The sequence below is a fragment of the Cyanistes caeruleus genome, chromosome 1, assembly GCF_971803275.1.
Source record: "Cyanistes caeruleus chromosome 1, bCyaCae1.hap1.1, whole genome shotgun sequence".
NCBI classification, from domain to species: Eukaryota; Metazoa; Chordata; class Aves; order Passeriformes; family Paridae; genus Cyanistes; species Cyanistes caeruleus.
Window position 1 is genome coordinate 129,918,848 of NC_141701.1, and position 468,430 is coordinate 130,387,277.

Sequence of the window (468,430 nt, forward strand, 5' to 3'; positions counted from 1 at the left end):
CAGGGGCGCAGTCAAGCTTATTTTAGGAGTAGGTTGAGTCACAATCCCCCTTGGAAAACCTCATCCAAAAGAAAGTGACGTTGTGCTGAGGTAGCCCTGTGTTTCCATTAACAGGGCCTCAGAAATTTGGGAAGAGCAGCTCTCAGACACCTCTCTAGGGCTCTAAGTGCTTGCTTGCTCAGCACTGTGGCATTGGAGGCCCATTGCTGTTACTGTTGACAAGTCCTCTTCCTCCAAAGGTGCGGAATTCAGAGGACATTTTAGCAATGCTTGGCCAGCTCAGGTCCATCTGGCTGCTCCAAGTAAGCTCCAGACCCAGCCCTCAGGTGCTTTGGTCTCTCTAACAAGCATGGGATGCCCTGTTATGTCAGTGTCTGCACAGTCTGTTTGCAAATCCTGAGGCAGTTTCTGGACAAAGCACAGCAGGTTATGAAGCCCATGAAGGACTGTGAGTAATCAGAATCCCTCTTAAGCACTGTGGCATTCATTCTCTAAGTAACTTGAGAAATATTCTTTGTTCAGCCAGGCATTCAGGGCAAGATCCAACTCCCTTACTTTCAGTTATCTGCAATTTATGTGTCTAGTCTAAATAAATTACCCAGTCTCTCTGGATGGAGCCTATATGAAGATATGAATCTTCAGAGAGTTATTCATCCCACCTGCTGTAAACATTTATACTGAAATAGGATGATATATACTGTGGAAGAGTCTTTCTCCATTGCTTATCAAGGAATTATGATGAAAATTTACATTAGTCACCTACCTGGTAGATAACTAAATTTAATGAATCACATTCATGTGTTTTAAGGCAAGTTATCCTTATTTCTTGTACTGAGGTGTCCCGGGTAGTTATATGTTTACCATCAGACTTCTTCACATTGCATATCCATTGGTAAATAATGATTTTTCTCCTTTTTGGGTATAATTTTTCTCAGTGTTTCAGTGCCCAGAGAAGACGGGTGGGGTGCTGAATGTAACTGGTTTCTGTTTGAATGGAGATGATCAGATGATCTTTGGTGCTGCAGACAAAGCATTCTGTGTAGCCAGCATTAATACATCTTCTGAACACAGCCCAAAAAAGAGAAAATGGAAACATAAGCATTTTTTTAAACATTTGCTTTAAAAGAGATTAATAACTTGAGGATGGAACAGAAAATGGCTGGCATTTCTGGGATGAAGTGCTCTGCAATAGCAAAAGTTTCATTTTTAAACAAAAAAAAGAACTCAACAGAGGTGCAGTTCAGGAGAGGATATTTGAAATAGCCTCGGAAATTATATCAAGAACACCAATATACATTTTGTAAGCATTCACTTTTGTGTTTTACCCTCAGTGCAAGAAGACCAAAGCATTTGTGATGTTTTCTTGGATAATATTGCTTGAAGTAAGGAAATTTTCAAGTGTACAGGAATGTTTTCTTAATCAAGGATAAAACAGTGCCAATACCATCTTACTGTATGCCATAGGCCTTCCTATGGAATGTAAATTGTCAGTAAACATTAAAAAAACAAAACACCCCCTCTCCAACCTCCACAAACCCAACCCCCAACTAAGTCTAAGGAAAAATAATAAGGAATTACCATAATTTTTAAGCAGTTTTTGAAAGAGGAAATTTCCATTAACTATTTATTCACTATAAAATACCCCACATACCACTTTTAAAACAGTTTTGTATTGGTATTCCATTTTATTTTATCTAATTTCCCACTTTTAAATCTCAGTTTTTGGAATTTTAGTATTCATATTTGACCAAACGATAATGACAGCTGCCCTGAATTATTGTCTGAGTTCTGCTTTTGGATCATGACCTTTTAGAGATATTAAATTTTTCTTAAATGTAGAAGCTGAAAGCCTAACATTATGCAGATGCAGATTTCAGATAAGCCTGAAGGCTAGGACACACACATTGTGTACTTCAGTCTAACATGTCAAAAGAGAGACCTTTTGAAAAGGGATCAGAATTTGGATTTTGGAAAGTAGATGCAGGCAATTGTCTTAGACTTATGCCTTTTCTTTGGGATGACTGTTATTAAAATTGCAGTTAATGAACCCATTTAGAATTCTGGTCAATGCTTACAAGTGACAATGAACAGGATTAATATTCAGAAAGAAAACAGAGACCAGTGTCAGATCCTTCTAATTATTATAATTGCAGTAAGATTGAAAATGTAAGCTCAAACTATATACCCTCATCTCAAAGTGTTTGCTGTACAGGTCACATTGAACAGAACCAAGACCTCAAAGGGAGGAAAATATTTTCAAGCCTCCCACAGGACCAGCCTGGTGTTTTGACAAAATGTTGAAGCACTGTTACCTCCAAGATAATCTGCTATCTGGAATAGATCTTTTAAAGGCTGGGTTTATGTACTTTCTTTCTGGTAGTCAAAGTAGCCAGCCATAAATAACACTGAAGAGAGACCAGAACAGTAGCTTAGAGCACCATGGGAAAGGTTCACTGACAGCCCTGGCTTCACTACAAGTCTCTTTTGCCTATCACAGCTGTTACTCAAGTAATTAAGTGTTATGGGATAAGTTCTCAGATAACATAATATAACCCTGTCTTAAATTAATGAAGACAGACCAGTGCAGGCCATCCGAAGTCTTCATCTCATACCTATTTTCTTTCTTAAATACTAATTTAATTAATGCTTTTGAATTAAAAATAAATAAATAAAGCAAATATGCTTCATCTATTAGACAGCAGGGAAGTGAATTGCTGTGTGAGTAACTCCATGGTGAAGCACAGGTGTTGTTAAGAGCCTCCTTCCTCTCCTGCCTGTGTTCCTGCTGTCATTCTGTAAGAGAACAAGCCTCTTCTGTGGCCCTGTGTTATGCATACCCACCAATGCAGCTCCCAGTAATTTTGGGTGTTCAAAATGACATCATGTGCCTAAGCTTAAGCACTAAGTGATTACTTAAAAAGCAACACTTTTAAGATGGTGTTGGGGAGATAATTATAGGCAGCAAAGGCCCATTTTCTGAGCCACACATATGTATCAAAATCTCTGACCTTGCTGTGCATCTTTATACGAGACTTTATTTTTGTGTTTATTTGTGTCTGATATTTAAGCCTACTTGATTTAGAACAAAGACCTTCCTTCTATTCTTGGTGCTGGCTTTAGTCACAGGAGCTGGGATCTTAAAAATTTAGTCACCATAGGCAGAAGAAAGACAAAGAAGTTATGGAGGAGTCTACAACTAAAACTAAAACTAAAGCTATATATATATATATATATAATCTCTAAGAACTGAAATATTGCCTCACTTTCGAATTAAAACAATATATCCCTTTATATTCCTACTATGCAGAGGGAGAGCAACAAGTGAAACTAACTGGGAGTCTAAGGCCAGGAGTGCTGTAACAGAAATCTCACCCAATACACACAACATAGGAATACTGCCATCAAGGCTGATTCTCTTTGAACCTTTTTTAGAAAGACATTCTGCCTTGTTTGAAAGCCTTCAAATGAAGGGCAGTCCACAGCAAGCAGTTTCAATAGTTAGTTGCACACACTGTTAAAAAAACTAGTGCTTTATTTCTAGTTTCATTCCTTTCTTTTTTCTTTAAAGGACAAGATTGGAAAAGAGAATGATTCATCAGTAGATCTCATCAGGCTTGGTCTACATTGTTCACTTGTATTCCCTCCAGTAACTGCTCTTGTTTGCTGACCAGTTCAGAAATGAACTGCAGCCTTAGGCGAGTCCCCCACACAGGGACCATACTCTTACCTTTGCACTTTAAGCTGTATTAAATGATTGATAATGTCTTTGCACAGGATGAAGGCACAATGAGAACCACCTCACTGGGAAGAAAGCAATTTCAAACAGAGCTGGCAGCATATTCTGTCCTATTCAGTTCCTCCAACATGCCCATCATGTGTATAAAAGCAACTTTCAGAGTCAAACCAGCCCCAGCACATAAATTTCACTTTCCATCTCTTCAGCCATGGGGTGTGCACACAGCAAATGCCTCCAGGGACCTGGGGACAAAGAAGTCCTCATTCACTAGAAGTGTGAAAGAGAATTTGACAGCAGGCTAAAGTTTCTTCAAGAGTAAATTCCTGTGTCTTGGTGTGGCTGCTGAAGACAACCTGTTTCCCACATGCACAAGGGTGTTCCCAATGAACAGCAGGGCTCTGTGGAGGCAGTGCAGGTACCCTGTCATCATACTGGCCAGGGAGCACAGATTGAAGCAGAAGATGCTTCCTTTGGACATTTTACTTCCAGGCATGATTGCTAGATCAGCAGATGTGAAAGCCCTCCAAGTGTAGCAGTTACACAGAGCTCCAAGGGGAAAAGGAGGCCTGGCTTTGTTTTGGAACTGGTAGTCAACCCCTCCCAGGTAGGCTCAAGTGCTGAAAAATAATCCTATGGCTGACTCTGTAAGGAAATCACTCTTCCTTAGGTTCCTACAAGCCTCAGAAAGGCTCCTAGGATGTCAACAGAGAAGACTTGCCAAGGGAAGGCACCAGAACCTCCAGTTCTAAACTAAAAGGAAAAATGAGATGTTGACTGAAATACTCTGCTTGTGATTTTGCATAAAATTCACTCTCTAAGATCTCCCAGGTTCTTGTCCTGCTGCTTAAATGATTATGTTTGATTTTCACCCTTCCAGTAATTTGTTTATTGACAGTTACAGGAAAACTTCCTCCCCTCTCCTTTGAGTGAGTGAGAGCAATACAGCTGTCGTAGTTGTAAAGCCTTTCCATTGCAGAAAGGTGGCATTTTATATATGCTCTGGATGTAAGTAACTGCAAATCATGTGGAACAAGACTAAATCAAGTTTGCAGTAATGCCTTAGCCTATAAAGAGGCAGTTAACAAAATATTTATTCTGTAATTAAGTCAAATTGAGTGTTTCCCATGGGCTTTTTTTAATCATTATAGCAATCTGTTTTATAGTGTGGCTCTACAAAGGGTTGCACTGTCACAAGTGAGGGAACAGCATCACAGCGAGCAGAAGTAGCCAGAGGCTGCAAAGGGAAGGCAAGAAATTCTTATGTTGGCTTTGTCACATGTATTTTGGAACTTTTAGAATCTTTAGAACTTCTGGGAAAATATGCAGAAAACCCATCCCTGGTATCTATAAAATCAAGACTGAAGGTCTGTTTAATGAGCTATGTTCCAGTTCAGCCATGAGTTTTTGAATGGGTATTACTGGAGGAGGTTGTGAATCTGTGTCGGGAGATCAGGCTGCCTTTGTGGTTCCCGTCCCTCAAACCTATGAGCTCTCATTAGGGTTTCTCAAGCCTGGATTCAGCCAGCCAGTACATTTCAGTAAGAACAGGAGGAAGGACAATGCTTTTGATACTCATACAAATTCCATTGTTTATCTGACTGTCAGTATTACATCTCTGTATTCAGTGGGGGTCAGGAGCCTACTGCAGAATAGCTGTGCAACATCAGTTGTTTGACCAAAGGCCTGCTCAGTCAAGCGTTTCACTGCTCATCTGTCATTGAGGCTGCCAGAAATAACAATTAGCTTGACTTAATTGTGTATTTTAACAGCTGCTTAATATTGCCCACATCTTTCCTTCACTCATAATGTAAGATACCTTTCTGCTGAATGTGGTTTTAATTAAGGCCCTGTTCACAACTTTTCACAAGCTGTTGAAAAATTCATGTCTTGTAAGAAAAGTGATGATGCAGTAAATGCTACTGGGGCAGAGACTAACTTTTTATTAGATGAACATTGAGCCCTTATGAATTTATGTCTCCAGATTAACTGACTCGGGTGCCAAAGGAAAGACTGAATAGATTTAACTACTGCAGTAAAATAAAAGGTGTTAAATATGCAGGCACAGATACCAGCAAGGTTGCATGTAGTGAGGGAGTGTGTCCTTAACATGCTGGTAAAACATAATCTGTTGCAGAGCACTGTACCTGTTGACTGGATTTCCATGTGCTTGAGAAGTAAGCTGATGAGGAGCACTGTGACTGAGCAGTGCTGTGACATTGCTTCCACTTAAAGCCTGTAGGATTTGTTGCACAAGAAAAATATACAAACTCACCTTCTTGAAAATATAATGCAGCATAAGAAAGTCTCTCACTTACCTGTGTGTGTGACAAATGGATAATTCTTCACAAGACAGTAGTAACTGAGTTACTAACCCTCACCTTCACAAGGAGAATTTGAATTCCAAACTGTCTTTACAAACCAATACTGTTATGCTGACGTTTCTCTCCATATGCCCCAAATAATTTCTTGGTAACTTCAAAAAAGTTGAGGAAGTTGTTATATATGTGGAATTACATTGTGAGCATGAATTGCTTTCATCTGGAGCAGATGTCATGTGTCCTTAGCTTGACTTCTACCCAGACATGGAATGCATGACATTTATATAACATTACAAATGGGCTGGGATTTGGGACTGAGCAAACTTTTGGGTTACAGACATTCAGAAGTACAATCATCACCCTTTCCTCTTTTTTATTGTCCAGAAGCAAGCATTTTATAAAACTCTCTTCTCATATTCTGCCAATAAACATTTTCGTTATCCTAGCAACCATTTTTAGATGTGCTGTAAATATACTTGGCAAGCTAATGGATGCCCTTAGCCACTTTAAACAGCCACTTTCCACTTAGTTTAGGTACTTCACACATGTAAAGAACAGAGAAACAGTGTGGAACAGCATTTGCAGGTCTCACAGTATTAATGCCTTTGGAATCTAAGAAGGTGGGAGCTCCTTGCCTGAGGAATTTTTTCAGGACTCTGGCACAGTCTTTTTTTTTTCTTTTTTTCTTCATGTAGATGAATTCCCAATTAAAATTAAATTACTTTGTAGGAAATTAATGATCTTTGAGAATTTACCCTGTTGTGAATTTGGTTGAAATATGTAACATCTTGAAAAATTGTTTTGACCAGGCGTGGGTCTGCAGAAACCCAAATGTTTGCACAAATAGCAACTGTCCCGTGGCTGTGCTTCTTTAGGAACCTGGACTATACATCAACAACTGATATGGAGCAACTGATACAGAAAACTTCCAGAGAACAGAAGCCACAGGTGGCATCTTCTGCTCATCCCGTTGGTGATAAAGACCTACCCATGGGAGGGTATTGCTGAACCAAGTGGCTCTGAAGGAGTCTCCAGCAGCTCCCAGTTCCTGAGGTTTAAGACCCTAATGACTTACAAATTGAACTTACTAACATAGCATTAAATATTGCCCAAAGAAGCAGGCTGCTCTGTGAGCAGTGGATAAACCAGTGAAGCTGCCTTCCCAAGGGTCAGTGTCACACACTAAGATTCTGTGGCATTTCAGAAAGGGGAGGACACTAACAGATTCTTTTCCCTCACTAGGGGCAATAGCATCTTCCTCATCCAGTGACTAGGTGTTGTCATTCAGCTCACAGAAACTTTATAGATCTACATCCAAGCCCAGATGACAAACAGTCAAAATGTATGCTGATGGAAACAGCAAAGCCATATGAATCTCATTTTCACAGGAAGACAGACTAAAAATTAACCCACATCATGCCCTTTCATGCAAAACATGCAAATATGTCAATTAAACCAAACAAACTGTAATGGTTTGCTCTCACAGGAGAGCAGTTTGCTTCCTATAAGAAGTGAAGGCTCTATGCATGCCCCAGTTTCTGCACCAGTTTCCCCAAGTAGTCCCAGAGCAATCTTTTCTTATAATGGTCCTTATTGATTTAAAGACAATAAAGATCACAGGTTCACAGTACAAGAGATTGTTCCTGTCCTGAATCTTCAGAGAATTCACTGCAATTTTTATAGGACATTTTTTTACACAGGTGAAGGTGAGCCACTTACAGTGTTAATAATCCTTTCTGAGTTTAATGATGAAAATAAATGACTGGCAAGCTGGTGCAAAGGACTGGGACATCTGAAAGTCTTCCTTTGCTACTTCCAAAGCAGCAGCTTGAGTCTCTTTGGGAATTTAGCTACACTAGGGAGTTGTCTTTGCTGTGTTTTAATGTCTCTTTGTAGCTGTGAATGTTGGATCACTGGGGTAACACTGCTTCTGCTTACTGAGAAATGAGTCTAAAATGCAAAAGGTGTATCCAGATCTGGATCTAGAATTCAAGGGTTGGAGAGCCTGGGGAACATTTGGATCTGCTCAGTGCTGTGAATAGACGAACAACTAGAAGGAGCCACACTCTTCTTTGGCCGTGATTTCACGGGGGTGGAAGGGTTTACATTTTTACAAAGAAACATCTGAAGCTTTCATCCAACCAGGCTTCCCATGGTTCCCATGCTGCTATCATCACAGGCAACCTGACACATTTTCCTGTCCCTCTGTGCCTCAGCTCCTGCATGCTCAGGACAGACCAGACGGGACAACAGGATAAAGGAGCCAGGATGCAGCTGTACTTTTTTTGGGAAAAGCCCTACAGGAGTTTGCACAACATTACAAGTCCAAGCAGGTAACAGGAAAACTAGTATTTTTTCTCAGACACCATGATAGTCATAATTACAGTCATATAAATCAATATGATGAAAGAAAAATCACATATTTCCAGATGTCCATGGTAAAACTACTGTAAATTTGAGCCAGAGTTAAGTGTGTGGAAATGTCCTATAATTTGGGCCACAGCTGCAAGAAAAGCTGCAAGAAAAGTCTCTGAGCTGTGACTTTGTTTTCATCACAGCATTTTGTTATGTCTCTTGTTATTGCTTTATCAAAAGCAAGCTGGCCTAGAAACATTCCCTTTTACAGCAGGGCTATTATTCAGTTGAAAAAAGAATTTTTAAAAAATTACACTAAATGATTTGAATGATTACCTTTAATTACCATTCACTCACTAAGCTATGTGAGATAGAAAGATTCCTATATTAAAGTGAATGCTTTTGAAAAATACATCAAGTGCATTGCTGTGATTTGTTCTGCCAGTAGATTCCAACATTAATTCTTCCCCAGCGTTGCAAAAGAAAACTGAGGTCCTGCCAGAATTTCAATAGCAGCCATTGAACAGGGCTAAATAATGAATCTTTTGTGAAAAAACCATCAGTACCTCATGTGTTGTATTTTGTTTCAGAGGAATAATTTTTACTTTACTAATCCTTTGAAACATACCTTTTCTTTTCTTACCAGATGGCTTGATATTATACTTTTTCATTAATAAGCACTCTTAGTGCTGAGCAATGATTCATGAATAAATAAAGGAGTCATGGATCTTATTTTTTTATTGCTTACCCAATTTTATGGCCAAGACACAGCTTAGCCAACAATTTCAGTGCTATGGCTTTAATAGTATGGGACCTTTCACCCTAATGGCTGGTGTGCAAATGTCATGTGCAGCCTTTACAGCTTTTAACTATAGGGACATAACCTCTAGAAAGACAGAGGAGATGGGTTTTCTCCAGTCATGCTGATAAATACTTAGACATGTCTGTTGGTTCCTCACTCACACAGCTTGCAAGTGCCTTCACACAGCTCAGAAGTTCCTAAACCACTGCCCAGGCTCCTTTTCTGGCCCTGTGTGCTGTCTGGGCTCTGTGTTGAGCTTTTACAACCAGAATGGAAATTTGTTTTATAGAACATGACCCACAATCCACTTCCCACTGTTGTGGCAACATTTCGAGCTGGGAGAAAGCCATCCCAACCCAAGCCACAAGCCTTCCAGCTCTGCAGTACCTGCAGGCCATTGTAACTAAACTAATTTGCCTACCAATGATTTTTTCTTTGTTTTGCTTTAATATAGTACTCCAGTGATAAATTGGTTTCAGCTTAATTTTTTTTGCTCAATCTAAACTGCCATCATGGGTTGGCAAACTGTGAACACCAGAAAGAAAATGTTGCCAAAGAAGATCTCCTATTAGGATATCATCAGGGAGCTGACCAATCTGCAAGATCCAGCAACTGACCACAAAGATCCCACCTGGCTTTTTTTTTTTTTTTCCAGCTGCCCATGTCCCAGGATGAGTGGGGTTCCCAGTCCTGATATCCCTGTTATCCCTGGACCCTGCAGCCTGAGGACCACCCTCAGGGGGTGTGTGGGCTCTTTGTTGTTTTGGGGATGGTCTGGTGTCCTGTCAGAATGTGCTGGCAGCCCCTGAGGGGCATTTCAGCTGCCTGCAAGCATGAATGCTTAGAGGGGAGTGTTCAAATGGGGCTTTTAGTACCTGCAGCCAAGCACTGTGTGTCAGTGTGTCAGCATCTGAGAGTTCCTGTTAAGCAGTTTCTGTCAAAGGCAGTCCTCAGCACCTTCCTTTTTTAAAGACAAATGCACTTTTCTTTTAAGCAAAAATCATCTGAAGTTGTTTAAAGTTTGGGTATTATTTTGCCTGTCTTTTGCTAAGAAAATGTATATAGCACATCATTTATACAGAGCATTTTCACAGCCAGAGGTTTAAGGGCACAGCACACACAACTGTGTTTAATTCTGCTCACTTATATTATTAAGCATCCATGCCAGAGCAGGAGCATTAACATTTTTTGGATTCAGGCTACAGAAAGCTAAATGGTACGGCCAAAATTTTCAGGCTTCAATGTCCTACTATCACCATCTAAAGTAATCATTATGGAAAAGCTTTTTCAGAAAAAACAAAAGACAATCAAGACCCTGAAAAAGAACTGGGCTCTATAAGTGAGACCTCAAAGCTCCATGGATGTATTGTTTTGTTTCAGACAGCTTTTGCTTCTATGTAAATGATTTTATAAATTTGTGACTTTTTAAATTTTAAAGCAGCACTCCATCAGAGTATGTTGAGGGGCTCAGAGGAAGAGTGTTTATTTAACGATGAGGGGACCAATCCCACCCCTTTTGCAGATGTTTTCCAGACTTCTCCTGGAGGGAACTGATCAATTTTCTTTGGTGTCTAGGTATGGATTGACAGCCTCAATTCAGAGCCACTCCATTTAGAATGCCACCCAAATATCTGGCATATAGCAAATCTGGATTTTTAGTTGGGCCTATTACAAGAGATGGATTTTTGGCCACAATGTCCACAAAATTTCCATCAAAAACAGTTTTTACCCCAGAGTCCTAGCTTATACATCATACTACATCCAGATATTTGCAGTTTGCATTAATATTTTATTAATTAATCTTAATTAATTAATCTTACTATTTTGTAAGCTGTTCTAGGAATTCCAGCTGTTTTAGGAACCTAATCCTGTTCCATGTACAGAAATAAGTAGATTCTGAATATATTCAATGAAAGAAATCTGCTTATAAGAACAGCAGTGAACAATCAGGCCTAGTGTCCAATAAAAAAATCTATTAATCAGTAATTGCCTAATGGCTGACATGAGTAAAACAGGATATTATAAACTCACATTTGCTATAGACAGCAGTGGCTCTGTTAGAACATTCTTTTCTGCCTTTTTCCTAGTGTAATTATTCATAATGACTATTGAATTTGGGTATTGTTATTTGCCTAAATGATTCATGAATCCAGTTTGGGATTGTTTAGATGCCCTGGGATAATAATAATCATGATAATTTAATAAAATTCAGCTAGTAATTTGTTGATTAATTTTTATTTCTGCTCCCAATGTCATAATTTGTGAATCCATCTTTTTCTTTGAATTATTGAATCACTTTTTGAATTAAGAAAGAAGAAAAAGTAGAAAGAAGAAAATTGCCTCAAAAAAAATAAAATAACACCACCTCTTTTTTCCACATATGCCCTATAAATATCTTATTGTAGTAGGAAGCATTTAAAATCAAGCAGACCATACCATAATTAGAGCACAGTTCATGGAAAGGAGCTGTTCAGCCTTATGTTTCCGGAACTATACTGAAGTCATGCAGTAATAGCCAAACCAGTGTATTATTTTATCAGATAAAAGTCACCAAAGTAAACTGAAAAGCTTACTCTGAAATATACAACGTGGCTTTTTTTTTTATATATGCATTTTTACATATTTTACAGGCAGTAGGAGATTAGATTTAAATAGTTCCTCTAAAACAAATCAACTGTAAAGCTTGAGCACAGACATGTGTAAGAGGCATGAAACTATTCTGCATTTTATTGCACTAGTTACAATGAACATTATATTTACAGCTTTCTTTTGAATGTATGTTAAAATGATGCTGAACAGAAGCAGGTAAAACAGAAACCTTAGTATTTAGCTCTCCTGGTTTCCAGGACAATTTAAAAAAAAAAAAAAAAAAGAAAAAAAAGAAGAAAAAGAATTACGAGTCAGTTGTAACCAAAGCCTTGAAGCGGATATAGAATCCAAGTTAACGATATCCTGTAATCTGATCCTGAGCAGACATGGACAGCTGTTCTCAAGGCCCTAATGAACCATGCACTTTTACAGATCACTGATTAGCAGAACTTGATCCTGGTGGGCACAGACAAGTCCTAACACTATTTGAAATAGCTCTGGTGGTATTAAATAACAAGGATCTGTTATCATGTGATTACCTGTCTGTAAAATTCCTATTTATCTTCATTATGCTGCTGCTTTTCTCAGAGATGAAGGTGGTAAAGGCTTGTCATCCTTGATACTACACCTGCTGCTTCAACTCTTTGCACTTTGATAGAAGAACAGCCTCCTTGGGGTCAGTTTGCAGAGAGAAGCTCTGCAGCAGAGATCTTCCCTGGGCACAGCCGTGGCCCTGCTGCCTCCTGTGATGCTCAGTGGGGCAACAGTGACTCCAGCCAAAAAAACACAGAAGCATTTCTTGTTTCAAATAGTCACTGTTGAGTGGGGGTGAGGAAATATGGTTCCATAAAAAAAAGCCAGTACAGGCAAAGATGTGCAGCTGTAAGCAATTGGATGTACCTAAGAAGACCAGAGGTAGTGGCAGTGCCAATTATTTTATGCACAATCCAACAGACTTCATTTATGCATCTAGCTTCTGCATTTCCTTGATGATATTTCAAGTGTTTATCTTGTTCATAAATTAGATGTGCACTCTGAACATCTAATTTATGTTTAACAAATAAGGGAGCTGCAAAATGCATGCATCCTTTTGCAGTGCAGTTTGCCTTATGCATTGCTTCAAGACACTAATAATCCAAAATTAATTCAAGACAGTAATAATCTAAATGTAACAGCACTGACCCTTTGCACAACTATGAGTCTAAAGCACACATCTGCCTGTGTGAGGAGCTGATGGCTTTATTAGGGCCTCACTTGATGAGGACAGCCTGTAGAATACTGCTAAATGTAAAGTGATTTTTCAAGACAACAGGGGCTCCAGTCACTCCAGATATTAAGGGATGAAGGAAATATTCAGGAATGAGGGATGGAAAACTCCGCACTGAAAAGATTTTTATCTCATGTTATGGAGAGTGACTAAACTAATCACTGTAAAACGTTACTCATTAGAAATTTTCTTTCCAAAAAACAAATGTGACTTTAAATTAGTGACCTTTTTGAGTATTTTCCCTCTCCTGCGTTTTCCTAACATGAATTATTCTACAATATTTGTTGTCTCTAAATCTCCTGCACACATGCACAACCTTTCCTGTCCCAGAGCAGGTAAAAGTTGTGTGTCTAAGCAACACTGAAACCCTAAAATCGAGCTGACTTGCAGCATCACCAACTGGTCTCTGAATCACCACTTCCCTCATCTTTGCCAGACCTCCCATTTGATAAGGAAAATGAGCTCTACTGACATCCTTGCAATAATGGTTAGTTTAAAGCAGAAAAATTCAAAATCAAGTAATGATGCTAGAAGTCAAATCTGTAAAACACTTTACAAACATGTTCTTTTGTCCTTTGTTTTTCACTGTGAGAGGTTCACGGTTTTAAATATAAAAACACCTTACATACAGAGGCAGAGAATTCTTTTTCTGAATTTATTTGTCCTCATTTTAATTTTCTTGAAAATTTTATCATAAGATTTCAGGGTTTCTTTTTATAAACTGCTTGCGGAACAAATTGGTTTTTTCTGATAAGATGGGCAGAGGGAACAAAATAAGTTTTGTGGGAGACATCATTCTTCTGTGGCTAACAAGTCCATTTTTGGAAGAAATTTCGTAAGACTTTTTACCACACTTTGGATTTGTACTTCATCATAAAGAATCAGCAGTTATGCTACTGACTAGGAGCCCCATTTTAGGTTCTCTTACCACATCTCTCACGGTGTACCAAGTTACATACATGATCCAGCCACTTCTAGGAAAGGAGTGTAATCTTATTCTGGGTTCCAGCTGGGTGGAGGATGCCAGATGGCTTTATATGTCCAATAATTCATGCTCTTAAATTAAAGGTTTGATTTCCTTTGATTTTTTTTTATTCTACTGTTGATTTCATAAAGAATTCCAAAATATTATCTTACTGATTTCTAACATAATCCTACCATGCAAATTAAAGGAACCTCTTAAGAGTCAAGAGGTATAGCTTGGGGTTCCTCCTGCTTGCAGCTACCAGCTTGCATTTAATGTTCTCCCTAGGATATTTCTTTCTTTCTTTCTACTTCTAAGGTATTAACAAAGTAGCATTTCAAGAACATTTTTCTTCAGTCCTTAAATAAAAATCAACTTTTCTTTGAAGACAACAAGTTTGTGAATGCTAACGTTTGTCTGGAGTCCCCTTCCAGTTAGTGAGTGCAGCCAAGTGAAATGTTCACTTTCCTATTTATGATGAGATCCATTGGCCTTCATCTTATACCTCTGAAGTTAGATGGGTATTCTCTGACACTCATTTGGATCTCTTAATTATCAGTGAGGAGAGACACACTTTCAGAGGGTGATTTATTCCATCCTAAAACAGCTGTTTAAGACAGGAAAGATGAATTAGGCTGTGGAGGTCCTATCTCTCCTCGATGACTAGAACAGTCTGAAGTCATTTATTCCTAGGATCTGTACAACAGGACCACAAAGTATGCTCTGTCATTAATTCCAGAATAAAGGAGTCATTGAAAATGATGTGGCTGGGGTGAACAGAAAGTATAGCCAGGCTTTTCAAATCATATATAAGGAAAATTTAAGCTGTAGTCAATGAGGTACTTCAGAAAACGGCAACTGGAATCTAATTCCAGGGGCAGACAATGGTGGGGAGAGCTCTGTGCTGAGCTGACAGAAGTTGAGCCTTTGGTTGTTATAAGCGTGGTTTCCTCTTTCTGATGGCTTTAATTTTACACCTTATATCCTGAAGAGAGGCAGTTAATTTTTGTACTTCCCTCAGCCACAGCTCATTTAGGAAAACCTCCACGGAACTGCAGAACTAGAAAATGCAGAGAATACTCTGACAAATTGAAACCCTTGTCTGTGTGATTATGCACAGCATAATCATCACTTTTTAACCACTATTTTGGGAGAACCATCCAGAACAGTGTGAAGTAAGGGGTGACCAAAAGGGCAGATGCCCCGTCTGTGCTCTCTTCACATAACCAATGAGTTCCTCATTTGCACAGACTCTGAAAAAGAAAGAAACTGAAAATAGAAGCCAGGAAGAGGACTTTTGATCAACCCTGAGCCTCAGTGTGACTGAACATCACAGATAAAAGACCTTTTCCCAGGCACAGGGAGTAGAAACCCTACTAGCTGAGCCAGGGAAAACAGAACCTCCTTCAGCAGAGACCTCTCATCTGGGGGTGGCCACCAAGGCAGGGGATACCCAAGGGATGCTGGAAGTCAGTTCCCAGGCATGGATGGAACACCCTGTGAGTAGGGGGAGGGTGAAAGGGCAAACTTAATATTTGTATGGTGAAGAATTATTTTTTGAGTACACTTAGCTAATTCACTCTCATTCTTATTAAACCAACTGGCTTTGATTGAATGACATTTTTTTAAGATAGTAGAGATCATCCAGAGTGGTTGGTACCATGTTGGGAAAATATCTTTTGTGCTACACAGAAATTACATTACTCATTCTCTTGAGGGTGTATCTTTCAACATGGGTGTAATCCGATTATCTGATCCAAACATTGCCAGTGAAGTTGCATGAGATGAAAGAGACAATTTTCTAAAGGGTATAAAAATATTTAATTTCTGATTCTTGAGGCAGAAGAGAATTTTTAAAAATCTTTGGTGCTGGCTGTAGCAAAGTAGAAGATGCTGATGTATACCAACTATATGATTTCAAACACAGGAATAACAAAAGATCTGTGAAGTATCTCTAAAGATGAAAGATAAGTTATACATTCAGTATGTCTAATCAAAAACAGTCTGTCTCACCAGGTATTAATCAGTTTAGAGACACCAACAGCAATATCCAGTTCTCACTATGGCACTCATACAGAATCTGAGAAGCAGCATGCAACAGACTCTGCTTTACTCGGTTACCAAAGGCAGGGAAGGCCCAGGCTGCCAATATCCCACTTGGAGAAGGATATATTCTGTCTCAAATACCTTCTACAGTTGCTGCAGGGGCATAAGAGAGCTTGTCCTATTCTGCTCCATTTTAGCCTCACTGTCTCTGTAGCAAACAGCCAATGTAACAGAGAAGGCTGAGCTGAATCTCGCCTTTTTCAGGGTAAAATCATGAAACCATGTAAGTCACCCTCTTGTAGTTTTGTATGTACTTGACAAGTGAAAGTGAGGAGTGGAATTCATCTGACCTAAATCTGGAGTTTACAGCATTTGCCCAAGATAATCTCAATTTACAAGCAGTGCAGAGAAGCAGGCATTTTATAAGAAATGTTTTAAAAACTGAAATTATGCATATATTGGTTCCATTGTTATTAACGGCACCAATATTAATGGTTATATTTAATCAGTGGCCTTTCCTTTCCCATTTGCAGTACCAGAAAATGTGTGGAACAAGGATAAAACTTCTGTGTCTTAGAGTCTTCTTTATCATCAGTGCAAAGGAGATAGAAAGCTGCCTCAGTAGGATGACTGGTGATAAAATTAAACTATAAAACTCTCTGAACCTTGATTTTAAAACAGGGCAGCTTCTTGCTAGGTTTCTTTCTGTTCTACAGATTTTTTTTTTGTAACACAGACTATAAAGCATAAATGTAATGTAGCATAAGCTTTCTGGAGATTGCTTTGTTTTGCCCTGAGAGCCAGGGAGGTTCTGCTCCCTAGAAATTGCTTTAGATTTGTTTTAAATTGTTTTAAATAAGTTCTGCATCCAGAATATCTGCCGTCACTGACCTCTGGTGTAAAATGATGTAGAAGTATTCCAAATAAATAATCAAGTTCTTCTTCTGTAGTTGTCAAGCAGCAGGCAGCCAGACTGTGCCATACTCTGTGTGTTCTTCTTTCGAGGGAAGCCTTGGAAGAGGGTCCTTGACTGAGGTCTAACAAGAAGAAACAGTACAAAGAACAAAGTCTCCAATACTCATGAAAAAACTGGCCTTTTATCAAACCTGCAGAGAAATTAAAGTAATGGATGGAACTCTGAAATAGCAGGATGCTGGTTTTGGTATTTAGATGCTACCATTGAAACTCATTGAATTATTACCAGAGAAATCTTTGTAATAACTGCTTTGATTTCACTGCTTTTCCTGTGAAGATATGAAAAACAAGGAGCAAAAATGAGTCAAGATGCTGAAAATTGTCATAAATAATGTCTTTTTTAAACCTTTATCCCTGTGTTTTAACCTATGCCCATTTGTCAGTATCAAAATACCACTTGAGCTCAACAGGAACTGGAATAGCCCAGAAAGAAATCTTTAGATCTGAATGAAAACACAAACCACTGCATATTTTCAACTTTAGACCTATTGCAAGGCCATTGCAGAGTATCTGATAATGGCATTTATGTTTATATAGTCCATTGTTTTTCCTGTGCTGTAAACTTTCCACTCGACAGCCCTGTTTCCTGTTTCCCATTATGGAAGTCTCCAAAGGGGGTTTCCTTCTGTTTTTCTTATGGTCAAAAGGAATTTCATAAGTACAAGTCAAGTTTCTTTTCAGGGCTACACGTGCAGAATGGAATCTGAAAGCTCCCAATGTAATCATCTCCAGCATGTACATAGTTAGTGTTACACATAATCCACATCTGGGTCACAAAATCTCTGAAAAGCTTCCAGGAATATTTAGACAGCCATAATGCAACACGTTGCTGTGTAAGGGAGAAATAGAGCTAACCTCAATGTCAAGGTTATAGCTTTTGAGAAACACAGCAGCTCCCCTTCAGAACTTTGTAGCTTACCTTCTGGATCCTGACTGCCATCAGTTTGAATACCACTAATATTTTCTTTTCCACTCAAGTCCATAGACACATCTGAAAGCAGTTTACATCCCAACTTGCCTTATGCTGTTGATATTTAAGTCTAAACTGCGTATAAAACTTGGTGCATGTGTAACCCATATATTTTAATATCAGAGACTGTCTTGGCACCTTTTTCTGCTACAATCAGCTCAGAACCCCAGGAGATAAAATATGGTTGAAGCTGAACTAGCAGGCAGTCTGCATTACAGTATTCATTTCAGAGTTAAAACACATTCTTAGATTAGATCTGGGCTTGGCACTATGCTGCAGTACTGCCTTGTGTGTAATATAGTATCTATAAACTACTTTTTAACCACTGCTTATGGCAGAGAACCCATAGTGATATAAATGCTATATGAAGCCCTTCAAAATTTTCTCTTCATAATATTTTACTTAAATAGTGCATTTAGGATGGTGCCTCAAGGAACAGAACATCAGGCATTACCTGTAGCCCTAAATGGTACTAGATATTATTGTAATTTCATAATAAAATTTGGAGGCAACTGAGGGTAAAAAGGTGGTTCATTTTTGGTGCATCTTCTCTTCATGGCACCATGTTTACAAATAGTTTGTACCAAATAATTCCTCCATTTTGTTGTTTCCAATCCCCCAAAAAAGGGGTCTAACCAGAAATTATTTTCCAGATCTATATTAATATGCTTTGTCTCGTCACTGAAACAGAACCTTCTAGCTGCAAATTTGCCTTTTGAATTGCTTTTACAAAAGAGGTCTCTCTAGTTTTGTTCCTCTGTCTGTATACACCCATTGGTGAATAAGAACATGCCCCTGCCTGCCCCATACAGACACTCTTCTGCAGAAAAGGTGAGAATTTTTCAGCAAGAGTGGTTTTAGGCTCAAACCCTGCTCAAGAAAGTGGGTGTCCTGTCTAAAGAGCAGATGTGATGGTGCTTATCCACTGTCCATCTGTGTACACCGCTATACTAGGAAGAAAGATACGGCCCTTGGAGGGGTCTCTCTCCCTCTACGTGCTATAAAAGAGCCTAAATAAGAATTTGGAATGAGACATCTACCTCATAAATTGTTGGAGCTGGGGGAGTTGATTTCCCCCACACAGTTTCTTATATACAGTCTTCTCTTCCTTTCCCTCTCCTGTGGTACACCAAATGGTGCAAATACTCAATGGAGAAAGAGGAAGAGAATATTTTGGCAGTTCCTTGCTCTCCCTACTCTGAGAAGATACACCATGATATCAGAGGTAACTCTCTGCTTCTCAGTGACTTGGACAGGGTAGGGGCAATCTCACTTCATAATATTTACTTTTTATTTTATTTATTTTATTTTATTTTATTTTATTTTACTTATTTATTTTGCTCTTTGCTAAGCTTTGCGTATTGCTAATGCCCCCGACACTGACTACTCATCCAGCAGATATACTTTCAGAATATTTTCTTTTCTAAATCTATTCTTTTTTTCCCCCTTTTCTTTGTGTAAAGGATATGTACTGGCTTTGTGGAATCCCTGTAGCAAGTTGTGAATGATGTATGAACTGAAAAATCTCTGCCTGGTACACAGTAGGAATACAGAAAGTGCTGTGCAGTCACTGCTGTGCTATGCTTTTTTTCCCATACATACAGACACATAGTAGCCATTTCATATTCATTTTCACAAGCCCTTTATGTCCAGACACTATGGGATGGGATGGCTTGTGTTCCATTGGCCTGCACTGGATTATGTATCAGAGAAATTTTTTGGGCATAACTGTTCCCTGAGCTGTGCTTGGAAGAAACTGGTGTCTTCTGCTTTTGCTAATATGCCAGCTTGAGTTTCCTCCTCAGCTCACATTTCAGACAGCAAGTATACCTGGGAAGCATTGCTAAGATGTCTGTGTTTTGCAAATATGTGCTCAGACAGGGATTTGAGTCCTAGACACTGAGCTACAAACTTGAGGACGTGCTCTTTTTTTTAATTGGCACGGAAGTTTATTTCCTTCTTCAGTTTATTTCCTTTGGGCATCTAGTTCATCTTAGCTAGTGGAAAGAGTACAGAATACCCAGTAGAAATGCAAGTGCAAATCAGAGAGAAGATTTTTCCCTTCAATTTTAATGGCTACAAGATTCATCCTCCTCCTCAGATGTCTATTGCTAACTTAGATTTTTGATTTCCCATGTTGCCATACCTGAATGGGGCTGCTGTGTACTAGATATTCCTGCAAGATATGTGCCACCAAAGAAGATCTAATTTGATTTTCCCCCAGTTATACAAGGGTGTCTTCCTAATGTGGAACAGCTGACTGTTTTTCCTTCTGTGGTCACACAGCACATTATTAGTTGCTTAAACCTTCTTGTTAGATTCCACCTGAATGAAAAGATTTCATTTTTATGAGCATTGACCAGTGAGACTACAAGTTAATTCTATCCTTCCCCTAAGAGTAGGTTTCTTATTAATAAGAAAGATACTGAATACCTTAATTTTATTAGAAGTAGAAAGCTTAGGGAGGAAGTAGAAGCTACTGACTAAAGCACCAGAATCCTTGTTTACATTAAATAAATCCCATTCCTGATCTGAGCCTCAGTTTCCTAACTTAAGGATAAACCAGATAGTTTTTAAGTTCTGGAGACTGACAGGTGAACAGCATCAGACAAAAATTACTGATATGTATAAAGTATGAGTAAAAGACAAGCAAACAGATGAGACTGCAGAGGGAGGGAAGCAGCAGCTGGGTAGGAGGATACACCCAGATCACCTGAGAACAGGGTATCAGAAATCCTTATGCACGATGAGGCAGATAGGTGCACAGCCACTCCAGCTGGAAGTCCTGAAGAAGATGGGTAAATCATGCACAGAGAATTATTGTCTCAGGAAAAGAAGTCAGGAAGAAAAAGGACAGGATTAGCTATAGCTGAGCTCTCTGCTTTTCCCTAGGCTTCCCCAGGCTGTGGGGTGAGAAGTAAGGTACCCCCCTGGGTGAGGGGGCTGTGCTTCTCCAGCTGACACTGTTGCAAGATGTCAGGAGCCCGTTCTTACTGCAACAATTGATATTAAAAGAAATGGTTATCAGCAGCTATTGTTTTGTTATGTCTTTATCTCTAGTTTTCCCCAATAAACCAGACTTTTACCATATGCCCCAAGCAGTAGACTATTTATGAGGGATTTTTCGCAATTGCAAATAAAGAGTATCCTTGGCAACATTTCTTTCCCATTCTGAGCAATCAGTTGCTGAACCCTAACCCAGATGTGTTTGATATTCCCAGCATTCATGCTTGGACAAACGATGTTGATTCCTGAGCCTGTGAGCACATTGAAACTGTTTCCTCATTCACTGCAACCTTGGCAGAAGTAAATTGGACCAAGGTGATACTCCTGGCCATGCTTTCAGTATAATTTCTTTCTTTTCACCACGGAACCCTGATGCGGTCATGCCCTAACCTTTCTTTGAGTCAGTTCTCCTGCTGAGGGAGTTAAACAGTGAAGAAAAGACTTCTGCACTCGCTTGAATTCAGCAGAGAGTGGCTAATGAGCCCTCCTGATCCCCTGTGCACCGGGGTGCGCAGCCACGGCAGCCACAGCTCTGCCTCTGCCACGGGGCCCAAGGCAGCCCATGGCAGCCCCTCCATCCCAGCCTGGGTGGTGGGATGGGCAGCCAGGGCTGCCCTGTGCCCAGCACAGCCCCTCTGCACCCTGCAGCAGGCTCTGCTCCTTGGGGATGGGCACCCAGCTGGTCCCCAGGCAGGCACACTTCTGCCTTGGCTTCCAGATGGCTTTGCTGGGCACCTCAAGCCACCCAGGCAGTATCTGCTGTGCTGTGGGTTTGTCTTATGCATCATTTTTGTGATGTTGGGCACCTCAAGCCACCCAGGCAATGTCTGCTGTGCTGTGGGTGTGTCTTATGCATCATTTTTGTGATGTTGGGCACCTCAAGCCACCCAGGCAATATCTGCTGTGCTGTGGGTGTGTCTTGTGCATCATTTTTGTGATGATATGATGGTGTAATGTGCATCTTTCACTGCTGGGGTTTTTTTGCATTGTCTTATGCTCACAGAACAGTATATTTGGACTCCCTACCAACCAGATGAATGCTCTTTGGTGCAAGAGTAGCCTATAGTTTGGTTTTGGATGTTTGCAGGAAACCACTGTAAAAATGTTCCTTGGTAATTAGAATGTTCTGTAAACTTTAGATTTTTGTTTTCAAAATGTGTTAAAATCAACTATGGCAGTATAATCTGCATTTTCTTAGTGCCCCATAGGTTTTCTCAACATTCTACTTTTAAGCATTTAAACTAATACATCTGAGTATCTATCACCCAATTTTTATTCATAGATTGAAAATAAAAAACAAGCTTTCCTGTTTTTTTAGTATGTGATCAGTTTTTCAGCTTGAATGAGTGTCTTGAATAAATCCAAATGCAATAAAAACCTTCTCTGCACCTGTGGAGAAGCTACAGCTGGTAAAAGCAAACATTTTTTCAGGTGTTCAGTCATCGAAACCTTACTCCTGAGTAAGGGACTTTCTTAAAGTTTCAAGAATAAATATGTTTAACTCAAGTATTATTTTTAATTTAATATGAAATGATCTGAAGTTATTACTGTAATCTTAGGCCTTTGTATAGGTTAACCTAATTTCAGAGTTGATTTTAAATTATGTAAATATTTTTACATGAGTAAATAAAAATATTTTTAAATGAGTCAGTATTAGGAACACCCAAATACAGACCCTTTACAGTCATTATTATTTCTGAGTACTAATATTTGAACCCTTTGTCTGTAGAAGAAATTTATTAGAAATTTCCAACCACTAAATCATATTGAGAGTAACTGTAATGTTAACTTCTATTTTTAATTTAAGAAGATCAAAAACTGTGATTACCAGATAAACATAAAGTGATCAGAAGCCAGAAATGTGCCCAGTAGGCAAATTTTTGCAAGGTTTGGCATTCTTTATTCACACTGTTTGAGCCTTCTGCTCCAAAACAAGGGTCTGGCCTGTTCACTGCTCCTGGCTGGGCAGGTGCTCTTTCCCAGGTAGGATGGTCTTTTTGTCATGGCTGGAGCACAGTGATCCCAAGAGGGATTTAAAATTATCTGTACTGAAATGGCTCTCTGAGGTTGGTATAGGGGTAGATACCAGGCAGTTTAATGTGTCTGCTTTGAAAGATGTGCAGCGCACTATCAATGGCCCTGTCGTGAGCGATCCTCACCACCTCCCCTCTGCTGTCTGAACCCAGCTGCTAACAGGCGTTTCAGGGCCGCGTCTCCTGCTTGCAGGAACACAAAACATCGCTGTCTCTGCAGAGAGGAAGCACTCAGAGTGAATCATGACATGGTGCTTCCACAAATAGAGACTGGGCACGGGAGAGCTCGGCCCAGGGATGCTCTAAGGCCATGCCCAGGGATGCTCTGAGGCCATGCCCAGGGGTGCTCTGAGGCCATGTGCAAGGATGTTCTGAGGCCATGCCCAGGGATGATCTGAGGCCATGCCCAGGGATGCTCTGAGGCCATGCCCAGGGGTGCTCTGAGGCCATGCCCAGGGATGCTCTGAGGCCATGCCCAGGGATGTTCTGAGGCCATGCCCAGGGGTGCTCTGAGGCCATGCCCAGGGATGCTCTGAGGCCATGCCCAGGGATGCTCTGAGGCCATGCCCAGGGATGTTCTGAGGCCATGCCCAGGGGTGCTCTGAGGCCATGCCCAGGGATGTTCTGAGGCCATGCCCAGGAGTGCTCTGAGGCCATGCCCAGGGATGTTCTGAGGCCATGCCCAGGGGTGCTCTGAGGCCATGCCCAGGGGTGCTCTGAGGCCATGCCCAGGGATGCTCTGAGGCCATGCCCAGGGGTGCTCTGAGGCCATGCCCAGGGATGATCTGAGGCCATGCCCAGGGATGCTCTGAGGCCATGGCCAGGGGTGCTCTGAGGCCATGCCCAGGGATGATCTGAGGCCATGGCCAGGGGTGCTCTGAGGCCATGCCCAGGAATGCTCTGCAGCGTTCCAGCTCCAGCTGCAGCCGGGGGTTTTGGTGTGCACTGAGCTGATAGAGGGGTCCTGAGGGAGAACTGTGCCAGCCAGGCAGACCCTCCACACCCAGAGTGCTGTCCCAGCAGGACAGGGTGCCCCGCAGCAGCCAGCACGCACCCCTCGCTCGTGTGTGCAGTGCTGCCTTATGCTAGCCCACTGTGATTACTTACAGATATTTACTTTAGCACATGGCATATAGAACATTAAAAGGGGTTTGAAAATCTCTCAGTTTTTCAACTTCTGAAGGATTATTAACTTCAAAGTCTGAAGAAATGTCGGCCTTCTATGCTTGGAAATGCCAGCAGCTTTTGCATATCCCCACCACAGTACCAAGAAACCCCCAGCAGAGAGAAACGATTACTGCCTCCATGGCATAAGGATGGCTTTTGATCTCCTAACATATTGGAAATTACTTAAAGGTAAGCCATCTGCTAGCTGAGGAACAAAAATAGATTACATCACACCCTGCTAGAAAGATTGTGTTAAATCCTGTGTATCAAGGCTTTTAATAATTCCAAATTAAGTCAGTTAATAGGATTAGGTACACATTTTCCTTAGGTTTCTTTCACCAACTATTCACAAAAAAACTTTTTTTTTGGTCGAGATCTGTAAAATTCAGGCATGTTCCACTGTGAATAAAAGAGTTCATTCCAGAACAAAACATTTCTTTAGATCATAATTGCTCTCCAAAAACACATAGAGTCAGAGAGCAGATCAGTGTTCTTGGGAGGAACCCAAGCCCTTTGGTTTTTTGTTAATATCATAATCAAAAATGTTGATTGTTGAAATGTTGAATCCAAAGCAAATGTTGGATTGCTTAGTTAGGGTATTGCAACTATTTACCTAGGATGTAACTTAACCTTTAAAGATTGTTCAGGAAACAGTTAAGTCTTTTTAACTTTGTGGGGGTTTTTGTTTAAGTGTTTGTTTGGTTTTGTGGTGGCTTTTTTTTTTCAAGTAGTTGGCCACCTAAGAAAGGTAACTTAGACCTGTTTTGTTTACACTTAGAAGAAACTTTGGCTAGTATTCCTTGTAGCTAGAAGATCATAAACCTTATTATTTTGGCTTTGACACTGGGAAAAGATGCTCAGATGACAATTCTCCCATGTTTCTTTCAGTGCTACATTCCTCTGGTCCTTGGCAATCTATGAATCATGGACTACAGTAGCTGAAATTTATATCCAAATATTTGGGTTTAGTAGGGCTTACTGTACTCTTCCTTAATCTATGCAATTATTTTTTAAGTTTATTTACAGTTTTGTGTTTTGCAAAATACTTTGTTAATGAGATTCATGATTAAGGTTTGTGTTGTAACTACTTCCTTTTGTTAAAAACTTTTGAGCTTATAATTTTATGAGGGGACCATGTACTAACTACTTTTCTCACCAGAATTAAACCATTTGAAATCATGTTTAGATGCATGAAAATTTGGTCATGTACTATTTAGAACTTGCTTTTGATACTTGTTGCCATTATCTCTTGTGAATTAATCAGAGGTTAAGTTTTACTATATCCTTATCAAAAACACATGAAATTTATTTTTATTTGTATTTTCCATTCTTTCATGTGGTCTAGGATTTATTATTGAAGACCTTTAGTATGACAGAAATCTTTCTCATTACCATTAAGAGATTCTGCTTAGTCAACAAATATTCATGGCCTTACATGGATCAGTATTTAACAACTGTGGTAAGTGGTATCTTCCTCTGAGGGTAATTTTTTTTCATATCAAAGCAAAATATCCCCCCATAAAATAAGGCTACAGGAATCTGGAAAACATAAGTTAAAACCAAATCCTGAATATATGGTTTCTGATAAATGCAACAAGAGAAAATATAAAGGAATTGTGGTCCCATGCCATAAAAATTTCTGGGCAGAAGACTGGGGAGTTCTGTTATCTCAGACATAGTTACAGTCACTGGGATTACTCTTGTGCTCAAAATTAAGTACATATTTCTTTTCTATATTTGAACTTCAGGAGAAATTACTTGTGTTAGATCAATTTGGAAAACCATGTCTCCATATAGCTGGTTCTGGTTTTCTACCAGTTAGCACAGAAGTAGTATTTTCCATTTCTAATGTCAAATACACCATCATGTAGGTGTAGGACAAAAGCAAAGGACAGTATTGGCAAGTATGGAATTACAGGAAAACAATACAAAGAACCCTCCTTCAACTTCTGTGTTCTGGGATTTAAGTATTTCTGGAAGTTTGGTTCAGTAGAACTGGGGAGGTTGATGGCACAGGGAAAGTGAAGCACCTTATAGCTCATTAAAATGGAAAGTGAAACACAACAGAGCATTACAGACATTTGAAGATGAGATATCCAGGAGAATATCTTATATTGACTGGGAAAACATACGCAACAAGCAGAACACATGATTCTGATTTTGCTGATATTGGACTTGAATGCAGAAGACGCCACACATGCATTTATTGCATAGCTGAAGGTACTGTCTGTATGCAAAGTAAGTAATCTAGAGAAAGATGAGGAGCAAACTTTACTGCAACTGATCCAATCCGTTAATCTTTGCCTTCAGACATCCTTCAGACTCATAGAAGAGATGTTTCTTTCCCATGTCCTTTCAGTCCTTGCCTTTTCCAGTGCGAAATTGCCAACAGTATTTCTGAAAAGCTGAAAAGGAGAACTGACTCTGGAGCTACTGTACAAACAGTAATTCTCACAACTTCCATCCACCAGCTGCTTACCCCAAGGAGAGGTTTAGAGTCCTCAAAGCCCTAGTTTACAAACCGTCCACTTCAGATCACATAACACTAAATAATTTAAAAATATAAGTATGACCTTACTTATTGGGATCAAATATCAATGTAGCTCTGTTTTCTGCATCTAGCAGTAGATGTAAACATCAGTCTCTGAAATAAGAAGGGCATGTCAAGTCTGTATGGTACTTTGCATTAAGCTTCATATTCAGCTTTTAACTATTTTCAGCTCCATTTGCCTGCACTGCACATCCACTAGGTCTGACACTGAAAGAGACTGAGAGGAAACATTATCTTGCTCTTGATGCCAGATCTAACCTTTTTCAGGCCTCATCACCAAGAAATGTTTAGATATTCTGAAACCATTTTGGGACAAAGGGATCACAATTTGTAGTTTTAGGACATTGGTAAATCATGGCTTTATAGAGTGGTATAGTGTTGTTCCTTTCAAAAAGATTCTTAAAGTTGGAATTGCTCTTTTGACCACTAATTAATATTTATATGAGACTTTCGTAGTTGCCCTTCATACCTAGGTCTTGTTCCTGGGTGGAGAGATCATCTCAGAGCCCACCATTTTCTAGATGAAGTTAGAATTTTCTCATGCCCATCACTTTACATTTATTAACAGTGAATTTCCTTTACCATTTTATTTCCCAGTTGCTTGATGAGTCCTTTACTTTTGGGTCTTGTCCTTTGATATTCTAGGTAACTAAACGTAATTAGCAAGCTTGACCTCAGTGTTCATTGCTTTTTGAAGAACATTTTAAATATATCAAACAGTCCCTGCAGAATTCTTCTGGTGAGTTCATTTCAGCGTGAAACTAAACATTTACTCCTAACCTCTGTTTTCTGTCTTTCATTCAGATATTCATCTAAACAAAAATTCCCCTTTAAACATCCCCCAGATGTTTAGTTTTCTTAAAAGCTAAATCTTTACTGAGGGATTTTGTAAAAAGCTTTTTGGAAATCCAAGTTGACTGTACCTACCAGGTCACCCTTATCTACATGGTTTTTTATTTTTAAAGAACTCTACGTTTATAAAGCAATACTTTCACGGACAAAGACATGGAGTAGTTCCAGATGTGCATTATTTCTATTCTTATTAAGCATGCTACTGATGTACTCTGTGTAGATGTCAATTTTGCAGGCCTGCAGTTCCTCAGATCTTCCCTGGAATAATTTCTAAAAGCTGACACCCCATTTGTCACTTTTCAGTCCTACTGCTAAGGCAATTTCAGGAAAGAAATTACACACCCTTGCTAATAATCCCACGATTGCATCCTTGCATTGTCCTAGAACAACAAACTGAATAACATCTGCTCTTGGCAATTATTTTTAGTGTTCAGTTGACCATTTGTTCCTTATCCTTTCGTGCAGAAATTTCAATTTCAAGGAGATGGTCTACTCACCCCACTAAAAAACCCTAGGCCATCCCCCCAAAAATAAATAAATAAATAAATAAATATTTTTTAAAACAAAACTAAACAAAAATACATATATATAAAACCCAAAACTAAAAAAAAACCCACACACACACAAAAAAAATCACTCCAAGAGCATAGTAGAAGTCCTTAATTTCTTCCACAGTGAACACTGATGCAAATAATTAAACTTTTCTGAACTAATTTTTTCCACCTGTATCAGGATCAACTAGTAGTCCAATAGAGTTTCAGAAAGTCCTACTCTTTAAAATATATTTTCAATTGTTGCACTGACCCTACTGCATTTTTATATTAAAAATTCCAGAATTTACTATTGCATTTTTTTTACTCTGGATATGACTTCAGTTTTTTGAAGAAGGGTGGCCTCATGCCATACAAAGGAGTGATTATCTAGCTATGTTAATTGAAACACTATATGGAATTAGGCACAATCAGATAATTCTTACAAAAAGTGGTTTTTTGTAAGCACAGAGAACAGCTGAAAGAATAATTCAGGTCTATATCCATGCCCTAATCGAAAGTCAGATAGGGTATTTTTGGACAATATCCCTTTCATCTTTTCTGGTTGAAGATGTTCCTTTTCTCACAGCTTTTTTAAAGGGTTACCTAGGTGACAGAATATTTATTTTGGAAGGGGGGTGTCTCGTGTTCAGTCTCATCACCTGCATCTTCCTCTGTTACACATTACATGTCAACTCAGTAATACACATATATGGCTTTTAGTACCACAGCACTCAGCTGCCCCCTTCAACAAGGAATGCTGCCAAGCTGCAGAGCCATGCTGACTAACCTTATAGCTCAAAGAATCAACACAAAGAAGAACTTTGGCAAAAAGGAATGTGTTTTTGCTTTTTCCTTGGTCCACGAGACATGGTAACCTGATCTTTAGGGAGCTCATTGGAAGGTATGGATCCAAACGCAACACGACCATGGTGAGGACTCAGCCACAACTCAGTGGGTTTTCAGCTTGAAACTGAATTGAGCAGAGTCAGAAGGCAGAAAGAGATACTGAAATAATATTTTGTCCAGCCACCAATTTTCAGAGACATAGAGGATAAGTCTGAGTCTTCTGACAGAAGAAGTACAAATGCAGTCTTCAGAAGGTTGTTCAGGGTCCAAGGCTCTGCTGCAGCATCTGGGTAGCCTTGGTGTGCTGCCTCCTAGGTTCTGGCAATCTTCTCTGAGGTACTGAGGTGAGAACTGGACCTATCATTCAAAAGTCTAAATTCTGTTATTTGTGTGTCTTTGAATTTAAGTAAAAGGGCTGATTCAACAAAGAGATTTGTATCACTGACTACCACTTAGTCATCTGAATCCAACGTTTATATTTTACTGAGACTATCAAAACTCCCACTGAATTGCTATCTATCATTTTAACTCATCTCTTTTCTTGGGTTTTGCATCACCTAGCCTTAAACATTTGCAATGTAGATGTTTGCATCTGAATTAGTCATCCTCAGTTCTGCTTAAGCTCAGCAGAGAGAAGAGAGAGTTTCTGAGGAATGATTCATCTGACCCACTTTGGAAGTCTACAGTACTTCCCATGGACTACACAGCCAGCCCACACTGACAGCCATCAGATGTATCTGCCAGCCCAGTAGGTGACTGCATTTAGACAGATGAATTGAAACCCTGATGCCAAAGGAGCTGCACACTCTGTACAGCCCTAAACCACCCGTGCATAGCAAATGTGAGCTATTTTAAACCTCAAAGGACAATTGCACTGCACGCTGATACAAGCTAAGGGTGAGTCCCTGAACAGCTGTGGTGGCTGACAGGCAGGGAATAAACAAGTTGCTCTGTGTGGTGTGTATGCAGGGTGGCCAAAATCTCCCTGTGCTAGAGCTGCACTGAGCCCTCCTCACCTCCATGCCTGACCAAGCTGCTGGCATCAGATATGACCTCCTTTGCCCAAAATGTGCCAGCACACCAATCTCCATTTACATATTTACACAGTGATCTTCTTGGACAGCCTCAACAGAAATGAATACCTGAAGTTTCAGGGTGCCTAAAATTTAAGCAGTAAGATTTTCATGCCTCACTAGCCCTAGGTATACCAAGTTTCAGTATAAAATATTCCTGTGGCTTTAATCTCTAAGTGTGGGAACTTAGTGTTGAATTAATCCTAATTAGACCTCATAGCTCATAGTGTGTCTATTATTTCTTTCTCATGGGAGAAAAAGATGGTGGATATGCTTTTAACAGTATGTTCTGGAATATGCTGACTTCAGTGTGAACTGTGGCAAGGCAAAAAGGACTGGGTGTCCCAAAACCTGGTTAGAAGTTGGACTTATAACCCAAAGCTATGCAAAGGAGATTTTGCTGCAGCTAAAGAAATAACTGGAGTGGTCCAAGTGATCTGCCAAATGAAAAAGAGCAGCACGATGAAGCCTATACCTAGAGTGGTTGGGTAGATAGGATGCAGTAGCCTACTTACATCTCCTCATTAAAGAGTGATAAAGAAATAACATTTCTTTGACCACCAGAAAACACTGGAAATTTAAATTACTTTTAACTGAAACAAGCTCAAAGTCATTTGTTGAACCATCATTTAGAAGATTTTTCTTTTTGTGCTTGAGTCAATGACTTCAATTTACAACTAAGTTATTAGCAAATCAATAAATTATAGAAGTGAAAACTTGTGATGACAAGTTAACTGGAGAAAAAGTGAACACTGACATTCATCCTGGTCTTAAAGTACTTGAAAAATGTTTCTATTCTGTGTCTATCTACTACATATGGAGTGAAGTGGACGTCTCAAATGATTTTTTTCCTTGTTATAGTTGACAAGCTTGAACAAGGTGATGGCAGGCCACTAGTGCCACATTCACTTCTGAAGGGAAAGATTGCCAGTAGTGGTTTATGAGAGAAAAGGTTGCTATGTTTTATGTTATTTGTCCTAGCTCTTCACTGAGGGAGGAATTAATGGGTTTTTAAACATAAATGTTATTAATTGTATGTATCCACAGCTCTCTCTAGTGATAAAAAGCTCATGAAAACTGTAGCTCAGAACATTTAGTGACTGTCTGTTATTCTTTAAGTAATGCAAATTACTTGATCTTATTGTTTTATTCCACTTACTTCACAAATCTTGGTAGCCATGGCCAAAACATGCTCTATGGACTCTTTACACACTCAGTACTCCCAGTGATGTCAGCAGAGATAGTGACAAAACAATCACAATAAGATTTGGTCTCTAACCAGTGAATACTGCTGGGTTTATAGCTCTTTACCACAGTTAAATTTTTCTTCTGCCACAATCTCTTCTTGTATGTGGTTCCACATCTCACAACAGGGTCTATGGCCCATCCTACGAGGCCCTGGTGCTTGGAAGTGGCACTGATCTTTGGAAGAACGAAAGGTTTCAATAAAGTGTACTCTCACCTGACCTGGAAACTACAGTGGCATTAGTTATGCTTTTGTAGTTGACAGCATTTATGTTAGTCACAGATTTTGCTTTGTTTCTTCATATCCTGGCAGAAATTTATTAAATGCTGCCTCTGAAGCATTTAACCAAAACTTAAAATACTTGGCAGCACTGCTGACTTTTCAAAGACTTCTCTGTATGATTCAGTGGCAATATATATTCCTATCACAGCAATTGATGTCAGCACCTCCAAGTGCCCCTCCAGAAGAGTTGGCCAAACTGCCAGGCACTGACTGAATCAGGAAGGTGGATCACTGCATCCCAAGTCATGGATATTGCACAGCTTTTGCATGGATGTGTCAGTGCTACCCCTATTCACATTCATTTGCTTCAGGCTGCTTTTACTTTTTGCCCCAAGACAAAACCACATGCAAACTGCTGAAGCTCCCATGGCTTTTGACCTTGCCAAGCTTTGTTAGAGCATCTTATCTTCACACAATACCCACAAGCATGCGTAGGACACTAGAATCAGTGTACCAGAAACTCAGTGCAGTTTTGAGTCACAGCACCATAGGCTAAGAAGATGTGACATATATTTCCATATCAAAACAAGAAAAACCTTTCTTTCCCCTCTTCACTGATGCATAACATCCCAAAAGGCAAGAATGGCCTTCAGCTAACACAGATCAATTTTCTTTCAGCTTCAATCACCATTTAATTACTGTTGACTTCTTTAACCTTTTTCTCTTCCTTTATGGATTAGATTCCTTTATACTCTGTTGCCATTTGCTTTCTCTGTGACATAATCAAACTTAAAATGGTATGATAAAATTTCACATTTTTCTTCTTCCTTCCTACCATTTATGTTCAATTTACTTCAAAAAGCAAATCATTTCTTGAGGAGAAAAGTATTTTTAATGAATTTACTTTTAACTTTATCTCTCTCCAGTATCTAGATGTCATTTGCTTTAAGCAAGTAATTGTTCAGATGACTGGATGGCATGTTGGATAAAAGCACTAGCTTTTCAGCTCTTAACATTTCAGGAGAAAAACACCCACATGGCAGTATATTTTGAATGCAATGGATTTTGTTGACTCAGCCTCATCTTCAGCAAATATTTCACATTTCACTAACTCAGAGTCCACATAAAAATAGTTCACTTAGCACTTTTTATCAGAAGGAAGCCATTTCTCAGTAGATCAGAAGAGGAATGATTTTTCTACTGGTGGCTGTAAAACAAGCAGAGATCCTCCCAGCCAAATGAGGGCATTCATTCCTTGGCACCTATTTGTTCTGCTGGATCAGAGGCCTGTATGTCTGTGTCACTGGGCATGAACTGGTGTAATTCAGGGTAGGTTATGGCCCCATGCATCTCTTAAATTGATGGCTTTGAAACACCTTTAACTCCACATGCAATGAGCACAGTCTGTTTTCTGGAAAGCAAATTTTTTAGGACTCAGAGTAACCCCATCTTGGTGTTGATGTAAACACCTAATATCCCCTTTACAGGGCAATAGTAGCACGAAGGAGTTAGGCACTGAGCTGTGGAGCAGAATGACTTATTTGTTTGACTAATTATAGGGGTCAAGGGAAAGAGTGGGTCTGCAATTATTACCATACACAGTGTGACTGCCAGTGAATCTGTTACTACAGATTTTATTTTGAGATCTTGTTTTTGAAAACATTTCTCCTTAAACTCCTAATTAACTTGGAGCAATTGAGTTACAAGACCTACAGACCAGAATATCTCAGAGAAGTGAGGATGCTCTGAGGTATGTGGCACTACTGGCTGTAACTTTGATCCTTATACATCATTTAGACACCACAATTAACAAATTTACAAAAATAGCTGTATTTCATGGAATCTTAGCACTGATGTCCATTCAAGCTATTTTTTTTTTTTGGTTTTGATATATCTCAGAATGCTATAAGTAATTAAGTATTTTTCTTATACATCCAACCATTAAGAATAAGTTCAGTTCTTGAGGGCAAAAGAGGACATAGAAAAGTACCAATTCTTACTAACATGACACTACATAATACTTGTCTCTTCTTTTTTAAAAATAATACTCCAATAATTAATTAATTATATTTTTAAGTTAATTATATCTTTTTTCTCAAGAAGCTGTAATTAATTCACAGGGAAAAATACAGTTTAATTTTTGATTCAGTTACAGTGAAGTAAATTGATTAAATACTTTAAAAAATAATTGTACTAAAGGGACAGCCTGGAGAATAAAAATAAAACACATAAAATACAGATGAAAATATGTGAAGTATAATCCTTTTGGGCCACATAGTCTCTTCTTGCACCCACCATAAGCTTGTTTTGTGTTGCAGTGTGCTCCTCCACTCTGTATACTGCTCTACTGTGTGCTGAGATATGCACATATGTATTTAGAGCAGATGATGTAGCTTTCAGATTATTTAGATTAAGGATGAGCTTACTCTGCAGCACTGTGACCTACCTCATTTAATAACTGCAATAACCTGTAATTGTCATCTGGGTGGTTTTAATGATCTGGAAAACACTATGCATGACCCATTACATGTTATATTAAGCTGATCATTTTTAAATACACACGGCTATGGACATTAGACATTAAGACAAAATGCACAAATCTGAGTTTAAAAACATCAATAAACAGACCTGCCTGCAGTACTTCCAGACATGATAGAATAGCTTTTGAAAAAGCCATCAATTTTAACTAAAACTGTTGGAATTTGCTGAATTGGCTTATAAAATATAGACCTTTCTGCAGTGAGTCATTTATTTATATAACTTGGTCATATTATCCACAGCTATAAAAAATTGAGTAAATGAGATCCTCTGCCATTCCATTTCACTTCTTCCTGCCATACATATTTCAGCAGAACTTGAAGGAACATCTTTTGTTTACATATTTAGAAATAATTGTAAAGAGCAGTTTCTTTGAGTGACACTAGAAAGTCACTCAAACTATCAGTCCTAAAGGACTTTATCCTCAAAGGTTTTGGTTTTAATGTATGTATTTAATGTACAATGTAATGCAATACACTACTCTTATGTGTCTGCCCAGAATCAATAATCAGTCACCCTAAATTAACAGATTATCTTGAGATTCCAACTCAAATGTTTTTACTATGTTTGAAAATAATTTTATTCTTAAAAATATATATGAAACTTTTTAAAATGAAGATTTTAAAAGCAATTACAAAATCAAAGCTCAAAATTTTGGGAAAAAGTCAGGAATGACCTAAAGCAAATGACTGGATCTTCCTGTGTTTATACAGCTCATAAAATGAGCAAAACTTCAGAAAAACATGACTAATGTGAAAGATTAGTAAAAAGTTTAGTAGTGCCAATTAAGTCTTTGCATGATGTGTTTAATTGTCTGCTATAGACCAGGCAGTTATTACAGTGCAATCAGACAGCAAATGTAGTTTATATCACAGCTATTAATATTTACCATGTAAATGATTTGAAAGGATTTTATCTGAAGCATGTAATACTTATTTCTGTTTTTTAACATTCACTTTATGCAAGCAGCATCTGAGAATCCCATGTGAATTTGAAATCTAACCTTTTATAGTGAGGGAAAATACATATGTATACTCTGATAGCTGAAAATTTTGGGGGGAAATATTATCAATGGGACAAATTGTGAGGCTTCTCAGTGTGTATTTTATCATTGTCTTTATAGAAGTATTGCTATCCACAAAGACCCCTGTAGGAAGCAGAGTTCCCATTGGAAGGAGGATGCCACTGAAATTCCTTGGGAAGAGTGAACTTAATACTCATTTGTGAGACTCATGAGCCAAGGGCCGTGCTTGTTTGTCATTGCCATAAATACACAAGCCATACATCTCCCCCTCGTTATGCTTTGCACCAGGGAAGGAGAGAAGAAGCAGAGAACTTCTTCCATGTCAGACACCTGGAGAACAGGGCCTGGTGCCACCTGCCATGGCACAAACAGCGTTCCTGCTCCCAGGCAGTGCCCAGCACCGCTGTGCTTTACACAGGGTCAGACCCAGCACTGCTGAGGAGGAAATCTGGAGTTGCCCTATGGTTCTATACCAGGTTAAATTCACAGTGGAAATTTGCAGTGCCAAACAGTGTGTGCACTCTGCTTTGCTGAACTTTCAAAAGAGCAGTTGAAAGCCATAATGTTGAAGCCTGACTTTTGCCACTGCCTTCTCTGGTCATATACCTTCCTGTGTATTACCTTTATTTTGTATATTACCTTTATTTTGTATATTAGCCCATTAAAACATGTTAGTGTGCTCAATTCGGTCCCGATAGCTGAAGGAAAACTCAAATTCAGGATATGAAAAAACAGAAGATGAAAAAGGGGATGCTAGCTTATGACTTCATCAAATCAACCTCAGAAGTTGTCATCTATTGTTAATTTTTACTTAGAACATGAAGTTTAGTTCTCTGTTTTTCATCGCCTCAATTTAAAACTCAATTGTTTTGTAATTGGACAGTTTCATTTTTCTAATCACTAATGAAATTAATTAAATTGAATGTGAAATTGTATTATTTATGTTAGTTTGAAAGTAATTCACAACTGAAGGAATTAAAAAATGCCAATTGTTTGACAAAAATCAAAATCAAAGTTAAAAAAATGTGTAAAATTTAATTTTAGTATTTTATTATCAAGAGAACAGAGATCGCTTAGAAAATATCATATTCTTTATAAATACCATAAATTTCTAAATTATTTTTGGCTCTTATTTAAGGTACAAGAAAATATTCTTATCCTGCTGAAACCACTGCATACTAAATATGAACAAGTGAAAACTAGTGAACATTTTCCCAAAATACAAACTCAGTAACTTGCAGATAGTATTGATTCTTATGACCCAAGCAATTACCTGCCTAGAAGTACAGTTCTTCTGCCTCCCTGCCTCCAAACTATTTTTTTCTCCTGTTGGACCATTTAGGCTCCTAGATAATATTTTTGCATTATGGGTGTATTATTTACAACCTAGTCCTAGCCCAAAAAATTCACTGAAAAAATTAGAAGTTCATTATCATGGTCTTCAGCATCACCTGTAACAAACAATCTCATCCTGCAAATTCCTTCAGCCCATTCTAATGCTGCCTTTCTTTCTAAATACTCCTTAGGCTTTTCAAAAAGCAATCAAATGTGCAGTCAAAAGATCTTTGTTTTCTGTGTTGTGATTTGTAATGCTGACATCCATCCACCTCTTTGATGTTCCTGTTTTAGTGCAGGAGAATGGAATCTAAGCTATCATACTTCCACAATCACATCCTCTTGTGTCCCTTGCTGGGACATTGGTGGACAGATGCCTTTGCAAACCTGTGTTCCATATCTTGAATTCACCTTCATATGTCATTGATAAAATGTGATGCACTCCAGTTTGGGATAGCATGTTTTAGCTGTTGACTAGGTTACAAGAGGTATAGAAGAAGCAGTATATAAAAGTGTTTGCAGTGAGTAGGGGAGCTTCAGGTAACAACACCTGACAAATCTCTCTTAATGCTACATACTAATTGAGTTGAAAACCAGCACATTCTTCATGAAAAAAGAAATAGCAGATCTCCACTCAAAAAGAGGGATTGAGGGGGTGGGAGAACAGGGTGAACAGGAGGGAGAACATACAAAAAGACACCTGTTCTCATTAATTCAATGACTACTGTCAGCACAGTCCTACTACAAAGAAGGATAAAACCCATAATGAATGCTCTTCAAACTACATTCACAAGGGAAAAAAGGGAAGAAATAATGCCATTCTAGTTAGATGTAGCACAAGGTCTGGGAAGTTGGTGCACTCACAAATGAGAACTGATGTGCTGCACTGAGCATGAACACAAAGATGTGATCGGAAATGCTCATGTCGCCGAGTTCATGCTTTGCATGGAATCTATTTTCAGTAGTCCCTAAAGATCAAATTCTCCTGAGGACAGGATAATGATACACTGGGCTTTTCTTGTAGCAGAAAATTAAACAGTTTTTTTCCTTTGTCTATTCACCAAGCACAAAATGCAGGGATCTTCTCTCCTTGTGCAGGAAGCATCTATAGCTCTGCATGGTAGAGCAGTTCCAGCTAATGGGCTGCATATTGGACAGAAATCTGCAGCCATTTTATTAATGGATTACTCCTAGGAGAGCTTACCAGCTGTCATGGGTTTTTTTCCAACTTTGAAGCATATGACTCACAAAAGGAGGATATTAATATTTTTGAGGCATGACATGAAGTTAGAGAAGAAAGCAAAATGCTAGAATAATAAGTCTCCTAACAGTATACAGAATAGGTATTACATATACCCTTTTGTACATGCAAAAAAAGATGGCTTATCCACAGACTATAATTGTCAATAAAAAACCCCATCAAGTCTGTACAAATGAAGACAGAAACTATTGTCCTGTTAATACAAATTTAATTTAGGAGACTGCTGGAGTTGCTGCTTGAGCTGAGTAGGAAGGAACAAATTCCAAATCCAAGGAGCTCAGTACTTAAGGATCCACATGAGATTTCAGACGGGTCAGCCAAATATATTATATTGAAACATTTGTGGTCTCTACTTGGCACTCCTGACACCTTCCCATCCTCTGCCAGAATGGAGTCCCTGCATGTCACACAAAAAACACAGTCACAGTCCAAGCCTTTTAATATGACAAAGATATATTTCTTCACTCAAATAGAAAGATGGCAGTTTATTTTGTTTGTATGTTATTTAAGGCTAGATGGGAAAAGGATAATATTTTCAGCTGGACTTCAAAAGCACGCTTGCCAAATAAGGCAGAACTGTTTTTTGACAGATTAGAATGGATGAGTGTTTATATGTAATCTGTCATTTATTTGTACAAATCCATATTTAGCATGCAAATAGATACTTGTTGCTGGACTCTATTTCTATAGTTGGTCAAACCCAAACCCTAATGTGAATTTTGCCAACAATAATGCCCCCAAATCTGCATTCCATTTCTAAAGTTCAAACCTATTTCTAAATAAGAATGGCAGTTTTCCAAGAATGTGACTCCCAGTAAAGATTGTGGCTGTCCTGGGATACAGTGTAATACCCACAAGGCATTTATTTCTTTTTCTTTCTCTATGAGCATGCATATTCTTCTCACAGGCTTATTTCTGATAATTTAAAATATTTATTCTATTTCTAAGAAGATTTAATCAGTACTCCTAACTGAACATTAGAAGGATTAAGCATGATTCAGTAGGAATCCAAGTTCAATCAACCCTGGAGAATTTGATAGAATCATAGATTCATAGAATCATAAGATGGTTTGGGTTGGAAGAGATATTCAAGCTCATCTAGTTCCAGTGCTCCTGACATGGGCAGGGACACCTTATACTAGGCCAGGTTGCTCAGAGCTCCATCCAGCCTGGCCTTGAACACTTCCAGGAATGGGGCATCCACAACTTTCCTGAGCAAACTGTTCCAGTGCCTCACCAATCTCATGGTAAAGGACTTTTTCCTAACAGTGAACCTATTCTTTCAATTTGAACCCATCCCCCCCTTGTCCTGTCACTACATGTCCTTGTAAATAATCTTTCTTGCCTCATCTTTCCTGCAAGTTTCCTTCAGGTACTGGATGGCTGCAATTAGGTCACCCCTAATCCATCTCTCATCCAAGCTGAACAATCCTAATTGCCTCAGCATTTCCTATATGAGAGGTGCTTCCATCACTCTGGTCAATTCTGTGGCTGTGCACTCGCTCCGTGTCCTTCGTGTCCTTCCTGAGCTGGGCACCCCAGAGCTGGGTGCTGTGTTCCAGGTGGGATCTCTCTCACCAGAGCAGAGCAGAGGGGCAGAATCCCCTCCCCTGCCCTGCTGCCCACGCTGCTTTTGGTGCAGCCCAGGACACCTTTGGCTTTCTGGGCAGTGAGTGCCCATGACCAGGTCATGTCCAGCCTCTCATCCACCAGCACCCCCAGGTCCTTCTGGGCAGGGCTGCTCTTTATCAGTTCATCCTCCAGCCTTTATCCATTTCTGTATATGGATTCTGTATCTAATATGTTCTTTTTTAAATTTCAATTAGAGAAAAGACAAGAGAAACCTGTGGTTTCCACTCTGAAAAATCTATCTGTTAACAGTTATTCTGGTGTTCATACTGTATTTTCTTTGTTAGCATTGCCTATTGCTTTTAAATGTTATTAAAATGTGTGGCCTGTGCCAGATGTTATGTTGAGGCATTGGATACAAGCAAGTTTCAGGGACTTGAATAGCACATAGGTCTGTGAGATTTGATCCCTTGAAGTTTCCAAGTACCCAGCTAGTCACTGTGGAATGAGATTACCTCACCAGACTTTGGAGGCCAAACAGCTTACGTCTAAAGTCAGTGAAGAAGGCATGAAAAAGAGCCATTACCTCCTTGTCCAATAAACACACAAGTGGTTGGGATGAACAATCTCCTGTGGGTGCACATTATGCTAGGTTAATTATAGTGCTGGGCTTTTTTACGTGACAATAATTATTAGACATATGAAATCAGATGAGGTTCAGCTTATCCTTAGACAAAACTCAAAACAGAGTTGGACAGTTCAGGGTTAGGGCTTTGCATCTGAAGAGTTCCTAAGTGCATCACACGAGAAGTAGCTGTGCTTTTGTACTGCCATTTTCAAAAGACCATGTTTGGCACAGGAAAGCTATATTCTTCACCTGACTTCTTCCTCAATCATTTTCTTTGACAAAATAAGTAATATTTATCTGTAAATAAAGCCATTGAAGTGCAAAAAATTATCTGGAGGTTCTGATCCCACACCTTGACATAATCATTAGCTTTGGTATGTCTGCAGCTGAGCGGTAGGTAGGCATGGGATGGAGTGGGAGCATGGCAGGTTAGTGAGAGACACCTTAGGATCCCCATTTTTCCTCATTCAGGGATAAAACATGCAATTGAGCTGTAGGCACACCAATGCTGATGAATTTAATATCCTGCCTGTCTATCTCTGGGCAGCAGCCAGTGTCAGCAGAAAGAGCTTGGGGAATTCTGACTGCGGGAAGGAAAGGTGGCAGGGGAGCAAGAACAAATGAAAAAGGATGTTAGTTCTGGGTTACAGAAATATACAAAATGATCAGGGTATAACAACGATTAAATCACTTTTTGCTGTAGCTGTTGATGGCTGTGATCTGTTGTTACCAGCAGGGACTGTGCCTTCCCAAGACAGATGGGACTGGGAGACTTGCACAGGGAGGGTGCAGATTTGGTTTCCTCAAGCTGCTTTTACTGCAGATTCCAAATGCCAGTGAATGCCACCAGCCCTACGTAACAAAGTGCAGCTAAGAGGTAATTTTTACCTGTTATCTTAAAGGGCTTAATTCTGCACTGCTATATAAAACCAAACTCCAGCTATCAGGAAGTACAGCTGTCTTTATCTGAATCAGCAGCACTCATAAGCAACTTACTGCCTCATTACCAAACCCAAAGCCAGAAATGTATTTGCACAGGGACAGAATGATCATGCCCAATGTCAGGTGAAGGACATTTACTTTCATTATTTTTCCCTTGTCTCTTGTATTATTCACATATTTCCTCTTCTTTAATGTCTCTTCTCTTGATTATTAATGTATGAAGAATGCTGGCTGCACAGTTCAGAACATGACAACACCTGAGAAACCCCAAAGAAGCCAAGCATTGCTATGTGTTATTTATAGGATTTCAGGCTCCTCTGCATTTCCCTCAGTTTCTGGGATTTTATAATTAGAGAAAGAAAGACTACCAACTCAGATTCAGATGGTGAAAGAAGCTCCAGAGCTCTGTATTGACCTATTTATGCCAGAACTCCTCTTTAATTGCTAAAACCTCCCTGTTGTAGGGGGTCAGAGGCTTCATGTATTAATGCACAAAGTCATGGGACTGAGTTGAATAATTTATTAATTGCTTTTGTGCACCACACCTAGGGCTTTTTTGGAGAAAGGGTAAAATATTTAGTGGATTAAAACAATGTGTTGGAGTTATTTATATTTGGTACAAGTCTTATGAGCTGCTCTGGGATGGGGTTGTTTAGCCAGGAGAAAAGAGGCTCAGAGAGGACCTTATGGCTGTCTAAGGTTTCCTAAAAGGAGATTATAATGAGGTGGGGATCAGCCCCTTCTCCCAGGTAACAAATGACAGGACAAAAAGAAATGTCTTTAAGTTGTGCTAGGGAAGGTTTAGATTGGATATTAGGAAAAATTCCTTCACCAAAAGGGTTGCCATGTGTTGGAACAGGATGCCCAGGGAAGTGGTTGATTCACCAACCCTGGGGGTATTTAAAATCATAGACTCATGGAATGGTTTGGGCTGGAAGGGACCTTCAAGATAATCTAGTTCCAATGCCCCTTCCAGCAGATCAGGCTGCCCAGGGTCCCATCCAACTTGGCCTTGAAAATTTTCAGGGATGGGGCACCCATAAGTCCCCATAGCAACCTCATGCCCAGTGCCTCAGCATCCTCACAGCAGACAATTTCTTTTGGAAAGTGTTTTGAAATGTTTGTGTGAATAATGCTATGTGGACAGCATTTAACCTCAGTTTAGAGTCAGGCAAAACACGAGGTGTCAGGATCTTCCAGCTGAACACATGCACACTGCTCTCCATCCATGGCCTGAAGCAGTGACCCTTACAGAGCCAGCACTCTGCTTGGAAGAGCTTTTCCAAAGGCATTTCCCCATTGTCTGCACCCAACTGGCCTCTAAAAACCATTATGGCAATGACTCATTCATTTACTACCTGCTGGAAAAGACCAGAGCAACTGACAGAGTGCAATTACTGCTCAGGGTCTGGCTGCTTTCCTGCTCTTAGTGACCAAAAAAGGTATTTCCTTATAGAATACCTGTAATCCTAAATTTCTATTTTGTGTTCAGTAAGAACACAAGAACTCAACTTTTTACTAGCTCATAGAGCTCCAAAGTTTTTTTGTTTTTTATTTTTTTGTAGTTATTATCTTTTTATTTTAGATCTCACCATTAAAATAGACAGAAGAATGTAAAATGTATATACAGGGCTATGATTGCTGTCCAGTTTGTTTAAATTAGAGAAACTCTATATTTTGAAATTGTACATATAACTTAGAATGTTTAGATTATGAAACTAAAGATAACTGTAAAAGGATATGAAGCTGTAAAAGGATATTAAAAGACAAAGAGTGATTAAAAAAATACTTCTTATTAGTCTTCCATTTTCTTTAAAATCACAACTTTCTACCTGTTGTGTAAAATAGTGCCAGGCTTTATGCTTAGAAAGCCTCTGGAATATTTCTGTTCTTGATTTTTCTTGTAATGTTTTAAGGTTACTTTTTGTCAAAGAGTTTACTTATTAAACACATTACTCCTATGCAGTGCCACATAATGTTTACTTATTTTTCTATTTGCCTGATTTTTATATTAAGTAATTACAAACTAATTGCATACTACTTACAGAAACTTGCTGTGTGATTGCTTGTTACAGTCCTGTAGTATTGTTACTTTCTTAATTTGGATGATTCTCTTACAAAAAAACAAGTAAAAGGTCCTCAATGATAAAGTTCAGCGTGAGGACTGAAGGTGTCTCTGAAGTGCATCAAAAGTGACAGCAAATGTCAAAATTAACTTGGAAAGTTGACACTTCACCAGATAAAGAAACAGTCCACCAACTGGTATGTGTTAGGAACTAGGTAATGAAGTAGGGTATAGGAGGCCCTCAGTACAGTCTTTTGGAAGTGGTTTCACTCTGCCTTCTTAGCTCAACATAATGATTTTCCTCCTTTTGCTACACATGCTGCCAGGCCACACTACCCATCATCCCATGATATCCAATTGATACCTACTGCAGTTGATCAACTGGACACCAAGCAAAGAGAAGGGGAAAGAAGTGCCTAAATGCCACAGTCCAAAAGCAGCACTGGAATGCAATCAGTAACTCTAAAAGATGTGACCCAGCTTTCCTGGCACAGGCAGATAAGCTCAGTAACTCCAGATTTTTCAACTTTTTTTCTGCTACAAGAACCTGAATTCCTTGTTCATTTTAACAGCCCTTTCTGCCAATACATATTTGAATTTTTCTTAGGATGACTGCAGTTGCTGGCAATTTTCTGTGTAAGGTCCTGCCGTGGTTTCAGCTAAGGTAGAATTTCTTCTCAGCAGCTGTTACAGTGCAGTGTACTGGATTCAGAATGAGAATGGTATAGACATTACACTGATGCTTTTAGGGTTTCTTTCAAAGTCCTGTTTATCCTAAGTGAAGAACTTCCTTGTCTCATGTTCTGGAAAGGAAGCATGCAAAAGAAATTGGGAGGAAGCATAGCTGGGACAGGTGACCCAGATTGACTAGAGAGATAGTCCATGTAATAGCAAGTCATGCCCAGTATAGAAACTGGGAGGAGCTGCCCAGAAGGGTGGCTGATCTGGATTCAGGAAGGGGGTTCTGATGCTGCTCAGCAGGTGGTGAACAATTATATTATGCATCACTTAGCTTTCCCCTTTCTACTACTATTATTATTATTATTATTATTATTATTATTATTATTATTTACCATTGTTATTGTATTTCACTTTATTTTCATTTTTATTGCACTATTCTTATCTCACTCAAGTTGCATTTTGAGTGTCTTCCCCATTCCATCAGGGTTTGTGTTGGTATTGTCACAATGAGTTATGTGAAGAAGGAAAGGCTGTAACAGACAAGCAACATTGTTCTAACTGTCATTTTACAATGCTTGTTGGACCCCAAAGGTAATTTTCATCCCACTCAATCTCACAGACAACCAGACCCTTCTTCCTAAGTGAAGACAGCACAATAAACTTCTGCAGGACCATGCTTGGGGGGGCTCACCTGGTCCATGTAGCCTCCTCTCAGCCCTGGGTCTCTCTCCGACATCACCACTATGAACAGGAGGCAAAGGCTGCCGTGACCCAGCCCTGCAGCACCACCAGGCTCCTAACTTGTGTTCCCATGAATGAAGCTTGTGAAAGGAAAAAGAGATAATCCATGATGTGCCATCTAAAATAAACAGATACTTCAGATCAATCCCTGCTCTAAGATTTCTCTCTCTCTCTGCCACAATCTGGAAGATTAATGTGGTGAGTATGCATGCCTGCTAACTGCCTGTGTATGTCAGTCCAAGAATTAATAAATGCTTTGCAGTTGTTCAGACACAATGAGAAAATTACAATCAATTGGCATTTTTAATAAAGAAATTAATGGCATACTTCAGTGAGATGACACTGATAAGTGACTGCTTCAGGCACTGAACTGCTCATCTCTATTTATAACTATATAGCTGAGGACAGAAAAAAAGGAAGGGGGCGGGAGAGAAAATAAATCCCCAATGAATCGCTATTAATTGCTTCCCAGTGTACTGACTCACCATATTCTTCAGCAGAAGACAGCTTTTGACAATTTTATTATTTCAGTATTTATCTCATCTCACTGTGTAAATTCACACTGTGCCCCTTGTAACTTTTCTCTAAAAAGTCTTTTTTCTGTTTCTCTGTTTCTGCTGCATCTCTTCTGTATTTTTCTTTTCATTCTTGGATTTCTCAGCCTCCTTTGGACTAAATTCTTTTGGGATCCTCCCTCGTGGGGAGCCCTGCTTATCTCAGTTCTTATGAATTGAAGAAAACTCCCGAGCTCGTTAGAATCTTGTTTCTCGTGTTTATTAACAGGTGATCACAAAACTTAACAGATCTCTTCAGGCTGGTTACAAGGTTAATCTTTGCAATTTGGCACATTTCTTTCTTCTGATGGTACAAGCAAGGCCTTGTGGCACACTTCGTGTCTGATGCACAAAATGGCCCCGAACTACGCAGTTCTTTTATCTTTAGACCTATTTTTACCCAATTAACAGTAGACACGTATATTATTTTTCTTAATGACCCAATGACCCATCACCTCTGTGACGCACTGCGGCATTTTCTACCCAATCACTTACTATTACCCAAAAACCTCTAGGAGAAGAACATGAAGAAGAAAGAAGAAGGGACAAGAGACAACACCCTAAATCCTCCATCTTGTCTCCTGTTCTCTAACTTTTTCACCCAGTGATTTAAAAAAACTTTCTAATCTACACACTTGCACTTTTAGCTTTTTTCATCTACCTTTAACATTTGTTTTCATGTTTCACCATGAAAACATGCTCATGAATTTCATATTATATGAAATTCAATGTTTTTCTAGATCTTGTAACTAAGTATCAGAAACAAGGGCACACACTCTGTATTCCAGACTCCAACACCCCTGAGCAGAGCACCCTGTCATGTCTTGGTGGCCAGCAGAGAGAAGGGGCCAGCACTGGGACCTGGTGACCTGGGTGGTGTCTGGCACCTGCTTTGAGGTGAGGTATATCGCTCCCTAAACTAGCAAGGCAGCCCAGGGTGACTAGCAGAGATTTAGCTCTGACCTATTTTAGATGTTTGTAACTAAGCAAGTGAGTCACACTTGGTACTTTTGTTGCCTTAATTTCCCATTGAAAAAGTGACTATTCCACATGATCAAAGACAAGTTGTCTGTGAGACCTTCCAAAGGGAGAGGTGTGCCATAATGACTGACAAGATATAAGGAGTCATGAGTGCGAGAGAGCTAAAACTGTCTTTGTATAGACAGGTGTTGCAGTGAATATCAGACAGCTCAGGTTGACAAATTCAGTTCAGCTCACTCAAGAATCTGTAAACACTGATATTGGCCCAAACTTCATCTGACTCCTTTCACTCCTGTCAGTGAAATCTTGGAAACGCGTCAATGTGTTATTGGAAGACTCTTGGGAGGCTTTACAGTAACTAATTCAATCCTTAAACAGGAAGTATAGAAGGAACGGGGTAAAAAAATGTTTTTAAACCCATTAAAGCATTGGCAAGCATTGGCACAGCTCTGATGATGTTGAAGAGAAATGAACTGAGTGTGTCTTCGGAGGGAGCAAGTGGGCTTGGCTTGCCTGGCACACTGGCACGTGCAGGAGAGGCAGGAGGGACCGCATGGATGCAGGGAAAGAGGCTGTGTTGCTGTCCCACCTGCAAATGCTGGGGTGTTCTTACACTGTGACAAAGGATAAACAAGCTGATACAAGAGCACTAGAATTTTCTCCTGTGCTTTTCTTTCCCCTTGGCCTGTTTGGCCTCAAAGTCAGAAATCCTTCTGACATGCCATGATCCATGAGATGGCCGCTCAAGCTGGTGCAGACCATACTGAGTCGTGAGAGGTCAGCACTGCCCCGCAAGGCCAGCACCAGAGCCATGAGCAGAAACGTGTCATGGAAAGCTGCAGCCACTGCAGCCACCAGGGAGAGCAGGGGAAGGACACCAACAAGCTGCTTATGAAGGATTTCTTGTGGGTCACTTTGCTTGGGGCATCATCACTTTGGGAATCACAGAGTAACTGCCAGATGGAGCCTAAGGATTGTGCTGCTGAACACAAGCCAATGAGGCTGCAGAATAAAAGCCTCTTTCTGACAATCAGCACAAAAATCCACTAGTAATAGGAAAGATTTTATAATACTGACAATGAAACACTGCATTTGCACCAAATCTCCAGCAGTAGGTATGACACTGACACATGCATTTAGCATGTTCTGGGGAATGGGGAGGATTGAAAGGACAGAAAGGTGGCTGGAGTATTTCTTGAATCCACTTCTCCCCCCGTATATCTACAATTTCAACAAAACCCATCTTCTTTTCTACATTCATATAAATATTTTCTGCACAAGAATGTAAACAAAAGTAAAAAATTGGAATCTGGACACAGGTCAGCTCTTTGAGGAATGCCTGCTTTCTGAAGACATGCACGTGCACACAGGCTGAAGTTACAGCCTATAGCTGTAAGATCACATCAGACATGAGGAGTATAACTTCCCATGCCAGAGCAAAGAGCAAGCCAGTTATGTCTTCTAATGATAGAAATATAGTGCAAAGCATCCCATGCCTTAAACTGCATCTTCTAGCTGTATCTACATAATGCTTTCAACAAGATTAGTTGTGTTTTTCCATTATTGTAGAGAATTGTGTGTTGATAGAGCCCCATTCCTCTTGCCCTGTTGGCAGTTCCCTATGCAAAAGCTTTCTCACGTGTCACTGATGAGATGCTGCCCAGAGAGAGTTCACTGCTGAGCATCTATTTTGTGCCTAACAAAATGCTGAAGTGTGAAATGTCTGTCACAGAACAACAGTATGATGAAACAGCATGAAAAAAATATCTTCCCATCCCTCCTGGACATCTGTAGAGCAACATATCTTCTAATCTCTTCTGAAACCTGTAAGCTCAGGTAAGGCACTGATTGCACACAGAGGCAAATTAATAAGGATTGCACTCATTTTCCACCAGGCTGTATAACTGCTTTTATTGTTATTGTAATTTTGAAAAATTAAGCCTATGAGAAAGGGGAGAATGATGGGATTAGTCTTCCTTCAGGACCCCTCCTGACAAATATGCGTGGCTGAACCTATGTTCAGCTCCTCCTACAATGCCACATCACCTTGCTCAGCAGTTACTGTAGCAACAGCTTTGCCTACACTCTTATCCTTCATCAGGCACCTTGAACCCTCCTGTGTTCTCACACAGAGGACCCAAACTCCTACTTACAAAAATTATTTAATAAAATCTACACTGTCCTTTAGAAGACGACAAAGGTACTTCTGTCTGCTGTACCTAGAGCTCAGTTCCCTACAAAGTGAAGGAGAAACAAAATCAGCTGGTTTTCAGAGGATTTACAATGACCTGACACAAGGTGCATTTATTCAAAGGGCACATCTAAGGGGAATCAGCCTTGATCCAAAGAACTCATGAAGCTTCACCTCTTGGCAGTGGCTGAGGGTCCAGCTCGCACTGTATCTCTGTACAGACAGAATAGTCACTTCTCACAAGAAACACCACAAAAACTTACAAAAACCATATTCATTGATAGGTGGGAAAAGCACTTTTGACAGAATTATTGGTACCATTTCAATCTCCTCTAAGCTCTACAAGAACATGGGATGTGTTCTTTGCAGTTGGCCTGTAGAAATCTGACATCATTGTAAACAGAAAATACTTGGGAGAGAAGGAAAATCTTTTAATATTAACTCAGTTTAAGAATCAGAAGCTTCTCACTGAATATTATTTGTAGCAATGGTTCTGGTCAAAGCTAGGACCTATTTTTCTCTTTTTGAAGAGGGTTGTTTTTATTAGCACAGGTGTATGCAGTAATAGATAACTGCTTTAAAGCATTTAATGTAAAATCAACCCTCATAAACTGGCAGGAACATACCTTGAAATTTGTAGTCTACAGATAAGATAGGGTGCAAGAATATAATAGTGTATGGTTTTGATTATAAAGTAGGAATTTCCCTCAATAACATATATAAAAACTTAAGTGACCTATAGGTATTTAAACTTGTTTTATTCTGAGTATACTTTTCTTAGTATTACAAACCTCTCCCACTGTTTAATTCTAGGAAAAAAAAATATTTATTGTAAAGGGTATTTTCTGAATGATGTTTGTTTGAAAGCCTGCTTGGCAGCACAAAAACCACCACGAGTATCAGCTGGAACAAAGGCAGAGGACCTGTGGCTCAGCATTTGGCACATCTGATGACAGCCTGGCAGACAGAAAGGTCTTGTCCTCATGGCTCAGAATTTTCACTCCATGTCAAGCTCTTCATAATAAAATCCTTGGAATCCACCTGCTAAAGCCTTGGGTCTAAGAAGCATGCTTATAAAAGCCTCTGACTTTGAGGTCTCCTTTCTGGGACTAAATCATATTATTTCATCCTCTGAAGGAAAGCTGATATTAGTGGGACTTGGTGGGTACATTAAAGGACAGAGTTGACCTAGTGGCTTAAGGAAAAAAAATAAAAGCGATAGGACTCTAAGGTTCAAGTCCATGTTACTGCTTGACAAACTGAAAGGAGTGAAATCGTTGCCTTACAAAGAAAAATAAAACTTAGAACATTTTTGGCTGCAAGACCTATAAATCCACATCCACTTGTTCATTCTTCATTTTGAGGACTTTGTAATAGTCTGGTAGTCAATCAATCCCTCAGTACCTGGTGGCTTGGACAGGCAGGGAGAGATGAGCCCTTACTCTAAATTTTTGTTAGAGATGGCAGAAGAACCTATTTCCAGCTTCTTAGAACTTTTATTTTTTACCATCTTTAAGAATTGAAGAAAATCAGGCTGAATGCGTGGCTCTGGATGATTTTCTAGGAGAAACTTTCAGCAAAAGTAATTCTTCTGGCTCTGAGAATGGGACTAAGGGAGGAAAAAGCATTGTTTTGTCCATGTGGGCCCAGGAGGGACTAGCTCTGATGGGGACTGAGAGGCTCAGCAATGCAAACTGCTCCAACTGCCAGCTCTATAACTTTAAAGCCCCAGCATGTGTGAGCACGCTGGGTAAAGAAGTCCTCCCCATGACTCCAGCTGCTGGCTGTATCACTTCTGACTAATGAGAGGCAGAAGCAGAAGAGGAAGAAGGCAAGTGGCAGGAGAAGGCAGCAGAGGTGCCGCAGATAAATGGGGAGGAAGGATGAAAGGGGAGCTCTAGTCTGTAAGACACTTCTACCAGCACAGGACCCAAGACCTGATCCTCTACAGTCTGCTACCAGCAAATACCTGGGAAAGCACTGATGGAAACAGCACGGCAGTCCTCTCAGGAGATGGCTCAAACAGCATGTTATTGCTAATGGTTGCTTCAAGTCACCCACTATGAGAAGCCTGGAGTATTAACCCTCCTGAGATGACCTGGACAACAACTTGGACATGTTCAGCTTTACATTTTTTTAAAAGGGAGCAAATTAAGTGACACTACTCTTAAAAGAACACCAAGATTGCAAAGCCAAGTGCTGAAGAGATGGGAAGTGCCTGAGTCCCTTTGTTCTCCTGCTACTCATGTGAGAGGATGGAGCTGCACAAGAAGTAAGTATGTGCTCATTTTTCTGCAGGCACCCTGACTCTTTCAGAGCAGAGGATGGCCATTGCTCAGAGCATGAAAGCTGGTGCATGGATGAGGGACTGTGAAGGATTTCTTCATCCAGACATGGAAAATGTGTCCTGGGTCACACAAGGCATTACAGAACAGTTTCAGTCTATGGTTCTTCATGAATCACAAATGTTTTCCTCTGCAAATAAAATCACAAAGAGCTGGGTTTTTTTTTTTCTGTTGTAATGTTATTGATCATATAAAACAATCCCCAAGTTCTTAGGGGTGAGGTGGAGTTTTCATGAGATCAAAGGAGAGAAGAGGCAAAAACCTCCCAAATTTTCAGGAATGCAGTTACGTGGGATGTGGAACAGTAGCAGCAAGAACAGCTGTAGGCCCTATGGGAAGACAACAAGCATAAGAATCATACTGTTAAAGACTCATGAGCACTATTTGCAAAGAGTCCAGATTAAAGTCAAACCAAGCCAGCTCTGGCATTGTTCTCTAGTGCTAAATGTTTGACCTTACAGGCATGTAACTTAGAGATCTGCAAAGTAAGGTATGTGGAAAAAACAGATACAAATCCAGCATCCTGTACCCTCCATTCAATTGGATTTTTGAATTCATGTCAGATTACAATGACTGTGAAATGTTGATGATCTCTGTCCAGTGTTGGTAGAGGAAGAGAAATCAGCCTCAGCTAAAATTATGTTTTATAGCTAAGAGGAAAAAAGCAGTAAGGCACTGAAGACTGCTTTTACCTAGCACTTGAAAGAGAACTCTTTCTGCTGAAAATCAAAAAGCTTTGGTAAGGGAAGGGAAAAAAAAGCATAGCTATTGGCTCTACTGTTTGGTAAAATAAAGCACGTTTTCCAATATTTTTCTTCCAGCATTGTGATGAAGATAATTTAATAGGAGTTCAAGAATCAAAATGAAAACACTAGACAAAATAGAGGAATTACAATATCTTTTTAATAAATATCTCCAAAGTTTAGACCTACACAAAAGCTGGAGCTGGAGCTTACCAAGTCAGTAAACCATTTTGCTAAATTTGGGGAGTCCGGACATTTTGCAGCTTCCTTATTGCACAGCTATCAAAGGCAAGAACTTAAACTTTTCCTAAAGGCATGAATGTAACACCCAAAGTAATGAGGAGTCTTCTTCAACAACCTATTCCTGTCTTTCACACCTAGATCTAGAAAAACAGCACATAGAATGATGGGGAGGAGAGGAATAAAAAAATCCCCATAAACAAAAAATACAAATAAAAAAAACCCCCAAAATCCCCAAAAGCCCTGACCACTTACAAACCACATGCTGTATTATTTTTATTCTCAATATTCCATTCAAATAAGAGAACATTTGAAGGAAGGCAGCCCTGGCTATTGCAGGTATTCTCCTTGCTACTGTTATTTTTACAACTGAAGAAGATATCATCTTAACATTAAAGTTTTCTGGGCTTAGAAAAATTTCATCAGCTCTTTAGAGCTTGACAAAGGAGACAAAATCAGAAAGCTATCAATAACTCTTTTCTAACATTTTCACTAGGAAACAGTAGTAAGGTATGCATTACATTTTTAACTGGAATTTTTTGGAAGAAAACAAAACCAGAAAGAACAAAAACACACACCCACTAAACCACTTAATATGCTTTGCCAGCAAACATATTAATTTGTATGTCTTGGATTTTATCTGCAGCTGATATTCTCTTTAATCAAAAATACTGAACAGAATCAAAGAAAAAATGCTGATTTATATTTTATTGCTCATGTTTTATCTTTCCCACTTGCATAAAAGACCTATTTTCTGCACAGTTAAGAGATCTTAATTTAAATATGTTAACACAAACATTTGTATGCCTATTTTACATACAACTACCTTGTATAAGTAAATAACAGTGCATACATATATATGTAGATGTGTAAGTACACAGATATACAAACTTCAATTATTTTTAAAAATACATCAAAGAAATTCACTATTGTTATCCACCAGCTGTGACCAGAACTGTCTTTTTAAAATGCTACATTTAATGAGACATTATGTTAGCATTTCTCATTCTCTGTATTACCCTGAAAAAAAAAATCTATGTTAAAATCAGTAAGGGAATTATGTAAATAAAGTACCAACCCTGATGAAACAGCAATTATATATCTCAGCAGCTGTGTACATCCATTTATGATAGATGATTAACTAGCAAATTGCTTGCATATTTGTTTTATGGAGCATTTGGCAATTTAACTATTAGCTATGAAGGTTTAGCCAAAAGTCATTAAAATGCTTAGGCTGGTATAGATCACAGGTGGTACTGTATAAGGAAACCTAAAAAATGCCAAAATGTAAGAGATACCTTAAAGCAAAGGACTATATCCCCAGAGGGCTGTCCATGGGATGTGAGTAGGGACCAGGCTGGACATCTAATCCACCCACTGGGTGGTTCATGGGGACTCAAAAGAACGGGGTTCTGGCTTCTCCTGTTTGAGGGTGATTTCAGCCCTAAGACTGGTGCCACTGAAGTTGCCTTGTCCTTTAGTCCTTTTGATAATCTATGACAAGGGACACCTTTGCTACAGGCCAAATTTGAGAATATCTCTAGAACTTCACAAGTAGATCTGGGCTGTTTGAGACCTGGATTCCAGTTCCACTTTCATGGATATTTAATGTAAATAGCAGTCACGAGTGCTACACTGCCTACAGGAAACATTAGAACCGAGAATTCCTCCTTTTTTACCTACTGAATATGCAAATTTTAGAAGGAAGGACCACCCCTACCAAAAGGATTCAAAATCTCTTGTAATGTGAGTTAAAATCTGCTCAGAAAGAAAGGTCATCTTGTTTTCCTGCAGTTTGTGTAAGTGTACTGACACCTGAGCTGTGGGAAAGGGCAGACAGCCTCTTCCAGGTGTGACTAGGGTGGCTGAAGACATCTTACCACTGTCATCACCCGAAGATTACTTCATTGAGCAAGTGGAATATAATTGTGGCTTGTTTGTTTCTGTGTTTAATGGCAAATTAATAGAGAAAATCAGACTTAGTACTAAAATAAATTAAGGCTTTTGTGTATTTCATTCACCAGATGCTGTAGCAAGCAGCACCCACCAGTGATAGCTGCCTAAAAAAGTACATGGGTTGCTCTGAAAGCAGGTATGTTCAGGTTCTGACTGAAGCAACCATGGGTACGCATTTTGGAGTTTAAGTGCTCTCTGGAAGATTTTTTTCCTTCTTTTGCTCAGAGGGACAATGAATTTTTCAGTTCTGCTATTACTGTACTTCATGAGAACAGGTACAGTATGAGAAGGGACAGTTTGGCCCTTTCTGTTGTGACAGGCAGCTCACAGCTGCATAACTCTAGGGAGGAGTTGCTCTGCCTAAAATAATTTGCCTCAGCGCATCCTGGCTTTGTCACTGAGTATTTGTCCCTCTATTTTGCTGTGAGAGAGGAGCTGGTGCTTCTCCATCCACCATGCCAGCCTCTCTCTACACTCATCCCTGACTCCTTCCCACCAGGCCACTTTCACAATCACTTTCTCCAAGCCCTGCAGATGCAGCCCTTGTTTCCATACACACAGAGAACATGCATGGCATGGCATGTATGAGAAGATGTGCATGTGCCCAGAGTTGCCCTGTATCCATTGCCAAACCTAGCACAAACCCTGGTCTGCTGGTGCTGATACCCAGAGCTACAGCTCTAGCTGCTAGCTACAGTCACAAGGCTCACTGCTGTTTAGTGGAGAACAAAAAGCATCAGCATAAGCTCACGTGTAGCTGCAGCTGCAGATCTGTGGATGTATATGTGTTTAAATTACAGCTGCACCCTGCCTGCTTCTCCCTGCCATCTCAGCATGCCTTCTCCTTTGCCCTGCTCTTGCAGACCCCCACTAACCTCCTCCCATCAGAAAGGAGCCATCTGAGCTCAGACTGCAAGTAATACATTTATAAACATTGTTTTGGAGGTTTGATGCAAAACAGAAATCAGCTCATGATCCCAAAATCCTACTGATGCACCAAGTTGTCATCAGTATATGAACCCATATCAGTTTAATTTTGCTGTGAAAGAAAGTCAAAGAGTATAAACAGCAAGTTGCACCTGGCCAAAAATGCACTGTTTCTATTTCATTAGAATTCCAACCACATAACACATTTTCCTGTGTTCTTGTAACTTGCTTCAGCTGAAGCCTCACTAGCGTCAGAGCTAACCTGGAAGATTCATGAGGAATTAGAGAAATGCATTGTTTGCTCTATTTGTGAAACATACTTTCCAGGAACAGTGTTTCCTTTTGTTCCCTCCTCTCAGTTTTCCCCCCAGCCTGTTGCTATGCCGGTGCTGTGTGTATTCACTTGGCTTACACCAGGAGCTGCCTATGGCAAGGAGCCATTATTTGTGCTCCTCTGTAATGTAGTCCTGTCACTATGGACAGAGCAGCCCACGCAAATGATCTTCATTACAGAAAGCTAACAGGGTAGATCTGTCCTTCATCAAGATGAGCATTGCCTCCCCAGTGAGGTTGGGGGCTCTGCTTTCAAGACCAGCTATAATTTATCCTGGAAAACCTGATGATACGTGGTTATTGTTGAGGAAAAACTGAGAAAACCTGAGTACAACACACAGCCAGTGATGGGGTTTTAAATTTTTTTCCATAAGTGAAAAGAATCATTTCCCCCTTTAACCTGCTGTGGGGCTCTCAGTGAGAGTCATCAGGTGAGATGTCTGTCCTGCAGCAGTGCTGGAGGACTGGAATGCACTGTGGGATACCTTGTTATGAAAGATTCATAAAAAATACCAGATTAATCAAGTTCAGCTTTTACCTCTTTCTCATTTTTCCTGATTCAATGCCCAAGATGATGTTGACTCCAACAGGAAAAACAGAGGAAGAAAATCTGCTTGAAGAGTTGCCTTCCTAAATTAAGTAGGATAAAGAGGTGACCTGAATTTATTTGCTTGTCTTTATTTAAAGAACTCATGAAATCTTAAAAAGCAGCTTTTGACTGTAAACAGTGACTTTGCCTATTTAATATAGCTTTAAAGACTTACACTGCCTCTCTCTACCTCCAGATGATGGGGTGACTTCTCAGGGAATATATGCAGGAAGATTGCCTTCCTCAAGGTTTGAGCCTGCAGTGGCTTAAATAACCACTTTCTAGCCAGTCTGGCTGAAAAAATAAGCAAAACATAAAAGCATGAAAGACTTTCTGATGCATGGAGGTAGTGTGAGGTGTCTCAGGGCTCCTCTGCTGGCTCCCCAGCAGGCACTGCTGGCCTCACTGCTGTCTCCATCTCTAATCCATGCCCATGGTGCAGCTTTGACAGATGCTGCCAATCACTAGCACAAAGATACTGTGAAGTGATTGTCTAAATTCAGGAGAGAGCCTTAAAATCTTGCTGTTTCAAAATGGCATATTTTGTTTCTTTTTATTTGCCTTTGGGTTTGAGTTTTCAGAGTCATGCCAATGATTGCAATCATGAAGCCTACATATTTTTTCCTAAAATGGGACTTCAGGCTGCCATTAACAGCTCCTTTACGCAGATGAGGCTTTAAGAAAAAAACCAAATGTTTTAAGACTGGTAATAAAATCTTAAGAATTATCAACACTTTATGTCACTGTCTCCTTTGCTGTTCTCATCTCTTCCTGCCTCAAGAAACCAATTCCTACATGTCAGATAAGAGAGCCAGGATACATGATACCCATCCAAAACTGGAGCACATAAACACAGTTTGCAGCTCAAGCCAATTTCTTCTTACCATCTTTAATAACGGCTCAGATTTTGAACATTTGGAGAGCAGAAAACTAAGAATCAATTGTAATATTTTTCTCTGATTAAAAAATGTTTCAAATGGGCTTTTATTTTGAAAGAGTCTCCTTTCATGTACAGTGAGGCTTTAGAAATTAGTACACGGCAGACTGAACTGTAGTCCTACTGAGTGAAATGTAAGATACTGAATAAATCATTTTGATTTGACTAGGAAAACTGGTTGAGGTCTTTAACTGCTGCTGTAGTAGAAATAGCTATGCTTTTTATGTGAAGAAGACTTTTAAGCATTTCTGTTTGTATGTATACATGTGCATGAATTGTTACTGTTTGCAAGTTTATTCATAAAATAAGCAAAATAAAGTAACCCTTTACTTATTGCTATGATGGGAATGTTGCAATTGAAAATGAGAGTTCCACCACAGTGGTTGTCACAGGAAGAGAAAAATGTGCCCCTGCTCCATGACAAAAACAAACATAGATATAAGTTAGATGAGAGAGAAATGAGTCAGGGTAATGAGCTCACATTAAAAAAACAAATTTTAACAGTAAAACAGGAGTCTCAGCCTGCCATAAGAGTGTTTTTCAGGATGATGTAATATTTATTAAGTGGCTTGAAATTACATTATTATCCAGTACTTCCTATACTCCAAAATATAGACATGTATGATGTTACATAATTTTCCCAATGAGAAGGAACATCCAAAAGTCATTATGATACCTCAGAATACTGTGACTTCCAGCAGTGGATCCGAGTGCTACAGTTTCCAAGATTTCAAACATTTGAAAGAACATTTGCAGACCTTTTTTGAAATAGCTGTCCTTGAGTATAGAAGATAGTCCCCTCTCACAATTAGCTGAATATTGCATGTACATCACCATAAAACTTTGAAAGGATTGGGATCAACTTATTGTTTGACAAAGCTAAAGCAAGAATGGTAATCAATCCCTTGGCAATGGAAATTTTAAATTTAAAATAAGCTTTACAAAGCCTTTGAACCTTCAAACACTTTATCCTTAAGAAATTAATGGGTCCCTGAAGAAGTCTTATTTCCCTTTCTGTTTCTATTATATATACTTCAATTACATTAATCAACAATGCAACAAAATAACTGATAAAGATCAACCTCCTGGAAAAAAAAAATCTTCCCAATGCCTCTTTGCCCCTTCTCCCCTTTTTTGCCCTTTATGGATGCTAAACTGCTCAGGGCTCTACAGAAAAATTGTACTTTCTGGTTTTTACGCTCTATTTTTTCCAGCTTTGGTTTGCTGTCACAGTAACACCTCCCTCCACCCCTGACCTATTCCTCTCTCCAGCAATTTGTGTTGACTGCGGCAACACCTGCAGATGAAAGCAGCCCTATGTGAGAGGTTTCCTTCTGCTCAACCTGGAACAGCACTGAAGAGTCCTTCAAATGTTTCTCTCTTTTAAAGGCAATTGGAACTTTATGGAACATTTTCCTCTTAGGAGCAACTACAGTTGTGGTCCCCAAGCTGCCATGCCAGCCTCTGCCTTTGGGCAAAAATGAATATATTTTTCAAGTTTCACTACATCAAAAACTCCCAGAAGTGACCTTCCTTGTTACAGGTATAGATTGTGGATGCCTTTATTGTGCCTACTCTTAAATCCCATCATAGTTATAGTTTCAGTCTGGCTCAGCTTCTCCCAAACATGAAAAGCCAATCTGTGTGAACTGTTGACACTGTTTTCCCCTCTCGGTTCCTTTGCTCTCCTTAAAAACCAAGAGCCTAACAATAGATGTCTCCTAGCTTCAGCCTTCGGCCTGGTACCTCCCTGCAGGGCTTTGTAAGGTGCTCATATCCACCATCAAGCATCATTTTGCTATTCCTGTGATACTTAGCTGATCTTTCTGCTACCATTACCTGGAAGAATCACTTCATAGAAGCTGCATGCCTGCTAGTATTTGTATTATAAACAGCCTACTTAGGGGGTTTATGTAACTCAGAGGTAAGAATTTGCTTTTGGCTGAAAGCTATTAACTCTCAGCCAAAAAGCAGAATTTTGTTTAATTTGACGTAAATAAAACTGATCTGCTGTGACAGTTCTATTTATACCAAGGGACAGGCTTTTGTATTTAGATAAGTTTATCCAGATACCATGTGAGGATTGTGGTGCTGACAAAAAGGCTCTGGTGATGTTGAGTCAAAATTCTCACAGCCTCTAGCACAGAAAAATGAGGGGTAACTAATGCACAGAGAGGCAGGCAGACACCATATCCCTCCCCTGTGCTCCTGCACAGGATGCAAGAGGTCCCAACAGTGTCATGATGTGCCCAAGGCATTAAGAAAAATTTGGTCTTTTCCTTGGCTGTCATATAGAATATGTCTTGTTGATTTGGAATTGCAGACAAGTAGCTGACTATAGGAGGACTGATCACTTAGAGCAAGGCTCTGCACAGGCACTGAGCTTTAAACCTTCAGTCCTGAATTTCTGGCTACCACTGTCTTGAAGTCAGGGTGGAGAGCAGAGAAAGACATTTGTCTCTTGTACATTTGTGTAGTCTTGACCATGTTGAAATAGGCCAATTTATCTGAATTTCATGCTTTCATATGCAGATTTCTTATGCTGCTACCTTTCTTTCTGCCTTCCTCTGCATTAATCTCGCATAATTTGCTTTGTAAGTATGTTCAAATGTCAATGTGTCTTTACTGAATTTGCCTTATATAAGCACTTATATGTATATATGCACCAGGCACATACATTTGTTTTTTAAACTGTGAAGAAGAGAACTATTGATAAAGGCCATTAAGTTAGTTCATTAGCATCTCAAAAAAGTAACATCAACATACTGAAATGAAATATCTAGGGTTTTTTTTCCAAGGAAACTGCAGAAACAGTTTTGTGGTTGGAAATAATTCTGGATATGGGTGTGGTTTATACAATGTGAATATTAAATTACTGCACTAAAGGCAGTGGCCCTTATTTTAAGAGCTATTACGTAGTATAAACGTCTGCATGCCCAAAGCTGGCTGCTGCCATCTTGAAAATCTGAAGATAAGTGTAAGACAAAACCCTAAAATTCACACCACTTATGAACTGTAGCCATCCTGAGATGACTGCTGATCAAAAGTTCCTTTAAATTTATGTACCATTATAAAAATTAAAGCAAAATTCTTGGCCACATTTTTCTGCCATAGTACAAAATTTATGACATTTTAGTGAGGAGCCCTGTTTCATTTATAAATGGAAATCAGTGGTTATCTGCTAAGGGTAATGCATTTCTGTTTTCTCTACCCATTTTTGTCTGTAGAGAATAAATTCTGAAGTAAACATGTAAGGGAGAACTGCACAAGCAGCACAAACCCTAATGGCTGGAAGGTCAAGTGCTAGGAAGACCTGGACTTCCCCGGTGACATTAAGTTACTCCCTGATGTTTTCCAGAAATCTACAGAAAGGGGTGGACAAAGCAGGAAAAGAAGCATTTGGTGAGCAGAATTTGCAGCCCTTGTGGCACAGAAATGTTCTGAAACAACATCACCACAGACTGTAAAAACGTCGAGAAACAAGGTCTGTTTATAACTCTGGGCATAACAGCAAGCAGAAACCTGAAGGAGGCGGCATCAAAAGGTGTCACTGGTAATGAATCTGCCCAGTGTAGGAAACACAAGGAAGGGAGCACAGCACCCCTATTAAGGGAGGGTTCTTGATCCAGAGTGGTTAGACTGGGTGGGGGAAGCTTTGGAGCAGTAGATCTGCCGAAACATTCAATAGAAATTAGATGTTTTTAATAGCAAGAGCATGAGTGAGAAAGAGGGGCCAAAGACCACTTGGGAAGAGCGACAAGAAGGGAGAGCACTTCACCCTGTTCCTGTGCCTTGCAACAGAGAGAAGATAACACAGGGTAGAGAAGAGGTCTTTGAGCCTCTGGCCCTGTCTGGGCCTAAAAGAGAAATAGTATTAATGTGTCCAGGAAGTGAAATATGGAAAATTCAAAAGCCCATAAAGCATTCATTCATCCTGGGCATTACAGGGTGATTTGCTAGTGCTCGCCACAGACTTGAGACTAGACTTTGACCACTGAAGCTCCTTGGGACTTTGATGCAATAATTTACAGGACAGATTTACAGGGCAGCCACAAGAGCAATTTAACATCTTTGCTTTTCCTTCTACTGCCTGACTGGCGTTGCACACAGCTCCCCCGCTTTGCGAGTTGAACTGAGGCTCAATCCATCACTGATTTATGTGTATATAAATCAAGAATAAGATCAGAGACAGACCCTTTGTATAAAAGAAAAGTCTGTTTTTAGAGCTTGAGCAACAACAGCAATTATTAATGGGCTCAACCCAAACCCTGACGTACAGAGCACAATAATATTGTGAAATACAGATTGTGGATCTAAATTTTGTGGGTGATATAATCAAACTTATCAGAGAAATAATAGTCTTTTTAAAAAAAAGGACAATTGTGGTTCAAGCTACTTTGACACTTCCTCTACCCCAGTACAAAGCATTGGGATTGGTCAAAAAAATTGAATTTGACCATCTGCTTTCATCTCTGTAAATTTTTATTTTCTTTTTTTTTTTTTTAAACAACAAGATATTTTCTTAACTATTTTCTTGCTCCCCCACCTTATAATCTAATTTTTCTGATATTGACATGCTAGTGTGTGTTTTCATTTTCTCCTATTTTTTTCCCCTAAGCTGCCCACCACTCAGATCATTTTCTACATGGATTCAGGTACATGACAAAGAGAAAAACTAAGAACTGTAGCTGCTTTGCAAAACTTGGTTTTTTTTAAAAAATAATATTAAACCTGTACATCAGCCAGCTCTGAATTATACAGAATTGGAAATAAGAAATTATCTGGGCAAAAAGCGTGAAGAGGAAAAAAAAATCAGGATTGTCTAGAGAAGGTAAGCTGTATGATATACAATACATACTCCAGTGTAGCTTACCCTGCCCTTCCCTTGGTGTTTCTTACCTCATTTTCCTTCAAATTAATGAAAACAAAGTTTGAGCATGTGGACCAAGCAGCACTAAGTCACCAGGTCTTGGACTCAGCTGCTTGACCCTCTTCCATTTCATTCACTAGTACAGATATACTCAGAATATTAGAAACAGAAGGCAATGATATGGAGGGAAAATAGCCATCTCTTTTATCAGTGTTATTACTATAGGAGAGTTCTAGGTCATATAATCTGACACTGTCATTGATAGTGCATCATTTATCTCTTCTTTGTTTTCCTGTTTTGGTTTTTTTTAACATAGATGAAAGTTAAAAATTAAGTAATTAGACACTGCTCAGCAGATATTTAGCCATGTTTGTGCTCATGCTGCAAAGTGATTCAAGCTGGCAAGGGCACATGGATTGCTCATCTGCCACCCTTCAAGTTCACCAGCATTTGCTCAGGGGATCTCAGGGTATCTGGACAACTTTCCACTCTCTATCCTGTTCCAAATTTCACCCTAGAGAGAGTCTGTAGGTCAGTTGTCAACATGTGCAATACATCTGGTATAGCAAAATGGCTGAAAAAACCTGGGGCTTATGACTCCCAGACTCTCAGCTGGTACTGGGACAGCTGTGAGGAGGGACACAGGGAGCACGACACTTGCTCTGAGCTGAAGGTTCACACTCTGAATATTGCTGAATTGCAAATAATCTAATTAACTAAACCAAATACAATATAGCCACTACTGAGTGACCAAATAACCATGAAGGTGACTAAAGGAACTCCACAACTTTACTTGATGATTGGCATATGGATTCTGAGGGGAAGAAAAGCACAGCTTACATGGTCTCCTTTCTGACCAGAAAATCCACACTACTGCGAAAAAATTTCTACCACTAGTCTAAAATGTTCCAGGACTCTTCTGGAAGGGCACATGTTATATAACTTTGCACAGCAGAAGTAGAGCTAAGTCAGCTTTAAATAGTAACCATTTCAAACACTGCCTTCACGGACCATTTTCACAGTGTTATTTTCACAGCTATAATGTCTGCATTCATAATTACAGGAGCAAGTTCAAGACTTCTGGAAAATGAGGGTGAAAAGATAGAATAAAAGATTGCATGTGGGGAAATGAGATTGGGGGAGTTACTCAAGCACTGAAGTAATAATATATTCTTATATTAAGCTGAATAATTTTCTAGTTCCTATCTTAATATGTAGAATAGGGAATTCTGTGTCCCTAATGTACTGATTTGGTCAGAAAAATCACCCACGCTGTCTTATACAAAACACTGAAGCAGACAGAACTAATTTCCATTAGCACTCAATTTTTTTCCCCAAAGCATCTACTTACTATTAATGTAACAGCTCTACATTGTCCTCTTATTGTCCTGGATATGAACAAATCATTAGCCTTATTTTATTAATGAGTCCTAGTGAACAATATTCCCCAACTGGCTATGCTCTCACATCTTGCAGCATTACAGATAGGTGCATTCCAAACTTTTATTTTTGTACCAGGAAAATCTGGAAGTTGCAGTGAGGTGATTATGTAGCGTTCCTTGACAAATGAGACCTCTTCCAGGCAAAGCTGGAAGGAAAAAGTCAAGTTTGGTTTCTGATTCATTTTTTCTTAAGCACCAGAAATTCTGCTGATTTCACAGCTTAGACTTTGCATTTACAGTAGATAGTACCCTTTATCTTAAGTATTGTAATGAAAAGCCTTAAGCATCCTCGAGCAGTGATGGGTGTTCCTGGTCCCTGTTAGAGATGAGCAGTATTGGGAGCTGTTGTAACTTGACACATGGGGATCAGCAGCAGGAGAAAGAGCTCTGTGACAGTGCTGGGAACACCTGTAGTTTCCCATGGAAGAAGGAAGAGTGGCAGGGTCATTGCCATTTTTTTTAAAAAAAAAGAATAAACTCTTTTCTTGCTCCCCCACCTTATAATCTGATTTTTCTGATACTGACATGCTGGTGTGCATTTTCATTTTCTCCCATTTTTTTCCCTAAACTACCTATCACTCAGAACATTTTCAACATGGATTCAGGTATGTGACAAAGAGAAAAACTAAGAACTGTAACTGCTTTGCAAAACTTGTAGGTTTTTTTGAGTTTTTTAAAGCATTTTTGGGGCATGTTGTCACTATCTTGTTTCCCATGTCAGGCATTCAAGCTTCTTTAGGGATGCACAGGGGCAGGCAGATGTGCATAACCTCCTTCTGTCTGCAGAGCTGGGCAATGGTGAACTTGCTCTGGACCAGAAACTGCAGAAATATACATTTGTATAATGAGGGCTCAGTGCTGGACTTCTTTAACTTTATGAATCTGGAGCCAGGGCAGGGACCCAGTGGCTTTCTGCTGCTCAGTCATCAGTATGGCAACACGTGCACCAAGAGGGCACTGCGATGAGCAAAACTGCAGGCCTGCTACAGTCCTTTTGCAGCCAGACATGTGCTTTATGGTATTTTTCTTCATTTTTGTCATCTGTTTATTTAAGGGATCTCTTATGCTGCTGGCTGTGAGGGGAGACAGAAGAAAACAATTAGAAGAGATTAGGATGTGTGAGAAAACAATTACAAGAAGCTGCTGTAAGGGGGGGTGAGGGAAGGAGGGATATGGAAAAGATGAGAACTGTGGTGGATAGAAGGTTGAAACTGATGCAAAAAATACATTAGTGGGAAAGCTGCTGCACAGACCACAAAACCCAAGTAGGTAATATAAAACTAGTATTTGAGTTAGACTTTAAGATGAAATAGAAAGCCAGGAGTCTTGTATTAACAGCTGTGCTGCTGCGCTTGTCTCTGAAGGTTCTCTACTTGAACCCAGTAACAGGCATATCCTGAGATATTTAATTCTGGCTTTTGGCCTCCAAATTGATTTACCACAATATTTTCCCCACCTGACTGGGGATAAAGAGATTATCTTAACAAACAAGACTTACCATCGCAGTTGCATGGATGAATTTATCTCCTGCTATTACTCCCATCCCTTTGCATATTTTTGTGTCACTTTTTGACCTGAGAACAAAGAGCTTTCAGTATATATATATATGTATATATATTTCTGCCTTTTCACTGTGTTTTGGAAAATTATCATTGCTGCTATTTACTTGAGCTATGGTTATACACACTCACGGGGGGATTACGTACCTTATTCCCATAACAAGCAAATGATCCCTCTTGCCTCACTCACTCCACAAATCCAGATACTCTCGAGAATGGTGCTATATAAATACCTAGATAGATAAATCAGAAAGATATTTATTTTCTTCATATTATGATAGGAAGGAATCTTGGGAGTGTGCATTCCTCAGTAGTCTCTCTTTGTTTTTATAATAAGGTACCTTTCCTACCAGTCCAGCAAGAAAAGATGAGAGATATCTGGTGCCAATGAACTCTTGTACTTGCTTAGAATGCTACAGTGCTATTGTTTTTAATATTTAAAGCTGCAGTGTTGCCATGTAACTGGGAAATAGCTTTCTGTGTTTAAATATTTCATGGCTTATTGGAGTCCAAGTAGAAGAAGAATTTCTTTAGTATGTTAGAAGCCTATCCTGACTTGTAAAGTTTTTGTTAACCCTTGAATATGTAAAAATTCCTATGTACTGCAGAAATTTAATAAGTACAATTTGATGCATTCAGGAATTATGAAGACCTGGAAAACAACATCTCTGACTTTTCACTTTTGTATTAACCTATGTTAATCTTCTCAATATGCTTTTCTATGTTGGAGAAAACCTTTCATTTAATATTGGAGCTCTAGTTTAATATTTCATAATTTGGCTTCTAAAAACATGTGTTTCCTTATAAACCATTTTCTCACTGCAGACTTCCAAAACTAGTCAGTATCAAAAACAAAAGCTTCAATTTAATTGGCTTTTTCATTTCAGTTCCTTTCTTTGGTGCTTGAACATACATTTTGTTCACTTTATAGAACAGGATTGTGTATGTAATTCCCTAGGAAAAATTAACTTTGAAACAGCCAAGATGCAAATTCTGATTTCAACTGATAATAGCTGAAATATGTTATATCCTGGAACTGTGTGTTTGTACACTGATGGTTCTGATGGTGAGCTCAGAATTAGACAGGTTAGAAAAAACCATTCCTGGTATCAGTGATGGAACAAACTGATTTGAGTCTGTTCCTGAATTATGGCAATTTTCTGCATGTTCTCCTGGCCTCTCAATGGTTTTTATTCCAAATAAAGTAAATAGTATCCTCATCTGGGAGATGAAAATAGACATCTGCTTTGCACAGAGATCCTGAATGGTAGGCTTATTGTGAAGCTGAGGAGGAGAGTGGTATAGAGTAACACCTTGGGAACATTTGGGAATGGTGACAGCACAGCAGGGTGCATATAAATATTTAGGTGTAATAATCACAAGCCCTTCAAATGCTTGGAAAAGAATCAAACTGTCCTCATGAGATTCTCCAAGTTACAGAAATATTTGCTTAGAATGTTAACATTAATGAGTATTTTGGGGTAAACAATAATTAACATGTTTAGAGATGGAAAAAAAATTGTATGGAGGATAATCATCCTGCTCACAAACACATTTGTTTGTTCTTTACATTAAAAGTTAATGATGTGTGCTGGCAAGCAGAATGAAGCACAGATGATGGTTTGAAAGCACCCATGCCAGATGTTCGCTCAATATTTGGCCTAGTTTTATTTCCACACTCCATTATTCCCATATCACTCCCAAATGTTGTCTGCAAGGCTGGCCTTAGGGCTACTGTTGCAGGATGTATTCTTCCCTGGTGCTCATCTCCTGCTCCAGCAGCAGCAGGAGCAGAGAGGCACCCACTCTCCATTGGTTGCCCATTTCAGGCTGGAGCTTTGGCTATCTCCCACAGCCCACAGTTTTAGGTCACCTCAAAATTCACGAGTGAAAAAGAGATTCTTCATTTGCTCACCCAACCCAACTCATTAGAGTATACCAGAGAGGACCTGGATGCTACAAGAGTTTTGAATGGAATGCTAACACATCCCTGCAGCCCTGAACCAAGTGCATTTGCTGTCTCAATGATGTGGAGATGCTGACAGGCATCTCACAGTGCAAATAATGCAAGACAATACAACAAAGAGAAACCCATGGTCCAAAAACCAGAGAGGCAAAACCTATCCACCTTCATAGCTACTCCTGCCAATTTCTAGGCATATCATTTATTTCCTTAAACATTATGGGGATACCTGCTTTCAATTCACAACCACAGATTTAGTACACTGACCTAGAATGTGAGAAATCATGTTCAATTTCCTTTTCTGCTCTAGGGGATGTGAATCAAGATCTCCACAAAGATGAGTTAGTCTGGAATAAATATATGGAAAATTGCTCTAGCTTCTTGACCATGCATGGACAAATTAAAAATTATTTTGCTTAGAAAGGAAGTGACTCTCACAATGAATTTATATTCCCATGCTTACAGTAGAGAAGATAATCTGGAGTCAGCTGTGTTCCAACAATACTTGTGACAGAGTTAAAATGCATTTAAATGTGCATTGGAAGATGGAGAAGTGAAGTTCTTGTTTTTTGTCCCAGATGAGGGACAAAGTCTTCAAAGACCGATAGATTTCTAAGTCAGGCTTTGCTGTCTTTAACCACTGGGCATCACTGTGCTAATACAGCAACAATCCAGAGAGATTACAAGGAGAAGTTGTGTCTGAGCAGCCCAGTCAGTAAATGCAGGACCTGGTGCACTAACTGGCTTAGGAGGAAAAGTGGTGTTTAGCCCAAAGAGAAATCCTTGCAGCCCCTGTCAGATGGATGTGTTGGGTGTGGGAACTGGGCCAGTGGGCAGCTGTCGTGGCTCAGGTCCCCTGCACTGCCAGCCAGACCAGGGGAGGACAGAGCCTGGGGAGGTTACACACCCCAGTGCCTGCCACCACCAGGATTGCACTGTGGGACTTGATTGCAACAGGTGAAGTTGTCAGATTAAAAATGGGAGGTGAGAGGGTGTGGAAGGTGCAAAAATGAGGGGGAGCTGCTCTGGCAGAAGCTGTGAGAAGCTAGCGTGAGGGATTGTGAACCTGAGACAGTTCTGAGATTCTCAATACCCCAGAAAGATCAATTCCTTTACTCTGCCTGCCTTCCTGCCTCTTTGGGAGCTGCATGTGAAGCCAGTGGTACCACCAAGGCTGTGCACTGAGAGAGCCCCCGGGGCGATATTGCTGCCGAGTGGAGCAGCAGCTCCTCGTTTCCACCAGGATACAAAGTGCCCAATGCAAAAGGCTCTGCCTCAAATTTCAGATGATCCCAGAAAAGTATGACCCAAAAATATATCTGAGAGTAATATCTGGTCTGTTGTGCTTTGATCCTTCAGTGAATATTGAATTTTGACTATTAAAAATACATGAAAATATTCAACAGCAATCAAACATCACCTTCACCACAAAAAATAAACCTTCCCCAGTTTTGTTGCTTTCTTGAAGTCATAAGTATATCAGACTATGTGCTGAATTCCCCCTTTTAAAAGAGCTGAAATTTTGCATTTTGCTAATAATCCCCTTCACTGTAGGAACTACAGAAATTAATATACTTCCAGAGTTTATCTGGAAGTCCCAAATCCAAAAGCATTAGTCATACTACAGAAATGGCAAGCAAGGGAATAATGGCCTGCAGTTAAAACTGACAAGGACTAGCAAGTTACATACGAGGCAAAACTTTGTGAAGCAACAGTGACGGTGTAAAAAGTGACAGTGCACATAGCAGACGTTTTTCTGATTAATATTCAAAATTCCTGATAGAATTATTTTGGTGGTGGTACATGTCTGCATGTGCCAACATTATTTTTGATGAGTCCAGTTGCCACATGTTGAGTTCTCTCCGAGGAAACCCTGAAACAAGACACTTATGCAGGATGCAGAGAGACCTGGGAAATTCAGATTCCTACATCTCCTCCTCTTGTTTAAGTTCTTTTGAAGGACCCAGCTGTGTTCTTGCCCATCCAAAAAAAATATCTAGTAGGACCACCATGGCTGCTCCATGGGAGTAGTTAGCTGGAAATTTGAAGAGCTCAGAAGGAAAGGATGAATAGAAGATACAGGACAAAAATTTGTAATTGCCTTTAATTATTCTTAGATAATTCATTGGAGGAATAACATTTCCTGATTTGACAGTATGGATTAATTTTAGCAGTCTCTGAGTAGCAGAAAATGATTACATTAGAAACAAGAAAAAATAGCCTGTGGCACTTTTCCAAGGGAGATTTCAAAATCTGAACAATTTCACAGGAAAATTGAAGTCCATTTCTGATACCTTGATGACCTAAATGCAAACTAAATTAAACAAATTTGTGCATAGTTTTAAATATTACTTCCCAAAATGAAACAAATGTTGGAACTGGGATTGTACTGGGGACAGAAGTTTCATTTTTCAAATATACGTGCTAGAAATATAAACTAAAGCGAAATTAGATATCAGCTTTTATTGAGACTCCCCCAAAGTAACACAATCCAAATAGACTCAGTGGTAGAGCTGCTCCAGGATGATTTGATTAAATGTTTTTGATCTGAAAATGATAGCTCCAACTAAGTTGAAAAGTTTTATGTATAGAAGTCATCTAAGAAGAATTTGCAGTAAAATGAAGTCTAAGGTGCATCAGAAAACTGCCAGGCTTCATACTAAACTGTCTCATGGTTTGCCCAAAGGACAAACTTTAATCTGGGGCTTGGCTGCTTCATCAGGAGGAATCCCTCATTCAAAATACTCCTGGGTGTTCGGGGTCCTACTCCTACCACAGTCCCAGCATATCGCTGCTCAGGAGACACAAAGTCCCAAAAGCTGCATCTCCCAATCAAGCCCAACTTGACTCTGCTTTGTGTCAACGAGGGCATCTATGGCAAGTACAAAAAGTGTGTCTGCTTCTCCTCTGAACACTCATGAGGTGAGGAGGTCTTTGATTCCTAAACCACCTGCTTCGTTTCTCACTCTGGCTTACCCCAGAGAGGACCATTTGGTGTTTGGGATTTACAGTGGAAGTCCTGGGTTTAAAATGGCTTTACCTCATGGTCTCAGGGAAGAAATTAAATCCCAGAGAAGGATGCCACACCCAGAGGAATTGTTACCTATTTCACAGTCTTCTATTCCAGGCATTTCCATCTTTCTACGTCAGAAGCTGAGATTTTTCTTCTTTGAACTGAGAACAATAAGTATCAGCTATTGCTAGCAGTCTAACAGAGAACCATATATCACTCCCTACATATCTATTCATGTCTGTGTTAATTATCTTTTAGATTTATTAAAGCCTCATGGTGTTAGAAACATAGAATCCAAGTTCCTTACAAGGACTACCAAACACTGTACAAGTTAAATCCCCAAAGTGGCTCATCTGTATTTCATGAAGTCAACATTAAATTTTTCTTTGCCATTATAATAGCAAACATTGCTGGATGTAATGAACAGCAAGTTCAGGGGCTCTGGATCTGGACTGGATGCAGATGTGCTTGTGGTGGGGAAGCTGTGTTACCTGCAGCTGTACTTTAAACAGATTTATCATGCAGCTGGCTTGAACCTGATTTTGCATTAGATTTCCTTTCTCATAATTATCAAGTGAACTAAAATGACTGTTTACTTGTGCAAAAAAATATCCATTAAAGCTGAAATAAACCAAGCAGTATTTGTGGTATTAGTCATAGTAATATAGCAGGTATTTTTGTTCTCTGCTAACAACAAAATTTCTCTATTCCCCATCACCCTGTGCTGACCTCTATGGATCCATTTATAATTGACCATTGCTGCTGTTCGCTACCCATGGGAATTAAGTATTGCTATTGATAACTTTACTTTGACTTAATCTACGCCTGGACAAAATAGGATTTCCTGATAAATACACATAGATGCAAAAAATACACTGGCAAAAAAAAGATTGTGACAGACAGTTAGAGCAAAAGCTCATGGATCACGTTAGATTTACTTACAATTAAATCTGAAATTTGCATGTGGGTGGTAGTTTCTTTGCAGGTCAAAGACTGAAGTGAATCTCTTACCAAACACCTGCTAGGAATATCTAGCCTAAAATTCACAATTTTCCATCTGGAGGGAATAAAAAAGGGTGGGAAGCAGGCAGCAGGCCTAGATAGCCCACACAGACAGATTTCAGAGAAACCAAATGGAATCAGTTGGAATATCTGGAGCTGGGACTCTGTAGAGGTCCAAGCCTGCTGTTGGTGATCTTTGGGAGCAGAGTAGGGAGGAGCTGAGGTCTTTCAGCAGATGTATTGGCACTTTCCTCATAGCACTGCAGAATCATATTGAGGAAAAAATACTTCTCTCTGGCTCTCTGTTAGAGTAGCTGAAAATTTCTGCTTGTGAAAAATGTCCTTGGTGCACAAACTGCCCACTTGTTCTGCCTTTCTGACCTTCCACATGGTTTGCCCAGTACAGTCTGACAGACTGCACAAAAGTCCCATAAAATCAGATGTGTGGTGCCAGACAATGGCTTGCCCTCATTTTTATGAAAACTACCTCACCATGGCTGCTGCTGTGGCGATGCAAAGCAGAAAGTAATCTATTAATGAATACCTGTATTCATCCCCTATACTTGTCTTTGATGGCTAGGTACCAATAATTTAGCAAGTGCCATGTTCTGACATTCACTCCAGAAGTTCAGACTGTCTCAATGGTATGGCAGCACCAGTAATATAAAGTACACTGACTTTCTCTCTAGAGCAACATTATTTATGCATGACATGGAATAATGCCTAACAGGAGCAATGAAAGGAAGAAAAGTGCAATGAGCTAGTGTGTATATGATATGACCTTGTTAACATTTCACCACAGCATAATCTTTTTGTACTTTCAAGCATGATAAGTTAATGCATGCCACTGTGAGACACATTGGAACTGACAGATAGACATGCATTTTAAAAACCCGGCTCAGCAACTGTCACTTTACCACTACGCAAAACGCATAAGGGACTGAAGAATGATGAGGAGAAACCTTACAGTAACAATAAAAATCCTCACTTGTATTCTTCAGAATACATGCAAATACCCTGTGGCTTCCATCTGCAGAATTTGACGAGAATAATCTAAATGAGAAATGTATATTGTGACAAACAACCGAGAGTTTAATTGGAATTGTGAATATTGGCATGAAAGGCTGGCAGTTGCTTGTGAATCTGAGGACTTGGTACCTACATAGAAAGCATCCAGACAGGGCTGCAGAAGCTGGTCATGGAAAAGGTTATATAGCTCAAGCTGTGTGCATGTGTAATGCAGGATCTCTCTTAGGAGTGAACCTGAAAAGAATGAATGGCATGTGAATAGGACACATACTTTTAAACCCTATCACTGTATAAGCTTGTTTAGATTGGGGATTTTGAAACTGGCAAAGCATTTTCTTCCCAAACACCACTTATATGACAAAGGAACTTGACTAAGTGGGAAATTGTGAGCTGTCAAGTAGATGTTGCATGACATAACACAAATGTCTGGTATTAGTTGCTTGATCCATAATATACCACTGTTAGTTCAGGATAAAAAAATTTAAAACACAGATAAATCTTTTGCATCAAATATTTTACTGACAGGCAGCATACATTTGCCTGCTGCATACATTTGGGGTAATTCTGATGCCTAAAAGTCTTCAGCAAAACCACTTGACTTTTTTGTAGCAGAATGAAGATCTAGATATTTATGTATTTTGGGGGGGGGGGGGGGGGGGAGGAGAAAAATACAGTTCCATGGACAGTAGTGCTCTTCCCCAGCAGCAGCACCTTTTTCTTTCTGTCCCACCATAATGCACTAACTGAAAAGTAATAAAGGATTTTTTGTAAAATCCAAATGACACCCTCAATTGTGGTCATACCTCAATTGTGTAGACTACATTTGCCAGTGAAGACTTCTTGTGTGAAGACTACTTTGTTTTGATGTGAGGTTTAAATAGTTTGAAAATCTGTTCATTGTCTTGCTTCTGCTCAACAGCAACTCCATTGCCACAAGACCCAGCCATTCTGTCAATGCATTATATGATAAGTTCTCCATGTGGTGTTTCTTCCAGTCCTTTACTTGAGTTTCTTATCCTGTAACATAAAAAATACTGTTCTTCCTCTTTGAACCATTAGAATGTTCTTAGTTGATCACATATATTTTGTCTTAACTGAGGTTCTGGTGGTGTTTTTTCCCAAATTTTATAGTATTTGGGTAGTGGTGAAAGAAATTGGTTGTAACATGGTATTTAAAGATAACTGTAGGGCTCCTGAAAGATGAACAGCTAACTTTCTAAATAAACTACTGTGGGCCCTGAGGGAGACCTGGACTTCTTGTATGTGCTAGGGATACAAAATTCTCATGAAAAAAACCCACCAAACAAATTTTCTTCATTCTTTTTTTGAAAATAGAAAATCTGAGGAGAGATTGAAATATACATAGTAACTTTTTTTTCCTTTAATGATGAGGAATACACCAATAGGCAGAAAACACAGAAAATATGTTTTCAAAAAATGAAATTAGGTAGAGAACAGTGCTTTAAAGGGAGGCTTTCTACCCATAAAAGAAAAAGTAATTTTCCCTGACAGTTCCTCTATGAAATAGACCGGGGAAAAATAAACTGGAGAGCACTGCCATATTCTCTTGTAAACTAAAGGAAATGTTAACCATACAGATCTGAAACAGTTGGTATCTCGAGCTCTAATACAAAACCTTACATTTCTAAATGAAAAACTTGAAAATGTGCATGATATCCCCATACATGCATTCACAGTAATGTAATACATGCAGTGAAGTATTATATGCCAGCAATAAATTTGGCCCAAAAAATATTGGAATTATAGTTGCCATAACATTGGAAAGCTTAGTTAGAGAATAAATGCACTGGAAATACCTAATCATTTCACTGGGAGTACTGCTCATTGTTGAATGTGGTTTAAACCACTGAAATGAAACTGTAAATGCAGCAATAAACTAAATCAGTAATAACATCTTTTTAGACATTATTCCGTCCTTTTCTCTATTTTTATTCTAAAAGAAACAATTTCCTGTAATTTTTCTTATTTTTCTCTCAAGGGTCTTGTTTTTCTGTCCTAAGCCTTCCAAAAGGATCGAAGGAAGGACTAAGGAGGATGTCTTTCAAAAACTCTTCAGACTCCTTTCCATGACCATAAATCATGGAGGAAAATTTGTTAAGAAATCTGATGACACACACTGTTTTCACAGCAAGAGTCATACCTTTCAGCCAGGCTTGGATTGAAAGAAAATAAGGGGAAAAGGAATAAAAGAGGGAGAAGGCATAGCACTGGCTCCAGATCATCTAAGAACTGCACTTGTTATGGTTGTCCCTCTATCAGGAGACCAGGAATGAGGCAAATGTAAACTTCAGATATGGATCTGGATCTTTTCTCTCTCTTTGGTATTTGTGTCAAAGTTTGCTTGTAGTTGCATTACAGAGAGATGAATCTGCTGCAAAATAGAGATCCCAAATGGAAAATTCCTGGACTCCATGGTGATGTCCTCTTGCGTTTGGCTTCCAGCTGCAAACCTGAATCCACATTTGACCTTTAAAAGAATTTGGGATAGTCTTTTCTTTAATCTTTTTTCTGACTTTGGAGGGTGTGTCACTCCCCATAACAATCACAGTTGCAAGCAGAGCACTTCATCTGATTGGTTTTTATACAGCAAGATGCATCTTTCATGAAACCATGAGGGACATACTTGGTAATAACAAGGGGAAAGCTGGCTTCTTTTTCAAGTATTCCTCAAATAATCCCCAATTGTAATAAAACATAAAGATCTTTTTCTATCTCATTAGCTGTATTAATCCCAAGACCATTAACAAAGTTAAAAAAAAGCCTTTAAAAAATAATTTTCACAAAAACGATGGCTTCCAAAAATGGCAGAGATACATTGAAGACCTTAGTAAAAAGAAACAAGTATTTGGCCTCCATAAATCTTTTGAAGTTTCTCATCATCATCATTATTATTATTAGCTCAGTGAAGTCAGTATACCAAAGCAGCAATAAATGTAAATAATTGTTTCTACACCCCAGCAAGGGTTTTGTTTTAAGACTGTATATCACCAGTGATGGATAAAACTCTAGAGGTTTGGACATGAGGTTGTTCATACAAGCAACTTGTATTTCATATCTCTATCTGTTTTTTCCTGAGATTGGAACCAGACTAAAGAGGAAACATCTCCCTGGGGAGACTGAGAGATATCTATGCTTTCAGAATAGAGCAGCTTGGTTAAAAAATGACACTGATATCTGAATAATATCTGGGATTCGTTTCTGCAAAATTAAAAGCAGCATTCATTTTCCATATTTTCATTTTAGAGCAATTCTGTGCCAAACCTGCCTTAATCACTTAAACTGAGCAATGTTTTGATGGCATATGAGAACCATCATGAAATGTAAGTTCTTTCCACTCTATTCATCCCCTCCCAATTCTCCAAGTCCTTCTCTGCATCCAGTTGCCTTGAAAACAATCCCTGTCTTCAGCAGTATCTTTCAGCTCCAGCACTACCCCTCTTGCCATCCTGGCTGTCTATTGTCATTTCATTTCTCTCCATGACTTCCCTGCCATATGATGCTGAGCTCTACCCAAAACTCAGGGGAGTCAGACAATTTTAGACAGAGGCCAGAGTGGTTAATTTCAAATTCAGATCCAAATCTGCAGTTTCCTGTGTCTTTGGCCTTTTTTGATACAGCTTTCCAGCTTTGGCACTCCCATGCTTATTTCATACTCACATTCCCCAGTGTGTGGGAGTGCTGTTGTTTGGGTCAGAGAACTGGAATTCCGGAGTCAGGAACTCATATTCTCCTAAATTACTCCCATCATGGCCTTTACGACTAACTGTTAACTTGTTTATTTCAATGACACTGACATAGGGTGTTTCTCTTTTTCTCATGCCAACTTGACACATAGTTGACATAATTTTTGGAAGCTCTGTTTATCTAATTTAGAAAGCAATATCACTTTGAAGCTATGAAAATTGGCACAGTTTCTCAGTTTGGCCTTTGTGAAACTGAAGCATATTAATTCAAGAGCAACTTTCAAAAATTAGATGCTAATGCACCCAAATTATCCATCATCTAACTAAACAAAAGACACACATACTAACCTCACAGAATGGAGTTTGCTTGCTTTTTCTTGCAGACCCAGCTGCCTTCCCAACCTTCTTATCTTCCTGGCATCCAGATGCTCTATTCTTCCCACCACCAGGAGGGTTGTCAAAGGTCACAGCCTGCGGATCACTGAACTAGATTAGCTTTGCAAATTACTATGGCCCTAAACCCTCTCATCCAAGATAACAGCAAAATGGTCCTAACTTAGTTAATGATTTTTAACCAGATTATTACTATCTCCAAAAGTGCAGTCACCACTTCATTTGGAGCACTGACCACGTTTTTCAAATTTTGCAAAGCACTGCATGCTATTTTACAGTAGCTCAGGACCAAGCCTGAATTAGACACAGCATGTTCTTCACTTGTTTTACTTAAGCAAAGACCTTCATCAGAATTATTTTCCTTGCTTACAGCATGAGCTATTTATTCAAACATCACTGTAGAGAAATACTAGCATTCTCTCAGACAGTGCTGTAATTTGGCTCTCAAAATGTACTGGAAAGGCAGAGATAAAATTTATATTCAACACAATCTCTGTGCTATACATTAAGCCAAGATACTGAGTTTTCCTTTCAGAAGCTCCCAGAGGTGTTATTGCCAAATCTCACCATTAAACCAGGACACTGCTTTTTGGGTTTTAATTTTGATTCTCTTATGGCTTTGCATTTTTTTTTCCCAGATCTAATTTACTTTTTATCCTACACATGATTTCTTAAGAGATTGAAGTGTTCATATGCTGTACAATTTTAGGTTTCCACACCCATTCCTATTTTTTTTTTCAGTTTTAGGAGGCACATTATAACATGTAAAATCAGTTTTTCACAGAGCCAATAGTAACAGAGGCACATATTTCAGCAGATTAATAATTCTCTTTACTGTAGATCTCATGAATTCTTCTCCTCCCATTTCCTTCTGCCCTCATGATTTTCAAGTCCACCCAGTGATTTCAGTGATCAAGTCACACTTATACAATTACATGCTTCAAAGATATTTTTAAGGACAAAATTAAACAAACAAACAAAAAAACCCCCATGAATTGGCAACATGAACAATTTCCTCTTAAATAACTACCATAACCATTAAAAAAACCCACAAAACTTTCTAATTTAAAGTGGAAAACATATTTTCTAACTTGGTGGTATCCACCATCACTATTATCACCACCACAAAAAACAAGAGTAGGAACCAGAAGTGGTGCATGATCGGTCAGCTCCACAAAAGAGTGTTCTTTTAGGAACACAGTTGGTTTGGGTTTCCTGTCCCTAACTTTAGCATTCTGAATGTTATGTGTTTGCTCTAAATTAGTCACATAGGATTTATCAGCAGGCAACCTCTCATTTTGAACAGATGAGTATAGATCACTCTCTGGAACAGGCTCTGTCTCTCCAAAAATCTCAGAGGGACTTACATGACTGACTTAGGATCGATGTCCCCATGTTTCCATAACGATAGAGCTATATATTGATGATATAAGGATATAATGATAGAACTATATTACTACCATTGTTAATATTATTATTACCATGAACATAATGCATATCTATTTGTGCATGAGTTTTGCTGTACACATACACAAACATGCATATACAAATCCATGTTAAAAATATCTTTTTATATATTATAAGCAAATTTCACAATCTCAATATATCAAAGTTGGGGTAATGAAATATAAACACAGTCTGCTTTCCTGCAACTCAGCTTTATTTAAATTGCTGTGTCTCTTAAATTGAAAACAAAGATGCATTTGTTTGTTTCTTGACATTCAACCCAATCTGGCCCAGTCAAAATGATTTACTACCAAAGGTCACCATGCCCATGCAACAATACAAACATGCCCAGGTAGCAATTTAACTATAGCAGAACAAAGATAAAGCAGTGCTGTGGCCAGGGAGAAGCAGCACACATCCTGCAAGCCAACCCAGGCAGCAGGAATCAAAAATGTTCAAGCCAGTGATGGTATCTGAGACTTTACATACAATTACTGAAGTAGTTCACAGTTTTTATCAGCATTTTGCTTTGTAAACCAAAAGACCTTGAGTCAAAACAATGAAGCATTTCTCCACCTAGTCTTTTCCAGGAATCTAAGCAGAGAAACCCATAAACTATTAACAAAATATACAAATCTTTCTAAACCTCCCCTGAATTCCCTTAAAGATACTGATTTGAAAAAATTATGGAGAAAATGTTCCATCAAATGTATTAGTAATTTATTGTACTGAGAAAAAATACCCTTATTGTGAGGCATTATATAGCAGCTATGGAGTATACATTGTGATCTGATATATACATATAATATAATATGGTGTGATAATATGGTGGATATTGACTTATCCACATGAAATATGGATTGTGCAAAAAATTCAGAGCTGGAGCTCAAGCAGAGCTGATAGGACAGTGTGGCATGTATTTTTTTTTCCTGGCACCTGAACACAGATGTCAGCTCTTTTTACAGGCTACCAGCCTCAGGAATTCCTCCTTCATGCTGTTTTTATTTTGGTGTGTTTTCAAAGGGTATATTTCTTCTTTGGTACCATAAGGACAAGAAAATGACAGTCTGAGGCTTCTGTTATTACAATTTCTAAAGAATAAACAAAATAACATATCTAGATGAGAGGGCCATTCCATTTTATTTTTCAAATACTTGGAAATGCAGATAATGACCTTGCTTGGCTTTTGTTATTGCAAGAGCCATTTCATCACAGTGAGCAGTGTAATTCCACAGAGGTTGAATCTCCTCTTATGAATGAAACATATTGATGTGCAGAGCTGTATTTTTATCACATCACCATACCCTTGTTTTATTTTCATTTTTATGGATTTCTAGTAGTGCTTGGTGCTAGTAAATGAGTGTGCTGTTGTCCCTACACCTTTCTTGTCCTGCTTTTTCAGCATTCCTGCAGGCTGTCCCATAAGAGGAGCAGTGAGCAAGGTGGACAACACAAACCTTCCCATGGTAATGCTCATTAGTGCTCAGCTGGACCAAAATGGTTAATGTGGATGATGTGCAACTCCTTCCTTTTAGCAGATTTTTGTTTGAATTACAGCCCTTTGCCTATTTTCAGATAAAAAAATACAGCACAAAAAATGGCTGTATTTTTTGCTCATTGGTATTTCAACACTCTATAGGATATGGATCACCAAAGATTAATGTTATAAACAAAAAACTCAGAACAATCATAGTAGCTATCTAGAAAAATAAACAGCAATGTTCCTCTTACAGAACTGGCATCCACATTAGCTAATAAAACACTGTCAGAAACTCCTATGTCCCAAGGACAGGATCCTTTCTGAATCATTATTGCCATGTACTACTTATAATTTCTTTAAAAGGTGGGGAGTTGGAATAGAAAAGAAATCCTGGCAGAAGCACAAGGATATCTTAGATGGAGTCCACCCACTGAGATGTTTGTGGAAGCAGCTGTAGGCAGAAAAATGATTCAAGTGGGATCTGAAAATGATTCTCAGAAGGAGTGAAACAACATAAACACTCAGTTCATTTCCACCTTTGCACTGTATTTAAAAGAAAAGAATAAATGCTGCACTATGACCAGACAAGCAAGTATGTTGGGAAACCCTCAGTATTCCTCATCAATCTATTTTGGAGGGCATTTTTGGTATTAGGAACACTGATAAATTGATTAAAGAAGGCACTTTCTTTACTCATCAAAGTCATTTACCCGCCACTGTAGATAACCATATCATTACACTTCATGAATACAGGTATCAAAAAAAGTAGCTTCAAACTGTGGTTTCAGGCCCCAGCAACTTCCTAGAAGTCCAGCTGAGACTCTGGCTCCTTTCATTGCCAGGCCTTTTTGTGTCCAACGTGAATGTATTCACACGGTTTATATCCTTGTGTCGTAGTGCCCTTCAGAAGAAACGTCCTTTTGCTCCTGGAGACATGCTTAGAGAAATAAATGGTGCCTTCTGCAAGACTTTCCTTTGCAACATAAAACTAGAAAAGTCCTTTTTAATTCTGTCATGTGATGGGGTTTCTGTTCTCTGAGTATTGTCCTAGTCTTTGCTTTCACCTATTCCCATCTGAATTCACCTTTTGGAGGCAGTTCTAATTGAGACTGCTCTAACTGAGCCCCATGTAATCAATAGCTCTTTAAACCACAAAACATACCATAAATCTCTGTTAATACTTAAAAAAATAAACCCAAAAAATGGCCTAGGAGAAGCACAAGAACATGTGATATTCCAATTTTTTTTAAATTCAGATTCATGGGTCACCAAACATTAAAACCTTATTCGATGACAAAGTAACTTGCTCATCTTTCAGCCAAAGGACATGACTGATCTCAGCATGCAGCTAAGCATATCAGTTTCTTAATGGAATTATAGAGAAGAAAATTTGATAGGGATGGGACTTGTGGGAATGATTATTCCAGGCTGAGAAACTGTATATTAACTTTAATAATACTGTGATAAATCCATAATAAAAGAACAAATTATTATTTGTATTTTTTGCACTCTCAAGTCCCTTAAGCCTTTAGACAAAGAAAGAAATCTGTGTCCTTGCCCATCCTGTTCTCCACAGACACAGGAGGAGTCCAGGATCCCTGCCAGTCCTGTCCTACTCTTCCTTTCTGGTTTTATAAAACACTTTATGTACATAAATTTTTGCCTAACCTTTTGTATTGTGCTCTGTGTTTGGGGTTTTTTTTTAATGTAAAAAATACCTACCCTGGAGCTGGAAGAGAAAGCTGTGAGACAGTTCAATATTTATCCCCATTCAAATGTGGCTGTCTGTTCTGGAGGATGCCAGGTGCTTCAAACACTGCCAAACATATGGCAGGGCTGCGGCGCAGCCGCCTTCGACGGGGAGCTGAGCTAATGGCCCCACATGCATTTCATTTAAAAATATGGACAACTATTCAATCAAAATGAATTTTGTCATCTTGGTCAGAACCGCATTCAGTCTGTGTTGAGAGACTTGAAAGGACGCTCCGCTGCCCATATTTTATAACAATGACTCATTCAGCTGCTGTAATCCCAGTCAGATACAGTACAATGCTATTCCTTGCCTGTTTCTTTTCTTTCAGCTGTAACTTTTCCTCTGCTATGCACAAAACTCACTGGTTGTCAAGAAGGTCTTGTTAGCACCTGCTTTAGGGGCTAGCTACTTATATCCAAGGCTTTGCACTTTCATACTCTTTTTCCCCCTCTAACTGTGACCCTTTTTCTCTAAGTATGAAAATATAACTCATCTTTACCTTGCAGCTACAGGACAGGAAAGCAGCTACAGTTACAGATCTATATGATACAACCTTTTTCCTGATTTGTCTGATGAAAAATGTATAAGCAAGTGGAAAACATTATTATCCCAAAGCAATTCATATACAAAAGCATAACAACCCTACCAGCCTCAGCAGAGGCAGCAGATAACCCACCCGTAATATTTTTTGTTTAAAAGGGATTTACCTTCTATCATGGTTTCCTATACTGGTTCCAATGCTCATTAAAAGAATTGGCTCAAAAAAAGCTTTATGAAATCCTGCACCAAGCAAACAGTGAACTGGCTCCCTTAAAAAAACAGAACAAAAATAATAACTGGTAGAAATAAGCACATAAATTAACCTGGGGGGCTGTTAGAAAGATATACTCCATTATAGGAATGAGACTAACTTAGATTTTAGAGACATGAAACAATTTTAGAGGTAATGATCAAATTAAATGAAAACATTTTTTTGTAAAATAAAAAAAATATGTTTAAATAATCAAACATCCAGTGCCAGGCTGCATTCATATCAGGATATGAAATTTCCCGTAATTTAGCAAGGGGAGAAAAAAAAAAAAAAAAAAAAGGAAGAAATAATAATTTTGTGTTGCCCACAAAGAAATAAATCTATATATAAAACATATGTTACCTCCCTCTCCTCCGGCCCATGCTGGGTGGGTGAGGTCCAGACTTTACATGCTGGGATCCATCTGGGGTCACCCAGCTGAGCACTGGGGACCCACCTCTCCCCACCCAGCAGAAGCCACCACTTTGCTGGTGACACTTCCCTAACCCTTGGCCCCAGTGGGTCTGAACCTGCAGTGACAGCCACCCCTGCCACAGCCTGCCCAAATCTGCTGGGCAAAGCTATGGGGAGGCTCTGGCTTGGGGTCACAAGGGAACCCAGAAGCTGAGTCAGGGTTTGTTTAAATGGTTCTCCATTTGAATCTTGTTGGGGTGGAGGGGGCTGAAGGAGGAGCTAAGGGTAGATTATTCCAGATAAATATTCAGCAGGCTGAAGTAAGTGGCTAGACCACAGGTATTTAGAGGCTGTAAACATGGTGTATGCACTGCCTGACTAAAATAGCTTCTCAACAGCTGTAAGTTATTATAGAGACACTGGGCTCTTACATCCCTTATTAACAGCAACTGAAAAAACTGCTCAAATTTGGTTTTGTCTTATGCACAGCATTATGAAAAAATAATGAAAATATATTCCTCTATGGATTGTTACAGCATTTCTAAAGACATGACATCATAAAAACCCAAGCTAATTAAACTGGGCTAGAGCTTATTATTTTTTTTTTAACTCTATGAACTATTTTAGGAAGGCCCAAAACCAGGGCCTTTATATCTACCTGCATATGCATACTTCTTACTTGCAATCAAAGTGAAACATTTGAATTATCATTATTATGCTTATGACCAGTGAATGTGACTATTTCTCAGCTTGTATGTGTTTTCAGGGAAGATATCCTCCTGATTAAGGACCTCAGGTCACTTGTGGAAAGGTCCGCCAACATCTTGTTCTCATTCAAAGACGGAGAGACGAGGTCCTGAGCATCACAGCTGACTGTGTTCATTGTGTGTGCGAGTGGGAACAGCTGGACATTGTCTAACAATCGTCCTTATGGGCACAGGCCACGTCTGAGCAGCTAAGCAGCCTCTAAGGTCCTCCAGAGTGAGTATGTCTACCTTTATAGAAGCAGATCACTAAATAAAACAGGTGACAGTCTTCTTCTATGCAATTAAACCAGCCAGGTGTGTGCTTCCACTTGGGAACATAGCATGTTTTGAAAAAAAACTGATGAAGGAAAGAAAACTCTGCTAAAGGCGTGACAGTGGTACAGTGTCTGTCCTGTATAATGAGAGAAAGAAAGAATTTCTTCAGCTTAAGAGTACAACAAATAAAGTGCAAAGCAGATTCATAGGTTATGGGAACATATTTTCCAGCTGATGAGCAAAGACAAGTTGAACTCCTGACTAGCCAAGAGATGCAAAAACCCTCATCAATTGTAAAATGGAGTCTTACAGCTTTTTGAATGGGACTGAGTGGTACGCTGAGAAGTTTAAACTTGTGATGAGTCCTTTTGTCCTTTGTCTTCAAAAGAAGGAGGTATTTGTTCATTTGCACCCCAGCTATGTAATCTCATGCCTCACATTTTCCTTGGCCTTTAAAAAGACCTTTTATTTCCTTTCTTCCCACCGACTTCACTGCTGTGATTTTTTTGGCTCCCATCTGAAGTATCAGAGATAGATCTCAACCAGAGGCAGGACAGGATACATTGGTGATTGTAAGGAAATACAAATATCTCAAGTGCCTTTGAGGTATACCCAGAAGGTTATACCTGTCACTTAACAGATCTGAGGCAGCAAAGGAATTTTCCCCAAAATCAGATGGTGAGGGTGATTGAATTATCTGCCTTTATCTGCAGGGTAATGTGGTAGAATTGTTAGGATCATCTGACAAATAACTAGCATCATAACTGCTAATGAAAACTGAAATCAGCAGTGAAAAATCTTGATCCCCTCAGCTGTCTCTATGATGTATAACAGTGCATTCAGACCTTTTGCTCTAGATCTGCAAGTTGTCACAGGCAGCTGGCAAGATTTTTGTGGCTCCTTTGTGGCTGAGCATCTATTAAATGGTCAAATGCAGTAACAAGTAGCTGGGCTTAGTGATCTAAACAGTCCTTTTCAGTTCACATTCACATAGTAATTTTACTTTTTGCGTATACTAAGCCTGCTATGCAAAATAGAGAAAGAAAGATAAGTGATGTCCCACTGTAAGGGCATTGTGAAGTGGCAGATTTTCAGCATCAGTTTCCAGATGAATGGCCTGGTGGTTTTCACTGGAATCTGAGGTCATGAGTGTTTGTGTAACACTGCTAGGACAGGTCTGCTGAATTACCAATAACAATCTGTTCTCTTGCTCTGATGCTGTAAAATTCCTATGTATTTGTTTCACAAAAGCTTCTAGTTCAATATGTCTTAAATATCTCATTAAAAGAATTATTCTGCTATTATAATTTCACCCAATGTGTTATGAATATGGCATTTGACAGCCTATGGCTGAAAATTCCAGCTGTCTTTTTGGATTAAGAGCATAAAGTTTTACAGCCATATGTGGCAAGCCACTAGGGTCAGCAAAAAAGGAGCCTGAATTTTCTATGCAGATCAGGAAAGCTGCTGATGAATTGTTATTCTTCCCCTTAGAGGGAATCCCAAGAGACCAAATGATCTGAATTATCTTCCCATCACTAGTGGATCTGTCTCTCAGGGGAAAGATCAAAAATAAGACAGGGCAAGGAGTACAGGCAAAGAGTTGAGCATGCTTTGAAGTCTTCAGCCACAAAAATGCAGGTGTGAGGGGCTATCCTGATTCCCTCTCCAGAGAATTCCTCATGTAAATCATCTCACCACAGGAAGACATTTTGTTAAGTGGTCTGGATGAAAAAGCTAAAGGATGGTGCTTGGCAAGAGGTGATGGCTTCTTTGGAAATCAGTGAGGGGAAGGCAGAGAGACGAGGAACAAGGCAACCACTGCCCACTGCCCAGAGGCTGCTGCCCTCCCTGCAAACATCTTCTACCATCCAGGTCATGACACAGCAGGGTACTCAAAGCTTATCTGTGATAAGCCAGGAGAAAAACAAGAGTGAGAAAGCCAGGGAAGGAGTGTTTTGCCCAGGTGGTAGAGAGCAGATTCACAACACCAACATTTGCTAGTGATAGCTCTGGGCTTCAAAGTCCCCTAGATACGGTACAGGACTTCATTTCACTGTGTGAACTCCAAACAAAGAGACTGCTGGTATCTCAAACGTTTCCTGAGTAGTAATTTAATCTGAGCCATTTCCTCCAAGCAATTTCAACTTTGTTATCAATAAATCAGACTAGTAAAATAAGAATAATACAGAAGGTACAGAGCTAATTTCATTTATTTATTTTGAAATGGTGCCAGAGGACCTGTTTAGGACTTTTTGCATCTTACACTAAGGTGTGGATGAGAGATGTATCACAAAACTAGGACCTGGATCAATTTCTGTTGGTTTTGCTCTCTATTCATGCTATTATACCAGCTGTCCAGGGAACACTGTTTAAATAGTTAAAGTTTTAATAGTTTAAACACTGTTTAAATAGTTAAAGTACTTGACTTCTGAGTTAGAAAAATGATAGTTTGTGATGAGGACTGAAAAAATATCAGATCAGGAAATGTAACTCTTCCTCTAAACATTCAAACAGCTTTCTTTTTTTGAAAAGCTGCCAGTGAAGCCATACTAAGTGGTTTTAAAATTATTTTGAGAAACACAACTGCAATGTATTAAAATGGATGTTAGACATGAAAGATCATTCAACTCCAAAAAGGACAACTTTTGTTCAGTTGTGATGAATATATGTTAGCTAAAATGCACCAAAAGGCACGGAAGTCCTGCTTTTCTTCAACTGTTTTCTGGCAAAGACCAGGTGAAACATGAAACCCAGGCAAGAAATGGATGGGGGCAGTAAAGTAGCAGTAGAAAAGGTAGTGGATGGCATACATGAAGCATATGCTCTCCTATTGCTTCTTTACTGAAGAGAAGGAAAGGGTATTTAAGGCACTTTACCCTACCCTGACTTCTGGGCTGAGTCTAAGGTAGTATGTTTCAAATATTTTCTAGGGGTGTGTGTATGTGGATGTCAGTCCTGAGCATGTGACTTCTGGTACCATTTTCTCCTCAAACAGCTCTTCCCAGCTGGGGAAGCAAGTATTAAGCTGGAATGTGCCAGCCCTGGGTTGCTGAGGATGCCAAGGACCAGGCAACGTCCAAGCCCTAACCTTGTCCGAGAGGCTCCCTGAAGCCTTCTCATCTCACACTGAAAAATCCTCACTCACAGCACCTGCAACTGGGGATTTATTTACAGAATAGCTTTCATTATATTTTGATAAAAATTCAGTGTTGGCAGGAACCACTTTTCTCACTACCAAGACTTCCTGCTCTATTTCATAAGGTATGTCAGTGGCACACAGTTAATTACGGCAGGCGTTCTAAGGCTAGGGACAAAGTGAGGAACGCAGAAGTAGCCATGGGAATTCAGGGGGCATTATTAATTGAACTCTCCCAATTGTAACCACAGAAGGGACAAGGGGAGGTCCAGCCCCCAGATCCAAAGCCAGGCTGCTGATATTAACCCCATTGTGGCAGATGTTTGTTTGAGCAGTCCTTAGGAGGCTTGGTTACAGAGATCCCATGGTTTGATTCCGCAGCTTTGTTCCTGAGTTTACCTGTCTGATGGAGAGAAACAATCACTTCAGTGTCTGGCACTGAATGTACTCTAGAGTTTAACATCTATCTTCCTTTTGAAAAACTGAGAATCATAAACAACAATCTCCTCCCTAATAAGGTGTGTTTAAAAGAAGATGAGATTCACATCCTTTTAATGCTCCTTGCTTTTTTGTCCTTCTGCCACTCTCTAATATAGCAGAAGGTTTGATATGAATAGCAAACCAAAAACAAACACCAAGCAGAGCCTGACTGGATGCTTTCTTTGACCAATGGTTTTAAACATCCACTTTCCCAGGAAGTGCAATTTTACCAAGCACCTTGTAAATCAAAGGAATATGGACCCCTCAGCAGTGAAGTGGTTGATTTGTCAGGGAGATAACAGTGGGAATGTAATTTCTGTCAGTAAGGCTGATTCAACCTTTTCTAGTCATGAAGATTTTGATGGATTATGTGAGATCAAGTAAAGCAAATGTGCACACCATTACATTAATGCAGTAAGATGTTCTTTGGCAGCTTATCCCTAAGTACATTCACAGAACTACTAGGGTGCTAGCAGTGTTGTCCCAGTCTACAAAACTCATGATGATAGTAAAATGGAGATGTCAGAAACTGTTGAAGAAGTGTTGCTTGAGTGGAGCATGCCGCTGTCCAGGGACATGGCTGCTTTATATTTACTCTAATACTTCTACTGAGAGGAAATGAGACAGTCAACATTTTGCTGAAGACACTGTGTTTGCTGCCTAAGGAGAATGTATCTCCCTTCCAGGAAGATATGCTTAGTTACATTCACTGATCTTGAATCAGATGCAGAGGTGTAAGGAAAGTATAGATCTGACCAAAGGAGAGCTTGTTACTCTCCAAACAAAACAAAATCTAACAAGAGAAGCTTCTGCCTTCTGCAGCCAGAAAGGAGCCTGCTGAAATTATAACAAGGCATTGCTGTGACTTGTTGCATCAATAACCATTTCCCATGATATCTGAGCTGCTTGCTGCATATATTTTATATATATTATTATTATATTATCATTTATTTATTAATTATTATATTGTATTTTCTATATTTCTATCTATTTTCTCTAGTCTTATATTTAGTTCATGAGAAGTCTGGGAGTGAAACCACCTTCTCTGTTTGAACAGGAGATACCAAGGTCTGAGTGGGCTAATTACTACTTTAATGTAAAATGAAAGACAATAACAATCATCATATAATGACTGAATATTGGGAATTGCAGGGCATACTCTTCCCTCTGGTAGCAACTAATGTTATAACAAAACTGGGTAATCATCATCTGCTGCTGAAGGGAGCAGAAAAGGCTATGCCCTGTATTTATACTGGTTGGGGTGCTCTCCAGTTTATCTGTGAAGACAGGCCTGCAGACTCTTGAAATATAATCTGGGAGATAACTGGATCAGTTCTTCCCAGCAGATGTAAAGCAATGAAGGCTCTGATAAGAGACAAAGGGAGAAGGATTTGTTCACTGAAGAACATAAATTCCAAATTAAACACAAGAAAATACAAAGCTCAAAGATGGGCTTGAGGAAGGAAGGGGGTAGAAAAGCAAAGGAAAATAAAGGGATACTGTAGAAGAAGCATAGCTGTGCGTTGCAGTGCATGTTGCTGGGCATGGGAATGAGAGATGTCGTCATTCTGCTTTCTGTGCATTGAATCTTTAAATGTAGATGAATGCCTCCTTGCTGTGGAGGCAGCTCCAAGGCAGCTGCTGTCTTGTGTTTCAGTGCAGATGCAGAATAGTACTAGAGCAAGATGGTTTCCTCCTCTTTGCTGACCAACTTCTTTATAAATGATCTGATTTTCACTTTCTGTTTTGCTTTTTTGTTTGTTTGTTTGTTTTGGTTTTGTTTGTTTGGGGGTTTTTTTTAAGTTCCCTTTCTACAGGAAATGAAAGCAATCTGGTCTGGAAGATAAAAGCAATATATTCTGTAAACAGGAAAAGTCAGTCTTGTGGGAATTGCTGTTAATATGGCAGTGCTGGGCACTGCTTCCAGCCAGTTAAACCACCCATGCTGTCAGATGGTACTGGGGCTGTGTCCCCCACCAGGAACACAGGACCACAAGGCATGTGGTGTCAATGACATGGACACCCACCTTGCAGTGCACCACGCACCTCCAGCTTTCTCCTGTCCCTATTTGGATTATTTCCATCACTACCCAGACTCAAAATTCTCAGAATTAAAACATGCCATTAGTAGTCAGTTCAGCACATCATGCCCTGAAGTGCAGTCAGGATGACTCATAGTGCAATTTTCTTGTCCAGCTCTTGTATTGAGAACCATAAATCAGTGGGGTCACTGTCTTAGCTTTTGTCTTGTTGTCCCCATAATATTTCTACTTGCACTTCATATGCCTTAAAGGACTCTAGACATCCATGCCCCTGGTCTTTCTGAAAGTCTCTGGACTTTGAATACTTACATGCAAATGGGGTCACCATACCACAGATCATTAACTAGCATTGAATCCTTTAAATATCACTTGCAGTAGAAGATCCTAAGGGTCATTCTCATTCCTCTGTGAATTTATCCCACAGCTAAAATTCATGCTTTGTTTTTTTTTAAATGTGCAACAGTAGCCAAAGTGCACACTTTCATCTGTTAACCTTATATTGATGGAGACAGGACAAACAGTGCTAAATTCCAACCTGAGTTCAACCTGTTCTCTTCAGTGTAGATGAATGTACAGAGCTGGGCACTCACTTTGACTCAAGCATGAGAAATAGGAAAGATGTGTAAAAAAACACCTGTGATTATGTATGAATTGCACATATGAAAAATTATGGTAATGCAAGTCTATCCATCAAGAAAATGACAGCCTACAGAAAGTGTAACTTTCAGCTTCCTTCTTTCCCATCAGTGATATGAATTGTTTTGTAAACATTGGCTGACCACTCACTACATTGACTGCCTACAGAGCTTCTCTTCAGATTCATGCTCCCATTAAATGGCTTAAAAAAATTGTGGAGGCAAGGAATGTACTTGACTACTGAATTACTTTGGCATGAAGGATCTCTCTGTAACAAGAAATGTATTTTATGTAAGACAGAGAGCTTTCCAGGAAGCAGAGTGAATGCCATGGACATCATTTGAACAGCTCTGTGTGTTTGACAGGCTCTGTAATCCACTTTCATTAGAAAAAAGAAAAAAATTAAAAAATAAAATATAGAGTCTCTAACTTTCCAGAAATGTCCAGGAAGAGAAAGGAAAACTGGAAATAACACCTGAGTCTTGTTACCTTGTGTCCCCTCGGAAAAATTCCATTTAAAGCATTCAGCCTCAGTGGTATGTAGCATATAAAGCTAGAATTTAAAAGAGTATCTGTTAGTGAATGGCACACAAAATAAAAGAAAATGTGTGGCCTTTCAGCCTCTAGGTCACCAGGTCAAGTCCAGCTCACACAAGCAGTGATGGAGGTCATTGTCCTCTGAGGGCTTCATGGTCAATATGACATTGGCTTCTGAGCCATGAGCTACAACATTAGAACTCTTATTCCTCTCCAGGAGGTGAAGACATGACATTGCTTCTGCAATCCTCTGCTCATTTAAATTCTAATCACATTAATATTTGAGGATAATAATTATCCTGGCAAATGCATGTACATCTTGAATGCTGCATAACCTTCCATATTACGTGTGTTACTGCTAAACAAGGGCACAGTAAAAATGTGTATCACTTTACAATTTCTTCTCACTGGTGTAAACAGTCATGCAGGATACAAACTAGTGGAAAACCAGACCATGCCTGTAATAAAAATTCTCCATCAATTGAAAGAATTCTGGTACATTTACCTTTAAATAAAAAACTTCCCTGCCCTCTTTCAGCATTGTCCAGAAAATTCTTCTCCAAAATAGCTAGAAGTGTATGGGCATATAATGCTCCCTTTTGAGAGGAACAATCTTAAAATACTTACTAATTTTTGCTTGGTATTGTCTCTTACCTAAGGAGTAGGAGACTCCAATACCATGGAGTATTTTAGCTAGGATTATGAGTGTATGTGAGGAGGGAAATTATTTTTTTTCACAAGTGAGTAACCAAGTGAATAATAGCTATACTGTTCTTTCTAAAACTTAAACCGTCCTCAACTACCTGCAATCAGGAGTCCTGTTGTAATACGGGGATGAATCAGTACATCTTCTCTCTGACAATGACCTTTTCTGTAGTGTTTGGTGCTGCAAAAGTTTAGCATCACTCACTTGATGGACACTTTGCCTCACAACAGTTTTCTTGGCACTGATTTCCATCCTCCTACCCCCATATTTTGAAATGTGTTTAGCAATTTATTCTTGAATCCATCTGTGTCAGTGCATAAATATGGATTTTAGTTGTGAGCAAAAAGCATTATGGTCACAGTCAGCTTTAAATTTTCCCACCACAACAACATTTTATCTACAGGAGTCTAGGTGTGAGGGGGAAATAGAGGCAGATAATTTTTATTTAAAAAAAGCTTCATTTTGCAAATGATGGAATTCACACAGTTTAAAATGAAGGCTTGAAAGCAGGGATAAACAGGATTGAAGACTGAACCCAAATCCTCTTGCAGAATCCATCAGGTACTCCAGCACACCCATCAGTTTTGCCACCAGTGAGTTTAGATATTTATGGGACCCTAAAGTACACTGCAGCAATGGTGATCAGAAACAGCAGAGTCAGAAGTCTGGTCCCATGAGGAGGTCTGAAGATATGCTGCCTACATTCTGCAGTAGACAAAGCATCAAAGTGCCTTGCAAGAAATCCTGCATCCTTTCAGCCATCCTGGAGGTGATATTATTAAGCTCCAGTGGGACAAATCCAATAGGAATCTGCTCAGCGACATGAGTAAGGGCTCCACAATTCTGCCCTATATTTTTGTTTCTGGAAGCCATTTTTTAAAATCTGTTTGTAGATGAGGAAATTAAATGCTAAATTTCACATCCTCCCCCACTCAGATTGCAAGGCTCATCTAATGCACATTTATGTAGAGTCTGATTCCCCTGCTAAGTGTTTCTATTCTCCACCCAATTTGGCAGACAGTGAACGGTGCACAAAATGAATTTAATTGATTTGTACAGGTATTAAAACAGATTATCATCTACACAGTTTTGGAAAGCAGACACTGTGTGTTAGCAGACACTATGTGTTAGCCAAACAGATGATGCAAACTATAGTGATTTACAAAGGGTTTCAGTGAGCTGGATATTAGCAGACAGTAGATCACATTAGACAGTGAAAGAAATTCACATTCATCCATCTAATGACAAAGAAAATCCAAACCTAATCATGAGATGCTTTATATATCCAGGAATGATTGATTTAAAGCATCACTGTGAATATTAGAAATCAAAGCTTTATACAAAAGCTCTTGATTTACCTATTCCTGCAAACCATTGAAATGCATGAAATGCACCTATTTCCAGTGCAGGCCAGAACTTTCCATCCAGGTACTGACTGCAAATAAACACCTTACCCAGAACACAGAATTGAGCATGTACACATACAGCACCAGCTAGATATCTCTGCCGAAAATCCATGGCTGCCCACCCTCTGGAGGAAATAGTGACATATGGCTGACAAATATGCAATGCAAATATCACCATGTTGCTGCTTCCAGCATGCAGTTAACAAAGGAGAACTCTAGGAGGGCACATTAGCAGTCACTCCCTCTCTTGGAAAGGTTGTTTCCAAAATATTTGAGAATACTGTTACCTGCTTTGGTGCCCCCCCAGCTGCCTCTGCTCATGGTGTGGTGTGACAGGGGGATGTCAGGATGCCTGTCACCTTGTGCCCCCTCTCCAACTGTGCCACAGCAATGGGCAGTGGTGGACAGCCAGGGATGGGCACAAAGCCATGACATGAATGCAGCAATCTCAGTGCACTATGTGCAGTGACCACTGTTACTTTACAATAAATGAACTGGTGGAATGAAAATGAAAAACCTTGCCTGAAGAAAAAGGAAGCAAGCTGTGGAGCTGTTATGTGAAGAGACACCCTTTTGTGCATGTAAGGAGAGGTTGTTTTTCCAAGGGCACAGGACGATTTCACACAATCAGGGCTATAGAACTTGCAAAAGAAATTGTATAGCAGGTTCTTTAATCAAACATCTATGACAGCTGAATTAAAATACTAGTTAATGGAGCTAGGTCTGAGATTTGAAATTTGTTTCTCTTTGTTCTACAACCCAGGAGACCACTCTTTTTTTAACGCCTCCTCAATGTATGAAATCACTGTAGTGTCCTTTACATTGCTTCAGGAAAGGCTGGATATATGCTTTTCTTGGGTAATAAACTTGTAGTTGGACTGAATTTTTCCCCTTCTACATTAAAGGCACAGTCAGACTGTTTTCTTTATCCAGCAATGACCAGTGCATAGCTCTGACCAAAACCCTGTTGTGTCAGCTGATTTTGAAAGAATAAGGTAAACATCACAGAAATATTCTCCTCTGAGTCTGATGTTATTGCACAGTTACAGACATTGTAGCTTCTAGGCTTTGATTCAGAAAAATTCAGAAGTGTCTGACTTCAAGGGGGATTTTCATACACTTAATATTAGTTGCTTACATATTTTGTTGCACAGAAGTCCAAGTACAAAGTGTTAGCAATAATTATCGTTCTCTGAAAACATGCAAAAAGCATTCAGAAAAGGTTGAGTTTAGTATTCAAGTTTGAATAATCTAAAAGGTTATGCTATCATATAATAAAATCAGAAAGCAAAAAAAAGCAAACACTTCCTAGCAACACTCTGAAATATATTATTCAATTCTAGAAAGGTATGACAATTTATTTCATAGTTATAGAATGGATTGTATAGCTACATAGAATTTTCCATCACTGAAAACCTCAAAGGACTTTATAAACCAGGACCGAATTTAATCTCCTGGTTATAGGATACATACAGCTGCTGTTTTCAAAACTCTGATCCAATTTCTTACAGGCATCTCTTTGGAACAAAAGTAAAGCCACTGCTTTTGCAAAGTATTGTCTGAAGTATCATGTGCAGGTCCAGTGAGGTCCTCTCCCATCCTCCGCCCTAATCTTCCTCCCTGTGTATTACTTTCTACATGTTTCCTTCTTAGCTAGTGGAATAAAACCTCATCAAATTTCAAAGGGCAAAATACTGAATGTATGAATAAAAGGAATAAAATTAAGATTGATTGCAGTAGACTCAGACTTCATCCAGAGATGTTAGTGGTATTACTTTTAAAAATCAGTGAAGTAATAATGACTTAAAAAAATCTTGTCAAATACAATCATGTAGTGAAATTAAATATTTACACTCAAATTGGAAAATAGCATATTCATATTTAGTACCTCAGTTCTGAAAACAATATCATATAACTTTCAGTGGCTCTAGTTTTAAAGGTGACCTATTCCTGTACTACCATAAATTTTCAAGGCAACAGTTATTTCCTCAGTAGCCCTGCCTCTGTGGGCAGAGAGGTTTGTACTTTTATAATGGCTGAAGTGCAAGTATAGCTTTGTCAGGACAATGTAATTACATCAAACACAGACCAGCCTAATGATGATAAAACTACATCACTGAAACAGACATTCCTTTCCTCCTGGGAAATCTAAAACCCACTTAGGTGTTGCTGCATGTAAATACATCTTAGAGGCTTTTCTGTCTCATTGTTCACCCACCTATTTGCCATTACTGAAGAAGGATGTAAGGAGAGAAAATTTAAAGTATTTTTTGGACACTGGGCAACACAGACTGGTCTGATCTTGTTTTTCTGAAGTTACTTGGCACTGTGGATCTCTAAATAAATATAAAGTCATTCACAATCAAACAGGCAAGAGAGAAATGACAAGTGTTTTGACAGTGCTCAAAATACTTTGAGGTATTTTTAGCATATTTCTGAGTCGTATTAGCTTAACCTGTAATAGAATATAAATGAGCCCATATGGCAGAGATGTAATTATGTTCCATGTGAGAAATCCCTGTGGTAGATTTGGGGAAAAAAACCTCACTACATGTGCCTTCTGGAGGGCACGATTTACACATGATTACCTACTCATTTGCATTGAGAAGAATATGAAGTAACACAATGCTAACAACACGGTAATGAAAAGGGCAAGCAAAGACTCCAGATCCCTGGGGGTGCTGATCCCTCTGACTGACATCCAGTTAGGAGCAGGGAATTTGTCCCTTTAGGGAGTACATTTTATGAAGCGATCTTTGATTATGTGGGCACAGTAATCACGAGTCTTAATTATTATTACTGTGAGAGAATGGGCTACAAATCTCCTGGGAATGTCTCTGTCACAGATACTTTGCCAGCGAATGCTAAAAATTAGTGTTTTCCCAAGGATCATTTTCATTCCAACCTGATATTTAGCTGAAATTTCTTTGACTACTAGTCATGAAACATTAAATATAGATTAGAGGCAGAGAGATGTTGAAAGTTAAAATTCACTGGAGGTGCACACCCGTGCACTTGAGAGACAGCCCCAAATGTTGTCCAGATGTTGTAGCAACAAGGCTGAGGGTTCCCAAGCTGCAGCACAGCCACAACAGAGGAGAAAGTGGATGTTTAGCATTCCACTGGCCTTCTGTTTAGTTTACTTGTAGTGTATTAATTTAGCAGAAAGTCCTAACAGCCTGTTAGCAGTAGATGTTACCAAGTGTACACTATCCTGAAAGAATGAAGAAATTCTTTTATAGCAATAAAGGGAGCAATTCAAAGCATGTAATTGATTTTCCACATTTTCAAACTGTGATAAGACTAAGCTTTAGCAGCAGAAACATATGTTTGCAGTTTTGTCAATGTTTTTCAATGAATAAAAAAGAATAGGAACCTATAACTTATTGGTTAGATCGTTAACATGCGTTGGGCATTTTGGTGGCTATTGAAGCATTTGCCAAGAGCATGTCATCTTCTAAACAGACTCAGAGGTAGTAGGATTGCTTTTTGCCACAGGACATTTTTGTGATCATTCTTTTCCATTAGGAACACCATAGAAGAGCATCAAGGTGTTTTTAACTAGCTATTGTTGCGTTTGTGCACTGCCCTTCCTTACATCCTTTTTAATTTGGAGGGGCAGAGAGGCTCATTTTGGCTCACCCCTGCAGCATTCCCAACTTCCTGCTGCACACTGTGGTGTCTGACAGCTGGGCTGCGGCCCCCAGATCTCGCACCAGTAGGTAGGGTGCTCTCTGGGCCTCCCCAGAAACATCCCTGATGACACTCACCAGAGGAACTCGGAGCAGAACCATCCAAGAAAGGTTTTGGGGTTCACCTGACACCAGAAGGACAGCACAGAGTGCAAGAACTTAAAAGAGGTCACCTACTAAGGCTTGGAAAACAGGTCACCTATCTGTCCCCAGAAACTTTTCAATTTCAGATTTCTTCCCATCTTACATTATGAGAAACTTCAGATGCTTAGCACTTTCTTTGTGGAAAAAGAGAAGACACATTGTCAGAATAACTTATTTATCAGGATATACAAGGGAGATACAGAAAATTTGAGTCCTATTCCTACTCTGTTTCCTTAGAGCAGACATATGGACCCAAAACTAAAGTCCACTTTGCAGGCTAACCCTGAACTGCAGACAGATTCTCAGTGTGTTTCAATAAATAATTGTGGAGAGCGATAAAGGCTGAGATGGTGACACTCATTGGGACCAACTGGAGAACAGCAAAGTTTCCAGCAACTGAGGTAGTTGTGGTGGAGAAATGAACAGAGATTCATGTCCCCACATGTCATTTGCTTCAATTCTTCTGTTGGAAGGCTTGCCAAAGTGAGAAGGAAACAGCTTGGAGGGATGCCTGCCCACAGCCAGGAGGGAAGAGGGTGTTTGCAGCATGAGGGTAAGGAAACCATCTTCTGGCATGATGAGGAGTTGGCAAGGCTGACTGAGAATCAAACAGGGCAACAGTAGGGCAGGGGGGAAAAATCCCTCAAAGACTAGAAGCAAGCTTATTCATGTTTGCTCCCTCAGGACAGCACAGAGCATCCCCCACAGAGGATGATTTCATAGCTTTGAAACTAGGCAAGCAAGCTTCGGAGAATAGGAAATGGGAATACAAGACCCTTTAAACTGAAGTCTAAAGGTTTGGATTTGGGAAACAATGGGAATAAATAATGAGTTTGTCACCATCTCATTACCATTCAGGTAGCAGCAGATGATAATCTTGTTTGGCTTTTTCATGGGCAGAATGTGGGCAGTGGAGATCAGCATCTGAACTGAGGCAGATGCTGTGGTTATGGGCTGGAGATGGAGGGATAGGAGAGACAAAGAGTCTCTCTGGGCCTCCACAGGAGGGATGGTTCCTCTGCACCACTGCTGTACACTACTGTGGGTGATGTCTTTGGAGTGACATGCCCTTCTACCACAAAGAGGGGTTTCAGAACACTTTAGGTGTGTAGAATGGCTGAGCAACATGGGTGCTGCTCCCTCTGTCAAAGGAACCAGCATCTTTGTAGAGCCACAAGGCTTTTCTTCTACAAACCAATAAAACCATAAGGGCAAAATAAAGGTGAATTCATTCACTTATTTAATATGACAGCATGGAAGAAACAAAACCAGACAAAATCCCCAATGGCTGCTCTATCCTATCCCTCCTCCATATGTGTCTCCTCCTTTTCAAAAGCTGTGCACGGGCAAAACGAAGAAGGAACATGGTTACCTTCCCAGGGCTTAGAGGAGCTGTGTGCAGTGACCTCCAGAGGCATCCCTGTTTACATGGATACATTCCCAGTGGCTGCACACACCAGCTCTGCTCCAGATCTCTGCAAATACTTGTGCAAGGTGCAAAGAAATGGACCATGCTCCCGTTACAGAGATTATGGGAATGGAGGGTACTCAGCTACAAATTTAACCAAAACCTTCTCAGCTATTTCTGGTTTCTCCTCTCAATTTGCACTTAAGAACTCCAAACAAACAGAGTAACATGGTTCAACAGACAGCAGCTTTATTTTGACTGCTTCCTAGACTACTTTTTTTGTTTTGTTTTGTTTTGTTGTTGTTTGGAATATAACTTTTTAAAAATAGAAAGAAAAAAGGGAAAAGATACAGGAACCATATGTGCTTCATTGCAAATGCTGCTCACATAATTCTCTTTGAAGTGTGCAGCAAAACTCCTTTGTAGGTTAATGAGAACAGGATCAGGCCCTCCACAGTGAACTTGTGCTGAGAGCTGATACGATCTTGAATCATTCAGAGCCAAACATGTTATTTGTGCAACATGGGCAGGCTGAGTCAATCTTTGAATATTTTTAATGGGTGTCATCGTGGAGTGTTAATTCCACAAGTTAAGTTGTTTTGCAGTTTGCCTGTGCCTGCTCTCCAGGCTGCCTTCACAAATGGTACACATCCACTTGCTGGCTGCAACACAAAAACTATTTCCAGAACTGCTGTAAGGAAACAACATTTCTGAGAAAATATAAAATGTAACTTTTACAAAGAATTGTAAAACCAAATGATAGTAGAAATACCTGCTAGACATTCAGATTGTCAGCACACACGGAAGTCAAAGTAGCCCCATTTCAAACAGAGATTGTTACCTTTATTTTTCTTTTAAGGACCCTAAAATCAAAGCAAGTATATGATAACTGATCATTTTTGAGAAACTAATCTATTTTTTTTTACAAAACAGAGGACTGAGGTACCGAAGTACTCAGATGCTTAGATAATGTCTGCCCCTGGATCTACCATTAGATAATGTCTGCCCCTGGATGGTACCTGTATAACCTTTGTAAATAGGGTCAGAAAAACACTGAAAACATTTTGAATTCTGATGAAACTGAGCTCTGTGAACAACTCTTGGATGAGAAATCTTTATTTTTGACTTTCCCTTTTTCTGTTTTCAGGATCTCCATGCACTTCCTAATGTATCTTGAAGCCAAGATGAAATTACAGCCCTCAGGAGACCAACGGGAGGCTCACAATTGCCTGTTGCCTTCAGCAGAGCCGGGATGTCACCCTTACTGCAAAGACATCTTAAGAAACACTGGACCCAGCTGCCCACTTCTATGGAAATAGTCAGCTGGAAACATAGCAAAGCCTACCACACAATTTCCTTTCCATTTTCCCCTGTAGGGAGATTTTTAATCTTGGAGTGGAAAACAGGATCCAGGGAAACCTGTGGAAGCCTTGTGGTTGCCATCAAAAGAGCTGACTCTGGCTGAGCTCCTCGCCTTGCCCTGCCCCCATCCCACCATTGCCTCAGCCCCAGGTTTGCAGCCCAGTCTGCTTGTCCTTCTTCCATGAGGCAACACAGAGGGTTTGTCTTGTTGGGATTCTGAAACACCCAGACAAGGAGTTTCCCTGTCCACCTTCGGTGACGCTGGGGCATGTGCTAGAGGACCTGGCCATGGTTTCTGCATGCCATTCCCTTCCCACATCTGAGTTATGGTGGTCTTCAGCTACCCTTGGCAAGACAGGCACAAATGCTGCACTGCCACAAGTTCCCAGTTCAGCATCTCAAACCTAGCCTGTGCAGACCATCACCTCCTAGTGCCTTCCCCCTTTGCAGTCCCTCCTCCTCCTGCCTCTCTGGCCTTTCCTTGCCTGCACACCACAGCCAGCTGCCTACCCAGGCCCTGATTTCCATCTCTCTCCCCATATCCTCACACCTGGGGAGAACAGCCCCAACACAACACAACACAACACCAAGGACTCCAGGCCCAGCAGTGCTCAGCACAGCACTCCCCATTTGCTGTCACATGTGGGCTGAGAGCTGGTATGATTCACCACTCCAGAACTGCAAATCTTTGTGTCAGGAAGTGGAGGTGGTGCTCAGACACCAAGTTAAATCATCCCATTTTCTTATAACTGAGCACCACTTCTATTAATTTTGTTAACAGTCGAGTGCCCAATCCTACAAAATGCTAAACCTTTAAGCAAGCTGCAAAATTTTCTTTCACTTCCCTCAGAATTAGACTAGCTATTTTCTTAATTAAGAAGTAAATAAATAAACTACTTGCAGTCTTTTAAAAGACAGCTTCATGCTAAGAGGAGAATAATTATCCTCCCCATTCACAGAAAATAAAAGCAAAGCTTTCACCAGTATAGAAAAAGTACATACTAAGTTAACAAGAGTCATTGCAAAATCTGACTTTGTGATGAGCTGGTTTTCCTACAATTTTTCATGTATAGAAATATTTTGAGAAACCCACCTTGAGGTTTTGTGTTGGCTTTTTTATTATTATTTCCTCTTTAGATGCAGTTGTAGATGAGTAGGCTATAAATGAAACATTCATTTTCCTGAAGGCAATCATAAAGGTGTGTTGCAGCCTTTCCTTCTCTATTTCACATGTAGTGAATTTACCACAATGGGCAGTAATATTTTAATTTAAACAAGTGGAAAATTCTTACCTGCCCACTCTGTACTCTCAGTATAAACTCAAGATCAGTTCCTCTGGGATAGTATTTGTTCTTGTATTTAAAAGTGAAATGTCATGAATAAACTGTCAAACACCTTGAGAGTAAGTCACATCTCTGTTGGAACAGCAATGATTTTGTGAGGCATACTGCAGTGTCAGTTCTCAACAATAAATGGAGATCTGACCAAGTTATATTCTGACAGTGGCTGAAGCAAGGAAACTTCCAGAGGAGTCACCTGAGAATAACAGGCAAGAGAGCAGTAGAACATGGGGAGGGGGATGTTGTAATGGCACATACTGCCCGTAACTTCCTCCATCAATTGCAGGGGTTAAGAGCAGCCAGGATAGTCTCTGCCCTAGGTAGGTGTGGGGAAAACCAAAAGAACCAGCACATGGCTTGGGCAGCCAGGAAAATGAGCCAATTCAGCACAGCCTCAGCAGTGCTGCTGCCAGTAGGATATCGATGGAGTTTGCAGGAGAAGTCCAACACTACCTCTGAGTGAGAGTGACAGACCAGCGCCCAGTGGAGCTACAGGCATTGGTGGGCAAGGTGCCAGGTGGGGGCTGGCACATTCCTGTGCTGCTCAAATGGACTGCACACTCCTGTGGCTGGCTGCCACAGTGCTCTGAGCCTAGTAGTGGAGCTCAAAGTAACAAAGCAACAGTACTTAGCCCGAACAAGACAACATGACCAGTCACAGAGCATCGAGCCATACTTTAGTCTCAGGTAAACACAGCCAGTGAGACTAGCACTGAGTCATAGAACATAAAACCATAAAGTTATATGGGATCTGAATTATACAAGCAAGTACACAAGAAAACAGCATCAAGACATCCTGCCTGGGGGATAAAGGACATTTTAATTTTTCTTCTCAGTGGTCTTTGTTGTTAAACTACCCCATAAATATTTCTAAATTTGTGTTGCAGCGAGTAATTCATATTAGCCAAGATATACTAGAACTAGACAAAAATACCCTTCTCTCTCACCCAAAGGGATCCTGGTGATACCACAGGTGCTGCACTTTTGACATAGAATAGCATTCTATATTAGTCTAGGATAATGCCTTATTAAATGCTGCAGACCACTAATAATGCAACCATGCAAATGACAGCTAATTGCAAATAAGTCTATGACTTCAGCACTGCTGAAGAAGTTATTCCTAAGACAACCCATCAAAAATACTTTACACAGTGGCTGACAGAAGCCTCCCAATGCAGCATGTTTACATCAGTTTAATGGTTAGTGTGAAGTTTTCACCTCAGTGAAGCTCAGTGAAGCTCAGTGATGCCCAATACTCCTCACACACTGCAATAAAGCCTTAGGATACAGGAGAAGGCAAGGCTTGTGGGGGCATCACCTCACAAGAAGTTGGTAGCTGAATGTGGGCCTGGGTCTTCATTGAGTGTTGTCTGAGTAGAAAACTAGAGTTTATTTACTCAGCTTCAAGATAAGCAACTTAATGCTGCTGATTCGAATGCAAACAAGGGCAAGACCTCATGTCTGGAAGACTCTCTGAAGTGGTTACATTGGAAGTTTAGAATAAACACAAGTTGGGATCTGAAACACAGTTGTCATGACCTACAAATTCAGCATGTTTTGAAGTATTTAAATTTTTTGAAGCATTGTCTACAACTGACAATGGTATTGCTTTTATCTGGAAGATGTTACACTTGCAATTATATATTGTTTATTAAGGTCTATTTTGCTAATTCACTGAAATTCCCTCCCATATGACAGAAATTACATTTGCTTCTCCATTTAGTGACCTCAAATGACAAAAGGTGCTGAATGAATTTAAGTTTGCATGTAAATGCAGTTATACTTTACCTTTTTTTCTTACAGGGCTTATCTAGTCTGCTTTAACACCATCACAGGGTGGTGTTTAACACCATTCACAAATGAATATGGGGCTCATGATTGCAATGTGTCCAGGAACCTAATCCTGGCATGCTTAGTTTGTCCTTAAGAAGCTATTTCACATCTTAAAATGTTTGAAGGCTTCTAAAAACTAAACTGTGGAAACCAAGGCCTCAGCTGTAAGACAAGTCTTGTTCCTAAACCTGCCAACCCATTTTTAAATTATGGTTGAACAAAATTGATCAGGAGCTTCAGAACAAAGCATCTATCTTTCATGCTGTAAACACAGAAACAGCAAAGGGGTCAGTCCAAAGCAAGAAAAATGAATTTCTCTTTCGCCAAATGAGCATAAATCATTGTCTAAGCCTTACAGTTCAACTGAGCAACAGAGACACGAGATTTACAAATACAAAAAAATCTTACAGCTATGGGCACAAGAGCAACCCTCTCTTCGAATGGGTCTAAGCAGATTACTAACTTGCATTTTTGAATCAACATTGAATTCAGAATCCAATCCATTGACTCCAAGTTTACACAACATGCAGAGCAATGATGCTCTGGGTCCAACAATGCAAACAGCAGCCAATAAAATCTAAAATTAAAAGGGGGGGTGAGGCTGATATTCAGATTTTGCACATTATTGCCAGTCATGTAGTGCTGTCATTGGAAACATCTATCAAATAAAATGCAATTTCAGTGCCTGAGCACTAGAGGGTAAATTCGTGATAAAAACAGAGCCGTGCCTCAGTTTCCTTATTTTTATAGGCAAGCATTTAAACACTTGACCTAGCACCTCTTCGTCTGTCTTGAGTTTTGCTAGCTGAAGCTCCTTCTGAGGCCACGCAGCACTAGGGTGGAAGATTGTCACACAAATGTAAACTTCATGCAAGAGTACTCTCAAAAATTTCCAAGTCTTAGATGCCAAACTCAGGATTACTTTCTCTGGTCAGTTACAGGGTGCACATTTCTTAAGAAGGACTACAATGTCAGTCTGGAAGTTGTCTCTTGTGACTGGGATTGGCAAAAGACTGATAAGATACTAGCCCATAGCCTATTTTGAAAAATACTTATCATGTAATTACACAGCAGTCTCTTCTTATAACTTGTTATTATCCTTTGAATGATATTTTTTTTATAAAGTGCAAAGGGATGGCAGCAGAAGGGTGGGCATCATCCAGAAGGCAAACTGAGCCTCACCAGATTTCAGTCTTGTCTTGCCTCTCAATGAAAAAAAAACCAAAAACAAACACAACACACACACAAATATGTGCATATACCAGAAATTTTGGGCATTACTATATGAACAAACCAGAAATCCTACTCCTTCCCAATAGGATTTGTTATGGAAACAGCATGTAATTTCATTCCAATACCACAAATTTGCCACTGCATTAAAGAGCATTACTGTTACTGAAGGATGAACAGTAAATCAACATCCCCAGCTCTTCAGGCTATAGCCCTCTTCAGGGAAATGGTGATTTTGAGTATCCCTTCATTTCAGGGTATATATATAAAGTATATAAGTATAAATTTCCCTCATTTTCCCATGAGGGAAAGCAAAGCTGCTGAGTATGGATGGAATGCCTTAACAAGAACTTCAGCCCAAAAAACTTTGTTATACCAGTTCTGTTCTTATATTAACCATGTCAGGGACAAGAGAAGTGGGAAAAACTGCTTTTTTGTGTATTGATACTGATACTTTCTCTATTAACCATGGTGCAATTACCCAGACTATGTTGTAAAAATCCCCATCTAAAACCCCCTGGAGCAATGGACAGATTTCTTTCTAACAGGAAACCATTACTGATGCCCCATGCAAAAGATATCTTTGTGTCTTATTAATAAAACATCTGAAATACCATTATGTGTTGAGAAATAAAATATAAAAAGGTGGATGAGCCACACAGATAGCACCACAGCAGTCAGTGATGACTGTGACCCTTGCAAATTACTGCCCTGTGAAGGGTCACAAAAGTTAGCAAACAAAAAAGCAGGGGGTGCTCTTTCAACAGATTTACAAACATATTGCACTCTCTAATATATTTATTAAATAACCAAGATTGAACATGGAGCTTTGGTTCTGAAAAAAAAAAAAAAATCCAGAGAACTAAAGGGGATTCATATCTGCTGCAAATCATGAACTGTAAATACTGACATTTTGCTTGAAGAAAAAATCCCATTCTTCATTTCAGAGAACTTTTAAAAATTTGCCTTCCCAACTTCACCATAAATAGAACATCTTTGTTACAAACAAATGTGTTCTTCTACCCATAAATAAATCACATACATTGTTGCAAGAAAACGTATCAGCCAAAACGGCTGAAATGTAATTACACACTGACCAAAAAGAATTCCATCCTAACTGAAAGTGAATGCCTGGTACTTCATGTCATTAGCAGAGTGCTGACCAGCACAATTTTAAATGCTAAAATAGGCCCCCAAAAAGGAGGAAAAAACCCCCAAAACCTTGAGAAAAATGTGCAAATATCTGAGAAAACAGGAACTATATCTGTGTAGAATAAATTTTAAAATAATGAGAAAATCCTGCCCCCTTGTCTCACCTTAGAGAAATTCTGTTAAGCTTCCCTTACTTCTCTATGGCTGTTTATGCATCACGATTTGAAAGAGTAAACAAGCCAAAAATCATTTTTATCTGCCTCCAGATACAAATCTCCTCATCTACAGAATGAAATACTTTACTAGCTTATAAAACTAAAAAATCAAAAATCAAGTTTGATAATTAACCAGTCTTTCCTAATAAACTCACATTTACCAAACGGCACTTCGAACAATGAATTACAGAAAAAAAAAATTTAAAAATATATTGTATTGAAAGGTTAAAGAAAGTGTGTGCTTTCCATAAAGCTGAAATGCTGCCATGAACATTTAATTCTGGATTAACCAAACAGTCCAAATTAATGAAACTAAAACTATTTTACTCATTAAAACATTCTGACAATATTGCAACATAATTTGAGTGTCATTTTAAGCACCATGAATTATTTTTATTTTTAATAAAAAGGAAAATGAGAAGAAAAAAAGCTTTTCTGCAACGAAAAAAAAACCAAAAACCAAAAAACATACAAAAAAACCCCAAAAAACCAAACCAAACAAAAAAAACCACACAAACAAAAAACACCCACCAAACCCAACAAAAAAAGAACTGGTGAGCTTCTTTCTTCTCCTGCCATATAGCAGATCTCTTCTTGGATTTCACACTACTGACCATACCCTGTCAGAGATCTTGAACAGTTTACATTACTTCTTTTGAAGGATTAATCTAGACTGGCCCAGAGATAAAAACCAAAATGCACAATGAATTCCTACACTGAATTCCAGCTTGTTACTGTGAACTCAAGAAAAGAAAAAAGGAATCCCCCACATCTTGTAGTATATACACTGCTTTCACACAGTATGAATTAGAGGAATACGTAAAGGGACAAGATACTTTTGTACAAAACCTCAATTTATTTCAGAGAAATTAAAAATATGGTATTTAATATATATAAATTTCTATTCCTCTATAAATATAGATGATCTTGTGATAATGAACAGAAATAAATGCATACCAAATTAAAATAATTTTGCATTTCAGGGTATGGTAGCCATAGATAATGTTTATGAACCTAAATACAGGCATTTGTAATATAAAAAAAAAGTTCAAAACAATACAATCGGGAGAGTAGCATTCTGCTGTTTTTCATACAGAGGTCTACATATTCAAATGCATCTGTTGAAAGTTACAATTTCGTCTTTAACTTTCTTAATGTATTAGAAGCACAATCCCACACACCCAGGAGCACACAAGGTAGTAGAAACACTGCACACATGGTATCTTATCCTTGCAGTATGCAATGTTATTTCTGTACCGAAAAAAGAGGGGAAAAAAGACAGCAGAGGCTCTTTCAGGTCTCACATCTCACCAGAGTGCTTAAGCATTCTGCTCTTCTGTTTTCCTTTCCATTGTTTTTACTACGGGCAGAAATCATCACACCTTCATTGTGTGCAATGATTTAAATCTCAATGAATTAGAATTCAGAGGAATGGCAACGGCTCCTATGTTTCCCATACGAAGAGCCGGTGTATGAATATAACTAGGGGGCAGGGAGGAAACAAACAAAAGCCCCAAACGGAATGCTGCGTTTGATTCCTCAGAAGCTCTTTCCACCGAGCCCGTATTTCCTGATCCTGCTGACCCCAGCCGGCAGCAGCCCGGCGGGGAGGGACCGGGGCAGGCGGCGGCAGAGCACCCGCGGGGCGCCCCCGGACTGCAAAGTGGGCTTAGAGAAAAACCCAGCAGGAGGGAATTTCCGTGTATCTCTGTCGCCATCCACCTCCTCAGCCACCGGAGGTGCTACAGGTGCAGGCGCTGTGAACCCCAACTCGTACACCGAACCGGGCCAACTCCTCCTGAGCCACGCGTGGCACGGCCGGACCCTGCAAGCCCGCACGGCGAGGGGCTCTCCCTCCTCGGAGCGGCCGGCCCCGAGCAGGGCTGCTGTTTGTACCCCCAGAAAGGCCCGGCGGGGGTCAGCGGGGCCGGGGCTCGGTGCAGCGCCGTCCCTGCGCCATGCCCGGGCGGGACCGGCCGGGGCTCCGAGCTCCCCGCACGGCGGCGGGGCGGGAGGCGCCGCTCCTCCCCATCCCCATCCCCATCCCCATCCCCATCCCCATCCCCATCCCCATCCCCATCCCCATCCCCATCCCCATCCCCATCCCCACCTCCACCGAACCGCGGGCCGGCCGAGGCCGAGACCAGCACCGGGACCCAGCCCGGGCCAGGAGTCGTCCCCGGCCGCAGCCCCGCTCTGGGCCCTCCTGCTCATGCAGCTGAAATTCCAAGCAAAGCCATTGCTAAACCTGTGTGGGGGAGAAGAAGGGGGTTTGTTTTCGATTCTCTTACCGGCAGCTTTTCCCATCCTGCCCTACGAAATAAAAATCCAAAGCCATTTCTTTTTTTAAATAAAAAAAAGGGGGGGAGGGAAGGGGTGGGAAGCAAGGAAGTAAAATCTGCAAACGGGTTAGAAGTGTCCTAAATAATTAAAAAAAGTGAGTTTTTTTGTAATTTAAATACAAATATACTTACAAAATCTTACAGAGGCTATTTACATCCCTCTCCCCCAACCTGACAGTGCGTTCAGCTCCTACAGGAGACAGCCCGAGCGGCATGGGGAGGGCAGAGCCCGGAGATCCCAGGCACCGGGGTTCCCCTGGCTCGTCCTCCGCTCCCCGCCGCCTGCGGAAGCCTCTCGCAGTCACAAAAGTTTGCCCAAGCTGGATAAGGAGCTGCTTCCCAAGGCAGAGCCTCAGTCGTCCCGCATCTCCCTAGCCTGGCAAGCAGGGGTCTCAGACCGTGGTCTCGCCCTGTTTGCTGTTGGTGAGCCTGGTGTAAAACTTCCTCCAGGAGTTCAGGGTTTTCCCAGACCAGATCCAGAAGCCCGAGGTGATGCCCACGATTAAGGTCATGAGATACTTGATCATGAAGACAGTGAAGTCGGGGCTCATGGGCGGGTGGTGGCCGCTGTGGTTGTTGGGGCAGGGAATGGCATAGCTCTTACAGCTCTGTGTGACCCAGCTCCTCTCCCACTGTTCCCTAAAAGCTTGCTCGTAAAAATAGCAGGCAATGACGATGGTGGCCGGCACCGTGTAGAGGACGCTGAAGATGCCTATCCTCACCATGAGCTTCTCCAGCTTTTCTGTCTTGGTGCCGTCATGCTTCATGATGGTCCGGATCCTGAAGAGGGACACAAAGCCAGCCAGCAGGAAAGAGGTGCCGATGAACAGGTAGACGAACAAGGGGGCCAGCACAAAGCCCCTCAGGGCATCCACGTTGTTGATGCCCACAAAGCAAACGCCGCTGAGGACGTCCCCATCCACTTGTCCCAGGGCAAGGATGGTGATGGTCTTGATGGCCGGCACGGCCCAGGCGGCCAGATGAAAGTACTGGGAGTTGGCCTCAATGGCCTCATGGCCCCACTTCATGCCAGCAGCAAGGAACCAGGTAAGGGAGAGGATGACCCACCAGATGGAGCTGGCCATGCCAAAGAAGTAGAGCATCATGAAGAGGATGGTGCAGCCCTCTCGCTTGGTGCCCTGCGCCACGGTGCGGGAACCGTCCTCGGCAAAGCGCTCGTTGCAGACCACCCTCTCCTCCAGGAGGAAGCCGGCGATGTAGGCCACGGCCACCGCCGTGTAGCAGCCCGAGAGGAAGATGATGGGCCGCTCGGGGTAGCTGAAGCGCTTCATGTCCACCAAGTATGTGAGGACGGTGAAGAGGGTGGAAGCACAGCAGAGCACGGACCAGATGCCGATCCAGGTGCGGGAGAAGCGGAGCTCCTCGGGCCCGAAGTACATGAGCCCGTAGAGGCGGCCGGGCTCGCAGGGCGCCCCGCAGTCCTTCTCCCCCAGGAAGCGGTAGTTCAGGTAGGAGGGCACCTTCAGCGCCCGCGGGCAGGTGAAGCGCCCTCGGGGCTCGCCGGGCCCCGGGCCCCCGGGCCCGCCGCCGCCGCCCCCGCGGTGCGGGTTGCTGGTCCAGCTCTCGGGCCGCAGGGCGGGCGTGGGGGTGCCGCGCTCGGAGGCGTTCTGCCCCACGCAGAGCTCGCCAGCCCCGTGCACCGGGAACTTTTCGCAGCGCAGCGTGTCGGGCCACTGGAAGCCGAACTTGTTCATGAGGGCCTCGCAGCCCTGGCGGGCCCGCTCGCAGAGGGAGCGGCAGGGCGGCAGGGCCTGCTCCAGCACCGTGCACACCGGCGCGTACATGGAGCAGAGGAAGAACTTGAGCTCGGCCGAGCACTGCACCTTCACCAGCGGGTAGAACTGGTGCACCTCCAGCCCCGCGTCCTCCTGGTTGGTGTGGCCCAGCAGGTTGGGCATGATGGTCTGGTTGTAGGCGATGTCAGTGCAGAGAGGGATGGAGATGGGCTGGCAGTAGCCGTGGTCAGGGATGGAGATGCCCCGCTCGCCGTTGTACTGAGACGCCGGCAGCTGCCCCCCGGCCGGCAGCGCCGCCGCCCACAGCAGCACCAGCAGCAGCGGCAGCCGCGGGCACCGGCCGCTGCCAACTTCCCCGCCGCCGCTCGCCGCCGGCCCGCGCCGCCCGGCCATGCTCAGTCGGTGCCGCCTGCCCTGCCGGGCTCCCGCCGCCCTGCCGCCGCCGCCGCCGCCGCCGCTGCTCCTCCCGGCCCGAACTTGCGACTCATGAAGGGAGCGGCGGGCAGGGACGGGGCAGCCCCGGTCGCCACTCACGGGGCCGCGGAGCGCAGCGCGCAGCTCTGCCCGCACCGGCGGCAGCGTCCGCCGCGCCTCCAACAACTACCGCCGCCTCCGCCGCCGCCGCCGCCGCCGCCTGACCATTTGTGCCGGCCCCTCGAGCCCGCGCCCCTCGCCTCGCCGCGCCGCGCTCCCTCCGACCGGTTTCCAGGCGCCCCGCAGTCTGCTTCACCGGAGGGAGGAGCCTTGAAACCGACGCCGAACTTTCCTGCGTAAGGGACCGTCTCCCAACGCCTCACCCGGGGGCGGGCGCAGGCGGGAGCGGGGCTGCCCCGCGCCGCGCACAAAGGCGGCGGGGGCGGCGCTGGGGAAGGGGCCCCGCGGCGGGAGGGGCGGTCTGGGGACGGGGATGAGCCGTGGCGATCGGCGGCGCGCCGGCCCCGGCTGTCCCGGGGGTGTTTTTGGATTCCCCGGTGATGACGACTGCTGGAGATGTTGAGCGGCGCGCCCGGACCGGGCCGGGGCTCGGCACCCTCGGTGCCCCGCGCCGTGCAGGCAGTCGGGCTGATCCCGGGCGGGGGAAGCGATGTTTGGCACAGAGCAAAGGGCACGATTGGAGGAGGGATCTGTGGCCCTGCCAGGACCTTGCTGCGGGGAGCGGTGCGCGGTCGGGCTGTCGCTCTCTGCAGGTCTGAAATGTGGGAGACACACCGCGGTCACTCGGGAGCCGCAGCAGCGTGAAGGCACAGACCGCGATGTGGCACATGGCATTCACGGTGGTGTTGAGGTGGCTATTACTCGCCTCACTCCAGAGACACTTCAGGTAACTCGCTACCGAGCTACTGCCGGTGTGTTACCTGCGCCTTCCTCCTGTCGTGGCCGCAGCTGCAGCCCTACATAGGAAAATAATCCCGACAGGGCTTTCCCATTTCCCTTCCTCTCTCTGCTTAGTGGGCAGCTGTTCCAGAGTGACTCAAGTCGAATGCTGTGTGACTTGCAATACCTCCCGTCAGGTTTTTGAAATTCTTGCTATATTCTGGGGAGGAGGTGAATGGGCATACAGTGACCGCCAGCAGTGGCCATTTCTGCATGCCTGAAGCCCCATTGCACAAACAGAATGGAGGTCCTGTTGGCTCTCCCGAAATGCATAGTCCAGATGAAGGCTGAATAGGGGATTTACTGTACTCATTGGAATTGAATAAGAATAATAAAGTGTGCTCCTGGAGAGAAGAACCCTGCCCTGTTCTCCAGGCATTCAGTAATTAAGGCTCTTTGTCGTCTGTGAAAATGTTCTCATATTTGTCCGAAGGTTACTGAACCAGGCATGGAACTTCTCCTGCCAGCTGTCTTCCTTCTCTGCAGCATGCTCCCACCCTTTCCGCCTTACGTGTTAACTGAGCTCCAAAAATCCATTAGTAGTAAGATAGCTCCAGCATTTATTTCCAGCTGTCAGAGGTGGCAAGGGTTAATAAAAGACATCCGTATTTCTTGGATAGCTACAGATAAAATTTGGACCATGCTATTTAGGCCACTCTCTTTCTCCCAGCAGTACTGTCCCACATTCAAACTAATTAATAGCAAAATCTATGCTGTGTAACGACTGCAGGAGTGGGATCATGTTTAGAAATTGCACATCCTTAAAAATGACGATTGCCGATGTCCTCGTTTACTGAGGCTGATTCAGTTCTGTCAAGAACTCTCTTCTCAGAGGACCATAGTTCAAAAATTACATGCACAAATACCTTTTTCCATCTTCTGCTGAACAGTTTGATTCCTTAAATATTGTATTTATAGTTTGAAGCTACAGATTTTTCTCTTCAGATCTACATCGGTAATTAAAATTACTGACTTCTTTCTAGTAAAAACGTATTTATATTGAGCCCTAAATAGCAGTATTGTTTCTATGTTCATCCTAAAAACACAGAACACTTGCTTTAGACTGGAATAGGTATTATCCATGCTCTTTCTCATAGACAATGAGTGTGAATTTCTGACTAGTCTTGGGAAGCCTCCTTGGCTTTCTGACTGTCCTCTTTAGACCTGGGGACACATCACACAATCCAGGAGAGGTAATTAAGATGCCTGAGTGCATCATCAGTTGGTTGAAATTCTACCTACTGGGGTCTGAATTTGAAATATTAAGGAAACACTTCTCAAACTGAAAAACACCTTCTCTAATATCCGGGAAGATAGTTCTAGGAAAAAGACCAGTGTATACAGATAAGGTCTGTATATATACTAATAGATTTTTTTAGACCAACTAGTACAGAAGGAAAACCGTTTTTGGATTTACAAGCTTTTGTTTTGTTTTGTTTTGTTGTTTGTTGTTTTTTTTGTTCTGAAGCAATAACTATCTAAATGCAGTAATTAGCTGAAAGCTAAATGCAGCTTGAGAAAAACTATTCAAGTGCACACGTATCAGTAAGACCAGCTCAGAAAGAAAGAGTGGAAATGAGATAGAGGTAGTTTTGTGGGAGAAGAACAAGGGTTGAGAGCTGTTAAGTTCAGAAAAGTTTCTTGTTCATTTTAACTATTTAATGATTTTTCACATTACAGAAGAAAATCCTGTGTGGAAAGAATCTTCCCAGAAGCACTTGTCCTACATTTCAAACACCCCAAACCACAAAACTCATCATTAGAGCATAATCCTTTGTGGCCCAAAACACCAGATCAGTTTAAACCGTGCCTGAGCAAGAAATGCAAGATGTGTTTTGATGCCCATCCACTATTACAGCAATGAGCACCCCCTGCCATCAAATCATCAGCATACCCAGGTCTTATATTTGATGTTCCAGGGCTGTACTTCATCCAGAGCACAGCTGCATTCCTTGTAGTTCTACTGCTGAAAACGACCACTCAGCATGAGTGTGAGCTCCTGGAGGCCATCTTCATAGACCAAATAAACCACTGTGCTGTTTGTGAGGGAGTCTTTCTCAGAAAACAGACATTCTTCCTCTCCTTTCAGACCTGATCCTTAAGGGAAACTACAAGCTTGTCCCACAGAAGTGCACATGGGAACTAGGTTTCCTAACTCTACCCAAAACCGTGGGCTTAGTAGAGATGCTGGTCTGATAATTTACTTCTCCTACGACATACAACACTGTCCCACTTACCCCTCTCCAAATCAACAGACTGTAAGGTAATCGTCTGTCCTTTTTGGTTAGCTAATAAATGCTATTTTTCACATCCATAACATCATCAATATCCTCTTTATTCTAAAGCTACCATCTCCTTCTTTTCAGATCTGGCTTAATTAATAAATACCTTAGGAAATGGTAAGCAATTGCTCTTAATTGAAAGGTGATTCTAACACATAGAAAAGTGTGGCCAAAAGTCTGTCTTACTTTTCCATGCATATGTCTTGGTCTAACAAAATATACAACTTCATGCAAGCCCGGTACTGGTACTGCACATCATATCCACAGGAAATTATTCCTGTGTGTCTCCCTTGTTCTTTTAATGGTTCCTTAGATGTCCATCCTAGGTGAGGGCTGGAGAGAGGAGACTGGACTGGCTGCCACCTTTGCTTGGGTCAATATGACAGTAATCATGTTCTTATGAAGACACACTGTATTTCTTAAAGCACAGGCACTCTTCCCCTTGCCACGGAAAGACAATCTTCCATTCTAAAAGAAACAAAAATTTGGGCATTAAATAATAATAAAAAGGAATTTCTGTTTTTACTTCAAAACAATATGCAGATGTTACTAAGTTTAGTAGCCATTAGGGGAACTTAGGACTCTGGTGGGTAGGCAGAGTATGAGATTTGTCCTCTTACATTCTGTATGCACCAATACTATCCTTTAGGTGCTGGTTTGTGCTTGCTTTACTTGTTATGGGAGATGGGGGGTTGTCTGAGAAAAAAAAAAAAATAGTTACGTGGATCTTTAATTTTGGAAAGAAACAAAGCAAAAAGTCATCACAGGATTTTCTTGTTTTCCTCTGTGTGACTGGCAGAAATAGGATAGAGTGAATGCTTCCATTCCACAGCACTTAGGGAAAACTTGTTTCCCCATAGGAAATTATTCAGCTTTATGTCACAGATCCTATGTTACATACAGAGAATCCAAATATAAGCACAAATGTGTATGTAGGAAGACTAGTGAGCACCCAGAAGAATAAAATGTAAACTGAGATGATGACATAGATTGCTTGTCCATCAAATTAAAGCAAAAGTTATGCTTAAATAATTAGGTTTTTATTTTATTCAAGGTTTCATTATTTAGATGTCAAATAAAGGGTTAAAAGTAACATCATTGTAATTCAGTGGGATAAGTTAAAAGTTGATTTTTGTCTCATGTAGAGCGTGAATCTTGGCTGATAAGAATAGTTAATATTTTTTGTGTGCAGAGCAATTAGTTCTGTATGGAAAGAAAGGATTTTTGAGATTTGGGTAGAGAGAGGGATTAAAATGTAATTGTGATGGGCAACAATGTGTATAATAAATTAATGAAGTTTCTTGGGAGTTTCCAAATGAGACAGTACAGATTCACATCTCAGGTGTGTCTCATTTCAGCTCTGAGTACTGGCAGTACACATCAAATCCTCACAATGCACAGTCAGGGACACTTGCTGAAAAATCAGTACAAAGATTGTAAAAGCAGTGAAATGAAGGAGAATCAGTGCAAAGATTCTAAATGCAGTGAAATAAAGGAGAGATGATTACAGTGTCACACATCCCAAATTATAAGATGAAATAATGTATGCCCTTACATTACCATATTAAAACTACCATATATTTTAGATGATAAAATCCTTAATCCAGATAATAGTAAAAGTAAGGTGTTTGACCCTGGAAGTTGACATTGAGGTCTACAAACCAAAATTCTGGAGAGAAAGTACCTGAACAAGTCTCCAAGCAGCTTTTACAGTTGCATGGTAAGATACTTTTCAGTTTGCAAGATGCCAATGACATAGCCATCTGCCTCAGGGCCATGGGCATAGTGTCTCACAGACCTAGTCTTGCCAGAAAAACAAAATTCTTAAAATTTAAAAGCCTGCCTTCAACATCTCTTGGTACATCTAGAAGACTCTTGGAAGTATGCCTGTGCTGACAGAAATAACAAGCACATGCAGTGATCGGCAAAGAAAATCAGCAGGAGCTGAACACAAACCTTAGGGATGGTGCAGTCAGCAGCAAGAATACTTTCTGCAGCAAAGAGCCTCAAGGCTGTACAGCCAAGTGCTCAGAAAGTCACCTCAGTGCAGAGGCAGTTGTTATTAACAAGCATTTGACAAGATACCAAGTAATTCTCTCACCATAGGATGGCCCAGGTCAGCTTATCCTCATTTTCATTCCACTTGCCTTTCTATATGCCTTTTATTAATTGGCTATATTAGTTTGCAACTGTCAGTTCGGGTTAAAAATTGTACTTTTATTTCTATTTGGAGGTTGTGGGAAAAAGAGAAATAGAATTTATTCCTGTTGACTGATACCTATTGTAATGTGAATGTTCTACCAGGTGGCATGGGCTAGGAATAAAGAGCAATTTTTGGCCAGCATTGGTGTAAGTCAGGCCCTCATTGCAAGGATTTTGTACGTTTTAAAGAGGAGAGGCGGTATGTACAGTCAAAGCAGACTACAAAGAGTCTCTTCCTCCCAATACCAACAACATTTTTTCTTTCATGCTGTTTATTCAAGATAGATGGAGTATGTGGAGAGTTGATTTGGTTTTCTTTTCTGTTCAGAAGAAATGTAGATGATCCCTTGCAAATTAAAGCCGTATGTTGCCTGCCTTCCTTGACATGTTCTGCGCTGGGGTGAGCGGCGCAGGGGTTGCAGCCCGGCTGCTGCTGCCAGAAGTTTTCCGGAGAACAAGAAAAAGTCACAACTCTTAAAAGGGCAATTGCAGATCACAGCTCATTTTGTTCAGAGAATGCGAACATTTTTACTCTCATTTTATTTCCCTTTCTTGAGCAAGTTCTTCTACAGTTACGTACAGTGCCTGAAAACACAGACTCTCTCTTGTTCTTCAAACACAGAGAGGCTGATTTAAGGGCCTAAGACGCAATCCTTACTCCCAGGAGTAGACCTGCTGATTTCATAGATACAAGGGAAAGGAGTAGAGCTTCATAAGTCTGTGATGCAAGGAGAAATTATATGATGAGCTCTTACTTCTGGCCTCACTCTGCTCTTGCAGTGTTTCAAGTACATTCTTTTTAAAGAAATGACTCCACATTTCCAGTGATGTAAATGAGATTCAGATCATATTTGCTGCATTACTATTTCAAGATACACAAATTGAAAAGGTGTGTGTGTATAAGGTGGGGAGGTAGAGTTGAGGAAAGCTGTTTTTCTATGTCTTTTAGGTGTGTGTGTATTTTCCATGAATGCTGTTTAGAGAGCGAGCAGGATGAGGAGTAATTCTCAGCCTGCATCTGCCTTTTTTCAGTGGAATGAAGCTTGGTACATGTTAAAGGACAATCTCGAGTTTCTCTTTAGAATAATTTTTTGAGCTTTTGTTTTTCTTTGTAAAGATAGCTTTAAATATTTAACCAGTGAAAACAGAGGCAGAATGCCCAGCAAGACTGAAAGGAATGTACCACAAGGATCTGCTTGTAAGCACTTCTCCCCTAAATACATTCTTTATCATACAAGAGAGGTCAGCTGTATTTTGAAAGAAATAGTTTTTGGAAATTTTAGGCTGTTTGTGTGAAAGGAATTATCTTATGGATGGACAGGAGTAATGTTCTAGACCCTCCTCCAATTCTGCAGCTGACTTTTCTAGTTAGCATTTCCCCTACTCTTTGACCCTGGCTGCACAGCAACTGCTCAACACTGCAGCACTCTGATATCCCACGTGGGCCCCTTTTAAACCATCCTTAGCCTGATCCCACAGTCTTCAAGGAGGAGAAAAAGGAGCACTTCATAAAAATCTCGAAGTTCACAGTAGGGAATGCTACCTTCAGGATGATGGAATTTAATTTCCTATTTCCTATAGGTTGTCAATCTGTATTGCTTAAATATGCAACCACAATGTTTTGACCAACCGCAAGTATATTCAAGTCTCTCCTCCCCTAGTATCTCTATCAGAACATTAACCTATCACATGACAGTAGGTGTATTTGGACTCCTTGCTTCTGGATCTTGTGACATCTCTGTTTTTACAAGTGACTAATAAGCACTCTTGCATTATTTTTATCGGATTTGGACTTATCTATGGAAGTCCACACATTTGCCATCTCCAGGGATGATTACTGTAATTCTGTATACTTTCATATGGTATTGTTGGCATTAAGAAAAGTATCTGAGTGTTCCCAGCACTAAAGTCCAGGAGGATAAGCCATATCACCTCAGTGTCCCAGGTCTTCTGTTCCCCTCAGCTGTCTACATGCTGAATACAGAGCCTATAAAAATTTGCTTCCCTATCTCAGTGTCATACTAGCGTGATCCCAGTCAGGTCAGGGATGGCTGGTCTCAGCAGCCACAGCCCACTACAGCATCATCCCACTGCAGTAACACTTCAGCCTCGAGCTTGCTCAGAGGGAATGAGCCCATATCCAGGAGATACAGCTACTGTAACATCCAGCTGACTGAATCTGTAACATCCAGAAGATCCTAGCATGCTTATGTACTTATGTATTTTCAGATGAAAACATCCAATTTTCCCACTTCAGCTCTCAGTGGTAGTCACACCATTGCAAACAAGGTTCAGTCGTGCTGTCCTTACATATTCTGCCTGGAAGGTGAGAGAGACTTCATGATTATTCTTCATTTTTTTCAGAGTTCTTTAATTCATGAAGATGGATCTCCATAAAATATGAACATTGAATAGAAAGCATTAAGAAAGGATAGGGAAAAGACGTATGTCTTGATTTGAAAAGACAGGTGTCTGCTAAGGAAGGCAGGAGCTTCTTTTGAAATGGAGAATGTAAACCCTGTCCCTCTGAATTATTATAATTTTGAAATTAAGGGCCTCTTCGGCAAAGATATGGGAGTAGGAATAACAGTTATTTACTAGTATGTATAAATTTAAAAAAACCTTACAACTTAATAGGAAAATTCAAATAAAATGTAGTGATATAAAAAAATGCTGTCAGAGTCAGAATACAACTTGACGCCCTGTTGGTCAGGGTGTTGGTAGCAGTCTGATTAAATGGTGGCTGCAGTCCTCCTGGAGTGACAGATGTGGTTCTGTTGAAGCAGTGATCCTGTAGAAGGGTGTAGTTTTCCTCTGAAGGTCCAGTGGGGATGTAGAACAGTCTGGTCTTCCTCTGGGAATCCAGTGGAGAAAGGCTGCCTGTGGTGTTCCAAGCCTCAGATTATATCCAGGTAGGAATGCTTGGCTCCTCCCCCTGGGTGGAGCATCTCACCATGGGATGATGTCATTTTATCAGTCATGCAGTGAGCCTCAATGGCCCTTTAACAGAAGAGATCCCCCTGGAGGGAGGATGGGTCATGGAAGAGATAAAGAACACTGCTCCACCTGGTTTTAACAGATGGTAATAGAATACATACTTTTGGTTACATCTTGCATTGCAACTTAAGACATCAGGGTATCTAGCTTCTGGCTTTTATGTGTTGATACCAGTTAATGTTGAAATCATTCTTAAAACTCAGGAAATACTTCGCTGATAGTGATTATTTTGGACATTGTCAGTTCCTCTACCATATATTATAGACAGATATAGTCTAGCTATTAGGATAACTATTAGTATTTCTGCAAGGCCATTGCGGTTTCTATTTCTATTTCTATTTCTATTTCTATTTCTATTTCTATTTCTATTTCTATTTCTATTTCTATTTCTATTTCTATTTCTATTTCTATTTCTATTTCTATTTCTATTTCTATTTCTATTTCTATTTCTATTTCTATTTCTATTATTTCTATTTCTATTTCTATTTCTATTTCTATTTCTATTTCTATTTCTATTTCTATTTCTATTTCTATTTATTTCTATACTTTTCTACAGCTGTAAAAATTGAAAAAAAAACCAACTTCTTCTTTGAATACACCATGACTATTTAAAAATGCAGACTGATTTAAATATTTACTTAAAAGTCTTCACTGTGCCTACACTTACATTCTTCCAACTACATATGTGATGGCAATTCAGAGTTGAAAGTCTGGATCCTCCTTTTAGCAGAGAAGGGCTAGGAGCAGCTCATCCTAAATTTTGTTCACACTGTTGCCATAGCAAGCATAAGCATCCACCAAACTGGTTTGGGTGGCACTTTGCCTTCCTTCTCACAAGTAATATATTTGTGACTTCATAGCGGTAGCTGGCCTGCCATAGGAATTAGGCTGCCATGAAACCACAGCCTTGAACTCACATCTCTGGGATATGTCAGTTAGCATTGCTTGAACATTTAAAAAAATATAACAGAACAACATTCCCACATATTGTGTTCAATAGCAGCAGGCTTAAAGATGCTTCAAATCATAGCAAGCCTAATTGCGAGCCAGTGTAGCACTCTGAGTACCAAGGACAGGCACTAATTGGTTTTTGCCATGTCTGCTATGCCATTTCTATTACTTTTTTTTTTTTTTATTAATTCACAATGCATAGCACTAGGGATATGGGACTTAAAGGCTTGTCTTATTTGGGGAAAAAGAATGCCAATATTAAACTAATCCCTTGCGTAGACACTCTTATTTCAGTTTAAAAGTGCCTTTCATGGCATTAGCAAGTTGATTCCTTGCTGACATAAGCTTAATCAATATGAGGCACTCAGCCTGATATAAATTTATCTCCATGATGGGTTTGCACCAGTTTATCTATGTGCCTTTGAAAAACCATTTAGTTAAATCAGTTGTTTCTTCAAATTGGCAAGTTCTCACTCATTGAAGATTTGCAGTACAACAGTGCGGCCAGCTGAAAAATGAATCACTTCAGTAAAAAGTAAAGAGCTATTTGCCTTTGTACAGCGCTACCCATTAAAGCTCTGAAAGCTGCAAATATCAATAAACTTAGAACAGCTTTGCATCTGTGTTCTTAATCCCCATTTTCTAAATGCAGGAACTTAAATGTAGAGAAATGAAATGTGTTTCCAAGGTCAAAGAAAGAGTATGTGGTAAAGTGGTGTCAGAATGAGACCAATGATTTTGAATATCCCTGGTCCCAGCATCTTTCAGCACCTTATATATAAGAAGTACCTGTACTTTCTGGTAATCAGCCCTTTAGAATCAGATTGCCAGTGTTGGATGATGTATCCAAGAATAACTAGTCTGCAATCTCCCATTTGAATTTTATAAATAAAAGTCTGACTTCTTCTTGAATGAAGATCTGCCCTTGTAATTTTATCCTCACCTTACTAAATACTTATTTCTAGTGGTATCCTCCTTTAGCTATAGACATTCTAATCTCAAATTTTGAGGCAAAAAGGATATTCTACTACTTATTATGGCTGCATCAAGTACATATTTTCAAAGGATAAACATTTCAAATCTTAGGATGCAAACAGAGCTTTTTAGGCTAGGAAGAGGACCACAATGACAGTATTGATGTGGTACTATCACCCATTTCTGGAAAAGTGGTTGTGGTCCAAACAATCACTCTGTTTGCTCTGTGCTAAAACAAGGGTATTAGTTTGAAGCCCTGTAAGTGATGGGTCTGGTCACAAACAAAACCACACATAAGCTCTGTTAGAAAAAAATATGACAATGTCAGGTCAGATGAAATTATTTGATCTCCTCAGATCAGGCTCAGGTTCAAATGGAGCAAGTAACTCTATGGTATGACTGATGGAAAGGTAACTGCATGTAAAACTGACCACAGCTGGTGTTTTCACCATGGAGTGCTTGCTTACTCTGTTGTTGAGCGATGCTACTAAAAGTTACTGAAACTTGAAACACAGTGAAAATGCTTTTTAAAGTCTGAAAAAATAATTTCCATCCTTTGTTGTATATCTCAGATTTATACCCTGAATTCTATAATCTGGAATTCAGTTATACCAATGATTTGCCAAAAGTGTGGATACTTACAACATGTTAAGCTACAAAGACCATAGTTTTGCAGTACAAATACTGTCTACAATTACTGCAATTAAAAATAGAAGCTTGAGGCAGAAGCACTTTAAAAATATTTGCAGACCTATCAAAAGTCCTTTTGCACTCCTGTTCCCAGGGTACCTGGGCACCTCAGCACCTCAAAATCTCTAATGTGCTTGTTCTAAAAGATAAAAGTACTGCTTTGTCTTTGTTTTGGAGAAGGAAATCTAAGGCAGAGATTAAAATGACCTGTTCAAAGTCAGGTAAGCAATCTGTGATAGGAAAGGGAATTTAACCTAAAACTGGCACGCACATTTATGGATGCTAACTATGAGCAAAAGCAGGGAGCACAGTGCTTGTAGAAAAGCGGGCCACATAACTTTCTCAGTCTCACCTGAGAAAGTGGCCTGGAAATTCATAAGGAGGAATTAAAACAATCCTTGGAGATAGAAGACAGCCTTGCAGGTGTTGTTTGTCAGTTTCTTGTTTTCTTGTAAGAGAAGGTCGAGGGGTGGTGTACCCCACTGACCAGTGAGGGTAATGTGTTAGTTTACTAACCAATAAGAGTTTTACTTTTCTGTACTTTCACGTATTGGTCTATAAAAGAAGATCTGAAGTAATAAACTTTGCTCTCCTGTTCAACGCACAAGAGAGTCTGTATCGTTCTTCTTGCCATTCCCAATAGAGCGACACACATTCTTTTTTCCTGAGGCCTATTTTTCCTGGAAAGCTTTGGGGGGATGTGAATCACAGTTGTTTAAATCCCCCTGAGGGAGATGGTCCCACACCTTACCCACTCCTGTTGTTTCTCCCACAGAGGCACCTGCAGGGCAGGGAGAGAAGCAGAGCAATGTGCTGGCCCAGCTGGAAGCTAACCAGTAAAGCTCACTGTAGTTCCAGTTGCAGCAATTCCCTTTTCCAGCCCTTGGCATGGCTGCAGAGGTGCTAGTGCCAGCAGAGGGAAAAGGGAAGGAAGGTGTGAGCTGAAACACAGGAGAGGAGGAAATGGTTCCTGTCAGCAACAGCCCAGCTTTAATGGGCATGAAGCAGTCACGAAACTGCAGCTCAGACTGCACCTTTCCAAAGAAAATTTAATCATTAGTTATTCTGACTTGAAATAAAAAATTCTAGTCATTGCTGGACTAGCTGCTGAGATGGTAAATATCGGGAGAAATCCTTCTAGTTTTGTTCCTTCCAGTACTGCAAAGGGAAACTGAGGGACCTGGGAGTAGGAAAGACCTTGAGTCACCTTGATGCTGACTCTTTCCTTGAATAGAGGGGCAGCAGGACTTGAGGCCATCATTTAACACCTCCAACTGCTATGAATGGCAGGATGGTTGACAGCAGATTTGTTTAACATCACAGTATTAGTCCATGACCAAGCTATCATGTTAAACTTTCTCACAGCAGCATGCAAGCTTCTTGATATCCACCTTGATATCTACCTTTCTCTTACCTGAAAAGCAATCAAGATGAGAGATTAATGTTCTGACTAAGAATGTTTATATTTATGTATTTACTTAACTTGCTTTGTTGCCAGTTTCCTCTCCCTGTCTCCCTTTTATGCTCTAACTTATGTCTCTCTCAGCATGCCATTGTCAATAGTAATTTAAATTACACATCAGACCTTGTGAGCAGCTCAAGTATTATCAGTTAATATGAAGGGAAATTCCAAGGACAGTGGTGCACAGCACTCTACCAGTGAGGGTTGCAGAGCACCATTTTTGAAGGGGCTGTACCTCTCTGCTGCTGTGAGGAGACAGCTGCCTGCCACTGAAAATCTCTGGACTGAGCATATGGACTTAATTTAATTAAAGAACCTGAGCTACATCTACTGTGAGTGGATCTCCCAGTGCCACTACTCACACTGTAGAGCAGCTCTTCATGGGAGAAGAAGCAGCCCTTGGTAAAGATGAAATGGTGCAAGAGGAAACACAAACTCTGCCCTTTTTATGGTGTGATTAAGAGGCAGAGAGTCCTAACTGCTTCTCAACAAGCCTAATCAATGAAGTTGAGAACATGCCACTGTCAATGGGAATTTGTCATATTGTACAGCAAATCCTCAATGAATACATATATTAAAAGAGGCCTCAATAAAAGAAATTTGACCAGAGGCAGATGGTTAACAATGATGATCACTCAGTGATCATCATTTTCATCATTTTCAGTGATGAAAACTCAGGTAGTACTCTCAGTAGGCTGAGAATTTGAATCCTCAGGATTCAAATGTAACTACATTGCAAAATATTTCAAGTAACTATTGGACAAGAACTTATAGATAAGGAATTGTTCAATTAAAAACAAGGTTGAAAAACCCCAGCATTTTAACTTTGCTGATTAGTGTTGAATGCTTATTTATCTCAAGCCAGTCAGAGAAGATTTGGCTGGGATTTGAAGTGGAAGTTTCACAGATACACAGCCTTTAGCATGTGTCCAAATATTTTAACTCCTCTTCCTTTGTCCTGTATATAGACAATGGCCCTTTGGCTGTTTCTAACTGCACATGAAAATGATATTTCCTTCAGCATATACTTTGCTTTTAAAAGGATTATCTCCCACTTTTTTCCCATTATTCTAGACCTCAACAGTGCAAGAGACTCAGATGATCTTTTAGAAACAAGAAGACAAACCATGGGGAGGGTTATTTACTGCAGTGCTTGTGATAACTGTTTTTTGACTGAAGTAATGTACGTGACACCTAAAATCAGCAAGAGTATCTTGCAGAAGTACCTACCAGCCTAATCCACAAATTCCCTCTGCATGTATATAGTCATTATTTCACTACTTTAGTTTTTTTCTTTAAAAATCCTTTTTCTCTCTTTTCTTAAAGCAGTAAAGAACCAAGGAACTCACAATCTCATACTTATGCTAACAACTTTTAGCCCAAAGAACATAATCTGTTTTTATAGTTTATCAAGATAAATTCCAGACATAATTTGTTTTCCCAGACCCAACTCTTGGCCTGTATTTCTCACAAGTGGATAGTCACACAATAAAAAGAAATAAAAATGTCACCCTACCAAACTAATATCTGACATTGCTCATAGCTGGCATTGTTCAGTGACCCCTTTTGCATCCACAGGAGACAGCCATGGCTTTCTCACTGCTGCTCCCTGACCAATTCTATGCAGCCCATGTAGCATCTGCCTCTGAGCTCATTTATGCATAGCTTTCTTATGTTGCTGTAGACTAATGATAAAGAAATTGGGTGTGTGGACATTCCAGTTTTGTAACCAGAATCGATCCTATCTTATAACAAGAGTCATTATAATACATACATTTAGTGTCCACGATTACAGCTTATTTCCATGCCATGCTGGAGGAGAAGAGAGATCTGAAGTTGAGGTCAGAGCCTTTAAAGAATGAAGAAAGGTCTCCTGCAGGTGCTTGGTTTATAATTGCCCAGGACAGAACTGCTTTTACAAAGATTATTGTCATAGTAAAGTTCCCAAGAAAAACAGGGGGTTTTGTTTCTGTTTTTTTGGTTGATTGGTTATATTTTTTTGTCCTGGCATCTGTTTACTGTCAGTGGACGCCCACAGCTATAGCCAGGAGTATGCCTTCACTTCTGGCCTCTGATGTGAACAGCTTTTGCTCTGGCCCTGGGGAGCTGCTGGGCAGACAAAGCAGTAGGGAGCAGGCAGCACCCCAGGTGATAAAATGTCCAGTTTCCATTCTGATGTATGGGAAATTTTAAAAGCTTTGATGTCTGAAGGCATATGCACTCCAGCAGAGAAAACTTCACATCTCATCTCTCCCTAGCCAAGAGTAGCTCTTTTCTATTATATCACAAGCAGCCTGACAACACAACACATAAAAATTGCAGCTATTGCCATATCAGATCATGAACCACCTTTTCTGAATGTTGTTATTAAGGCAATTCTTAAGCAAGATAAAAATTGGTAGTTTAATAATTCTCTTTAGAGGTATGCTAAGTATACCCAAAATAAGGCTCAATGCAATTAATTTAACTAAACAATTTATAAGAAAATATATTAATGTGAAAGGTATAATGGAGGAATTACCACATTAATTCTCTAATTGCCTAGATTCTAAAACATAAGGGTTTATATCAGGGACCCAGCAGACACCAGAATCCATAATTTCCACTATCATATGTTTTTGCAGTATAAAGTAGAATTAAGTAACCACATTCTTTGCTATTTAATTAAAGGAATGCACAGTCTTCTAGATAATAGTCTTGACAGTGAACCAGAAATCACAGCCCTGTTCACACACCCAGCTAAAAAGTGCAACCATTTCCTCCAGGGAATATACTGGGGAACTTGATCCTCTTGGTACTGAGCAGAGTCTATTCTATTACAGAGCCACCCCACATTCATGCAGTAGTGGAGGCAGAATATGTCCTCTCATTTATGCTTCACCTCACAGTTCTGCTGTGCTCATGCACGGGGAGCAGTTGGAGTTTGAACTGCCTGGTCAGAACATGCCCAGTTCTGAGCAGGGACAGTGGTACCGTGAAACTGAGTGTGCCAGAGATTTGCCACATTTTGGCTCAGAAAGCCTGGTTGTTTCACTGGATTTGGGCAGTGAGGGAGAACAAGTAAAAGAAGTCAAGGAGAATTAATAAAAATATGGTGATATCTGAAAAGCTCTTGCAGAGAGCATCTGCCTGAAGTTGTATGCCTGGGATTGCAGACAGTTGTTCATTTTTTTGTGTGTATGACTACAACACAAGTACAGAGTTGCAGCCTGTAGAATGCACAAGTTTTTAGAGTTTCATACTCCTGTTTCCTTCACAGTTTCTAAAATTCAAGCAAATAATGAGCAGATATCACAGATCAGCAGCAGCACAGTAAGCTGTAACCTGTTTATGCTCTGGTAGCTGATCTGGGCATGCAGTTTTCTCCATCCAATTTCAATTAAGTTTTGGAACCCTGGGGAGAAGAGACAGCAGACTGTGCTGTGAGCATTTTAACTCTGTACATCCAGTGCCATGCTGGCTTGCTTTTTGGGACACCAGCAGAAGAAGAGAAGCACCAGCTATGGAGGTCACCATGGCAGGAAAGACAACATATGCAGCAAGCTCCTATCCAAACAGTTGCTGCTAAACCATGGAGATCCACAGAGCAGACTTGATGACGTATGTTGGCTTTCAAGCTTCATACAACTACCTGCTGCAACCAAGAATTTTAAATCTGCCTTCATAACATTGCATGTTTATGCATATGGGATGTTTTTTGGAAGCTGTGTACTCTCCCATGAAGATAGACACTTGGGCTTTAGGGACCACTTTGAAGAAATCAGACTTTAAAAAGTAGCATAAATGTGACTATATTAGCTGTGCATACAGCTGTGATAAGCCTTGGTCCAATAATCCTGATCGTGCTTTGGGTTTTTTTTAAAGTACAAAATATATTTGCATCACTGACTTGAAAGGTCCTGGTCCTGGTCCTGTTCTTTATTGGTTCTACTTATTTGCAAACAAAGAAAAGTAAGGAGAACAGCAAAGTGGTCAGAAGTGGGATAGCTGCAGGAACAGAAAGGGTCATGGTCAAGCTGTTGAGAGCTGTCAGTGCAAGTACCAGCAAAGAGGCCAAAACAGATACGTAAAGGAACACAAGGAAGTTGCAGGTAAGCAGCCAAAGGAATACCTCAACCAGCCTCAGGGAAAGGAATCTCATTCAGCTAACTAGAGAGAGCATAGTCACTGGTGGAAAAAAATAATCCTGAACATATTTACCAACAGTTTAAGGCCAGTTTCACAGGAGGCAGATGGCCAGAAACAGTGTGACTTCATGGCAGATGCAAAGTTTACTGATCAAATTATCACTCTTGGCAACAGATGGGAGGGGAGTAATAAAAATGGGTTAAAACTTTTGGAGAAAACAACTGGCTTGTGTGGATACAATATAGAAAGTGTGGATATATGGAGTTTCAGGTAACTGTAATTATAAAAGGCACGTGTTAAGACTCCTGTAGTGCACTTAGAAATGTCAAGCAATTGAGTAAGTCCAAGTTTGATTTAGGACTAGAGGACTTGGAATCACACTCATTTTCAATCATGAACGTTGCTGTGAGATGCCTTGGAGGGCACAATTTTGAAAGATTTTTAGCAAAGCTTTTCAGTAAATATAAATGATATGTGATTACTGACAAATAGGCCTGATTTAATGAAAGCATTTTTTGCCATGTTGGAAAACTGGTCTTGTAGACTAGTTCCAAGAAGATGAGATGGCTGCATCTTGGAGAAGAAAGAGTACATACTGTGCTGACGTGTAACGTAAGGGAAGTTACAGAGAAGTCTACTCCTATATGTAGTTATATCCACATCAACATCAGTTAGTTTGGCATCAGTGGTTCAGTAACAATAAATTAAAACTGTCATGTACCTTAGTCAAAAATGCTGCACAGTAGGTGATGAGATTATGGATCAATAAGGATAATACATCTACAATTCATATGGGGTTTTTTTCAAATTTATTATTACTTCATGGACTAAGAACAGTTACAGTAAATGAGATAAAATTGTGAAAAAGACTGGAGACAGCTCTATCAAATATTGCAGTTAGAAATGGAAAACATTTTAAAATATAAAAGACTGGGTCAGGAAATCATGCCAAGTCAAGTGGATTGACTTTAATTAAAAAGATTATAATGATGATGATGATACACCAGGACATAGGAATGCATAAGGAAAAAAAAAAAAAAAAAGCATTCAAGGCCTAAAAGCTAATATCAGGTTCATGACTAGATATTGAATTAAATTAATCTTTGTTTAATAGTGGAATAACATAGTGTTCTCCAGATCAGGAAGGACACTTTAGAAAACCAGAGAAGAAGAGGACCATTTATCCATTTTGGATTGCAATTAAAATGCCTACGTTTTCTACAGCCCTAAAATTTATCTGTCTGGCTACAGAAATAGCCATGAACCATCATCACTATAAAAAACTTGTAAAAATGCTCCACAAATTCAGAAGTTTTTTTAAACAAACGAGTAAATGCAGATTCACTTACCTATACATTTAGCACACGTGCACATACGCACATCTGCACAGAAAGAAGAGAGAACAGATAAATCAAATACACAGAAACTGCAGAAATATGATGTGCTTGCCAAGACTCAGAAACAAATCTTCACAGAAGTCTGTTTGTAAGCCAATTCATATTTGAATAATTGAAATGACATCTAATGGAAATTAAATATATAGAAGAAAATAAATGTGTGTATTCATCTTTATAACAAAAATATTAATAATACAAAGGTACAATATTGAGATTGTCTAGGAAAACATCTTGTCCTAGAAAATGTAAGAGCTTTGTGTTCAAAGGATTTAGAAAATAAACTCCCTTTCTGTGGAGCCCTGCCCGTTGGGATTTGGCATAAGAAAGAAAAGAGAATTTCTAAGAAATATCAGGTTTTCTTTGCTGGCATATTTTTTACTTTGTTCTGAATGGAAACAACTTGAGCTCAAAAGGTAAATTTCATTGACTGTAGATTTTACTAAGTGTGAGTTTAGCAGAGAAAGCAAAAGAAATCGAAGGATGTACTAAATATGACTGCATTTTACAGCCTCTTTCTTCTTCTTTTGATAAGCACTTAACAGAAGTCTATTCAGTGAAAGCTGCCAATTCTTATTTTTACCATATGTACAGATCGAGGATGTCAGAGGAAATGTGTATGGCAAATTAGGGTGAACTCTGTGGCCTGAATGTTAAATGAGAGGGCAAATTATGCAGGATTTGTCTACCATTTCAGTGTTCTCATTTGTGATGTCTTTGGGCAGGGCACCTTTATAAGACTATCCTGAAGATATTATCATAATGGAATGTTTTGCATAATGGAAAACATAGTCACCTCAGATCTTCTTTTGCATGACAAACCCTTGATTAGAAAAATAATAGGATGGAAATGGAATTTGTGTTTATACAGGCAGGCATCAGAGCCAAGGAGAATGGAAGCTGACCTCAATACGCTGGAGAACTGACATAGGCAGATGCAAAACCTCTCTCTTTACAGTAAATTTAGCCTAGAAATAGACTGAGAAACAAGCAGGAGTCATATAAAAGTCTTCTTAAAGTGAAAAGTTCCTTATTCATGAGAAAAGTATCTATGATATGCAAAGGACATAAATTTTTAAATGATTCATAGCTCTTGTTATACTGTAAGGTCCACATTACACTCCTGTGAAAACAAAAATGTTTTGATATTTGAAAAAATGATAAATGTTTTAAGTTTTCTATTACACATCTGATTTAGCTTTGACAATTTACAGTCTTTAGGCCCATTGATGTACAGTTAGAAAATGTAATGAATATCCTGCCGTAAATCAGCATAGCCAACCATGTGCATAATTAGGCACTGGATTATTATTTTCAGAATTGAATACAGCCATGCTCCTGTACTCATCTGAATTAATGCATACATCTGCATATGTGTTTATAGGATTGCTGCTGATGTGCACATACCATTAGACACATAAGCATGCTGGTTTTATTTAGTTAGTCAGTATAAATTACAAAGTTTATTTTGCAAACTTAGAAAAAAGTCTGAAACATAGAAAAAAAGAAACATAGAAAAAAGTCTGAAAAGTGTACAATAATTTGGAAGACTCTGTGCCTTCAGAGAAATTGTATAATCAAAAGGTAGATTTTAATAACTCTTTCCTTCTTACTATCTAAGAACGTAATGTACTCTTACATGACTGGATTTAACATATGTTCAACTTAGAAGACAACATTATTTCATTACTGTCAGTGATCCTGGGAGCACAAAACAATATTGTTCTCTGCCAAGATCATACTGCACAGAGGTTGAAGTGGATTTTGGGTGATAAGAATTCCAAGACAGCTGGTTTACAGAAGACCCCAGTTAAAGTGCTTTAAATGCCTAGTCTGAAATATAGTACCTGTGAAGACAGTCTTGTGATAGTGGGAGTTCTATCTGCTGGGAGAGTGTAAGTGCTAATTACAAGTGCTCATGATTATTTCTATGGCTGCCCTGAATTAAAGAACATTGCCCAGTCCTGATATTTGATATAGCCTGAGAAGAGAATCAGTATATTGCTCTGAGGCACCTCATCTCCGTGTGATAAGGATAAAATCTTAACCTGTCTTTGGTTTTCTGATAGCCATTTCCTCTCTGTCTTCCTCACAGTGATTTGTTGAGATGATCTTAATCTGATCCAAAGGCTCTGAACACCCGGAACTGCCATTAAAAGCAGCAAGGATGGGTGTACCCAGCATCTCTCAGGATCAAGCTTATCATTTTTCAGCTGTAAATATCTGTAGGACTGGAGTTATATGTGTCAGCTCTAAGATAATGTCATGATTTCATTGTGGTCAAATATCTTGAAAAAGGGAAGCATGGCTGATCTCTGTACAGTGTCTGTTCCTGTTTACTATCTTAACAGTAGACTCACAGCTGATTGCAGTTTGGTCCTTATCAGTTCTTCCTTCTAGCAACATACTAAATAATTTCAGCTTGCTCAGGAGCAGATCAATCTTAAGACACAGCTTTACAGAGAACTGACAGATAATACTAACCTTTACTTCTCAGCAAAAGTAATTCTTGATGTAAAAAATGATGCACATGTAGCCACAACATTCAATATACATATATGAACAATGGCTAATGAAATACAGGAATTCAGCTTTTCCACGCCTGAAGAAGCAAATTTAATACCTGGGTTTAGTACTGCAGATTTCTTCACCTGGATTAGAGTGAGCTATAAATGGGCTGGTTGATTAGAAGACTAAAAAGATAACCTGATTTAATGAGCATACATAACATGCCTACCAGAATCCTTCACCTGAATAACGCAATAGTTACTTTCATCGAGGAATACTTTGCAATATATTAGAGAATGAATCTCCCCACTTTTTCCACAGCAAGAGGATGCCTGCCAGACAACCCCCTGCTAGCAGTCTGAACCCAGAAGTACATGTTCCCAAATGTTGCTTAATTGACCTTCTCTAAAGTGCTAGCAGTAAGTCCTGCACTGAAGCTGCATACTTCAGGTCTGTATTTGTTACCCTGCTCTGCTTTCCATTAATCGATTACTGATTCAAAGCTGCACTTAATCCATTATAACAATAGTTACATTTGTAAAAAAAACATTCTGAAGTAACAATCTGAGTTGTAGCAGAATCTGTTCAGCCCATGCTCTGAGACAGCTAAAGCATGCCCCTGGGATTATTCCCATAAGACAAGCCAAAGCCAGACTCCATAATGACACCACTTGCAAATGCAGCAGTCGTTTTTTCTACTCTCCCCACTTCCAGTAAGCTCATCCTGAATGCCTTTTAGACAGCCTTAATTTTGGTGTCTCCTCTATCTAACCCAGTGAGAAACACACAAACAAATCCCGTAAGGAAGGGCAGGAAGTTGTGAGAACTGTTACATGGTTATTGTTACTAGGGAAACCACTTCCTTAGTATTCATGTGTTCAGCAGATCTGTCTGGCTGTGTCTTGGAGTCCCAGGCAATATCATGAAATAAATGGCAACCAGGAAAATAAACCCAAACCAGCACAAAATACACTATAAGTGTCTGTGACAATCAAAATGAAAATCTTGTTTTGGTAAATGATGTCTAAGCAGAAACATCTCCCATAACATGCTTTTATAACAAGGGGGTGTGTGTTTGGAAGAGTATGCTTTATTCTATTCCTCTTTTCCTGAACATTTATAAAATATCTGTAAAAGCAATCAGTAGTGATAGTCTAGAGTTAAAATGCTAAGCTCAAGCAGCTACATTTTTTGGCTGCTGACCTTAGCTCAAATTTAATGAGCAGTATCTATATCCAAGCAAAGGATGATTAAAGCTAGTACTTTTCTTTGGAAACCAGACTGTAGTGTTGGGATTCATCTCTAAGAACAGATCATCCATGCTCCTACTTTATGGGACAAATTTTTTGTTTGTTGGATTTTTAAAGATGCAGCTTGTTTCTGAGTTCAGTCACAAAAGCATGTGATTTACACAACCATCAGTAGAAACATCTCGAGACTCTTAATATTCCCTGTATCACTTTTAGCATAGTTTAAATAAGCAGCAACTTTCCCAGATTCAGTCAGATACTGGGACTGAAAAGGCTCTCAGGAAATCAGCTGTGCTGCACAGGTTGTCATGTATTTTTTTATACAGTTTATATACAGACGCTCACCTCCAGCTCCTTAATTTCCACAGTGATTGGAATTCAACACATTCCATCCTCAGTAGGAATTCCACAGCTGATTAATTGATTTTGCCTCCCATCCATCTTCCTGAAAATCTCAGCTGAGTGATAAATCCTGAAGAGAATACACACACCTTCCCTAGAGCACTTCCAGCCTCAGGCTGTCAGTTCCAGTGCTGGCTGCATTGCAAAACCAGCTCAGTGTTCCTGCTGTCCCCGATGGACTCCAGGCACATAGCCAGTTTGCTCATTCACCAGAGGTTTAGTTACTGTTCCTGAGGATCTCCATAACCCCAAGCCCAGCCAGAAACAACCATCTCACAAGGTTTGTTCTTGCTTTAGAGTGGAAAGATACTTGCAGTGGGGAGATACAGCGTGCAGCATGACTATTGCAAAGTTCACTTGCTGATAGAGAAGGACGTCTCTAAATAGACATTTCAGAAGACAACATACATGCACAAATGTGACCAGAGTTACAGGTAAGACTGCAGGAAGGATAGTGATACCTGGTTTTCTGAAGAAATGGAGGTGAGGAAAGCAGTAGAGAATGAAGTGAAAGTACTTTATTGTGGAGTAACCTTCTGATAATAAAGTACAAATGATTAACAACTATTTGGGCCTTGCTGAAGCAGGTTCTCAAACAGAGTTATGCAAAACAACCTATAAACTGATATAAAAGCTAACACAGTAGATGGATAAAAAAGGAGATATTTTTGACTCTACAGAAATCACTATTATTAAAGATGCAAAAGTGTTTAAAGGCTTGCTTCATTTTTTTTTTTTGAAATTTTATTTTATTTATACATCTTGGGGTTAACTACAGCAAAAATACTACTATACAACGGATAGAGAAAAACAGAGTACCAGGACTGTAGGATTTAGAAATACTCCTGCCATGAAGACCTGCAACACAAGACAATGGGAATATCAAGGTACAGAATTAAAGTTCAAATACACATGTGGCAGCTCATTTTCCTCTCAGCATGTTTGTGTCTTTGCATGATCTCCAGCCTGATCCCTAGTCTACACTATGATAGGGGCTTGTGCTATCCACAGGGTGACCATATAAAACAGTTAATTAGAGACCACTAAGAAGAGACTTTAGGAACTAGAAATATCCAGCACAAACCATCAGAAAGATTCTGCTCATTAAGTGTATCCACTGATGACACTAAATAAAGAGGCACATGTGAGCTACAGCTGGGAAATACAGGGAACTAGAGTTCACGCAGAAAGAAGCTGTCGGAGAATAACAAAAAACTCTCAATGATGTCCCCAATTAAAGATGATCTAATATGAAACTCAGTTCCAGGTTTCTTTCAAGAGCACAGCACTACAGAAAGCAGCTTCTATAGTTCAGATATCTGAATGTAAAGGACAAGGAGACAGTGTCCAAGCCAAGCAGTGTGTTCAGCAGGGCTAGGTATGGAATTTGGCACTGAGGGACAGGCATGCTCTGTTGGTTTGCTATGGCTCCTGGCCATTTTACCTAGGCTGCTGTCTCATGGGGCAGTAAGAAGGCATTCACTGCCCCCTCACAGGCTCCCTCCTCCAGCTCAGGATGCACTTTGGTTGGACACTTCTGAGAGCTGGAAGACTACTTAGAGGAGATATTTTTATGGGCTTTCTTTATTCACATGTCCTCAGATACTGAGAAGGCTGGAGAGCTATTGTGCTGAGAATTAAGGCCATTTTGATGAGGCAGGAGACAGCCATGGTACACAGTAAACCCTGGGAAGTGTTGAGTGCTCCACACACCCACGTGGGCTTGGTCTCTTGAGACCCCCATGCAGTGGGCAGCTGAGTTCTTGGGGGCATTCATAGGAGCATAGCTGCCCTACTTGTGGGTCTCCATATGGCAAAGCTACCCCACACAAGGAAGCCGCCACTTCACTTCCAGAGAAACCTACAGTGACAGAGGAACAGCTAAAAACAGACTGTGACACAAGGAGAGCCCACATGTGGGGTGGTTCAGAAAAAGTGGCAGCATCAGGAGTCAGGCAGAAAACCTGCTCATTTGTTGGATGAGGAGTGCAGGCAGCAGAGCTGGAAACACCTCCTGTGGTTCTCTGAAGCTGTAGCTGTTGAGAGGGCAAGGGCCAAATCACCCATCTCTCTTGTGCTTTGAGATGTGCAAGTAGGAAAAGCAGACTGACACCCCCCTCCCAGCTGAGTTCACACTTTCAGTGAGAGCTTTAATAAGAAGCCAGGTTTGCAGGAGAGAAGAGGATGGGGATCCACAGAGCAGCCCAGATTTACATGTAAAAATCCTCCAGCAGGATGTGACATCTCAGTGTGAGTGTAGAGCACCGGGGTGCAAGCAAGCAGTACAGTTCCATTGTTCATTGCTTAAAATATCCCCAAGATGTGTACTCATAAGGCCTACATTTTGAAGATGAAGATCTGCCTCTGGCCCAGCCCTACTTTCAGTATTTTGAGGAGCAGTGCAGCTAAGCACAGCAGCTAATACATCCAATAATGGATATTGATAGTTGCAGGCTGCTGTTCAATCACAGCCTGTGACAGGCCAGGAAGGAAATCAATGCTGATGACAGCATTTTCAGCCAGGAACTGTCCAGAAGTCAAACCTGTCAAAAAGTCATTTACACACTCCAAGTGAAAGCAAAGTAGCCACAGCTTTTAGTAACACTGCTCAGAGATCAATTGCTACATTTTCCACAGATTATACAGAATATGAAATGTTTGCCAGAGATACATATATATAGACAACGGCTGTTTGATGAGGGTTTTGGAAAGGGAAGACTGAAGTCACATTGCTTTAGAGCCTCAGGTGTTTATCATGGAAACCAGTTTGCTGGAAAAGTCAGTGCTACTGCATGGCTAGTATGTCCACACATCCCTGTGGAGCAGCCTGTGGCTGTGCAAGGGAGCACATATCTTAAATGCTCCCAAAGCAGAATACAAGGAGGGTGAACTAACAGCAGAGCTCAAGCTGGAGCTGAGCACAGACTGTGCAAGGAATCACTTAGTCACAGAAAAATGCAAACACTTGTAACATCAAGTCAAATTTAGTCAGCAGTTTCACCTGAAATAAAATGTAGAAAGGATTATTTTGGTGGTTTTACCATAGTTTTTTGCTTTGGCTTTTCATGCAAGACTACAAACTGTCTTGAAAACAATTTCTGAAACAATGGAAAATGGGAAAAGAATACCATATGCCACACCAACTACATCTTGTGAGACTGGAGGTAAATATCCACTCCTTTTCCTACCTTATTTAAAGCTGGGTCTTACAATCACAAGCCTCCTACCTCCTTCACAATGATACTGATTCTAGGTGGGACAAGTTCAATTTTTTTGCTTTGAAGATACATGGAAGCAGAGAATGGAAAATTCAGATGAGTACCCTAGACACCAGCCCAGACCATAATCATCACCTATTTTCTTAGTGAATGTTTATGAGTTACATAGGTTGGACACATCAGCATTTAAGAGAGGCTCCCTTTGTATCTCTGCAGCCACTGTTAATTTTCTTCACCACAAATACCAGTGCCTTCAAGTAGCCGAGAGCTCTACATCTCTCAGAACACAGGCAGCTGGGCTGGGTTGGTGGTGGAGCAGGGACACAGGCAGTGCACACCACCACAACTTCTGCTGTTTTACCTGTCCCATCCCATGACATACAGGTTGCTCAGCAGCTTTGAATCCAGCAGAGCTACTTTCTCAGGCAACATCAATTGCAGAAGTTTCACTTCATCTGCCTGTGTGGCATGGTTTGGTCAGCCTGGCAGTTAGGACATTTTTTCTGAGAGGAAAACCTGGGGCTTACGGAGCAGTTGGAGTCTTACCTAAAAAGTCAAAGTTTTCTCCCCTGAGAGATATACTCTCCTCAGTTTTGTGAATATTTCTTCAGCCATCCTGAATGACTTTATTTTTACATTGCTTTCATGCCCTTTAGAGATGTCCCAGATCAATATGGAATTTCAACCTGTAAAAAGACCTTCCTTATCTGTCAAACAATCTGAAAAACTTTGGTTTCATGTATATCCAAAAATATTTTTCCCCTTTTCTTTAAAACATTGCCAGCACAGTTTTTCTCCAAATAGGGCCAATCATTCATGCAGGTCCAGTTAAAATAAGAAGTATTGCTAGTTCTTTGCTGAGAACATTATTCTGGTTTCTAGTTCCAAAAGCTGTTGCCCAGACTAAAACTGTTGCCCAGTTGTATTGGGTCTGGCTGAGATGGAGCCCATTTTCCCCACAGCAGCCCTCATAGTGCTGTGCTTTGCATCAGTAGCTAGTGAGGTGCTGATGAACACTCATGTTTTGGCATCTGCAGAGCAGCACTGGCACAGCATCTGCACTGTCTCTCCAACAATCTGCCTCCTAGAGTGGGCTCAGAGTGGGCAAGAAGTAGGAAGGGACACAGTCAGGACAGCTGACCCCTACTGACCAAAGGGATATTCCATACCATATGGCATCTGCTCAGCAATAAAAGCCAAGAGAAAGGGTGGATATTTGTCATTATGATGTTTGTCTTCCAGAGGAGCTGCCTGGAAGACAGCAGGCCCTGAAGCCCTGCTTCCTGGGAAGTGTCTGAACACTGATGAGAAGTAGAGAATAAATCATTTTTTCCTCTGCTTCTGTGCATGGTCTTTGTTTTTGCTTTATTAAGCTGCCTTTATCTTGACCCATGAGTTTTTTCCATCTAATTTCCCCCCTCCCAGTGCTGCTGAGGAGAGGAGTGTGGTGGGCAACTGGCATCATGGGGCACCCTCTTTGCAATAAACACTGTACCTTCACTACAAAGGACAGATTCTGATTAAGCTCCCATTTCAGTAGGATCAGAATAGGTCCAAACCACTTAATTTTCTCTTTCTCAGACTCCAGGAGATGGAGGTAGGCAGCACGTTAGGCCCTTACACAAAAAAAGCATGCTAGGCCTCTTTACACTCAAAGGGAGAATTCAGCAAACTGAGATTAGTGTGCCAGGTCAGGCCACAGCAGGAAGCACCCTCCAGACCTTCCTGGTTTTTTTCCTTACACCAGAAACAATCTTTTTCATTTGTCACCAAACTGAATAGCATTTAGTGTACTGATGCTCTAAACTTTCCTGCAAAGTTTTGAAGTGATGCAACACAGAATTTGCAATATCCTACATCCCAGAGGTCTGGATCTGAGTTTAGGTGTGGGTGCCCTTGTAGCAAGATTCTCAAGGACAAACATCATATTGAGGCTGCTGCTGCAAATGTTTCTAAGTGGGAGCAGAATGTAACTCTGGAGCATCTGAAAAAAACCACTCCTTTTCAATATAAAAATACAAGAAAATATATGTGCACAGTTGTCTCATTCCCCAGAGTGTTATGCACATAATCAAAGGAGAAACACTATGGACTTCGTGGCAGGGAGGAATAGAGTGCTCTTCCTTTATGAATGAATAACATACAGCTGAGCAAGTACCATTTCCATGGGTAAAAACTGCTTTTAAGGAGAAGATAAATAGATGGCATCTTCTCTGCAGCAAAACAAAGGTACAGAGATCATCTTACTCTCACAGCCAGTGTTCAACATTATACTTAAGAGCAGTATTAGACTAAAAAGCACCTAATTTAACTTGAGCTGATTTAAAATGCATCTTGGTGCATCTCAGCTATTGTCTAATCCTTTTGTTTGAGATGTTCTACATTAGTCAGCCACTTTTGATTCATGTGCTAACAATCCCCCTTAAGGTAGGTAATTCACAGACAATGTTCACAATGTGTAAAGTGGCACTCCAGTTCCCACAGACAAAAGTCAGTAAACTTTAAATCCCAGAGCCCCTAAACTTATTTTGCATAAATTGCCCTCACAGGAGGAGAGCGGAGATCTGTTTATATGCATCTCCTGTATCAACTTAGAATTCAAATCAATTTTTCAGAACAGTGGGAATGCTGATTAGAGATAAATTACAGCAGAAAGCAAAGGCTGCAACCAATTTTGAGTACAAACAAAATAAAATGTGAATGACTTCACTTTAACCTCTATGCCCTACTTCAGTGCCATTAAAAGTTTCTTAGCACAACAATTAACAGAATGGAGATACATTTTTGTTAAATAATGACCTCTTACAGATGGCATTTTTTTTCCTGTGGTACTGAAGTTGCACACGATAACACTTACTCCTGTTGAGAACAGCTTTTGAGCCTAGTAGCTGTTGATTTTGCCAAGACAACAAATGGGACCTTTATGCTAATGCAAGTTAAGATTTCAATCGTTCTGCTATGATGCAATTTGTGTCCTCAGAAGATCTTGAGATAGTGTGCTGTTTCAAATGGTGTAATACCAAGAGTAAAGAAGAGTTTGGATTCCTTTTTTTGAACTGCAGTACTTAGACAATAGCATTCCTTTTTCCCAGAAATGCATATATTTGTATTCATAGCAGACAAAAAACCTGTCATCACCTCAAGGTAAAAAAAGAACTGTGAAACAATGGTACCAGTAAAATTTGTAAATGTGTTACAACAGGACAAAATGTAAATTTCTCCACTGGCAAACCTGGTTGCAAACCAGCAACTTATATAATTAACAAATTATAAGACTATCAAGGTTGACTTCCTACTTGCATAAGCCATCAATATTCCCAAAGTGGAATCTAGACACAGCTCCAATCTGTGTTTAAACTGCTGTGTCTATCTTAGCAAGCCACCCTGGACAAAGTCCTAATGCTACTGAAAGCAATGCAAAAAGACAAGAAAAAGAGATTATTTAAGGTTTTCCAGGATTCCAACAGATTTCAAACCATATTAAAACCAGATCTCCCCTGCCTAAATGGTAGGATGAGCTATCAAGTCATTATTTTCTTAGTGGTAGTCTGAATTGACCAAGTGCCTCCTCTGACCAGTGAAGCTTGTTATCCCCTCTTGGTAGGTTTCATTGCTAATGATGATCAGTAATTCATTCCAGCATGGGAAAATGTTTTCTAGAAACCATTCATTCCAAACTAAAAGCAAAACCATGAACATTGAAATATGACATCTAAACTGAAATACTGAGATATCTGGAGATGGCAGTTTGGAGAGTTTTATGACATAAGCCTGTGCAGTCTGAAACTAAAGCAGTCAATGATTTCTGGCATCTGCAGTGTCCCATAGCTGCACACACTGGAGAATTGCATTGGCTACTGGCTCTGTGGCAAAACCCCAAAAATCCCTGAGGCCTCCAGCCCCATATTCATTCAAATGGAATTCTGTCACTGGACTGAGAAACCTGAGCTCCTAACACTCCACAGGTGAAGGAAGTTAATCGAAAGATAAGTCTTTCTCTCCTGATAAATCAGTGGGTTTCAAAGCTGCTGAATAACCTCGCTTTGTTGGGAAAAACTTCCAACCAGCTCTAATCAAACAGTCCCAGATTAAGTTAAGAAAAGCAATTTAATTAAAAGAAGGTGCAGGGAGAGCTCTGGGGGATTTGTGTAAGAGCTGAGGGACACCTCAAAAATAAAGAAGCGTGTGTGCTGCTACAACCGCAATTTCTATGTTGGGACAGTGTAGTACTGAGTTATGAAAGAGAAATAATCAGTGTGGATTTCCCCATTTTTCCCTTGCATTGCATCCTGCAGATAGGAACAGTGCAGGCTGATCATTGGTTAATCAGTTGTTTAGGTGATTACTAACAGAGAACAAAAGAGATCATATGTGTGGAAAATAAACCAGGCAGAGATTCAAGAGAGATTAAACAACAAATTTATTTCTGTCTTTGTAGTAAATGTCCACGTTAAAGAATGAAAACAAAGAAGAAAAAAAATCCACCTAAGGCCATTTCTCTAACTCAGGCTCCAGAGATATCTTTAAAAGAACTTGGAAAGAACTTCAAGAACTTGGTAGTATTTTTTTTATCTTTCTGTACTGAAGAAATTAATAAAAGATCAGCATCTGGGACAAGTATGAGTTTGATACAGTGTTTTACTGATGACAATTTCAATTCCAATTCCATCTTCAGGTATTCACACACCAGTCCAAAGCCCAGTTACTGCAGCAGCTCCTGCATGGATCTATCTGAAGGCAGGTTAGGGATTTAAGGCAATACAGTACACAAGATTGAAGGTGCTGCACATGAATTGATGGATGTAGCAAAGCGTTTTCATATGTGCTAAGATGGTGAACAGGCAGCCCAGAAAAGTTGTAGCTGCTCCATCCCTGAAAGTGTCCGAGGCCAGGGTGGATGGAGCTTTGACCCACCTGGTCTAGTGGAAGAAGTCCCTGCCCACGGCTAGGGGATGATCTCTAATGCCCTTTCCAACCGAGGCATTCTATGATTCCGTGAAACCCTGCAGATGACCGCGTTCGGATGTCTACGGGCCGGAGGCGAGGTCGGGGCTGGTGTGTCCCGTGGCCGCGGGAAGGCGGGATGCCGGCGGGCAGGAGCAGCGCTGAGGGCCGGCCTACGGCAGCTCAGGATGCCGTGAGGGGAGCGAGGGGCCTGCCTCGTCCCAGCACCCCGCACCCACTCTGCCCGACAGCCTGGAACCGTGGCAGAGAGCGGTGAGGAGACCCCGCAATCACAGAGACATTTCCTACAACCTTCGGAATGTCTCAGTCAGAAGCCTGACCCTCCCTGACCCCGCCTCTCATGGCAGCACGGCTGCTCCGCCGCGCCAAGCCCAGCGGCGGCCGCAGCCTGCCCAGCTCAGCACTGAATGCCCAGCTCGGCATTGAATGACACTCCGGGGCTGTTTTTCGCTCACGTTGATGCCAGAGTTCCCGGTTTCCCAGCGGGTGCAGACACAGCCCGGCCCTTCCCGGTCTGCGCTGGCGGTCCCTCGGCCCACGAGCGGAACCGGGCAGGGGCAGGACGGAGCTTCACCCCTGTGGGACTGGCCACGAACCGTGCTCCTGGCTGCGGCCCTGCCCTCCCACCGGGCCTGCCCGTGCCGTCGTGGCCGCGGCGCCTGTGGGGAGCGAAAACTTGTCTCCACACACCGGGCACCTCAGCGGTGTCAGCACAGCCAGCACACCTGAATGTGCTCCTTGTTCCTTCCTGGCACTCCCTCCTACCAGACAGATTCCTGCAGTCAAAACATTTCGGGTGCAAAGCAGCTCAGCAGCCTGAGCTGCAGGTGCGGGAATCACCGGGCCCAGTGTTTGGAAGGGTGCTGCGGTTTCTCACCATGAAGTTCCTGCAGAGCTAACAGGGCCCCGTGGGGGAAAGGGGCTGGGAGATCCCACTGAGTGAGCCATTGATGGTTTGGTGTTTTTTAGACACAGCACTAAAAAGGAGCAGGAGACAAAGTTGCTTTAGCTTCAGTCTGTCACCAGGCCTTCAGTAAGAGTTGATGTCATTCCCAGGCCCAGGCTCCTTTGTTTCCCTGGTTAAACCGGTGACTCCTTCAGCCCACCTGGCACTGCTGCCTAACTGGGGTTTGGCAAGCATCCTCTCCCAAAAACGGTATTATTGTCTACTTCGGCAGCACTGTCATAGGGAACCCTGCTGACTAACACTGCGGAAACACACTGGGGTGTTCAAAGCTCTGTGTTATTACAGGTGGTGAATGTACAGTACACTTCCTCATCTTTAGGGGATTGTAAGGGCTCATCTGAAACCCTCTGAGATTCTCCCCTTTCCTTTGATCAGTTAGTTGTCCTAAATCTAAACTGCAAGTGCTTGGGGAAATGATATCTAAATGTCCCCTTCTCATGTGTGGGTCACAAAAGTAGTCCTAACAACTGCCAGGTTCAAGACCTTGCCCCCAGTTGGCCACATATCTGTCTCATGTCTTTTCTCCTGCTTCCTCCACCTCCAGTCCTACTGCACTGACAGATGTATCCAAGAAGAACCAAAGAGCTTGGAAGAGTGGCTGAAACTATGGAGCAGCAAATCCTCATTCTGCTTACTCGCTGCTGTCTCTGGACTGGCAGAAGAGCAGGGTACCTCCACTAAAGGAGCTGCTCCCAAAATTACAGGTTCCTGCTATTCCAGATTAGTCACTCCGTGTGCATGAGTGCAAACTGAACAGCCAGCAGTGAAAACACACACATTTCCCAGATGCAAACAGGCATTTCTGTTTGAGAACCTAGTGGATGTGGGAGACCAGAACTGATTCCATGATTCACATCCCCACCAAGGAGGCAATTGTGTTCCAAAATGCCCTGTGTACTGTAGAGTACAACCTTCCATGCAGAAACTCACTTCTCCTTTGCTGTCTATAGTGTGTGTCATGGAAAAAAAATGAGATTATAGAAGAACATCTGAGATGGTCTCTGGAAGTTGTGTCTCCTGGTGCAACCAAGTAGCAGTTCATGTTTACAGTATTTCCCAGTGAATGGTGGTACCTGCAGTTTCTCCTGCTCCACACTGACACAATGCTGGGCATTTGGTCAACAAACAACTCTTCAGAGTCCTGTTACAGCAAAATACTTTGGCATGTACTTTGTCTGCACTGTGAAACATTACTTGTTTTGAACACAGAAGTTATACTTTGTCATTGTGAGAAACTGTTCTAAAAAAACCTGAATACGTACCTTGGGTGTTGGGGCGTGGGTTTTCCTTCCTTTTTCTTCTACAAAAATATGGATCTTTGCATCTGTATGATATATTCCCAAGATGTGTGTACAACTCATTTCTTTGATGTGTGGGTATCTCTAAGTTCCTCAGGTGAAAGCTGGGGACAAATGTATAATTAGCTGGATTGTAAGATTAACACCTACGCTTGTGACACCTACACTGTAGTCCTAGTTCCAGTTGAAAGGTGTGGTTGAAATGTTTCTATGATATATAAATCTCCTTAGGCTTCAAGACTTTACTGTTATATACATCACTGCAGTATCCGGTATAGCACTTAGAGCTGTTACGTCTTTTATGTGAATCACCATATGGGTCCTTAAAAAATTAATTTTAAAATGTTTGATTTTAATTTAGCAGTTCTTTCAAGGTAGTACAGCCCCAGCAATCACTACTTGGTCCTTTGGGAAACAAGAGAAAAGGAAAAAAATAAAAAGGAACATTTCTGGAATCACTTTCTTTCACCCAACTCGGTATCAGCTGGCAGAAGCAATAACGAAGGGGCTGCAGGACTGCTCTCAGCTATTATTGTGCCTGGCTTGCTCTCAGCATGACTCACTGCAGACAATATATAACACCACTCACAAGGGAAATGAACAGTAAATACTTGGCCCTGGATTTTTTTTAAAAAAATCTCTTCAGTTTTTTGGGTTTTGTGGGCTTCTTTTTGTGTTTTTTTTTTTTTTCCCTCTCTGATTTGTATCCCTTTATCCTTGCCCATGTGCTATATAAGCCTCTCAAATCTAATGTCCATAACACCACCTCCCACTGGTAGCAGCAAGCCCTTCCACTGCTGTAGGGTTTACTTTGCAGAGGTTTACAAGGAGAGGCATTATTGAGAAAATGTATTTGTCAACCCAGTGGCACAGGTTTGCTCCAACTTCCCTCTGGTTTTTCTTTTCTTGGGGGAGGGGTGTCTGCTATTTTAGCTGAATGCATCTCTTGCTTTGCTGTAGCAGCCAGGCTAGCTTAGGAAGAAAACCTTGGGGCTAAACAGGCTAGGAGTGCAGCCAAAGGGGTCAGGAGACAGCTTTAAGGATTATACTACATAATTAAAAGCTGACTCTGAACATGCTTCCTGGTATCCTGTGCTCAAACATACAAACCTTTTTAGGTAATAATTCTTGGTCCTCATTTGTATCAGAGGGATTTGTAGGTTAAAGTTGCCATACAGGTAGTGAGTCAGGAATACAAATTATTCATCTAGACTATAAAAAGGCAACACCTTCCTAAACCTGCCCTAGCCAGTGAGAACTGAGGGTAAAATATAAATAGATGAACATGTGTGTGTTTTCTTAGTTTGTTTTTGTGCAATGCCCTCTGGGTGCAGTTGATGTCATTCTGCAGCAGCTTTCTAGACGGAAAGTGAGGATTCTTCTCCTGAAGTGCTCTGTGATCAGAACAGGGCCAGAATATTATTCCGCTGGATAAAACCTGAGACACTGAAGACCCACATTCAAGCTTATATTGTGCTAGCTCCAAGGAAGGCCCTTTTATCTTCAAATATTTCTAATCAGCTGGAGCTGATATTATAATCTAGGTCCTCTATTATTCATATTCTAGGCTAAGGCTGCTGCCCCATCAACCCACACAGTATAAGCACTTGCACTCCAGCTATCCCCCATCCCAGATCAAAATGACTCCTATAGACTCCTGTGTTTGCTAAAACACATATTCTGACATTTCAGGCAGAAATTCTAACAAAGTCTATGCAAACTGCATTGATTTAGCATTCATTGTCTAAAAATAGGTCCTAGCCAGATGCTGGTACCAAAAAAGCTATAAGCAATGGAGAGAAGGAGAAAATACTGAACACACATATTGATAATATATAGTGTGAGCAAGCACTTGCTTATCTAATGCTATGATGCACAAATAGACAAAGAGTCAAGGCAGCATATGCTCACTGATTGAAATACATAAGCAAGTATGAACAAGGATAAATCACACTTCCACATCAAAGTTGTGAAAAATGTGTACTTTATGTTTTGCCCCATTTTCTACTGGAATTACCAGTTTTCTATTTCAAGAGAAGTTGCAATAACCCAGACTTCATCCTCTATAAGATGATATATTTAAATCAGACCTGTTGGGGTTTTTTGAGGTTTTTTTTCAGAATACTGGCTTTTCTAGTACTTTGGTTAAATTCCAGTGTGCTGTAAAGATGTCCCTTGTCACATATATAACAAAATGGAAAGAGACACCAAATCACTAACTTACAATTACAGACAGAAATGTGAAGGATCTTGCCCTGTGTAGCACTGCCTTGTACTTTTGATGAAGCTCATATTTAACTGACTCAGTGCTAATCTTTTCAACATATTACTGTCTAGTGTCTGCCTGCTCCCAAGGACTTTCCATTCCTTAAAAATCTCTTGTTTACAAGCATTTCCTTGTTTGGTTTTTGGAGAACAAAGAGGAAAATAAAGGCTTTATTCCTTGGGTTCGGTCTAGATCACATATAAAAAGGAGAAGAGAGATTCTGCTACACTTTATTCAATATGATGTTACAAGAAAACAACAGTTACAGCTGACGTACCATTACATCTTTCATAATACAGACAAATTACAAGGTGTAACAAATAATGTGACATTTATTTTACTGTACTGCTTACTATGCTGTTCTTCTGAAGTATATATATATTTAATTACATTAACATTGTTTTCATGTACCAGCCCTCCCCTTTTTATTTGTTAAAAAAAGAACACCTCTTAGTGCACCATACAAAAATCCGCATGGAAGCTGGCAAGCAGAAATTTTGTATGCAGCACCATTGAAATGCATTTTGGGGGATGGGAATTATTAGTGCATCCTTTACTTTTAGATTTTTTTGCTTATGTGAAAAATGCAAGGTAGTAACGTACAGTCACTCCACCTAAATGCTGGTAGGGGACAGTATTGTTATGCTCAGTAATGCAACCAAATTTTGTTTATATGGGGTATCTGCATTTTGCTCCTTAGTCTGTACAGCCTAAACCTTTTATATAACAAAGATTACAAACCCAGTAATATTCAGAGATGAGTATTTTGTATATGAGCATATCAGAGCATTGACTACACATTTGGTTGTGTGCACTGACACAGGGGTGTGCATAACCCACCAGCCCACAGGGTATTTATTTATTTATCTTACCTTCTCTTCCCAGGAGTCTGAAGTGCAGAACCCCTACGCTCCAAAGAGAAAGCAAAATCCCCTGTGCCTCTGCCTACTGCAGATTGAATTTTCACTGTTGTACTGATGACTTGTCCTAAGCCATGGTTCTGATTAAGAATGAGAATTAAAAGGACCCCACACAGTAATGTAATTTCAGAACTATTGGAGTGTCCTGTCTGGGGTGGTGCCTGCTGGGTGTGGATTAGAGTTGATCTGAACCCAGCAGGAGATGAGCAATCTCCTGCTGGTTGACTTGTAAATTTAGGTTCTGTGAACTTGAACTTGTAAGAACTCTCTGTATCATGCAAACCATATCACCATCTTCCCCATTCACTTAATATTAGATCCCATAGAGAGTTAGAACATGCCCTCCCACTTTTATCTGCCTGCTACCTGCTGCCCTGTTGCTGCTCTCCCATCTCGAAGCAAAGCCACATCCTCTCAAGTATCATCAGGACAGATCTACTGGATCTCAGCCAGGTGTTAGGAAAATGCAAGTTAAGCTGCTGCTGGCTACTGACTCTGAGCAAATCCTACAGTTTCTCCAGGACTGTGCCCCAAAGACTACTGGTCACCGAAGCCAACTTTTGACTTCAACAATGTCACAGTGTTGACAATGTGAAACATCACATTCCAGGTACCCACATGTATGGAAGGTTGGGCTACTACTTGTCTCTTTGAAGATTCTTTGGGGAAGTGATTTCAGGAGGATGAGAGAAAAAATAATTTTTCTGATCTTTGCTGAAGCTGTCTCAAGAGCATTGATAGGGTTTAAACAGTGTATTCTGCAACACTGATAGGAGCTGTGGTAAAAACAGCTGGAGAGGTGGGCAGCTGTCTATGGATCCATATTGATGGATGTTGGGCTAACCATGCAGGTAAGGCTCTGCTAGAAGGGAGAAGAGGGAAATTAGGCTGTTGTGTTACTGTTGGTTCCCTGGCCAAAGGAGCTTCTACTATCTCAAAAAAACCTTGATATTTACCAGCAGATTTGATGTTAGAGCAGATTAATTTGCAGTGCTCATGTGAAAAGCACCATCCTGCTGAGCCTAGGTTGCCTTGGTGCTGGGAGAATATCCCCAGGACCCCCAGAGCCTCCATGGGAGAGCAGCAAAACCAAATCACCTCAGGAAGTTGGGGTGCCTGGAAAGTAGGTGCAGAAGTAAGAGACCCTGGTCACTCCTTAATGATCAGCAGATGAGATAACTTCATTACTGCTGAAGTTGCTATTTAGAAACCTAGCTATTTATGAACTTTCATTCAGGCAATTAATTGAGTTTTAATATTTTTGGATCAACTTTATTTCAGTGGTTGCTTAAAAGTGGGAACGAGGCAGAGAGAATAGTCTCACGCACACGTGTGTTCACACACATACACACACATACATACCTTAAGCAAACACTGTATGTGAGTCACTATGGATAGTAATTGGAAGTGCTAGGCTTGTGGGAACAGTTGGGGAATTACTCTCTATATTAAATCTTCAGATGGTTAGTTGAGCGGTGTAATTGCTTCAAATTTAAGCTGTCAAGTAGAAGCATCTATGAAACTACCCTTATATTCCTAATCAAAATCTTTGTTACATTTTCAAAAGTTCTTCAGATTTTGCAGCAAGTTTTTTTTTTTCTAAAAATAGCTAATTTTAATCATCAAACTGCACACAATTTAAGTAGCAAAGATAATGTATAAAAGACTTTTCTCTTACAAAAAAAAAGAAAAGAAACATGAAACCCAAACAAACCACGTCTAAGGCAGTTTCAGTGTGTGATAAATTCAAAAGTTCAGTGGTCACTTTTCCCCCTGTGAACACAGGGGAAGAACTCTAGTAAGTTCTAAATAGGATTGTGACTGAAAGTGGCTTTCAGATGGCTTTTAGCAGATCCTGAAACAGAGATGTCATTGGGGAAAATTGTCTTTTAATGGCTGTGCAAATATTAAGAATATTTCCATGGTTCAGTTCTTTGAAAGTGTAGACTCCTGTCCTAGTTCATTAAGAGACCTTTTGTAGCTACTTGTGCATTCAAGGATTTGCCTTATTAGGTGTCTTTTTCTTATTAAACACTGCTGGAGTTTAATAAGATGGCAGTAGCACAAATCCTTTCCCCCTCCTTTTAAACACTGAAAGCTAACCAAAGCGTTACCACATTTCCTTAAAATGTAATTCAATGCATCCAGCAAGCAAAGGATGTCAAAATTATGTGTAGAATAATATTGCCTAGCAAGTGCTTCTGTCCGAGCAGGACTACAACTCAACAGTGATTTTTGCACCATACCCTGCCCTCTCTGAATGCAAAGATGTAAACAGGGCAGTTTTTTCACACCCCTGAACACAATGCTCTCCCCATCCAAAATGTAGCAGGGGCTTCCTTTTCTAAAATCATGCACACAACTTAGTTTCTTGCAAAGTTTGCATTTGAATGATTCATTCAGAAAAACTATCTAAAGACTAAGGGTCATGTAGTGCCTTCCAATCAACTCAGAATACCTATGGAAAATAACTCAAAAGGTGCTTTGGTGTGGAACAGCAAACAGTCTGGGATGAGGAGAGTTCTCCACCTTGCTTTGTACGTGGCAAAGTAACACAGCTAGATTTAATGGCTCATTCAAAGGAAGTTTTTCTGTACCTCAGTATCTGCCTTCAATTAAACAGAACAGTTTCATCATCTCTGTTTTCAAGAAAATATTCCAAAAAGTAACTAGTATGAGGAAAAACATAGAGATGTTAGCGAAGACCCATTAAAAAAAGGTATATTCTTGAAGGGAATAAAACCATAAGGAATTCACTGTGTATCTGTCAGCTGCATACATCTCATCATTTTTGCTTTGTCCTTCTCACAGGCCTATTTTGAAAACTGGCATGCTACATAGCCTAAGCAGAGTAACCAAATTTAGAGTACTGAAGTAAACATGCAATTATTGCCATGTTTTTAAATGGATATGAATGGTCTGAGGGGATAATGAAAAAAGAAATAACCCAATAACACTTGAGGAAGAGTGGCAAGGTGCTGTAATTGTCAGCCGATCAGACAAGTTGGGCTTGCCCTGGGAAGAAATAGTCTTCCCAGTGGTTGCAAACTCTGCACAACCCTCAAAGAAAACACACAGTCCCTTATGCCACTGCTGGCTCTTTTTGCACAGTTGTTACTGAAGAAGTGTGAACACCAAATGTGTTGTCTGAAAATATTTAAGACATTGCTGGTGAAAGCATAAAAATCCTTACAAAGATGCAGCGCTGCAGTGGAAAATCAAACAAAATCAAACACAAAAGACTGAAAGAGTACATGCCATGTATCAGTAAGCAAAAGCTTAATCTTCACATAGTTCTCTGAAATCACAAGGTATCCAAATGCGTGCAAGGTTTTAAATAAATTGCAGGGAAAAACAGGGTCTTGCCAGCTTCAATTTTCTTTTGAATGAAATCCACCATAGAGACAGAAAGGAAACAGGCCGTGGTTCCTTCCTGGTGTCGGCCTCCTCATTAGGTTTTTGTTTCCCTCCTCCAACCTGGCAAATTTAGTCCTGTAAGGAAACAATATAAATTATAATAAGCCTCAGGAATTGCATTTTAATTTATTTATTTTTATTTTTCACATGGTAAAAGATAGGTTAGGCCAAAGCCAGTTACGAAGATGCCAGCTTGTGAAGGGCAGACTTCCAAAGCATGTTTAGAACTGGTACCTCAAGAAAATGAACTTAAAACACCAATGTTTTCAGGGTGGTCGCCCAAGTGAGATATATTCATCCATATTCATGTGTCTGTGCCCCAAGAGCTAATCTTCACAGATGCCACTAGCACTGACATTCTCCATGGAAATTATAGACAGCTGTAAATCATCTCTTCTAAAGGTGGTCACACCCCCTGAATGCAAAGGAAGGTTGCTAAAAATGCTGGCAGAACTTCAGGAGTTCATAAGCTTTTTTTGCCCCCTTTCTTTCTGCCCCCTTTCTCCCTTGTGATCTCCTTCATAACAATGTTTGTAACTAGTTTTTGAAAAGGTCTCCTCAGGTTTCCTTCCTGAGAGTTGTTTGGGGCACCCTGAGACAAATCACAAACATTTCTGCAAACAACCAAATTATGAAGCTTCTTGGTGCTGTGTCTAAACGTATTCACCTTTATTTCAGTGTATTTCTATTACTAGGCAGATAATTGAAAACTCTCCTTTCAAATATAAAAATAAACACTATCAATAGGTTCACTTGTTGTCTTTCACTCTACTGAAGCAGAAGCTCAAAGCAATGGCTGGACTTGCATGAAGGTATCCTGATATTTTTGAGGTTCACACAAAACAGGAAGCAGGCTGAGAATGTGGGACAGGAGAACAAAGTATCCAATAACTGCAAGAAGAGCCGTATGAAAACTGAATGAAGGCTAGATGAACAGGATGAATTGAAACCACTGAAAGGATTTTATAATTAACATATTTAACTCTTAATAAATCTCCAAGTAGAATTCTATACCAAGTAATAAAGTGAGACTTTCTGAGAAATTCTGAAAATACATTTGTTAAGTTCTTCAAGACTAGAACTACAGACCTTATACATTTTTAAAATGCCGTTGCAGGAAGATAGTCAGATGTGAAGGAATTTCATCCCTTAAAAAAAAAATGCTGAAATATTCATTGAGCATGGAACTGGTTTGTATTAGCATGTCCTAAAACTATTTAAATCAAACTGGATGCAGGTGCCAGTGAATCTAGTCTAGCCCTCATTTCAAAAGCAGGAGAAAAACAAGGCATTGGTTTTGAGCTGCAGTTTCACATTGTGGCTTTCAACAAAACACCCCAGTGTCTACATAATATCTTAAGTTCTGTAATTTCCAGAGTTCCTGTCATGATTCTTGAGAGCTGTTCTTTAAGCACCAGGATACCTGAACTGGATTAACAAAAGCCTGTTCTTAAGCATCTTGGGTCCTCTTGGAGTTTGGTCTACCACCTCTAGGGTCCTTCTTGGGTTGTTTCTTAAATACGTCTGGAGTTTGTGTGGACTGTCTATTCCACATAAAAGTCCCACTTTCCCCAAGGCCTAAAAGCTTGGCTGAAATGCCAGTAAATCTTGTTTCAAGGAATACATTTGAGCCGATGCATTTAGTTTACCTTCAAAAGCTTAAAAGGAAAAGCAATGTTCGGAACGTGCAGAGATTCATAACTGCTCAGTGGTGAAACACCAGTGATAATATTCCCCAAGTTCCAGATTTCCCTTCCCTCATGAGCACTTTTCAGGGGTGTTCTTTTGGGAGCTCCTTCTTGGAAAGAAGCACTCCCAAAGCTCCTTCCAACACTGAGGTTGCATTTGCCCCCGCTGCCACATACACTCCACTTGTGGAAAGCAGGCTTGCAATTTGGAAGGTACATCCATCTAGATCCAGAAAACCTGGCCTGATTTCAGGCTAAGCCCAAATTACTGGAGTTCCAGAGACTGGGATAAGCAGCAGGGACATCTGAGACAGATAACAAAATTATAAGGATAGAAAAGTCCCTGGATGGATGCTTTTCCAGTAGTTATTGAATTGCTCAGAGGGTCATTGCTCGTTTGAGAATAGCTTGAATTTAATTACACAGAACTTTTCCTTTCTATCACTGGACCTCAGAACAATTTCTCAATGAGGTAAGTATCACACTTCTCCTAGGATTATTCTACAATTTCCCAGTAACAATAATACATTGTCTGGTTTCAAGTCTGGCTCTGTAGGCAAAGCTGATGACACATTCTCCAGGGCAGGGCCTGAGCTTGTGGAATGGGGAATACCCTCATTAGAAGCTTAGCACTTTCAGAATCAAGCCCTAGAACATTTAAGAGATTCTTTAGAAATGAATAAACTGAGAGCTGCTACCATATAACACATGGGGGGAAGAAAAAAATCTTTGCACACTGGCAACTACTGCCAGCACCAATGCAGACTGGAGACAGAACACTGCAGACTAAGAAAGGATAGCAGAGGTTACAGGTTTCCTGCTCTGGTTCAGTATCAGGTAGATCACAGTTTTATGATCACAACTCTGTCAGCTCTAGCTTTGCTGGATCCTGCCATGCCAGGGCTGCAACTGGTTTCTTGTGAAGTTTAGAGACTCTGTATGGGCATGATGGGTGGGCAACACCACCCTCCACCTTCTGCACAAGCTCCAGATTTAAATTAGATCACCGGAAAAGAGCATGATTTGATGCCGCATTTCACTAACAGTTCTGGCTGGGGAAAGTCAGAAGACACAGTACAACTGGAACCAGGAAACAGTATGGTGGTGTCAGTCTCTCTGCAGTGTTGAAATGTGCAACACACCTGGTTTGGGAGCCAGCCTGCATGACAGACCCACTGCTCACACCAGTGCCCGAATGGGCAGGGTGTTCTGAACCCTTTCTCCGCCTGCTGAGGTGTTTCTCCTGTGTACAGAATCCTTACATGACACAAGTGTGGTGGTTAGGAACAGATGATGTTTGCATCTGAATCCCTAATGCTCTGAATGTGTATTGTCAATTCAAAAGTGGAGTCAACAGGTGAAGTCCCTTCCCCTGCCTCAGAGAGCTGGTGTGGAGTGCCAGCTTTCTCTTATGCTGAACACAGATATGCTGCTTGTCAGAGGAGTGCTGTAATCACTGTGCACTTTCTCTTCACATTTATTTTTGTTTAAGATGAGGCATCAAATAAACAACTCTCATAAGCTGGAAATCTCTTTTTCCAGGCAGAAAATCCACAATAAAAAAACCCAGAAAATTTCAGACTAGTGTGAACCAATCTTTTTAGTAAAAAAGCACTGTTTCTTCAGTGTGGCTCTTGAACTGAAACATCAGTTCACATAACGAAGACCCAAGGCAGGGCCCTCTACACAGTATTGCCGTTCAGTGTCCAGATGGCTTAATATTCCATGTTTGTATTTTTAAAGATATATTTTTTAAATATCCTTGCTTAGAATTTATGCATCTCCCTCATCATACAAATCAAAATTTTGCCTGGTGACTTGGCAGATTATGCTTATGGCCTCTGGTCACAGCTTTGCTTATAAAATTGTAAATTGTTAAATGGAATATTTACAACTTGTGATTTCCCAAGAGCAAAATATTGTTATTTCATATCCCCTTAAAAACCAAACCAAAACAACAAACCCCAAACAAACAAGCAACAACAAACTCTGAAACATAATAGACTGCCTTAAAAATGAACTTTTTTCACCACAGATCCTGGTACTTCTGGTTTTCATGACATCTCTACTAAACCTAATAGCTTTCTACAAGTAAATTAATGATGTACTTGAAATAGTAAGTGATCTATATGAAGTGACTAATTTCTATGTTTGTTACCTAGAGAAAACTTCTGCTGCATACATTCTGTTTGTTCCTGACCCTGAACGGGATAGAGTTAATCCACCTTAAAAACACCAGATACCAACTTCAGAATGCAGCAGCTGTTGCTACTAACAGTAGCAGTGGTTCCAGAAAGGCAAACCAAAGCTTGTAATTTAAACATTAATCATACTCTCGAGACATCAGGCAGAGGAGCGTGATTAAGTCCCAAATATTTTTCTTTATTTTAATTAATGAAAGAATGTCCTGTCCTGTAAAAATACTAGTTCCATACATGTTCCTTTTGGCAGCATCAGCATCCTTCTCTAGGTACTTTTAATTTTTGTATAAATTATCACATTGGGTGGAGCTGTGCTCCTGCAGAGTCTTTAGCATGCAAAGCACACTCAGAGCTCAGGTCTATTTCTGTGGCAGCTGATGTAGCAGTATTATAAGAGTATTCCAGTTTTAAAATAAAAATGTGAGCTGACAACTGGAGATACTGTATTCTTTATGAGCTGAGACATGGAAGTATTTAAGACCATCAACAATAATACTCTTTCTGCTTCTCCCTCCACCACACATGCAGACGCCACAGATACTGTTCATCCTCTCTGAAATAAAAAGTATAGTATTAACAGGTGATTTTCCCCACACCTTTTATTCCTACCTTTGTTAGAGAAATCATTTTAAAAAGCCAACTAAACATTAGTAATACTATTTGCACTCAGATAATATCTACATGCAACTTGTTGCTATAAATATTAATTAATTGGATCACCAATACCCATAATGCAACTTTATTTTGACCTACGTGCCCTATGAACTAGATATTTTTTGGATTCAATTTCCTTAAAACCAACTGTCAGCATCATGCGATGGAAGAGATGAAAAATGAAAATGAGCGTTCCTGCTGTGCAGGTGAGTGACCTGTGGGAGACAGCTCTGCCTGCTAGGATTTTTACACGTACCATCAGACACAGACCAATTGATTAGATCATCTTATACCTGCCACCAACTAGGCTCAAGAGACTAATTAGAGAGAGTACTGCCTGTGCAGGCACCCCATTGACACCTAATTTGCTCAGCCAAAGCCTTTGGGGAGAATGTATTATCTCTGCAGCTGCACTTCATGCATTTCTGATTTGAGGCAGAAGCAAGGAGTACTTCTTCACTCTTTTGAGCAAACTGAGTATATAAGCCCTTAAGTGCTAAATACAAGCAGACAAATTAAATCTGGCCAGCTGCCATAAATCCTTTTTCCCCTTCAAATATATGTACAGATATACATGCATACATATGTTTTATATCTGTGTCTATGATATATGTGCACAAATGCAAACATACAAAAAATGTGTATGTATGAGTCTGAATGTGTGTAGAAAGGATGGGAACAAAAAGATATTTCTATAAATATATGCTTTAAAATATGCAATTGTCACACTGGATAGTCTGCCTTCCTTCACAGTTCCCTGTTTTACCTCTGTGAAATTTAAAAGAAATGCATTTGTTCTTATATATGAAAAATAAATGATCTGCAGTGTTGTTAGCTCAGGCTCAGAAATTACCCCATGGACAAGGCTCGGTAGATGGATGCCTATAAAGTTGCTCTGAGTATCTTCAGAGGTGCTAATTCAAAGATTATTCAGTATACAGGCTAGCTTTGTTGGAAGCTTTTCTTCTATGGACTATACCTTGTTTGTGGTTTCCTGAGGAATACTATTCACTAAGGCTAAATATAAGGTTACTTAAATTGCTTTCTGCTGGGCTTTAGTTTTATCTAGTTATCTATGCCCCAAAATACACAGGAGAGGCAAGACTTAAGGCTGCCATTAAAAATTTATTCAGAAAAAAAAACAAAAAAAAAGAAGAAGAAGAGAAAGAGACACACTAGAAAAACTAGAATCTTTTGACAGACTGAGAAGGGTTTGAAGGAAATAATTTCAACTGTAGGCTGGTTAGTGGTTCCTGAACTCAGAAGACTTGTAACACACAGGAACATAGTGGATTTGCATCACTTCTAAAATAGCACTGAAACAAAGTATCTTCTTCCCTGTCATGTGTCTAGAAAGCAACATTCAGAAGCTGAATAAGGCTGAATTATTGAAGCATAATTTCAGTTTCTGTCAAAGCCCACATTGACAAGGTCAGTTTATAGTGTCAACTCAGGATCCTGCACCTCTGTAACTAAAGAAGTAAAGAAGCCTTAACAAAATATGTACAAATTACATGTGTGGCCAAAATATCAGGTTCGCAAAATAACTCCTTTGCAAAATACACTATAAATATGATTTCCAGTCCTGTTCCTAGGATGGGGGATAATTCAATAGAGAGATTATTCTCACCTTTCTCCCCCTCACACAGGCCACATCTTTACCAATTCACTTCATATTTCTTTAGCTATTTAATATCACTTAATGTTTAAATGACACCTCTAGATTATCTTGGCAATTGTTGGCTACTACTCTTTCACAGATGCAGCACTGTACAGGATACTTATAGTAATTATAAGTGCTATGAGTACTTAGCAGTAACCATATTTGACAAATAAGAAGCGCAGAATTAACTGGTTAATTTCTTCTCTTTTCTTCTCTTGTGTCTTAGATACTGGTATTCTTAAACATAAGAGATTTCTACATAAAGTAATGAAAATTTCTATATATTCTTCACAGTTCTAACATATAAATCTTAATACAGATCCTGATGCTGTGTTACGAATTCCTCTCTCCACAAAGAATTTTTCAGTGATTGACTTTGCCTCTAAGTAGAGCCCTGCAACTCTGAATAGATTTGTGTGTGGGAGTTGATTGCAGTTTCAGGGTGGGTGCAAAGGGATGACCCTAAAAGAAGTGAGTGCTAGACAAGGATTGTAAACTAGTAAAAAAATAATAAAAAAAAAAACAGAATAGTAATACAATTATAAACTAAATTATTTTATGAGCATACTTTAAATAAGTGACGTAACCTTTGAAAGGTGAGATGTCTGTGGCAGTGTGGATATGGGGCTGGAAAACAGAAACCAGGATTTTGGCTTTCCTGCTGAATGTGACTGTAGGCAAGTAATTTCATCCCACTGCAACCTGTTTTGTAACAAGGGTCCTGGTTTAGGTCCCAGACTCTGGGTTTAGAGTGTCTCCTCAAATTAGTGTCCAGTTTTAGCTGGAACCACCAATAGTTCAAATTATGTAAATACAGGTAAATTTATCAAAAATGTAATATTAAAACAGTTGCAACATTTGGTAGTTGAAACTACCAAATCTTGAAACTTGAAATCTTTACTTGGACTGTGAGTTTTCCAAATTTTATGCACAGTATGAATTCAAAATTAAAGTCCTGCATCACCTGACTCTGTGAATGTGTATCCATTCTGAAGAGCCAAGACTTACCCTTAAGTTACACACCAGTTGCTAAGTAGCATATATGCATATCAGTAATTGCAAACCAACCCTGTGAACTTTGCACACAAGTCTCTACAAAATATTATAATTAATTCCTTCATAGTGAGAAGAAAAAAAGGAATACAAGCCTGATCTTCACTGTAATATATTTTATTCATAATATTAATTTCCAATGTTATTTAATAATGTGATTGGTTTCACTGTTGATTTGTAGGTATACTTTTAACTTTCTAGTGGCTGTGGTAACTTCCAAATCAGTTTTCTACAAGCCTTTCAGCAAAAATTCTTTCCTACCCTAGCTGCCCACAGCTGAAGTTTTTTCTTTGAGTTGAGAACAAAGTCCACAAAGCCCTTCACAATTACCATTTGAATAAGGCTTCACATGAAAAATGGCCAGGACTGAATCTACTACACGTCTAGTTTTTGAGAATAAAGCACAGCCCTCTGTGAGTGAGCTCTGGGAAAACTAGTACTTCAGATGAAGATACTATAAAAATAGCAGTGTTACTGAGCTTAATATAGTTTGCAAGCAAAGCCATAGAAACCTTATTAAATACAAAAACACAAGTTGAAGATTTTGGTACACATCAAGAACAGAAAAATATTAGTGCTAGTTGTTTGCAAGAATAGACTTCTCAAACCTGACAAACAGCCAAATCCCTACTTCTTCTAACCTTTTTCCTATCTGATTAACGTGATATGTCTGAATTGCTATGCTTCTCACCCTGATAACTTGCAAAATAGCCTGACAAAGAGGAATTGACTGAACATGAATTGGAGAAATGCTGTCTCCCTGGATCTATAATGAGAGAACCCAAACCTACAATTTCTGCCAGTGTTTGACACAATGAGATCCTTATCTCACTGGTAGCCCAGCTCTCATCTCTGAAACAGATAAGTAAATGCTATGCCTGAATAAAATTTGTGGATACCTTAATTAAAATATCTGAAAGAAAAAAAAAAAAAAAAGAAAGCCTATCTGTTACAGTTGTATATAGCAGAACTTAGAAAGGAAATACATGTTGGAAGATGATATAAAGGCATTAATGCCCTGGTTAACAGGTTTGTTACTGGTTTGAACCTGTCTCTGGAGAAAAGGAGGTCCAGAATGGCTGGTGAGAGATCTGCTCATTGCCAAACTCTCTTGAAGAGCTAAACAGTCAAGGGATGGGAGATTCAACTACAAGCAATTGGGTGTGAGTGAGCTTAGCTGTGGTACCCTTCTACCATATCTCACCTTTGTGGCAGAGCCAGTTTAAGAAATTCCCACTGCTGCAAACCTAACTCCTTGTCCCTGCCCCTGGTGCCCCCGTCACTCGTAGTGTGAAATTTTCTGTGGAATTTTTTGTATCACTAAAGGTATCAGAAGTGACATTTTTATGTAGAACTTCATAGTGAAGTAATCCAGTTAACAACAAACTTCCAACTAGCTTCATCACAGCCAATGGGATTGAAAACTGGTGAGGGAGCAAGAAGGAACTGCCTGGATAGAGCTAGACAGAAAATTACCACGCTGTTCTTGTTTGCAAAGACAAAATGATGGAATAACATCCTTATTTTTCATCAGCAGCATTCCCCAGTGCATTACTAGGAACAAAGGTTCATTCTAAAATCTGAATCTACTTCCCAACTCACAAATGGCTAATTATTTTCAGGTATCCAGAAACACTGTGAAATCTGCCTTAGCCAGCCACTTAGGGGAACAGACAGAAGTTGTCATATAATGACCTACTAATTAAAAAGGAAGAAAACCATACTCTAAAGATCTGGGAATACCCGTAAAATAGCCTAATAAGGATAATCTCCGGTACATGTTTCAAGGGAGCAGCAAACAAGAGATGGCTGAGAGCCCATGCCTCTGACTGGAAGTTCTTTGAATTTTTTAGGTTGGTTTTAATTTTCTTTAGCAGCAAGAATATGTTGGCCTACCAGCATATCAAGGAGATGTTTAACAATTTGTGAAGCTTCAAGTCATATTTAACCAGAATTCAGAGAATTCAGGCAGGATAGAAAAGCATCCGATTCTTTATAGGTAACTATCTAGCTTTGAATGAAGAATATAACCCTAGAGTTCAGGGAAAGCAGATCAACTGTGCCCTCCAAATACCACAAATGAAACTTACTGACTGCCAGTGTCAGGAATGATGGTAGCTGTTATCAACAGTGCTATTTATCAACTCAAACCTAAGCATATTTATTTATTTGTTTGTTTATATTATTTGCAAAACAGCTGACCAACTCAAAACCCAAATAAAATGATGTGCTTGATTATCTCTTTCCACTTCTCCCCCTCTAACAAGAAGAAGTACATATCTTCAGAGAACTTAATCAGAAATTTATTCCTGCTTTTCCCTGTCATGGCTTTTATTCCCAAAGCGAAGTCTGCTGGACAAAATGACATGTGAAAGACTAAATGCCTGCCAGATGACTCATTAGCATTTACCTCCTCCCAAAAATTAAGCCCTGCCTCATGTAAAAATTAAAGTATCCACAGGTACTTAAAAATAGGGCATTTAGTATACATGTGATTGTTAACATTAGTCAAGTTACTTCTTGAAAGCTAAGTAGTCTTGGAACAAATTTAATGCTGCTGGTTTAATCAGTGCAGAGTAGCTGTGGGATAGTCTAGAGATGGGTGTGGACCGTTTTGCTCTAACAAAGATTCCTTGGAATTTAAAAATGCCTCTGCAAGGAATCACAACACTATAAACTACCTCAGACCCCACAGATAAATGCTAAGCATTATGAAAACAAAGTGTGAATGTTTATCACTACCACAATCGTTCTAGTAGCCTGCAAGTACCTACAAGCAGCTTGGAATTAAGTCATGTCATTTTTTTTTTTCTTTGAGAAGACAGGGTGAGTGTTCAGGTGCAGAAGAAAGAAAAAAAGAGGGATAGGTAAACAAAAGAAAAAAAAGTCCATTTCTCACCTGCATTTTTATTTCCATTAGTGTTCTTCCTAGAAAGTACTTTGCAAACCAGCAAGGAATTTTAAATCTGGAATGCAGAATTATGAATGTCTTTGTTTCAGCTTGACAGAACAGATATTATTGCAGCTGCATTCTGGATAGTAAATATCTTTCTAGGTAAACACCATCTGGTTATACATTCTGTTTGCTGCTGTGACTTTTGAGAGACTGAGCATCATGGCAAAGGGGTCATGTCAATTAAAATACATTTTTTAGGACAGCACTGCAACACTTAAACATATATAAGTTGGACAGAAAGCAGACCTCACATACTGAAGCAGAAGGATCTTTCCCATGACTATAGTATATTATATTGTATTAATGGCAAGTTTAAGTAACAGACATATTTAAATTTTGGAATACATTTCCAAATATGATTATGTCCTAAGCTCCTAATCTATGTGTCCACACATACCATGAATGCCATACAATGGTATTTATTGACAGAGATATCAGGAAGTCTGCAGTTGACATTTTCAAGCCTCAGTTGTTTCCCAGCCTGGGAGTTCCTAAGACTAGAATGGAAGAGAGGAGAAAAAAATCCCAGTTTAGGAAATGCAATGGTGTCTTTATGAGGTATTGCTTGTCTTCATGCTCGTTCCCTAGAGGATGTGCTGATACTTGCTGAGTACTGCTATGCAGTCCTTTCACCTATACAGCTCCCACTTGGGATTTTTGCTGCAAATCTGCATTAGAAATAGTTCCTGGCAGCTTCAGGCCAGCTGCTTTCTTCTCTGCCAGTTCCATTTTTACATAGAAAACCATATGGAGCGCTAAAACAGAAATATTTCCCCAGTGCAGTCTCTGTGGCATTAAACTGAAAAAATGTTCCAGAATTAGCACCTCTGCAGAGCATCACTACAGCAATGAGGATATTCTGTCTAGTACATAAGGAGATCACAAAGCAGCTCAGTGATTTTATTTCTCACAGCTCCCACTCTGGTTGGGATATGAACCTTTTCCACATGTATGACTAAGATGCTCAGATATTAGGCATGGTTTGTGAAATCCAGTGTGAGATTCCTCTCATAGACACAACTTTTAGAAACCAAGCAGGATCTACACCCTTTGAAAAGCAGACCTCCTTCAGATATTACAGAGGCTTTCCCCTTCCTTTTCGTTTTTTAAAAGATTTAAGTGTTTTTAAAAACCAGTCTCGCACACTAGAGAGGCTTGTGGCAGAAACAGTAGATGTCAAATCAGGTGCTACAAACAGTGCATTTTGTGGTATGCAACGACAGGGATCATGGTAAGATGGAGTACTAAAGGCTTTTCTTTCAAAAGTGGTATAACCATTGGTTTTCTTGTAACTGCAAGAAATACTTAATCTTTTTTTTTGAAGCTCCATTATAAAAGTAAGGTTTTGCATAGCTCATTTAAATAGTTTAAATGACACAAGGTTAAGAACAGGAAAGCCTTTCACCAAAGGTGGTTAGTCCTTTTCAAAGATTTCATATTATTTGAAGCTTACTTTCACTGCATTCTTTTACCTTGGCTGCTTCCCAAGTGGGTATAAGTTAATTAAATAGGATTTTGACCCTTTAACCTTCCCTATAAACTGCATCTTTACCTAACTCTATTTAAATAAATCAGATAAAAAACCAATCCTAGCAGAATATATATTTTTACAGCTGCGGAAAAAACAAACATGTCTATTAAGCTTATTTGTAAGTACTTAGTAGTCAAAGCAACAGCCAAGACTCATGGATGATTTTAATTAAAATAAATCTGGGTGGGCACATAAATTCATTTATGATGGTTTTTTCAAACTGAAACTTCTCTAGCATTGCTGAACAGCAAAGCACTACAGTAAGTTCTCATTTATTTGTGGCTACTGAAGCTCAGTCCACCTGATCAGCTTGTATTCCTGTTGAGTAATGTAAAGTGTAAATTGTATCTACCAAAAATATCAAAGACACGAGGCTGAAAATGGTTACAGGAAAGAAGAGAAAGAAAGAGCAGAACAGATGGACAGATAACAGCTATACAGAATGATACCCAACACCTCTGTAACTGACATGCTCTGGGTTTAAATATCAAAAGGAGGTGAAATACATGCACCAGGAGAACGTTGAATTGCTCTCTACAGATAGTATGGCTTTCTGTATCTCATTAGCCCTTTTCACCTTAAAGTACAGGCTTCTGATTATTAGACCCTTCCAAAAAGTCTTTTAAGTTCATCCAGAAACAAAAATACAATTTAGGTATGAAGAATGATAGCAGTTATGTATGGAAAAATGAGAAACTAGCTCATGCATAAAAATGAACAAAGAACTAAGCTGCCTCTTTGTGCCTAAGTGATGTGCTCAGGTCTCTGCATAGGCAGTAACAAAGACTCTGCTACTGGAGTCTGAGCATTGATCACATCTCTCACCCCCAGCAGGGACTTCTAAAACTGAGTTCATCACAGAAATAAGTCCTTACAAAATGCAGGCCTTTAGTTTGATATATTAATAGTGATACCATCTAACCACCTCACTGGTTATTATGTTCAAATTTTGCAGCCATTGGGTGATAAATACGTGCTTTTTCAAGGGCACTAGTTTTTGATCCTTGACTGGGACATGTTTGCCCCTTTTCTGACATTCTCTCAACCCATCCTTGCTGAATAAACAGCAGGAAGACGGCAACAACAATCATATTATGCATAAAAAGACCTCACTGCAGCATGAGCAGAGACAGGCACAAGTGGGGAGGCAGACCTCTGCACCAGCTCGCATCTCCCAAGGTGCAACTCATCTCATTGGAAGTGTTTGGGGGTTCTTGATGGCATCGTGCATCATCTTTGTCCACCTTAGTCAAACTATGTTAGACCAGGGTTGTTACCATGCACAGGCTGTGATAAAAAGGATTAACAGGAATAAGGTTTTCCATTTCTCATATTGCACAGGAGAGGATCATATACTGCCAACAGGAAGACTTCTCTGCTCCTCTTCACTATCCCCAAAACAAGGCTATCTAAAGAAATATGTAGCAATAGAGAATGTCCAATGGGGGAAAAAAAAAAGGATCAAAAAAGGCATTGGAAATTATAATAAATAGTTTAAAGTCAAGTCAACAGCCTGTAATTCTCCCTCCTCAAACATTTTTATCCTGTCAAGTAATAACTGGCAATAATGGTACTGTAAACTCAGAGAGATACATTCTTTGTGCTTTGAAATGGCTTTGCGTAGAGTTATTTTAATTATTTTCCTTCTATAGTAAGTAGAGGATGAAAAAGATTTCTGAAGTAAGAAATGTTATTGTTAACTCACTAATCAAAGCTGAGGGACTTAGGGGCAGTCTGGCTCCTGAAATATCTTTGAGCTTATTTTACAGAATTGACTTAATTGGTGGTATCCCTGTCACATGGATTTCAATGCAAGGCACCAAAACTTCCTTTATGCAGAAGTACAATAGACAACACTGGACACTGAAATCATATCCTGGAAAATTCTAGATCACTAATACTTTAAACAGGGAGTATTTATTAATTTTAAGAAGTTAATTTTTCATTTGTAAATGCCTATTTATGAGGTGATTGAGTTTTGAGTCAATGTGTAAATTACACACTATGTTATTTATTTTTCAAACATTAAAATACATATCCCTGGTGTTTTGAGAAACGACTGACCATTAAAAATGAAAGCAAGGGTTTGGTTTCTCTCTGATTATGGGGGCACCACAGATGAGACGGTTATGAGCTTCCCTATTTTGCTTCTGACAGTCAACCTGCTGATGGCTTGGGACCAGTGGAGTAGCTGGGGGCAACCCAGGTATCAACAGAGAGCTGCTAAGGGGACCTTGGAAAAATGCCAAGACAATGGCCAAGGGGCCCCAAGTGGCACAGCAGACCAGGAGGGGAGCCTGCAGCCAAAGCCAGGCAGTCACACAGCTACAAACTACGAGGTTTCACAGCAGAAGCTGCTATAATATGGAAATAGATTCTTACCCTCTAGGCCCATATGTCATCACACCAAGCTAAGCTGAAGCTGCCAACTAAAATGGGCAATTTCACATGAACTTGGCAGGGTGACTGCCAGCGCAGAGCTTGTTTTCCACTGGTGCCACCCACTCTGCTAATCCAATTCTGTCTCTTGATTTGCTTTTAAATAATAATGAACACAGCAGATGGGAGGGGAAAACGTTGCTGGCTGTTAAGCCAGCATGTGAGTGAGGCTCTTTGCTTTTCACATATCTTGTGCAAACTAGCTCTAAATGCAATGTCAAGTGATTAATAGTGGTTAAACAAGAAAGCCAGGATTTGCCATGTTCTCAGTCATTTAATCTTTGACCAGGACAGGCAGGCAAACAAAACACTCAGAAGAGTAACATGTTCAAAGAGAAAGAACCAACTTCCATAACATTTAACTTTGATAAAGGTAGGGATGGACTCTTCTTCCCATCTTTGCAAGTATCAATTTTGGTAGGTTTTTTTGGGCAGTGGCATAATACAGGGTTGCTAAGCACCAGAGCAATATTAAAAACACCTTTCAAGTTAAACACACAATGATCAGGACAGGCATTATTGAGTGTAACGCCGTGACTGACTCCTTTTTGACAAGGAGAGAGGAAACAGGCTGAAGCAGCAGGTTAGGGAATAGGGATGTGAGTGCCAGGAAAAAGGGCTGAGGGAGGCATGGAGAGGCAGTGGGCAGACAGCAGAGAGCAAACAGCCAGGAGGCTGCCTGTCTCTTCAGCAGCAGCAGGAGGACCTATTGTTCCTGGGTCACACAGCATTATCTCCTGCCCAACAAACAGCAGGTAAGCTTGTTTGCACAATGCGCCGTGTTTTCTCTTGTGTCAGCCTGACACAGAAGATAATCACCTCCTACTGCTATCTACTGACCTCACACTGAGGGTTGAAAGGTAGGAATCCCACCGGCACCACATCTCAATGAAGGTGAAAGAAGGTATCAGTAAGAAGGGATCAGTATGATTCTATACACCAAAACCTCTTCCACTTTATCAGTTTCTGAAAATTTCGGAACTTAAAACTCATGAAAGGAGTTAAAATGCTTGTGAAATAGCTCAAATCCCTTGTACACCTGTAGTAGTCTTTAACACATGATCATTTTCTTGTCCCCAAAGAAAACATTGCCAAATTTGCTGCTCAAACTATATGCTGCTTTTGTAAGACAAAGGGTTTTATTGAAAATAAGACCCTTGATTCTTTTACTGTGGAAGTTGGAAGGTCTCAAGTTGAATGGGCTGACAAGAAAAAATAATAAAGTTTCAGTAGCTGAATGCTTGGAAAGCTGCATTTGAGTCCTGCTTCTCCCATAGTTCTAAGATGATGCTAGAAAACCATTATCAGAGCTCTTATGATACTAGAGAAGTTATGTTAACTTTTTTTTTTTTTTTTTTTTTTTAACAGAAATTCACATGGCAGCTCTCATTTTCTTTGTAATCCAAGATGGATCCTGGCTGGGGCTGCAGATTGGCTGAGCATTCACTGTTCCAGCTGAAGTCAATGCAGAATGAAATCCAATCTGAACATATTGAGCACTAAAGGATGCAAGGAGCTCTGAAAAATCAGGCAAGAATAATTGATTCATTTTTAACAATTGCCATTTTAATACCTGTGCTTCAGCACCTAGTGCATAAAAATAGACACCTTGATACCATGTCAGCTCATGGGGGGACTGTGAAAGTGGCTTCACAATGCTGGCAAAAAACTAGGACAGAATGCAAATCATGAGAAGCCACCATGGAAACTAATGATTCCATATCTGGTGCAGATTATGGATGCTATAGCCATAATGCATAGGATGAAACACTGAATGATGAAGATGAAAGGAAACATTAACTATCCATCTGTGTCCACAATCCATTATCCTACAGAAAAGTGACTTGAGGGCCCGAAGAAATGAGAGTATATGATCCTGACAAATGAGAATTATAGTTGAGTGTATAAACCACAGATGGACAAAATTAAATTTGAAACATTAATTTTTGTATTTCCTAAGTAGTGTCTGGATTTGCCACTTTAATAAATTTTGTGAAGCAGACTTTAGAAGCAGTGTTGCTAAGACCTCATGATACATCTTCCCAGTTAGTCACATACAGGATGACGAGATTCCTAATATGAAACATAAGCTTGTCTCAAATTTACTATGTTTCTTTGCCTTTCAACTGAAATATTTTGTCTGGTTTGATGTTGCAAGGCCACAGTAAAATAATTTGAGACAGCAACCTTTGATAATACAGGTTAACAGATATTTCATTGTGTGAATGTTACAATCTCTGTTTTTCCATCTAATGTAGGGAGTTTAGCATATGCCTTCTAAAAACTGAAAGAATTTCATACAGGCATCTGTACTGGCCTGTTCTTTGTACTAATTAAATTAGTTTCCTGTTGAGTAAGTAAAGTACTGGCAGCCAGGAACAGTTGGGGAGACAGCTCAGAGGCTTAAGCACTGAACCATGAACTTTTCTGTTTACTACAACATTAAACAAGTAGACACTCTTGCTGACATTATGGGGAATGAAAGAGCATTCTGTTAAGATTGTTGTTTCATTACTGTTCGTGAACTACTGATCTTCATAAAGAGACATTTTTAAAGATACAAAAGGTATTTCATTTGATACAGTTAACTAAATAAACTCATTATTTGGTTTAAAAATACATGTGTCAAAGTTAAAGCTGAATTTGAACTTCAAATCTAAGGGGTCAAAACTCAGAAGGGAGAAATAAGTCAAAGTGCCACCCAATAACCCGGCTGTGTCTCTGGTTCTGCACCTCCACTCTAATGATCACAAAGATGAAAACTTTATATGACACATAGATCTTCAGCCCAAGCACCTCACAAGGGGCACTGACACCTTGAAGGAGCAGGGCAAGAGACATCATGTCTCTGATCTTCTATACTAGTGGCTTTCAGCAACTGCTGGAGAGTTTGCCATTTGTTTAAATAAAGCATAATGAGGAAGAAGCACAAGCAGTATGTGAATAGAAGATCTAAATAGCTGTTCTTACTTCAGTTTCATTTTTCCTTGTAATGTAAGACCTCTTAAAATATTACAAATTGTTTACATTAAAATATACATGCTTACTACAGTACATATACACTGAGCCTTTGTGTGCATATATTTAGCTCAAAGCTAATCTCTGAATAAAAGCCCTTTCTGGAAATAGAGATTTATAAAAAGAAATACTGATAAACTTTCAACTATCAGGACTCTAGTGGTCACTGCAAAAACAGCATTGCAACACAAAACCTGTGTGATTTTGCAGATCACCCCATAAATCTTCCTTTGTCCCATGAGTTTAAGTTTTCAGCCAAGAAAAACAACATTCTTCATAAAATTAATGAAAACAAGCTGCTCTTTGCCTACAGAAAAGGATTTTTCTTAATTACATTTTTTGCTTTGAATCATATATCCTGTAGTTTGATTAAATTCCCTTAGAAGTCAACTAAAAATTAGAGCTTTGCAGCATGAACCTCAAACATGGTGTTTACCTGGAGTATATAAACCCACTGTGCATTTGGAAGGTGATATTTAAAGCAAGAATAAGAGCAATATGCAAGACAGTTTTTATTATTTTCATTATGTCACTGCATAAATTTATTTTCAGGGCTTAAGAGTTTGCAGAGAAATATGATCTGGCCAATGTATTTATTAGGCATAAATGGTCTGTGTAAATGAATGTAGATAAAGCAAGAATACTGGAATTCTGGTTAATCCCTTGAGGCAGTAAATCAGGATTTCTAAGGCACTTAATGCAAAATATCTGCATCAAGGGGTTAAATATATAAAATATGAAAAGTCAAAGACAAGAACTAGATTAAAAGGTTACATGGAGACGGTGTTGAAAAATCTGGAGCCTGCTGCTAAATAGATATCCAACAGGCATTTATTTAGGTTCACTGGCTAAATGAGTGAATATGCAGCAGCCGCTGGCATACTCTAAATGAACTCATACAACAAACAAAACTCAAATTCTAGTGTCAGTCTTTGATCATTTTTTAGAACCAAAGCAGAAAATTTCATAGAGAACCAAGCTATGAGGACATGATTAAGCTAATGCAACTAATTGCCCTAACTGAAAAATAAAAATGCCAGTTCTCTATATCCTTGCTGCATCCTCATTGCCTCAATACTTCAGATGAGCCCTGTATCCTTCCTGGCAGACTGTGCCTAATCCCCAGTAGGGACAGCAGACAGAGAAAAGACATCACTCATTAATTTAAGCACTAATTGAATCAGTTCCTATTCAGCTGAAAATCTCCCTCCACTCCAGAGTGAAACTGGTCCCAAAACCTAAGTATTTGCCAGGCCTAAATCATAATTAGACTGAAGAACAATTTTCTTTTTCTCTGGCTCCCAATGCTTTCACACAAACAAGATCTTAGAAGAATTTTTGTGTATGTACTACTAAATAAGAATTACTTGAAAAAACCCACTCCCAAATCCTAACCACCCTAACCAACAAAAAAAATGAATATATTGCTCATTTGAACAGCAGTGTTCCCCCAGGTTCTCTGTGCAGCAGATGTATTCCAAACATGACTGCAGCTATCACCCATGACCAGTAACTGAGCTCCAAAGCTCAGAGGTGCACTTTGTTTTAAGTTCTAAGGCAACAAGACATACCTTGATATATATATATATATATATATATTTCTGCTTTTATGCACACACATGGATAAAACTGATCTTTTTTTTTAACTACTGAAGCTCTGACCCTTTCAGGGGCTCCATGCAAAGAGGCCAGTACCCACACAGAGCTTGTTTGAAGCCAATGTGGTTTTCCCAGTGGGAGACAGGAAGAGATGGGAATTACTGAGTTAAATTTGTATATTGGTATTTTCAACATAAATTAAATATTTGCAGCTAAAGCAATAAATACTGAAATCCTGCTATGCATTGATACCTTTTAGATCTCTGGGAAGGCAAGTGACCTTGGTCCTGCTTCTGTCGTTCTAAACTTAAAAGTTTTAAACGTTAAAAGAAATTTAGTCCAGATTGAGAGAAGCATTTCTAGTCCCCCCTGGTACTCCAGAAAGCTCATTTGCTTCAGTAGGTTTTAATCATATCCCTAAAGCTAAATATTTTTTCAGCTATGTTCCTAAATTGAGTTTTGTATGAACAGTAGAAGACAAAAACCTTCTATATGTATGACAAATTACAGCGCTCATCACTTTTGTACAGCAAGGTCTTACCAAATACTATTTCACAATTCAAGGAAGGCATTCAAATTCCTATGAAGAGATCCAGAGGATTAGCTCTTGTACACATCATTTCCTGTTTGGGACAAGGCTGACAAAATCTGAATGCTGGAATTCTGAGCAAGGTGAAACATACTTGTTAGACCTTTTAACCTATAATTGATAGCAAAAACTATATGTTGTAAAATCTGAGCCTAGCTGAGCAAGCTTTAGGGCATTTTCTCACTTGTTATTTTGTCTCTTGATTATCAATCATGCACAAAAAGAAGCCACCAGAAAAGCCCAGGGAATGGCTAATAGTCTCAAAGCTACTATTTAAAAAGAAGATATTGATAAAATTAGCTAGCATATAAAAAATGTGTGAACTGCGATTTGTGCTCATTATGTGCAGTTTATTTGTAAAAATTGGCTATTATGATTACCATGTATTTGTCAAACTTGATTGTAAAATGGCATTCTTTTGACAAGCCATTTTACAGTGATACAAATACCAAATGAAGACAACATACAAGTGCTTACTTGGAAGAAGAAACTCTTGAAAATAAAGGACATTTTAATAATTATTTTTATTCATTTCACAAAGCTGGTACCTTAACTCCCCTGGGTCTCTGAATGAGTATGTGAATATCCAGGGATATTCAGATATTCACAGAGTTGCTAATTCATCTGGATTTGACCTCTGAGGAACAGTTTGTGTCATCATGGAGCAAAAGCTCTGGTAAAACATTTGTCTAGATAAAAGACCTCAAGCAGTTAACCTGCACAGCAGAGGCAATGCAGCTGGGCACGAGGATAATGACCTCTACCCAAATGGGGAAGGTACATCAATGTAACACGACAGCAAGACAAAAGATGACGGCAGCTCAGCAGGAAAACATTAGCAGTGATATAATTCTTGGTACTGTACGTGAAGAAATGCCTTATGAAGTACAATGCCAATCTGTTTTTCCCTAATAATTATTTCAAGTTTTAATATTAAAAAAAATTAAACATCACACCCAACTTTGTTCTTCACTTTTATTTTAAATCTTGCTTTCATTCTGTTCTGTTTTTTTCTAAATAAAAATCCTGATAGAAGTAAATACCCCGTGCAGGTAAAAGTTACAATTCAGATGGAATAAACTTTCCTTATTTGATACATGAATTATTGGACGGATGATTTTCTGACTTCAGGCAGTTATGACACTGTTCTTAAACATAAACCAGAAGAACTCGACGAGCCTTGTTTAGCAAGTTAAACCTGTCCTAACAGACAGATTAACTCATTTCTTATGCAGATTATTTACACTTAGGATACCTTTCATTGTTTATGCTGAAGTCTTCTTTTTTCTGTTTTTAAAAGGAGACACTGTGTCACATATCCATTATTTTTACCAGGCAAAATGCCTTGAATATTTAGCTACCACTCTTTTAGCACCACACCAAAAGTTCTGGTTTTAAACTATTTATTTTTAAAGTAGTAGCATGATCAGGCCTGCATGCTTATCTAAAGATCTTTGCTTTATGAGGGAGATTTTAGTCTGTGAGGTTTCCTCTACACATGGTAGGCAGCTGTCAGCAGCAGTGAGCGGGGTGAGGGGTCACTGCAGCTGCTCTGTGAAAGCACAGGGTTCCATCAACATCGCAAAAATCCTGCAGAGTGGGAGCTGGGAGACCACGGATTAGAGTACACTGGAGTGTGTATATAAGGTCACATCATGTCTATCAAAGTGATATCAAACTGCTACACTGTACAATACATTTTACTGTGTTCTGTGTTCAAAGAAAATAAAAGGAGAATGGACATGTGTGTAGCAGACCACGGTTTAATACAGAATTTGACATTGTCCTTTAAAATAGATGGATTTACTAAGTTCACAAAGACACGTCAAATATGTATACACAGTGGAGATGTGTTGACTTGAGAGAGAACTAGATTTCATGAATTCTTCAGGTCAGACATGAATGAGATCAAAATAATTCTTATTAATTAAATAGTAGAAAATACTATTAAGAGAAACCAGATGTTCACATTTCCTGAATCCTACACACTAATATACATAAATGCCTGTCTTTATATACATATGTCAATAGTTTCCCATGAAGTGCTTTTTCATATCTCCTCATGAAACTTCACTTGGATGAAGTCAGTAGCTCTCTTTAAGATAACCCTAAAATCAGGACAGATAGGTAGCAAACACATAATTCTGATTTGTGGGTATACACAAATCTCTCCCAGATCTGCCTGTTTCAGAGCACAGTTACAGGATATCGAATATCATATATACCATGTTGTATGGAATCCACAGAATCCAGAGATTTGTAGTTCTCATTGTTAGGGTGCTTCAACCAGAAGAACAAAACTATGCTTCCCAACAACAGCAACAACAACCACAACAACAATTTACTGTTACAACAAGTTACTGACCTGACATCTTGCATTAGGAAACAAGGAAATGGGTAGGGCAACAGAGAATTTATTCTGGCTGAAGTATGCAACAAAATGAGATGACTAGACACTAAACAATGTCTTCTATTTCTAGCAATCTTGTGCAAGCTGAAAGCTAGCAGAAGTATTCAGGCAACAAGGGTTTATCAAACTATATCTGTCTATAAAGTCAAAGGGTTGATAACACTCTAACAGTTTTATGCTGTTTCAAAATTGTTTCCACACTTGTACAATTACTGGTAATCACTTTCAGCAATAGAAAATAAGAAATGTAGGTGCAAAGAATAAAAAAGGAGAAAGTATCCTGTTTGCAAACTGTACAGTTGTGAAGTATGAGCTGCTGAAAGAATCTAAATGGTGTGATTTAGACTAAAGCATCCCAAATATCTGAACCAGCAGCACTCTGTGACCTTCAAATTTCCTCTGAAAAGTTCTGAAGCTTTTCTGTTCATGGGGATCACTTTAAAAATTGCTGACCCTGGCAAAGATTGCAAAACTGTCAAAAAAAAAAAAAAAAAAAAAAAGTTACCACCTTAAGCACAAGTAAATTACAAACCTCCCTTTCTCCTTACCATAAATACCAACACCCACTTGCACAGTAAGCCCTTTAATCTCTTCCTCACAAAACCCCTCATGCCTGGCATTCACTAACACATGCATTTGCAGTTATTTTTCACAGCCAATTACCATCCTGCCCTCACCCAGTCATTACCCAATCTTCCTGGACACACACATTCACTTGAAGGCATCCTCCTCCACTTCAGCTCTTCCCACACTGAAGCCCTCTCTTCTTAACCACTGGCCCAAATTCACCTGAGCTGCTGAGAGGTTTCTGAGCCACCAGAGCTCAGCGTGAATGGGCTTTGTCTCTTTGGATTTCTCCAGTTTTGTCTTATTTTAAGCAGAAAATCTTTGATGCAGGACCATTTCTTCCTGCTTTCCTGGGAAAGGCTTCCCCTTACATTGGACAGGCAGGAGTTGCCAAGACCGAAGAATAAATGAAGATGAATATCCCTGGCAGTGCCAAGGTCTCTCCTCATCTTCACTGCTGCTGACCCAGGTCTGATCCCCAGCTCTGGCCCCGCTGTCTCTGCAGTTTTCTAGATCAATATTGCTGCCCAAGCACCGACACTCCCCCCTCCCACAAGTGGGAACACCAACGCACCTGCTGCCTTAAGTGACGCCCTTACCATCAGAGAGGATCACACAAGGGCTGCCTTAGTCTACCCATCAAATAATATTTCCCCTGCTTTACAAACGGCTTCTCAATCTTAAGTGAATTATCTTTGTACATGTCTGAATAAACGAAAGAGATTAAGGACAGTTGGCGGTAGAAATATGAAAAAGTGGAAAGTTCCCATGGCTTTTAGCCTTGTGATTGCTCTTCTAAGCCACAGTCTTTGAGAAAAAAATTAATCTGCAAATGCTATCTTATTTTCTTGTAAGAATAGGAACACAGCTTTATCCTAAAAAAAAAAAAAATTAATCCGAATCTTTCTAAGAAAAGTAAAGTTCCTGACAAAACGGAAGGGGCAAAAAGTCATAAGAAGAACGTATCTGAAAAAGAATTTTTCACCAGAATTATGAGAAATTCTGTCACCCATTTCACTTTGAAATCCTATTTGCCACATACTCTATCGCAAAACCATGGTACGGTACACATTTTTCTCCCATCAGCTCCTTCTTCTCGCATTATTCACAGGTTAGAGGTCAGTTTCCTACAGACTGTAGAGCACAGCAGGAGCTGAGAAGAAGTGACACACAGACAGCCTTAAGTCTGTCTACCTGAATTCCCAGCTTCCACAGCTTCTCCTGCAGTGTTACAGGGCACATGATAGATGACTATTTCCCTTATTTTCTGTGGGACATAACCATTTTTCCACTTGACAGGTCAGCCAGCTAGATAATCAATACATGCAGACCAGTGGGCCCCAAGAGTCATCCTGTAAGTATGATAATTACATCCAAAATGCTGTAATTAACAACACAAACCACTATAAGCTCCACTTTTCAAGTGACCAGAGTGATGATTCAGAGCACAGCCCTGTACAAAGTTCCCATTTTAGGCTACAGAACTGGAAAGTCGAGAACTCTTCAATAATTCCATGTTAAAAACATCTTGGTTATAATTATTATGTTATGCTGGTAACACAATTTCATCTATAATTACTGACCCATATTAGAGGAGTAGGGCAACTAGTAGCTAGCTTAAAGTAGTTAACTTGCAATTAGCTCATAATGATTTCATTACTTGGCATATTGTTTTCTTACACAGAGCTCCCATAATTTCTTTTCTAAAATTACAGAGAGAATTGCTGATTAGGAATCTCCACATGAGCCTGGAATTTATGCACTTGTTTAATTTCAAAATAAATAAAACTAAATTATATACTTATGCACATGTAGGCCAGGCCTACTGAGATCTTTAGGAGAAACATATTCAGGCTTTCAAAACAGAGGTACAGCCATTAACAAAATAATCTCCATCTGCAAAACAGTCTTTCCTTCCCTTTACAGTGTTTGCAATAATTTAGGCAGGTAGTAAAATACTTTTACAATCTTAATCTTAATCTTTGTAATACATTTGAAAGGTTCTTCATGCTTCTTAAGTGTTCTAAACAAATTAATATCTGTGGATTTGGAAAAAATTCTACATGTATTTATTGCACAAAGCAAACAGCTAAACTTTGATTGTATATCTTTTCTGAAAATATTGATCATATTTCCACATTTTTTGGAAACACTCTTCAACATTCCTAAACAATAACAAAGAACCAGAGTCTTCATGTTTCCTGTATTTTTTTGTTCCTTTTTGCAATCTTCTGCTTCCCACTGGTTTCCCTATCTGCCCTTCTGCTTTGGTAAGAAATCCTGATGCATTTCTGGGAGAGTTAGTAAGGAAAAGAAAGTCTTGCAGTGACAGAGCTGCTCTGCAGACTGACAGCTCGAGACATGGCTTCTAATTAATTCAGTCTGGGGCCAGACATGGCAATTCTGTCTATGCAGAAATACCTCAGAGTCGAGGTCAAACACTTCATGTTGTCAAGAACAAGCAATTAGTAAGTGGAATTTCCACACTTTGAAATGGGCTCATCATTTGCTTTCAACTATATGGGCAAGAAATATTAGTATGTGTGGACTCAAGTCACCATCCTTAAAAAAACCCCAACAAAACACTCTCAACATCTGTGACGTTAAATTATTTGGGAGTTATTTAATTTTCTTCTGCATTTGAGCTGATGTTGCCTGATCAGTATAGTGGTAAGCTGAGGGCTAGAGGTGTTACCATCACAAACAGAGATGGTTCTGTGATTCTTGCAAATGGCAAGGCAAACCAAACCAACCAAAGACGGAGGCTATGCAAAGACAGCTGTGAAATGCCACGTGATCAAATATTTAATATTTATACTTCACTTACACATATAATTAGCTTTTTTCCTGAGTATACAAACAAAAGCACGTTTCTATTTTCACCCATATGCTTTAGGCAGACTAAATTGTATAAATGCAATAGATTATTTGAAGGCTCAATACATCCTGTATTGTGTAGATTGTAAAGATGATAAACATGTGTGTGCACACATCTCTGCACCTGAGTTTCACACAAAGGAACTTAGTCCCCGGAGAAGAGGATTTCTTAGCACAGTTCACTGTCCCTTTTGCACCATCACAAAACAAATGCTGATGCCAGCAATAGGAACAATACTTCAAAAAAAAAAGGGCTGTTTAATTAAAGTCTATAGAATGCAAATTCATTGTGCTGTTCAACATGAAAATTCTTTTCAGCTAGATACGGGATTTTTTGAGGTGTTGTCTTTTTTAATTATTTTTTTCAAACACGCTTAATGTCTTAGGTCTGGAAGCAATCCAACTGGATGTGACTGTGAAGTATAACTCTGAAAATGCTTGCAACACAACTCTGGCCTATTGCAATGTTGTTACTTTAGTTCTGGTTTCTGCTGGAGCCATGGCCATGCAGCTGCACAGGAGTCATTGATTAAACAACTGCAGCTCAGCTGCTGCCTTTTAAATAAAAATATTCTCTTCATTGTACATTTAGCAGTGGCAGGTTAAGTACATTTTGCCTTTGTTTTCTTTTTTACTCCCCAAGTCATGGATCACCAGGCAGGGCCACAGTGAGAAAGGGTTTGGCATGTTTTACAAATTTTGCGTGTTTTCTTTTAGGACACAAAAAAAAGGTGCCCAGAGGAACTACTTTTCCCTTGTTTAACATGGACAAAAAGCATCAAAAAATAGTAATTATTCAGATCCTACAGAAAAGATGTGAAATCATGTCACTGTTTCAAATGAAAGTTCAGGTTTTCAGAGACATACCCTATGATAAGTATGACACTTGGTATTGTTGGTTTATGCTACTATCCTAGATATTTTTTTTGAAAAATTAACCACAAATGGTTTTATTCACAAAAATATGGGTTTTTTCCTACAGAACTGGAAGTACTGGAGAAAAGCGTAGCACACAGTGTTAAGTGGGTCAGAGGAAGACAAAAAATAGAAACTGATTGGTTTGGGAGAGGATGTGAGAATGGTTATGTGATTTAAAAAACTCCAGATTCAATCTTTGGTAGCTTCTACACCAAAGATTTCTTGTGAGGCACACTGAAAACACGGTACTAATATATTTGTGTCATGCTATGCTCTTTTCCCTACCACTTGCCAATGGCAACTGCCAGGGAAAAAACATTCATCTTGATGGACTTTTAGTCTGCCTTGATATGGATGTTTTCATGTTTGTAGGAACCTTGAAAAATCCAGTTTGGGAGGCAGCTAACCCTGAGATCCTAAGGGTACTTAGGATAATCTATCTGCCCTGAGTGAGCTGAGCTCACTCAGCTATTTTTTGAGAAAAGTGGTTCTTAAGCCTAGAACATTATTTTAAAGTTGTAGTGTAATTATCTACAGGTACTTTTATATTAAATTTCATGTTTAATTGTATGCAATTTCCTACTAATCCTTAATTTTGATACTTCTGGAGCTGGAATTCATGAACATCTTGACAATAACGACTAATCAATATTTAGTCCTGTGATTTGATTCAACATCAATATGTGTCCTACAAATTGCATTTTTCTGCAGTAAAACACAATACTTTATGGAAAGAATTTGAATTTACCACAGTAGATAAAAATCTTACAGCACTATACAAACAAGGAAAACTTGTTCATCTGTGACAGCTTATAAACCCATCATCAGAAAAAAAAAAAATACCAGAAAAAGAAATCTCAGATGTGCCATGCAGTGCTTTCATTGTTTATCTAGCTGGCTGGTGGTTTCCAGTGTAGGCAGGTGACTCAAACTTCATCCACAGCACCTCCCTGGGCAGGGGTGCTGGAAGAGTACCACAAGCAGAGGTGTCTGCATGCTTAGCCATTCTCAGGAATGTGAAATATTGAAAGCTGAAGACAGAGTCAAAACTTGGAAGCAATGCACAAAGCTGAAGTCAATTCTTCTACTTATATGGGAAAGCTGAGAAAGCAGCTTTTTATACATATTTTCTCCCATTATACCTCCTCTCCTCCCACACCAAGAAATATTCTCACTTATGAGGACACAAGGATGAGACTGGTTGGGGAAAATGTTCCTATATATGGAAGAGTCTGAGTTAAAGATAGCTCTGGATGACAGATCATGTTAAATTCTCATCATGCCCATGCTCCTCACAGTTACTGTAGTAGAGATTAAATGATGAAGGAAAACCCCACTATTTAATTCCAGATGCTTCCTGACGGTGAAAAACTGAGGAGTCCTAAATTCCTATTTAATTCCTCTCATCATACCATCCATAATGTTAGTCTACATCTTTCGGTGAACCTGACACCTGGGTAAGCATTTATGTTTTCATTTAACAGCAATGTAAAGGTGCCAGACAATATTTGTTAGAAAATGGTGCTGTTTTTCATTTGAGAGGACAATCTCCATAGCTGAACGACCTGTAAGATCAGTGTTGCACTGTAACCATAATTCAAACCACAAGCCTATAATATGTGGTTTCTACTGCCAACATATAATGCTTGCTGAATATTTAATAAAGTGTTCACAGACTTTAACACTATATACAAGCATTTTCCTTAAATAGATGGGGACATGGATAGGAAATGTGATTGCCGTTTTTATTGTCAGTCCTGAGGTACGTGTGTAAATGTTTATCATCTTTACAATCTGGTTCTGTACAGACAGGTTTTATCCATATATTTCGTAATTTTTAAATTAGATGTGTTTGCTACAACAAGTATTTCTATCACATGCCTTTTTCTCTTTCTAGGTTAAAACTTCATCATAAATAAATGTCCTAAAAGTGACATTTATGAAGTCTTTCTTTTTGTGTTGAATTCCTAGGCCACTTAAGGACATAAAGAAGACTCCTCTCCCCAAAATATTTTTTAATAGGAAAATTTCTAATAACTGAATAGTAAGCCAAATAAAAGAGGACTGAGCCTGTATAACCAGAAAATATACAAGATTTCTCTCACTCCAAGTGACAAACACAGAAACTGGCACAGCTGAAGGCCACACTGTTCTGGAGACAAGAGCCTCCTCCTGCTTTCCACCCTGCAGGAAATGAAGAATGGCTGGTTGGTCCACATAGCTGCAAACCCATTATTTCTCCTCACCTCCCACCTATCTCCCTATCTGCCTCCAAGGCTGTGTAGGTGATCCCATGGGGGACAGATCCTTGGTGTACAGGCAGATAACATTTGGCACGGACTCCTCTGCCTGAGGATTTGACTCCTCTGAGTTCAACAGCAGCAGGACCACTCTCTCCACCGTACACTTCTAATCTGGCAAAGTTTTCTCTGTAAAGATGCTTGCCCTGTGCTCTATTCCTGACCCTGGGTTCAGCAGTGCTGCCATTCATGGCAAAGCTGAATGAAACCTGTTTCTGTTCACCCTTCTGTCTGAGCAGGAGGAGAAGTTTGGGCTCCATCAGGGGCTTCAGGGCAGCTCGAGCCCCCAAGAGCAATGCCAAATGAAGGCTATATGGGCACAGGCAGCCCATATCCCAGCCCTCTCCACTGCATCCAGCTCCTATGGTGGTCTTCCCATAGAGGCCTGCAGTGGGGTTGTAAAAACACAGCATGGGAAATTCGGAATGAATATGTAAATTATGTGTACATGGGAGTGCATTCAAGATGTACACTTCACAGCTGGATTTCAGAACTGGCAAAGCCAGAGTGTAAAAAATGAGAATAGTTTCTTCTATGAGACAGTTTCAGTCTTGATGAAGAAACATCATTTGAAGAGTGAAACAGCACTCAGGGACTCCTTTTGAAATTCCTGCAGCTTCTATATAGAGTCTTGGTTTCAGCTGTTCCTTCTGCCTCTCCATGGTTAATTTTAAGCATCCCATAAAGTCACATGGTGTGAATGAAGGGCAGGATTGGGGGGGAAAAAATGGGACCAACTTCATTCTCATTCCAGACAAATGGGGAACAAACCAAACAATTCAAATATCAAAGCAATTTATTGTGAAAATTTAGTGGCAGACTGACAGAGACTGATAGTTACTTAAACATACTGTAAGCAGATTAATAATAATTATTTAATAGGAAGCTGAGTACATTGTACCTAGTTTGGTTACAAGCTGTATAGATTGCTACAGCCTGTACAGATTTCTTAGCCTTTTCAGAGTGGATAAAATAAAAAATTACTATGTGCTAGAAGCTTCTTTCTTTGCTGACAGGAACCAACTACACTTTTGCCCCCTCTTAAACAAACCAGTGTACTTTTCACTCCATAAATCTCATATTACTTCCTTCCTTTTCATTTATTTTGAACCAGAAGGAGGAGTTTTTAACAGAAGTGCTCTATGGCAGCAAGAGGAAAACAGCAAATCAGGATGGAAGCCGCATAAGGAAAGTAAATCAAAAGTAATAAAATCATGGAGATCTAGCAAGGTTTGTGGGGGGAAATGAAGTCGAAGTTGACTGAATCCAGAGCTGGAGAAACATTACACATGAGAAAACACCATTAAAAATAGGCTGCACTCTTAACAGATGAGATGGGAAATGAAGTAATAATTTATAGCAAAGATAGGAAAAAACCTGCCAGGTTTGCAAATTTCAAATGAGATGCAAGTTTGAATAACAAGTGATAATGAAATGCAAGCACACAATCTTAAGGGTAGAACACCACGGAACAATTTAATTAAAAGGAAAACAATATGCTGTGCAGCACAGGATCAGAAAAAACACACTGCCTGATGTTTCTGTGCAGCTAACTAGATACCTATCTATCCGACAGGGCAAGCAATACATTCCAGTGCTTGAAAAATTTCACATAAAGGTTTGAACTTGACCTGAAAAAATATCAGTAATGACTTAAAACTTTCCAAATAGATATTTTCTAAAAATTCTTTCATCTGATTTTACGTGATGTGAGTATGAAACAAATGGAAATGTCTGTGGGCATAAGAACTGCTATGCATGTATATCTTATAAAGTTGGCATTACTTTCAAAAGCAGAATATGCCAAGCATTTACTGTGATAATTATGGCTATTTTTTCCCCCCAATCCTCTAGAATGGTCTTAAAAATTCACACAGTTTGGCAAGCCTTCTAAAAAGGAAAAAACCTCACACCCTAGAAACCTCATGTGATATTAAGCAATGCAATAAAATAGTAGCTTATTCTATATTGAAGGATATTAACTACAGTATGGGATATTGCAGAAGAAGAAGGTCTGCAGATTTGCAAATGAAAGTCATGCATGATTTATAAATGCAAATGTGAATAGTAGGTGATAATGAAATACAAGCAAGCAAATACACATGATAGATCAAATACCCTGGGGAGGTGGGGGAAGTGTGCTGCACTAAATGTACTTTTTCGAATGTCAGAGTTGGACCCAAATGGCATGAGAAAGCAGGATCTTGATAGAGTGGAATTATAGGAAAATAGCATGTGGATAATACCAAATGAAGGTAAAGGTAGAATGACTGTTAACAGTTGTGTGAGAAAATACTCTGCTAAGGTGTATTAAAAATAAAGGCATTAATCTTAGTCTGGAAAATAAAATAGTGCTTACATTGCCCACCAAATTTAGCCACGATTACCAAACCTCAGTAAGTCCACAAAAGAAGACAATGTACATGGATGAATATCAGCTGAAGTTAATGGATATTCTTGATTTACTATGATTAGTAATACACAAATACAATATTCAAGAAACAGACAAGGAATGCATATTCAGAGGACAGTAACTGCTCCTGGGGAGCCAGGGCAAAGCAAACACCAAGAGGAGCTTTTTCACTCAAAAATACTTTCGGACACATAGCCCAGGTGCCAGCAAATTTCCTTCCATGTAGCAATAATGACAGATTGAAGGAACTAATGCATGCTTTCCTATATTTTGACTGGTTCTGTAGTTAACAATTCAACTGTTGTTTAAACTGAAGGACTGTACATGAAGAAACCTTACTAGTTTCTTTTGAAGAATTATAAATTTTGAAGAATTATTCTTTTTAGAGAGGAACTGGGGTCAGGGTTAAAAATGCACTCACCATATACAACTTTGCCTGACAAGAGAGAAGTGGCATACATTGATAAGGATGTAAAAAACCCAAAGAGGGTAAACTCAGACACAGCTCAATTAAAAAGAAAAAAAAAAAAGAAAAAAAAAGAAAAAAAAAAAAGTGAACTGTGTTACATGGGTCTGCCTATTTCATCTTATCTTGGCATTATTGCAGTAGCTATCTGCTGTTTTCCTACAGTTTTTAAAGCTGCAATGATTTTTGTGTTGGTATGCAGAGGAAGAGTTTGATGGCCTTCCAAATCTGTATTTACAAATTAAGAATCAGTCACACAGGGCTCTGTCAATATGCAAATTATTAAAACATAACTAACACTAATAAATATTAATAAAACATAACTAATAAAGCAATAAAAGATAAAGAGGTTAAGTATCTAAAATGATCTCTAACCCGTAACTTGATGCCTCATGTAAAGCACATACGTAGATAAAACCAAAGCTTGGAATTTTTGGGCAACTTTGACAGCTGATGTTTTAGAAGAGTTTTCCATCAATTACAATCATAGCTTTGCCTGGAACTGAGCCATGGATATCTGGCTTACTTTCCTTACATATATTCCACGATCTCTACCTGAAGCAGCTATACCAGCTCAGAGAATTTACTTTAATGTTTTAGGTGGCACATATAAACAACTAAACATGAAATGTAAGAACAAGGAAAAACCCTCCCTAGGATGGATAGATGAAATATTTAAGTATTTATATATTATATAACAGACTGCCAGTACTACCTGGGCACCCAAGATATCCACAGAGGTTATGAGGGAGGCATTCAGAAAAAGGGCTTTCGAAAGAGCTGCACCATGGCTGAACCTTCAAAGGGTTAATTACATAGCTGAGTGTCTACTCCATTTACTGATAAGCAGAAAATGTTGTAATTTTTTGGATTTATGAATTGCTGGGGTCAGTCTGTATCTTGCACACAACAGTGTCTGTCTAGCTCTATCCCTTCCATGCTGGGCAGAGACAATCCCTCTCTCGCCTGGAACCCCAGAGCCCTCTAAGCCGCTTGCTCCGTAACCTTGGCAGCTGGGGCTAACACAATTCTTCATTTTTGTTTTTGCAACTGGGCCTCTCTAAATAAAAACTACAGAGCCTTGTTAGCCAACCACTGAGCGTGAAATCATGACATTGCAATCCCCTACTCTAAGACTCAATCAATATTTTTCATTACAGATTTGTACAGTTAGGTCAACGAGAAGAAAAATGTGCATGGAGCAAAACAGACAAAACAGCAGAGAATTACAAAATCTCATTCAAGATGTAAGATTATTTTCATTATAATGATGTAAAAAATGCACTCTGATGTAGTTTTTAAATAAAAATGAAGGAGACCTACACTAGATCAGACACAAAAAAGTGATCTGTACAGCCTGTATCGACGCATCTTGGTAGTACAATCTGTTTGACACTCATAAGGTTTACTGTTCCTTTAAAAAAATATTACATTATTGTACATTAAGCAAGTCTAAACATAAGAGACAGGTTTAAACTGCTGAATTTTCTGGATGATATTTTCATTGCATTAATTAGCAAGAAGAAGGATTAGATAGAGGCACAGGGCTAAGCTGGTAAGTTTCAGCTTGAGAATCAGGGACAATCTGCTCCACAATGTAGTTGCTGCTCTGACCCATTTCCAACAAGTTTTAGCTCAGTAGTATACACTGGACTACTCATTTTCCCGAACCACACTTGAAAGCATGATGATAGAACCAAACATACTGAAATTTTTGATAATGCAAAGGTGGCCACTACAGACTTTTACTTGGCAGGCTAGGTTTTACTTTACCTTCTATAGTTATAAAGAATAATATATGCAATATATATATATATATATATATATATATATATATATATATGCAGGGTAACAATCCCTAACATGAAGCCCCATGATAAATCAGGATAATTTGGTAACAGAAATAAAGACCATACCTGCATTTTAAAAACCTTATTTTTATATAATCAAACATTTGTTGAAATAATATTTTTCTTCTGTATTTGAAGAGAAACATCACTTTGTGCCATCAAATACTCTTACTCCCGGGAACTATGGTTACAATAAGCCAAATATGTGTTATGTGTTACATGTGAATCTATTTCACATAGTAGCTACATTCTAAAATGAATTGAACTTCATATATGTGAACACTCTTGGTGAAAAATCACTGTCATGTAATAATGCTAATATGAAACCATGGCCTTGATCTGAAGGACAGCCATCACAGAGGGATTTAGAGGGCTTTTATAATCCTAGTGACTATTTTACCCTAATGAAATCGCTTACTGAAGGCCCAAAGATAAATTTTTCTTCTGATGGGAACATCCTCGCAAAGGGTGGCTTTATTACAGGTCCATATTGTTAAACTATTTCTCCTACTGGAAGATCATCCACTCATTTGTTCAAAGACAATCTCACTCTGGGTAGGAATTTGCTTCTTCATATGTAACCTCAATTTTCAATCTATCTTTCCTAAGTCCCAACAAACCCTTTGTCCTCCATTACTGTCTTACAAAGTTCAAAAAGCCAAAATACTTAATGAAGACTGAAAAAAACCAAATCACTTTATGATCTATAGAGGACTGAAGTTTACTCAGCTGGTTAGAGCATGGTGCTAATAACACCAAAGTTGTGTGTTCAATCCCTCTACAGGACATTACTGAAAGAGTTGGGCTTGATGGTCTTTGTGGGCTCCTTCCAACTCAGAATATTCTGTGAAGTGTTTATAAATTTAAAATGGCTTTTGCAAACTCAACTGTTCTTCATGTCTGCAGCAAATGGAAGTAACTATGGATTTGAACCACAGCAGGAACAGCCAAGTCTTTCTTGATGTCTAACAGTAAGGACAGAAAGACTCTGGAACAGGCTACCCAGAGGAGGTGGTGGTATCACTATTATTGGATGTTTTTAAAAACAGGTTAGTCAAACATCTGACAGAATGACACAGATAGAGCTGATTCTGCCTTGGGGAAGGCAGGATAGACTAGATGACCTCTCGAGGCTCTTCCTGCCCTATTTTTTATGATTCAGTGATTCAGCACATAGCTTTGAAACACCCTGGGGCTTGCTTCTTTTCTCACCTCATGTTATTTTTAAACTGGTGCAACTTCACTGACTTCAGTAGAGCTTTTCCTCCCTGTCCTGCAGTAAGTGTGAGAAGAATCAGAACTTATATTTCTTACACAAATGGAGACTGGGTCTACCCTCCCACTGTGCTGCACAGCTGATTTCCTGAGATAACATTTTTTACCTCTTTAAAGCAAGCAGTATCAGTGATTTAAGTCAACCTTTGTATTATTTTAGTAAAAATCTGAGTCCCATTATATGAAGCAAAGGTGAAAAAAAAAAATTCAGAAACATTCTTTGCAATTTTCAGTGAATGTCAACTTTTTCTCCCAACGTGTTTCTCTTTGTGTAGGGATGGAGCTTGGGACTGAGAAAAAGTCCACCTCACCTACAGAAGGAAGCCACAGTAGATAGCAAAGAGGAGGAAAGAAACAGGAGGACCAATACAAAGTATTTAGCAGTGCCTCAGAAACAAGGACACTACACTACAGTTGGCTGCAACATCTTGTAGACAGGGTATTCTAAAAATGTTACAGACTGGGGGTGGGTTTAGCATGTGAGCTAATGAGTGTGGAAGCTAATCACATTCCCATCCATCAATCCCTAAGGACAAAGAAAAAGATAAAATATGTCAGAAGCCCCCGAAGCTACACAGCATCTAGAATACCACGTATTTGAAAATGTCAGAGCCATCCACATTCCACATGCAGTCAGCAGGTTTACACAGAGCTTACAAAACCCAAAAAAACTCTGTACTCCGTGCCACAGTCAGTGAAATACTATTATAGTGCACCAGCTTCAGAGGAACCACAGAAAACATAGTCCATACTGACTAGTTTGTTCTTTGGCTATCATCATCCATAGATGTTTCCTATCTAGGGACATCACCATCTGTCTTGTGGCATTCATATACACACACACACACACACACACACACACACACACACATATATATATATGTATGTATGTATATATATGTATATATATATATATATATATAAATATAATATCTCAAAAGTATTTTCTGCTCATTTGATTTTGCTTTTAATGGATAATTAATTGTCTGCTTATTTTTTTGGTGTGAATGACATTCAACACCAAGTAGTAAGCTATGCTTTTCATATATTTAATGTAATTCAAACTAATAATAAAAAAATGAAAATGGCTTTTGCAAATTCACTGTCTTAAAAAATGAGTAAATACAAATATAAATACAAATACAAATACAAATATAAATATAAATATAAATATAAATATAAATATAAATATAAATATAAATATAAATATAAATATAAATATAAATATACTTGCAGGTGGATTTTCACTTTCAGAAAATTCATAGAAATGAGGATTTTGAAAACTGAGAGACTTCATCTGAAACATGCTGCTCAGTGCTCCCGCACTTTTTGAGACCTTTGGGAGATCCTGTCTTCTGATTACAGTGGTCACTCATTTTCTGTGCTCTCAATATCCCAGCTTATGCAAAACCTCATGAAAGAGATGATGAAGATATGAATGGAAAAATTCTCATAGGCTGCTAAATCCAGTGGTAATTGAACCTGGCATATTTCCTCTATTCTGGTCTAACTGGGATTTGAATATTTGTTTCCCTCAAGTAAAGGTTGTGAAATCCCCTGAAACACAAAACTATGATGAAAAGGTCCCTAGTGTGCAAAAGAGATTTCATTTACTTGTGTAGTGCTTTGAGATTTGATTCTTCTCTTAAGAGCACCAGATTTCCTTGGGATAACGAAACATTGTATAAAACCCCAAGGAACACAGAAAAGTTTAACTCCCACTTCTGGATTCCTTTCATTAAGAAAAAAAGTATCTGCAGATTTGGTGGGAGGTGGCAGGGGGGATGTAAGTTTTTGGCCTGAGGAACAGTTAAAAACTAGTGACAGGTTTCAAGATGTGTTCAAAAACATAGTTTATCTATGCTCAGAGAAACAATCTTTTATGTCTTTAATGCCAAATCACTCAGACAAACCTGTACAAAGTTTAATGTGACAGCAAAATATACAGCTTTGTCTTTTAAGAAGTCCTCTGTCAAGCACCTTCACAGTACATCACAACATGCCTTCTCTGCTTCTAAATTTGAAAGCCTGTTTCACATGGTTCCTTTGAAAGGGCCTACTCTGCATCCAAGTTTATCACAAGGTCATCTTCCTTTCTATGCTTTTTTCTGCCATTATATTTGCTCATCTCAATTAGATTCCGAGCTTTTGAGATGGGTGATGGCAATCAGAGATAGCTGCATGCTGTCATGTTAGTTACCACATGCCAGCTCTTCCAGAAATGAATACTATTCACTTGAACAGGACCTTTGTTAACGTGTTTGCTTGGTTTAGTTTGTTGGGGTTGTTTGTGAGGTTTTTTGTTTTGTCTTCTTTTCCAGCAATGCACTGTGCATAATGGGCAAGGCTACTCCTCAGCCTGAGTACTAAACATTCTGTGAGAAAAAAGGTACCTGAAGCATCTTGAGTTTGTAATCTTTTTAGTATTATCTTACTGGTCAGCTGCCCAGATCTCTTCATAGGTAGAGACTGAAATAATCGCAATAATAGAGACTGTCTAGAGAAATGAAGTGGATGTCTTTCTAACTGTGAACCTTCATGATTTAATCAGGGGCATTCTTGTGTATTCTGGTTTAAGTGAAGCTTTGTGAACCTCCTCCCCTTGGTACTGGCATATGGCTCTTTAACCTGTCTAAAGTGGCATCACTTGCTGTTCATTCATTCAGAGGATCAAGTCCAGGGTAGTCAAAACAGTGGATACAGCCTCTTAAAAACAGAACTTAAAGCAGGGCTACCTTGTCTTCTATAGATACGACATTTCTGACAACATTCTCAAAAAGGGGACTAAAATCTTCCCAACTGCCACCTCTCCTGCTCATAGCAGTAGAGGCTTGGACCTCGACTCCCTTCATTGAAGGAGACATGCAAGTGAGCAGTCTTTACTCTGGAAACACAGAAACAGTATTTTCTAGCCCCAAAAATTTGGTTATATTTTTGTAAGACTTCTGACATAATTAGAGTTAAGAAAGTTCAAGAAATGCAATTTACTTCTGTCTCAGTTTTTAGTTCTTAATAATAATATGAATTCCATTAATAATATGCATTCATGGGGTTGTCTGAAATTGTGCATTAACATTTCTCCTAAAGCAATATCCCTTTTATCTACATGCTATTTTCCCTATCTGTCTGCATAAGGACCCTAGAATTTCTTTTAAGATATAGCCATTCAATAATTACTCAAGACTCCCATCTACAAATTAATATGACTGGAGCATTTAAGTATCATTGAAGAGGCAGGAATGAATTCCAAATGGAAAAGCCAGCCAGTTACATCAATAAAAACAGATTGTGTGCAGAGAGGGGTAGCAATCTGCAAAGCTGAACATGTGGCCTGAGATCTCTGCATGAAGGAGTATTATTTAACATACTATTGCATGGTGCTTAGCATGACTGAGCCTAGCCTTGCTCTGAGCCAGGGGAGCCACATCCTAAGACAAAATGTAAAATAATGACATTTCTCTTCCATAATAAACAGAACACATTCCTAAACAAAGACCAAAATTTCTAGAGTCAAAGATAAAACAAATTTTTAAAAACTGCAATGTCAAGGCCTTATTGAGAACTTCAGGTTAGTGACCAGCCACATTCTCAGATAATGAAGAACTTGCTAAGAAGAAGGAATAACAGAGTTGACAGCAAATACACAGACTGATCACCATGACATAGCAACTATAAAGAAAAGAAAACATGAGATTGGATCATTGGATCAAGTAGTAGCTGATAGCTAAGATGACAAGATATAACCATATAAATATTGTGACTGGAGGCGAGTTAATAATGGTCTTGGTAGGTACAAGTCATTAGGATTTCTTTGTGGTAGCCCTGTAAATTATACATGGGCCTGCTTTTAGGGAAATCGTCTTTCTGCACTCCTGGAGCTTTTATACCAAATAAAAAAAATGAAGGAAGCAAGCAGAATTATTTTTGTTTATGTAGCAATTTTGACAAACAGGAAGGAGTGTCATCATTAGATTAAAAAAAAAATTAATCACATTATGTCAAAATGAATCAATGTAGTCAAAAGTCAAGGTAGTCCTTTCTGTCCTCTTGCTCCTCAGAAGGCATTCTTTACCTAGTGACTAATGGGGGAGGGCTGGGAAGCTCCCTAATAAACACATTAACATACATTTTGGTGTATGCCTGGTATTATCCAAGTTCTTAAGAATCTCACTAAGTTAAGACATCTGTAGGGATGACAAGCAAAGCTGTCAAAGTGAAGTACAGCACATATTCAAAAATGCTAATGGGTATTAACCCACATATATAAATAAATAATTAACATGCAACAATTCTCTCTTCACATTTAAAGAAGATACATTCAAATCTTTCAATCCACTCGGATTAGATAATGATCTCTTAAGCAAGCAGTTTTTTCAGCAACCCCAGCTAGAATCCCTTTCTAATTTCTAGGACATCAGGTTTTTCCTATGTGACTCAAGATTATTATCACAATTTTAAAATAAAATTATCCAGCAAAATTATTTTAAAGTAACCAAGTATTAGAAGATGATTTTTTTCAGTTAAGAGTTCAAAAAAATCTGATTGACAGAAGTATGTGTGACCAGGCTACAAATCCAGCTTTAAAGCTCCTGTGATTGAGTGAAAATCATGCTGACCCAGTACAATCTAACTCTGTTGTTTCAAATCTGATAAAAACCCCTAAACTGATAGGTTAACCTTGAACCAGCAGGTTTTATGGCAGTTCCCAGTAACCAGCATGGAGCCACTGTACTCTGCTCAAATGGGATCAGCTATCCATTCTCAATCCAGATCAAATTTCTGCTGCTGGGAAAGCAGGAGTGCACAGACCCCACCTCAATGACTGGAACCATGGCATAATTGTAGTTAATGCTGAAAAATCTCTCTGTGCAGTAAACACACCTTTAACAGAGTGTTATTCATACAAAATACATTAAAGCCCTTATAATAATTCAGAAATTTATTTCCTGGAATAACAGATTTCCAGTGCTTTAAAAGAAAAAAATGTAGCACAAAGGAGCTCAGATAAATTAACAGTTCTTCCATATCTATTTTCTCCATGCGAAGTAAAAATAAGTTTCACAAAATAGGTAAGGTGTATTTGGAAAAAAAAACCCCAAACAACTAAAGGGGATGCCTGGTCTCAGAGATGACCTAATTTAACATATTTAGGAGGGGATTTCTGTCAGCAAGGAAGTAGAATACAACTTTCTCCACTAGAACAGGACTGACCATATGCACACCCTCAAGGCACAGCTAACATGGAGTGCCACAGGTAAGTTCCCATACCTCAAGAGATGGAACAGTCCAAATCTTGACTTCAGTAGAGTCTAAGTAAATGGCTGCACCTACAGAATCTTAACAGCATCAGCTGGGACTCAAATGCTATTCCTTCATGACAAAGAACATGAGCAACACATTTCTGACTAGAGCTTCCCAGCAGATGGCCCTTTGTCCAGTGACTCCAAACAGCTCTGGATTCACATGATGTGCACCCAGCACACTACTGACTCTCAGCCAAAAAGGAGAAAGAACTACCAGTTACATGCAGCTCCATGGTTCAAGCAACTCCCTCCTCAGCTTATTTTCTCCTTTGGTGCACTCACTGTCTTAAATTTTTTATTACCCAGTGAAATTCACTCTAAAAGAAACAACTCTTGGAATAACAAAATAAAAAGGAAACACATTTTCCTCCCTTAAATCAAAACCACTGTGCCAACCTGGAATCCCCTAATGACAACATGAGCCCAAGACAGAACAATGGCACAGTTGCTTGATAAATCACAGAAAGTGAAATTAATATTTTATAAATGGGAATGGAAAAGTCTGTCAGGAAACCAAGGTTCTGCCAGGATTTCATTCCAAACCACATCAGAATGAGATACCAGAATACAAATAAAACTGTGCAACTTTTCCTATGACCCTTTTGGTGGTCCATCTAAGTCACCTGCAGAACTGTATGGAAAGAGAGCGGGATGCTTTCTTTAAAATGAACACAGATCCATTTCCTACCTGCTGTGTTATTTCTCAAGGAATTCACATGAATTTGCAGTATGAGAGCTGAAGCTCAGATCTACAGCTTTCCAAGTGGAAAGGCAAGTCCATGGCCACACAAGTGATAGCAGTCTGCATGCATGCATACCTACTGACAAGTGTTTCTCATTCTCCTTCAGCTGTACCCCATTGCTCTTGCTCAAAATTTCACATCTCTCAAGGATTTGTTTTTTCCATTGTATTGCCAGTGCAGATTGCATGTCATACACAAGTAAGCAGCTCAAGTAACTTTACAATCTTGTGTGATAATTCTAACATTATCAGCCATCACTGTTTTTTTCCAACAATTTTTGCTCAGTGATCAATTAGCCACTGTATAAGCACAGGGAGTCACCATATCCACCCTCCTGTTACTGTCATAAAAAGAAAGGACCATTCCTTTAGTAAAATTCAGTACTGGATAAAGACAGCTTTTGCTATATCCTTAAATTTTACTTTGTAATTTTAATTGTATTACTGTAAAAAACTGGAATATAGATTTCTTTTGAAACTATTTTTTGCCTTCCAATTATTAAAAACTATATTTTATTTTAAATTTTATTTTCATCAGCTCACTCCCTGTTGACAAAAATGCCCTGCTTAAAGCACATTAAAATAGTGAATCAGAAAATGGATGCTCTAATTTACTAAATAAAGTAAAAAATAAAAGACAATGTAATAAAAAGATAAAGCCTTCATAGAGAATTGCAGCAATTATATCTCCACAGCTACAATATAACCCAAAACTTTGCAAACCCTTTGATTATTGAACCATGGCTGAAGTGAATAATTTGGCTTTCACTAAGAAAACAAGCACATTCATTGTCACCACAATGGAGAGAGGCAGTTTTAATTAAACCTTATCAAAAGATGAATAAAGAATAAACTCAATACCCATTCCACGGGATTCTATTTTCATCTGTTTAGTTTAAGCTTGCCATGTTCATGCAATAATTAACCACTGTCCAAGGAATGCTGGAGTTGTGTTAATGTTGGTAAAGATTTAATTAGTTCAATTATCTGGAGAGTATTGAAGGCTCAGCATAGTACCAATTTCTTCAGGCTTTATACATACCTCAGATCAAAATACATTAAACTGAAATATAAGCGAACAAAGAAAATTTACTATTTCACTTCAGCTACCGAATGAATGTGTGTTTAATAATTTTATTGCCCTCATTTTAAAATGAGGTTTCAGAAATAAAATATGTAAGCTGTGACTTACCCAGTCTTCTAGATTAGCTGGTGGGTTTTTTTTTTCCCTAAGTCATCTTATATTTTAAACAAAATTAAGTTTACTTTAGAACAGAAAACCCAATGCTTCTTTAAGCAGGAAAAAGTATAGTTCCTTTTACATTTTTTTCCCCCCACTGCCTACATATTTTATGTCTTTCAAGGAAAGTGAGGCATTTAAAAAGCATTGAAAGCAGTGACACAGACAACTGTTTCAATCTGTCAGACAGCATGGACAGACAGTAGGGATCATTTTAGAAAATAGAGCGGCCCCCCAGCGGCCTGACCTTCCTGGTGGGAAAGCGAACACAGCGCGGTGCTTGACAAGCTCACCAACAAAGGAGTATATTTAGTCCCCCCAAATTCTGACACGCTTCTCACAGGAAAAACGCAGAGCAGGACGAGGCGTCGCTGGCTGCTGCTAACAAAGGGTGAGTTCTAATTGGAGATTGCACCGTTACTGTGAAACAAAGAGGAAGAGATGAAAAGTGAAAACACCGCTTCTCTACACGCAGACTGTAAGCGTTGGAGTGAGCCCAGCTTCTATTTTTTTAAAAACTGTTCATATTAGATGCTATTCAAGTTGCAAGCCCTCTGGATCTGTATGTGCAGCTCCTGCTGCCTTCAGTGGGAACAGAGCCCAGGAACGGGAGCGTTAGAAGATTTCCCTCCTTGTGTTACTAAAATATTATCATTAGCTCTTCTTTAGAAGGGATGTTTGAATAAACCACATTCATTTTCCCGTAAGGTTTAAATGACATGTTTATTACTACCACGGTCTGTCCTTGTTTTCCCAACAGTGTGTTTTGAAGCATGAGCTCTTTATAACCAGTGAAAGCTGCACAAAGATGGCCAGCACGTGAGAAAGTCACAGGAGTTTATCTCCTTGACAAGCTAAGCACTGTAGGATGATGTTATAATTTCCTTATGAAGCAATAAAAACTTATGAGTTAATATAAAAGTAGCTGTTTGGAAATTGCATATTCCATTATGCCCAGGCTGGATTCAAGCTGCTTGTCTCTTTAGGCAGCCAAAAACTACTTTATAGATTGCACTGTTACACTTCCAATCAGTAGATACCATTTGGTAAATAAGCCTTGTGAAATACTGTACCTTATTTTCTACTACTCATTTCAGCTGGAAAAAGGTAAATGCTATAAGGAATAAATTAAACTAATAAGAGAAGGTGTGAACTGCACACCAAGTGCCAACTGATGCCTCAGTTCAGCTCCTGATTTTACCAAAATTTGATCTCCCCTTCCAGTTTTCTCTAGGGTGGAAGAAAAAGGGAGATGCTGAAATTCATTCAGTCTTTTCTTGAGTCCAGATGGCAGATAGTGCTCAGGAAGCAACAGGATATAGCACGTTTTCCATCAACCACCTCCCTTTCTGCTGACTGATTTTCAAGTTGCACCAACAATCTGAGGACTGGAGGTCCCCTGTAGCCTACTGATTGCAGACTTGCTTCTGACTGTGTTTCTGTGAGAATTCATGACAGCTATGTGGGAGACAATAAGGCTAATAGATGATTAAGTATTTAATGATTCACATTCATCACTAGCTGAAAAAAATACTCAGCTGAAACATCAATGTCTGTCTCTGAGTGAGCATAAAGAAGCATTTCAGGTTAAAAATACCACCGCAAACAAGTCAGAGCATGTATAACTGAGAGCCAAATTTCATCATATGTGGACTCATTTATTAATATTAACAGGATTGTAATTTTTTCCCCTTAATTATAACTCTTAAGTAACTGTAGAGTAAACACAAATATATCCATACAGGTATACCCAGCATCATTTGTTATCTTAGAAATTGCTTCATCTTCTTTCCCAGAATTTCACCAAGCCTTAAAGAGAGTACTGGCTTTACTAGAGAAAATTCAAGCTCTTTTCAGGCCAGGATGTTGCTCACCCTAACACTCACAAAGCATTACTAAGAAACATATGTTGCTTTACAATGACCATTAATTATAAAGCTGATGAGAAAGTGAGCTATGTATAGACATTTATAGAAAAAATGATACATATAAATATATACATATATAAAAATGATATATACAAAATTCGATATAAAATCATACATGTAGAATAGAATAGAATATATATGTAGAATATATATAATATATATAAAAATTAGATATTTTATTATATTTTATATAATTATGTGTGTGTGTACATATATACACACACACAAGCACACACACAAAATTTCCATGAGCATTACCATTCAAATAAATAATTCATTACTAGCTAAAATCATTAAGACTATAGCAATCACACACAAAAAAACTGCAGCAACAAGAAGCAAAAGCCATCTATTTCAAGTGCTATGCTATTAGATGACCTATTTGGTCTCTAAATATTAATCATCTCCCTGAGATGATGCTCTTTGTCCCATGTGAAAAACCTTGGAAGCTGCAGTATACACTTGAAGTGGATAGTCATTCTGAGGAGTAATTTGCCTGCCACCACCTTTAAATAGTTTTGGGGTTTTTTAAACACAAATCAGTAATTTTATCTGGAAAAGCTCTAAGGCATGGTCTGGATCTGCTGCAGATTAAATACAAAAGAGGTTTGAGGCTTCTGGCTCATCTCTCAGGTGAGAAAAAAAAACCCCAGAAAGGACAGAAGAGATCTTAGTAGAGACACAGCACTTTACCCCAACTAAATCTCAAAACACTGTTTTCAGTTGGTATGAATTGTCTACTTGTTAAAAAAAGAACTGTGTTGGAGAGGGCAGTAAGATTTTTGTCTGCCTCAAGCCTGAAGAGTATCTGATTTTCATGCTCTCTGCATTTTGAGAATATAATTCTCCCTTTTTTCTCCTAGTCTGAAAACATTTTGTGATATATGAGTTCAGCCAAGAAGTATTGGGGAACTTTGTCTACACCAAAAAAAAGAAACTTTAGGGTATTTCGTGAAGATAATGAAAAGAACTTGTTCAGGTCTGCAGTGTAAGTAATTTTTACCACACAAATTCCTCGCTTTTGTGTTAGCAAAGAGGAATACTTTGAGTCTTTCAGTTTAGGCGATCTTCAAACAGACAACAGTGTGTAAACAATCCCAAAGTACATAACTTTACCAGAACAACCTCCAGTCTGTGTGCAAGGGCTTCAGAAAGGCCCCCTTCATCAGATTTCCTTCTGCTCTTCACACTGAACAAAGCCTTGGCTGACAATACTGAAATCTCCTCCTTTATTTGGATTAAACCCCCTTTGCAGGAGAAGTATGCAAATGCTATACGTGTTTCTCTTGCTGAGGCTACTCTAACCCAGCTATCTTTTCACTGTCTATTTTCCCCCAGCAGACCATCCTATCGGCTGACAGGGAGACCAGCCTTTTAATTCAATCTTTCACAACACTGACAGTTGGATGCTGGGGCCTGCCACGAACTCTAAAAGGAGCTCATTTAGTCATAATTAACTATTCCCTGCATATTTCCTAAGGTATGGTAATTGTGCTAAAAGCCAACAAGTGAAGCATTCATTCTGGTTTTCTTTTAAACTTTTATTTTTCCACAGCAGTCTCTTTCTCCCCTCCTTCCTCCCCCCCAGCCCCCCGCCTTTTTTATTTTATTTAATCTTTTCATTCTTTCTTTTCTTCCTCCTTGGAAACATTTAGAGTAAAGAAAAGGAATGACGGTGGAGATAGGGAGCTGCAGAAAACTGTGATGTGGGCAGTTCAAAAGGCAAAGTCTGTCATACGATACAGGACCCCATGGCAGCACTGAGCTATTCAGCTGGGTAAAACATAAAGAAAAATGAAATGAGTAGAATAGAGCTATGTCATTAATACAGAATGATGGACATCCTATTTGGGTAACAGGGAGTCATGAATATACATTTCTAATTCCTTAGATATGGTGATAAGCGATCTCTGTTTCCATCAGTACCAGAGTACATGTATTTGAACAACCTAAAATCCTCAAGTTACGCAGATGTAAAGCACTTTACACACTATTCCTCCCTCCTCCCCACAACACAAACATATACCATGTCCCACTGCATGCCGTGGGGTTCTCAACAGGGATAAGGTGTGACAGATCCAGCTCATCTTTATCACTGTTGAGATGGGAAGCTTTGGGAATCTGACATGGATTATTTACCTTAAAAGACAAAATATGATCTCAAATCTGCCCTTATCTGTGTTTTGCTTTGTTTAAATGAAGGAGGGTTTGACAGCACTCTCTGTTTGCTTATAAGCTTTTCATCTGTTGAAATTCTTGTGCCTTTCAGAAAGTTTGGGACCTATGGGACACCTTTCCATCTTAAATGTGCATTGGGCATGTACAAAAGCAAAAGATGACAAAGCTAAGTGTCTCCACATTCCTTTCCCTCTGAATGTGCACCAGGAGCAAAGAAATCACTGGCTTTTCAAGGAATGCATGAGAGGGCCACATGTGTGCTGGGGGGACAGACATTGTGTTAACACTCAGCAACTGGGCCAAAAGGGCTAAACACAGCACTGAGGTTCCTCATCCTTATGCAGCATTTTTCTAGAGCCACAAAATGTGGTAGGACCTTCCATGAATAGGGTGAGTAGGATCTAGGAATTACAGAATTTATACTTCATGTTTCAGGTATAATGTAATAAATAAAATCAATAATCAAAGGAAGAGATAAGGAAGAGAGACTGCAAAACTTCAGATAACAAGGTCATATAATGATTAATTTTACTTATACTCACATATTAAGGATCCTGTCTTTACTTTTTAGTAGCATTCATCTATAAATATACTACATTTGCTTTAGACTTGTAAAATATTTAAGAATTAAAAAATTGAAATTTTTAGTTCAAACACTAGAGTACAAACACTGTTCTGAAAAAATAATGTTGAAGAGTAGGGTGGATAAAATGTTTCTCAAATCCTTTTCCCCTCCCTTTCTTTCTAGACTATATCAAATTTGTGGATCAATATGGTTTTTAATGGCAGGCAAAAACACACTAAGAGCCAAGCTGACAGGCTGTTGCTGAAATTCTTAATGATCTGTTTTGTTATCATGGTCTGGGATTTTGTTTTCTTAGGGGAGGAGGTTTGGGGGTGGGGGATGTTTGTTTAACTTCTGTGCATTATTGTGATCACAACACACAGTGGATTAACAACAGAAATTTAAAACAGAGCATCTCTCAGTAGACATGAGCTGAAAATGTTGATGTTTGTTAGCAAGAAACTGGGCTTGTTTCTGTGAAAATAAAATGGGTGAAAAACACCACATAGATAAGAAGCTTTGCAGATCTCGCCTGGCAGAGCTCCTGCTTTTTTTGCCCACAGTGTTTTAGCTGCTCTTGAGCAGTGTTGCTTCCTCCAGGCCAGACCCTGCAGATGTTTCTTCTACCTCTGATGATTCTGTAAGGGCCATGTGTTTAGACTGCATTTTGTTTACTCCCTTCCACAGGAGCTCACAGAAGGGAAATTAGGTTTCTCAATCAGATTGCTCCATTGAGGCACATTTCAAACATCCTTCTAAATCCCCAGGTGTGCTACAGTTTTTCTGCCCTGCATTTAGAAGTCTGGAAGAAGGAGAGATGCCTGTCCTGCATCTGGTGACATGAGCAGTGCTGTGACTCATTAGCAATTCTCCTGGTTTGGATAGCACACAAGCTGGTACAGAAAATTGTGAAGTTTGGAGATGATTTTGGGGAGAGGAGGACAGCCTACACAAGAAAGCAAGTCCAGGACTTGAAAATTCAGAAAATCTCAGCTTTTACATCATCTGAGGAAAACTGGCAAGGGTTAATGATCCAAAAGCAATAATTTTCTTTTCCTAAGAAAATCAAAATGAAGACTTATGCACAAAGCACCTGGTCAAGGATTTTGACAGGATCAGATCAAGAAATCTTCAATATGCTCAATCTACCTCCTTAAAGATTTAATAACAGATATAAATAATTTATGGGATACTTAATGTAAGGGGGAAGACTTAGTAAAAAAATTCAAAATGGTGGTGAGGCAAAATCTTAGAAAAGAATTTTGAGAGATACATCCTTTTACTGCAACCCAGGTTATCAATACCTGGAAAAAGAAGATTAAAAAGCGAATGATATCAAAGTCAAGAACTACATGCATACATTTAAAAAATTGTATGACCCAATCCTAGGTTAAATTTATGGATTGATTTATACTGCTTTATTTATTTGAAATATAATACATAAAGCTAAAGTTGAAATGCTACAGATTAAACCAGATTTCATCAACAGCTGCTCACATTATATAGAATTATTTCAATGACCTCAGGGCTCACTGGATTTTTCTAACACTTTCTACATAACCAGCTTCTAAAAAGACAAAGGCAATTCATACAGATAGTATTTTTACACACAAGTAATGATAAGAAAGAGTCACTGATGGAATATGGACCACGTGTCAGAGCTTCTTCTCACCTGAAAAGTGATTCACAAAGATTGGTAATGTCACAGAATACACACTAGCAAGTCCCAGTGATTCCTCAGAAATTTGGGAGAGAAAACACAAAAATCAGATGATGAATATGTGATTTCCCCACTTATTGCTTCTGCCTGACCTTCCCTAGAGAATCAAGGAATAAACTAGTGTTTATTTAGAATAGAGAAGTCAGGATTTGAGTGAATGACAAACCAACTGCAGGAATAGTAAGTTTTGAGGGGCAGTAAGGAATTTCCTACTAATTCCTTACTGGCTACTATTCTTCATTTGAATTATCAAGTTCTTATAAGCTAAGAAAACACTTGTGTCAGTTTTGAAAAACCAGAAGCTGGTTAAAAAATAAAGAGTAATGGTTAAATTCTTTCTTCTGTTTCTGACTGTAATTCTTTTTCTTGCCAGAAAATGTAAATTTGTGGGAAATATTAGTTGTTTAATTGCTTCTTCTGAGTGATACCTTCTTAGGTGATGATCCTAGGACTTACACAGGTCATTAACCTATGTCACACACAGTCCTAGAAAAGAGTTTATGCACACCTGCCAGATTTCCTAGCCAAAACATCCTTCTGTTCATGTCCAAGCAGCTGTTGCCAGATGCAAACAGACACTTCAGCTACCACAGATCCCTCAAATATACCTCAGGGTTAAAATCTAGCAGGTCTGTCCAGTGCTTACTGATCCTTGCCTTTAGTCCATGGAGCTAATAGACTTGGAGATTTCCCAGTTTATTCTCTCTTCCCAACAGAAGCCTAATTTTCAAACTCCATGCAAATAATTTAAATGCATATCACTTCCCCAAACAAAGTACCAGAGCAGACATTAAGTAATGAATACTTTCTGAACTTTTCAAATTAGTTTCCAGTTTTTTACTTAAAAACTAGCTGGGCATCTGCAGAGCTACCCATGGTGGGAAAAATTCTACCATGGAATCTGCACAGAGGATATTATATTCTGATATTTTGCTCTCTTTATGCAGCTTTGCAAAGGACTAAGCCTGTGTGTTCATTAGTGCAGAGTACAGCAGCCAGTATTCACAGTGCCTATCTGAAAGAACTTTTCATTAAAAAGGTATCTGGAAGGTAAAGAATGCCCTTTCTGTGCTTTAGTAACTTCTTTTTTGCAAGCTATCAGGCTGTAAATGCTGAGCTTTTTACATGAAATACAAAACAGAAAACACTCATCTGTAAGACTGTACAAATATTTTGATTAAGAAACTTCTTCTCAAAACCTGATTCTGATTCACATTTAGTGGAGAAAGGGAAATCCAACAGCCTGTGGTTACTCAATAAAGCAAATGCTAGCTACTCCATTGCCAACTTAAAAACTTTGATGGATGGAAGAAAATGAAAGCTGAAGAAAATCAAGGACCTGAACAGTAAGCAAACATTCCTCAGCATCCAACCACGAGACTGCTTAAGCACGAGCTCTAAACTTCTGAGAAAACGATGAGTTTGATATATAAAAGACAAAATTCCTTAACAGAAGAGATACAGTTTGCAAAATAGTTCTCAGGAATCCTTTCAGCTTCTAAGCCTCATTTTCTCAGCCTGAGATGGTATTGTTGTGTCTACATTAGTCTTGATAAGGGAGCCAGCTCTACTCCCACTGGAGTCCATGGAATTCTCCCATTGTCTTCAGGAGGAGCAGAGCCAGACACAAAGCTGCACAAAGATACCATGATAAAACAGTCTGGCAGGTACTAGGATCCCATCTTATTTTCTTAACATTTCTGAAAAAAAATGTGTATGGGGGGGAAATCTATGCAATCACTTCTATTGATATGCAATATTCCTTTTATATTAAAATACAGACCCGTGAAGCCAATTAATGGTTAGCAATATTAATAGCCAGGGGCTCGTTAAACTGCCTGGGATGAAGAGTTTGCCTGCAATTTTACCACTACAGGATATCTTGGAGAAGACTAAGGATTTTGTAATGCTGATATTTCATATATGCATTCTTCAAGTCCCTGACAGGCAGCAGACCCCGTAGTCTTCATTTCAGATTAAATTTTATACAGTAAGCCTGAATGCTGTATTTATTTTTAAATCCATACTTTCTAAGGGTATGTAGTTTTTCTTGGAAATAAAATTATATCATGCAACTGAAATTGCATTCTGATTTTATGCAGTCCAACTAAGTATTAAAAATAAGCCTTTTTATAATTCAGCTTGCAACAGGAACATGTCTTTTTTACAACAGCAGCTTGCAGTAAACCCCCAACCCCACTTCATCCAGAAGACAAACCACTGCCCAATGTTAATAATGAATGTTCATATCTACTGTGTTCTGTTAAATTGCTAAAATTGCCCAGATAAACCATTTGAGAGTATGTCAGGTTAAATTAATACAACATGACCTGATCACTTCCACAGTTGGAAAGAAAGAAGTTGGCATTCTTTAAATCCAGAGCTCAACCTGGAGATTATGCTAAATTGCTTCATTCATAGTCCACACTCCTCTGCACATGTCAGGAGGACAGCATTTGTCCCCTCTAGTGATAAACAAATTATACATGAAATCAATTCCACTTCACAATAATTTTCCCTATTGGGTATTATCTTTCCTCCTCTGCTCCCTCCCTCAAGCTTGCATCCTGTAACTTGCTAATGAGCTGGGGGCTTTCTGTTCCAGGTGGCACCCCCTGCCTCGAAGTCATGACATTTCCCATTTCGAATGCTGCTGGCATTTTTCGACAGCTCCTGCTAACCAGCCTTTTTGACCTGCACCAAGAGGAACTCATCTGATCGAATGCTCTAACCTGCCAATCACGCCAGCAAATGATCTTCACAGTCACTCCCAAGGCAGGAGGGGGAAAAAAAGGGAGAGTGAGAGAGGGGGAGCGAGAGGCAGCTCAAGAGAGTGATGGAGCAGGCAAGCAGGCAGCCTCTGCAGCTACCTAATGAAAGCACTTTAAGTCTCTGAGACAGCTGAAACACTGAAAAACTGGTGGGAAAATTAGGACAGAACTGAATGCCTGGTGCTGTTACTACTGCTTTCTTTACATCCTGAGATCATTTTGAAAGCAATACCTCTGAGATGTGCCATTTTCAAAAGAACAGAAGTTAATTTTACCATATAAATAGAAAACAGATAGATTTTTCCCTGCCACTATCAATATGCAAACCTCATAATTCTGCTCTGCCAAATGGCGTTCTTTACAGAATTAATTAGGAGCTGTAAGCTTGTTAAATGAGTATCTTCACCTAGGGATGATTATGAATATTTTTTTGTTGTTGATGTAAGCCATAAATAGCACTTTGAACCTAATTTAAATGCTGGCAACATTTACACCTCTGTATTTACAAATCTTTGCACACAGATACATAAAACAATAAATACAGTATCTGCAGAGTCTAGATGTCACTTCATGGGCTGAAACCAAGCAGAGTCATGATAATGACTCAGTTGTTTTGATTTTGTTCTTTTTATGATGTGACAGATTACTCAGTGCCGAATCTTTCAAGCACACAAGGACAGATTTTTATGTAGATAGATAATAGTGTAGATTTTCTTTCCCTTCAGACTATAAGATAACTAGATTTTAATACACATGCAATGCACAGACTGAACAAGAGAGGGATTAAAAGCAATTGTAAAATAAAAATTTCAGGGAGAAAACTTAAGTAAAAATGGTGTGATTTTACTGTTAAAATAAAAAAAGCCAGAAAATATAATGCACAATTAGACTTTATATTAACATCAAAAGAGGGTTGCAGAGGTGGCTGTACAGAATTAAAATCAAGGTTACTAATGGCAGAGAACGATCGCCCATAATTACTAATTCAGAACACATATATGGTCCAAAACAACACTAATAATTTATAACAGACCAAAATATTATGGAAATACTCCATTTTGTTTCCATGTCCTAAAATATCCAAAGATGCTTTTCCAGGCTTATTCTTCTATGTTAGATATCTTTGTTTGGGAATTTAGTACTTTCTGAGTTTTCCTCCTGAGACTTAACAATTAACACTAGGAGGATGTGGGAACCCATCCATCCTCTTCCCATTTATGGGGCATAATAAATTAATGTAATTATTAACTGAGTTGTAAACTATTGCCACATTTTTAAACAAGAATCTTCCCACAACTAGGGGCACTCAGTGCACATTTACTTTAATGGGTGCTGCCTTAAGACCAAATTTCGCAGTGGTTGGTTTAGTTTGTTTATTTCACGGAGAATCAGACAATATAAGCTACAGATGAAAAATGACACCACAAAGCCTGTCCTCCACAGAAAGGATTCTGGTATATGGAAATACTAAATTTCCTTCTTTGTTTACAATTTGGCTGAAAGTAAAATGTTCTGTTATTGTTTTGTGTTTATGTTATTAAATGTGCTGCAATTGGTGCCTGAGAGGCCATGCCTCTCATTAGCTTTGCAGTCTCTCTGGGTTATGGGCTGTGTGTCAGCACTGGAAGCCTCTGCTTTGTCTGGAAACCTCAGTTTCTCCCCTTCACTGGTTCCACATTCCTCTTAGACAAAGCCTAACTGAGGAGTCACGTGAGGAAATAATCCTAAAGGAGAGGTGACTGTCCATGGGAGAATAGGGAGAGTGGAGACCCGCTTTTGCCTCCCTCCCGGTCATTGTCATCTAGACATTGTCCTCGCCGCATTCAAATGTCATCCCAGACTATCAGCCCACTGGAACTCAAACAGCCTTTCATGCCTAGACACTTCTTAGGCAGGAACAGACCACAAAGACTGTCTAGTGGGAATTGCTTGCTATCCTAATATTAATAATGCAATATAGTACACTTATGGCACAGAGGATTCCACCTTTCGTCTCCTAAATTTATGAGCAAACAAACTGGAAAGACAGATAAACAGCACTGCAACTGAGCACATGCATTCATGCAAATATCACTAATATCTTCCCTACAGCATAAATGACTGTAAAATTACAAACCTCTGCACTAAAAATTATTTGAAAATGAATCTTCACAGTGCTGAAGGCAAGTTATCATGCATTAGAAATGAACTGAAAATAGGCACCATACTATGCCATAGTAACAAGGAAATAAAGTATTGTCCTTCAAAAAACTTATCCATAATATTTGTAACGCTTTGTTTTCCTTCTGCAGCTAATCTGGCCATGACACATCACAGTTTTATAAAAATAATGTCAATAAATATGTACCCCCTAGTTTCACACCAAATGACAGAGTATATAACTGCAGGAAAGGAATCAATATCTCTTAGCAATGGAGGTTTGAAATACTTGTCCTACCAAGTGGAGTACATAACAATAAAATGTGATGACCTCCCCTCTCTGTTCTGCATCCTTTCTTCTTCCTTCCTAAGGAGACTTCCATTATTTCAGGGAGTCATGATCATGCCTATTTGCTTCAGTGTACTTATTTCCAGGCGTAGATGCTGTCCTGGGCTTTCAGTCTCCAGGCTGGATAGGCTTCCATCAGAACTGGTGTTCAGCTTCCTCAGTGAGAGGAGATCCTTCCCAATTCGCTTTCCACACCTCTGTGCACTACGTTTCCAACTCTTTTTATAAAGAAAATCAAGGGACCGTGCATTCTACTACTTACAAGGAGTGCAATTAAATGACTGCATTTCACATGACAGCAGACAAAATGTGAGCTGTTACAGTACTGACACAAAAACACCATTAGACATATTGTCTAAGCCTTATTTGGCTTATTTGGATTTTGGATTTCCTTTACTGGGGCATACCTGGGGACCTGAGGGACAGCTCCTCCATCCTCAGTCCCCACATGTCACTTAGGTCAGATGGGCAGTTGATACAAAAACAGCCTGGCACTGGACAGCTATTTGCTCAGTCCATTTCAGCCACTGTGCAGAGTCCAGAGAATATGGGGGGATTTTCTTTATGGTTGAATAGAGGGCAAAATTCAGTCTACAGCTTTCATTTTAGATTAATAGAAATAAGATAATAGATATCAGAAGAAGAATGTAGACCAATGCCTGGAGTTTTTCCCTTGTGTGTTATATTTAGGGTATATTCTAGCAGTGTGGTGATCTTATTCTTCATTATTAAGTAAAGCACAGCTGGAACAGTCTCATAAAACCATTATGTTGTTAACATAAGAAAATAATGGCACCGAAAGTACTAGAGAGCCAAAAAATATCTTGGATTCTGCAGTTATCTTTCACAGCTTAATACTAATTTAACATTTTACAAAATGGATGTTACAATTTCAACTCTGCTTAGTATTATCATTACTGGACTCAAACCCAAATTGCTTTCAGCTGCCCACCACAACTGCATCTTATTAGCCTTTTCAGGAAAGCCAATTTATGCAAATCCAGTATTAGTTAAATAATTAAACTGACCCTCAACATTCATGTATAGACACTGTCTGGCACTAAAAGATGCAAGAGAAATTTAAACCTCCCATCTTCAGTGCTTAGGCTTCCATCTTTTCAACTGCAACAGTACAATGACTGTTTATGCACATCTATCTGAATCCATCTATTTAAAAAATGCATTAAAAAATTAAACTGGTTACTGCTGTGCTTTTATAGCTCTGCTTTTCTCTCCCAATCTGGTTTTACACTGAATTTTGAGATTTCACACATATAAAGCACTACTGGCTACTTTGAGCTTTTGATTAAATCAACAGTGACAAAATCTGGCTGATATGCTAGTCTCTCAGTCTAGAATTTCTCTTTTATGCAGACCTTTCTCCACTGTAATTACTACAGTTTTATCCCCTGAAGCTGCAGAGATGAAGACTTAGATGCACAGTGTATGGTTTTCCACAGTGTTTTAGCAACACTGGGGCACCCAGAACAGAGTAAATGCAGGACAGTAGTAAATTAAAATGACTTTTCAATGCTGACTACTGGACACACACACTGCTAGACTACAGATTGCCTGTGGCTTGTCTAGGGCAAGGCAGGCAAAAATTGTATTCCCACACAGCAGTGCTGAAGAGACGCTCTTAAACAATCTATAAATGTAAAACTGAAGATGACAAAACTGAAACGATTTGGATGGGGATGCAAGAACAGTCACCTCTCTAGCTAGCAAAGAGAAAAGGGTAATTTTACAGAATGATTCTGTGCTGCTGAACACACCCAGTCAGCAGCAACCAAACAACCAGCACTTTTCTGCCACTATAGTGGTAACTGTCACCTCTTGAGCTTTATTCTGTTTAACACAGCTGAGCTGGCCCGAGTGACGCCATCGTCCCTTCCATTGGCTGGGCTGGGGTCAGTTGCTGGCTTAAATGGACACAGAAGAAAGAATTCAGCACCCTGCAATTGAAATTCAGGATTGCTCGGATGCATGTGCATGTGGTGAAGCAGTACAAATAAAGACCACTTTTTGTTTTGCTTCAGTGAATTGTCAAAGAGATTTAGAAAGCCAGGGGATCTCATTATGGTAATACAGGTTAAATACTTTAAAAGCATATGGTGTTACCATCCTGAATGAAGCTGTCCCTGCTGGCTCCAGGAAGCAGACAATAGGCCAGAAACACATCTCGTGTCTCTGGTCCACCAATGGGAACTGGGGATTATAAATCACCACGAGAAAACATCACGTGCTATCTGGTATCAGGTAATGCCTTGTCTTTTCAATTACTATTTGACTCATCCTTTCCAGAGAGGAACAAGCTTTAGCCACGTATTCCACTAGCCAAATGAAAACAGAGCTCTAGAGTTTCATAGGGTCCATTCTTGTCTCAAAAAAACAGATCTGTAAGGATGGATGACTTTAGTATATATAGTATAACTCAACAAGACATGTAGAGATGAGGAATGCTTCTACAGAGATGCTTCCTCCCCATGGAGAAAAAAAATATCAATGAAAACCATCAGGCACAAAATAAAAACATTTCTTTTTATCACAAAACTTTGAAGATTCATAGATATGGTCAACAGGCCCCATCTAATTCAGAGCTAACAGATTCTTCTGTGTGCGGTGATGCTCATTTACCACTTATTTGCTAATTTTCTCCAGTAGAGAGCAGCCTCAGCATTGACCTTGCTACCTCCAAATGTCAGGTTTTTCCCCATGGGCACTGTCTCTTCTTGGAGCCAAAGACAATGACACAGTGTAGTCTACAAAGACCCTATTAGTAGTCCAAGTGTGACAGATGTTATCTAAGATGTTATCTAAGATGTTATCTATTCAGAAGAAAGTCCTAGGCTACTGCTTTTTCAAGTGGTAAGTTGATTTGTGAGTTGCAGACAGGGAGCTGAAGCACTACAGTATTTAAAGACAGCAGAAATTCTCAGAGATTCACCAGTTTCTGAGGGCTTAAGACAAGCTCTAATCAATGATGGAGCCAATTACAAATTTACTGCCTTTAGTCCCTCTCCTTCATCAATCTGCCAGAGACTGCTGCTTCCAAAGTTAGCAGATGATGTCCCAGACATTTCTTCCCTAATCTTTTTGCCTTCCAAACCCTAAAGAAAAGTGGATTTAATTCGGTGGGTGCACTATCAGGGCAGTAACATCTGGCAAGTGTGTGAGAGAACAGCAGGACGTGGTAACTTCTTACACAGAAAGATTTGGTACATTTTTATTGTGTCTCTCAATCTTATTTCCTATTTTACAGGAAGGAAGGAAGTGGGAAGGGAGGGAGGGAGGGATGTGGGAAGGGAGGGAGGGAAGGGAGGGAAGGGAGGGAAGGGAGGGAAGGGAGGGAGGGAGGGAGGGAAGGGAGGGAAGGGAGGGAGGGAGGGAAGGGAGGGAAGGGAGGGAAGGGAGGGAAGGGAGGGAAGGGAGGGAAGAGAGGGAGGAAGGAAATAAGAGAAGAATTTTCTTCAGCATCAGGTTCTGGAGGTGGTTGAAGATGGTTCCTTGTTTGTGGCTCTTTGTGGGTTTCTCTAGTAAATTCCTTTACAATGTATAAATGCATAAAAAGATATAAAAAATAAAACCTTTCCTTTGCACATGTGTTAGAGGATTTAGTGAGCAACTATCTACAGATTTTTCTCTTTCACAGCTTCCTGGAGGATACTGGAAAACCTCAAAATTCCAGCCCTTCCTAACTTCCCTGCCACCTCTATATACTCATAAAGTCAGCCCAAGAAGCTGAGTGAAACACATATGTAACTACCTCATCCAGGAGACAAGCTAGAAACATTTGTTCACTATGGTTGGATTTTTTTTTATAGTCAGATATATTTCCATGAAATATTTGCCTCTTCTCATTTTCCTTTATCCCACCAGTTGGGATGCTATCTGATCATGCTTGTTGACATTTTAACATCTTGCACTGTTTGCCTCCATCTCTCTAACTCTACTTTCTTTGTTTACCTGTTAACTTCATGGCCCTGGAGAACTACTGCTATCTTTCCTTTTTCTATTCATGCATCTTTTTGCTTCACAGAGCCTTGTGAATTGAGACTTTGACAGAATATATTGTAATAATTACTCCTAATGCTACTCTCCTGCTGACTGCAACTCCAATATTCTGCTAGAGTAACTGACTCATAACCCATCCATTTTACTGACTGAACATCCTGCTTGCCAGTCACTACTTTACTGTTTAAAATCACAGCCACCTGCCATTCACCGGATCTTCTTTTCACATTACCAAAACTGCAGTCTCTTTTCCCAACTCCTTTCATTTTCCACACTGACTCACACCTCTACCTGCTCGGTAGTCTCATCCATTCTAATAATTCCTGACTCAAATCCCTTTTCCATGTCCGCAGTTCTCCTGCTTCCTTATGAATTTTAGTTTCATCTCATTAATCCCTAGCTCTCCACATGGTACAAGGACCTCTGTTTGGTACTAATATTTTTCCAGCATTACCTGATGGTCTCCATCTCATGGCACAAGTCAAATACTACAGCAGGGAGCTGATATGCTGATATGATGTTATTGTACTGTAAGCACCTAACAGAAAAAAGTCCCAAGCCACAGTGGAAAAATGTAATCAATAATGTACACATCACAACACTTGCTAAGTGGCTTCAGACCTTTCACAATGAAATATGCTTTTCTGTATTAAAACTGTGGTTGAGCAGCCATAACAGTACAGTCTGTATGTAAAGGGTACATTTGGTTTTCTCTTTCTGTTCACATATAAAATTTTAGAGCAGTAATTTGTACCTGCTCAAATAGATATTTAGTATGAATGATCCAATGGTTCTTTTATACTGTTTTACATACTCATTTGCAAAAACCTTCCATAGTATATTTTATAAATGAAAAATTGCATTTATTTGGAAGCATCAGAAAGGAGATTCTGTACATGAGAATTGAGATTCTGTACATAAGCTTCTACACAAAAGGTCTTTAGCACAGATGGGCACATTCTAAATATACTTTAGATGGATGATATGTCACGTTAGAACAGACAAGGTTGAAGAGATGTCTGCAGGGACACAGCCCCAGGAAAAAGTAGGGATTAGCTTGTCAATAAAGATGTAAACAGACTGCTCTGAGGCAGCCTCATTTATGACATTAGAGAATTTTAAATGGTTTGTTGGTGAAGGGCTTGTGCAAAAACTGGGGCAGGCTGTCAGCACCAAAATCCATTCATTCCAGTTTTTCAGTAGTTACTGCCTGTCAGCCAAAGACACTATAACATTACTGGGTTAAAAAACCCAATTGTACATATGCATACAACTGTAAACCCAAATGTAATTCATTAGAGAAAATTATATCAGATACTGTAAAAAACAGACTTAGCTAAATATAGACATCATGTGAATATCAACTACATCTATAGGAGACTGTATCTTCAAATAGGTATCTGAGCAGCAAATGCATTTATCTCAGCTCCTAGAACTTCTGTAACAAACTGTTATAATGGACTCAACATGCAAAAAGCAACTGTGCTTTTAAAAACAAACAAGAAAAAAAAAGGCAGCCCTTGCTGCTCTTGAATGAAAAGAAACTGCTCTTAAGGTATTTTGTGAAACACTGTGGTATGAAAACATTCAGAGAAGCATAATAAGCAAAGCAGCTATATAAGGAAATACTGCTAATGTGGAAGAGTCTGCCAAGTGTTAAATCCCACTGAACAAACACTGGGGTGGTGCGTACAGGCAGAAGACAATCAATGTCTTGATATAACTCCACTATTCCCTTGCTGTAATTTGGTGAGCAGCCTCTCTATTCACCTGGCCTTCCCAAGTTCTGCTCTGCTCTTAAAATACCAGAAGTCATATTACATGCTATTTCATTGCCAAATAACAGTGGGTAAACAAAACTAGCATTAGTAGATCCAGTGATATAGATCATAATTGCTAAAATGACAGCACCTCTTTCTTTTCCAAGAACATCCTTCTGCTACCAAGACTACCAACCTACTAAATAACAGAATCATAGAATGGTTAGGGTTGTGAGTGACCTTAAATCATAGAATCATAGAATTTCTCCTCCTTGGCCCAAAGTTTAACAGAACTGGCAAGAGGTATTTTTTCTCCTCCGATTTTGCCAGGGGGAAATCAGTCCAAATTAAAAGCAAACTATTATTTAATATAGTAGCACCAACTTCTGCAATGCTTTCAGCCTGTCAATGACACTCATTCCTGACAACTTACACTCTTCATATGGACTGTAAAACTGAAAACAGAGTATCAGCCTGCATATGGATGTGCAGCTGAGCTCTGTATTTTGTTTCTCTAAAGATAACTAAAGAGCATGTTCAAATACATCCTTTCCAATAATCATGTCTTACCTGCATCATCAGTTGTGAACATAGGTATTCTTCAGTGTTTGCTGTTTGATACACCCTTGCCATAACTATTGTTTTTTCCAAAGGCTCTCATGCTTTCTCCAGTCTCTGGCTGTAATCTTACATTCGGTACAGTAAAAATAGAAGACACTGTAAAAAAAAGAGTGTCAGTTCAGAAACTTCAATTTCTTTTTGCAATAAAAGCAATAATATAAAAAGAATTAATATTAATTATTAATATCACTATAATAATTAAGTTGCAATTAATATAATATATAATATATACTCAATATACTATTACTATAACAATTCATCTGTAATAATTAATAATTAATATGGCAAACATAACACATTAAATATATATACCACCTATTTCTACAAATAAGCACTGTACAAATTCTGAATGGAAAGTAGCTGAATGCATTATGATGGAAATTGTATGATGCAAACATTCTTAGCTACATGCATCTTCAAAAAACACCCATTTCCACATTGTGTGTGTTTATTTGTCCTCTACACCACCATGCAATTAATAACTTCCACTTTCAAATTTCTGCTGAGGAAACTTAGAAATAAGAAGGGAAAACATGCAGCAATATTTTTCAATATTTTGATATCACATGTTATATCTTCAGAATCTAGATATCAGTATAATTTAACTGTCTTGTTTGCCTTTCTTTTTTGAATTACTAAAGACAACTAGGCTTGTTAAAAATATCCCAACAACTCAAAAATCTTTTACATGAAGCAATCCCCTTTCACATGAGCTAGAAAAGCCTCGATGACTTGAATGTCACACCAGGCAACTAGTTACTAGGAGAAATGATGATAATAATCACAGGAATCAAAATGCAAATGGTTAAGAACTAACATATTGATAATATGAAAACTCATTTTTACTTAGCATAACTCAATCTGATGGAGAAAAATCAATAACTTTTAACTCCTCCTGAAAACAAACTTTCATATAACAATATGAGAGCTGCCACTGCATGAGTCCATAAGGAAATGTTGAAGAACTAATCAGGGCCATAAGAGTTTTCTTTTTTGCACTAACAACTGGCATACATATAATTTTCTAGAACTACTTTTTCATCTGTGTGTCTTTAAAAGACCTGATATTGCTTTACGCACAGACCTTCCCACTGTAGTTTGATATCTCAACTTGCATCTCTTACTCTGCAGATATTTTATACAAATACATGAATATGAGCTCCCAAATATAAAAATAGAAAAGTGGAAGGATGTATTTTTTGGGGTTTTTTTTGTTTTGTTTTGTTTTGCTTTTTGTAAATAGAAAATATGTACACATATTTAGTAAAAAGGATTAATATTTGGATTACTATTCAATTTTCAGATGAATGAAAGCTATGCTGCATCATAAATTGAGCTGTACTCCTAGACAAGGTTTTTTTAGCAGAACTGCACTACTCTTTCCTTTTGAATGTACTATTTTCAAAAATTGAAAGTGGCTACCTTTTAGACAGAGCTTATCCGGAAACGGAACTTTCAGCCCAACTGATATTGTGCCTTGACTTGAAACTAAGCCAAGTAAAAAAACCAAAATTGTGCTTCTCACAAAAACTAACTTTGCACATGTTTTTAAAATAAACCCCATTAAAAAATTATACTGTAAAGTATTACATAGAATACAAATAGATAGTACTAAAGGTCAAAACCAGAACAGAAAGTTAAACACTTAATTTTCACTTTTTCAGTACAGGCAGAGTCACCATACTTTTGTGAAATACAGTGATTCCAAAAAAACAATTTTTTGATGGAAAAATCATTTAACTGATTCATCCCATTAGCTTTTCTACCCACATATGAATCTTTCCCTCATTTTAAGTGCTAAATCCCCAAATTTACAATTCAGCATTAGGAACAAATGGGACAAAATATATTCCATGATGAATAATATTCACTACAGAGATTTGCAAAATCACAGTGGTGTCCAAATTAGATAGCAGTAATTTGGTTTGTACATAAAAACTCAATATGTTTATATTTAATTAAATATCAGTAGTGTTTCTTGATGTGAAATATTAGCAAAGAGAACTAGAATCACAAAAACTGGCAGTTTCACTACACAGTAAACATTTTCCCAACTCACCAAAGTATATGACTTCTTTGTTTTGTAAATATGTTTACAAGTATATCCAAGTCATACTAAATAGAAATGATTGTAGTATTTGATACTGGAATTGTCCTTTCTTGCATCTGGATTTATGCTTCATAATGATTATCTACTAGACACAGAAATAGTCTTTCTGTAACTCGAAATTTTACTGGAGGCATTTAGAAGAACCTTGCTTTAAAATATAATGATTTTTCATCTTTATTCTCCCCCCTTCAAAAGGTTTCACTGCTCCTGATGTTTAACGTTATGCAAAGACGTGTTTCTGCCAATGAATATCGCCTTATGGTTATGCTTCTGCAAATAACCTGCTGTGAGCTGATAAAAGGATTAATGCAGCCAAAATTCTTAATCTGTGAAATTACAAATTAAATTCTCATATTAAAAATACCACCCTGAGGTATTTTTTGTGGTTTTAATTCCCCTCTGGTGTTCTGCATACATTGTGCTTGTTAATGACTAGGACAAGACTGTCTCTGTTGGCAGCCTGCTGCAGAGTGATAATGTGTAGGCATTTACTTCACTGATAGAACTGGATTTAACCACTGACTGATAAACTAAGTGGCAAGTGGGTAATAAGTCCATATTAACAGGAAAGTACTACTGCAGAATTCAGAATTCAAAATCCTGGCTAGACTAAATCACACAGTCATAAGGATTGAGATGTCACCACTGCAGAGTGATTTTTGTTTTCCATTTAGTGGAAATACGATAAATGAACTGGCATTCTTGGTGTTTCATTAGTCCAAACGAAAAGAATCTCTTTGCATCAGTTTCTGCAAAGGCAGACTTTCAACAGCAGCTGCCTTAATTTAGACTGAACATTTAAATTTTCTGCTTATTAAGTACCACAGTCAGCAAACTGAGTGGTGGGTCACCATGGCAGAGGAGGAAACTGGTAATCTTTTTGCAGAGCCAGAACACTATCTATGACAATAATGTACAGAAATTCTTGGTTCAGAAATTATTTTGGTTTTAATGTTCATATTCTACAAATGTAAGAGTGCTCTTCAGAGCAGAGCTGGGAGTAGGATACTTGGACTGCGAAGCCACAGAACAAGCTCAGAATGTGACTACTACAGCTGTTGAGGATGGAAAATATAAACTTTAAGAAGACAAAAGTTTTTGTACTGACAGTGCTGTAAACATATTCTATTTTGGATGAATATTCAAAAAGAGAGCTTTGTTTTTAGAAGCACACTTTTAAATCAGTCATAGTTACACACACAATGTAATGGAACATACACTTGTTCCATTGTTGCATCCCTGAACTTTCTGCCTTGAGGTACTGGATCTTTTGCTAATTAGATGCATGTTTGAAAAGAGAAAAGAACATACAATGCTGTAATGAAAGCATGTGTCTCTTCACCATATTGCATTAAAGCAAAATGATGACGGCTATTCCCTTGTGAAACCTTTTTTTAATAACAGAACCTTCTCCAAATAAAAAAATATCATTGATGATACTGTTTTTTCCCCAGAATAAATAGTTGTGTGCTTTTAACACTGAAAAACAACATGCAGACATACGATATAAAGGATTTAAAATTACTAAAAAGATACACCCAATGATAGGAACATTTCTGCCAAGTCAATTGGAATCTATTCTGTTTAATAAAAGAGGTAAAGGGATGTATGTAAATAGTGAAAGCATTCTTAGTTAAGAATATCATCTGCCATCCTCTTCGTATACAGTGTAATTCAGCAAATTAACTGATTGTTTACTTTGTGTTTCCCAGACTTCTGAATGCCCAGTCCTTTCTTAAGGGTTACTGTTATAACACATAGAGATTCTGTGAATCAAACACAGCTGGATTTTTATCCTGTGTGCTGCAGCTAGTTAAGAAGTACTGTATGTTATAAAGTGAAAAGCACTAAATATGTAAATTGCATTTTTCCTTTTGCTTTATGACAATTCAGAGAATTCTACTGGCTCCACACATAATCAAATACAAAGATAGCAGGCTGCAGACTGCACAGCAGAGATAGCAAAAAAAAAAAAAAAAAAAAGAAGAAGAATCCATTCTGTCCTGTGTCAAGCTAACTATGTAATTTCAATCTACACAATTGCAGTCACGTATTTGTGTGTGGCAGTGTGTGTCCATGAAGCTGTCTGTATGTGAGGGTTAGCATCCACATCTGTCTGAACTGGAATCTTTGTTTCCAGTCAGTTTGGAGGTGTTATACTCACTATCAGTCAGTTCCCATAGCCGTGGGGGCAGGTCACTGAAGTACTCGTGGCTCAGAGCTGCCTGTGCTGACAATCTGTTCTTTGGGAAACACTGGAGTAGTTTGGAGGCTAGATCTTCTGCGTGGTTCACACAGCTCAGCCTGAAACACAAAGAAGGTTTTTAATGAAAAACAGTACCATTATTCTGTTTACTAATTCCATCTCCAGTCAGCACAGTTGAAACACCAAGTTTTAATAGCCAGGAGCACTACCAGGAAAACTATTCCTCAGGTTAGGGAGTTGATTAATTATTTCTATATTCACAGCTCAAAATCCATACAAGTATTACAGCTACAGAGCATAAAATATACCATATCACATATGCCCTGCCTAGTATGCATCATGAGCAACAGCTTCTTGAAAGCAACTGTTTTGATCCTTCCATTTACATTTTATTGAGTGTATTGACAAACTGAAAATTTACAGTGCTGGAAACAAATGCTTATTACCATCTAAACACATGAAATCCAAGCTTACAATAACAGCAACACTCACACAACTTTAAGAAGTATCAAATTTTAAAATCCAGTGATGCTTAACATTCAACACATTCATCATGTTTCACAAGACATTTGTCTTTCAGGAAGTACTGACTTATTACTTTTTAATATATTCACATGTCAGGGAATTGACTCTTCATTAAGTGTTAATGCAATGCAAACATTAAATTCGAGTTATCTTTTCTAAGGTTCCTACAGAAACGGACAAAACTTAGTGCTTCACTGGGAGCTAAATCCTTGGGACTATTACAAGAAAATACAATCTAAAAGTAATAGACTTGGAGATGGTAAAATGGTAATCAGCAAGATCTGGCCTGGGTCTAGTAACCTACAGCTGCCTCCTAAATTTCTAAAGCCACCAAGCTTTTTGTAACATGCAATCAAAAAAATGCATGCAGCATCTTGTTGACATGATGTTGCTATAATCACTAGGAAACTTCATAAATTCAACCATGCCTTTGCTCAGCAAAGATCCCTCACTGGGTAAATGCCAAAGTCCATAAAAGGTTTTTTCAACACACTGTTTTCCCAAAACCAGTAGCTAGTAGACTGCAGTCCAGAGTAACTTGGCATTCGAAAAAGATTATGTCAATCAATCTATTATTGATTAAAAACAATAATCCTACAGCATGTTTCATGCAATTATTCATTTTTTGCAGCTCAAGCTGACTTTCCAGAAAAAAATTCAAGAAGATGGACCAAACAGCATTACTCTTTTATTGGGCTGACATAGCATGATTTATATGAATCAGTACAGGCACAGGTGAAAACTGTCTCTTCAACAAAGAACAGAAAATGCTGGAAACACTAAATAAATAAAAAAGGTTACACAACTTCTTGTCCATGCCCATAGTAAGTGTGAAAAAAAAAAAAAAATCAAAAAAAAAAAAAATCAAAAACATATATTCTAAATTATGTACTGGCATATGTATATATATATGCTGATATTTGCAATCATTCAAAAAATATTCCACTGGCTGTCTTTTTAATTTCTAGCTGTATGCTAGGTGGAAATTTGACTTCTGTGCCTATCTGATCTCTTCTTGAGAACTGGCAGGATATATGTCCAGGAAGTACCAGGAATGAATTGCTTAGGAGAGCTGAACACTTTAAGACATTGTATGTCATCACTCGTCTTACTGAATTCTCAGGATTAGATTTCAGAATTGCTATTTCTGGTTAAACAGATGCTGAACTCTGGTGTTTCTGATGGGCACATCTTTTCTGGTTTAATTTTCAGTTTGTGACAAAAGAAAAACACCTTGAATGAAAGACTCATTTCTTAGAAATTACATCATAAGTAAGAATAATTCTAGACTATTCTAAACTATCAGATTGTTGATAATGTTCAGTAAACGTTTGTGACAATTACAGATAATTTCAGATAATTTAATTACAGAACAGAGCAAAACACCAAGACAAAAGATTATTATTAACAAAAAAAAAAAAAAAAAAAAAAAAAGGAAAAGGAGGGGCAAATAAATATTCAAGGAGAATTGGTATTAATTCTTCTACACATCCAAAATTTCCATGGAATGGTGATTATACTGAGTCTGAGGCCTGAGTCCTAATCCCCCCTGCACCAATTAAACGTTCTGTCAATCCATTTCAGCAATGTAATTTTCCCCCACAGAGGTAGCTGCAAGCTTTTTAGGAACTATTGTAAACCTGCTCTGTCTTGAATGAGAACTACTGTTAATTCACAAAAATGCAGTCACTTAAGTAGTGAAATGTTACCCTCCAGTAAGAATCACACCATTCCTTAGTTGATCCATACATATAGGGGAGATGCTAATTAGGTAAGGCAAAGCAAAGCAAAAGAAAGTAACATTCAAACATCAGCAAATTCTGATTTGCAGCTGAAATGATGGATGACATCTGCAGTTCCTCGAAGAGAGTGATGCTGACATTTTGACTGCATAAATGGTCACCAGTGTACCTTGGCATACTGCTAAGTTCTTGTTGCAAGGAATTCAGAAAAATGAATATAAATTGAAAGTGTTTTGAATAGGAACAGTTTAGAGGGCCAGTCACCTTCCCAGTTTAGACATAAAAAAGATACATGCTTACTGAAATTAGTTGAGAAACTGAAGATAAACATCAAATAATCAGCAGATTATACATTAATATAAATCAAACAAAAATATCTAGGGCTGCCAAATAATCACATCAACTAACTAAATAATTATGAATAAATTAGTCATAATTAGAACCAGTTTTATAATAAATAAATAGAAAGAAGGCTAAATTCATTGCACAGTCTGCAAAAATTGTTCAATCTGCTATAATTATTACATCTATCTGCCCTGATCACATTCCAAGTAGTGCTGGGGGTGTGGGGTTGGTGTTAGTTGTTTGTCAGTGCTTTGAAGATCCCAGTTGCTACATTATTGGTATTATGTTTCCAAGCATTTACAGATTTCAAACTCAGAAGGGACCATAACGATCAAGTGTCACCTCTTGTGTAATGCAGGCCAAAGATCATCCAAGTAACTCATGGATCAAATCACCACTTTCCCCCAGCTCAGCTGGATCTTTAAAGTTCTGCATTAAAATTCTAATTTTGTTTATGGAGCTTTGCACAGCAATGAAAAAATTCTTCTCCAGAACTCACGTCTTCTGCAAGGTCACTTCTGGAAATCAGTGGGCACTGCAAAAATCACATGTATGTGGGCTCCTAAGGTTGTCAATATTAAAAACTGATGCCTTAGTGGAATGCATGACTAATTTGCTGCTTTGTTTAAAGACAAGCTATTCTTCACTTATGAAAAATGTACTGTATAATTCTGTATTAAAATTACATCTGCTACATTGGAATTGTTTGGAAAACCCTATTTAGTGCAGAACCTCAGTGGTCAGAACATTGGAACAATTGTTTTGTTTCTCTCATTTGTTTTTGTTTGGGTTTTTTTGGGGTTTTTTTGACAATACTGTCTTTAAAATATTCTCCTTGAAACATTAACAATTTGATTTAAGTTTGAAACCTGATTCCTCAATAGAGAAAAAGGCTAAATTTTCTGATGGGGTACAGTAGTTAAATACCTAATACAGAAGTTGACAAAAAGAACTGAAGAAAAAAAGATTTCATTTTTAAATACACCTCTTTCAGTACGAGACAGGATGGAATTTCATACAATATGGCTTTGTGTCTAAAACATAATAGCATGTTTTGTCTCACAGCAGTTGGGCCATATAGGAACTTGGCATGCATGATATGGCAAGTCTCAATATTCACGCTTCACTTACTGTCACACTAATCACTGAGGAATAGTTACTAGCCATGACAGCATACATACTTTCAGAAAACGTGGTGTACAGCAGAATACAGAGAAATCTTTGGCAATGAGCATTAAATAATATGTAGATATTGTTTAAGAAATATTGGGAATATTTTTGCACACCTACTCTGATGACATTGTGAAACACATCGATTTTCAGTTTCATCACAAATGCTATATACAGCCTTAGCTCAAGAAAAATAAACACCATATGAACCTGTCTCACTTGAAATACATATGAATCAGACTAGACTTGAGCAGTTGTAAATCTCATTGGATTACAAGAATTTGATTTAATTTCAGAAAACAGGCTTAAATGTCTTTCTACTGCAGAGGAAGGTCAGTATTTGGTCAAGCAGAACATGACTAAGATCACTGAAGTTTGGTTTAAGCTCTTAAGAAAAAAAAAGTTTGGGGCATGTGCAATGAACTTCTGAACTTGAGGTGATTTGCTTTTAAATTCAATGAAGAAGGCAGCTCAAATTCACATTAATAATTAAGACAAATGAGCATTAAAACAAATGGAGATATTATGCTGTCTATATGCTCCTAGCAGCATGAGGTAAATACTTCCCAAAGCAAAAATAGTTCACTGTGCACATTTTCCATGTGAAGATATGACTCTTTCAGTGTATCATTAATTCATTTCTCAACTGGCATTTATAGCATGGCCTAAAGGAGTGAGGCACCCTTTGGAAATTTCAGCTGTTTCTTTATTCTGAGCAACCTGAAGTGCTGAAAGACAAAACCACAGTTAACCTGACCAATCACACCGTTTAGCAGAGCTTAAAGTTTAATGGTATGAAGAGAGCTAACAAATTGGTGTGAATTGGGCAGGCCACGTGGCAAGCCTCACAGCTCATCTCACAGAGGATGCCCTGGTCCCCTCAGCAACAGGGCTCCTGTACAGTCCCTGCACTACCCCACCTCCCAGCACACCACCACAATGGTTGTATTCCACATTTTCACCCAGGTCTGCTCGAGGACAGCAGCCTTTTCCCCTCATCCCAGCCTTTAGCCTCTCCTGAGTTCTGCACACAGCTGTACAACACCACATTGTAGTTAATATGTTCTTTGCAAATGCATTGTCTTCTAACCAGCTGACACAGAAGTGCCCACGTGTGCCTTGATTTGTACCTCTGAATATACACGTGCTCCCAGTAGCAGCAGCTATGTGAAACACGAATCAGAGCAGGGCCTACCCGACTCATATTTCGTTTTTACCAACTCCAGCAGCTTTTTCTGTTGTTACCACCATGCAGAGAACACCTACTGTCTTCAAAGGCCCGACGTGCCAGCTGCAGCGTGCAGGAGCCGCTTCCCTAACGTGCCTGGCGGGCCTCCATGGAGCTTTTGTAGAGTTTACTTAGCCATCAATAAACCACCACAACAAGTGAACACAAGTTTTGATGCGAGGCTTTTAGCTTTTTGATACAGATGAAGGCATAAAGGAGTACCTCAAGATGAGAATCTAACAGAGCAAAGATGTTACCGTTTTTTCAGTGTTTTACACGAAGGGTATTGAGGACTAAAACTGATGAACAAAGAGAGACAAAACCATTTGAAGGCTCACTGAAGCAGTGTTTTACTTGTTGCTGATCAATCTCAAAACACAGAATTTGCTCTACAGCACAATATAGAGGTACTTCAAACCAAACTATAGAGTAAATAATACAATCAAACAGAGCCAATGTCATGTCACTGTTGGGACTGTACCCCACACCTGCATGGGGCTGCCAACAGCAGTCCTGGGCTGTGCACATTCCTTAGAAAAGACATGTCTCCAAACACCTGGTGCCCCTCTTGCTCTTCCCAAATTGAGATGCTGGCAACAGTTTAGATGTAGAAACACTGAGCTCTCTACGGCATGGAAAAACCAGTCTCCAGGCTACCTATACCAGCACTTTAATTGTACTCTTCTAACCAGCCCCTGAATAGAAGCAAGATGACCACATTAGCACAACATCCTGCTCTTGAAGGAGCTAGGCTGGGACAAAGCCTGGGTATAACACGTGAAACATGGCTATAGTGCTCCCAGTGTCTGTCCTTGCTCTGTGTTCCTGCACAACACTGCATGCCACAGTCTTCACACCATTGTGGTTTCCATGGTGCTGTATGAAATGATCATTCTGGAAATTTAAAAATTAGTTTGATCCCCTTTAATTATATTACCATATTACAGCATCAGAAGTCTTATCCACTGAAGTACTGAAAAGGTGGTCAAAATACTTATTATTACAATAAAAGCCATGACAACCAATGATAAGCATTCACTGATACGGAACAGAGATGAAAATAAAGAGTGTCAACGTCAGATTCCTTGGCATTGCTGAGGTCAGAGGCCCATTTGGAAAGCTGAGGAGGTAAGTTCATTCAGTGCATTCCAGGAGGGTAATGATAACCCTGGCCCATCTGAAATAATTCTCACTTGGCAGTTGCACAGATGCCATGAGTCGGAAAGCAGACAAGATAAACAGCATTTCATGAAAAAAGGTGAATGTAACAAAGGTTCTAACAATATAGAAAACTAGGTTTTCTATTTTAATTAATATAAATTTAGCCCTAGGTACATAGTGGCATATAGTTGTTACATTTTTAAAACAATCTACTGAACCAGTAGGTGAACCAAAATTACAGTTGCAGCTCTTGAACTTCTCAGAACAGGGAATTAAGATGCTTAAACTGCTCATGAATCATGTTAGGCTTTAGAGATTCAGTTTGGTCACACATAAGCCAGACAATGAACTGATCCAACCTCTCAAGGCAATTCACTTATGACAATGGCCATTCTGCTCAATTACAACTTTGTCATTTCTATGTGTCATCACCAACTGCAACTCAAGACAAGGCTTAGATATGAGTCTATTTCTCCCTGACTCTTTTGCACTAGATTTGATGTGTTTTAGGTCTGTTTCAGGTGTATTTCTGTATTTCTTCAACACAACGATGCTTGTGATTTCCAGCTTGGAATGTCTGCATCACAGAGGAAGAAGAACATTACCACCATTACAGAACACACCAATTTTAAAAAACTGAATTTGGTTGATGTTTAAAGCCCAAGCTTAAGGAGAACCAGTCAATATACAACAGAACTAAAAGTATCCTAAGTTTTGTGATAGGTATCCAGCCTAGCTTTTTCTCTGATACCTCAGAATAAATATGCTGAGTTATGCTGAGCAATGAAAAGCTGGGTTTCTTTGGAAACCCAGCACCAACTATTGAGAGCTTTGGGCAGGAAGACTGCTTATACTGTTCATTGACAATATTGCAGATATTTTTCCTACTTGTTTCTTCCAGCTCTGACGCAGAGTAAGGTTTACATTTGATGCTCAGCATCTTTTTGCCAAAATAATATATGCTGGAGCATCAAATGAATCAAGAAGTATGGAGTCTACATGGTAGACACTAAAGTGAAGAAAGGTTTATTTAAACAGCAAACATTCAATGTATGTGCAGTGATAATAAACCCTAAGCTAGAGAATGTGGTGTTCTGTGATACAATCACATAACTTCCTTAATTCCTAGGAATTCTGAGATTGTGATAGTCTAAGCAGCATGACTGCTGGGTACAGTGTTTTGCTACTGTTGAAAATCAGAACTAAGTAATGAAACTAAAAGAAGACTACCTTGAGTAATTCACATCATTTCACTCAGTTTTCATCAGTTTCTCTTAGACACAGGTATTTCCCAGAAAAAGTATTTTCTAAAAAATTTTAATTGGAACGTGCCTTACTATTTTGTCTCAGAAACAATTTAGCAATTACTTCTTTTTGATTTTACGTGCCACCACCAATCAACTATTTTAATTCTTTCAGCATCCCAATTAGCCCAGTATTAAAGATACCAATTATGGAAGACACAGTATGTTACTTACACCACGACAGACCACTACTGAATATGCCAGGTTTATAGTTTACTGGAAGATCTTTGTTTGCTCTAAGTGCAATTAATGAAGAAAAACAACACAGTGGTGACATCTAGTCAGAAGCTTTTGATTATTCTGAAATTCTTTAAAGGGTGTGAATCTTCTGAATGTTTTTTAAAGGCTGTCTGTGTGCAGCTCAGCAAGTTGAACAGAATAACCCTGGAAAATAAACAGAGCTTAAAATAATTACTAACACCCCAATCATTTTATGAGCTATTATTTCACCAGAAAATGGAGAAAATATAACTTTAATCCTGAGCAAAACTCTTCAAGGTTTATGTTCTCTATAAACCTTTCACTGAGAACTGAAAATATAAGTTAGTAATGCAATAAATGCCCTAACAAATATATCAGATTTTTCACTTAATGCTTTTTACAGGCTTAAACCAAACTGAGTGAAAGAAAATCACCTTTTACAGTCTGACTCTTAAAGGAAGAATGCTTTTCTGTTATGCTTTTTAAAATAAGGCATGGTGAATTTATATCAACTTCAGTGAATCTTGGGGCATGATAAAAGGAAGAAAATATAGCAGTGGAGTTTACATTCCATAGTATTCTTTCTTCACATATTTATTTCCTCACTGGCTGGACATAAGCAAAAAAAAAAAAAAAATTAAAAAAAAAAAAGGAGGGAATAACCCCACCCTCAACACAGAAATAGCTGAAATAAACCTTTGGCATACAATGCAGTCAAAGCCCTGTGTTTTTCCTCATCCCACCCTTGACAACTTGAATTGCTTCTCTCCAAATAAATCCATGCAAAAGATATTCTGAGAAAAAAAATAAAAGAAACAAATTCTGAATTTCAAATTTGTCAAGTGGGTGCACCCATTAGGGAACTAAACAAAGTCCTCCTTATTTTCCCTTATCCAGCTGTCTTTCTGGGCCTATTACCTTTAGAAAGCAAGCAAAACAAAGACAGAACTAAGTGCTAGTAAATAAACATTAATACTGCTCTATGAATCTCTATCCTCTTGTCTGATATTTTACCATCTTGGGTTTAAGAAGTTTTAATTTCATTCTAATGTAAATAAGAACTGGTTTGTTTGCTCAGTACTTCAACAAGAATTTGCTACAAGGCTGCAGCATGCAGGCAGTGCCCTGGGAAGGGTGACCTTGCTTTAGTCAGGGAAGCCAAAGATCATTTATCAGAGTTAACCTACAAATCTGTCTTGCTGGGGCCTCAGATCTGTCAACCTCTTGGAAGCAGCTACTTGCCCTGTCCTCCCACTGCTGCCTAAAACATTGCATGGGGCTGATCTTTTCTATTGCTGTATACCTCTCAGCTAATAAAATATATTTCTGTGGCTATGGAACTAACAGGAGTATTTTGTATTTATTTATACAGCTCATTAAAGGCGGATAGAGATTTGGAGGCAGAGAGAATGCCCCAAGCCTGGAAAGCTCAGGAAGACAGACCCCAGGCATGTGCATGTATTTAACTTTATGCAGATGAGCTGCCTGGCTGAACCCAATGAGACTGAGCAATTATGTAAAAGCAGGCATCCTGGTCTTTTTGCAACTATACTCCTAAGCTAAGACACGAGAGGGAAATGATGCAGGACTAGTAAATACTGAGAGGAAGAGACTGAAATGGTTGCAATGAGAGCATATGGGCAGCATATTCAAGCTATGCAGTCAAGAACATTTATTTATGTATTATTATGTCTGTATTCAGACACATCACATGGAACTGGATTTAGACAGACTAACATCACATAGACCTAGCTGCAGCTCCCTGACCCTCAGGCACTTGGTTCAGGTGACATCAAGAGAGAACACAGGGTAGGACACCCATTCATGCCAGCACTGTGGTGTAGAAAGTGCCATTCCTTCTCCAGATCCACTCTCCAGATTTGTGTGATAGCACACCACCTTCTCTTTACATTAATGGAGATAGAAACTTTCTAAAGTGAACTTTAGCTCCTCTTTGAGTAGGGAGAACCAGTCAGACTGAAAATCCAGTGTCTGACACCAAAGGCAGTAATACTTGTTAAGAGACACTTATGCTTTTGTTAATGTATGAACTTGACTTTGAACTTGAACAGGGGGGAAAAAAACCTAGGTTTCTTATGCAGGGACCACCATGAAAGGAGAAAACAGTGATCTCTCTATTATGGAATTTGGAGAAAATGTAACATTATTTTGCGTTGGGGTTTTTTGTTTTTTTTAATGGGAACATTACATATCCACACATACCTGTATTGAAGTGTCTTCCTAAAAAGTTGCTTGAATTTAACATACGAGTTTATGGTTTTTATCTATAAACATCTTTGTGACTTGGAAGTCACAAACTCCATCTATTTTATCTAACAATTACTGAAATACATGGTTCTTAAGTGTGAGGATGTAGTGCTGACACTCAGAAATTGGTTTGCAGTAGGGAAGAACTCAACCCTGAACTATTTTTGCAAATCCTATCCTGTCAAAGTATCATGAAAGAGAGACAGCTAAGCAGGGAGTTACTGCTATTTAGGCATAAATCAGCATAGGTGTTTTAAGAACTAAAATCAAAATTTTTCTCTATAACAGTGACCACTAAAGATCAGATTTCCCAAAGAGACAGCTACCACTAAAAAGTGACTGCCAGCAGAGCTCGGGTCACTTCTAACAACCCAAAAAAAGCAAGTAGATTCTCAAAAGATATGGCACACATGGAATTGTGGAATCCATGGAGCTCTGGTCATGTGCGCTGTCATTGAATTGGATGGGCAGGTAAATAAACACCTGGGTCTCATTTTAGGGTGTTAAATGAACAGGAAGCTTTTGTAAAGGCAGATATTTGAGGCTGACAAGTTCTAGCAGACTCCAAACTGAGAACAAGAAGCCTGGAGCTAGGGACCACAAACAACTGATAAATTCACTATCTAAGCATAAGCCCATCTGATTCCTAGAGAGGAAATCAGCAGTCATGAGACTGCCTGACTAGGGGACATGAGAAGGCTTAAATATGAGAACTGGATCACTGACATAAAAATAGGGAATAGCAGCTTTGTGAAGAAAGAGAAGAAGAGGCAAAATTATGGAGAATTTTGAAAATGATAAGAAGGGACTCAAAAATGATGGAGTAAAACAGCCAGTGCTGGAATGAGAATTAAACAATACACAAAAAAATAAATTGAATTTACTGGTTGCTTGTTATATGATCTGAAGAAGGATGTTGATCAAGAGAGAACATGAGGAGTCTATTACGATAATCAAGATCAGAGTGACAAAGCTGGTTGGGAAGACAAGAAAGTATCTTGGAAAACCTGGAAAGAAAAAAAGGTAAAATGTGTATGTCATTCTGGATGCACAGGATAGGGATATTTCTTATTTTTCTGCTCCTAAGACTTTAGGCCTAAGTGACAAAGAATCCAAGCAGAACAGTGTTAGTAGGGAGTTGACTAGGAATATGCTCAGGTGTGCTCAGGGCATAGCAGGAATCTCCCAACTGAATCCTTACTGCTGGATTGAGCAGGGCTAGGGAAAGAGCCTGACTGCTCAACTGCTGAGTGTCCACAGTGCCCCTGGATTATCTGCCCCGTGTCAGCAGCATGCTCCAAACTCTCTTCTGGACACAGTCATTGTGAGTCACAACTCACTCATTCCCAGAATGCAGCATGTTCTATGCTCCTACAAGCAAGGTATGCCATATATTACAGTAGAAAACACAATTCCTATGGTCTGCAACATTGTCTTCCTTTATTCTGGAAATTTTGATTTAAAAACCTGAGGCTGAACAACCCCAAAATAACAACTGCACCTGCAGCTGCATGGGGACCACAAAAAGCCCACAGGAGATGCATGCCCAAGTGTTACTTAGCACAGCTGTAGCCAAGGTCTGCCACATGGCCTGGGGGCCAGCAGACAGTCCCTGGCTCTGCTTTAGTTTGCAGTACAGATGTGGGCTGTAGCTGACAGAAAAATGATATTCACCAAACACTATCTGTCAACATCTTGGGAAAATTCATGCTCTCACGGCTGCCGAATAAAGCTTGACTCAAGGGCGCTGTAAGGATCAAATATGAAAGAAATAAAAGGAATGCAACAGTATTCTGCAGAAGTTAAAATGCTGAAGGGAGGCAAATAATGATCCAGAGCATGATTTTTTTGTGTCAGGGTGGTGAAATTAATTTGAGGCACACTAGCAGTATTTAATAATAAACAGAACTTTAAAATTGCCATAAAATCTAACCAAAGAAGGCAACGCAAAAGTGGTGGTCCATTCTTAACATGCAATGATGTCAGAGTGAAAATCATAAATTAAACCGACTTTTACAAGATTTCTTTACCAGAGACCACAGCTATCCAGATATCCGTACCACAGATACCCAAAAGGTATCAATCTTTTAAAACTATTCTGTATTCCCAAACAATAGGGACAAAAAAGCAAACAATGCATTTATAAGAATGTGACAGAAGTAAAAATTTTACTTTTTCAATTTAAATTCTCCGCAGTAGGATTCTGAGTTTATAAACTGAACATGAAAAATTAGGTCCTTTATTCATTTGTATTTTCAGCCTCCTGTTGCAGCAGTGATCATAAAACAAACACACCTGGCATCTTTATTATTTTATTCACTGAAGGATTTAGCTGGACAAACATCACAAAGATGGTGGCTGTTTTCATTGAATTTATGATCAAATATGCTCCAGCACAAGATCAATTCTGTTACATCAATTATTATGAGATGTGAATAATTTAACAGAAAGTTGTCTATTTATAAATCAGATCTTAGGGAAAGAAATTCAGCTGAGGAAGCAGCCAGTGGATATACACTGTATTACAGAATTTAAAAGAATGCAGGCTTTTTGTGAATCACATTTAGGGATAAACATATTTTGCTATGTAGTGAGCTGCTAATTCAGGCAAACAATTTCAAAATTTTATTTTAAACTTTAATTAAATTCATCTTTATCACAGGAGAATTTAACTTTACTAATGCTTTTCAAAATTACAGAATATATTTCCTATAAAGGCTTGATAAAAAACAATAAACAAACTACCATCAACACCATATTTTGGGATATTTTCCACAGATTTTTCACCAGAGTCTGTTGTTCAGCCTAACGCCAGGAGAGTTATAATAATTTTAACACAGAATGTGTGCCTTAGGATATGGGATTGACTCAGTGCCTGAAAGAAAAAGGTCAGTTCCCTTTGGAACCACTTGCCTCTTTGCCCTCCAGCAATGACAGGTGCACCAGCCCTGTGCTGAGGCTGGTTATTCACAGTGTGTTGCTGCAGATACATAATCTAACCTCTCTGATTTAATGCATCAGCAGGGTGAGAGTCTCCCATCTTCCCGTTTTGACATGGGTCAAGCAGGCCCTGAACACATATACATGATGACCTGCTTGCAGCCAGCATCTTTCACAAATTCTCAAACAATAGCCTAAGACTTTCTTAGCTAGCTCATTTAAAGAAATCACTGATTTTAAGTATTAAACTGTTTGGCTAGCAAATAACTTAAAGTTATGGAAAAAATCACTGTTTTCACCAGTCTTCTACAATGACATGTGTTTCTATGTCACTAATCTAAAGAAAAAAAAAAGAAAACCAACATGAAGAAGCAAAATTCTCATTTCTCTGTGCTATATGGCAGGCAGGATGTCAGAAGTCTTTAGGCAGATACGAGTCAGCACAACCAAAAATGCAGGAAAGGAAATGATTAAGATTTTCTTGAATGAATTTTGAGAGACAATCACAAGAGATGTTCATGACTGGCCATACCTGAACACCTGTGATCTTGCCACAGAAAATGTGGTGGTCAATATTAAACTAAAACCCTCATGTGAAACCCTCATAAAAGCCAGTATTTGCCTAAGGCAAAGATAGTTTATGACGTTTATATTGCTGCAAAAATCTTAACTGTTGTCATAAGTCTCTGGCTGGCAACAGAGACGAACGGCATGAGTTTTGAGATTGACTTAAACCATCTGCAGTGGTGACAATACCCAGGAACATTATTCAAATTTTTGTACTTATTGTCTGGCTGCATCATCTCTCAAAATTATCTATGTTTCTGAGACTCTAAGATGAGAATCAAAGGAACTGTTCAGTTAAAGAAAAATTATCTGTAGTACAGAACAAACAGCAGCAGATAATATTGAGCCATATAAGCCAAGAGCAGTTGCTTAGCACTAAGCACTTTTGAATGCCAACCCAGTTCTCAAGTTGCCTATCATTTTCACTCTCATTTTGGAAAAAATCTACATGAAAAATGGCTACATGCAAACAATAAGAGAGACAGAAGTAAGGTCTATTTCATTTATATTACTACTTTCACAGTACGTCTTTAATTCCTTGGACAAATATTTTTAAAAAATATTTCAGAGACTCAATTTTGTCAACAATGTCATTATGTGGAGAAGAGAGATTTCAGCAGATAAGCCAACAGCACAGAACTCAAACAAGAGGGTAGAATTCAGAATGGGAGGATATAATGATGCCTGGTCCCTCTGATCAAAAAGTATTAGACTTCAAACCAAGAAATGAACACAGACACCATGGCAACATATGAGTAACAGACTACCAAAAACATAATTCTGAGAAATTAATAAAACATTGGCATGTAGAAATGGAAGGAGAAAGAACAACTAGAAACATCTGAAGAGCTGATCAGAAAGCACTCAAAAACGTTAATGAAGAACATACATAGGAAAAAAAGTCATACCTGGAAACACCAAATAAACATGTCTATCTGATATACATCTCAATATCCTAAGGAATTCTTAAGGAATTAGTGAGGATAGCAAACAAATGTAAGGCATCTTTTAAAAGTCTTTTCAGGAATTCCACATAAGAATAGCCAGTTCTCTTTACTCATTTTTCTTCATAGGCTTATTACTGTAAATATGTTACTAACATATCTACATTTGTTAATTTTGCTCTGCATTCTAAGTATGGTACTAGACTTGAAAAAATGCAAATATATGCCCATACTTCTTTCTGGTTTTCAAATAAGAGAAGCTGAGCAAGTATTTGTTGGTCACTGACACACAACATAGAAGGAAAGTACAGACAACAGAACAAAAAAGACAATATGGAAGCAATATTACATTTCAGAAGAAATAAGACAAAATGGCAATCAAAAGAAGTGACTAATGCAAAAGACACCATATAAATTATTTTTTTTAAAGTGGACTTAATAATTGGTGGAACAAAACAAAAAAAGATAACGTTTGATGCAATTTCTATTTAAAAAAACTTGCTCTGTGGACAAAATCCGAGGAGCTGGGATGTGATACACTATCCCAAAGACTAAAAACTGGCTGACAGACCATAAGCAAAGGGTAATGATGAGTGGCAATGTACTGAGTTGGAAGGGAAGTGTCCAGCTGTGTGCCAGAGGGATTAGTGTTAGTCACAGTTTTATTTAACATCTTTATTAATGACCTGGACTAAGGGATACCCTGCATACTGAATCAACTCTTAGATGACACTAAATGCTGAAATCACCACAAAAGACAAAGACATTAGTACAAAGAAACTAACAGTAGTGAGACATGTGGGCAGAAAATCTAAAAACAAGACAGAGCATAGAACATTACAAATAATTATTTCCACAGAAGAATAACCCAGAAGAATAACACAGAAGAATAAATGGATAGGTCCAGAGTTAATGCCAACAAACAAATGCCAGATACTGGATTAAATATTGCAGAAAACAACAAAGAACATCCACATACACTGGGGCTGTATTTTCACTGCTGTCACAGATGGGATAAGGTACAGGGCAGTAACAATGTGATTTTAGTAATGAAGCAGCATAGAGTTATTAGTATCCTGAAACAAAAATGACAAAAGCTTTTGTGGCCCAGTTTAGGAGGCTTTTTAGTATTTTTAACCGGGACAAGAGGATGTAACACAATACCTAAGGCTTAGCAACACAAAAGAGGACTTATCAGGATAAATATGGTATCAATGATTGACTGTCAGGATAAACGTGGTATCAATGAGGTCTGTTAGGAAAAATCTTCCCCCTAAGTTTTAAAAGGTATAACGTTATAGCACTTTGCGGTCGCTCCAGTCTGGACGAAAGATTGGAATATAAATCCGAAAGGATTTTTCAGCTTGGCTGAAGGACAGATGGAGGGACTGCAGGGATGTTCCCCAGCGCTTGTCCCTTGGCTCCGCACGGCGAGCTGACAATCAGCACCGCGCGGAGCTGCGCCCACAGAAAACAGCGCTGAGCGGGGGCAGGAAAAGATGCTTAAGTACAAACAAGCAGCTTCCGCCACCCCGAAATCAATTCGCAATTAATTAAAATTAATCTCAGCATTTGCATTATAAGGAAGGAATGGATACAGGCGGCCGAGCAGGGGGATGCGCAGCAGAAGGCGCTGCTGGGCTGCGGGCGCCCCCTGGCGCGGACAGCGCGGCACTGCAGCGCCGCGGGCTGGGGACACCGCCTTCCATCGCGGGCCATGTCGCGACAGGCCTCCCCAGGCCCCTCGGGAAACCGCCTGCTCATGGGAAACAGGGGAAAAAACACGGAAAATACCAAATGGCTTTTGTTTCCAGCGCAGAAGAATCGCTGCAAATCTTCAGGAGGCAGAGGCAGGTTTACATGCCTGTTTACAAATACCTCTAAAAAATGTTTCCATCTTGTGTCCGGTTTCCACCCCCGCTCCCCCAGCGTGATCCCTGGCCCCTCCTGGCCCCGGCACCCAGCGATGTGCTCACAGTGCACAGAGAGCCCACAGGCAGCCCACCTCTGCTCGGTGCTGCCTGAAACCCTTACTGCTCCTTGGGTTTATCCAGCAGAAAGGTTTCCCAACGACAGCACTAAAGCTTTTTGTTTCTATTGTGCTGGAGAGCTTGAGTGTTCCCTCACTGGTACTACCGACTGTGTTACAATGAGCCGTGCTGGTGAAGGGACGCGAGGTGAAGGGATAAAAGTGACAATTAGAAGAGCGCTTTTTCTTTAATCAAAACCCAACTAAGGCAAAGATTTTCTTAAAAACCCGTAAAACCGAATCCCAAACCAAAAATGCTTCCCAAGTCTCAGCTCTAAGCAATTCCATAGTCTGTGCCTGCTTGAAACAAAATACAAACTCAAGCTACGTGGACCTGTCTCTATTCACTCCCTTTGATTTCTTCAGGAAGTTTTCACTGAATAACAGTCCCCAAATAGGCCAGTCCATCCTGGAATGCAACTTTTAAACACCCTGGCCTCAGAAAGGGAGGTCTCAAAAGTACAGAGGCCATCTTGTTAAAGGAAGAAATCCTCAGCAGTGGGACTGGTTGTGAGAATAAAGTGTTATTTATATAATAAATACAGCCATGTTGGGAACTTACAAAGTAGTAGTCCTATTTATGCAGAGCAGAATTTGTCTTCAACTGCACCTTTTCTCTCCAACCTAATTTCTCACAATACAACCCATTATGGCAGAAGGATCTGAAAAAGCTTTTTATATCCTACCAAATATACACAAGGATAATTAGTTCTCCTTTGTTATTCTTCTGTAAGGGTTTATTATTGTGGAGAAGCTTTTGCAAATTGAAAGAGGTTGCATTGCATTCTGAAGGCAGAGCTGTTCTTGGTTTTTATTGTGTAGAGATAATTGAACAGAAAAGTTGAGGAAAAAAAGTGAAAATATAATTCATTATGAACTCTATGGGAAGATCAGATTACCACATCTTAGTTCTTTTTAGACCAGTATCTTATAATTACATTCCACAGTATGTTATGTCATGCTATGTAGGTGAAGCTTCACACTTGATAGAAGCAAACATCAGTGCAAGATTTGTTTCTTAATTTTATAAGCATTACCACAAAAATTATAGATTTCATCTTATGTAGTAAATACTCTCTCTATAATCTTTAAGTAGTCTGACAATCAGTAAAGAAATTCAGTGTTAAAGTTTCCAAAGAACTTAATTCACTGTAAGTGAAAGTTATATTTGCCTCAAACACTTCCCAAAAGTAGTCTCTAATATTAATTAATTCTATTTTAAGAATTTAAGGGATCTGACTTATATAATGATCCTGCTGGATTTCACTTTGTCGTTGCTGCTCAATTCCATGCTTTTAAATAATTTCCAGTTAGACCAGGAATTAAAGAGCAATTGCCTTGTACCCAATATTGTTCCATCACCTTTCTCTGCCTTTAAAATCATCTTGTGGAAGCTGATGTTGGTCAGGTGCAATTATTTTACCCTCAGACTACTGTATGTGACTTTTTGGAAGGTTTGGGGTTGGAAATTTTTGCCTCTCTTCCTTTGGCCTTACAGAAGTGAAGCTGGCTCTGCAGAAACTGGAAGAGTATTATTTTTCCTCCTATTAACCTCCCCTTACATAAACAATAATCTAATTAAAATATACATTTTGAGGTAAAAGCCTCTTTGAAGGTTTCTAAACTCATATTCTCACCCTTACATGCCAAAAAAACCCTATATATAAACAAGATAAAGGATCAGCCTGTACCTGAAAGATGAAATGGGGATAGTGAAACTTCATTGTGAAGAAAGAAAAGAAAAGAAAAGAAAAGAAAAGAAAAGAAAAGAAAAGAAAAGAAAAGAAAAGAAAAGAAAAGAAAAGAAAAGAAAAGAAAAGAAAAGAAAAGAAAAGAAAAGAAAAGAAAAGAAAAGAAAAGAAAAGAAAAGAAAAGAAAAGAAAAGAAAAGAAAAGAGAGGGAGGGAAGGAGGAAGGAAGGAAGGAAGGAAGGAAGGAAGGAAGGAAGGAAGGAAGGAAGGAAGGAAGGAAGGAAGGAAGGAAGGAAGGAAGGAAGGAAGGAAGGAAGGAAGGAAGGAAGGAAGGAAGGAAGGAAGGAAGGAAGGAAGGAAGGAAGGAAGGAAGGAAGGAAGGAAGGAAGGAAGGAAGGAAGGAAGGAAGGAAGGAAGGAAGGAAGGAAGGAAGGAAGGAAGGAAGGAAGGAAGGAAGGAAGGAAGGAAGGAAGGAAGGAAGGAAGGAAGGAAGGAAGGAAGGAAGGAAGGAAGGAAGGAAGGAAGGAAGGAAGGAAGGAAGGAAAGAAAGAAAGAAAGAAAGAAAGAAAGAAAGAAAGAAAGAAAGAAAGAAAGAAAGAAAGAAAGAAAGAAAGAAAGAAAGAAAGAAAGAAAGAAAGAAAGAAAGAAAGAAAGAAAGAAAGAGTGAGTTTCTAGAATGAATCAGTCTATCCATGTGTTAAGTTTTACAGCTGGATTATAAACCCTTGGGAATATGATGTCTATAACGGAAATGTTTATACATCCTTAACTACAGCTGTGCAAGCAAACAGCGCTCTAATACAGCACACAGATAAAGATTTACACTGGAAAAAGAGAAAGCCCTTTACATTTCAGATGTAAATGATACATAATTTTGAGGCACTGAGTATTTCCTATTATAGTAGAAATACCCATATGAAGCACTGAACTGTATGTATTGTCATTGCTTCTGGTCTTTCAATCCCTTCATTTATGCTGAAAAATTTGCAAATCCTTTATGCACAGAGCATTGAAAATGTATAAATATTTTTGAAGAGGTTTCACAGAATTTAAAAAGCTCTGGTCTTATTTGAATCAGCCTGTGATGTGATCAAAATTTGTGTCAATTATGAAATCTCAGAGACTGAAGCTGTTTTAAGCAAACTGGGTTTTGTTCTTTTTTGTGGTGTTTTATGAAAAGAGAAATTTCACGCAATAGTCTCGAAGGAAATATAAGACAGCAACTTTTTCAAATTCAAACCAATTATTGTACTTATTAATACATAACTGCTGTATTTTAATAGTCTAACTGCTGTTAAAATACAGAAAAAAGACTTCAGCCCAGGCCTGCAGGATGGATCTAATAGCATGCCAGTATCTATTCACATTACTTAGGCAAATATGTGCCTCCAAGCAAACACATTCAAATCAACACTGGTTTCCTTGTCCTTCTTTCCCAATCCTGATCTCACTGCATGTGTTGTAATATAATTGTAATATAATTGCTAATAATGCAATAAGCATTTGGATTTCATTAACTACTTTTAAAGAAAAAATCAACTTGCAATTTTTTTGATTGTAAAAGACAGGATGCAGATCATTATAGTGACAAAATTTTTAACAGGTAAGTTGTGACTTTCAGGAAATTGAACTCTACTCCAAGCAGTAAGATTGAGGTACAGTCAAACATTTTAAGATGACTGCAAGGATCACAAAATGGTCTTATATGTTTACAGACACCAAATACAAGCAGAGTTAATCTTCCTGTTATTCCCTCTGCAGTAATCAGGAGATGGCCTCGTCCACCAAAGCCACCAAATTAGGCTCCTAGATCGAACTGGACAAGCCAGGAACTTTTCTTTAGACTACTGAAAGTCAATTAATGCAGGCTGCTGACACTTAACCTTTGTGGAGGCCTGAACTGGCTTCAGTGCCAGCTTTATTTCTCATTGTAGGAATTGGGAAGTTACTGCTAACCAAGGAGAATCCAGTAGTACTGCAAAGTGAGCTACAGGGTCATGGAAGATGCCTGGCACTACAAAAGTACAGATTTTGACTCAAAGGACAAACATTGATGGCATTACATTCAACAACTAATACCAAAAAATCCTGCTATATTAAGAGATTCTTCCTCCTTCAGTCAACCACAATTTCAAAAGGTGGTTTTGTTTGGCTTTTGTTTGTTTGTTTGCTTGCTGTTTGTTATTTTGGGAGTTTTGCTTGTTTGTTTGTTTTATTTTGGTTTCTTTTGGTTTTGTGTTTATTTTTTGGTTTTGTTTTAAATGAAAACACTGGACCAAATGGGTCTGGGAAGGAGCAGAGAGAGAAAAAACTAACAGAATGGAGAAGTGAATATAAACCTAATCACATTTTGGGAAAGTGACCATCCAATGGATTTTGCAGGTGTAGACACATTTCATTGCTAATAAAAAAGGATATTGAAAAAGTATTTGGATTTCTACTCTATTAATAACTCTTTTCCTTTACAGCAAGGAAGCTTCTTCACCAAAATATTTTTTATCTTCAGTTTCAGTGGTGAACTTGGAGATGTTAGTCTCTTGCTGATTAATCTCTTGAACTCCCTGGTAAACTACCAACAAGACAGGCACTTTGTAGCAAAAATAAAATTCTGAATTAGTACCAGAAAAAAACCAGCAATGCTGGTATAGCAAATGGCTTAGCTTTCCTGCAAAATTTTTGGTCAAAAGATAGTGGAGCAAAATTCTAACTGCTTTTCTGGCAAGACAAGTTGTTGTTGACATAGCTGAAATCATCCAATTAAAATTCTGCAAGCTTTCTTCAAAATATAAAAGCTATTAATTGCTAAAGACAGTGCAGTCTAAATATCCTGTCCACAAAGATTCTACGTGTGCTGAGAAACTTCTAGTAAAATTAACACAGGTGATTACTTAGAATAATGCCAGTAGTGGTAGTATTCAATCTGAATGCTCATCAGGCAACCTTTCTGGACTTTGAGCATAATACCTTGATATCGATGTCCATCTGGTGTAAATGTGACCAAATTCAGAAAACATTGAAAATTTAAAAAAAAAAAAAAGAAAAAGAAAAAAAAAAGTGTGGTGAAATTACACTGATTTTTTTCCATTCATAATTAAGATTACAACAGTGTGGTCAGCAGCTCACAGCAATGACCAGATGGACCTGGCAACAGGGGATGATTATGGGAAAGCAACACTCAAAAGTGGAGTAAAAATAAATTATTTTAAAATTTCCTAATTTTTATAGATGAACAGAAAAAACAAGATTCCAAACTGATGGCCCAAAGCAATAACTGAGCATTTCTCCATGAGCTCAATACACTTGCCAATTAACACCCCCAAGAAGAAAATACTACACTATGCAGTTTCTCCCTATTTACAAGAAATAAATGTGGCAATTCAAATCTGGCTTATTTGAAAAGAATAGAGTCATTCTAAGCTAGATATGATAACTTCAGCATACCCTTTAAGAGTCAGAAGTGCAATTAAAAAAAATACTTACTTATTCCATGCTTGTCTAAGGTTTTTAGGGCCGTACTGCGTAAACCGTTCTGTAAGAAAAAGAGGTATATTCCATTACTCCACTAAATCCAGGATTTATTTTTTAAAAATAATTATTTACTGTCAATTTTCATAATTTCATCATTTCTGTGTATCTCCTGCAGCTCAAGTCCTATGGAAAGAAAACTAACCTATAAGCAATTGCCATACAAACAGAGGAAAATTATCACCAAAATAAAACACAAAAACCAACTTGTTAAACCAAGTCACACCAAACCAGCATGAACTAAAGCTCATTTACTGTGGCATCACCAGAAATGGAAAGTTTTACAATTATTTCTAAAGTATTCTTTGATTGCTACTGGGAAAAAAAAAGAATCCTCAAATTAGTATTTTTTTTCTTCATCACAAATACAATTCTCTACAGCCTCACTGTCATATTTTTTTGTTTCTCAGGGTGCATAAGAGTAAGCATGGGTCTCTGTGACACACAGGGGCAAACAGAACATGATGGACACTAAGGAGTCTATTTTCTAAAGAATACATATAGATAATGAACAGAAGTAACAATTACAATGACAGATTATTTACTCAAGTTCTTCAAGTTCTCCTTTTACTTAAGTTCTTCAGCTTAGATATAAGGAGTTTCTCACTCATATCCAAGATGCTTGATCTGCAGTAGGACTCTGGTTGAAAAAGGAAGATGCCAAGTAAGCTGCTGCAGAAATGAGGGGTCAGTCCTTCATTAGGCTCTTGGACAGGAGCTAAGTGGCTCTCAGGTTGCAACAAACTCTCCAGAGTTCAGCTGGAGAACAGAGCAACATTTTCCATGGAGATCCATTTCACAGAAATCCTGCCCTGAAGATTGGCACTCACCATAGCCAGCTATCCTAATGTTATTGCATTAGTTGCTGTGAAGAAGTTCTAAACTTACAAAACACTCTGTAAAATCTAAAAAAAATGTATAAAAAAACCTGCTTCCTCTCCACTCATGTATATGATATTTAATAGACCCACTGTACAGCTGCAATTGTATTTCTTATATATAGGCACACAGATATGCATGCTTCTTACTGTGAAAAACAGCTGTAAAGGTACAATCCTTCAAAGGAGTTGTGTTCAAATTCCTGTATTTGTATACTTGCTTGTATCATTTCTAAAGCTGTCATGTACACTTCATACACAGTCAGTTCTAAAGATGCCAAAACCAAGGCAGAAGCAAAATCCTAGCATCAATGTGGATGCTTTGATTTATTTTTTCTTATACCTATTTTTTAGATTTTTTTGCCCCTTTAACTAAAAAATGCGGAAGCTTCAAATCTCATTGAATTCACTGTTGGAAGTTTCTGATAAACAATAACAGACTGATAACAGACACCTGCTCACTGTATCTGAGGGCAACTTCATGCCCACAAGTCTTGTTGCTTTAACCATACTGATGCAGTTAAAGAAATGAAATCACTCCCTTTTAGATACTTGTGACAAGTGTATTGGAAACTGGAAGCTACATGACTATAACCCTCCAAGTTTAGTTTGCAAATAGGAATTAAACACATATATGCAAACAGATACCCATAAAAATTGGAAAAAAATAAAGACTTTTGGTATTAAGTAAATTGTCCAACTGTAACACTGTCAATTCATTTATGACAAGGGACTGAAAAATAAAATGCAGCCAGCCAGTGCTGTGTAACATGTCTGAGATACACATGGGAGTTCAGCTAAATAATAAACTGCAAACTTAAAAATTAATCTATTTTGGTGCAGAAATATCTGGGTGGAAAGAGAATTGAACTGACTTGAAGCACTGCTGAAAAGGTAAACTGGACCTAGAGAGAGACAGATTTTGATCTTATCTGCCATTCTGCAATATGTTTTGGTCAGATACTGAGCTGATTCAAACTGGCACAGCAACACTGTCTTCAACAGAGCTACATCCACTTAAAACATTTGAGAAGTATCATATACAACATATTTTCTTGACCAGACTATCCAGTATTTATTTAAATCAATTTAAGCTGTTTTTACTGTGGGAGGAAAGCCCCAGAGTCAACAACTTCACCAAATTGCCTTAAGGCTTTAATGCCCAAAGATCTGTTCCAGTTCTGCAAAAAACCTGAAAAACTATTGCTATGCCAGATGAAATTTTACTGAAAAAATGATACACTGGATCCAGTTATGTAAATGCTATAAGGGAGACACATGAGCAAAACAAATTTCTCAAAGGGATCTTCCTTTGCTGTTCCAGTCTAAGTATCTTTTTAATAAGTACCTTATATATCATATTTATCAGGCAGGGAGAGGGAAAACTGGGGCAGAAGACATGAAGAGGGCAAAACCCTGTCTACAGAGGCAAATGTTTAGTTCATAGTCCTTAATTTCAAACTCTATTGAATATGCTGTGACTGCAATCTATGCTTCTAACTACTGGTATCAACACTTTCTACTCAAGCAGATTAGAGGCTGCTTACTTTACATGCTTTATACAGAAAGAAACCACACATTGATAAAATAATAGCTCACATTTTTCTATATAATTTTATGATCATGGCTCCAAGCAGAGTCTTACCAACTTTCATGGACAAGATAATTAGATGGGACTATTGTGTTAATGAAGCCCAGCCTATGTACATGGCAGCTTTTTATTTTTCTGAACTTATCCCTTGGAGAAAAAAGAAGCAGTGAAACCAGCTGATTTTGGTTTCAGAGTTGCCAGAACAGAGAAGCTACAATAATCTTGTCCTTGAGCTCCTCCACCATGGTGCAGTTTGTCAACCACAAAATGACATACCTAGAACCACCAAACTTGCAGGCAAAAAAAGAGATAATTTCACAACTTTTATCTGAGCATCACCTACTTGTGTCAGATTTATCACAGAACCGTAATTCAGTCCCACAGTTACATCCCCAAGTCTGCTTCTGAGTCACTTTTCAGAGTGAGTAACTCTCACACACCTGTATGAATGCCTCTGGCCTTTACTGCTCAATGGGTGGAATAAAACCAAATCTAAACCTATTGTCTGACTGTGACCAAAATTACATTCAAAATTACAAAAGCTGCACAAAATTACATTCTATGATACTTTCAAGCATGTAGCTTTGACATTTGTTTTTCAGAAGCTACCACTGACATGTTCATAAAGGACAGTAACGTAAGCCTGTATGTGTGACGGGGACTTCTGCAGAATTACCATGAATGCTCCCCCACAAAAGAAATCTTTGCCTGACACACAGAGACACAACAGTACTGGCAATGACAATCTCAATCCCACCTTGTGGAAGAAATCCTGTGGAGCAAAAACTCAATACCCCTCCCTCAGAACCGAAAAGCAAACATGAACATGTGAAAACACCATGCAGACACTCACATGATCACCCACCCACACAGCCATCCTCCAGCACATGCAAACCACTCTCAAGAACACAAGGTGCATCATCTTACTGAGGCAGCTGCTCACTCTCATCAGGCTGAGATTAAAGAAATCAAAAATTGTACATTTACAGATCAGGATTTGATCTCAGATGTATTTTGAATTTTTATAGTTCAAAGTGTAGGCATGTATACTGAAATTCAATTATTTTTAGAATATTATTATTATTATTATTATTATTATTATTATTATTATTATTATTATTAGTGTTTATTTTGAATTAAAACTCTGGAAGGTCAACACAGTAACCAAATCTGAAATTTAAAGTTAAAATTTTTATTTTGATTTCCTTTATGCAAATACTTCAATATTTGCCGATCTTTTGGGAACAAATTCAGGCAACAAAATTTGATCCTCTACATTTTTATCCCAAATATGCATTCCTCATCCTGACTTCCAGCTGTGTCTCACTGTTAAAGAGCTATTCACATGGGTGCTGTATTTCACCTAGTAAAAGGTGAATTTTTGCTTATGTGAAACAAAAGGAAGAGCTTTTTAGTTTTGCTGGAATCACACAGCACCTTAGAGTGTTTACTATTTGCTTCTTGGAAGGCCAAGGAAGCCAAATCTTGACTAAGTGCCATGTCCACAATCAAATGCAGTGTAAAGAGATGCCTGTATAGGACAGCATAAATGAGAGCTAACATATAGTATTTCCATTTGTTAGTGGAAAGATGTTGCTACATCTTCCTTTAGTGCAATTTTTACTCTCAGGATGTCCCAAGAGTATCCAAAAGGACTAGGCTGTGACTTCCACACCCCAGCACCAGCCTCAGCCTCGCTGTTCTGCTGGGCACTGCACACAGCCTGCCCAGAGGAGGTGAGTGGGGCACTTACACAGACATTCTTCTGGCAGCACAAGGATCTGAGCTGCTCCTGGCTTCGGACCTTGCAGCACAGCTTACTCAGTGCCTCATCTGCCAAGGAAGTTTTTAGGACTGTGCCCCACAAACAGCAGCATCGAGAGGCTACTGGAGTAACAACCACAGAATGGAAGCAGTAATGAGCAACCAGAGGAAGAGAGGGAGGGAATTTCTTGAGCTAGTTAATTTGACAAACTTGACGCATCAAAAAAAGCTATGTTTTTAAAACAACTGGTTCCAAATTCTGGCCAGTTTGAAGGCCTAGAGGGAAAAAAACCCTGCCTGTCTAGAAAGTTCATGCTTTACACTCAGCAGTACTAAGCGGTCTTCGAATAAACAATAATTTTTTCTTTCTTTCTATTTCTTATTTCCTTTAGACAACCACTCTGTAGCAACACTGCTGTGTGTGCATACTCACTTGTGTGCCCACACATATACCTACATGTTCTGCACTGCAAGCATCGTTATCTGCCTGGTAAACTCGCTCCACCTGACAGCCCCGCATCAAGGGCGGGTTCAAACACAAGCCAGCTGCAGCAGAACTCACTAGTGAGCTTATTAGCAGACCACTGCAGGAGCACTGGTCTGCTGTGAGAATTGAAAAAATAAGCACTTGCATTTTAAGTACCATAAAACAAGATGAGGGGTTTTTCCTCTTTTATCAGTCAGAAAAACACATGAGCTATTATACCTTTGCCACGTTTGCTCTGAAAAGACCTAAGATAGGCAAGAAAAGCCACAGAAGAAATTAAAGGCAGAATACATTTTGGTTTTTTAGCTTCTTTTTAACAGTATTGATAATCTAGTCTAAACCAAAGAACTTAAAATGCAGTTTAACTTCAAGGCATTCTTTATGTTGCTAATCAAAACATGATGGCTAATATGCATTCCTTGATTAATGTTCTTCTCTATTTAAAACCAAATGTGATTAGCTTAAATGCAAATATTTAAACATCACCATAATTATTATTTTGAAAAGTCTAACTCATTATTTCTTTGAGAGGGTTTTCTTTACATTTAATTTAAAAGTCTAACATGACTAACACTGTACTGTTATATATATGACATATACTATTTTTAGTAAAGATTCAGTGCTAAAATTATTTAAATTATGTTGGATAAAGATATAAAGACAAGCATCCATGTTGACAAGAAAATTTTCAAGCACTATAACATTTGCACCCCTAATGTGCAATTAGAGTTTTTACTGAAGTTAGGTCACAACCAGAGGATTATCAAATACATGAGCTAGACTTCGGAGTTTTGTATGCCAAACATCTTTAGGAAAACTACAACTCCCTCCCCTCCATTCTGTCCCCTCTTCTTCCTTCTATTTGCTTTAGAAGAGCACAGCTTCTGTAAAGAGGAAGAACAGCTGCTGTTTTCTAGACTGAGCATAAGCAGAAAATGTAATTTTAATACCCAGCATTCTCTGAAGCATTGGAGTCCTACAGTAAATGGTTCCATCCTTTAGCAGAGCTCACCTTGGCTCCTCTGCACACATAATAAGTTACTTTAACTTTTCAGCTTAATGTAATTTTGTTTAGAGAATGGTAAACACACTGACAACTCTGCTTCCCTTGGGTGGTGGATACCACAGATTGAAGAAACACTAAATAATACAGTTTTGTTTTGGCAATAGAGAGGGAGGATTTTGAAATTAATTCCCCTTTACAAATAGCCCTCCTTTTTTCAAGTGCTCAAATTCTTGAAGATTACATCCATACCAGTAATTTAAAGAGCTTGAGACTGTTTGGATGAGACACCATCACTGTCCTGTAGCACTGCTACAGCACCTCCCACTTCCACCCCATACAGGAGATGGGGACATCTTACAGTCTCCATCCCACACTGACTTCCTAACCCTAAGGAAGCTTCCTAACACCCAGGAATTAATTATTTGCAAGTGCTAATTGTTATGAGGTAAAGGCATACCAGAGGCCACTCTGACAGTCTAACAGCAGAGGCTCTCACGTTGCCTGGGAACATTCCCTGGCATCAGTGGAGATGTAAACAGGCAAAATACTGATTTAGCATGTAGCAAAATGTTGGCAGGCTTTGGAGAAACTCTACAGGAAAAACTGCTATGAAAGTTTGAAAAGCCGTGTTTTCTTATGCAATATGCTCATGTGTTTGTGCCAAAGGAGTTCAGTCTCTCAGTCCAGCCCTATACTAAACGAAGACTTAAGCTTTTGAAAAAAATCTGGCTCTCAATCAGCTGTTAAGATTCATGTAGGCAGATCACATTTCTTAACCAAATCTGTATTTATTGATCACCTGGGAAGTAAAGTAGAATTCCTGAGTTAGAACACCAGCTCTGCAGTGGTTTTGTCCGTCATAGACTAGTGATGTTTAAATAAATCCACGAAATGCCCATCAGTCCCTGGCAAAATCCATGTTATGCACTACTTCCTACGAAAGCTTTTTCTCACTGCTTCTCTTTTGTGTTCTGCTTTCTCTTTTTCTCTTTTTTTCTCTTTCTTTTACCTCTTTTCATCCCGGCTTTAGGGATTCTCTTTTAAAAATCAGTGCTCAGGAGATGCTTCCATTGTCTCATAAAGGCACCTTTTCAGGTGTATTACTCTCTCATTGTCTGTACAACATTGTGAGGCTCAGGCTCCTACACCATCAGCCCATGATTAAATATTTAATTTTCTTTCGCCTAGGAACAGTATTGTAAAGAAACTGATGCACAGTGAACCAAAGCATTCTCATGTTTTTTCCACCTTCCTAACAAGTTCCTTCCTCTCCTTGACCATTACCATCTCTTCATTGCCACACACAGTTCATTTATCTTCTATTGTCACCATATCTTATCTTCTCCCACTTTACTCACTGACAGTACCTCCTGATAAATCTCTACTTAACTTCCCAGGATGGAGGTTACACAGCACCAGTCCCAAACACTAACTGAGAATGTCAGAAAAGTGAAAACTTAAGTGTAGATATTTATTCAAAGGCTTCTTCTGCTCCTCTATTTGGACAGGACTCAATCCAGGAGAAATGGCTGGAGAGGGGAAATTGATAGGATTGCAGACTGAAAAAAAAAAAGGGGGAGGTTTAATAACAGTGAAGAACATAATGCACAAAAAATCAGGAAGACTTGGGCACAAGACTGGCAAGGAAGCAGCTTGTTTGGAAATACTGCTTTATCTCTACTCATATAGGAAAGACATAGTTAATGTCTACTTTAATTCATTCCTGGAGATAGAGGCACAGTGATATGACTGGTGTTTGAATCTGTTTTAGCTCAGCAAATCTACATATTTCCTAAAGTATTGCAGCAAAAGAGTGAATTCTTGAAGTGAATTCTTGAACAAAAGAGTGAATAGTGAAAACATGTTCTCCAAATCTAGGGTATCATATTCATCACTGAAAGTGCCTCTGTCCTGTAACATGGGGCTTCTCGTGTGGGGGAAACATCAAGATTTTACTGAAACAGCAACTAGCACTTTTTCATAATTCCCTCAAACTATTCTCCTGTTTCAGAGCAGATAATTACTTTTACAGTGATGCAGAATGGCTGGGTTTCATTGCTGATGAAACCAATGAAATGATGATTCCTGAGTACAGGAAGACCCCTCAAGATTATAGCATCCATAACAGCTTCAGTGTGAATCACAGAGGTAATCCAAAGTTACTGAAATATTCCTGAAGTATTTCAGGTCTCCCAATTGCATTTTTTAGATTATCCTCAAGTAACTTACAAAGCAGGACATGTGTGCAAGTGTCTGTGCTCACAGGTGCAAACATAAACTGAGAGTAGGAGGCTGCAGCACAGAAAAAGCTCAAAGACCAGGCCAACTTTTAGATTTAAATATCTAATCTATTACTCAAAGCATTTGTAAGACAGTAAGTTATCTCAAAGTAGGCAGATAAAATACAAGTTGTTTTCTGACTTTTTAAATGGCAAATAAAACTATGACAATTTTATTTTCACTATTATAAGCTGTTAAAATCACCTAAGTTAGGGCTCTAAATGACCTAGAGCCCGCCACAATTACCTTTGGGAATGTACATATTTTTCAGGCTCAGAAATGTTCCTACATATTAAGATGTCAGATATCATAGTTATTAAAGCACTGGATGTTTCCCATAAAAATTAAGACCCTTGGCCACCGTAGTAGAGACTAATACCACATTTTCCAGACATGCTTCTCCTAGTAAACTGTGATTAGCTCTCTGCAGCTTGAGACTGTGCCCTATCAAATCACAGTGTGAAAATTAGTTATTGATGTCTGTATGCAAACAAGAAATACAATGAAATTCTGTTTCAACTCTCAATAACCTTCCCAAATCCACAGGCACTTAATGTGCTCAGCATTTTTTTAAAATATAGTAACCATTTATCACTGACACTTTCTTTTCAAATGCTTTTGTTTTATGCTTACACAACTCAAGTTTATGGAATCAAAGTCTTTCCTGAGAGAACACTGGTGACATCCTCACCACCAATGTTGTCTGCACTTCTCAATTTAGCACAATTACTGTTAGCAGCTATTCATTTCAGTTTTAAAACTTACTAACAAAGCACAGGAGTTACTTAACCCCATATCACATATTTAAACACAGTAATTTCACAGATCTTCAAAAATAATGGAATTGGTTCATATTTTGGAAAGACATTTCAGGATACTTCATTATTTTGCTAGGAAAAGGAACAGATTAAGTCATCTTCAACTTTCATTTTTGCTCCTAATAAGTCAGTCAGGAAAGCTAGAGTGTAACAGCAATTTCAGACCATCAGGGAGGGGAGCGTGGCTGGTTGAGCACCTGTGGAAGATGATGCAGCAACCTTACCAGAAAGCTTTTGTGCACAGAACAGCATGAAGGAAAGCACATTTTTAAGAAGTGACAGAGAACCTGGTGTCCTTGACCAAACATCTCCAACAACCCTAATGGTCTGAGCAAATAGTATCCATTCCAGCCCAGCCCATGTGCAGAGCATACCATAGGAGCTCGTACCCCAGAATGATCCCAGAGGGATGTGTTTTGCTGCTCTAACAATTCCACATTTACCAGCATCAAATTCCATTACTCAGTTTTGGGGTGTGCAAGCCAGTTTTGGTTGTCCAGTTAGATGGTGCTTTCTATTGCTGTAATTTCAAAAAACAGCAAATAAGGAACCATAAGACAAAGAAAAAAATCTTTTTACCAAGGTCATCAGTGATGTAGGGTACACAGCACACTATGTGTACAGAAGAGGGATTTTATTTTTTGAGTGCTCCCAGACCTCCACAGTGTAAGGGAATGAAGGAGCTCAGTAGTTTGCTATAACAGGCCTAAAAAGATTAAATGATTGCCAGCAAGAATAGCAGTTACTCTGACTTACGAATCTACATCCTTCACAGACGTGGAAAGGATCTGAGAGAGCAAAGGCCATGTGCAGAAATGGAGAAAATACTGAGTAGCTGTCTTCTGTCCTGGAGGCACTTTTCCTCCTGTCCCCACTCTCCATTTGTATAAATATTATGTATTCATAGCTGAAAAAAATCTATAGTCTGGGATGGAGAAAATAGAGCAATTCTAACACAATGCCTGTACAAAAATTAGATTTAATGAAGTGCCTACAGCGGATTTATTTCCTGATGTTCTTTTTTGGTAATAAACCTACATCCCTTGACACACTTGGAAGCCAAACTGAAAACTTAAACCTGGAAATTTCTTGGCTGCCATCTACTGTTCAAAACTTTCCTGTATCTCACAGGAAAACAAACCAACCCAAAGAACAATCACTGACACCTTCAGGCTTTCTCCTCTTTACCACTCTTGCTAAAACCAATCTTTTTGGGCTGCTTTTACAGACCACTACATTTCTGTAAGGATTTTGTATTTGCTTACTTTTCAATCAGTATCAAGAATGAGAAACACAAAAGCTTGTAAACTTAATGACACACTGTTTAAGGGAAGAACACTGTAGTATTTTTAGTATTTCAGTGAAAGACTGCTAAATTTTCTACTAATTCACTTGAGAGCACTAGAGTGTGATTTCACTATACAGCAGTAAGTCAGCAGTAGGACAGAGACTGAAAAGCAATGTGCAAAAAGGCTTCTGCATTCCTGTTTTTCAAGGGTTTGTGTCTCTATCAGGGTAAGCCCTACAAGATATTTCTCTCTCTCTCTCTCTCTCTCTTATTTTGAGTGCTATCTAGATCTACTTGTCATTTACAACTCCTTTGCTTCTTCTCCTGCCTGCTCATTCACCTGCTTTGCCATGTTTAAAAAAAGCCTATTTCTAAGATCCCCACTGAGAAGTTCACAAGACTCTATATATTACAAACATAAACATGCATACATGTGTAGAAAAATGAAGATGACCACATCCTCCTAGTCTCTAGGAGACAAACTGCTTCCTCTCACAAAAAGGTACTAGATGATGAAACAATTTTTCAAGAATGGTTATTAAGTATGACAACTGTAAATACAACACATATTGAAAAATTGAACCTTTGCAGAAAGATACTAATAGATGATCTAATAGTAACTTTAGCTTTCAAAGTTTCTTTTCTCAACTTGGTGTGCTCCGCTGGAAAAGTAATCCTGACTAGAAAATCAGCACTCTAGCAGTCTGAAAGGTACAATACTCAGTGGCTGAGGAATGCAAGCAGGTCAGGGCTCATACTGTAACAAACAAAAGAAAATGAAAAAGAAAGCAAAGAAATGAAACAAAAGAAAACCCACCCTGAGCACAATACAAAGCAAGCAGCTGGAGGAAGTGCATTACGGTCCACACTCTGCACACCAGGTTGTTTTGATCACTCGTGGTCAGGGATGTAATTATCTGTGTTGTGTACTTCCAGAGAGGGAATGTGAAGGAACTTGGTGCTTGTGTACTTCCAGAGAGGGAATGTGAAGGAACTTGGTGCTTCAACCTACCTGGTTTGAAATGGGGTAAAGAGTGGACTCCAGGCCACGTATCTTCGTTTGGTGTTCCAAGTACCTGTATACAAAACAAAAACAAAAACAAAACCACACTGCATTAATGGAAAAGACATACCAAGTCATAGCACTGTAGAAAGCACTTCAAATAGGCCTCTTAATTGGGGGATGGGAAGGAGGAAGAAGGTACAAAAGGTTAAACGATTAAAACATTTCCAAGGTACCAGTGGAGTCTGTAAAGCAGATGGGAGTACTGTGTTCCTGTCACACTCCTTGTTGAACCAGTGGATGTTAAAGCTACTTTTCATTCACAAGTATCAAGCTATCTGAGAGCACTGGTGCAACAGAAGCTAGATAATTTAGCTCAGAAATAACTTCAATCCCTAGAAACTTAAATAAGATAAATAGATAATGAATAGATACTAGGATAGAAGATTTGCACAGATGGTAAAGAGGATGATCAAGAGTGTGACAAGAACAAGAATGCACAGCAGAGAGCTGTGATTTCAATGTGGCTGCAGTACACATAAAAATAGTAAATTCTGAGGAGATACAGACTTTATTGACTTCTGCATTATGCTTTGTTTCTCTTCACTTCAACTGTCCTTCCTGGAATGTGTCAGACCAACTTACAGCATCAAAGTATTTACACTTCTCACATGCATCTGATATTCTCTGTTCACATGAAAAGTTCACTCTCTGTGCCCTTGACTCAAGTAGTAATTAAAGTGAGAGAACTGCTATAAGTAGTTCTCTCAAACCTTGTTTTGCTTCATAACATGTAACTGTCAAGACTTGCTTTAAGTAAAGCCAGGAGGAACACTTAAATTAAAAGCTCTAGAAACACATTTTGGAACGAACTGTGGAATTTAATATTTCACTAGTAGGATCTTTCTTTTCAAAAATGTACACTCAATTTCTAACATGAATGAAAATGCTAGATTCTTTTGAATATTTGTTATAAGCTCAGGCCCTGGAATAAAAGGTAGATATTCTGAGTGGAAGTAATTCACATTACTCTAGTGCTCGTTTTGCATTATCAATGTACAGAAGCCCTTCCAAGTACTGCCCCTATCTGCACTGCAGGTCATCTGAATAAATCTTTTGGGCCTGCATATCTTGAGTCCCTGTGACATTCTGTGGGCACTTATGAGCATCATAATCATCATCATAATCAGCATGAAGCAAGCCCAAAGTTAGTGTGAAAATCTTTGGTCCAAAAAACATGAAAAGCAACATCTACTCCAAATCATTTAGAACTGAAGAGATTTATTTTAATTTTGTTTGCTGCAATATACATGTGAGTTAGGAGCAATAAAGGAAGGACACCACTCTAGAATACTTGTTTCATTTCTTAAACTATGTAAACATTTGTTCATGTTAATAAATTCAATAAATTTAGAAGCAAGACTGGCGAGGTAAAACACAAAAAGTTTTTCTTCAACTCTGCCAGAAATTTATTAAATTAAATTTAGAAATAAGCTTAAAATCTTGAGACAAAAGTAAGTGACCTCTAAAATACAGTATTTATACATATATATATTTATATATTATAAAATATACAATTTTTACCTATGAGGTTTGCTTTATTCGTCTAAGGCCTCAAATTTGTTGAGCAGTTTAAAACAGTCATATGTTTCTAATCTAGAAATATTAATGAAAAGATGCTTTTTCTCCACAATCAAAAACAATAGGCAAACAGTCCAACTTGGATGTAGTATGGTCAGTAGGAGGTGAAAGCAGAGCAACGAGGTGACAAAGGTGACAGTATGAGTGCAACTACAGAGTATACATTCACATAGTTATTTCCCAGTGCAAATTTTATTTGTAAATATTGTTTGTAGCACATCTCTTTCAGTCTTTGTAATATGCCTTAATTGGCACTTGAATAGGATAAACCTGGCCCTGCAACTCTGCTTCATCACAACACCTGGGCTCATCTCATTATTGCTATTAGAGAGAGCACAGTGCTGTCATTAAACATGGAGGAAATTAGGAGACACCATCGACACTATGTCACAAAATTCAATTTGCAAATAACTTCCACTTGCCTTCTGCATTAATCAAGCTCCTGATGCCAAGCACTGCCCAGACCAGGAGAGGGAGCCCGTGGATCAAAAACAGATTCTTGCTTCAATTTAAATTTAGAAATATGGTTCTCAACTTTGCAACCAGTCTTAGTGAATCAAAGGAATATTATCTTATTAAATAAGATATACTGGTTATTAATATATTTGTTCTGAATATTACCAAAAAAAAAAAATAGCCACATTGCTCAAAAAGTGTGTTCTTATTTGCCTTTATTTTAGATGAGAAAGAGGCATCTATGGGACTGTACAGATGAAAATTAAAACCAGCTAGCAAAATCTGTAATTTTCACTTTTTAAAGGAATCATATTTGATTCAGTGTTTCTTGTTTCACTAGTTTTCCAGTCCATTTCTTTAATAATTCTCAAGCACATCTGCCACCATAGTATCTAGGAGCCAGCTACAAGCAAGTTCCCTGCACTGGAGTACTCGAAGCACTTAAAATATTTATACCTTCTCTCAAGGGCAGCAGTCAGGCTGAGGACAACTGAGAGTTTCCTAGCATATGATTGCCAACCTTTTTTAAGGTAGAGACACTTGGCAGTTCAGGCAAGGATCCAAACACTTTATTTTAATGCATGATACAAATAGTATAAAGTTCATCCTTCTTCCACATGATTTTTAGCATGTGCAATACAGAAATTCACAATATGTGACAACCAACAAACAGGGAGGAGAGGGCAGCAAACAACTGTGGCTTTGGTTAAGGTGGAACAGTCACTGCTCACAGGTAAGTCGATATAAAGAGATTTGTAAGCATCACCTTGTAAGTGATTCTCCTAAGCAGCAGTCAATCCCATTTTGATGAGTGGGATAAAGCAATCCAAAGCAACAGGTTTTGACACCTTCTATAAGCTAAGCAAAGTTGGATTCACACTTAACTCCACAGTGGAGAAAAATCTGTTTTGCAGCTTACAAGAAAGAATTAAGGCACCAACATGGAAAAGGGAAGTGGAGAGGAAGGGAGAACCCAAGAGTCTTCTGGTTTTACTGGAATACACTGTCACTTAGCAGTGAAGACTGATTATCCAGCCCTGGACAACAGCTGAACACCAGGAGCTGTTATTTTACAGGTGACCTCCTAGCCCCAGCTTTCATGGTCCACCACTTTTCATCCCAAGCATGCCACCAGGAATTCTGCCTCCTCTACATTTCAACACTTTTTCTTTCTATTTCATGTTCCAAAACCATAAAAATAATCACTGCTGTCACAGCAATCAAGTCCAAAATTAATACCAGAAATGAAATTTTATTAGCATTAAGAATTATTTGAAAAAATTGGACTAACTTGCTTTCTCTACTGAAAATTTTCTTCTCAGCAAGGTAAGCCTTCAGCTTGCAAGGTTTAATATCCTATTTTCTTTAAAATTAATTGCTAACACAAGACTAATCTACAATTCTCAAATCTGGAATGGATTTAAAATTTTCCAGGGAGCATGGTGGTTGTGGCTTCTGCAAAAAAGATTTCAAAATCTGCTGGGGTTCTGCTGCTTTACACCACAGAAAACACTCAGGGTTCTTTTATTCTCTGACAAGGGATATAAAATGATGCTCTCATTTGAAACTTGCTATTAAAAATCAGGACCAGATTCTAATCCCATTTGTAGGGTGAGAAGTCTGTTTATATAAAAATAACACATTTGCAATACATCAGGGTGCTGAGGGTCAAATACCTGCCAGTTGATATCATTAGGGTTGGCAAAAAAACAGAACTTGCTGTTCAAATCTCCATACACAAGCATGATACAGAAAGATTTCCTAGGAAATGCAACAAAAATGCATCAAGGGCTTCTGCATTGCCTTATTTTTTTAATATAAGAAAAATTTTGGGGTTAGCATCTGGTTTTGCAAGGACTCACCATTCCCTGGTGTACAAGGGAATAATTAGTTTACAGTGAGCTTTGCACCACTCTACCAACACAATTAGTCATGTTGTCCTGTATTCTGCCTCGAATGCAAAACCATCCCACATTACTGCCATGGATTAGATGAGCAGCAGTGCAAATCTTTCCTAACAGCTCTTTCCCAATTGCTGACCTAATTAATAAAGAAAAGCATTTATCCTTACAATATAAGTTTTGAATATACAAAGCTGCATATTACTGATATAACACTTTAACCCTTGTTAGGTCCTCAAGAAAGGTGATGGTTTGGACTTCAACAAGACAAAGAAGCTGCAGCCTGTGGTATTATTGAGAACAGAATGAAAGACAAGACCAGAATGCAAATGAGCTGCCTTTCCTTAGACAACAGTTATGGAAATCAGGCTAAGTAATATGCAGAATTTTAATTTTTTTTAATGTTAGGTCAACTTGATAAACAAAGAAAGTCTAGTAAAAAAAGTGTCAGAAGAGGGGTTTGTTGAAAAATGCCCTGGAATTTTAACTGGGAAAAGTTACAAGCTGGACGTGAAAATGTTTTCTTATTTCATGGTACCTTTTAAGAATGTTCAAGATTTCTTCTCCAGTCTTTCTGTTTGCTGGGTAAAACATACTGCATTTAGTGAATCCTTGGCTGTGATGTACCATGGGAGACCACAGCTGTTTGAGGAACTGAACTCAATCAAAAGAGAAAGAGAATAGGAATTGCAGATTGCTTACAAATCAACAATCTCTGTTGAGTGAGATTTGGAGGTTTCAGATGCTTGGTTTTTCTACAAAAATCTGTTCTATCCCTCCAAAACATATATATCTAATGAAGATTTCATTTTAGCCAGTGTTTCCTGTTTCATTAGAGGAAAGTGCATTACTGCTTTAGATTTGCCTCTTGAGGAGCAGTGTGAGTTCCAGGGTTTTTCTGCAGCAGCTCCATCACTCTTAGAGCCACCTCTGAACACAAAACTTCTGCTCTGGAAAGGCAGTGGTGCTAAGCCATTTGTCCAGATGATCCACCTACATTCCCTTCCTGAGGAGCAGAGTCAGGTGGAACTGAACCAGATATTTCACAATCTGGAAAAAGTTCTGTGTTACAACCTAATAACGTCAGTGAGCACAAAGTGCATGCAGCAGTGAACACCAAAGAATGAACTTCATCCTTCAACTTAGCATTTGGTTTTAGTATAATAGGTTAGAAAAAGCATTCAGAAGCTATCTGTGTATTATGCATGCTGACTCAGAGTCTGCTGACTGACAACTGCAGTGAGGCTTCCTCTGACTCTCTGCTGGGCACAATGGTGACAGCTGAGTGTCAAGTTTAATACCCAAAATATTGAGTCGGAAACAGAACTGCCTCAATACCGGTCATTTCTTTCATTTCTTCACATCAGGAGTTTAGAGGTTTGCTTTTACAGTTCAGTTTCCATCAGGGCCTGTAAATCTATTTAATTGTGTAATGCACTTACAGTTTGTTAGACAGGGGCCAAACACATTTTACCCATGGGAATGTTGTGGAAGTTCCAGGGTTCACAGCTGCATTGAAAAAGCCATCTCATTTTTCACTAAAGAAAGAATGTCTATCAGCGAAGATGGCAAGGATATATTTATTTGGATTCATGAAAAGTAAAGACCACATGCCTATTCATTGTCCTTGAGATTTAGAGTATTGAAGGCTTACTTCATTAAATGAATGGCAAAAATTATACATAGTTCCTAAACCAGGAATCTATGTCAATTCCAAGTTAAAACCACTGAAGTAAGATTGTGTAATCTAGGCAGCCTTTTCCCATGTGGAAAGCAATAAAGGCCTTGTTCAGAACTGAAAACCATATTTTAGTAAAATTATTTTTCTTAAATAGTAAACTTTCTGTGTTTATTTCAGTCAACTGACATCAAAATATCCCTTCATTATTCCCAGACAGGTAAGAAATTAAAGTCCAGTGAAACAGATTAAAAATACAGAAAATGTAATGCAACAGATGAAGCATACAGAAAACATAACTTGTGTTATTCCTCTTCAGGACAAAAGTGTTAAACAAGAACATGTAATTCTTTAAAGACAAATACAGAATTTAAATTTTTATTTTTAGTTTTATGTGTAAAACAGGTGGTAATTTTTTTTTTTTTGCTTCCTTCTGTGTAAATGCTACCAGACTCATGAAAAAAATCCTTACAATGATTTTATATGGCAAAAGGAAAAAGAAATTCGACAGCCACCATTTTATCTGCACAATGGTAATGTGCAAAAGAATATTCTTATGTGATCTGCATTCATTTAGGGAATTAAATCAGAAATACGGATTTAAGAGAAAACAAGGCTGGTTAGGAAAGAAAGAGATTGGAGTATTTATTTTGCAAGCTATTTTGTGAATGATCTAAGCAAGGTCTTTACCAAAAAGAAAAAAGAAAAAAAAAAAAGAAAAATAAAGAAAAAGGAAGTTATTAAATTCTTTCATTAGCCTTATGAAGTACCTGCTACACAAAAGGGAGAAGGCACCCCCTCACCATCTCCATAAACCTGTTCCTGCTGTAAGGAAAGGGATGCTGTTTTGTGAAAAAATTGAATTTATTGAAGCTTATTCTTTAAGGTGAAAAAAGAAGCAGCAAGAACAGAATGAGGCTCAACAAAAGAATGACTCAGGCATCAAGTAGAGTATCATCATTCCATTACATATGGGTAATTGAACCACTTCCTTTGAGCATAAGACGTGATTTATTATGAAGCTGTATTCTAAAACCTTGGGGTAATGTGCCAGTATGGATGAAGGAAGCAAAACATTCCCACTAAATTCTAATAACACATATTCATTTAAAAAAAAAAATAAAAAATTAACAAAATCAAGCTCAACTAATATTTTTGCTTTAGCTCTGTCAAGTATGAAAAATTAGGTACTTGAAACAGTAGAGGGCCCAACTGTTCTTAACTTCCTTTCCCCATAGAGGCAAAATACAACGAAGTCTTGCCAGGAAACGTTTGTAATATGTGATTTTTTCCATCCTTACTTTATGGATATAAAAAATATTTGAATAGCTGTCTGCATTGCAAAGTTAAATTTAACCCAACACTGTTTCCATGCCATTTGCAGCACAAGAAGTAAATCCATCATCCTCCTCATGCCCATGGTAACCACAAGTACCTTTTTGAGGGACCCTGGCAGAGACAGCCCTACAGCTGTGCCAACATCAGGAAAGCAGCAGGGACAGGAGGGTGCCCAGGCACATCTGTCCATCCTCACAGAGCCCTGCATGGGCTGGGGGCCACAGCTGGGGGGAGGAGGAGGTGCAGGAAGAACTGAGCAGTCGTCACTGCAGACAGCACAAGTGAGCACACACAGAGCACCAGGACAGGATTAGATGAAATCCCCAGCCCTACAACAAAGCACCACGGGGTTTGACATGACAGCATCCTTAAATGCTCAGTCAGGGAAGAGTTTTGTTTATTCCAAAAACTGCCTACTAAATACTTACTACACTTTGACAGGGCTGTTTCTGTCATTAGGTGAGATGACTTTTAGAAACAAATTCTGTCCATAATCCAAGCTGAACTGGAATGAGCTCAAAACTAGAGTATTTACTCTGAATTTCACAGTGAGAAAAAAGCAAGTGTGAAACACCTAGTACAGGACTGTGACATCCTTTTCCTACAAGGAGCCAGCACATTTCATCGTAACGTCCTATTTTAGTAACTCACAACATTCAGAGAAGTTCACATGGTGGAAGAAATTGGTTTTTGGGGTTTTTTTAAGTGATTCTTACTAAAATATTTATATGAATAAGATGAATGCTTAAAAAAACCCCAAAAAACTTGATAAAAGGATTTCACAAATTTATTTGGAAAGCAGAGGAGACTAGGCTGTAGAGACACAATCTGAAATTAGCAGCAAAAGAGGAAAAAGGGAACTCCTGACAGAGACTGCACTTTCCCTCAAACCAGTGCAACCACACAGCAATTTTGCCAAATCAAAAGATAATCTAACAATGAGGTACATGGTAAAAGGGGATTGTTTAGCTGCAAAGTGAAAAGATGGCTCCTCTGTGTTCCATGATGAACTGCTAAAAGCAGAACAGAGACCCTGTCCTTCCAGCTTTCCCAGCCATCTCTGCTCAGGAGTCTCCTCCCACCAGCAAACGATCCCATAATCAGAATTTAAAAATTCTGATATTAAACTAGACTTATGATCTCTAATAGCTGCTTTGGAGCTGCAGAAACTATAAAAGACCTCAGTGAAACTGATTCTTAGTAAGAAGAGAAAAGATTTTAAAAGCTTATGGAGACCTCAAAGCTGTGGATCAGGAAAAGACTGGGAAGAGAATTCATGTAGAAGACTCAAGCTAACCTCAAGAGATTTCTCTGCCCCTCCACAAGGACAAAAGTTAGGTCTTCTGGCATTGACAGAGCTTGTGAGCTCTCAAGTAAGGTTACAGAGAGGGAATGATTTCACTGAGGAAGAGATTGGTGTTAACACACATGAAGAAGCAGCTGCTGCTGTTAACTGTGCTGGAAGGTCTCTTCCTTACTGTTTGGGAACAAGCAGAATGGTTTTCTTTACTGCAAAGACAGCAATTTTCTGCCAGAAGGACCCCATAGCTTGCAAGTCATGCTTGTTTACATATTCTTTAAAATCTGTTCTGATTTACTCTGTTCAGATAGTGATACATTCTGCATTTCACATTTCCTATCCTGTCTAGGTTGCAAAGCCTTTGGAACAACCCACCCAAACAGAAAGTCCTCTCCTAAACATGCTCTTTAAAGATTTATTTCTAATTTTTTTACTGAGTTCTTTTATTTAAACTGAAAAAGGGGAATAAAAATAAAAGCCAAAACCTTGTGGGAGGCTTTTATGAAATGTTCTTCCAGAAGCCCTGCTGTGCTGGCTCAGCAGCTAGCTCATTTGAATTCCAGGTATGCACTACACAGGGATTTTTGGAAATGCTGGCTTATCGGAAAAGCAATGCTCCCTTTGGATCATAAAGCTGGCTTTATGGCCTTTTTTAAGACCATAAAACTGGCTCAGTTAACACATGTGAGTTCCTACCTAGTGTTGTAGTACCCAATCTCATTGGCACAGGCCAAGCTCTGCATCAGGATACTTAAGGACTTAAAGCTGCCATTCAGCTGGAAAGCTTGTTTAAATAATTAACAGACCAAAATATGCATAGTCCTATGAATCACCATAAAAACAGCAAGAAAAATCTTTTCATTTAAAATAAAATTAGGTTTCTTCATTATGGTATCATTTAACTACAACTGTTTAAACAAACCAGGACATTTGGGATCACACCCTTTCTCCCCAAGGATTTTCTCTGCACCAGGACCTGACCCACTGGTTTTTACAGGAACCAAAGTTTCCCCAGAACAAACCTCCACTCCGGAGCAGTGAATGCACAATGCACTTCTCTGATACTGAAAACATTTTGTCTCTGGCCTGGTGCCCAGTCCCAACACATCAGAGCAACGATTGTGCCTGGTTATGACAACACACCAGCACTCACCACTCCTCACGCCCAAGGAACAGCATATGCACGCCACAATAGAAGCTCATGACACGTGCTACTTATGTGATGGAAATATACTTCCAGAGGAAAGCTGTTGTGCTAAGGCAGATGGAATACTAGAGCTGGGCTGACTGAGCTCACTGTCTGGGGAAAATAAGAAAAAAAATTAAAAAAAGAGAAGTATCATGAAAATTCCTTTTCTCACCTAAAAAACCAGGGGAGGTAACATACACTGAGACCTATATATGAAACCTGGTGCTCAGCATCATGGAACAGCATGACAGTAGAATCTGATCAGATAATCCAGATGTTTGCCAGCTCCTTATTTTGCCAATTAAGGTCTTGATCTTGTAATAATCTCAACTTGGAATAGATTTGTGAAGCCACATGGAGCTCAGTGATGCAGTGGGTATTTTGTCAAGCTTTTTTAAGTGACAATCTACAGAAAATGAAGGCAGCCAGTCACACTGCCATTTGAAGAATGTGCAGGTTCAAATGTTACAATGTTTCTGAAACAGTGAGGGCATTAATAATGAGCTCCAATTGTGATGGGTATATAGATAGATAAGAGTACTCTTCTTGGATGTCGAAATATCCAGCTGATTCCTACATTGAACCTTATCAGGATTCCCAAATCAAATCTCTTTTAAAAACATCTAACCTTATCACTTAAAATCCATTTCAAGTGATACAGTTCGAAGTGTGCCTCCTACAACAAAACACAGTGTGAGGCTTGGTGTATTAACTCCAAACATTTTGCTGTTACAAAAGAAAAGAGTTTTATACTCTCCTTCTGAATCACAGGCACAGAACAAGCAAGCAGAATGAAAAATGGAAAATTTTTTTTCCTAAAAATGGGGGAAATGTCAGCCTATGTCTGATGGAGAGAGAGTGGCTCTAAAAGCAGCTGAGACATTTTAAGTGGGGTCAGTGCAGAATCCCAGGGAGTTCACATTCTCATCCAGAGGATGGTAAGATCCATGCAAGGATTGGCTGAACAGAACCTGTATCCTCCAGTACAGACTAGTGAGCTAGCACAGCTCACTCAGAGCACCTGGGAAATTTCCAGTGAAATCTTTGCTGAAACATCTACACATTTTCCTGACACTTTCATTACCTATTTCCTTGCAAACCCATTAAGAGCAAGGGGTTCATTGCCCTGACACTTTGAGGTACGTGCCCAAACATTGAGATCAGAAGTGGGTTTTGAAAGAGTACAGAATGTTGAGATGATAAAATTTTCAAAAATTGGAAACTGTGATTTAAACATTTATTGCTCATTTAGCAGTGGTGGCCTTAACAAGCAGATGGCTGATAGCCTGAGAGTTTTCATTTTGCTTATTTAAATGAAGGTGAAAGCTGGTGCATCTCAACTGGAAGAGGCAGCAGCACTGCCAGCTTCAGTGAACCATACTGTTTGTTTTGACAAACCACACTCAGTGACTTTGCCCATGACCTCAGCTATCAAAAGCACCATGCAGGAGGGACTAGGGAGTAGTTATCTCCTGTCTCCAACTGAACTTCAATCCATCTGCAGGGCAGCTGCAGTGGCAGCTCCTGCTCTTTGCATCATTCCCTTTGGGCAAAATGGAACTGCTTCCCAGGAGCTGCTGGAATTCATCCTCTTTACTCACTGGAGAAAGGAGCTGAGAGGACTCAGTATTTGTACTGCCTACAGCTCCAATATGAAATGAGGGGCATGCACTGAAATAGTTAGTGAAGTGTGAGTGAATTACAGCAAATTCTCAAATGATTTGAGCTACTTAACACCTGTATGTCATGCTCCACTTTTCTTTTTCAGAAAAACAGAAGAAAAAACAATCCAGAGGGGAAATGTATAACTAAGTAAATAGGATACACAAATTTAAAAAAGAAAATTTGCATAGATACATGACAATGGGTTTCAGTACCACTGGTAGTCAATAATGAGACAGGAGGGGAAAGACTGGAGTATCTTCTGTCCCCATTAAGAGCCATTCATGTCCCCATTAAGAAATTAATGGCCTGAAATATTGATGACATGAAGGCTGAAAAATGATGGGACATCAGATACAAGAACCATAAAATGGCAGTTTTAATCTTTAACAAGAGCAACTCTGCTATTACAAGGTGTTTTGGAGGTAAATTTTAAAGATCTCACTGAAATAGTAGAAAGGGAGATGTTATACCAATGAAACATGGACAATCAACTACACAAGTTATCAGAGAGAAAAATCAGCCTCTCAACACTGTAGGCACAGCTGATCTCTTGGACTATGTGAGGAATGCACACGAGCAGCACAATGTTATCATTAAGCTATTTAAAAGGCTATTTAAAAGGCAACAAAACCATGAGAACATTAACAAGAAGAAGATACTATAAAGCAGAAGTGGTAGGAAGCTGCACTGAAAGTACATTTTACTGAAAGCAAATGAAGCCCAATGAGGAGATGACTTTAGTAACAAACAGGTGTTTCACTGCCCTTAGTTGTCAGCTACATTTGCTAGTCTGAATTTTTTTTTATGGAATAGGGTATTGCAGAGTTTTCATGAAAAGACAAATTAAACAAACAAAAGATGATTTTCCCTGGCTGCAGCTTGAACTGCTTTGAACTGCTCTGAACTGCTAAACATCTGATAAAGTGATCTGATAAACTGAGGTCAGCAGGGCCTCACCCCCACCCCTCCCTTTCCAAGAGGAAGGAGCAATACTAACACGCTCTAACAAGCTGGCTCAGCAGCACAGCAGTATCATCAACCAAATATCTCTGCCATCAGACCAGAGCAGATTATACCAAAATGCACAGGATCCCAAACATCCAAATTATTAAGGCCTCTTTTTAAGTAATTGGGGCAAGTTTTGTGGATGCACATGAAGATGAGACATGAAGGATACTGAAAGGATTAAGGATCCTGAAAGATACTGAAAGGATAAAATTCTTGGCTGCCTTTTCCTCTGATTTTATGTACTTTTGTTTCTCTTATGAGAAAAGCACAATTACCAGCTACTGTAAAATATTCAGGATACATAGGTTAAACATGCATATATAGTCTGTTCTAAGATGAAAATGAGTTATAATTCAAATAACACCATTTTGGAAAAGAAAAGTAAATAAATTTAAGATATTTCAAAATATCTGTGAAAAGAAGTAGGCATTATTCTAAAGTAATAAATCCCTCTTTATAATGTAATAAACTTTAATCAAATTGAAAGCTTACAAAGTAAACCGATTTGTCATCTATCAAAAGATACAGAAATCCAACTGTAATCTTCCAGTGCTCTAAGTCAGATGCTAAAAATCTTCTTTGATTTGCACTCACCAAAGGGTAATCATATTTATGTGAGAACATACCTACTGTACCACTCTACATTCATTCTGCTGTTCTGCTCCATCACCAACAGGTTTGAGTTTGCACCCCAGCCATTTGCGTCCTGCTCTGCCCTGAAAAAGCACTGTGAATAATTCCCACTGTGGTCTCACAAAATATATTGCTAGCTTCCTGTGATGTACTTGGAAGCAGACCTCAATAGCCAGAAATGCAGCTATGCAGTGATACACATGCACATTCTGAAGACAAACAGCAAACACAGGACATTTTTCTTCCTGCAACTGAGAGCTGGAGAATCCTGGTCTGCTTTAGCCTCCAAGTCTCTCTAAACTGAGAGCTTAGAAGACTGGGGAAGGAAGAACCAAAGCACCAGAATAAAACATAATACTGCAGAACTCATAACCTGCTCTGTTTATTTCACATTCAGTTGAGAATACTACTGCATTAAGACTGTAATCAGGTAATTCTCCTACTCTCACTATCTTATGAGTCCTTTTTTTTACATTTTTTTATGTAGCAGAATATGTTTCATTTCTATAGCCTTTTTTCTTTCTTTTCCCTACTTATTAATACTGATTTTGTCAGCATTTTCTTTTCTCTGAACCAGTCTCATAAGAAATGGCAACAACACACAAATAGTGGACACCCAGAAATTTTGTGACAGCATTTTTACATGTATAATTAAAACTTGGACGAGGTTATACAAAATTTTCAACATATGAAAATTTTATGCATAAGTTATTCAACCATAGCCATTTAATGAGCTAGAAAAGCAGCTGTCCTAATCAAGGTGTATTAATGTTTGGCCTGTGAAAACTTGAAGCCTCTTGAAATCACTAAGCTTATATCAAAATTTACATTTAGCTCACTAAGGATCAGCAGCTTGTAAAAATGATAGTTGAAGACAATCTTACGGCAAGTGCTCAGCATCTTGCTAAATCAATACCTAGTCTACAATTAGCACTGATTATGGAAACACTAAAATAGGTATTAAAGTCTAAATTCAGATTAGGCTTACTGCAAATGGTACCTCAAAGCATGTGCATGGGCTGAAGGGGAAGTTTCCCCCAGACACCATGACAGAGAGAGCTATTTACTTTTACTAGTTATAAGGAGAACAGAAGAAATCAACTATTATTCTTGAAGTCTTTTAAGAAACATGTGCAGACAGTCAAGACATATCAATCTTATATTCCCATCTCCAAAATCATCGTCTAAAACAGCCTCACATTGATTTTTAGACATTTTCAACCTTAAGGATGTTTCGACTTTTGCTACAGATCATAAACAACAATTTTGGCCATCAAGATGCTATAGAGAAAACTCTCTTTTGACAAGCAATGTGCAATTCAGACACAAGCAAAAGAAGAAAGGGAAAAGGGAAGATTCAAGTGCAATGAGCATTGTTTCTTTACTTATGAAAGAGAAAGCAATGCTACAATTTGACACCTGATCATTTATTATCTCGCCTAGCAAATAAAGCCAGCATACCAGAGTAAGTTTTTTGAATGTGTCTATGTTTTTTATAGTACAATATTATCTTGTAAAATAAATTTTTGGATAGCAGACCAACACTTCTGCTCAGCATGGCCTTCAGCTCCCACAAATGCACAAATTGCTTGCAACTGCTTTTCTGTCCAGTGTCACCTGCATGCAAAAATGTTTGCAATTACAGCTTCATAACACATGTGGACACAACCTGCACAGAGAGGGATTTTACATGGCAAAGAAGATAATTCTGTGCTGTAAGGGGCCAAGAAGGAAGGTGCCTGTGAAGATGTAAATCAGTGCATGGATTTACACCAGGTACTGATTTGCTCCAGCTGAGCCTCATCACATTTTTTTTCAATGTATTGTCTGTAAATATCCTTTCAAAGGCTAGAGGCAAGTCTGGAAAAGAAACAATGCTTCCTTATAATTATAGCCCATTTCTCATTCAGCAACTGAAATATGGCAGAAAGTAAACATTCTGATTCCAAAGAAAACCACAAAGCCATTGTTTTCCACTGAACCATGTCTTAATTTGTTTTCTTTTTCTGATAGCCAATTACTCCTCATGTTTTGCACTACCAAGCTGATAATAACCCACACTCTTGTAGTGCCAGCCCAGCCACACTCAGGATTTTGCTCAGAATTAGCAGGCTGGATAGGAACATCTTGGAAGCAGATGACACCTATGTGCATGAGGTTGTGTGACTGGCTGGCCTGAAATCCAGCCAATCCTCAAAGCAAAAAGATGGGGTTATACTTTAATTTATTATTTCCTTTCCTTCTCTTCCCTCCTGCTACCAGCTGGTAGGTCCCCTGGAAAGTGTCCAGAATACACTGGTGGGTATTTTTATGACTTTAAACATGGATAAATGTGAGATTGCGTGTCCCAGTTTCTAAAAGAAATGTTAGCAGAGTGTGAGAGACATATTTTTTAAAGTCTCCTTTCCTAACACACATAGGCAAAGCTCCTCTAGAAATTGTCCTACATTTTCACAAGACTGCTGTTTTTAAATCCTAGGCCAGGTCTGTTTGCCCAGTACCATATGGGTTTAATGGCATAAGGAAAAGAACAGCACAGACTACTGACTCTCAGACATGGTAAGGATGGGAGTTCTTCATGAAAAGTGAATGTAAATTAGCATAATTTACCTTGTGCCCTGTTATATGGGAAAAAGTCTTCTCACATAGTAATACACAAAACAATATAGTGCCATTGGAGAACAAAAGCTGTGCTGAAACTCCATAAAAAGTAATTAAAAAAAATACCAGAATCCTTTATAAAGCATGAACACATAGAAGATTTACTTTGTTTTTTAAAGTTAATTTTGAAGGTAAATTTTAGCTTAGAATTACTTTCATCTGAAGTTTGGCATAAGACATAAAGTCCAGAGAGGAACCTTGTAGAAGTGGTATCAGTGCAAAACCTGCAGGCAACTACAGTAAAATACTGAGTAAGTGCTAACAACTTCAAAGAGAAGACCCACAGGTATAGAAGCTTGCTATTTATGTAATTAATTTTCAGTGGTGCTGAAAAGAAGTGCAATATTTTGCATATTGTTGTTATAAAGCAAAGCAGAGGTAGATTTATTAGCACAATTGCAATTCTCTACTTACATATTGTGTTATAGAAGATAGAACTCAATAGTCACATTTAAAATTAATTAGTTTCCAAAAGCCCCCTCATTTTCTTCATGAAGTCATGGGTGGGAAGCAAATGGAAAGATTTGGGAGGAAAACACAAACTTTGCCCTCTAAGCGAGAACTATTTATATTACAATAGATTCATCCAACCAGAAGAATAGATGGCACCATAGACACCATGCCTACACAAAATAAAATTTCAGCTCATGTTCAGCCTCACAATTACATATATTCCATCAGAGATGAATGACCTGTGTTTCAGAGCCAAAGTGTTTACTGAGTGAAAGAAAAACATATTTTAAATAATAAAAAAGGGGAAAAAAAGGCCAACAAATTTGACTAAGTACCTGATTACACAGATGGACTTCAAAATCCAATGGTTTAAAGTACTCCTCCCTTGGGTTTAGCATTGCTAGCTTCCCAGAAGAGGCTATTAATACAATGTACCAGAAAGCACATTTTCTCTTGGTCCATCACAAGCTTAAAAGCTCTAAAAAGGTATTATTCCAGGCTTCAGAGGATGTCAGTGACATGAAGCAAACCTTCAGGTACAGAACCAGGGAGAAAACTTTGCAGCTTCACAAATGCCTGCTAACATCAATCGTGGAGGAAACAGTACTAGCCTGCATTACAAGACACTTCAGGCTTGGAGTCCTGTATTACAAGCATGTGTGCATATATGTATAAAAAAAATTAATATTGCTAGCCTATCAAATATTCAATAATGGGAGAAACACTTCCATTCCCATTGAAATTAAAATGTCATTTCCCATAGCTATCTGAAATGGCCAACTCTTGTGAATTTTGCTGGCACAGAAAGCTGCCATTTCTGGTGTTGCCCTTTGGCAGATCAGGCTGCTGGGCTCCATGCATATTGCTCTCTTTTAATTACTTTTTAATACTGTGTATTATGCTACCCAACAGAGCAATAGCATCCAAAATCAGAGAGGAATCCTCAGCTTGTTCAATATGCGTGTGTCAGGAAAGACAGAAGATTCTGGCTGCCATTTCCCTCTCCTGCTGTGACACCCTACCTGTAGTGTGATGCTCCTGTGGTGCCATCTGCAACCATGTTTGCAGAGAGAATGCCCATTTTCAGACAAACCAGCATTTAAATGCCACTGTCCTACCTGTGCAGAGAGCTACAAAGTAGCAGGAGAACTCTTTGTACATTATTCTTGCAGTAAAATCTAATTTGCAGTGTAGCTGGCACCAAGGCTAAAGTTCAAGCAATGCACAGATTATTCCCTTATCGGCAAGGCTTCAGAGCCTGGGAGGAAAATTCTCCTTGATCAATTGTGACTCTCAGAAAGCTCACATAAGATGGAAAACACAGAAATACCTTCCCACTTAAAAAAAAATCTCTGCAGAATTAAAATCTAGCTAACACAAGAGATTAAGCTCTGATCAGTTTTGAATCTCTTAAGAACAGCAAGTATAAAAGCACATGCTTATATAAAAATCAGAGCTGTAACTGTCTCCAGTGTGGCATGCACAAGCATACTGCAGGCTGCTCAGTGTAATCAGCTTCAACACTCATCTAATTCATACTGATCATCACCAGATCCAAGGAGCTGTCAATTTTCCATGATACAGGGCTAGCTTGAAGGCATTTGGTGAAGCTTGAACTTCTAGACATGATTAAATTCTGTATTTACAATGGCACGTTCTCCTTGATCTGAAAACCTCAAAGTTTGCATCTAGAGATATGTATGCTAACAAATGATCAACAGGAATAATCTACTGATAAAGACCTTAGCTACTTCTTATCAGAAGCTAAATGATATTTTCTGATTTTGTGTAATTTTATTTTGATTCAACAGATTGCCTCACATATTTTTCCTATTCTCACAGAAATTTGAGAGCTTTACCACTCAATGTGCACTTTATCAAAGTTTCATCCTGTCTTGTGTACATATTGCAAGACTACATAGAAATGCTAAGATTACCACTTCATCTCTTCAGTCCATCAGACTTATCACCTTGCAACAAAAACCCAAGCTTCTTGTCTCAGAGAATGGCAAAGAAAAAAGTTTGCTGGAAATGATGACACACCATTAGTTTAATACTCTGAGGCAGGAGACTTGTTAGCTCTTACAGGCTGTAATTACAAAAACTAGCAACAGAGCAAGAGGAAATGACCTCAAGCTGCACCCAGGGAGGTTCAGGCTGGATATCAGGAAGAATTTCTTCACTGAAATGGTTGTCAAGCACTGAAACTGGCTATCCAGGGAGGTGGTGGAGTTGCCATCCCTGGAGGGGTTCAGAAAATGGCTGGACATGGCATTTAGTGCTATCATTTAGTTCACAAGGTGGTATTCAGTCAAAGGTTAGACTCAGTGATTTTATGATTTAATTCTGATACTACACTTTCCTCACTTATTTTCTATGATGAATTTCTATGCAGAAAGTAACCTCAGTTTCAACATGCAGGAAAAAAGCAGGAGCAAAAATGTAATAGTATAGTGATTGAACCAAAACACCTCTGCATTAATGCACTTTATTCACTGTTAAACCTCTTTGAAAATGCAACCTACTTATATGTGCGATTCCCATTTCATTTGGTAAGCACAGTTTTTTTAAAAGAACTTAGCAATACTTTTAATTTTAGCCAGAAAAAAAGAATTCATATGATCAGATCCAAAGTGTGACAATAACAACTTGCAGCTGCTTATTCATCAGAATCTCTAAGGGCTGGTCTGATTCTGAGAACAGATCCTGTGTATAAACCCTCGCTATTTTATTGAGGCCTGTGGTTGTAATAGAACCTGAGTATGCTTATTAAAAACAGCTGCTGTAACAGAAATAGAGAATCAGTGTATATTACCATTTAAAAACCCACAAATTGAATCAATAGAAGTCAGGAGAGACAAGCTTAAAGAGAAAAGTCTTTAAACGAAACTGAAAGATCAATCACTGTTCTTAATCTGCTGTACACAATCACTTAGTAAGGCTGTTATGAAACATAAATAAACATCATTCATAATGAGGAAGAAACATATGTGGTGTGCTGTTTTGCATCTATTTTTGCTATGTAGATATGTGAAGAAGGCCAGCAGTAGAGATACACAAAAACATTTAGATAATCTCTCTGCCTAAACTTGATAATTGCTAAAACAATATACATAAAATGTGTTCTAATTTCATTTACATAATAATGCTCACTAAACAATAGGAAATCAAACAGCCATTTAAGATTTTTAAACTGTTATCCACATCAAATTTTATTCGCCTCTCTTGGTTACTATTTCTTACAATTTTCTGGTTTCCTACTACAATGTAACCAATTCCCTCAGAGCTGCAACCTAGCTCCTCACAGACTAAAGACATGTAGCTATGCAGGCAACAGCAGCAAGAGATAGGATGAAGATTAATATTCCTTTTTGTTGCAAGTTGTGTACAAGAAGCATTACTAGATCAGAGTGACAGTGGACTTCAATTTCAGAAGAGAAACCCCAGTTATAAGAAAACTGTCACTGGTGAATGCTGAAAACATGAACTATGGGAACTCTTTCTGCAAAAGTTCTTTTATTGGCTGATCACTTTCGTTCACAGCCATGTTAAGTGCTCACTGTGTGGGAGTTAATCATATTAGTTATCTGGTTAAAAACCTGATTCATTTTGTCCTTCAGTGCTATTAACTACCCTGCTATATATATGATTCACTGGAGAATTAATGAATTTAACCCCTCTCTTCAAATACAAAACCAAACAAGAATATCCCTCTGGTTTATAACTTTTAAATAGATAACTTAAAGCCTTAATGAAGCTTAGAGTACATTAGGAAGGCACCCACTGAAACTATTTAGCTAATGGTAACTAGACACTACCATTAGGAAGCTTAATTAATTGGGATTTAAAATTAACTCTGATTTGAAATGGACTATTAAACATCCAGACCAAAATTTTATCTATTTATTTGATGGTTTGCAAAAGATCAAATTAAAGAAGGAGTATCAATAAATTATCCCTAGTTACTTCAACACTGTTCTCAGTATTTGCAACTGCAGTTTAAAAACAAAATTTAAAATAATTGGCAGGCCTCAAACCTCATCTTAGAATGCATTTATCTTGGCATTTTAACACGCATGTATTTGTGAGGATAGGGAAAAAAATAGAGTATATAAAAGATTTACAGAAGGCATGCAAAAATAGATTTATATGATAGACTTATCACTATTACTTTTTGCACTGTATCTTACAATTTCATATGATAAATTGCAAATCAGGCCCTGCTAAAGGAAGCACCCGATTTCTGCTGTCACAAGTGCCCTTAATTTCAACAACAAAAACAGTCAAGATTTTACTGCAATAAATGAGATGACGTCCCAAAGAGGAAATAATTATTTCAAAACTTCATGTTCTATAAATAAGGAGAAAATTTCAAATTAATAAATGGAAAGTATAATAAGCTTAAAAAGCAAACCCCAGAAACTGGCTCAGAAGTTGCTAGCTTAAAATACACAAGCTGGCAAACAAACAAAGCAATGAGACACGTCACAGGAACTGCTCAGAACTGCTGCTCCCAGACTGTGTTGCAGCACAGCTATTCTTCCACAGCACAGAATTTTCAGGGTATAAGCCAACAGGGCAGAAAAACCAAATATTTTACAGAAAATGAGTTATATTTATATCACAATCAAGTAAGGCCTTGTTTTAGAAAGATGTATTTTATGAGTCATTCTTAAAAGCATTTGCTAAATTCCCTGATGTCCCAACAAAAGAGACAGTGCAAGCAAGTCTGAATAAAGTGAAGAATGTAAATTTTTAAAACGTATTATGAAAGACTTTTTCTTATCTCCCGATGGACCAAAAAAGAATACCAAATGAATACTCTGCATTTGAAATAAATGAATAGTGACAAAATAACCTTTGAAAGCAAGGGTTTGTTCCTGTTTCCCTTCTAAATTGATGGTCAGAAGCAATCCAGAGATTGACACGTTAGGGTGAGACATTGCTCCTGTGGTACCTTCCCCAGTGACCACCCAAAAGTACCAGGAGCCTCTCTGGCTCATCTGGGTGAGCAGTGGCTTCCCTGAACAAACCCACTCCACAACAGCACAGCTCCCAGGAGGCAGCAGAGTAGATACAAACCTTTACTGGGAGTCAAGAAAAGTTGTTCCTGAACCTTTTGTAAGGGATCTGCCAAACTCAGAGCACAATAGAAGAAAGTGCAAATGAAAATAAAATCCCAAGCAAACAAACAAGAAACCACAACCCTGGGTAGAAAAATGTATAAATTATCATTATACTTGACTCAAATTACCTTTTCTTTCACTCCCAATATAGATGTGTCATCAGTGCCTTTGAGCAAACTGCATGAAGACCCTAACCAGGCTGCAGAAGCAGTAGTCAAGGACCCCTGCTGAATCTAAGCATGATTTCAGAATTCCTATTCTGTTTCTCACATCACTTCCTATTTTACTTTTCCTTTATATATCTATATAACAAAAAAAATACTTAGCATTAACACTACAACATTAGTAGAATATTAATAAGGCCATCCAGAGCTGTCCTCTGCAGAGCAAGGATGACAAACTGGCTGGATTTCCATTGGCTTACATTTGGAAAGCTTTTCTACAATTGCATAAACCTCTTAGTTTGTTTTTTTTTTAAAAAAAAAAAAGGTGAAAAAAATTAGAACTTTTTTCATAAAATACATCAAGTAAACTGTAACTTGTGGACTGGGCTCCTGATCCTTGGCTCTATCAATAAGTTAATTCCTAACACAAAGAAATATGTGAACATTTATCAATTGATCCTTTGTTGTTTTACTTCAGCAATGAAGAACTCACCAGAAATATCCTTTCGAGTTGATCTTGAATGTCTTTCATTCCTGGAAAAGCAGCAACCCCTTGAATCATTTCTACAAAGATACAACCAACTCCCCTACAAAAGAAAAAAAAAAAAAAAAGACAAGTTTAGAAAGATTTCTTATAGACCAAAAAGCCAACAACAATGCTTTTGTATCCTTTAGCAGCATTTAAATATTTTTTTTTAATTGATGCCAGGTGGAAGGACAGGCATGTGCATTTGCTAAAATCAGTGTCTACACATGAACATTTCTCAGGTGTTTGAAGAAAGGTGTAGAGGTAGCAGGAATATGGTTGATGGGTGTTGAGACCAATAAAGGCACTGCTTTCATTCCTGTGTTAGGGCTTCCCAAGCAGAATAGTCACGCCCCCAAAGAAACTCTGGAGATGTGGGAATGGCAGTGAGGGAGCATCCTTGGGAGAAGCTGAATGGGGACAGACTGATGACATGAAAGCACACTTAGCACAGGAGGAAAAGGTGAGTAAAAAGGAAAAGGGCATATGGCTGCTCACAGCCACTGAACCTAGCTACTGCCCAAAGGCTGGTAACTTGGGGGATGTACTTGCTTGGACTTTCTTCTCCCCTATTCCAGCATAAATGAAAGAAGCTCAAAGCCCATAGCTGCTGACCCCATTCCCCAGGAGCTCTGGCTGAGAGGTCCTGCAATGGGCTGGGAAGCCATGGGCTCCCTCCTCTCCCCACAGCAGCTACCTCCTTTACAGCTCCTGCCCTTGGTGTCCCACACAGCCCACTTCACACGAGTCCTCCTCATCCCACTGAGTTAAGCCAGTGGCAGAAGTACTGGGAAATCAGATGGTAAAAATATCTCAGGCACACTAACTACAGCACAAAGAATGCATTCTCAAAGGTTGAGAAAAGCTTCTTGTGACTCTGTCTCGAATTCCAGATAACCTGTAAACTCCTGAATCTCAAAAGGCAAGCAAATTACAAACTTGCCCTTGTATCTTTTCTGGATGAAAACAGCTCAAGACTTGATTTTCTCTCAGCAAAAATAATTTTAAGAGAAAACATCCCTCTTGGCTATCAAGAGGATGCAGAATTTGATGATAATGTTAAACTTCTTCAATTGCATTTTTCTCCATACATTTTCCTCCAACTTTCATATGCAAATACCCATGGATGCTGTACAACCATGTTTAAGCAACCACACAAAATTGATCTTCACTCAAAGTAATAACATGTTTAAATCCCCAAAATATGTATCAAAATGAACTAAGATTTTGCAACACTAACTACAGCACCACCTCCCCCTAAAACTGAGCATTTCGTTTCTGTGTCAGAAAAATCCCAGCAATAACCTCTAATTTAACTTTGTTTTTAGAAGTAAATTATTTGGAATGCAGTAATTATATACCTTTTCATGGCTTATGCACCATGATGATGCATTCAGAAAGCAGCCTTTCATTTTAGGATTTGTGTGCATATATTGGTGAGGAAGTGGTTCTAGAAAAAAACAGCTTAATGAAAACAGGTTTCATATTTTCATTAAAACTGGAGCTGAGGACTTACAGGTACCACTTAACTAAAAGTATCAGTAAATAACCTCTGCTTACTCATCTCTCAGGCTTTGACAAATACCCAATAATGAATACAGGACAATGAGGACTGACAGTCAAATTTTTGAAGAAGAAAATGAAATATACATCACCACTTTCTAATTCTACAATCCAGAGCATGGATACATTAAATAAAGCTTCTCGATGGCACAGAAAAGTGGAAGAAAACTTTGGAAAGCACAGTTGCAGTCAAATTTTAGAATAAATCAGGTGTTTATAAACAAGAGGTTAAAATTTATGTTCCATATGCTTCTGCTGGTTACCAAATGAACTGAATTGATTAAACTGCCATTCATCATTTAGTCTGGTTAGTGCTTCATTAGGCACAGATAGGCACAATATATCTTAGTCAAATACTTATAAACAGTACCAGCATCTCAGGCAAGGAAAAAAAAAATCAAGGTTTTAGCCAGGACCCATTTATTCAATATGAGAAATAAAAGAACTGAACTTAGACTAAAGAAGAGAGGATTCCAGTGCTATTCTTGCAACCAGAAAACAGGCATTTGATTAAACTAACACTACCACTTGAGAGCCTATACAAATCTGCAGAGAATCTTCATCTAGCTGTTTGAACAGAAATGCAGTAAGGCACCAGAAAGATTTTGCCAAATTTTGTAATATTTTACATTATTTATAAATCTGTCCATTTTTAGTGTTTCTGACACAAGCATAAGCAAAAAAAAAATAAAATAATCAAGAACAGCAAACAAAACTGAAGAAAAATTTCCTGCTTGGAAAGCAGAATCGTATTACATGTCTTGGATGCTTGTGCAGCCTAAAATTCCATTTAGTCACAAGCAGGAATAAAAGAGTACTGGAGTTAAACAAACACCTAATACAAAAATCAAAAGGATATTATCATCACTGCGAGAGAAATATAAGCAACCTTCAAGATTTGAACTGGAAGACTGTTGTTCCCTTCAGCCCACTTGAAAATTAAGCTTATGAGCAGTTTCAGAGGTTATAGTGTTCAGCACATTGACCAGTAAGTCAATAGAAAGAGAAGTTTAAATGAATACTAAAAAAAGGGAAAATAGCAATACAGAAAAAGTATGACATTGAACTAGGAAATGGATAGGAAAGACCCAGAAAGCCATAACAGCACATAAAGGCTCGAAGATGGATGGACAGTATTTTAGATGTCATAGTGGTATTGGTGAATTTCAGAATCACAGTAAGCAGAAATTTGACTCTGTAATAGGATCCCTGCACTGCAAACTCTAAGTGCACACACTGAAAATGAGAAAAGAAATAAAGCCTCTACAAGACCTTGAAATTTTGTCTTGTTTTTGTAGACCTCACAAAATTTTGAACAGTTTAGAGATGCTTTTGAACAAAGGAAAAACTATTATCATGTAAGAAGAACTGGGTTTTGAGGAAAAATTAAGAAAATTATGTCATTCTTGGCTACAAAAAACCCAAGGGACAAGGGAGAATGTGATGACTCTGTATTTAAAATTATGCAAAATGAAGGACAGGGAAGAACTGATTAAGATTTTAATGGTTCCCAGAATAGTAGGTAGATCCAAAAGAGTATAACTAGAAATAGCAGAATGCCCTTAGGAAATAAAAATTTTAGGGTGAGTGTTAGGGAAATAAAATTAATAATTGTGCTATACCCCAGCCTCCCACTGGACTTGAAGCCCAGTTACAGTCAAGTAAAACTAAACAAGTTGAAATACTTTAGAATATTCCTCAGGAAACAGACTTGCATTAACAGTAGAACGGATAAGATGATCTCACCCATCACTCCCAGCTCTAGTTTCTATGATACAAATGTCACTGCTTAAAATATGAAAGTGAGGCTTTAAGGTGCATGCATCTCCAAGGGTATGTTATTTAGGTAAGTTTGTGCACGTTCAGCATACAATGACATTTTCAGGAAGCACTTAATAAATAATTTTTTACAAAAGAACATTGCCTTAACAAATTTAACAACCATTTTGGTGTATTCAGTTTGGATTTTCCTACTCTCTTTATAGGACTTCTCAGTTTGGATAAATAAGCCAAATGCTGCAATGTTCAGAGTTCTTTCCAATGTAATGGCATAGAATAAACCTGCAAAGTAAAAGTGACAGCCATTTAATGCTGAAATGGGTGGTTTACTCTCTGATGACCAAAAGCATGACTAAACCTATTGCTATATTGATGAGACCATACATGGCCATGCCATCTAATATTGCTCTTCTATTGTCCTGCTTAATTTCCTGGGACTCTGGCTGTCACTGTACAGCCTTACACAGAGTAAGAGTTACTAGCACTGCTGAATGGCTTCTCTTGCATTTGAATTGACATAGTAAATGAGCCTGTAAAAATGAAGTTGAATGCCTCAGGAAACTACTTTCTTTGGGGTTTTTTTGTTTTGGTTTTTTTCCACACAGCTATTATAATTCAGAAGGGTATTCCCTTAAAATTAACTTGCTTACTGGTGGATTGGTTTTATGTGGCTTAGGGACTCCCATTACTGTCTCTGTGTAACAAAGATCCTTATTGCTACAAGAATCTCCAGCATATCTTTACTTGAATACTGTAAAACAAACAAAAAAAAAAATAACACTTTTGGTAAGGCATAATACATAAAAGATTATAAGGGATGGTTCCTTCAGTTAATATTACGACTTATCTTGATGGAGCCATAAAAGAGAGTACAGACACACTCCAGAATGAGGAGCTGTTTCCAAACCAAGTTTTAGTTTATACTTATATCAAATATATAGAAACCCTATATTCTTACTATATATGTTTTAAAGTGTTGAATATTCTGCTTTGAACAGATTTGTAGCAGGCTCAGTGCAGGTGATAATATTCAGCATGGCCTTTGCAGTGAAAACCTACGCTGGATCTGCACATAATATTTTTATCTGGTCAGTAAGCCTGTTTTCTGTGTGCAGGGTTTGGCTTCAGAGGGGGAAGGCATTTTATGAAAGCCAAGTAATTCCTTTCAGCAATTCCCTGTTCAAAGGAACAACAGAGCTTTCATTCAAGTTTCTCAAACTACACACTGTAATGTTAAATATATCAGAATTAAAAAGCAAACAGACAAACAAAAATACAAACAAAACCCCACAAAAACTACCCACATTCCCCTTCAAAATCCCGCTGCTTTACTTTTTTATGGATTTGTCACCAAGATGCAATACTGGAATATCTTCCATAAAAACATACTAATATACATGGCTGTAAGGGAAAAGAGATTTTTATCTTGTCTGATTTATTCAGGAAAACAAAGGTCATGTTCCTTTATCATCCTGGTTATAAACACAATGAAAAAAAATTTTGAGGAAAAAGGAATGTAAAGCAAAGAACTTTTTCCCCTTAGCTGACAAAAATCTGATTTATTTCTACTGCAGCAGACTGGCAGAATACCCACAAATGCTGAAGTTGTTGGAATTTGTCTTTCATGACCATTACTCTTTGACATATAAGAAATAACATCTAATGGCCAAAACAGTCTGATAAAAATACACTGGCAATAAGGCGAACAGCAGTTCTCACATGAGATGTAATGAGTGAGTCAAAATTTCCCTTTAATGATGACAAAAAACATTAAAATTTGTGCAGGAAGCATATGCAGTGAATGAAAACTAATTTACTTGAGAGCATAATAGCTCAAGGTATTTCTTTACAGTCAGACTTGAATTGTAATTACAAGAGAATAGAGCAGTCATGTTCTTGTGTGTGTCACTGAATACCTGGAGATAAAAGTTCCAGATATTTTTTTTTTTTTTGCTTTGTAGCAAAATCTGTTCATATGGGGTTTCTGTATTAAGTTTCTGTATTAAGAAATACTATATTCATGAAGGATTAAAATCTACATGAACCCTTCTTGTGGGATTCCTTCTATTGGACTCACTCATTCTGTAAAAGCAGAGCCAAAATAAGCTCAATACTCCTCAAACTTGAGGAACATTTTGCCAGGAGACACTTTCTTGTTGAACATGTACCTCCTGGTTTTCTTTTCTGCATTCATATACTTTTATAATGTACTTTCTTTGCACACATGAAACATATTTCTAGCAATGAAAAAGTAACAGCAAATCTGATGCTGCAAATGGATAAAAGCAGTTTTCAGATGGGAACTGAAATGCCCTTCCCCTAACTACAGACCCAGACAGTTCCTCACTTCCTGACACACAGCATTTCTATGAATCTGAGCCTGTAGAATTTCCCAATCAAAAGCTAATTCAGCTGATAAAACTTTTGAAGAACTCACTGACAGCAAGCAAACTTTAATTAACAATACCTTTATAGTTACTGCAATATTACCTTAATACCCTAATCCTACACATTAGCATCTCTTTGGAGTGGAAGTCATAATCCTGAAGAACATCAAGGGCAAGAGAACTAATTTCCCCTACGATGTTTTCTCTCTCAGGCCTCAAGAAGTATTTCTTCAGGGCATACTGGGACTACTGCTCTCACATTTGTCTCACTACAAACCATTTACAGGAGAAACTGGATAAAGATGCCTTTGTAATATCCCCCATGTAAAAAACATCATTTGGTGCATCTGTGTCTAAGACAAAATTCATTTCTATGTAATGAGTGTCTTAATTATGGTTGCAGGTCAAATATCCACGAAAGCATGCATGGAATTATAGTGAGCACTCAAATCCACACTCATAGCAGGCTATGTGTGAAAATTGGTGTGTTCCCACTTACCATTTATTTTTCTAATAATAGGATAGAGAAACTCCATATGAACAGGTTGCCCTAAATTAAGCTCAGATTTGAAATCATGTATAACAACCCAGATGTAACAAAGTTAAATAAGAGTGATTTAAGAAGCAATTTTGTAACATTTTACTGGCCTCGTTTTAATTTATTTCTTCCACAGTACTAAACATAGATGATGCTAGTTAATCAAAATGAATTTAAAATATATTCCAGCCCATAACTGCTTAGGTTACCTCTACTGTGACTAAAAGTGTATTTTTTTTTTATAAACAAAACAACAGAATATGCAAAAAAATTGCCAGCTGTTAGCAAATGCAGCTTAAAGCCAGCTGTACTTCAAAATAAAATATCCCTAGTGACTTCTTGATGTAAGCAACCCAGATGCAGCAGCAGCACATGCATTACCAGAATCAAATGGATTTAATAGCCTGTTTAAATTGCTTCATTTACTAATATTATATTCCTCCTGTAAGGAACAAATAGAATAGGTTAATTTAGGGATTCTTTCCCTATGTTTCTGTGTTACTTATATATGGGTTTTAGTAATCCATAAACCCTTTATGTGTTGAAGCCTATTTTCCTTGCATTGACTTTCAAAGGACTGTAAAATTCAAGGATTAGGACAAGTTACACCAGAGGCAATGCAAAACCATTTTCCTAGCTACTAGTAAGTCCTCATCAAGAGGGAGTAAAAAAAAAATAAGCTATATCAAAGGTTATCACAACTCTTTGATGCAGTGGTGGGTAGTATAATACATTCACATAATGCTGCTGTATCAGACGCTGTCAGCAGTAAATCACAAAGCCTGACACACTGATTTCCATCACCAGCCTGACACCACTATTGCATGTACATCTTCATTAATATTATTTTATTGCCAGTGGCTATTTAAAAAAGAATGCAGGAGAATGTAACATTGCATGTGGATCATTAGCTTTTAGTTACTATTCTAATTCTCTACACCAGCAAATGAAGTGTAAAAATAGCCTGCAGCCTCTGCCACCTGCTTCCCAGCCACTGCCCAGTGGTTAATATTTGGAACTCTTTTTTCATGCAGCTGGTCTTCTACTCTGTTGGAGCCTCACTTTCTGCTCCCAGGGAGCCACCATGAAATGTCATTTATCATGGCTATAGAAAAAGCCCTGTGACTTTATTTTTTTTTTTCTTTTCTCTAGATAGAGGAAACAGCTGTGCTTCCTACCTTAACATTATTTAAATATTTAGTGAAGTGGCTGCCTAGTTTTGTCATCATGTAGATCATCAATAACGACACAGGAGAGCACACACTATCTGCCATAAGGACATAATGCCAGTAATTGCATAAAAATGCTAATGCTACAAACACACTTTTGATAACAAATTACCAAATTATCTTGGAATCTGACGGTAGACAGGTTTCTCCATGTCTCCCTTCCTCCCACTCTGGGAAGCCACTAAATGGCTTTAATGTAATTATGGCTCAGCTCTGTACCAGCATTGTGTAAGCACAGCCCCAAGGCTGCCTGTGCTCTGCTGTCAGATGTGCCAAGTAAGCACAAGTGACCTCAGCACACAGCTACACCTCTCACAATCAAACTGCAACTGTCTCAGACAACCCAGAAAAGCACAGGAGTAAAAATCTAAAGCTCTTCTGTCCCACACAGTACACACTTGCTCTTATCTGATTTCTGATGCGGCAGAGGCCGAGCACAAATTGCTGCCATGTGAAAGAAACTGTATTACTAAATTCCTTTTTCCTAAGCCCTTCATAGTTCCTCAGTTTGTACAGGGCAGAAAAATACTGTAAGGGCTACAAACTGAGTATGAGAGGAATAGGACTTTGTTTTTCATCTGAAACAGAACACAACACCTCTGACCCCCTGAGCACCTGGATTTTTTTTTAGGCCTTTATAAAATGCTCTCTGCAAAAGAACATAATTTATTGATATCACTGAAGATGTAACTATTATGTTCTTCCCCAATACTTGAGTCATTCTTGTCAGAAAACAAAATAATGACCTGGATTGCTGAAGCAGCAATTTAAGTCCTTCCTTGATTTTCCCTGCTGCCTTTTAACTTGAATACAAACATATGATTATGAAGGACATGCTCAGTCTGCAGGTATAGTAACTTTTAAATGTTTTTCATTAGCTACATGACTTAATCTTTACTACAGGAACACCACATATTTTGACTGGACCTTCTAACAGCTCTTTTACTAAAATCATCATTGGGGAAAGTAAAAAGATCTATTTTTGACAAGCTGTTGAACTCTGGAGAGAACCAATTTTATTTGTGGAAAAATTTTCAGCAATAATAAAAAAATGTTTGAAAATCCTTTCTTCAGTTTCACAGTTCAGTGGTTTTTAAGTTGGGAAAAGTTAGAAAAATAAATCTCCAATGTTGATTTTAACTAAAAAAAAAGCAGCATTTTAAAGTGATTTTTGAGCAATTTGCCCTATTAAAGCATTAAAAATTTTCTTTAGCTGTTTCCATATATTCTCTGTAATTTACAAGTTGACTCATGTATGTGCAGACAATGTGTGTGTGACTCAAGAACTGAACCAATGTATAAGGAACTGTGAGAAGATGAACAGAAAGGACTATTTATCTCTCCCAGCTATTTCCATCCTCTGAAGCAGTTGTCTTGCTTCACCCCAAGCAAGCCGAGCTTCTTGCTGAAGGCATCCAAGGCATCCTCTTGGAAAAGAGGTGACTGTAAAACATCACGAGCAGATGGGCTGCAGAGATTGTATATCAAGACACCAGGTTGAACCTGGTATTTAGGAAAACAGGACAGTTTTAGGATATATGAGAAACTGAGATGCAGAAGGAAATTATTTTAAACCTCTGAGGTGGAGAATGGTCTGAGGGAAGCCAGACAATTGATACAGAAGATGCTGCCTTTGCCTCTCTGGCACGCTTGTAACATCCCAGTGTTCACATTTGGAGTCTTCTCACTACCCTTTCTTACCTCTTGGTTCACCTTGCCTTAGAGCTCAAGGAACTGCAGCAGCCAGAGCCCAGTTACACTAAGCACTCACTTCAGTATTAGATATTCTAGTATTTATACTCTGTAACCCCTTCACACCAAACAATCCTGTGATTTCTAAATAATGTCTCCAGGAGTCAAGATTTTCAGGAAAACCGAAGCTTTCATCCTGTAATCTCCGATTTCAGCTACAGCACTAAACACAACCTCATGTTTAGTTCCTTTCCCCAGCAAAAAAAAAAATCAATTCTACATGTTCAGTTTCAATATTACACTAAAAGATTACAGTAAAAGTATTATTCACACACCATATGAAAACATAAGGTGCTTTTAACCTTATCTTACAGTTACCTCTAGATTTTATATAAGCATAATTCTAACTTTGGTTTGGCTGTGTTTCAGTGAACAGCAAAAAATTACTGTATTTTTCTGAAAATTCCTCAGTATAATTTTTTCTCAAACAAATGGGTTGTAAAGGTTTAAAAAGTCAAACATGCATTAAAAAGCCAAACCCAAGCCAACCAACCAACCAAAAAAACCTCACAGCAAACAAGCAACAAAAGAAAACAAAACCCAAACATCCCAGAGCATCTTCCTTTCTTTGTAAGAAAGAGGATTTTTTTTCCATATTTCAGAATTTGTACAGATTACAGAGATCCTGTCACCTCAAAACCTACAGAATAAATGAAGAACATCCAGCTTGGTTTTTAATAGTCAAAACCCCAAATACTTTCCTTGTTCAACACAGCACTAAATGATGTCATCAAAAATGAGCAAGGTGATATATATTGTACAAATCAAACTACTCTTCTAAACCTGCAAGTCTAAATAAAATCTGTAGCTTTGAAATAAAGCTATTCAACAATATTTACTGCTACCAGATACAGTAGATTAAGAACTGAGGTTTTATGCTCAGAACAGAGCCAGAGAATTCTGGTTTGCTCCTTGCTACAAGTGGGCATGGTGAAAGTCTATCTTTTGCGAAACAAGTGTCATATCCTACAGAAGCACCACACTAAGACTCCAAAAGCCAGACTGCAGTCTCTTGCAAAGCACCACTGGGTGCTGTGTCAGCAGCTGGTAGCAGCTGCCAGCCCATGAGGTGGCAGGAGGGGGTTCCTTTAGAGAGGTACTGTATGAGCCACACATACCACTACACACGTGTTTGTTAACCTGTACCAATGATCTCATTACATTCTCGGTTTACACAACTGAAAAAACCAAGAGCTAAAGCATCTACATAGGGTCTTGTCATCTACACTTACCACATGTCAAGGCAGGTGGAGTACTCTGTTGATCCCAGAAGGACATCTGGAGGCCTGTACCACAGGGTTACCACTTCATTGGAATATGTATGACTAGGAACTGATTTAGCTCTTGCAAGACCTGTGGGGTAAACACAAATAAATTCATGTAAACAAAGCAAAGAAATAGTTTGGTGTACAGTTACATTCTAAAAGTATATATGAGCATGTGTCACGTAATGTGACAGGCGTGCTGCAAGAGTATTTCTCTTCTAGAACTGGAGTATTTTACTTAATGGTAGCATCTATCATTAAGTAACCTGGCTAAACCGTGAATAAGAGCTGTGAATATTGTGAAAGTATAATAAAATATGTTTTCCATAATGACAACCACAGGCCCAGGAGAGATGCAAAGATACACTGTGGTATACCTATATAAAAGACAAATAGACAAAGATTTTAATCGCCATTAGCTGCTCATCCTGGGACATGAATAGTCTTCCATTTCAGTGTTCTTTAGAAAAAGAAAATGAACAGGAAACTCCCAGACAAATGATGCCACAGATGAGATTTGGCTTCTTAGGAAAGCCTAGGAAACCTTCAACAGCTTACACTGCAAAGCCCAGCCTGCTTATTCAAGTTTACGTTAGAAAGCTGTAGACACACTTACACATTACCATTCAAATAAATATTAATATTGCAGCAATACAGCAGAAAATGGTATGTGAAAAATTCCTCTCTCTCAAGAATTGAGTATTGGCAGTGCTCCAATTTCAGAAATAATTTCAATAAAATCTGTGGCCTACTAAAGATATAATATTTACAATTATTGTCTTTTAAGCTTGTCAGTCATTTAAAATAATTCAGATTACTACACAAGCTATGTAAAAGAGAGATCATCATATGCTAAACGGAGATGTTCACAAGTATATTTCTCCTATAGAGGACTCTCTCCTCCACAAAATGGAAAAAGATCTTCAGGGCTAAGGTGACTTTTCCTCTATGGGCCTGCAAGTGCTTTTTCCAAATTATCTGATCCTAGCTACTGTCTTGAGAACATCCACTTTCCTTCTGGGAACAGTGGACATGCACAAGTAATGGAAATCAGGAGAACACAGTACTGGGTGTTTTTTTGTGTCTTCCTGAACTACTGGCTTCCTTTCAGAAAACAAATGGAATTACTATAACAGAAGGTCATGTTTTATGCCTTACAGAAACAAAGAAGGGAAGTCATACATTTAGAAAGAAATAAGCAACATGAGAATTCCCAAGAGTGCAGGAGAGAGTCCTTAGCCCCTTTCTTCTTAATACACTAGAAAAGCTATTTATGAACATTTACTGTCAGTGAATACATCTCCATAGCAATGATGGCCAATTTTGCCAGCAGATTGCATTATCAGCTGATTATAGCAATTAGACCAGTGTAGGGGAATAATTTGAATTGTACACCATGATCTCTTCTTTTAAAAATTACATTTGAAACATGAATACCTAATTTTTAAATTTGCAGACCTCCATTTCTTTAAGGTATGTACACTTGCCCATCAGCTTGATGAGCAAAGACAGCCCAGGGCTGGACAGGTACAGCCCCAAAGAGACCAGAGAGGTCACACCATGTGTTCCACAGTGTCTCTGACTCCAGATTAAGGTTTTTGCTTCTAGAAAACCAGAATCTACCAACAGCACTAACTGGTGAGCAGTTCTTATTCCTGGCACACAGAACCATTAAGAAGCCTGATTTTCTGTGAATCTGTATTCCATGTGACTAAACTGAAACAGCATTCCTTGGATTGGTGGACATGGACCTACTACTATTAAGCAATATAAAAATTATGAAAGGCTTTGAGAAGTTTGGATGGTGAATGATTCCATGCTTTCTGCCTTTCTGAGCCCCCCCTATTAGTCTTGTCTGAGGAAGACTGAATTTGTTTGCAAATTCTAATCTCCTACCAAGCTTTCATAGGAGAAGAGACCTAACCAAGTGGGGGAAAGGCTTCTTGAAGAAGCCACACCATGTATTTTGGGAAAAAACAGTCAAAAAATTTTAGAGCTTGTGGAATGACAGACAAACTCAAGTTTTCACAACACAAAGTCATTGATCCACACATTCCAGAAATCTCCCATGTAGAGCGAAATGAGTATACAAACTTGCCATACCAGAAATCATGTTGCAAATAACACCATAACCATGCTCGCCAGCCAGCTTCAGCCACTTTACTGACAATGGGGCTTTGCAGGTGTTAGAGTCAGCCCAAGCACACCTTTCCTCCTCTCCTGTGACTGTTCAGTGTGGAACCAGTCCTCCCCTCCTGCTGGGAATGCCCTCCATGCTGTTTCCTCAATATACTGCTTCTAGATCTCCTCCACCTCTAATCCATCCCAGGTTAATAAAAATCCATCTTATTTTCAAATAATGGCCCTTTTGGGCTAGTCACAGCCTGTTGGACAGCTAAATGTTTTTCTTTATTCCATTCTTCACTCCCAAAACACTATCAAAGTTTCATTTTAGGTTGGCTGTTGCACCTGGTTTCTCAGTTATTAGAGGATCATTAATGGAATTGAGAAACATTTAAGCAAAATCTTAATTTGTAAAAGCAAGCTGAGGCCGTACATTGGTATCAGACAGCACCACCAGGTTAAGAGGTGTTCTAGTTTGAGTTAAACCATGTTTTAACTTGTGGCCAATTTGTTTCCTAGTTGGCCACATGCACTGCTTTGGAAAGTAAATGGAAAAATGGAAAACGGGAGTGAACAACCAAGGGAAATACTTACAAAAGCTAAAATTTGGAAGGGGAAAATTTGGCACAGTCCCACTGTTCAGTCAGTCAGTCAGTCAGTCAGTCACTCCCCTTGTGCAGGATTGACAGGACCTGAATCAGGCTAATGCCTCAGAGGAGCTGCTTTCTCACAGAGAGGGAGCAACCTTTGCTTTTTCTGAATAATTCTCTGCATAAAGAATGCATTTAGCAATAATGAACAGATTCACTCAAAATTAATGCAAAAGTGTCTCACTGTGCATGAGATATGAAAAAAATACTCTCATCTTTCAGATATATTTACAATCTAAAAAGAATTCTATCAAAATATATATGTGAAACACCAAGACATTACATTTCTTGTTTTGATGGTCCTGATGCAAAGAGATGACAATTACCAGGGTTTTTTAAGATATCCTTCTGCAAGAAAACTTGCTACATATTTTATACCCCTTTGCACATCCAAATATGCTTACTCATGCAAAATTTATTTAAGCACATCCTTCAAGTGAAAGAAAACTGAAGGGTAGGATTAATTAGCACAGCACGTTCGATCACTTTCTTTAAGGCTTCCCTGTCTGTTTCCATGGTTACACTACAGGAAGAATGACAATCTCATTTAAAAAAACTTATAAAAAAGCTTATAGGGGATCATCAAAACTTCAAACCTTAATGACCCATGTGCATAAAAGCCAAAAGGTAAGTGGTGGATCACCAGGTGAGTACACAGTATTTACATATTGCTGCCTGAGCAGTCTTTTAGCCTGGGAAGTAGGAGGAAGGCCCCCCTGACAACCACTGAATCCTACTCCAATTCCTGGGTCTTACAAAAGATAAAAGGTCAACACATGTCCTGCTGTTGCAGCCCTATTTTGAGAGAAGGAATCCAAGGATAATGCCCAGTTATTAAAATTAAGGCTGTCAGACCCACTGGGGAACTTGTGTATAATTATGGGAAGGACAGACACTGTTTAATGTTCTCCAGGCACTGACTACTATGACCATTCTTTACCCAAAATGAAAGAAATTGCTCTGATGCATTACATACTGCAAGGCTTGCACAACATCATCTAGCTGCTCTGTGGCACAAACCACAACTAAATTTTAACTCATTCATTAAACAGCAGCTCAGGATACCCTGGGAAGCCTGGTATTTAAAATACAGAGTGAATAATCTATGCCTAAGTATGTTTTTATGTCCTTAACACAGAAAATCCCCTGCTGCCTCTTACTCTGAACTTAAAGAAAAAAAAACACCTTCCTTTTTAAGAAGAAATTTTCTTGCTTGGTAAACACAATTGTCTCTGTTTCATCTGGCTGAATCTTAGACTCAGAGGATGTATCTGACTTTATCTAGGATCACTTATTGACAAAACATATTGCACTGATTTATCACTGTAGTTTTTAAATTGTATTTGGCTTTTACAAGAGGCTGTAGCTACATCCAGACTTGAGACCTACCCAATACACACACCTTTGGCTACATGAGCACAAATATTAATATTTGATACCTCCCTAGCTGCAGGATAGCTTCCTGGTAAGCTTCATATGAAAATCAGGAAGCCTTTGTTCACAGCAAATATGATTCTGCAAATGAGAAAACCAGTCACGTCTGCAAAAACAAAGGCTTACTAACCATGTGCATGGTTTCACTTTCTATTGTACCTCAAATGTGTTTATGATTGTATGTAATAAATGCAGTTTATTATTTTGATTTAGATCTATTTAAAAAGGCTCTAGCAAGCATGCTAAAAAGTAAGGTCTTTTTCTTGTTGCTTTTTTTTATTCAGATTCTTTATGCACTTCATTTTTTAGCTTCCTGTTTTGTTTATTTAACAATTACTTAGTTTGAGGTAAATGGCTTATTGAACTATAAATATGAGTCAGTAATAATATTAAAATTCTGCTAATGTATTCTGTTGTAGATCATGAACTGTCAACTTAACCTATTTACTCAGCTACTTGTTTTCCAACAGATGCACATTTATTTAGTGAATACTTGAGTGACAACAAAAAATAAAAAAGTAAAATGGATGGAGACACTGACACTGCTTCAGTGAAGCAGTCAGCACTCTAACCCAGAAGCCAGGTCTTGGCAATCAAAAGTGTCCTGCAGCCTTTAGGTCCCTCTGCTGTTTATCTGAATGCATCTGTCTCCAACATGAAGCTTCACCAGAGCATCTGAGTTAAATTCCTCTCAGACAAGATAAATTACCTACAGTAATCTATGTCCTGGTCCTAATATAGCCATTAGCTGATGGTAGTACTGTTCATTTATAAAAGTTACTCACAATCAGAGAGAGACTAATTAGGATCTCAAATTAGTATTCCCAAAATGCACTTGAGCAATGACTAGTCTTCCAAACTGGAGTGCAGGAGTCAGTTTTCAAGCGACAGAGAGAAGTAAGTAAGACAAAAGGCATGTGTGCCTCTCAGCCTGTCTGGTTTTTCCAGCTGTTATCAGCTGTTGTAATAAAAGATTATTTTCCCCCACAAGTCTTATCTCATGTATGTCTTCAGACAATCACTTACAGTAACACAGATGATAATTATTCCTGTCTGTGAATAGGACTCAACTGTCAGTTGACAAACACAAGCTACAGAATGAGGAGACACAGAAATACTTTTCCTGCTACCAGAAAGAATGACTGCAGCACTCATGAAAAGTGTTTGCCCATTTCCAACAGATCCAGCATCATCTTTTTTCATTTTAACCTCTCTCCTCTGCCCCCTGTGCCTCCAAAAAGATCATAGGGAATAGAAAAAAAGGATATAAGAGAGAGCTCAGCTCCTGGTTGTATAAGATCCCTTTGGTTAATTTGTTTGAAAGCTATCATAGCTAGAAAGCTGTTTATTTCTTTGCTTTAAAATCCTTATAAATAATTTCTGATATGTTTTGAAAAAAGGCACACTGATTTTGAATGTGTACCATGACTGAAAAATTAATTCCTTGTCTATAAGCAGGAAAAAGCCACACTAAAAATTTGGTACTGTGCAAAAAGTGGTACAGAAATACGAAAGAAATATACACTCCACTTATGACACCAGAAAAATGTATCTACCCCCATGGCATTCTGGGTCAACATGAATGTGTTCAAAGTGCCTCTACCAGTCTGGAAGTAGAAAAGTAACAGTGTGGGCAGGAAAAAAAAAAAAAGGAAACAAACTACATCAACATTATAAACAGTCACATAGATGTTAAAGCTATCAGGACACAAGGACAGTAAGAAATTTCACATGAAAGAGAACTTCTGCATTACAGAAACGACATGGATTCCTTATGGACATGGTATACATGCCCACAATACCCTTAACAGGTGATTGATTTAAGACCTGCTTTCCAGATTCTGGATTTTTAAATAACAATTTGCTGTTTCATAAAAAAGCCTATGAGAAGATGATGCTCTCTATATATGATACTATATACATATAGATGATGTAAATGCCCCAGCAAGAACACACCACTGTGCTAATAAGGCTGTAAGTGAAAATGCCAGAATTACTCATTTCACAGTGAAGTTATTAGATTTGAAGCAAAGAGTTAACAATTGCTGAACAGATGGTTTTAAATTGGAAAGATCTGCAGAGTGCAGGGAGGAAGTTCTAGAAAGGACAAACAGGCAGAAAATAATTCTTCACTGAAAATGAGAGCTAATACATCTCAGGATATTTTAATATTCCTTGAGAAAAGAGAGAAAACGAGGAAGCAGCTATGAATGAATGAGCCTAGTCAATACTGGCCAATTATTTGTGTTATAGTAATAATCAACATGTGGAAGACGTGACTAATGAACTTGACGAAGACAATAAAGGCAACAGAACCACATTCACACAGTTTTGAGGTATGTGTTTCATCACTCAATCAATTTGTTAGGATTTTCCCCTAACAAATCAAAAGAACCCAGAAAAGAAAAAAAAAACAAAAAAAGAAGATATTCAGGAGAACAGTGCTGTATGGAGACAAATTGAGAGCTATAGATGTCCCATTTGGTGAAACATAATAGCCCATCAAGCACCAAACACAGAAGCTAACAGCCTACTGCAGGCTATTGTGTTTGAAACTAACAATTTACTGTGATCTCTACCTTTACAACTAAAAGCAGGACAAGGAAGGGTCATTTCTGGATGACTCCATCTGGCATTCAAGTAAAAATGAACCAATCCTTTTCAGCTGGTAACTGGATAACTTATCATTTGATAGGTACTTGACGCATGCCATGAGACAGGTTAAATACAGCACAGCAGTAAAGAAATAAATATGCTTGCTCTCCTTACCTTTTTTAGAAATTCATCACATAGACAAACTGCCTCCCCCTCTACCCAGGTGCAAAGAGAACTGAACACACACCAGATGCAACTCAACTGTATACAGGGCATCAGTACCATTAAAGTCCTTCTAGTTTCATGTTGTATGAAACCTGACAGCTGAAGAACTGTTTAATAAGCACACTTTGGTGCTACTGCAGTGATTCACAGTCATCCACACAGAAACACAAAAGCTAAATTTCACTGACACTTTTATGTTCAAACATATAATCCCAGTTGTTTACCCTCAGTAATTTTGTTTCTTAACTGACCATACAACATTGAAGTGAACCTGTGCAGTGCAGGACAAAAGGCAAAGCTACTGGGATTTTACTCTGTGGAGTGATTTTTGTCAGTGGGGTCAGTTTTGCTAATCTATCATGTCTTATCTAGATGTAAAACATTTGGACAACTTTGATGAAGAGCATATCTCAAGTCATGGTCAGCTATTGAAAGTCTAATCTAGTAGCTGCAAATTTACTTGAACTTGTCTACAGTAAGTAGTTTAACGAGAATAGGGCTATGTGGAAAAACAAGCATTTGAACAATATTAAGATCTATAGACAAACAATATTTTTGAAAAGCAAAGCATTCTAACAAGTATTTTGTTTACAAATCAAACAACTCTGCCATTTGACATTATCCTGCACGAGTGGAATCTGTGAATTTGAAAAACTGTCACTCCATGGGTGCTGAGACCACCAACTCTTACAGTGCAAGGTCTGGTTTATGTATAAATGACAAAATTCCATGGCTAGTATCCACCAGATCCTCGCCCCTAGGCTGCAGAGCCAGTGCAAGTGGGTTAGACGTGCCTCCTGTCCCAGCCAAGCACACATCCTGTGTGTCACCTGAGCACACATCTCTACTCTGCAGAGTGCAGCTGCATTTGGCCCCTCATCCACCCTCAGCTCCTGAACCACGGCTGCCCTGCCTGGCACAAACTCTTCTCTAGAGCTCATGGAGTTTAATCCCAGCTGCCTCCAGTAACCAAGCCAGACTATTTATAGATAAGACAAGTATTTAGCTGACTTTTGTCATTGCTACAATGTGTTATCTCATAACTTACATATACCCTTAGTAGGTAAAACACTGTCTTGGAGCTCTACCAAAGAACTCCAGTACATTTTGCATGTGTTATCACACTGGTACATACATTCACATACCAGGTAACACTCACAGCATCTAAAGCCACATTTGACTGCACAGGCTTAAATCAGAGAAAAATGATCTGAAAACAAACACTGGTGCAAAACTAACAAAGCTGGAAAAAAATCTCAATTATATAAAAGCTTTTTTAAATACAAAGAACAAAATAACTACAAAATAACTTGAAGATTTCACTAATTTTCAAAATTGTTTCCACTTTGCTTTCAGGAGTGAAGCCAATAACAAAATCTGTATAAGCACTGTTGCTTCTGTAAAGCAGTATTATAAAGCAACATGTAACAACAGAAATCTCTTGAGTCTCAGACTCGCCTGTTCAATTGAATTACTCCTCAAAACTCATTTAATGTATATGTCATCTTAAATTACCTGAATCACAAATCTTATAAGAAAACTTATATGTGAGAGACATTCCAATATGCTTAGGTCTAAATTATTATTTGACTTTGCATCAATAATAAGGCATCCATATTCCTGCAGAGCCATCTATTCAGTTCTTAATACAATTTTGTCAAAGAAAAAGAAGAAATTAAAGTAGACAATTTCATTTTTGAAAAAGTTACATCAGAAGGGCATTAAGGCTATTCCTTAACAGCACAATTCTGGAAATGTGTAGTTAAAACTCAACTGCTCCTAATGCAGCATTTTTCTCTGAAGTGATAATGAACACTAAACTGCCACTGCCAGAATGGCAAAGCTGGAGCTATACAACCCAATATAGTCCTTCATGTACAGATGTAAGCTTACCAAGTCAGTAGAACTGCAAAACCCTGTATTGTAACTAATAAAACAAGTGAAAATTATTTATTCAACCTGGGGACAACGGATGTCCTTCTGAACGCAGTGCTCAATAAAAATTACTTGTAGATTGCAAGCAAAGGATCCCTATTAGCACTTTGACCACCGACAAACTACTGCTGCCATACTGTTTTTGAAGCATTCCATGCTTAATTTAAACCATGTACTCTATCAAGTTTGCATGTGTGAACTGAGTGTTAGTACACATAAGCGTGTCTCATTTAGTATCACAGCCTACAACCTGTGTAGCAAAGCTGGTGGTAATCCTGAGCACTGTAAGACAAATGGGCAAAGAACTGGCAAAATTTCAAGAAGCTAGCAAGAGGCATTCGTGTTTATAAAGTACATTTTAGTGATCTGCTGCCTTTTTTCTTATCCCTCCCCCTGCCTTTTTTGGATTTATTTTTTCCTAAGGTCTACAGACAGGTCAGAGCTGAACCAAATTTCCAGCCTGCCAGACGAGTCCAGAAATAACTTAAAATAACTTAAAAACATTGCAATGACATATGGTTAAAAGCTGCATATATATAAATATAGTCACAAAAGCAAGTAAATTTGATGCCCAAGTGACTTAAAAATTGCTGCAATAAGAAGGATATGAATATATTCATGGCTGTGGGTGGGAATAAAAGAGATTACATCTGAAAATCTCCTCCTACTTTATTTCCAATGACCACACAAAAAAAATTGCAATTTGACATATTATGAGCCAGAAAAGGCCAAGGTGGTACAACTGGCCTTGGAGAAGGGCTTGAGGACCTTTAACAAGGTGAAGCTCTAACCTGCCATTCTCCCTACCATGTAAATCAGAAGTCACTCAGCATCATTTTCTCCCCATGTAAAGCCTTTGTTAATATTCCCACATCATCCAGACAAAGCTGCTGATTCCTGATTCTCCCACTTCTAAGTTTTTTAACTTTGGGTCTTTCAAATTATAAGACAAAAAGGTCAAGCAAAGTATGGTTATTTGTAATATACATGAAGGTAACTACTTGGAGTTATCATTTATTTGTATAGTTTTTGGAAATGGAAGTTACTGGAGAAGTGTGAAGTATTGCTAAAACAAGCACTGCCAGCTATCAAGGCTAACTGATGCAGGGGAAACTCTCATCTTAATGCAGGTAGCCCTGCAAGCATGATTTTAATTTATATCAGGGCAAATTATGCATCTATGAATATATTAATACAACCAGCACTGTGTCTTTCAGAAGGAATGAAAAAATTAATGCATAAATTATTAAGAATTACCTAGATAAAAAGTGACTGTGTTGCAGAAAAGTAAGGTTTTAAACTGTCTGGGACAAAACAAATGATGTTATAAATTACAGAGCTATCATTTCTTTAAAATGCAATCTCGATTATGGAATTATTTCAGACTGTGTTAAAGGCACATTTCTCTTAATGAACTGCCAGTTCTGTTCACATTAATCTTTTTCTTTGCATATCAATATTTTTATTCTGACTGATGGCTAATTTTTTCTTCTTTAATCCACACCTTTCCCAGTTAACCTTTAATATCTACCTAGCTGATTATTTCCTCTTAAAATAAATCTGCATAACTATTAACACACTAATGACATTAAAATAATTTTGAAACTTGGCATAATTTTTTCACTATATAATACAGTATGTTCTCTTAAATAAGGAATCATAAAACAAAATCATAATCAGACCAAGACAGAAAAGATAGTAGAAAAGAGGTACTTGGACGCTTGAATTCAAAAGCTTTACCATGAGCAGTGCATTTTTTTCTATAGTATTTTTTGCTTGTAACTACTCTAACAGAAACAAGCAAAGAAGCTTCAAAACAATAAAGTTTAAATGAAAGTTTGATACTTTAAATACAGGAGCTTATAACTGTGATAATCAAAATCAAAATCATAATCAAAAGAGTATGGAGAGGTGTAGGAAGAAAAAATGCTCTCATGTAAAACTGAGAGAACATCATCACATGACTGAATAAGGCTTTTTTCAAATAAAACAATATATTTTTAAATATATCTACAGATATGGATGGATGGATGGATGGATGGATGGATGGATGGATGGATGGACGGATGGATCTCTTTTGTACAGACAGCTGATCAGAGTTTTACATGTCTTTTGTGCCATTGTCACATAACAGTCTAATTCACATTTAAGTGGGCAATACAAGGAAAAAAAAATCATGATTATCATAATAACACAGGACTGAGCTAGCTGCAGTACAGATGACATTCAAATCCCTGTTCTTCTTAAGCACAAAATACTGAAACAGATTTTTCATCGCAGCTGTTTTAATAGTGTCATAACCAACTTCCTTTATTACCCTTAATGGATAATTAAGATGCTTTCCTCCTATTTAAAGGCTTGATATAACTCTCACTTGTAACAATAGAGAATTGCATTGAACCCGAAGTAATCTGAGATGCATTTAACAAGGGACCCATTTAGTGAATCACACCAATCTCCAGGTCCTCCATGCTTTTTAAAAAATAAAACATTCTCCTTTTCAGTCAATAATCCTACATAGTGCTTCTCAGTGGGAAGAGCTTAAGTTACAGCATCTGCTTTAGTAAAAGCTGAAAAGCACCATATTTAAAAGAATTTTAATTTCAATTGTTAAAAAGCCATCAATGAAGACTGGCATGGACAAAAATACAGTAAGTGGCTCTACTTTGTATTAACAATTGTCAGAGAGAAGTTAAAGTCTTAGTTGAATACAGAACCTCCCTAGAGTGTTTGCAATTGCCGTCTCCAGACAGTAAACCCATGTCAAATCTATTCTTTCTTCATAGACTATGAAACCAAATTTCTGCCCATAAGAGATTCTTCCTGCACTGACACTCACATGGTAATTTTTTATATAGATTTAACTGGTACCTCAAGAAAACCATCAGATCTATGAGGCAAATTAGATGGAGATCCATGATGAGAACAACAAACCAAATAAATAGGAGAAAAAAGAAACATTTCCAGCAGCACAACACCACACGTTCTCCTGCATCTTCACCTCTGAAACAATTCTTTAGCCCAAATGCCAGAAAAATCAGATCTACTCCTTTGCACTGCTGCTGTTTGAAATTTTCTGCCACCTCCCCATCTCCCTCCCATTTCACCACAGGTCTGGGCATCACAAGAGAACGCACATGCACAGCATATGAACCCCTTGCTCCTGGGAGGGAAAAGGAAGAATGCAGCTTTGGCTACTCCCTGACAGCAGCCAGTTAAACCATTAGAAACTGAGGAGGAAGGTCTGGGGGTGGAGGGAAAGCCTATCATCCTCGGAAAAGCAAAATAAATGACATAGTAGCCTGCCACAGGTCTCTGGGTCCACACTGCCCACAGCTTTTGCAGCCTACAACATTTTTCTTTCCTCCAAGAAGAAAAGATTTGAAGGTGCCATAGCTATCAGTCAGCTCTGCTCCTAAGCTCTGGCCTTACTTTCCCTGGATCCAGAAAATGTGGATAGCAAGGGCTTTTTACCCTGACTCAGTAATAGCCCATCGAGGCTATTCCAGGACAAACACACACAGCCTGCTCTGCTCTGCTGCTCCAGCCCCAGCTGCCACTCTAAACAGCAATGGCAGCTTCTGGTCTCCATGGAAAATGAGGAATTTACAGCTCAATGCAAAAATAACTGTACTTTATAAAGAGCTGCAAGCTGACTCAGGTTTAAGCAGTTTGGGGTTCACTTTCCAGGTTCCCACTTCCTTTTTTTCAGTTTCCTCACAACATTGTCACTGAAGTCATCTTCCTTTCTTGATATTTAATACAACTACTATCCTCAGAGAAAGCCATTACTATCCTTCCTGAGGGATAAAAGAGCCAATTCTTCAGATTTCAAAGGCTATTATCAGAAGGGAACAGGCTGCACCTGGACTAACAGCAACCTCCCACAGGAATATGGGAAGGAAATGTCTTTTCTTTCCAGGTTCACCTCAGGCAGGGTGTTAGAGGGGTCTGTGGACCTATGTTTGGGGTAAACTGCTTTTCCTTAGCAGCAGCAGCCTCTGGTAAGCAGCACCCAGACAGCTTCCAGCCCTTCTCTAGAGCCTGCAGAAGGGCAGCAGAAAGGAGCTGTGTCGTGCCAGCTGCTTCAGAGGTGACCGGGCTGCTCCTTCCTACAAGGCTCCCCAAATAGCTCACAGAAATCCAGGCAGCCAAAGGGAGCCAGCCCATATAAGTGGAGGCACTCTCAGAGGAATTTTGTTAACCATTTTGTCAGGCTTCACCAACAATATAACACCAGCTCTTTAGGCTCTGAGACAACCCCTTATATCAGCATCTTCAAGAACTGATACTCTGTGGAACATTTACACGGGAAAAACATCACAGTTATCCATGCAAGCAATCTTTTATGCTATTCAACTTTTCATATGAATTTTATACAGTATATTATAAAGAAACCCTTGTAGGATTCTTACTGTGAAGGAAAAAAAAAAAAACAACTACTTTTTTTTTTCAACTTGTCAACATAGCTTTAGCAATTTTAACAGTAAGCTATACAGGAATAACCTTGTCCCTCATGACATAGTCCTGTCATGCTCTCCACAGAAAAATCTATATGGAAATGCATGGAAACATTGTCTCTAATACTCAGCTGCAGTTTTAAACTGCAACTCCATTGAGTATAATTCCCTTTATTTTAATCCTCAAGTCTCTTTGCTCCTGCTATCTATTATTAATCATTCTATGTATCTAGAAGGATGCATGGGTGAATCACACTGACTTAATTCTTTTACTACATCAGAGGACTTTATATTAAAAAAAATCTAAAAGCTTAAGGCAGGACTTTCACCATAATACAGGCCTCCTGCAGATCCTTACTCATCCAGAGATCCCCAAAGACAACAAAAAGCAGTCAAGAAAAGCTTCAGGGTCAGTTTTATTTGAGAGACTAAATTAAAGACGTTTTCATGAAGATGTCATGCTGTTTTTCCTCTCTAAAGCCCATTCCCACAGATGAGAAAGAGTAACTCATACTGCAGAAACAAGCATTAAAGTACTAAGTTCCTGATGCTCCTTCTCACTCACCTTGCAACACTAGAATTTGTTGGTAGTGTTACTGCAGCTTGAAGATTTTTGTAAAAGACTAAAATTACCAAAAATAGGAGCAGGGATTGGGAGAGGGGAAGCATCTATTCAAGTCTTTTCTAAATTTTTCAATTTAGAAAATTATCAATCATCAAGTTTTCCTATCCTTGCTAATGATACTCAAGCTAGCAATACTTCTATAGACCCGTTGTTCCATACTTTGGAATTGTACTTTGTATTTGTGTGCCTGCTATGTAGCTACCTAAAGTAGGCAGGTGCCTGCATAGTTTATACACCCTGTATTGGAGCCATAGCACAGAGAGAAAGGTACTAAACTATAATACTGTAATATACTAAAAGAGTATATTATACTATTTTATACTATATTATACTATGTATAATAGTACATTATACATACTAAAAAGATGGCATCTAATTAAAAGATGTGATTACAGAGAAGTTCCTTGCACTTACAGTAACTGCACAATCCAAAACAAGAGACCAAACAGGTCTTCAAGCTTCACATTCACCCACTTCATGCAGCTCATTTCTGTTGCAGGTCTAACAGAAAAGATGAAAGGGAAAGGCAGCTGCAGGGAAGATTCACAAACAAGAAATTCCCTGAGAAACAAACCCCAGCAGCAGGTTGATCATCTCCGAGGTGAAGCAGGCCAAGGGCCCTACTAGTGACTTGGCCAGTTTCTCTCACAGCCTCAGAAGTGCTTTTACTGTGACACATGCTAGTTCACACACATAAATGTTTTGTTCTCAACACACATGGCCTGATGATATTCCCAGTGCATTGAAAGCTATGTAAATCTTTTATCAGACAATATCTAATAACAAGTATAACTATGTATTTTTCAACTCAGAAAGCAAAAGACTTTTAAACTAGAGAATATATAAGATCAAATGTGCTATGATCAGATTAAAGGTCCCCATTGTTCCTGGAGGTGTCAGAATATTAGATTGCTAGTAGCTCTTTTCAGAGAATAAGAAACATGGCATGAAAGAGTAAATCCTTCTGGGAACGTCCCACACAGAAGGTGGAACCCACCTCCCACCTGATTATTGTCAGCTATTTAGGGACTTGATGCTGGAGTTTATTAAGTATGATAATCTGCATGCAAACATATTTGATTAGCCAATCTTGATTTATATCAGCATACAGAATAACTGAATACCAATATCCAACCATTAAGAAACAAAACAAAACAAGCACAATATTTACTGAGCCACAGAACAACACAAGAAGGAGAATTTGCCTAGTTCAATCTGCCAGACTGTTCCAGGTGTAGTCCATTAAGGGAAGCAGAGATTTCATAACATCTCTGGGCTATTCCAGTGCTGAAGGGTTTTCATACCAAACATTTCCTTCCTTATAGCCAGTTGTGTTTCAGCTTCATTATCCCTCATCCTCCCACTGTGCTCCTAAGTAAAAAGCACCACCGTGCTCTTGGTAACCAACTCTTAAGGCACTGGGAGACTGTAGAGCTCCTCATCTCATTACAGAAGGCAATACCATGGATTAAACATGATTTACCTTGACTGAAACTGGCACTTTCTTCACACCTACAGAAGCTACTTCCAAAAAGCCTCACTCTGTTATTTTCTATGGCATAGTGGTTGACCGAGCTGCAGTACTCCAGACTTTCTTTCTTGCCCTTCTTACAAATGGGTAAAGCAACAACCTTTCTCCAGTTATTTGGAACTTCTCTCAATCAAAGTCTGTCAAAGATCAGAGAGAGCAGCCTGACAGTGACATCAGCTGGTTTTCCCAGTACACTCAGGTTCATGGTGTGATTCCTGGGTTTGTCTGGGAGTTGGATTCTATGATGCTTACAGGTCCTTTCCTGAGGTCAGACTGACAGGCCTGTCATTCCCCCGACCTTCTCCAGACCCAGAAGGGTCCCCAGACCCTTCTTGTAGATGGGTTTCACATTTGCTAACCTCCAGGCATCTGGGACCTCCCCAGCTAACCGGGATCGAAGATAAATTATAGACAGTGGCCTGATGAGCTCTTCTGCCAGCTCCTTCAGTACCCTCACACGAATCCCATCTGGATCCACAGACTTGGGAGTGTCTGAGTGGCACGGGAGGTCACTAACTACTTCCTCCAGGATTGCAGGGGCTCTGTTTTGCTCCCTGTCCATGCCTGCCAGCTCAGGGGGTTGGTGCCCCTGAGGATTACTAGTCTTTCTGTTGAAGGCTGAGGCAAATTTCTTACAGTGTTACTCATTAGAGGTTTAAAATACTTTATTTCTACGTAAGACTGGAGGGGAAATAAACAAACTCAGACAGCCAAATTCACACCACAGGATCAAAAATAATTTGTGCACTTCATTCCGTAAGAATTCCTAATATACTTTACTTTCCTCTGGAATTTTAATTAGATTTTAAGAAGAATACAGGTATGGTGTTCAAGGACTATTTTTCACAGCAACAATTACTCAAGATGTAGTCTCCCCTATTATATCTTCTCAAGAAAGCCATTTTTTATAGGTCATCCATTTTTAATTTGATAAAGCCTCTATATTCTGTTCTCCTTTTTCATTTGACCGCTGAGTCTTCTCATAAATGTTCATTTCCTAGCAGCTAGAGCACAATGAACAGAAAAGCAAACCACTGTTCATCTGAACAAAGACACTCCCACACAGTGAACTATCTATGTCTGGGAGTCCTGCTATAGAAAACACATGCCCACAGTTATTCAAAGTTTCCACTTCAGCCGCAGTGCAATGCACTGGCAGATATGAATAGCCTTTCTTTTACCTTGTTTATTCAAGAACTGTGATCCACTAGCCTACTTTTAAGCATTTGATATCCTACAGTGAAGAGATTAAATAAGCCTGACACCAAATGAAAAACTTCTGACACGATGATGATTTTTTTAGTAAACTTAAGAAACCAAAATCTGAAGGTCTTGTCCTTAGAGACTAAAAGGCCTTTGCTCTAGGATTTTATATTTATTATGCTAGCAAAGGCAAATCCTTTCTCTAACAGAAACTGATTTCTTGATAGGTTCTCTTCTGCCTTGAGTGCATTTGAAAGCAAAACAACCATCTTTCTAATTTCCACACAGCTCCTCATGTAATTAATCAAGTATACAATCTAAACTGACTTCCTTTCCAAGCACATTTGTGGGAGAAAATCGTAAATATTTCCAAGTCATTTGTGGGAGAAAATCGTAAGGAGAAATAGGACTGTATTTCAGATCTTGTTTAAGAAGAGTCTTTCATAGTGGGAAGGTAGAAGATATATAATAATACAGTATTTAAATAAGTTAAATAATAATAATATAATAATAATTGTATACTGCTATCATAATACAGTATTTAAGTAAATAAATATGCACAGGGGCACACGGAGAGCACACAGGTGTGCTCTCATTTCTCATGCTTCCAGTTAAAGAGGTCATGACCTTTCAGACTTTAACCTCATCAGTTCTAGTTTTTCATCTTGGTTCTCAGAAGAGAAATTTAACCCATCTGGCTTTCAGTTTTATGAGGTCATGAGCCATGAAAGAAAATCTAGCTTTTAAAAAAAAAAAAAAAAAGGAGATACATAATCTCTCTGTGCATAAGAGTAGATTACGCAGATGTTTCTGTTATGTCAAGGCAAACTTAAAAGGGAAAAAATATCCTCAGCACAATATTACACATTCATGTCTCTACCACTGTGTATTTCTTTCTGGTTATACATTTCTAGTCCCTCAATGAAAACCATACACAATGGTCAACCTTAAACTGCTGCCAACACAAAGCTGTGAAAATCCAGCCTTTCATGTCATCACTGGGATATTTAGCCTGGTGCTACAATGAGACAACAGTTTCATCAGAAGTGATAGACAGTCGCTTTTTCTACTACAGCAGGGCACAAAAAAGCATCCCACCCTGTCCTCTGCACTATAGCAACACCAGGCAACACAACCAGAGAGTCAACTTACATCTGAGCTGGACATTTGTGATCAGTTCACACCTCCAGCAATGAATTTAATAGTGCTGGTGAAAGGCAGGTTGTTTTTTTTAAAAAAAAAAGCTCAGCAAAAAAGTTTCCTTCTCCCCGGCCACACAGACCATAGAGCTTCACAACACACACCATAGGAAACATTTTACATACAAAAGAGTTTAAGAGATTTTTTTTATGGTTTTCAGCATTCCACAAAGCTAGAGAACTTGAAGAACATTGTTACAATCTCCTGAAAGGTTTATAATATGGGGATACTTGAAAGTCAGATTAGTTCATAGGGTTCTATACATGTAGATGATACAACAAAACTATTAAACAGCACAGCACCTTCATCAGATGGTTAACTCACATTTCACTACAAGAACACTGAATGATGCACCTGTTTCATGTCCTTAAGAGATGAAAGCTCATAGTAAAATGCAACATGCAGGAATGGCTTTTTAAAGCATTTATTTCAAAAAACAGCAAGTTTTGAAAAATGACAACAAAAAGTCATACACAAACCAGGAGACAATTGCTTCCAATACTATTTCTCTAATTGCCTTTCAATCTAAAGGCCAATCAAGTTCTTGTGGACTGTGTCCACCTTAAGTCCTGTTCCTTTCTCCGGCATAGCAAATACACACTGAGCTGTTAATTGCAGTAACGCTAATTAAAAGACAAAACCTCACGACTACATTAACAGTGAAATTGCCAATTAGCACACAAGGCTTCCTCATTACTGCTGCTGCGTGAAATGTGAAGCATGATGTGGACAGCAGACATAAAATAAAAGACATTTTTAAAAGGCCAATAGGTCACATTTTCAGCTTACTTCAAAAGTACTGCTGGAATCAGTAACTGAGAAGCTGACCTACAGGAAAGAAGGAAATTCCTACAACCTTTTGTGAAAACCACTAAAGAAAAATATTGCCATTTTCCACATCTGCATTCACAATAGTTTTCAGAGGAAAGAGTACTTGCCTTGGTGTAGCCACTAGAAAATGGCTTAAAAATTTAAAAATAGGCCAAAGGCTAAGATTTCAGTAGATAATTTATCCTGACTTTATACTCCACTAAAGGCTTCCCCAGAAAAAAACTAATGGATACTGAAAGCTGTCCAGGTGATGCTAGTGTCCTCTATTCTACAGAAGGAACACTTTTTCTTGTGCCCTTCAGTCTCTTTCACTGACCATTTAATGAAAGTTAATCCAGATCTTCACAACCCTAGAGCTTGTGCACAAAATGATTGTGCTTTTTATACAGTCTGTATTTCCTCAGGTCTCTCTCTACCTTTTTTCCTTCCTTTTTAAAGGTTTTTAATTCTAATTCAGAGATCTCATGGTAAATAAAATGGAAATACTTTCAGCATGATCTTCCTTGAGAGAACTGGAGTAGGTATTTGTTTATTTGCTCCCTTTTAATCAAGCATTTTGTTGACCATAATCAATTTCTTCACTCAGGAGAAAAATGTGCCATTATCTACAATGAAGAAGGTGTGTCTAAGGAATAGGGTGGGGGTAGGGGAAGAGAAGTCAATGGAACCATCTGTCTTGACATTCCTGAAACATTATAAGAGACTTGTAATTAACTGCTTGCCTACCAAAGTCTGCCAGCTTTAACTCCCCCGTGTCACTGATCAGAAGGTTCTGTGGTTTCAGGTCCCTGTGCAAAATGTAACGCTGGTGGATGTAAGACAGTCCTCGCAGCAACTGAAATAAAAATAACTGAAAAAGAGGGGGACAAAAAATGACCTCTGTTAATATTTTGCATATAACCACAGGTGATTTCTTCACAATATGCAGGGTGCTTGCACATTGCGGTAACATTGTGTCAGAATTCCTCCCAATCTGGCTAATTCCCACCCAAATTTAACACAATGAAATTTCCATCTGAAATATACTTACTTTGCAAGGACTAAACCCAGCCTCCAAGCCCTACTATGTCATCGATTCAATTTGACTGCTTTAAAAAGAATGAGAGTAATACAACAATGTGCAGAAGGCACATAATTTCTACCAAATTATAATTATATTCCATTTACCCATATGGCCTTAAAGATTAGGTGGTAGCCCGAAGACAGATGTGTATCTTCACTAATTATAGGAAACAACAGTACAGGGTGGATAGGGATGGGGAGATAAGGCTGGGGGATGGAAAACTGAAGCTAAAACAAAGAAATTAATAGTATAACAATAATGCCCATGTACCCAAGGAAATCTGCAAATAAAATAGATTTTATCCTTCTAAGTCTATTTTAATGGGAGTTTCCTATGTATTTTTCACTAGGAAATAATAACCCTCACTGAACCTAAAGACAACTTTTGAAACCTACTGGCAGTAGTCTTTAAAGTAAATTTAGATAGAAACCTAACTCACCTCCTGGTTTCTTAGAGTCCTTCCCTGGATTCTATCAATGCTTACTCCTAAAACCAAGCATTACAATTGTGTATTCTGTAATTTACAATTATGAACAAAGAGCTGGATGAAGAAGATCTTTTGTGCTCCCCTATTCATCTCCTGCATGCATCATTCTCCCGCATCCTTTCAGACACTTGCTGTGAAGGGCTGTGTTAACCGTCATGGGTTTTGTCAATACAAAGGGTGAATGAACTCCCAGGAGTTTTCTTTGCTGTTATGAAGAACCTATCCCAATGTAGACCCTTCCACCTGATACATTTTAAGAAATACTTCAGTTTCTAAATGTGAGCACATAAATCCCCTCCAAAGCTAAACAAGGAGGACTCAAGAGCAGATACGGACTTTGTGTCCCACGGCTCAGAGGGCAGCAGAACGTGTTCTCTAGGAAGATGTGGAAACCACACCAAGGATTTGGGAAAAGTCAACTCAGGCACACAAGAATTTCTAATTAACTTGCAACACAAGCAGCCTATTCACTGATTACTGAAGTGAAGAGACATTATAAAAAGGGTTACAAAATCTGATTATAGAAGAGAATAAAGGCTGACATGAAAGAAACAGAAATGTCATGTTACTGAAGGTGAAATGAATTTAATTGCATTTCATTTTTTTCCCTGAGTGCAGACACAATGCACTCTGTGTTTAGCTATTTAGCCAGGGCACAAAGAGCCATATCAATCACCTTCTTGCCAGGGTTGGGTCTAACAATGTGCTGAGGAAACCTAAGAGCAAAATACAGAAACAAAGAATAGCAGGAAAGTCATAAGTAACATGCACATTCCTTTTTGAATTGTGGTTAAAGTGGAATTCATGGTACATAAAAACAATTTTAATAAGAGCAAGAAGCAGAAATGGCTTTCATTACAGACTGAAAATATCAATTTAATTCTATTAAATTGCTTCAGAATAATTAATTTTTTAAATAAAAAGATGGGAAAAATAACTAGTTTGCTAGGCTAAATCAATGGCATTTAACTTCAAACATTACTTCTAAATATACAAAGAAATTTCCATTGTCATGGTAGCTTACAGCACTTAATCTTTATAATAACTCAAAATATATTTATTAATGTATTTCATTTGGCTTTAGTGCAAAGACTCAAGAGATTTGACATAATGTGCTAAAAAAAATGCCCAACAACTTCACAGCTAAACAGAATAAACATCTGCTCTTGAGGACAGCTTTGGAATGTAGTTTTATTCCAAACTTGTAGACATTCTGTACTCATTAAGTACTTCCCCAAAAGTTAATTAATTCACTCACACCTCCTTGGAGGAAGCTCATGGAAGACAAGGGGAAAAAAAAACTTCCCTGAATTCATTATAGGGTAAACTCAGATACTGTTTTTTTTTCTTTTTGTTTTTCTCTTCCTCTTTGATTTTATTAGGTAATATTAAATACGAAAATATTTACGTGAGCACAAGCCTAATGTCTGGCAGCAAAACATTCTGCAAACCACAGGCCCTTTGTGGTTGCTTGGGATGAGAGAACACCAACGAGGCCTCTCAATTTCCAACAGCTACCCAGCCCATAAAAAGAAAAGATGAATTAGAAAAAATGTTTCTGATTCCTCATAAAACACTTCTGCCCTCTCACAATCCAGTTCCCTCTCCTGATCTTGAGGAAAACCTTCTCCAGGGAACTCATTTTCCTTCCAGCTTATCTGCATTACCTTTACAAGGACAAAAAGGAATCCTAGATGAGGTACTATCAATCCCTACCCATATACCCAGTCTGCAATCAACATCTACTATACCTCCTATCATGGTCCTACTCTCATCTTACTTGCTCCTTTCTCCACCTCACTCAATTCCAATCACTATGAAACCTCAGACTGGGGTTTTATCAGGGGGTTTTAAACAAGCAACTGAACTGCCATTTCCCAAGGCCCCAGGATGGCAGCTGGAGTCAATGGCAAATTCAACATGTACTTCAGCAGGTTGGTTGTGACGGTAAAACCAACACAGGTTCATAGCTCTTTAGCTTTTATGTTAGTAATTTTAATATTTGCATGGTCATACACAAGGCTGTATACGTATTGAATAAACAGCAATAAACAAACTCAGACATCATTCGCTAAGATATCATTTGTGTACAGTTCCTAGCTTATTAGAAAAAACAAAGGTTTTGGTAATAAAGTTAGGCTCACACAATGACAAAGGTCATTGTGGTGAGAGTTGAAAAAGACAGAAAACAGGCCAGGGATTTGTCCCTAGAAGTCAGGTTTTCAGCAAAGCTTAATATTAGGAAGCTCAACACTCAACATTCAGACAAAAAACCTAACACTTGTGGCTTCAAGTCTTGCTTCTTTATTATAGCCATTAAAAAATACCATTTTTCCCCCTGACTGTTATGCAGCTCTCACTCTAATGAGCAACATATTTTAATGAAGACTCTTCATTGTCAGCGAGAAAAATGCATGCAGGTCAAAGCTAATTCAGGGTTTATGGACTGTGATATTAAAAGAACATTAACAGTTTTTAAAACTTACAAGAGAAAGCCTTCAACTCCACAAAGGGGTGAGTTAGCACCCACCTAGTCTTTCAAGTGTAATGCCTGGATAGCCATTTGAGCTATATGCAGCATTTGACCAAATGCCCAAAGCTGTTTTAAAATATAACATTTTCTGAGAGGTTTGTAGCTATCTGGATAAACAGCCCAACTTGCCTGGTGTTTTAATGAGTCTGGGTGAGTGTACAACCTAGAGCCTCTCATGCAGGCATCCAGTGGCTGCCTGGTGGCCTCTGTGCTGCAGAACGCTTTGCTATCTATCTGCTGGTCTCTGAACGAGCTTCTAAGTTAGACACTGACACAGGCCATGCAAAACACATCTCAAGGGTGGGACTGAGAGCAGCTAATGCTGTCTGACTCAGGTTCAGAAAGCTCTTTCCAGTCTAATGATGAAGGGGAACACTCACATACAGATAACCTGTGTAAAGTACTCCATACAGTTGTCCTCCATTACCAGAGGTAGTAGAGAGTTTCTGGCAAAGGATGCTGGGGTAAATGAAAAGCAGAAGTTTCCCTAGGGATGCCTAGGGAGATTCTCCAGAAAATGTACCATTTCCACACAGACTCTGCTGAGGCACTGAAGAGCCCAATGACAGAAAGGATGTTCGCCAAGAAGACAGAATAATAATGCCTGTGGGGGCCTTTTTCAAGTCTTTCCATGATGGCAAAGAGGGATTTCTAAATTATTTTCTTCATTTGATCTCCCTTAATTCATGTTGTGTTGTGGGAATAGAAGACCTGGCCCTGGATACAGAAGTAGAAAGCTACACAGAATTAGTAAACTACAAAGAACTTTTTAGTTTACAGAAGATGCACAAAACTCTTGGTTCTGCCCTTTTGGCAGCAAAAGACTGCAAAAAAGGCTGAGATAATCTGAACCAGGAGCTAACATTATTGCAGAAGAAGGTTGAAAGCAAGCCTGAATTAATGTGTCTTTCCTTTAGCAAGCTCATACTGCTCTATTAGTATAGTTACTTTTGTAACATAATACACAATACAGCACAAGCTTTATAATCATCTATCACTGATTACACAAATGCTCCTGCTTGCTCTGTGTATAAAAGCACACTGTCTGGGTATCACACAATCATCTGAATTCCCAAATGTGTATTCAGCATCAATTGAATCATATTTAGTCTTAACTGGCCATCAAATCTAAAAATACCAGTAAAAGAAACTAAATTTGAGACATCCCATCTCACAACCTGTGAAGTTCTCCCTGTCATCCAGAGGACAGTACAGGCTTCTGTAAATTATTAGCTATTTAAAAAGGCAAAATGAGGTAATAAATCACTACAGTGCCATCTCACAGCCTTGGAAATAAACACAACCAAACACATTACTCAGTTCCATTTGGGTTCACTAGACTATTTGCGAGTTTTAGAACTACTTGCTTTAAAACATTCACATTAGGAAAAAACTACCTGGTAATATGTACTATCACAGAAGCAATGACAAATGTTTCTCTGTGACTTCTGCTGGCATGTCAAAAGCTCATTGAGCACAATCTTTTTTATCACTCTTTGTTTGCTATTCATTTCTCTCTTCTCAACCAGGATAATCACCATGAGATAAAATCCAACTTTTTATTTCTATGAGCTGGGGAAATACTGCACTTTTTAGGCCAAATCTTTGTCGACTCTATTGCTTAAATTGTCAAAAGAAGTTCCAGAAACAAAGTATTGACTTGAGACAAATTTGCATCCCCATAAGTAAGGAAAATCTGAATAAAAAATTGTTAGCCATTTGAATCTGCAAGATTTTCAGGATCCTAATAAGATTTATCTCACTAAAAGGTTTCTCTTATCTGTCTTCCCTGGAATCAACTGATTCGTCATCAACATCCTTTTTGTCTCCAAAAAACATTTAAAACAATCTGCTCCAAAATGCATTTATAAAGGCCTCTAACTTGCTCCTGCATTTCTTACACAAGAGTCTTACCAAGGCAATGTCACACAGAAATAAATATGGTACAGCCACTGGAAATGTGTATCACATCATCGCTTAAAAATGTATATATACAGATTTTTCCACTTACTTCCAGCAGAACTGCAAAGGAAAGAGATTGGAATGTGTTAATTTGCTAACTTCTATTCTCTTTGATGCTCTTTTAATCATTTTTTGTCCCCTCTGGGTACTACTACAGTCATTTGCAATGAGGAAGGTGTGCTTAATTAACTGAGTATAAAGACACTCCCTCATGATCAGTTATAGCCGTCTGCTAATGTTCAGTAAGTGGAAGTCTCAGGTTTTTTCTTCTGAATGGCAAAAGTAAAAATAAATTCAATTTAATCTAATCTGCTTTTTTACCTTTCATCAACTACTTCCATGCTGAAGTAGGTCACAGTGGCAATTGTTGCCTTACCAGTTTTAAAATTTTGAAGTGTTCTCCCTATAATATACATGTTCTCTTGCCGTATGTGAATCATTAAGATCATACAGACAATAAATTACAAGTGCACTTATGAAAGTGACATTCTTCTAGCATGAATTTTAATATGCTAATGAAGATTCTGCATTAACTGTTCACAGTTGTGCATATTATCAAACCATTAAGTGACAAGACTGACATGAAGTAGATTGAAATGCTGATCCCATATTTAATGTCTGATAACTAAAGAGTCTAATTTAAATAATCAATTCTCAATGCCATGTGTAAAAGACGACCTTAATTTGGCATAACATTATTCTGTCTGCTGCACACCTGCTTGTTCACCGACAGAGGAATGAAAAATAGCACCTTCTCAACCACATTAAACAGCATCACCTCTTACTTAACATATCTGCTGAAATACACTTTTAATTCAACTTCACATCAGCAGCATGACCAACTTTAGTGAGTAGGAGAGAGATTTCAGATGGATGACATTAGTTTAGATTTGCTTCCAGTAACAACAGATAAATTTAAGATGATCACCACAGCACATTTTCACCTCAAAGTCAAAGACTCTTTTCTTCAAACCCCAGTGAGTCAGTGACATGAAAACTCATCATAGCTGGATCTACTACCACAGTTTAACTGCCCACTATAGGTGTCCTATGCACCTATGGTGCTCAGCCTCCTGGTCAGACAACTCTAGTTACACACAGGTGCTCACACACCTACATCACATAACATGTCTTTGTCACAAGGGGATGCAGAACTTGGCATGTAATCCAACACAAGTCTCCCCAGAGGAAAGGGGGAACACAAACCTCCTGTCCATGCCACAGCTCTTATACAACCACCCAATGGAAAGGAAACAGAAACATGCTAGGGAAGCCTACATTGCTAACACAACTGCAACCTAAAACCTAATGCATTTTTATCCTACTTTTCAAATATTATGGTTTTCTAACAAGCACATGGGTTTGTATCTTACTAGCTGCTGCTTAGCAAGAGCCAGTATGCCATGCTCTGCCACTGCCAAAGTTCAAGCAGCTTCATTTCAGTGAGGCTTACGTGACTTAAGTAAGCCTCAGATGGATACAACACAGGAGCTGCCTAATCCTTGCATGTTCTGAATGCTTCCCTACCCTTTGTGCTTCAGACCATCCTAAAGCTGCAATCAGTTCAGTGATAAATATTAATGTTTACAAAAGACATCAGATGACAACTAACCTATGGCTTTGACACAGATTATTGATTTTCACATTAGTCATTAAGTACCAAAATTACTCGTCTGACAAAAGCAGATTCAACATTAAAAACTGAAACCATTCTTTAAGGACAATGTTCACAGTGCTGCAGTGCAGCAAGGAACACATGAATACTATAAATTACTAAATTCCAGATATTTCAGGTAGTATAATAACAATCAGTGTATTTCAACATTTTCAATCCAATGTTATGGAGACCACCATTAAACCCTTGGTTTAATAAATCAAATTTTTATCATATCTAGATTTTTTTTTAACTGTGTAGATGCTATAAAGTTGACTGACCTCTTCTTGAGCATTTAGCACATAAAAATGTTGAAGCATCCCATTATATGTCACTAATTACTATCTATTACATTCCTTTAAAAACATTTTTTAAAAGTTTTAAGATAAACTAATTATATTCTCACTGAAACCTAGGCATATTTTTACAGAGATTATTGGGCTGCCCTAGGAAACTTAGTACCCAAATCCCAATCCACATTTTGCTATATACCCTGACTCAGTCCTGCAGTGATAAAACACATTTTAAAAGGTTCTGGTGGGGATAGAGCTTAGTTAGTTGAGGTTTTGCTTCAAAAATATCCATCCATTATGCACAGAAGACTGCTGTGTCCTGCTTCCTAGGAGAAAGGAAGGCTCAAAATTGAGATGGGTAAGAGCTGAAGTCTTGAAGACTCCTGGAAGAAGGCTGAATATTCTTGTTGCCTGCATGCAATGCTCAACAAGAGGGTCTGCCTATTTCTTTTTAACACTTTTTGGCCGCAGGAAGGGAAAAGGTGCCCAGGGAAAAGAACAAATCAGTGCAGCAATATTAGATAGAATAAGAACAAACTGGAAGTTCCTTCCCCCTCTGGTCACACAGCAGACTACAGGAGGCTTCCAAGTTGCCTGAAGTAAAAGATTTGGAGAGCAATTAAGGGACAGGGACAGCTTTTGTCTGGTTGACAACCCGTTGTCGTTCAGGCTGGTGTTGCACGGATTAAGGAACAGTGGGTCAGAGGCAAGTGTCCTTTTATATAGCCAAAGATGGGGTTTTTCCTCTGTCAAATGCCCACACAAATCAATATTACCTCTAACTGCAAGTAGAAGAAAAAAGGCAGCGAGAAGAAATTCAGGATGCTTTTCTCAAAAGACTTCAGCTATCTCAAGGCAGCATCACTAATTAAGAAGCAAATTAGCTTTCATTAATAGATTTATTTTTAAGGCAGGGATGCAAACAAGTAATGCAGGCATGACAGATGCAAGCTTTTGCTCCACTTATTCTACCAATAATAGGAGTTACAATAAACAAACTCAACTATAAAATAAATGCATCAAAGCATAAAGATGAATTTATGCGCATTACTAGGAATGTAATAATATGGAGTAAAAGTTAAAATAAAGGTGATATGATTAGAAGAATCTAAGAACAGTTACAGTTTCACAGGACATGCTGAAATGCACAAATAAAAATATACTTAAATTATGAATTTACAAAACCAGAGCCTGTTATGCACAGCTGCAAACAAAGGCTCAGGAGAACCAAGAAGATAAGAAAACAGACTGGTGGTGATAGCCCTGCACCAGACAGAAAGGGACATAAATCAGAATGAAGATCATAACAAAAAAATATAAAAATATCACTGGTAGGGTCAGCTAGTTGCTCTGACCCATTAGAGTTCCTGCTGTAGGAAGCAATCCAGATGTTCCAACTGAGCATGGACTATCCCTGAAGGCTGCAACATCTGTAGGAAAGAAAGCCAGGAGTACAGATTTCCACAGCCTGGGCCAGGAGGAACAGCAGAGGGAGAGTCAGGAGCAAATCTTGTACCTCAGTTTGCAATAGCACATTTTGCAGCTTGGCAGGCACCACCCGGTACACACATAAATCAATTCCTATTTCCAGTCATGGACAAGGCTGCAGCAGTAGCTTCCAGCAGAAACATAATTATATGTGGGGCCATGTATTTAAGATTTATTGCTTGCCTTCAATTGTGGAAAAATTGAGAAAGACATCTTTTAAACCAGACACAGGAGGATGAGGCCATGCCTACTCCACACAGACTTATTCACTGATTACCTTCTCCTCAACATCTCTAACCATAACACTGTACACAGTATATGAATATATAGCTATAAATAAATGGTAGATATGCAAGTTTGTTAGCTACCAAAGACCTAAATCATTGTATATTTGGAGCTAATGAAATTTGCAGAATATATGGACTGAAACAACTGCTTTATGCCAATTTCTCTTCAAGCTGATGAAGATGTTTTAGGTACATAACTGTGTTTATGTCACCAGAATAACTGGCTTAACATTACCAGGGATAGGCATTTTTAAAACATCTCAGCATCACACAAAAATTCCTTGAAGGGTTTAAAGCCAGATGTTATTTGTAAGACTTGCACCTCCACCCATGAATTATAAAATCCTGAAATCATTGTGTGTCAATACATACATACCAATAAAAATGCTAAACCTAATGCTTTGGGAAATAATCGTGTTTTATTTGCTTAAGCATAGTGTCCCTACAACTGCCAGCTGAGATATTCTTCTTTATACTTCCACATACTTATAGTATCCTGCTAAGTCCTTATTTAAAACAGTTAAGTGACAGCAAATAGCCTATTTAAAACCACAAAGAAAGGCAATGTCAAACACAATACCTGAGGGGACAACAATATGTGTGTCCATCAAAGTAATTTAGATTTTTATTCTATTTATGAGTCTTCATTTAAAAGTAAGCCTGAGGGAACAAGCATTGTCTTTAGCCTGCAAATGCAGAGAAAATTCAGAAATATAATTAAGCTGAAGAGATCCTATAGAAGTCAAGAGGTAAGTAAATAATCATTTTGCATCTGCCTTCCTATAAAATGCTTGTTTAACAGGAACTACTGTATATAGTTTTTGGAAAAAGAAAGATGTGTGATTATGTGGGTTTGTATTTATAACTGGCAACAAGCCAGAAAGGAATATCCATCAATAGGCAATACTTTCCTCAAGAACAAAATTAAAAGGCAGGAGGTCTTTTGTCATGCTGGGAGAGCATCAATGGCTTAATCCCACAGGTTAGCCCCAGAGAGCCGAGGCTAATTTATTGCTACTGGAATATAATTGCTCAACTGGAAGCTTTTAAAATGGATTTAGGGATCACATAACCACTGATTCTGAAAAAACAGTGTCCAAAAGTTTGACTAAAAGTGAAATTACTGAAGGATCTCTAGGAAGAAAGGGCTGGCAGGAAGAGAAGGCTAATTAATATAGCTCAGCTTAACCCTTAGAAATCAGCTGTGGATCCAAACAGACAACTTTGTCCAGAAGCTAAACCAAAACAAGGTGGCAAAGTCTTAAATCCCCAGTTGCATAAATCAACAAAGTGAGTACAGCACAACAAAGCATTAAAATGAAATGGTTATGAAATAACTATCTTACTTCCTCTGAAACAAAAGAGCAGCACAAGTTTTTAGTTTGGCATGCTGGTGAAGGTCTGAGAATTCTTAGCATATATGACTGAGTTTCGGTCCTCCCAGCTGAAGAAATCACTCTCTTGGGCTATTTTTAATTTAGCTTTGAGAGCAGGTATCACACTGAAAACCCCAAGCAGTCTGATTCATTCATTGAAATGGTAGGATTCAACTCATCATGCCTGGTTTTAGCAATTACTGCATGATTAAGGCTAGCCTTTGTTGCTGGCCTGGCAAGAGAGTCTACTAAATATATAAAACTGATTTTCATCAATATTATTTAAGAGAAGAAAAAGTTAATTGTTCAATGGGATTGCTCATGTTTTGTCTGCTGATTGAAGTTTCATCTGCTACAACTTCCAATTTTTTTTCTTTTCTCTCACCTGCCACCCTCCACTTTTATTAATAATCCATTAGGAATTTAAAAAACTTGAACCAGCAGTACATCAGGATTCTACACTTAGATACTCAAATACATACTTGTAATGTGTCTATAGGCTTCAAAGGTGTTGCTGAGCATTGTTAGATGGTACAGATAGCCACAGAAACACGTGCAGCAAAATCTGAAAGGGAAATGCTGCTTCTGCAGTTCCCTCTGAGGCTCCTGTTTTAAAAGACAGGTATCTCAGGATTTAGTGGAGTGACTTACTAGCAACGCACACTATCTGTCTATATCCATCCTCCTCAAAGCAAGCTCACTGGGTCCTGATATGATGAAATAAAAGTACAGTTATGTGAATTATTATGTCTTTTTTAGAAGGGAAAAATTACAGCTACAACAACTACTGCCTTGAGCTACACAGCACTGCAGCCTTGGAGTAAGACAAATCTGAAGCAGGACAAAGAATCTTAGTAGCCAGTCTTCATTTATGCCAAAGCTCAGAGAAATGAACATAAACGTATCCACACAGGGAAATGAAACATAACCCCTTGTTTTTGCAAGCACATTCAACACCTGAAATTCTGCTTAGGAAACTGAGCAGGGAAGAAAGTTCAGAACTTTCAGGGGTCGAAAAGCAGGTCCTACCTCATTCCCTTTAGTGCCACACTCATGGGGTGTGTGTGTGTGTGTGTGTTTGGTTTGGGTTTTTTCCCAAATATAATCAGTAAAAAGGAATTTTCCATATTTTTTTTTTAGATGGCAGTAATTTTCATCTAAATTCATATGTTGTAGATGCCCCTTTTCATTCAAAGAACACAGAAAATTAATGAAGCTACATGATGTGCAACAATGATCAGCTATTGCAGAAGAAAAAATACTTCCTCTTTTTCAAATAATTCTCTTTTTTTTTAATCAAACAGGCCTTCTGGCTTTTCCAGAAAAGAGAGAGAGAGTTTTCATGAACTTCTACATTGCAGTAAGTTACATCCTGGAATAAAGTTCCCAGTATGACAGGTGAAGACTTGAACACTTGCAAAGTAGAACAACAATGGGACTGAAGTCCAAGTGCACAACAATTGTAACAAATATTGAGTGATCTATATACACACAACACATTCTGCATGTCTGCTTGGCTTCCATTTGATGCTGAAAGCATTTGGCTGACTTCCCAAATAGTAACAGGCTCAAGTCTCTACTCAACCACCTTTCCATTAAATCCTGCTAAGAAACTCTCCTTCCTGTGTGATGATTCTCAGTATCTACCTCAGAGGGGAAAAAAAATTTCCAAAGTGAAATCAGCTATGAAAATGCTGATCTCATCCAAGAAAGTGAGCAAAAAGATTAGGGAAGATTTTATATGTTCACATAAAAAGCAGTACATTCAGCTAATAAAATTAATTACAGTTCCTTCAAACTTAATGAACCCACACTCAGTTACCTAAATGAAGATCGAGCACTGACAGCCTAAATAATGTTTACCCTGGGGTTTTAGGGCAGTATTGTCTTAAGAGCAAATGTTTGAATGGAGGGGAGGGATTACCAACACTGTTAACAACATTCACTAATATATTTTGGCTCTGAGTCAATTTTACAAACCTCAGAAATTCTATTGCAGGAATGGTCAAATACTTGAATCTGTAATTATTTTCAAAGAAAACAAATATTTAAAATACAGTTCACTGCCAGGCTTTTTCCCTTTAGCTAGCAATCAGTTTCTATGAAACAACTGACATGACATTTTTTGCAAAGTTACTGCTACTGCACTTGCCTTGAATGTGTGCTCTTTTTGACTCTTACCTTCACATTCTCTGGATGAAGCCCTCCAGGGTGTTTGTCCATGTACTGACATAAATCAGTGTGCTAAAAGAAAGTCAGATGAAGAAAACTATATTAAAATCCATATGAGTGCAGCAATAAATACCCTTCTACTTAGGAGTGGACATAACAAATGGAAAACAAGATTTCTTTTTTTCAGCCACATATGTGCAAACACACATTTGTACCTTTACACTTATTTTATTTAACAGCCTTGATAACTGATATGAATATTCAACAAATGCAAATTAATATTTTTTCTAACACCCTGCATTTGGTAGATTAATTACCTGAATTTTAATACCATTCTAAAACTTGTATCACCATCAACACCACAAAGATACTATTGAGACACAAGAGGAAGAACATAGAGGGAGAATCTCACATCCAGCTCCCATTGTTCACATGATAACATTGCCCTTCAAATATAATTTTATAGTGATTCCAGATTAAGATGGGTTAAAGGTTTAGAAAATGAAGCTGAAAGGCATTGCATGTCAGAGGACTGAACGGTACTTTCCAGTTCAAAAAGAAGCACATATTATAGACATGTACAGCCATTAAAAACAGATACTTTAGGAAAGAACTTCATGGAAAATTCAAACCAAAGTTTTCACTTCATAGTTACATAAATTTCCTGCAAACGTAGCATGAAATCTCTTCATTAAAAACAAACAAAAAAAGGCTTGCAATGTATAGATTAATGTTATTTTAAATGAATCAATGTTTATAGCTTTTATTATGGAAACACTTTTCTCTGTATTCTTCTCTACATTTCTCCAGCAGCATGGTTTCAGTCAAGTGGCGTGTTGCTTCTCTAATGTGCTTGCACAACTCAGCTTCTGGAATTATGTTCAGAATAAAAAAACCCAAAAATATGAATTTGATTAACCAGAAAATACTCAGAGACAGACTCTGCCTTCCACATCTGGTTTCTGAACACATCTGGTAAAAATCATCCAACATTCCTTGAAAAGCTACTTGGCAATACCTGCCTCGCATACACAACAGCCCAGCTAAATACAGGCAGTTTTCAAAGTGAGAGTTTTGGACAAAAGCTGCCTTCCACACAGCAGAATGGTGTCTCTGTGCAACATTTCCTAAACCAGAAGACATTCTTTAGCCTTCTTTTGCAGAGTTATTCAGATACATAGGAAAGTTCACACCCAAGACACAAAATTTTTTCTAGTCACGACTATCCTGCTTAATTGCTTCTGAAATCACAAACTACAAATGTGATTCTATTCTGTGCATGTAGAATTAACATTGTAAAGACATAAAGATGCACAGGATGATTAGGCTCTGCACTAGCACAACTATTTTCACAAATTCTTACATGGCTTCAAGAGAGCAAGAGCCCTGACTGCAGGAAATTGCTTGAATCCCAAAATGAACAGCATGTGTATCACAAGGGCAGAGGGCATGCTCAAACAGTCAAACCACACTAAATACAGCAAAATAGAGTTTATTCCAAAATGCAAGATACAGACAGCAATTCTTCAATTTATAGCTTACAAGTTAGTGAAAGCATTTACAAAGAAAATTTGAAGATGGATTCTACCAGTGAATTGTTAGTGTCAAAGATTTTATTTATTTTGCATAAAGACTCTCAAGTTTAAAGACTTACTCCTCATTTCTGTAAAATCTTTAGCCTTAAGGTACAAATTCCTCTTCCATTCTCCCAGTTAGCCTTCTGGGACTGCATCAATAAACCATGCCACAAATGGGCCAGGCACCCTTCAGTACACATCACTACATTTCACATTTTTGTTTACTGTATGAACATCAAGAAAACACACTTAAACAAAGTCATCTGCTAATCTTGTCATTTGTTTTAATAAACTAACAGGTTCTGAGTACTAATCCTAGCACAAGAATCTGCCTTAATATCAGCTGAAACACTATTACTACAGATGATGACTGATGTCAAATAAGAAATTTGTGGGAGTCCACTCATTTTAATGGGTTATCTGTTGTCCAAGAGAAATGCCTGTCTTTGAATAGTGCTGGCACCAGCAGTGTTCAAGAGATGTTTAAAGAAAAGACTGAAATGTCACTTTAGAAAGGCCATTAGGGTGGCCAGGGAAGTGCTGTCCCATCCTCAGACACAGCCATCGTGGCCCCTTGAGCACGGCACGCTCCCTTGCGTGGGCTGGCTCAAGGAATTATCATTTGCCCCCAGTTTAATCTTTCAGCTTTTGTGAACAACTGATAACCTGGTAAGTGGGAAATTATTGCCTCCTTCACTTTCTACTGTTTTCTATGATTTGCACACAGTCAGCTGATAGAAACCAGATCAGAGGAAGACAAAGCCAGTGTTACTTCTGAAGGTCCCCCTTCCCGGAGCCCCACCACACCAGCTGCACTAACTGCATATTTTTATTCACCAAAAGCTTCTCATCCTATTCAGAGTCACAACTCCAGGAATAGAAATAAGTCATATTTTTTATTTCCAATATACTTGTAACAAAGGGTGAGGATAACCCCATTTTCTTATGCTTATATTTCAGTTACTATTTGGATGCATTTTCTCCATACAGAAACATCAATGATGATCGCATTTGTGTTATCCATCATTAACTTATTTTTCCTACCCCAAGGATGAAGACAATTTCCCAATTGCCTGATATAACCTTCTGCCATCAGTCTAACTGTCAAAACTTACAAAAACTGATTGAACACGTCTGCCTGAAAGTCAGGGTAAGCAGCAATTTCCTCAGGATCCTGGAAACATTACAGTCAGTTGTGCTGCAGTCATTTGGCATTTATTTTTTTCTCTACATACACACTACAGACACAGAGGAATGTGTACCAAACCTTCATTCAGATGGGGAAAAGAAATGGAAAGTATTTTCTGTTCAAATCTGTCAGCTATTTGCTTTCATAAAACTAAGAGTCCTTCTCATAAAAGTAGCTAAACATTATGGTAAGAACTGTGGAAGCAACTTAAAATGTTAGAGCACATTGCTCCCCACTTTAAAAAAAAGAAGGTGGCAGCAAAGCAAAGGCAACATCAGCTGCTCCCCTTTTCCAAGGTAGGGAGCGAGTGCACATTGAATTAAACATTAGTACAGCCAGGAAAACTGACAGTGCTGCAGAGACAGCTCTTTCTAAACCTGTTTTCCCTTTTGGCAGCCAAAGTGTCTGCTCCAGTGCTGTGTGCACAACTGACATTGAAGAAGACAAAATGAATGCAAGTTTCAGGAAAGCATTAGAAAAGAAAACAAGGGAGTAAGCTGGATGAAAGCGGTTTTTTAATGGTATTCCATGAAATTTGTACTATATAGATGGAGGGTTTTTCTTCATGCTGTATTTCATGGTGGAAAACAACATGCTTTCCCAAGTGGAAGAGTGGCTGCAAATACAGCCTGCCATGCTCTGACACCGGAGTCTTTGCTGCAGTCACCACCCTGACCTAATATATACCCTAAAGGAAAATTCAAGATACAATTACACATTGGCAGTAACATAAAACTATACTGAAACAAGGTACAAAGACAAGAAACATACCAACCAACACACCTTTTACAGTCCATTCTGCACTGTCTCAGAGAGTCAGGCAAACTCACAGGGAAGCAGCATATTGGGAATGCAGTACAGAGACTTCCAGGTAATTGTACACCTTCTGATCCCAAGTGGACCTGGCTAGGCCAATTCTGCTTCAAGCTAGCTTTTAACAGCTCTATCACCCATACTGTTAACCCCTAACACACATAGATCACCAAAGTAATATCACACTGACAGAATATGTGATATTTCAGTTTAAGTTCAAAATCCCATTACTTCCTCCCCTTTACACTCCACCAGTGTACCCATACCTATATGTACAAATAATCAATTGGAACTCCTCTGCTCAAAACAGCTACACAAAAAACAATAAGTAGAGATAGATCAAGTTTCTATAGAGAACTCAGAAGCTAGGGAAGTGAAGAATTAATGGGGTTTATCCAACCTTTTATTTGTTTCCCCATTAAATGTGGATTATGACAACTCCTAAAAGGTCAAATGTAATCATACTTTTTTTTCCTTCCCAGGATTAGACACACTCACTGAACAGAACAGGAGATACTTGATTAAAAAATAACTGTGCTGTACTACAGTTAGGGGGTTTTCCTCTACTCTCAAACAGCTTGCAGAGTCTGGCCTTTTTGCTGCTTTGAAGACTGAAATAATGTCACAGGTTTTCCTACCCTGCTTATTGCTATGGTATTGACACATTTTACAAATGTAGAATAATTTCATAGCAATGTAGGACACATAAGGCATTACTTCCTTTTTTTATGAAGCAAAGACAAAAAAAAATCCTAAGAATCATTAATCTGGGCAATTCTGCTCAAAGAACTTTGTTTTTGACTTTTCAGAGCATCTGGCACTATTTTGTCTTCTGTGTTTTGACTGATTGTGGTCGTAATGGAAAATATTCTGGTCTTCAGGTGCATCCCTTGGCCCCACACACACCCTCTTCCTTTTTGCTGTCTCTGATGGGCAATGTGATTTGTCCTAAGCTAAGAACACCTGGTGGACATTACAGAAAGAACTGTTGGGATGCTCCCATTCCAGAGATGGGGAAGCTGATTTGTTGCTATTGATTTTGGTGCACACTGGCCTGAAAAGGAATATAAAATGCATTGGTAATATTTAAATACATACTAGCAATAAATCTACACATAATCATTCACCTAAGCATTCTGCCCTTCTCATGCCTGGCTGAGAGCCTTGTCTCAACTACTCTTGTAACAGTGGCTTTAGTTACATCTGTAAACGTATAACGCTTTTGCAAAGGAGACTGAGATTCTCATGCTGAATAGCAGAAATCTGTAATGAGAGCAATTTCAACTAGTGGTGACAATTCCCAATACAGCAGGGGTGGAAGCCAACTCTCTACAGCAGTATTACCTAGCTAGTCTTGAAATGATACTTCGAATGAGGCAGGAACCTCAGAAGACATCCTGGTTCCCACATTCACAAAAAATTAGAGAAATTCAACAACAACCACATGCCTTCACCACATAATCCTTAGTAGAGCTGCACAACAGGCACTTCCACAAGGGTGAAAAAAGGAGACTGCCCAGGCCATCTTTATCTTGGTCCTCCAATTATAAGAGCTTCACTTTCCCACTTCACTAACAGAACAGTGTTTTCTGCAAAACTTGTTATGCTTTAAGTGAACAACTTGATCTCTCCTCCCACTACTGGCTTCCACAGGAACAATTTCTCTTTGTCAGAAATTAACAGCTACAATAGTTGAAGTAAGAGACTAAAGTCTTTGAGAAGAGAGGAGGAATCTTCAAAGACATCACTCTTAAGTACAATTTATAATTTTTCTGAAGCTTATCACTTGACCAAACTTGGGGCAATTTTCAAAATAATAGTCTAATGCTATCCACAGCACAAATGCTATCCATCCCCTAAATTCTAAATCCATACTGTACAACTTGAATATTTAAAATAAGGGTCCTCCAGATAGAGGCTCAAGATATGTTGGACATTTTGGCTGAAAGCAAAAGTAAATATAGCTGATCTGAGACAGACTTTGGCATTTTACCTTCAAATAATTGCATTTCACTACTGTATGCCAGAAGATCATGGCTCCAGGGCTCCACCTTAACTTCAGGGTTCTGGCACACACAACTACACCTCCTTGAAAAGGCCCTGTCCAGCCTTTCTGTTACCTTCTCTCAGGACATTGAAACACAAACCCTTTCCTCAGTGCACACCTCAAGTAACAAGGCCTCCATTAAGAAATCCCATGACCCTTCCTGGGCTAGATGGAACAATTTCTACATGGACCAGAGACTGCACAGTGTTTCCTAGGATAGGGCATAAAAACCCATGCTCAGCAATGCTGGTTCACCTACTCTTGTTTCCAAACTAAATATAGAAGCACATCAGCCAATGCCCATTTTTGATCCAAACTTAAATTATTTGCTAATATTTTCCTTCCTCTGATAGAGACAAGTATCACAACTCCTACAGGTACCTGAAAGTGAGAGAGAGTTTAAGTTACTTTTCAAACACAAGTGCTCATAGTCAAAACAAAAATCAACAAAGTTGTACAAGGATTTAAAAAAAAAAAAAATTTTTAAAAAAAGTAAGAAAAAAAAAAAAGAAAAGAAAATGCACACTTGCTCAGATTCTCTCTGCAATATTTTTCACTCATTTTCCCCCTCATACCATCAACTACCATGACAACTCTACAAAAACTATGATTGACTTATGAAATATTGTCTTCCAAGCCTACATGAAGAAATGAATTGATGAATTCAGGTTTTGATTTAAATCTGGGGCAGTGTGTAATTGTATGAAAGTCACTTTTATTCAGCAAGACTCTGGTTTATAAGTAGACACGTGTGTGTTTATGTTTGTGAGCATACTGCGTATAAGCATCTGCTGAAGGGAAAAGAATCCTGGCTGATATTTATACAGCTGAAACAAGGTTTATATACATTACATCCTAGGTCTGGGAAAGAGAGAATATGTAAACAAAGGGGGGAAAAAAAGACAAATGTTGATGACTCCCCTTCTCCTCTTGAAGAAATTCTAATTATGAATAGATGAGTAAACCACAAGCTAGAAATGTCCTCAGATATGCTCTGTGCTTCACTTTTACATCAACTGTTTTGCTCAGCTATCTTGCTCAGAAATCAGACCCAAACACAGACATGTTCGGACAAAGGCTGGGACGTTTTGTTTCAAAGGCATGGCTAGTGACGTGAAATGATCTCTATTTTGCTCACCCTTCTCCATAATAATAATGTGAATGTCATTCTCTTCTAATTAAATTAGTCTCTTCTACTTCCCAAGCAATACATTCCCTTTCCCTCCTCTTCTTCAGTCATGATAAATCTCCATGTGACTTAGGCATCCCATAATTCTGCCTAATTGGTTTCAGCTGTCATTTTTGAAGCTGAAATGCACGGAGAGCCCGGGGCTTGTGAATGGAACAGGAAGCACTTCCAACTTCATTCCCATCATGCAAAACCAGCAATGTGTAAGAACCCTCCCATTAAAACAAGAACAGGAGTATTTGGCTGCCGGCGATGCCATGGTGCAGCAGACAGATTGTGCTGCTCCACCGAGGCAGCGAGGCTGCTGTGAGCCATTCCTCTCTGTTCAAAGAAGGGCACACATTAGTTATGCCCTAGCAGCTTTCCTGACTAAAATACTTTCCTTTTTGTCACCAACAAATTTTTAAACTGATAATATAATTTATCAATAAAAGGATGGGCGCCAGGAATATTTAAAGTGACGGGAGAACAAAAGAAGTTAATTCCTTTTAAATGGCATGTATCCTCCAACCTAAGCACTCTGCAGATTACTATGCCACAGTTAAAACTTATTTTGTGTCACTGGTATGTTCAAAAGTGTCACAGACTCTCATTTTCACGTACTCCTGTGGCTTTCTATAATTCTATCTGTTCCCTCTATGAGGTGACATGGTGTTACCCATGCTAACAGAGGATACCCTTACAAGGTATCTCTGGGTGACACCTAAGCAACTTCCAGCAAAACAGCAGCAGGCAACAGCACCAGCTGGGCTGAGCAGCAGGGGAAAGATCTATACTAGGGATTCAAGGAACAAGAAAGTGCCCCACAAGACACTCATAATGAAAACAATCCTGCTAACCGATGTTTTCAGTGCCTTGGATTTCTCTCACACTGTCAACAAAGGTAAGTATACTTCAAAATATTTGAACAATACTATATAGAAAAGGAGACTAGATGGTGGGGGAGTACATAATACACACAGAAACATATCTGAAAATCCCAGAGAGAAAAAGGGATACACAGCTGTCTGATTTTTGGCTGTTACTAGAAAAGATAAATTTATTTATGGATACAAAGCCCCTGTCCATTTCACAGAGAATAATCTGGTTCTTTAGAGACAAGTGAAACACACACCACTAAGGAAAGAATAGCTGAATTAAATAAAAGATCTTCAACAAAATACAGTTTTCTAAAGATGCCAGCTTATCCTCCTCCTTATTCACTGTCTACCTTAATAATTTCATCAGTTTTGTGTTCTTCATAAATCAGGTTAAGGAGACAAAACCTACTTAATTTACTGAGATTATCTGAACAAAAGAATGACATTGCAAAAATAAGTAGGAATTCCTGTTTAGTGTGATCAAAACCTAGCATCAAATCATCAGCTTGTGCAAACTGTGATGGACTTAGAGACCTCAAAATCAACAAAGTTGGGACAATTTCTGCAAGCTGTAACACATGTGCCCACAAGGACAGGCATGTGAAAAAATAATAATCTTACCTATGTCTACTATCAATGACAGAATTCTGTTGATTATTTGCCTAAATTGTTCTTTAAAAACTGACAGTATTAGACAAAGCATCACCCCATAGTAACTTCTTAAGTGTTTTATTATTGTTAGTATGAAAGGGGCATTCTTTGAGCTTAATCTTTCTCTTCCTTCCTGTAATTTTAGATTTTCTTTTTTATCCTCTTTATGATAGAAATAGGTCACTGACTTTCTCTATGATACATTTAAAGGTTGTAAATGTCTCATCCTTTTTTTATCCCCAACTCTTAAGAGCCCTATTTACTTTGACTTTTCCTTAGAAGGCTTTATTCTTGATGTTTACTCACCCTTGCCTTTTTCCCCCTCAGGTCTCCAGCTGATTCATGTCTTTCTTTTGTGTACAATTTGCCCTTTAGGATGGTGGCCTTACCTGTATTAAGTAGAATGTCATCACTGGCATGTCTACTATGCACATGCATCCTACTACATGTATGTGTTTTTGATGGACTGCAATGACACTTGAATTTTTACCTGTCGTTTAGGAAAAAATTAACTGGGAACTGTCAGGAAGCAGACTATCTCATGGGATTTCCAGTATTCCATGTCTCAGCTCAACTCAATGTTTCTTATGCTTTGATTTTGTTGTGTGTATTGTTTTGGGGTTTCTTTTTAATACTTACATTGAATGCAAGGGTTAATACTTAATAAAAAGAAGAATAAATAATATATGCTAATTATTAAATGGTGCACAGCACATCTAACCAATATTTACCAACCATTGGTAAATTGTACAAAAATTGGTCATTCAGATACACACAGCCTTCCAGCCTGTTGGATTGTAAATCTTGATTAATTTTATTAATACATCTATTCATCAGCATATGCCCTCCATATGAAGTCTACACAACATCTGGAAATCCTCCAAAGACAGGATCACAGGATCATAGAACATGCTGAATTGGAAGGAACCCACAAGGACCATCAAGTCCAACTCCTGACCCTTCACAGAATCATCCCCAAGAGTTACACCACATGCTCAAGAATATTGCATGAGTAACATCTGCCTTGCCTAGACATGCTAAACTTCTTAGCCTAGCAGGAGTATTTTTATTTAAATTTAAGTATAATGTTTCATTCCTTCTTTCCTACCAATTCCCATGTCTGGCAGAATCTTTACCTCCCAGCAAAGCACTAAACAATTTCCTCCTGAAATCCCACCTCAATCCCTCCCTCCTGAAGCCTATTTTGTTTGCATTTCCAGCCTATACTTAGACATCAGCAGCACCTATCTCTGATCTGCTCATGTGGACTTGAGAAACAAGGCTTTCCCAAGAGCAATATTCCCTTACTGCCTCTTCTCAATAGGACAGGATTTCCTTTCCCTCTGCTGACCCTCAGCCTTGATCTGTCATCTTTTTGACTGCAACTTAAGCAATGCAACTCAGGGCAAGCCTGGGGCACGAGGCAGGGTTAAACTACAGGGGAACAGCTGCTTCTCTGGTCAAGGTAAACAGAAACTATTAAATTCAACTCTTCCCAGGCTGGGAGCCCTCGGTGACTCTGCTGCTTGCCAGGGAGGACAGGCACATTCACAGCAAGCAAAGGTGACTGGAGGCACCTGATTGTTGCAGAACTTCACTGGCTTTCAGTTCTTCCTCGCCACAGCTGGACAGGCACATCAATTTCAAATGGGAAGAAAATCACCCATCGTTACACTTTCACACCAAAATAATGTAATTCAGGCTCCAAATACGTTTCACTTTAAGTCAAGGATTAGAAGACTCTTCCTTCTTGCTGGTTTCTCCCTAGGTATTACACATCACTGAAGGATCCTAGTGCTAAGAGCTCAAAAGCAGCTCTGGGACACTACTGATTTTCCCTGCTCTCTCACCCACTAAAAAAAAATGTGGCTTTTTTGGTTTGTTTTCATAATCCATCAATGCCATCATACCTTTAGTTTCAAAATTTGCTCCCTAATAAAATTAATAAAAACTGGAAAAAAAATAGTGTTCAATCCAAATTATCAAAAATTATAAGAAATTAAATTTTTTCAATGGAAAAAATTATGATCCTTGCAGGTAATTAATTTTGCCTGTTTTATTATACTTTGTAAGTATTATGTAAGATAAATTTGTCTCAAGACAAATCCAAAATCTCAGCTGTGTAATTTTTAATTCTGATAAAGAGTATATATGTGGATTTCCAATAAGCTTTAAAATGAGAAACTCACACCATTTCTTTTCTTACAGGAAATGGGAGGGAAACATAACTAATGAACTTTATTAAGTAAACTCATTGTATAACAACTTATTTTAGCTGCTGTAATGAAGCAATGAAAATTAAACATTTTTCTTTAATGGAAACTAATTTTTAGAACCAAAAACATACACAAATGTTAAAATAGTCAAGGCAATTGAAAATGCTTGGGTTTAAATTACATTATTAGATTACTCTGGAGCTTTTTTGCTGTTGAGGCAGACATAATATTGCTCATTACTCATCCTTCCAATTATAAGTATCTGTTCTTAGTTCATAAATATTGAAAGCATGATGTAAAGTATTGCTATACAAGCTATACAAGCTCACTTTTACATGCCAGGAATAGGAGCTGCTGGTTCATTTATTGATAATAATATACTTACATAATTATGCATAATACTAAAAACCTCATTATCATTCTACCAAGCCTGTAGCAAATACATTTTGCTTAGGATCGCCTTTCAGCAATTAAATGTTCCTAAATTCAGTCATCTTCCTTCTAAATAAACAAGTGAAGCAGCAAAGGGTAGCAGCTGATGATCATTTTAGAGCAAACAGATGTGAACCCATCTTCAGAGATCCCTCAATATATCTGAGATGTAAAATTCACCACCTCCTTGGGCAAAGCTGGCCATTATCAGTGACACTGGCACTAAAGCCACCATCACCATAAGATCACCTAAACACCTAAAGAGAGCCTGGTGAGGAAGGGAACAAAATCTCAAAAACAGGAGGTGTGTGACAAAGCAGTCACACACCTCCACTGAACTGTGACGCTGAACTGACCTTTGACTTTGGGAAGTTACTGCAGTCACAGACAGCAGATGCAAAGTGTGTCAAAACTTCATTTTCATTGCTTAGCACATCCCAGTTAACTATACAGAAATCATTTTCTTTACCATTTATACATGAAAGACCATCAGCCATTCAGGTTCTGTAGAGGAAACTCCAAGCAGCTCGTTCTCAAAACTCCCCAGGTAATAAGCAATGGCTCTCAGTCATCCAGTGATAAAACTGAGCTCCAAGCATGCTTTGCAATTCACTGATATAAGTGCTAACAAAGAATAACAAAGTATTCTAAACTACTTTTGACTAAGTTCAAAAGGAGTAAGCACCCTTTCTCCTCTTCCACATAAATGTACAGTTCCACATTCACCACCAAAATGTTCATATAGAGAATAAATTTCTCCTGATCTTCAGCTGTCAGACAGAATTTTTAAAGATTGACTTTTCTTGGCTTTGCAGATCACCAAGGTTAAAGTTAACAAACTCTGTCATGTTTTCATCTAATAGACATACATATTAAAAAGAAGCTAATTTGAGGGACCCAGAGAATTTAATGACTGCTATGTTCCCTTTCAGAGGGTATTCTGCTTTCAGCATCTAAGTAATTACCGTAACACATTCATTTGCAATGAAAGATGCTACATGAAATTAAATTTCATTCTACTCTTTCAGGGTTAATGCTGAAACCAAACACCTCTAATAGCCTCAGACATTTCACCAGTATTATTTTCCCAATTGAATCATCACCAACCTAGCAACCCAAACTTTCCATTTTCTGAGAACTCTCAGATCAATAACTGTTCATTACTAATTTAGCTATGATATCTCACTCAAACATCTTTTATTATGTTTGAAAAGGTCAATAGTGATCAATGGCAATAGTGTATCAGTTCTATGATATCCCTGTATGAAATAAGTCAAATTCAATCCCTTTTAGGTTAGGATTTAGTCATTCAAAAATGTACACCAGCATGTAATTTTAATCACATGACTATTTTGACTTCTTTCAGTGCAAATTACTCATATGATTGAGTTAAACCATGTACAGGTGTTAAAATAACAACAAACCAGACATTACAGATACAGAGCTCAGTAACACAAATTACACAGCTAGATTGCATATTCAACTGGCCAAGATTTGTACATTTCAATGGGCAACTGTAATCTTTGCCTCTGCACATTCACATTATATGCTGAATGGAAGCTTTTTAACCAAATGAACAAATGAGATCCCTGAAATCAAGCAATTAAAACCTCTATCATGCACACCCACAAGAATTCAGTTCAGGTTATAATGGGCATTCTCAAGCATTATCAGATAGCATTCACTATCTGATCAAACTATAACTTTACATTACTGAACAATGAAAACAGACTTTTGTTAAGAAATTCTGTCATGCTCAACAGGAGCATGTTACAATGTCATTATTATACAGTCTTTAGGCTGTTTGGAGAGAATAAAGTATCCTTCCCTTCTTCCCCAGCAGCACCTTAAGAGGCTGCCCAGCAGCCAAACACTAAAATATTACTTGCATCAGCTGCTAGAAACCATTACGAAAGGAGATTCTCAAACAGTCTCAATAGGTACCAAACACCATGGGAAAGGTGCAACCACCAGTAGGGTTGGTCTCTTGCTGAAAAACAGCTAAGTGAATCCAAAAGAATGTGCTACTGCATGAAGCTTTATCTGTGCCTGTACATGGCTGAGAGCCAGTCTTAAACAACCTGTCTGAACATCCTTACTGGATATAAAATCCAGAAACTTGGCATCAGTGTAATGTAAATGTAAAATGTAAAATCCAGCAATTTGAAATTAGTGTAATAGGCAAACCTTCTATTTTAGGGAGAAACATATTCTATACATCTGATTTCTCAACAAGTTCTGAAGAATACAGCTAAATACAGCTGCTGATAAATGGGAGTGCTAAATGTATTCATGTGAAGATATCCAAGTAAGTGTACACTGATCATTACATAAAATTAAGTATCAAGGTTTTCCCTATGTTAATTCAGTGTGTAAGTCAGGAGCAGGAGAATTACTGATTTTAAGAAAAGGAATTCAATTTTTATTACTGTTCCAGTATCTGAGGTGAAAAAATACGTACTGTATCAAATGCTCTGCAGGCTGCTGCAGCTGAATACCCACACCCTCACAGTGTAGCACATTTACATGAATACACAAGGTGAAAGGCTTCTCCAGACAAGATTCTGTCATGCTGTGTGCATTATCATGTAAAAATTAAGCCCTGCCCCAAAGAAACACACAAAAAAATTCCATCTGTCCTAAGCAGAGATGTATTTAGAGTAATGCTAGCAACCACTGTACTTTATAAACACAGTGTCTTACAGACTACAATACCTGGTATTATACTGAAAATCTAATGGTCTCTAAATTCATTTGTTTCTTTTAAATTACATGTTCTTGGACCCATCTGTGAAAACTGGGAGGTTGATTATGATAGTACATTGCATAATTCCACAGCTAAATGCTAAAGTAGTTCTACATAAATGCCATATGTTTGTCTTAGAAAAACTAAAAAGATTAATTAGGAGGCCAAGGCCAGTACTTTGGAAAGTAATACTCTCAACACAATTAGATCCTTACTGCCTACTATGTAAATTGAAGTTTTAATTAATAGGTAGAGTATTAGTCATGACAAAAATTAAAAAATCCCAAATTGTAAATTGCATGCACCAGACATTTTTTTACTGACATTGCTTATAAAAATACACTCTGCACAAGCCAATCACAAAAAAAAAAAAGCAATTTAAACTTGATATATGCTTTTCATCAAGGAGCTACCTGCTAAGCATTTCAGTCCTGCTCTTCCCTACAGTATTCTCACCTATTTAAAGTAACCTGGTCACATCAATAAAGAAAAAGCTCAAATAAACAAACTATAGCTAGGAAGCAGAGTAAGTTTGAAAAGTCAGCTCAACAGCATAAGATCCTTCAAGAGCCCTGGCAGCTAATTCTCCATCTCTGAATCTGGTTTATCCCAGCTACAAAGCAGAATCTCTTACAGCCATCACACTCTTGAATAAAGAGTTATTTTGGCCTGATTCATAGATCACTGATGATAAAGAGAACATTTCCATAAAATTCAATACACTGTGGACTATATCTAGGATATATAGTCACTTTACTCACCACATATTCAAACACAAGTGTCAAGGTCTCCTTGGTGTGAATGATGTCATGAAGCAGCACAATGTTTGCATGTTTCAATCCTTTCAAAAGAGAAGCTGGAAAGCAAAACATACATGTTATCTTAAAGAGTATCCAGATATTTTATATTGATTTGTTCTCTTTTTTAAGTGACTTAAATGAGCTTCATAACCTAACAACCAATAGTTGGACTTTAGTATCTTCTATGTTCATGAGTTCCACACATCCAGTTTTTGAAGATCACACCTTCCCATTCAGTGCTATTTTCTCCACCTTGCTGGTCAAACTCAGCCTCACTCTGAGGCCAAAATGAGCTGGAGCAAGAGATGCTTTCTTTACACAGCCTCCTCTAAGTGAATCACTCATGTCTGAGCAACCAGACACCAAGCGCCCTCCTACACTCAAAGGTGTTTTTTTTGTCTCAGACAAAAGTCAAGCACATCTTTTCAAAACAATCTTTCCTATCCAACACAACCGAGCTGCTGTCTAAATTAAGTACAGCATCTATCCTAAGAAAAGGGTTTTAAGCAGTAATTCTCCTTTCTCTCAAATAGAACAGATTTAATGAATCATTTGTACTAGCCCATGAGAATAAATACATGGTATTTTCTCACTATATTTTTTAATGGTACCAGCTCATGTTTTCAGAAAAGACAAAGACTTATCTAGTGAATTTTCAGGTAATCTCCTTCACTAATTTTTTTTTTATAACCTAATACATATTTAATGTTCATTCCATATTACATATTTAATGTTCCACAAGACATGGCATATTTTAGCAATATATGCTGACAAGCCATGTGTTGTTACCAATGTCATTCTGTCGTTGGTGCCTTGTCATCTCATGCATACATCTGAGCAGGACTATCAGTCACCCTAGCAAGTAAATAATAGATACAAAGACATGCAAATGAACGGCATATTTCTAAACTGAATAATGTGGAACTTTCTTCTGTCACCCTTCTACTTTTGTCAAAGAAAAAAAATGAAGGACCAAATGCATGTCTCAATCCTTTACTCTGCAGAAAGGAAACTACAGAGCTTCCACAGCACTGTTACCCCTTGCTGTCCTATTCAGGGCTTTCCATCAGGCTGAGGTAACTCCAGGGGTCATCTCGCTTTGAATTAAGATAAGTACATATCATCTCTCACACTGGTCTTTAGGAGAGCAATCTGACAAGTTAATTACTCTAGGAAGCAACACAAAAGCAACATGGCATCTGTTTGCATCAGTGTTCCTCCACAAGCATCCTCAGCATCGAACTCTGGAGTTCATCTGAGGCAGAAGGCAGACAGCAAAGAGGAGAATACCATAAAGATGATTCAAAGTCGGTATCATCACAGACATCATCAAGACAGGACTGCAAACCTGCAAGGAAGCTCTATGACCAAGAATGAGACAACCCTATACCTGGCTGAAGAGGTGAGAAGAAAAATTTCCAAAGATCTTGCTTTGGCCTCTACTCCACAGCTCACGCTATTTAGACAGCCAGCACACATGAGTCTTTCCTGTGCTCTGATTTTGTTGCCACTGAGCTGTAAAACAGCTACTGTAATCAAAAATAAGAATTTTAAACAGTTGATCAGTGCAGAAATTTAATAATCCAAAAATTAGAGGCCTATTTGGAAAGGAAGAGCCATGAGCAATTTTCATAGGATCCTCATCCTAGAACTTGGACAATTTCTAGGAACTAAAGCTCAGAGGGATTTGGATACATCAGGGTTTTTTTAAAGACAATGATGAGAAATTGCTACTGGTTAAAGAAATGGACACAAGCAAAAGATAAACTGTTTTGAAAAGTACCTTCTAACAGAAACAAGAACTTTTAACCTGGGGAAACCCTAAGAGTTCACTTGAAGTACCTGAGGTTTTTATCAGCTCTTCCCTCAAACCTTATTGAAGGACCATACATTCACAGACACTAGGAACAAAAAAACTTCCTCCTAGCAGAGCCTGTGTTGAACTGTAATAGCATTTATGATCTCTCTCAGCTTTTGCTGCTCAGATCATCACCTGAGGCCTTTAATTCCACTAGCTGGCCATTACTTTGTTGGTAGAATCTCTATATGGGTCATTAAAGCTTAAACAGTACATTGAAAGCAGCTTACCTCAAGGTCTTTGCAAATACTGTCTTTCCCCTTCAGTCCCCTCCCCCACTCTTATTTATCTTCTCCAATATCCAACTGCCTCCTTTTACAGCCTCAATAATCAGCATCTGCCATATATTACAGGAACTACAAAATATCACCTGCAGGGTGAAATTTCTGTCTTCTCCATTAGTCCAAGTGAAATACTGTAGGTAATACAGCACAGAGAGCAAAATCATCTTAACTGCACTAATTTTACACTGCAGAAATAAGCAATTACACTATCAATTTATATTGTGAGAAAACAAACATAACTGGTGAAAGTAAGAGAATTACCCCACATGTTCTTCTAGCAGGACTTACCATTAAGATTGCCTGTCTTGTGAAAACACTGTTTTGTTTCTTAAAACAAAACGGGGAGGGAGGAAATGGGAAGAAAAAAAAAAAAAAAAAAAAAAGTTGTCTGAAATAGGAAAGCTGTTTCTTCTTTCACAGAATATTTTAAAAACAAATGAAATATGCACCATAATATGGAGATATTTTCCAGAAAAACAACTTTTCAAAACAAATGACCTTATACACCTCCTCTTTTGGGCAAGCTCTTACTCAAAGGTGATAGAACTTTGGATGAACTCCACTAATTCAGTGACAAACCCCAGAAATTTGCATCCAAAAGAATAAAAAAAGAGTCCAGAGAATCTGTCAGAATCAACATGAGACAAGGCTGACTTTACCTCTGAAGCTGCCAATGCAGCTGCTACAGGAGCTCAGTGAGAAGTCAGGTGCTGCTGTGCCTGGTGTTACTTCTAGAACAAAATAATCCTGTCAGAGAAGGCCAGCTCCATCCAGTGATTACTACCCACAGATTTCACACAGAGTTGTTTTCTTTTAAGATAAAAAGACTAAAATGTTGTAGAAAAAACGTTGCAACAGCTCATAAAAGTGGGACCAATGTACTAGTACTCACTGTATTCTTGTCATGTATTTTTAATAACAAAATTATACGATGCTGCTTCAAAAGTACTGGCACTCTTTTTTTACCCTTGGTATGAAATAAACAGATGGCAGCAGTTTTTATTAATTTCTCTAAATAGTTCTGAGGAGGAACAGCAGCAAGGAATAATAAAATTCATTTCTAAAACACCTTGGACAAAGTATTATATGGGTTTGAATGGCCAGGTGCTTGTTCTGTCACCTGTGTTTGCACAGTCCCACACAGCAAACTCTAACAGTAAAACCCAGGGAAGGTGAATTGTTGACATACTTCAACAGTCAACAACATCCCAGACGATAATTTCTGTGACTTTTACACAAGCTCCTGATCTGAGTCACCAGCACTCCACACTTTCCATCGAGGGCTAATAACCATATTTGCATACTTAAAGGAAACACATTGCATTTGCTTGAATAACCATCACAGGCTTTGCTCCCAACAAGGGGATGCTCTCATCTATTATGAGCTCCTGGCAAGCTGCCATATCGCTTGTGCTGGTCAAGGAGGTTTTTGCTGTTCCCAGATGAGTTTTATTCTAAAGTACACTCACTCCATGAGCAAGGCAAGCCAGATGGACTGCAGCCAACTCTCACCCCAAACCTGAGTAGCATCAGTAAATCAGTGCTTCACTCCCTGCAGGTTTTACAGCATCAGCTCAAGCCTGACACTCCACTAACAAAGCCTTGTGACTTTTAGATCAGCTTCGCCTGGGAGTGTTTTGAAAAAGATTATTCTCATATCTCATAAAGTAGTATTTCACAGCTGTATGATAAATTCAACAAAGGTACCAATTACTATTGACTACCAGGTCACGTGGAAGAACTTTTCACTAGCAAAGACAGTAGTTTTGGACATGGTAAGTACATTAAGCTCGAATATTAATTATGGTCCTTTGATCAACCATTCAGTCTTTCAATTCCTGACTATAATTTTATTCTCACTTTGTGAAAAATAACAAATCTCCACTGTGGCCCTAGACAGAAGAATAACCCATTATTTTCAAACTGGCTGATATTTCAGCGACCTGGAAGCTTTTCTCAGCAGCAGCAGCAGAACTCATGCTGCTCATATGCACCATAATGTACAACTGCTGATGATGCTCTCTCATATTTCCACATTTCTAACATTTTTCTAAAAAGTATAACTGTAAAAACTTTCTTTCTTCAGTAGCTGGGGTGTCATCTGGGATTACCATGCACCACTACTACCTATTGCTCATGCTGCTACTCACATGCAGTGCTCATCCTTTCTCACTGCCACTCCAGGAGGATTTCTCTCATCAGGAGACTTTTGAAGACTGCACACCATGGAAGCTTGCACTTTTCTAATGCTGCTATTGCAACTGTGCATCTTTGCTGCCCTGCTGGATTTCTGAGATGCCAAAGAACACACATTCTAGTCAGTAACACAAATCTGTGAAAGCAAGTAAGCTGCTGTGCTTCAGAGCCAAACAACTTATCTTTAAAATTCTGCAGCTTGTCACACTGCAGACACAACGGTGCTCTCTGTCAGAGTTCCAGCTCCTCACTTACACGGCTGGATCAGTCTCTGAGCTCTCCTGGAAAGGCCTCCTTAGTGAGAAAACATTCATGGGGCCTTTTCCTTATAATCATGTTTTCTGAACAAACACATTCAAATGTGTCTTACTGCCTGCATAAACTACAGTTCTGCTTCTCTCCCAGCAACTTATTTTCAATCTATACATCTTTCATAGCAATTTTTAAAATTTGGCCTGAGAGTAGAACGTCCCTTATGCTTCTCAGCCACTTCCCACACAGCAGGAATTTCTGTGTTACTTAGAATTCTACCACAGGGACAGGAATTCAGCACTCTGTTCTGTTGGTTTTGCAGCAATAAATGCGCAGTAATTTCCTCCTCAGAAATTCAGTCCCCAAATCTACACTTTGCTATTTTCCAGTTCACCCATCTGAAATTATTTACTACAAGAAAATAGCTTTGCTTTCCTAGAACCCTAACATAAGAAAATTCAGTTCAGTGAAAACTGTACATCCTAGGTAAGATCACACTGACCAGAAACTTCATATCTTCTCACCACAGGATATATTCTGCAGAATAATCATTATTTATAGAACATATGTAATCTGAAGTAGTTGATTTTAGAGTTGCATACCTATAAACACACGGAATTGGCCAGCTTCCACTCTGATCTTAGTGAACACAATGCAATAAAGATATATAGGTCACTCTTCAGCTTGGAAAACTTTCTAGGAGGAAGTTTCATAACAAATTGCAAAAGAATTTGTGAGCCACAAAAAGAAGAAACAGCAGAACAGAAAACTTTAGATGGGTTATTACATAAGCTTAGCTCAATTACCTTCTTTATGGCTAATTCCAACCTCATGAAAGTCTCTTCTAGATTTAACAAATGGTCCTTATTCTAGTTTTCATTAAGTCAAAATAAAGACAGTCTGCCATTTAGAAAGCAAACATTCTTCGCATGCTTGCAAGGAAGGACTTGGCTGTCCTTCACCTGTCGGTCGCTTTGCTGGAGGGACCACATGGACCAAATTAGCTTCATCTACCTCCTCAGCCTCAATTCAGGCTTACATGTGTGACTTGAACTTGAAATCTTTTTTTTTGTGTGTGTGTGTGAAATTTCTTCTTGCTGCTCCTCCTTGAAACTACAGTATGCTGTTAGAGAAGAAATACAGGAAAATTGTGTGTGCTACAACACATAGGCACCTTCAAAGGTTCTTCTTGTTACAGCTACAGGAACTAAGGCAAGTCACAAACCCGCTAAAATCTCTTTGCCTACTGAACTGGAACAAAGCACTGGAAGGACTGATTAAATAAGCTCTGAAAAGCACTTCAATATGTTATTCTAACAGTCCTATAGAAGACTGCTGCCATATGAAATTAATGTCTCTTTCATTACATTCTAGATGTAATTGTGTGAACAATTCTAGATATGTATTGTTCCCAATGCTCTTCCAACACAAGTACAGATGGAGGTTAAAAATAATGAGACATCATCCTTTTAAAGCCAGACTCTTTTGGAAAGCAATTGCAATATGCTACTCCTATCTTGTAGCCACCAGTCATATTTTGCCTTCCCTATCCATTTCAGTATTCAAGAGGAGGAAACTGTGTAAACCAAAAATATGCAGCGTTTACAGAAAATAACTCTATAATGCTGGTAGCATGTGAAAGCAGGAACATTTCTATTACTTTTTGATGCACACATAGCATGACTGGGACTAATAACACAATCTATTTATAAAACCATCGCTGGCTGTTTTTAGATTTGTTATCGTGATGAATTTCAGACACTGTCTTCACATAAGTATCTATCTAACTTAGGATTACTTTGAAAGTTTTCAACCTAAACTCCCATCTCTTAAAAATAGGCTTTAGTAACAACTTCTGTAACCCACAGAATAACTTTCCCTTTGGAAAAGAAAACCAAACCCTTCAACCAAGTGTTTTGGAATAGAGACTCAAAATCTGGGAACAAAGAGGCCTTAGAAATAGAAATACACATTTTGCCATCTCTGTGAAACTACTCTAAATTTGGTCAAGTTAAAGCTTTGGAAATTGTCCCTTTGGGTCAGCCTGACTATCAGCAGTGTGAAAGGAAGGAGGAGGAATAACAAAAGGGAGATGGCAGCAAGGGCTATGATCCACAGTGGAAGCTAGGACATCTGGGTAAGGAGAAAGAAAAGCCAGAGGACAAACAAACATCCTTCACAGGTAGAAAAATGCAGGAGTGGAAAGAGCACATAAACGAGACAAAAGGGACAGGATGCAGAGCACAGGGTGGGCAAACATATATTGGGGGAAGTACACAAAAGCCTGCAGACACTATCATATACGATATCCATCCAAGAACCCAAGATTCCCACTGCTTTCAGCAGGAATCAAAGAAAGCATCTGGTAGTTTTCCTCATTCTCCTGCAATTTCAGTCTACAGAGAGAAGCACCCTTCAAAGTACCAGTTAACATTTCAGTTCAAGCAGGATGTGTTCATACGAGAGCTAGCAAATGTAATGAAACATTGGAGTGCAGATGCAACACCAGAAAATGGAATACAGATTTTACAAACTCTTGGAACATTACTTAAACAAAATCCAAATTAAAATAAAGAATGCCAGGCCAAGTGCTCAAAACAGAGATGGACTGCAATTACAGGGGCTGCTGCAATGCAAACTTGGAGATACCTGTTCCTGATGTCACTGCCATGAGATAAGCCAGAGTTTCAGTTCACAGCTGCTTCATATCTATCTTGCATTTATCTCACACTTTGACAGTCTGCAAATTCACAGCCTAACTTCTCCTGCAATAGCCAATTTGTGTGCTTGCACCCATTAACTGTTCTCAGGTCTTTATTTTTTTTTTCACAGATGGAATAAGCAGGGGAAGGATCCTGCCCATTCATCAGAGAAGCTGAAAACTCCACCAGGTCCAAGACAGAAGAAAATCAGCCTGATCTTTACCCTTACCTTACCACTGACTCAGCATCACTTTAAGTCACTCATGCTGATGATATTACCATGTCCCTCATTTTCTGAACATTTCATTTTGATCTTCATTCACACATATCAGAACTGCAGAGTGGATACAATTATTACAGAACCCCTAGCAACTCTGTACACTGATATTACCCAATGTTATGTAAGTACTTTCAAAGTCATCTCAAAATCATCATTTAAAAGGACTCTCAGCAAGTGGGGTGCTGACAAGATGAACAAATATTTAAGTAGTCAGAGTAGAATGACGAGTGTTCTAGAAATTTTCGAAACCATCTGTGTTTTAGTAATGCACAGTAGGTGCCTACAGCTAGAGCCACCCATCAAGAACATTAAATTAAATTAATCGATCATCATCTGACACAGGCAGAGATCACACAGCAGGAGCAAACATGGTGCTGTTGTGTAATTAAGGGAAGAACAGTAGAACTAGAGAGACCAAATTAAGTTTTCCCAGGTAAACTTAATTCTGACAACTTCTCAATGATTTAATTCGCAACCATAATAGATCTGCTGTAAATGGTATATCTGCAATACCAGTATTACATTGTCCCAGTGAGGGTGTAAATAAGCCAAGTACCAGCACTGTATCCCATGCTCTGCTGAAGTCAATGAGCATTTTGTTACTCACTTTTACCAATGCATCAATATGACAAGAAATCACTTAACCTTATGTACCTGCAATGAATATTTCTTTTGTACACTGAAGACAGAAAGGCATCATAGGAAATAATGAAATTGCATTGACATGAAACTCAGTTGCCTACTAGCATACTTGAGCCACTACTTACAAATGAGGAATTCTACAGAAAAGCTATTTCAGAAAAAATTACTTTTGCTCTATTTCTCAGTGGGCCATTTCCATCAGGAAAAAAAAAATAAACCTACATGAAAAGCAGACTCATTTGTCAGCACACACTTCAGGCAGCAGAAAAAAAAGGCTTGTGGCATATGTCTCGCTATTTTTCAAAAAGGGAGTGAGACAGGAGTCTTTAAAAGATCATGTCAATTTTCTTCTTCTGGGTGGGTGAGGCTCAACATGCCTCTTTGCCCATAAGTGGAAAATAAAGCTGGAATGCTCATAGCATTGCTGTGTCTCTTGTGGAATAGCTAAGATGTTAAAGAAAGGCAGACTCAGTAGAAAGCTAGCAAATAACTATTTTTACAACTATTTTAGTAAACAAAATCAATCACAGTGAAAATAAGGTATACTGTTCTGTAACTGAAAGGAGAAAAACATGGAGTGTATATAGGAAAAGAACAAAAATTTTATAGTAAAGCAAATTAAATCCAGTCACTGTGTAACTTGCCCTAAAAAGCAACTCAAAGCAATGAACTATTATGCTCTTAAGCATCACTAGAATATGAATAATATCTAGAACATTTTAAGAACATTTTTAAGGACAGGAAATAACCTTAATTCAGGCTAGATCTCTTTGATGCCGTTTATAAGATTTGTAATTGATTTTTCTTTCCCATCCAAAAGTATGCTAATCATGCAGATTACAAAATAGCAATATCCCCTCAAGTAACTTGTAAACTAATTTCTACCATGAATAAAGCAATAGTGATGAAGAAAGCTTGCAGACATTATAGCAGCAAAACCCAGTGAAGGTTAAATTCTTTTCCAGACTAAATTAGTTGAAAGATTATATAAGCAATGGACAGCCATGCTTTACCATGACCAATAAAGTCCTTTGGTGGCAACACTTCTGGACACCCACTTTGCAAGCATATAATCTGAAAATACATTTTAAGTGTTATTTTCACATGTAAAGGCCCTATGAATTCACAAGGAGCAGATACACTGTTCTCCTTCTGCATTTGCCCCGTGGTCTGTAGGTATTGTCTTGGTTCTCACCCCATCACTGAACTATCACTTACTCTTGCAGTTCACAATACCCATCAACAGTGTTAGTTTAATTCAAGGTGCAAGGAATGGAGAGGAAACAGAAAAACTGGAAGCCTCAGGATTTTTGCTTTATTCACCCCAGAATGTAGCTACATATAAATCAGTTTGATTGCAAACTTTACAAATTTACATTTAAATGACAGTGAAGACCTGTTATTATCATGTCACTCTCTAGAGCAGCATGTGCTTATTGAAATGTTGGAGACATTGTTCAACTTGGAAATACGTGTTATACAGGACAAAAATTTTCATTTAAGGAAAAGACAGCAAGTCCTGTATGTTTCTTTAAAAAGCAGGTGGCCCTCACAGAGTGCAGGAGAGGTGCTAGAACAGAAAAGATGAGCTGACGGAATGTCTCAGCTTCACTGAGTTGACAGCCATAGCTGACAGTGACAGGGTGATGCAAAAGTTAAGTGATGCTCAGAGGAAACCTAGTTGAGGTAAGGCAGTGATTTTTATTCTCTTACTTTTGCTAAAAACATACCCATAATTTTCCAGTACAGAGTCAAAATTACCTGCGTAGATGCATGACATGAATCAAACTATGGATCTAAATCATACTGGAAGCCACTCTGAGCAATGACATAATTAAAGCACTCCTAAGCAATGTGAGAAAACACATTAAAGGGATCTTTGAGCATAACCCATTAACACCACAGGTGGTAAGAATTTTTTTTTTTTTAAAGGACAACTCAACAGCTTGTCTGTCTACTACATACAGATATAAAACATCCAGCCCCCTTGAAAATACACTCAGTTCTTCCATCCTGTTGTGTCATTCATCAATTATAATTACAGCAATTTACTGTTTGCTTTTCCAGATAAAATTCTTTTTATAGAATCATAGTAATTAACAATGACAGTAGCAAAATTGATAGCCCTGCTTCTTAAAGTACCCATTCCTCTAAAATGACATTACTGCCTTAACAGACTTTAAACAAATGTCCTCATCTTTTCCAATTTGCATCTAACAGTGTTTGTTCCAGTCAAAACAGGTCAGCTCTTTCCCAAGAGAGAACTAGAGAACAAATATGCTCTTTAATGTTGCTGACCTTTTTTTTTCAAACAGTTCTCTGAATTCCTTCACTGAAAGGTGGCCTTCAAAAGTTAGACTTCAAATCAAAGAAATGCTTTTTCTAGTTTCTGTGAAAATCTGTCCAATATCTCAAAGTTTACATCCACTCAATGGAAAATCATACTTTAAAGCTGCACTTAAGCAGCTAAAATCTCCCATAGAATCTATCCTCCCTGAGCATGCTTAAGCCTCCAGGTATTTGTCAGAAACAGAAGTCTGAGGCAAGAAATCCAGAATACAACACCAGTCACAGATAGGACAATGTCATCAGGAGAACAATTGTAACAAAACTTCCAAATTTCTCCAAAATCTCAGTCACAAACCTGGTTTTGGCTGAATGCATTTCCAAATCCTGTGCTCCATTTCTGCTCTTCTCCCTTCACCCCTGATAATAACAAAAAGGTTGGGAAATGCTAGCCCTGTCCAGTTAGATTCCCCATTCTCCACGCCACAGGCTCCTGACTGAGGCTAGCCAAAGTCATCAACCCTTCCCATCTTCCCAGTGCTGCTTTGAATGGCCTGAATTTGCATTCTTCCAAACTCACTGTCATAGCTCATGTAATCCTCACACCAACATCTATTCTTAACTTCCACTGCTCCTGGTTCTCCTCCCTACCACTGCCAGGTGTAGAACTGCCAAGCATTCAGTGGGGCAATCTTCTCCAGGCTGCCAGAGCATGTCAGAAAGGGAAGCAAGAAGGCTAGAGGGAATACAGAAGGGAAAAGGGGATAAAAATGCATGGACAATGCATGTAGAGTTTATAACTCTGTCAGTATGAGAAAAAAATCCAAAAACAAAGCTAAATGCAAAGTGGGAGGTTTACACCTGTGCAATGAAAATTGCTACCTAAAAAGCCAGTTTCATAAGGGGACTTTCATAGGCTCAGGACAAGCTAACAAGCCAAAATCCGAGAGTTTAAGTCTTGGTCCATCATCCCACATAGTACATGAGCATAGAGATATAGACAATTCTTTAGTTATCTCTTTAAATCCTTCTTTTTGCTTACTGTTACAGCTAAACAAAAAAAGTGACTTGCTAACCAAACACATGAGGCATGAAGGTTCCTGTTCCTCAAGAGAAATGGGACAGAAAACAAGCAGCAGGACTTAGACAGAACATGACAACATGCCTAAACTGTATTTCTCCAGAACTTCCATTTTCAATTAGAAAGACAAAGCTAATAAAATACTAAGAGATTGAGCGCCTGAATCAGTAAGTGTAGCAGAAACTCCTCCTGATGAGCTCCTTTTTACTTGCAGAAACCAAGGGAGGAGAAACATCAAACTTGAGCTGTTAATTTGATTTGACCAAGCACAAACTGGATCAGACCACTCAGTGTACGACTATGTTGCCAGTATGGGACCTGAACACCACAAAACTACTGGATATAATCTCCTTATAAATGTAGCACTATCACACAGTCAAAGATGAAACGATATCATTTCACCAACTGATCCCAAACAAACTTGGCCAACACAAACAAAAGACAAGTTTGCACTGAAGTTCAGCATAAGCAAGAATTTCACATACATAAGACCAAGGTTCAGGAATATGGCAAAGCCATAATTGCTTTGAAGCAGTTTCTGAACCTCTGCAATGTTTTTTCAACAACCTTTGGAATGTTGGTTTTGTTTGGGTTTTTTTTCCCTCTAAAGAATCCTTTTCCAAGCAACCCTTGAAGATAGATGATCTACAACAGTATTTTGAGAGTATATTTGAGTATATTTGAGATTTTGAGTTTCTACAACGAAAGTGAGAACATCTTATTATGCTGGAAAACACAGCTCAAGCACTGTAAAGTGCTTGGAGTTCTTTACTAGCAATTTGCTGCCTCATCACCTCATGCCAATTAAATCAAGGAATGACTTAACAAATCCACCAAATTTTTATCAGCCAAGTTTCTCTCCCAAACAAACATGCTCTGACCTAAAAAAGGTCACAGGAATTACAAGTACCCATAGGCACTAATGGCTCTTTTTTCTCCTTCAGCATGACTACTCAGTGTGTATTTTATATCAGACATTCTGCAACAGTAAACTGCACCTCTAAGGGAAATTGACAAATAAGGAATACTAAATCCCTATTTATCCCTGTAATTCCAACACATGCCAGAAAACTCTGGCTAAAAATCAATAACTGATTGCATTGAAAACTCTAAGAGCACATTCCAGTTCAGATACTGATGTTAAAATAGTGGCAGCCAAAGTGCTAACATTCACAATGCTAAACATCCTCCCTAAATTCACAACATGGTCCAGTATTTCAAATAGCACCAGACTTATGAAAGCAGAATAGAAATATTCCCAAATAAAATAATTAAAAAAAAATAAAAAATGAAAGATCAGTCAATGAAACAGGCACAGGAACCCTGCTCATTCATTTCTAATTAGGGCTAGGTACCCCAGTGATGACAGATCACGGATTCTGTGAGGTCCATCAAAATGCCCATCTCCCAGCTGGTTTGGAAACTTTTACATGACAGCCTGATAATATTTGAAAGAAACTGACAAGATCTCCACAGATAAACAAACCTGGTCTGAGGAAGTAAAACACATTCTTCTCCCCAAGTTCTCTGACCACAATAAACTACATCTAAAATATTAAGAACCATTTACCTGAGGAAAATACTACCATTGCATATCCATATCTTGACAGTATCTGTGATGTTAACTATACAATGAGTGCTACACATCATAGGAAACACAGCAGTGTTTTTGTCACTAAGGACCATATGACTATCTGCAGGTATTTTTCCAACATTTTGTCAGGCTTTAACAAGTGCTGTTACTAAAACCTTGTCCTTCTATACAGTCTGGGTTTCATGTAATTTTCTAACAGCTTGAGAAGCTGTTATAAACTTGTTTACATAATTCTTAAAGATGTAGATTTATAACTGTCAATGATTTTATAAGGTTAATGGCCTCTGAATTAAATGAATGAGAAACTCAACTTTAAATTTATGTGCTTCAGTCAACTAGAAAAACAGCAAACTCTGAAAAGAACATGGATGTTTGAACCAGACTAAACTCACCTTTTGCTTACTGCTCCAAAGCAATGTACAGGAAACAAGGTATTTCTATTAATGATGCACATACGGTATGCAGTATCTTGAAACCTAAAATTCTAGGAGCAGAGATTAATGGAATATATAGTCTAGTTCCAGATCTAGATGCATCTGAGATGTACTTTTACTCCAGAAGTGTCATTTGAATTTAATAAACAACAAACACACACACACCAGAATAAAACTTCATACTGTACGATATTGAAGACTCAAAAATACAGATTGTCTTTTCAGAAGCATATCTATTACTGAAGATAGTTTTAATTTACTTTAAACCTCACTTTCTTTTATTTTTATTTGGACCTCAAGCTTTTCAGTAGTATATTTTTAAACTAATGAATTTAATTAATATCACGCCTCAAACTTTTTTATATTGAATCAATTGACATATATAAACAAATAAAAGGCTAGATCACACCATATTATTTTTTAAGGTTCAATTATCTGAAGCTGTAATAATTATAACCAAATTTCTTTGTGGAACTAAAACTGCCATCCAAATTTCACTAAAGAACTTGATTCAACAGTAACAAAACATCAGGAATTCAGTCTAGAAAAAGTTAAAGGGATGAAATCTCCTAATATGTAAGGGGGTTTATTAAGGTTCAAAGGTTTCCTACTGCCTCAGAGAGGTCAGAAGTTGCTTCACGCTCTTGAACTGTGACCAGGAGCTATTCATCTGTAATTGAATGTGACATTCTACCTTCTTGTCCACAGTCATAAAAATGGATGAAAAACATGAATGCATGGGCTGATGGCAAGATGGGACTATTATTAATGCAATTCATAAGCCTCTTGGACTGCTGGCAGAAATCTGACAGAAAGGTGGTAAAGTCTTGAACACACTATCCACAATACATACTTTTATAGGTTATTTAGCTTGACCTCCTTAGAATAAGAAGCCATTTCCAAGCTCATAAATTTTTGCTGAGCATATCTTTAGAAAGACATCCATTGTCTTGCAACAACCCAGCAGCACAAGTGCCCCAAACTTCATTCAATATTTGGAAGAGTAGGAAATCCATCTAATCCTTACACTGATAACTTAAGCAAAGCCTGCTTAATCAGACTTCTAATGGAGTCTATGCATTGCTCCAAAACCTTTTCTTTGGCTTTTATATAGATTTGTACTAATTTGTGCAAGCAACACTGAGAGACAGCAGCATTCAGACACACATCAATGCGATCACTTGAATTTTGTCAGTGAGCCACAGCTACAACCCTTAGCTTCTCCACTGGCATGCAAAATAAAGCATTTTTGATTATGCAAATAATGCTCTGCTTTGTGAATAGGGCCTCAAGTGATTCAAATGCTAATTCTGTTAGAAACCTTGATGAAAAGCCAGAATTTCAACCATGTCAGCTTTATAACCAAGACTTTCTGAGAAACACGTAATTGCAAATTGAAAAATATCTTTTAGAACCAGAAATACACAGACATAAAGTAACCTGGAGAAGTGGGCAAGTTTTTACAGCTTTCTGTCAATGGCCCTGAAACCTGCTGGGTTTTGCTTTGAGTTAGATGCCCCTTCAGGAACTGGCAGTTTCCTAGCAGAAGCAATGAAGGCACTGCTGCACTGAGAAAACCAGAAATGAAACAACAAAAGCAGATTTTTATCTTGTCCAGAGAATAATGTGCTATGTAGTTGGGGTTTATGTCTTCTTAATTTCTTAATAAAGCCTTCACACAATCCAGTGAATGTCTGTATGAAAATGTCCTTGCCATTATTAAACCCATTTTTTGAGCCCTCACAGCACACAAAAGAGCAAGCATGCATCCCAGATTTCAGAGAAATAGGGGGAAAGGGAAGTGAGTGAGAATGTGTACATGAAATGCGTAGAAAGCTTTTCTTTTTAGTTTGTGGGCAGTTTTGATTTACATTTTTTTCCCCTGGCTAGATGCATTTAACCTACTACAGTACTTTGTCCTCTCAAGCTCTGAAAGATACGAGGGAGGGGAGAATGTTTTCAGAAGTAAGCCAGCCACACTGGCACTGCCATCAGCCTGTGTGCACAGCTAACTTGGTGGTACATTCCTACCACCCTCCTGACTTTCTTGATTGCTTCTGCTCAGGGAAAACCAGCTGATAATTAAGGCTAAGCAAAACCTATGGATCTAATTACCTGAGCTGTACAACTAAGACAGGCTTCAAAGAACTAACCTGCAGCTTAAATTGCCTACAGACAAAAAAAAAGGGGTGTTAGGAAGCTTCCCCATGAGGTCCAAGGCACAAAGTTAAATAATATAAACATCCACGCTTTTGACGAGGCCAGTTTTCAGCATCTCCTCAAGGTAAAATCCAGAGGACAGAATCCTTATTTGCATTAACCCCTTCCTAACACCCCAAAGTAAAAATTAAAGAAAACTGATCTATACCACTTGTGTACTGATTAAGGGAACTCTGAAACATGCACCACAAAGCACACACAACAAACAAGCTATATCAGATCAGAACAGATACAAATCATTGAGTTTAGCACACCTGAAATATCCTTATTTACATGGCTTCCTCCATCCATTTTGTTTTAAATCCACTTTTCAATCTGCTCCAGCTAAATCTGCTGTGGAAGCTTGTGACAAGTGGCACAAACCTCAAAAAAATCACAAATACACAGTTCCAGATTCTACAGCTGAATATCCCATAGTAATGGCTTTTAGACTCCACTGTCATGGCTTACATTTTAGTAAATGGGTCAGAGGTGGAAGGTCACATATCCTATTACCAGTCTCTGAACCATCCAGTTCCCCCTTCATCTCAGCAGAAAAATGTGACACATTATCAGCTTCTTTTTTAATATTGCTTACTCGGGGGGAACATTCTGAAGTAAAATAATGTGGATATTCATTTTCATTGCTTTGAAGAAGACAGTAAAGGTCAAGTTCTAATATTGAAATGCTACTCTCTTCATATTGATTATAAAGCCTGAAAGCAGTAACTCCACCCATGCTGGAAGAAGAGACCCCATTATGAAGCCTGTATTCCAGTTCTGTACAATTCCTGAGAGATAATCTCCCACCTCTCCCAGCAAAAACTGAAGAATTGAACTGAAATGTTTGCAACACAATCTTCAGGCTATGGAAAAATACAAAAGAGAAAAAAGAGCAGTGCTGTCTCCCGAAGGAATGGTCTCACCCAGACAACTGTGCCTACAGCATCTGACAGCAGGTAGACCAAAGGAAAAAAGGAGCTTGTGAAGAAACAGGAAAAAAGGAATATATTTTCTTCTCACATATCTAACTTTAAAATAAGATGTATTTGCTACCACTTTTTTCACTGTTTTGATTATAACTGACTTTTTCCTTCCTATGACAAAGGTATTAGTGCTTCTTAATGGCTACAGTGGCTGCTGCCATACTTCATGCCAGTATAAAGATGTAGGCTGCTGCAAATAGTTCTCATCTATTTCAAAATTTTAAAATAATTAATGCTTAAAATTTTCAGCAAATTACTGTGAATTATAAATTTTACCATACTGGGGTTTTTTTACTTCCCTGTACACATGACATATTTAAGGAAGAATTGAATAATTACCACAAAAGATGGGAATAAAAAGCAGCAAAACTAAATACTGCAGTGTTCTCATCCTCTCAGGCTGCCTGTCTTCTCAACTAGCAACTCTCTACTTATGTCATGGCCCCATCATTTGAAAATAAGTGTCATTTTCCCTTTGATATAGGAGTGATTTGTTAGATACTAAAATAGAATAGTGTCTTGTATCTGTAAAGAGACTAAAGGTGCTTAATTTTATAAGTTACAAATTTGAAATGAACTAGTGCATTTGTCTCAGAGGAAGAAAAAGTACTTATTGTGCTGTGGACAAAAGCATTGAAAACAAAGGTATTGTTGTGGATCCAGCAGAAGCACATGCACATCTTCATTGTTACATTCATGTCTGAAGAACCAAGACAATTTTAAAATTATTTAAATTATTTATACACATCAGTTCATTCATGAACTTCCTGTGTTAGAAACACACAAAGCTGTTCTGATGATGTTTATGAATGATGACTGAATTCAGTAGCAAAGAGATGGTGACATGTCTCAGACATGACTTCTGATGAAGATGGACAACTTTCACAGGAAGCATTTTTACTTTATCTAGAGTTGGTTACATGTCCAACTCACATTAGACATTCTCTGGGTTGATCAAAGACAGAATGACACCCTTCACAAAGGATTTTTTTTCTTTGGGGGACAGGGTTAATTGTTTTTCTAAGTCTTAAAAATGCACAGGAGACACATGAATGTACAATGCACCCAAACATTTCTTTCCATATATGCAGTGGTGTATCTCTTCCAAGGGGAAAAGCTGTAACACAAGGAAACCAGACAAACTTCTAAAGTCCTTGTTTTGTACAAAACCCATTCTGCTGAGATACAATAGACATCTACTAATGTCCCATGTTAAAAAAAAAACATGGATAAAACTGAAGCTGACTGAACTGGTTCAAACACCGAGTTGCAACCCCGATACTGTATTTACAAAATGCAGGACACAGCAGTGGAAAAAGACCACAGAGATCTTGACAAATGTCTTTGTGCAGATTTTAAGTCACCACTTTGATCATATGGCTAAATGATACAGTTGTCTAGGTTATCCCTTTTGCAGAAGGGAGATATAACAAAGAAAAAACAATTAGAAGAACCAGCTAGGTTCAGGAGACATTGCCTTAACGTCAGAGATATCTAATTTTTATGAGAGCTGCATGAGGGTTCTGTATCACTTATAGATGCATATTATCATTATATATGAAGAAAGGATTGCCAGACTTCTTGTATCCTCCAAATTCTGTGTTTGTCATGTGTTTTCTACCCTTCTTGTCATACTACCAGGGACAACAAGAGCAGCAGACCAGAGTCTATAAGGCAACAGTTCCAACCCCCGCACTAAATAGGGAAGAGAAGAAACAGTTTTTGAGCAGAAGAAATCTCTCTAAGCAGAAAGCCCCAGGGGCAAAAAGCCAAGTCAGAGAGCCCTGAAACTCAGGTCAGAGGAAAATGTAAGGAAAAGCCATACTGAGGAGGGTTCAATAGCACTTGTGAACTAATGGATTTGCAACCTTCCAGTGCTGGAACTAGCACAAGATCCCTTATCCAACACTTTCCATGTGAGAAATGAAGATGCATGGACAACTTCTTCAGAGGAAGTAGGGCAGAGCCTGAAATGACTGCCATTAAGCTAACATAACAAGGATGAGGAAGAATTCTTGATGGCAAAATGATCATATTAAAAAAAAAAATAAATCTTTAAAGTGTCACCCCATTCTTTTCTTGCTTGAACTGTGCTCAAGAACAAAAGCCAAAAGAAGGTCACAGCTTGAACATCAAAAGTACTGAATAAAGATTCAATTGGTACAGTTGTGTCCCATCTCAGCAGGCCACAGATAAAATGTTGCAGGGGGAATGGGGGGAGGACAGAGGAGACGGAATATTCTGTGGAACAAATCTAGTTCTATGAAACTGGATAAATTGGAATTTGCATTTGTACTTTTGTACTGCACAACACTTTTCCTAGACGACGGAAGCTCGTTATAGATTTTAAAATTTATAACATGATTCTCAAAGGGAAACACCATAATTTATGCCGTATTTATACAACCCCAGCTCTCCAGAAGGTTTTCTAATTGAGAAAACTGCTAATTTGTTAGATGGTTAAAAAAAAAAAAAACTGAAGGGAAAAAAAAAAGGAAAGACTATGTTCAGTCTGTGAATAACTAAATAGAAAGAAACAAACAGGACAGATTTTTTCAATCTCTAGCATTTCTGACCACCCTATGTGGACAGAAGCTTTCATTTGGCCCACCAAAAAGAAGTAGCACAGTACAATTTGGACACACTAAAAAGCAATATAAAATAACATCATAATTTGCATTGTATATCAGACTAAAAAACTATCAGCTCTTCCACGTTCATCTTAGATGACAAGGAATTCAGTTCACCTGCTTCAGCCAGCCAGTCCAACTGCTTTCAGGAAAAAGCAAATGGGTACTGTCAGTAAAAAAAATTTGCAGCCAATCAGGGTTGGAGAGAACAGCAGGAGGGAAAGCAGAGAAAAGATGAAAGCTCCTGCTGCTTCCAAGCTCCGTATCACATTGCCAAAGACCTAACATGCTTCTCTTAGACATACACAACTGCACATGAGGAGAATGCAGAAATGAAACATAGCTGAAAATGTGAGCTATCAAAGAAACAATCAGAAAAAAACCTCAAGAAATTAAAAGCAATTTTTCTATTATTCAAGAAGAATATTCTTTATTATTTCAAGAAGAAATAGCATACACGTCTCTGCAACATGAAAGAGTATTTAATAAGCAACTTCCAAAAGTCTTGGAAATTTTAAAAGTTAACTTCATTTCATGAAAAAAGGTCCCAGGAACATCCTTTTCAAAATGTACTTTAGTTTTTGAAGCCCAGCCTGTCCTAATTTGGGAACTCTTTTACTTCAAGGAAACCCACAGTTTGCATAAGGCTGCAGGGTTAAGAGAAAGAGACGAGACAGAGAAATAAAAATTGCTGGAGTTTCTTTACTTTTGAATATTCCTGACCTTAAATATCCAACAACATAGTGTTCCAGAGGTTCTTGGCTTGCATGTTTTATTTTTAACAACACTGAGAAACAAAGTTGTTACGACTCCAAGCTCAACTGGCTTTGCAGGGACTTTGCAGTTAATTGAGCCGTAGCTATTTAGCCTGCAGTAGGCACCAGCTCTGCCAACTCTGTAGGCAATGAAAAGGTTCCCCAAGCTACAGCCAAGCTACTGTCCTTTTCTTTTTTTTACTTAAATGCTCCAAAGCAATGTGGCTTTTGGGGAGAGTGAGCTTATCCTCAGAACCTAAAACATAGACACAAACCCCCTATAGTAACTCTTGTGACGTGCACACTCAGAATAGCTGCATCTCCATGATCTTAAACATAGTCTCTTGAAGTTCCCTCAGGCTTGCTGAGCCAGATAGACATGAAGCTTTTAGGCATTTCAGTTATGGAAATTTAAATTTCATGACTGGACTTTGTGAAGGACATCTGAAAATCTTCCAAACTCCTATCACTAAAAAGACAGCAGTTGTTAAGCTTCCTTAAAAAAAAAAAAACAACAAAAAAACAACACCCAAACCAACCCTGAATAAAATGAATAAGTTTACCTCAGGTAAGTGGATGATTTACTGTCCAGTTAAAAAAAAAAAAATATTTACTGAAAGACAAAAACAGGATTTTCATTGCAATTTTCATGTTTACCTTCTACAAATAGATCAGCCAATGATTCTTAAAAAGATATGGGCAGATATTGTTTCACTGTGCCCTTGACCTATGGCATACAACCTTCCAGACCTACTCTAATACAGCAAATAGGAGTTTTATCACCATGAGTCATCCAACCAGTGCCATGAGGTCATTTGTTGACTTCAGTGTTGTAAAGACCATTAGGCTACACATCACTGAGCTGGGAAGTGTCTGCAATAACTCAGGTCATAATTCAGGAAGAGGTCACAAGAATTACACTTACTCAGTCAGAATGCAATTTTCTGGAGCTCTTCCTTAGATGGTATGTGTTGTAGTGCAGTCAGGTACAGGTTCAGAATCTGCTCTTTCTCCAGGATAATACAAAAGCTCAGCTGCTTTACATCACTTGCAGCATTGTTAACACAAATCAGTGTTTTCCACTGTGCACTAGTTAGGAACACGAGGCAATAAATTACACATCCACTCAGGTAAGAGCTTTCTCTTGGCAAACTCCTGATCTTCCCTGTATTCTTTTCTTGGCAGTTATTACACTTTGATTTTCCAAAGATAAAAGTTTTGTGAAGATCTATTCCCTTTGGCCTGACAATTTCAGAAAGGTAGGCTGTAGAAAACCTCCCAGCCTCAAAGAGGCTCTCTGGTATAAATATATGTCTTGGGGAACTATATATTATATATTATAATATATAAAATATAATTTATATAATCTGTATCATATATATAATAGAAATCCTGGGGAATAAATGTGAGCTCTCATTTCTTTCTTAGAGACTATTTCAGGTTTTCATTTTTTGTTTCTCTTATAATCATAGAATGGACTGGGTTGGAAGAGACCTTAAAGATCATCAAGTTCCAACCCCTCACCATAGGCTGTGACACCTTTCACTAGACCAGGTCGCTCAGAGCCTCTTCAAGCTGGCCTTGAACATTTCCAGGGATGGAACAGCCACAATTTCTCTGAGCAACCTGTTCCAGTGCCTCACAACCCTCACAGCAAAGAAATTCTCCTTAATATCTGCTCTCTGTCAGTGCAAAGCCATTTCCCCATATCCTATCACTACATGCTCTTGTTAGAAGTCCCTCTCTGTCTGTCTTATAGACTCCTTCAGGTACTGGAGGGCTGCAATTAGGTAACTCCTAAGCCTTCTCTTTTCCAGACTGAACAAACCCAATTCTCTCAGCCTTTCCTCACAGGGAAGGTGCTCTATCTCTCTGATCATCTTGGCAGTCTCCTCTTGATTCACTCCTACCACACACTGAGATAAGGATGGAAGAGGCCTGACACTTTGCAAACTTCTGTGGCCAAGAAAGAGTTAAGCATCTCTCTCTTCCATGCTTTATACTGGCACTCAGATGCACTAAGTTTTCTCCCCTAACACACAAAATAAACTTATTCAGTATGCATGATAAACTGCTCTTTAAAAATTAAAAAAAACCAAAAATCATTGATCAGTTCCTGTATTCTCTGTAATTTTATAATCCAATGCAGCAGACTGCTTCCAAAGCACTTCTGTTTTATTTCTGCATGCTGTTATCCATACATAGCATTAAGACCACAACTTCTGACAGTGAAATAGTTGAAAAGTATTATCTGAGAAACTGTCAAATCAAAGATGTAGAGACTCTTTGTCACATGAGCACTTTTAAATGTGACACACAAATTGGTACATTCATATGAAATCATATCAATACATATCAATTACAACATGTAAATACAGTAATTAATAAAAAGAAAAACAAACTGAAAGTTGCCCAATCATGGCATTTATATGACAAAGTACAAAAATAGCTACAAAACTGGATGATGCTTTGAAACACCATCTAGACCTATGGGAAATGAATCATTAAGATATACCAAAACACTGGAATAAAGTTTCATTCCTATAGTAAACAGCAATTCCAAGGGTGCAAAGTGAAAAACAAATTCAAAGAACTTTTCATGATTGGAATGAGGAAGAAAGAATTTTGTTACCCAAGAAAAGAACACAGTAAGCGAGTTAACCTCAGAAGCAAGCTGCTGATAAAGCCAAGGGATGTTTGTCTATATGCATACCCAGAAAGCCAAATCTTTGTCATGCTGGATATAAGCAGCATTATTACCCAGAATGAAAAAAAGATAACTACAGAACTGTAAACCAAGCTGTTTCCAGAATTAGAATCTACCATACAGTTCAGTGTTTAGCCTAGATGAACATATGATATTGCAGGAAATTAAGGGAATGAAATATCTAAGATAAAAGTTGAGGTCAGGGGACTTTTCTCCTGGCTGCTGTGTGTTTATACTTCCAGTCTGATGCTGAACCATTTCTGAACAGTTGATAATGAACATTACAGTAAAAGAATAAACCACAACTGCACCAATACAATAACACCAGTACAATAATACCAATACAGAAAACAAATAATTTGATAATCTGTATACTACCTAATTTATTTTAAATGAGAAAATAGGATGTAAATGACTTTCAGACTCCACAGTGTCTCAGCTATCACTGCTGCAGGCATATTTAGCCCACAACAGTAATATGGTGGCCTGAATCACTCACATATATGTTATCAAAAAATCTCATAAATTTATCCCACTCAGGTATATACACCAAATCAGTTGTGCTTTTTTTCTCCTTTTTTTTTCCCCCTTTTTCTTTTTTCATCCTTGGGCTCTTCAGAAGTAAATTAGATTATCTCAGACTAAGTGAATTAAATTCAGAAGGAAACATCCTATAAACTGCATACAATAAGATGGTACATCTGACTCAGGCCAAGTCGAAAGAACATTTAGCAAATGCTACTTCTAAATTTTGTTCTAAAAATTCAATAGAGAGCTGAACAGCACCAATAAATATGTCACATTCACCTATTTTCATTTTAACCTATGTAATTTTGATGGCAGAAGACATAAACCCATATCTGCTGTAAAAGCAGGCTTACTTTCTAAGCTTTGGTTGAAGCTTCAGCTAAACCTCTCCCAGGCCTTAAAATTAACTCTGATTTGCCTTATGCAACTTTACTGGGTTTTTCTGTTTTGTTGGGTTCGTTTTTCACTTTACCTTTCACTTTTTGTTTCAACCAAGTTAGCTCTTGTCTCCACAGTCACACATTCCATATTTATCCCCTTCATTTTCCCAATTGTCTTCTTTTTTTTTCTTTGTAGCTTTTTTTTTTCTTTGAGCTTCATTCTGCTGCTGTCACAACAGTAACAATATGCTTCCCTGTACATAGACAGCTACAACATTCCCTCAGCATGACCACTGCTTAGGATTTCAGCCTGTAACTTCCCCCTAATTAACATCACACAGCATCCCCCTCAGGAGCACCAAGCAGGAATGCTATTTTCTTTCACTGCTTTACTCAAGGAGCCATGAGAAATGTTAAACAATTTTCAAACAGTAGTTTTAATTTACAACTAGACTTCTGCCTGAATTTGCCTTGCACTGGTGGAAAACTAGAAAATAAGGAATAAGTCAAGATGAAACCTGCCTGGTTTCTCCAGTATGAAAGAGTTTGGAAAGAAATGTCCTCTAACAGACCTCTGGCTAATACCACCACATATGCATTTTTCCATTAGGGGAACACTATTCCTCAGATAACTGAAATTAGAAGTTGATCTCATCTTCAGTGGTATTTGTCCTTGTTCTAGTTCTCCCAGACTAAATTATAGCACTAGAGCCCATAGTTAGTCATTAAAGATCAAGAGAAAACTGCTTAACACAGTGTCCCATTCTTACTGTTTTTCCATATCAAACTTATCAGATAATTTCAAGAGCTCATAGAAGCATTTATTTTTTTTTAATTTTTTTTTCCCCCACCCTTGCAGCTGCCAGAAGCCATAGATGCATTACAGAATCCAGCATGTCCAAGTTGGATTAGATGCTGCCAAGAAGAAAGGAACTTCTTCCCAAGGTCCTGCTAGTGAAGCCCATGGCTGTAGTGGCTGTAGTGTTACTGTCAAATACTACAGGCCTGGCACAACATCAATGAGCTCACCTTCTGAAAACTGCATTCCTAATACAGCTTTCCTTTTCTGGTCCTAATAGTTGTTTCTGACAAAATCAAAATCAACAACAACAGAAAAGTCAAAATCAATATAGATTTTTCCTATCTTACATATCAGGTATCTGTGACATCTACATGACATAAAACATACAACACTGTACTCATACTGATAGCTCCTCAATGAAATTTCACTACCAAGGAGACAAGATTTCATTTACCAAAAAAACCCATCATATACAACCTATAACCCAAGGCTGACCCTACCTGACCAAGAGTCTACAAGAGTCAAGAAAAAACTTTTTTATTTTCTTAATATTCTTCGGATCTAGGCTCAGCTTAGGTGAAGACTTAAAAATATAATGGATGCACATAGTCCCATCATAATCAGTTAGATACCACACACTTAAATTAGTATTAATTATTAACTTCAACAGCTTTTCTAGACTTTAATATTAGTAGACCTTTGTTCTACTAATATTGAAGCACCAGGATTTTAACAGGCTTCAAATAGAGTATTGTAGTCACAGCTAGAAAAAAAAAACTTCTCCAAAGTGTGGGAAGTATTTTCCTGCAAGTGTGCCTTTATAATTTTTTTAATATATGAAGTGGGAAAAATCTCTGTTCTTGTTCCTAACAAATATTTCCTTATACTGAGCTCACACAACACACTATTTATGAAGGAAAATGGATTATACCGCATTTGACATTTATAGCACTATAAACATCCATCTAGACCAAGCTCACATTAAAAAACCTTTTAAGTGTCACTAAAGAGGCACAAGAAAGCCGTATTTACTATTCTCTCATTAAGTCAGTACCATATCAACTATAAACCTGAAGAACAATAAACATATTTGAAACACAGACTGCTATATCTTGCAACTGAATATTACAGATATTGAAAGCTGCACCTGTAACCCTCTGCACACTTCGTTATCACAGCACAGCTGCAGGGACAGACAGCTCACAGATAAAATAGATATTGTTATGAATAAATGTGTCAGATCATTCAATAATTGTTACTCAGATGAAGCAGTAGAGAACTGCAGAAATTCCTTCATAAATTGGCCACCCACGGTTTTCTCTCCTTTGTGAAAGAACCACCTTTAAAATGCACAATCTTGGGGCGGAAATCCACAGTAGTTTAGTGACTTCTAACTCCGGGGTGTCAATCACATGAAACATGAGGGTTTTTTTTGCCCAGCCCACTCCAGAATGGGACAGACATACAGCAGACAGATGGCTGCAGGAGCAAGGCACAGGGGAGCTACAGCTGCTGTGTCTGGGGCTGTCATCATCATGAAAGCACACATCTCACACATCTCACATCTCATGTGGAGGGCCAGCTGTGGACCCTGTGAGGGCTGATGTTCTACTCTACCTCCCTGGCTCATCTCACCCTGGGAATTATTCTGATAATACAATTTTAAAAGGGCCCTCAAAGTCATAAGAGTTTCACCTCTTTAGTTCATTACCAATTTCAGCTGAGTCTGAATCAGCAGCATGACGGTAAATTGATTATTATATCTCTACCAAGGCTCACTTTTAGTGCCTTCTAAGAGAGAAGGACCCCACAAAGAAGGCATATCCAGCAATTTCTGCAAAGGAGTTCAGTACAGACTCAGATAAAGCAGCCTCACTAGGGACCAGAGAGGCTGACATGGAAGGATAAAGGACTGGAGCAGAAAGCTTAACAAGCATCTCCAAGCATGCTAGATAAGAATCGTTCCCAGGCCACACAACTTAGAGTCCATGGGGAAGGAAAAACAAACACAAGCTAGTTACAAACCACACACAGCTTCAAAACCGCCTGCAGTTTTGCTCCCTGATCTTTTGATTGCCTTTATCAAGAAATGCTTGTCATTGCTTCATGCTGCGCTTATATGAAAAATCACATCTACCTTCATCCTAGGTGCTGCCTGCGGGCAAGAAACGCATCTTACACAGTTCCCTCATCTTCCAGAGTGACTCCTCACACCCACCCTAAACATGCTCTTAAGTACTCGCTCAGATAGTAAATCTAACAGGAGCCAAAGCACAAGCAGAGCTGCGTTCTTTAACAAGAACTCCCACACCAGAGGCTTTGTTTCTGAAGCACCAAAATAGAGAACGTAACCATGTAATTTGAATTCTCAAGCTATTCACTATAGCACGGCACAGAAATAAGAAGCGCAATGTAATTGCAAAAAAATCCCCACATATAGTCACTAAATGTGAGCGCATACCTTCCCTGATAGCAGTAAATGGGGTTCCTTCCTCTTCTTGCAATCTAATCACCTTCAATGCTACCAGCTTTCCATTTACCCTGAAAGGGAAAGAGGGGAGGGGAAGGAGAAATTTAGAAAAATCAAAATTATAGCAGAAATAGTATTTCTCTTAACAGAACTTGTCTCTTATCATGTACTTATTCAATTTCTTCCTGTCAATGCCAGTGATTCATTTATAGCACTGTAGGAAGTATTTCATAGCTTCCATAATGTCAACTTTATATTTTCACACTCAGATGCAATCCAAGAAATGATCTCAGTTTTCTGTGAGTCAGTCTGTTTCCTTTCTACCACAGCTTTGTTACTGAAGCTTTGTTAAGAAGTAACACATTTTAAAATTTCGTTATATCTGTTCATTATTTGATCAAACTTTTCAATGGAAAAGGCATATGATTTTCATCAATCATTTCACTTGTAGTATATCCAGATTTACACTGATTACCTCCTTCCCACTGCATGGTACACATCGTAACAACTTTCAAAAAGCTACGAATAATTTTTAGGTCATTCTGGACATTTTCTGCTAGGGCAGGATTGATCCTGAGGCATTTTTTGACTACATGGCTCAGGCTACTTTTAGATTATAATAACTCCTATTTATATGTTTAAAAATATTTTATGCTCCAAGAGACAAAAGTTCTTAACAGGCCATTTTAGTGTAAAATCTATTTGGGTTGTTTCACTTTTAGCATTCAAATTTTCACCACACATGGACTTCATTCCAGGCATTGCAAAAAAATCCATTCAGTTCAGTTTATCCAAATAAAATTTCACAGAAATGAAACAAAGCTGATATTCATTAACCTCTTCAGGAACAAACTCATACCATGAAATTTTAACAGACTCCCCATGTATGACAAGCAGTGGTGAGGATAAACTACCAAAAACACATAATACACATAAAAAACATATTGTTATTGTTATTGTTGTTGTTGTTATTGTTGTTATTGTTATTATTGTTATTATTATTATTGTTATTGTTGTTATTATTTTTATTTATTTATTTATTTGTTTGTTTGTTTGTTTGTTTATGTAAAAGCAAAATTAGCCTTTACAGCCACAAAGCTCAAGGACACATTGGATCCTTTACACTCCTGTAGTCATGGAGGCAATTCTCTACTGTTCTACTAGAGGGATGGCCCTAGAAGATGTATTACATTTTCAAAGCAAGATGATATGGACAACCACGGACTCTGAATTCATCTTTTCCCTTGGGCTTTTAATTTTTGTGGTTATATGAGTTCAGTGAGGGATGACTACTGTCTTGTTTCTTCTGCTTATTCCTCTTTTATAATTACCAAAAACTCATTAGCCCTATAGAGAACACTGCACAATGACTCTGAGCAAGTCAAGAAACCCTGGTTATTAAGAGATGGTTTACTCATCACCTTCCAGTTGCTCATAGCGTTCAGGATGGCACTAGTTCAAGTCTCAGGCCAGTAGTCACTGTTGAAAGGAAATAATCAGCTCAACTCTCCTGGATGTCTCCTTATAATTACCTTACATATTTTTTTAATTATTTATGTATTTATTTGGATTTAAACAGGACTTAGGGCATCAGAACAGGTAAGCCTTGCCTCAAATAACTTCATCTGTCATGCTCAGACCCTAGAACGAACCATACTAAAAGCAGAAGGACTGATGACAGACATGCTGTTCATAAATGTGTATAACTTTTAATTCCTCTGTCAATCCACCACCCTATCTATCATATACATATGACTTAGATATCTGGATAACTCAAATATTTTACGACAGATGAAACAACTGCAGGAGGAATTCAAGCAAGAAAAGCAAGATTATTTTGCAGATAAAGAACAGGACAGATGCTGTGTTCAGAGAAGGCAATGCAAAATACAGTGAAAAAACACATCAAAGAGGTATTAAGGAAACAGGGATACAGCATCCCTTGATAGAGAAGGACAAAAAACATGCAGTATTGGATAGCTTATGATCTTTTTAATCTGAAGTTCTACATTCCATTGGTTCATGAAGACCAATATAAATCACAAATAGCAATACCATGGAAACAGTTTCAAAAAATTCACAATTAAACACAGTAGGTAAGCTGTGCTTTTTAGTTATCATTGCCCCTTTGTCATTGAACATGTCATTATCTTGACAGACATCATGGTAACTCTCAGTACTATCAAAATAATCAAACTAGTCTCAAGTAGTGTCCCTTTGGGATTTCATTCTCCTCTTTAATATAATTTACCTCCAATATATCAATCTATAATTTCCATAATACAACAGCCTCCTTATTAACATTTACTACTCTGCCATTAAAATCTTTTTTTTTTTTTCCATTTAATTTTCTATAAGCAGGAGCATATAAAACTGGAGATGTGAGAAATTATGAAGCACCAATTAAAGAGATAGGGTGTATATTCATGTTCTTTAATTATCCTCCCACTGATGCAATCTCAGGATGCAGTGAGATGATGCTGCAGAGATGAGCTAAGGGCTGCCTCATGGTATGGTTTTCTCCTGCTTAATCCTTGCCACACACTCCTGACACTGCACTGCACTGTATTTGCTCTCATTTCTGCTGGACTTTACAATGGGACTGCTCAAAGAGCTTAAATAAGAGAAGACTGGCCCCTCCAAGAAAAATTAAATCATATTTTAAAAAAATTATAAAGGCATGAAAAGAAAGAAAGAAAAAAACCAATAGAAAACACATAAGAACTGGGTCCGCGTTTTGAGAAGCAATGTGTCATGGGATCAGCCAGCTATGTCATGAAATTATGCCCTGAAACTTGTGATGCCATGTCAAAATAATATGGTATTTTCCTTAGAAACAACACTGAAAAAAGGAAACCTGAGTAAAATTACCTCTGCAACCTATCAATACCTGTCATTGCAGACTTCAGAAGTGATCAGATAAGGCTAGCAGAACTCCTTCCAGATATTACTTCACATTTGTCTTCCACAACTTTGAAAGCATGCTCAGTATTTTCATTATTTTCAAATACAAGTAAAGAAACTGACAAGCAGACTGCCTTTAGACAGTGAAAAGGCAGCACTGCTGACTCTTTTAACATCTAGGATTCATTAAACCACCTCTATTACTCACTGTCCAAAGCAAACAGTTTCACACCTTCTCAAAACAATACACTTCACAGTGTCAAAGATTACACTTATCATCTTATGCCCATCCTGTCAACTGCCTCATTAGCTTCTATTAAGGACAATATTGACTAAAGAATTCCTATTTTTTAAGCCATCCTCCCTTCTAAACTAATTCATTTTCTCTTTCTCATTAAAAAGCCTTCAGAGAAAGTACAAAAGTCCTAAAGCCTCTTTAATCATCACACAAAACAACTTTACTCTAGGCAAAACACCTGCACCTGATGGACAGTTTTCCACTTTATGGAAATTCAGCATTTTAACATTATATAATCTTTTGCAATAAATTTCTGATTATATATGCAATGTAGGCAAAATAAAAATTAGTCCAAATTACTTTATGCAGCATAAAGTAAAAGTCTGCATATCATAAAAAATACAAATGAGCCAGATATTACAAAAAAATGCTAAAATAGTGTGTCATTCTGCATTTTCTAAACCAGCATATATCAGCACTACCAAAATAAATACATTTATAAGAAATGACCATTTATGACAAAGTAGAGAAGATTGGAAATTATTTAATGCTTTAATGCATCATTAAGAACATATAATACTGATGAATATAAAGTAACTGATGACTTAATTGGCTTTGCTGGGGATAATGCTGATGATGCCACATAAAGAACAAGAGTACAATAACACTATTTTCTCAAGTTCTTCAGATATATTTAGATGAAATAAATGTTCTAAATATACACATTTAAAAGAGTCAATTAACATAAAATCTGCCAATTCTGATTTCAATTTGTTTATTTAATATTGAGTTTTACCACTGGCTGGAGTTGAGGTTGAGCTCATAATTTGAGCAAGTGCTAAGCTTGGGAACACTTCTGTAAAGAAAAATCAGTAGATGGTATTGGGATGATGCTCTAATTTGTGATACAAATTTCAAGAATTCTTATGAAGAAAAGTAACTTTCAATTGTTAAATATTCAGTTACAGGAAGATCTCAAAGTTTGATGATAAAGCCTAGAAAAAGAAAATCTAGTTAGATCTACTCTGTAGTGATATTAATGTCATAAACAGACCATGGGGGGCTAATGAAACCAGGCTCTGCCAGAAATTTCCTTTGAAGAAACCTGACAGAGGCAAATTCACTGTAGGTTTAGTCACCTCTGATTATTCTACCAACGAATAACTAATTCCACATTCAGGGAAATACTTCTTTTAATCATTAACATAAAAGACAGTTCAGTGTAAACATGGTTTATATTATATTTTTCTTACTAAAAAGTACTTACATTTCCAGTTTACAAAAGTCACTCCCAGTCCTGCTAAAGCCCTATCATGTAAATTCTCAGGGGACTAACCCAGGCCCTGAATTTCTCTTTTTGAATCCCACCATCTTTTAACCACATCCTAGACAGAAGTTACCTTGTCTTAGTAGGAGCCAGTGGATTAAAGGTACTTCATAATCCTGACATTTATTAGGGCTGAAAAAACAGAAGATCAAAGAGTTTCATAAGAGATGAAATATTTGAATTATTAATTAGTGCTGTCACTGGAACTCAAGTCAAGGCAGCCTCATACAAGCAGTGTGGCATCCCTCACTTAAACAGGAGCAGGTAAGAGTTTACCTCCAGGTCCCTCATCCCCACCAGCAGCTCACATCAGCTCAGACTGCTCAGCAGCTCATCCAGCACGGGGGCTGTACTCGCCCTATGCCTGCTGGAAGGAGTCACCTGGGAGGGCAGCAGGGTGAGGAGCACCATCCTCCTCCACTCACCTCACATCTCTCCACACCCCTCTGATGCTCCTGTGAGGAGAAGTTGAAGACAAACACAGAGCTATCCCTTTTAAGTTAGGTGGCCTCTTAGAACTGTGTACATTGGCAGTCACAGTGAGAGACAGCGCTGATCGGCTACCTGGAAACTGCTCTGGTGCACAATGGCAGCTGGAAAAGTACTCCAGCATTCTCCCTGCCATCCCAATCATGCCTATATGGCCAGTTGGGTACTACCCCATGTATGTCATATAACTATATTCTATCCTAGCTTTTAAACCAAGTTTTCCAGAGCAGTCCTGGGTAAGTAATATAATGGAATTACTTCAGTTTTGTCCCTTGCTATGTGAGATAATAATACTAAATCACCTCCTAAAACTGCTGTCCAGGTTGAAGCACTGCACATAGAGTGTGATGTTCTTTTTGTATCTTCAACTATGGAGAAAAATTTTCCCAGTCTTTCTTTTAAATGCTGAGAAGTTCACTCAGTAAATGACCAATATAGTCAATGATTCATCTTCTAGTTAGAATTCTAGTAACTTATTTTAGTACTTACTCTACTTTAATAATTTTTTCCAACATATGGCATTTTAGTTGCACATCTAGCTGTCATTAGTCCTATCTAATTCAACTTTAAGTTATTATTTTTATTAAAGATTTACAATGCTAGAGATTTTTTTGAAGCATTTATGCACACATTTTACAATCCCATGCCATAACTTGCCTACAAAAATCAGTAAAGGAAATAAGTTAAAAAATGAGGAGGGGAAAAAAAGAAAGCCTAGTTGGTAACCATAAAGTGACTTTTTGTAACCCATGAATATGTATTCCTTTTCCAGCCATCTGTTATCCTCAGATGAAAAGAGGATTTCATTTGTAGAACACTAATTTCACACAATTTTCAAGAAATAAAGAAAAGGTTAAGAAAGTTTAGGTCATTAAGGCAACATGAATCAGAGTAATTTTGAAATACCAGTCTAGATAAATTGGCCATAACACGAAGAAAACCTTTCCTGTGAACTGGGCTGTTGTACATGAAAGTTATCAGGGAGCCTGTGAAAACAACACCTCACATGGACACAGAGTAAAGCTTGAGGAATGACTTAAAAATGGCAGCTTGACCATTGCAAGCTGATGGCACTTGCAAAAGATTGAACATGAAAGACAATCAAAGAGCCAAGGAGATTTCATGACAAGTAAAAAAAATTCTGCAATTTCAAAAACAAAAGTCAGAACAAGCAATTAGTCCTGTCAGTCATCCTCAGGTTCCAGCATCATAAACATAAAAATCAAAATACACACACCATCCCTTTCCTGGTGAGCAGCCATTCACACACATATTTATGAAATATTATGGCCAGCTGTATTCGTAACACACACTGCAATACATCACACCAATAACAAACAGAGGTAGTTCCCCCTGATTATTCAAAGACTCCCTGCTGCCTAACACAGCATGGAAACAAGGCCAGTACAGAGCATGATGCCTGCCTGAGCACGATTTCTCTCAACTTTGCACCATGAACTCCCTATTGGTTTTTAAGGTCAATAATAAAAGGTACTGCCTTTGATGGAGGAAAATGTCAAATACCCAGGCTCCCTGAAAAAATACATTTTATCTTTGAGTACAAGTTGGAGTCATCTTGAAAACAAAAAATTCCTATTTTGAACTGAAATGGGAGAGGTGCCTGGATGGAAGGACTGCACTATCTCTGAAGCCTTTGAGCTCTTGTTGACAGCACCAGCTTCTACTGTGCTCTGCTCTGTGTTTTACTGATTTCTCATATTAATAGTTAAAAAGGATAGGGATCACAATTCATTAGAACAAGTGTTTTATTAAAAGTTAGGGAAAATAGGCAAAAAATGTCCTGATGGAGCTGTTACAAATTCTACACATTTTTGCAATACTCTGAGCAGATGCAATTCATTAAAGGTGCCCAAAAAGGTAAAGGTACAGTAAGAAATCACATGGACATTCAAGAAGCAGATAGAGATCACAGTGGAGATACCACTGGCATGCCTCTCACAGACACAGACACGTGCTGTGCAAGCAGCAGTCACAGATCACATCGCTTTAACTGAGGGAATCTTTTCTAATTCTTTGCCTTGGAGGGCAATCGAGCACAGTGGGAGAGGATGGAAAGCACGCCAACACACAGAATTGCCAAAAGCACAGGTTTTTCCCTTAAGTGCAATATGCAGAGCTCTCAGCAGGGGAATGCAAGGCCTCCACACTGCTTTGCAAGGGGCTCTGGTTGGCAGCAGCTCCCTTGTGCTGTCACCAGCTTCATCTCCAGACTCACAACTCACATCAACATTTATGTGCCACAGATCAAGCCAGATATCACTGCTGTATGTTCAGGTAAATTTATAATCAAGCTCAAGAGGGAAGAAGGTCAACAGCAGCAAGAAGACACACATGTCAACACACAGACAGGCAGCACTTCCTCAGCTCAGCCACGCAGTGAAATGACACAGGAATTCAAAGGCCACCCATTGCTTTGCACCTACTGCATGGCAAGTGTCCAAGGTGTTAATCAAATACAGCGTCAATGGAACTTGCGTTATTTTTTACAGTGTTATCAGTAAATTACTCAGCCCACTTCTCCAAAATTTTACATTAAAATAAGTCCCTTCAAAGTCATCTGAATTTCATGCAGTAAGCAGCCTCTTGTGATTTTATACAACTAAGTAAAATAGGAGAATCTAGCCTGAATGGAAGTAGAAAATGAACATGCCAAGATGAGTTTCATTACACACGTCTGACGTGCAACACATGAAATCAAATAGATTTACCTATTGATGCAACTGTCAGCCAGAAAAAAATGACTGCCTGGCTGTTTCTCCTATAAACAAAAGAGCCCAGCCTAAGAGAATACTGCTTCACTTTCCTCAATAACACAGTCCTCTTCACTCTGCTGCTTCTTCACCCCAGGGATTCATTTTTATCTGACTACAGAAAGAGAAATCCATCATCCAGTAAAAGGAATTAGCCCGTTTCATTTCACTTTCCTGGAATACAACCACAGATGCTCAGAAAGATAGAAGAGCAGTGGGTTTTATAGGAAGACAAGGGCTTGCTACCATTTATCCTGCTCCAAGGTGCAAAAAGCCAGGATTGATCTGAAAGCAAGTTTTGAATGAAAGCACATACTACTTTAAATTTTAGGAAGGGAATGGCTGATTTTGTGTCCTTTCAGGCGGGTATGCATCTTTTAGACTCTCCAAACAGTATGCCAAGATTAAGAATATTTTATTCCATCATTATGATCAGCAGGGGAAATAATTTTAAAAGCTGAAATGTATCTCAGGAAATGCATAAAGAACCCCAACCTCTATTATTTGCCACATGCAACTGGTGACAAGTACTGAGCAAAATAATTCTGAGTACAAAGCATCTTTCAAAAAGCTCAACACAGTCTTAAACTTTCCATCTTCAACTACAGTTAAGGACACATCTCATAAACATTTTGGCAAAAACGAAGAAACCAACCATTAGAGTTGGTTATTAGGGATCCTCAAACATTTTGACCAAAATCCACTTGTGTATTACCAGCTCCAGCTTTTCCATCATGTGTCTGCATCCTGCACAGTGCCATGAGAGCTTAATCCTTCAGCTGTCAAACTGGGCACATACCAAAATAAACAGATCTCTTTTGCTCATTTGTATTCCCTCTGAGTCTGTAGGCAGGGGAGCACAATGATGCATATCACAGTCTCACCCTACACACCCATATCAGAGTTTAGGGAAAAAAAAGAGATCTCTATCTATTCCTGTATCATTTTAAGATAAAGCTATAAACAGTCAGAGTTAACTTGCCTGAAAAGCTGCAGCCAGGTTCAGAATGGAATCATGGAACCATGGAACCATGGAATCATGGAATCATGGAACCATGGAATTGTTTAGGCTGGAAAAGACCTCTGTCACTGAGTCTAACCATTAACCCAGCACTGCCAAGCCCATCACTAAAACACATCCCTAAGTGCCACACTTGCACATCTTTTAAGTACTGCAGGGATGGGCCAGAGCCAGTGCTGGCCCATGCATTCAGCCCACATCTGCTCCCCTCTGTTCCCCAGGAGTACCTCACAGCAGTGATGCTCTTCCTTCTACAGGGATACCACATAGGTCAGAGACTCCTCACCTTCTCACAGGGTAACAGAAGAGGTAGCAGGGCTACATTACCTCAACAAAGAAGTCCTTTTGAATAGCAGGTAACACCTGTAGTGTTTCCTAAGTTCTGTAAGTACAACCTTTTCCTGCTGTGAAGTAATTCATCTCTCTAGTTCAAGAAACAGAAGCCTGGACTGGACATGGTGAATCTGGATAGTGCTGGATAATATAGAAATTATTCAATTCTCAGTGGGGGAAAAAAAAAAGTCAAATTCAAACAGGTATAGGAATACTACTATAACAGTAGAAATACTCTCTGCATATGACTTCTCATCCACACTCTAGTTACACATACATTTTTCAGAACACATTTTAAAGACCTTGCAGAGATGTTACAAAGCAGCAACAGAACAAAGTCGTACATAATTGTTACAACTCTCACTGCTTACTCAGAGCAAGCTGTTTATAATAGAGAATGTAGTGTGCCCAGTAATTTCACTTTATTATTCAAGTACCATTAAAATCATTGAAGTATTTCTTTCAGATTTGCAGGCAACTCTACTAAAATGAGTATTTCTACCCAATCTACAATTATAACATGCTCACTGTTAATGCAATAGCTTCAGGGAAGGGTTTTGCTTTGTTTTTAGATTTCAGTCTGTTCCATTGACTGACAGGACATCCACTGACTCTGTAGCCTTAGTTCAGTCTTACTGAAAGCCGAGACATATGGACTGACTGTCATCAGATACTCACTGTGATTTCACTAAAGGATTTCAGTAATAAGGCACAAGCTGAAATCTATACTGTTTTCTCGTATTACATAGACCTCAATAAAAAGCTTACACATGTATAATGTCTGGGAACTTAGAGTAATGCATAATTGAGCCATTAACAGCACAAAGTAATAGCATTTCCTTGAAGAAAGCTGCCAGTGAAAGACAATACCTGCAGTGGCACGGCAGAAGTGTGAATATTTCTTCTACATTTAGAACATGTTTTTATTCCTATCAGCTGTCATTATGCTTGTCAATACCTAACCAAGCTATTGAGAGATAAGGGAACCCTCATTCTGATTCCTTACAAATACTCAGTGAAAAAAGATAATTTTCAGTACCTAACCAAGTTAATGACCCTGCAAAATGTTAGGACACATTTTATTTTTTTCAGTAGTTATTCTGTCCCATGACCATCATGGTATTGTCTGCTGGAATGGCAGTGTTGCCTCATGTATCATTGACTAACCAAAGTTTTTAAATAAAGATATCACATGTAACAAATCCATCTTTCAGAACTGCTTTGTTATTATTGGAAATCTGATTATGAAAACTTCATTAAATATGTCAACTGGCACAAGAACTCTGCCTCACAACGGGTAACTCTGAATGGTTCCACTGGTTGAGGAATATTTTGAGGAATATTTTAAGCGTGTTTACTGAGTTATTTTATGCAATATAAAAGCACTTAGGGCATTTGGGGATAAAAAAGCTGCAACAAATAACATTGAAGTGGCTGAATAAAGTAGACATGTGACATGTATAAAGTAGATTATTTTGAGGTAGACTAGTTGCAACAATTGTAAATAAACTCTTGTAAACAAACTAAACCTAGAGTAGTCCAAACTTCCATTAATTCCCTTCACATTGTTTTATTAAAGTTTTTAATAACAATAAACAAAAATTAACAACTTATCACATATATTCAGCACTGCTGAATATATATAATATATATATATTATATATAATATATTCACAGACCATCATGAAACACTGTTTGACAGCATATTTTGCTTTTACCCCTAGAAATTATTTTGGTGTGGATACCAAGAATGTAATAGAGCATTAAAGTGCAAAGAAAACATCAGATTAACAAGAACCTCATCTTGTTCTGGTGTGAAGGCAATATGCTACTACCTGTGCAATATGGTCTCAGCCCCTTTCACTAGAGCACGTGGCAGTCAGTAGCACTTTGATTCACAGGGATCCATGTTCAGCAACAGTAGTTGATACTTCATGCTCATCTTCACTTACACACAAAATTAAATTAAAAGTAAACACCACTTACTTGCTTTTTCCTTTGTATACTGTAGCATAGGACCCTTCCCCTAGTTTTTCCAGTTTTTCATACGAGTCTGCTTTTCCAAACTTAGGGCTTGTAGGCTAAACAAAGGAAAAAAAGAAAACCTTTCAGCATTGAACCCATAACATTAAATGCTTTGATTCAGCCTTTAGAGACCAAATATCATTATCAAGGCTCATAGTTATGCCTGTTTTCAGTAACCAACAACAAAAAATTAATTAATAGGGAAAAAAAAAAATTGTTCTACAACCCAGATGGTAGTTTCTAATATCAACCATACACTTACATCACTGGATCTATCAAAAGGATTTTGTTCTTAATCAAAGAGATGGTTCTGTTTTATTTTTCACATATATCACTTCATAGAGGGAAAAAGACCATTAACAACTAAAGCATCTTATCCATGTTTAGAGATATAAACAGCAGCCTTAATCTGTCCTACAAAATCAGAGTAATAAAGCTGTTTAATCATTTTTTCTTTCTCATATTTTTTAGACTAAAGCCCATCCAAAAACATTTCCCTTAATAGTCAATGTCCCATTAAATCAATCATTGTTCAGATAGTGGTCAAAATGCTAGAGGAAAGCATCTTTAATGATGTCATCTTCTGAATTAAGATTACAATCTTCAGAGGTGGGTATAATCACATCATACTTTAATATACATTTTACATAGTTGTAAAATGTATACTTAACACTTGCAGCCTAAGTGAGGAGTCTAAAACTGAACCAAGCTAAGGAATGATTCTTGCTCAAAGGGCCAGATAGCTCAGCTGGCCTTTGTGATGGGTTGATACTTGCCCCACTTTTACAGAGTCCTAACAGAGAGCAAATCAACTCTGCAAAAACAGAAATTCACCTGACCATTCTGAAATTCTGACAAAATGTTTGACTTATTTGAACTGCACCCTATTTTCCCACATTTCCCCATTTTCCAGTTGTCTGGAAGGAAAGGGAATTTTATTTTTTCTCGAAGACCAGATGGACACTGCAAAGAACTGACCTGCAGCTGCCCTCAGCATCACCTACACATCTTTTAGATTGCAGTGCTCAGATATCCTTCCTGTCCTAAACCAAGCGAAAGATCATAGAGGAAGTTTGGAGGGCCAGCACTAACACTCAAATCACACAGAGTGACCAATTTCATAGTACTTTTGTTAAGTGCCACAAAGAAAAGCAGACAAGCACACGTGGCATGGTTAAGGCTGAATTCAGCTGGGATGAGCCATGTGCAGCTGAACACATGGTGCCCTCACATTCAGGATCCTGTATCTGATTTACAAAAAGGATTCATGCATCAGTTTTTTGCAAGGAAGCAAACATTACAGCACAGGGCACATCTGTGTGTAAATTCTTGCTAAGCCATGGTTGATAGTTTTTAATCAACTGACCCTAAAAATTACTTTTATTTAAATAGGCAGGGGCATCCCAGGTAAGCTGACTTGGTGCCTCAAACTTGTCCACCACACCCAATTAACCATTAGCCATAAAATGCAAATGTTCTCTTTATTCAACTATTCTTCATTTGTCCTATGGAAAAATTCTGGCACTTTGGCAACTATATCAGGTTTTTCTGATATCAACATTCCAGCTTTCAATTCAATGGCATAAGGACATACATATGTAGGTTTGCAAAACTGAGCCCTTTCACCTCTCTCCAATACAAAGAACAACCCATTATTTTGCTATCCAATTTCTAAGTATCAGTAGACTTACACTAATCTACCATAAGGAAAATAAGGAAACTCTCAGATCTTTTTCCTGCTACATTATTTGGAACACTTCATTATAGATAAGGCTGTAATATTCTTGGTTTCCAATCTGTGCTTAAAAAGGCATTCTGCCTGGTTAAAAACAAATTTTAGGATTTAAAAATAATTTTTATTACAGATGTCACTAACAGAGGTGACTAAAATATTTATTCAAGTAGCCTTGTCATTTAGCTATCCAATTATAAAGTAATGCAACATGAAAGAAACCTCAGAAAAAAAGTGGTCAGATGTTTAAACATCTTGCATGTAATGAAGAGGGAGCACAAAGTATTTCCCAAATTGCAGGCTGCAATGAACACACAGTGAGTAGCTTTGTTTGGAGTGGAAATGCTGCCCTAGTTAACAGTGAATAGTTCACTGTTGGCTTCCTCATAGCGATAGAGAGAAAGGGCAGGGTGTATACATGTGTTTCACATCCATTCTTATTTTCACACTGAGATTTACTTTTATTCTCTGCCTCTGGAAACCATAATCTAAAGGTCACAACAACTTGTAAAGCCTTAAGATCTTGATAGGAAACAGGATGCCTTTATTCCATTACCACACAGTAAATCATCAACAATAGTTATTCCTACAACCTCAAGCTCCTTTCTCCATATAAACATATATTTTTTTAATTAAAAAAGGTTCATTCTGAGGCAAAAGAATATATATAATAATATAAATAATTTGCATGATACTTCTTAATGAAATGCCAAAACACTCATCATATTGCAATTACTTTAGACAATGTAGGGACAGCTTTAACATTTCCCCAATATTTTCTGCATTTTCTAAAAATGAAATCTCATACACTAATTACAAATTGCCTATAAAGTTAAGAAGTTCAGATACTTATTATATTTCCCTTTATTTCTGGATTATAAAGGAGGTGAAGACAGACAGAAATAACACAGTATATTTAAAGGAATCTAAATAATTTGAAATTCCACATGACTGATGAAAATTATAACCATTTCAGCCTACTTTCCTTTATTATTACAGTCCCCCATTCATATGGGTATTTTTTTCAGCTTCATAGATATGAATTTCATTGTTCAGATTTCTCCAATTAGCTTATCCTTTTCAACCATTTCTGTTTAAAAAAAATCATTTGTTACAACAAGGTTGGTGACTTTTTTATTACATACTAATATTAAAATCAAATCTAAAAAATCCAGTTTTAATTTCTTCTTCCAAAGTATTTTATTCCTTCTGGTAAAATACATGGGAATATGTAAACACAGAGATTGGTGCTTGTTAAATCACAGGAGTCCTTACTCTGCCTGAGATGTGGTTGACTGAAATACACATAGTGAGTGAGACATAGCCAGAGCAAATCAGATGTACAGTGCTTGCATCAGCCACTGACAGGCATCACAAGCAGCAGACTCGCAAGAAATCCCCATGTTTTACATAACTGGTGCAATCCAGACACTATTTCTCAATGGAAAAGAGTACTGGTTTTAGCTGAACACATGTATTTTGGTAAGTTTTTTCAAAGCTTTTTTTTTTGAAGATCTAACCTTACAATACTTCTACAGCTATTATTTTTCCATTTCTCTTGATCCTTCTTACTGCTTTTTAACCCTCTGAAACACCAATGGAGAATTGCAGAATGATTTTGGTTTGAAAAGGCTTTAAAGATCACCAAGTCCAGCTCTAATCCTAGCACTGCCAAGCCCACCACATATGTCCCCAAGCACCACATCTATACACATCTTTTAAATATCTCCTGCAACTGTGACTCACCCACTTCCCTGGACAGCCTTTGCCAGTTCTTTACAACCTTCCTATGTACTAAACATCATTGGGACTACTTAGGTATAAAGGAGCCTGTTGCTCCATCTTAGAGCTCCTCATTTGCTACAAAAAAAAAACAACAACCCAGCTTACAAAACTGAGAAAAAAACCCCAATGCCTAGATGCATATGTGACCAAGACTGAACTATCTAACAGCAAAAAGTTAAGCAGGCAGTAAACAACCAGGCAGCAAGAAATTGATACAACTGGAAAACTCACTGCAAAGTGAATTTTCATGCTCTGGAGAAATCTTTCAAAGAACTCAAATGAGAAAGCTAAATGGGACAAAAGGGAGTAAAGGTCCTCAGGCCTCTGAAGAACACAGTCCCAAGTCACGGTGAAAGTCAGCACAGGTCATGCTATCCCCAAGAGGACATCGGCAACTGAAGTGCAGAACAATGCAGATCTTTCCCTTCAGGAAACTCAATGGCAATTTTACTTGTTTGCCTTTACATTTCCCTTTCCTTGAAAATAGTTTTCATTAGGCAGCTTTCTTATTATAAGCCTGTATTTTTTTTCCAGTGCTAGATTAGTCTGAGAGTACCACTGAGCATAGAAGTGAGCATTTTTAGCAGCATGGCTTGCAGTAACCAAGATTAGATATTTTTTCCCCTCTGGTTAAGGAAATACAGATCATAGTAACAAGGATAGAAAGAGTATGCCAAAATGTTGAGTACAGAAATAGAAGAAGCTAGTATTTCAAACTGATGTGAGAGCAGTAAAAATAACAAAGGGAAAAAAAAAAAAGAGTATAAACTGTCTTTTCTAACCACATCATTTCAAATGGCCGTTCCATTGATACAGCCTGAAGGAGAGATAATAGGCTTAAAAAAAGGTCCTGCACTATGAATCCTTCCACTACATCGTCACGTGAATACTTCTCCTTCTCAGAATTTGTCAAAATCTATGTAATAAAAAAGGCTTTAAAGGCAAATTACACTGAAAATCACCTGACTATTCCTATAGAAGCTGTGTGGGTTATGTTCTCATGCATTTTTCATAACTGCAGAGCAGCTTGTGAATGTCACACTTAACTGTCACACTCACAAGTCTAAGTTTTAAATAGATCCTTTTTTTTCTTAACAGGAGGACATTAAACTTCAATGTAAAACCATCATTAAGAGAAAAATATTATTTTCACAGTACCTCTGTAAATTAAAGAATATCACAAGTGAATATCTGCTTTGTTATACACCTCAAAAGAAACAAACCGATTGCTAGAAAAACTTGAAAGCAAAACACAGGCCAAGAAGCTCAACTGAGATGAAATCACAAGAAGGAAAGATAGTAATTACTTTTTAACCATTTTGTCTTCTTTGTCACAAGAGTAAACCTTCTTTCACTAAACCATATGCAGGTTTCACACTAATTGCAGGTTGTATCCAACCTATAATAATAGGCCAATTTGACCATGTCTTTAAAGCTGGACTGTTTTCTAGGGCAATGTTCAAGGGATACAAAGATGTTCAAGCATTCAAGCCAAGCTTCAGTCTCAGTTCTCCCACTCTCTGATCCCATTCTGTTGCTTGCATCTTCCCAACCCTTTAACACACAGCCATAAATTAAGAGCAACCTGGGTAGAAGCAACCATAGAGCTGTCTGTGAAGGGTGCAGTTTTTAAAGCTGTTCACTTGTTCTCCAGGCTATTAGAGCACAGGAGCTGGCTCAACTGCCACATTTTATCTGCCTTTTCATCTAGAGAGTATCCCTCAGGTTAACGATTATTAACGCTTCCTTTGTGCCAGTAAAGAAAACTCCACTCTCTACACTGAACTCTGAAATTATCTTACCTCCATAAAACACACCAACCAGGAGGGATGTAGTTACCCTCATAATTAACAGGTTCCTAGCTGGAGAAGGTTACCTACATCTGAAGGGGAAGAGAGGAATAACTGGCACAGCAAGTGTTTATTTGGGCAGCCATCAGAAATGATGGCTAACTTTCACTAAAAATCAGTGTCTGTTTTAAAGCTAGATTTCTCACACAACTTGTTTGCAATGTGCTAACAGGATCAGTAGGATCATTATAGGATTTATGCTTTTTTGCTTATACTTCCTGGAGGAAAGTTGCACGAATCAGGACTGAAAATTAATAAAAGTTACAGAATCAGAAGAAAGGCTGTTCTGCCAAAAAGCATTGCTTATCCAATTCTTTTTATTTGAATGTTTATGTTTTTTACATTTATCTGAGTTAGCAGAATGATAGTGCTTTGCTTGATTTTGTTTTTAAAAAGTAAGTGACAGGTAGGAACATATACCTTACCATGACATTTAAATTAACCACCAGGGAGCTCAAGCTATTCAAGCTATATCAAGAACAAACTGATGTGTATCACTAGATAACTAAATATTGAGCAGATGGCTACTTTATACAGCATGCAATATTCTATTTACATATGGTGCAAAAGTACTATTTTAGTGGATAAAATGTGTACTCTGAATACACCAAAACTTTACCTTGCACTGGAGAGTTTGATCATGTGTCTAAAGAACAGGGATCTCAAATAAAATTTTCAGATAATTAGTCAAATCTTCTTTTAAAACCAGCTGTTTGGCAAGCTGTTTCCTTTTCAGTTGTGATTTTTTTTATCTTGTCTAGTTTATTATGTAGTATTAACTTTTCTTCATTTAAAGAGAAAAGCTTTTTCTTGCCTTGGTAGACTAAGGATTTGGCATGAGATTTTTAGAAATATAGACATAGACTGAGAGAGAGAGCACAATTATAGCTATATGTACATTATATATATATATATATATATGCACTTACATTGTGTTGGGATGGATCAGAGAAAAGGTTTGTCAAGCCAGATTTCCTTCTAACAGTGGCTGACAGGCAATGCACAGGTAGGCAAACACCTTCACAACCTCCAAGGTATCCACTACTCTGATGTGATAAAGGAAATCTTCTGATTTGCTGGAAAATTCATCCCATAATAACACAGAATTTCAATCAGCAAAAGGACTTCAGAAATCACTGTCAGAGATGTTTTCTTGTGTTCAAAGCAAGTGGAGAAGGTGGAAAGACTCCAAGTGCAAAAATTAAGCTTGTTGTACAAGAACAAACAAACAAATAGTGCTAAATTCTGTCTGTACACTACTGCACTAATTAACTACACAGGAATTCTACCATGTTTCAACAAAGTGTGACATTGACTGCAGAAAAATGCTTCATAAAACCAAGAGATTAATTTTCCAAGTGACAATGTGTGGGAGGATCATGGAGCTCCAGCTTCCCCAAACCTCTGTGTGTGTTTCATCTTTCTCATCACAAAGCACAGCGCATTTCAAAGGCAAGGACAACACAAAATGGGCAATATACCATTTGCAGAGTATTTTGTGATCATTACCAAACACTGAAACTGATACCTGTCAGAGAGGTGATAAAGCTGGTGAAATTAATCAAAGCAGAAACTAACACCCCAGGGCATTATAAACAAAGTCTTTCAGGTCACATCCTGAAAAATGTTACTTTTTGAGACAAACAAAGGACTTTCACCTGAGCAGAAGCAGTGAGGGATATGGAGACTGCAAACTTTGGCCATGTACCTTCTGTAAGACATCATTTCCACACCTGATGGCTACAGAGGACTTCAAATGATGAAAGGAAAAGACTAAATGGAAGCCTGTCTCTACTTCAGTTCCTCTGCTTATCAAGCGTAAAAAGGACAAATTGAAGGTAACATATCTCTATCAGTATATCTTAAATTAAGGCATACAGAAAGCAGAGCCAAAACTGAAACATAACTCCACAGCTGTAGCCCATATGAGCCAGAGGGCATAGCGTGTTCACAAACACTCACAGAAATTGAAATGCTTCTTCAGACTGGTATAACCTATACAAGAGGAGAATTTCCAGAGAACCAAGTATGAATTCAGTAAAGGGGGAATATGCAGCTGACATGGAAGAAAAAGATGTAATGATCAGAAGAGCAAGTAGCATGGGCATCTGCTAGACAATGTTAGGGCTAGGAAAAAAGATGAAACCCTAAACCCTTTGTTAATTCAAGTATAATTCAAAACCACAGAATGATACATTTCTGCAACTAACCACACGAGCATCACTCAATAAAATGTGTATCAGGGCATCTACTGCCTGAAGTCATGTATTCAGGTCCTGGGAATGGGAGTAAAGCATCTTGATCTTGTCTCTGCATTGGATGGCTGAACTCAAGTCTGCCAGACAGGACCAGGTGTGACCTGATCAGCAGAGGGCTAACACCACCTTTGTTGTGAACTGCTCTTCCCTCTCCATTGGCATGAACACTTTCATTGTTCCACATCCTCCTCCTTGTGAGGAAAAGTCAAACATTACTAATAATGCCTCCAAGCAGAAGGAAGAACTGAGTTCACCAAACAGAGCTATAAAAATCAGAGAGAATTACAGGAAGTTGAGAAATAAGAATTGTATTTCAAGAAATTCCTTTGCACCTCCTGTATCCAGCAAGTCTGTGTGAGTCACTGTGGACAAAGATTACCAAAAGCATATGTTTTAGCTAGGGCTCTAACCAGCAGCATACTAGTAGAGGAAGCATTAATGTCATTTACATAAGAAAATACTGGGATCATAGGAGATTGTATGGATACAGTCCAGTGCCAGCCTTCTGGAAAAGAACAAGATGCCTAAAACACAGTTTCAAAAACATCTGCTTCAAAATTCTGGAAGCAAAACAACTGAAATCCTTCAGTGTTAACAGAAGAATGTAAAAAACATTAACAGAAATTAGTAATAGCTTTTAACAGGAACAGCAGAGATGAAGAGTGAGTTAATACCACAAAATACTTAAGATTTTCTAAAAAAAATAATTTAAATTTATAGTTGTGGTGCCAAAAAATAATCAGACATCACAAACAAGTAAAAACAGTGCAAATAGATTCATTCATTCTTAATGATTGTAAAAATTTTATGGTAAGAACTCTTTGTCATGGACTCAGATGGAATACGCAAGAGACATCTTTGGCAGCAGCTATATAATGCCAAGTGATGATGAAAAAGCAAATTTGTTTTTGCTACAGATGGTTACATTTTAAAATGTAACCTTTTCTAAAAAGGACAGTCCCCTGGAGGCGTGACATCTTACCCGCTAAATTCACATGGGTTAAACACAGCTCATCTACAGAAAATGAATCTCTTGCCATTTCTCGTTAGAAGTCTGACAGGCTTCAGTCAAACTTCTGTAGGGAAGACAGAAGATGTCCAGAAGATAGAGCAAAACAAAGAAAGAAAAGAAAAAAGAAGAGGCAATCAACCTTTTAAATTTTTTCGCACCAAATAAGATTTGAAGTGTTACATCCATTCCACTTAGATCTGTAGTTTTCAACTCAAAGGTCACATTATTATGGATTTTTCTTGCCAAAGCATAACAGAAATAGTTTTTCAATAATTTTGAAGGTCTTTTGGGGGAAATCTGTTCTGGGAATTATTCATGAAAGATATGACATTTTATTTATCTAGTTTCTTTCAAAATACTTGAGAATAAAACTATTATGATGTGTTGCCAAGCCCTTCTCTATTATTCTTCTCTCTTGCCTCTCTCTCACAGTGTTTCTGACAAGGAGATAAATGTTATTTTTACTACTTGATTTTAAAAAGAGAATTATAAAATGTAAACAAAATCTGTCAAGTCTGATCTGTTTCTCTAAAACCAAAATCTAAATATCAAAAAGGCAATTCATGTGATTTCTTAAACTTCATGGGAAAGAATTCCTCTTCACAAATAAACAATCCTCCGCCAAATTTGCTGCATAAACATTATAGCAGCTGTAATGACATAGCAGGATAAGGAGAGGAAAATGCTTAGAAATCCTAACATCTGAAAGGAATTTCATAAATCATATTATTTTTCAAGTTCTATTTTCTAATCCTATTTCATCAATAACACTACAAATATATAAAACACATTTAATAGCAGCTATGACATTTCCTTTGTTGTTTCCAAGTAAACAATCCCTTCTTAAGCAAGAAGACCTTTATCTGGTACCTCTAATTCCACCATTTGGCACCTGCAGGGGTATCAGGACTGTGCACTTACAGAGCTGGGGCTGGAGTGTCGCCTGACTTTAGGTGATTCCTTCCCTGCAGATGAAGTTTTGAAGTTAATGCAAGCGTTGTTCTCTGAATGAACCCTCTTCACTTGATTAGTTGGCTTCTCAAACGGATCGAAACTACTCTGTGTCCTCTGAACCCGAACTTTTTTATCCTCAGGAATTGTATCCAGAGGTTTGATCACTGAATCCATTCCCTGGCAGTTCCGTGTAGACATCTTTGTGACACATATCTGAAAAGAAAAAACATCATTTGTTGACTCTAACAGGCTTAAAGTCGATATCATTCCATGCACCAGCCAGCATCAAAAAAGGCATTTCATTCACCTTCTATTTCTATGTTAAAATTGAAAACGACACCCGCATTTTACATAGGGGACACCCACATCACAATAATAATTATAAAAAGCCTATCTTTGTACAATGTAATAAAAGATCCTGGAAAAGGAAGGCAAAAGAGGAACATACATAAATTCATACATTTGTGTTTTCTTGTACAATGTGTTCCTGGCAACAGTGCCACTTCACTTCTCTCTCCAACCTAGCCACAGATATCCACAAGCAGTATTGATTTCCATTTGTTCAAAATTGGATGAGACTAAACTAAAATAAATGGTGGTAGTTTGTGTGTGCACTGGCTGGTGCTGGCTTTCCAAAGATTCAATATCGGTATATTATTGTATTTTTAAATAATGCTTATACAGTGTTATTATTATTATCACCATATGTCTCAGAAAATCAAATCAGTAAATCAATTCCCAGGCACTGAAACGTGAGACTGCAGCTTAATGGCACACTAAAGCACAGGAGTTCAATTCTTTGTTACTGTGAAGTACGACTCTGCCAAGCTCTAAAGACTGCCACTTGCTGCTTGAGCTATCAAAACACGCCATGGTTAGTTCAAAAGAAGTAAACGAGCAGAACAGCACCTTTAGATACTCCAGTCATGTACATTTCTGCTTTTAATTTCAATACCCTCCAACACATATGACATTTTTTTAAATTACACTGTTGGTGAGGGGTTGTGTTTGAGACCTCACCTTCTCTTTCACCCATGAGAGACTTGACTTTTATTTGGACAGAAAAAGAAATAGTTTCAGCTATTCAGGCTACAGGGAAAAGTTACAAAGTGTGATGCAAGCAGACCAAAGAGCCTCCTTAAATTGTAAGGCACATCAAAGTAACCTACAATGTACTTTGTCCATGACATTTGCATGTGTTTAAGTATAGACAGTGTTAATTTGCTGTCAACTAAATTGTTCACCTAAAAAAAGTTAATATTCCATTCAAGCACATATAATCTATTCTAATTTTTGAAAACTTGTCATCCTAAAACAGTTAATATAAAAAAAAAAAAGAAAATACCATTAAATCACGAGTCTTCCTTCCTAACCCAAAGTATCTCCAAGAACTTCTCAAATAAATTATTCTTTGCTATTTTCCCAGATGCATTATATGCCTTGAAATCCAACAACCTTCAATAGTTTATAGAAAATACTGGGTGACTATACCTTGTGGAGTTTGGCTTTTTTTTTTTATGATTCACTGTAACAGTAGATGAAAGATTTCTTTTCTACATTAAAAATTTAAAATATGTTTCCTGCATTGTGCCATCTGGCCAAATGATCATATATCAGGTCAGCTTTAATGAAGGACATCATTACTGTCACAAAACAGGCATTACAAGGGTTCACATTTCTTCTCACTAAAGTGATTTCTCCAAGACTAGAACTTCACCAAGTTATAACTTCCTTGAAAAAAGTGTCATTTTTTTTAATTTCCTTCCTTCCAAATGACAATTTTTTGGGGGCTTATTTTAAGACAAATATGTAATTTTGGTGTGTTACTTCAGAGAGAAAAGATAAAGAGCTGCAGCACAAAGAGTTTTTAATTAGTCTTCTTGTAAAACTCATTGGTTTCTTTTCCCTAAAACCACTCATATGCACAGATGTGTATCCACATACTCCCCACTGTCATCCCCATGTTCTTGCAATGCTTGCTACCAACAAAGATGTTTTAAAATAATGCAATTTGAAATTACTGTTAATATAGCAGCACTTCCACGTTGCTTAATCAACATGGATGTAAATAAATCAGTAATCAGAATTTCTCAGCATTTGAAAACCTATGACCTAGAAAACAGGATCAGGAGATACGGACAAAGAGTTCCAAAATGGCACTTGTCTTCCTTTCAGGTTAACAAGGCACCTGTAGCAAATTAAAATATTTGGAATACACAGCTATAAACATACTATAGATAATAATGCCATGAATGCTGCTTCTGTTGTTCCACTGGAAAATCTCCGTGTATAGGTCTAATGTGGACCATGTAAGCATGTGTTACTATTGTCTTGACTGGCATCAGTAATAATTTGGAATTAAATATTGAAGGGAGGCACTTTAGCCTTCAGCCACTTGACTGAATCTGCAGTAGGATAAAAGCCCCCACCATCATATTCCAGCTTCCAACTTCCAAATGACCAAAACCAAGATGAGCACCAACCAGCTCCCCGCTCAGAAGTCACACACCTTGGTGGATGCACGGGCTGCACACCACTGTCACCTGTGGAAAAGCCTGAAGACTGCAGAGAAATGCAAAAGTAGAGGCTGGACCCCCTGCCCATCTGCCTGTTCTGCAACTGCAGCACATCTCCTACCAGAGCTGATGAGGGGTTTAATTCATCACTTCTCTCTCACCAATATCAGTATTTCCTTGGATTCTCTCCAAATGGCTGCTGAGCAGAGTGCACTGCTGAAGCCAGCAAAGCTAAGCTTATGCCACTGTTGCAGGCTACACATTTCCAGACTGTCTACCCTGCCTATAAAACACTGAAGAGAAACAATATTTAAGCATTTGTTTTACATTCTGCCGTCCACTGACAGGCCAGCTTCATGCTGAAACTCTGTTCTATGAAATCTGAAAGGACCAGGTCTAGAAGGTCAGCACTGAGCACTGGTCATAACCAGCTTAAGGACACAAACTCATTGATGGTTTCAGGTTTCCCTCCATCAGCAATCTCAGGCTAGCACAGTAGAGCAGGAGTGCTGATGGGCTGCTCCTGTGCTCCAGCTAAGGGTACAACTTATTCTGTAGTGGCTTATCATGCAAAAAAAAGCAACAATGTGCTAAGCAAAACTGAAACAGAATTTACTTTGGAAATCTTCCTCTGTATATAAATGATTATAGATTTCACCAGCTTGACCACACCACCTTTAGGAACATTATAGATTTGATTTTTTTACTCTAATTCAGCCTTTTAAATATAATTTTCCCTTGTACAGCATAACTGCTGCTTATAAATTTCAACTTATCAAAGGATATGTACAAATACTTAGCATCAGAAGGTGTTAGATGTGTAAACCAGTGTCTACCACCCGGTAGCTCCTTGCTGGCAATCAGAAGAAGCCTAACACACCTTCTCATTTCCAGATTTCTTTTTGCATATTTTCCAGTCAAACACAGTATTTGTCACAAAGAACACTGGTTCATTTTCAGGATCTTTCAGATGCTCCTGGGTGATCCTCTGGGATAGTGAGACTCCCTGTAAGAACATTCTGCCACCTCTAAGACCAGGCTTTTCTTTTTACCCCGTTTCATTTGTTCTATCTACCTAAGTCACAGGTTCTTCAGAGTGGGCACTATTCTTTTACTGACCTTTCTTTTACACACAGAACAGCCCTAGCACACCTCAATGAAGATGAGAAACCAGAAACTTATGGAAACTTTTCCCAATGCAGCCTCAAAACTGGGTAATTTTGTTGAGTATCTAATTTAGCTACAGTTACCAGAATGCAAAACAAAGTGAAACAAGCTGTTACATATAGGAAGTCAATATCTAGGATTCATTAGCCCTCCCTATCTATGTGATGCCATGGTTAAAACAGTGCAACCCAGACACTCACTGAGATGCTGTAAATGCCACCACAGTCAAAACTGGGGCTACATGAAGATGTGATATTCAATGGCACCTTAACTCTTAAAATACTGACCTCAAACATATGCGGAGACAATAAACATTGACCTTGTTTTGTCATACACAAGATGATAAGTATGATTTATAAAATGCAATCAAGGAGAAGAAAATTTAAGTATGAATATTCTGTGCATTTAAAGAAAACTCTGTCTAGCCAACTGCATTTAGCAGTTTAAATTGTCATTTCTTTAAATCAAGTAATCATATAAGTAAACATTAAGGTATGTCAACACTTGAAGTGATTCTTTCCCCTTCAGGAGCTTCTTCCACCAAAAACTACATTCAAGGCAAAATTTTCTGAGGTATAAACTATTTCCAAAACTACTTGGCTTTTAAAAGTAGGGCAGTGGAACCACTCTTATCTCTTTCAGATGGGGTATTTTTTGCCAGCAGATCTCACAACTATGAGGAACAGAGGTATGGGATCTTCATTTATGCTTTAACTTTTCTTTACAGGAAACAGGATTTAAAATAAGCCAATCAACACACTTAATAGCTATAAATTATTATAGGTATAACAGGGAATACACAAAAAAAAAACCTGCAACATGTATGGATTGTTCAAGAAAATATTACTATCCTTCCAACCCTCATACCAGATATAAAAGGCTCAAGGAATTCACTGGACTATTCACCACTTCCAACTTCTGGCATGTTAGGTGGCCCCAGACATGAAAAGTAAAAGAAGAAATAGCTGGTCTGTCACCAAGGTTCCAACCTCACAGGAATCTCAGTACCTGAGAGAACCATGATGAAAAATGTATGTTGGCAAAAATGGCAGGAGAGGGACTGAGACAAGGAGCAGATGATTAAAAAAAAAAAAATCGAGAAGGGTTAAAAAGGAAAGACAAAACAATGGGATTGGTATGTATGGTATTCACACCGGAGAATTTCACATGTAGAACATTCAATCCCAAAGTCTCTGTTTTGGTTCTAAGATCAAAATCCTGAAAAGGCTAAACTAGACCCCAATGCCAATCTCCCTTTAAGGAGATTTGCTTTTCTACACTGAAAACAGAGTGGTCCTCCAGAAAATCATTTTTTGTGTTTCGAATTACTCTTTGAACACTTCCAAAGCAGCACTCAGAAACTGCCCAGGCACTCGGTATCTTGTGGGAAAGTATTTAATCCAGAAAATAGCAATGACTATTCCTACTCAGTGAGGCAACAGCATTGATAGCTGAGACTCCCTGATCCCAGATCTGATTTCCAGATCTTGGAAAAAATATCCCTGTCAGCCCAGGCGTGCTCCAACAGAAGCACCTCAACATGAGCATCCTGCCCATTACATTTCCCACACATGGATCATTAATGTCAACACATTACTGTACTTCCCCAAGTTGTCTCACGTGCTGCTGCCAAGCCATATACATTCTCCATAATCTGATTATTGAAATAAACCCATTATCAAAATTTGTCCACAATTGTTTACTCAATCTCAACTGAAAAAGTAAGACAAAATGAGACATCATGATGAGACATTTGGCCACTTAAAGCCTCCAGTGCAAACAACTACTCTGCAGCTACCTAAAGAACCCTTTTCTACTTTTAAAAGAAATCACAAGAGGAAGATTTATCTAGAAAATCAGAATATTTGTGTCAATTTCAGGTATTACTTGAGCTGTCACAGATTCTGGCAATGTAAAGCAAAATAAAATGCAGCAGCACAAAAGTTAGTGCAGCTTGATATTAAAAGTTATTTTAGTGTTTCTCTGTGATTTTTCATTAATTTAAGGTAAAAAGGGCCAGAACATTCAAGAGAGAGTTCCTCATGTTAGAATGACATAGTTTATACTTTGTAACTTTCTTAGTTGTGGCAAAGAATACAGCTGAAGTTAAGAGACTGAAATCACAAGGAGAGTAATTTTGCTCCATGTGTAAAGCTCAGTAATAAGCCCTATTAAATAAATAAAAATCAGCATAATTATTCATGGAACAATTTCTAAATAAAGATGACTCTTTGAATCACCTTAAATCTCATTTCAAGCAATACTCCTTAATCTGCATTTGGGATTAATGTGAAAATAATGAATGGTATATCAGATGTAGTTATTGTGATACAGTTTCAATGAAAGATTTTTTCACTTCATCACTGTCAGCAAAATTAAGAGGCCCCAAAGAAACAGGATTCTTGAAATTAAAGGTTGCTAGACTAAGTCATTTACTGTTTAAAGTCATATAGCATTGAAAGAGTGATACTGATCAGCTAAACCATGTAAGTAATTTATCGTCTCACAGTCCATGAATTTTAAAACAGTCATGACTGACCCTGGAATTAATCACCTGTTTGGGCACTTTGTAAAATACAGACTGTCCCATATCAGTGGAATTTATTCATGTGAATAAAGACATCCTCAGTAACAAAGAACAACCAATTCTGGCTGAACAGGTCATACATCCTACCACACAGAAGAAAAAAGTTTAAAATGCTTGTACAGTGTAAAGACAGCCTACTCTGAAGCTCATCACCTCTTTCAGGAAGCTGCATTATATCTGGGTTTTAATTCTTACATTTAACACTACAATGCTTACTTTAGTCATCCAGTAGATACAGACTTATGTAAAATATCAAGAAAATTTCCAACCATCTACAATTTTCTATTGGTTATTGCCACTGTGTAAATCTGGGGGAAAAAGTGACAGGTTTGGTAAATATCCAAGTGGATATCCAAAGCTGCTACTGAAAAATCTGAAGGAAATATCTGCATTCCACCCATTTGCACCATTCCAGGAGATGTAGGATGAAAAGACCAGATACAGTGAAACCCAAGATCTAGCATGCATCAAGAAAAATGAAAAAAATTTAAATTACTGAGTGATGTGAGGTAAGGAAATCATTCAACCTCTCCACAGCTCCATTTTTCAGTTCACAACTGTGATCCTGCCCCTATCACAAGCAGAAACTGGGAGTGCTAATTAAGTTTGTAAAGCACTTGGGCTTTTTTAAGTGAAAAGTTATGAAGATATAAATTATAATTTGTAGAGCCAAAGCCCATTGGAAGTAGTGCAACAATCTCATTATTACAGACAATAAGACTTAGCAGCTGCATTTAGCTGAGAGATGTATAAAGAATAAGATATATAGTTAAGTGACCACTGGTTCAGCAGCTGAATTGCTTAGAACATAAGCCTGCCATTAATTTTCACTGGAAAAATCCTATCTGGATACAAGTTTTTATTACCTTTTATAAACATGTTATTTTCTATCACGCTTTGGTACCATGGCAATTGAGAACACAAGTCATCTGCAGATTCTGGCATCCCTGGAATTTGACATTTGCTACTTATAAAACACAGTTTGGGAATGTTCTGTAGTATTATAAGCAGCTTTGTTCAAAATAAAAATGCAGCTATCTGCAGATTCATTCTCTTTGCAGAACAAAGCAATAGGGAATCTCTTTCTCATTACAAACAAAAGTCTTGCCTGCTTCTTCTCGGTTCATCTGGTAGCACTCTCCATCCTCCCCAAGAGAGGGTCAGCAAATGGCTGCTGCACCCACAAGCAGAAACATGCAGCAGTTCAGAAGAGAGCTCAGTTGGTGAGAACTCTCAACATGGGAAAAGATCCACAAAGAACAAGAGATGAGATAAGGGAGCGGATAAAATTGTGAGAGGGGAAGTAGAGCATGTAATGCTGCACGACATCACCAGCCAGCTCATACCAGAGCTACCAGTGCAATCAGGCTCATACTTGAGAGAGGTCCTTGAACACGCTCACCCCTCCCTGTAATCACCTCCACCAGCCTCTTGGTCTGAAGATTTGATGGGCATAGCTAAAAGAAGCTGAAAAACAACTGGAGTATGATGGAAAAATAAAAAAAATAAAAAAATAGGGAGATGGTGGAAAGGAAGGAAGATGTAAGGAAAAAATGGTTGCAAAAAAAAGACACTTCTTTTCCTCTCCTGTGTCCCAGACCTATATGGCCTCTCTTTGTGTCCCAGAACTATAATTCACATTCTTGGGTAATATTTATTTAACTTTAGTTGGCCACAGAGACTGCTATGAGCTAGCAAATGCAACTGAAAACAGAGCTCAGAGACTGGAAATGGTATCTGGGGATATGGTATGCTCCTTGCTGTACCTATCACAGACTTACTCATACACCTCCCACAGCCCATCTCAAAGGCACTCGCCCAAAATGGCCGTTCCATTTCCAAAGTCAAAGCTGATGTTAAACCAACTGTCATTGTCATATGGAAGAAGGCGAATATAAAAAGGTCACTGAAGTGCCAGATGGGAGAATTTTTGAACTAGAAGCTCTGACATTAATTCTCTGTGTTTGTCTGAAACACTGAACTCAATGAGCTGATTAAATGTCTGTGCTGAATTGCCAAGTGAGAAAAAAGTCACTCTCAGAGAAAGACCAGCTGATCAGACCTGGGGTAGGAATCCCAGTTGCATAAAAATCTCAAAACATTTTTACCTTTATCAAGGAAAATAACATTTTATACTAGAAGTTAAAGCTGGCTACACAATTCTTTCCTTTCACCACCAACAAACCAAGAGCCACAATACAGTACTTATTTATTCTGCTAACTTGATACCTAAATATTAGCATATTTTCTGAGTCAAGCACAATCCTGAAATCAGCAATTATTGAAAATTATTTTAGGTGCCCTCAACATGGTAAGGAGAAGCTGAGCATTTCTAAACTTATTTTTTTTCTGTTCACAGCACAGCCTAACTTCAGAAAAGTGAGTTTCCAATCCATTAAAGTTGATGTTCCTCTCCTTGGAGAGAAAAAAGGTCCAGTTTTCAAGAGAGTCTGGATTAGATTTTAGGTCTATAAAAGCCTACATACCTCCTCAAAGCAAAACTCTGTTCTCTGACAACAGACGTCAGGAGGAGTCACCTAAGGACAGGGTCTCAGAAAAAGGTCACACCGAAGTCCTGACAGCCTCTAACATTCATGAAAAGAGACAGAAACTCAACAGAGCTGATCTAAAGGGGCATCTTGCTCTATTTCTGTCCTGATGACCCAAAATACAGTAATTGTGTCAGTAATAAAGCCCGGCAAATAAGTTCTTCCTTTTACTTGCACAGTGTTCACATTTGTCACGGTGGAATGTAATGCAACACGCCATGCAAGCCTCTCCTGAAATTGCAACCAGGTTGCTGCTACCATTAACCTTGGATGCAGACTTGCTGCATCCAAAAGTAGGAGGGTCATTCCTCCAATAAACCAAACAGGAGAGCGCAGTTGAGGATCAGCAGAGGTGTCAGTGTGGGAGAGGCAGCTTCCAGTGCCAGGCACGAGCCAAGGATGCCTTGGTAACCAGAAAGGCGGTGGAGAAAGCTTCTGAACATAAACACTCTCCTGAGAAATTGTGACAGGTGGTTTTTATACTCTTTTACTTAGTTACCCACTTGTATCTGTTGTCTATCCTCCTCTTTAACCATATGAACATGATTTAAAAATAAAGAGTAAAAAAATATTTTCAATCCCTTTTCCATATCAGCCTCCTGCTCCAACAGATGGCTCCATGTGCCAGTGCTAGTTTATACAGTTTTCTTTCCATAAGTGCATTATTAGTGGTTCTGTGTGAACAGTATATTAAGTCTTTCTGAGTTTACAGGTTTATAATTTTATTCTATCTTCCAAAACTCCCCCTGATCATGAAGTTATCAAAGGCATATCCATAAATGCAGTAAGTCTTCCCACTACCAAGATCAAGTGTGAGAAATCTTGAGAGACTTGACAACAAAATGCCTATTCTTGCTAGATTCTGAGGCTGTCAGTAAGGTTTTTAAGAAAATAAATTGTAAACAACTCCATGCCTTGGAAATAACTTCTACCCAGTTCCTTTAGGCTCCTTTGCCTATCCCTAGCAAGCCTCTTGATTCTTTCACAGTTATCAGCAAGTACTTCAGACTGAAACTAAAATAAAATGTCCTCTTACAAGCAGGGACTGCAATAAAAACACTGGTGTTGGTGAGATCCAGTCATACAACTGACAGTATAAGACTTTAGCCCAACTACACAGACCTTTCACATATATGGTCTTCACATAAATGCTGAAGAGCACTTTGTTAATTAAAAGACGAGATGAAGGGGATAGGTCATGCAATAATCTTTGTGAAATATACACATTTGCAGGTGGAGAGGTTTTGCAGCTATCCTTTGGTGTGATGACAACCTTCATTGCAGTGGAGCAGTATGCATGTTGCATGGTCACTAACAAATCAATGCCACTCTCACATCAGCTTCAGCAGATGTTTTAAAAGTACTTTGAAAGAAATAATTCAAGAATAGAATGGTAAATTAGTTTGGCTCTTTTTCCTTCAGACCATTTCCTTCATTAAAAAAACCAAAACTACTTACTTCATTCTTTCCCCTGTTTTCTTCATTTTTCTTCTTTTATTTTCCTTTTTAACTCTCTTTAGCAAAAGCCAGACAATAAACTAGGTAATGAGAGTTGCTTGCTTCATTCTGCTAATGCATTTCAAAGTTTCATTTTAGCACCAAGAAAGAAATATCTTTCTTATTTGCTTCATCCCTGAGGTCAACAACCCTACAGGTTGAAAAATGCAGCTTCCAAGGTGCTGATGAATGTCACAAGGAAAGACAAGCTCTCTGAGCATTTCTAGATCTGCTCCTCTACATATTATCTTCCAAACCACTGAATTTGACAAAATACCCTCTATCAAATCAGCACAGTATAAAGGTAAAGGTAGAAAAAGAGCTTCATCTTTGTCATTATTCTCTTGTGTGAAGAATCTTCCAAGATCTGAATAACCTACATTCCAACTCAGTCTCCCTGAAATCTTAGTAACAGCCATCCATGACCTTTCTGCCACTGCTTTCCTTCATGGAAGTTTGAGAGTTCAGACAAGGATGACAAGCCCAGTTTCACAAATAATCAAATGAAAAGTCCTCATCTGTGTTTGGATTTCATATACGCCTGACTTTTTTTTTTTTTTTTAACTCATTCTTTCTGGGTTTTTTTCCCCTCAGACAAATGACCTGGTTACAGAATTCTACAGAACTTGAATGAAAAGTCTCAAAGGAATTTTCTAGCAGCTACCACAGGTTTGCCAGACTTGCAGTAGCACAATAACTTTCAAAGCAATAAAGGTGTAAGGGAGCCTAATGAAACTTGCTTCTCAGTGCATAATGTGCTACACTGGAAAACACGCCATATCCTACAATTTAGAATCTTGTCAAGAGCTTAACTGAAAATTATAGCATATTAAGTCACTCAGAATATAAAGAACACTCCAGTATATCTTCTCTTGCCAAAATGTATAAAACTTAAGAGGTTTCAAGCTTATACGGAGAAGAGCTCATCATAAGAAGGATGGCTACAATTTTATAATGAGAACTCTATGGACAGCATAGAGATAATGCTCACTTTTTTTTAAAAAAAACAACCCTATGTATTTCAACAGAGAAGTGAAAATCACTGCTATTTCTTTGAAGTGTTCAAGCCAAAACAGGTGCTGTAGTAGACTTACAAGTCAAATGAATTTTAAAGAATAAGCTGTAACAGTACAAAGCAGCCAAGTTCTGCTGCAGTTGGTGGCAATTTGCACCTCCAAAGCTGTGAGTTCATCATGAATCACTTTCAACAAGCAACAGATTTTGAGAATCAATTTGGTCAAAAATCACATCTATCATTAGAACATCCATGTGAGAAGTCCTCCAACCTTACAGTACATTAAGCTTCTCATTAAGAAATTGTCACAGAACTGAGTGATGGTAGATATTTTGCACAGCTTTCCCTGCACAGCTGCCTACCAGCAGCACAATCACATTTTATAATTATATAATTTTATGTATCTGGACTACTTTGACAAACAGAAAAATTCCTTGAAAACTTGAAAGTTGGGAGACTTTCCTAGGTAGCAGCAACACCATCATTAAACTGCAGAACTTTTCAAGACAACTCTTCTGCATCACATTAAAATAAAATTTCTATAGTCAATATTTAATAGCAGAACCAATTTGTTCGTTAAAATCCCCACTATTTACAGGGAAGTCTGGGAAAATCTATTTTACACATACTCTCTAATGGTTTAAATATATTTTCTGTGTACTTACACAAAGATTTAATAAAATGGAGGACATATTCAAATGCTCTAAGCCTGTAGACTGAAAAGCATAAAAAATGAATTAAATGAAGCTGAGCTTTCACAATATATAAATAGATATTATGCCTTTTCCTAATGGTTTTACTTCCCTGCTGTTCACTTGGCAACATTTGGTATTTTCCTCTTCAGGTAAGTTGTATACAATTTAACATTAAATTACAAACATCCAACCCAGCAAAACTGAAATATAACTGACATAAATTCTATTCAATTTCCTGAATAGAATGATACAGATTGGATCAAAAGCTTGTTGATATGATATTTCTTACTAGCTTAGGTTATTTTACATTTATATAACATCAACTTTAAATTTATCAAGTTATTTTTCAATCAGAAGCTGCAACAGAACTAGTCAGCAGGATGAGATAGCAAGTTCAGCTCTAGAATTAATGTACACAAATTGCAACAATAAATCCTACAGATATTTGAAAAATAAAAGAGAAATCTCCACTCACACTTTTCACACCATTTCTGACTAGCACACCAAACCAGAGACAACTAACAGATAAAACTGATTGTTTCCATGTCCTCTGCAGGCCAGTCCAGAACTGATACAGCAGCTTCAGAGAAGCCCATCCACCCGCGAATATGACAAATAAAAGATCAGCAACAATAGAGAGAAAGCCCAGAAGTTACTTCTGCAAAGGCAAAATTATGTGTTTATGGGGTTGATTAAAAAATTTTATAATACAAAATCACCCCGCTCCCTGAATCCAGCATTCAGTACTAGGTTAAATTACTATTTCACTACTTGCTTTTTGCTAAACTGCTAAATACAGAAATATATGTAGGCTTATGTTAGGGAGTGGAATGAAAGATATCAGTGAAAAATATGCCACATGTCAAAGAGATGCATATAATCAATGATTCTGACAATATACAATACACTTATGTCAGAAGTTAAAAGCAGCTACAGAAAGGTATTCACTGAACCATAACAAAGCACAGAAGTCACCATGTAGGTGGAAGGAGCACTTAAGGATTAATGGAATTACTATTGGGAGAACTTGTCCTGACATTACCATTATAATAACAGTTAAGTTAATAATTCAGAAAATTAAGAAAAAGAAAGTCCTTAAGGGTCCGATTCTTAGCATGATCAGTACATTCCTTCCTAACCTGTTAGCAGAAAAAAACACAAACTTAATCAAAGATTCTGGAAGCCAGTATGGACCTATCTAAGGGAACTCAAGTTCAAAAAATAGTAATTAACCTGTTCTTCCCAAACTAAGAACACCAGCTACTCTTTTCTTTAGTTCAGAAACAGGCTTTGGAGAACTGATATTGCACAGGCTCTCTGCTGTTTCAGGTAATATTTGCTAGGATACTCCATTTCAACAGGGACTATAAACTGTAATTATCATTATATCAATACCTGAAACACTTAGGAACATTTTAACACTAGTATTATCAAATCCAATTTACAAACCGTGTATAGCAGCCCCTGACAGCTGAGTATTTTTGCCTTTCTGGGACTTCAAAGAGAAATGACCCAAACAGAGCTGTCTGGATCTGCTCAGCAGTTCCAGTGACCTTTGAGGGGCACATCTGCACTCACATTTATACCAAAGTTGCCAAATATGACAGCCCAAATTCCCACTTGTCCCAGGCTAAGTACTCACACACACTCCCACCCCAGCAAACTCCTGCTGACCCCGAACACCCACCCAGGGCAGCTACTAAAATCTGCAGGGGCAAATGCACTGGCACCATTCAAGGATTTCCCTTAAAAAGCAAAATAATGCCTTACCCCTTCCCTGCACAGCTGGAGCCCAGCAGAGCTGCCCTGTGGGACCAGCCAGGCACTCCCCTGCTCTTCAGCCTAATCCCAGCCCCTCCGTGGCTCCATCCGTGCTCTCGTCTGTGGGGGCTCGGGGAGGCACAAGAGACAGACAGAGCTCCTGCCCAGAGGTCAACCCTCCAAACAGCCCACCAGTGCTAACAGTGTGAGGGGAAAATGCCAAAACCTGTTGGAGCAGATCTGGTTTTAGAGATTTTAGGTACTGGTTTTGTTTAAGATTTACACAGAAAAAATAATTTTTTATTATTATTTACTATTTTTTAATAAAAAACCCCAAAAGGATAGGTGACTATATTTGCTATAAGACATCAATGGATGGCCAACCTTGCACTTTTATCTTGATGATATTTTGCCTGCTCAGCTACAGCTCCTTGAAGTTCTTTCTTCTTAGAGTCAGGGTCATTAAGGAGACAATGGCAAACACTCACTCCTCAGGTAATCCCTTATTTCCTACTGTGACAGACCCCAGCCTCATTACAAAACTGATTCACACAAAGATCTCTATATTCACAGAGCACCTGGCAATAACTGCCCATTAAACTATGTATTTCTTCCCTTTCCCATCTGTGTTCTTAAGTTTTGGGCACATTTTGCACATTTTAAGTCAAGTTTTCCAGCTAGTTAACTTGGGATCTGTGTTTAACTAAGTATTACCACAGGGAATATTATTTATGAATAAAATATGTCCACAATGTTATTCTTCTCTTAAGCTCAGAAAACTAAAATGCGAGAACTCTAGAGACAGTGGTAACACAGCAAGCAGAGATTATGACTTTAGACTTGGGGAAAAGAAACACTTGGAGCTAGAAAGATGATAGAAGCAACAAATTTCATATACATAAGTAGATGAAAGACAGCATTAAGAGAAAATAACAGTTTAAAATTTGTTTTTAAAAAATCCCTCATGCCTGTACTTCCATTCATTGTACAATACGTGGGCAAACACAAGAGGTTGGATTAGTTCTATGCATTAAATAATGGTTTGCAGTTTATTACTAGGCATGACAATATAAGCAAAGCTCCCAAAAAATCATAAAAAATAATACCAAATGGGTAATTCTCAATAACAACAACAACAAGAAAAAAAAAAAATCTCTACTTTCTGAGAACAAAACTATGTGAATTAAGGTTGCATACAGCATAAAACTGACCACCTCACATCACTTACATCACAGTATATACAGCATTTTTAAAGAAGGAACTCCAGCAAAATAATAATGAAACCTTCAGAAAATAATTGATGTAGGACTGAATCTTTACCCTTTAATCACATTCAGTGACAAAGAAGAAGAACCCTTTAATTGGCAAGTACAAAAAAAGGAAACATGAATCCCTGTCAAACTAGTTATTTGATCCCACACTGATATACAACTGATCTCTTCCTGGAGTATAATTCACATGCTGCATAAAGATAAGCATTCTCCTCTAGAAAAAAGCCCTTTGCTTTTGTCCTTAATTAGTAATAGCAAAAACCATCTCTCATCACTCTACCATTACTACCACAGTTCATTTCCTTTAAATAGTAGAACATATGGTGAAATACTATTTTTTTTTCAGCTCCAATTGATTTCTGTTGAGAGTTAGTTTTCTATGGCATGATCTACAACTGAAACACACTAGCTGTCAGTTAAAGGAATCAGAAATAATTCAAATAATTCCATACTATGGCCACATTTTAATCTTTCTGTCTTGTACTAATGGTATCTGCTGCTCTTTTCTTCCTCTTTCCCTGAACATGCTGCTGCTCTAAGCTTTCATATGTTGAAATATTCCACTAAGATCCAAACCGCTGTCAACACACTCCTACATAAGCATTCAGGAATGACTGCCTAAAAAGACTACCTCACTTTTTGTTATATTAAATAAAGACAGCATGCAAGAGAAATAAAATCATGACAGAGGTTAACAAGGCAAAAAAATATTCTGACATCCATGATATAGTACGTATCTATAAAGGATCATTTTAATTTTATCTTCTACCACCCAGCAAATCTGTAACTGTTATAGACATTTATTCAGATATAGCAAGATGCACAGACTTGTTAGCAGAAATGAAAAAGTGGCTGATCACGTCCTTCACTCACTCATCCCAGAGGGCGTTCAGCCAAGCATGTATCAGAAAAAATTGCCCATACTATCCTCTTAATACAATTATAAATAAGGCTGCCAGAGAGAGAGAGATACAAAGCCGTACCGAGAAAAGCATCGCTTTTAAGCCTTCCCCTACCTTTTCCCTGGTATTTACAAACCGCAGGCAGTACTGCTGGGGAATCTCACCAGGGTGGCTGACGAGAGGTCTCATGTGGCGTTCCCAGCTTCCCACCGCCTCCCTCTGCCTGGATGTTAAGCATTCCTGAGAAAACCCACCCTGACATGCACAGAATGAATCCTGCTCAAGTTGGAAGCATGTGATAACCAGGCTTCAGGTTGAAACAGGAAACCCCAGCACCCAATTAATCCCAGAGATTTACACAAACCCCATCTTACCGTTTTGCTGTTGCCCAGATCAGGTCAGATTCACCTGCAACTCTTTGGCATCTCTCTAGCAATGTTAGTGTTTGCAGTCAGGCCGGGCTCATTCAGCAACTGAATTCACAACATCTTTCTGCACTAGCAAGCTGAAATGGTACGGCTGTACTACAGCTAAGAAAGGGGGAAATCTAAAGCAGCAAACAAAGAAATCCCTCAAGACAGGGTAATCCCAGTGGAGTAGAATGTGAAAGGTACAGATGAGCACCAAGGGTACAATATTTCTCTGTCTAAATTTCATCAGCAACAGTATGCTCTTTCTAAAAAGATTTTTTTTTTTTTTTTAATATATGATGGACTTGCCTGTGGAGTTCCCAGAAAGGCAGAGTATCCAGGCTCTGCAGCAGCATTGCAGCCAAAGTAACCATGCATATGCTATCTAGGCAATTTACAGCAGTCTTTTTGAAAAGATATTGATTTACAGTGTAGCACTGCCTCAACCCAACACAGAACTGCAGCCAAAATAGCTAATGGTGATTTCACAGGAATTAAGGGGAAAAACTCGACATTCAATAAAAGGATGAAACTAATCATTCCCAATTCAATTCTGTCCCAGTCCTGAAAGATATCAGCAAGTTCTAGAGTGACAAAATGACATTACAGAAATCATCTATGGGCCCCTGGAAACACGTACTATGAATACCACCACTATCCACTTTTACTATCCACTTTTACATAAACAATAAATATTAATAAATATTAAAAAACATTTAAAATTTATTGAGTCAAAATATAAACTCTCAAGTTAGTTTCACCATTTTAAGGATGAAACTCAGTGTTTAATTTATGAATGCACAAAATACACAAAGCTGTAAGCAATAGACACCTACTCCGTGCTGAGAATCCACCACTCAGCCCAAGCAAGCTTGAGTGTGGTAGAAGGGAAAAGAGGGCAGCGGGAGCAAACCCTGGCAAACCCTCAGAGAGAGCTTCTCCAAAAAGGAGGCAGCGCATCTTCTCCATCTCCTACTCCTACAGCAACCCCTGCTGGCCTGTGCTTCAGATGGCTCCTGGCTCCCCAGAAACCTCCTGGGATTGGGGGAGCACTGGGCAGACTATTCTAGGACAGGAAATAGTAACATGTACATCAGTGAAACCTTCAGGAGGAAAAGCACACAGCTCAGCTGCGACAGCATCTTCAACATCCTGAGATATTATTCATTTTTATGTAATGATGAGGTACAGTGAACTAGCAGGCAAAACACAGCCCTGGCTCACACCCTGAGCAGCTCCAGTGACCCTCATCACAGAACCACTGGAAATGGGCTCCCCTGTAGAGTTCCTTTGAAGAAAGCAGAGTTTGCTCAAACTCAATTCATTTGCTCAGGTCCCACCACCGTCACCAAGACTTACACATGTTGACATACTTCTCAACTCCAGGCTCACACCTGAACCTAGCATCAGTGGCTCCAGTGACATATAAAACTTGAATGGCATATGCAAATTCTATAATTATTATATTCCATTATAATAATTCTACAATTCCAAAATTATGTAGTAGTTGTTATCTTTTCCCCTCATCTATTACCCAACCTCAGTCACAGGATCATCTCCAGACTTCTCAGTTTGTCAACTTGGTTTCTAAGGAGATAGGTGGCTTCAGATCTCCTGAAAAAATATGACTTCCATTCTCTTGAACAAAATTTTCTTCTCCTCTCTCTCAATTGTGAAGCTCAGAAGAAAGCATGAATAAGAGCTTCCCGTAAAAATTAGGAGAAAATACTTTTACAATGTTTACAATTCTTGGCTTTACTCAGTCAACAATAAATTTGTCTGAGGCTGAGGGAGAACTGGACGGAAGGATGCTCAGAAAAAAGCAAAAAACATAGTGAGTAAGCACCTGCAGAGACCAGTGTGTGCCAAAAGACAGGCACCATATTCAGGGAAAAGTGGTGGACAGCCATGGAAAGAGGAAACACAGAAGGCAAAAAAGGCAAGCCAGAGAAACAGAGAACTGCACTCCAGAAGCAAACAAGGTGTTGGGCCAAGGCTCAGAGACTGAAAGCAAGTCAAACAGCCTACAAAGTTATAGAATCACAGAATATGCTGAGTTGGAAAGGACCCACCTGGATCACTGAAGTCCCAACTCCTAACCCTGCACAGGACCATCCCCAAGAATCACACCACAACACACAGAGTGTTGTCTAAATGCTTCTTGAGCTCTGTCAGGCTGATGCTGTGGCCACTTCCCTGGGGAGCTGTTCAGTGCCCAGCCACCTTCTGGGCAGAGAAACTTCTCCTAATATCCTACTGAGACCCCTCCAACACAGCTTAATGCCCTTCTTTTGGGTCCTGTCACTGGTCAGCACAGAGAAAAGATCAGCACCTGCCCCTCTGCTTCCTCTTTCGAGGAAGATGTAGACTGGCATGAGGTCTCCCCTCAGTCTCTTCTCCAGGCTCAAGAGACCAAGTGACCTCAGCTGTCCCTCACAGGGCTTCCCCCTAGGTGGTCATTCACCATCTCTATAGTCCTCCTTTAGACATTCTCTAATACCTTTTATCCTTATACTGGGCACCCAAAGCTGCCCCAGCACTCGAGGTGAGGCTGCCCCAGAGCAGGGCAGAGTGGGACACTCTCCTCCTTACCTAGCTGTGATGAGTTCAATTTAGATTTTAAAATTCTCCATGGAAGCCAGCTGCAAGTACAAGTTTCACATTATCAGTACTTTAAGTCCTGCCAACCCTTTCATCCCAGGGCAAACTGCAAAATGCTATGTGGCACTTGGGAGCAGTTCTTCACCTATAAGGAGTTATCTTTGGAGCTTTTCAAGTTGATAGCAAATTGCTACACTTAAAACAGAGAAATTACAGAATGTCACAGCTCTGATGGTCAATTAACTAAAAATGCAATCCATCATTTATTAATATAGCATATTTGAAAAATGCCAGTAGTTACTTCTGTTCTGTGTGGTCATACTGCACACTAATAAAATGAACTTGTAAGTAATGTCCCATTTCCATTAGTCTACACTGAGTCATCTGAGAGGAGGGGAGAAAGGGAGAAAAGGAGAAAGGCAGTCAGCACCACCCTCCTCTCCAAGAGGTAATAACCAAATGCAATAACTAGAAAAAGTTTCACACAAATGAGCCCATTTTCTCCTCATAGAAGAAAATGCATGGCTGAGAAGAGCCACTGCTTCTCAACACAAACCTTTCCATTTTGACTACTGCAGACTCAACATACAAGGAAAAAATTAACACTTTTGAAAATTTACTCACTTGTGAGAGTCATTTAGACATCTGGCCAGCCACTTCACAAGCCACTGATAATATTTCATGAAGAAAATATTTAACAAGACACTTCTGAAGTTATGTTAAGAAACTGAGTGCTGGATAGAACACCTGTCCAAGCCCAATTCAGATCCTTGATGTCACAGGTGACCATAAAATATGACCGACCCCCTTCCTTAAATTGAGAAGTATGAGTTTAGCTTGAGTTAGAATACATAGAGTACAAGAAGACATGACCTTGATAAAACAATCCAGCAGTGACACAAATGTATTGAATGCAAAGAAAATATTTTTTATCTTAAGATGGCAAGTGAAGCAGTGGTAATATTGCACAATGACAAGTTATTCCAGTCACAACATCCTGTTAAGCTTGCTTTGCAATACCAATATTTGCACTATACCAGATGCATTATTTGGTACGGTGGAACATCACTAAAAAAGTCACTGTCTGAAACAAAATACAATGCAACATAGTGCCAATCATTTTAAGACAAAAAAGAGATTTTGTGGGTTTAGGGACTGATTCCATATACAGTTTGGATTACAGAGCCTTCTGTGCTTTCTCTACTAGCTCTTTTTGTTCCCCAATTTGTCCTTTCATAATCCACAGTTTGGGGAAGTCTTCATAGTGCTTTAAGGCTTCCTCACAGAGCTCCTGGGCTGCAGCAGTGTTCCCAAGCACCCATTTCAAATTCACAGATTTCATGGAGACCCTTGCTGTGGGAACACTGCTCTGAGCCTTTGCCTCCTTGCTCTTTCATATTCATTGTTCTCTGACTCAAGCTTCATGGCAGCCAGCCAGATGTCCTCACTGCTGGGGCTGTGACAGGACAGGGGCCAAGATGCTTCTGGCTGCCGGCATATCTCCCGCCAGCCACTTAGATTTAGCTCCTGTGAGCCACAGCACTTCTGCTTTGGGACAGTGAGCAACAGCTCTCTGCTAAAGAGCCTCCGAGGATTCTCTGGTTCCATGGTTCTCTTCAAAGTAGGCTACTTCCAGCCACACATTCTTCTTGCTTGGGAAAACTTGCAAGGAATAGGCATAAATGGCTTAGGCACACTCCAGAGGACTATGAGCAACTAACTGTCTGCATCTTCCATCCAGGTTGTTTTTGATCTTCTTCTTTGATCCCAATCCCAATCCCAGCTTGCATGATTGACTGGCATGTGCCATACTTCCAGCTTTATCACATTGCTCGGCATCTTGTGCATTGCTCAGTATCTGGTGCTTCCTGTTGAGTTCCAGCCTGTTAGATGTGATGTTAGATGTGTGTTCCACACATGAGATGTGATGGCTCTGTCAGTGATTTACTTCACCATCTGGGTGTTTCCATTGGCTTCCTCCAGTTTGGCAGCAGTAATCCAGAAGTAACAGTCCCAGGCTTTGTTAAGGACTTTATGAGCATTCTCATATGTCTCCAGCCTTGCCAGCACCAGCCACAGTTCAGCACTGGTTGGATAGGGCTCCACAGCCTGGCTCAGCATGACCCTGGCATTCCCAGGTTGCTCCAGCTCTGTGGCTGCTTTTCCATCGAGTTTGGAACATGTTCAAGGGCTTTCCTCAGGACACGTTTCTTGGCACAGATATCCATCTCCAGCTCTGCTGCTCTGATATAAATCCGAAATGACTGGAAGGTGCCAGGCAGCCTGGGTCACAACAGCCTTGGCTGTATCTCCAGGCTGAAGCCAAGCAGCTTCCAACCAAACATCTTCAGTCTTAGGGCACGTCTCTGTTCCTTTCATGATGTGGTTGCAAGCCACCTGGAGTTTGCCAGTGACCTCCTCCAGTTGGGCTGATGCTATCCAGACTGGTGGATGATGAGGATTGGTCTCTTGGACAGACTTCAGGAATAAACAGGCTATTCTGATATTATCATCAATATGTCCTCCATGTGTGGGAATCATGGAATTCAAGTCTGAATCCCAATCCTTTTGGGTCCACTACAGTCTGGCCATTCACAGTCTGACACCTGGCTTAGCCTCATATCCATCAAAGTGCTCCTGGCTTGGCCAATCTTCTTCATATCCAATTCACCTGTCCCAAGTGTTATCAAGCCTCACATCATTCCTCCTGGGTACAGCATACTCCCTGGACATGGAGTATTCAATCCACCAAACTGTGTCTGGTGTGGGTCCACAGAAGTATGATTCTCCCGACTGTAAATGATTTGCAAAGAAGCTGTCGGACAGGAGTTAGCTTCTTGTACCAAGGATTCCTCTCATGCTTGTTCCTGGCATCACCAACCTCTGGCACACGCAGCCACTCCTCCTCAGAAACCTCTGCTAACTTCCATTTCAAGTCTGAGAACTGCTGCTGAATTTTAGGTTCTTCCATATGGTATTTTCCTATTTCCTCTTTTTCTTGTTGCTCCCTTCTCTCTTTCTGCCTTCATCCATCCTCTTATCCAAAGCTGTATAAATAGCATCTGTTTCCTCATCCCCTTTTTCATAGGGGCCGCTTGAGGACAGCTCCCAGCGTAGCCACTGAAATCATCATAACTGGCGTCATTCAAGTTCTCATCTTCATCATCTGCAGTCTGGTTCTGCTTCAGCTGGTCCCCCACAGTTCTCTTCCCCAGCAGGGCATGATGGTCATCCATGGGGTTATTGGCACCACAAGGGTGGTGTCAGAGAGGGTGGTGGAACTTGTGGCTCTGCAGCCCAGCCCCAGCACGTAGGCCAGGGGTGTGGGCATGCCCAGGATTAGTTTCTTCTTGTGGTGTGGTGTCCCAAGCCCCTGAAGAGCCCAGTTGGTACATAGTCAGATTCAGGCAGGAATGCCCAGCACCTCCCCTCCAGAGTGGGGAATTTCACAATGGAATGATGTAATCCTGCAAGTCATAGGATATTCTGGGCAGTCCTTGATGGCCTAGGTCAGGTCTGCCCAGTGTGGCTGTTGAGTCATTATGGCCCATTGGCAGAGAGGACCCCCTTAGGCTAGGTGTAGTTATCATGGCTGAGTCAAGTTGTGAGACAAACACTACCTAGGCACCAAGGGCTCCCCTCTTTCCCTTATCAAACACCCAGTCTGCAGCCTGAGGGCTGGGTGTGCACTGGGCAAACGACCCACTGTTAACAGTTCATCAGGAATAATGCACATGGGAGTAGAATACCTAGTTTGGTTACACCTCACAATGTAACCCAGGACACCCAGAGAGCTGACAATACTTATGTTTGCAATCAAAAACCAATAAATTTAAAAAAACAACCCACTAACCAGTAAATACTAGTAATACTTCTGTAACACCAATTTTAATGATGAATACTACAGACAGAGTTTATAAAGTTTTTCTTTAGAGATAATTATAAAGAATTAACAATAGCTTCTAATATCTACAAGTATAAATCCCAGGGATGAATCCCTAAAAATGTTTCATTTTTGAGTTACATACATTGCTACAGCCGATCTCATAGAAGGACAAAGCTCAGTGATATCCGATTTCAAAGTCACCCGCAGTATTTTAGCCAGGAGAAAAAAGCTTTCTAGAAATGAATTAAAACACAAAATGATGAGTTCACCTTCATCTCTTTCTTAAGTTTAAATGTGTCATGCACCAAAATTCTCATCTATGAAAGCACTGGAGTTCAGCCTCCCTTCATTTTCACTTTGAGATACTCACATGAAAGGCTTTGGGTTTGGGTCCGTATTGGGACCAGTGTTATTTAATATCTTCACTAATGAGAAAGATGAAGGGATCAAGTGTACCCTCAGCAAGTTTGCAGATGACACCAAGCTGAGTGGTGCAGCTGACAGCCTGAAGGACATTCATCCCTCTTCCATGGCTTTATGTCCTACCTGGAAGGTTAGTTGCTATTCCCCTTTAAATCTCAGAAATGGATATTTTACTAGTTCTGCATGGTGTACACAGCACATGTGACAGATGTCACATCAAACAAATCACAATGGCTGGAAAATCTGATGATAGCAAAACACTGGCTTAGATGGGGGCAGTAAACAAGCGGTTAACAAACCAAATAGAAACATTCAAGTAACCCTTGATTTAAGGATATTTTTGGTTCTCATGATAAAATATGCGGAGCAGCTATGAGCTCTCTATAAGCATCCTTCCAGCTGTATTTGTCTAGAAGGGTGCACTACCTAATTGCACTACCTGCATTTCATTGCAGTCACCCATGCTGCTGTTCTTTACTAATTAAATTGGCATAGAATGATGATCAGCAAAAGGCATGTCAAATCTCAAAGTGATGCAATGCTGAGTCAAGCACCCAAAGGAAATAAGCACCAGAAGTGCAGGTATTGCACTAATATTCATCTGCTCTTTGGTTAAATACAAAGGATTGGTTTTGACCTATAAAACCCTCTACTGTCTGGGTCACTACCCCCTTGCAGACTGCTTTTCTTGTCCTCTTTTATCTCAGTAATTCAGACAAGAGGGTTGCATTCACCTGGGCATTCTCACTGAAGGGCACTTCAGTCCAGAAGCTGATAAAGCTTTAATGCATGTTGAGCAGCTTATCTATTTTCCCAGGACTTCTTAGGTGCAAAATAGAAAGCATCTCAGGAGGAGTGAGCTGCTGAAGATATAAAACTTCAGAAAGGACAAGAGAAAAAAGCCGCTTCCACATACTATTAAAAATAGTTCTGCGAAATACAGTTAGTGGTGGCACAGCTGCAGCAGCTTAAATGTTCACAGAGCACCCATCCTCACAGAGTATTTCACCTAAGCCGTTTTTTCCTTCTCCAGAGCATCTCCTTCCATACCTCTAGAGCTGAACCCCATTAAAGCATGTTCTAAAACAGACTCCCTATTGTCCTATCATCTCATTAAGGACAAAAACATGGATTTTCATGTGATGGAGCACAGTGGCTACAGAGAGCTGGGATGGATTTATACATCAAAAGATTTATTCAAGAGAAAATATATGGCCTATCAAAAAAGCCTCCCAAGTTTTAATAATTTTAAAAGGAGAAAAATATCGATTTCAGAGTTGGAAAAGAATTTTCCTTACCTTGTTTCAGATTTTCATTAATTTCTTGAAAGGAAATTTAAAAGAAAACATGCTGTTTCAGTCTTAACAAATTCAAATTCAAATGAAACTTATTTTGGTTAAATGAATGGAAAAATGGAATGGTTAAATGGAAAAATATATAGATTAATTTAATTAATTTAATTTAATTTAATTTAATTAATGGAAAAATATATAGATTAATTTATCTTGCTTATATCTATCTCTCTTGCATCAAGTTAAGGAATCGGAGGAAAGAGAAAAATTAAGGTACATGACAAACAAGGGGAATGATTCCACAGAACTGACTGGCTGAAGGCTGTAAATGGACATCTTTTTCCACTTAAATCATCACTACAGGATTTACAGCACAATGTTTCAAACCAAAACCTCTACAAAGTACTTCATTTAGCTTTGCATGAGAGCTTTCTGTAGTACTGAGGTGTGAGAGGGGTGTGCTTCCAAACAGTGAGAGAAATTTGGATAGAGATGGCCTCCAGATTGAGAGGCTCATCACCTTTCCAGGGATTGAGGTAAGGCTGGCTGGTATTTCCCTGCATCCTCCTTGCTGCCCCTTCCAAAGGTCTGGATGATGTTTGCTTTCTTCCAGTCTCTTGCACTGATTATCATGACCTTTCAAAGATGATCACGAGCAGCCTCCCTATGGTGTCCACCAGCTCTCTCTTCCATTCATGGATGCACTAAATCCATTTGCAAAATCTTCTGGTGGGGGGAAACCAAACCCGGTACTATATTTAATTTGTGACTGATTTAGCAGAATATTACAATGAAAAATATTCTTACTGTACCATAAAGCAAAGTCAAATCCCATTAAAGCAATAATTCTCACAATCTAAGACATCACAATCCCATGAGTATCTACACACAGAATGATAATAATGTACTCTTACCTTTTTTTTTTTCCCTAGAAAAAACCAATAAATTCTCAAAAAATGAGACAACATGAGCCATAGAGTTCATGGACTAAATTATGTAGCAGTGAACACATTCTTCTTAGAAACTTCTTCTAAGAAGCAGAGTCACCAATGCTTGATTATTCTGTTGTTCTTCCAAATAGCAAGATGTCTTCTTAATTGATACTTAGAAATAAAATTAGCATTGCCCTATCAGCTTAGTCATTAAAATAGGTCTTCACTCTACTAGACTCATAATAGACAGAGAAGCACTTTTTTGTGTTCACAAAACCCCTTACAGCATCAGGAGCAAAACAGAAGTTTTACCATAAAAACCAGTAGTGCATTTAGTTATGAATGGTAAGTGAAAAAGATGTCTAAAGCAGGAGAAGCATCATAACATATAAATTACATAACATACAAATTAGGATTCCTCTAGAGTCTTTCAAGGACAAATTGCAACCTAAAGTTTAACTGAGGAAAAGTTTGAAGGCCTCAGAAATGTAAATGCTGCAGAATACCTCTTTTGAGGTATGATTCCCTACAGAAGTGGGAGAGCCTTTTTGCATAAGGTACTTCAGCATAAAATTATGGCTGCTGTCTAACAAAATTTTAACCAAAATGACTGAAAAAAATCCTTAAATGATTTTAGAACTTATAATATTGACAGCTTAAATGTCTAATAGAGTATCTGTTTGTCCTCAGAAAAGGTTACAGAAATAATTTAAAATGTAAAAAGACAGTAATAGCAGAAGCAATTACTACAGCAATAAAAATTCAGACAAGAAGAAGTCAAACAAAGATTCCACTGAAGCCACAGTGGTATAAAAAACCCAACAAAAGATCACTTTAAAATGTCTTACGGCTGCCTTTGAATTTCATATGCCAAACACAGACCTGACACTTCCAAAATAAACAGTTTCTATTTGAAATGTTGCAATAAAAATACACATCTCATACTCTACTCTTATACCAGGGGTGTTTATATTCCTGGGGAGTCTCATTAACCTCTGTGCAACCAGTATGTTGAGAGATAAACATACAAAAGGCTGGTTGTTCTTTAACTACCCATGACAGCACGAACCACCAATTACAATACATGCACAGATGGCTAATTGGTTTCATCACTGTTTTCACAAGTCTGGGAAGGGGGACTCAACCTTTTCCCAATTTCTCTGAAGGTTAGTACCAGCAGCACAGAACCAATTCATGTGTTGAGGACCCTCGGGTCTTGCTGCCCTACTTGTTCAAACAAAAAATAAAAACGTGTGCAGTTTACATGATATGCTCAACACCCCTGATTAAATTTTATGTAGGTCTTCAGTACACACATGGATTTTATCTCTCAGTTACTTATGAAATGCTAAGAAGAATGTCACATAAATGATAAACTCTAAACAGCTCAAAACAAGTAAAAAGTTTATAAGACTCACAATTAATTTGTCAGGAATGACAACACTGAAACCCCATTAAAGTAAATGCAAGAAACAGTCTTCAAAACTAAAGGTAAATTTTAACTGGGCATTGTAGTTCAAATCTATTGTATGTAACATTATTTCTTCCTCTAAAATACCTGATGATATAGATCTCTCTCATCAGTATTGTTAACAGGAGAACTAGATTACAGGCTTCTGTAATTAAGTTTAAACAGCAGTAACAGCTTACATCCCATAATCAGCTGTATGTTCTGCATATCAGCGAGTTTCACATCTACTTGCTGAAACAGAGCAGGGAGACTGAGAATCCACACAAAGATATCTGAATTTCCTCAAGGACCTCCAAATTTTAGAGATCATCTTCTCCCACAGTAGTCCTAGACTCTTGCCCATCTCCCTAAAACCTGTTTCTGTTCCTCCCTTTACTCCTGGCCCTCCATACCCACCCTTACGCTTTTACCCTCCATACACACCAATGTGCTTTCCCAGTATCTTCCTGAATCCTCCTAATTCCTTGTTAGGCTCCTTTTTCTTGGAGGATATTTCATATTCTGTGTTTCATGTATTAGAAGCACTGAATATTCAGGGGAAAAACAGTGTCATTGCCCTCACAGTCTCCAGGAACCTCAGCCTGAATCTTGAGGGGGAATGTCCAGGAGCAATCTGGCTGTTCCTTTCCATACAGAAGTTCCTTTTTGTGCTTTAGCACATGCATAGGTAGGTTAGCACAGGTTCTTTAAGGAACTGCAGTGTGCTTTTGCAACAGGAAACACTAGAAAATTTCAGTTATGCTTTAACAAATCTCTAATATGCATTAATTAAGAATATTTTCTGCATGCCAATTTCAGGAAAAGCTGGATAAAATGACAAAAGCAGAAGAAAAACTTTGGTAATAAAGTCTAGCCCTTTCCAAACTTTAAGTGTTTGAGAAAATGAGGATGTGTAATTTCTAAAATTACCAATCATTCCTACATGTCCTTAACTTTCCTGAGAACTGGCATCTGCAAAGTGATGCTGCAAACAGTGTGGCTTGCAGAATGCACATGATGTCAAGTCAGGAGAACAGTTCTGTCTCCCTCAACATGGACTCTGTATGTACAGGATGCACCTGTACTCCTTCATGAACATGGAGGGAAAGCAAGCAGAATAACTTCGAATTTTTCTCAGCATAATGAATAAAGGGTGCCCTCCATCTCATCCTTCAAAAGTTTATACTTATTTTTAGGTTGGGATATTTCTTCTTCAAACAAGCACTGAAACTGACTCAATTTTTTGATAGGCCTTCTTATTGAGTATGTATTTTTACAAAACAGCTGGTGATTAGGGGTCAAGCAATTCAAATCTATCTTTAAAAAGTACAGCTTAATAATTTTGGCTCACTGAGGACTGCTTACGAATATGATTACCAGCAAAGGGTGCCAGTATTGTATGAGATAAATTCTATACTGGAATAGTTAGACTAGCCTTTTCTTATCCTTCTTCTTCCCTGCTAGTAGCAGATGTCTGATCACTAAACGAATGAAACAGTCTTTGCAGACACATCAAGGATCATGCCAGGCCAGAGCACTGCCATTTCCCAAGCCATTTCAATGGAGATAAGAAGTAAGAAATGCTCTTCCAGAAGACAGGAGGAGTTTATTACATGAGATCATGTACCATCCTGGGAAATACAAGTTTACAAGTTGGTATGTTTTATATGATCTCAAACTTCAAGGGGTTTGGACTTGGGATTTCCTTGTAGTAAATTAATACTTTAGCCTCTCTTCTGACTCTGCCAACTGCCTTTCCCTAAAGCTCAACTTTTGAGAGGGCAGGGGGCAAGCTATCATGGAATATTAAACTGCATAATACGGCATAAACAGTAGCAAACAACACAGATCAAATGTATCCCTAAGGTCACTTTCAAGAAATATTCATTTACATTTTTTAATTGCTGCTTTTCATTTCAAACCCAGGTAATATAAACAACATTAAGCCTGCCCTTATCAAAGAGATGTTCTTTAAACAAAATCTGAAGTTAAAGTAATAAAAACGAATATCAATTAAAGGTATGAACCCATTTCTATACAATGCACTAGGAGGCCTGTATATTAGTACTAGAACAAAACACCTAACAGGAGATTTCTAAAAATGCAAGTAAAAAACAGACAAAATAAAAAAACCCCACTTTATTATATAAACATAAAGTTAAAAGCCCACAAAGCCAGGTCTTCCTTCAGCAAAGGCCAATCCATGAAGATACATGAAAAAGAACCATTAATACACACATAGTGTGAAAAAAAAGACCATCACAAAATAAAGCCAGCCCTCAAAAAACAACCAAACAAACCTTGAAACAAACACTTAAGAATTTACATCTGAAGTGCTACATGCATTCCCTGAATCACACATTACATATGATTGGCATGCTTTAATTCATGCAAATCCTTGCTGAAATAACCCAGGTGTTAATGTAAGTTTGGCGTAAGTCCAACTAATATATAAATATGATAAAAAATTATGACTACTCCCCTTGTTCTTAAAGTAAGCAATTCCAGCTAGGGAAAAGATAGGGTGGTGCACAGCTATCTGTTAATTTGCAGTGCAATATGTGGTTTTACAATAGTAAAGTATCTTTAGAGCAGAACCAAGTAGTAGAACAAGGGCTTTTCCTTAGACTGTCTCATGAAGGCCTTTATACTTAAAACATCAGAAATAAAGTGCTCTTTCACAAGAAGGTGCCAAACTTTAGTGTTGGCAAAGGTTCATGTCATTGTTTTTGACCAAAAGGCTAAAAAAACCACACCAATCCAAAAAACACATTAGAAAGGATAAAACCTCTTTGTGCTGTGGGAGCAAAGGAATGCAAGCAATACTGAATAGCTTTTCTCTGACTTCATCTTTGTATTTTCAAGGCCATCCTCCCTAATACCCTAGCATCTGAATATCTTCAAGATGTGCTAAGAAATCTGTCTTCAAAATCCACTGAGAAAAATACTAATTTCCTTCTCCGTCAGACGGAAAATTAAGGCTCAGATGTTTAATAACTTCTTCTGCCAGAAGAAACTCTATTTGAATACAGGTTGGTCCTGAGGTTAAAAGTACTGTGAAATCTAATGCATTCATTTAGTCCTGGCCTTTTATACAATTTTTATACTGCTACCAGGTTGTCAGATTCCAATGAGATTTCCTTCGATGTCACCTTCATGTCATCCACTCAACAGAACAACCTTAGGGTTTTAAGGTTTGCTGTTGAACTATTACTTTGGCTTAAGACCAGCATCAACAATTAGTATTAAAGGTATGAAATAAAATCAGATCTGAGGCATTGTGCACTATACCATAAACAGGTCATCTTTACTTCCTCCTTTAACATCTCCCTTCCAAAAACATTACCTTCACTCATTGCAATCTATTAAGATATGCTTCTATCATAACATTCCCTCTAAAAAAGAAATTACGTTTCTTAGTGAGCGCTGAACTGCAACTGATTGCAAACAGCCACGACTACAGAACACTAGCAATATTTTAAAAGCCATAGAATTCACTCATGCCACTGCTAGAGCAAACACTTCAAACAAAATGTGCTGTAATTCACTCAACTTAATGGGAAAAGTAATGCCATTATGGAAATGTGTGGACATTGCACATAGTGCAAGGTCAGTCAGCAGTGCTTCATCTTCATAATATCTTGGCTCCTTGCAGGCATTTTTAAAACGCATTTCATATAGTGGTGGGTTGGTTTTTTTTCTAATTTGTACCAGAAAAAATTCAAAGTTGTGATATAGAACAAAAATACAGAAAGTAGCTTCTTAAATTTAACTCAGTCTATGAGCTTCCTGGATCCCTACTCAAGTGCATCCCTAACTGGACACACCGACAGACTCAGACACACTGACATTCACAGACCACCACACCAGGCAGCTCAGAGGCTCACACTGCCCTGGTTCCACACCACCTTACACTTGTGTCACCTGTGATCACTGACCCTGGAAAAAGTCTCTGGGCTCTTCTCCTCAAGGTCGGGAATAATGAGTGAGAGAGAGACGGTTTTTGTGTTCGGACTCAGTTGTTCATTTTTTCTTATCTAGATTGCATTCTCACAAATAGTGAGTTTGCACACCAAGCTAACAGTCCACAAAATGGAGCCCCAGGTATCTCTTTCTAAGGCCTTTTAAGTGTCAACTACCCAATTACAAAATGCCAACTAATCTATTTTTACTTATAACCCAATAACCAAACACCCATGCTCAACACTGCGGATTTTTCTATCCAATCACACAATATTACTAAAATCCATGAAGAAGAAGGTAAAAGAAAACAAGGCAAGCCCTAAAACCTCCATCTTGTTACACATACATATTACTATATTCTAAAACCTTGAAGTCTGAATTTTGTACTAAGTGATATAACACACGTCTCTTTAAACTACACACTCACAGTTTCAGTTCTGTCTATCAATTTTGGAAGCCTTTTCCATGGCCTCAGGTCAAACCCAGTGTTCTTTTGTGGGTCTGTGCCTGTCAGCACAGAAAGCATGAAATTCTCCATGGGTTCCAACATGACCCAAGCACCGACTGCTCCAAAAGTGTGTGAGCACATTCCGCACGTGTGACACCAAAATGTTTCTGAAGTAGTTTTAGAGTAGGCAGCTCTAAGGTACAGCTTCCTAAGCTTAAGCATTATAAATCTACATCCAACAGTCAATCAAATTTAAATAATTTCAAGCTCTATCATATTTCATGTTTAAAATGTTCTGAAGAAAACCTTTTTCTATCTGCTCTCAAAACTAACACTGCCCTTTCTCACAAATCTTTCAGTAGAACATGAACACTGCCTGACTTTAAGTCACTAAAAATTTAGCTTAGACTTCATGAGTAGCAACTGCAGGAAAAAGGCTCCAAAGAAAGGCACTGACAAATCCAGACAGAAGTATTATTTTCATGGTTACTAATGACAGTCAGAAATCAGCAGAAATGCATTGCATTGAGTTCCCAAGAATTAGTGGATCAGCATTAATACAGGCAATAAATTTGCAAAGTGTAATGAGGTTTCAGAAGACAAATAGCAAAGTCAATGCACATGACTCCAGGCTTTGTTTCACCTCCCTCACAACTGTGAAAGTCATGACTTTACTTATCAGTGTACATTTTGTATAACCTGCATGGTAGATTCAGTTCTTAGGCATGGGAGGGTTGTGCTTTCTTTTTTTAAATTGCTTTTATTCAAGTAGAGTTTCTTGTTTTTACACAAACAGAAGCACAGATCAGACACGGTTACATACGAAGCAGGAAAGGTCATAATGGGAAAACATTTTGCAATAAGTAATGATTTTGTTGAGAAATGGTAGCATTGAATGAATATAATTAAAACTGTTTTCTTTACTTAGTGCTATAAAAAGAAAATTACCTCCAAATGCAAATTTGGTGACCTGTTCTCAGAGCCATCTGCTGTTGGCTTCTTTGATGAGCTGTGAGTACTCAGTTAGACCTTTTATTTACACATTGTTAGATTTAAGCCCACAATCTCTATGTAGGACTTTTTACCTTCAAGAATAAAAGCCATTGACAGATACAGAGGTTTGTCCTTTCTATTTCCATAGAAAATGAACTATAATCATCCCTTTTAACCAAGCAGAAAAACTTATTTTAGAACTTAGAGTAAGTTTATGCCAAAGGATTGTCCTTAAATGGCTATATAGTATCACTTGGTAATAAAAGAGCCAGTTTTGACTAACTGGAAGTGTTGGATTAAGTCTGCAATTTCTTTAAAGCAAGGAATTACACAACTATGAACTTCAGTAACTATGTATGCATTCATATTTTCAATTTATGTTTCACTATTAAAAACTGGGCAATTGAGGTCTAATAAATAGAAATTATTTTTATATCATTCATCTTAAGCAGCATTTAGAAGGAAAATGGATTGATACCATGATTTAAGATGTTTGAGTAAATAAAACCATTTTAAATAGTGGACAGAAAAACCACAAAAATAAATTTCTTCTTTTAACAAGTGCATTATTGTCTGCAGTTCTTAGAAATCAGAAAAGCTCCTCGGTGTTATTTTTTGGTGATTGAAGAACTGGTACATGTCATCACTCCAGGCTCATATTCAGAGATAAACTGAACATGAGAACAAAGCATCCTGATTTTCAGCTACCAGCTACCTTCCAGTTTGTGAATGAACTAGTTACAGAATTAGGAAAAAAAAAAAAATTGTTGAATTTTGCAGAAATAACTATTACTGTCAAAAACTGATTCAGCATTCAAAAGGTTAGCAGTCTGGCTTGAAATTTCAGCATAAGAGTATTTCTTACCTCACCCAACTAAACTTTCAACTTTTTTTTTTTCCCAGTCAAAACTATTCTGAATCACAGTGCTTTAAAGTTTGTCATAACATTAAAAAAATGTAAAATTTAGAACTTTTTTTCACTCATTTGTCTTTAAAATGCTTTTCTATCATCCTATCTATTTGCATAATGCTAAATCAGTTTAGTTGTATAAGAACATAGATAAAATACTTCTCTGTGGCACATTTTGATGTCACCAAAAATGCAGAGAAACTCTTCTTCTGTTCCATTGATTTCACTGCAGTCCAAATTAAGCTACATTCTGCATTAGTCTATTTGTCATATCAGAGCTCACCGTTAAAACATTCGCTCCATTTTTCATAATCAGTTAATAATGGAGGTATAGAAACACTTCCTCTAGCCACTGCAGCTAGACAAGTGTTTACACCCTGACTGTGAAGCCCCTCTGTCCCTGCTCAGTGCTGCCAACTGCTCTCCGGCAGCGCTCCAGCTGCTGCCTCGCCGCACAGCTGGCGCAGTCAAAACCCTCTGCTTGCATTTTACCCACTCAAATGGCTGGCATCCCAGTGGATTAGGCTGTTCCTGTGCACACAGACCTGATACCTTCCAAATCACTGATTCAAGTCACTTACCCAGTCTCCTGCTCAAAAGCGTGTTATTGAGACCCGCCATTTGATGGAGCGTGCCATAGGAAAACCATAACAAACTGGGAACACTTATTTATTTAGATGTACTAACACGTGACAAAAGCAGTCTGCACCAGTCTGTCACAGAGGGAAATGGATGGCAGTAAAACTAGAAAAAATTCCAGGATAGATTAAAAAGGGTTGAAGCAATTCTAGCAGATGTTTACTAAAGGAAAGCTCAAGGGACAAAAGCCGTGAAGGTAAAAATGACAAAAATAATTTAGAGAAAGAAACTAATTTTAAAAAGGAAGGCAACACTTTTGGTAAGGTGAAGACTGATAGATCAGGTTCTGCAGACCTCTGAAACTAAGACTTTGAGGTTTAAAGTAAAGCAGGAATAAAAAGGCTTTATCCTAAAACATACCCAAAGCCAGTTTCCTTGTTTCACTTGAAGAAAGATGCTGCAGTGTTGTATAAGAGAAATCAAAGCTTAGCACCATATGTATGAACCCTCTTTATCTGCAAGAATTAAAAGACTTCAAAACAGCCTAACTCACATAAAGGTGACATTATCAGCCATTAGACAAAAGCTAGCCTGAGTTTAAGGCATGCAGACTGTTGGAAAAAAAATATTAGCTGCCAAAGAACCCTACCACGTAAGGAAATTTCACCTTAAGTCAGAAAACATGGACACTTGCATTTCCATTATTTTTCTGAGTAAGAGAAAGGGAAAACAATGAACATTAAGCTTCTTTCCTTCCATATGAATATATGTAAGAGTCATTCTTCAATGAACAATTTGATATACTAGATTCTGAAGCTTTAAGAGATTTGTTTTAAGTGGATTCAGCAAGCAGAAGGGTCTTGCTGTGTATGCCAAAGAGGTTTTAACCTGCATGAAAACAAGCCAGAAAGTTACTGTGGTCACAAAACACAAGTAGCAAGGAAACTGTTTATATAAAATGCCCAGAGGTTTTCCACATTCACACATCAAAATTAACACTTTAAACCACTCCCTGGTAGTTAAAAGCTGAGTATGACACACTGCAAACACTTCAACAAAAGGCATTCTAAACACTTTTATAGTTCCTAACATATAGCAGAGACCTGAAGAAGAAAAATATCCTTTTTCCTGACACATAGCCTTTAAAGAAGTCAGCCATTTGCAAAATAAATTTTGTCAAATAAAATACCACCCGCAAGGCAAAATATTTGTCTAAATATGCAACCTAAAAATTTTTATGCAATAGGAAAAAAATATACTTTTCTTCTAAATTCCCCCAATTTGCTCCACAGACTTTTCCTGAAATAGTTTTTGTATGATATATTATCATGAAACAATGTTCATTTTTGGCATCAAGCACACAGCAGGCAGTATTTTAGGAGTGCCCAATATAAAGCTTACTTAATTACCTAATTTCCAGTTGCACTCCTATAACGCATCGTTTATCCCAGTGGAAATCAGTATCACCAAATGGTCTACAACAATTTACTTACTCTCTAAGCAAGCACAGGAAAATAAGTTATTAATACAATGTATTATTTTCTTCCTATCTGTATGCAAGGCCCTCGATGCACATCCCTGTATTGCACATACAGGGAGGGATGCAGTAAGTGTAACACCACAAAACAGGGCTACATAAAGATAAGGTTACATATTTAACAGCCTGCACTTGGAAGTATCATTTATTTATCATTTACCCATCTGCTTCTCAGGATAGTGACCACACTATTCTTGAAGTCCCACCACACCACTTTCAGTGCTAGTAAATCTGAAATAGCACAGTGTTTTCCCAGCTATTTATAATAACAAGACATTCCAGGTTTCTTGTTTGTATTTTATTCCACACTTACATAACTATCAGTGCTCCACACCAGAGGCATGAACAGGTGGTTCTGAGGAAGGGTGGGCTGGGGGAGCAGCATGCATGGAGACAGCCCACACCTCCTTAAGCAGGGCTGTTCCTCTGTTCCAGCAGCTCCCCTGCATCATCAATGCAGCTGAGGCACAGGCAAGTGGTGACAGCTACCCTTCCCAGGCAAAGTAGAGAGGGGCATGGTTTGTGTAATGATAAATCTATGTGCTGTGCACAGACCCAACCCAAAATGCCAACCTTTCAGGTTTTGTGCAATACTCAAAGAGCCTTTTGTGGAATACCTGAAGGCCACTGCTCTTATTAGTCAAAACAGAGATTAAGATCTCCAAAAATATTTGCTCAGGCATTCCAGAATCCTGCCCCAGAGTCTACTAAGAGCAGCAGGGTCAGTGAAGCAAGTGTTCAGCCAAATGAGTAATGCTTGGAGTCAAGAAAACAGCTGGGCAGACACAGATGTTATCTAGGTTGCTCTTTTAGACAACCAAAACATTAAGGGCTTTGATTCATACTTTGCAATAATCTCTGTCAGAACACCAGCTACTGGTGCTGAAGATCCAGGTGATGCTAGAGAGATCAGACAGCGCAGAAAAAATCCAGCACACACAATTATTTTCAAAGGCACATACACCTTTGATATTAGGCATTTACGTAACAGCTTCTCTGCACCAAAAATAAAGTCAGCACCGTTTTTCCCAGAATCTTAGCCAACCTCCCCTCCAAGGACACGAACAGGGAATGCTGTCAAACACCGAACCCCACAATTTTCCTTAGTACTTTGATCCTGCATTAGCACTTGGCATCCTCATCTAAACAGCTCATGGCAACCACAGCACCTCTGACAAACCAGCTATAGAGAAAAGACTGAGGGTATGCTGCAAAACAATTTCAGAAGTTTCTAGGTAATAATGTGGTTAGATGCATAAGCAGATTATCAACTGTGTTACGATGTGGAAATGCCTTCACTGTACTTGAAAACACAGTAATAAATGTAAACTTTATTTTCTAGAGAGAGCAGTGCATCAGGGGAAAAGAACCACACCTGAAGAAACTAAAAGTATTTTAACTTCTAGAAGAAATAGTGAAAGGATATTTTTTCTCTTTCAAGCATTTCCAGGCAGCCTGAAGTAAGAATTCAGGCTTGCAGAGTAGGAAAAAAAAAAGTACCAACATGTTCCTGAAGTAGTTTTTGGGTAACATGAAATCCCTTAGAAATAGAGACTGCAAAAGGCCCTTGATGACCAAAGATTGTTGTATCCTTCTTCAGAAAAAGACCAAAAGGACAATCAAGGAACTACAAACTAATCACCCTCACTTAGGTCCTTGGAAAAATCATGGAGCAAATTCTCCTGGAGCACATTTCCAGGCACATAAATGTGACAGTGACTGATAACAGATGGCATGGATTTAGCAGGGGCAAATTGTGCCTGAGAACGAAATTGTCTCCTCTTCTACAAATCTTGACTGCGCTTCTGGACAACATTAGAGTGATGAACATCACTGACTTTAACTAGGTTTTGACAGTCTCACACAGCATTCCTGTGCTCAGGTTAAGATGTTGCACTCTGGATGGGTAGACAACTAGTTGGGCTAAAAAATGTTTAGCTAGCTGTGCCAATGGGTTGTACTGTTCCTGCAAGCTGGTAACAAATGAGGCACTGCAGGGGCACATCTGGGGACATGCCCTGTCTAATACCCCTATCAACAACCTGGAGGAGATGAGGGAGTGCACTCTCTGCAGCTGCTGGGCTGGGATGTTGGTATCCAGGGCTGCTATCCAGAAAGACCTGCACAAGCAGGAGAAATGTCCTGATGGAAACTTCAGCCAGTTCAACAAGGACATAGAAAAGTTCAGCATCTGGGAGTAAAGATGTCCCAAACGCTGCCCCCACCTTCCAACACTGGGTGAATGCATGGGCCAGATCTGCAGACACAGCCCTGAGGAGGGTGGCAGACTGAAGCTCCACAAGAAGAGCCCCATGTCCACAGGAGCAGTGGGGGTCAACAGCTGGAACAGGAGCCAGGGAAGTGACCCACCACCTCTGCTCAGCACTTGTCACATCTACATTGCTGAGACCAGCTTGGGGCCCTTCAGTACCAGGCACTGACAAACCCCTGAGTTCAATGGAGCACCCTAGGTTGGGGGCTAGAGCACTTGTCCTGTGAAGGGGGTATGATGGTCCAAGGTTTGCCTAGCCTGGAGAAGAGACATTTTCAGGAGAGTCTAATAGCAGCCCTCCAGTACCCAGTATCTACAAGGAAGATATGAAATGACATATGAGCCTTTATGATACGTATAGTGGGAGGAAGAGAAACAACATAGCATAAACTTGTTTATGAAAGAGAAGACATAAGGAGAAATTTTTCAACCCTGTTGACAGCCAAGGATCAGATAAGGTATCCAGAGAGGCTGTGCAGTCTCCATCTCAACCATGTGGTTGTACAAGAGATTTCCTCAGGTCCCTCTTGACCTGAATTACCATACAGTTCCATAGAATTCTTTCTACTGCTGCAAAGACCATCCCTGCAGTAAAATGTTCCTGGTAACTCACTGGAAGTTGAAAAGGCACAGTATTGAGTAAGATGGTGATGCTAACTGGACTACTCAGTCCATTTCATCTACTCATACTTGAAAGATTTCCAAATGAGACTTGGAATCTAACAGGAAAAAAAAAAATCACCATGCTATTTCTTAGTTACTTGAATGTATACATTTGTCTTGCTTAGAAAATCACAAAGCAGTTCTAATAATTCCTGTTTAGTTAAAATATGATACACAACTTTTTATTTTGCTTTGTTCAAGGTTTCAGTATCTACAAATAAAAGTCTTTGTGAGTCTGGTATCTTTCCTATGTCATGAATAGAAACTGGCCAGCTGCCAAACAGCCTCACTGCAGAGGCCAGTCAGGGGAAATGAATGCATGAGAAAGGGAAGGTCCCTTCCCACATGTGGAAGTACTGATTCAGAGATGCTCAACACTCAGCATTTCAAAAGAAGAAATGTAATATTTGCCTGTTCAAGATGGAGAAATATGTCTAAAGGAAGCACCCTTAATTTTGGAAGGAAAATTCCCAGCCTATTCAACTCACCATGATGAAATGCATGTTAGACAACTGAGAAAGTTTTCATTTCATAGCACACAAATTAGCCAGCTACTACACTTCCTAGAAGAGAATGAAACATGTGACTTTTGGCCTATGCTCCTAATGATAGGTAATTTTCATTCCCAGAACAGGGTGATGTTTTATTAAAACTTTCCCCAAGGAAAAATCAAGGTGGTGTTGTGTCATCTTTTTATACAGCAATTCAGCAGCTGAACATTTGCATTAATTGAGTATGATACTGGTGATGATTCTCTTCTGCAATCATTGGATATGCTCCGTTTCTCCTCCAGATGGTCTTCTCCCAAGTCCACAAAATTGTCTGGGAAGCTGATAACCTTTTACAAACTGACAGCTATCCTAACAGTAACTATCATTTCCTGACATTTACAGAATATATAACAAAATACAGGCGTCCAGTTGTTTTTATTGTATATTTTCGCATTTTGTTTTGGATTGGGGTTGTTATTTTGGGGTGTGGTGCTTTTGTTCTTGTTTTGCCTTTTTTTTGTTGTTTTTTTTTTTTTTTTTAAAGTTCATCACCATAATCAGGCTAATGAAATTACTAGTGATTTGAAGAAAAATAAAGAAAGAAAAAAAACAAGGTAGTCGCGTCCCAGGTCTCTATCTGGGCAGATGTCTCACTTGTTGGGGAGTGAAGAATGAAATTTCACACTACCTAAACATGCTGAGCATCACTTTACTCCAGATGGAAGGAATAAAATCCCAGCACTGCAATGGTAGCAGACATCCATCCACTGGAGTTAACTGCCCATTGAGATATGGGAGGTCAACAGACTGTTAAGGATTAACACTAACCCCAAAATTACCATTGAGAAACCTGAACAGAAACAAAGACAGGGTTACAGAAATTTTCAAAGCTCATCTGCACTAAGCTGCCTTTTCTTCCCTATGAAATCTGAATGTTTTATCAGTTTGTTGGGTTTTTTCCATTCACCTATGTAACAGAAAAAACAACAGTTGACTTAAAAGCAATACCTGGTCCCACTGAGGGCTATGCTTTTATTGCTGGTCAAAATCTAGAATTAGTTTTATAAACACTGTGTAATTGACCTGTGAGGTTCAATAGCTCAGAACATATTGAACAAAGACCTCAGCAGTATCCAAGAAGGGATTGAACATAATGATTAATAGCCATTGTAACTAGACCAAAAATTGCAAGAACCTCAGTCTTCATGCTCCAGGGCACAGACAACCAGCTGAGAACAAGCATAATTTTCTGCCCACTATATTACTGTGAAGTTACATACACAGGAATAGCTTACAGCTTTAGAGACTTGCAAGACTTTTGGTTTCTTCCACTGGTTGGAAAGCATCTACATTCATCCTTAAACATCCTGGAAAGCAAGACATTCTCAGGGAAGAACTGCCTAAATTGAAACCATTTTTGACAACTGTCCATCTCAACTGATTTCCAAACTTTTTAAAAATAGCTAATGTTCCACAATATCATTAGAAAACTGGCTCTGAAACTCCACTACTATTCCTTGGTGACTGGGAAAAGAAGCCACTCCACAGACAGCATCCCCTCAGTCAACATCCCTCCACCCCCAAACACACACACACAAACACAAAATAAAACAATTCCAGCCAAATCCTTTTTTAGTGAAAACTAGTTGCACCAACTTTTCTAAATTATTTTGCTCTGATGAAAAAGAAGCTGATTTTTCAGTAGAAAATAATTAAGAACATTAAAGCCTTTCTAATTTTCACTCAAGAACTACTTCAATTTACAAAGGGCAAGGTTGTGTTCTACCCACATTTTCTTTCTCTAATTCATACTTCCATGGGCTGTATTTCTTATCTGAATTAGGCTTTCTGCCACAACTGTATATGGCATTGAAATAATCTATTTTCCTATTGCAAGGCATCACACTGGACTTAGAGGCAGACTTGGCAGGAAACAGATCCACCGTGCAGCAGCCACCCATTAACTTGGGTAAATGCTGCACTGGCATTCCCAAACCCACAGATTTGGGAAAATACTATTATTCATCCAGATTGTCTGAACAGGTAAGAATTCTCTCAGCTCTAGCATTTACATTGACTTTATGGTTCTTCTGATTTTCAACTTCAAACATTTACATATGTATTACTATTTTAAACAGTTATCGTTCCATATCCATCCCAATGCAACCAAATTTGCCATAGCTTTCCACAGATTTTTGCAGTTCCATTAATATTTCATTCCTTACTAGTGGTCTCTGAAATCCTTCTTTTTTACCAAAATCTTCCACAAACTAAAGGATACTGCAACACAATGACAACAAAATTCTAGCAATGTTGCTACTAACATAAACATTTGGTGTATGGGTTACTTGACTTTATGACTTCAACAAAGATCAAGTTCTCAAACAAAAACTATATTCTTATTAATAAATACATATATATACTCAAAACACACTAAATATATGAATACAATGAGGTAAAAAAATATAATTAAATGGATGAAAAGTGGGCAGAAAGAACTTCCATTGCTATTAACACCTGAAAAACCAAAGTACTGCCATGTAACAAACAAGAAATTATTCTTATGGCAACAAGGATACAACAAAAGCAGAGTAAGAATGTGGTTTTTTTCATGCAGTGAAAGACAAGGGCAAGCTACCCATCACCCTCAGTTTGGAAATCTGGACAGGAGCCTTCTTGATGCAAGGCAAGACTATATAAAACTGACAACATATTTTAATACTCCATGATAAAGAAGAAGCTGCAAGCCTGAAGTTTATATATATATATAATACTTAAAATGTATACATATACATATAAAAATAACACTTAAAATGTAAAGGGAAAATAAAAGCAGAAATTTTGAATTCTTATAGAAATTCGGAACAGGTGCGACAATGGAAAACATGACAGAAGTAAAACAGCATCTGTTACCATGCAGGAAAGCACTGGAAGGAAAGGAGGGCATGAAAAATAAGAAGTTAAAGAACAAATATCTAACAATTTGTTTTTCAGTTACTTACAGTCACTCAGACTCTGAAGATATCTGACACTCCTTTGTTCAGGTGAGGATAATAAGGTTCCTCACCTAAGGGTGGTGAAAAACAAAGCCTTAAGGGGGAACTGGAAGTATTGGGACAAAAAAAAAAATACAGAGCTGCAGCAAGAGCCTTCTAAGGTCTAAATACACTTAATTAGAAGACAGATTGATACACAGGGCTCTGCAACTTTATTGCGCGTCAGAAGTCACAAAACCAGCTGAATGCATCTTGTTCCCACTCTTCTTCCATGACATTTCAGTCAAAATCCATAATATCCATTCCTTTGATGGTGCTGTGGGCATAGTTACATCTCAGGGGAAAGAAAGTAACTATTAATTTTTTTTTAATTGCCCTGTTTCACAAGGGTCTAACTCAATTTGGATGCAAATGTGGAAGCAAGATAGTCCATAAAGCAGCAATAACAGAATCTAGGCAGCTGAAACACCATAAAATGTAGTGAAAAATGCTTTTTTTTCCTTCCCCATTGTTTCCTACATTTCAACATCTTCAGGAAAATAAGATACAAGAAATAGTCTAAGTTCCCTTTTTTACTGTGGGATCACTCAATGAGTTTTCCCTATTCATTTATCTTCATGATAGAATTTCTCCCAAGAGACCAAGACAACCTTCTCAAAGCTGCTCCAGTATAAAACAGAATGAAAAAAATTAGCATCACTTCAACAGTTTCCAAAGCAGATCCATGTTCTGCCCACGTATATCCGTGTTCAATTCTCAGTACCTTCAGGAGGCACTGCTCACAGATGCCGATTGCTGGCCTCTACAAACCCAAAAGCGAATGAAGCCCAGCTCAGGAGGAGCAAAAGCAAGTACATCAACTTCAAGCACATACACCTTACACCTTACAGCACACAAGCTGCAGCCACCAGACCTTGCCATGGAGGAGGAAAGTATTGCCCTCACTGCAAGTGAGAAAACAAAATCAAAATAAATCACTATAATTTAGGGAATTCTGGAAGGTCAAAATCTCTGTGTGAAGTAAGGTGTTCTACAGGATGAATGGAGTTAATAGAAGTATGTTTGTTTTACAGACAAAATTAGAACAAGACTGTCTTTTCCAGAAGCCAGGAAAAAGGCATGAAAGCAAAGTGGGTCCCAGTTCCTCTTCTGGCCTAGGATAATTACTAAGAAAATCTGGAATGTTTTATTTGGAATCTCTTCTGAACAACACAACTGCCCACAAGAATTTTGGTCCTATTATCGTTTTGATGCTTCAGTATCAAAATTTGTTTTTAAAAACCCCACACATTAAAATCTACTTTCTCAAATGAAAAAGCTGTTCATCATTAAAACCAGGAGCCAGAGCTTTGCCAATCATACAAAAATTTATTAGTTTCATATATGATGCAAAGTCATATATGTATAAACATGCTGCACAGCATACATGTAATAAAACTACATTTAGTGCTCCATATTTGCCTGACACTTCATTTATGAATGGAAAGATGGGGCCCCCAAGAAAACAAGCAAGATCTCCTAGATATTTTCATGTCTTACATCAGACTTTAAAATGTACAAAAGAGGAAGCAATTTTTCATGTGATATTTTGAATAACTTCTCTGTATTTCTTGAACCACTCATGACCAATGCCTGGGCATTTTTTTGGAAGCCAGTCACTAGTTGGGAGGAATGAAAGTCTGAGAAAACAGACAAAATGTTCTGTACTTTATTAGTTGTCACGAAGTGTATCTCTGATCCTTACAATTTTGTACTACAACAGGCTAGGACAGTGATGTGACATTACGCTCACACACGCACACAGATGCTAAAGTTAAACTACATGTTTAATTCTCAACTACATCTACATGCAGAAGCCTTGTTGTTTCAAATACCTGTAAGCATGTCCTATAGAATCACTTCAACTCAGGACTGCATTTGAAATACCAACTGGCCTAGTCCATGAAAGACACTGAATTGGAATTCATTTAGAGTTTTTCTTTTTAAAGCTTTCAATTCGACCCAGCCCAGCTGCACACATCACTACAGCTTTCATTTTTCCACTCTAGTGTGTATAAATTACTAAAACATCACCAAATTTACAGAAAATTAGAAAGCAGTTCCAGTTTTAGCACAGTGGGCTGATTGCTCTGTGCACAGTTACTTCTCCCAGCTCTCCCCACTGTGACTGCTACCAGCTTGCTCTTTCCTTATGGGAAAGAGTTTTTACTTGCCCTCCTTCTTCTTCCTCAGAGTTTACTGTACACCACTTGGACACAGAGATAGGCAGTAGAGACTTCACACTTGCAGGCCCTTGCCAACCATTCATTAGTATTTTCTTCACCCATTTTCAAGTGAAAATGGATGTTACAATTACTAGCACTGGACAGATGTTACAGTCACTTTAGCTAAGTACAGAATAATACTATTAACACTTCTCAGCAGAAAAATGTCACTTGTGCTGCAATAGCCATCTAAAAGAGCCATCCACCTCTGTGGATCAGTTAATAGATTTTTGACTGCAGAGCCCCCTCGGTCACAAAAGGCCAACAGCAGAGATCAGAGCAGGTCTAACAAGCGAGAGCTGCAGCCGTCATATTGCCCCAAGTGCAGAGCAAAGCTCCTGTCTGAGAAGCTTCTGTTCGGTACATGGGCTTGGCCATCACTTTCCAATGAAAATTCCACCCCATGGACGAGCTTCCTTCATTCATTCTTCAAAATGAATTGCAAATTATACACCCATGGAGTGCCAGCTGGTATTGTTCCTCTGTAGTTTTCCTTCGGTTTCCCTCTCTCTCTCCCCTCAATTAATACAATGATATTCATGCCCTGTCATGTCTTACTGCTTAATTATGTACTTTGCAGAACAAAGCTTTAAAAATGAGACTATCAAGCTGGAGGGGGGAAGGAGGAAGAGCAGGACAACCAGATGTGCAGAGAGAGAGAAGGAAACAAAGGGCATTTTGAAACAGGAGTGAGAGAACTAGGATTTGTGTGAGGATGAAAGGATGGGAAGACAGAAATAGAACAAGAAGATGCACATAAGACTTATTGGTTCACTCACTTTAATTTATAAAAAGGTATATGCTGCATTAAATAATAAATCTGCAGTTATCTAAAATAATTTAATAAATAGTTGGAGCTGTTTATTATGAGATATCAACCTGCTTCCGTTTTATGAAGTAATAGATACACACTTCTTGCTGGCAGAGAAAGAATGCTGCATTGTTTTGCAAAACTGGAAAAAAAACAAGGTAAATGACAAATATGTTGGCAAATCTTGTGTTATAAGGCATATTTTAGTTGAGTGAAATAAGTTAAACTAGAAGATATTACAAAAATCTGCTGCACAATATTTACTTCATTCACAGTAAGTTTTTCACACATCCATTTTATCTAAACTTCTTTATTGAGTGCACTGCTAAAATTTATTTTGTTTACACAGTCAAGAGAAGGTAATTAATTAATGAAACAGCTGCTTTATCTTCCCTTACAACTTGAATGTTGTGTATATCGTGGTACAACAGACAGTAGGGACTCCTAGAGCAAAGCTCTGGAATCAGTTTTGGTGGGACACAATTACTGGAAATCAATTTGTTCAAAAGCATTGAGGCTCACTGTAGTCCTAAAATATTCTTTTAAAAACAATTACCAACCATTGCAAGTATATTATATTTTGGCATGCCAATAATGTTTTGTATCAAAATTTAAAAAATTTCAGGGAAGAAGAAAGACTTTTTCCACTTGAATAGGAAGGGACCAGAAGAGCCCTTCAGATCTCCACTAATCACAGTTTTACAGCACAATTCAATGCCCAGAGTGACCATTAAGGGAAATTAGTCTTTTCTAGTTTTCCAGTTTGTACAAAACCATTTAGAACCCAGCTGTTGCCTCCTACCAGTGCCAAGGGAGCTTGGTGGCAAGGGGAGGTTTATTGACCATGAGTTAGTGTGTCATTTGCTAACTCTCAGATGGTAACATAATCGTTTGGAATTCCACATGTTTTTACTTTCCAATATACCACAGAGAGAAAAATAATTTTGAGATTCCCATTTCCTTTGCAGTTTTGAAATCCTTTATTCAGCTGCAGTATTCAGTTCCCAGAGTTACTGTGTAGGCAGAAAATTCTCCCTGATCCTGTATGACAAATAAATTATGTCACATCCACTTCAATTCTATTTGTATAAATATTTTGTAGGGAACAGCTTGCTTACTATTGATCTACTTCTGGTTTCACACACCATATACAAAGGTCTTCAAATATTTGCTGAATTTGATTCTCCTGTATTGAACGCAGACAGAGAGAGGTGGATTCTCCTTTAGCCTTTTGCTGGTGCTAAGCACAGAAGGAACAGCTTTACAAATGAAACTGACAACTTCAAGACAATTTGTAAAACAGACAGTAATGCTCTTTTTGGACAACAGAGCTAACAGAAGCATTGACTTTCAAGCTGTGATATACTTTAAAGTTAAGCACTGTCGGTCTCATTTCATAGCAGGAGCCTGCAATATAATAAACTGTCTTGCCTGCAGAGAGGGGGCAGAGCTCAGCACTGTGTGGGCATGGCTATATTTCTATTTTATACCACCCACATCATCACCAGGCTTGGTTTCAGGGGAAAGGAAAGCTAAGACAGCCCTGGAAGTGCACTCTTCTTCCTCCTCCTCTCCAGCAGACAGGTTGTCAGGATCTGTCCTGTGGACCCCACCCTCAGCCAACGATGCCATCCCCTGCCCCTTCCTCTGAGACATGGCTCCACGATGCGCTGAAGAGCGGTGCTGGTGCAGGAAGCACTGCGTGGAACCAAGAGGTGGAGGCGAGCCTGAGCCCGAAGTCCAACCTGAGCCCAAAGGAGCCAACCTGAGCTGAAAGGAGCTGAGCAGAGCCAGGCTGAGCGGTCAAAAGCAGCCGCACCAATGCCAGAAACAGCTGTGTGGAATCAAGTCCAGCATCCAAAGCTGTGGCACGGTGAGATGTGCACAGCCTCGCTTTTGGGGATTTGTCTGTCATTGTTTTCTGTTGTCTTGGGCTCAGGGACAGGGAGAATCAGCCGCAGGAAGTGGCTACAATCCTGTCTTCATCCCAACTGCCACACAGAATTGAGCTGAGGTGGTGAACACTTCCTGTGTGTAAAGCACCTTCTCGTTTGCATACTTTTGTTCTTAATATTGCTCCTGCTTCTGTGCATTTCTTATTCCACTGCTTTTTGCTCCAGAAAATTGTTATTCCATATTCTCTGCCTTCGTCCCTCTCTTATCAGAAGGAGCAGGAGAAAGAAGACTGACTTATTTGGAGTTTAATTTCCAGCCAGTGTTAAACTACCACAATAAAATCAAAGAGAACTCATTTGCTTGTCCACATTTTAATGTAATAGCCTCCAATCTGAAGTCACTTAACTTCTCCCAACAATAGACTATTCTGCTGCAGTAAAGAAACCCAGTACAACTGAAACTTGATCCATTGAAAGAACTGTTTCAGTCTGCTTCAAATCAGATTAAGAATAGATTAAGAAAGAGCCTTTTAAATTTTCTTCTGACATACTCTATTTTTATTACCTAGCTGTTCTTGTGAATTTTAACGCATTAAAAAACCTAATGTAACTGAGCATGAATGGAGGTTGTGAGAATCAAATTTACTGCAAAGGAGCCCTTTCAAAAAGGGGATACTCAACATTAAAATTTCCAGTATAAAAAACAACTAAGTAAGCTTGGCTAAACCTTTACTGCAAAAATTAGGCTGTAGAATCATGTAACCATAGAATCATTTAGCTGGAAAAGAACTTTAGGACCATACATTCCAAATGTTAACCTAAGACTGCCAAGGCCACCACTAAACCATGTCCCCAGGCATTACATCTACACTTCTAAGTCTTTTTTTATGTCTTTTTTTTTTTTTTTTTTTTTTTTTTTACATTTACTTTTTCTGCATCTTTTAAGTACCTCCAGGATGGTGACTCAACCATTTCCTTGGGCAACCGGTTCCAATGCTTGACAACCCTTTCATCTGAAGAAGTTTTCCTAATAACCAATCTAAACCTCCCCTCATGCAGCTTGAATTAATTTCCTCTCATCCTGCCCACTTGTTACCTGGGATAAGAGGCTGGCCCCCACTTGGCCACAACCTCTTTCAGGCAGTTGTAGAGAGTACTAACATCTTCCCCTAGTTTCCTGTTCTCCAGGCCAAACACCCCCAGCTCCCTCAGCTGCTCCTCACCAGACTTGCTCTCCAGACCCTCTCCCAGCTTTGGTGCCCTTCTCTGGACATCATTTCAATGTCCCAGAACTGAGCCCAGTATTTGAGGTTGAGCCTCACCAGTGCCAAGTAGAGGGACAGTCACTGTCCTGGTCCTGTTGGTCACACTAGTGCTGGTACAGGCCAGGATGCCACTGGCCTTCTTGGCCACCTGGGCACACTCTGGCTCAGGTTCAGCCATCTGCTGACCAGCACCCCAAGGTCCTTTTCTAGCAGGCACCTTTCCAGCCACCCATTCCCAAGCTGGGGGCTGTTGTGGCTCACGTGAAATACTTGGTACTTCACCTTTATAAACATGACCTCATACCATTGGCCTTGGCCCTTCAATCCAACCTGTCCAGATCCTTCTGCAGAGCCTTCCTACCCTCCAGCAGATCAAAACTTCCACACAGCTTGGTGTTATCTGCACACTTACGGATCCCCTGGTCCAGATCATCAATAAAGATATTACACAGGACTGGCCCCAATACTGAGCCCTGGGGTACCCCACTAGTGACCAGCCACCAACTGGAGGTAGAGGCATTCACCACCACTCTCTAGGCCCAGGCATGCAGACAGTTCTGAACCTACCAAAGTGCTGTTGCTGTCCAAGACACAATCAATCAGTTTCTCTAGGATAATGCTTTGAGAAACAACATCATAACTCCAGAGATCCTAATGGCTAGGAAGCTTGCACTGTCCAAAGCCACATATATTTGGCCTGGCTGAGATGGAGCCCATTTTCCCCACAGCAGCCCTCATAGTGCTGTGCTGTGTATCAGTAGCTAGTGAGGTGTTGATGAACACTCATGTTTTGGCAGCTGCAGAGCAGCACTGGCACAGCATCTGCACTGCCTCTCCAGCTTCTCAGCCCTTCTACCTGTAGCTGGAGCTGGACAAGATTTTGGGAGGGGACAGAGCCAGGACAGCTGACCCCAACTGACCAAAGGGATATTCTATACCATATGGCATCTGTTTAGCAATAAAACATAATAGAAAGGAAGAGAAGTGTGAGGGTGGCGTTTGTCATTAGGATGTTTGTCTTCCAGAGCAACTGCTAGGCACACTGAAGCCCTGCTTCCTGGGAAGTGTCTGGACATCACCTGCTGCTGGGAAGTAGAGTCTTCTGTTTTCCTTTGCTTCCAGTATATGACCTTCACCCTATTAAACTGCCTTTATCTTGATCCTCACATTTTTTTCATCTTATTTCCTTTCTCCTCCATCCTGCTGAAGATGGGTGTGATAGAGTGGATGGTGTGCAGCTGGCATCCAGCCATGGTCAGCTCACCACACTGCACAATGTTGATGTCCTTCTCAAAGAGACTTTGCTGACACACCATGACACACCATGACTAAAAGTCTGGTCATCAAATGCCATATGACCAATCCTGCCAACACCAGCTTAATCCAACAGGTTGTCAAATGCTTCAACTCATGCTGCACCTCATTCTTCAAGTCATCTTTTTTTCTTGGGGTGACCTGCACAATCAAGAACGTACAAAAAAACATACAAAAAAATACCCTGCAGAAGAAAAATGGCTCTTTTGCCTACAAATTACTTCCATGACAACACTTTAAATCCAAAGCAAGAAGAAAGAACTACTCCAGAGACTACAACTATTTTATATGGCAGAAACAAAAGCATTCATTTTCAACAAGAGGTTCCTATGGTTAATTCCTCTGTTTCTAAAGGCAGCTCCCACCATATAAAATACCCCAGTGCATGTCAGAGTTTCAAACATCAAAAGGTCATACTTCAGTAATTAAATCACTGGATGCTGTACACAAGAATTTTCCAACTTTCTCAGTCACAGTGTAACATTTAAATTCATTTTGAACTCACACCCAGTCAATCAAATACATGCATGACGCCTATTTTCAGGGTTCTACTCTGACAAAAAGAAAAATAATGTTATAAAAAAAAAAGTTAATCTCATGCAAAACCTATCTTACCACACTATAGTAATGCATCAAATGACAAATCACTGACTCCTGGCAATAACTGATATACAACAAATACCATCCCAGTTCATTTGTATAGCCTTTACTTAAAACAAATACAACAAACAAAGACAACTTAGTATCTGTTTTCCATACTAAAGCTCTTTAAAAATACTGTTTCATTAAACTGTGGGCTTGATGCATTTTTAAAATTCTTTCACTCTTCACAAAAAAGTAACTGCCAGAAAAATTTTAAAGGTATTTACACAGTAAAAAAGCTGCTGTAGTAAACCAGAAAGCATATGAAACATTCTTGCCCACACAAGTCAAAAAATATTAAGTTATGGAAGTTAGTTGCAACAGCTCAAAGCCTTACTTCCAGAGATAGAAATTTTTAAGTAGTTGGACTAAAAAAATTTCCTCAAAGCATATGCTACACTCAACAACCACTAGACATAGTGGCATTATTTAGATTCAGCCTTATCTATCTGTACAAAAAAGTGAAAAACACAGATGTAAGCAGGTTGAATGGGTTTTGGGTTTACCTCTTTGTAGCTTTTAATACATGCTTGTAGTCTATACATTTCGAGCTCTATAAAGTCATTACCCAAATGTGGAACCAGATGAATTCAAATAGTTTGACACCTGAGATATCCAAACCAGTCCTGAAGTCCTCAGCCTAAGGACCGAGGGGCCAACTTCAAACAAGCTGTCAGCATCAAGAGAAATTGTGTCAAAAACCTCCAAGTGTTGTTGTTGTTGTTGGGATTGGTTCCTAGCCCCATCAGCAGTGACCCAAACTCTCAGGTCCCAGGCTTCACACCTTGGTGTGAGCTTTGTGCCCTGCGGTGCTGGCAGTCTTGGCCTGTGATGGTACAGTTATTTTCAAGTCTGACTTCAAAACAAGTATTAGAGAGTATAAAATTATACAAAATTAAGCTTATTATTTCCATAAATCGCCCTTATGTCAAAAGCTTTCCAGGCTTCTTCACCCCTTTGCTTTTTATTCCTTTACTGATGATGAGATAGTTTCCTGTACTTACAAACATAAAGCAAATTAAAATTTTGCTCATTTTCATACCGACTTCCACTACCTTTTAGGTTCTCACATACCTTTTACCCCAATTTAAAAACAAAAATAGTATTTCATTAAAAAGACCCAAAATGAAATGTTTTTTTATGTATCACGCACTGCTTATTAAATATAAGAAAAGGAGTAACTTTTTTCAAAACAGATTCACACATGTGCACCTTAGAAGCAGTGTAGGCTGCTCCTCAAAATTAAAGCATTCATTTGCACAGAACACAGGTAGCTACACATTTCTATAACTGGGACTTAAACCTGATAGCTACACTAATGTCTGCTAGCATGTTTTTTAAAAATTCTGTGCCAGCGATGGCAGCCTAGGTATTTACAGGTATTGCATGTCTATACCAAAATAAGATTTACAATACGTAGGTGTATATGTTTATTCATTTATTCTCATCTAGATGTTCCATCTAAATGTCAAAATATACATATGAAAGATTTACACATCAGTTGTAAGTGCACTTTGAACTTCCCCACCATTATAGGATTGACTTTGCAAAAACAAATACTGTATACTGAGCTGCTGTTGTGCAAAGATGCTGTGAGGCAATAGAACTATTTTGTCAAAATATATACAGAATTTAAGAGTCAGCTTAAAACTACCTAAGTATTGAAATAGGCAGGTAACATTATTTTCTTTGACTCCTCCTCCCCAATCACCTCGTAAGAACAGCTGTAATGAAATTTTACCAATTCCTTCAAACTAACACTACATCAGAAGTATTTTAATAAGTATAAAAAAAATCAAATATTCAAATAAATACTTCCAAATCGAACACCATAGTTTTGATGAATTCTCTCTGAATGAATGAGAGTTGGCACCAAAAAGAAACTCTGAGTTGTACTTAAAAAAGGGGGGTTTTCCTCATTTTATGACCTAAAAACCTAAAAATCTCAACTGGCTTCTTTGACTTCCTGCCCCAGCTGTAGAAGAGGCACTCACCACTCTTCTCCCAGCAGTGGGCAAAAGACACTTGGTCATCCAAAGGACAATTTTTTATCCTAAGTGCCAGTGCAAACAAACCAAACAAATACACAGTAGACAAGCACAGAGACTGCAGAAGGGGAAGACTATTTCTAACACTGCACCATCACCCCAGGATATATTGCAGTAATCAGCAAAAAAATAACAGCTTTTGTAATCACAGTTTTATGCATCCCAGTGCCACTTTTTGCTTTCAATATTAGTATGAGAGGAGGGACCTCAGCCAATTTTTTTTTTTAATCATCCGGATCTTAATGAAATTTATGTCCCTGCTTGCTGTTAAATTACACAGATTAGTAACACATGAGTAAAAGAAATACAATCCTTCACATGATCACATTTTAAATTACCACATCTGAGAGGGAAAGCACAAACAACATGCACTTGGCATGTATGGAACATTTGCTGCCCAGTTTTGAAGGCAGGACTTCTGTTCAAAAGCCTCTACCTCTTCAGCCAAAGAAATAATTTATTCAGCTGGCTGCCATTACAGACTTCTCAATGGGAGAAAGTACCTTCTAACACTGTACAAATACAGTGGCAATGAAATACAAGAACAAAGAATTATCTGGACTTAACTGTTCATCAAATGCTTCTGAACCTGTGGCCCCAGCTGACACTGCACAGATGTACAGAAACCAAGGATGCAAAGGTATGCACATGCAACCCTCCACATTTCCACCCTGACATTTAGACTCTGCCAACCAGGTATCTTAAAGGATTTTATATATTGCAGCTCCAACCACAAGTTTATCAAATGCCTATGAATGTGCCTGATCTGTGCAGTTATGGGAAAAAGGACGCTTCACTTAACCTCATCTGGAGTATGTCCCGTTCATCTCAGATCAGACACCAGTTTGCAGCCACGTACATTCATAATGTGTTCCTATCAGGTGCTTAATATATATCCAAATCCTACTGCTAACATCATTTTAGTAGTTAATCAATCAAGCCTAAATGTTCCCAAGTTCAAAGCCAGCAGCTGCTGTGGGCTGACACGGATCCAGCAATGAGCAGTTTGTTTAGGATTACGTACCCAATTCACCTGCACATCTAAGGATGCTCATGGTGCTGTGCAGCAAGGGTCTCAGCACCGTTTTTCTCCACCAATTAATTAGCTCATCAACTGAAGACAGCTCAGGGGGCATGGGACTGAAAATCTACCATCAACATAAACTACTTTTCCTAGCAATCACTGGTGGAGACAATAAATGGCCTTGCCAGAACACAGTGTGTATCCCAGTTCTACTTGAATACATTACCCTCCAAATAGGAATGAGAAGCAGACCATTTGATTAGCTTGATCTAGATGGGGGAACACTGTATACAGCCCCACCATCTACAACCCACACCACAGACTTGGACAGCCATCAAATATTGGGGCTTTTTAAAGATGGCCATTTTGATTCTACTTCCCTTAATAACATAGTATCAGCAATTCTTTAGTCCTTAAATAAGGCACTGATTTGATACATTTTGTGCTCGAAAGACACACAACACCACAATTACAAGAACACCTTTTTTAAATAAACTTTTCATAACGCAATACCAGCTCCATTTTGTTCAAACCTTGCAAGCAATTCAGAGGCAATTGTTTAGGACAGCAGAACAGCAACCTCTGGCATGACTCCCACCAGCTGCCTCCATTCACATGTAAACCACAAAGGTTGGAGGATATTTTCCCTCACAGACTTGTCCATGAATGGTATGACATGATTCAGAAAGGAAAAACCCAAAGAGACACGCTATTAATAGCCTCTCTACACATTCCCAACTAATAACTCAGTTTCTAAGTCTTTCCCTGTGTTCTCCATCATTTCCCTCTCCTGATTCTCTTATTCTGGTAACACTGCCAGGCTAGACACTTCTTTTTTTTATTCCTCTTACTCTGCTTTCTTTCTTCTGTGCTGGAAAGGAGGCTTTGTCCTATTCATTTTCCAACATGCTGAGCACAGCTATAGGAGAATCTGCTTATTGCCTCAAACTATTGCTCACGGATGGGTGAAATAAATAACAGTGTCTTGCTCCTTCTCTTTCCCACACTTTATTCCTTAGCAATGCAAAACAGAGTCTTTATTTCAAAAAATAAAGCTTTTCTTCTTTTTAGAGGGGTCTCGGTAATGCTACAAACCTGAAGGAAGTGACAGTAAATATCATCAATCTTAGATTTTCTCTGGCATCCTTCTGCCACAGAGTTTATTTGTACAGTCTGCAGAACCACTTTGGCCGAAATTTTACTTTCTGAGCATACCAAGTTCACTTCAGATGGCTGACATTCCCCAGAAGAGCCAGAGAACAAAGAAAAAGAAACATCTTGGGACTTCCCACTTCCTCTCAGCAAGACCCTGTCCCAAACCTCCTACCCTCAAAAATATGTAACCACTATATTCTGTGTAATTTCCAGTGATAGAAAAGTTCTCCAATCTGTCTTCCCAGTTTAAAAAAATGGATATTTGTGCTTAAAGGGGAAGAAGGAGCAAAACCAAGATGAATTTTTTCAAAAAACATTTTAAGTATCACTTTTAAAAGCTCTGTTTTGTAACTATTTAGTTCCTTTCCATTACTTGCTTTTGACATACAAATACAAATGCTATTGATGAAAGTCAAACAGAAAACTATAGCCCTCTGCATGTAGGACTTTAAGCTAAAAAGACCTCCGAAAGCCAAATTAACTATCTCCCCTCATCAGATCTATCAGAGACAAGCTCTCAGGACCACAACTGGTAATAAATTACACTGGTGACATATTCTTACTCACTTTTGCTTGAATCTCACACCCCAAAATATAATGAAATCAATTTTAATTTATATTGACAAAATTACCCACTAAGAATACATAGACAGCATTGATGATCAAACTGCTGATAGAATTTATAGTATATGTTCATATACTAATTTACCCACAATAAGTTATTAAGCTACTTCCTCACATCATCTTTTGAAAACTAATGAACTTTTCCAGGTATTTGACTATGAAGACCTTTTTCTGTAATACTGGACACTGAAGCTGCCTGGAAACCACCAGCTCCTGTGCCCCTCTCAACTTTTGTTTTGATCTTGAAAGGGATCAGATTTTCCTGCCCTATCTGAAAATTCCACATGGTTCAGATTTAATTTCTGAGGGGCGAGGAATCTTTTTTCCCCTCAGTATCCTTATGCACCCCAACATTAATTCATTCAGATATCTTCTCATACCTGTACCATCTATACACTACTGAATAAAGATTCTAACAAACCTGCAGAAACAACCCTGCTACAATGGCTAGCTTTAACACACAGATTTCTGATTATTCATGCATGTTTTGAAATTTGTTTAAATTCCCTTCTGGGCAGAGGTTCTTCAAATACAGTCAACATTTCTTTCTCATTAATTAACGGGAGCTATTTTTTACTTCAATATTATTTGAATAGTAAAAGTTGAAATGCATGTGAAATGAGTTGCCTTACAAAGATACAGAAATTCCTGCTCTTCCTCCTAGTGCACTGGACAGAAATTTGCACTTGACAACTGCAGCAGCCAAATGAGACAGCTCACAACATTACAATAATTGAAGGAGTAAATCACTGTAGTAGATGGAGTGCTGACATTGTTATGCCACATTCAGAGCTTCATGTTAAAAACCCAATTCCTAGATCAAATTACATCTTTTAAGTTCTTAATCACTTTTGAATATAATTTTTTCTATGTACACTTACAGAACCTTTCCTAATTTCCTCTTCTTTTCCCACTTTTTACCTTGGGGATGATAAAATTCTGATTTACTTTATATGAAATACTTCAGTAGTGATGTAGTAGGCTACATCAGATCTAGGTTCTGTTTGAATTACTTCATCTTCTTGTATCTCAGTTAATTGTCTGAAGACGATGCAGTCCATATTTCCAAATGACTCTCCAGGTTTCTGTTTCCCTTTCCCTTTCCCTTTCCCTTTCCCTTTCCCTTTCCCTTTCCCTTTCCCTTTCCCTTTCCCTTTTCAGTCTTTCTTTTCTTTCTTTCTTTCCTTTATATCTCTGACAGGTGTTTCTAAACAGTACACTCTCCTTTCCCCTTTGTGGCATTCTCTGTATCAGTGGCTGTGCATGTTCTTCAGCCAGTCTCTGCTGAATGCAAGTCATTCAGCACATCAGGATCTGCTGGGAAAACAGGCAGATATGAGAGGAATACATGAGATGCCTTTATGGCAGAAGGCATGAATGAAACAACTGTTTCTTTTTTGATCTGTAAACAACTACAGAGGTTCTAGACAATGTGTCTTTGCTAGACAAAGGAAACTGGGAAGCTGCTCCTGACAGTGTCCTGAGGCCTTTCCTCCAGACTGCCCTCTCCCAGCAAGGAAATCCCACAAAGATGTACAGTAAAATACCTCATACCACTCATGCTAACAAAACCAGATAAACAAAGATAAGATCCAACTTCCAAGTCACATCATTGAAACATAATCTAGAGGTGTGATCAGAATATAAAGATTTATACACACATCAGTCATGACATCAGTATACTCCTTTCCTTTTAAGTTGAATATAAAATGTATAAAGAAACAGCACTTATTATCAGAAGACAGTTTAATGGCATTTAGTATCATTATTCACTTAACAGTAACAGTAGAAAACATTTCTTTTAAAAAACCCAGTTGTTCTGGGAAACATGGTGCCTTTAGAGCCATCAGAGCAGGAGCTGCAGCCCCCAGAGTACTGCAAAGTCAAGGTTAATGCCCTTCCAAAGCATTTAAGTACTACTGTTTGTAGCAACCTGCACTGAACAACAAGGTAATGTGTGCTGCCCCTGGCTGCCTGGAGGTAATTTTCGTCACAGCAGCCCATCTGGTGCTGTTTGTATTTGTGACCAAGGCAGTGCAGGTAACACAGCGCTGTTTCTGCTGCTGCTGGTGCTTGCACACACTCAGGACCTTCTCTGCCTCTCACGCTGATATAGGCTGAGGGTGGGCAAGGACACAGCCAGGACAGCTGACCCCACGTGACCAAAGGGACATTCTGTGATACATAATGTGAGGATCAGCCATAAAAACTGGGGGTTTGAACTTCCCAAGGTAGCTGCTGCTCAGAGACTGCTTGGGCTCACTCTGCCTGTGGGAAGTGGTGAGTGGCTGCCTTCACAGCACTTGTGGGTTTTCCTCCCTTCACTTATTAAATAGTCTTTATCTCAACTCACAAGGTGTCTTTCTTGCTTTTACTCTTCCAATTCTTATCCCACTGCAGTGAGCAAGGGAGGGAGGGAGGGAGGGAGGGGCTGGTAAGTGCTTATTTGCTGCCTGGATTAAACCCACCACATAAAGTCTTGACTTAAAAAGCTTTAATGTAAGTACTTGTGGAATGTGAAGTTATCGTGCTGCTTAAAACATATGTCTGTTACAGACTTAAACACTCATCACTTGCTGAAATAGAAGTATCATATTCTCAAACTTATATATAGAAAACAAAGCATTTCATACAACTGCAAGATTATGTGGGCATACTTAAGAATAAATAGATTCTGCATTGTAAAGTACTTTCAGAATGCCCATCTTGTAGGGTTCAGAACCCTGGATTACCAAGAAACATCCCTGTGAATGGAAGCTGTTGATCAGAGCACCTTCAGGAAGTGCTGCAGGTATTTTAAATAGATTTTAGTAATTAAACAACCAGGGACAAAACAGAGCAAGTCTAGTATTTCCTCCCAATAATACAGTATAATAAACATAGTTTCTGTTCCAATGTTATGCAAATATGGGCTACAATTGCAAGTTAAAACTCTTCTGCAGAAAGAGACTGCATGCCAACAGAAGTATACATCCTATTCTTTTTTATTTTACCTTTATTTTTGGAAGGAAAAAATGTCCTTATAAAAGAGAGAATATTGAGTAGTATTTTGGGCTTCTGTGTATCTTTAAATTCAGAGCAGAATTACAACCCTTCCAGCCTCCCTTGTTTTCTAGGTATTTTCTATACCTTATTTTCTATTGATTATTTTCTAAAATATTCAAATGGGAGACTAGACAAAACGACCTACTGATGTTTCTTCCTAGTTAACTATTTTCTTTCAGATGAACTTTTTGTATTCCACTTCTCTACAGAGGTGTTCTACTGCATACTTATGAACTCATGGTAATGCTGAAGTTTAATGGCAGGGCTGTCAGGCCACAAACAATGGAAGCACAAACTGCACCAACACTGCAAAAACTCTGCAGAGTGAAAATAAAAACCAATGTTATCATTTGAAAAAAAAAAAAATCTAATTTGACACAAGCAATACTCTGAAGCATAAGCACCAACATAACAAAAGAGGAAATGAAACTGATCCCACAAAAATAGACATACAAAGCAGAAGAACGAAGGTGGCACATACAATAGCCTGTGGTATATTACTATGAGAGCTACAAGCAAGATAACTGAACCCATGTACACAAAATATTTTGAAATACAGATGATGATAAGCACAACTTCAAAAAATATATCAAAAGTTATACATAATCTTAATTAAATACAAAACATTATCATGTATCAAGTCAAGAAATAAAAAGATATAGAAAATTAGGCTGGTCAAAAGTTTTCCACTTTTTTTTCAGAGGCATAATGGTTTCTGGAAAGATGCCATTAAGAAAGGATTTTTCAGAACCAAAATTGGACCTAGGTATTATCTCATCTCTGTAAAAGAGAGTATTATCTGGTGATCACAAAATGCAGCTGGGCTGTGTGATACACATGCTGAAACACTAGCTTGTCTAGAGTGGGCTGGATCTTCTTTAAGAAGAGGAAAGACAGCCTTTCATCCTGTTACAGACAAAAAAGGGATCTGAAATCTCAGTACTCTGAAGAATAGATAAAATGTTTATTTCCCAGCTCAAAAAGTAAGGCATACAACATTCTACACTTTACACAGTAAAGGAGCCTTTACTCACAACTCTTCCCTGATGTTAAACGAAAGAGCATATGCTCATATACACAAGAAAAATGCCCACAGAGATATCCAAACTTGCAGGAAACAGAATACAAACAAATTAAAGCAACAAGTCCCTGTGGTCTCATTTGGAAATACTGCACAGGAAATCCAAGTCGTAAGGTGAAACTATTCTGACTAGGAATGCAAATAGAAACTAAATAGAAAACAGTTTAGTTGTAGGTTATTTTAAAGTATTTAACAATTCAAGAAGGCAGAATGAAGACAACTTCATAATAAAACACTTGCTTTTCATCAGCATTTTTGTGAAGTTTGTAAAATCTCTAGAGAATGTGTTGCCCAAATATGAAGTCACATTTTGAATACTGTGTAATCTTCCCCTCCCTAGAAAATATCCAGATCCTTCACTATAGTCCAGTTTTCCTTCACTGTTCCTCTTTTTACTCTCTCCAGGCTATTCTATGATGGATTTGTCAGCAGCTCCAGCTCTCTCCTAAGAGACAACTCATTTCTGCAAAAATAATCATTTTCTTCTCTTTATATATACCAGGCATTTGAGTAAGATAAATCAGAAACTGTAAAAGATGAACCAATGCAAAGACAAGACTACACCTGGAGTTTTGCCAACAAAAGTAGCATTGTTAAACAGAATTACCCTTAAGAAACATTTCTATGTCACTGTGATTTTTATGTGCCCCTAGCTCCAAACATAAAAATGCCAACATTGGATGAAACCACTCAGCCAGTACGTTTTCTCTGTCTCTCAATAGATAAGCTCTGTGGTTTCTCTTGAGGGAGAGCACATACCCTTCCAGTGAGAGTCATCTCCAGATGTTTTTCATTTGTCCCCTCCTCCAACATGTGCTTTGTTGCCCCCAGACATGCTTCACTGTCTTGGGGAAAAGTTCACCCCACCCCAAGCCCTGGCAAGGCTTTTTCCAGTCCTGAAGCACCTTTACTGCAGGAAGGCAGAGAAAGCAACACAAGGCTTTGAATGAGGACAGTTCCATGGAGCTCTCCACAGAAAACTTCTTCCTGTCTGTTTAATTCTTTTTTCACTCAACTTGTCCACATCACCCATAGTTTTCCATATCTGACATAATTCTCCTTGGTGGTCTTTTCCATGTTTAACAATCCTACTCTATTTGCTTTCTCCCTACAGCACAGCTAACTGCTGTACCTGGGTTGTCCAATTCCAGCAAATCCTTTCCAAGAAGGACTCCAGAGGGCACCCTGATAGACTACCAGAGAGAGAGTAAAGAAAACAGTGACACCCTTAGTAAAGGCATGCAAGGGAAAAAACATCCTTGACTCCCTCTGCTATCTCCTCCCCAAGTCCTTCAAAGTGCCAAGTCAAAATCAGAGGAGGAGCAGGGCAGCATGTCTATCATCTAGAAAAGCTGATAGCTGCTAGCCTCCTCTCCCAAATCCCTCTGGTTAGCATGAGGGAAATCATTTATATCAAGTAAAGATGGTAAAGTTTATATGCAGTAGGTATAACAAATACAGACAGAATTCAATGAGCAAGTAAAGATGCAACCTGCCTAACATGGATATCCGTAGTTGGAATGCATTGTGTTAGAGAAATCAATTTATTCTGTACATGCATTCGTGTTTGGATACAACTGCTTTGTATAGCCTTAGGATAAATACCAAATTTCCCCTTATACTTGCAAGCACATTTGTGCTTATTACCTTAGAAGACTGAAAGTCATTATGAATATTTCTAATATCCTTTGCTACTTTTTGAACATGTACTTCCTTAAAACCAGCCAACTTTTTAAAAGTTATATATAGTCAAAGATAAATGCAGCATAAGTTACAAAACTCATTTTCTTAGAATAAGCCTAAAGAAGAGTTCATCTGTTCATATTAAAGCATAACATAACAGGACTTAGTAATGGGGGAGAAAAAGGATGGGGGGGAGATACCTATGCATGCATCAAAGCTTCACTTTAATAATATAAAAGCAGTAGGTAACAGGCTGAAGCAGCATTAAATAGATACTTCATAAAGAAAAGTTATGTTTTAAGTATGGAAGAATTTTAATTTTTCTCTCCCAAGTTTTTTTGTAGCACACTTTTCTCCTTCCAAAAGAACTAAAGTAAACCTGAAAGACCAGTTTATATACCTGCTGCAGCTGCAAGGGACAAAAAAAATTTATGGCATGATTTGCACATTGTCATGTTAATCACTTCTGCACCTCTTGTCAGCAATCAGTCAAGGCTGCTAACATTTACCTGAACAATAACCATTGTTTTCACCAAGAAAAATTACTACCTTGTGCCCATTTTTCTTATTAAGTATCATTTTACAAATTAAGGCTTTGATTCTACGAGTACGCACATTTTTGACAAGTTCATGTATTTCCCTGCAAGCCAGTGAGGCTCTCAGCCCACAAAGCACAGAGAACTTCATGCTTTGCAAAAGCTTTACTAAGAATTTAGGAACCAAGTACTAAAATCTACTTCAGTAACTAACAATATGAATCCAGCTGAGAAATGCATGTTAATAACCTCCTTATTAAAAGGTACTTAAAATGCTGACCCCATCAAGGTTACCAGAACAGTAGGTTTTTGTGATCAAAATATAAATAAAAATACCTGGAAAGAGAGAAAAATAACAGACACGGCAGAAGATTAAAGAGGGATAACAGAAAACTTAGGCAATCATGAATGTGAGGATTTTAGTATTTAGGCCCTGTCCATATCTTACTAAGTAATAAAAACCAAAATTGTAATCAATACTCATTTTCAAATCCAGAATAAACAACAGGTTTATGGCTCACATCAATTCTAGAGAGAGCTTTATGATGTTTTTAGTGGCACAGGACATTAATTAGAAATGTCAAAATACACCTCAGCATTGGTGCTTTGTTTTCCATTTGTCTCGGTTGTTAACTTTGGCCATTAAGACAAAAACCCAAAACCAAACAAACAGCAAAACAAAAAATCTGCTTTAATGACCACAATTCACTAAGCCATAGCTGATTTTTCATTATGAGTTTTGTGATTAATTTTTTAGTATTTTACATACAAATTAACTAGTTTGGAAGAAAACCCTCTCCAGGGGACCATTAATTAATTACAGGCATATTGTTTATTAATGCATATTTTTCTTTTCCAAAACTGTGCAGCAAGAGTGAACATAATTTACTCTCTTCTCTTAAAAACTTAATAATAAATCTTTTTTACTGCACTCTTAATTATAGCCCAGTTTTAAGGCATCCCCCACCTTGATCAAGCAGGAGCCTAAGGGTACCACTTTCTGGCATAATGAGCACACTCTTTTGAACTATTCTACTGAAGAAGTTTGGTGCTCAGGACAGAGCTTCATGAACCAGTTTGCAAGATGCACATCATCCTGCTACTACAAAATGGTAGCAATTCCAAAAATGCAAGCTAATATAAGGCAGTTCACCTCTAAAAGAGTAAACTGAAGAAAAGAAAGGAGTAAAATACGTGATCTTGTGCCAGTCTTAGGCAGAAAAATGAAATCAAGGTATGCCACTCTTTCAAAAGAAGAGGTCATTCGGCTGTGCTTTGTTGATGTTGACTGCAGCTTTATGCGTAAGCAAAGAGCTTACAGGTACAACACAACCTTTTCCAATTAAGAATACAGCCCTGTTAGCAACAGGCCCTTTCCTAGAAATCAAGCATTAGATCCCAAAGTGTTAAAGCCAAAATTACAACCAGGAGTCCTGTTGACAGCCAGTACAATGAAATGAGTAATTCTGGCTAGACTCTGGTTTCCCAGCTTTTCATTCCACAGGATATCTCTTAGTGCTAATGCTAATTCCAGAACTGGAAACATTTCAGGAACAAGTCTATAAGCAGAGCAATTCACCATAGGAACCACTTAAAGATCAAGAATTGAGAGGTTTCAACTAGCTTGCATTTGCTCCACACAACTCCACATAAAGTTAGAAACATATCTAAGGAAGACGTAAACGTGAAAACCAAGGTAAAAAACTGCACACAGCAGAAGTGTGATGGGATTTTCCCTCTTCCCCTAGGTTTATTGAGGAAGAACAACATGTTAAAAAAAAATATCTCCCTTCCCACCCTACTGCCTAGACCACTACTAACCAGAAAAAAGTAGAAAAGTGAAATTTGTGCTGTCTAATGGTGTCCCTCTCCAACCCTCCCAGTGTCCTTTACAAAGGGAATACTCAAAACACAGTACAGAATTCTTTTTATTTGACAAAGCTTATTTTTGCTCTGATGCTTTTGGCAGCAAATGTTTCCTCTTTCCAGATAAATCAATCTGGAGCCTCAAAATGACTGCACATTGCTTCGAAGGGATAATTCCAGGCAAAACATACTTTATTTCTGTCGGGAGCATGTGGTTCTTTTAAAAGTTCATAAATACAGGTGATTTACATATATAGGTTATTCCCTCAGAGCCTCTTGTTTTTGAAACTAACCTCATGGAAGAGCAGGCAGAAGAGAAGCTTAAATACACATATTATGCATGTTAATAAAAACAAACAGCACTAGAGCCCCCTTTTTTGTAATTCCTCATGGGAACAGTTGATAAGAGGTAAAGCTACAGACTCCTGTTAGAGGAAAAAATTCAAACCTCAGCAATAAGCTCTGTGTTGCTTGCTCTGGAGTACCAAAGTGTTGGGATTTGGGGAGGGAAAGAAACAGAAGGACTTTTACAGGGGTGTCTTTGGCAAATGAGTAGCGGATAGGAATGGGTTTCTAAAGGTAAACATTTTATTACAGATGTTTCTAGAGAATCTTCACAATTATATTTCTTCTCAGCTCTTATAAACAAGCAGTTTGAAACAGTATCTCTTACAGTCTTTCTAAGTACTTGGACATCAATTATTTGCAATGAACCACATGGAATCACAGATGAAGCAAATCACTTCCCCTTACAGAAATTATCAGAATATTGCAGGTGATCACATATGACAAAACTAACAATAAATCAATTGCATGTGATACAAGCAATGCAAAAAGCTTCAAAAAAATGCAGAAAGAAAGCAGCCTGTAAATAAGTTCACGAGAGAATGGTGGAGATTGGAAGGCTCCTGTGCAGGTCATCTGGTCCAACCCATCTGCTCAAGCAGGGCCACCTAAATCACAGTGCACAGGATGGGCAGGTTGTCCAGATGGCTTCTCCACAGATGGTGACTCCACAACCTTAATGGGAAACTTCTCTTTCTGCTAGGTCACTCTCACAGTAAAAATGTGTTTCCTGATGTTCAGGAAACTGTCTCAGTTGATGCCCACTGCCTCTGATCCTGTCGCATGGCACCACTGAGAAGAGCCTGACTTTGCCTTGGGTACATCCTCCCTTCAGGCCTTGGTAAGATTCCCCACTGCACCTTCTCCTCTCCAGGATGAACAGTCCCAGCTCTCTGTCATTCCTCACAGGAGAGATGCCCCAGTCCCTTAATCACTTTTGTGGCTCTTCATGTCTCCCTTGCTCTGAGGAACCCAGAATTGCCTGTACAGCAGGTGTGGTCTCATCGGTGCTGAGTGGGAGGGAGGGACCACCTCCACTTCACCTGCTGGCAACACTCCCAGTGCACCCCAGGACACCAGCACCCACCTCTGCAGCAAGGCCACACTGCAAGCTCACATTCAACTTCATGTCCACCAGGACCCCCAGGTTCTTTTCTGGAAAGCTGGCCAGTTCCAAACATAATAGGTTTTAATGAACAGTGTGGTCTGAACTTGGGGACTGAGTCTCTTTTTTAACTCCAGGCAAAATGCCATCTTGTACCCAGTTAAAGGCCATGGTGGGTGACACAGGGTTTATTCTGGATGTTGTCTCTCAGAGTGGCTCATACCAATAGTGACACACCATGAGTGCAAGTTATGCGGTCTTGAGGCAAAATGGAGAGGTTGTGAATGATGACATTTAATCTAATTTCTTCCTGATTAATCATCTATTTGAAATCTTGAAGAAGGCTAAGAAGCAAACTCAGATTGTAACTAATATATTCCAACTGAATATCTCCTATTCCATTTGTGTTCTTTGGCACAAGGAAAAAGAATTACATTTTCCATTTTTTTGCCTTCCTCTCCAAGAAGCCTTCTCTCTGATTTTTTTCACAAGAAATAGAAACTGAACAAGGAAAATAGCCATGGCATTCTTCCAAATCTTAACAATAAAATAAACCAAGTTCTCATAGGCTTCCAAGATAAGGATCCACTCACAGTAGAATATCTGCTCCAAAGTCTTGCATCACCACTGAACCCCAGCAGCCTCTTGAAATCACCTCCTCAGCAGTGAGTATTAAATATACTGATGAGTTCTGCTGGGTCCCAGGGGAATAGGTTCACACTTCACTAACTGAAGCTTAACTGACAATACCAAAATGAAATATCATTTTGACTGTAGAAGTCTAAATCATTTCTGCCCCACCTGTGGATGAATGAAATAATTAGTGCTGGGAATAAACCTACCAGAGCATCTCAGTTAGAACACTGCTGAAATTAATGTGCAAGACAGAAATTTAAGAAAAGAATTCCTGTGTTCCATTACAGTATTTTTTCAAATATGACAGAATTGTCTTTCATAACCTTTTTCTTTTTACTTTTGAAGAAACATTTTATTGAATATCATAGCTCTGTGTTGTTAAATATCATCACAAACATAGTTTGAGCCCATTGTCTATATATCCATATAAAATGCATGACTAAGCATTCTGTTCACACCACTGAAAAAAAAACTGTTCTTAAAATATAAAAAATATATGCAGTCTAGCTCATAAGTGCTCAGTTACTGCAAACTTACTTTCAAAGATAAAAATACCATTTTCTTACTGACTTGAACAGAAAAAGTTCTGAAGTGCTACAGCACATCTTTTTGGAGGGTTATGCAAATTAGGCACTTCCCTTCATCTTCTCTAAGCTTCTCTCATGATTTGATGATGGCCAGACAAATCACATTTAACTGAGCCATACCAGAGTAACAACTAGCTAAATAAGTAAAAAAAAAAGCCCCAGCCACTCAAATATTTCTCCAGATGCTGTTCTCTAGTTTCTGGAATTCTGTGCATTTCCAAGGTCATCAGGCGATGCCTCTAACAAACATCCTGTTTGTATCTGGTTCCTCTCTGTGCATAAAATAAATCTCCACTGCTTTTTTCTTTCTTTATTTAAACAAAAAAACTTTTTCCCTCCAAACCAAGCAAACCTGCAGTCATGGGAGACTTCCCACATCTGAACGAGCCAGGACATGGTAAGAATGATAGCAAATTTGACAAATGGAACTGGTACCATTCTTTGCATGGATAAGCTAAAAAACCTTTTTCTGAGCAAGCATGGATTGCTATTTAAACTGTAAAACCACATCAGCAATTGGCACCAGCAAAGGAGAGCAGGTTGGAGATCATTTAATAAATCTGTTTAGAAGGCCAGTAAATAAAGGAAAGTTACCAACCCACACTTTGTGTGGCTTCTGCCGGTGTCTGCCAGCACCAGCAGCCTTCAGCAGCCCACAGGTGCTCCCTCCTCTCCCTGCCCACTCCACTCAGGACAGGAGCTCCCACCCTGGCCCTGCTTCCCTGCAGCTGACACAAGTGACAAGGACTTCAGCACATCCTTGTCACCACGGACAAGGTGACACCACTGGCTTAAGAACAGGACAAACAGCACAAAGGCATTCAGTCAATGTGGATAACCAGACTAAGCTATACATGAAAAGAGGCACAAACAGGAAAGGAAAAAGGGGAAATCAAGGAAGCATATCTCTGCCTCAGAGGTAACCACCAGCTACAGGCATGGCATGCAGCTGCAATCCAAACTGTAATGCAGCATTGTCACCGTAGTGGTTAAAAGGAAATAACTAAAATGAAACCAGAAATTGTTTTAATAAGAGAACCACCAATTAAAAAAGGTAAAGATAAGGATGGACCCATATTGGTCCCATGGGGGAATGGGATAGATGTGTGCAGAGGTAATTTTTTAAAAAAAAGAAAAAAGAAACCAAACAAAACAACGAAACTTATTAGAACTTCCAAAAAAAGTAACAAGTGAAGATCTTGTTTCTCTGTCAGAAAGCAACAATAACTGTTACTGAAGAGATAAAGATAAAAATAATTAATGATTAAGCTATCTACAAACTTCAACATGTACTCCTAACAATACAGAAAGGAAAAATTCTTCATCTGAGACAGCGTTTAAAAAAATAAGCCAAAATATGCATCATGTGCACTACTTCTTACAACATATTTGGGATAATAAAAGGCTTCCAGATCTCAAAGCTGAAGGGCATATCTGACCTAACTAATCACAGCAAGTGACCTCAGACAAATTCCTGCAGTGTTGAATCTTCAAGACAGACGACAGAAAACAAGTCCAAGAACAGCATGAAGCCACCCTCAGGTACAGTTTCAGGATCACCACGCCTGAGTCTCAATGTGCATCTCAGTGGAGAAAAAGCAAGGTAAAGATCCATTCAAAAAAATAACAACAAAAATTATGATGAGTGTGATTGTGTACAATAATAATCCACTGGCAACAAGAATTTTACCCTCCCTAAAAGAAACAGGAAGATTCCTCAAACACATACATATGGAAGAACACCTTTTTGCGTACTTGAGCTATCAGAGAAGTTCAGGTACAAAGAAAATCCCTGATGAGTACATGGCAATAAGAAAAAATACTGTAAGCCCCTGGATTTCCTGGGTTGGCACATCAGCAAACATCTTCCAAAGCTAGTAATTTTTTTATTTCTCAGCACTAAAGAAGGTGAACACCTGGATTCTACCGAAAAACTTAATTCAAGTGAAATAATAACCTCAGAGGGCCCCAAACACAATCAATTCCAGTTGTTACTTAAAATTGGTTATAATGCATTCGTTCTCTCTCAGAAGTCCTGCTTCCATCATTTATCATTAAGTTTCCAGCAGCATTCACACTTATTTTTACTTATTAAATTACTGACAATATTCATATTTAAATAGCCTGTAATATTCAAGTTTGAATCTTTAAACCTGATGAGCAGAATTTCCATACCTGAAATATACATAAGAAGTACTAGCAGGACTCTGACTCAACTAGCTTAGAAGTAGAAAAGTTTGCTGGAAGAGGAAAAAAATAAATTCCAGAATATATAGAAAAAGAGGTATAAGGCAATAACAATTTCTTTAACCCTTAATATCATCACAATGACATTGTTTAGTGCTCATAAAACCCATTTTGTTTGAATGAGGCTGTAATCTCCTTTTTCTTATCCCTTCAACAAGAGATGTCACTTGAATCAGAACTTTGATTACTGTGGATAGGATCCTGCAAATATATGGTTGTCAGCAATATTGTGACACACAGCAGATGAGGCAGCATACATGCAGAATTTCTCAGGAAAGCTAAAATGCAGACAGAAATAATTTTCATTTAGATCCCTTCATGAGAAGAAGATTCAGATATAGTCATATGTCTGCTCATAGTGTGGCTTGGAAGAAAAAAAGAATGAAAGCAATGATGTCTACAAGGTAGATGGAAGAGACAGGCCTGTCAAGGAAGCAACACAATTATTTCTTGCCTCACAACTGGGAGATTGCCCACAAGGCCAAGAACAAGAAGATATGGATCCCATGTATAGCATATTGTGCTCTGTCACTCTATTTAATCTATCAATAAATTGCTATATCCTGTATGTCCCAAGAAAATAAACAGCAGCATTTACACGTAAGCATACTTCACCAGAATAATAATAGCTTACATTCAGATTCCACATTCCTGGAATGCATACACACTCTCATCTGATGAGCAGAAACATCCAAAAATACACATGCACAAGTGAGAGAAGTAGGCCTGGAAATTCATCTTCATTTCACAGTGTTTCTCTGATAGCTAAAACACTTGACTGCACACCACAACAGAGCTATATATGTCAGTATTTTGGCCAAATCCTCACCAGACACTGCTGCAGATGTGGATTCAGACCAAGTTCTGCTCCTTTGCTCCATCCATTTTCAAAGTTAAGCAAAGGACACAGGCATATTAACTAGTCACATGAACTCTTCTTCTATCCAGTTTATACAGAAGACAGAGAAAGGGTAAAGTAAGCAGGTTCACACTTGACTTAACCACTTTTCTAATGTCATGAAAATACTACACACCTTCTAAAAGGTAATAGGATGCACTCTCACCACATACACCAGGCAGAAGAACACACACTGAACCTACTGACATCTGGGGTAAAAATTCAAACCACTGACACCCAGCAGATTTAAGGGATGTGCCAAGATTAAAGCTCTTCCTCAGCTACAAGAGAGGATTCTCAAACTTTCATCTCCTAAAAGCCAGGTCTATCGAACATTAAGAACAATTCCTGTAGTGATTGGGTAGAGGTACAACCAAGAAAATCTCAAAACCTTCCACATGGTCTCAGGTTTTGCTTCAAAGCCTTGAAATTGACAAAACAAAGCAGCTATTTCATAGTCAGTTTTTCTTGGTGGCTTTCCTGCCACTTCTCATTTATTTACCAGCTTGCATTGTGGTCACCTAGATCTATTTCTGAAGTGCCCCACGTCTTCCAGAACCTGATTTATTTCCATGTGCAACATAGCACAAGAAGTGACAGGAATCCCTGATCACCATATAAATATTAGTAATTCTCTGAGAAATTATGCAAGGCTGCCCAGGGGCTGGGCTTTTTTAAGCCACCAGAAGTTTCACAAACCAGCGTTTTTACAGAACAATGCCCTCCTGTCCCACAGAAGGCACATCTGTCCCACAGCTGATGCAATAAGAAGCTTTAGCAGAATGGCAATATTTGCTCTCTTCCATCCATGCCCTTCATACTCAGACTCACCTGAAACACAATTACTAACAGTATTATCAATCTAGAGAAAACAATTTTTCCCTTTAAGCAGATGAGAACAACTTTGCAAGACCTGAAGTGCTGGCACAATTCTGCTACAGATGCACACACATTAGCATCACACACCAGCCCTAAGAATTAGGATACAATTCGGATTTGTATTTTGTTGGAATGCCCTCAAAGAGATGCAGCATCAGTAAATCTGTTGGGCAAGTTGATGTCTAAGCCATCTGCTGCCAGGGAACCACTGGACCAACACCAGATCCTCAGAAGTGTAAGGGAACAGTACTGGGGAAAAGAAGACATAGACTTAGGAGCAGTAGGAACATAAATCATCTCCTGGGAAATCTCTGTCATGTACACACCCCAGAGACAACATCATCCCCGCCCAACTTCCTTCTCAGAGGTGGCAGTCTGGAAAGATCTTTATCAGACACACACAGACCTCTCTAACACAAGGGGATGGTCCTCCTGCAGGAGGCATCAGATTACATTATCGAGCCTATTCTTGTCACCAAAAAAATATTTGCCTGTGTCACGCACCAAGTAACACTACAAAAGCAGCAACTACCAGTGCTGAGTTATCATCTGCCTGCAGTTATGTTTCCTCTCATTTGCTTTGTGACAATACATCTGAACAGACACCTCTTTCCAGACACTTGAACAACCTTTGTACACATTTTGCTAAATAACCTAACCACCAGATTAAGTTTTTCTGACCAGTTCCCTGGTATTATTTAGAAAATGCTTTGACACCCATACTTCTGGTGATTTTTTCCAAATTCAGTTTTAAGGGGTTTTTATCTTTCTGTCATACATGCACTTCTCTCTCAAGCTACTTGCTATAAATAAAACAGAATGCAGAATTCAGTGCATTATGTGCCACCTGCATCATGGCATTCAAATGCTTCTTGTTCGTGCTTTACAAAGCTTTACTTTTTTCCAACTACACCCTTTCCTTTAACTGTTCAAAGTCAAAATAATCTGTACTCAAAAGTTCTGGTTCAGAGAAGGGTGCCCTTTAAACTAAGACATTTTTCATGGCAACATCCCACAGAAGGAGTAGCCTTTTTATTTGGGGTGAGAGAGACTGAAAGCAAGCACATTACAGAATCAAGAAGTAACTTGGCAGAACGCCCTCCCCCTTCACACACTTCCACTTCAAACAGACAGAAGTTGTTCCATGAGTGAAATAAATGAAATTTGGCTTCCTCAGAGTTGGAGACTCTAAGTGTAGTAAGGAGTAGATGAGTACTAAGGATTTTGCTGAAGTCAGAGTATTCATAACACCTCCAGCCGCATTCTCATATGCTCACAAGAACTTGCATTTCAGCTTTTCCATCAGAGGAGATCCTTATCTCCACCCCTCAGCCAGCTCACACGCTTTTCTACCAAGCATCTAGGCATCTAGTGTCAGCCAGCTTCAAAGTTACAGGGTGAAGTCAGACAGCGTTACACATGCAGCACATACAATCACAGTATCCTAACTTCCTAAGAAAGACGGCCTGAAAAAAAAAGGTTCTGCTCTTGATATCAGTAAAAATTAACGCTAAAATACAGCTAAACAATAGCAGTAAAACTCCTCAGTATAAGAAGCAATAATCAAAGAAACTCATGTTTATTTTGAGTCTGAAGATTATTTTCTTCTGATTGCATTGTGACATTGATACTAATTTATTTAGTGTGCACACATATGACTGAAGGTCTTAAAATATGATTTAAGTGCTCAGAAAAACCAAGAACAGAAGGATAAGAACCAACAGCTTGTGACTGCTGACAGTAATTTAGAAATAAATTGTAATAGCAAGCAGCTAACCAAAGAAGCAGGTTACTACCAGCTACAATTGCTGTTATTCCAACAAATATGCTACAATTCAGCCATTTATTAATGGCCTTGATCACACTGTAATGAAAAATCAACTGGTTCCATCATGATAAGGCAGAGTGGACTTGTTACACCAGTGGCCCAAATACATCCAAGAAATCCTGCATAGTTGGAAATTATTAATCTAAACTTTGACAAACTATTGAAGGACAAATTAAGTCCTAATTCTAGGAACACTAATTAGTTTTCAGACTACTCTTTCCATGCAGTGCTGCTCCTCAGAAGTGTTCGTTTTCTATCACAATATTCAGTACAGATAATCAGTGCTTTACCTAAAACAACAGAACAGATGCTAACTGTGCCAGAACCCAGAGTGAAACTTAGGTTGTTTTGAAAAAGAGGGCAGCTACTTTCGGGGGGAGGGTGGTTCCCATTTTGCCATTTTCAGAGAACAGATAACATGCATAAAGACACAAATGAAGGTGCCTTGCTCAAGAAGTGTTGAAAACAGGAAAGAACAGCCCCACTCCTGTGCTACCTCATGACAGAGGAAACCAATCCACAAACCACTGAAATCACTGAGAACCTTCCCACTGATTTCAGCACATACTGACACGGGCCTAGGTTTCAGTTTCCACAATGTGACCAGTATGACAAAAAGGAAGAGGCTAGGTTAAAAAAGAAAAAAACCAAACCACACAATTACTGCTTTGAATGAAAGACTACAGAAGAAGTGGTCTGTATCCACTCCTTTATTCTTATGAGTCTCTGGAAGATGTTACAGCATCTTAGGAAGATGAGCAGGCTACCACTAAATCAATTAAATAGATTAATTCAGTGTTCTCATGGACCAAAGCAAAGATTTGCATCATTTACAAAAAACTGGTTTTTCATCTAAAATTTAATCAAAGCAACACAAGAGCAGTTATTATGAAGTGAGAAATCTTACATTACTCCTTCACACTGATGTTGTGCTCTGATCTTGTGGGTAGGACTAAACACAGCAGTAAGATCCCTGAAACAATTCTACAAATAAAAGTATTTTCTAACACATAACTTATTCACAGGATTCCCTGCTCATGATCTTCTGGTCCTAATTTACTGGAGAGATTAATTTCACAACCAACAAAAAGCAATTATGTGGTACACTTGTCTGTCATATCTGACATCTTAATTTTTAGTAGTTTCTCTTCACAAGACAGATAACTTCCTGCATTATTGGGCATTTTTCAGCTACTGCAAGCAATTGAAGCAGGTAGAATTAAGAGCCACTGAACTGCTCGATTTACTCTCCTCTGTACCTGAGAGATAAACAAATAAGCAACTCATATAGCACCTACAATATGCAGAAGAAAGTAAGAACCTATTCAGCTGCAAATGCAGACCTTGCAGCTTTAGAAGGGTCATCTTCCTCTTCATGCCACTTTCTCTCCTCTGCCAGAGATTTCAGGTCCCTGATGGCCAACTTCTGCTCCTGGAGTTCTGGTCACAACTTGAAAGGCTAAAACATGAGTCCTCCTCCTCTACCTATCAAAAGCATTAAGTCCCTCTGCAAGTTCATCACTCCTTGTTCAAGCACTGCTTCACAGGTCAACCTCCCTTCAGGAAAGGGAAAACACAGGCTGAGAAGAGATACACAGCACCTGTCAGCAACATCAAAGAGCTTCTTTTCACTAACCATACAAAGAGAATGGGCTGCTTGAAAAATGAAATTTCTGTTTCAAGACTTGACTATTTTGTTTTTTGTAGTAGGGGGCCCAAAGCTGACAGCTTTGGACAGCATGGAAAACTACTTCCTCTCTCTTCTTCCTAGCTGATATTCCCAGCTGATATTCCTACTTATTGTCATCTTAACTTTCCTCATAACTGCTTCCCTTTTATATCAATACTACATATACAAACCAGAAGATTAGACTGCTTTTTTTATATCATGCTATGGTCTTAGTAGCATTTTTCAGGATGAACTCCTAAGACCAAAATGTGCACCCACTCCTCTGCTCACAGACACCATCTTCCTTAGAAGCAGGTGTTATTAAATCAGGTACATTATTGTTACCAATGTCTGTTTCATCCTCTGATTTGAAGGATGTTTGAAAAGAAAGGAATTAGGTGATACCTGGTACAGCTCATTCTCTGATTCACACTTTAGGCTAGAAAATTGCCAAGAACTGTAGAGTTTGAAGAGATAATAAGGACAACATAAAATCTCAACATACTTTTCTTTCTTCTAAGGAAACTAAAACTTATTTGATGCAAATGTCACATCAAGCTCTTCCATATTTACAGGAAATGGAAGAAAATTCTTTTGTGTACCCTTCCCACTAGATGTCCCTTACTGCCTCTGCAGTATCTCATTGCAACAATCTGTCAGATTCCACAATAAAAAGATTATTTCTCCCCCAACCCCTTGAATTTAAATAAAAATTTGCTCAAGTTGTCTCCTGTTAAAGCAGAAAACCAGGTTTAAAGAAAATAAACGCAGCCTGCAGATAAACAATCTTGAGGAAAGGAAGGGGACAGAAGAACTGCCCTCTTCATGACAGTGCTTTTTAAGAGATCTTTTCAAATTCTGAATCAAATTTAATACAAGGTATTACTACTTACTGAGCAGGTTATAGCACAGAGATACCACTTCAGCCTTCAGAAGAAAATACTGAACAGAACCAGACCCGGTTTGTAAAACAAGGATTCAGAATTTACGAACCACATATCTGCACCTATTTGCACAGGTGTAACTTTTAGGCAGGAATCAAGTTCCATGAGTGTTACAAGAGAAATAAAATAGTCAGGATCACTGCACGATGCAAGAGAGCTCCTGGAAAGAGAGCCCAACCCCAGGTCCTTCACGCCAGACCTGAGAGGGGTCAAGGTGAGTTACAGCTTTTGCAACTCATGTCAGGAAATCACAAAACACTTTTATTGTTACTGCTGTATTTGAGCATCAGTGTGATCTGTTTAGAAAGAGATGGAGTCTGATTTGATCCAGAATCCAGGACATTACATCATAATTTATTTATTCTAGAATCTGGCATTACACAACAGCTATCTCGCTCTATTCAGCCAAGAATTTAAGCTTACAGCAGGCAATGAAGAAGAAATGCCAGAAGCCTAATATCAACACATGAAAATACTGCCATTTGCTTCCAGCTATGGTGGCAGAGGGAAGTACAAGGCAAGCATTGATTACAATATGACCAGTCATCACACCAAGGCCTACACCTCTTCCTGCATAAACTTGCTCTGAGAGATAACTTGCAGTGCCCTGGAACTCTCAACACAAATCATGAGCAGTGCATTTTACAACTTGCTAATCATATCACAGATAGGTGATATGACCCCAAACTGATTAAAGTGAATAATCAAGTATCAGCTTTACCAATAGACCAGATACTGGTTTTGTGCCATTGAGTGGGGTTTCTTTTTAATTTCATAATAAGCATCTCACTCGGTTGACATATTCAGCGAGAAGCCAATGCAGCAGCACTTTACATAAGGTGTTCTCTCAGAAGGACGTTTTTTCCCTGCCTGTTACAGCACAGGCGTGAAGTTACAGGAATTATCAGAGGCAAAGTTCTATAAAGTATTTTCTCTACATGCAACATCTCTTAGCATCAAGCATTTTTAAATGGCCACTTTCCTTAAGGCATTCAGTTGTATTACATTAAAAAATAAAACCCCTTAGTGTTCCATTCAGACCCTTTGACTAACAAATTCTTCTAGTAGTTATTTAGAAAATGAAAATATGTTTGAGCAATATGCGTGTATTAATTTACATGCACATCATAACACTGCTATCTGTGAGTTTCTTCTAGCACCAGTGAGAAATACTAAAGGCATACCTGGACTATGTAAGGTAAAAAGACATTTAACCTACCTCATCAAAGCTGCTATCTTCCTTCTTCAAGGCTTTAAAATAAAAAGAAAAAAGAAATTATTATCTGTACTGTATCACAATGAACACAAACCACCAGATAAGGGAAAAAAACCAAAAACAGAGCATCATTTTCCTATTATAATAGAAAAGAACAGGCTGGCATGAATAACAATTTTATACTCTGAATCTGTAAGTGGAATGTAGAACTGCACAGAGTTCCTAAGAAAGTAAATTTACATATTCATGAAAAATATCCTCTCAGGTTAAAGAAAATAAGAGTTTGTAAGGGTGGGTTTGTTTTTTTTATTTTAATTCCTAGTGAGTGTGAAAACCCTTTATGGAGAGCTTGACTGATCTTCAAAAAGGGAAAGTATAACAACACCTAACCATGTATTCTGTTTGTAAAGTACCAACTCTTTATGAACTAGCATGCATTGTAACATGCTTTTTTCCTCTATCTTTTTTTCTTTCTTAATTTTTAGTATGACACTAAAGCAGAAGAGATTTATTTCTTACACTATCAACAAGCAATTAATGAACAAGCATAGGAGAGAAAAACAGTGCAGAAAGTATGTGAACTGGTAAGAAAATTAAGACACAAATAGTTCTGCAGTTGTAGCAAAGATTAAGCTGATGAAAAGTTTTCCTTTAGCATACTGGACATTATTGAAATATGAAGAAAAGTAATTTCTCCAAACTGCACTGAACTGTGCCAGTCCAAAGGTACGAGACTGGTTCTGCTCAACCAGACCCACGAGGGACTGCACTCCATGTGCTGCACGCCGTGACCTGAAAGTGCTCTTTGCTTCCCTCTTCTGAAGAGCTAAAATTAGATAAACCATTGCATTGGTGATTGCACTGGTTCTTTTCAGTTTAAATCACGAAGGTTTTCAGTTTGAGGGACGTCATCTGAACAACCAGCAGCTTGTGCAGTGCTGCACCAGAAGGGGCCCTCCTCATCATTTAAGCAGCATAATGTTTCTTACACTCCTACATATTTCTGCAGGAGATAAATATTTAAGCACCTAGCATGGTTGAAGATCTAGACTCCAGTAGCTATTTTTCTCTTTTGGATGCTCCTTCTGCCTTCAAATCACTAGTAATTTCTAAACAACCAGGAAAAAAAAATACCCTCAAAACAAACAAACAAACAAAACTCTCAGCAACAAAAAAACAAACCAACCAAAACAAAAAAAAAAAAAACCCAAAAAACCCACAACAAACAAAAACAAAAGCAATGCCAAAACTGTAGAAGCTGTATCAGAGATGGTACAGAGGCAGTACCACCTGTGCAAACAGGGCTGCACCTCTAGAATCTCCACCAAATCCAAATCCTGGGGCAGCAAGGCACAAACCCCAGTTATCTTTGTACAGAAAAGCAGGGAAGGTCCAGCCTTCCTTTGCTTTTAAACTCCCATTTCTTTAGGACATGAAACATGGCTTCTCTCAAACCTTTGAAGATCACTGCTTTACAGTTACTCATCTACATTTCGTGCTCAGTGATAAAACAATGAAACAAACTCTGGTAATTTTGCTTAGGAGATCTGAGGCACATGCTGTACATTTTGATAGTTAAATATATATTTATGGTTTTGAAGGGTGATAAAAACATTTTCAGACTGCCAATCCCAAGTACTCAGAACTATGAGTCACAAAAGAGGAGGAAGGAAAGAGGAGGAAGGAAAAAGAGGAGGAAGGAAAGAGGAGGAAGGGAAGAGGAGGAAGGAAAGAGGAGGAAGGAAAAAGAGGAGGAAGGAAAAAGAGGAGGAAGGAAAAAGAGGAGGAAGGAAAAAGAGGAGGAAGGAAAAAGAGGAGGAAGGAAAAAGAGGAGGAAGGAAAAAGAGGAGGAAGGAAAGAGGAGGAAGGAAAGAGGAGGAAGGAAAGAGGAGGAAGGAAAGAGGAGGAAGGAAAAAGAGGAAGAAGGAAAAAGAGGAGGAAGGAAAAAGAGGAGGAAGGAAAAAGAGGAGGAAGGAAAAAGAGGAGGAAGGAAAAAGAGGAGGAAGGAAAAAGAGGAGGAAGGAAAGAGGAGGAAGGAAAGAGGAGGAAGGGAAGAGGAGGAAGGAAAGAGGAGGAGAACCCCTAACCTGTAGAACACTTCTTAAGAACATGCTTCTAATCTTCTCAATTACCATTCAGGTCACAATGACATACAAGCTATAAATTAGTAAATAACACACCTAGGCCATGCTGACAAGGTTTTCTACCTTGCTAAAACACAAGATTTTCACATGATCAGAGCATTACAGGAATAGCCAAAACAGATAGCTAAGCTAAATTCACAGTGAGAAGAAAAAGAAGAAATGGGAATCTGTGGTCTTTTGTATATATTAGGTTTGTCTTTAGCTTCTACCTTTGACTAAAAGAAGGGTTTTAAGAATCACAAAAAGAGTATGAGAGTTCTGGGCACCCACTTAATGAGATTCTGTTTAATAATATGACCAGTCTCAACCAATTCACTACATAGTATCTCCCAAGCAAGACACCAAAGCAGCATATTTTATAGAACAAACTATATTAAAAATGGATTTTTCTCCTTGATGCAAACTTTTCGTTTTTAAACTGTAAAAAAAAAATAAATATTCTGCTGAACTTAAAAAAAAATAAACTGTTTACAAATGAACATCTCATTATCTCAGGTATGTGAGCTATGTGGATGTACATCAGAGAAGATTACTGGATAACCTTTGTATCAGTGAGGAGCTAGTGACAAAGCCCAGGGATGGTCAGAAAGGCCACAGATTGCTTTCAGCACACTGTGATCAATCTCAGCAATGTTTTCTCTCTCTTTCTCTCTTTCTTTGTAACCTGGTGTTAGTTTTTGACTAAAGAAACTCATAAGGAAACAGAAGTTAAATGGCATGAGCTGAAGAGATCTCAAATGTGATTCTGGTAGTATACAAACTTCAACAAATGCATAGCTAAGAACATAACTAAAAGATGACTATTAATTTTATTAAATTATTAACCATTAATTTAATTACATCATTATCAAAGGGCAAAACTAAGAACCAAACCTAATAAAGGTTTAAATGCTAAATTAAACAGTGAGTCAGCTGAATTGATAAAAGTTGGTTAACATACAATTATGGTGTGTTCATTTATATGGTCAACACAGTCTGTAAGCAAGGAAAACAACTTTTTAAAATTAATATGGATGTCCATATAAAAATGAATAGGCTGACAGAAACTTATGAATGAAAATAATTAGGTATATTTTTCAGATTCTTAGCAATGTAAGTTCTTTATGATGAGATAACTTTTAAGAGGGCCATTCCTTGAAAAACCAGAAAATTTCTGCCAGGAGAAAAGGCACCTAAGCTGCAAAGATAGTTCATTTCTCTACAACTGGAAGCATTCAATTTCTGCAGCAAAGAGCCACCCTGCAGCACCACAGGCCACACACATTTCTCCCAGCCCACCACAGCACTGTATCATCCTCTGCCAGATTTGCACATAATGGCACAAGGCAATTGCTCAGGAAAAGGCTCACTGAATGGGCAATTTCACACATCACAATTTTCAACTCAGCAAAATAAACATTTCCAATATTAGGTACTTTAAGAGTTACAGGACTTAGCCCAGTTTTGTTGGATGAGCCAGATTTTCATCACCCTCTTCCAGGAAAGCCAGTGGCTGCAAAGCATCAGTTCACAGTTAAGAAAATGGGTCAAGTCTTCCTGAGGCTGTTGTTGGTACCCTTTGGGCCTCTGCAGTGCCCCAGGAATAACTACACTGTCTAGGGATGGTGGGGAAATAGCTTCAAACTAAACTGTTACCTAACGTTCTTTAGTGCACTGCACAAAAAAAACCCATAAATTAATTGCAGCTACAACTTCTCAAATTGAGAGGATTATTTGGTGGGGAGAAGTAGGTCTGAAATGCAGTTTATTGAGTGTTAACCAGCAAGCTCTAACAAAAAAAAAATGTTCACTGTCAATGACAGTTTGGGATACATTTCCATCACTTTTATCCAAGAGGCTAACAGAAAACCTGAGTACCAAAATCTGGTACCAAAGTTTGGGGTCTTGCAGTATTGATAGAATTGCATTTGGTAGACAGAATATTGCCAGCACTGGGAGAAGGTGTAACAGTGTTTTATCATGTCAAGAATGATCATCAGATCTTTCCTACTGCAGGAAGGTTTGACTCACAAATTACTTGATTTAAACACCATAGTTCTCTCACACCATTTATATGACTATGCTCATGATACTATGTTGTGTACTTAAACCTACAAGAACACAGACATTGAAGCAGAACAGAAAAAGCTAATATATCACCACTGTGGTTTTAAAGAACCACAGAATGGTTTGGGTTGGTTTTGGGTTGGGGGAGAACTTAAAGATCCTCCCAATTCCCCTGTTATGGGCAGGGACAACTTCCACTAGACCAAGCTGCTCAAAGCCCCATCCAACCTGGCCTTTACCACTGTCAGGAATTTACTATTTATGACAAGTCACAGCTGAACAGATGACTGAAAAAGTTACAAATTAAATACATATTTAATATATAATTTGCTAACCATACCAAGCAACCAGCACTTACAAAAAAGAGCTTTAAAACCCAAATGTCAAATACCCATAATGACTTTTTCCAGTGAGGTTTTTGTTTTCTCTCCTTCACTTCAATATAAGAGTTAAAAGTACAGCACATGTTTTAACCAAGGATTTCCTGGTATGCAGGTTTAGAATTTCTTTGCTTGGGTTTATCTGTGGCGCTGGTATCAGGGAGTGGACTATCTTCAAACCTCATACACAAAAATTAGAACTTTTTTTTGCTCAAAGTACAGTTACCAGAATGATGATCAATATATTTGAGCATCTGAAGACTGAATAAACTTGCTGCTAGCAGCTGTGTTTTAATCACAAGACAACCACCAGCAAACAAACAAACAAACCACATACCAGACCACACTCCTACACTTCTGTACACATACACACGGAACTGGAGGAGCTTTTAGACATAAATATCCGTGTATCTAAACCAGGCCAGAGCTCACAAGGAAACTAAAAGCTTGTTTAATTTGTGCAAAATGACAAAAAGAGATGATCACCCAACCGAGCCAAATAAAACATGCAGAAATTACCAGCCAGAGGGGCCTTGATCCCTAAAAGGCATTAACGGGACTGTCACTGTTACAACAAAGCAGCATCCTCATTCAAAACATTTTCTTTGTTAATGACTTCCACCATTAGTAAAACCCTTTCACAGCTCTGTGGAAGAGTGTCTCTCTGTGTTTATTCACTCACAGAGACACATAACACAACAAACACCTGACCACTTCTTTTTTTAAAATTCTAATCAAAGAAAGTTAAATGTATTTTATAAGTTTAAGACCGATGATAGGTGAAAGATGTGGGGACAGAGAGCTTTGTAACAGTGACTTGATATTTGCTTTACAACTGTAACTTTGCATTTCCCCTTGAAACTCTCTGGTTTACAAGTAATAAGCATTTGTCAATCTTTTTCATTCTGGAGTAGGACAATAAAAAATAACTGATTTCAAACTCAGTCATCCACTTAAAAGCTTGCAGTGCTTGAATGCATACACGGCACGTGAAAAATTAAAATGCCCAAGTGTGCCAGCACATCTCCTAGGTAGGGTTATCGGGGGAGAACCAAAAGCCCCAGCTCCTGGCTGCGGCACAGGCACTTCACACCCTCTCACTGGGACAAAGCAGCTCTGCAGCCAGGCTCTCTAAGGGAATAGCTCCCAAATGGAAAGAAAGTGCATGGGCACGGACTGTGGAAGTGCCCATACAGAAGGTCTGCAAGGAAGGGGCTGCCGCATCTGCTCTCGTGTGTTACAGCACTGCCTCCAGCTGCTCTGTCCCACCAGCTCGGGGATATCTCACACCTCCTCTGAGGTACCTTCTCTCCCTGCTCAGCTGCGTGGTGATGGTGTCAGCGGGAACTAACGCTTTAAACAGTGAATTAAGCAACGCAGCGTGCCAAAGACTAAGAGGAACTCCAGTCCGAGCAGACCAGAACTCTTTGGCATTGTTCTCAATAACAAATTCAACAGCAGAATAAACTGGACAGGATCAAGCACGGTGCGGTGGCACCGGGAGGTAACAAGCTTGGCAGTGGCATTGAGATGACGCTACCTCAGGATGCTTTATGTCAGTGACAGAGCGACAAGACCTCACTGCAGATGACAGACAGACTTCTTTTGTCTGGCCCCCTAAATCATTGGGCCTCTTCAGCTTACCTGCTTCAGCATCTCACACCTCAACCAAAAACAACCGCTGCAGCCCGTACAAAAAATAAATCACCGGACTCGCAACAAAATGCAAATAACCGATCGCTTTCTGCTGAGGTTTCCCTTTGGCAATGGAGGCACGTGAGCCAACCCTCGTTCACAGTTTGTTCTTCCCAGCCGATTTTGGGCTAACTCCATCACAGACCCATGCAGCACTATGGGGCTACAGGAGTTATTTCCCGAGCTTTCTTCCCGAGAAAGGTTTTTCGGGCACGGCGTCGAGGCGGGCGTTTCCAGCCCGGCAGGGCTGAGCCCAGCGCCCCCCGTGCCCTCCCTGCCGGGCCCCGCGGCTGCCGGCCAGCGCCGTCCGGGCCCGGGACTCACCTATTCGGCCGAAGCTCTCCGACAAAGTTCTCCGCAACTTTTTCATCCTGCTGATCTTCTCGGCGGACTGCGAGTCGATCATGTCACACATCGGGGGGCCACCCCCCGCTCCCCCGGCTCCGGGGGGACGCCGCCCTCCGGCCCGCGGCTCTCCCCGCGCCCGAGGAGCCGCGGGACGGTCCCGCTCCCGCCCGGGAGAGGAGCCCTACGCCGCGGCTGCTGGAGCTGCTGGGCTCGGCGCCGCCAGAGCCCGGCTCATAGCCCCGCACGGCCCGGGCCCGGGCTGCCGGCACGGCCGGACACGGCGCGCAGGGCCGGGGCGACGGCAGCAACGAGAGATGGAGGAGCGAAAGCAAAGTCCGGCGAGGGGCTGCGGGCGCCGGGAGGGAGGGAGGGAGGGAGGGAGGGCGTGAGGAAGGGAGGGAGGGTGCGCTGAGAGAAAGGAGGAGGAGGAGCCTGGGCGGGCCGGGGAGCCCCGGGGAGGAAGGGCGGCGGCGGCGGGGGCGTGAGGGGGCAGGCGGGAGCGTGAGGGGGGCAGGCGGGAGCGTGAGGGGGGCAGGCGGGAGCGGCGGGGCCGGGCCGGGCCGGGCCGAGGGATGCGCGCAGTCCCGGGCGCCGGCAGCGATGCGGCGATTCCCGCCGGGAGCGCTCGGGGCTCGAGTCCGGCAAGGCAGCGGAGCCACCGCGTCCGGCCGGGGCTGTCCGCACCACCCTGTACCCCCGGCACCCCCGGCACCCCCGGGGCCGGGGCTGAGGCAGGGCTCGGCGGTGGAAGGAGGCAGCCCCGGGCGGGCAGAGGAGGGAAAGGGCATCACGCTCGCCGAGAGCGCCCGGCCCGACAGGTTGGAACTTGGAGTCCTCTGCCGTGCGTCTCCAGGCACGGCCAGATAATGTGCCTTCAAGTGCCTCAGACTGCAACTTAATGAGTGTTGGGAGCTTTTGATCCTGTTAACTCAATTGAACCAATATTATTGAAAAATAAATCAGTTTAACCTATCAAAATGGATGGTCGTGTCTAGTCTGAAGTATAAAGTAGGTACTTTTCGAGAACAATATGTTAGGTAAGATTTTAAAGCTCAGGTCTTTGTGGTTCAAATTGAGTTTTAATGCATGTTATCTGGTTAAAATGAACTTGGCTTTTAATGAGACTACCTAACACAATTTGCTGGGATTAGACGGTGTCTAAGCTCAGTTTCAGAAGCACATTTGTCTAGACAGGTGTTTAGGTGAGTTGGGTTCAAGCCATCTGTAACTCTGTGCTCTGGGATTGGGGTTGAGCCTTTCTATTACAATGCAGCGGGGATGGACAGCATCCAGCATCTTGAGGTGGAAATCTATTGTAATCCTCTATTTTAATCTACTATATGTAAAATATGCATGTATCTCCCGTGGTGTACAAGATAATGGGAACTTGTCCTGGCATTTAGCAGTACAGTAGTGCTGGTAAAATGTCATATGGATAACCCCAAATGAACAGGCAGTTTGATAAAAAGGGTTTTGGAAGTGTCGCTCCTCTTGACCCTGCTAGCATCTTTGAAACAGGAGCTAAAATGGCATTTTCAATGTTGGCTATGTCATGTTATGGAAGGAAATTGAGAAACGGTGGAAACGAACCTGGCAGAGAGCAGTGCACAGAAAAGGAGGAGAATAAATAAAAATTAGGAAAAAACAGACAAAAAACTAGAAGGAAAAAAGGAGGGAGGTCACAAGTGCTTAAGCATGTTTAACTAAATAATTTCAAGAAAATTACATATAAGTCCTAAATAGTGGCTGATGATTTGATCTTTGTCTGAATCTGACATTACTACCCCTGTTCTTAGTGGAGAGAAAAATGCCATCATCATAAATAAAATATTCTGGTCCAGGAGCTGAAACTGAGTTTAGCATCTGAGCCCTTTGCATTTTTTTGTGTGCACCATTCACTCCAGGTAGCTCTGCTGTTTGGCTGAGACTTGTACCAACACTGCTATAATTCAGTCCATGACTTGCTCTCAGCAATCAGGGATATCATTTCTGAGAGCTTCTTAGGAACCTGTAATTAACCATGCTTAATTGATAGATGCTGTCTTACCTACTGAATTAGCCTAGATACTAGTACCAAGTGAATTTGGAAAAATATTCTCTTCTTTTCTCCCTATTTCTAAGTAAACTATCTCTTTATCACTTGTTAAGGAGAAGTCTCTGCCAGGCTACTGCAGTCTTGCTTTCACAGAAAAACAAGCAACCCAAAATTTCTGAGAAGCATCTGGCTTTGCAGCTGCTTGGGAATGATTTACAAGCATATGTCAGGGTCTTTTAAATCAATGAAAATTTTGCCTAAATTAGACACCAGTGTGGTGCCAAGTGAGAGAAATCCAGGTCTCGTCTTCTGAAAAATTGTACAACCTCAGGATGCAGAGAAGTTACACAGACTTTCTCCACCAGAGGAAGGACAAGCTTCCAGCTGTGCACAGATTCTCCAGCTGCACCCTGCAATTTGTGTCATTCTTCCCACCATGGTCTTTATTTGGCAGAAATATTTCTGTGAAAGTCCTTCTTTGTTCTCTCCCCAACCCAAACCTCTCCTGTTTCCAAGGGCAGTGGTATTGAAAATTCATTTAATTCAGGAATGTGTAATCACTTTTGTAGCTTTGATCCAGCTCATAAGCTGGTGGTTCTTATTTCTCATCTCTGTATTTCCATCACCCATCTCAGGAAACCAGTAAAGCAGAAACAGGCAATTAGCAAACCACAGAGATAGCAGCTACTCTGATGATGATGTTTTGCTTCCTTGTAGGGACAGGATTTCAGCTCTGTTTTAAGTCTTCCAATTTGTGGCATAAGAATTAACATGAAAAACACACAAAATTATATTGTTGTTTGCTGCCTCCTTCCACAAGCTTTTACCAAGTTAAAGCATGTTTGCATTTAATGGGGCATCTGTTTTATAAAAAGCCAGGCACATTATTTACAGCACCTTTTCTTACACGAACTCTCCAAAGAAACACCCTAAACAAAAACTACATGCAGTTACTTTATGACCCAAGCATCTCCTTTCCTGGCTTTGGTAAGAATTCACTACAAATCCTGGCCTATGCCACTGTCACTGAGTCATGCTGAATCACTCTGCAAATATAACTATTATCAAGTGCAGAAAAAATAGTTGCCAAGATATCATTAGCAAGTTGGACATCGCAAGCCAGGAGCCTCATCGTTTCAGTGTTTCACACTGAGGTGTGGGTTATTTCCAAAGAAGGGGAGAGCAGGGCTGGCAGTTTGTTCATTATTGTGTAAAAGAACATATTGTTTGGAGCTAGAAGCAGCGTGGTCATGGGCCTGGAGCACAGGGTGTGCCAGCAGTCCCCTTGCCGCAGATGGAGCAGCCACGGCTGGGCTATTCATTACTTGCAGGGTAAGATGAAACGACCGAAAAATAAATCCATGATGCATGGTGCAGATGGTGGCTCAGGGTGTAACACAGATCTGTGCACTCTCCAGATCTCAGGGCACTTGCTGTTGATTTTATGGGGTAATTTTATGTGGTCTGAGCTCTCTCTAAACCCCAGTGTTTGTCGTGTGTCCCCCCACCCCTGACCCTGTTACACTTCTTAGGGGCTCTTGCAAGGCAGTGTGTACTTAAATTACATTCCTGGGCCAAGTGTTTGAATTTCAGAAACCTTAGGAGCACATAAACAAGCAGTGTGTGTTTGTGGAAGAGGCAGTTAATGCCGTTGATTCGGAGTGTTATGTGGGCAGAGTCAGAGCTTGCATGAAGTGGTCTGTCGGAGGAAAGCAGTAAAGCTCTCTAGGGAGATCAAACAGTCAGTGTAACTTCTCTGGGGAGAGCACTGTCTTGTCAGGCCTTCTGCTGCCAGTATGAAGTAGATTTTCATAAATCTCCCTGTCTGGAGACATTCTGCATTAGGCCAGTCTGCTCACCTTGAAAAGGTCTCTGTGCTGCAGCGTCTGGGACCTGAGTGCTTGGAGCTGTGTTGCTTGTTAACACACAGCAATCCTTTCGTGACCCTGTAGTGATGAAGATGGATGTAAAGTCACATAACACACCCCCCTCCTCTTCCCCCTCCCTCAATCTCACTTTCACTTGTCCTCTAATAATACTCAGTCCAAGATGACTATTATCTGAAGAGAAAGCCAGGCTCTGCTAACACAAATGGTGCCGTATCCTTAGGGACATGACCTTTAAGCTCTGCTAGCAAAATGCATTAGTGACAAAAATTAAACTTTGGCAATAGCAGAACAGAATGTGTGTAATCTGCATCCACATCAAAACTTGTTCCCACAAAAAGTTCTTAGAGCTGACATATTTTATGTTGCCTTATTGGTGATTGTCATTAAATCCCAGTTTTTACCCACCCGTGGAAATTTTCCCCTTGTTGATATTCCATGCATCCCTGCTGATAAACAGAGGGCACACAGGCCCAGGCATTGCCTCTCCAGCCTGGCTGCTGTTGCCAAAGCTTGCTCTGTGGGGTAAGAAGAGATGAGTTAAGGTTCACACACATGGTTCCAAAGGCACAACAGGAAGAAAGTGTTTTTTCTGCTGCCTTATATCCAACTGCTGATTAGATGTGACCTGCTGAGCCACCCGTGGTTTTACACCGCTAGTACCCTCTCGTGGTCACTTTATCTCATGTATTAACATATGGGGTCACTTGTTTCCTATTTCGTTCTTACTTTACACCATCACATCAGGGGTTAAATGGCTGCAAGTGAGACACAACATCTTTAACCTTGATGCTTGTAGTTCCTGTCCCTGTTAGGCAGCTTCCTTGTGGTGTTTGTGAGCAGTTAATTTCCCAGGAAGGTACGGATTCTGTTAGGCTTGGCCATCACACAAAGTTGTGTGTTAACCCCTGTAGGCAGCTGAGCACTGCACATCTGCTTACTCACATACACAGAATGGAAGAGTAAGAGCAAACACAAGAAAACTCATGGGCTGATAATTCTACAAGCAAAGAAGTGGAATAATAAACAAAAGATAGGTGATGCAAAGGCAATCACTTGCCACCTCACCCAGACAGAGTGATGCCCAGCCTGTTCCTGAGGCAAAAGACAACTGGCCTAGCTAAACTCCACTCCACTACACTGCTGAACATATTGTTATATGGCATGGAACATTGCTTTGGACAGTGTGGGTTGGATCTGCTTGTATCCCCTCCCCACCTCTTGTGCACCCCTGATCTACTCACTGGCTGTGGAGCAGGAGAAACAGAGGCAGCCTTGATGCTGTACAAGCACTGCCCAGCAATAAAAGAAGTCTACATAGCAGCACTGTTTTGGTCACAAATCCAAAACACAGCATGTACGAGCTGCCATGAAGAGAATTAACTCCATCCCAGCCAGACCTAGTACACAGATGTAGGAAAATCACACTGAGGCTATGGTATGCAGAAAATAAAATCATGAATGACAATGTATCAGAAACCTGCATACTTCAAACTAACAAAGTAGCATAATTATTATGAACTTAAATATTCCACAGTATGTCTTTCTGCACAAATGGTGTCATCTCAGAGATTCTGCTGGGCAAGTACAGGTAAGTTAGGTTTGCAGGAATAGGCTGAGGTGCTTTCCAGTTTAAAATCACCTGGCTACCTAGCAACACAGTATTGATACTGAATTTTGTTCTTGTGAAATAAATGGAAACACCTTTTGATGAGCTCATTTTCTTATGCTATCTTGATAAAAGTCTAGTAAAAGAGAAAATGGGATTTAATATGCCATGGCCCCAGCCATTATGGTTTTATGATCCCAATGTTTTGAAGTCACCTAAATATTCAGCGAATACTCATGATGAAAATGATGCAAAATGAAATGGCAGGAGGGCTGAGGTTGATCCACTTAGATGCACTAAAAAAGCATCATGTCATTTTATCATAAACATTGAATAAAGGGTGTTTACTGTAACAACACGAGTTTTCTTCACAGCAAAATCTCACCAGCACTGGAGTGTTATTTGTGCAACTCAGAGGTCTGTGCCTCTACATACACAAAGCCCTACTGATTTGGGCTGGAAAAATATGATAACTGGCATTCACAGCCTGGGGAAATTCCTCATGGGCAGAGTCCTCTTGTAGGTAACCCATGATTTTGAAAACACATAGGCACACAAAGCCAGTTGATTCTAGGTGTGAATATTTAAACATGTAAACATGTAAAATTAAAAACCCATATACTGATATCTCTTTAAACAAACTTGAAATAATAACCCTAATTTATTTCTAAGATATCCCAACTTCTTCTTGCTCTGCTTTTGGATTTTCTCCCCATTTCTTAACTAGTATAATCATATGCAATGACTAATAGAGAAGCATGCTATAGCAGCAGCTGGACTCCATTTACTCATACTTCTCTGTATCCTTTTGGATTGCTTGAACCTGTAGGACAGAGTATAATGGGAATGTTATCTCACTGTAGAGAGACAAACTCTCCCTCAAAAATACTACGAAATATTTGTATTTTGTATTAAATATTTATTAAAATACGAAGTATTATACATAAAAGGCTGTTTCGTCAAAATGGAGATCTGCCCTCTTAGCATGAAAATCTGGATGGACTTCAGTCATGCAGGAAAACATTGCTTGTTCTTTCTGCTCACTTCTATCCCCAAATCAGCACCTAAGGCAGTCAAAAACAGTCCAGCCCACATGACGGTCTGCTGAGGGAAGGTTTCAGAACCTGTATCTTACAGTTTTATTTAGTTCTTATCACTGTGGTAACGAAGCACTGCACAAATTAAGTGCCACAAATTCACAACTGAATATTGTCCTTCACCACCAGCTCGCAATATAGCTGGTCTTCACAGAATCAGCACAAATGAGCTCCTGATCTCTCAGTCCAGGACTTTCTTACAGTGCAGTAGCAGTACAGGCTCTGGTTGCCATTTAGGGGGTTCATATAGTGATCAGGAGCCAAACAGAAGTGATGTCTCTGCAGCCTGTGCAGGTATGCTCTCTACACCAAAGTGTTGCAGGCAAAGTTGGCAATGGAGGATGGCCACAGTGAGTGTGACAGTGGGAGGATGGCAGTACCCATCATCTGCAAAATGAGTCAGAACCACAAGAAACGGCAAATTGGCCACAATGGAGTATAACTCCCAGGAAATATGTGATCTTGAGAAAGATGAAAGAGAGGCTTTGTGTTTGTTTAAAGCCCTGCTTCCAGGAGTTAGGGGAAGAAGTATAAAGACATTTTAAGGAAAATTCAACTGAAGAAGAGCTGGAAACTCTAATTAGAGGCAGGGGTTGGTGCTGCTGCAGAACTTGGGGAGTGCAAAGATTTATGTAATTAGGAGTTTTAAAAGGAAAGAAAAGGTGGGGGTGTTCAATGCAGCAGAAGGTGGAGAGGCAGCAGAAAGAAACAAAGTGGGAAAGAGATACTCAGGATGATAAGCTGGAAAGATGACCTATAAAACAGATTTTAGAAGCTGGATAAAGAACCTTTGTCAAAACTGAAGGTTAGGAGCTTGTGAGATTAAGAGAATTTCTGTTGCATGGAAAAAGGCCAAAAGTCACTCTGGACAAGAAGGAGCTGCCAGATTTAAAGTACCTGGACCTGTGTGAAAATTAGATGTGACAATTTCTTCAATTTCGTTTTAAAATAATGTATGAAGTAAATGCTAGAAGGTGAGACCTCCTGTAAAATTAGGAGGAGAAAAGCACAGGTTATTATAATAAATCTGCGATGGTCTCCAGGCACACAAACTAATTGTGGCACTTGTGACAGTCTTGTCAGGAGAGTGCTGTGAAAATTCAGCATGGCTGACCTATGAGACAGTGACAACACAAGTTATTTTAATGAAGTGTTGTTCATACAAACTAGCAAGAAACAAGTCAGAACAGAGAGCATCTGCATTAGATTTAGTGACATCTTCATTCACTTCACTCCTGTAGACTGAGCTACCCAGAGTCCTTTCCATGCACTGACCAGTGCTGCACAGCCGCAGTCCCCACTGGGATCCCCCTGCCTCTTGAAAGGATTGTGTGTAAAACATACAGCTCTCCAAAGGGAATGGAAAATGGGATCATGAGAAAACATTGTTGGAGTGTGGTGCTGATAACACCAAGGCTCAATACCCATTCACTTAAGAGCTGGACTCGATGGTCCTTTTGGGTCCCTTCCAACTGGGAATATTCTGTGACTGCCATTCTGTCATGGATGGAGGGAGTGCTCTCCAAGGACAGAGTCTCTTGGAAACTTGCATTTTTGAGGTACCAGGGCTGGATGCAAAGAGGCATAACAGAGGGACGGGTGAGATGATGATATGAAGAGAAGGCAGTGGACTGGGATAATTCAGGGGGACACACAAGAGGAGTTAACAGAGAAGCAGGTTCAGATCTGAGCAGAACAAAGCCAGTCTGACCCAGAGAGAAGTCATCCCTGCAAATCTTGTAACCAGTACTGCACAGTGGCTTCAGAATTTAATGGTTAGAGGTCCAAGTACTCCACTGAACTCTCAAAATAATTATTGTTGTCGGTCTATATGTAAACATGGATTATTACAAGAAAAGTCTGCTTTCATCAGTAATGAATTGATCCCAAAACAAATGCAATATTGCAACTAACTTTATTCAACATTCATATCCTTTGGTTATATATCTTACTGAGGATTTAAATATCACATTTAAAAACCCATGGATTCCAAGCCTGGGATACAATCATGTCTGCTAACCTGAAATTTGAAATTAAGTATCTAACCCCTTTGTCTAACTAATGAAAATAAGATGATTCACATTCTTATTTTTATTTCTTAGTTTATATCATAAAAATTCACCGTTCACAATCTACTCTAGCAGGACTTCATTTACTTGTACAGAAATTTCCAGAATATGCATTTATGTTTCTCCTTTATAAAGAGAAGCATATAAAATGTGGTAAAATGAAAGGACTTTCAGTTTGATTCAGTTTATTACTGTAAGAGTTTAAAAAGTAAATAATAGCACATTACTTGCTAAAGTATTTACAATATTTCTGAAATTCCTCCTGCAGTAACAGCCATCCATAATAGATGTGTCTTTAAGATTTATAAAAAGTGATACACAATATAAATAAGTGCATATACCCAGGGAAAAAGGTCCATGAGGAGTGATTCAGAAGACAAATTCACTGCAAAGTAATTTTTTTCTGGTGAAAGCTTTACTTGACAGAGTCCCTGCTAAGAAAAATCTCTTTCAGAAAAAAAAGTTTGTCAGTGATACAGTCCTAAGGAAAGCCCCTGATAATTTCAGCTTCCTGAGTTCACAAAACAAGGCTCTCATAATTGCATGTGGTGCTCCAAGCATCCCAAAGGAGGTGACACTAAGCCCTCATTCCTCCACACCAATTAAATGAAACAGAATCTCTATTGTTTTAAACCCATCTTTTCACCTAGTGCCTCCAGTTCATATATAGCCACTTTGCCATAGAAGAACCTTATGCTGATTGAAAATATTTCTGTCAATTTCTCAGTTGTTGTTGGGATCAAGAAGGTGAAAGATGGAAAGCCAGTAAATCCAAATAACTGATGTTGTCACAAGAAGCTCCTGGTAACAAGAGCAACAGCAGAGAAAAGAGACTATCAAGCAGAAGAGAAGGGAGCATATTCTGAATATTCTTCAGGGTAAAACAGGTTAGGAGGTAAGGACAGGGTCATTCAAGGAACAGGCAGATATTCACAGCTGCATCAGAATGAAGGAAGGAATGTCTCAGCTGTGATACGTATTTCTTGGGTAACTTCTTGCCATTCATTTACTGCATGACAGTTACTCTTGGTGCTGTCTCTCTCTAGAATCTGGTCATTTTGAACTTCCAAACCAGCAGCATTGTAGTGCCCAACTATTGCTATGAACCAGATTCTTCTCCAATGTGTCCCAAGGCACAGCAACCACACACACAGCTCCTGCTGCTCTCAAATGGTTCATTGGATTCTGCAGCTTCAGGTACCGTACAGAGATGAACATTTTCTGTCATTTAACCAAGTCCAGTGTTGGGTGGTGTCTAAATTTGATTTCTTTTATTGTTTACTAGAAACAGGATGATTCCACAGCACCCCTCTATTTTTTTTCTACTTTTACACCGAGGATTAGAGGTTGGCCTTGGGAAGTGATAGCCAGTGACCTAGCAGGGCTTTCTGTGGTCCAGTGTTGCCCAAAGATTATCTGTCTTTTCAAATAAACAACTCAGCTGCTGTGATTCATGATCTGTGTTTGATGTCAACAAGAACATTGGTCCCAGTAATGACAAACAGCTCAGTCTGCTTCTAGCCTTCAGCCCAGCTGAGCAGCTTTCATGGTGAGTAAATGAGCCCAGTTTTGTATCATAGATCTTCAGAGAATAACTTGAAGAGAAGACTTGCTTTACTGTGTTCAAAATGGATTAAAAATATACCTGATACTTTTTTTGCTACAAGTCCCAGTTCCCAAGTTATGCTGCTTGATGCTTCAGTATTCCACTTCATTAAGTGTATTTTTGTCTGTCTTAATTTGGCTGAAGCCATGTATCTGTATTTTAGAATAAGAGTTCATCAGGTAATGCAACTAGGGAATAAAAGGAAAAATATATTTTTAATTTATTTGGTGTACTGAAAAGAATGTCAGGAAGGAAATGTGTAATAAAAGACAGTTTTATGGCTCCTTTTCTTGCTTCACAATGTGATCTAATTATGTACTTGTTCAAATGACAGTTCCCTCATGATTCTCATTTAAGAGAAGCGCTAACCGATGCAATGATCAAAACCAACACTGCAGAACAATTCCATCATATTCAGGATACAAGTCCATCACAGGACTGTCTGATCACCACATTTGCTGGTGTCTAGCCTGAGGGCATTAAATACCTTTTCTGAGTGACACATTTATGTCTGTTTGCAGAGTCTATCCATGTTTTCCAAAGTTTAATAATCTGTTCTTCTGGAAAAAAAAAAAAACCAACCTAAAAATTTCCTCATGAATGAAAATTAAGGCAGCACAATGCTTTTCTTCCACTGTCTGAGAAGCCTGGTGGTGCAGCCAGACTGTGGGCAGGCAGCTGGAGCATCCCTGCACGGCTGTGATTCGGCACCAGGGCTCGTGTGCCTGCCCCAGGAGTGGCAAACAGAGAACACTGCCTCAAGGTTCACAGATGGCAACACTCATCTTTGAGTGTGGGTGAGCAAGAGGTGTCAAAGGGTTTCATTTATTTATCTCCCTACTCCCCCAGTGGTTTCTGAACTCTCTATTTACCCTCTGAGGGAGAGGGCACTAGTGTTTGTGTTGCCAAATTCAGCAATATATGTCTGAAAACATCACTGACTTCCTGTGCTCTTCCAAATGAAGGCAAAGCGATTTTTATCTTCCTCTGTTTAAATTTGATTTATAATACAGTTTAACAAAGGATTTAGAAGCACTTTTAGTGCCATGCTAATGTGAAAACAAGAACCTAAATTCTTGTAATTCTTTGTGTTCTTTCTAATTCCAGTCTGAAAAACTACATTGATAACATACTATATAGATAACATTTTTAATTTATTCATTACATTCTGATAATTCTTCATATAATTACATTAATAAACTTGGCATAGTCCTTTGAAGTTCAATTTAGAAAGTACCATGTTATCTGCATGTAATAAACCTCATGTATCTATCCTCCCTCCTCTGGTATCACGCCTAGTGACTACTATTACAAGCTTTTTAAACTATTCCTCTGCTCAGTCTAATAGGGATTTTTACAGTATCATTACACATTCTAATTGGGCGATTAGGGGTTTCATGCCACTAACTGAAATGCAGGGCGAGTGACTGAACTAGTGCAAGTTATGTAAAAAGAAATGAGCTAAGTTTTACCTACACAGAGTGACAAAACCCAGAGTCAAGTGTCAGGCGCGGCTGGCACTGCAGCCCAGAGCAAAACCCCTGAACAAAATGCATCTGGTCAAAAACTAATCCATGGAAAAAGGGATTTTCCAAATTTCTCTGTGAAAATGGGTTTGCACATCCCTCACTACTGTTTTGATTTTGAGGCCCAAATACCCTTGTGCTAGAGGATTTTCTGCATGCAACCATTTTATTGCTCGTTTTGGAATACTTTCAGCCCGGGCAGCTTTGGCTAATCATCGTATTCTACATTTGACAAGGGGACAAACTCGGCAGCACTGAGCATTGGGATAATCTTGAATTCTCCTTTTTCACATTCATAGCCCCACATCAGAGCATTAAACAGTCTCTTTCTGACACAGGGGCCCATATGAATGCTTGGTAAGCTCTAGGGGAAAATACTCACTTATTTTGGTAATACCGAGCACATTACAGTCTGATGAAGCTGGTGCTTCTGATATTCCTAGAACATGGACATATAATAAAAACAAGAATCATCATGGCTGATGGGTTCTGCCTTAGAAATATATTCCTATGTTGATCTGTTTGTTATTAGAAACATGACTTCTTTTTTTATACTATTTCCTTCACAGATAGGAATGGCAATTTTGATAACAGGGGAATTGGAGATGGGCTTGGATCCTGATTTTCTTAGGATAAGATTTGGGTATTTCCCCCTTAGAAGTCATAGTCTATCAATCCCACTGACTCAAATTCACCATGCATCAATGTACACCCAGTTTTAGTCCTGTGAATCAACTTAATTTTGAGGACAGAACGGAGCACCGAAATGAAGTTCGCGTTTCAGCAGGAGCTACTCAGAGCAGCAGCTAGTCATGTCTTTAGCAACCCAGGACAGATGTTCAGTCTGTTTAAAATGATTAAAACAACACCCTCTGAATGTCTTTATTTTTTGTTTTTCAGGTGTGAAGCTCCCTTGCAGCAGCAACAGACACTCAGGAGGATGACACTGCTGTGCTGACATTTGTATCTTTGCAAAAATTGCATCAGACAAACAGTAACCCTTGAGGGAAAACTCTGAGATATCACCAAGACCACGAGGACTAAAACCCAGAAGGAATTTGTCCCTCCTAATCCACCACATCTGATTGCTGTTGGCTAGTATTGAAGAATGGAAATGTTTTTCCAGACCACAAACTCAGTCAGAAGCCCACTCAGCACATGATGTTGCATCTGTGGGTAGCCTGAACAAGCCTTCTCTTCACAGCTTGCCCAGAAATGCAGCCAGGACAAAATTGTGCCATGCAAATTTCACGTGCTTCCTCTTGCTTTGCAACTGCAATGAAAGCAATGTAGCCATACTGAGGTTGAGCCTTTTATCTGCTGGCTCTGGCCATGTGCTCCTCAAATAAATCATCAAAGCACTGCACTGGTCTGTTGCAACAATCTCAGCTCTGCTACAAACCATCTTTTTTAAAATAAGCTACTCAGTGGTGGTAAAAAAAAATTTTTAGGTGTCAAATGCATTTTCCCTGTGTGCTCACTGTCACCTTCTTAACAACCCAGGAGGTCTGGGAGGCAGGATTTCCCTTTGCAGATTCCATGCTGACTCTTCTCCACAGCAGGCTCAATTGTCCAGTGTAACTGATCTGGATTCACACCGTAATGATCTAGGTTATTGGAGTTTCAAGAACATATGCGAAGAAGAAAGCAGTATTAAACTGCTGAGGCAAAATAGTCATTGTGGAAATTACCACCTTGAAATGTTGCAAACCCTCTTTTGCCAGGACTGAGAACTTAGGTCATCTGGTAACAAGAATTGTGATGCTCATAAAAAGGAAAAAAATAATGAAAGAAAGTAATGGGAACATAAAGGACTCTCCTTGAGGGCAAGAGTGGTATGTGTGTGTGATTCCTGAATTGATACATGGGAAATGAGTAACTAGGGCTGGTCTGAGAACACCAGGGGCCAGATACAATTTCAAGCCAGGTGACCATTAGGGGTATATGAGCGGCTGCCCTTGGGATGCAGGTCAGAGAAGTATTGAGTTTAGTAACTGTGACAGAAACAGTGGTATGAAAATCCACATCAACTTGGGTAATTAAACATTTCCTAATCCTTTTTGCCATGCTGCTACTTGACAATCCCTTGCAGAGATTGGACTGAAGGTCAAATTAAAAATAAAAAAAAAACCAAGAACAAGCAACAGCCAAGTCTCTGGACCAGCTGTAAATATCTTTATCTTCTTCCTGCATCTTACTTCAGCATGTTAATACACAAACAGATTCAAGCTTACAGGGTTCTCAAAGTGACTTTGCTTAGTCTATCACCCATTTATCTGCCACACCAGCACTTGACTCGAAGTGACAGCTCAAAAACTCTGCCCTCTATTACTTCTTGTTTAAAAGCAATTGCTATATCAGCAAGAGAAAAGTCACTCCATTTGATTAATAATACATACTGATGGTCGAGACATTCAGTCAGAAAACTGATAAATTGTTAAGCTGCTGAAATCCACTTGCAGGTTTCTTTAGGTCTAGACTTACCTTCTGACCTTCTCGCTTTCTGGAAGCTCATTTAAGACATCACTAAGTATTTTCTCTGTAAACTACGTAAGGTAGGAAAAAGGAAAGCGTGTGATTTTCAGACAGCCTTCCTATAAACAAACACTAAGCCATGTTATTGATGCCTCAAGTGAATCAACCTGGGAATTTCTGATGTAGCAATACAAAGTTGTTGCATTTTTTCATTTCTATTAAAGATGACAGCACATAACAAAATAAAAAAATGCAAATCTCATCAAAGTTGTGCAAAAGAGAACACCAACTGTTGATCACTGCTGTAGTGTTTTTCCACTATTTCCCTTCTGTCTCCCGTCAAAACTCACCACTCTTACCGTTTGTGGATGGTTTGGCTCATTCACTACTTGCACAGATCCTTGCCTTCACCACTTCGCTATGGCTTCAAGATTTTATTCTCATCTCTGACATTTAGCATTTCTTGTAGGAACATCAGAAAAGAAAACAGTTTGTTTTTCTTGATAACTAAGGTGTGTTTTTGAGAACATACTTGAACTCACACATGACAAGACCTAGCTAGGAAACTAACGCTGAGTTGATGAAATAGAGCTCTGGGCTTGAAAGCCAATGTACATTTCTACATATTTAAACAAATATGATCCTCATGCCAATTCCAAAGCCTTAATGATGCCACAATAAAGACTAAATGTATTTGCCCAGCCAGATATTATTAACCATGTGAAGGCATTAAAATTAATAAAGGTTTTCAATGTTGTTTGAAAGTATCAGAATCATGACCCTGTTTTTTTAAGCTTTGGGTGAAGAAGCTTTTGAGGAATGGTCTCAGAGGATTCTGTCAAGTGCCAGCAAGCAGAAACACAACTTTAGGAATACTCTGGAGATATTTTTACTTCAGTCCTGACATGCCACCTTCTACATACTTTTGACAAGTTCCTTCCTCTCTGCCCTTCTACCACCCACAGAAAGGATAAATCAATCAAAAGCAAGCTTGGCCCTGCTGCATTTGGAAAGATGAGGGCCTATGTGAGCTTTGAAAAGCTTCCACTCATGTAACCTCCCCAATTCATGATTTGAAGCACAGGGGCAGTCAGAGATACTGGCTGATTAGAACCCTGAAACCAAAGATAATAAAGCCCAGATTCAGGCAGGCACTGTGGGAACAGCCACATGCAATTGCTGTCAACTTCACTGTCTCCCCAGACTATGGACTACCCCTCTCCCCATCATTTCTTCTCAAAGTGTCTTTCATCCTCTCTCTTCCTGTTTAGCTTCTGACACCCAGAAAGTCAGCAAGAAGAGCATCCTAAGTGCTTCTGCCCCACTTCTCTCTGGACCAGCTCAAATTTAGAGAACTGCATGTTCAGCAGCTCAGCTGGGGCACCCTAGGGTTGCAAGCTCTGGGCACACAGCCCAGAGCCACTCCTTGTGCACCTGCTTGGCATAACAAGAAACTTTGAAAGAATACATG

The 468,430-nt window shown here is 38.8% G+C and overlaps 3 protein-coding genes and 1 pseudogene across 14 annotated transcripts; 1 reads left to right on the top strand and 3 right to left on the bottom strand.

Moving 5' to 3' along the window:
- Positions 1-63,464: 63,464 nt before the first annotated feature.
- On the bottom strand, positions 63,465-108,015 carry FZD1 (frizzled class receptor 1). Of its 2 annotated transcripts, XR_015278124.1 has the most exons (6): positions 105,808-107,944; positions 75,062-75,184; positions 71,813-72,026; positions 71,143-71,243; positions 64,150-64,235; positions 63,465-63,516 (listed from the first exon to the last, which is right to left on the bottom strand). XR_015278124.1 is itself a non-coding variant. In XM_023946606.2 (1 exon), the coding sequence occupies exon 1, from the start codon at positions 107,823-107,825 to the stop codon at positions 106,068-106,070; it is 1,758 nt and encodes a 585-aa protein (XP_023802374.2). In that variant the 5' UTR covers positions 107,826-108,015; the 3' UTR covers positions 105,746-106,067. The 2 variants fall into 2 exon arrangements, 1 of the variants encoding a protein (XP_023802374.2); XM_023946606.2 differs by lacking the exons at positions 63,465-63,516; positions 64,150-64,235; positions 71,143-71,243; positions 71,813-72,026; positions 75,062-75,184 and having other exon boundaries at positions 105,746-108,015.
- Positions 108,016-111,532: 3,517 nt separating this feature from the next.
- Positions 111,533-452,810, bottom strand: CDK14 (cyclin dependent kinase 14). 11 transcript variants are annotated; one of them, XM_086857927.1, is made up of 15 exons: positions 452,633-452,784; positions 446,047-446,078; positions 370,598-370,843; positions 361,001-361,095; positions 349,923-350,002; positions 322,827-322,921; positions 308,355-308,417; positions 295,757-295,880; positions 276,185-276,305; positions 265,672-265,765; positions 243,975-244,038; positions 232,806-232,854; positions 211,170-211,309; positions 206,845-206,991; positions 111,533-111,556 (listed from the first exon to the last, which is right to left on the bottom strand). In XM_086857927.1, exons 1-14 carry the CDS (start codon positions 452,721-452,723, stop codon positions 206,876-206,878), a joined length of 1,410 nt encoding a protein of 469 aa, XP_086714053.1. In that variant the 5' UTR covers positions 452,724-452,784; the 3' UTR covers positions 111,533-111,556; positions 206,845-206,875. The 11 variants fall into 11 exon arrangements, with proteins under 11 accessions (XP_086714053.1, XP_086714086.1, XP_086714074.1 ...); XM_086857960.1 differs by lacking the exon at positions 111,533-111,556 and adding an exon at positions 142,976-147,173 and having other exon boundaries at positions 452,633-452,810; XM_086857937.1 differs by lacking the exon at positions 111,533-111,556 and adding an exon at positions 157,790-157,810.
- On the top strand, positions 137,673-143,171 carry LOC111924207 (uncharacterized). Its single transcript, XM_023920326.2, has 2 exons — positions 137,673-139,057; positions 139,742-143,171. The coding sequence occupies exons 1-2, from the start codon at positions 138,638-138,640 to the stop codon at positions 139,937-139,939; spliced, it is 618 nt and encodes a 205-aa protein (XP_023776094.1). The 5' UTR covers positions 137,673-138,637; the 3' UTR covers positions 139,940-143,171.
- On the bottom strand, positions 390,779-404,385 carry LOC111924390 (pre-mRNA-processing factor 6 pseudogene; annotated as a pseudogene).
- Positions 452,811-468,430: the final 15,620 nt, after the last annotated feature.

Coding starts and splice junctions, on each gene's coding strand:
- FZD1 (XM_023946606.2), bottom strand. CDS start 107,825: ATGGCCGGGCGGCGCGGGCCGGCGGCGAGCGGCGGCGGGGAAGTTGGC.
- LOC111924207 (XM_023920326.2), top strand. CDS start 138,638: ATGCCCAGCTCGGCATTGAATGACACTCCGGGGCTGTTTTTCGCTCAC. Junction 139,058..139,741: donor CTCAGCAGCCTGAGCTGCAG/GTGCGGGAATCA, acceptor CTCCACCTCCAG/TCCTACTGCACTGACAGATG.
- CDK14 (XM_086857927.1), bottom strand. CDS start 452,723: ATGTGTGACATGATCGACTCGCAGTCCGCCGAGAAGATCAGCAGGATG. Junction 276,306..295,756: donor GTTAAAGCTGGCAGACTTTG/GTAGGCAAGCAG, acceptor TTTACCCCACAG/GTCTTGCAAGAGCTAAATCA. Junction 265,766..276,184: donor TCCACCTGCCTTGACATGTG/GTAAGTGTAGAT, acceptor TTTCTTTTGTAG/GGGAGTTGGTTGTATCTTTG.